Source organism: Eurosta solidaginis, chromosome 4 (genome assembly GCF_040869045.1).
Source record: "Eurosta solidaginis isolate ZX-2024a chromosome 4, ASM4086904v1, whole genome shotgun sequence".
Taxonomy (NCBI): domain Eukaryota; kingdom Metazoa; phylum Arthropoda; class Insecta; order Diptera; family Tephritidae; genus Eurosta; species Eurosta solidaginis.
In genome coordinates this window covers 84,516,526-85,093,241 of record NC_090322.1, presented here as the reverse complement: position 1 = coordinate 85,093,241, position 576,716 = coordinate 84,516,526, and the positions used below count along the sequence as shown (strand labels likewise).

The 576,716-nt window shown below is 39.3% G+C and overlaps 2 protein-coding genes, 4 long non-coding RNA genes and 10 pseudogenes across 6 annotated transcripts; 3 read left to right on the top strand and 13 right to left on the bottom strand.

Moving 5' to 3' along the window:
* Nucleotides 1–25,873, top strand: part of LOC137248593 (tyrosine-protein phosphatase 69D-like) — a 26,123-nt pseudogene extending 250 nt beyond the window's left edge.
* A 28,045-nt stretch (nt 25,874–53,918) lies between these two features.
* On the top strand, nt 53,919–55,899 carry LOC137248591 (uncharacterized; annotated as a pseudogene).
* Nucleotides 55,900–98,972: 43,073 nt separating this feature from the next.
* LOC137248042 (uncharacterized) lies at nt 98,973–124,830 on the bottom strand. The gene is made up of 4 exons (XR_010952021.1): nt 123,441–124,830; nt 123,291–123,389; nt 122,810–123,234; nt 98,973–99,144 (listed from the first exon to the last, which is right to left on the bottom strand). It is a non-coding gene; the product is annotated as an uncharacterized lncRNA (long non-coding RNA).
* LOC137247636 (ATP-binding cassette sub-family F member 2 pseudogene) lies at nt 115,604–122,576 on the bottom strand (annotated as a pseudogene).
* Nucleotides 124,831–142,291: 17,461 nt separating the features above from the next.
* Nucleotides 142,292–143,255, bottom strand: LOC137248590 (ATP-dependent RNA helicase Ddx1-like; annotated as a pseudogene).
* Nucleotides 143,256–150,120: 6,865 nt separating this feature from the next.
* On the bottom strand, nt 150,121–150,664 carry LOC137248589 (ATP-binding cassette sub-family F member 2 pseudogene; annotated as a pseudogene).
* Nucleotides 150,665–154,976: 4,312 nt separating this feature from the next.
* On the bottom strand, nt 154,977–158,826 carry LOC137248587 (ATP-binding cassette sub-family F member 2 pseudogene; annotated as a pseudogene).
* Nucleotides 158,827–169,521: 10,695 nt separating this feature from the next.
* On the bottom strand, nt 169,522–170,042 carry LOC137248586 (ATP-binding cassette sub-family F member 2 pseudogene; annotated as a pseudogene).
* Nucleotides 170,043–172,339: 2,297 nt separating this feature from the next.
* Nucleotides 172,340–491,664, bottom strand: LOC137248040 (uncharacterized). Its single transcript, XR_010952019.1, has 3 exons — nt 491,533–491,664; nt 490,372–491,470; nt 172,340–172,358 (listed from the first exon to the last, which is right to left on the bottom strand). It is a non-coding gene; the product is annotated as an uncharacterized lncRNA (long non-coding RNA).
* LOC137247635 (ATP-dependent RNA helicase Ddx1-like) lies at nt 193,882–194,783 on the bottom strand (annotated as a pseudogene).
* On the top strand, nt 218,555–225,118 carry LOC137250026 (uncharacterized). The gene is made up of 2 exons (XM_067782221.1): nt 218,555–219,302; nt 222,305–225,118. The coding sequence occupies exon 2, from the start codon at nt 223,496–223,498 to the stop codon at nt 224,984–224,986; it is 1,491 nt and encodes a 496-aa protein (XP_067638322.1). The 5' UTR covers nt 218,555–219,302; nt 222,305–223,495; the 3' UTR covers nt 224,987–225,118.
* LOC137248039 (uncharacterized) lies at nt 335,647–336,684 on the bottom strand. Its single transcript, XM_067778927.1, has 2 exons — nt 335,886–336,684; nt 335,647–335,784 (listed from the first exon to the last, which is right to left on the bottom strand). The coding sequence occupies exon 1, from the start codon at nt 336,660–336,662 to the stop codon at nt 336,105–336,107; it is 558 nt and encodes a 185-aa protein (XP_067635028.1). The 5' UTR covers nt 336,663–336,684; the 3' UTR covers nt 335,647–335,784; nt 335,886–336,104.
* Nucleotides 397,947–400,119, bottom strand: LOC137248038 (uncharacterized). Its single transcript, XR_010952018.1, has 2 exons — nt 399,889–400,119; nt 397,947–399,823 (listed from the first exon to the last, which is right to left on the bottom strand). It is a non-coding gene; the product is annotated as an uncharacterized lncRNA (long non-coding RNA).
* Nucleotides 405,920–408,007, bottom strand: LOC137248037 (uncharacterized). The gene is made up of 2 exons (XR_010952017.1): nt 407,862–408,007; nt 405,920–407,796 (listed from the first exon to the last, which is right to left on the bottom strand). It is a non-coding gene; the product is annotated as an uncharacterized lncRNA (long non-coding RNA).
* Nucleotides 491,665–505,468: 13,804 nt separating the features above from the next.
* On the bottom strand, nt 505,469–510,341 carry LOC137248585 (DNA-directed RNA polymerase II subunit RPB1-like; annotated as a pseudogene).
* A 28,480-nt stretch (nt 510,342–538,821) lies between these two features.
* LOC137248584 (DNA-directed RNA polymerase II subunit RPB1-like) lies at nt 538,822–552,870 on the bottom strand (annotated as a pseudogene).
* Between the last annotated feature and the right edge of the window lie 23,846 nt (nt 552,871–576,716).

The window sequence follows — 576,716 nt, the reverse complement described above, 5'->3', positions numbered from 1 at the left end:
ACAAGAATAGTAAGTCGGAGGTTGCGTTGAAAACTGGTTTGTCATGTGACAAAAGGAAAAGAGTGTGTTATTTTTGTAAAGAAGACGGACATTTTAAAAGCACGTGTAATAAATATAAGAAGTGGTTGGCAAAGAAGGGGCACAAAGAAAAGTCAAGTGGAAAATCAACTGAAAGTGCCAATGACGAGCAATTTTTATTCACCACATCAGCCGACAGCGGCTGGATTGTGGATTCAGGGTCAACTGGCCATATCGTAGCGAATAAAGCTCATTTTGTAAATTCCAGTGCAAATCATCCTGAATTTATTTTTGTTGCAAGCGGTCAACAAGTATTAGCCACAGATAAAGGAAAGGTATGTAGGGTTTATAATCTTACTGTATTTGTTTAAACTTGTTAAAATTTTAAAAAATAGATTTGAGTTGTTTTTGAATTGTTGCATCAAACAAAGAAAATTTTTTGATTATTCATATTAATATTTTTCGTATTGAAGTGAATGGATTCAATATTTTATAAAATGTAAGAATTCAAATTGGAGTCTATAAATAAGTACACCACAATTGGCAAACCTGCCAGGAGGATATAACTAAACATCAACCTTTAAACAAAAAAGAATGTGATATTTTAAATATTTATTGTACGCATAAAGATATACTACCACAAACAAACATAATTTATTAGTTCGCCTGAAATCAAGCAGAAGTTCGAAAAGACCAAAAATTAGTGTGACCATCAGTTTAAATTCAGTTCTATAATTTTTGTATTTACAATATATAATTTTTATCATTATATAATTATTGTTGAACGACATCGAGAAAATAAGAATTGGTAATAAGTATTTAAACTAGAACTACAAAAAAAAAGCAATATCAAAGCAGAAATTATAGAAGAAAGGAGTATTAAAAAAAAGCACCTACAACCAACTTGTGTAAATTGATTTGAGTGTTTCTAACAAACAAAATTAATTACCGCCCCGTTTTAAATCTTAATTTCATCAATCAATTTTAAAGCTATTGCACAATACATTGTCCAAATTCATCAATCAATTTTAAAGCCATTGCACAATACATTGTCAAATTTCAACAATCAATTTTAAAGCCATTGCACGATATTAAAAGGGATCAAATTGAATTTGGAAGAAAAAATAACAAAAATTTTGGAAGAAGAATTTTGAGATTGGTTCGTTCTAAGTTATATATATATATATTTTGCTTATTTAAACAGTTATTATAAAATATAAATATCTTTAATATTAATATTTAATTTTTTACTAAATTTGTAAACTCCTTCTTCAGTTTAGTTAAAATGTTTCATTCTCCACGACACAATACACACACTTCTACACTCACACAAAATTTAAATGATTCGCTTATTGATTTACAGAATAATTCTTCTCAAGAAGAATTAGTAAATCCATATGCAAGAATACCAAATACGAACACATTATAACAGCACTTCCACAAGACAATAATAACAATTTTAGATTTTATCCAAAACCCTCGCCTCACTAACAAGTTTAAATGACTCTGAAATGGGTGATCGCAAGCCCTCTGAGTTTTATCGGTCATTAATTTTGTTAGCCGATTCAAATTTTAGTGAAAATATTTTAAAGAGAATTTCGTTGAGAAAAGTTCCCAAAAATTTAAATGCCATTTTGGCTAGCCCAAGCTCTAACAATATTAATAAATTAGTAAAATTAGCAGATAACATTTATGAAGTTATGAATAAAAAAGAAGTTTTCTCTGTAAATACAATTTCAGATACAAAAATTCAAAATTCGGTTGTTGAAAATCTAGTTAAAACCACCTCTTTGATGTGTGAAAATTTTCAGAAAATTTCTTTGGAGTTTGCTGAAATTAAAACAGAAATGTATCGACATCAGTCTAGGTCGAGATCTAATTCTAGGAAAAATTTTAGAATTCTTTTAGGCGTCGTTCTAACTCGCGTAATAATCCAAATTGGTTGTGTAGATTCCACTACAAATTTGGAAATAACGCTCGAAATTGTGAACAACCTTGTTCTTACGGGAATTTAGAATTTTCAACTAGTCGCTTATTCATTTTTGACAAAGATAATAAACAAAATTTTTTGATTGATAGTGGGACAGAAATTTCGGTATTACCTGCTTCCAAATTTCCTCATACGAAACCTTCAGATATAATTCTCACATCAGCTAACGGTTCAACAATTTCTACTTTCGGGAAAAGGCTTTTAAATGTAAATTTAGGTTTAAGACGTGAATTTCCTTTTAAGTTTTTGATAGCTGATATAGCTAAGTCGATTTTCTTTGCAAATATGGTTTATTGCTCGATATTAAGCATAAATGTTTAGTAGATCCTTTAACAAATCTTTCGGTCAATGCCATATATTATTTTTGCGATATTCAATTACCAAAATTATTTGCAGTTAACAATAAATTTACAAAATTATTAAAAGAGTTTCCGTCACTTATTGCGGAACCAGACTATACAAAACATGTTAAACATACAACGGTACATCGACTTGTAACGGAAGGAAGCCTTCCATTTTCTAAGCCTAGGCGCTTAGGTCCGGTTAAATACAAAGTCACCGACCTTCAAATCCTTCAGCGGCCTCTCCACTTCATCTTGTACCTAAGAATGAAGAAAACGATTGGCGTCCTTGTGGTGACTTTAGAAGATTAAATAGTGTAACTGTACCCGATCGTTATCCTCTACCCCACATTCAGGATTTTAATATGAATCTTCGTAATAAAAATATATTTTCAAAATTAGACTTAGTAAGGGCATATCATCAAATTCCTATGGCTGAAGAAGATATTTATAAAACTGTTATACAACTCCTTTCAGGTATGTTTGAATTCATAAGAAAGCCTTTCGGACTTAGAAATTCTGCACAAACCTTTCAAAGATTCATAAATGAAGTAGTTGGTGACTTAGATTTTGTATATGCAAGTAAAGACGAAGAACAACATTTAAAAGATGTATATATCTTTTTCAATGCCTTACAAAGTATGGTTTAAACATTAAACCAAGTAAATGCTCTTTTGGTGTACCTAGTATCGATTTTTTAGGACATAACATTTCTGGAACAGGTATTCGACCTTCTGATGAAAAGGTATCAGCTATTCGCAATGTCGAACGTCCAAAATCAGTTAAACAGACACAAAAATTTATTGGGATGTTAACTACCACCAACGGTACATATCAAAATTAGCGGAGTTTAGGTCAAAATTATATGACTTAATAAATCAGACGAGTAAAAGACGTGACAAAACTTTAATTTGGGATGACATATCAAATAAGGCTTTCGAGAGCATTAAAGAAAAGTTTGCCTCTACGATATTGTGGAACCACTTCAACAAAGATGCAAAACTTTCTTTAAACGTAGATGGTTCTAACATAGCAATTGGTGGTATCATACATCAAACCTTTAATGTGATTTCAGAGCCTCTTGCTTTCTTTTCAAAAAAACTTTTCATCTGAAACTAAATACAGTGCATTTGACAGACAGCTATTAGCTATTTATTTAAACATTAAACATTTCAGATACCTTTTACAAGGGCGAAATTTTATAGTTTTCATTGATCACAAACCTTTAATATTTGATTATATATTTGCTTTAAGTGCAAAGACGGAACGAAGCCCCAGGCGAACTAGGCATATGGAGTTTATTGCACAGTTCACTACTGATATTCAGTATATAAAAGGTAAAGAGAATGTTGTAGCTGACACATTATCTCGAGCTTTTGAAGTCGAAGCTATTAAAAATACAGAATTAAATTTCAAAATTTTGCAATTTGAGCAAAGTCAAGACAAAGAATTAAATGAGTTAAAATCTTCAGATAAATCACATAATCTTAAATTTATTGTTGTTCCATTTAAAATTTTAGTATTTGGTGTAAAATGACAGGTGAAAATCCTAGGCCATTTGTACCGAATAATTTACGAAAGACAGTGTTTAATATGCTACATGGGATTCTGGGGTCAGAGCTACTTACTTACTTACTTAATTGGCGCTTAACCGTCTAAACAGTTATGGCCGTCCAACAAGGCTCGCCAGTCGCTCCTTCGCTCCGCCAACCGGCTCCAATTGGTCACACAAAGGGAGTTGAAATCGTTTTCCACCTGGTCCTTCCAAAGGAGTGGGGGCCGCCCTCTCCCTCTGCTTCCATAGACGGGTTCCGATAGAAACACTTTCTTGGCCGGAGCATCATCTTTCATTCGCATAACATGACCTAGCCAGCGCAGCCGCTGCGTTTTAATTCGCTGGACTATGTTGATGTCTGCGTATAGCTCGTACAGCTCATCATTAAATCTTCTTCGATACTCGCCATCGCCAACGCGTAGAGGTCCATAAATCTTTCGAAGAACTTTTCTCTCGCCGCTTCATCTGCTGTTGTCATGTCCATGCTTCTGCCCCATATAGCAGGACGGGTACGATAAGTGACTTGTGGAGCATGATTTTCGTTCGCCGAGAGAAGACTTTACTTTTCAATTGCCTACCTAGTCCAAAGTAGCATTTATTGGCAAGATTGATTCTTCGCTGGATTTCAGTGCTGATTTTGTTGCTAGTGTTGATGGTGGTTCCCAAATAAACGAAGTCTTTTACTATTTCGAAATTATGGCGTTTTGTCCTCATTCACCATCAAACCCATCTTTACCGCTTCTTTTTCCAGTTTGGAGTAAGCAGAACTAACAGCGCGGGTGTTTAGGCCGATGATATCAATGTCATCAGCATATGCCAGTAATTGCACGCTTTTATAGTATACTGTTCCAGTGCGGTTAAGTTCTGCAGATAGTATAATTTTCTCCAGTATCAAATTAAAGAAATCGCATGATAGGGGGTCTGTCTGAAACCTCGTGTAGTTTCGAACGGCTCGGAGAGGTCCTTCCCAATTCTGACTGAGCTGATGGTGTTGCTCAACGTCATTTTGCACAGCCGTATAAATTTTGCGGCGGCCACCGTGGTGTGATGGTAGCGTGCTCCGCCTATCACACCGTATGCCCTGGGTTCAACTCCCGGGCAAAGCAACATCAAAATTTTAGAAATAAGGTTTTTCAATTAGAAGAAAATTTTTCTAAGCGGGGTCGCCCCTCGGCAGTGTTTGGCAAGCGCTCCGGGTGTATTTCTGCCATGAAAAGCTCTCAGTGAAAACTCATCTGCCTTGCAGATGCCGTTCGGAGTCGGCATAAAACATGTAGGTCCCCTCCGGCCAATTTGTAGGGAAAATCAAGAGGAGCACGACGCAAATTGGAAGAGAAGCTCGGCCTTAGATCTCTTCGGAGGTTATCGCGCCTTACATTTATTTTTTTTTTATAAGTTTTGCGGGGAAACCAAATACAGACATAGCGGCATATAGGCAGCTCTTTTCGTGCTGTCGAAGGAGGCTTTAAAGTCGATGAAGGGGTGATGTGTGTCGATCCTCTTTTCACGGGTTTTTCCAAGATTTGGCGCATTGTGAAAATCTGGTCGATGGTAGATTTACCAGGTCTGAAGCCGCACTGATCCTCCTGAAGGTCCAATCAGCCGGTTCACGGTGGGCTTCAATCTTTCGCACAATACACTTGAAAGGACCTTATATGCGATATTAAGAAGGTTCATTCCATGATAGTTGGTATATTTTGCAGTATCCCCCTTCTTGTGGACTGGGTGAAGAACACTTAGATTCCAACCGTGGGGCATGCACTCATCCGCACATACTTTGCTAAGAAGCTACTGCATGCGCCTTACCAACTCCTCGCCGTCGTACTTGAATAGCTCCGCAGGCAATCCCTCAGCGCCCCGGCCTTGTTGTTTTTCAATTTAGTTTTTGCTATTCTAACTTCTTCATAATCGGGCGGGGGACATATCATAATCGATTGCGGGATCGGGTTCTTCATCTCTGCGCGGTGAATTGCTGCCTCCATTTAGGAGAGCAGAGAAGTATTCCCTGCATAATCTAAGCACTCTGTGGACATCAGTTACAAGGTCGCCGTTTTCATTTCTACAGGAGTTTGCCCCGGTCTTAAAACCTCCCTTCTGTCACCGTATTTTTTGGTAAAATTTTCGGGCGTTATTCCTGGTGGCTAGCAGCTTAAGCTCCTCGCACTCACGCCTTTCTGCTTCTAATTTTTTCTTCCTGAAAAGGCGTCTCGCTTCCCGTTTCAACTCACGATAGCTGTAGTGATAAAATCCCCCAATTTAGTACATAGTGACACATCTGGCAACGCCATTATTGACAATGCAAGATGTGTCATTGTGAATGGTGTACTCTGTAAGAAAGAGTAAGAAACACGTTCAATCATATTCTAATAAGTAGTCAGCTATTGCAATACAATGTGTAAGACAGTAGGCAAAGTATGTTGTGCAAAATGAAATATAACAAGTAAGGAAGGTTAAGTTCGGGTGTAACCGAACATTACATACTCAGTTGAGAGCTATGGTGACAACATAAGGGAAAATAACCATGTAGGAAAATGAACCGAGGGAAAACCTGGAATATGTTTGTATGACATGTGTATCAAATGAAAGGCATTAAAGAGTATTTTATGAGGGAGTGAGCCATAGTTCTATAGGTGGACGCCATTTAGGGATATAGCCATAAAGGTGGATCAGGGTTGACTCTAGAATGCGTTTGTACGATATGGGTATCAAATGAAAGGTGTTAATGAGTATTTTAAAAGGGAGTAATCCTTAGTTCCATAGGGGGACGCTTTTTCCAGATATCGCCACAAAGGTGAACCAGGGGTGACTTTAGAATGTGTTTGTACGATATGGGTATCAAATTATAGGTATTAATGAGGGTTTTAAAAGGGAGTGGTGGTTGTTGTATAGGTGGTCGCCTTTTCGAGATATCGCCATAAAGGTGGACCAGGGGTGACTCTAGAATGCGTTTGTACGATATGGGTATCAAATGAAAGGTGTTAATGAGTATTTTAAAAGGGAGTAATCCTTAGTTCCATAGGTGGACGCCGTTTCGAGATATCGCCATAAAGGTGGACCAGGGGCGACCCTAGAATTTGTTTGTACAATATGGGTATCAAAAGAAAGGTGTTAATGAGTATTTTAAAAGGGAGTGGGCCTTAGTTCTATAGGTGTACGCCTTTTCGAGGTATCGCAATAAAGGTGGACCAGGGGTGACTCTAGAATGCGTTTGTACGATATGGGTATCAAATGAAAGGTGTTAATGAGTATTTTAAAAGGGAGTAATCCTTAGTTCCATAGGTGGACGCCGTTTCGAGATATCGCCATAAAGGTGGACCAGGGGTGACCCTAGAATTTGTTTGTTCAATATGGGCATCAAACGAATGGTGTTAATGAGTATTTTAAAAGGGAGTGGGCCTTAGTTCTATAGGTGGATGCCGTTTCGAAATATCGTCATAAAGGTGGACCAGGGGTGACTCTAGAATGTGCTTGTACGATATGGGTATCAAATTAAAGGTATTAATGAGGGTTTTAAAAGGGAGTGGTGGTTGTTGTATAGGTGGTCGCCTTTTCGAGATATCGCCATAAAGGTGGACCAGGGGTGACTCTAGAATGCGTTTGTACGATATGGGTATCAAATGAAAGGTGTTAATGAGTATTTTAAAAGGGAGTAATCCTTAGTTCAATAGGTGGACGCCGTTTCGAGATATCGCCATAGAGGTGGACCAGGGGTGACCCTAGAATTTGTTTGTACAATATGGGTATCAAAAGAAAGGTGTTAATGAGTATTTTAAAAGGGAGTGGGCCTTAGTTCTATAGGTGTACGCCTTTTCGAGGTATCGCAATAAAGGTGGACCAGGGGTGACTCTAGACTTTGTTTGTACGATATGGGTATCAAATGAAAGGTGTTAATGAGTATTTTTAAAAGGGAGTGGGCCTTCGTTCTATAGGTGTTCGCCTTTTCGAGATATCGCCATAAAGGTGGACCAGGGGTGACTTTAGAATATGTTTGTACGATATGGGTATCAAATGAAAGGTTTTAATGAGTATTTTAAAAGTGCGTGGGACTTAGTTCTATAGGTGGACGCCTTTTCGAGATATCGCCATAAAGGTGGACCAGGGGTGACTCTAGAATGCGTTTGTACGATATGGGTATCAAATGAAAGGTGTTAATGAGTATTTTAAAAGGGAGTAATCCTTAGTTCAATAGGTGGACGCCGTTTCGAGATATCGCCATAAAGGTGGACCAGGGGTGACCCTAGAATTTGTTTGTACAATATGGGTATCAAAAGAAAGGTGTTAATGAGTATTTTAAAAGGGAGTATGCCTTCGTTCTATAGGTGTTCGCCTTTTCGATATATCGCCATAAAGGTGGACCAGGGGTGACTTTAGAATATGTTTGTACGATATGGGTATCAAATGGAAGGTGTTAATGAATATTTTAAAAGGGCGTGGGGCTTAGTTCTATAGGTGGACGCCTTTTCGAGATATCGCCATAATGGTGGACCAGGGGTGACTCTAGAATGAGTTTGTACGATACTTTTGGCACTCATTTTATGCTGTCACTTTTTTGTATTTTTCATGCGTGCCAAAATTTGAAATGATTTTTTTTACTGCACTTTAAAGTGAGGGCTCGTTTGTGATGCTCGCATGAATGCGTCAATACGCTTTCCGTCCGGTCTAAATTTTTACTAAAAAATATGTCAACGTTTATTTGCATTTTTGAGACTATTGTTATACTTTTGATACTATTGTTGTAATTTTTATTAAATAACACCACTAAATACAAATATGTGCTGATAAATGTATATTTGAATTCTATACCATTTTTATACTCAGCTGAGCATAATTTGTTCGCATAACGGTACCCCGTATCGGCATAAACTAATCGAGATAGATATAGACTTCTATATATCATTATATAATTCATTTAGCCATGTCCGTCCGTCCGTCTGTCTGTCCGTTAACACGATAACTTGTGTAAATTTTGAGGTATCTTAATGAAATTTGGTATGTAAGTTCCTGGGCACTCATCTCAGATCGCTATTTAAAATGAACGAAATCGGGCTATAACTACGCCCACTTTTTCGATATCGAAAATTTCGAAAAACCGAAAAAGTGCGGTAATGCATTACCAAAGACGGATAAAGCGATGAAACTTGGTAGGTGGGTTGACCCTATGACGCAGAATAGAAAATTAGTAAAATTTTGAAGAATGGGCGGGCAACTTTTAAAAGAAGGTAATTTAAAAGTTTTGCAAGCTGTAATTTGGCAGTCTTTGAAGATATCGTGATGAAATTTGGCCGGAACGTTACTCCTATTACCATATGTGTGCTAAATAAAAATTTGCAAAATTTAAAAGTAAAATTTTAACAAAAATTGAATATCTTTGCAGTATATAAGTAAATTATGTCAACATTCAACTCCAGTAATGATATGGTGCAACAAAATACAAAAATAAAAGAAAATTTCAAAATGGGCGTGGCTACGACCTTTTTCATTTAATGTGTCTAGAATACTTTCAATGCCATAAGTCGAACAAAAATGTACCAATCCTTGTGAAACTTGGTTCTATGACGATAACTGTTTTCTGTGAAAATGGGCGAAATCGGTTGAAGACACGCCCAGTTTTTATACACAGTCGAGCGGCTGTCCTTCCGCTCGGCCGTTAAAGGTGGACCAGGGGTGACTCTAGACTTTGTTTGTACGATATGGGTATCAAATGAAAGGTGTTAATGAGTATTTTTAAAAGGGAGTGGGCCTTCGTTCTATAGGTGTTCGCCTTTTCGAGATATCGCCATAAAGGTGGACCAGGGGTGACTTTAGAATATGTTTGTACGATATGGGTATCAAATGAAAGGTTTTAATGAGTATTTTAAAAGTGCGTGGGACTTAGTTCTATAGGTGGACGCCTTTTCGAGATATCGCCATAAAGGTGGACCAGGGGTGACTCTAGAATGCGTTTGTACGATATGGGTATCAAATGAAAGGTGTTAATGAGTATTTTAAAAGGGAGTAATCCTTAGTTCAATAGGTGGACGCCGTTTCGAGATATCGCCATAAAGGTGGACCAGGGGTGACCCTAGAATTTGTTTGTACAATATGGGTATCAAAAGAAAGGTGTTAATGAGTATTTTAAAAGGGAGTATGCCTTCGTTCTATAGGTGTTCGCCTTTTCGATATATCGCCATAAAGGTGGACCAGGGGTGACTTTAGAATATGTTTGTACGATATGGGTATCAAATGAAAGGTGTTAATGAATATTTTAAAAGGGCGTGGGGCTTAGTTCTATAGGTGGACGCCTTTTCGAGATATCGCCATAAAGGTGGACCAGGGGTGACTCTAGAATGAGTTTGTACGATACTTTTGGCACTCATTTTATGCTGTCACTTTTTTGTATTTTTCATGCGTGCCAAAATTTGAAATGATTTTTTTTACTGCACTTTAAAGTGAGGGCTCGTTTGTGATGCACGCATGAATGCGTCAATACGCTTTCCGTCCGGTCTAAATTTTTACTAAAAAATATGTCAACGTTTATTTGCATTTTTGAGACTATTGTTATACTTTTGATACTATTGTTGTAATTTTTATTAAATAACACTTACCACTAAATACAAATATGTGCTGATAAATGTATATTTGAATTCTATACCATTTTTATACTCAGCTGAGCATAATTTGTTCGCATAACGGTACCCCGTATCGGCATAAACTAATCGAGATAGATATAGACTTCTATATATCATTATATAATTCATTTAGCCATGTCCGTCCGTCCGTCTGTCTGTCCGTTAACACGATAACTTGTGTAAATTTTGAGGTATCTTAATGAAATTTGGTATGTAAGTTCCTGGGCACTCATCTCAGATCGCTATTTAAAATGAACGAAATCGGGCTATAACTACGCCCACTTTTTCGATATCGAAAATTTCGAAAAACCGAAAAAGTGCGGTAATGCATTACCAAAGACGGATAAAGCGATGAAACTTGGTAGGTGGGTTGACCCTATGACGCAGAATAGAAAATTAGTAAAATTTTGAAGAATGGGCGGGCAACTTTTAAAAGAAGGTAATTTAAAAGTTTTGCAAGCTGTAATTTGGCAGTCTTTGAAGATATCGTGATGAAATTTGGCCGGAACGTTACTCCTATTACCATATGTGTGCTAAATAAAAATTTGCAAAATTTAAAAGTAAAATTTTAACAAAAATTGAATATCTTTGCAGTATATAAGTAAATTATGTCAACATTCAACTCCAGTAATGATATGGTGCAACAAAATACAAAAATAAAAGAAAATTTCAAAATGGGCGTGGCTACGACCTTTTTCATTTAATGTGTCTAGAATACTTTCAATGCCATAAGTCGAACAAAAATGTACCAATCCTTGTGAAACTTGGTTCTATGACGATAACTGTTTTCTGTGAAAATGGGCGAAATCGGTTGAAGACACGCCCAGTTTTTATACACAGTCGAGCGGCTGTCCTTCCGCTCGGCCGTTAAAGGTGGACCAGGGGTGACTCTAGACTTTGTTTGTACGATATGGGTATCAAATGAAAGGTGTTAATGAGTATTTTTAAAAGGGAGTGGGCCTTCGTTCTATAGGTGTTCGCCTTTTCGAGATATCGCCATAAAGGTGGACCAGGGGTGACTTTAGAATATGTTTGTACGATATGGGTATCAAATGAAAGGTTTTAATGAGTATTTTAAAAGTGCGTGGGACTTAGTTCTATAGGTGGACGCCTTTTCGAGATATCGCCATAAAGGTGGACCAGGGGTGACTCTAGAATACGTTTGTACGATATGGGTATCAAATGAAAGGTGTTAATGAGTATTTTAAAAGGGAGTAATCCTTAGTTCAATAGGTGGACGCCGTTTCGAGATATCGCCATAAAGGTGGACCAGGGGTGACCCTAGAATTTGTTTGTACAATATGGGTATCAAAAGAAAGGTGTTAATGAGTATTTTAAAAGGGAGTATGCCTTCGTTCTATAGGTGTTCGCCTTTTCGATATATCGCCATAAAGGTGGACCAGGGGTGACTTTAGAATATGTTTGTACGATATGGGTATCAAATGAAAGGTGTTAATGAATATTTTAAAAGGGCGTGGGGCTTAGTTCTATAGGTGGACGCCTTTTCGAGATATCGCCATAAAGGTGGACCAGGGGTGACTCTAGAATGAGTTTGTACGATATGGGTATCAAATTAAAGGTATTAGTGAGAGTTTTAAAAGGGAGTGGTGGTAGTTGTATATGTGAAGGCGTTTTCCAGATATCGACCAAAATGTGGATCAGGGTGACCCAGAACATCATCTGTTGGATACCGCTAATTTATTTATATATGTAGTAACTGCCAAGATTTTAAGGGTTTTTTATTTCACCCTGCAGAACTTTTTCAATTTTCTTCTACTTAATATGGTAGGTGTCACAACCATTTTATAAAATTTTTTCTAAAGTTATATTTCGCGTCAATAAAACAATCCAATTACCTTACCATGTTTCATCCCTTTTTTCGTATTTGGTATAGAATTATGGCATTTTTTTCATTTTTCGTAATTTTCGATATCGAAAAAGTGGGCGTGGTCATAGTCGGATTTCGTTCATTTTTCATACCAAGATAAAGTGAGTTCAAGTAAGCACGTGAACTAAGTTCATTAAAGATATACCGATTTTTGCTCAAGTTATCGTGTTAACGGCCATGCGGAAGGACAGACGGACGACTGTGTATAAAAACTGGGCGTGGCATCAACTGATTTCGCCCATTTTCACAGAAAACAGTTAACGTTATAAAATCTATGCTCCTACCAAATTTCAAAAGGATTGGTTAGTTTTTGTTCGAATTATGGCGTTAAAAGTATCATAGACAAATTAAATGAAAAAGGGCGGAGCCACGCCCATTTTGAAATTGTCTTTTATTTTTGTATTTTGTTGCACCATATCATTACTGGAGTTGAATGTTGGCATAATTTACTTATATACTGTAAAGATATTAAATTTTTTGTTAAAATTTTACTTTAAAAAAAATTTTTTTTTAAAAGTAGGCGTGGTCCTTCTCCGATTTTGCTAATTTTTATTGAGCGTACATATAGTAATAGTAGTAACGTTCCTGCCAAAGTTCATCATGATATCTTCAACGACTGCCAAATTACAGCTTGCAAAACTTCTAAATTACCTTCTTTTAAAAGTGGGCGGTGCCACGCCCATTGTCCAAAATTTTACTAATTTTCTATTCTGCGTCATAAGTTCAACTCATCTACCAAGTTTCGTCGCTTTATCTGTCTTTTGTAATGAATTATCGCACTTTTTCTGTTTTTCGAAATTTTCGATATAGAAAAAGTGGGCGTGGTTATAGTCCGATATCGTTCATTTTAAATAGCGATCTGAGATGAGTGCTCAGGAATCTACATACCAAATTTCATCAAGATACCTCAAAATTTACTCAAGTTATCGTGTTAACGGACGGACGGACGGACGGACGGACGGACGGACATGGCTCAATCAAATTTTTTTTCGATCCTGATTATTTTGATATATGGAAGTCTATATCTATCTCGATTCCTTTATATATGTACAACCAACCGTTATCCAATCAAACTTAATATACTCTGTGAGCTCTGCTCAACTGAGTATAAAAATGACGAATGGCAATAGTGCCATCGGCATTTTTATATTTCACGACCATTATTATAATTTGTGGGACGAAGCGAGTAGTTGTAGAACTAAAATATTGAGTTGGAAAAACTGAGTAAATTAACTAAGGAATTTATTGAATATTTTACAAATTTACATTTATAAAATAAAGAAACAAAATTGTATTAAATAAAGAACACAAATTAAAATTAAAAATACGTGTTTGTGTGGAGTGTGCAGTAGGGGTGCGGGTAAGGACAAGCTTTCCGGAGGTTCCAGAAATGGAACCTCACATGGCGACCGTGAGGCTGGAGCCTCGTCAGACAACCGCTTTTTGGACGGTGGTACAGCAGCGGCATGCAGGATTGATACAACGAAGGTGAGTTCGTGTGGTTTAAACAAATTTATAATAATTTTTGTAATATAAAGAAAAAAATTTGCAATAAAAACCTGTGCGTGTGGGTTAAAGAAAATTTTTATAATAAAAAGACTTTAAATTTTCAATAAAAACCAGTTTTAAAGCTAAATTTATTAAAATAATCAAGTGCGGAGATAATAATTACAATAATAAGGCAGTAAAATTTTTCTAACCAAATTCAATTTGCTTCAAAAATCTTATAATACTACGCAGTGATAATACAAATTTTTCTAACTAAGGCGTTTCTACAACAACTCCACAAATTCTAATTAAAAACAATTTTTAAAAAAGTAATAATACTATGCAGAGATAATACACGTTTTTCTAACAAAAGCGGTTTCCTACAAAATCTATTCAAATTCTAATTAAAAAAAATTTTCAAAAATCTAATAATACTATGCGGAGATAATAAATTTTTCTAACAATTTTCAAAAATTATAATACAATGCAGAGATAATAAAGTTTTTCTAATTAAATATAACTTTTAATAAAAAGCGGAGATAAAAGATTTTTCAAAGCTAGTAATACAACAATACATAACGGAAAAAATAAAACTGTACTAAAACTAAATACTACGGAAATAATAAAAAGAATTAAAATTCGAATATTTAAAAATGTATAAAATAATACAAATTACTACACTCATCGGCATTCATAACGGTATCCAAAAACCCACGCCACTCAGACAACGGGATCAGCAACTGTACCACCACCAGCAGCAACATCAGCAGTAGCGAAACCAGCAGCGACTTCGGCAGCAAAAACAACTCGACAGCAGTAGCATTCGCGACATCAGCGGCAGCCATCATTTTAGCAGCAGCGAGGCAGTACAATAAGTATAATATATATATATATATATATGTATTTAACATTTTTGTGCCTACTTGTATTTTTTATACTCAGTTGAGCAGAGCTCACAGAGTATATTAACTTTGATTGGATAACGGTTGGTTGTACAGGTATAAAGGAATCGAGATAGATATAGACTTCCATATATCAAAATCATCAGTATCGAAAAAAAATTTGATTGAGCCATGTCGGTCCGTCTGTCCGTTAACACGATAACTTGAGTAAATTTTGAGGTATCTTGATGAAATTTGGTACGTAGATTCCTGGGCACTCGTCTCAAATCGCTATTTAAAACGAACGATATCGGACTATAACCACGCCCATTTTTTCGATATCGAAAATTTCGAAAAACCGAAAAAATGCGATAATTCATTGCCAAAGACGGATAAAGCGACGAAACTTGGTAGATGGGTTGACGTTATGACGCAGAATAGAAAATTAGTAAGATTTTGGACAATGGGCGTGGCACCGCCCACTTTTACAAGAAGGTAATTTAAAAGTTTTGCAAGCTGTAATTTGGCAGGCTAAATAAAAATTAGCAAAATTGGATGAATAATACGCCCACTTTTTAAAAAAAAATTTTATTTAATTCAAATTTTAACAAAAAATTTAATATCTTTACTGTATATAAGTAAATTAAGTCAAAATTCAACTCCAGTAATGATATGATGCAACAAAATACAAAAATAAAAGAAAATTTCAAAATTTCATTTTTCATTTAGTTTGTCTAGAATACTTTTAATGCCATAAGTCGAACAAAAATTTACCAATCCTTCTTAAATTTGGTAGGGGCATAGATTCTATGACGGTAACTGTTTTCTGTGAAAATGGGCGAAATCGGTGGAAGCCACGACCAGTTTTTATACACAGTCCACCCTCTGGCCTTCCGCTCGGCCGTTAATACAATAACTTGAGCAAAAACCGATATATCTTTACTAAACTTGGTCCACGTACTTACCTGAACTCACTTTATCTTGGTATAAAAAATGGCCGATATCCGACCATAACCACGCCCACTTTATCGATATCGAAAATTACGAAAAATGAAAAAAATGCCATAATTCTATACCAAATACGAAAAAAGGGATGAAACATGGTAATTGGATTGGTTTATTGACGCAAAATATAACTTTGGAAAAAACTTTGTAAAATGGGTGTGACACTTACCATATTAAGTAGAAGAAAATGAAAAAGTTCTACAAGGCGAAATCAACAGCGTTTGGAATCTTGGCAGGAATACTGTTAGTGGTATTGCATATATAAATAAATTAGCAGTACCAGACAGATGATTTTCTGGATCACCTGGTCCACATTTTGGTCGATATCGCGAAAACGCCTTCACATATACATCTAAGGGCCACTCGCTTTTAAAACCCTCATTAATACCTTTAATTTGATATCCATATCGTACAAACACATTCTACAGTCACCCCTGGCCCACCCTAATGGCGATATCTCGAAAAGGGACACCTATAGACCTAATGCCCACTCCCTCTTAAAATGCTCAGTAACACCTTTCGTTATTTACCCATATCGTACAAACATTCTAGAGTCACCCCTGGCCCACCCTAATGGCGATATCTCAAAAAGGCGTCCACTTAAAGAACTAATGCCCACTCCCTCTTAAAATGCTCAGTAACACCTTTCGTTTGATACCCATATCGTACAAACATTCTAGAGTCACCCCTGGCCCACCCTAACGGCGATATCTCGAAAAGGCGTCCACCTATAGACCTAACACCCACTCCCTCCTAAAATGCTCAGTAACACCTTTCGTTTGATACCCATATCGTACAAACATTCTAGAGTCACCCCTGTCCCACCCTAATGGCGATATCTCGAAAAGGCGTCCACCTATAGAACTAAGGATTACTCCCTTTTAAAATACTCATTACCACCTTTCATTTGATACCCATATCGTACAAACACATTCTAGAGTCACCCTGGCCCACCCTAATGGCGATATCTCGAAAAGGCGTCCACCTATAGACCTAATGCCCACTCCCTCTTAAAATGCTCAGTAACACCTTTCGTTTGATGCCCATTTCGTACACACATTCTAGAGTCACCCTTGGTCCACCTTTATGGCGGTATCTCGAAAAGGCGTCCACCTATAGAACTAAGGAGTACTCCCTTTTAAAATACTCATTACCACCTTTCATTTGATACCCATATCGTACAAACACATTCTAGAGTCACCCCTGCCCACCCTAATGGCGATATCTCGAAAAGGCGTCCACCTATAGACCTAATGCCCACTCCCTCTTAAAATGCTCAGTAACACCTTTCGTTTGATACCCATATCGTACAAACATTCTAGAGTCACCCCTGGCCCACCCTAATGGCGATATCTCGAAAAGGCGTCCACCTATAGACATAATGCCCACTCCATCTTGAAATGCTCAGTAACACCTTTCGTTTGATACCCATATCGTACAAACACATTCTAGAGTCACCCTGGCCCACCCTAATGGCGATATCTCGAAAAGGCGTCCACCTATAGACCTGATGCCCACTCCCTCTTAAAATGCTTAGTAACACCTTTCGTTTGATACCCATATCGTACAAACATTCTAGAGTCACCCTTGGTCCACCTTTATGGCGATATCGCGAAAAGGCTTCCACCTATAGAACTAAGGATTACTCCCTTTTAAAATACTCTTTACCACCTTTCATTTGATACCCATATCGTACAAACACATTCTAGAGTCACCGCTGGCCCACCCTAATGGCGATATTTCGAAAAGGCGTCCACCTATAGACCTAATGCCCACTCCCTCTTAAAATGCTCAGTAACACCTTTCATTTGATTCCCATATCGTACAAACACATTCTAGAGTCACCCCTGGTCCACCTTTATGGCGATATCTCGAAACGGCGTCCACCTATGGAACTAAGGATCACTCCCTTTGAAAATACTCATTAACACCTCTCGTTTGATACCCATATCGTACAGACATATTCTAGAGTTACCCCTGGCCGACCTTAATGGCGATATCAGGAAAAGGCGTCCACCGATAGACCTAAGGCCTGCTCCCTCTTAAAATGCTCAGTAACACCTTTTATTTGATACCCATATCGTACAAACAAATTCTAGAGTCAGCCCTGGTCCACCTTTATGGCGATATCCCTAAATGGCGTATATCCTGGAGCATCCATCCAGAACTAAGGATTACTCCCTTTTAAAATACTCATTACCACCTTTCATTTGATACCCATATCGTACAAACACATTCTAGAGTCCCCCCCTGCCCACCCTAATGGCGATATTTCGAAAAGGCGTCCACCTATAGACCTAATGCCCACTCCCTCTTAAAATGCTTAGTAACACCTTTCGTTTGATACCCATATCGTACAAACATTCTAGAGTCACCCCTGGCCCACCCTAATGGCGATATCTCGAAAAGGCGTTCACCTATAGACCTAATGCCCACTCCCTCTTAAAATGCTCGGTAACACCTTTCGTTTGATACCCATATCGTACAAACACATTCTAGAGTCACCCCTGGCCCACCCTTATGGCGATTTCTCGAAAAGGCGTTCACCTATAGAACTAAAGCCCATTCCCTTTTAAAATACTCATTACCACCTTTCATTTGATGCCCTTAGCCTTCCTTACTTGTTTTCTTTAAAACCTATATATGTATGTATATTAAAAATTAAAATTTTTTATTAAATTCGGTGCTTTCGCATTTCAATTAAAATAATTTCGCTTTTCATATAAATTTTGGATTTTTGACATAACGATGGTTTGTGAAAAACCAATTGAATTTTTTGATATAAACGGTGGTTTGTTAAAAACCAATTAACTTTTTCGATATATGCGGTGGTTCCGTTAAAAACCAAGTAATTATTTTTTTTTTTGATATATGCGGTGGTTCCGTTAAAAACCAATTAACTTTTCTGATACAGGCGGTGGTTCCGTTAAAAACCAATTAAGATTTTGTTTAATACATGCAGTGGTTCCGTGAAAAACCAACTAAGATTTCCGATTCCGATAATTCAGCCTCAAGCTACGAAAGTTTAGCTTCATCCTCCACCGAAGAAGTCACAAACCAGGAAAATAGATTTTCTTTATCAACAGATTTTCCAGGTTTCGAAAATTCTTCCATTAAAAATTCAACTTCTAATTTAGACTCAAATCTTAACGATTCAAATAGTGCAAAACTAACTTCAACTTCTTTTACTTTAAAATCAGACTTTACGATCCAAATGGTACAAACGTGGCCTCACCTTCTGCTAATTCAGCTCCAGATCTTAACGATCAAATCATGGTAACACCTGAGGAAAAGAGAATTTTCATTAGCACATGTGCTAATTCTATTAGAGAAAACTACAGTGGTGACCCTCTTGCACTTGATTCTTTTTTAGACAAAATTGCATTACTTGAACAATTCGCTACTGCAGATTTAACTGATACTTTTATAGCGTTCTTAAAACCAAAACTAGAGGGTAAAGCCCGTGAAGCAATACCAACACAAGTAACTTCAGTCAATGAAATTAAAACAGCTCCACGTAATAGGATCAAACCGGACAACTCGAAAGTTGTAGCAGGGAGAATTGCAGCGTTTGCGCGTTAACAATAACAATTATACAGATTTTGCCAAAAAAATTGAAGATTTAGCTGACTTACTTGAGCGGTCTCTTATTATTGAAGCGATCACTTAAGCGAAAGCTCATGAAATGGCAGTCGAACAAACAGTTAACGTGTGTCGTTTAAATGCAAAATCCAATTTAGTCAAAACCATTTTAGCCTCAGCGGCATTTACTGATCTGAAAGACGTAGTAGCGAAATTAATTGTAGAACAAAACAACGAAGTAACTGAACGTCAGGTTCTAGCTTTTCGATAACGTGGAAACAACACATTCAGAAATTCACGTGGTAGTTATCGAGGCTTTTAGCCAAACCGCGGCTATACTGGTTATAGAAATAATAATAGTTCATTTTCATACAATAGTAACTATAACGGCAACAATAATCAAAGATATAGGAATTATAACGGAAATAGATACCAGAATAATAACAATAATAATACGCGTTCAAATACAAATCCTAATTCAAACAATAGTAACAATAGAGGTAACAATTCGAGAGGTAGAAACCCAAACGTTCGCGCTTTAAACGCGAGTGCCCCTCAGGAGCGAACACTGGAGGACGAACTAAGCCAGTAAGCGAATTTCCCTCACCAATAGGCATCTATTGTTTAAACTTAAATTATTCAGATTTCATAGAATTACAACTTAACGAGTCACAAAAATTTTGTTCTTTCCTAGTAGACACTCAAGCCGACATTTCTCTAATAAAAATATCATGTATAGACAGTAATATTTCCTTAAATACATACGACATTATTAACATTACCGGTGTTACTTCTAATTCAGTTTCTACTTTAGGTAAAATTACAGCAAATTTAAATTTTTCAAACTTTTCTATTAAACATACTTTACATGTAGTAAATGAAGACTTTAATATTCCATCCGATGGCATACTGGGTAAATATTATCTGAAAATTAACAAATGTATTATTAATTATGAAGGAAATAGTATTTCCGTTTGGGTAGGTAATGAAAAAGTCGCGAAACCAATCCTGCACGGAGCAGAAAGCGACAGTTGCATCATTCCTCCAAGATGCGAAATATTCAGACTTTTTGATTTATGGGATTCACCCGAGCCACTTTTCGTGGACTCGCAGGAAATTGAAAAAGGCGTTTTCACAGCTAGGTGCATTGTTAATTCCAGTAACCCAATAATTAAAGTCATTAACACCACGGATGATGTAAAGTATGTGAAAAGAAGAAGTATTAGGACAGAAAAACTACAATGTTTATACAATTAGCAAGACAGAAACAGAAGAGAAACGAACGAAAAAAATTATTTCAATTTTAAAAAATCAAATACCTCAACATGCTCATAGTAAATTAATTGACCTTTGCATAGATTATGCCGACATTTTCGCTCTTGATACGGACAAAATGACTTTAAACCACTTCTACGAGCAAAAATTAAGATTGACAGATAACGAGCCGGTATATGTTAAAAACTATCGATTGCCATACTCTCAACGCGAAGAAATAAATCGCCAAGTAAATAAATTGTTAGACAACGATTTGATTGAACCCAACTATTCGAATTACAATAGTCCTTTGATTGCAGTCCCAAAGAAGGATATTAATGGTCAAAAAGCTTATCGTATGTGCGTAGATTTTCGCGCAGTGAACAAAAAACTCATTGCTGATAAATTTCCACTAGCTAGAGTTGACGATATTTTAGATAATCTCGGTAGAGCAAAATATTTTTCCACATTAGATCTTTTTTCTGGATTTCATCAAATCCCCTTGCATCCTGACTCACGTGACATTACGTCTTTCCGCACTGACCGAGGTGCATTTAGATGGAAAGTGCTTCCATTCGGTTTAAATATAGCACCAAATTCATTCTCACGAATGATGACAACAGCTTTTTCGGGTATACCACCCAACGTCGCATTTTTATACGTCGACAATATTATCGTCATAGGTTGTAGTGAAGCACACCATATTAAAAATCTTTCAAAAGTTTTCAATACTTGTAGGTCTTTCAATCTCAAACTTAACCCAAATAAATGAAACTTCTTACAGAAGTTACATTTTTAGGTCACAAATATTCAGCCAAAGGTTTGTTGCCAGACGAGTCCAAAATAAACGCAGTTAAAAAGTATACAAACCGACTGATAAAGACGCGGTACGACGATTCGTCGCGTTTGCAAACTATTACAGACGGTTTATACCTAATTTTGCGTCTCTGGCAGCGCCTCTAAACCGATTAAGTAGAAGAAAAGTTGAATTTGTGTGGGATGTAGAACGGAGAGGCCGAGGTCTCCGTTCCGGATTCGCATTATTTTTGTTTGGTTGGACGAAGAGGCCGAAGTCTCCGTTCCAGACTCGCATATTTTTGTTTAGGTTTTTTCTGGGCTGGACGAAGAGGCCGAGGTCTCCGTTGTAGCGTCTAATGTATCGTGTCGCTCTCGGGGCGCCTGCCTTTTTTTTGTTGGCGGAGGTGTGGCATCTTTTGAGGTGCCAGGGCGAGTGACCGTGAGGTTGGTTGGGTGAAACGGGGGTGTTTTATTACAAACCGTATGTTAGAATAGATAAATGAAGTGCATATGCGAAGCATATTATCAAATACAGTTTTTACCAAGCAGAGATGCCTTATTTACGTTCACCTGACATAAATTTGCAGATTGGCGATGCGTTCTCTACGACGCGTTCTATCTGCACGTACCATTCTGAGATTGCATGCAACCCTGTCGTGTATTTCTTGGTTAGCTGACAGCTGGTATGGTGAATTTGTGGTGTGCGAGTATATATATACATTTATGTATTTGCTTGCCCTTGAAAAAAAACTAGGTCACTGGGGCAGTAGCACACTAGGCCGGTAGAAACAGTTGACTTTTTCCCATTTCGGGATTTTGTCGTGTCGGGATTCTTTTATTTCGGGACCCGGATTGTTTTTGTACCGAGCCCTTATAATGACTGTTTGTGATGTTTGTTGTTGAAAAACAACAAGTCCTGCCCCCCAGCCAGAAAACAGTGCCCAAAAAACGGAAAGGGTAAAACAAACAACAAAAAAAAAATTCTTTGTAAAAAAAAATGTTAATTTTTTTGTGCAAGGAGAGGTTTGTTTTTGTTTTGTTTTCCTTTTTTTGAATTCCTTTGTTGTGTATGCCTGGTTGGTACTACATGAGATGCCCACATGAGTGAAAAATAGAAAAAACACGTCAGTCCCGATTGTGATGTTTTGCGGTTTTCGGTACTGATTTTGTCTATTTAGTGTTCGGTATCTGCCTTTAGTCTGACAGCACTAATGAGGCTGGCGCTTTTATGTTGCGGGTTGCCATCCATTTGTTTTCCCATAACAGGATTTTTCCAGAATACATTAATGTAGAATTGTGGTGGATGAATTATCCTCACCACATTGTTATTTGGAAAAGGATTTTCAGGCTGGTAAAACGTAAGTATGACAAATTCCTAATGGATTTTAGTAATTTTTTTTTTTTTATTGGTTTTCTCTTTTCCTTTCAGTTTCTCGAGAATGCAGTCCATTATGATAAATTTGGAGCGTTTGGATGCGGGGGCCCTTCAATTGGTTGCCGAAATCCGTTATCTGGAGCGGCGGAGGGGATCCTACGAGTGCTATGTGGCGGACGAGATTCTGCAGCAGGAGGTGGTAGGGGCGTTGAGGGGCATCGCTCCTGACGTGCTACAAGTTCAGCGGAAGCCCATTATTGTGTGGGCGCGTGGAAGGGCCACCGCCTGATACGCCCAATTTTATCGGGGGTGTGCGGGTCAGTTGTGGGAGCAGCGGATAGCCCAGAGTTCAACTTCGCAAGGGTCCCATCACTGCCGGGTGTGTCAGAGGACGCTTGGATCGTTTATGTGCCTCGTCGCTCATCTGAATGGGCATATGAAGTTTTTTCCATATCGATGTTGGGAATGCCCAAAAAAATATACGTCATCCGCGGCACTTTCGGCGCATCGAAAGCGGATGCACCGATCATAAGTGCTGAAATATTAAAAAAAACATGAGTTATCTTTTCCTGACTTTTCCTGTAATCTCCATCAATAAACTTGAATTCGCCTACCAAAAAATTTATTTGATATATTTAGTTGGAAAAGGGTTGTGGGTTGGAAGGTGGTATCCTTGTGTTGTCTTTCTTGGGCAAAAAAAAAGTCCCTGAGCTCTTATAAAGACGCAGACAAGAAATGCACCATTGGGTGGCCGAGTTGGCTAACATGGCAACTCTGCCGTTTCTCGTTTTCTTGTATGTATCATACATACATACCTACGTTGGTTGAACATTCCAGTATAGAGAATGAAGCAAAAAAAAATTAATCGAAAGATTTATTTTACCGTTTTTGCTTCAATTCATGTGAACTTTACGCGTTGCTGGACAAAAGGGTAAGTAGTAAAACATTTTTGCAAGAATTTTATTTCAATAAATATTTTTTTTATGTTATTTCAGATTTTTAATGCATTTTCTTTTATTTTTCAGGTCACTGGTGATGGAGATCCAGGAGAGCTGATGGGTTTGATGTGTCGTTCACTTTTTCATTTTCTAGGTTACCGGCATCAAAAAAGGGGTGCTCCAACTGCGGCGTCGGCCGCGCCGTCAGTTGTCACATTTTGGCGATGCCCATTGATGCAATTTATTAATGCACGATTTTTTTTTCTTTGCAGGTTTATTAGCAAGACAAGCTGGTGGAAGATGTATTGTGGACTTCGTAAAGTAGGGTAGCATACAATACATTTGGCACAATTGTAATTAAGTGGAGTGTGTCCGTATTAGTCATGGATGTGCTACAAGTAAGCACATATTATGTACAAGCTGTAGGCGCTGATAAAATATATTTAATTTGGACTGCTAATGGTGGAAATGATCCGGTACAAAATTTTTTTTTTTTTTTTTTTTATACAGTATAAAGAAGAATATTCTACAACGTTAAAATATTATAATCGTATAATTTGTGGACGTAATACCTCATATGTGTAACAGCTAATAATAGTATTGGTAACGGCGCACCATTTCAATATCCATCTCCTATATGTACATTAGAAAAGGATCCCATATTTATACCCAAAGTTGGTACAACATCCGCTATAACAATTGGTTGGGATGCACCACCACTTGATATGTTGCCATACAGACTATATTATGAATTAGTCGTTACTGAAGCAGGTGAAAAGCCATGTATGGTTGAAGAGACTGTGTATCAACAAAATTCCCGAAATTTGCCATATTTGTTTGATAGTTTAAAAACCGCCACTGAATATGAATTTAACGTTCGCGTGTGTAGTGATCTCACGACACAATGTGGTCTTTGGTCGGAGGTAGTGAATGGCACCCCAATGGATGATGTCGCTAGTGAACCTATCGATCTTTATCTATCATGTGATCATAGAAATAATACACGTCATTCTATTGCGGGGCGTTGGCATATGCCTAAAAATACCAAATGGTAAAGTAGTTTCATATCATATAAAATTCGATGGTTATTCTACATATAAGCTCTATGGTAAGCTACGTAATGAAAACAGGGGGGCCCAAAATAAGACGATTAGACGATCCACATCATAGCACCATCTACAATGGAGATAATCGAAATACAAATTATACTGTCACAGTATCGGCAATTACACGGCACAGCAATGTCTATAGCTGTGCCAGGTGCGATTAGTCGTATAATGTGGACTAAAATAAAAAATACCTGATTATAGGTGTGTATTTAAGCTTTGTGTACTACGCATAAGCGGACGCAATGGCCCGATTTGCTGTTATTGCCTCTGCTTAGTGCGAATGGGTAATAATAAAAATGAATTAGTTTCACCGGAAAAGCTAAACATTTCAACCCATCAAGAGGTGCATGCACCAAATAATACAGAATGTGGTGCATATTTGGCTGAAATGTTTTTAGATGCATATTTTCGTTCGGAAATATTTTTTTTGGGCGATGGTAAACGATTTTTTTTGAACATCAAGGTATTAGAGCTGCTGAAGCGGATAAAGCTTGCCGTCATTGCTTACGTGGCCGTCCATTTTTGCGCACACAACCACATCAGGAATTAGTGATAATAACGAAAGCCGACGTGTTAGCACCAGCCGCAGAGAATGCTGTTGTTTCAACGCCTACTTTTGTCAAGAAACATCCCGAATTGTCGCAGTGTGAACAACTAAAGCAAAGCGATCTTACAGGGGCTGCCTCAAAAATTTTAGATAAAAAGGGCGTCGCCGTAGACGACGCAATCCGAAAGTTGTTGCTGGCGTTAGTAGCGATGCAACATTATCTCAGATCGGTGGTAGTACACCCGCCGCTGCATTAGGTAACCGATCTGCCATGAATACGAGCGTTAGACTCAAAACGTACAATAACACAACAATCCCAAGATCATGTTTAAAAGTTAACGAAGAGAAATGGCGGGAGGCTCAAAAGGTCTTCAATGAAGTGTGGCGTGAACAAAATGAAAAGTATTATTTGAAGTCACTCGATCATCAAGAAATCAATCTCAAGCCGAACGATATGAAGGCGTTACGTTCCAAAAAATCTGTTCAACGAAAGTGAACCGTTGCATGTAAGACGTCAGACTGGTATCCCACAGCAGGAAGTTGCTACTGCGATCAGTGAAACGACCCCAAAATACGTACTTAATACAGGTTGTATTTTGAATAGAGCACGCTTTTACGCAAACAGTTTTATTTTTAGCCACAACGAAAAATTGGACAATAAGCACAAAAAATGAAATAAGCATACGCCAATAAAGTACCGGGAAAAAACTAATTCATTTCCATCAAATGGAATTAAACGAAAGGTGACCAAGGGCCATTTCAACAGGGATGGATGCAGCTTTACCCTGTCTCAATGAGTGGGTGAGTTTGATTGAATTTATTTTAAGCAGCTTGACTTAGGTTTCGAATTGTTGTCGATTTGACACAAGCCGAGAATCACAGGGGAGGGGGGGGGGGGGGCTTTATTTCCGTCTCAATACAATTTGATTACTCTTACGAGAGAAATAATCAAATAGGAATACTTTTAATGATCAGAAGTGAATACATGTCCTTTTCTAATAGGATAAGAATCCTATTTGAATCAAATGTATTTACTGAAGGAGATCGAAAATCCTTGATCATTTTCCATTTGGCTCTATGAATCTTATCTGACTCTTTTTGTTGACTGAATAGTGAAGTTTATACTTATGAAAATTTTACTTTTCATTGAAGATCTCCTTTTTATTCACATACACACATTTTTCCATGAGATATGATGAATAAATGCATCACAGTCGTAAGCATTGACAAATGTTCACGACTATGATCAGAGACTGACTGAACAGCAGTCGAACACTACTCTAAACAAATAAAGCTTAATTTTACAAACCTATCAAATATGAATAAAGCGATGCGAAATATGAATCATAAACGATTATTCATTTACGGTACCTTCCTCTTCCGACGATTTAATAATGTTCGAATCGAAAGTACTTCAATTTGGACGTTTAGTTCATACGGGATGTGATATTTGTGCGGTGTGATTGCTAATCTAATTGCGGATTCTGTAGCAGATAGTGAATCTGCGTTAGGGTGTGGTGTCCTCGCTCGGGGAGCGAGTGAATGTGGGTTAGATTTTGGAAATTAAACGAAGGCTGAAAGCCTTTATGTTCTGTGGCAGATCGGTTCGCCCTTCTGCGGTAGGCTTTTCTGTTGTCCTCGTTATGGGATAACGAGTGAATGGGATGGTTTCTGGTGTCCTCGCTCTGGGCGAGTGAATGACCTTGGGGATTTTCTGGTGTCCTCGCTCTGGGTGAGGGAGTGAATTGTGGGGTTTTCTGTTCAGGGGGCCCTCGGTTAGTATTGTTAAAGCACATAGAAAAAAACATGGTTTTTGTATGCGAGCTTTTGGTAAGCTCTCCCGCATCTTCGTGCGTCTCGCTCCCTTTCCGCATTGCCCACCAATAGTCAGGTGTAGGATTCCCTCCGGTAGACTAGACACGAAACCGAGGGTAGAGAACAAAAAAAGGAATATGTAGGATCGCCCTCCGGTAGAATCGCACCATCACGAGACCGGGGGGTTGATTATATTTAGAGCATCGGGAGAGACTCAAGCTTAGGGATAGCGGGGCAACACGGCGCGTGGTTGAACGCGTCTTTATGTCCCGCGCTCCCTTTCCCCATTGCCATCGCGTAGTACGTTTTGAATTCCCCTCCGGTAGACTCGCACCATCACGATACCGGGGGGTTGATTATAATATATGGCTCGGGAGAAACGCAGGCTTAGGGATAGAGAGACACGAAGACGCGGGTTCCTTAATTTGCTTTCTATGCTCTCACCAACCGTGGGCCTCTGATTTTAGGTAGCTGGGGGAAATAGAGTTTTGGTTTTTGGGGTTTTGTAAGGCGGACTTTGGCCCCTTAAATTTAATCCTCCTTGTCGTGGGACGGAAGGAGTACCAATTTCGTAATTGATCTAGTGGTTTGTCCCTTGTTTGTATGAACGTCAACAACACGCACACGGTTATCAGAGCCTGGGTGTGTGTTGACGATTCTCCCCATTCTCCATTCGTTGGGTTGGAGGTTGTCTTCTTTGATAACAACTAGGTCTCCGGGTTTTAGATTAGGTTGTGGATGTTTCCACTTGTATCGTTTCTGGATCTCGGTGAGATATTCGGTTTTCCATCGCTTGCAGAAAGTGTGATGGAGGGCTTTGAGTTTCTGCCACCGATTGATCATCGAGGCAGGGCTCTCACTCGCATCCAGTTCTGGCGGAGCCAGTAGATGGCTGCCAGTAAGGAAATGTCCTGGGGTGAGCGGCTCTAGGTCCGTCGGGTCATTGGACGCCGGGCTGAGCGGCCGCGAGTTCAGGCATGCCTCGATGCGGCACAAGAGGGTATGGAATTCCTCGAAGGTGAATTTGTGTGGTGAGGCTATCATTTTGAAATGGCTTTTGAAGCTGAACAAATGCGTGGTGGCAACGGCGCGCACCCACGTATTTGTTAAATAATAGTTAAGGCGAAAAAAGGGGGAAGAAAATAAAAAACACCAAAAGGATTTCGTATTAATAAAAAGAATTCACAAAGTGCTTTTATTTATATAAATACAACAAGTGTTAAGAAAAGGTTTAACAAATGTTGTGGAAAATGATATATATGTGATTATAATTTTGAAAAGTTGAACTTACGTGAACGGGCGATTACGTGTCCCTTTGCTGGCTGCTGGATTAAAAGAGGACGAGACTCTTTTCCACATGAGCCGATGAACCCACGATACAGCCACTTCGTTGGGTTTCCCGGCAACAAAGTTGCTGTACCACGGGCTCACAGCGGTAAACGTCTAAGACACATACGTACTACCACTCACACATGCCTGTGTGTATATCACAAGAATATGCGGGTGGTAGTAACGAAGAAAATAAAACAAAGAAAGTTATGTTACGAGGGGGGGGGGGGGGGGGGGAGATATATTTAGGCCTGTGGCCTAAACATACCGGCCCTCTTGCCGTAAGCAACAAAGAAAAAAAAAAATGAAAAGGAAAAAAAGGAATGACACGCGATCGCACGTCCAGTAAGCCGTTATGTCGATGTGCAGATGCGGACTGCAAGCACTGCACGTCGCACGATGGACTTCGTGTCTCGTTGTCCTGAGAAGAAAAAGAAAAGATGTTATTAAATACACGTACGTGGTTTTAAATTCCGTGCTGTAATTACTTAGTTCTAATGAAACGCTCCTATTTTTGGCAGGCTCCTGAGACTACCAGCCCGAATACGGTCGGTTGGGTCAGGAGACCGCCAACTGTTGTTGCTGGCGTTCCGCTCATCATCAATTCGGCGTATAGATCAGCGCCGAGTGTAAGACGAACTGGCGATGAGCGGTAGAACTGCGGATCTGCAAGCCGCATAAATTCAAATGGAACGGCAACCTTTGCATCCGCATTGGATGGCGGACTCAACCGATAATGGCCGTTGACCACGGCGGCTTGGGTAGTGACACGAGTCGTTGACCCGAACTTGCCGCGCAGAATAAGGGTACATTGCCCTGGTCCTTGGCGCTCTAACTGCAAATCGCGTACCAGCTCTGCATCGACGATGGTGCTGGCGGCGCAGGGATCAATGATCGCACGTACCAAGTGTAGGTGCCCACGCGATTCGACGCGTACGATTGCCGTCGGCGCAATGGGCACGAAAGACCGCATGATGGGCGCTGGAGTGACTGGGAGCAGCCGGCCGGTTCGGAAGCCTTCCGGTGTACCACGCGATAGTGCTTGCATATTTTGGGCGTCAGAATGGTATGGCGTCGATTTATCTCGCCGCTGCTGTCTGCCGCGTTTGGATGACTTGGTCGGGCCTCCTTGGAGTCCAATGTCGCGGTGCCGCCAGTTGTTTCGTTCGTTTCGACGTTTGTTTGCTTTCGCCGCGCTTCTTTCATGCTGTAACAGCGGCCGGAAACTGCGCATCCCAAGGTTGACCGTTGACGGTCTTATTGTCACCGTTTTACTTATTTCTTCCTCCGCCTTTGCTCTCTCCTCCTCCATTTTTTCCTCCTCCACCTGCTGAGCTCAGGATTTAGCCGTTCCCGATAGGTTGATTGACAACGCGTCGTCGGACGTGTTGTCGTCGCCATTTGTGGCTGTCTCGTCGCATACCGGCCGACGCTCATCTAAATGAAGCGTGGTGTGGTGCTTCTCTTGGCACCTCTTGCAGCGATACTTGCTGCTACACTTGTTTACCCGGTGGAAGGGTGACAGACAGTTCGGACAGTACTTATATAAAAGCACTGCCCGCAACCTCTCTTCTGGAGATTTTTTCCGATATTCGGGACAGATTCGTAGACTATGGTCCCTGCCGCAGAGCTGGCAAGCGACGTCGAAACGCGTTGCGCCTCCCTCTGACTTGGCCAGTAAAGTTTGGTAGCGGGTCATGATCTGAAAGAATATTGATATCATTGATCATACCCAAATTGAGGTTGGCGGAATGTTGTTTGGGTGGCGTAAGCCAAAAAAAATATTATCTCTCATATATTTTCGCAAGAAAAAAAAACATTTTATTGAAATAAAAATTAAGAGCCATAAGTAAATACGAAGAAAAAACGGATTTAGCACGCATCCATACGATGTGGCTGGTGTTTTAGCGCCTCTAGTACATCCCTGCAAAAACGCTCTCGTCACTCCACGTCATTTGACTAGTCATTTTACCAGGTCATAGGTTATATTCCTAGTCAGACTTGCATGGGCGTCATTGGGTTTTGTGACCAAATTTTGTAGGGATTTTATAATTTATTTTATGTCGGTAGCTGTCGCCGAAGTAGTCCTAAAGATTTATTTTGATTTGTGGTGAACTTTGTTTTCACAACAAGTGGCCTGCCACCACACGGAACGGTTAGAAACCTGACTGAAAAGGTATTACAGCGTTGCACTTCCACCATTCAACATTATTTTCGACGTGTATGGTCGATAATGTTGAGATTCGTGGAATTAAATATTTTAAATCTCGACCAAATGAATGATTGATCGAGATATGTAATACGCGACATGTGTTGCGTGTAGCAACGCGTAAGGCATAATGTCGGTAACACAGTGCATTGACAGTCAGAAATGGAGTGTAGAGATTTTGACTAGCAGATGTCGCTCTTCCATTTCCTGAATGAAAAAATGTCATTCACTTAACACGCGGCGGTGAGTATACTCGTAACCTTGGTTATGTTTTTATTAATTAATTTCTCTTTCTTTTTTTTCTTTTTCAGGTGGGTGCATGCGAAGAACATTTTTAGATGATTGGTTGCCGGTGGCTATTATGGGTGCGGTATACTGGCATCATATCTTTAACACTATAGAAGTGCCACCGCCAGAACATGAACAATCGAACATTCTTTATAACGCTACGAGAAGCCGCATATTTGACTTGCCCGAACCCATAAAGAATGCTTAAAATTTGCCAATAATATAAAATGCCAAGCACTGCTACTGGTGGCGTAATGCCGGCACTTGAATTAATATTAAGGGCAATAGAACTAGAAGTTTGTTGTGTTGGCTCCACACTGCTTGTGAGCAATTATAGCATCAGTAATTGGCCCGAGCTATGAGGTAAAGCCACTGTTGCTTTTGACTGCTAGTAGTTGCACTTACATTTGAATTGATACCACCCATTGCATGTGAAAAATTCTTAACAGTATATGGGTGTCCCTAGTTTTGATGAACTGTGCGTAGAGCTACCTGCTATTCTTGAACCACCAACCGCTGTCGCACGATCCATGAAGAAAGGATTTACTTGAAGGCCCGGCGCTGATGGTGGTGCACTCAGTGAGCCTCAAGATTCTGGTATAGGTTTTGGTCAAGGATCGACGCAAATTAAATTGCTGGGAACTAGTTGATTCTTAAGCACGTCTCTCAATAGCTCAGGTGTTGCATAGTAAACCATTCGCAGAGCGCACGTAAACATTTGTAGCGCACATTTGGTCCAGCGGATGAACAGTAAACCTCGTAAAGTACATTCCATAGATTCTTTGTGAACTCTGCAGCTAATCCTTGTTCCACTTTAAGGCAAGCTATTCGCGCATCAACTGATGCTCGACGTCGTTGCTGAGCACTATTTGCTGCAGACGTATTTGGAGCAGTGTTCTGGGTGATAGAAATTGCCGAAGTATTCACAGCTGTGTTTGCTACTGTACTAGTTCAAGCTGTAATAGCTGTAGCCACTGCTGATGCTGATGATGCTGCAGTAGTAGGTGGTGGTGGCGGTACATAATTTTGATTTATTTTACGTTGAACCGGACAGGTGGTGCCAGTGTCTTCATTTATCTGTTGCATTGAATGAACGTCAACGGTGTAGGTGCGACCTAATGTGCTTAAGCTAACTTCGTCTTCAGAATTTGAGTGTGCCGCTTCAATCCTTTACAAATCAATGGGGAAATAATTATGTCAAGTTCCACGATCGTCCCGCCATTGCCATTGTACTTGGTCCGGTGTACACAGCGTGGGACGATCCAATAATGCGTCAGTAAATATGCCATCAATGGGAAGTCGTGGCACCAATTCGGCAATAATACAAGTTATTTCGTACAATTATGGCGAACGTGTTGTAAGTTCCACATGGGATGTATTTGGTATATTGGATTCTGCATTGCCGGTAAGTAAATACAAAAGGGTAGATGCGATATCGTTCTTTAGCAATGAAATGGCTAGGGCAGGGCAGTTACCACACATCAGACTTAGCATACGTACGACAGGTGTAAAGGTACCTGAATTTAATATGTTTGGCGTAACAACCAACAATCGTTAACAGTTTTTTAGTAGTACCTTGCTAGCAATCTCTTGTAAAAGCTTTGTAGCGGATCGTGATATCTTTGAGCATATTATATACGATTTTGACGATCCTGAAATGATGGAAATGGTAAGACCTTCATTTGACGAAGCTTTCGTAGTACAAGAACAAAATGTGGCGCTTGATTCAGTGGTTCACGTGGTGCACGGCCAGGTGTAACCAAGGACAAATGTATTGAATATGCAAAAGAGCTTTTACAAAAAGGAATTTTGCCACCTGTTGGTGTGTCCGATATTTGCGAGACCAAGAAGGTATACTTTTTGGGTTATATGGTACATCGTCTGCTTTTAGCTTCGTTGGGTCGGCGCGAGTTAGATGATCGGGATCACTACGGTAACAAACGTTTGGATCATGCCGGTCCTTTATTGGCTTTCCTCTTTCGAGGTATTTTTAAAGGTCTAATGAAAGAAGTACATATGTATACACAAAAATTCTTTGATCGTGGAAAGGATTTCCATTTGGAGTTGGCTATCAAAACAACATAATCCCTGACGGTTTGCGTTACTCACTTGCTACTGGCAATTGGGGTAATCAAAAAAACCCATCAGGCTCGTGCTGGTGTATTTCAAGTATTGAATCATTTGACTTTCGCTTCCACGCTATCACATTTGAGACGTGTCAATTCGCCTGTTGGTCGTGATGGCAAATTAGCTAAACCACGTCAGTTACACAATACTTTATAGGGTATTTTGGCACACCCTGCACCCAGTAAATGTGCCTCCGGCCACATAAATCAAGCGCACACCACTCACATTTACTACGTTTATTAGCCCCACAATCTTCATTCACAAACTTATGAAAAAACGCCCAGCAATAATTTTAAACTATTTTGTTGCACATTTTACTTGATAAAAACATTTTTTATCCGTACAAAGTACAATACTTTTTGTTATGCTGATAAACACCACAAGAAGTGGTCGTATTTATGGTTGGTGGCACTACATACGAAGAGGCACTGGCAGTACACCAACTTAATCATCTTGGCTATAAAGCAATATTAGGTGGTATGACTATACACATTGCGAAAAGTTTTATGGGTGAGGTATTGAAGGCAACCGAAGGTATTCAGTGCAAACATACCAAATCGATGTTGAAATATATTTCTAGTGATCATTACTAAACTAATGATAGATAGTAGCGGGGAGCAATTTAAACAGCTGTATTCGTTTACATTCTATATTCCTTATTATTATGACTGCTGTACCGTGGTTTTGCTACACTGTTATCAGTATTTGTACAAATGCCTCACGATTGAAGGCAGCCGGACGTGATAGTATTTGGAGTAGTGCTTGCTGAACATAAGGTGATTTTGGAATGCGTTGTTCGAGCCCATTGACGCAAATATTTATGCAATTTTCTTTTAGGATAGAACATGAGGAGGCTATTTATAATCTGGTGGCCGACGAAAACTTATGCGTACCACCATATTGACCATCATGATGTATATGAACTGAACCGAGCGACGATACTTTGTCAATCACCACCGAACATTTCAAGGGCATGCTTTATATCTAATCAATCGACTCCACACCCTTCGATCCAAGTAAGTTAGCTAGTTTTACCAAAGTACACGCTGTTATGTCCACTAGAGTGGTGTCATTTGATGGTAGCAATGTGCGAAAATTATTGCAATAGGGTACTTAATATACATTTCATTGTATTCAAAACATTGCCATTTATTAAACATTTTACTACCACGACCTCGCCTTTCTTATCATTGGTATCAGCCGAGTTACATGCAAAGACAAATCTTGTGCCGCTTTGCTTCGTGCGTTGCGGTTTTTTTGAAAGAATATTAGTATTACAAGTGGAAAGCGATCAGTTTATTAATACCCGATATGTATTGAACTGAATAATTCCTTAGCACACTTATTTAATTTTTTGATGAATGTATTACCATGCCACGATCTATTAGTGTGGCTGAACATAGGTTTTATGAAAAGCACGGACACCTAGGAATCGCGCACTTGTATAAACCTGTGAGCATACGAAACCTAAACCGATTCAAAATTCATAGTTCAACGTCGAAAACTCGACCAGTAAACCGATTCCCGTAAATATGTTATTAGTAAATAGTAGATACTCCCTAACGAAATATGAGTACATTTGCGCATGTTAACTTATTCATTTCTATTCCCGGAACATTCACCTCCGCTAAGAATTTGGGCAATGGGAACACTTCCATTAATACTTAACGTAAAGGAGCTTTCAGAAATTTCAGATTCAAAATTTGAATACTCCCTGTGTAGCAGGACGGCACAAAGGCTTAACCCTTCTGTCGCCCTATCTCAGAATGCCTTTCATTGACTCCATCTTATGTCAAAATGCATTGAACTTATGCTCACATAGGGGGGTTTTGAGACAAAATTTGATATATGTAGTGTATTTTTGGATAAAATTCCAAACCAACATAGCTTTTATCAATTCACGAAATATTTACTAGTAGCTATTGGTTCCATTTCTAAATTGCCAAGGAATGCTTGACATGTTTCTAAAACGATTTGCCAGGGATTCAATTTGATTAGTTCCCTATTTGGTATGAAACCAAATTTCGATATTTTCGATATTTTCGGTTGGGTATTGAGTTGTTATTAGAGGTGTTATGATAAATTCTGGGTGTGATGTATTTACGGTATAGAGATTCAATTGCAAAAGTAATAAGTTTTTGATTCGTCTCTGATGGTATGAGTGTGTCCGAGTTAACGACACGTTCGATGACAGTTCGCTCTGGCAGCTTTTGATTGTTTGTAATCATACACCATGGTTCGTTTTTGTTTTGATTACAATTTTCAAAGAATGCTGTCTGGGGTAAAATGTTGTGAAAAAAAAATGTAATACTTTTTGGGGCTGTTGACGAATGTTCGTTATTTAAGCTAATGTTTCTTTGACAAGAGGACAAGTTAATTTATTTGTAATCATTCCCGTGAGAAATTCGATTGTTTCGAGCTATTTATCTGGAATTTTATGCAAACCCTTTGAGTTTTCAGATTTTAACGAGGAATCTCATATATATTGAAATTTACCTTTCCAGTTCATTCTTAAAGTGGGATATGATAGGAAAACAGAAGGTGGATATTGTTAGGAGAATTCGCAGTGGAATTTCTAGGGTTTGAGGAAGTGGAATATTGGGCGGTTTATTCTCTCATTTTCTTAATTTTCTACTTTATTTATATTTGAATATTTTTTTTGAGTCGCTGATTATTCTGGTGACGATATGAATAAATTTCTTTGATGATTTAACTGCTAATTTAATTTCGGATTCTGTGGCAGATAGTTAATCTGCGTTAGGGTATGTTGGCCTCGTTCCGGGGAACGAGAGCGGGGTTATTTGGGATGGAGGAATGTGGACTATTAAAGTTCATTTTGATTGTCGTTGGGCGGAAGTAGTACCAGTTTCGCGATTGGTCTGCTAATTTGTCCCTTAATTGTATTGACTTCAACAACACGTACACGGTTATCGGAACCTGGATGTGTGTTGACGATTCTGCCCATTCTCCACTCGTTTGGTTGTAGGTTATCCTCTTTTATGACGACTAGGTCCCCGGGTTTTAAGTTGGATTGTGGATGTTTCCATTTATACCGTTTCTGGATCTCGGTGAGATATTCCGATTTCCATTTTTGCAAAAGGTTTGATGAAGGGCTTTCATCATTTGCCATCGGTTTACAATGGAGGCAGGGTTTTCACTACAGTCGGGTTCAGGTGGAGCTAAAAGATGCCCACCTACGAGAAAATGACCTGGAGTAAGCGGCTCCAGGTCGGAAGGGTCGTTGGATGAGGGACTTAGAGGTCTCAAGTTGAGGCAGGCCTCAATTCGACATAAGAGAGTTGTAAGCTCTTCGAAAGTATATTTATGATCGGACGCGATCTATTTAAAGTGGGTCTTAAAACTTTTTACCCCCGCTTCCCACAAACCTCCCATGTGAGGAGCGCTTGGCGGTATAAAATGCCATTCTATAATGTGATGGCTATATTTAGTCAACGTTCCGTCCCTTGCTTCACGCAGAAATGCTTTAAACTCGGATCGTAAAGATCGAGAAGCTCCGACAAAGTTAGTACCATTGTCGGAGTAAACGTTTTTCGGACAGCCTCGTCTGGATACGAATCTGGCGAAGGCAGCTAGGAAGGACCCGGTACTAAGATCGTTTGTCGCTTCTAGATGGATGGCTTTCGTCGAAAAGCAGACAAACAGGCAAACGTATCCTTTCGAAATTCGACATCCCCTCCCTCGGTAGGATTTTATATCGAATGGTCCTGCGAAATCTACCCCAGTGTTAGTGAAGGCCCTAGTAAAGGTGGTGCGCTCTTTCGGAAGGATCCCCATAAGTTGCGTTTACGTCCGCTTCCTGTAAATAGTGCAGACTTTACAGTTGTGGATAACCGACCTTATCATGACTTTAACGCGTGGGATCCAGTACTGAGTGCGGATATGACGTAGCATCAGCTGGTTCCCTCCATGCAGGGTGGTCTCATGAGAGGATTGGACTATAAGTCTGGATAACCTGCAAGTATAAGGAAGAATAATGGGATGACTTTCATTACGGGACATGTCTTTCGATGCCCCAGTCCGCCCCCCAGTTCGAATGATGCCTTCTTCATCTATATATGGGTTCAGGGGTAAAATCTCACTCTTCCCATTTATTAGATTTCCTGACTTCAAGTTTGCGTACTCTTCTTGATAATGTTGCCTCTGGCATATTGTTATCAATCTTCGCGTTGTTTTTTCTATTTCGTCAGGAGCGATCGAATGAGAATCCCTTTTGAAGGAGGATTTAGTTTTTGGGTGCGTATTCTGGAAAAACCGAAGAATATAGGATATAACCCGCAAAGCCCTTGGTAAATCGGAAAACTTATCTAGAATATCAAAGTTATTTTTCACCAAAGTTGCATGAACTTTCACCCTCTTTTCCTCCATATTCGTATTGTAATCTTCTTCTTGTGTTGGCCAATTTTCGTTGTCTTCTTGTAACCAAGAAGGTCCCTGCCACCACAAAGAATGTTCGATTAGATCCGAAGCGTAGAGGCCTCTGCTCGCCAAATCTGCAGGATTTGACGCGGAGTCTACGTGCCGCCATACCTTGCCTCCTACTTTATCGATGATTTTAGTTATTCGATGTGCCACGAACGTTGACCACGAACATGGTGGTTTTCGGATCCACGCCAGTACTATAGTCGAATATGTCCAAAGGGTTACTTTAATGTTTGAAAGTTGCATATTTTCTATGGCCGACTCTATAATTTCTGCAAGTAGGACTGCGCCGCAGAGTTCCAGTCGTGGCAATGATATGGTTTTGACCGGGGCTACTCTCGTTTTGGCCATCAACAGGTTGTTGAAGACTTGATCCTTTGTTTGTACCCTCAGGAAAACAGTGGCGGCATATGCTTTTTCCGAGGCATCGCTGAATCCATGTATTTCGACATTGTCCTTCAATGTGTAGTGAACCCAGCGCGGGTAATCAGGAGATTGTATTTACTGGCCGTCACTTTCGGCATCGATAGGACGTAGAGTAGAAGTGTCCCGTTTGTGAGGACCGATGGTTGGCCATATTCGATTGCCTCAATTACATTCTGGTATGGGAGGGTTTCTGTTTCGGATAGGATTTGGTTCACCTCGTCTATGTCTAACAAGTTGGTATTAACAATTCCTCGCTTTGCCAATTGACATGCTCGCACAAATTCATTGACCTCTTCGCGAACGAGGACGATGTTGCGAAGTGGGCTTTGCTGGAATTCGATTCCTTCTGTTTCCTTTGCTACGTAGTTTGTGCGGTTCACCACTTCTTCAATTCGTTTCAATACTTCTTCGGTGGTTGTGAATAGCTTTCTATTGACCTTATATTGATGGTTGTTGTTCGCTATTATCTGGTTTTGGCTGTGGAGGATGTTATTCCAATCTGTTGCGTCAGGCGATCCTGCCAGCCATTTTCATGCTGACCCAATCCAGTCAATGGATCGGGTGACTCTAGTCTTGCTTATGCTTCCCATCAACTCTCCGAGACGTTCGAGTGTTTGGTTGATGTAGTGCTGGGCTAAGAGTTGCTCGTCGGTTCGTTTGATTAGATGACTTGCTAATCTATCCATTTGAGTCACCATCGTGGTATATTTTTGTAGGTCGATGACGTGTATGAGTTTGAATGAGCCCCCTATTATCCACCCATCCCCGCTCTGGATGGTTATTATTGGGGCCTTGTAGTTAAATATGTGTAGTTCGGTGATGGCTGATGCCAGCAGTGGGAATCTGTAACGCAAGATGTTAATTCTAATTTAATGTAGTTAGTAGTTGTTATGTTCTAAGTAAGTTACGGTTATCTATTTAATAAAAAGAAAAAATGTTATTGATAGTAGGAAGCTATTATTAGTAAGCGGAATTCTTAAGATTAGATTGGTTATCATTAAACTAGCGTTACTGTTTTAGTTTAGGATTTTCGCCTTTCTAGCGATGTTAATTTGTTAATGTGTCAGTGGTTTACAAATTATGATTAGTGGGGAAGATTAAAATAAAATTTAAAAATTTTACTTTATACTGTTATTACAAAAGGTTTCAAAAATAAAAAAGGAACAAAAAATTAGGAAAATTAAAAAGGTGAAAAATGTTGGTTTTCTTTTTTTTTCCTTTTTCATTGTTAACAGTTTTTTCGTTTTTCTTCTTTTCTTTGGATTAATATTTTAATTTTATTTTTATTTGTTTTTGTTAAAAATTTTTGTTTTATTTTTGCTTAGCGTATTAGGCGTATAAGGTTAAGTTTTTTTTCTTTTTTTCCTCTTTCATCTACGGATTAGGCTCAGAGAATTAAATATGCATTTGCTTAGCGGATTAGGCGAATACGCTCAAATTTTTCTTTTTTTCTTTTTCATCTACGGATTAGGCGCAGAGAATTAAATAAATATTTGCTTAGCGGATTAGGCGCATAAGCTCAACTTTTTCTTTTCTCTTTTTCATCTACGGATTAGGCGCAGAGAATTAAATATGCTTTATTTGCTTATCCTTCACGTATATGACGTCATTTTCGTCATAGCGGTCCGGTAGCATCCTTTTTTTATTGTGTCTTTTTATCTGAGCCATTTGCTTTTCCCTCAATAGTGCTTTAATTTGGATATTTTTTTTATTATATAAGTAAGTTACGGTTATCTATTTAATAAAAAGAAAAAATGTTATTGATAGTAGGAAGCTATTATTAGTAAGCGGAATTCTTAAGATTAGATTGGTTATCATTAAACTAGCGTTACTGTTTTAGTTTAGGATTTTCGCCTTTCTAGCGATGTTAATTTGTTAATGTGTCAGTGGTTTACAAATTATGATTAGTGGGGAAGATTAAAATAAAATTTAAAAATTTTACTTTATACTGTTATTACAAAAGGTTTCAAAAATAAAAAAGGAACAAAAAATTAGGAAAATTAAAAAGGTGAAAAATGTTGGTTTTCTTTTTTTTTTCCTTTTTCATTGTTAACAGTTTTTTCGTTTTTCTTCTTTTCTTTGGATTAATATTTTAATTTTATTTTTATTTGTTTTTGTTAAAAATTTTTGTTTTATTTTTGCTTAGCGTATTAGGCGTATAAGGTTAAGTTTTTTTTCTTTTTTTCCTCTTTCATCTACGGATTAGGCTCAGAGAATTAAATATGCATTTGCTTAGCGGATTAGGCGAATACGCTCAAATTTTTCTTTTTTTCTTTTTCATCTACGGATTAGGCGCAGAGAATTAAATAAATATTTGCTTAGCGGATTAGGCGCATAAGCTCAACTTTTTCTTTTCTCTTTTTCATCTACGGATTAGGCGCAGAGAATTAAATATGCTTTATTTGCTTATCCTTCACGTATATGACGTCATTTTCGTCATAGCGGTCCGGTAGCATCCTTTTTTTATTGTGTCTTTTTATCTGAGCCATTTGCTTTTCCCTCAATAGTGCTTTAATTTGGATATTCATTTTTCTGCTCTGGTCAAGGAGTTCTTGGAAGTTGGAAGCTTGTGAGCGATTAAAAAAATGTCTGTTGGTCTTTTGTTCGTTACCGAGTGAACTGAATTATTATAGCGATCTACAGCTATGGTAACAAGTTCCTTGGTCCTGAGGGCTTCATTCTCCGCCTTTAGGCATTTAAAAATTTCAAGTAACGTAGAGTGAAATATCGCGATTTGACCGTTCACCTCACTCCTCTGAGTTGGGGTGCGGTAAAGCTGAATTACTAGAGATTCTAACAAGCTTTGTATAACAGGGCTAATCAATCCTCGTTCGTTATCAGTGACTAAAATTCTAGGGGTGGTGAAATAGTGCAGAAGTTTCACTATTTTTTGCCTAAGGTGCAGGGTTCCTTTATTTCTGATGTGGAAAAGCTTTGCGAATTTAGAAAATTTATCAATGCAAATCAAAATTTTTTCCCCCTGAATTTCGAATATATCTAAGTGAAGGATCTCGCATGGTCGCGGTGGGATTGGTGTGGCCTGTAATTCTGGCCTATGGTGATGCCTGTCGTACCTACTGAGTTTACACGTCTCACAAGACAGTGCATATTTCCTACTTTTACTGCTCATCTTGGGAAAATAGAAACGCTCAAGAAGTTGTTTCCTATTCTCCGTGGCATTACGGTGAGCCCTCTTGTGCTCCTTTGTTATTGCCTCACACACACTATCTGGATTTCTTAAGTCCTCCACAAGGGTTTGCGCTATTCGTACCTTATAGTTGGTAAAATGGTCTATATAAACTCTCTGTAATAGGCCTAACTGATCTTCCGGTATTTTCATACCACTGATGACATTTGGGCTCAGTTTTTCTTTCAAAATGCTAATTAGTTCGTTTTCACTAATGTTTTCTATCCCTACGTAGTGGCGTGAGTGTCCAGGGTGCGGTTCTTCGTAAATTTGAAGTCTGAACCCGAACACAATTTGGTTTCTGAAAACATTTAGTGGTACTTCCACGAAGGGGATCAGGTCTGTGTTATCCTGTTCTGCGCTATGGTCTGTATAGGAATCTGATCCCATGGTTGAGTTCTGACTACCGACCTCGGATGTTAGACAAGAAAGGGCATCAGCCACGACGTTAGATTTTCCGGGTTTGTAGATGAGTTCATAATTGTACTCTTCGATCCGGGCTTTCCATCGCTTCAGCTTAGCATTGTAGTTGCGATTTCTGAGGGAGAAAGTTAGTGGTTGGTGGTCGGTGAATATACGTATTTTCTTGGCACCATACAAATAATTTCGCAGATTGTCTAATGCCCAAACGATGGCGAGCATCTCTTTTTCGTTTGTAGCGTACCCTTCCTCTATGGTTGCTAAGTTTCTCGATATAAACGCAATTGGCTTGTCTTTACCATCATAGTCCTGCGACAATACCGCGCCAATAGCGTCTGTTGTTAAGTTAAAGGTTTTTTCGAAGTTGGGAAGTGTTAAGATTTCTGAGGTTGTCAACATTTCCTTAAGGTCTGCGAATGCCCTAAGGGCGTCCCTATTTAGTGATATTGGCACTTTTTTGGACTGCGTAGCCTTAATTTGTGCGTGTTCGCCCCTTGTGAGGTTAGTGAGCGGTTTCGCAATTTTGGCATAGTCCCGAATAAATTTCCTGTAGTAAGAAGTTAAACCTAAAAAACTTTTGAGCTCTTTTTGATTTGAGGGTGGCAACAGATTTCTTATCGAATTTATTTTCTTAGGATCTGGCAGGATTCCGTCGGAGGTTACAATATAACCCAGAAATTCAACGATTCTTTTTAAAAACTGTGTTTTTTTGAGGTTAACTTTGAGTCCCGAGTTTAGTAGTCTAAAAAGAATTGTTTCGATGTCCTCCAAATGGGTGGCCTCTTCCTTGCTGAAGATAATTATATCGTCGATGTATACAAAACAAATTCGACCTATAAATTCTTTGAGGACATCGTCTATCATTCTTTGGAAAATAGAGGGCGCATTCTTTAGCCCGAAAGGAAGTCGCAGGTTTTCATATTTTCCATTCATGGTGGAAAATGCCGTTTTAGGGATGTCGCACTTTTTCATTGGGATTTGATGGAATCCTGACGTTAAGTCCAGTGTGGTAAAATATTTGGCTTCGCCAAGGCTGGCAATAGTCCCGTAGATGTCCGGGATGGGATATGTATCGGGAATCGTTACGGCGTTTAACCTTTTAAAATCAATGACCATCCGGTATTTCTTTTCTTCATCCGAGCCGGATTTCTTTGGGATAATCCATAGGGGGGAGTTATAGGAACTCTTGGACGGAGGGATAATGCCTTGTGCAAGCAGTTCCTGAATTTTTGTTTCGACCTCTCCACGCATATTGACGGGGTAGGGAAAGCTTTTGGTGTGAATTGGGCTTTTAGGTTACTGTTTTTATCTCAGCCTGGGGGTTGGTTTGAATTTCCGTGGATTGGTCGACGGGACCGCATAAAGTTTCGTACTTTTCTAGTATCCCATATAACTTGCTTTTCGTACGTTCGGTGACATAGTTGTCAAGGGGGATGTCTATATTAATGGAGTTAACCTGTTGCGCAGTCTTTCGCTTAAGAGTCAGAAGGATGTCTGGCTTAAGGATGAGGGTATTGAGCTCCCTATCTAACACCGCTTTAATTTCTGAGAGAGTAACATCCCCCATTATCCCGTCAAATAATTCTAGACCGGGAAGGACAAAGAATGTATTCGGCAGATCCCTACCAACAAACTGAAAAAAGTTTCCACAAACTTTCTTGTCGATTTTGATTCTTCCCCCGCCGAGATTACGTGGAATGGTTTTTCCACTGAGGTAGTGTTTAAAGCTACGCGCTCGCTAATGTAGTTTTTGTTTGCGCCGGTGTCAACTAAGAACTCTAATATACCTTGACCCTGAGTGACGTAGTCTAAATATGGTACGCCGGACACGAGGCTCCCATTGTAAAATTTAGTTGGTCAACTGTTGAATCTTTTTGTTCACTGGAGGCATCTTCTCCCTCCTCTTCGTCTACGGCCACTAGATGAAACAATTTTTGTTTCTTGTTTGTTTCTTTGTTTGAAAATTTTGTTGGAAACTGACTTTTCCTTGGCCCGTCGTAACTAGAGAACCTGGAATTTCCTGTCTGGCGGGTTTGAGAGGATGCACCGGCATCCACTCTTAAAGCCGTGGGGGGTCACTGTTGTTGCGCCAGCTTTGGGCAGATGGTGGCTATTCCTGGTTTGCTCTGACCTAGTATGGGGAGTTGAATCCCCTCTGATTTTTATGTCGGTCTGCAAAGCTCCCATTGGAGTGGGTTGCATTATTGTACCTTGAATGGTTCGCGGCTGGATTCTGCAGTGTGCCGGAGTAGTCTGTGCTGCCGCGAGGAAAATATCGCTGTGATGGAGTTTGGTACGAATCGCCGAACATTCGGCCACTTCTGTTTAATGCTTGTGGGGGGCGGTAAATAGCGTTTCGCCGATCCACGTTCATGAACGTGAGGCATGGCGAATATACCTCAGGTAAGGATTTTGGCTTCTGCATAAGAAGCAAGGTCGGCAAGTCGCCGTTTAGCCCCCTGATGAAGACATCCAAGGCTCTTCGTCTGTGTGCCTCGGTCAATGCCTTCACCGTTTCTGTGTGCACATATTTATCAGTGCTTATCGTATTTATCATGAGTGACAATTGCTTGTTTACTTGGGCATAGAATTTGGACAACTTTTGTCGCCCCTGGGTCATGAGGGTAAGTTGCTGATCAAGGGTTTCGATATCCATAACGTCCGCATAATGCAGGGAGAGAATCTCCTTGATTTTCTTCCAATGCGAATCTAGAATATTGTGAGACACCAAGGCGGCATCTGCCACTCCCCTAATCTTGCATCTTATGTGCCTTAAAATTGCCCTATATATTGGCTTTTGCCGAACGAGCGTATAATCACTTAAGACTTGTTCTACACTATTGATCCAGGAGGTGTAGTGCTCCCGAGATCCATGAAACGCTTGAAGTTCTTTCACGCAATCTGGTAACCTCGCTATTTCTTTGAGATCCTCCTCCGTCTAAGGAGTCACAAGCGGCTTTTCTACTGGTGTTGCCTCGCTATCGACAGATTGCCAACGAACCTCTTCTACCCTACTTTCTAGTCTCTCTAGGGTTTGGCTAAGTCCTTGTATGGACTCGTCAGCGTTTTTCGATTCTACGCTTTTGAGGCGTTCCTCGAATTTCCTCAGCCGAGCGAGGATGGCGTTCACGGCGCCATTCATTTCAGTCAGCGACTTCTTCATTTCGTCGGCGTTCATGATTAGGTATGCTGAAAAGATAAGAACTGTAAGAAAATATACGTGTGACCTACACAATCCAATGTCTCATTTGAGGATTATTTTCGCGTTTAGATTGGAGAATTTTCAATTTTCTCTCTTTCTCTTTCACTTTTTCCTTTTAGATTGGGGAATTTTCGATTTTCTTTCTCTCTTTCTCTTGCACTTTCCACTAACACACGCGACGCGAACCCTGCACTCCGAAGCTCGGGCGCCAGTTATCTTCCGTCTCGGGGGAGATGTAAAAAAATTAAAGGTGCGGAGGAACTCACTGTCCTCCGATATTTGTGAATTGAAACAAGGAACGATTTCAGATTAAACGTCACAACTTCTTTATTCGTTCCACTAATTAACTACTGCACTAAACATACTTTGCAACTTACTGAAATAACTTCTTAGCCTAACTAAAATGTTTACATTGCAGTTCCCATGCTTTACCCAGAACTGCTCGCGCGTGTAGACAGGAATTGCTTAGCGTGCGATTTCCATAACTAACGTAGGGTGACCTGATCGATGGTTGCGCATGTGCCGCGTCAGCGACTTTATTCTATTGAACTAAATAAGTCACACGCTTAGCAACGTGAGCGTAGGGTGTGCCATTGTGTGGTATTATGGTACGTATGCGGGTGACTTACATACGGGGCTAAAGGTGAATTTTGCTACATACTTAATAAGTTTCCGCAAAGTATAAGTATTACTTATATATGTTGATGATTTAGTCGTGGCGAGCAAATTAGCAGAACTAAAAACAGCGGCCAAAAGCGTTTTGCGAACAAAATTTGAAATTCGAAATCTAGGGAATATACAAAGTTATCTCGGACACTCTAGTCAAATTTTAACTTCAGTTAAACTACTGAGCAGTTTTTCAGTCACAGTTTAAGCCCACCTTTGTGGTATGCTTTTTTGTGCGGCAACATTGGGTTTTTTATTATCTATATAATTTGTAGATACGGCAACAGCTGGATTTTGTTTACCCAACAGACATGGACAAAAATTCTCCAAAGAAATACGGAAGTGATATCACACATCATTATTTAAATATTCGTAAACCAGATAGTTCACGAGTTTATATCCAACTTTATTCACCAATCACTATCCAACCTTGAGGGGATGTGTGGAATAATGGTATAAGTCGAGTTACACCGTTTTTCCATAAATCAACTAAATAAAAAGAGCACGATCACATACATACACAATATTAATCTTAGAAAATAATAGTGATATTTAAACAAAGATATTAACTTCATTTATGGAAAAACGGTATAGCTCTCTAATAAAATTTTGCAGTAGATAGTGAAACATCGAAATGGTATGAAAATATATACAATGTCGAAAGAACTGAAAAATATAAGAATTGAAGTGGTTTCAAAAACGACTAAGCAGACAGAGAACTCCATTGTTAAATATAGAAAAAAGTTTAAAAATGATAAAAGTAGTAAAAAAAGATTGATAAAAATAACAAATAGTTATAAGCATTTCTAAATAATAGAATATAATGTATTTAACAATGGTTATTAATGTATCTACTATTTTGTTTAATAAAGTATCTCAATCAAAATATTTGATATTCGATCTATGTAATAACGGTATAACTAAAGAAAAGAAATCATCCATTTTGTAATAAAATTATGTATATATAAAATTGATTACTTTTTCTTATCAAAGACTCATACTATCTAAAATCTTACCAAGTAGGATTATTATAAATTTATTTTTACCTGTATTGTTAAGTTTTTTTCACTTTTCTTAAAAGGTTGATTTTTGAGTTATACCGTTATTCCACACATCCCCTCAATTATTATGATTAATAAATAAGTTTTTTCGTTGGCAATAAACGTTGTAATTTTAAAAGAACTCATAGTATATATTATTTCTTTCTTTGCCTCTTAGCTTCTAGACTACAAAGGCACGTCCGCAATCGCTTCATAGAAATAGCTGACGCTAATTGATTAGCCGGTAAATCAAGTTTTTAAAAACCTTTTTATCACTATTCAGTTTAGGCTTCCACGTTAGTTTACCAAGATCAGTTATCCAGCAAAGCGTTTGAACTCTAATTTGCTGTATTTTACATAATTTAAGATGATGTACCAGTTTATAAGCAGCTTGTTTTCGGGCTTTCTACTGTTACATTGAGCAAGATGGCGAATGCTCTCAATGTTTTTGAGTATGAAGAATAGGTCGAATAGGTTAATTCACGGTTTGTTTCAGCCTTTGCAATAAGCTCGGCTATCTGAAATAAGGCGAACGTTATGTAAAGAGTCATGATGAAAGGAATCTTCGAAATCTCGTAATTTTGACTACGTTAATGTTGGTATCCATAATTTCGAAAAAATAAAGGACTTTATATGGTAACTGGATTAAGTAGAGAATTGAAAAGTAAAGTCTCTTCTCCTTTGACGCACCTTGATCTATTAATGTTAGCGTTATCAGATTTCAGATCGAAAAATTCACCAAGCTACTTGGTTTTGCCCTGACCAAGAATCCAAAATCAATGATCAATAAATTACAAAATGATCGATGTCGTGCAGAACTCCGAAGACAGCATTTTACAAACTCTAGAAGGTACGAAGATCGACTGGGACCATCATATTGGGCCTCAAGAACTCAACAAAAATTTACTTATAAGCATGATTTGGAGGCTGATCGGAAGAAGGACTAAATACGTCGAATGAAGGAATGTCTCTAGAAAGATGTGCAAGGTATATTTAAGTTATGGAGGTAACACTCTTTCTCATTGCTAAGCAGCAGGGAGATGATGAGTCCGATTCCCCAACTCCTTGAGATGGAACGTATGTCAGACTATGAGAAAATAAAAATGGTAATTATAATAATAAAATACTGGCGCGGGAAATTATGCACTACATTCCAATGTGTTGAAACGTGCCTGTACTAGCACTTTTACAAAATATCGTCGCACGTCGCCCTTTGTCGGGAAAAAAGTCCCAAGTCGCTCTGGTACATAGAACGGGCTGCCGTAGGAATATACACTATGCCACACTTGTCGAAGAAGAATGCAGACTATCAAGAGAGGCACGAGTCACCCTTTCCCAACTTCGTTCTGGGTACTGTAACAGTTTTAACTCTTACTTGTTCAGAATCAACGCCGACATACGTAACCATTTTTTCAATTGCAATGTGGAAAATTTTCCTCTATCCGCAACTTCCCTATGGTCCCTCCCTGTTGAAACTGCTAGTTGTCTTAACCTCCCGTTAGAGGAATTTGATGACAATTTGTGGTCGCACGATCGCATGCCTCCCGTGCTCACACAAACAACAATCGAGTATGTTCAGATCTTGCAAAAGATTTATGCCCTTAAGTTGAACTCATCTGTCTGACGAAGCATCGCAAAGTATGCCTACGCTTTGATAACGCTATACGAACAACAATAGCTGTGTTTTTCTTTACATCTATAGACGTTTACGCTTGAACTTTATATGGACTGCTAAGCGTCAAACTTTAAATACACCTCTGAAATTGCTGCGCATAAAATTAGTAATACTAAATTTCAATACGCATTATACTCAGATTCAACTGAAATATGTGTCTACACTAATTCTATGTATCACCTTCACAATCATCGCAACTGATTCAGCTATATGTTATACACTATGGCCATCAGAGGGTTGTGCCTCCGCTGTTACATTTAAATTATTTAATATTAATTCATTTGAAGGGGGAGGATTGTAGGGTTTATAATTTTACTGTATTTACTTAAACTTGTTAAAATTAAAAGAAATATATTTAAGTTGTTTTTGAATTGTTGCATCAAACAAAGAACATTTTTTGATTATTCATATTAATATTTTTCGTATTGAAATAAATGGATTCAATATTTTATAAAATGTATGAATACAAATTGGAGTCTATAAATAAGTACACCACGAGGTAGACATACATTTTTAAAATAAATTCGGAAATAAAGTTTCAATTCGAATTACCGATGTACTCTATGTTCCTGGAATAAATAGTAATTTAATTTCTGTAAAACAACTAACAGAAAAAGGGTATACTGTAAATTTTTCTAGTAAAGGCTGTGAAATAACTAAAGATGGAAATCAAGCTGCTTTTGCGTATGTTGGTGGAAACCTTTACAAAATGCAACACTGAGTCAGCTCTGCGTTGTTGAAAATCTTGATTTAGCTTCTAATCAAGGGTGTATTCACGCATAAAAGGCTCGGGCATAGAGATATTGAAGTAGTTAGAAATTTGCCAACTAGGGATCTCGTTGAAGGAGTAAAATTTGAGAAATGTAGCAGTGCTTGCAAAAATATAGGAAATTGTGAAATATGCTTACAAGGAAAAATGAGTCCTCAAAAATCTTAAAAAAATACAAAAGAAGTACTTGATTTGGTCCATTCTGATGTTGATATGTGCTCACTTTTATAGACGATTTTTCAAAGTATACTACCGTTTATCTTATTAAGGAAAAATCAGAAACATTTGAAAAATTTAAGGAATTTGTAGAAATGTGTAAAACTTTGTTCAACAGGAAGCCGAAAATGATACGTACAGATAGAGTCGGTGAGTATATGAGTAAAGCATTTTTGAAATATTTAGAAACTCAAGGCATATCATTGTACGGCACCCTACAGTCCGCAACAAAACGGAGTAGCTGGACGTGAAAATCGCACTCTCATAGAAATGGCTCGTTGTATGATAGTAGAGGCTAAAGTCGAAAATAAGTTTTGGGGCGAGGTGGTAATGATGGCAAATTATATCCAAAATCGTCTTCCTGTCAGAGGCAGACAATTTACACCGTTTGAAAGTTGGTTTGGTACAAAACCGAATATTGATCACCTACACCGGTTTGGATCAAAATGCTATGTTTTCGTTCCGAATGAAAATAGACAAAAACTTGATCCAAATACTATCGAATCGATTTTAGTTGGCTATAACTACACATCTAAAGCATATAGATGCTTCGTTCCTAAAACTGGAACGGTAGTCATCAGTCGTGATGTGAAGTTTGTAAATATTTATAGAGAATTAAAAGTAAGCCAGGTTCAGGAGGAGAACATAGTAACAGTCGAACACAAGCAGAATGATCAGCATACTGTTGAAGTGGAAGCCTACGAGAATGAAAAGATCGACGGAACAGACTCATTACAAAACAGCAGCGATATAGAATCAGAAAATGATTTTGGTTCAAATGACGAAACAGAACTTCGTCGGTCGGCAAGACCAAATAAGGGTATAACTGCTAAAAGATGAGCCGATGAAATGATAAACTGTAAAGAAGCTAATTTAGTCAATACTATTGAAGCAGATACGAAAAGTTTAAAAGATGTCATGTCTAGCAAGCATAAAGGCAAATAGCTAGCAGCCATGAATGAGGAAATGCAATCACTTCAAAACAACGGCGCTTGGGAACTGTGTGAACTACCACCTAACAGAACTGTTATTGGTTGCAAATGGGTTTTTAAAACTAAAACTGGATGTAGTAGTTCAACTACAAATTCTAGGGCTCGCTTAGTAGCGCAGGGTTTTTCGCAAAAGTTCGGAACCGATTATGATCTAGTATTTGCGCCAGTAGTCAAACAGACAACATTTCGAATTTTGTTGGCTATTGTAGCGAAAGAAAACTTTAAAGTACAGCATTTAGATGCAAAAACAACATTTTTGAACGAAAATTAACTGAGACAATATACACGAGGCAACCTCCACGATTCGAAGTAGGAGATAAAAAACATTACGTCTGCCGATTGAGGAGGAGTATTTACGGTCTTAAGCAATCAGCAAGAATTTGGCACCAAGCGTTGCATCAAGCTTTTTAAATACAGGTTTTATTCAAAGCAAAAATGATCCATGTATGTATACATACGCGGCTAAAGGTGAATTTTGCTACATACATATATATGTTGATGATTTAATCGTGGCGAGCAAATCAGCAGAACTAATAACAGCGGCCAAAAGCGTTTTCCAAACAAAATTTGAAATCTAGGGAATATACAAATATCTCGGACTAAGGCCCGGTTTTTCAATATTTGGTTAAGCTAAACTAAGTTTGCTTAAACTCTAGTCAAATTTAAACTTCAGTTAAACTACTGAACAGTTTTTCAGTCACAGTTTAAAGCCGCCTTTGAGGTATGCTTTTTTGTGCGGCAACATTGGTTTTTTTTATTATCTAGATAATTTGTAGATACGGCAACAGCTGGATTTTGTTTACCCAACAAACATGGAAAAAAATTCTCCAAAGAAATACGGAAGTGATATCACACATCATTATTTAATTATTCGTAAACCAGATAGTTCTCGAATTTATGTCCAACTTTATTCGCCAATCACTATCCAACCTTTGAGAAATTTTGTAAAATGAAAAGTTTTCGAGTTGATCTCCAAAGTCATTAATATTTTCCAATTATTATCCTAATTTCGAGAGATTTTGAGAGATGTACACTTCTAAAATGAGTATTCAACACATATCTCCAGTTGATATCCAACATTGAGGTGGAGTTGAAAAAATCTGCAAGGTGGTACCACCAAAACCAACCCCTCTCCATCTCTCAATATCTCTCTACCTTCGTAGTTTCGCTGAAGTTTCATCTGACTGCCTGGTGTACAAACGGATGTTTTTTTTTCAAATATTTCAAGAGCAGGTTTCTATTTTTATAAAGATATGTAACACAAAGTACCTACTAATTCACGTAATACTTTTTCTGAAAAAGTAGTAGCTTTATAAATGACGGAAATATTCCGTTAAGTATTGAATTGACTCTACCAATTTATCGGTTGACTTAAGTAGGATATCTAATAAAGTCGATAGTGGCTACCGAAAAAATCAGATTTTTTATTGTGAAGTTTTTTCCCAAGTTATCGTGTAGACCATATTGGATTAGTGCAAGTGTATTGACTTATTTCTGACAGGCACTCGGTTAAGTTAGCATAACGGGAAAATCTGGGTTGCCATTGTTGTTTCGGTTAAAAACAGTCAATTAAGGTTCTGTGCAGGGACGTAAAACATTAAAACAGGGTTTATGTAGTCACAAAAGTGCTGCAGGGTTCCACAAGATTTGAATGTTATGTCGTGGTGAACATTTTTCATTTTAGAGCTACCGGTTTTCATTAAAAATTTAACTTTTTACATAACGTTACTTCACTATGTCTAAAAGCATGGAAAACGTAGAGCAATTCAAATTGTTGTGAAAATCGTTTAAAACCAGGGACATAATAGTTATAATCTTTATCGTATAAGCGTTGCTTCATTATAATTTTTTGATAAAAATTTAAAATTTTTTCTTCAATAATAATTGAGGGGATGTGTGGAATAACGGTATAACTCAAAAATCAACCTTTTAAGAAAAGTGAAAAAAACTTAACAATGCAGGTAAAAATAAATGTATAATATTCCATAAATCGAATATCAAATATTTTGATTGATATACTTTATTAAAGAAAATAGTAGATACATTAAAAACCATTGTTAAATACATAATATTCTATTATTTATAAATGCTTATAACTATTTGTTATATTTAGCAATCTTTTTTTTACTACTTTTATAATTTTTAACCTTTTTTCTATTTTTAACAATGGAGTTCTCTGTCTGCTTAGTCGTTTTTGAAACCACTTCAATTCTTTTATTGTTCTGGCGATTTGGGAATCTATGCTGTAGGGCGGGCTCACCCTTTGATGCCGTGCAATGACGACGGCCTGTGTATGAATGCGCTTTGCTGTGCCGTACTTCCCTCGCAGTATTATAGTCCACCGTTTGGGTCCCTGCTGCTCGAGACGTAGATCTCGGACCAGCTCACTGTCGGCGATGGTTGTGGTCGCGCAAGGGTCGATAATTGCTCTTACTAGGTGGAGCTGCCCGTGCGATTCTATACGCACAATGGCCGTGGGGGATATTGGCACGAACGGCCGCATGGTTGGCAGTGGAGCCGCATTTGGTTGTAGTCGGGCCCGTTCGGAAACCGGCGGTTGTGGCTCGCTCTATAGCTCGGTTACCGATTTTATGGCGCACGTCCTGAACGTATGGCGCTGCCCTTTTTTTTTGTCGGGTCTTCGCGCATCTCCGGTTAATTTCATCTCTTTGGCTATTCACTCAACCTCGATTAGGGGCGCTGAGGTATTGCTTGTCCTGACGCCAGTCGTTTACCTGTGGACTCTCCATCTTCCTTTCTCTTTGCTTCTCATGGCGCAATAACGGCCGAAACATGCTCTGCCCTGGGCTGCGATTAATCGAAGCTGATGCGGCTTTCGGTCGTTCCTCCTGTAATTCTTCCTCTTCCTCCACCTGCTGCGCCCATGATTTCGTTTGCTCTGTTAAATGAATCGACAGCGTGTTGTCCAAATTATCCTCCTCACCCTGGTGGTCGCCTTCCCTTAACTCATCTATGTGGAGCGTCGTGTGGTGTTTCTCTTGGCACCTTTTGCACCTGTACTTGCTGGTGCAATTTCCTACGCGATGGAAGGGAGACAAACAGTTCGGACAGTATTTATGAAGCAGGACCGCTCGTAACTTCTCCTCGGGAGTCATAGCGCGGAACTCCGGATAAACCCTAATGGAGTGCTGCCTTTTACACAATTGGCAGTCAACGTAGTACGCAAGTTTATGGGCTTTCGAAACGTGGCTCTTAATCTGTAAAGAGGGTGAACCTGGGATCATGACCGTTACTCTACCATACACTAATTATTGTTGTTTTGCATGCAATGCGGGAAACCCCCAAAAAAAAAATGGAATAATGACTCATATGCATAGTAGGAATAAATGGTTCTCGAAATTTGAGTAGGTCATGGCTTGCTGGAAACGGTATTGTAAATAAAATCAGAGGGCGCTAAACGCATTGATTTCCCTTTGTTGAATTCCCAGGCTTTGAGACGCGTGAATACGTGGTGCTTGTGCGATGGCCTTTAGCAGCACCTCATAACGCGTGAAACGCACCACATGTGGTTAGCCGTTAGTACTCATTGAACACACCCATTGAAGTGATTATTATTCTAAGTGCTGGCAATGCCGTCGTTTGACATTCGACAATAATGCATTTCCTGAATGAAAATTCCTCCATTCATTTCAAGCGTATGGCGTACGCAGCATTACATTTCATAGCAACGTTTGCCATCTTCTTTGGCTGTGGGCAGAAGAATATTTAGCAAAACTTAATTCACCAACCAAAACCAACGTATAGTGCTGCCCTTTGTTTGTTTTCATATTATCGCAAATGTTGTTACGACATATTTGATAAATAAAAGTGACGAAGAAAACGTTGAAGAAACAATATATGTAAAATTTGAAATGCACTAAATTTTAATGAAGACTAACCGATTGTGTTTTGCTAAGTTCGTTTGTCTTGTCTTCATTATTTTTTTTTTTTATTTTTTGCTTAATTTGAAGAATTAGCAATTTGACCACAAAATAAAAAAAAAATGTCCCAACGCATGATATTTGAGGTGCAAAATGACTTGGCGCGCAGCTGTGGACATGGTAAAGAGATCGTTTGGGACTCCTTATCTACCGATCAAGCAGCAATACTAAAGCAGAAAATCAAAAATATTTGCCAGATGATAATCAGCGTCAAAAAGATGTGGAAAAAGATCGAAAAAATCTCTTTCCAAATGTTTGGGTCCAGCGCAAGCATACAAATGGAGCCCTTTTTCGGCTATTGTTTATGTTATGGTGACGGAAGAGAAGAATCTTGATTTGGCCAAGTATCAGACAAAATTCACTTTCCACCCCTTAATACGTACACGCCTTACAATGCTTATCGTCGAACAATAACTCTGGTTGTTGTAGGATTTTTATTGATGAAACCTCTCGTATCTATCCGAATTGGCAAAAATATTTGAAAAATAATGTACTTCCAGGTGGCATCATGGTAGCACCAACAAATGGAGTCTACACTTTAAACGAGAATAACGAGACCAATCTTCAAATATGTGCCACACAAAACACGAAGTCATTGAAAAAAATTTAAACTGCAATTGGTGTGGGTGGACTAATTTCTGGTACTACACCACTTGCCCTCTCCATGGTTATGCCCATTGCGGCACCCGTTATGTTAACGGCAACATTGGTATCATTGGCAACAAGCGCGTCTGCAACAGTACGATCTGCTACACATTTAAAAGATCGCTATAAACACGAGCAAACGACATCACTAGCAGATCGTGAAGCTAGAAGAAAATGGTTAGGTGTGGCAGGTGGAGTCGCGGGTATGGGTGCAGCAGGTGCTACGAAGGCGTTAACATATGCGAGCTCGGCTGTTAAAGGAGTGCCTTTAGCAGCAAAAGTTGCAGTAGGCGGAACAAATGTATGCTCTCTAGTACTGTCTGGTACTGATATAGTGAATACTATTTATGAGTTATATTTGACTTACAACGAGGGTCCAAATAGTTTAGATATTCTACAATTGGCATCTTCACTGTTGGTTTTCGCACATTCAATTAACAATTTGGCATTGGTTTCAAAAATTCCTACTAGTGGTGGTAGCGTTTCACTTCGTCGGACTATATCCGAACAAACCAGAAACGTGTATGAAAAAAAATGTCGAGCGGCAATACCCGTTTAAGCCGAAGTCTAAGAAATATGGATCTCATACGTATTGTTAATAATATACCATCAAAAGAGGCATTTATACAACAAATTGGTGCATTATTGACTGGTGCCTCTACTGCCACAATTATATGTAATGCAATCAGTGAAATACCATTGTTAATTACTTATACAGCGGATGGTGAACTGAATCCTATACAATTGCTAGCTCTAGCTGGTTTAAATTTTGTACGTAACATATTAAATACGAATAGCTTTATCGATTTACTGCAAACAATGGCAACTTTTATGTGCGAGAAAAGTTTTTATCTCTTATTGAATTTAACACGTACATTTTTAAATGAATATGATGATAAACAAGTAAGTAAATATTTTTATACCCACTGAAAAGGTTTTATATGAAATGTTTATATTATGTGTCACAAAATATACGAATCTCACATATGAATTTCTCGAAAGTAAGCAAGTCGAAATACTTGATGCAGTAGACAAATATTTTCGTTCATTAAATCCAATTGATTTTAACGCTCAACGGTTAAATTGCAAATATTATAAAGGTTATTATTATGAGAAAAATTGCATTAGCCCTTAGCTATATTACTCGAAATGTTAGAATAAATAATTAAAAAATGAAGACTGCGACAAAGTTATAAGATAACCTTAATTTATCATTCTGCGAAAAGTTAAAGCTAAGCAAAGAGATTATTTAAAGCGATACGTAAAGAGATCTAAAGCATTAAACAGCTTTGGACAATAGGAGCACGATTCAAGCGTAAATCCTGAACCACCATGCCCACTAGGCGGAAAGGCAAAGCTACGGATCAAGAGGTGCTGATAGAAAACGAGGAGTTTCCACAATCGGGAAATGATATTGACAACGGCTTTGGAGATTCCGTACATAAAAACAGGTTAAATGCGAATACTGATTCCAGCGATGAAGATGACATAAAATATATGCCAGCGATACTGCCAACAATGAACAACGAAATGAATGGAGCAGATTTACGTACTAATAAATAAAAAATAAATGTAAGGCGCGATAACCTCCGAAGAGATCTAAGGCCGAGCTTCTCTTCCAATTTGCGTCGTGCTCCTCTTGATTTTCCCTACAAATTGGCCGGACGGGACCTACATGTTTTATGCCGACTCCGAACGGCATCTGCAAAGCAGATGAGTTTTCACTGAGAGCTTTTTCATGGCAGAAATACACCCGGAGTGCATGCCAAACACTGCCGAGGGGCGACCCCGCTTAGAAAAATTTTCTTCTAATTGAAAAATCTTATTTCTAAAATTTTGATGTTGCTCTGCCCGGGAGTTGAACCCAGGGCATACGGTGTGATAGGCGGAGCACGCTACCATCACACCACGGTGGCCGCCGAGATCCGAGAACCTCTACCTTGAACAGGGTTTTACCCAATTTAGTTTGCCAGCATTTTATTACTAATATTTGGTCTTATTAACATTAAAATATTCAATGCATACATTCTTAATCAGGTATGTAGAACGAATTATAAAATGAAGTCTAAGTTAAGCGCTCAGAATACGAAACTAGAATATTTTGAAATAGGTGCCTTGATCTATTTTTGGAGGGAACGGCTACATTGACACTCACCAAAGCAGTCATATGATGTGATGGTAGTTTTGTGTTATGGAGTTTTGTGTTTAGGAGGATTCTGACGGGTGGAAGCTGCGGGTTAATAGTTTTGTGTTATGGAGATTTTATTACTTGTATGGTTCGGCACTTCGGAGTGGATAATAGGAAGTGAGTTTTCTCAGTGGAATGTGGGTCCCTGAAAGGTTAAGCGGGAGTAGTGTCTCTTTCGCCGCTGGGCGCTGGTAATAGCACCAACTTGGCGATGGGGCGTGTTGTTTGCCCTTTGGTGGTATCCAGGTCGACTACACGCATGCGGTCATCGGGACCAGGGTGCAATTTGACGACCCTTCCTATTCTCCACTCGTTCGGTTGTAGGTTGTCTTCCCGAATGACTACTAAGTCCCCTAGGTTGAGGTTGGGTTGCGATCGTTGCCACTTAACCCGCTTTTGCATCTCAGTGAGATATTCGGCCTTCCACCTTTTGCAGAAGGTTTGGTGTAGGGCTTTGAGTTTCTGCCATCGATTTACGATGGAGGCCAGGGTCTCTGTCGTGTCTAGTTCGGGAGGAGCTAACAGATGCCGCCCCACGAGGAAATGGCCGGGGGTAAGCGGTTCCAGGTCAGAAGAGTCGTTAGACGCAGGACTGAGGGGCCTTGAATTGAGGCACGCCTCTACTCGGCACAATAAGGTGCCAAACTCCTCAAAGGTGTATTTGTGATCCCGAGCGATCTTTTTGAAATGGGTTTTAAAACTTTTGACCCCAGCTTCCCACAGGCCCCTCATGTGAGGAGCGCCAGGGGGTATGAAATGCCATGCCAGGTTTTGGTGGGATGGTACGATCTTTTATTTCTTGCAGAAATGCTTCGAATTCTGATCCTAACGATCGCGAAGCCCCTACTTTTAGTAATTAGTACCGTTATCAGAATATATGTTTTTCGGACAGCCTCGTCTGGCTTCAAACCTGGAGAAAGCGGCTAGGAAGGATCCGGTGGAAAGATCGCTCGTCAGTTCAAGGTGGATGGCCTTGGTGGAGAAGCAGACGAATAGGCAGGCATAACCCTTTGAAGTCCGACATCCTCTACCGCTGTATGACTTGATGTCGAACGGTCCGCAGAAGTCCATCCCGGTATTGGTAAACGCCCTCGAAAACGTGGTAAGTTCCTTAGGAAGTATTCCCATGAGTTGCGTTTGCGAACGCTTTTTGTAGATTGTGCAGACCTTGCAATTGTGGATGACAGACCTAATCATATTTTTGACGCGGGGAATGCAGTACTGAGTGCGGATGAGGCGTAACATCAGCTGATTTTCCCCGTGCAATGAGATAGAATGGATAAATTGAACCAATAGACGAGAGAACCTGCAGGAGTAAGGGAGAATAATAGGATGGCGTTCGTTGTAGGGGAGGTCACTGGAGGCGCCGAGTCGCCCCCTGTTCGGATGTTGCCATTATCATCTATGAAGGGGTTGAGTAAGTAATATTGATTCTGAGAGATAATTATTAAACGCTGAGTGGTTTCATTTATTTCGAGTGAAGAGAGTGATTTTGACTACGGTTTTCCGGAAGATTTAGTCTTCGGCTGGGTTGCTTCAAAAAATCGGAAAATATAGGAAATTACTCGTAAAGCTCGAGACAGATCGGAGAACCTATCAAGAATGTTAGAATTAGTTTGTTGGGTCGTGAATTCGTACCCTTTTTTCCTCGATGTTCGTATTATAATCGCCTTCTTGCGCTGGCCAGTTTTCGTGGTCTTCTTGCAGCCAGGAAGGGCCCTGCCACCACAGAGAGTTATTTATTAAATCCGACGCTGGCAGTCCTCTGCTTGCTAAGTCTGCCGGGTTTGACGCTGAGTCGACGTGCCGTCAAACCTTGGTTCCTACCTTTTCTATGATTTTGGTTATTCTATGGGCGACGAAGGTAGACCACGAGCATGGTGGCTTCCGGATCCATGCGAGAACTATCTTTGTGTCTGTCCAGTCTCGATTTGCAAGGTTTAGGTTTTCAATAACCGATTCTGTTATTTCGGCAAGCAGGACAGCACCGCAGAGCTCTAGTCGTGGCAACGAAATAGGTTTAACTGGGGCTACCCTGGTTTTCGCCATAAGCAGGTTGGTGTGGGTTCGGCCTTTTTCATGAACTCTAAGAAAAACAGTAGCTGCGTATGCTTTTTCCGAGGCATCGCTAAATCCATGTATTTCGACCTTGTCTCTCTCCGTAAAATGAACCCACCTCAGGATACGCAGATCGTTGATCCGCATGTATTCCTGCGTGAATGCTTGCCAGCGATCAAGTGTGGTTGGTGACACGGCTTCATCCCATCCTGTACCCTCTAACCAGATCTTTTGCATAACGATTTTGGCGACCTTTATCACTGGGGCTAACCAGCCGAGAGGGTCGAACAGCTTAGCAATCTCTGAGAGTATGCTTCGCTTTGTAGTGGTGCTGTAATCTTCTATTGGTTTCGCCGTAAAATAGAAATAATCAGCGTGCGCATTCCACCTTATGCCCAGTGCTTTTACCATGCTGGAATCTTCAAATTCTAAAAAGTTCTCCGTTATCAAATATGGTTTCGGTATGCCTTGTAGAATTTTCTTGTAGTTCGACGTCCATTTTCTTAATGGAAATCCTGCTGATTGTAATGCCTCGGTTATTTTACCTCTTGCCTTTATTGCGGTATCAATACTGTGGCCGCCGGCGAGTACGTCGTCTACGTACATATAATTCCTCATAATGTCTGCTGCCATTGGGTGTGTGTGCTCCACGTCATCGGCGAGTTGATACAATGTCCGTATTGCCAAGTATGGAGCACAGTTCACCCCAAAAGTTACTGTTTTAAGTTCGTACAGAGTTATTGTATCCTTTGGATCTTTTCGGAATACGATCCCCTGATATCTTGTTTGATCATGATTTACCCATATTTGACGATACATCTTCTCAATATCGCTGTTGAAGACGTATTTAAACAATCTCCACCGGAGTATCAATACAGTAAGATCGGCTTGGAGAATGGGACCTGGATAGAGGGCATCGTTCAAACTTTTGCCATTTGTCGTGGGGCAAGATGCGTTGAATACAACTCGTACTTTGGTTGTGGTACTGTCCTCCTTAATTACGGCATGATGCGGAAGGAAGTAGCACTCTGTCGATGATGGCGCTATGTTTCTTGCTTTTTTCATATGCCCCAATGTTTCATACTCGGATACGACTCTATTATATTCTGTTTGTAAGGCAGGGTTTTTTCCAAGACATGTTTCGTTTCGATAGAATTGAGCACATGCACTTTTTAGTGATGGCCCTAAACATACCTCTTTTCTAAAGGGTAGATAAACTACGTATTTCCCGTCGGTGTTTCTTACGGTGGTGGATTTGAAGAGTTCTTCACAGTATTTATCATCCTCGTGCTCACTCCTCTTTTTTGGGATTTCCTCTAGTTCCAGAACGCAGACAATTGTTTGGCTAATGTAACCTCATTGAAATATGATACTATGTTCTGGGTGGTGTTGATCGAGTCTGATCGACCTGTCAGGATCCACCCGAATACGGTTTCCTGCGCTATCAAATTACTTAGCACATCCTTTTTCAATCCGCCTAACATGATTTGAGAATATATGTCTCCTCCCAATACCAACTCGACTGGTTCGTTCAAGAAGAATCTTTTGTCGGCAAGAACAAGATCAGGGAACGGTTGTCTTGTCATTGGATCTACATGGCAGCTAGGGAGATTTCCTGTTAGTTGGGGTAAGACTAACACGATTGTGTTTATTGTAACTATAGGGTTTATTGCTGAACCTAATTGTATGTGACACGCTTCCTTTACCTGTGTAGAAATCGTGTTGTTGATGCCCGATACTTGGGCACTCACTCTTTTGGAAGGCAACTTAATTCGCCGTTTGAGTCGCTCGGTTATGAATGAGCCCGAATCTATTAAAGCTCTTGCTGAGAAGCTAACTCCATTATGTTGTATATAGACTCTCGCTGTGCCTAGTAGTATTCCCTTGCTTGAATTTGCGAAACATGAGTTTACGTTATTAACCCGAGTGTTTTCTGTTTCAGTTTCGCGCCTAGCTTGGGCCTGTCTGGATGTAGATGGACCGTTGTCAGATAAATCACGTGGCTCGTTTGCTTGGGGTTGAATTGGAAGTTGGAGTAGTGAGTGGTGTCTTGACTGACACGTCCTACAACGATATGTGCTGGAACATTTAGAAACAGTATGTCAACTCAGGCAATCAATAGGCAACTCAGGCACCCTCGTATGCTCTTCACATGTTCAATGCGACTGCTTGGGGTCAGGCGTAAGAATTTCTCACACTTTGCGATTCTGTGTGCCGCACTTTTGCACATCTTGCATGTTGGTTTGGCTACACTAGTCTGAAAGGTCAGCTTTTTCGATGGTGTTTCCGCGCTTGATCGAGAGGATAGATTTTTGGGTGGCTTTCCTTTCAGCTCTGTGACGGTTTCCAATGTTTGGAATCTATTCGTCAGGAATTTGTCCATATCAACCCACTTCGAGATTTCAGTTTTGTTTTCTATTGTTTGTTCCCACAACGCCAATGTAGTTTCAGGCAGTTTAGTGGAGCATAAATATGTTAAGATTGCATCCCAGTTGGATATGTCAATTTGATGACACTGAAGTGCTGAGATGCAATTGTTTATATCTCGTTGCAGTTTTTTGATCGAGCTACCGCATTCGCTGTCAATTGCATTTAAATTAAACAAAATTTTCAATTGTGCATTTACCAAGATACGCTTGTTTTCATAGCGATCGCATAGATTCTTCCAAGCTGTTTGGAACCCATCTTTAGTTAGTGGACATCGTCGCACTATTTCTTTCGCTTCCCCTTGTGTCTTTTGGTTGAGGTGATACAAATTTTCGACTGGGGTAAGGCGTTTGTTAAGTATGTATATGGCGCTGAACATGTCCCTGAAGGACGGCCATGAAATATAATCTCCTTTAAAGATATATGTGTCACAAGGAGGCAGGCGTACGCTGTATTCGCGACCCACGGAATCTGTTTCTTTCTCTAACTTTTCTATTTTTTCAGCTAGCTCATTTATTGCCGCTTGGCATTTTAAGAAACTGAAATAAGTGGCTTTATGTTTCTTTTTAACTGCTGATATGTCCTTTGTTTCGAGGTCTGATGAACTCAGAAGATCCTCGTATGCCCGTTTTGTCTTTTCCCACAAGGCTTTTAGTTCCTCCGTTTGAAGTTTTATGGAGTGTTTACTGTGCTCAGTTGTGGGCATGGCATTATAATCTACCTCAAATTCTGCCACTGTATCTGCCTGGCGGATATAGCCCTCCATTTTCCTATTAAATGGAAAACGAAATTATTAAACACAAAGTATTGAATGAATTTTGCCTTTGCAGAGAGTCGTGTATGAGGTGACTGATCAATATCCTAGGGATTGAGAGTTGCTACACTCGCTGTGTCGCGGAAGTGTTATTACAATCGTGCCTCTATACGTAACTAATATAGGTAAATGGGTGTGTGCACGAACCCAAGTGATATTTGTGTAATGTGTTAAAAGTGATTAAAGTGCAACACCCTCCTATGGACTGTGGCACAACTGCTACTTAGTTTGAAAGAACCGACCAGTTAATTATGACGGAAAATTTACAGAGTATTTTTCCACTTGTACGCAAAGTTTAATAAAAAGCCGTGTGAAAGTAAAAAAAATGGGCAGAACTGGCCAACCAGTGGACAATGTGTGAAGAAAGTGTGGTTGACAAAATGCCGAATGTGAGTCCTGCAAAGGTTTCGGCAACTGGAGTGTCGTTGCACGTTACGTTTCACTTCGTGTATTTGTGGTTGTTGTACGTCAGCGCTAGTAATTTTTAAGGTGTTGCTTGAGTTGCAAGTACACTCGCCACTACGTACGAATTTGTGGACTGTGCCGGAATTACGACGTATATTCCGGCAATATAATAGCGAGTTTGTATTAAAAAAATATTCCGAACTTTCCCGCCCAAAACAGCAATAAGTGTATAGTGTATATATGTGTATATATGTGGATATCTAGACGAACTTTCAACTATTACACTTTATTATTTCAAATGTTTTAATTTAATTTTCTAATCAAAAAAGGGAATCACACACGTGCCCGAATTTAAGAAACCACGTACCTTATAAGTTCGTTGTAAACTATTACGCTGTAAGGTGACTTTTGTTTGTTTCGCTGTGTGCCCGTGTGATGTCAAATAAAGATTCAGTTGTGAATTAATGCCAATAAGATGGCTTTCAACTAAAATTTATTTCTGCAAATGTGGTGCAGCAGCGGTGAAGTGATATTTGATTTTTGGGGTTATGTTAACCCGTCCTAATACTGTGACCGGAGGATCTTATCACTTGTGAGGATTTTAAGAGAATTGTTTTTAGTATGTGTGTGTGCACGTAATGCACAATATGTGATCACCGCTGTTATTTGGCGTCAAGGGAAGTGTACAAAAGTCACTGTACGCGTTAAATAATAACTTGCCACTTTATTATTTCAAATGTTTTAATTTAATTTTCTAATCAAAAAAGGGAATCACACACGTGCCCGAATTTAAGAAACCACGTACCTTATAAGTTCGTTGTAAAATTTGTTTGAAAAAGTCCGGTTTGCTTTGTTGTTATTTCTCACAATTCCCGTGTGGTTGTGTTCTACAGTGCTAATTGCCTTGGGGGTTTTTTTTCTCCTCACCAAGATGACTGCAGATGCTTCTACCTATATATTTTTCCTTCGATCGCTCTTTGTGCTTTCCAAATTGGGCTTTTGTTTAATCGCTGTTGCTTGTTGTGGACTGTAATTCGATTGGTTGTTAAATTCTCGGCTTCGGAAGGACCAAATGGTTACGTGAAAGATTCGAATCTCCCACGTAATCGCCAATGGAAAATTGAACCCAGTGAAAAGAAAAGTTAAAAAATATAAAAGATTTTAATAAATATATTCGAGTAAGGCTTTTATTGAATTCAAGAACAATGAGGTAACAATTAAATTGTGTTTCGAATTAATATATTCAAATAATGGTTTTAATGGTTTAAATAATAAGCATTTAACAATAAATTGTGTTTCGAATAAATATTCTCTTACCTTGACGCTGGATGGCTAGTATTGCTCCCGTAGACGGTCGTGAACCAAGAAAAAAGGAAATCAATTGCAAAAAGGCGCTGAACCCTCACTACAAGAGCCTTCGTTAAGTTTCCCCTTAACAAGGCTCCGGTGCTAAAAGCTCATAGCGGCAAACACAAATGCGTGGTTGTGTTAGTGCATATATATTAAAGCGAAACTATTGGTCTACAGACAGAAACAGGTATGCGGATTGATTTACGAGGGTGGGCCGAAATATTTAGGTCTCGGACCTAAACAAAAATCTTACCAAGTAGGATTATTATAAATTTATTTTTACCTATATTGTTAAGTATTTTTAACTTTTCTTAAAAGGTTGATTTTTGAGTTATACCGTTATTCCACACATCCCCCCAATTATTATGATTAATAAATAAGTTTTTTCGTTGGCAATAAACGTTGTAATTTTAAAAGAACTCATAGTATATATTATTTCTTTCTTTGCCTCTTAGCTTCTAGTCTACAATGCTGGTAGATACGACTTTTTCCGTCCCCAACAACGCACGTCCGCAATCGCTTCATAGAAATAGCTGACGCTAATTGATTAGCCGGTAAATCAAGTTTTTAAAAACCTTTTTATCACTATTCAGTTTAGGCTTCCACGGGAGTTTACCAAGATCAGTTATCGAGCAAAGCCTTTGAACTCTAATTTGCTGTGTTTTACATAATTTAAGATGATGTACCAGTTTATAAGCAGCTTGTTTTCGGGCTTTCTACTGTTACATTGAGCAAGATGGCGAATGCTCTCAATGTTTTTGAGTATGAAGAATAGGTCGAATAGGTTAATTCACGGTTTGTTTCAGCCTTTGCAATACACTCGGCTATCTGAAATAAGGCGAACGTTATGTAAAGAGTCATGATGGAAGGAATCGTCGAAATCTCGTAATGTTGACTACGTTAATGTTGGTATCCATAATTTCGAAAAAATAAAGGACTTTATCTGGTAACTGGATTAAGTAGACAATTGAAAAGTAAAGTCTCTTCTCGTTTGACGCACCTTGATCTATTAATGTCAGCGTTATCAGGTTCCAGATCGGAAAATTCACCAAGCTACTTGGTTTTGCCCTGACCAAGAATCCAAAATCTATGACTCAATGATCAATAAATTACAAAATGATCGATGTCGTGCAGAACTCCGAAGACAGCAGTTTACAAACTCTAGAAGGTACGAAGATCGACTGGGCACATCATATTGTGCCTCAAGAACTCAACAAAAATTTACTTATAAGCATGATTTGGAGGCTGATCGGAAGAAGGAACGAAAATGCACTAAATACGTCGAATGAAGGAATGTCTCAAGAAAGATGTGCAAGGTATATTTAAGTTATGGAGGTAACACTCTTTCTCATTGCTAAGCAGCAGGGAGATGATGAGTCCGATTCCCCAACTCCATGAGATGGAACGTATGTCAGACTATGAGAAAATAAAAATGGTAATTATAATAATAAAATACTGGCGCGGGAAATTATGCACTACATGCCAATGTGTTGAAACGTGCCTGTACTAGCACTTTTACAAAAAGTCCCAAGTCGCTCTGGTACATAGAACGGGCTGCCGTAGGAATATACACTATGCCACACTTGTCGAGGAAGAATGCAGACTATCAAGAGAGGCACGAGTCACCCTTTTCCAACTTCGTTCTGGGTACTGTAACAGTTTTAACTCTTACTTGTTCAGAATCAACGCCGACATACGTAACCCTTTTTTCAATTGCAATGTGGAAAATTTCCCTCTATCCGCAACTCCCTATGGTCCCTCCCTGTTGAAACTGCTAGTTGTCTTAACCTCCCGTTAGAAGAATTTGATGACAATTTGTGGTCGCAGGATCGCATGCCTCCCGTGCTCACACAAACAACAATTTAGTATGTTCAGATCTTGCAAAAGATTGATGCCCTTAAGTTGAACTCTCTGTCTGACGAAGCATCGCAAAGTATGCCTACGCTTTGATAACGCTATACGAACAACAATAGCTGTGCTTTTCTTTACATCTATAGACGTTTACGCTTAACCCTTTCGACCCTACTGGGACAATACGTCCCAGCAAACTTCAAATATGTTTATAACTTTTAATTTTTATACAATTACGCATTGAAATGTGCCCAATAAAACCTTGAATCCTTCTTTGATGATCGGTAACCGCATTCCGTTATTATTGACATCAAATTTCCCATTACGCAATATTTTGCACAGACATGTCGCGAAATTTCATCAGTAACGCGTTGTATTTCAGTGTGAAACGTCTATCTGGTACCGTTTTTATTCGTAATATACCGCTTGCTGTAAAGTTTAGGTGTGAATAAATATTACTCCTTCGAAATTGGAAAGAAACTATAATGAAAAAAGTAAGTTTTTTATATTTATAACTGCATTGGGACATATAATCCCAATAATGCATTTGTGTGGGATAATAATATCCCAATATTTGTTTATACCTAAAGATGTGTACAAATTTTTGGCCCTTTTGGTTTTATTGGGACTTATTCGTCCCACCTATAAATGTTAATAAATGTTATTGGGATTATATATCCCAGGATAACGGTAAGGCTTCAGGTATGCCAAGCATCTTATATTTTAGTCATATTACAGGATTAGCAGTCGTAATGATGAAAACACTGCCTGATTTCGAAAAAAAACTCAGGGGTGAAAGGGTTAAACTTTATATGGACTGCTAAGCGTCAAACTTTAAATACACCTCTGAAATTGCTGCGCATAAAATTAGTAATACTAAATTTCAATACGCATTATACTCAGATTCAACTGAGATATGTGTCTATGTTTCACCTCTACACTAATTCTACGCAACTGATTCAGCTATATGTTATACACTATGGCCATCAGAGGGTTGTGCCTCCGCTGTTACATTTAAATTGTTAAAATTAAAAGAAATATATTTAAGTTGTTTTTGAATTGTTGCATCAAACAAATAACATTTTTTGATTATTCATATTAATATTTTTCGTATTGAAATAAATGGATTCAATATTTTATAAAATGTAAGAATACAAATTGGAGTCTATAAATAAGTACACCACGAGGTAGACATAAATTTTTAAAATAAATTCGGATATAAAGTTTCAATCCGAATTACCGATGTACTCTATGTTCCTGGAATAACTAGTAATTTAATTTCTGTAAAACAACTAACAGAAAAAGGGTATACTGTAAATTTTTCTAGTAAAGGCTGTGAAATAACTAAAGATGGAAATCAAGCTGCTTTTGCGTATGTTGGTGGAAACCTTTACAAAATGCAACACTGAGTCAGCTCTGCGTTGTTGAAAATCTTGATTTAGCTTCTAATCAAGGGTGTATTCACGCATAAAAGGCTCGGGCATAGAGATATTGAAGTAGTTAGAAATTTGCCAACTAGGGATCTCGTTGAAGGAGTAAAATTTGAGAAATGTAGCAGTGCTTGCAAAAATATAGGAAATTGTGAAATATGCTTACAAGGAAAAATGAGTCCTCAAAAATCTTAAAAAAATACAAAAGAAGTACTTGATTTGGTCCATTCTGATGTTGATATGTGCTCACTTTTATAGACGATTTTTCAAAGTATACTACCGTTTATCTTATTAAGGAAAAATCAGAAACATTTGAAAAATTTAAGGAATTTGTAGAAATGTGTAAAACTTTGTTCAACAGGAAGCCGAAAATGATACGTACAGATAGAGTCGGTGAGTATATGAGTAAAGCATTTTTGAAATATTTAGAAACTCAAGGCATATCATTGTACGGCACCCTACAGTCCGCAACAAAACGGAGTAGCTGGACGTGAAAATCGCACTCTCATAGAAATGGCTCGTTGTATGATAGTAGAGGCTAAAGTCGAAAATAAGTTTTGGGGCGAGGTGGTAATGATGGCAAATTATATCCAAAATCGTCTTCCTGTCAGAGGCAGACAATTTACACCGTTTGAAAGTTGGTTTGGTACAAAACCGAATATTGATCACCTACACCGGTTTGGATCAAAATGCTATGTTTTCGTTCCGAATGAAAATAGACAAAAACTTGATCCAAATACTATCGAATCGATTTTAGTTGGCTATAACTACACATCTAAAGCATATAGATGCTTCGTTCCTAAAACTGGAACGGTAGTCATCAGTCGTGATGTGAAGTTTGTAAATATTTATAGAGAATTAAAAGTAAGCCAGGTTCAGGAGGAGAACATAGTAACAGTCGAACACAAGCAGAATGATCAGCATACTGTTGAAGTGGAAGCCTACGAGAATGAAAAGATCGACGGAACAGACTCATTACAAAACAGCAGCGATATAGAATCAGAAAATGATTTTGGTTCAAATGACGAAACAGAACTTCGTCGGTCGGCAAGACCAAATAAGGGTATAACTGCTAAAAGATGAGCCGATGAAATGATAAACTGTAAAGAAGCTAATTTAGTCAATACTATTGAAGCAGATACGAAAAGTTTAAAAGATGTCATGTCTAGCAAGCATAAAGGCAAATAGCTAGCAGCCATGAATGAGGAAATGCAATCACTTCAAAACAACGGCGCTTGGGAACTGTGTGAACTACCACCTAACAGAACTGTTATTGGTTGCAAATGGGTTTTTAAAACTAAAACTGGATGTAGTAGTTCAACTACAAATTCTAGGGCTCGCTTAGTAGCGCAGGGTTTTTCGCAAAAGTTCGGAACCGATTATGATCTAGTATTTGCGCCAGTAGTCAAACAGACAACATTTCGAATTTTGTTGGCTATTGTAGCGAAAGAAAACTTTAAAGTACAGCATTTAGATGCAAAAACAACATTTTTGAACGAAAATTAACTGAGACAATATACACGAGGCAACCTCCACGATTCGAAGTAGGAGATAAAAAACATTACGTCTGCCGATTGAGGAGGAGTATTTACGGTCTTAAGCAATCAGCAAGAATTTGGCACCAAGCGTTGCATCAAGCTTTTTAAATACAGGTTTTATTCAAAGCAAAAATGATCCATGTATGTATACATACGCGGCTAAAGGTGAATTTTGCTACATACATATATATGTTGATGATTTAATCGTGGCGAGCAAATCAGCAGAACTAATAACAGCGGCCAAAAGCGTTTTCCAAACAAAATTTGAAATCTAGGGAATATACAAATATCTCGGACTAAGGCCCGGTTTTTCAATATTTGGTTAAGCTAAACTAAGTTTGCTTAAACTCTAGTCAAATTTAAACTTCAGTTAAACTACTGAACAGTTTTTCAGTCACAGTTTAAGGCCGCCTTTGGGGTATGCTTTTTTGTGCGGCAACATTGGTTTTTTTATTATCGAGATAATTTGTAGGTACGGCAACAGCTGGATTTTGTTTACCCAACAAACATGGAAAAAAATTCTCCAACGAAATACCTAAGTGATATCACACATCATTATTTAATTATTCGTAAACCAGATAGTTCTCGAGTTTATATCCAACTTTATTCGCCAATCACTACCCAACTTTTGAGAAATTTTGTAAAATGAACAGTTTTCGAGTTGATCTCCAAAGTCATTAATATTTTCCAATTATTATCCTAATTTCGAGAGATTTTGAGAGATGTACACTTCTAAAATGAGTATTCAACACATATCTCCAGTTGATATCCAACATTGAGGTGGAATTGAAAAAATCTGCAAGGTGGTACCACCAAAACCAACCCCTCTCCATCTCTCCCTATCTCTCTACCTTCGTAGTTTCGCTGAAGTTTCATCTGACTGCCTGGTGTACAAACGGATGCTTTTTTTCAAATATTTCAAAAGCAGGTTTCTATTTTTATAAAGATATGTAACACAAAGTACCTACTAATTCACTTAATACTTTTTCTGAAAAAGTAGTAGCTTTATAAATTACGGAAATATTCCGTTAAGTATTGAATTGACTCTACCGATTTATCGGTTGGCTTAAGTAGGATATCTAATAAAGTCGATAGTGGCTACCGAAAAAATCAGATTTTTTATTGTGAAGTTTTTTCCCAAGTTGTCGTGTAGACCATTGTGGATTAGTACAAGTGTATTGACTTATTTCTGACAGGCACTCGGTTAAGTTAACATAACGGGAAAATCTGGGTTGCCATTGTTGTTTCGGTTAAAAACGGTCAATTAAGGTTCTGTGCAGGGACGTAAAACATTAAAACAGGGTTTATGTAGTCACAAAAGTGCTGAATTTTATGTCGTGGTGAACATTTTTCAGTTTAGAGATACCGGTTTTCATTAAAAATTTAACTTTTTACTTAACGTTACTTCACTATGTCTAAAAGCATAGAAAACGTAGAGCATTTCAAATTGTTGTGAAAATCGCATAAACGTTGCTTCATTATAATTTTTTAATAAAAATTTTAAATTTTTTGTTGAATAATAATTAAGGGGATGTGTGGAATAACGGTATAACTCAAAAACCAACCTTTTAAGAAAAGTGCAAAAAACTTAACAATACAATTTATAATATTCCATAAATCGAATATCAAATATTTTGATTGATATACTTTATTAAACAAAATAGTAGATACATTAATAACCACTGTTAAATACATTATATCTATTATTTAGAAATGCTTATAACTATTTGTTATTTTTAGCAATCTTTTTTTTACTACTTTTATCATTTTTAACCTTTTTTATATTTTTAACAATGGAGTTCTCTGTCTGCTTAGTCGTTTTTGAAACCACTTCAATTCTTGTATTTTTCAGTTCTTTCTGGTCTACGACATTGAATATATTTTCATGCCATTTCGATGCTTCACTACTGCAAAATTTTATTAGAGAGTTATACCGTTTTTCCATAAATGAAGCTAATATCTTTGTTTAAATATCACTACTATTTTCTAGGATTAATATGGTATATGTATGTGATCGTGCTCTTTTTTTTAGTTGATTTATGGAAAAACGGTGTAACTCGACTTATACCATTATTCCAGACATCCCCTCAATTATAAATATCGACGTCTAGTTTTTATTATTCCTTCAATAATTATTTGTCAACGTTTATTTTTTACGTTGGTTGATAATTGAGGGGATGTGTGGAATAATGGTATAAGTCGAGTTACACCGTTTTTCCATAAATCAAATAAATAAAAAGAGCACAATCACATACATATACAATATTAATCTTAGAAAATAATAGTAATATTTAAACAAATATATTAGCTTCATTTATGGAAAAACGGTATAACTCTCTAATAAAATTTTGCAGTAGATAGTGAAACATCGAAATGGTATGAAAATATATTCTATGTCGTTGTTTAGGCCAACAGCCCAAACTCCAAACATCAAAGGTCGCCCTCGCATATTTTCTTATATTGATTGACAGTGCCAGTCAAACTGTTTAAGTTAACCATACAAATGAACATCGCTGGAATAAATAAACAGTTTGACTGGCAAGCGATATTGACCTGTTATATATTTTTTACTTCACTTGTTTCACACATCAAGGAGAAAGGACATATCCCGCCGAAGTTCCAGATTCACCAACCAAATTGTACAGGTAACCTAAAAAAATATATATTAATTTTTTTGCACAATCTTTATTGCAAATAGAGATATTTATATTTAAATTAAAAATTCTAATACCACTTTTTTCCTTTTCTGCACTATATCTTGACCGGCACCATCCCTGAGCTGTGGCCCGGCCAAGACATTGGTCCTTAAACCGTTTTTTTATCCAGCGACCATTTTGTGAACCACATCAATTCCACTGTTTATATATTATTAAAGAAGCGGATTTTGCGAACCAACAACTCACAGTGTTTAAATATTATATTGCGTGCCAATAGCAGCGGATTTTCAATTTTGAGAGGACTAATACGTCGTGAATTCCATCAACAATTATAGTACATGGTATTTGATTTGCGGAGATTATTTGTGCCACAAGCAACAACAACTTCATATTGATTTCATCAGTTTGGAAATTCTACAAATTATAAAAAGGTACGTGGTTATTCAGTGTGCACAATTTAATTATAAATTAGTGAACGTGGAAAGTGCGCGAGTGATTTTGTGAAAAATAAAATACAAAGTTTTCTTGTACAACTAGCCCATTTGACCATCATGTATTGCTTGCCGGCGACTGTAAATAACATTTGACACGGCTTATGGGTCTTCAGTGTAGCATTATCGCACACAAATATTTGTACAAACAGTGTTTGGGAATATTTTAATAGGAAAGTGCAAGTAATTTTTCAAAATTTAATTAATTCGATTTACATTTATATGACCTCCACTTCTCTGTTATTAACAGCCCACAACAACAACACTGCACTGTGTAATTAACCTCACTTTTGGGTTTGGTTCATCACAGTTGAATTTAAGAAAAATAAATTTCGGAAAAATCACTCAGCTTTTACATCCAATTCATTTTTTAAAACAAACAATGTAATTTGAGCATTTATTATATTATATATTATATATTATAGTGGACGGAACATTTTTCCTCCAACTTTGCTCAGTTTTTTCACTTGCGTTTGATTTAAATAAATACTGTGCTATACATATATACATACACACAAGCACATAGTTGGTTGGCGAGCAATTACTTTTGGTTTTAACACATATATTTATACGTATATATATATATTTCATACAGTCCACTGGTTTTTTACTCTGAAAATTATTAAATTTGAGTTTATTTGTTTCAAAATAAATATTTTGCATACGAAATTTTACTGTAAATTTATTAGAATTTTATTAGATTTGTTGGGTTCTTTTTGTTGGTGGAAAGCGTTTTCTAATTTTTATATTAGCATATTGGGTAATTCCACAGATTCTGTCTCTATGTACGTAATTTTTTTTGAAAAATCAATTGTTTGGATTTTTTTAATTTTCAGTATGGAAGCATATAACCGCTTAGTTGACACAATTAGCCACTAGCGAACACTCCAAAAATTCCCTGAAAATTCAGCAGCAGGAGTTGAAATCGATGTGGGAAAAAGCTAAAGAAGGTTTTGATGCGTTACTACAATCAGAAAATATATCTGAGAAGAATGTTACGGCAATTAGAAAAAAATAAGTCGTGCTATACTGTTTTTGAGCGGTGTATGACAAAAATAAATGACCTGGCAGAAAAACTTGAGAAGGCAGAGAAGGAAAACGATGCTGCCTTCACGCCACGCAACTTGCATTTAGCACCTTGTGATACTGATATATTCAAAGGTGATTATTTGTCATGGCCAACTTTTCGTGACATGTTCACGGCCCTTTATATTCTAAATAAAAGCCTGTCGCCAGTACAAAAATTATATTATCTCATACAAAAAACCCAAGGTGAAGCCAGAGAAATCGTTAAGAAATGCGAATTGACGAATAATGGTTTTGATATAGCTTGGAAAAGTTTGTGCGACAGGTATAAAAACAAGAGAATATTAGTCAACACCCAATTAAAGATTCTTTTCAACCTTCAATCAGTCGAAAATGAATGCGGTAATTCAATCAAAAGATTACAAAGGGACATAAATAATTGCATATCCTCGTTAGTAAGTCATCATATTAACATATCTAATTGGAATCCAATTATTACATGTTTATGTTCAACTAAGCTTCCTGATGTGACCCTTTCGCTATCGGAACAGTCCGTAGAAAACAAGACAGAAACTTCCAAGTGGGCGGATATGGACCGATTTCTGACAAATCATTTTCAAACGTTAGAATCAGTCTCAGGTTTAAGAGGTACAAAGAGTACAAAACCTCAAAAGGTACAAAACTCAAAACTGGTCTCTGAACATCCCCCAAAGAAACTTGGCGCTTTCCAAACAAGTGTAGCTAAAGGCACTTGTAAAATGTGTCAAAGCAATGATCACAAAATTTATGCGTGCTCAAAGTTCAAACATTTGAACACCAATGAAAGACTTGCTTTCATAAAAAGAAATCACTTCTGCCTAAACTGTCTGTCATCGGGTCATTCAGTGTCAAAATGTACAAGTGCATACAATTGCAGCAACTGTCATTTTAGACATAATACCCTTTTGCATTTACAGACAAATAAGGCAAAACCTGCACAGGTAAATAATTCTGCAGATTTATCTGATGAGCAACCGTGCACTTCAAAGCAAGCTCAATCTTAAAATGAATCTGCAAAACAAAAAAAGCAAAAATATAAAACTACAGTAAAATCTAATTTTATTCATACCAGTAAAGGTGTTTTACTAGGCACAGCTCGCGTCACCATTCGTTATAATGGTACAGATTTTTCGGCCAGAGCTCTCATAGATTCGGGATCTGAATGCTCTTTTATCACTGAAAGACTCAGACGAAAAATCAACCTGCCAACTCGAAAGATGCATGCTCAAGTTTCGGGCATCAATAATTCAGTTTCTGCGCAGGTAAAAGTGGCATGCGCCATTCAGTTGCGGTCCCCAGTTGACCCACTAATTTCTATTGACGCTTTAGTTCTAGTTCTACCACATTTGACAGGTTATTTGCCAACATGCGATGTTAGTGCATTAACACAACAAGCATTCCCTGATCTCGTGCTTACGGATAAACGTTTCTTCGTGAATGAGCCACTTGATCTTGTAATGGGCGGGGATATTTATCCGCAAATCATATTAGACGGTATCAAAAAAAATATTCTTAGCATTCTTTTAGCTCAAGAAACTGTCTTTGGTTGGATACTGACTGGTCGTGCTGATGCAGCCAGTCCAACCAATCATAATCGGGTGTCCTTTTACAATGAAATGGCTTTAGACAAGCAGCTAAGGTAATTTTGGGAGCTCGAAGATACGCCGAAAGCTAAAGCCTCCACATCAGAAGATACATTTTGTGAGGAATTGTATCAACGTACAACGCAGCGGAGTTCTGACGGAAGATACATTGTATCGCTTCCGTTCAGGTCAGAATTCCCAGGAGAGATAAATCTAGGTCCATCATTAAGAATAACGTGCTCTCAATTCTATAAAAAAAAATCTCGATTTACAGAAAGAGTACAATAGAGTCATATTAGAATACGAGACTATGGGGCACATGTCAAAATTAGATTCAATTCAATCGGCCAATTCAGTCGATAATTACTATTTACCACATCATGCAGTAATAAAAGAAGAAAGCATCTCTACCAAAGTTAGAGTTGTTTTCAATGCTTCTTCACGCTCTTCGAATGGTGTCAGCCTGAACGATGTTCTTCTTCCTGGTCCTGTGCTTCAGGCTGATCTACCAACATTAGTTCTTCGCTGGCGCCTTTTCAGATACGTCTTCAATAGCGATATTGAGAAGATGTATAGGCAAATCCTAGTAGATGATAATCATACAAGATACCAAAGAATAGTTTTCCGCTCAAGTCCAGATGATCAAATCAGTGTGTATGAGATCAAAACGGTGACATTTGGTATTAATTGTGCTCCTTATCTAGCAATAAGGACATTACTTAAACTGGCTCAAATCGGCTCAAATATTCTACGAAAAAATATTTATGTCGATGACGTTCTTTCGGGAGGGCATACTATTGCATTTGCGATCAGAGCAAGAGATGAAATTTCAGAGGTTTTAAGTTCAGCTGGTTTTCCATTACGCAAATGGACTTCAAATTCCAGTGAAATATTACAGGGTATTCCCAAAGCTCATCTACTGAGCGAGGATTTCTTGGAATTCGAAGATTCAAGTAGCGTAAAGGCGCTCGGTATTAGGTGGAATGCTCTTTCCGATCAGTTTTACTTCATAGCAAAATCTATAGAAGAGAATACCGAGCCCACAAAAAGAGCGATACCATCTACTATCGCAAAACTCTTTGACCCATTAGGGTGGCTAGCTCCAACAATTATCGTGGCAAAAATGATCATGCAAAATATCTGGTTAGAGGGTACTGGCTGGGATGAAACCGTTTCGTCTTCAACATTAGACAGGTGGAAAATTTTCACCAATACTTACAAGGAGATCGACAAAATACGAATACCGCGATGGGTATCCTTTTCTCCAACAGAAAAGGTCAAAATCCACGGATTCTGCGACGCCTCTGAGAAAGCGTATGGTGCAGCCGTGTATTTGAGAGTGGAAAGCAACGACGGCATACTTGTGAACCTGCTTTTGGCAAAAACAAGAGTAGCTCCAGTCAAAACCATTTCACTTCCTCGACTGGAACTTTGTAACGAATTCGTACCCAGCAAGGATTACGTACAAAAGATGAACGACTAACACAATGATGTCCGTCATCCCGAACTTGGCAGAACGGATGATCTTAGGAATGGACTTTTTACGGGAAAGGGGAATCACCCTCACGCTAGATGGCCAGCCGTTAGAAGTCACTTTGACCAGAAGATCAGCCTAGTTAGACACACTATGTTCAATGACCAGCTGGGAACACGTGAACAATGGTCAAAAACCGAAGCACCACCAGAAGCGATTGAGTAAAACCGGTAGCCCAATTACCGTAGCCGAACATTCGACCATCCGTAAACATAACCGACCGCTGACGCAACGCTTCTACCCCCCCCCCCCCCTCCCCGTTACCCGGCTATATAAACATACAATGTCAATGAAGATTACCGAAAAAGAGCGCCGAACGCGATATGCAATGCGCTCCCCGCCGCCCGTTACAAAACACCGAACCAGACATATTTTACACAATAAAAGGCGACAGAGAAGAGCCCGGTGAGATTATTGGCAACCATACAATATCTGCAGCCATGGGAAATAGTAACCGCCAACTTCGTGCCACTACTACCACGTTCCAAGCAAAGAAGCACTTACCTCCTCGCCATGATCTACAAATTCTACAAGTGGGTGGAGTTTATTCCGGCGCGCCAAGCAACAATGGCAAGCGTGCTCAAAGCGCTACAAGAAAAGGTCTTATACCGACTTGATTGTCCGAAAACCTTCCCCACCGACAATGGGAAGCAGTTCGGTGGAAAAGCGTTATCACCGTTCCTGAGCAACCACCGCACATGGGAGTAGGAGACTCCACAAATGGCATTTGCAGTAAATGTAGTCAGCAAAGAGGGTACAAAAACATCTTCAGCAGACATAAACTTCGGCGATATAAAGCGACGTTAGAGCGGGTGCACACGGAGGGAGCAGTACCAGTGGCCAGTCAACCGAGTCAAAATACAAGGGGTACCACATTTTTTCCGACCCATATATTACCGAATACCGAACGGCCATAATGCAATCACAACACGAGGTAGATAAGAACAACGCCAATATGTCAAGGATGGAAGAAAAAGAAAAGGGATGGCAATTTATTTATAATATTCATGAATTTCGCATTATTTTAAAATTAAATATTCTGTTAGTTTTAAGAACAATGAAATTGTAAACATTTTTTTTTTCGAATCAACTTTGCTAAGTATAAGTGGAATGACTCTGTATATTTTATGGAAAAAAAATTTAATAAAACGATGCACGCATACACACCGGCAAAGCCGGCATAACGGCACACATACAACCGCTAGGCCAGGCCTGGCGTGATATTCCTGTTCCTCACAGCAGATTTCCTTCAACCGAGGTGGGAGGAAGACTGTAACGTAGCGTTACAATAGTATGACCCCCACTGTAACCCTTTTTCTCCTACGCCTGAGAACCCCACTCTAACCCTTTTTCACCTACGCCTGAGAGTATACATACATAGCACATTAACAGGTAGCCAACATCAGCAGCTACATACCAATGCATGCGAATAGCATTTGTCGATAACAATAATATGCACACGGTACGCCAACTCACAGTAAATGGCAAACTGAAGTACCCAATTAGCGGTTCATTTCTCATTCGCATCATAGCAGAAGCAGTATAAAAGAGAATGAATTGGCTGCTGTCACTTCATTCCTCGCAGGTTAGTCAGAGGAAGTGGTTGCTTTATTAAGCAACCCAATCACTCCTCCTGACTAGCTGAGTTGAAGGGGTGCTGCCTTGGCACTCCTTGCTTGCGGGGACAACGGGTCGTCGCCTTTATGGTTTTCTCGCCCGTGTCCCAGCTAAGTAAGGGGGGCCCGCCGCCTTAGGGCTACCCCGCCCCTCTCAGCTAAGGCTCCAGCCGACCCGGTTCCGCAGCTGCGTAGCGTGGTGCCTTCGGGCACCAGTTTCTCCTCGCAGCCTACGAACCGGCAAGGACAGACCTGGTGCACCGCCCCCGGCACCTTACCTTAGTGTGCAACCACGGGGTGAGCGATGTCCAGCGAACGAGCCAATCCCACCTCCAGAGGGAAAGGGGGTGCCGCCACGGCACTGGTCACCCCTTGCTTGCGGGACAACGGGTCGTCGCCTTTATGGTTTTCTCGCCCATGCCCCAGCGAAGTAAGGGGGGGCTCGCCGCCGTTCGGCCGATAGATCCCTTCCCCTCAGTCCTGGCTCAGGCAGTAGAGCGACCCGTCGGCTAAAGGGGCTACCGCTGTGCCGTCAAGGCGCACTTCCCCTCAGCCCACGGATCGACCTACAAAGACCCGGCTGGTACAACTCCGCGTCCAGCCCTGCCATCGTGCAAGCATGGAGGCGGTGGTATCCAGATACCGAGCCAGCACTGGAGGCGAGTGAGCCAACCACACCACGGAGTGGAAAGAGGCGCTGTCAGGGAACGGGTCACCCTCACTTGTGGGGACAACGGGTCGTCGCCTTTATGGTTTTCTCGCCCGCGTCCCAGCTAGGTGGGGAGGGGGCCCGCCGCCTTATGACCATCCGGCCCTTTTCCCCTCCGCCCCGGCCCGGCCGTCGACCGGACCAGCTGCTAAAGGAGCTACCGCTGTGCCGCAAGATGCACTTCCCCTCAGCCCATGGATCGGCCTTCGGAATTCCTGCTGGTACAACTCCGCGTCCAGCCCTGCATTCGTGCGGGCATGGAGGCGCTGGTGTCCAGCTGGCGGACTGGCATTAACCAGAACTCTGATTCATTCCTCGCAGGTCCCTCCGCCGCCGCAACTGTGACAGCGTCCTCGCAGGAAGCCGCCACCCGCAACCGCCGTTACTGGTAACCCCCCGAAAAAGTAATCAAGTAGAACGTTCGCACCGACACCCCGTCTTGGCCACGCCACTGGTACGCGCTCGGTTGCCCTGTTGCTGCCGTCGCTATCCTACCGCCGTTGCGCCGCTGCTACGACGACCGTTAGCCGCTGCTACCTCACCACCGTCCAACCAGCTCGCTGTTACCGTCACTGCGTCCATACCACTACAACCATCCGTCCGCTAATACTGTCCGCCGTGATAATCCCGCCACTACATACCGCTGTACCAATCTGTCCGCTAATACTGTCCGCCGTCCAGCCGCCGTGCTAATCCGGCCACTGCATACCGCCGTACCAATCTGTCCGCTAATACTGTCCGCCGACCCACCTCATAAATGGCGCCCGACCAGGGACCCTCCGCAGACGAACGTGGAAAACCAAATACAACAACCACCAACACTGCCGGGCGGGTTCGACGAGCACACCATTAGAAACAACAAACACACCAACCCCCGAAGGTACAACGCTGACCACCGACTCGCTCAATTGGATCTACTTGCTGAAAAGGGAGAGGCTGATAGAGGAGTGTAAGGAACACCGAATCCTCGTGGAAGGCAGTATTATTAGCGGAGATAACTGAATCTATCTGCGCTAACCTTGATTTAGGTCAACAAAACATTCATCTTTGAACATATTCGACAATCGTGCTAGCTTGGATACGTAAACCTCCGTGCTCATGGTCAACTTTCGTTGCGCATCGAATTACAAAAATCATCGACAAAGGTGGAAGCTCATCATGGTATCACGTGGATTCAGGTACAAACCCCGCAGATTTAGCCAGTAGAGGAATACTAGCCGAGGATTTAGTCAACAATTCTCTGTGGTGGCAGGGTCCTTCTTGGCTCCAAGAAGAGACGGAAAAGTGGCCAGCCCAAGATTTGGATTTTAACACGAATATTGAAGAAAAACGCGTGCAAGTACATGCAACTGCAATTTCAAGCAATATTAATGATATTCTCGATAGGTTTAAAAATTTTACTAGGGCTTTAAGAGTTATATCATATATACTCAAGTTTTTTCATAGAACGCATCCTAAAAACAAGCATTGTAGTCAACATGAATCTTATTTAATTTCCTCAGATGAAATTAAAGCTACATCAACCCGTTTAATAAAACTTGCTCAGAAGCAATATTACGGATCAGAAATTTCGAGCTTGCAATCCAAAACACCAATTGGGTCTAAAAGCGAAATACCGTCTCTCACCCCATATCTTGATGAAGACGGAGTAGTGAAAACGGGTGGACGACTTGGTGCATCCAAATATACTACCGAATCTGAACGCCATCCCATAATACTTCCGTACAATTGTAGGTTTACACGTCTGTATGTTCAGTTTGTCCATGAAATGTCTCTCCATGGTGAAAACCAATTAATGCTGCGCATCATTAGAACTCAATACTGGATACCAAAAGTTAAAACCATGATACGATCCGTAATTCATAATTGTAAGATCTGCACGATCTTCAAGAAACGATATCAAAATCAGCTCATGGGAATTCTATTTAGATTTCGCAGGGCCTTTCGATATTAAGAGTTACAGTTACAGCATTTCATACCAGCAGGAGCTCCACACATGCGGGGATTATGGGAAGCGGGAGTGAAAAGCTTTAAAAGCCACTTCAAAAAAGTGGCCTTAAACAACAAATTCACTTTTGAGGAATTTAACACATTGTTATGTAGAATTGAGTCGTGTCTCAATTCTCGCCCTCTTAGCCCCGCTTCAAATGAACCATCGGACCTTGAGCCCCTAACACCAGGACATTTTCTGATTGGAGGACACCTATTGGCACCAGCGGAAATCAGCGCTGATGAAAATACTGCCTCAATAGTCAAACGTTGGCAGAAACTCAAGGCATTACATCAAAACTTCTGCAGAAGATGGAAATCAGAATATCTTTCGGAACTACAGAAACGGATAAAATGGAAGCATCCTAAATCAAATATGCAAGTCGGAGATATGGTGGTTATACGGGAAGACAATCTTCCTCCCAACGAATGGAGATTGGGGCGTGTGATTATGTTACACCCTGGTTCAAACAACCGGGTGCGCGTTGTGGATATAAGGACTGAAAGGGGCAAGTAACAAGACCACTTGTCAAACTAATATTACTACCACCATATACCGTGGAAACGGAAAACACGACAGACCCTAATCTTCAGCAGTAACGCCACAATTGGAGTCACAAAACCTTCACACAAAATTAAAAACTGCTCCTAACCAAAACGAAGCAACTTCAACAAACTTATAGTGGAAACAAAAATTTCTTTTTTTTGATCCAGCCTAATGTTACATATGTACATGTACATGCTTGCATGCTTGGGTGGTGTGATTTTCATTTACAAAAGCAACAATATTTTGCTACAATTGATGAACACTTTTTATTATTAAATCTTCAATTTTTTAATACGATTTTTACACACTCACTACCAATTGAGGTTATCAGGTAGTCGCCACCGAAAACATGTGCACAGGCATACATAGTGACTATGTGCATTGGACTGCATGGAATCATGAAAGAATATTTTTCGGGTCTGCTTAGGCAATGAAAAAAAGTTCGTGGTTTCGCAAACCACATATTATACATATATTTGTTCTCTTTGCCTAATGCATTATATCTAAGGGTGCTCACATAAACATAATTTTTTATTTTTGTTGCGAAGAAACGAAAAAAATGATAGTACAATGGCAAAGGCAACGTTACTTAAATTAAGCAAAATCGGTTCCTTTTCCATTGCATACACCCGTTTTTTTCGAAATAAAAATACAAAACGAAAATAAAATAAGTAAAAAAAAATCACGGCAATAAAATTTTTTCGATTAAGGACACCCTAATATAATGCACGGCACATAGCACAATTACTTTTTACTTTTCGAAGTAAGTTTAAATAGTAAACAAAAACAAAGAACAAACAATTTTCTAACAAAAAAAAACAGAGGAGAAATTTCGGATTGCTCGGTTCACCCTAATGCAACATTTGCAATTAAGTTTTTGCTTTTCGAAGCAAAAGCCAACACAAAAAAAAAACACTTAAAAGAAAAAAAAATTTTTTTTCTTTCACAATAAAAAACAAACCACTGCACACTGGTGTTGACACATGTTGTCACTCCACGATCGCATGATTTTATTGCGGATCGTCGCAAAAAACAAAAAAAAAAAAAACACAACCTCACACTTTTCACTATGCTGGTGACTCTGCTTTGGTGGAGGATTTTTGTGGGACCTTTCATAGATCTTCATTATCACACTTTTTCTTCCTCTCTTTTCATTTTCAATATGTATGTATATACATATGTATATTTTATTGTTTCACTAAAACACTTCACAAACACGAAATAAATACTAAAGATTCGCGATTTATATTTTTCGCCCGCACGCATACTATTTTTATTGCAATCACAAAACAAAAAATAACTCGCGAACACGTTTGTTTCATCTCGTTTTTTTCATTAATTACTTACGGAAGTTAGTGAAACATGTAATATATCGATATTGCAAACAATCGATACACAATACGGTAGCATAAAGGCGTTGACACATCTTCAATTATCCGTTAGGATACATGCTTCAAATATGGAAAAGCATGACGTAGACATTTACATTTTTGAGAAACGAGTTAGTAATCAAAAATAAATGCTATAAATACTTGGAAATATATAAACTAGATGTTTAGGCCACAGGCCTAAATATATCTCCCCCCCCCCTCGTAACATAACTTTCTTTGTTTTATTTTCTTCGTTACTACCACCCGCATATTCTTGTGATATACACACAGGCATGTGTGAGTGGTAGTACGTATGTGTCTTAGACGTTTACCGCTGTGAGCCCGTGGTACAGCAACTTTGTTGCCGGGAAACCCAACGAAGTGGCTGTATCGTGGGTTCATCGGCTCATGTGGAAAAGAGTCTCGTCCTCTTTTAATCCAGCAGCCAGCAAAGGAACACGTAATCGCCCGTTCACGTAAGTTCAACTTTTCAAAATTATTATCACATATATATCATTTTCCACAACATTTGTTAAACCTTTTCTTAACACTTGTTGTATTTATATAAATAAAAGCACTTTGTGAATTCTTTTTATTAATACGAAATCTTTTTGGTGTTTTTATTTTCTTCCCCCTTTTTTCGCCTTAACTATTATTTAACAAATACGTGGGTGCGCGCCGTTGCCACCACGCATTTGTTCATGGTCCTTACCACGCCGGTAAGAAGAGCCAATCACCAATAACTACAATCCACTCCACTCCCTAGGCAATTAAATCGAGGAAGAAGAGATTTACGATAGTGATAATATATTCATCAGCAATTGGCATACACAAACAGATTTGAGCGACATCCAACCTCCAAACAACATCAACAACACCGACAATCCACAAAAAGTCAATCTACTAATCCGGATCAGCAATTTATTGAAAGGTACGTGGTTTGAAAATATTCCGTGCTAGGTAGGGTTTTCCTTTTCACTTTTAATAAAATTTCAAAATAAAATTACAAATTACAAAGTGACCTTTTTATATGTAATAGTGCAAGTGATTTTGTTTTTTTTTTTCGTGAAGTGAGAAGTTTTTACTTTGTGCAAAAATAGAAAAAGGCGCTTAACGCAGTTATTTAAAGTTTGTGCAACACGCCTTGTGACTATCCGCAACAATCCCCCACCAGCGGTAAGATTTTCCGGACACAGCTCAAGGTAGCACAACACTGCTCTAAAGGGTTAACATAACCTCAAACACCGATTTGCGTCACTTTTCTATTTTCACCTTTGCAGGATTTATCAAAAAAATTCATTTAATCCACTGCACAAAATTCGATTTGGTATGGTTACCTTTTCAGAAACCTGTAAATTTATTTTAGGCGCACATTTAATTAAATACAATTTTCTTCCACATAAAAATCGCTTGCACTTATTTACACGGGCAATACGTTTGCAATTTAGTTTGGTGCTATAGTACAAAGTGCACTTAGTTACATACACATATATTGTTGTTGTTGTTTGGGTGGCCAAAAGGCTTATTTCCTGTTCAATTTTTTAAAAATTGAATTATTTTTATTTTTCACTTGCGGCAATACACAAATCGGTTTTTGACTGATCTAATTTTTTGTGATACAAAAGATCACAGCCCTTGGTTAAATTACCAAAAAGTCCATAACGAACGTTCATACGTTTGTTTATCTTTTCACTAACACCACTTTCTTCACTAGCCATTACTTATTGGCTTACACAATTCGTCAACACAGCTGCATTAGCACTTTCTTTTAACGATTACGTGGGTGCGCGCCGTTGCCACCACGCTTTTGTACATTCCCTCAAACTACTAGCTTTCTTGCAAGCTTCAAGGCCACTTCACCGAGAAATCTATCTCGAATACATTCCTTCATTCCAGTTCATTTTCAATCAGTACTATCTGCAAAGGCAATTAATTAATTAATATTTCAATAATATAATGGATACCTATATACGCCAAGCAGAGGCAGTGACTGAGTTTGAAAATGACTATAATGATATGTCCCCTTCAGACCATACAAAACACACCCTCTTAGTCCAAAAGGAGGAGTTGAAATCGCTATGGGAGAAGGTGAAGCAGACATATGAAGAACTCTTGAGCTCCTCAGAACTGGAGGCAAAAGAGCTGTCGGCCATCAAAAAGAAGCACACAATTACATACTTCAGCTTTCTCAAGTTCCAGGCAGCGATGGCTGAACTTTCGGAAAAACTTGAGAAAGCTGAAAAGAAAGAAGAAAACTCAGGAGACAGGGAATATCGCGTGCGCCTGCCACCGTGTGATACGGACGTTTTCAAAGGAGATTACCTTTCTTGGCCTTCATTTAGAGACATGTTCACTGCTATATATATACGTAACAAAAACCTAGAAGCAGTAGAAAAATTATATTATTTAAACCAAAAGACTCAAGGTGAGGCCAAAGAGATAGTTGGGCGATGTCCTTTAACGAAAGACGGTTTCGAAACAGCATGGAAAAATCTTTGTGACAGATACGAAAATAAACGTATCTTAGTAAACGCCCAATTGAAAATCCTTTTTAGTTTGAAAGCAGTTGAGAGTGAATGCGGTAGCTCTATAAAGAAACTGCAACGTGAAATAAATAATTGCATCTCGGCGCTCCAGTGTCATCACATAGACATATCAAACTGGGATGCAATTATAACATATCTATGTTCCACAAAACTGCCAGAAACCACACTGGCACTCTGGGAACAAACAATTGAAAACAAAACGGAAATTTCAAAATGGGCAGATATGGATAGATTCTTATCCAATCGTTTCCAAACCTTAGAAACCGTGAGGGTCCTATCAGGCAAGTGCAAGTGTAGCCAAACCTACGTGTAAGATGTGCAAAAGTCCTGCACATCGAATTTCAAAGTGTGAAAAGTTCTTACGTTTAACACCCAATAAACGGTTTGAACAAATTAAGGGCAGCCGTGGGTGTATAAACTGCCTTTCTGCTGGCCATTCGGTAACAAAGTGCACCAGTCAAATGAACTGTGCCACATGTAATTTAAGACATCATACGCTGCTTCATATTTCGAACCAGCCAAAACCAACCAATACTTCAGACACTATCGGAGCATCTGCATCTACCTCACGGGAAGCTCAAATACGACGCAATGCTGAAAGGGAAAATGCTCCGATTAATAATGTGAACTCATGTTTCGCAAATACAAATAAAGGGGTATTACTAGGGACAGCTCAGGTCAATATTCATTTTAATGGTGTTGACTATTCGGCGAGAGCCCTAATAGACTCGGGATCGGAATGTTCATTCATTACCGAGAAACTAAAGCGCAGAATTAATCTGCCATCCAAACACTTGCATGCCCAAGTTTCGGGCATCAATAATACAATGTCTGCACAAGTAAAAGAAGCGTGGAACATACAACTGCGGTCACCAACCGACCCATTAATCAATATCAATACGATCATGCTGGTTTTACCACAATTGACAGGGAATCTTCCAACTTGCCAAATAAACGCAATGACTAGGCAAGCATTCCCAGACTTAGTACTGGCTGACAAACGATTCTTTGTCAATGAGCCAGTCGATCTAATTCTGGGCGGAGACATATACCCCCAAATTATGTTAGGTAGCATTAAGAAAGATGTGCTAAACACATTAACAGCACAGGAAACGGTGTTCGGCTGGATTTTGACAGGCCGGACAGATGCGGTTGATACAAATAAGACCCTAGTTTCATATTTTAACGAGGTCACTTTAGACAAACAACTGGCGGCTTTCTGGGAGATAGAGGAAATTCCAAAGAAGAGGAGCATCAATAAAGATGATACTTACTGCGAGGAGCTATACAAATCCACAACAGTTCGGAACAACGATGGCAAATACGTAGTCTCCTTACCCTTTAGGAAAGAATTTAGCCTAGGCCCCTCATTAAGAAGTGCGTGTTCTCAATTCTATCGCAACGAGACACGACTTGCGAAAAACCCAGTCCTTCAAACGGAATACAATAGAGTTGTATCCGAATATGAAACCTTAGGGCACATGAAACAAATAGGCAATATTTCGCCAGACTCAAATGACTGTTACTTCCTACCTCACCATGCTGTTATAAAGGAGGGAAGTACAACGACAAAAGTCAGAGTCGTATTTAATGCATCTTGTCCTACCACTAATGGCAAAAGTCTTAACGATGCCTTATATCCAGGTCCGCTTCTTCAATCCGACCTGACAATCCTTATACTACGTTGGCGGCTGTTCAAATACGTATTTAACAGCGACATAGAGAAAATGTACCGCCAAATATGGGTCAATGAAGACCAAACAAAATATCAGCGAATCATATTTCGCAAATGCCCCAAAAACCCAATTAACATTTACGAATTGAAAACGGTAACCTTTGGTGTTAATTGTGCTCCGTATCTTGCGATTCGGACGCTGCACCAACTAGCAGATGACGTCGAGACATCGCATCCAATGGCAGCAGATATTCTGCGAAATTCCATGTACGTTGATGACGTACTCGCCGGTGGACACAGCATCGAAATTGCAATCAAGGCAAGGGACGAAATATCATCGGCATTGCAATCGGCAGGTTTCCCATTGCGAAAATGGACGTCCAACTGCAAGAAAATTCTGCAGGGTATACCGAAGCAGCATTTATTAACAGAGGACTTCCTAGAGTTTGAAGATACTAGTACGGTTAAAGCGCTAGGCATTAAGTGGAACGCGCATTCCGACCTATTCTATTTTACTGCTAAACCTTTTGAAAACAGCAATGCCATCACAAAAAGGGCTATACTTTCTGCGATTGCAAAGCTTTTCGACCCTCTTGGCTGGCTGGGACCAGTAGTAATTGTAGCCAAAATAATAATGCAAAATATTTGGTTGGAAGGGACAGGCTGGGATGAAGAAGTATCACAAACTACTCTAGATCGTTGGACCGCATTTATGCAAGAATACGGAAAAATCAACGATATCCGCATACCGCGATGGGTTCACTTTACCCCAAGGGACAGCGTCGAAATACATGGATTCAGCGATGCCTCGGAAAAAGCATATGCCGCCACTGTTTTCCTGAGGGTACAAACAAAGGATCAAGTCTTCACCAACCTGTTGATGGCCAAAACGAGAGTAGCCCCGGTCAAAACCATATCATTGCCACGACTGGAACTCTGCGGCGCAGTCCTACTTGCAGAAATTATAGAGTCGGCCATAGAAAATATGCAACTTTCAAACATTAAAGTAACCCTTTGGACAGATTCGACTATAGTACTGGCGTGGATCCGAAAACCACCATGTTCGTGGTCAACGTTCGTGGCACATCGAATAACTAAAATCATCGATAAAGTAGGAGGCAAGGTATGGCGGCACGTAGACTCCGCGTCAAATCCTGCAGATTTGGCGAGCACTTCGCTTCGGATCTAATCGACAATTCTTTGTGGTGGCAGGGACCTTCTTGGTTACAAGAAGACAACGAAAATTGGCCAACACAAGAAGAAGATTACAATACGAATATGGAGGAAAAGAGGGTGAAAGTTCATACAACTTCGGTCAAAAATAACTTTGATATTCTAGATAGGTTTTCCGATTTACCAAGGGCTTTGCGGGTTATATCCTATATTCTTCGGTTTTTCCAGAATACGCACCCAAAAACTAAAGCCTCCTTCAAAAGGGATTCTCATTCGATCGCTCCTGACGAAATAGAAAAAACAACACGAAGATTGATAACAATATGCCAGAGGCAACATTATCAAGAAGAGTACGCAAATTTGAAGTCAGGAAAACTAATAAATGGGAAGAGTGAGATTTTACCCCTGAACCCATATATAGATGAAGAAGGCATCATTCGAACTGGGGGGCGGACTGGGGCATCGAAAGACATGTCCCATAATGAAAGTCATCCCATTATTCTTCCTTATACTTGCAGGTTATCCAGACTTATAGTCCAATCCTCTCACGAGACCACCCTGCATGGAGGGAACCAGCTGATGCTACGTCATATCCGCACTCAGTACTGGATCCCACGTGTTAAAATAATGATACGGTCTGTTATCCACAACTGTAAGGTCTGTACTATTTACAGGAAGCGGACACAAACGCAACTTATGGGGATCCTTCCGAAGGAGCGCACCACCTTTTCTAGGGCCTTCACCAACACTGGGGTAGATTTCGCGGGACCATTCGATATAGAATCCTACCGAGGCAGGGGATGTCGAATTTCAAAAGGATATGTTTGCCTGTTCGTCTGCTTTTCGACGAAAGCCATCCATCTGGAAGCGACAAACGACCTTAGTACCGGGTCCTTCCTAGCTGCCCTCGCCAGATTTGTATCCAGACGAGGCTGTCCGAAAAACGTTTACTCCGACAATGGTTCTAACTTTGTCGGAGCTTCGCGATCGTTACGATCTGAGTTTAAGGCATTTCTGCGTGAAGCAAGGGACGGAACATTGAACAAATATAGCCATCACACTTTAGAATGGCATTTTATACCGCCAAGCGCTCCTCACATGGGAGGTTTGTGGGAAGCGGGGGTAAAAAGTTTTAAGACACACTTTAAAAAGATCGCGTCCGACCATAAATATACTTTAGAAGAGTTTACAACCCTCTTATGTCGAATTGAGGCCTGCCTCAACTCGAGACCTCTAAGTCCCTCATCTATCGACCCAGGCCATTTTCTCGTAGGCGGGCATCTTTTAGCTCCACCTGAACTCGATTGTAGTGAAAACCCTGCCTCAATTGTAAACCGATGGCAAAAGATGAAAACCCTTCATCAAACCTTTTGCAAAAGATGGAAATCGGAATATCTCACCGAAATCCAGAAACGGTATAAATGGAAACATCCACAATCCAACCTAAAACCCGGGGACCTAGTCGTCATAAAAGAGGATAACCTGCAACCAAACGAGTGGAGAATGGGGAGAATCGTCAACACACATCCAGGTTCCGATAACCGTGTACGTGTTGTTGACGTCAATACAATTAAGGGACAAATTAGCAGACCAATCGCGAAACTGGTACTACTTCCGCCCAACGACAACGAAAATGAACTTTAATAGTCCACACTCCTTTATCCCAAATAACCCAGCTCTCGTTCACCCCGAACGAGGCCAACACACCGATATCCCGCTCTCGTTCCCCGGAACGAGGCCAACATACCCTAACGCAGATTCACTACCTGCCACAGAATCCGAAATTAAATTAGCAGTTAAATCATCAAAGAAATTTATTCATATCGTCACCAGAATAATCAGCGACTCAAAAAAATATTCAAATATAAATAAAGTGGAAAATTAAGAAAATGAGAGAATAAACCGCCCAATATTCCACTTCCTCAAACCCTAGAAATTCCACTGCGAATTCTCCTAACAATATCCACCTTCTGTTTTCCTATCATATCCCACTTTTAAGAATGAACTGGAAAGGTAAATTTCAATATATATGAGATTCCTCGTTAAAATCTGAAAACTCAAAGGGTTCGCATAAAATTCCAGATAAATAGCTCGAAACAATCGAATTTCTCACGGGAATGATTACAAATAAATTAACTTGTCCTCTTGTCAAGGAAACATTAGCTTAAATAACGAACATTCGTCAACAGCCCCAAAAAGTATTACATTTTTTTTTTTTCACAACATTTTACCCCAGACAGCATTCTTTGAAAATTGTAATCAAAACAAAAACGAACCATGGTGTATGATTACAAACAATCAAAAGCTGCCAGAGCAAACTGTCATCGAACGTGTCGTTAACTCGGACACACTCATACCATCAGAGACGAATCAAAAACTTATTACTTTTGCAATTGAATCTCTATCCCGTAAAGACATCACACCCAGAATTTATCATACCACCTCTAATAACAACTCAATACCCAACACGAAAATATCGAAATTTGGCTTCATACCAAATAGGAAACTAATCAAATTGAATCCCTGGCAAATCGTTTTAGAAACATGTCAAGCATTCCTTGGCAATTTAGAAATGGAACCAATAGCTACTAGTAAATATTTCGTGAATTGATAAAAGCTATGTTGGTTTGGAATTTTATCCAAAAATACACTATATAAAATTTTGTTTCAAAACCCCCCTATGTGAGCATAAGTTCAATGCATTTTGACATAAGATGGAGTCAATGAAAGGCATTCTGAGATAGGGCGACAGAAGGGTTAAGCTTTTGTTCCGCCCTGCTACACAGGGAGTATTCAAATTTTGAATCTGGAACTTCTGAAAGCTCCTTTACGTTAAGTATTAATGGAAGTGTTCCCATTGCCCAAATTCTTAGCGGAGGTGAATGTTCCGGAGATAAGAAATGAATAAGTTAACATGCGCAAATGTACTCATATTTCGTTAGGGAGTATCTACTATTTACTAATAACATATTTACGTGAATCGGTTTACTGGTCGAGTTTTCGACGTTGAACTATGAATTTTGAATCGGTTTAGGTTTCGTATGCTCATAGGTTTATGCAAGTGCGCGATTCTTAGGGGTCCGTGCTTTTCATAAAACCTATGTTCAGCCACACTAATAGACGGTGGCATGGTAATACATTCATCAAAAAATTAAAAAAGTGTGCTAAGGAATTATTCAGTTCAATACATATCGGGTATTAGTAAACTGATCGCTTTCCACTTGTAATACTAATATTCTTTCAAAAAAAACCGCAACGCACGAAGCAAAGCGGCACAAGATTTGTCTTTGCATGTAACTCGGCTGATACCAATGATAAGAAAGGCGAGGTCGTGGTAGTAAAATGTTTAATAAATGGCAATGTTTTGAATACAATGAAACGTATATTAAGTACCCTATTGCAATAATTTTCGCACATTGCTACCCTCAAATGACACCACTCTAGTGGACATAACAGCGTGTACCTTGGTAAAACTAGGTAACTTACTTGGATCGAAGGGTGTGGAGTCGATTGATTAGATATAAAGCATGCCCTTGAAATGTTCAGTGGTGATTGACAAAGTATCGTCGCTCGGTTCAGTTCATGTGCATCATGATGGTCAACATGGTGGTACGCATAAGTTTTCGTCGGCCACCATATTAGAAACAGCCTCCTCATGTTCTATCCTAAAAGAAAATTGCATAAATATTTGCGTCAATGGGCTCGAACAATGCATTCCAAAATCACCTTATGTTCAGCAAGCACTACTCCAAATACTATCACGTATTTGTACAAATACTGATAACAGTGTAGCAAAACCACGGTACAGCAGTCATAATAATAAGGAATATAGAATGTAAACGAATACAGCTGTTTAAATTGCTCCCCGCTACTATCTATCATTAGTTTAGTAATGATCACCAGAAATATATTTCAACATTGATTTGGTATGTTTGCACTGAATACCTTCGGTTGCCTTCAATACCTCACCTATAAAACTTTTCGCAATGTGTATAGTCGTACCACCTAATATTGCTTTATAGCCAAGATGATTAAGTTGGTGTACTGCCAGTGCCTCTTCGTATGTAGTGCCACCAACCATAAATACGACCACTTCTTGTGGTGTTTATCAGCAAAATAACAAAAAGTATTGTACTTTGTATGGATAAAAAATGTTTTTATCAAGTAAAATGTGCAACAAAATAGTTTAAAATTATTGCTGGACGTTTTTTCATGCGTTTGTTAATGAAGATTGTGGGGCTAATAAACGTAGTAAATGTGAGTGGTGTGCCCTTTGATTTATGTGGCCGGAGGCACATTTACTGGGTGCAGCGTGTGCCAAAATACCCTATAAAGTATTGTGTAACTGACGTGGTTTAGCTAATTTGCCATCACGACCAACAGGCGAATTGACACGTCTCAAATGTGATCGCATGGAAGCGAAAGTCAAACGGTTCAATACTTGAAATACACCAGCACGAGCCTGATGGGTTTTTTTTTTTGATCACCCCAATTGCCAGTAGCAAGTGAGTAACGCAAACCGTCAGGGATTATGTTGTTTTGATAGCCAACTCCAAATTGAAATCCTTTCCACGATCAAAGACTTTTTGTGTATACATATGTACTTCTTTCATTAGACCTTTAAAAATACCACGAAAAAGGAAAGCCAATAAAGGACCGGCATGACCGGCACCACCCGTCCGGTTCAACGTAAAATAAATCAAAATTATGTACCGCCACCACCACCTACTACTGCAACATCATCAGCATCAGCAGTGGCTACAGCTATTACAGCTTGAACTAGTACAGTAGCAAACACAGCTGTGAATGCGTCAGCAATTTCTATCACCCAGAACACTGCTCCAAATACGTCTGCAGCAAATAGTGCTCAGCAACGACGTCGAGCATCAGTTGATGCGCGAATAGCTTGCCTTAAAGTGGAACAAGGATTAGCTGCAGAGTTCACAAAGAATCTATGGAATATACTTTACGAGGTTTACTGTTCATCCGCTGGACCAAATGTGCGCTACAAATGTTTACGTGCGCTCTTGCGAATGGTTTACTATGCAACACCTGAGCTATTGAGAGACGTGCTTAAGAATCAACTAGTTCCCAGCAATTTAATTTGCGTCGATCCTTGACCAAAACCAGGCATGCTTAACCAACGAAACGATATCATTTCGTTACGATAATCAACGTTAATAAACGAAACGAAGTCATTTCGTTTCGTTTATTAACGTTAAGATCGTCAAATTAACGAAATGATTTCGTTTCGTTTTCTGCCATATCAAAACGAAATCAAATCGTTTATGTTGATTATTAATTTCAAACTATGCTGGCAAAGCTGATTGATGGCGGAGTCATTAAAGGTGAAAGCATTAGCCAAGCTGATTGCAACTTTTCTCATGAATTTTGACAGTACGAACATTTCTCAAAGTATTTTTGACATTACCACCAACGAATTACACAAACAAATTACATAGAGTTTGTGTGTGTATGTGCGCTCGTTGTTGCCACCTTACGGCTTCACCACTGCTATAGCATTGCCAGCACAATTCAAACATAAAGTATCGCGTTTTTGTTAACGTTTTTAACGTTAACGAAAGCTTTTCGTTTCAGTTAAAAACGAGATACAATTTATTTTGATAATTTCTTTATCGATAATATTTCGAAGTGTTTCAACGGAAACGGTGGAAATTTTTTGATAAACGATTAGCTTAACGTTAAGGTGCATCCCTGACCAAAACCTATACCAGAATCTTGAGGCTCACTGAGTGCACCACCATCAGCGCCGGGCCTTCAAGTAAATCCTTTCTTCATGGATCGTGCAACAGCGGTTGGTGGTTCAACAATAGCAGGTAGCTCTACGCACAGTTCATCAAAACCAGGAACACTCATATACTGTTAAGAATTTTTCACATGCAATGGGTGGTATCAATTCAAATGTAAGTGCAACTACTAGCAGTCAAAAGCAACAGTGGCTTTACCTCATAGCTCGGGCCAATTACTGATGCCACAATTGCTCGCAGGCAGTGTGGAGCCAAGACAACAAACTTCTAGTTCTATTGCCCTTAATATTAATTCAAGTGCCGGCATTACGCCACCAGTAGCAGTGCTTGGCATTTTATATTATTGGCAAATTTCAAGCATTCTTTATGGGTTCGGGCAAGTCAAATATGCGGCTTCTCGTAGCGTTATAAAGAATGTTCGATTGTTCACGTTCTGGCGGTGGCACTTCTATAGTGTTAAAGATATGATGCCAGTATACCCCACCCATAATAGCCACCGGCAACCAATCATCTAAAAATTTTCTTCGCATGCACCCACCTGAAAAAGAAAAAAAAAAAAAGAGAAATTAATTAATAAAAACATAACCAAGTTTACGAGTATACTCACCGCCGCGTGTTAAGTGAATGACATTTTTTCATTCAGGAAATGGAAGAGCGACATCTGCTAGTCAAAATCTCTACACTCCATTTCTGACTGTCAATGCACTGTGTTACCGACATTATGCCTTACGCGTTGCTACACGAACACATGTCGCGTATTACATATCTCGATCAATCATTCATTTGGTCGAGATTTAAAATACTTAATTCCACGAATCTCAACATTATCGACCATACACGTCGAAAATAATATTGAATGGTGGAAGTGCAACGCTGTAATACCTTTTCAGTCAGGTTTCTAACCGTTCCGTGTGGTGGCAGGCCACTTGTTGTGAAAACAAAGTTCACCACAAACCAAAAAATAAATCTTTAGGACTACTTCGGCGACATCTACCGACATAAAATAAATTATAAAATCCCTACAAAATTTGGTCACAAAACCCAATCACGCCCATGCAAGTGTGACTAGGAATATAACCTATGACCTGGTAAAATGACTAGTCAAATGACGTGGAGTGACGAGAGCGTTTTTGCAGGGATGTACTAGAGGCGCTAAAGCACCAGCCACATCGTATGGATGCGTGCTAAATCCGTTTTTTTTTCGTATTTACTTATGGCCCTTAATTTTTATTTCAATAAAATGTTTTTTTTTCTCTTGCGAAAATATATGAGAGATAATATTTTTTTGGCTTACGCCACCCAAACAACATTCCGCCAACCTCAAGTTGGGCATGATCAATGATACCAATATTCTTTCAGATCATGACCCGTTACCAAACCTTATTGGCCAAGGCAGAGGGAGGCGCAAAGCGTTTCGACGTCGCGTGCCAGCTCTGCGGCAGGGACCATAGTCTCCGACTCTGTGCCGAATACAGGAAAAAATCCCCGGAGGAGAGGTTGCGGGCCGTGCTGCTGCACAAATACTGTCCGAATTGTCTGTCGCCCTTTCATCGCGTGGACAAGTGCAATAGAAAATATCGCTGCAAACGGTGCCAGCAGAAGCACCACACCACGCTCCATCTAGATGAGCGTCTTTCTGAACGCGATGATGCAACAACCATTGGCGACGACAGCCCGTCCGATGACACGTTGTCAATCCACCTAATGGGGCCGACAAAGTCCTGGGCTCAGCAGGTGGAAGAAGAAGAAATGGAGGAGGAGAGAGCAAAGGCGGAGGAAGAAAAAGGCAAAACAGAGACAACAAGACCGTCAACGGTCAACCATGGCATGCGCAGTTTCCGGCCGCTGTTACAGCATGAGAGAACCGCGGCGAAAGCAAATAAACGTCGAAATGACCGAGACAACTGGCGGCACCGCGACATCGGACTCCAAGGAGGCCCGACCGAGTCATCCAAACGCGGAAGACAGCAGCGGCGAAAGAAATCAACGCCATACACTTCTGACGCCCTAGATAAAAAGGCACTATCGCGTGGTACACCGGAAGGCTTCCGAACCGGCCGGCTACTGCCAGCCACTCCAGCGCCCATCATGCGGTCTTTCGTGCCCATTGCGCCGACGGCCATCGTACGCGTCGAATCGCGTGGGCACCTACATCTGGTTCGTGACATCATTGATCCCTGCGCCGCCAGCACCATCGTCGATGCAGAGCTGGTACGCGATTTGCAGTTAGAGCGCCAAGGACCAGGGCAATGCACACTTATTCTGCGCGGAAAGTTCGGATCAACGACTCATGTCACTACCCAAGCCGCCGTGGTCAACGGCCACTATCGGTTGAGTCCGCCATCCAATGTGGATCCAAAGGTTGCCGTTCCGTTCGAATTTATGCGGCTTGCAGATCCTCAGTTCTACCGCTCATCGCCAGTTCGTCTTACACTCGGCGCTGACCTATACGCCGAACTGATGGTGAGCGGAACGCCAGCAACAACAGTTGGCGGTCTCCTGACCCAACCAACCGTATTCGGGCTGGTAGTCTCAGGAGCCTGCCAAAAATAGGAGTTGTATCGTAAAAATAAGTAATTACAGCACGGAATTTAAAACCACGTACGTGTATTTAATAACATCTTCTCTTTTTCTTCTCAGTACAACGAGACACGAAGTCCATCGTGCGACGTGCAGTGCTTGCAGTCCGCATCTGCACATCGACATAACGGCTTACTGGACGTGCGATCGCGTGCCATTCCTTTTTTTTCCTTTTCATTTTTTTTTTCTTTGTTGCTTACGGCAAGGGGGCCGGTATGTTTAGGCCACAGGCCTAAATATATCTCCCCCCCCCCCCCTCGTAACATAACTTTCTTTGTTTTATTTTTTTCGTTACTACCACCCGCATATTCTTGTGATATACACACAGGCATGTGTGAGTGGTAGTACGTATGTGTCTTAGACGTTTACCGCTGTGAGCCCGTGGTACAGCAACTTTGTTGCCGGGAAACCCAACGAAGTGGCTGTATCGTGGGTTCATCGGCTCATGTGGAAAAGAGTCTCGTCCTCTTTTAATCCAGCAGCCAGCAAAGGAACACGTAATCGCCCGTTCACGTAAGTTCAACTTTTCAAAATTATTATCACATATATATCATTTTCCACAACATTTGCTAAACCTTTTCTTAACACTTGTTGTATTTATATAAATAAAAGCACTTTGTGAATTCTTTTTATTAATACGAAATCTTTTTGGCGTTTTTATTTTCTTCCCCCTTTTTTCGCCTTAACTATTATTTACCAAATACGTGGGTGCGCGCCGTTGCCACCACGCATTTGTTCACTAGACATTGTTTGAGAAAATCTTTCCTGTTAATGTTTGGGGTGGCGTTTTTTCTGTCTTGGGGGTCCGAGGGTATCATTTGCAAAACAAATGAATATCAGTTATACTACATTACAATACAGACATCGCGTATTTATATATCGCATACTGTACCCTGCTTCCACCAACAACCCCTTATAAGGTGAAGTTCACATTTACCTTATCAGAATTGCTCGCCAACCAAAATACGCTCGCTACGTCGATAAAACCAGAACCACCGATGAGGAAAGCGACACCTTCTCCATTAACGCATTGGAGGTCGAAGCAGAGTCCTCTGCAGCGGAAACGTCTGCTTTCCGTCCGGAGGCCTCAGGTGGAGTGGAGTCTTCTGCATTCCACCCATCTTCTACGAGCGGATTGGAAATAAAACTTTTCAACTGCGCCGTTTTCGTCCTCTACTTCGACATGAGGTGATCGCAAGCGGATTGGAAATGCAAACTTTCCAACCGCTCAAAAATAGCTACAATGGAAAAGACAAGAAGAATCGACGCAAGCAGCAAGCGCATCAAAGTCGCGCCGCAAGGAGAGTGGAAACACCTGCATTCCACCTCCATCCAACGAGTGCCTTGATGAATTGTAAATACCTTTCTTATACAACAAATTTTTTTTACAAAAAAAATTAATTTTGAATACTGCTTATGCATATACATAAGCAATGACATATTTTATACATACATACATTAAATAAAAATGAATGTGCCACTGAGATTGAAACATGTACATCTATAATTTGTTATTCTACAGTTCAACTTTAGGTAATTCAAACGGAACCTGAGCTGAAAATAGTTTTAAGTAAGCTTAATTTAAACAAATTCTGCGAACCAGCGGCGGAATATGTCCAAATAGATCTTGCGTGTCGCAAGGGGGCCGGCATGTTTAGGCCAACAGCCCAAACTCCAAACATAAAAGGTCGCCCTTATATTCTTATATTGGTTGACAGTGCCAGTCAAACTGTTTATGTTAACTATAAAAATTAACATCGCTGGAATAAATAAACAGTTTGACTGGCAAGCGGTATTGACCTGTTATATATTTTTTACTTCACTTGTTTTCACACATCAAGGAGAAAGAACATATCCCGCCGAAGTTCCAAATTCACCAACCAAATTGTACAGGTAACCTAAAAAAATATATATATTAAATTTTGTTGCACAATCTTTATTGCAAATAAAGATATTTATATTTAAATTAAAAATTCTAATACCACTTTTTTCCTTTTCTGCACTATATCTTGACCGGCACCATCCCTGAGCTGTGGCCCGGCCAATACAGTCGTAGATCAGAAAGAACTGAAAAATAAAAGAATTGAAGTGGTTTCAAAAACGACTAAGCAGACAGAGAACTCCATTGTTAAAAATAGAAAAAAAGTTAAAAATGATAAAAGTAGTAAAAAAAGGATTGCTAAAAATAACAAAAAGAAATAACAAATAGTTATAAGCATTTCTAAATAATAGAATATAATGTATTTAACAATGGTTATTAATGTATCTACTATTTTGTTTAATAAATTATCTCAATCAAAATATTTGATATTCGATCTATGTAATAACGGTATAACTAAAAAAAAGAAATCATCCATTTTCTAATAAAATTATGTATATATAAAATTTATTACTTTTTCTTATCAAAGAATCATACTATCTAAAATCTTACCAAGTAGGATTATTATAAATTTATTTTTACCTGTATTGTTAAGTTTTTTTCACTTTTCTTAAAAGGTTGATTTTTAAGTTATACCGTTATTCCACACATCCCCTCAATTATTATGATTAATAAATAAGTTTTTTCGTTGGCAATAAACGTTGTAATTTTAAAAGAACTCATAGTATATATTATTTCTTTCTATGCCTCTTTGCTTCTAGTCTACAATGCTGGTATAGACGACTTTTTCTGTCCCCAACAAAGCACGTCCGCAATCGCTTCATAGAAATAGCTGACGCTAATTGATTAGCCGGTAAATCAAGTTTTTAAAAACCTTTTTATCACTATTCAGTTTAGGCTTCCACGGGAGTTTACCAAGATCAGTTATCCAGCAAAGCCTTTGAACTCTAATTTGCTGTGTTTTACATAAGTTTACATAATTTAAGATGATGTACTAGTTTATAAGCAGCTTGTTTTCGGGCTTTCTACTGTTACATTGAGCAAGATGGCGAATGCTCTCAATGTTTTTGAGTATGAAGAATAGGTCGAATAGGTTAATTCACGGTTTGTTTCAGCCTTTGCAATACACTCGGCTATCTGAAATAAGGCGAACGTTATGTAAAGAGTCATCATGAAAGGAATCGTCGAAATCTCGTAATGTTGACTACGTTAATGTTGGTATCCATCATTTCGAAAAAGTAAAGGACTATATCTGGCAACTGGATTAAGTAGACAATTGAAAAGTAAAGTCTCTTCACTTTTAACGCACCTTGATCTATTAATGTCAGCGTTATCAGGTTCCAGATCGGAAAATCCACCAAGCTACTTGGTTTTGCCCTGACCAAGAATCCAAAATCTATGACTCAATGATCAATAAATGACAAAATGATCGATGTCGTGCAGAACTCCAAAGACAGCATTTTACGAACTCTAGAAGGTACGAAGATCGACTGGGACGATCATATTGGGCCTCAAGGACTCAACAAAAATTTACTTATAAGCATGATTTGGAGGCTGATCGGAAGAAGGAACAAAAATGCACTAAACACGTCGAATGAAGGAATGTCTCAAGAAAGATATGCAAGGTATATTTAAATTATGGTGGTAACACTCTTTCTCATTGCTAAGCAGCAGGGAGATGATGAGTCCGACTCCATGAGATAGAACGTACGTCAGACTATGAGATAATAAAAATGGTAATTATAATAATAAAATACTGGCGCGGGAAATTATGCACTACATGCCAATGTGTTGAAACGTGCCTGTACTAGCACTTTTACAAAATATCGTCGCACGTCGCCCTTGGTCGGGAAAAAAGCCCCTAGTCGCTCTGGTACATAGAACTGGCTGCAGTAGGAATATACACTATGCCACGCTTGTCGAAGAAGAATTCAGACTATCAAGAGAGGCACGAGTCACCCTTTCCCAACTTCGTTCTGGGTACTGTAACAGTTTTAACTCTTACTTGTTCAGAATCAACGCCGACATACGTAACCATTTTTTCAATTGCAATGTGGAAAATTTTCCTCTATCCGCAACTTCCCTATGGTCCCTCCCTGTTGAAACTGCTAGTTTCCTTAACCTCCCGTTAGAGGACTTTGATGACAATTTATGGTCGCACGATCGCATGCCTCCCGTGCTCACACAAACAACAATTGAGTATGTTCAGATCTTGCAAAAGATTGATGCCCTTAAATTGAACTCATCTATCTGACGAAGCATCGCAAAGTATGCCTACGCTTTGACAACGCTATACGAACAACAATAGCTGTATTTTTCTTTACATCTATAGACGTTTACGCTTAAACTTTATATGGAATGCTAAGCGTCAAACTTTAAATACACCTCTGAAATTGCTGCGTATAAAATTAGTAATACTAAATTTCAATACGCATTATACTCAGATTCAATTCTACACTAATTCTATGTATCACCTTCACAATCATTGCAACTGATTCAGCTATATGTTATACACTATGGCCATCAGAGGGTTGTGCCTCCGCTTTTCGTACACCTTGTGCTGTAGCTAGTTATTTAACCACTGCCGCTAGAGGGGTCTCCTAAGCATTATTTAAGCGAGGATAAGTGTTTTTTACGCGCAAACATAAACGTATACGCGTGTAAAAAAACACGGCTAATAAAAACAACCTTGCCGTTATAAAAGATTTCTGAAAGAATAATATGTTGCATGAACGAAAAACTCACAAAACTCTATTAGCTCACATTCACCACAGCAGAAGTTGTTAAACTACCAATGTCTGTATTTATTATTTAACAATTATTTTTTACATTTTTTATTCAGTTAATCTGTTCAGAATGTTAATTTTTACTCTCTAAAACTCCAATCAGTGTATTTTGTGTTCTTAAATTATGTTAAAAGTTGTGTTAAAGTTTGTGGTGTGGTGGAAGTGACCTACTAGAATTTTGTGAAACTCCGCTGCTTTCCACTGAAGTTCGCGCATGCAACGTCTTATTATTTCAAGAAATCGTTTATGTAAATTAACCTTATGCATTTGATTGAACGTAGAAAAATCGTTCAGAAAATCGACTTATGCCAACACCCTTACAAGTGAGATGTCTCATTAGGAAAACATGTTACACGTGGTGCCCTCTTTATTTCATTAAGTTTCTCCTGACATTTTTTGACTCTAATTTAAATCAGTTTGGCTTTCGGTGTGTTTTCGCATTGCTGGAAGCCACAACTATTCTATTACTTATATATCCGCGGAGATATATTCAACTATATCATTTGAAAATACTACTAAGTTTATTAAGCTCGCAAACGCAACTCAGCTTAAAGTATTCGTAAGTACCAATAATGCAACCCTAGACCTAAGAATACAAAATACTCGAGTATTTTTTGTAAAAGTATCGATACTACTCACTTAGTACTCATATGGTTCTATCACTAATCACCCCACGATACGAACATGTTGGTAATATCTATATGACACTACTTTACTTGTATTTTTCTTAAATTTTTTGTCGCCCTCTGTCCTAATACGGCTTCAGTATTGGTGTAGATGTTAAACTACTATATTCTAAATAAACTAATGAAATATACCTAGTTCATTAAAAACTAACGAGCCAGTTTGTACTCCGTTAGGTTCTTTCGACATACGGCTGTGTTTTTTGTTTGTTTCTTGTGACAAATCAAAATTTTGTTTTTAGTTTGAAAATTGTGTGTATAGATTCAGAACTAAAATGTACGTTTTTGTGAAATAAGTGAACTCTGATAGCGCAAAATAATGTTTCCGTGTTATTTGCATTGTTTCTCTTCTGATACAAATTTGATGAAAAATTAAATTTTAAAAGTAATAAATAGCATGTCAAAATCATTTATATTGGGGAGATATTAGTATTGGTTACACTTGTACGGAATTGTTCTTGTAATTTTATGTCCCCCTTTTTTAGCACGGGTAGGTATGTGTATGTGTTTAAAGTTGTGTCGTCCCCCTCCAGCCTACTGGGGCTTGATTCAGCGAATGTGAGCTTTGAAATTGTATATTGTATAAAAAATTTGTATTTCAAAATTCACACTCACAGGTCTCATGCAAGCTCGATTGAAATTAAGTATGTAACTCAACCAGAATTAAAAAGAATATATTGGAAAAAGTACTTGTAATTAAATCTCCAATTGGCCTTGTTTTTAGTGATGCGCATCTTGCAAGGTCGAAAAAACTTTTCACTACTCAATTATAATTTAAAAATCGTTTGCATTTCGATACTATGGTCGTAAACTCGTTTTAATGTTAATTAAACTACTTTGCCACCAAGTGCATACACCGGTAGCATGTATACGCGCAAACAAAAGTCGAAACACATGTCAAATGTATGTGGTGACATTAACGTTTTTTTTTTTTTGTTTACATATTCTAATCGAAACCATGGCTACATTGTTTGCGGTTTGTCAAAATTTGTGAAAGTTTAATTTGACAGTTGTGTAAAAATAATGCATGTTCCTTCATAAAATTAAATTAATAAATGATCAAATATGGCAGCGAACGAAATTGATAAAAAAAAGTCTGCAAATTAAAAAATGCCCATTAAGTGCTTACATTTATGTTGCCTATACTTTTGCTTTCATTAGTATGGAAATACTTATTTATATCAAATACAAGTAAAGAAATTTTATCAATTTATTCTTTGCTGTTGTAATGGCCACTACCGATATGGCAACGCAATTTTAAGAGTTGTTAAAATAAGATTGCGGGTTCGATTTGTTAAAATAAATATAAGTGTCTTTTTCAATTGTAGTGAGTTGTAAACTCAATAAAATCACAATTTCATACTGTTTTGCTTGGACTTCTCATAATATAAACGTGAATATTATCCTACACCGGAGGGATTCAGCAGCAGATACAAATGGAGAGAAGTTTTATATGGCGACCGTGGGCCGTGCAGTAAAATGGCGGCCACCCGCATTAAAAGTGCAAAGTGGAAGAAAAACTTAAATAAAATTTGAAATAAGGGTAACTTAACCCAAATAATAAATTCAATAAATAAATTACTTTTCTAATTTTATTTTTATACGTGCCGCTACGGCAAACAAATGCCGTTTCAATAAAAGCCAAAAATTTAAAATTCTTTCAAAAAAATCTAAAAATTTCAAATCGTTTAATAAATGTAAAAATTTAATTTAATAATTTGGGGAAAATTTAAACAACGTGACATCAGGACGGACAAGGCGACAGCTGTTTCGATTATACCTTTTTTAAACCTCTTCAAAGCCTTTTCTCCCGGGAGCGGGATTCGAACCCTGCACTCCTACGGTGGTTGCAGTGTTAGAAACGCATTCAGCCAATTTATGACTTAGTTGTTATAAACCTTATCCCAATTGCCTTCTTTGTATATTTTCTTTATTCATAGTCCATACTTCGTATGTCATCATATGGTAAAGTTATGCGTTGGTAAGGCGGTTTCAGAGAAACTTGGTGTTGTTGCTTTGTTCTATTTATAGAACTACAACTAATTAACACCAATGTTGTCTATTTGTATGAGTTTTTAAGCGGGGATTACCCTTATTGCTTTAAATGTATGAAAAATTTGAAGCAATTTTTAATTTATAATTTATTTAAAATTTAAACAACGTGACATCATGCATTTCGTTTTAATATTATAGTGAAGTGTGAAAAAAATATTTGAAAAGTCCTTTTCCTTTAAAATTAAGAATAAATATTTCATTTGGCAGCTGGTTCAAAACCATTCAGGTTCCGCATCCGATTCGACTATTGATAATGATTTTTTGCCTGGGCCTTCGAACAGTGAGGAGACAATAAAAACATCCAACAAAAATGTTTGTTTACATGAATCCGAAATAGTATAGTTTTTGTGGTGACACCGATTAAAGTTCATCTTCAAAAAGTCTTCCAACAACACTACCAAATGCATCAAAGTCCAGATTATTTAAACGACTTCGATAGCGGTACCGTGAATAATGAGTTTTTGTGATCTGAAGAAGTCAACGAAATAATTCGTCGAAGTCATTAAAAGTGTCCTGTTATTTTCCCACGTGATTGTCATGACGAGGCATTTCCTACCTCGTTGTTAAATAAAATCTTGCCAAATGGAGAGAAAGTGGAGCGTGAGTGGTTAGTGTGGAGCGCCAGTAGCAATGATTTTTATTGCCTACCATGTCGTCTGTTAAACACCAATACTTTAAATCGACTTAAAATTTGTGTCCCGGCGGATATTCGAAATTCCGGGTATGAAAGAACCTATACGATAAACTGTCATCACACGAAAATACTCAAGATCACATTAAATGTTATATTCAATGGCGATATTTACAAAATCTAAAATCAAAAGGAGGCTACAATTGATACACTTATCAATGACCAGCTAATCACTGAAACTCAAAAGTGGAAAGAAATTTTATACAAAATTTCGGACACAATTTATTTTTGAGTGAAAGAGGCCTAGCTTTCAGAGGCGAAAGTATATATCTTGGTGAAGGAAACAATGGAAATGTTTTGGGCAACTTAGAACTCATAAGCCATTATGATCCGAGATAATTTGGAGAAAGTTAGGATTTCACAACAGCAGCACAAACGTTTACAAGTTCACTATCTTTCCCCAGACATTCAGAACGAATTTATAGAAATTTGTGCAAAATACGTGAGGGAACTATATTAGATCATCGCAAGAAAGCCAGGTATTTTGCTATTATCGTTGATACTACGCCTGATACTAGTCACATTAAACAGCCTACGTTTATTTTGCGCTACCTCCATTACAATTCAAGAACGGTTTTTGGCTTTCGTGGATCGTAACCAAAAAACTGGTCAGGAAATCTCTGATTTAATTTGCCATACTCTAGTTAAACATGAAATCCCATTAGAAGATTGTCGTGCACAAGGGTACGATAACGGCGCCAATATGAAAGGAGCTTACAACGGAGCACAACGTCACATTCTCGACAAAAACTCGAATGCTAATTACACGCCTTGTGCAACCCACAGTCTGAATTTATGTGGTGTTGATGCTGCAGAATGTTGTACGGCTGCAATTACTTTCTTCGGAGTTGTACAAAAATGTTTTACTATTTTCAGCAGCAGTCCACAACGATGGGACATCCTCAAAAAAATGTACCGAGCAACCTTATCACGTGCATTCTCAAACACGGTTGCCACACCATGTTGTCATTTGGGACCAAAATTTATCGAAAAAAGGACCAGACCTAAAAAAAAGGACCAAATTTTAGTTTTATTTTATTGGTATACAAACAATTCGGCAAGTTACTAGAGTATCGTATTTCGCATGAAATTTTTAAAATAAAATTCAAAAATAAATGATAAAAACTTTAATATAAATTAAAAGATTATTTTTATAACAACAAAAACGCCTTATATATTCTACATATATATCAATTTGTAAGAATTATCTCACTTTAAAATTTAAGCTAAATAATCTAAAGTTTTTTTTTTAAACTGAGTCGAGAACTGTGCGTGTGAATGTGTGAATGTCATCGATCAGCTGTTAGTTGCGCTACTTGGTAAAATTTACTATGCACTAGGTGTTCGGCTAGAATTGAGCAATTAGATCATTCGCAAACCATGTTCCAGGATTAATACAAGCACTAAACGCATTACTTAAGCTAAATTTGACTGCAAAAGCATACGGAGATGTTACCGGCATTCTAAAGTACATCAACAAGTTCGAATGTATCTTGCTGTCCTCAATTTTGTTCAAAATACTGACTACCAATAATGAAAGAAACGTCGTACTCCAAGCTAGAGACGCCAGCATAGATGTTGAGGTCCAACATCTGGTTCCCCCCATAAATTCAGAAAACAAAAATTCGGAAACATATTTTTTCAGAAAACATTAGTCAGCACCCTTTTTTCAGAAAGCCAAAATTCAGAACTCAAAAATCCGGATACAAATATTCAAAAATCAATATTCAGAAGTCAAATTTCAGAAGTCAAAATTAAGAAAGTAATCAGACAACAAAAACATTAAATTTTGCGCAAAATTTTATGTTTTTTGTTGTCTGATTACTTTCTTAATTTTGACTTCTGAAATTTTTTTCAGCCTGGAACACAGCAACGGTGAAAGAAGGCGTCATATCCAATCGAATTATGGAAATTGGGTGAAGTCCGTACAAATAATTCTATCTAAAGGTGGCACAACGTCGTTCGAAGTGCGTTTGGGACACACCCTAACATATTTAATTTCATAAATAAAATAAAAAACGAACATGCAATAACAGAAAAAAAACTGCAGAAATTTTCAGCTGGACGCGAGCCATATCGGAAAGCAAGATAAAATATAAAGACTTCGTGTTTTTAATATTGTAAGTTCATTTGAAAAAGATCAACGCGAAAAGATTCAATTAATTACATGCTTGCTATTGCACACAATATAAAATTTTAGATTTTACTACATTTTCTTTATACATAATTCCTTCCAAATAAATAAGCGTTTCTGAATTTTGAGAAAAATTTAATGTTTTTTCTATCGTCTAGATACCTTATTAGCTGATTTGATCAGGAACCAATGGGAAACAATTTTAAACGAATGCAAAACAGTTTCTATTCAATTGAACATCTCGCCAAAGTTTCCGGACATTCTAAAGAGAAAACCAAAAATATGTTTTGAAGATAATGGAAATGAGATGTTTGCGGTCTGATTTTAAAAACAAATGCATTCTTGGCGTCGATTGTTGTTGACTTTCAAACGGTACGGTTGTGTTTATTTCTGCTCCTCGAATTTTACATTTTAAAATGGTAAAACTATATTCAAATACTTTTTAAGAATAAATAATGTGTGAGACAGAGACTCAAAAAGCGGAATCAGAAGTTGGTTTCAAGAATATTATACCAAATAAAGTTTGATTTTTAAATTTAATATATTTGCGAGAAAGTGACTCTAAATAAAGAAAGCAAAACGCACACACTTACAAAGTTTGATACATATATATACATATATTCATTCTATATAAAAAATGGAGAGTAAATGCGACAAGTGCAAAAGTACAATACGTGGAGAAGTGTCAAAAATTCGTTGCGAAGGGGTGTTTGGGAAATATTATCATTTATCACCAAAATGCTCTGGCATAGACCAATACAGTGTTAATAAATTAGAAGAATGTGAAATGCTTAGATTTATGTGTATTGATTGTGTGCAGTATGTTCATAACGTAGATGACATTCTAAAAGATATGCAGATGGTAGTGAGCAAAAATGGCAAACAACTATCTGAGTACAGGAATGAATTTGATAATGCTCTCAATAAACATGAAAGAGAAATAAAGCAAGTTTTAAAAGCAGTGGAAGTTGCATTTAGCGACAGAATTAAGGCAATGCAAAAAGCGCAAGAATCATGCGAAAAGAGTGTTGTAGAAGTGAACAAAATATGGGAAATTGCTGAAGGCTTTAAGCGAAGCAGCGAGCAGGTCTGTGATGAACTGAAAACAAACAAGGATGACAATAAGAAAATGATTGAAGAAATAGGTAAAGAGAATAAAAAAATGTGCAATGAAATAAAGAAAAATGTTAATAGTGTTGAAGCCAAAGTGTCATACGCAGCGATAACAAAAAATGATGGACAAAAAAAAGAAGTGTTGCCAGACATTAGAAAGAATCATCCCTTAATTGTCAAGCCGAATAAAAGGCAAAATATAGAAATAACCAAAACTGACCTAAACTCGAAAGTTGATCCTAAAGGGCTGCAAATAACTTATAGTAGCAAGGCAAAGCGGAGTTGTTATTGTTGAAAGCGAAAATGACCATGAGCGTGACAAAATAAAAAATGCCATTGAGAATAATCTGGGAAATAACTATGAGGTTAAGATTCCCAAAAAAGTGAAACCAGCAGTCATGGTGACTGGTATAAATTTTAAATATAGCGACGAGGAACTGGTACAAAGAATTAAACGACAAAACATTTGTTTAAGTGAAACGGACATCAAAATTGTTAAGCAATATGAAGTGAAAAAGAACGCGAAAAACTATTATAATGCCGTGATAGAAATGAATGTTGAAGCGTTCGCAAATGTACTAGCTGGAGAAAGGCTTAATGTAGGTTGGGAACGTTGCCGAGTATATGATGCAGTGCAGGTTTTGTGTTGTTTAAAGTGCAAAGGTTTTAATCATAAAGCTAAAGACTGTAAAGAAACGGAAGTGTGCACTAAATGTCATGGCGCCCATTCTTCCAAAGAATGCAATGAGACAGCAATTAATAAATATATCAACTGCATTAGAGCAAACAAAGATCTAAATATGGGATTAGATATAAACCACGATACTATGGATAGATTTTGCCCTGTATATCAGCAGAAGCTGAATGTTAGGAAAAAACATATGGCATACTAGCAACAAACCAAATATACTGTGACTATATCACGGAAAACTAAAGCGTATACTACACGTACTAAGGAAGGCTGTATACTGCAGTGCATATACATATCTTAATATTAATAGTATTGCTTCAAATAAAGTAGAACTAGAACGTCTTATTAACGTCTTAAGTTAAACAACCAGCCTTAGTAGTGTGCTCCGAAACATGTACAACAGATAATATAATGGACTCCGAATTAAATATTTCTACATATAAATTAATCCGTTGTGATTCACACAGTAGACACACGGGCGGGGCGTTATTTTATATACATGAACAAGTACAATTCAACGTTGTATGCAATAAGTCTTTCGACATGAACATATGGTGTTATTATAAAAATTAAAAAATGCGCTCTAAAGTGGAAACTTGGAGTAATCTACCACTCACCTAGTAGCAGCGATGCAGATTTTGTTAAATATTTAAATGAGATCGTCACAGAGCACCTTAAAGATTCGGATAATAATCTAATTATTGGGGACTTTAATATAAACATGAATATACCATCCACGTACTCTAACCAGCTTAGAAGTGTGTTTGCACAAATGGCCATGGTACAAAAAATTGATTTTAATACGAGAGTAACGGAGCACTCAGCTACAAAAATTGACCTACTATTTGCCAATAATGACCAGATCAAAATTGAATGTGCCAGCGAATATAAAATATCTGATCATGAGACAATCTGCTTTCAGATACCTACTTCAAAATATTGCAGAATGAGAAAATATGCTAATGCTGTCTGTTGGGAGAACTACAGCGCGGAGAACCTGATAAATCTGCTGCGGATATGTGATATAAGTTATATATCTAATATAGTGTTAGAAAATAGGGTTCAGGCTTTGAATGATATCTTGTCTGAAGCCATGCAAACGTTGACGTACGAGAAGAGGATCAATATAAAATTGCGAAATAAGTGGTACGACCGTGAACTAACAGTACTACATAAAAGAAAATTTGAATTATATAAAATTGCGATTAGCACAGGTCACTGGGATGATTATAATGCCGTTAAAAAAATATATAAAAAAACAATAATACTTAAAAAGAAGAAATACATGGAAGATCAAGTGATTATTAATAAAGGAAATATGAAATCCATGTGGAAATGTTTGAAAGATGCTGTGGAACTTGCAGATAATAAAGAGCATATTAAAAAAATAGTATTTAACGGTGAATGTCTAGAAAATAGCAACGATATAGCTAATGTCTTGAATTGTTACTTTGTTCAGAGCTAATGCCTTGAATTGTTACTTTGTTCAGAGCATAATTCAAATCAATGATAGTATTGAAACAATTGAACTTGTTGATGAAAGTGAAACAACCAACTCGGTAGCAACATTTGAGCTCACCAGTATCGAGTTAGAAGATATAATGAACATAACAAAATCATTTAAAAAAAAATATGGCGGTAAAAACCTATTGTCAGAGGGTGTTATCAAGGACTCTATGGTGTACATTGCACACTTATATAAGGACATTATAAACGAATCGTTTGATAGTGGCATTGTTCCCAGCTGCTGGAAGATATCCACAATAATACCAGTGGCAAAAGTAAAAAATACAATGAAACCTGACGAGCTGCGTCCGATTAATAGCCTACCTATTGATGAAAAAATTATGGAAACAGTGGTGAAAAAGCAACTAGTAGCATACCTAGACGATCATAATATAATCATACCAGAGCAATCAGGCTTCAGGAAAGGCCACTCCTGCGAAACAGCATTGAATATGGTAATTGCAGAGTGGAAAGAGGCTGTTGCTGATAAAAAGGTAGTAGTATCTTGCTTCTTAGACTTAAAGAGGGCGTTTGAAACAATCGATCGAAATGAATTGCTGAAGTTAATGGATAAAATTGGGATCAAGGGAAAAGCTTTGGAATGGTTTCGTAGTTACCTCAGTAACAGAAAGCAGAGGACGGTAATTGGAGACGCAGTTTCATCGGTTGTTGATGTTAACATTGGGCTGCCACAAGGCTCAGTACTTGCTCCGATATTGTTTATAATTTACATCAATGATATAAAAACTTGCTTGAGAAATTGTAAAATAAGTCTTTTTGCGGATGATGCATTAGTTAGCATTAGTGACAAAAATGTAGATTGCGCTGTCATGAAAATACAAGAAGACTTAAATAATTTATTTAAGTGGCTATGCAGTAGAAAGCTAAAACTTAATATTGATAAAACTAAGTATATGATATTTAACAAGAACCATAATAACTTAATCCAGTCTAGTCTGAAAATAAAAACCAATGCAATTGAAAGAGTAGGTCAAATGAAGTACCTAGGTGTAATAATTGATAAGAAACTAAGTTTCACAGAACACATGAATCATTTAGAGAAGAAAATTGCACAGAAAATAGGATTTATGTATCGAACATGTAAGCATATTAGCCAACATCATAAAATATTAGTATATAGATCAATTGTAGAACCACATTTTATTTACTGCCCATCAATACTACTAGTAACAAATGATACGTTAATTAATAAGCTCCAAATACAGTAAAACAAAGCAATGCGTTTGATACTAAAATGCTCTGATAGAACATCAAAAAGTATTATGCTTCCTATGTTAAATTGGCTTAGTATTAAGCAATTAATCTGTTATTACTCTTTGAAGTTTATACATTACATAACACAGGGAATGTTACCAAATTATCTGAGTGATAGGATACAGTACAATTATGAGATCCATAACTATGGAACTAGGAGTAGCAGAAATTTAAGACTGCCCAAAGTAAGAACCGAGTTCGCAAAAAAGACCTTAGAATACGTAGGCTATAAAATGTATAATGAAATACCAGCAGAGATAAAAGACTGTGAAAACGTTGTTAAGTTTAAAGAAAAACTATTTCTATATTGTAAAAATTTAAATATTTAATACTAGTTAAACAATAAATTTACTCATTTCTTTTTAATGAAATAGTTTTAAGAAACAATTATGAATTTTGTAAATTGTACTATACAATGAATTAGGCTTTTTTGGCCGTAATAAATAAAATAATAATAATAATAATAATCGTTGATTCGGTAATCACTGGCATTACTAAACGATTTGCAGCTATGAGAAATTTGAACGAGACGTTTTCGTTTTTGTGGTTTTTCCTTTGAAGACATGGATGAAACTACGGTTCGGGCGAGCGCAGCAAAATTTGTCGAAAAATACAAATCAAAGCTTCGAATGCGAAATAATTCACTTGAAACACATTTACGAAGCTAATTTTGATAAAGGTCTGTCACCATTGGAATTGCTAAATGCCACTCTGTAGTTAGTGCAGAACGCTCCTTCAGCGTCCTTGCAAGAATCAAAAATTTTCATATATCGTGCTCATCTCAAGAGCGAGTTTCAGGACTTGCCACGCTTTGTGTTGAATCCGTTTTGGCAAGACAGTTAAATGTCGATATTATTATAAAAAATTTTCCAGCGAGAAAAGCAAGAAAAGCCACTATTTGATATCCGAACCCTCTATATTGAATAATTAAAATTTATAATCATCATTATATCTATCAGAAATGTTCTAAAATGTTACCAAATAACTAGAAAAGATTATTTGAAACAGTATGTGGCTGTGTTAATTTTATTTTCAGCTCTTAATCTAAAAATCACTTAGTTGATGTGGCAAAACTTTTTTTGATTTAATCCATCAATAATGATTCATGAATGAGACGTCATTAATTCAAAATAATGAAACGTATTAGAGGTTTTCTTATAGGGAGCCCGTAAATTTTTTAGTCCCGGGTCCGGATTTTCTCTCTACGGCCCTGCGTATGTACGTTTTTAAGCGTAACAATTTATTTTTCCAACATAAATATGAGATTTTTTTTATTAACACGGTGCCGTCCGTTATACAAAAATTTTAGAAATTAGATTTAAAAGCGGTGCGTACGTTATACAAAAACAATTTGATAGATTTGATTTAAAAGCGTTGCGTCCGTAATACAAAGACAATGTGATAAATTTGACTTAAAAGCGGTGCGTCAGTAATACAACAACTTGAGAATTTTGAATAAAAGCGGTGCGTCCGTGATAAAACAACAATTTTGGAAATTTTATTAAACGCGGTGCGTCCGCATTATATCTGAAATCGTAAATTTTCTTTACATTTTTTTTAAATATACATAATTTATATATATATATATATATATATATATATATATATATATATATATATATTTGGTAATTGTATATACAATACATTTGGTAAGCTTATAGTAACTTCGATATTTTTCAGATAGTACTTTTCTCAGCATATTACATAACTTTAATTTTCAAGCCAACTTCATTACAATTCCTTCAAGCTTAGATCCAATTTCATATTTTCGCTTTCAGCGACCCATATTTTGCTTCACGCATTAGCCTGTGCTGTTCAATTTAATTTTTGTTTCACATTTTCCTTACATGTCAGAGTCCGACAATTCGTCAACATCTTCAAATACCACAGTTGGTGCAAGAGACTCCTTACCCGGAGACTTTTTCGGTTTTGATAACTCAACGCAAACTTCACCTTCTAAATCAACTTCTACTTCCGATTTAAATCTTAAACATTCCATAATGACAACAATGGATCAAACGAAATCATTCATTACTACTTGTGCCTCAATAATGCGAGAAAACCACAGTGGTGATCCACTAGCACTTGCCCCGTTTATCGATAAAATTGAATTAATAGAAACACTAACTGATATAGCTCTGATGACTCCTACATTTATTGCATTTCTAAAGTCAAAAAAGCAGCGAGACGCAGAACAGAAAGCATATACTGAAGCAGCAAAATTTTTATAAGCGGAAAATCAGCATGAAGATAACGGAATATACAAATTTTTTTCTCGAGTGGAGCGGCTAATTTTTGTTTTATAAAATTAACTTTAGTTGTTTTAAAAGTTAGTTTATGTGTTAAAAAGTAAGGTCTAACTGGTGAGTCTTTTTATGCTTTTAATATACTTATATTTAAATTGGTGTAATGGAAGACACTTCGGTGTCTGATGAGTTAGACCGGCTTTTTCTGGGTCCAATCCTTCCGTAAAATGGTTTGGGGAGGGGAGGACTCAGAGAAGAGTGGGGTAAAAAGAGAAAATAGGCAAAAAAGTGACAAAAATTTGGACAGTGAGATCGACAGTGCCACAGATAGCGGTAGTGGAAAAAGACTTATTAAAAAAACTAGGAAAGAGCATATTAAATACCGTTTCAAGGTACATTGTACCGAGAGGTGTACCTAAAACACATCAAAATCAAACTATAGAGAATAAAAAAATGGACAAAAATATGGACAGGGGCATAGATAATAACAACAAAAATACTAAAGGTGATTTGAATAAAATTTTGGTGGAAGGCTACTGTACCGAATGTACAGCTAGCTGTAACTGTTGAAGATTCTAATATACAAAATATAGGGATGAACGATAATGAAATGAATACAGTTGTGCGGTCAGATACAGTTATGTATAATGAAAATCATAAAGGGGAGTTTTGGGTCCTGTTTGATACATCAAAAAGTTCTTTGTTCAATAATGAAACGGTAAAAAATTATTTTTATCAAAAGATTTTACATTTTAATATAATAGGAATTAAAGACATTATTGCGGTAGAGGCTTCTTTCAGCTCCTATCAGAAAGCTAATCAATGCTTAGTTTTTATGCCCAATGCCTAACTTTTACCTGATTGACGGCGCCCCTCCCTAATGTTTTAATAATATTTTCAGCCACCCACATTCACGCCTACATTTGTGTGCATGCATGTACATGCATGCGTTTCATACACATACACGTGTGTGTGTGCAGGTTGTCAGCACCCATGCACGTATATGTGGGGGTGGTTGTATGTGTGGCCTTTCCCCTCCTTAACACCAGAGGACTTTTTCGCGGCTTAGCGGTTGTCCTCAACGGGATAACCGGCCTCTTTCTCGATTGACCGCCAAGCAGTTCACATCGCCCAGGATCATCACCGTCATCATTTTGTACGTTAAGGTAAAATTATACCTATTGTATATTTTTCTTTTCACTTTGGAATTAAACATTTTTTATAACGAGGAAATCCTCTTTTGCGTTCTTCTTTATTTCGAGTGACCCATCCATTCAGAGATCGACCCGTGTGCGCCTACCCACTGCCAGTTTCAGACGCACCCAGGCCGAAGATTGGTCCTTACTCCCCGAAAAAGGAACTAAAAGCACCTACAAATTACAGTCCACATATCAACCTGCACAGCACATTTCCATACTACACAATTTGCCAGAGGATTGCCAAAAAAAATTTTATTTACCACAGCATATCACAGCAGCCAAAAATTGACAAGGAGAAAGTTGGAGGTTTATATTGAACATAGGTGACCAGAGCCACAGGATATTCGCCAACCACAACACAGCACAATCAACATTTCTTACGACAAACTAAGAAGTAAGGGTTATATTTCTTACCACTTTTTTTGAGTGTTGTTTTTTTTGCAAAATAAAGAAGAAACCCGTGTAGTGCGCGAAAAATTAAAATCAAAAAAAAAGTGAAAACAGTGAAGTTATTTAGTGAGCACCCATTTTGTTTTCTATTTTCAAAGGTTAAATCACTTGGTTTGTTAGCCTTTATTTCAGTCCTTGTGATTATTCAAAATTTTAGAAATAAGATTTTTCAATTAGAAGAAAATTTTTCTAAGCGGGGTCGCCCCTCGGCAGTGTCTGGCAAGCGCTCCGATTGTATTTCTGTCATGAAAAGCTCTCAGTGAAAACTCATCTGCCTTGCAGATGCCGTTCGGAGTCGGCATAAAACATGTAGGTCCCGTCCGGCCAATTTGTAGGGAAAAATCAAGAGGAGCACGACGCAAATTGGAAGAGAAGCTCGGCCTTAGATCTCTTCGGTGGTTATCGCGCCTTACATTTATTTTTTTTTATGTGATTATCTGGGCTATCGCCCCACCAGTGGTAAGGTTTTCCAGACACAGCACAAGGAAGAGGGTAACCTAACCTCAATTTCCGCACCATACTAAATAGGTTTTTGTTGTTGTTTTTTTTTGCACATCACAAACACGAAATTAAGTTCAATTTAATTAATTAATCCGGTGCTCACTTCACTTTTTAAACACTTTTTACACTTTTTTTGCGCTTGGTTTTGAATATCGCACGCACTTTTTCACTTTTCCAAAAATACACCCATTATTTGTGGAGGTGGCGAGTGGTCCCCATTTTTTGTTGTTGCCGCTGAGACAAAAGTTTGTACATTAAATCTTTTGCTATTGTCGGTGCTGTGACAAAAGGTCCTTAAAACAACCCCTTTTTTCGTTGTCGCTACTCTGACAAAGTCTGCAATAAACAAAATAAATAATAAACTTCGAATTTCAATAGTGTTTATTTACGGCTGGGCAGGTATTTTTACTCTAAAGCGTTCCATTTCTATAATCGGCAATTTTCTCGTTAATAAACGTAAATAAAACAATGGAAACCTACATCCGTTTAGCAGAATCAATCGCAGAGTTTGATAAAGATTACAGCCTTATTCCGGAGAGCGACCATAGCAAACACACCCTTGCAATACAGTAGGAAGGGTTGCGGCTCTTGTGGAAGAAGGTAAAGTCTGCGTTTGATTCGCTATTGGGATCTGATGAGGTGTCAGCGGATGACGTTATGGCGATCAAAAAGAAGCAAAAGGCAGCATACGCAATCTACGTGCGATGTTCAGCGTCTATATCTGCTGAGGCAGAAAAATACAAGAAGGATGAAAAGAACGTCAACCCTGAGCAAGAACCTCATGGGCATAAAATTCGCCTCCCTGCTTGCGACACGGAAGTTTTTAAAGGGGATTATCTGTCTTGGCCAACTTTTCGCGACCTTTTCATGGCAATTTATATAAACAATTCCAGCTTGAAAGGGGTGGAAAAGTTATTCCATCTCAACAACAAAACGCAGGGCGAAGCAAAAGATATCGTTAAAAAATGCCCTCTCACAAATGAAGGTTTCGAGATGGCCTGGAAAAACTTGTGTGAAATATACGAGAACAGACGTATCTTAGTTAACACACAACTACAAATTTTATTCAACTTAAAAAAGGTAGAAAGTGAGTGTGGCAGTTCAATAAAAAAGCTGCAAAATGATATAAATAATTGTATTTCGTCCCTCAAATGCCACAAAATTGACACTTCCAATTGGGATGCAATCCTTACCTATCTATGCTCAACCAAGTTACCAGAGAGCATGCTGTCTCTTTGGGAGCAAAGTATAGACCATAAAATGGACATATCCAAGTGGGAGGATATGGATAAATTCCTGTCTAATCGGTTTCAGACACTTGAAACAGTGCGTGGTTTTACAGGGCATGCCACTTCGAAAGTGCAAAAACCAAACGCGTCGCGACAATCGTCAGAAACCCCTACGAAAAGACTAGGTGCTTTTCAAACAAAAGTATCCAAGCAAACAATAAAATCAATTTGTAAGATGTGTAAATCCCCTGAACACAGATTGCGCAACTGTTCACGCTTCTGCGAGTTAACCCCAGTAGAAAGGATTAAATTTATAAAATCCACAAGTGGCTGCGTGAATTGCTTATCCCCAGGACACACCGTGACGAATTGCACCAGTTCCTACAATTGTTCCAAATGCCACTCTCGTCACCACACGCTCCTGCATGCGGATACATCTCAGCACACGGCTGTACGCAATCCTTTCAAAGAGGCGGATAATATCCCAACCACATCAGCACAGGCGCGACAATATGCAAACCAGAATGTAAAATCCTGTCATGCCAATTTCAGCACAGGCGTGCTATTAGGAACTGCTCGCGTACACATTCACCATAATGGTACAGACTTCTCCGCGCGGGCATTAATTGATTCAGGGTCTGAATGTCCTTTCATGACAGAAAGACTGAAACGCAGAATCAATTTGCCGGCGAGGAAAATGCATGCCCAAGTGTCGGGCATCACCAATGCAGTATCTGCTCAAGTTAGAGAGGTATCCACCATCGAATTACGTTCACCAGTGGATCCATGCTTCAGCTTGACTACTCCAGTTCTGATTCTAGCCAAACTTACTGGGAATCTGCCATCCTGCCATATCAATACGATGACTATGCAGGCATTCCCAGACTTGGTTCTGGCAGACAAGAGGTTCTACGTCAACGAAGATGTAGACCTCATACTTGGTGGAGACATATATCCCCAAATTATAATGAGCGATCTGAAAAAGAATGTACTTAATACACTTCTGGCCCAAGAGACAGTGTTCGGTTGGATACTAACCGGTCGAGTTGAAGCACCGAGTCCAGCGAAGAGCATCGTGTCATTTTACAACGAGGTTGCATTGGACAACCAATTAAAAGCATTCTGGGAGATAGAAAATATTCCCAAAAATAAAATGCTTAATGAAGAAGAAAGGTATTGTGAACAATTATATAAGGACACAACAAAACGTGATAAAGTGGAAGATATACAGTTTCGCTACCATTCAGGCAGGATTACCCTGAGAATATTAAATTAGGACCGTCCCTAAAGCGCGCATGTTCACAATTCTTCAGAAATGAGGGGCGATTACTGAAAAACTAAGATTTAGGGAAAGAGTATGTTCGGGTGTTGTCAGAATACGAAACACTCGGACATATGAGAAAAATCAAGAATAATATACCATCCGACGATTCGGATAATTATTTCCAGCCCCATCAGGCCGTTGTAAAGGCGGAAAGTACCACTAACAAGGTGTGCGTCGTCTTCAACGCGTCAAGTCCTACGGCAAATGGCATTAGTCTAAACGACATACTCCACCCAGGTCCAGTACTCCAAGCAGACTTGCCCATTTTAATTCTACGTTGGAGACTGTACCGCTTTGTCTTTAATAGCGACATAGAAAAGATGTATAGGCAGATTTGGGTGATCGATAATCACGCCAAATTTCAAAGAATTGTCCATCGAACATGCCCCAACGAACCCATCAGTCTTTACGAACTAAAGACTGTCACATTTGGTGTAAACTGCGCCCCCTAACTCGCGCTATGATCACTTCTACAATTGGCTGATGATGTGGAAAATACCCACCCAATAGCATCGGGTATCTTACGAGAAAGTATGTATGTCGACGATGTTTTATCTGGAGGACATACAATAGCGTCAACTATCAAAGCAAGAAACGAGATTCGCGAAGCATTACACTCAGCTGGCTTTCCATTGCGCAAGTGGACAACAAATTTTGAGGAAATCCTTCAGGGCATCCCCAAAATGGATCTGCTCAGCGAGGACTTCCTAGCGTTTAAAGAGGCTAGCTCGGCGAAGGCACTCGGAATACGATGGAACGCGCATTCAGACATGTTTTACTTCACCGCAGGAGCGTTAGAGAATGGCGAAAACATCACCAAACGCGCAATCCTATCCGCTATAGCCAAACTTTTCGATCCTTTAGGCTGGCTTGCATCAATGGTCATAGTGGCAAAAATACTAATGCAGAATATCTGGTTAGAGGGCACCGGGTGGGACGAACCTGTCTCCCCAGCTACCTTAGAACGGTGGGAGAATTTCACCCAACACTATAGCGAAATAGATAACATTAGGATACCGCGGTGGGTAAATTTTTCACCGGAAGACGACATAGAAATCCACGACTTCTGTGACGCTTCCGAGAAAGCATATGCGGCAGCGGTATACATGCGCGTGAAAAGAGCCGATCAGGTTTTCATACACTTACTTTTAGCAAAAACCAGAGTAGCTCCAGTGAAAACCATCTCGCTACCACGTTTAGAACTCTGCGGCGCCGCGCTGCTCGCAGAAATCATGGAATCAATATTCCGAAACATTCATTTGGGACCAGCAAAAGTTCACCTCTGGTTCAACCATCGTACTCGCATGGATAAGAAAGCTGCCCTGTTCCTGGTCAACATTCGTCGCACACCGAATCACTAAGATCATCGATATGGTCGGTAGCAAGGACTGGCTTCACGTGGACTCGGAATCTAATCCAGCGGATCTAGGAAGCAGAGGACTACTTGCATCAGAGTTGGTCAACAATTCGTTGTGGTGGCAGGGACCTTCTTGGCTGCAAGAAGACAATTCCCACTGGCCAGCACAAGACACCGATTACAACACGTCCGTTGAGGAAAAGAGGGCACAATCATATGCCACGACAGGGGTAGAGCACATAGATATTCTCGACCGATTTTCAAATTTTCCTAGGGCCTTGAAAGTCCTATCATATGTTAGGAGATTCTATAAAAGAACGCATCCTAAAACTAAAGCAGTGTTCCAAGAAAAGTCGTGCATAATCTCAGCCGATGAGATTAAGGCAACGACTCAAGCATTAATACGAGTCTGCCAGAAACAATTTTACGGTACAGAATATTTAAAATAGGGAACCCATTGATCGGAAGAGTGAAATCCTGTCACTGAACCCATACATCGACAAAGATGATATTATTAGAACAGGGGGGCCTCTAGGGGCTTCAAAAGACATGTCCTACAATGAGCGTCATCCGATCATCTTGCCTTACAATTGTAGGCTGTCTCGCCTTACAGTTATGATGGCTCATCATGACGCCCTTCATGGCGAGAACCAGCTCATGCTCCGTCTTATCCGAACCCAATACTGGATACGGAATGTCAAGACCATGATCAGAGCCGTCATCCACAATTGCAAAACCTGCATTATGCACCGAAAGCAGGCACAGTCCCAACTTATGGGTACCCTTCCCTGCGAACGGACTACTTTTACCCGCCCGTTCACCAATACCGGGGTAGACTTTGGGGGGCCTTTCGAAATCAAAAGCTACCGCGGTAGGGGATGTCGACTGTCAAAAGGCTACGTATGCCTTTTTGTCTGTTTCGCCACTAAGGCCATTAACGTAGAGGCCACTAGTGACCTCAGCACCCCATGCTTTCTCGCAGCCTTCTCGCGTTTTATCGCGAGAAGAGGATGTCCGAAAAACATCTACTCCGACAATGGTACAAACTTTGTCGGAGCATCAAGATCTTTACGATCCGAATTTGAAGCCTTTCTGGCCGAAATCCGAGACAAAACAGTCTCCAGGTATAGCCATCAAGCATTAACTTGCCATTTTATTCCCGCCGGCGCTCCACATATGGGCGGCCTGTGGGAAGCGGGAGTAAAGAGCTTCAAAAGCCACTTCAAAAAGGTCGCTTCTCTCCATAAACCCTTTTGTGCCGGATCGAGGCATGTCTAAATTCACGGCCTCTCAGCCCGGCGTCCAATGACCCAACGGACCTGGAGCCACTAACCCTAGGACATTTCCTCACGGCCAGCCATCTTCTGGAGCCGCCAGAACCGGATGCAAACGAAAGCCCTGCCTCCATGCTAAATAGATGGCAGAAGTTAAAGGCCCTCCATCAAGCCTTCTGACGGCGATGGAAAACCGAATATTTATCCGAACTTCAAAAGTGTGTTAAGTGGAAACACCCCAAACAAAATATACAAGTGGGAGATCTCGTTGTCCTCAAAGAGGACAACTTATCTCCCAACGAATGAAGGTTAGGTAGAGTCGTCAACGTACATCCCGGCGAAGATAACCGATTACGTGTGGTCGAGCTCTTTACCGAGAAGGGTCAAATCCGACGACCTTTGGTCAAACTGATCCTTCTTCCCACGGAGGAGATAGATTGCGAGAGGACCAAGAGCTCCTCCTAACATTCCCTCCGTTCCTCCCTAATTTCGAAATATCACAAACCATCCCACTCACTCGTTATTCCATAACGATTATACCAGAAAAGCCTTTACGCAGACCCTTGGTCTGCCACAGAAAACAAAGGCACTCGGCCCATAATCTTTCTAAATTTTCAAAATTTCAAAACCCAGCTCTCGTTCACCCGGAACGAGGCCAACCAGAATCCTAACGCAGATCCGCTATCTGCCACCCGAACATAAAGGCATTCAGCCCATTCCTTACTTTAAGTTTTCAACAAAATTCTAACTCAAAATTCACTCGCTCATCCCGAGCGAGGACGCCAGAAGGCTAAAGCAGATCCTCTATTTGCCACATAACATAAAGGTACTCGGCTCATTATAAATTGCAGTAGTTCATGACACTCCTTATGAGAAATACTGCCCTAATAAGCTTCACAAAGGGGCAATTTGAGAGAATAGCCCAAACGAAATAAATTTACGAAGAATTAATCTAAATTCGAACAAACAAATATCGTTAATATCTGTTATTTTGGCAATCAAGAGTTTAGCTCAGATAATTGCTAGTTTTCTCTAACAACGTACAAAACGCTGATATTTGTTCTACGCACTAATTCTGAAATTCATGCATACACTAACTGAAGAATGGCCGCAATTTTAATGGGTTGTTGGAGAACCCAAGAAATGGTTTAAATGCGGTCATTCTCTCTCTTAGAAAAAACGTTTGTGAACATAATTTGAAATTTTCCAAGTTATTTATTCAAAAGGAGTGATCCAATTGTATTCAACGCTAGGTAAATTCAACATTCAACCACCTAAGTGCTTAGTGGCCACTAGATCTTAAATGGTGAACCGGATTAATGAAATATGGTAAAGAGGGGTCACCCATAGTTAAGAAGGGATTGATGAATTCATATAATTATCGCTTCACCGAACAAGAACACGCAAATCCCCCCCGCCCCCCTTCCCTTGTTTATGTTCTGATCTTATCAAATCAATAACATTGACGAATGTAAGTCAAATAGGCTCATTAGCAAATTCATTTTGAAAATGCACCTTATAATCCAGAACCTTATTCTTCCATTTAGTGACCGTTTCATTTTTGCAAACCCAAATTTCCTCAGCAACCTCATCGATAACTCGGATATCGAGATTAACCAACACCATGCCATCTTCAAAATCATTAATAGCAGCAGCCAAGGCATCGATTGGTACCAGATCCAAGTGGTTGTTAGGATCATCAATCGTCGTGTCCAATAACTTTTCCCATTTCTGACTTCTCTTTAACTTCTGGGAAGTCAGGTATCATATACTCTAATGGACTTGGATCCAAGTCGAGTAATTCATGCAATGCTAATGACAGCGTGCAATAGGTAAATGTGAACCTTTGCGTATCACACCAGAAGTTGGTACCAAATCTTCATCCAGAGGTTGAATAGAAGCCAAGCTCGTATCTACATCTATACCAAACTATAAATTGTTATAGAGCCATATGGAGTGCTATCAGGGTAACGACAACTGACATCCTCCCCCATAATAACCGGTCTAGGAATTGATGCATTTTATGTCATATGTATAATCTTTATGAAACCCCATTGCAGAAATTTGAGAATGCGTAATGAGCATACGAATATGTCGGCCGACTCGTAATACAGAACAGAAGAAAAAAGTTCCGCAACAAGTCCTCAAACCCAAACCGAAAGGCGAAAGGAAACGCACTTCGCCGGACACTTTTTTTTTATAAATTTGTATAGATTTATCGGCGGAGATACAGCGGTAAAAATTTAAATAGGATGTTAAATTTATAAATACCTAGTCAACTCACTCACTTTATTTATTATGTCTTTCCTGAGCACGCCGCACTATCTCCCTATCCAACTGCCCACCACGCCCAGATAATTGGTTAGTCGCTATAACTGCGTGGTGTTCGGTGTGCAGTGATAACCATTTCCCGGCTTGGTGCATGCGTAGGTGACGATTGAAGTTACGTTTGGATAAATTGTACTTCCAACAAGGCTATTCTCATCTAACATAGATGATGTTCGGCATAGCCCACCATGGTTAATTGGAAACATTGTCTAGCCATTTCATGCAAAATTTAGAAGCACATGATTTGCAATTTAAAATTCATGTTTTACTACAATTACGCTTTCTCGATACACGTTTAACTTTTCGTAAGGTTGCACCCAAACGTAGACAACCGATTTTGGGGGAAAACCAATTGCGTGATACGTTGTGGATGCCGCAAATTTTCCTGACAAATGAAAGGGATTCAAGGTTGTTGGGTACCAATGAGAAGGACATACTCACATTAATTTCATCTGATGGTACTGTCATTATTTCCTCGCGTGTTAAGGCTACCCTTTATTGCTGGATGAATTGTTTAACACGGAATCGTAATTCTCCTTGCTGAAACAAAAGACATTTAGTTGACGAACTGAACTTATGTTTTTACCATACCTTCCCATTGTAAGACGTAAGGCAGGTTGAGAATCCTTTGTCAGCTCATCAACTTCCGTGAGTACCAGTACTTTAAATTCACACGGGCGTAAGTTATCGTGTCAGCTGAAGTCCAAGTTTCGTGATATAAAATTGTTGGTATACTTCCAATAGCAACGTTGGTTTGTGCATGACATTTTTTCGAAATCGGTTTTCAATCTTTTAGCGGTTGTCACATAATGCGCACCAGATGAATAGAATTGATCAAGTACTTCTGATGCTAAGAACCGTTCGAAGCAAGCGAGCAGTGGCATTTTGTTGTTGCTCGCGCACCATTCTTACGCTCCAAATATTATTTCACTTCATTCCCTGCATCACGCTATTGATATATCACGAGGTGCCCGAATTCCGCATACCCGTACAACCAGGACCAGCAAGCGGTTGGAACCCACTACCACCTTCTGTCAACCACGACCATTCGCCTATTCATTGATTTTTAGCAGCCGTATTAATGCCACGTGTGCTAGATGTTTTTTCTAAATGCGTATCAATAACCATATCATCTTCAGGATAGGAAAAAATATCAGCTTTGCCATCAGCTGAAATTCTGCCTAATTTTACAGTTAGGGGATAGCCCACCTCGCGATAATGCTAAAGGTATCCCTAACATCATTTCTGTTGTCTACCTCTTTATAGCCACCACCTACGCCAGGGGCCAATCGCGTTATTTTGCGCTCCGGCCTACCTTCACTAGCGCCAATGCCACTAACGGCACCATCCTGGGGTGTTTTTAATACGATGTATATGGAAACATACTGCAGTACCAGTCCTTTCAGCATAGCGTTTACCATCAGCTACGCCAAACCTCAGAAAGCTCCTTTAGCTAACGTATATTCGTGCGAGTTTCCGGTGTATCACACGAGTAAACACATTCCCCTTATAGATCTGTGTATTTTTGCTGGGAACTCGAATTTTTGTTAAATGCTTTTATAACAATTCCATCGCTTCGTACTTAGAATATTCGTGCACAACAATAAAATGTTATTGTACAATGTATGTATTTAATGGAAATGAAGCGCTATAAACCTTATTATTTTTGCAATTACACAGCAAATTTAAGACCTAGGCGTCAGTGAAAAAAAAAAAGTTTTTGTTTTCTTTCGAATTGTAAATTAAGAGATTTGTTAGCAGCTTGTGGTCCTGCAGGTTGCGTTTCGACTAATTTACATTTTACACGCGTTAGATAACCTGAAAATAGAGAAAAAGCCATTAGTGCATGCATCAATGGGCATCGCAAAAGTGTGACAACTGACGGCGCGGCCGACGCCGCAGTTGGAGCACCCCTTTGCAATGCCGGTAACCTAAAAAAGAAAAAAAAAACGAAGAAAAAAAAAAAAACAATAAATCCCGGCGCCCATGCCAACATGTAGGATCGTCACCACCATCCACGCCAGTAACCTGAAAAGAAACAAAATTAATTAATTAATAAAGGAAATATATTAAATTATCACATAATAAAATTTACTACCCAATTTGGCTCGTCCACAATCAGCGTACGCTACCCACGCGCCGTAAATTTCAAAAGAATGAAAACGAAGTAACGGAGAAGCGAATCAGTGAATCAGTCGATTTGCTTCCCGTTTGTTTCAATACCATTGAAATTTACATTCTATACATATGTATGTTTGAATGTTCACATTATTTCTATACATCTGTATGTTAATGTATGTTCACATTCTTCCTATACATCTGTATGTTTGAATGTTCACCTTTTTGGTCGTTGCTGTTGGGTAACAGTGCGCGGACCTTTAAAAGCAAAATGTTGGTAGACGAAAAAATGGAAATAGTAGTAGTTGGTAGATTTTGGTCCGGAAAACAAATGGTGGAATAAATCACATTTTATTTGCACTTGACCCTAATAGATCAGTAAAGCTGAAAAACTACATATAAATTAATAAAACTGATCGGAAATTACCAATAAATAGTTACTCCCGGAAAGCCTACCGGTAAAAACAAAGTTTATAGCAACCAACAACAAAAGCAACAAAGAAAGGAGAAAAATGAAACACTTCTACAAACACATGAAATTCAAATACGGTGATCATATCTGTATGACACTCAAACACTATAGTAAACAAAAAATCAAATACGCGAAGCTAACTGAGCAGCTAAAATTCTTATTAGAATGCAAGAGATACGAACTAACACCAAACCACTTGACGAACACTGTAAAATACATAAAAATACAAACAACGTCCGAAAGAGTAAAAACAAAAATTGAAAAGACCAAACAGAAATTTCTCTCGAAAATATTAAACATAGAACTTACACAAACCAACATCAGCATCAAAACAACAAAAGATCTAATTTTTCACGCACAACCACAATTAAAACATGCATCAGGCGAACAGGAATTTGACCAGTTCATCACCAAACAAAAAATTCTGAGTAAGAAGATAGCAAAAGAGAAAGAAGCAACACTAGAAGCGAAAATGAAAAAACTTAAATACGAAAAAATAAGAAAACTAGGAATCAACATAAACAGCAATTGGTTTGTGAACAAAACCAACATCGAATTTCCCGAAGATGTGATGTGGCTGCTATCCCTGGGACGAAAATTCACACTACCTACAAATACTAATTTTTCACCCATACATACAATTGCAGAAATAGAACAAGTAATTCAAACTATAGATAACGAAAAAGATAAAGAAGTCGCGAGAAGCCAAGTTAGCCACAGAATCTTACAGTTCAAAAGTAATATAAAACAAAACTCAGCCGACAAATTTATCATAGAGACATACAACAAAACTAGAACATTTTTACATTTACACAGAGACAACATAGTTATTACGGATGCGGATAAAGGAAATAGAACTGTTGCGCTATACAAGACAGACTATATGGAGAAAATGAACCAACTACTAGGCGACAAGAACACATACAAAGTCGTCAGAGTCGATCCCACAACAAAACTGCAAAAGAAAAACAATAGCATTGTGAACAAATTATACAAAGGAAAGCACATAAACTACAGAGAAAAACAACAGCTCGCAAGCTCGGCAGCAACCGCACCGAGACTTTATGGTTTACCCAAAATCCACAAACCCGAATGCCCCTTACGTCCAATTTCGTCTTCTATAAATGTTCCATGTTATGAATTGTCCATATATTTAGGAAAAATCTTGACGCCACTAATATCAGAAGACTACAACATTAAAAATTCATTTGACTTGAAAAGTAGATTAGCTGATGTAAATGTATGCAATGATGATGTGTTAGTATCGTTCGATGTCGTCTCGCTCTTCACCAACATACCGACGGCTTTAGCAATAAAGATAGTCATGAAAAAACCGGAAAAAGTCCAACAACACACAAACATACCGAAAAATAAATTTTTAACCATATTAGAGTTCTGCTTAAAAGAAAATAACTATTTCATGTACAATAACAATATTTACCAACAAACATTTGGAATGCCGATGGGTAACCCACTTTCCCCCACCATAGCGGACATTGTGATGGACGACCTTATACACAATATGTACTCTGAGCTGAACCAACAACAAAACACTGGTATCAAATTTCTTGTCAAATACGTAGAGGACGTATTTGCAATATTAAAACGGAGCGACACGGAAATTATCTTAAGTACACTGAACAAATACCAAAATAGAATTGCAGTCTACCATTGAAATGGAAAAAAACAACAACATCCCCTTCTTAGACACCCGCTTATATAGAGCTAGCAATAAAATTATACTTGACTGGTACACAAAACCTACATCGTCTGGTCGCATAATAAATTTCTTTTCATCACAACACTTTAAGTATAAATTAAATACCGCCAAAAATTTTATACATAAAGTACTGACCATCAGAAATTAATGTTTTCATAACGCTAATATAGAAAAAATCAAAATGACGCTAAGAAGTAACAATTATCCCAATAAATTAATATGTAATCTAATTGACAAGAATTAATAAATATTCCCACACAAACCACAACGAAAGAGTCGCCGAATGAGCCAAAACAATATTTTAGTACGACCTATATTCACAGGCTCTCAGAAAATCTAGCACAACACATAACAAAAAACCCAAAAGTAACACTGGCTTACAAATCTAACCACACTCTATCAACATTCTTTACAAAAACAAAAAGCCCGATCGACATACAACAACAAAGTAACGTGGTATACCAAATAGAGTGCAAAGGAAATGAAACTGAACATTGCAACAAAATATATATTGGCACTAAGAAGAGGGCGCTAAACACACGACTTGCAGAGCACCAAGCCGATATCAAAAAAGAAAAACACAGCACGGCGTTATCACAGCACGCGGTAAACAACAAACACACAGTAGATTTCACAACAACAAAAATAATAGACAAAGAGACGAGAGAAAGGACAAAGTACACACTCGAGAGCCTAAGAATAATGCAAAACAGAGAAAAGGCAATGAACAAGAAAGAAGATACACAAGACATAGCTGCGACTTACTTATTATGCCTATGACACAGATAATTAGTTTTAGTTTGACAAGTTTACCATATAGTGATGGTAGCATTTAATTTTTTTGTAAAGTAATAATAAAATCGTTTTTTAAATACCAATGTGAGTGAATATAAATAATTGTTTGTGAAGTAATATTTCATGTAAAATTCAAATTTATAATTGTGCAAAACTTTGTTTGAAACTATGTAATTTAGATCGTGTAATTTTATTTCTAATGTTGTTTTTGTCTTTTGTATTTTGTTATAAACAAATATAGACCGCCCCTGAAGAAGATAAGGATAATTATCGAAACGTTGGGCTAAATGGTGGAATAAATCACATTTTATTTGCACTTGACCCTAATAGATCAGTAAAGCTGAAAAACTACATATAAATTAATAAAACTGATCGGAAATTACCATTAAAAAATTACAGTTTATATTTGTACAAAAAAATTCATAATATGTTGTTAAAACGAAATAAAGCACATTTTATGGAAATCAAACTCTCAACAAAAAATTTGCAAACAAAATCCATGTAAATGTGTAGATACATAGCTTATGATGCTTGCCTTTTTCCTGTATTTCGAGCTATAAACACTCACGAGACTTTTGCCACAACGTCTAACTACCACAACAATTTTCCAATGTACTAAAAATACTCCCGCAAAATAACCGATGTCGGCATGTTATCGTTTACGTAAACTTTTATTATCGTTCAAATTATTCACAGAGGAAAAAGAAAACTGAAAAAATAGCGCAGTAAATATTCGCGTGCTCAAAAATTTATTTCCTGTTTAAGTTCTTCGCAAATTTTTCAAAATTGACTGATTTGGTCAGCATCGCCTCCTAATGTTAGTTGGGTGGGCTCGGCAATTCAAAACTTTAAAATGATCGCAGTATACGTTTTCAGTGGGAAAATACCGAAATATTGGTAGAATCTAAGTCTTGGTGGCACTACTAGTAGTAGAAAATGAAAATGGGTTAGAAAAGTTAGTAAATCTACCAATGCGGTAAGGTCCGTGCACTGACTGTCCATATACTTATACCAACGTATGTACATCTATATGCCGAGTTTAAATGTACATTATATTAGGGATGCTTAAAAGGATGCAAACGGGTACCCAAAAACCCGGTTCTGACAAATCGGTATCGGAGCCACATACACTTGGGAAACCGTGTCGTTTGCTAAATGCCGTCAATTAAACTGGAGAAAAGTTGAACAAATAGTAGGAGGGCAATAAAAAAAAAAAAAAATGATGATTAATCCTACAAATTTGTCTCCTCTTCCAAAACGAAAATTTCCTTTATTTTTTTCTTCTTTATATAGCATACGATTTTGCTGTCCAAACATTTTTTTTTCGGCGGGAAGGAAAGTTGTTGGTTTTTAGCACCAACAACACAAATAACAGCGACTCAAAAGAACCCACGCTATGCACTTTCTACCCGGTTCGGTACCAGCATGTGCGAACCGAAAAATCGTAAATGCTCATTTTTCTGCACACTAGTGCCCGTGGCTAACTAAAACGCTACCGGGTGACTCGAAATAAACAAAATAAGGCACTAAAGACCCAGGCACATAACTTATGGGAAAAGAGGCCATGCACATAATCGTCGGAATGCCGCGTGTGTCTTGAGCGACACCCGATCCGCTTCTGCCCAACCTTTCGGGCGAAACGGCCAGAAGAGCGCCTCTACGTAACCATTCGCGTAAGCTACTGCGGAAATTGTCTGGCGCCTGATCACCGCTCTAACGCGTGCCCAAGCCAAGGGCGATGCAAACGGTGCGGCGAGAAGCACCACACGATGCTGCACATCGCCTCGATCGACGAAGAGGAGCAGCTATTACGAGAAGCCCGCTCCAAGCCATGAAGCGTCCAAGTGGAAGAGGAGCTAGATTCACCCCGAGAGCGGATAGACGACTCAATCTCTTTATATGCGACGGACGCGGGAACGGAGACTGGACCTCTTCGTCCACCCCGAAACCGAGACGCCAGCCGAACCGGAGCGGAGACGCGGTCTTTTCGCCCGACCATGCCGCCTACAGCCAAATCATTTCGACCACTTCTGCAGCACGAGAGGAAACGGCTCCAACAAGGGACAGCGATAGCACAGCGCCATACATATAACGGCCGAGCGGAGACCCGGTCTCTTCGCCGGCAAACCAGGAATCCCCAACGGAGACGACATTCGCGCGACCGCAGAGCGGAGACAAGGCCTCTTCGCCTGCACCAACGACATCAGCCACAAGATCGCAGCCACGGATGCAACCCGCTGCAGCTCACCATAGTGTCCGCCTTCCGGTCAGGGCTCGTAGCCCAGCATTCAGCGGCCACCGCCACCATGATACCAACGGTAGCGATCACACCCACCGCGGTCGTGAAGATAGAAGCTGGGGGGGCGGCTACACCTCGTCCGTGCCTTAATCGACGGATGCTCCCCCATCACCGTGATCGCAGATGAGCTCGCCCGGGAGCTCCAACTCCCTACCAGCACCATTGGCGGGCAAGCAGGATGCCTACTACGCATACGAGGAAGACACGGTCAAAATAAACGAATTGCAACCCATGCGGCGGTCGTGTCCAATTTTCGGCGAATGGCCCCCATGACCAGCGTCGACAGCGCCATCGCATCCCCGTATGCACATCTCCGTCTGGCGGATCCACAATTTTATTCATCCGCCTCGTACTAGGGACAGACGTATATGCGGAAATAATGCTACCAGAGATTCTGCCCACTACGTTTGGCCCTTTGCTAGCTCAGAGTACCATCTTCGGTTGGGTACTCTCGGGCACAACGAAGGCCTAACATCAAAATGTTCGGCAACGACCGAAATACATGAATTTTTACACTCTTATACTTTGTTATTTTTATGGAATTTTTGGTGTACACAGTTGAAAAAGACTTGCATTGTGAATTCGTACCAGCGAAAAATCTTTCTATTCCTCCATTGCCATACCTACGTGTTAAATAATAGCTGACAGGGAGAACGGCTGTCGCGAATGGCCAGATAATAGAAGAAAGGTTTGTTTTTCTTTTGCTTGCCGTTATTAAATTGAAGTGCCATGAATTGCACATTTGTTTCAAATCAGCTTTCTTTAAATTTGTGTACAGAAAATCAGACTACATATTAATATTAATTTCTAAAATCAAGTGTATAGATTAAAGTTGAGCCACCAGCTATGCAGGCATTTTGAAATATGTAAATAAATCAAATCTACAAAAAGGTTTGAAAACCACTGGCGAGGTAATGATCTGAGTAATCGAACAGCGACTGAGCAGGTGATCGCGGCTGTTTACTATTGTGAACGCCTTTATCAAACATTCGCCACTTGTATGAATTCACAATGGAGGTATGCTTTTACACTCCTTTATCATTACAATAAGTTATTATTTATTGAATTTTTCTTCATTCAAAATCCTTTGATTGTTCCTTTCTAATGAATTTGTAATAAACGGCAAGAAATATCAACACGTATATCTTCTTACTTCTGTTCGCAATCCCTAGCTCTAGGCAAACATGGCTTAGGCCTTGAACCATAACGCGAATGTGCCGAATGACCGAGGCATCAGCAACCAAGCTCGCACACTGCGCAAACCATCTTGCGTGTCGCCAAGCCGGCGGACTGGCCGGCGTTATGTTAAGTTAGATATAATTAGTTATAAGTTTTTTATTTTTTTCCTCTTCTTCACGGTCGGTGATCCTTGGCGGACTGTGACGTTGCGTACCGCAAGGGGGCGGCATGTGTAGGCCCAATGCCTAACTTTTACTTGATTGGCGGCGCCCCTCCCAAATGTTTTAATAATATTTCCAGCCACCCACACTCACGCCTACATTTGTGTGCATGCATGCACATGCATGCGTTTCATACACATGCGCGTGTGTGTGTGCAGGTTGTCAGCACCCATGCATATGGGTGGGGGTGGTTGTATGTGTGGCCTTTCCCCTCCTTAACACCAGAGGACTTTTTCGCGGCTTAGCGGTTGTCCTCAACGGGATAACCGGCCTCTTTCTCGATTGACCGCCAAGCAGTTCACATCGCCCAGGATCATCACCGCCATCATTTTGTACGTTAAGGTAACATTATACCTATTGTTTAGGCCACCAGCCTAAATATTTTAGGACCACCCTAACACGCACATTAGTTATTTATTTATTATTATTACCGGTAACGGCTAACACCAGCCGAAAGCTAACTTTGAAGGGGAAAAACTCAACGAAAGTTAGCTATCGGCAGGTGCCGCGGACTTGTTCGCGGTCTTGATCCTTCTTTTCTATTTTGGAACGTTCACGAGCCAGCAGCTATCTCACAGGTGAGTTATCATATTACGTATCTTTTCATAGTTTGTGTATATAATTTACGCTATAATCGCACTTTACTATTGACATTCCCTTTAATAATTGCGATTATAACATTAGAATTTGCACTTGGCAATTGTCTGGCAATCAGCCACCAATATTTCTATTTTGAATTGTAATTTATCCAACAATTTGCGGTCGTCATAATATTAACATTTGCCGTGCACGAATGTGTAATTAACAACTTTAAGAACACTGAATTTTCGAATTGGTTTGTGAAGCAATTCCTTTTTTGATAATAAATAAAGCTGAGAATTTATATTGTTTATAACGTGAAATAAATTTGTTGTTGCTCGGTACTAATTCTTCCTTTTTTATTTCTTTTATTTGCGTGCGATCGCGCCCCACGACACGGGTGCCACATTCCCTCCGCAAACATTGGTCCTTACGCGCCGAGGAAATTAATATTCAGACGCATACTTCAAAATCCCAAGCAAAAACAGCACCTTTTTTAAAAAATTCTTATTGGAAATATTCGCATTTTGGAGAAAACATAACAGTTTGAAGGAGGTTATTACAATATTAAAATCATCGAAAACCACCGAGAAAACAAACTAATACAAATACCAACTCGTCATCTCACAAAACATTCACACACACATACAGTCCATTAAATCATCACAATACAGCATCACATACAATCCATTAATCATCACAGATCATAACATCACATACAGTCTATCAACATCACAACATCATACAGTCCATTACAGTCAACAGCATATCATACATTTTCAACATCGCAGTACACTCTTCAAGTTCACGTACAACATCCCATCAGACAAATCATCACATCAACACAGCGCCGATCAGCGACTCACTTAAAGAACTTAAGGTACGTGGTTTTGCTTGGTTGCACAAACTTTTTTTTTCTATTTACGTGATTTTACGTACGGAAGGTGCATTCCGTGATAGACAAAAAAGGCAAAGCAAGTGAAATTGTTAGAATTCGTGGTTATAAACACACCAATCGGTAATTCCCCCACCAGTGGTAAGGGTTACTCGACACCGCTCAAGGCAGACAGTCAGTGAATTTTTTTTGGTTTTTTTTTTCACATTCATCACTGCACTGTGTTGTACCCCTCGTCGTCACATACGTTAACAAAACTTCCTAGTCAGGAACCATATTTTCACTTGGTTGATAGCCTTAGCTTATCTAGCACAGAATTCGCTTTATTAATCAGTTGCGAGCTGAAATAATACCAAAAGCCAAAAAGTATCACTACGTTGGGTGGCTAGTGGCTTGATCACACAATTTATACTGATCGTTTTATATTATATGGCTGTATTTTTATCACTTTTTTTCTTAATAAATACTTTAAATTGTATGTTTTCCACGTGAAGTTGAATATACAAAATTTATTTCTTTTTTTGGGAAAGATACCCTGGTTGGCTACTCGGGGATACTCATCAGTGTTCACTTTCACCTTGTATACACATTAAATCCTCGTCAGGATTTCTATCTGTGTTTCACATCACTAGGTAACACATTAAATCCTCGTCGGGATTTCTATCTGTGGTTCAAATTTCTAGAATTACACACATTAAATCCACAGGATTTCGATTTGTGGTTCAAATCTCGAGGTTGACACACTATATCCGGACTTGTTGTTGTTCCCACATCTCGTACTACCCATTATAATAACTTTTTTACTATCGTATCTTGTAAAGCTTTCAATACGCTACCTGCGTCTATACGTGTCATTAGAAATATGCGCGAATTTTTAAAACATATAAAATCATTTTTATTAGAGCAGTCACACGACGACATCAAAACTTTGCTGAATTCTACCACTTAGTAATTTAATTTCAACATTTTTATTTTCTATTGTTATACATTTTATTTTACATTTTGTAACTTTAACTTCAACTTATTAACTATTTTCACCCCACACACATTTGTATATATTTATTAATTTTTTTGAGATGGCATTCAAAACTAAAGTTTTAGATAACTTTACAGAATGCCTTACTTTTCTTTCAATTTCAATGTATTAATTTAAGTGGCAATTTTATATATGTAAACATGTAAAAATTATTTTGATTAGAAATAAAATGAATAAATCTAATCTAATCTATCCACATCGGGATTACATCTGCGTTTTAAACTTTTTTTAGACACGCTAAGTTTTCAGAAAATATTTCTATCTGTGTCCAATACACCCTTTAGACACATTAAATATTTGCAGACGATTTCTCTTCTTTGCATTGCACATCACTGTAGACACATTAAATCCTCGTCAGGATTTCTATCTGTGTTTGATATCTCTTTGTACACACTAGAACCTTTCAGGATTTCTATCTGTGCTGCATATCACTACATACACATTAAATCCTCGTCAGGATTTCTATCTGTGTTTGATATCACTTTGTACACACTAGAACCTTTCAGGATTTTTATCTGTGCTGCATATCACTACATACGCACTAAATCCTCGTCAGGATTTCTATCTATATCACTGTATACACATTAAATCCTCGTCAGGATTTCTATCTGTGGCTTACATAATCCTCGTGAGGATCTCTATAAGTGGTTCATATCACTGGCCACATATTACATTCACGTCAAGATTTACATCTGATTCATTTTTTCGCTTATCACTAAATTCACATAAGATTGTTTTCTGTGTTAACACATACAATCAGTTCAGAGTTTCAATTCGTGTGTTTTTAAAGATTTTACTTATACAACACAATCAAAACAGGATTGATAGCTGGGCTATGTTCAAAAAACGAAACACTATTATAATTTTTGCTGCGGTTGAATACACACCAACGCCACTAAGTCTTTTGCCTTCAAGCTCGACACCTTCAAAGAAACAAAATATTCAAATTAATAAAATCAATGGAGACTTATATTAGATTGGCTGATTCCATAGTGGAGTTTGAGAAAGATTTCAACTCTGCCCCGGCCGAATCCCGGAACAAGCACACCCTTGCACTACTGCAAGAGGAGCTAAAGGCACTATGGAAGAAGACCAAGTCCACATATGAAAGTCTTCTCAGCAATCCTGAGCTGTCCAAAGACGAGCTCAGCTCACTAAGAAAGAAGAATAAAAGTTGCTTCGCATGCTACCTGCAATGCATGTCTGCTGTGGCGGCGGAAGCCGAAGCTATCACCCCACAGCCGGCAAAGGATGAAGACTCTTCGCGCCGTGGACATAAAATGCGGCTGCCCTTGTGACACCGATGTATTTAAAGGCGACTACCTTTCCTGGCCAGCCTTTAGAGATATGTTCACGGCGATATACATCCACAATACTGATCTGAAAGATGTCGAGAAATTATGTTATCTAAAACAAAAAACGCAAGGGGAGGCAAAAGAAATAGTGGGCAGGTGCTCATTAACAAACGAGGGTTTTGCAACCGCCTGGTAAAATCTAAGTGACAGGTACGAAAATAAACGTATCCTTGTCAACACACAACTAAAACTTTTTTTTAATCTGACGGCAGTCGAGCAGGAGTGTGGAACTTCAATCAAAAAATTGCAACGGGAGATAAACAATTGCATCTCTGCGCTACAATGTCATAATATTGACATCACAAATTGGGATGCAATCATAACCTACTTATGCTCCACAAAACTCCCTGAATCTACATTGGCTCTTTGGGAACAGAACGAAAGACAGATATCCCGAAATGGGAGGATATGGACAAATTCCTGTCCAATCGCTTCCAGACATTAGAGACGGTTTCTGATCTTAGGGGTAACAAAACTACAAAAGCACCCAAAAGTCAAAATTCGAATTCTAGGGAAAATTCTACAAAACTTGGGGTTTACCAAGCCAGCGTACCAAAATCGGCATGTAAGATGTGCAACAGCACGGAGCACAAATTACGAAATTGCCAAAAATTCCGTAGGTTGTCTACGTCAGGGAAAATCGAGTTTGTAAAAAGCAATAGTTATTGTCTGAATTGTCCGTCGGGTGGACACACCGTGACACGATGCACCAGCCCATTCAACTGCAGCACGTGCCACGCAAGGCACAACACCTTGCTCCATCTCCCGACAGCACAACAAAAGACAACGCTTCAAAGGTGGACTCAAAACGCCAATGACAACACATCTTCAACCTCACAACAGGCTACGGCAAGGATGGAGTCTGATAAAAGACAAGATAGTACTAACAACGTTACGTCGTGTCATGCTAAGACAACAAAAGGGGTGTTATTAGGGACAGCGCGGGTTAATATATTCCACAACGGAGTTAAATTTTCCGCCAGAGCGCTGATAGACTCTGGGTCCGAATGCTCTTTCATAACTGAAAGACTAAAGAAGCGAATAAACCTTCCGTCCAAACGTCTGCATGTGCAAGTGTCAGGAATAAACAATACACCATCTGCACAGGTAAAGGAATCATGTTCGATTAACTTAGGTTCGCTTACAGACCCCTTAGTAAGCATCAATACAGTGGCCCTAGTCCTGTCTCAATTAACAGGGGACCTTCCGACTTGCCAAGTGAGCGCAACGACAAGCGTTCTCTGATCTGATTCTCGCGGATAAGAGGTTCTTCATTAATGAACCAGTCGACCTCATACTTGGAGGCGACATTTATCCCCAGATAATACTGAACGGTATACGGAAGGACGTTCTAAATACGCTTCTCGCCCAAGAAACCGTCTTCGGTTGGATTTTAACCGGTCGTGCAGATGCACCTCACCCAACCAATACCCGGGTATCCTTTTTCAATGAAATTGGCCTAGACAAGCAGCTAGCCGCTTTCTGGGAACTTGAAAACGTACCTACAAAAAAGGCCCTGACCGAAGATAATGCCTATTGCGAGGCACTATATAAAAACACAACGGAAAGGAATTCAGATGGAAGATATACCGTCGCCCTTCCATTCAAAGACAGCTTCCAAAAAACCATCTGCTTGGGCCGATCTCTCAAGAGCGTCTGCTCTCAGTTCTATCGGAACGAGACACGCCTAGCCAAGACACCGGCCCTACAGACGGAATACGATAGGGTACTGACAGAATACGTCACGTTAGGGCACATGTCTAAGGTGCACACCGTAGTACCACCACAATCAACTGATTGCTATTTCTTACGGCATCATGCGGTGATCAAAGAAGAAAGCACAACGACTAAAGTAAGGGTCGTATTCAACGCGTCGTGCCCGACATCCAATGGCACAAGCCTGAACGATGTTCTACACACCGGCCCAGTACTTCAAGCCGACTTAACAACACTACTCCTTCGATGGGGATTCTACAAGTACGTCTTCAACAGCGACATTGAGAAGATGTACAGGCAAATCTGGATAAAAGAAAACCAAACCCAATACCAAAGAATAGTTTTTCGACTCAAAGCAGAGTACCCTGTCAGCGTGTATGAGCTCAACACGGTAACGTTCGGGGTCAACTGTGCCCCCTATCTAGCGATCAGAACCCTACATCAACTTGCAGATGACGTCGAGGCATCTCTGCCAGCCGCAGCGCACATCTTGCGAAACAGTATGTACGTCGATGACGTCCTTGCAGGGGGCGTAGCATCGAGGCAGCAATCACGGCTCGCGATGAAATCACAGCTGCATTAAAGTCAGCAGGATTCCCTCTGAGGAAATGGCCCTCTAATTGCAGTAGGATACTACAGGGCATACCCAAACCTCACAGGCTTACGGAAGACTTTCTGGAGTTCGAGGACGCGAGCATGGTAACAACCCTAGGCATCCGTTGGAGCGCGCATGCCCACTATTTTTATTTCACAGCGAAACCAATCGAAAACCAGGAAATCTTAAAAAGAAAAAGAGGGCGATCCTATCTGCCATCGCCAAGCTCTTCGACCCTTTAGGCTGGCTTGCTCCAGTTATCATCGTAGCGAAGATATTAATGCAGAACATTTGGCTGGAGGGGACGGATTGGGATGAACCGGTATCCTCAATCATTTTCGATCGGTGGAAAACCTTTATGCAGGAGTACCCCGCCATTAACCAGATTCGTATACCTCGGTGGGTGCACTTCACCCCAACCAACGATATAGAAATTCACGGCTTCTGTGATGCGTCCGAAAAGGCCTACGCGGCTACGGTTTACGTGCGAGCTAAGATCAACGATAGGATCTACGTTAGTCTGCTTATGGCAAAAACAAGGGTGGCACCAGTGAAAACAATTTCATTACCACGATTGGAGTTATGCGTTGCCGTCTTGCTGGCTGAGACTTTGGAAACTGTGATGGAGAACCTGAACTTAGGCACATTTAACATTCACCTATGGACAGATTCGACCATCGTCCTAGCATGGATTCGAAAACCCCCTTGTTCCTGGTCAACATTTGTAGCTCACAGGGTGACAAAAATCGTGGAGAAGGTAGGAACGAAAGCATAGCATCATGTCGAGTCCGCATCAAATCCAGCCGACTTATCCAGCAGAGGACTTCCAGCCACAGACCTAGTCGACAACTCTTTGTGGTGGCAGGGACCGTCTTGGCTGAAAGAAGGCAAAGCAGAATGGCCATCTCAAGGCGAACAGGAGTACCATATAAACATTGAAGAAAAACGAGTACAAGTGCATGCAGCAACGAACCTTAACAATAGCGAGGATATTCTTGATCGGTTTTCCGATCTATCAAGGGCGTTGCGAGTAATCTCCCACATTGTAAGATTCTCGAATAGAACGCGTCCAAAAACGAAAACGTCCTTTAAAGCAGAGTCGCACCAGATTTCGCCTGACGAAATTAAGGCTACGACTAGCCGCCTCATCAGGATATCCCAAACCAACCACTATGCCGAAGAAATAAGCTCTCTGAGAACTAGGAAACCCATCGCGACCAAAAGCGAGATTCTCTCTCTAGACCCCTTTATCGACGAAGATAATGTACTTCGGGTGGGGGGTCGTCTCAACGCATCCAGAGACGTTCCCGTCGACGAGCGTCACCCAATAATCCTCCCTTACGCCTGCCGACTCACCCGTCTCCTACTCCAGTTTGTCCACACCATTTCCGTACATTGCGGAAACCAACTGATGCTGCGGCTCCTACGCACGCAATACTGGATACCTCGGGTCAAAAACATGATCCGATCCATCATACACAACTGCAAGGCCTGTACGCTATTCCGCAAACGTTCCCCGACGCAACTCATGGGAACCCTCCCTGCGGAACGCACCACCTTTAGCAGGGCATTTACCAACACCGGGGTGGATTTCGCAGGACCGTTTGACATCAAGTCTTAGAGCGGACGAGGATACCGCATGTCTAAGGGTTACGTCTGCCTATTCGTCTGCTTTGCGACCAAGGCGATCCACTTAGAGGCGACTAGCGACCTCAGCACCGCCGCGTTTCTAGCAGCGTTTAGTCGGTTTGTCGCCAGACGAGGATGCCCGAAAAACCTCTACTCCGACAACGGGACGAACATTGTCGGTGCGTCGGGGGCTCTCCGCTCGGAGTTCAAGGCATTCCTCGTTGATGCGCGCGACCAAACTCTCTCGAAATACGCCCACCAAACCCTGACATGGCATTTCATACCAGCCGCTGCTCCTCATATAGGCGGGCTGTGGGAAGCGGGAGTCAAGAGTTTCAAAACACATTTCAAAAAGATCGCATCGGATCATAAATTTACTCTAGAGGAGTTTAGCAACCTTCTGTGTAGGATTGAATCCTGTCTCAACTCCCGACCCCTAAGCCCATCGTCAAATGACCCGTCCAACCTGGAGCCACTTACCCCCGGACACTTCCTAGTCGGGGGCCACCTACTAGCGCCACCCGAGATTGACGTCAGCGAGAATCGCGCTTCACTCGTCAATCGATGGGAAAAACTTAAGGCGCTGCATCAAACCTTCTGCAAACGGTGGAAAACGGAGTATCTCACCGAATTGCAGAAGCGCGTTAAGTGGAAGCATCCACAATCAAACCTTAAACAGGGAGACCTAGTCGTCATTAAGGAGGATAATCTGCCCCCCAACGAATGGAGACTAGGTCGGATAGCCACCCTTCATTATGGCCCTGATAACCGAGTTCGAGTCGTCGAACTGGATACGGCAAGGGGACAAACCACCAGACCAATCACGAAATTGGTTCTATTACCACCCTCCAGTGAGGGAGACTTGTAACTCCCAACCGTTCTAACAAACCCCGTAACCCAGCTCTCGTTCACCCCGAACGAGGCCAACAAACCCCATAACCCAGCTCTCGTTCACCACGAACGAGGCCAATAGAAGACTAAAGCAGATAAACTATTTGCCACCGCATACCCCCTTTTTTATTGTCTGGCACATTATGGCCACAACGCTGGTGCTTAACAACAATGAGAGCAACTACCTATCCACAATTCAAAGAATTCTCCCCCTCAGTGACACCTACTAAAGCCACAACAACGTATAAAAACCCGTCTCTTGTGCTTATTAAAATCTAAAGGGTCTTTTTTTCCAAAAAACAGCAGTCTGGGCAATTCAAAATAATGCATACAATCTCACCTGATATCATAATAGTAATTAAAAGTATTTCATTTGAGCAATTACGTTGACAGCCGGCAATTATCATTTTTGCAATTGTTGATCCAAATGGAAATTCCGATATAACAGCAACAAATCTGTCTAGCGATTTATAAGTTATTAAAAAAGAAAATCATCAATATACGTAGAGCAACGAGAGTACGGCACAGCCAGCATTACCTTTCTGTCTTCCAAATTCCAAAATGCCACATGACTATTGGTACCTGACCAACTCAACCCCAATCTTGTTTGAATTCATAAGCACCTCATCGAATTTAAAGTTAAGCACACCAATTGTGCCATCTTGATGCCCCACAGCAGCGGCATCCAGTGCTGGTGCAGGTTCAATACAAGTGACTTTGTTACCCCACCCAGCCAACGGGCATACCAAATATACTTTGTACTCCATTAGAATGCGACTCACTTCTGCGCCGAAGTCTTCACGTTTTGCATATAACTTATGCGATACCACAACTGCAGGTATTCCAGCTTTTTGCGCGCGTTCAATACCCATAGTAATGTGCGATATGGCTTTAATTTCGCATTCCCTTAAGAGCGCGAGTATTTCATTTACATAAATTCGTGATGGTTTACATAGTTCTTGACCTAATGTTTTACTGCCACTGCTAAATTCACATTCTCTGACAAATCAATGTCTGCCAGTTCTAGCTGTTTTCAACAAAGCATGAAAGCCTGCACAATGTAGGCTGGAACATAAGTGGTACCCACTACTTAATATCCCCTTTCTCCCGACTTTGCGCTTCGAATGCAAAATTACTATACAAGTTACTGTCAAAAAAAAAAAAAAACACCCTCTCCTGCTTGCGGGTGACTCAACGGCTTTGCAATGTTCTTAGCACGGCCTACCCAATTTCAATTGTTTAATTGCAACACGACAGTACCAACAAGTAAAGACCAAGTTGATATCATGTGTTTGTATGTACATAAATACTCAAAAGCATATAATTTACTTATATGTAGATAGTTGCATACGAAAATATATGCGCTAAAAAAAAATAATAAAAAAAAAAAAAATGTAAGGCGCGATAACCTCCGAAGAGATCTAAGGCCGAGCTTCTCTTCCAATTTGCGTCGTGCTCCTCTTGATTTTTCCCTACAAATTTTTCCCCTACAAAAAAAAATAATAATAATAATAAAATACATATATAAGTACATTGGGGTGGTCGGTCGCACGAACTAAAATTGCTTCAGTCCATCCACTAAAAAGCTCCCTTTTCTCAAGAAAATAAGCAATAAAAGATTCAATTTTAGCGAGTCTACAAAAATAAGAAAGCTTTACCCGATGGATTGAAAAGGTTGTATTTTCGCCGACTACTCTGGTGTACCCTAAGGCTTTGCCTGAATTGACAGTCACTGTTCAACATAAATCAATATCAATTTGCATACCAATCAATACCCCTTTGCACTTGCTTCATCATTGCCCTGCCAAGTGAGTAAGTCCTCTTCCCCATGTTCTCTCCTCCTCCTCTTTCCTTCTTAAACAACTCAATCTAATTTCTTTGTTAGTTTAAACGGGAAGTTGTGTGTTTCTTATCATCATTGCCACCAATATCATTGTCACTATTATACGTATTCATTGCCGATAATCGTTGGCTTAATAGATTCCCTGAAACACACTCGTAATTTTTCAATTTGATTATAAGTTTGTTCAGCTAATTCACGACTCGGCTCGATAATAATTGCCTGTGGGGCATTAGGTGCTGGCTTATTGGCTGCTGTATTTGTTGCAGGACTAGCAAGCGGATTTGCTTTAGAACGTTCAGCACCTGCTAGGCAAACCGCCACGAAACCATTCTTTGGTGGATACTTAAATTCGCTTTAACAAAATTAAATAACATTTCAGCATTTTTCAACACAACAGCTGGATAAAATGTTTCATTACGTTGATTTTCAGGTATTCCAAAAGCTACCCCAAGACCTTTGCCATCCTTGGCAACCACAATTTCATTGGCCTGCAAATCAAGAAAACAGCCAATCACGTCATTTTTACCAAATGTTTCCCATAATCATCAAATTGACGATTATTGGATTTTTTTCCTGTGCCACCAAAGCCATAACCATTACGACATGTACCAAGATCTAGATCGGCTTCCTCAGTAGACCAACCCACACGACAAGGCCTTCGTCAGTGACAGTAGCTTCATAATAGAATTTTCCTTTGCCACGGACGCCGGTTGTTGCACGGCAACCATGCCATTCTTTAAACTCACGCGATTGACAACGCATTCCATCCGCTGTTACGGTAAGTGCTGCCCCACGATCAAAGAACGACATTGTCCATGGTGCAATAGAGCCACCAGCAGCAACAGTTTTGCTAACCTTTCCCTCCCCTAAATCGCGTAATGTTTCCCACACTATTTGCAAAATAGGTAAACAGAAAGCTCCTGTTTTACCAGAACCAGTTTCGGCGGCCATAAGTACATCGCGGTATTGCTTCAGCCTGTACATCGGTCGGCAAGGTCCATTCCATTTCTTCGATTGCCTTGACAATTTCCGGTAAAATACAAAATTTTTCAAAGGCAGTCATTTTCGGATACAAAAATTTTGACTATGGTGCTAAAGCCGCTGGACAAAATGTCAAATATGTAGAGAGACGGAGAGGCTAACGAGCACGAATTCAAGCCAATAAAATTAAAGGGTATAGTACGAACACCCACGCAAATAGCGTGGCCGCACAAAATGGTTATACTACTCGCCACCATCAGCATTATTACGCCTGTTACGTCCCCGTTTGGCGTGCCATCAGTGGTAACTGTGCCTCTTCGTGTACCACGTTTACGTTTACTACGACTATCATAGGATTCGTCGAAGTCATTGTCCGATTCAAAATCCTCTTCGAATTCATCCACATGATGATAATGTGACATATCAATATCTTCATGGAACCAATCTTTTTCAGCGTTGGCGTGTGAGTCTTTGCTATCGTTAACGCCTGAAACACTCATCGAATTACCATCAGCAGCAACAATTGCTGCACTCTCCCGATGCATTGCCCGTTGCTCGATGATAAGGTGCGCACGATATTGATACGCTCTATAACTGTGATGATTTAGTAAGTACTGCCGCTTTGGCTTACGCCAACGTGCCGATGGATACGTTTATATTTGCCCACCACGAAATCCGGGCATTCGTTGCCGTTGTTTCATGAATAGAGCACAATGGGACTGTGCGCCACCGGCCTGTGGATGCGAAAATGGTATACGTCGGCGTTCGACGTTCCATACATAACCGTATATTAAAATTTTCGCTAGGTCTTAGAATTTCCCTATAAGCCGAATCGTTGAGGAAATTCTGTATTTTCCCGAATTTATTGGTATTTCCAATATCAGAGCGTGCTCTTGCGAAGGATTAGTAATCAGCTGAAACGACAAAAAAAAAGAGAATAAGAAATTAGAAAATGTTACAAAATTATAAAAAGGAAACGATACTTATACTCACCCATCACACGTCTTTTTCATAATGAAAATTCATTCAAAATGTCTGTACACTCATTTCCATGAATGAATGACAGTTTGAATGAACGAAACAAGGTTGCCACTCGATGACATTTGCTCTTTTCGGTTCTTACGCAGTAAGCATATTGCGCGCGATCCAAAGGGTATCACAGCTCGGATCCATAAGATCCAACACACCCGAGCGTTAGCACGTGAACAAAAATCAGAATACATATATAATCGCGAAAATATAGACCTAAATAAGGAGGCGCGCTCTGGTTTGTTTTTCATGGGCTTCCTTTTATCAAAAACAAAAAAAAAATAAAAATAAACACAATAGTTATTTTCCTTAAATCAGTTTCCATTACTATTTTTATTAGGAAAAACTAAGTTTTCTTCTAAACTCCAACTTAGTTTTAGACGGTTCCCTGAACTATAAAGAAATAACGTCCGAATTATATCCGACCGTGAAATTTCCAAGCCTTTTCCAGTTTTTATTAGCCTAAACTTAACTGTGGAAAAGCGAATTGGAGATTACGATACAATTTTCAAGATTAATAAAATAATTAAAGGCAAGTTCAGGAACCTTTATGAAATAGTAATTCCACCAAAAATGAACTTTATGAGAAAAACCACACAAAAAAATGAAACCTTTCAGAAGTCAGGTCGCGTCAGAACTCAGACGCGAACTGTCCCTAAATAATTGCATGACATGACCATTATGTCTCATTACACTGCCAAATTGGCAGCACCACACAGCTGCCTCGTTCCAATGAGTGGAAGAGTTATCAGCTGACAGCGCTACAAATTGCCACACTCGATAGTGTAGCCTATTCTCGCCAGGGTTGTGTTGAAATCAACAAATACACCACAATTTGTGATTCTCACACAACATGGCCCAAATCAACACCAAGAGTGTTCCCAGACAGCGGATAAAAGCCTCTTTCCATCTGTCGCAAATTTTATCTGCACGACGTCATTTGACTAGTCATTTTACAGTCATTCATAGATTATATTCATAGTCACATTTGCATGGGCGTGGGTAAGTTTTGTGACCAAATTTTGTAGGGCACAGGCGTGCTATTAGGAACTGCTCGCGTACACATTCACCATAATGGTACAGACTTCTCCGCGCGGGCATTAATTGATTCAGGGTCTGAATGTCCTTTCATGACAGAAAGACTGAAACGCAGAATCAATTTGCCGGCGAGGAAAATGCATGCCCAAGTGTCGGGCATCACCAATGCAGTATCTGCTCAAGTTAGAGAGGTATCCACTATCGAATTACGTTCAACAGTGGATCCATGCTTCAGCTTGACTACTCCAGTTCTGATTCTAGCCAAACTTACTGGGAATCTGCCATCCTGCCATATCAACACGATGACTATGCAGGCATTCCCAGACTTGGTTCTGGCAGACAAGAGGTTCTACGTCAACGAAGATGTAGACCTCATACTTGGTGGAGACATATATCCCCAAATTATAATGAGCGATCTGAAAAAGGATGTACTTAATACACTTCTGGCCCAAGAGACAGTGTTCGGTTGGATACTAACCGGTCGAGTTGAAGCACTGAGTCCAACGAAGAGCATAGTGTCATTTTACAACGAGGTTGCATTGGACAACCAATTAAAAGCATTCTGGGAGATAGAAAATGTTCCCAAAAATAAAATGCTTAATGAAGAAGAAAGGTATTGTGAACAATTATTTAAGGACACAACAAAACGTGATAAAGTGGAAGATATACAGTTTCGCTACTATTCAGGCAGGATTACCCTGAGAATATTAAATTAGGACCGTCCCTAAAGCGCGCATGTTCACAATTCTTCAGAAATGAGGGGCGATTACTGAAAAACCAAGATTTAGGGAAAGAGTATGTTCGGGTGTTGTTGTCAGAATACGAAACACTCGGACATATGAGAAAAATCAAGAATAATATACCATCCGACGATTCGGATAATTATTTCCAGCCCCATCAGGCCGTTGTAAAGGCGGAAAGTACCACTAACAAGGTGTGCGTCGTCTTCAACGCGTCAAGTCCTACGGCAAATGGCATTAGTCTAAACGACATACTCCACCCATGTCCAGTACTCCAAGCAGACTTGCCCATTTTAATTCTACGTTGGAGACTGTACCGCTTTGTCTTTAATAGCGACATAGAAAAGATGTATAGGCAGATTTGGGTGATCGATAATCACGCCAAATTTCAAAGAATTGTCCATCGAACATGCCCCAACGAACCCATCAGTCTTTACGAACTAAAGACTGTCACATTTGGTGTAAACTGCGCCCCCTAACTCGCGCTATGATCACTTCTACAATTGGCTGATGATGTGGAAAATACCCACCCAATAGCATCGGGTATCTTACGAGAAAGTATGTATGTCGACGATGTTTTATCTGGAGGACATACAATAGCGTCAACTATCAAAGCAAGAAACGAGATTCGCGAAGCATTACACTCAGCTGGCTTTCCATTGCGCAAGTGGACATCAAATTGTGAGGAAATCCTTCAGGTCATCCCCAAAATGGATCTGCTCAGCGAGGACTTCCTAGCGTTTGAAGAGGCTAGCTCGGCGAAGGCACTCGGAATACGATGGAACGCGCATTCAGACATGTTTTACTTCACCGCAGGAGCGTTAGAGAATGGCGAAAACATCACCAAACGCGCAATCCTATCCGCTATAGCCAAAATTTTCGATCCTTTAGGCTGGCTTGCATCAATGGTCATAGTGGCAAGAATACTAATGCAGAATATCTGGTTAGAGGGCACCGGGTGGGACGAACCTGTCTCCCCAGCTACCTTAGGACGGTGGGAGAATTTCACCCAACACTATAGCGAAATAGATAACATTAGGATACCGCGGTGGGTAAATTTTTCACCGGAAGACGACATAGAAATCCACGGCTTCTGTGACGCTTTCGAGAAAGCATATGCGGCAGCGGTATACATGCGCGTGAAAAGAGCCGATCAGGTTTTCATACACTTACTTTTAGCAAAAACCAGAGTAGCTCCAGTGAAAACCATCTCGCTACCACGTTTAGAACTCTGCGGCGCCGCGCTGCTCGCAGAAATCATGGAATCAATATTCCGAAACATTCATTTGGGACCAGCAAAAGTTCACCTCTGGACGGTTTCAACCATCGTACTCGCATGGATAAGAAAGCCGCCCTGTTCCTGGTCAACATTCGTCGCACACCGAATCACTAAGATCATCGATATGGTCGGTAGCAAGGTCTGGCTTCACGTGGACTCGGAATCTAATCCAGCGGATCTAGGAAGCAGAGGACTACTTGCATCAGAGTTGGTCAACAATTCGTTGTGGTGGCAGGGACCTTCTTGGCTGCAAGAAGACAATTCCCACTGGCCAGCACAAGACACCGATTACAACACGTCCGTTGAGGAAAAGAGGGCACAATCATATGCCACGACAGGGGTAGAGCACATAGATATTCTCGACCGATTTTCAAATTTGCCTAGGGCCTTGAAAGTCCTATCATATGTTACGAGATTCTATAAAAGAACGCATCCTAAAACTAAAGCAGTGTTCCAAGAAAAGTCGTGCATAATCTCAGCCGATGAGATTAAGGCAACGACTCAAGCATTAATACGAGTCTGCCAGAAACAATTTTACGGTACAGAATATTTAAAATAGGGAACCCATTGTTCGGAAGAGTGAAATCCTGTCACTGAACCCATACATCGACAAAGATGATATTATTAGAACAGGGGGGCCTCTAGGGGCTTCAAAAGACATGTCCTACAATGAGCGTCATCCGATCATCTTGCCTTACAATTGTAGGCTGTTTCGCCTTACAGTTATGATGGCTCATCATGACTCCCATCATGGCGAGAACCAGCTCATGCTCCGTCTTATCCGAACCCAATACTGGATACCGAATGTCAAGACCATGATCAGAGCCGTCATCCACAATTGCAAAACCTGCATTATGCACCGAAAGCAGGCACAGTCCCAACTTATGGGTACCCTTCCCTGCGAACGGACTACTTTTACCCGCCCGTTCACCAATACCGGGGTAGACTTTGGGGGGCCTTTCGAAATCAAAAGCTACCGCGGTAGGGGATGTCGACTGTCAAAAGGCTACGTATGCCTTTTTGTCTGTTTCGCCACTAAGGCCATTCACGTAGAGGCCACTAGTGACCTCAGCACCCCATGCTTTCTCGCAGCCTTCTCGCGTTTTATCGCGAGAAGAGGATGTCCGAAAAACATCTACTCCGACAATGGTACAAACTTTGTCAGAGCATCAAGATCTTTACGATCCGAATTTGAAGCCTTTCTGGCCGAAATCCGAGACAAAACAGTCTCCAGGTATAGCCATCAAGCATTAACTTGCCATTTTATTCCCGCCGGCGCTCCACATATGGGCGGCCTGTGGGAAGCGGGAGTAAAGAGCTTCAAAAGCCACTTCAAAAAGGTCGCTTCTCTCCATAAACCCTTTTGTGCCGGATCGAGGCATGTCTAAATTCACGGCCTCTCAGCCCGGCGTCCAATGACCCAACGGACCTGGAGCCACTAACCCCAGGACATTTCCTCACGGCCAGCCATCTTCTGGAGCCGCCAGAACCGGATGCAAACGAAAGCCCTGCCTCCATGCTAAATAGATGGCAGAAGCTAAAGGCCCTCCATCAAGCCTTCTGACGGCGATGGAAAACCGAATATTTATCCGAACTTCAAAAGCGTGTTAAGTGGAAACACCCCAAACAAAATATACAAGTCGGAGATCTCGTTGTCCTCAAAGAGGACAACTTATCTCCCAACGAATGAAGGTTAGGTAGAGTCGTCAACGTACATCCCGGCGAAGATAACCGATTACGTGTGGTCCAGCTCTTTACCGAGAAGGGTCAAGTCCGACGACCTTTGGTCAAACTGATCCTTCTTCCCACGGAGGAGATAGATTGCGAGAGGACCAAGAGCTCCTCCTAACATTCCCTCCGTTCCTCCCTAATTTCGAAATATCCCAAACCATCCCACTCACTCGTTATTCCATAACGATTATACCAGAAAAGCCTTTACGCAGACCCTTGGTCTGCCACAGAAAACAAAGGCACTCGGCCCATAATCTTTCTAAATTTTCAAAATTTCAAAACCCAGCTCTCGTTCACCCGGAACGAGGCCAACCAGAATCCTAACGCAGATCCGCTATCTGCCACCGGAACATAAAGGCATTCAGCCCATTCCATACTTTAAGTTTTCAACAAAATTCTAACCCAAAATTCACTCGCTCACCCCGAGCGAGGACGCCAGAAGGCTAAAGCAGATCCTCTACTTGCCACATAACAAAAAGGTACTCGGCTCATTATAAATTGCAGTAGTTCATGACACTCCTTATGAGAAATACTGCCCTAATAAGCTTCACAAAGGGGCAATTTGAGAGAATAGCCCAAACGAAATAAATTTACGAAGAATTAATCTAAATTCGAACAAACAAATATCGTTAATATCTGTTATTTTGGCAATCAAGAGTTTAGCTCAGATAATTGCTAGTTTTCTCTAACAACGTACAAAACGCTGATATTTGTTCTACGCACTAATTCTGAAATTCATGCATACACTAACTGAAGAATGGCCGCAATTTTAATGGGTTGTTGGAGAACCCAAGAAATGGTTTAAATGCGGTCATTCTCTCTCTTAGAAAAAAACGTTTGTGAACATAATTTGAAATTTTCCAAGTTATTTATTCAAAAGGAGTGATCCAATTGTATTCAACGCTAGGTAAATTCAACGTTCAACCACCTAAGTGCTTAGTGGCCACTAGATCTTAAATGGTGAACCGGATTAATGAAATATGGTAAAGAGGGGTCACCCATAGTTAAGAAGGGATTGATGAATTCATATAATTATCGCTTCACCGAACAAGAACACGCAAATCCCCCCCGCCCCCCTTCCCTTGTTTATGTTCTGATCTTATCAAATCAATAACATTGACGAATGTAAGTCAAATAGGCTCATTAGCAAATTCATTTTGAAAATGCACCTTATAATCCAGAACCTTATTCTTCCATTTAGTGACCGTTTCATTTTTGCAAATCCAAATTTCCTCAGCAACCTCATCGATAACTCGGATATCGAGATTAACTAACACCATGCCATCTTCAAAATCATTAATAGCAGCAGCCAAGGCATCGATTGGTACCAGATCCAAGTGGTTGTTAGGATCATCAATCGTCGTGTCCAATAACTTTTCCCATTTCTGACTTCTCTTTAACTTCTGGGAAGTCAGGTATCATATACTCTAATGGACTTGGATCCAAGTCGAGTAATTCATGCAATGCTAATGACAGCGTGCAATAGGTAATGTGAACCTTTGCGTATCACACCAGAAGTTGGTACCAAATCTTCATCCAGAAGTTGAATAGAAGCCAAGCTCGTATCTACATCTATACCAAACTATAAATTGTTATAGAGCCAATTGGAGTGCTATCAGGGTAACGACAACTGACATCCTCCCCCATAATAACCGGTCTAGGAATTGATGCATTTTATGTCATATGTATAATCTTTATGAAACCCTATTGCAGAAATTTGAGAATGCGTAATGAGCATACGAATATGTCGGCCGACTCGTAATACAGAACAGAAGAAAAAAGTTCCGCAACAAGTCCTCAAACCCAAACCGAAAGGCGAAAGGAAACGCACTTCGCCGGACACTTTTTTTTTTATAAATTTGTATAGATTTATCGGCGGAGATACAGCGGTAAAAATTTAAATAGGATGTTAAATTTATAAATACCTAGTCAACTCACTCACTTTATTTATTATGTCTTTCCTGAGCACGCCGCACTATCTCCCTATCCAACTGCCCACCACGCCCAGATAATTCGTTAGTCGCTATAACTGCGTGGTGTTCGGTGTGCAGTGATAACCATTTCCCGGCTTGGTGCATGCGTAGGTGACGATTGAAGTTACGTTTGGATAAATTGTACTTCCAACAAGGCTATTCTCATCTAACATAGATGATGTTCGGCATAGCCCACCATGGTTAATTGGAAACATTGTCTAGCCATTTCATGCAAAATTTAGAAGCACATGATTTGCAATTTAAAATTCATGTTTTACTACAATTACGCTTTCTCGATGCACGTTTAACTTTTCGTAAGGTTGCACCCAAACGTAGACAACCGATTTTGGGGGAAAACCAGTTGCGTGATACGTTGTGGATGCCGCAAATTTTCCTGACAAATGAAAGGGATTCAAGGTTGTTGGGTACCAATGAGAAGGACATACTCACATTAATTTCATCTGATGGTACTGTCATTATTTCAGCTATGAGAAATTTGAACGAGACGTTTTCGTTTTTGTGGTTTTTCCTTTGAAGACATGGATGAAACTACGAAGCTAATTTTGATAAAGGTCTGTCACCATTGGAATTGCTAAATGCCACTCTGTAGTTAGTGCAGAACGCTCCTTCAGCGTCCTTGCAAGAATCAAAAATTTTCATATATCGTGTTCATCTCAAGAGCGAGTTTCAGGACTTGCCACGCTTTGTGTTGAATCCGTTTTGGCAAGACAGTTAAATGTCGATATTATTATAAAAAATTTTCCAGCGAGAAAAGCAAGAAAAGCCACTATTTGATATCCGAACCCTCTATATTGAATAATTAAAATTTATAATCATCATTATATCTATCAGAAATGTTCTAAAATGTTACCAAATAACTAGAAAAGATTATTTGAAACAGTATGTGGCTGTGTTAATTTTATTTTCAGCTCTTAATCTAAAAATCACTTAGTTGATGTGGCAAAACTTTTTTTTGATTTAATCCATCAATAATGATTCATGAATGAGACGTCATTAATTCAAAATAATGAAACGTATTAGAGGTTTCCTTATAGGGGGCCCGTAAATTTTTTAGTCCCGGGCCCGGATTTTCTCTCTACGGCCCTGCGTATGTACGTTTTTAAGCGTAACAATTTATTTTTCCAACATAAATATGAGATTTTTTTATTAACACGGTGCCGTCCGTTATACAAAAATTTTAGAAATTAGATTTAAAAGTGGTGCGTACGTTATACAAAAACAATTTGATAGATTTGATTTAAAAGCGGTGCGTCCGTAATACAAAGAAAATGTGATAAATTTGACTTAAAAGCGGTGCGTCAGTAATACATCAACTTGAGAATTTTGAATAAAAGCGGTGCGTCCGTGATAAAACAACAATTTTGGAAATTTTATTAAACGCGGTGCGTCCGCATTATATCTGAAATCGTAAATTTTCTTTACATTTTTTTTAAATATACATAATTTATATATATATATATATATATATATATATATTTGGTAATTGTATATACAATACATTTGGTAAGCTTATAGTAACTTCGATATTTTTAAGATAGTACTTTTCTCAGCATATTACATAACTTTAATTTTCAAGCCAACTTCATTACAATTCCTTCAAGCTTAGATCCAATTTCATATTTTCGCTTTCAGCGACCCATATTTTGCTTCACGCATTAGCCTGTGCTGTTCAATTTAATTTTTTTTTTTTCACATTTTCCTTACATGTCAGAGTCCGACAATTCGTCAACATCTTCAAATACCACAGTTGGTGCAAGAGACTCCTTACCCGGAGACTTTTTCGGTTTTGATAACTCAACGCAAACTTCACCTTCTAAATCAACTTCTACTTCAGATTTAAATCTTAAACATTCCATAATGACAACAATGGATCAAACGAAATCATTCATTACTACTTGTGCCTCAATAATGCGAGAAAACCACAGTGGTGATCCACTAGCACTTGCCCCGTTTATCGATAAAATTGAATTAATAGAAACACTAACTGATACAGCTCTGATGACTCCTACATTTATTGCATTTCTAAAGTCAAAAAAGCAGCGAGACGCAGAACAGAAAGCATATACTGAAGCAGCAAAATTTTTATAAGCGGAAAATCAGCATGAAGATAACGGAATATACAAATTTTTTTCTCGAGTGGAGCGGCTAATTTTTGTTTTATAAAATTAACTTTAGTTGTTTTAAAAGTTAGTTTATGTGTTAAAAAGTAAGGTCTAACTGGTGAGTCTTTTTATGCTTTTAATATACTTATATTTAAATTGGTGTAATGGAAGACACTTCGGTGTCTGATGAGTTAGACGGGATTTTTCTGGGTCCAATCCTTCCGTAAAATGGTTTGGGGAGGGGAGGACTCAGAGAAGAGCGGGGTAAAAAGAGAAAATAGGCAAAAAAGTGACAAAAATTTGGACAGTGAGATCGACAGTGCCACAGATAGCGGTAGTGGAAAAAGACTTATTAAAAAAACTAGGAAAGAGCAAATTAAATACCGTTTCAAGGTACATTGTACCGAGAGGTGTACCTAAAACACATCAAAATCAAACTATAGAGAATAAAAAAATGGACAAAAATATGGACAGGGGCATAGATAATAACAACAAAAATACTAAAGTTGATTTGAATAAAATTTTGGTGGAAGGCTACTGTACCGAATGTACAGCTAGCTGTAACTGTTGAAGATTCTAATATACAAAATATAGGGATGAACGATAATGAAATGAATACAGTTGTGCGGTCAGATACAGTTATGTATAATGAAAATCATAAAGGGGAGTTTTGGGTCCTGTTTGATACATCAAAAAGTTCTTTGTTCAATAATGAAACGGTAAAAAATTATTTTTATCAAAAGATTTTACATTTTAATATAATAGGAATTAAAGACATTATTGCGGTAGGGGCTTCTTTCAGCTCCTATCAGAAAGCTAATCAATGCTTAGTTTTTATGCCCAATGCCTAACTTTTACCTGATTGACGGCGCCCCTCCCTAATGTTTTAATAATATTTTCAGCCACCCACATTCACGCCTACATTTGTGTGCATGCATGTACATGCATGCGTTTCATACACATACACGTGTGTGTGTGCAGGTTGTCAGCACCCATGCACGTATATGTGGGGGTGGTTGTATGTGTGGCCTTTCCCCTCCTTAACACCAGAGGACTTTTTCGCGGCTTAGCGGTTGTCCTCAACGGGATAACCGGCCTCTTTCTCGATTAACCGCCAAGCAGTTCACATCGCCCAGGATCATCACCGTCATCATTTTGTAACCTGCACAGCAGATTTCCATACTACACAATTTGCCAGAGGATTGCCAAAAAAAAATTTTATTTACCACAGCATATCACAGCAGCCAAAAATTGACAAGGAGAAAGTTGGAGGTTTATATTGAACATAGGTGACCAGAGCCACAGGATATTCGCCAACAAAAACACAGCACAATCAACATTTCTTACGACAAACTAAGAGGTAAGGGTTATATTTCTTACCACTTTTTTGAGTGTTGTTTTTTTGCAAAATAAAGAAGAAACCCGTGTAGTGCGCGAAAAATTAAAATCAAAAAAAAAGTTAAAACAGTGAAGTTATTTAGTGAGCACCAATTTAGTTTTCTATTTTCAAAGGTTAAATCACTTGGTTTGTTAGCCTTTATTTCAGTCCTTGTAATTATCTGGGCTATCCCCCCACCAGTGGTAAGGTTTTCCAGACACAACACAAGGAAGAGGGTAACCTAACCTCAATTTCCGCACCATACTAAATAGGTTTTTGTTGTTGTTTTTTTTTGCACATCACAAACACGAAATTAAGTTCAATTTAATTAATTAATCCGGTGCTCACTTCACTTTTTAAACACTTTTTACACTTTTTTTGCACTTGGTCCGATATTCAAGCACGCACTTTTTCACTTTTCCAAAAATACACCCATTATTTGTGGAGGTGGCGAGTGGTCCCCATTTTTTGTTGTTGCCGCTGAGACAAAAGTTTGTACATTAAATCTTTTGCTATTGTCGGTGCTGTGACAAAAGGTTCTTAAAACAAACCCTTTTTTCGTTGTCGCTACTCTGACAAAGTCTGCAATAAACAAAATAAATAATAAACTTCGAATTTCAATAGTGTTTATTTACGGCTGGGCAGGTATTTTTACTCTAAAGCGTTCCATTTCTATAATCGGCAATTTTCTCGTTAATAAACGTAAATAAAGCAATGGAAACCTACATCCGTTTAGCAGAATCAATCGCAGAGTTTGATAAAGATTACAGCCTTATTCCGGAGAGCGACCATAGCAAACACACCCTTGCAATACAGCAGGAAGGGTTGCGGCTCTTGTGGAAGAAGGTAAAGTCTGCGTTTGGTTCGCTATTGAGATCTGATGAGGTGTCAGCGGATGACGTTATGGCGATCAGAAAGAAGCAAAAGGCAGCATACGCAATCTACGTGCGATGTTCAGCGTCTATATCTGCTGAGGCAGAAAAATACAAGAAGGATGACAAGAACGTCAACACTGAGTAAGAACCTCATGGGCATAAAATTCGCCTCCCTGCTTGCGACACGGAAGTTTTTAAAGGGGATTATCTGTCTTAGCCAACTTTTCGCGACCTTTTCATGGCAATTTATATAAACAATTCCAGCTTGAAAGGGGTGGAAAAGTTATTCCATCTCAACAACAAAACGCAGGGCGAAGCAAAAGATATCGTTAAAAAATGCCCTCTCACAAATGAAGGTTTCGAGATGGCCTGGAAAAACTTGTGTGAAAGATACGAGAACAGACGTATCTTAGTTAACACATAACTACAAATTTTATTCTACTTAAAAAAGGTAGAAAGTGAGTGTGGCAGTTCAATAAAAAAGCTGCAAAATGATATAAATAATTGTATTTCGTCCCTCAAATGCCACAAAATTCCAAAGTGTTCCAAGAAAAGTCGTGCATAATCTCAGCCGATGAGATTAAGGCAACGACTCAAGCATTAATACGAGTCTGCCAGAAACAATTTTACGGTACAGAATATTTAAAATAGGGAACCCATTGATCGGAAGAGTGAAATCCTGTCACTGAACCCATACATCGACAAAGATGATATTATTAGAACAGGGGGGCCTCTAGGGGCTTCAAAAGACATGTCCTACAATGAGCGTCATCCGATCATCTTGCCTTACAATTGTAGGCTGTTTCGCCTTACAGTTATGATGGCTCATCATGACTCCCATCATGGCGAGAACCAGCTCATGCTCCGTCTTATCCGAACCCAATACTGGATACCGAATGTCAAGACCATGATCAGAGCCGTCATCCACAATTGCAAAACCTGCATTATGCACCGAAAGCAGGCACAGGTCCCAACTTATGGGTACCCTTCCCTGCGAACGGACTACTTTTACCCGCCCGTTCACCAATACCGGGGTAGACTTTGGGGGGCCTTTCGAAATCAAAAGCTACCGCGGTAGGGGATGTCGACTGTCAAAAGGCTACGTATGCCTTTTTGTCTGTTTCGCCACTAAGGCCATTCACGTAGAGGCCACTAGTGACCTCAGCACCCCATGCTTTCTCGCAGCCTTCTCGCGTTTTATCGCGAGAAGAGGATGTCCGAAAAACATCTACTCCGACAATGGTACAAACTTTGTCGGAGCATCAAGATCTTTACGATCCGAATTTGAAGCCTTTCTGGCCGAAATCCGAGACAAAACAGTCTCCAGGTATAGCCATCAAGCATTAACTTGCCATTTTATTCCCGCCGGCGCTCCACATATGGGAAGCGGGAGTAAAGAGCTTCAAAAGCCACTTCAAAAAGGTCGCTTCTCTCCATAAACCCTTTTGTGCCGGATCGAGGCATGTCTAAATTCACGGCCTCTCAGCCCGGCGTCCAATGACCCAACGGACCTGGAGCCACTAACCCCAGGACATTTCCTCACGGCCAGCCATCTTCTGGAGCCGCCAGAACCGGATGCAAACGAAAGCCCTGCCTCCATGCTAAATAGATGGCAGAAGCTAAAGGCCCTCCATCAAGCCTTCTGACGGCGATGGAAAACCGAATATTTATCCGAACTTCAAAAGCGTGTTAAGTGGAAACACCCCAAACAAAATATACAAGTGGGAGATCTCGTTGTCCTCAAAGAGGACAACTTATCTCCCAACGAATGAAGGTTAGGTAGAGTCGTCAACGTACATCCCGGCGAAGATAACCGATTACGTGTGGTCGAGCTCTTTACCGAGAAGGGTCAAGTCGGACGACCTTTGGTCAAACTGATCCTTCTTCCCACGGAGGAGATAGATTGCGAGAGGACCAAGAGCTCCTCCTAACATTCCCTCCGTTCCTCCCTAATTTCGAAATATCCCAAACCATCCCACTCACTCGTTATTCCATAACGATTATACCAGAAAAGCCTTTACGCAGACCCTTGGTCTGCCACAGAAAACAAAGGCACTCGGCCCATAATCTTTCTAAATTTTCAAAATTTCAAAACCCAGCTCTCGTTCACCCGGAACGAGGCCAACCAGAATCCTAACGCAGATCCGCTATCTGCCACCGGAACATAAAGGCATTCAGCCCATTCCATACTTTAAGTTTTCAACAAAATTCTAACCCAAAATTCACTCGCTCACCCCGAGCGAGGACGCCAGAAGGCTAAAGCAGATCCTCTATTTGCCACATAACATAAAGGTACTCGGCTCATTATAAATTTCAGTAGTTCATGACACTCCTTATGAGAAATACTGCCCTAATAAGCTTCACAAAGGGGCAATTTGAGAGAATAGCCCAAACGAAATAAATTTACGAAGAATTAATCTAAATTCGAACAAACAAATATCGTTAATATCTGTTATTTTGGCAATCAAGAGTTTAGCTCAGATAATTGCTAGTTTTCTCTAACAACGTACAAAACGCTGATATTTGTTCTACGCACTAATTCTGAAATGCATGCATACACTAACTGAAGAATGGCCGCAATTTTAATGGGTTGTTGGAGAACCCAAGAAATGGTTTAAATGCGGTCATTCTCTCTCTTAGAAAAAAACGTTTGTGAACATAATTTGAAATTTTCCAAGTTATTTATTCAAAAGGAGTGATCCAATTGTATTCAACGCTAGGTAAATTCAACATTCAACCACCTAAGTGCTTAGTGGCTACTAGATCTTAAATGGTGAACCGGATTAATGAAATATGGTAAAGAGGGGTCACCCATAGTTAAGAAGGGATTGATGAATTCATATAATTATCGCTTCACCGAACAAGAACACGCAAATCCCCCCCGCCCCCCTTCCCTTGTTTATGTTCTGATCTTATCAAATCAATAACATTGACGAATGTAAGTCAAATAGGCTCATTAGCAAATTCATTTTGAAAATGCACCTTATAATCCAGAACCTTATTCTTCCATTTAGTGACCGTTTCATTTTTGCAAATCCATATTTCCTCAGCAACCTCATCGATAACTCGGATATCGAGATTAACTAACACCATGCCATCTTCAAAATCATTAATAGCAGCAGCCAAGGCATCGATTGGTACCAGATCCAAGTGGTTGTTAGGATCATCAATCGTCGTGTCCAATAACTTTTCCCATTTCTGACTTCTCTTTAACTTCTGGGAAGTCAGGTATCATATACTCTAATGGACTTGGATCCAAGTCGAGTAATTCATGCAATGCTAATGACAGCGTGCAATAGGTAATGTGAACCTTTGCGTATCACACCAGAAGTTGGTACCAAATCTTCATCCAGAAGTTGAATAGAAGCCAAGCTCGTATCTACATCTATACCAAACTATAAATTGTTATAGAGCCATATGGAGTGCTATCAGGGTAACGACAACTGACATCCTCCCCCATAATAACCGGTCTAGGAATTGATGCATTTTATGTCATATGTATAATCTTTATGAAACCCTATTGCAGAAATTTGAGAATGCGTAATGAGCATACGAATATGTCGGCCGACTCGTAATACAGAACAGAAGAAAAAAGTTCCGCAACAAGTCCTCAAACCCAAACCGAAAGGCGAAAGGAAACGCACTTCGCCGGACACTTTTTTTTTTATAAATTTGTATAGATTTATCGGCGGAGATACAGCGGTAAAAATTTAAATAGGATGTTAAATTTATAAATACCTAGTCAACTCACTCACTTTATTTATTATGTCTTTCCTGAGCACGCCGCACTATCTCCCTATCCAACTGCCCACCACGCCCAGATAATTCGTTAGTCGCTATAACTGCGTGGTGTTCGGTGTGCAGTGATAACCATTTCCCGGCTTGGTGCATGCGTAGGTGACGATTGAAGTTACGTTTGGATAAATTGTACTTCCAACAAGGCTATTCTCATCTAACATAGATGATGTTCGGCATAGCCCACCATGGTTAATTGGAAACATTGTCTAGCCATTTCATGCAAAATTTAGAAGCACATGATTTGCAATTTAAAATTCATGTTTTACTACAATTACGCTTTCTCGATACACGTTTAACTTTTCGTAAGGTTGCACCCAAACGTAGACAACCGATTTTGGGGGAAAACCAGTTGCGTGATACGTTGTGGATGCCGCAAATTTTCCTGACAAATGAAAGGGATTCAAGGTTGTTGGGTACCAATGAGAAGGACATACTCACATTAATTTCATCTGATGGTACTGTCATTATTTCAGCTATGAGAAATTTGAACGAGACGTTTTCGTTTTTGTGGTTTTTCCTTTGAAGACATGGATGAAACTACGAAGCTAATTTTGATAAAGTTCTGTCACCATTGGAATTGCTAAATGCCACTCTGTAGTTAGTGCAGAACGCTCCTTCAGCGTCCTTGCAAGAATCAAAAATTTTCATATATCGTGTTCATCTCAAGAGCGAGTTTCAGGACTTGCCACGCTTTGTGTTGAATCCGTTTTGGCAAGACAGTTAAATGTCGATATTATTATAAAAAATTTTCCAGCGAGAAAAGCAAGAAAAGCCACTATTTGATATCCGAACCCTCTATATTGAATAATTAAAATTTATAATCATCATTATATCTATCAGAAATGTTCTAAAATGTTACCAAATAACTAGAAAAGATTATTTGAAACAGTATGTGGCTGTGTTAATTTTATTTTCAGCTCTTAATCTAAAAATCACTTAGTTGATGTGGCAAAACTTTTTTTTGATTTAATCCATCAATAATGATTCATGAATGAGACGTCATTAATTCAAAATAATGAAACGTATTAGAGGTTTCCTTATAGGGGGCCCGTAAATTTTTTAGTCCCGGGCCCGGATTTTCTCTCTACGGCCCTGCGTATGTACGTTTTTAAGTGTAACAATTTATTTTTCCAACATAAATATGAGATTTTTTTATTAACACGGTGCCGTCCGTTATACAAAAATTTTAGAAATTAAATTTAAAAGCGGTGCGTACGTTATACAAAAACAATTTGATAGATTTGATTTAAAAGCGGTGCGTCCGTAATACAAAGACAATGTGATAAATTTGACTTAAAAGCGGTGCGTCAGTAATACAACAACTTGAGAATTTTGAATAAAAGCGGTGCGTCCGTGATAAAACAACAATTTTGGAAATTTTATTAAACGCGGTGCGTCCGCATTATATCTGAAATCGTAAATTTTCTTTACATTTTTTTTAAATATACATAATTTATATATATATATATATATATATATATATATTTGGTAATTGTATATACAATACATTTGGTAAGCTTATAGTAACTTCGATATTTTTAAGATAGTACTTTTCTCAGCATATTACATAACTTTAATTTTCAAGCCAACTTCATTACAATTCCTTCAAGCTTAGATCCAATTTCATATTTTCGCTTTCAGCGACCCATATTTTGCTTCACGCATTAGCCTGTGCTGTTCAATTTAATTTTTTTTTCACATTTTCCTTACATGTCAGAGTCCGACAATTCGTCAACATCTTCAAATACCACAGTTGGTGCAAGAGACTCCTTACCCGGAGACTTTTTCGGTTTTGATAACTCAACGCAAACTTCACCTTCTAAATCAACTTCTACTTCAGATTTAAATCTTAAACATTCCATAATGACAACAATGGATCAAACGAAATCATTCATTACTACTTGTGCCTCAATAATGCGAGAAAACCACAGTGGTGATCCACTAGCACTTGCCCCGTTTATCGATAAAATTGAATTAATAGAAACACTAACTGATACAGCTCTGATGACTCCTACATTTATTGCATTTCTAAAGTCAAAAAAGCAGCGAGACGCAGAACAGAAAGCATATACTGAAGCAGCAAAATTTTTATAAGCGGAAAATCAGCATGAAGATAACGGAATATACAAATTTTTTTCTCGAGTGGAGCGGCTAATTTTTGTTTTATAAAATTAACTTTAGTTGTTTTAAAAGTTAGTTTATGTGTTAAAAAGTAAGGTCTAACTGGTGAGTCTTTTTATGCTTTTAATATACTTATATTTAAATTGGTGTAATGGAAGACACTTCGGTGTCTGATGAGTTAGACGGGATTTTTCTGGGTCCAATCCTTCCGTAAAATGGTTTGGGGAGGGGAGGACGCAGAGAAGAGTGGGGTAAAAAGAGAAAATAGGCAAAAAAGTGACAAAAATTTGGACAGTGAGATCGACAGTGCCACAGATAGCGGTAGTGGAAAAAGACTTATTAAAAAAACTAGGAAAGAGCAAATTAAATACCGTTTCAAGGTACATTGTACCGAGAGGTGTACCTAAAACACATCAAAATCAAACTATAGAGAATAAAAAAATGGACAAAAATATGGACAGGGGCATAGATAATAACAACAAAAATACTAAAGTTGATTTGAATAAAATTTTGGTGGAAGGCTACTGTACCGAATGTACAGCTAGCTGTAACTGTTGAAGATTCTAATATACAAAATATAGGGATGAACGATAATGAAATGAATACAGTTGTGCGGTCAGATACAGTTATGTATAATGAAAATCATAAAGGGGAGTTTTGGGTCCTGTTTGATACATCAAAAAGTTCTTTGTTCAATAATGAAACGGTAAAAAATTATTTTTATCAAAAGATTTTACATTTTAATATAATAGGAATTAAAGACATTATTGCGGTAGGGGCTTCTTTCAGCTCCTATCAGAAAGCTAATCAATGCTTAGTTTTTATGCCCAATGCCTAACTTTTACCTGATTGACGGCGCCCCTCCCTAATGTTTTAATAATATTTTCAGCCACCCACATTCACGCCTACATTTGTGTGCATGCATGTACATGCATGCGTTTCATACACATACACGTGTGTGTGTGCAGGTTGTCAGCACCCATGCACGTATATGTGGGGGTGGTTGTATGTGTGGCCTTTCCCCTCCTTAACACCAGAGGACTTTTTCGCGGCTTACCGGTTGTCCTCAACGGGATAACCGGCCTCTTTCTCGATTAACCGCCAAGCAGTTCACATCGCCCAGGATCATCACCGTCATCATTTTGTAACCTGCACAGCAGATTTCCATACTACACAATTTGCCAGAGGATTGGCAAAAAAAAATTTTATTTACCACAGCATATCACAGCAGCCAAAAATTGACAAGGAGAAAGTTGGAGGTTTATATTGAACATAGGTGACCAGAGCCACAGGATATTCGCCAACAAAAACACAGCACAATCAACATTTCTTACGACAAACTAAGAGGTAAGGGTTATATTTCTTACCACTTTTTTGAGTGTTGTTTTTTTGCAAAATAAAGAAGAAACCCTTGTAGTGCGCGAAAAATTAAAATCAAAAAAAAAAGTGAAAACAGTGAACTTATTTAGTGAGCACCAATTTAGTTTTCTATTTTCAAAGGTTAAATCACTTGGTTTGTTAGCCTTTATTTCAGTCCTTGTGATTATCTGGGCTATCCCCCCACCAGTGGTAAGGTTTTCCAGACACAACACAAGGAAGAGGGTAACCTAACCTCAATTTCCGCACCATACTAAATAGGTTTTTGTTGTTGTTTTTTTTTTGCACATCACAAACACGAAATTAAGTTCAATTTAATTAATTAATCCGGTGCTCACTTCACTTTTTAAACACTTTTTACACTTTTTTTGCACTTGGTCCGATATTCAAGCACGCACTTTTTCACTTTTCCAAAAATACACCCATTATTTGTGGAGGTGGCGAGTGGTCCCCATTTTTTGTTGTTGCCGCTGAGACAAAAGTTTGTACATTAAATCTTTTGCTATTGTCGGTGCTGTGACAAAAGGTTCTTAAAACAAACCCTTTTTTCGTTGTCGCTACTCTGACAAAGTCTGCAATAAACAAAATAAATAATAAACTTCGAATTTCAATAGTGTTTATTTACGGCTGGGCAGGTATTTTTACTCTAAAGCGTTCCATTTCTATAATCGGCAATTTTCTCGTTAATAAACGTAAATAAAGCAATGGAAACCTACATCCGTTTAGCAGAATCAATCGCAGAGTTTGATAAAGATTACAGCCTTATTCCGGAGAGCGACCATAGCAAACACACCCTTGCAATACAGCAGGAAGGGTTGCGGCTCTTGTGGAAGAAGGTAAAGTCTGCGTTTGGTTCGCTATTGAGATCTGATGAGGTGTCAGCGGATGACGTTATGGCGATCAGAAAGAAGCAAAAGGCAGCATACGCAATCTACGTGCGATGTTCAGCGTCTATATCTGCTGAGGCAGAAAAATACAAGAAGGATGACAAGAACGTCAACCCTGAGTAAGAACCTCATGGGCATAAAATTCGCCTCCCTGCTTGCGACACGGAAGTTTTTAAAGGGGATTATCTGTCTTAGCCAACTTTTCGCGACCTTTTCATGGCAATTTATATAAACAATTCCAGCTTGAAAGGGGTGGAAAAGTTATTCCATCTCAACAACAAAACGCAGGGCGAAGCAAAAGATATCGTTAAAAAATGCCCTCTCACAAATGAAGGTTTCGAGATGGCCTGGAAAAACTTGTGTGAAAGATACGAGAACAGACGTATCTTAGTTAACACATAACTACAAATTTTATTCAACTTAAAAAAGGTAGAAAGTGAGTGTGGCAGTTCAATAAAAAAGCTGCAAAATGATATAAATAATTGTATTTCGTCCCTCAAATGCCACAAAATTGACACTTCCAATTGGGATGCAATCCTTACCTATCTATGCTCAACCAAGTTACCAGAGAGCATGCTGTCTCTTTGGGAGCAAAGTATAGACCATAAAATGGACATATCCCAGTGGGAGGATATGGATAAATTCCTGTCTAATTGGTTTCAGACACTTAAACAGTGCGTGGTTTTACAGGGCATGCCACTTCGAAAGTGCAAAAACCAAACGCGTCGCGACAATCGTCAGAAACCCCTACGAAAAGAATTTGTGCTTTTCAAACAAAAGTATCCAAGCAAACAATAAAATCAATTTGTAAGATGTGTAAATCCCCTGAACACAGATTGCGAAACTGTTCACGCTTCTGCGAGTTAACCCCAGTAGAAAGGATTAAATTTATAAAATCCACAAGCGGCGGCGTGAATTGCTTATCCCCAGGACACACCGTGACGAAGTGCACCAGTTCCTACAATTGTTCCAAATGCCACTATCGTCACCACACGCTCCTGCATGCGGATACATCTCAGCACACGGCTGTACGCAATCCTTTCAAAGATGCGGATAATATCCCAACCACATCAGCACAGGCGCGACAATATGCAAACCAGAATGTAAAATCCTGTCATGCCAATTCCAGCACAGGCGTGCTATTAGGAACTGCTCGCGTACACATTCACCATAATGGTACATACTTCTCCGCGCGGGCATTAATTGATTCAGGGTCTGAATGTCCTTTCATGACAGAAAGACTGAAACGCAGAATCAATTTGCCGGCGAGGAAAATGCATGCCCAAGTGTCGGGCATCACCAATGCAGTATCTGCTCAAGTTAGAGAGGTATCCACCATCGAATTACGTTCACCAGTGGATCCATGCTTCAGCTTGACTACTCCAGTTCTGATTCTAGCCAAACTTACTGGGAATCTGCCATCCTGCCATATCAACACGATGACTATGCAGGCATTCCTAGACTTGGTTCTGGCAGACAAGAGGTTCTACGTCAACGAAGATGTAGACCTCATACTTGGTGGAGACATATATCCCCAAATTATAATGAGCGATCTGAAAAAGAATGTACTTAATACACTTCTGGCCCAAGAGACAGTGTTCGGTTGGATACTAACCGGTCGAGTTGAAGCACCGAGTCCAACGAAGAGCGTCGTGTCATTTTACAACGAGGTTGCATTGGACAACCAATTAAAAGCGTTTTGGGAGATAGAAAATGTTCCCAAAAATAAAATGCTTAATGAAGAAGAAAGGTATTGTGAACAATTATTTAAGGACACAACAAAACGTGATAAAGTGGAAGATATACAGTTTCGCTACCATTCAGGCAGGATTACCCTGAGAATATTAAATTAGGACCGTCCCTAAAGCACGCATGTTCACAATTCTTCAGAAATGAGGGGCGATTACTGAAAAACCAAGATTTAGGGAAAGAGTATGTTCGGGTGTTGTCAGAATACGAAACACTCGGACATATGAGAAAAATCAAGAATAATATACCATCCGACGATTCGGATAATTATTTCCAGCCCCATCAGGCCGTTGTAAAGGCGGAAAGTACCACTAACAAGGTGTGCGTCGTCTTCAACGCGTCAAGTCCTACGGCAAATGGCATTAGTCTAAACGACATACTCCACCCAGGTCCAGTACTCCAAGCAGACTTGCCCATTTTACTTCTACGTTGGAGACTGTACCGCTTTGTCTTTAATAGCGACATAGAAAAGATGTATAGGCAGATTTGGGTGATCGATAATCACGCCAAATTTCAAAGAATTGTCCATCGAACATGCCCCAACGAACCCATCAGTCTTTACGAACTAAAGACTGTCACATTTGGTGTAAACTGCGCCCCTAACTCGCGCTATGATCACTTCTACAATTGGCTGATGATGTGGAAAATACCCACCCAATAACATCGGGTATCTTACGAGAAAGTATGTATGTCGACGATGTTTTATCTGGAGGACATACAATAGCGTCAACTATAAAAGCAAGACCCGAGATTCGCGAAGCATTACACTCAGCTGGCTTTCCATTGCGCAAGTGGACATCAAATTGTGAGGAAATCCTTCAGGGCATCCCCAAAATGGATCTGCTCAGCGAGGACTTCCTAGCGTTTGAAGAGGCTAGCTCGGTGAAGGCACTCGGAATACGATGGAACGCGCATTCAGATATGTTTTACTTCACCGCAGGAGCGTTAGAGAATGGCGAAAACATCACCAAACGCGCAATCCTATCCGCTATAGCCAAACTTTTCGATCCTTTAGGCTGGCTTGCATCAATGGTCATAGTGGCAAAAATACTAATGCAGAATATCTGGTTAGAGGGCACCGGGTGGGACGAACCTGTCTCCCCAGCTACCTTAGAACGGTGGGAGAATTTCACCCAACACTATAGCGAAATAGATAACATTAGGATACCGCGGTGGGTAAATTTTTCACCGGAAGACGACATAGAAATCCACGGCTTCTGTGACGCTTCCGAGAAAGCATATGCGGCAGCGGTATACATGCGCGTGAAAAGAGCCAATCAGGTTTTCATACACTTACTTTTAGCAAAAACCAGAGTAGCTCCAGTGAAAACCATCTCGCTACCACGTTTAGAACTCTGCGGCGCCGCGCTGCTCGCAGAAATCATTTAATCAATATTCCGAAACATTCATTTGGGACCAGCAAAAGTTCACCTCTGGACGGTTTCAACCATCGTACTCGCATGTTCCTGGTCAACATTCGTCGCACACCGAATAACTAAGATCATCGATATGGTCGGTAGCAAGGACTGGCTTCACGAGGACTCGGAATCTAATCCAGCGGATCTAGGAAGCAGAGGACTACTTGCATCAGAGTTGGTCAACAATTCGTTGTGGTGGCAGGGACCTTCTTGCCTGCAAGAAGACAATTCCCACTGGCCAGCACAAGACACCGATTACAACACGTCCGTTGAGGAAAAGAGGGCACAATCATATGCCACGACAGGGGTAGAGCACATAGATATTCTCGACCGATTTTCAAATTTGCCTAGGGCCTTGAAAGTCCTATCATATGTTAGGAGATTCTATAAAAGAACGCATCCTAAAACTAAAGCAGTGTTCCAAGAAAAGTCGTGCATAATCTCAGCCGATGAGATTAAGGCAACGACTCAAGCATTAATACGAGTCTGCCAGAAACAATTTTACGGAACAGAATATTTTAAATAGGGAACCCATTGATCGGAAGAGTGAAATCCTGTCACTGAACCCATACATCGACAAAGATGATATTATTAGAACAGGGGGGCGTCTAGGGGCTTCAAAAGACATGTCCTACAATGAGCGTCATCCGATCATCTTGCCTTACAATTGTAGGCTGTCTCGCCTTACAGTTATGATGGCTCATCATGACTCGCTTCATGGCGAGAACCAGCTCATGCTCCGTCTTATCCGAACCCAATACTGGATACCGAATGTCAAGACCATGATCAGAGCCGTCATCCACAATTGCAAAACCTGCATTATGCACCGAAAGCAGGCACAGTCCCAACTTATGGGTACCCTTCCCTGCGAACGGACTACTTTTACCCGCCCGTTCACCAATACCGGGGTAGACTTTGCGGGGCCTTTCGAAATCAAAAGCTACCGCGGTAGGGGATTTCGACTGTCAAAAGGCTACGTATGCCTTTTTGTCTGTTTCGCCACTAAGGCCATTCACGTAGAGGCCACTAGTGACCTCAGCACCCCATGCTTTCTCGCAGCCTTCTCGCGTTTTATCGCGAGAAGAGGATGTCCGAAAAACATCTACTCCGACAATGGTACAAACTTTGTCGGAGCATCAAGATCTTTACGATCCGAATTTGAAGCCTTTCTGGCCGAAATCCGAGACAAACAGTCTCCAGGTATAGCCATCAAGCATTAACTTGCCATTTTATTCCCGCCGGCGCTCCACATATGGGCGGCCTGTGGGAAGCGGGAGTAAAGAGCTTCAAAAGCCACTTCAAAAAGGTCGCTTCTCTCCATAAACCCTTTTGTGCCGGATCGAGGCATGTCTAAATTCACGGCCTCTCAGCCCGGCGTCCGATGACCCAACGGACCTGGAGCCACTAACCCCAGGAAATTTCCTCACGGGCAGCCATCTTCTGGAGCCGCCAGAACCGGATGCAAACGAAAGCCCTGCCTCCATGCTAAATAGATGGCAGAAGCTAAAGGCCCTCCATCAAGCCTTCTGACGGCGATGGAAAACCGAAGATTTATCCGAACTTCAAAAGCGTGTGAAGTGGAAACACCCCAAACAAAATATACAAGTGGGAGATCTCGTTGTCCTCAAAGAGGACAACTTATCTCCCAACGAATGGAGGTTAGGTAGAGTCGTCAACGTACATCCCGGCGAAGATAACCAATTACTTGTGGTCGAGCTCTTTACCGAGAAGGGTCAAGTCCGACGACCTTTGGTCAAACTGATCCTTCTTCCCACGGAGGAGATAGATTGCGAGAGGACCAAGAGCTCCTCCTAACATTCCCTCCGTTCCTCCCTAATTTCGAAATATCCCAAACCATCCCACTCACTCGTTATTCCATAACGATTATACCAGAAAAGCCTTTACGCAGACCCTTGGTCTGCCACAGAAAACAAAGGCACTCGGCCCATAATCTTTTTAAATTTTCAAAATTTCAAAACCCAGCTCTCGTTCACCCGGAACGAGGCCAACCAGAATCCTAACGCAGATCCGCTATCTGCCACCGGAACATAAAAGCATTCAGCCCATTCCATACTTTAAGTTTTCAACAAAATTCTAACCCAAAATTCACTCGCTCACCCCGAGCGAGGACGCCAGAAGGCTAAAGCAGATCCTCTATTTGCCACATAACATAAAGGTACTCGGCTCATTATAAATTGCAGTAGTTCATGACACTCCTTATGAGAAATACTGCCCTAATAAGCTTCACAAAGGGGCAATTTGAGAGAATAGCCCAAACGAAATAAATTTACGAAGAATTAATCTAAATTTGAACAAACAAATATCGCTAATATCTGTTATTTTGGCAATCAAAAGTTTAGCTCAGATAATTGCTAGTTTTCTCTAACAACGTACAAAACGCTGATATTTGTTCTACGCACTAATTCTGAAATTCATGCATACACTAACTGAAGAATGGCCGCAATTTTAATGGGTTGTTGGAGAACCCAAGAAATGGTTTAAATGCGGTCATTCTCTCTCTTAGGAAAAAACGTTTGTGAACATAATTTGAAATTTTCCAAGTTATTTATTCAAAAGGAGTGTCCAATTGTATTCAAAGCTAGGTAAATTCAACATTCAACCACCTAAGTGCTTAGGGGCCACTAGATCTTAAATGGTGAACCGGATTAATGAAATATGGTAAAGAGGGGTCACTCATAGTTAAGAAGGGATTGATGAATTCATATAAATATCCCTTCACCGAACAAGAACACGCAAATCCCCCCCCCCCCCCCCCCCCTTCCCTTGTTTATGTTCTGATCTTATCAAATCAATAACATTGACGAATGTAAGTCAAATAGGCTCATTAGCAAATTCATTTTGAAAATGCACCTTATAATCCAGAACCTTATTCTTCCATTTAGTGACCGTTTCATTTTTGCAAACCCAAATTTCCTCAGCAACCTCATCGATAACTCGGATATCGAGATTAACTTACACAATGCCATCTTCAAAATCATTAATAGCAGCAACCAAGGCATCGATTGGTACCAGATCCAAGTGGTTGTTAGGATCATCAATCGTCGTGTCCAATAACTTTTCCCATTTCTGACTTCTCTTTAACTTCTGGGAAGTCAGGTATCATATACTCTAATGGACTTGGATCCAAGTCGAGTAATTCATGCAATGCTAATGACCTTTGCGTATCACACCAGAAGTTGGTACCAAATCTTCATCCAGAGGTTGAATAGAAGCCAAGCTCGTATCTACATCTATACCAAACTATAAATTGTTATAGAGCCATATGGAGTGCTATCAGGGTAACGACAACTGACATCCTCCCCCATAATAACCGGTCTAGGAATTGATGCATTTTATGTCATATGTATAATCTTTATGAAACCCCATTGCAGAAATTTGAGAATTCGTAATGAGCATACGAATATGTCGGCCGACTCGTAATACAGAACAGAAGAAAAAAGTTCCGCAACAAGTCCTCAAACCCAAACCGAAAGGCGAAAGGAAACGCACTTCGCCGGACACTTTTTTTTTTATAAATTTGTATAGATTTATCGGCAGAGATACAGCGGTAAAAATTTAAATAGGATGTTAAATTTATAAATACCTAGTCAACTCACTCACTTTATTTATTATGTCTTTCCTGAGCACGCCGCACTATCTCCCTATCCAACTGCCCACCACGCCCAGATAATTGGTTAGTCGCTATAACTGCGTGGTGTTCGGTGTGCAGTGATAACCATTTCCCGGCTTGGTGCATGCGTAGGTGACGATTGAAGTTACGTTTGGATAAATTGTACTTCCAACAAGGCTATTCTCATCTAACATAGATGATGTTCGGCATAGCCCACCATGGTTAATTGGAAACATTGTCTAGCCATTTCATGCAAAATTTAGAAGTACATGATTTGCAATTTAAAATTCATGTTTTACTACAATTACGCTTTCTTGATCCACGTTTAACTTTTCGTAAGGTTGCACCCAAACGTAGACAACCGATTTTGGGGGAAAACCAATTGTGTGATACGTTGTGGATGCCACAAATTTTCCTGACAAATGAAAGGGATTCAAGGTTGTTGGGTACCAATGAGAAGGACATACTCACATTAATTTCATCTGATGGTACTGTCATTATTTTGTCGCGTATTAAGGCTACCCTTTATTGCTGGATGAATTGTTTAACACGGAATCGTAATTCTCCTTGCTGAAACAAAAGACATTTAGTTGACGAACTGAACGTATGTTTTTACCATACCTTCCCATTGTAAGACGTAAGGCAGGTTGAGAATCCTTTGTCAGCTCATCAACTACCGTGAGTACCAGTACTTTAAATTCACACGGGCGTAAGTTATCGTATCAGCTGAAGTCCAAGCTTCGTGATATAAAATTGTTGGTATACTTCCAATAGCAACGTTGGTTTGTGCATGACATTTTTTCGAAATCGGTTTTCAATCTTTTAGCGGTTGTCACATAATGCGCACCAGATGAATAGAATTGATCAAGTACTTCTGATGCTAAGAACCGTTCGAAGCAAGCGAGCAGTGGCATTTTATTGTTGCTCGCGCACCATTCTTACGCTCCAAATATTATTTCACTTCATTCCCTGCATCACGCTATTGATATAGCACGAGGTGCCCGAATTCCGCATACCCGTATAACCAGGACCAGCAAGCGGTTGCAACCCACTATCACCTTCTGTCAACCACGACCATTCGCCTATTCATTGATTTTTAGCAGCCGTATTAATGCCACGTGTGCTAGATGTCTTTCTAAATACGTATCAATAACCATATCATCTTCAGGATAGGAAAAAATATCAGCTTTGCCATCAGCTGAAATTCTGCCTAATTTTACAGTTAGGGGATAGCCCACCTCGCGGTAATGCTAAAGGTATCCCTACCTCTTTATAGCCACCACCTACGCCAAGGGCCAATCGCGTTATTTTGCGCTCCGGCCCACCTTCACTAGCGCCAATGCCACTAACCGCACCATCCTGGGGTGTTTTTAATACGATGTATATGGAAACATACTGCAGTACCAGTCCTTTCAGCATAGCGTTTAACATCAGCTACGCCAAACCTCAGAAAGCTCCTTTAGCTAACGTATAGTCGTGCGAGTTTCCGTTGTATCACACGAGTAAACACATTCCCCTTATAGATCTGTGTATTTTTGCTGGGAACTCGAATTTTTGTTAAATGCTTTTATAACAATTCCATCGCTTCGTACTTAGAATATTCGTGCACAACAATAAAATGTTGTTGTACAATGTATGTATTTAATGGAAATGAAGCGCTATAAAACTTATTATTTTTGCAATTACACAGCAAATTTAAGACCTAGGCGTCAGTGAAAAAAAAAAAAGTTTTTGTTTTCTTTCGAATTGTAAATTAAGAGATTTGTTAGCAGCTTGTGGTCCTGCAGGTTGCGTTTCGACTAATTTACATTTTACACGCGTTAGATAACCTGAAAATAGAGAAAAAGCCATTAGTGCATGCATCAATGGCCATCGCAAAAGTGTGACAACTGACGGCGCGGCCGACGCCGCAGTTGGAGCACCCCTTTGCAATGCCGGTAACCTAAAAAAGAAAAAAAAAAACGAAGAAAAAAAAAACCAATAAATCCCGGCGCCCATGCCAACATGTAGGATCGTCACCACCATCCACGCCAGTAACCTGAAAAGAAACAAAATTAATTAATGAATAAAGAAAATATATTAAATTATCACATTATAAAATTTACTAACCAATTTTGTCTCGTCCACAATCAGCGTACGCTACCCACGTGCCGTAAATTTCAAAAGAATGAAAACGAAGTAACGGAGAAGCGAATCAGTGAATCAGTCGATTTGCTTCCGGTTTGTTTCAATACCATTGAAATTTACATTCTATACATATGTATGTTTGAATGTTCACATTATTTCTATACATCTGTATGTTAATGTATGTTCACATTCTTCCTATACATCTGTATGTTTGAATGTTCACCTTTTTGGTCGTTGCTGTTGGGTAACAGTGCGCGGACCTTTAAAAGCAAAATGTTGGTAGACGAAAAAATGGAAATAGTAGTAGTTGGTAGATTTTGGTCCGGAAAACAAATGGTGGAATAAATCACATTTTATTTGCACTTGACCCTAATAGATCAGTTAAGCTGAAAAACTACATATAAATTAATAAAACTGATCGGAAATTACCATTAAATAGTTACTCCCGGAAAGCCTACCGGTAAAAACAAAGTTTATAGCAACCAACAACAAAAGTAACAAAGAAAGGAGAAAAATGAAACACTTCTACAAACACATGAAATTCAAATACGGTGATCATATCTGTATGACACTCAAACACTATAGTAAACAAAAAATCAAATACGCGAAGCTAACTGAGCAGCTAAAATTCTTATTAGAATGCAAGAGATACGAACTAACACCAAACCACTTGTAGGACATTCACTTGTTAAAAAAACAACTTGTTTATTTTAATTTTATCAAAAAATTTTTTATATAACTTTTTGTAAAACATCAAAATGAAAAAAATATTTTCACTCTAAATAAATTTTAGTTGCTAAAGAATTATTGAAAAAATAAAGAACGCTTTATCGTATTTATCAAATACGATATATTGGTGACCCCGAACCAGTGAACATATTCATACGCATCATGCCGAATACACGCTCCGGAGACAATGCCGTTTCATCACAGCAATCAACCACAATAAACACGAATCCGCTGTCCACAATCAGCAACACGATTGTGCCATCTTCAAGCAATTCACAAGGAGGAATTCATCTACGAATTCCGAAATTCTGGAAGGAAAACCCATTGATATGGTTTGCACAAATCGAGGCACAGTTCGAACATCACGGAATTGTGTCAGAGAAAACAAAATATTTCACGATTCTTCCTGAATTAGAATCTGATATATTAAGTCAGGTAAGCGATATTATTCTGGCACAACCTCAGAATATATATACGCAGCTTAAACAACGTCTCATCGATCATTTTTCAATTTCCGAGGAGAAGAGAATCCAAAAGTTGTTGAACGATTTGGACATAGGGGACAAAAAACCTAGTTGTCTTCTGCGGGAAATGCGTGGTCTCTCGCATGGTGGAGTTACCGATGACTTCCTGCGAACATTGTGGCTACAACGTCTACCTTCACAAACGCAAGCTGTTTTGGCAACATCTTCTGAAACGTTGGATAAACTTGCAGTAATGGCAGAGAAAATTCAAGCAATTTCAGCACAACAACAATCAACTATCGCAGCAATACAATCGTTTCCTAATCTATCGGATCTTCAACAACAAATAACAACTTTGAGCACAGCTATTGGCAATCTTCAAAAACAACACTTTCGACACAGAAGTCGCTCAAATTCGCATAGGCGTTACACAACTAAGTCAGCTAATACAACCGAGTGGTGCTATTATCATCGTATATTTAGGTCTCAAGCCCGGAATTGTCGACAGCCGTGTTCATTCAAGCAACACCATCAGGGAAACTCGCCGGTCGGTCACTAGATGAAGCTAGTGGCCGATACTCTACAATTAATCGTTTACATATCTTTGATAAGTCCACCAACAAAAAGTTTTTGATAGACACTGGAGCGGATGTGTCGGTTCTCCCATCAGCAGGTATATCTAACAAAAAGCAAGACAAATACAAACTTTTTGCTGCTAATGGTACAGTTATCAACACATTTGGTACTCAACTTTTAACCCCAACTTTTGGTTTACGTCGTTCCTTTGCTTGGGAATTCATTATTGCTGATGTTAGCAGTCCTATAATTGGCGCAGATTTTTTGAAACATTTTGGATTGTTGGTGGATTTAAAAGAAGGCTGTTTGGTAGATTGTGAAACTGGTCTGAGCTCTTCCGGTAAGTTATGTGAATTAAGAGAGTTACCAGCGATAAAGACTCTTGTAAGTTCAACCATATATCATAAACTTTTATCTAAATATCCGGATTTAACGAATCCTTCGTTGCATCAGAAAAAAGTTCCTCATTGTATTGAACATGTCATCGAGACAAAAGGTCCTCCGATATTTTCAAGGCCTCGTCGTTTAGCACCGGACAAGCTCGAAATTGCAAAACGAGAGTTTCAATTTATGGTCGATCAAGGACTTTGTTGCCCATCTAAAAGTTCTTGGTCAAGTCCGTTACATATGGTATTAAAGAAAAATGGCCAGTGGCGTCCGTGCGGAGACTATCGTCGTCTTAACGCTCAAACTCTTCCTGATCGTTATCCCATTCCGCACATCCATGATTTCGCTTATGGGCTCTCAGGAAAGACAGTTTTTTCTACCATTGATTTAGTTCGAGCCTACAATCAAATTCCGGTTGCTCCTACCGATGTTTCAAAAACGGCTATAATTACCCCGTTCGGATTATTTGAGTTCCGATTTATGACTTTTGGCTTATTTAACGCCGCTCAAACGTTTCAGCGGTTCATACATGAGGTTCTTCGAGGGTTAGACTTTTGTTTCCCTTATCTCGACGATGTTTTAATTGCTTCTGAATCCTCTGAACAACACTTATTTCATCTTGAGCAATTGTTTAATCGCCTTCAGTCATATGGTCTAACAGTAAATGTTGCGAAATGCCATTTTGGACAAGATAAAGTAACATTTCTCGGCCATTTAGTGTCTGCTCAAGGCATTCAGCCAATTCCTGAGAAAGTTGATGCAATTATAAACTTTCCGCAACCGAAAACTGTCAAGGAAGTGCGACGTTTTACTGCGATGTTGAATTTTTACCGAAGATTTTTGCCACATGCGGCGGAGATGCAAATTCCACTCCTTATTTATCAGAAAAGTAATAAGAAGAATGACAAATCTCAAATCGAATGGACACCTGAAGCTCAATCCGCGTTTGAAAAATGTAAAAATGAATTGTCTCGAGGTACTCTATTGACTCATCCTATAGATTCTGCACCGATATCTGTTATGGTTGATGCATCTGACGAAGCAATTGGTGGTGTTCTACAACAGAAAGTTGATGAGGTTTGGAAACCTCTGGGATTCTATTCATTGAAGCTAAATGACACCCAGAAAAGTTACAGTACATATGATAGAGAACTTCTTGCGGCATACCTTACGGTAAAGCATTTTCGCTATATGCTATAGGGTCGTAATTTTATAATCTATACGGATCATAAACCCCTTACTTTTGCGTTTAAACAGAAACCTGAAAAAGCTTCGCCTCGGCAGTTTCGTCAACTGGATTTTCTCTCGCAACTTTCCACCGACATACGTCATATCAAAGGAAATGAAAATATTATAGCAGATACTCTCTCACGAATTTCGACTATTGATTCTCCGAATCTAATCAACTATGAAGAGTTAGCAAAAGCTCAAGAAGAAGATACAGAACTAAAAGAGTTAATTGAGAATCCAAGCTCTTCATCTTTAATTTTTAAATCTATAACAATTCCATCGTCGTCGAAGCCTATATTTTGTGATATATCCACATCCAATGCAAGACCATACATTCCACTTGGTTTTAGGAGAGACATTTTTAATACTATTCACAATATGTCTCATCCAGGAGCTAATGCGACAGCTAGAATAATTCTACAGCGTTTCATATGGCCGAATTTGAAAAAAGATATTAGGACATGGTCAAAAGCTTGTGCTAATTGTCAGCGATCAAAAATTCATCGTCATAATCATAGTGTGATAGGTAGTTATGAAAACCCAAGTTCACGTTTCTCGCATATTAACATTGACCTTGTTGGACCATTGCCTTCCTCACATGGATATTCGTATATTTCAACTTGCATTGATCGGTTCACTCGTTGGCCGGAAGCAATTCCCTTAGTTGACATAAGTGCCCGTTCTGTGGCGGAAGCTTTATTTCATGGGTGGATATCTCGGTTTGGAGTTCCTTCAAAAATTACAACGGATCAAGGTCGTCAATTTGAATCCAATCTTTTTAAGGAACTTGCACAACTTCTTGGTTCTCAACGAATACGCACTACGTCGTATCATCCTTGTGCCAACGGTATGATTGAGCGGTGGCATCGTTCGCTGAAGACTGCTTTCATGTGTCACAACACTAAAAACTGGATGGAAATTTTACCAATTGTGCTGTTAGGACTGCGATCAAGTTTACGTGAAGATGTAAATGCCAGTCCTGCTGAGCTGGTTTATGGAACTTCCTTAAAGCTTCCTTGTGATTTTTTCGACGCTAAGAATGATTTGTCTCCTTCCGATGAATTTGTCAAGCAACTGAAATTTTCAATGAACTCGCTGCGTCCAATTGAAGTTTCGTATAAATCAAATCGTTCTGTTTTCGTACACAAAGATCTTGCTACTTGCACTCATGTATATGTTCGTCGCGACGCTGTTAAAAAGTCTCTTCAGTCACCGTATGATGGTCCATATCTAGTGGTGAGCAGAAATGATAAAGTTTTTAACGTCAATATTAATAATAGTACCAAATCAATATCAATTGATCGACTCAAGCCAGCATTCGTATTTAATACTGATATTTGTGAAGATCCTCGAACGATTTGTGTTCCAATACACCCTCATGTAAGAAGTCGTATTCCACGTCATGTACGCTTTAGATCGAGACTTCATCGTTAAACAAAGTCTCTGGAGGGGGAAATATGTAGGACATTCACTTGTTAAAAAAACAACTTGTTTATTTTAATTTTATCAAACAATTTTTTATATAACTTTTTGTAAAACATCAAAATGAAAAAAATATTTTCACTCTAAATAAATTTTAGTTGCTAAAGAATTATTGAAAAAATAAAGAACGCTTTATCGTATTTATCAAATACGATATACACTTGACGAACACTGTAAAATACATAAAAATACAAACAACGTCCGAAAGAGTAAAAACAAAAATTGAAAAGACCAAACAGAAATTTCTCTCGAAAATATTAAACACAGAACTTACACAAACCAACATCAACATCAAAACAACAAAAGATCTAATTTTTCACGCACAACAACAATTAAAACATGCATTAGGCGAACAGGAATTTGACCAGTTCATCACCAAACAAAAAATTCTGAGTAAGAAGATAGCAAAAGAGAAAGAAGCAACACTAGAAGCGAAAATGAAAAAACTTAAATACGAAAAAATAAGAAAACTAGGAATCAACATAAACAGCAATTGATTTGTGAACAAAACCAACATCGAATTTCCCGAAGATGTGATGTGGCTGCTATCCCTGGGACGAAAATTCACACTACCTACAACAAATACTAATTTTTCACCCATACATACAATTGCAGAAATAGAACAAGTAATTCAAACTATATATAACGAAAAAGATAAAGAAGTCGCGAGAAGCCAAGTTAGCCACAGAATCTTACAGTTCAAAAGTAATATAAAACAAAACTCAGCCGAAAAATTTATCATAGAGACATACAACAAAACTAGAACATTTTTACATTTACACAGAGACAACATAGTTATTACGGATGCGGATAAAGGAAATAGAACTGTTGCGCTATACAAGACAGACTATATGGAGAAAATGAACCAACTACTAGGCGACAAGAACACATACAAAGTCGTCAGAGTCGATCCCACAACAAAACTGCAAAAGAAAAACAATAGCATTGTGAACAAATTATACAAAGGAAAGCACATAAACTACAGAGAAAAACAACAGCTCGCAAGCTCGGCAGCAACCGCACCGAGACTTTATGGTTTACCCAAAATCCACAAACCCGAATGCCCCTTACGTCCAATTTCGTCTTCTATAAATGTTCCATGTTATGAATTGTCCATATATTTAGGAAAGATCTTGACGCCACTAATATCAGAAGACTACAACATTAAAAATTCATTTGACTTGAAAAATAGATTAGCTGATGTAAATGTATGCAATGATGATGTGTTAGTATCGTTCGATGTCGTCTCGCTCTTCACCAACATACCGACGGCTTTAGCAATAAAGATAGTCATGAAAAAATGGGAAAAAGTCCAACAACACACAAACATACCGAAAAACAAATTTTTAACCATATTAGAGTTCTGCTTAAAAGAAAATAACTATTTCATGTACAATAACAATATTTACCAACAAACATTTGGAATGCCGATGGGTAACCCACTTTCCCCCACCATAGCGGACATTGTGATGGACGACCTTATACACAATATGTACTCTGAGCTGAACCAACAACAAAACACTGGTATCAAATTTCTTGTCAAATACGTAGACGACGTATTTGCAATATTAAAACGAAGCGACACGGAAATTATCTTAAGTACACTGAACAAATACCAAAATAGAATTGCAGTCTACCATTGAAATGGAAAAAAACAACAACATCCCCTTCTTAGACACCCGCGTATATAGAGCTAACAATAAAATTATACTTGACTGGTACACAAAACCTACATCGTCTGGTCGCCTAATAAATTTCTTTTCATCACAACCCTTTAAGTATAAATTAAATACCGTCAAAAATTTTATACATAAAGTACTGACCATCAGCAATCAATGTTTTCATAACGCTAATATAGAAAAAATCAAAATGACGCTAAGAAGTAACAATTATCCCAATAAATTAATATGTAATCTAATTGACCGTAAACAACAAGAATTAATAAATATTCCCACACAAACTACAACGAAAGAGTCGCCGAATGAGCCAAAACAATATTTTAGTACGACCTATATTCACAGGCTCTCAGAAAATCTAGCACAACACATAACAAAAAACCCAAAAGTAACACTGGCTTACAAATCTAACCACACTCTATCAACAACAAAGTAACGTGGTATACCAAATAGAGTGCAAAGGAAATGAAACTGAACAATGCAACAAAATATATATTGGCACTACGAAGAGGGCGCTAAACACACGACTTGCAGAGCACCAAGCCGATATCAAGAAAGAAAAACACAGCACGGCCTTATCACAGCACGCGGTAAACAACAAACACACAGTAGATTTCACAACAACAAAAATAATAGACAAAGAGACGAGAGAAAGAACAAGGTATACACTCGAGAGCCTAAGAATAATGCAAAACAGAGAAAAGGCAATGAACAAGAAAGAAGATACACAAGACATAGCCGCGACTTACTTATTATGCCTATGACACAGATAATAAGGTTTAGTTTGACAAGTTTACCATATAGTGATGGTAGCATTTAATTTTTTTGTAAAGTAATAATAAAATCGTTTTTTAAATACCAATGTGAGTGAATATAAATAATTGTTTGTGAAGTAATATTTCATGTAAAATTCAAATTTATAATTGTGCAAAACTTTGTTTGAAACTATGTAATTTAGATCGTGTAATTTTATTTCTAATGTTGTTTTTGTCTTTTGTATTTTGTTATAAACAAATATAGACCGCCCCTGAAGAAGATAAGGATAATTATCGAAACTTTGGGCTAAATGGTGGATTAATCACATTTTATTTGCACTCTACCCTAATAGATTAGTAAAGCTGAAAAACTACATATAAATTAATAAAACTGATCGGAAATTACCATTAAAAATTACAGTTTATATTTGTACAAAAAAATTCATAATATGTTGTTAAAACGAAATAAAGCACATTTTATGGAAATCAAACTCTCAACAAAAAATTTTCAAACAAAATCCATGTAAATGTGTAGATACATAGCTTATGATGCTTGCCTTTTTCCTGTATTTCGAGCTATAAACACTCACGAGACTTTTGCCACAACGTCTAACTACCACAACAATTTTCCAATGTACCAAAAATACTCCCGCAAAATAACCGATGTCGGCATGTTATCGTTTACGTAAACTTTTATTATCGTTCAAATTATTCACAGAGGAAAAAGAAAACTGAAAAAAATAGCGCAGTAAATATTCGCGTGCTCAAAAATTTATTTCCTGTTTAAGTTCTTCGCAAATTTTTCAAAATTGACTGATTTGGTCAGCATCGCCTCCTAATGTTAGTTGGGTGGGCTCGGCAATTCAATACTTTAAAATGATCGCAGTATACGTTTTCAGTGCTAAAATACCGAAATATTGGTAGAATCTAAGTCTTGGTGGCACTACTAGTAGTAGAAAATGAAAATGGGTTAGAAAAGTTAGTAAATCTACCAATGCGGTCCGTGCACTGACTGTCCATATACTTATACCAACGTATGTACATCTATATGCCGAGTTTAAATGTACATTATATTAGGGATGCTTAAAAGGATGCAAACGGGTACCCAAAAACCCGGTTCTGACAAATCGGTATCGGAGCCACATACACTTGGGAAACCGTGTCGTTTGCTAAATGCCGTCAATTAAACTGGAGAAAAGTTGAACAAATAGTAGGAGGGCAATACAAAAAAAAAAAAAAATTATGATTAATCCTACAAATTTGTCTCCTCTTCCAAAACGAAAATTTCCTTTATTTTTTTTCTTCTTTATATAGCATGCGATTTTGCTGTCCAAACATTTTTTTTTCGGCGGGAAGGAAAGTTGTTGGTTTTTAGCACCAACAACACAAATAACAGCGACTCAAAAGAACCCACGCTATGCACTTTCTACCCCGTTCGGTACCAGCATGTGCGAACCGAAAAATCGTAAATGCTCATTTTTCTGCACACTAGTGCCCGTGGCTAACTAAAACGCTACCGGGTGACTGGAAATAAACAAAATAAGGCACTAAAGACCCAGGCACATAACTTATGGGAAAAGAGGCCATGCACATAATCGTCGGAATGCCGCGTGTGTCTTGAGCGACACCCGATCCGCTTGTGCCCAACCTTTCGGGCGAAACGGCCAGAAGAGTGCCTCTACGTAACCATTCGCGAAAGCTACTGCGGAAATTGTCTGGCGCCTGATCACCGCTCTAACGCGTGCCCAAGCCAAGGGCGATGCAAACGGTGCGGCGAGAAGCACCACACGATGCTGCACATCGCCTCGATCGACGAAGAGGAGCAGCTATTACGAGAAGCCCGCTCCAAGCCATGGAGCGTCCAAGTGGAAGAGGAGCTAGATTCACCCCGAGAGCGGATAGACGACTCAATCTCTTTATATGCGACGGACGCGGGAACGGAGACTGGACCTCTTCGTCCACCCCGAAACCGAGACGCCAGCCGAACCGGAGCGGAGACGCGGTCTTTTCGCCCGACCATGCCGCCTACAGCCAAATCATTTCGACCACTTCTGCAGCACGAGAGGAAACGGCTCCAACAAGGGACAGCGATAGCACAGCGCCATACATATAACGGCCGAGCGGAGACCCGGTCTCTTCGCCGGCAAACCAGGAACCCCCAACGGACACGACATTCGCGCGACCGCAGAGCGGAGACAAGGCCTCTTCGCCTGCACCAACGACATGAGCCACAAGATCGCAGCCACGGATGCAACCCGCTGCAGCTCACCATAGTGTCCGCCTTCCGGTCAGGGCTCGTAGCCCAGCATTCAGCGGCCACCGCCACCATGATATCAACGGTAGCGATCACACCCACCGCTGTCGTGAAGATAGAAGCTGGGGGGGCGGCTACACCTCGTCCGTGCCTTAATCGACGGATGCTCCCCCATCACCGTGATCGCAGATGAGCTCGCCCGGGAGCTCCAACTCCCTACCAGCACCATTGGCGGGCAAGCAGGATGCCTACTACGCATACGAGGAAGACACGGTCAAAATAAACGAATTGCAACCCATGCGGCGGTCGTGTCCAATTTTCGGCGAATGGCCCCCATGACCAGCGTCGACAGCGCCATCGCATCCCCGTATGCACATCTCCGTCTGGCGGATCCACAATAACGGAAATAATGCTACCAGGGATTCTGCCCACTACGTTTGGCCCTTTGCTAGCTCAGAGTACCATCTTCGGTTGGGTACTCTCGGGCACAACGAAGGCCTAACATCAAAATGTTCGGCAACGACCGAAATACATGAATTTTTACACTCTTATACTTTGTTATTTTTATGGAATTTTTGGTGTACACAGTTGAAAAAGACTTGCATTGTGAATTCGTACCAGCGAAAAATCTTTCTATTCCTCCATTGCCATACCTACGTGTTAAATAATAGCTGACAGGGAGAACGGCTGTCACGAATGGCCAGATAATAGAAGAAAGGTTTGTTTTTCTTTTGCTTGCTGTTATTAAATTGAAGTGCCATGAATTGCACATTTGTTTCAAATCAGCTTTCTTTAAATTTGTGTACAGAAAATCAGACTACAGATTAATATTAATTTCTAAAATAAAGTGTATAGATTAATGTTGAGCCACCAGCTATGCAGGCATTTTGAAATATGTAAATAAATCAAATCTACAAAAAGGTTTGAAAACCACTGGCGAGGTAATGATCTGAGTAATCGAACAGCGACTGAGCAGGTGATCGCGGCTGTTTACTATTGTGAACGCCTTTATCAAACATTCGCCACTTGTATGAATTCACAATGGAGGTATGCTTTTACACTCCTTTATCATTACAATAAGTTATTATTTATTGAATTTTTCTTCATTCAAAATCCTTTGATTGTTCCTTTCCAATGAATTTGTAATAAACGGCAAGAAATATCAACACGTATATCTTCTTACTTCTGTTCGCAATCCCTAGCTCTAGGCAAACATGGCTCAGGCCTTGAACCATAACGCGAATGTGCCGAATGACCGAGGCATCAGCAACCAAGCTCGCACACTGCGCAAACCATCTTGCGTGTCGCCAAGCCGGCGGACTGGCCGGCGTTATGTTAAGTTAGATATAATTAGTTATAAGTTTTTTATTTTTTTCCTCTTCTTCACGGTCGGTGATCCTTGGCGGACTGTGACGTTGCGTACCGCAAGGGGGGCGGCATGTGTAGGCCCAATGCCTAACTTTTACCTGATTGGCGGCGCCCCTCCCAAATGTTTTAATAATATTTCCAGCCACCCACACTCACGCCTACATTTGTGTGCATGCATGCACATGCATGCGTTTCATACACATGCGCGTGTGTGTGTGCAGGTTGTCAGCACCCATGCATATGGTGGGGTATGTGTGGCCTTTCCCCTCCTTAACACCAGAGGACTTTTTCGCGGCTTAGCGGTTGTCCTCAACGGGATAACCGGCCTCTTTCTCGATTGACCGCCAAGCAGTTCACATCGCCCAGGATCATCACCGCCATCATTTTGTACGTTAAGGTAATATTATACCTATTGTTTAGGCCACCAGCCTAAATATTTTCGGACCACCCTAACACGCACATTAGTTATTTATTTATTATTATTACCGGTAACGGCTAACACCAGCCGAAAGCTAACTTTGAAGGGGAAAAACTCAACGAAAGTTAGCTATCGGCAGGTGGCGCGGACTTGTTCGCGGTCTTGATCCTTCTTTTCTATTTTGGAACGTTCACGAGCCAGCAGCTATCTCACAGGTGAGTTATCATATTACGTATCTTTTCATAGTTTGTGCATATAATTTACGCTATAATCGCACTTTACTATTGTCATTCCCTTTAATAATTGCGATTATAACATTAGAATTTTCACTTGGAAATTGTCTGGCAATCAGCCACCAATATTTCTATTTTGAATTGTAATTTATCCAACAATTTGCGGTCGTCATAGCATTAACATTTGCCGTGCACGAATGTGTAATTAACAACTTTAAGAACACTGAATTTTCGAATTGGTTTGTGAAGCAATTCATTTTTTGATAATAAATAAAGCTGAGAATTTATATTGTTTATAACGTGAAATAAATTTGTTGTTGCTCGTTACTAATTCTTCCTTTTTTATTTCTTTTATTTGCGTGCGATCGCGCCCCACGACACGGGTGCCACATTCCCTCCGCAAACATTGGTCCTTACGCGCCGAGGAAATTAATATTCAGACGCATACTTCAAAATCCCAAGCAAAAACAGCACCTTTTTTAAAAAATTCTTATTGGAAATATTCGCATTTTGGAGAAAACATAACAGTTTGAAGGAGGTTATTACAATATTAAAATCATCGAAAACCACCGAGAAAACAAACTAATACAAATACCAACTCGTCATCTCACAAAACATTCACACACACATACAGTCCATTAAATCATCACAATACAGCATCACATACAATCCATTAATCATCACAGATCATAACATCACATACAGTCTATCAACATCACAACATCATACAGTCCATTACAGTCAACAGCATATCATACATTTTCAACATCGCAGTACACTCTTCAAGTTCACGTACAACATCCCATCAGACAAATCATCACATCAACACAGCGCCGATCAGCGACTCACTTAAAGAACTTAAGGTACGTGGTTTTGCTTGGTTGCACAAACTTTTTTTTTCTATTTACGTGATTTTACGTACGGAAGGTGCATTCCGTGATAGACAAAAAAGGCAAAGCAAGTGAAATTGTTAGAATTCGTGGTTATAAACACACCAATCGGTAATTCCCCCACCAGTGGTAAGGGTTACTCGACACCGCTCAAGGCAGACAGTCAGTGAATTTTTTTTGGTTTTTTTTTTCACATTCATCACTGCACTGTGTTGTACCCCTCGTCGTCACATACGTTAACAAAACTTCCTAGTCAGGAACCATATTTTCACTTGGTTGATAGCCTTAGCTTATCTAGCACAGAATTCGCTTTATTAATCAGTTGCGAGCTGAAATAATACCAAAAGCCAAAAAGTATCACTACGTTGGGTGGCTAGTGGCTTGATCACACAATTTATACTGATCGCTTTATATTATATGGCTGTATTTTTATCACTTTTTTTCTTAATAAATACTTTAAATTGTATGTTTTCCACGTGAAGTTGAATATACAAAATTTATTTCTTTTTTTGGGAAAGATACCCTGGTTGGCTACTCGGGGATACTCATCAGTGTTCACTTTCACCTTGTATACACATTAAATCCTCGTCAGGATTTCTATCTGTGTTTCACATCACTAGGTAACACATTAAATCCTCGTCGCGATTTCTATCTGTGGTTCAAATTTCTAGAATTACACACATTAAATCCACAGGATTTCGATTTGTGGTTCAAATCTCGAGGTTGACACACTATATCCGGACTTGTTGTTGTTCCCACATCTCGTACTACCCATTATAATAACTTTTTTACTATCGTATCTTGTAAAGCTTTCAATACGCTACCTGCGTCTATACGTGTCATTAGAAATATGCGCGAATTTTCAAAACATATAAAATCATTTTTATTAGAGCAGTCACACGACGACATCAAAACTTTGCTGAATTCTACCACTTAGTAATTTAATTTCAACATTTTTATTTTCTATTGTTATACATTTTATTTTACATTTTGTAACTTTAACTTCAACTTATTAACTATTTTCACCCCACACACATTTGTATATATTTATTAATTTTTTTGAGATGGCATTCAAAACTAAAGTTTTAGATAACTTTACAGAATGCCTTACTTTTCTTTCAATTTCAATGTATTAATTTAAGTGGCAATTTTATATATGTAAACATGTAAAAATTATTTTGATTAGAAATAAAATGAATAAATCTAATCTAATCTATCCACATCGGGATTACATCTGCGTTTTAAACTTTTTTTAGACACGCTAAGTTTTCAGAAAATATTTCTATCTGTGTCCAATACACCCTTTAGACACATTAAATATTTGCAGACGATTTCTCTTCTTTGCATTGCACATCACTGTAGACACATTAAATCCTCGTCAGGATTTCTATCTGTGTTTGATATCTCTTTGTACACACTAGAACCTTTCAGGATTTCTATCTGTACTGCATATCACTACATACACATTAAATCCTCGTCAGGATTTCTATCTGTGTTTGATATCACTTTGTACACACTAGAACCTTTCAGGATTTTTATCTGTGCTGCATATCACTACATACGCACTAAATCCTCGTCAGGATTTCTATCTATATCACTGTATACACATTAAATCCTCGTCAGGATTTCTATCTGTGGCTTACATAATCCTCGTGAGGATCTCTATAAGTGGTTCATATCACTGGCCACATATTACATTCACGTCAAGATTTACATCTGATTCATTTTTTCGCTTATCACTAAATTCACATAAGATTGTTTTCTGTGTTAACACATACAATCAGTTCAGAGTTTCAATTCGTGTGTTTTTAAAGATTTTACTTATACAACACAATCAAAACAGGATTGATAGCTGGGCTATGTTCAAAAAACGAAACACTATTATAATTTTTGCTGCGGTTGAATACACACCAACGCCACTAAGTCTTTTGCCTTCAAGCTCGACACCTTCAAAGAAACAAAATATTCAGATTAATAAAATCAATGGAGACTTATATTAGATTGGCTGATTCCATAGTGGAGTTTGAGAAAGATTTCAACTCTGCCCCGGCCGAATCCCGGAACAAGCACACCCTTGCACTACTGCAAGAGGAGCTAAAGGCACTATGGAAGAAGACCAAGTCCACATATGAAAGTCTTCTCAGCAATCCTGAGCTGTCCAAAGACGAGCTCAGCTCACTAAGAAAGAAGAATAAAAGTTTCTTCGCATGCTACCTGCAATGCATGTCTGCTGTGGCGGCGGAAGCCGAAGCTATCACCCCACAGCCGGCAAAGGATGAAGCAAAGGATGAAGACTCTTCGCGCCGTGGACATAAAATGCGGCTGCCCTTGTGACACCGATGTATTTAAAGGCGACTACCTTTCCTGGCCAGCCTTTAGAGATATGTTCACGGCGATATACATCCACAATACTGATCTGAAAGATGTCGAGAAATTATGTTATCTAAAACAAAAAACGCAAGGGGAGGCAAAAGAAATAGTGGGCAGGTGCTCATTAACAAACGAGGGTTTTGCAACCGCCTGGTAAAATCTAAGTGACAGGTACGAAAATAAACGTATCCTTGTCAACACACAACTAAAACTTTTTTTTAATCTGACGGCAGTCGAGCAGGAGTGTGGAACTTCAATCAAAAAATTGCAACGGGAGATAAACAATTGCATCTCTGCGCTACAATGTCATAATATTGACATCACAAATTGGGATGCAATCATAACCTACTTATGCTCCACAAAACTCCCTGAATCTACATTGGCTCTTTGGGAACAGAACGAAAGACAGATATCCCGAAATGGGAGGATATGGACAAATTCCTGTCCAATCGCTTCCAGACATTAGAGACGGTTTCTGATCTTAGGGGTAACAAAACTACAAAAGCACCCAAAAGTCAAAATTCGAATTCTAGGGAAAATTCTACAAAACTTGGGGTTTACCAAGCCAGCGTACCAAAATCGGCATGTAAGATGTGCAACAGCACGGAGCACAAATTACGAAATTGCCAAAAATTCCGTAGGTTGTCTACGTCAGGGAAAATCGAGTTTGTAAAAAGCAATAGTTATTGTCTGAATTGTCCGTCGGGTGGACACACCGTGACACGATGCACCAGCCCATTCAACTGCAGCACGTGCCACGCAAGGCACAACACCTTGCTCCATCTCCCGACAGCACAACAAAAGACAACGCTTCAAAGGTGGACTCAAAACGCCAATGACAACACATCTTCAACCTCACAACAGGCTACGGCAAGGATGGAGTCTGATAAAAGACAAGATAGTACTAACAACGTTACGTCGTGTCATGCTAAGACAACAAAAGGGGTGTTATTAGGGACAGCGCGGGTTAATATATTCCACAACGGAGTTAAATTTTCCGCCAGAGCGCTGATAGACTCTGGGTCCGAATGCTCTTTCATAACTGAAAGACTAAAGAAGCGAATAAACCTTCCGTCCAAACGTCTGCATGTGCAAGTGTCAGGAATAAACAATACACCATCTGCACAGGTAAAGGAATCATGTTCGATTAACTTAGGTTCGCTTACAGACCCCTTAGTAAGCATCAATACAGTGGCCCTAGTCCTGTCTCAATTAACAGGGGACCTTACGACTTGCCAAGTGAGCGCAACGACAAGCGTTCTCTGATCTGATTCTCGCGGATAAGAGGTTCTTCATTAATGAACCAGTCGACCTCATACTTGGAGGCGACATTTATCCCCAGATAATACTGAACGGTATACGGAAGGACGTTCTAAATACGCTTCTCGCCCAAGAAACCGTCTTCGGTTGGATTTTAACCGGTCGTGCAGATGCACCTCACCCAACCAATACCCGGGTATCCTTTTTCAATGAAATTAGCCTAGACAAGCAGCTAGCCGCTTTCTGGGAACTTGAAAACGTACCTACAAAAAAGGCCCTGACCGAAGATAATGCCTATTGCGAGGCACTATATAAAAACACAACGGAAAGGAATTCAGATGGAAGATATACCGTCGCCCTTCCATTCAAACACAGCTTCCAAAAAACCATCTGCTTGGGCCCATCTCTCAAGAGCGTCTGCTCTCAGTTCTATCGGAACGAGACACGCCTAGCCAAGACACCGGCCCTACAGACGGAATACGATAGGGTACTGACAGAATACGTCACGTTAGGGCACATGTCTAAGGTGCACACCGTAGTACCACCACAATCAACTGATTGCTATTTCTTACCGCATCAACACTACTTAACAACACTACTCCTTCGATGGGGATTCTACAAGTACGTCTTCAACAGCGACATTGAGAAGATGTACAGGCAAATCTGGATAAAAGAAAACCAAACCCAATACCAAAGAATAGTTTTTCGACTCAAAGCAGAGTACCCTGTCAGCGTGTATGAGCTCAACACGGTAACGTTCGGGGTCAACTGTGCCCCCTATCTAGCGATCAGAACCCTACATCAACTTGCAGATGACGTCGAGGCATCTCTGCCAGCCGCAGCGCACATCTTGCGAAACAGTATGTACGTCGATGACGTCCTTGCAGGGGGCGTAGCATCGAGGCAGCAATCACGGCTCGCGATGAAATCACAGCTGCATTAAAGTCAGCAGGATTCCCTCTGAGGAAATGGCCCTCTAATTGCAGTAGGATACTACAGGGCATACCCAAACCTCACAGGCTTACGGAAGACTTTCTGGAGTTCGAGGACGCGAGCATGGTAACAACCCTAGGCATCCGTTGGAGCGCGCATGCCCACTATTTTTATTTCACAGCGAAACCAATCGAAAACCAGGAAATCTTAAAAAGAAAAAGAGGGCGATCCTATCTGCCATCGCCAAGCTCTTCGACCCTTTAGGCTGGCTTGCTCCAGTTATCATCGTAGCGAAGATATTAATGCAGAACATTTGGCTGGAGGGGACGGATTGGGATGAACCGGTATCCTCAATCACTTTGGATCGGTGGAAAACCTTTATGCAGGAGTACCCCGCCATTAACCAGATTCGTATACCTCGGTGGGTGCACTTCACCCCAACCAACGATATAGAAATTCACGGCTTCTGTGATGCGTCCGAAAAGGCCTACGCGGCTACGGTTTACGTGCGAGCTAAGATCAACGATAGGATCTACGTTAGTCTGCTTATGGCAAAAACAAGGGTGGCACCAGTGAAAACAATTTCATTACCACGATTGGAGTTATGCGGTGCCGTCTTGCTGGCTGAGACTTTGGAAACTGTGATGGAGAACCTGAACTTAGGCACATTTAACATTCACCTATGGACAGATTCGACCATCGTCCTAGCATGGATTCGAAAACCCCCTTGTTCCTGGTCAACATTTGTAGCTCACAGGGTGACAAAAATCGTGGAGAAGGTAGGAACGAAAGCATAGCATCATGTCGAGTCCGCATCAAATCCAGCCGACTTATCCAGCAGAGGACTTCCAGCCACGGACCTAGTCGACAACTCTTTGTGGTGGCAGGGACCGTCTTGGCTGAAAGAAGGCAAAGCGGAATGGCCATCTCAAGGCGAACAGGAGTACCATATAAACATTGAAGAAAAACGAGTACAAGTGCATGCAGCAACGAACCTTAACAATAGCGAGGATATTCTTGATCGGTTTTCCGATCTATCAAGGGCGTTGCGAGTAATCTCCCACATTGTAAGATTCTCGAATAGAACGCGTCCAAAAACGAAAACGTCCTTTAAAGCAGAGTCGCAGCAGATTTCGCCTGACGAAATTAAGGCTACGACTAGCCGCCTCATCAGGATATCCCAAACCAACCACTATGCCGAAGAAATAAGCTCTCTGAGAACTAGGAAACCCATCGCGACCAAAAGCGAGATTCTCTCTCTAGACCCCTTTATCGACGAAGATAATGTACTTCGGGTGGGGGGTCGTCTCAACGCATCCAGAGACGTTCCCGTCGACGAGCGTCACCCAATAATCCTCCCTTACGCCTGCCGACTCACCCGTCTCCTACTCCAGTTTGTCCACACCATTTCCGTACATGGCGGAAACCAACTGATGCTGCGGCTCCTACGCACGCAATACTGGATACCTCGGGTCAAAAACATGATCCGATCCATCATACACAACTGCAAGGCCTGTACGCTATTCCGCAAACGTTCCCCGACGCAACTCATGGGAACCCTCCCTGCGGAACGCACCACCTTTAGCAGGGCATTTACCAACACCGGGGTGGATTTCGCAGGACCGTTTGACATCAAGTCTTAGAGCGGACGAGGATACCGCATGTCTAAGGGTTACGTCTGCCTATTCGTCTGCTTTGCGACCAAGGCGATCCACTTAGAGGCGACTAGCGACCTCAGCACCGCCGCGTTTCTAGCAGCGTTTAGTCGGTTTGTCGCCAGACGAGGATGCCCGAAAAACCTCTACTCCGACAACGGGACGAACATTGTCGGTGCGTCGAGGGCTCTCCGCTCGGAGTTCAAGGCATTCCTCGTTGATGCGCGCGACCAAACTCTCTCGAAATACGCCCACCAAACCCTGACATGGCATTTCATACCAGCCGCTGTTCCTCATATGGGCGGGCTGTGGGAAGCGGGAGTCAAGAGTTTCAAAACACATTTCAAAAAGATCGCATCGGATCATAAATTTACTCTAGAGGAGTTTAGCAACCTTCTGTGTAGGATTTAATCCTGTCTCAACTCCCGACCCCTAAGCCCATCGTCAAATGACCCGTCCAACCTGGAGCCACTTACCCCCGGACACTTCCTAGTCGGGGGCCACCTACTAGCGCCACCCGAGATTGACGTCAGCGAGAATCGCGCTTCACTCGTCAATCGATGGGAAAAACTTAAGGCGCTGCATCAAACCTTCTGCAAACGGTGGAAAACGGAGTATCTCACCGAATTGCAGAAGCGCGTTAAGTGGAAGCATCCACAATCAAACCTTAAACAGGGAGACCTAGTCGTCATTAAGGAGGATAATCTGCCCCCCAACGAATGGAGACTAGGTCGGATAGCCACCCTTCATTATGGCCCTGATAACCGAGTTCGAGTCGTCGAACTGGATACGGCAAGGGGACAAACCACCAGACCAATCACGAAATTGGTTCTATTACCACCCTCCAGTGAGGGAGACTTGTAACTCCCAACCGTTCTAACAAACCCCGTAACCCAGCTCTCGTTCACCCCGAACGAGGCCAACAAACCCCATAACCCAGCTCTCGTTCACCACGAACGAGGCCAATAGAAGACTAAAGCAGATAAACTATTTGCCACCGCATACCCCCTTTTTTATTGTCTGGCACATTACGGCCACAACGCTGGTGCTTAACAACAATGAGAGCAACTACCTATCCACAATTCAAAGAATTCTCCCCCTCAGTGACACCTACTAAAGCCACAACAACGTATAAAAACGCGTCTCTTGTGCTTATTAAAATCTAAAGGGTCTTTTTTTCCAAAAAACAGCAGTCTGTGCAATTCATAATAATGCATACAATCTCACCTGACATCATAATAGTAATTAAAAGTATTTCATTTGAGCAATTACGTTGACAGCCGGCAATTATCATTTTTGCAATTGTTGATCCAAATGGAAATTCCGATATAACAGCAACAAATCTGTCTAGCGATCTATAAGTTATTAAAAAACAAAATCATCAATATACGTAGAGCAACGAGAGTACGGCACAGCCAGCATTACCTTTCTGTCTTCCAAATTCCAAAATGCCACATGACTATTGGTACCTGACCAACTCAACCCCAATCTTGTTTGAATTCATAAGCACCTCATCGAATTTAAAGTTAAGCACACCAATTGTGCCATCTTGATGCCCCACAGCAGCGACATCCAGTGCTGGTGCAGGTTCAATACAAGTGACTTTGTTACCCCACCCAGCCAACGGGCATACCAAATCTACTTTGTACCCCATTAGAATGCGACTCACTTCTGCACCGAAGTCTTCAGTTTTGCATATAACTTATGCGATACCACAACTGCAGGTATTCCAGCTTTTTGCGCGCGTTCAATACCCATAGTAATGTGCGATATGGCTTTAATTTCGCATTCCCTTAAGAGCGCGAGTATTTCATTAACATAAATTCGTGATGGTTTACATAGTTCTTGACCTAATGTTTTACTGCCACTGCTAAATTCACATTCTCTGACAAATCAATGTCTGCCAGTTCTAGCTGTTTTCAACAAAGCATGAAAGCCTGCGCAATGTAGGCTGGAACATAAGTGGTACCCACTACTTAATCTCCTCTTTCTCCCGACTTTGCGCTTCGAATGCAAAATTACTATACAAGTTACTGTCAAAAAAAAAAAAAAACCACCCTCTCCTGCTTGCGGTTGACTCAACGGCTTTGCAATGTTCTTAGCACGGCCTACCCAATTTCAATTGTTTAATTGAAACACGACAGTACCTACAAGTAATATCATGTGTTTGTATGTACATAAATACTCAAAAGCATATAATTTACTTATATGTAGATAGTTGCATACGAAAATATATGCGCTAAAAAAAATAATAATAATAATAAAATACATATATATGCGTCACTGTCCTAGGACATAGCAAACGCTAAGTACATTGGGGTGGTCGGTCGTTCGAACTAAAATTGCTTCAGTCCATCCACTAAAAAGCTCCCTTTCCTCAAGAAAATAAGCAATAAAAGATTCATTTTTAGCGATTCTACAAAAATAAGAAAGCTTTACCCGATGGATTGAAAAGGTTGTATTTTCGCCGACTACTCTAGTGTACCCTAAGGCTTTGCCTGAATTGACAGTCACTGTTCAACATAAATCAATATCAATTTGCATACCAATCAATACCCCTTTGCACTTGCTTCATCATTGCCCTGCCAAGTGAGTAAGTCCTCTCCCCCTTGTTCTCTCCTCCTCCTCTTTCCTTCTTAAACAACACAATCTAATTTCTTTGTTAGTTTAAACGGGAAGTTGTGTGTTTCTTATCATCATTGCCACCAATATCATTGTCACTATTATACGTATTCATTGCCGATAATCGTTGGCTTAATAGATTCCCTGAAACACTCGTAATTTTTCAATTTTATTATAAGTTTGTTCAGCTAATTCACGACTCGGCTCGATAATAATTGCCTGTGGGGCATTAGGTGCTGGCTTATTGGCTGCTGTATTTGTTGCAGGACTAGCAAGCGGATTTGCTTTAGAACGTTCAGCACCCGCTAGGCAAACCGCCACGAAACCATTCTTTGGTGGATACTTAAATTCGCTTTAACAAAATTAAATAACATTTCAGCATTTTTCAACACAACAGCTGGATAAAGTGTTTCATTACGTTGATTTTCAGGTATTCCAAAAGCTACCCCAAGACCTTTGCCATCCTCGGCAAACACAATTTCATTGGCCTGCAAATCAAGAAAACAGCCAATCACGTCATTTTTACCAAATGCTTCCCCATAATCATCAAATTGACGATTATTGGATTTTTTTCCTGTGCCACCAAAGCCATAACCATTACGACATGTACCAAGATCTAGATCGGCTTCCTCAGTAGACCAACCCACACGACAAGGTCTCCGTCAGTGACAGTAGCTTCATAATAGAATTTTCCTTTGCCACGGGCGCCGGTTGTTGCACGGCAACCATGCCATTCTTTAAACTCACGCGATTGACAACGCATTCCATCCGCTGTTACGGCAAGTGCTGCCCCACGATCAAAGAACGACATTGTCCATGGTGCAATAGAGCCACCAGCAGCAACAGTTTTGGTAACTCTTCCCTCCCCTAAATCGCGTAATGTTTCCCACACTATTTGCAAAATAGGTAAACAGAAAGCTCCTGTTTTACCAGAACCAGTTTTGGCGGCCATAAGTACATCGCGGTATTGCTTCAGCCTGTACATCGGTCGGCAAGGTCCATTCCATTTCTTCGATTGCCTTGACAATTTCCGGTAAAATACAAAATTTTTCAAAGGCAGTCATTTTCGGATACAAAAATTTTCACTATGGTGCTAAAGCCGCTGGACAAAATGTCAAATATGTAGAGAGACGGAGAGGCTAACGAGCACGAATTCAAGCCAATAAAATTAAAGGGTATAGTACGAACACCCACGCAAATAGCGTGGCCGCACAAAATGGTTATACTACTCGCCACCATCAGCATTATTACGCCGCCGACTACCTGTTTTACGTCCCCGTTTGGCGTGCCATCAGTGGTAACTGTGCCTCTGCGTGTACCACGTTTACGTTTACTACGACTACCATAGGATTCGTCGAAGTCATTGTCCGATTCAAAATCCTCTTCGAAGTCATCCACATGATGATAATGTGACATATCAATATCTTCATGGAACCAATCTTTTTCAGCGTTGGCGTGTGAGTCTTTGCTATCGTTAACGCCTGAAACACTCATCGAATTACCATCAGCAGCAACAATTGCTGCACTCTGCCGATGCATTGCCCGTTGCTTGATGATAAGGTGCGCACGATATTGATACGCTCTATAACTGTGATGATTTAGTAAGTACTGCCGCTTTGGCTTACGCCAACGTGCCGATGGATACGTTTATATTTGCCCACCACGAAATCCGGGCATTCGTTGCCGTTGTTTCATGAATAGAGCACAATGGGTCTGTGCGCCACCGGCCTGTGGATCCGAAAATGGTATACGTCGGCGTTCGACGTTCCATACATAACCGTATATTAAAATTTTCGCTAGGTTTTAGAATTTCCCTATAAGCCGAATCGTTGAGGAAATTCTGTATTTTCCCGAATTTATTGGAGCGTGCTCTTGCGAAGGATTAGTAATCAGCTGAAACGACAAAAAAAAAAGAGAATAAGAAATTAGAAAATGTTACAAAATTATAAAAAGGGAACGATACTTATACTCACCCATCACACGTCTTTTTCATAATGAAAATTCATTCAAAATGTCTGTACACTCATTTCCATGAATGAATGACATTTTGAATGAACGAAACAAGGTTGCCACTCGATGACATTTGCTCTTTTCGGTTCTTACGCAGTAAGCATATTGCGCGCGATCCAAAGGGTATCACAACTCGGATCCATGAGATCCAACACACCCGAGCGTTAGCACGTGAACAAAAATCAGAATACATATATAATCGCGAAAATATAGACCTAAATAAGGAGGCGCGCTCTGGTTTGTTTTTCATGGGCTTCCTTTTATCAAAAACAAAAAAAAAACAAGTAAGGAAGGTTAAGTTCGGGTGTAACCGAACATTACATACTCAGTTGAGAGCTATGGTGACAACATAAGGGAAAATAACCATGTAGGAAAATGAACCAAGGGAAACCCTGGAATGTGTTTGTATGACATGTGTATCAAATGAAAGGCATTAAAGAGTATTTTATGAGGGAGTGGGCCATAGTTCTATAGGTGGACGCCATTTAGGGATATAGCCATAAAGGTGGATCAGGTTGACTCTAGAATGCGTTTGTACGATATGGGTATGAAATGAAAGGTGTTAATGAGTATTTTAAAAGGGAGTAATCCTTAGTTCCATAGGTGGACGCCGTTTCGAGATACCGCCATAAAGGTGGACCAGGGGTGACCCTAGAATTGGTTTGTACAATATGGGTATCAAAAGAAAGGTGTTAACGAGTATTTTAAAAGGGAGTAATCCTTAGTTCCATAGGTGGACGCCCTTTTCGAGATATCGCCATAAAGGTGGACCAGGGGTGACCCTAGAATTTGTTTGTACGATATGGGTATCAAATTAAAGGTATTAAGGAGGGTTTTAAAAGGGAGTGGTGGTAGTTGTATAGGTGGTCGCCTTTTCGAGATATCGCCATAAAGGTGGACCAGGGGTGACTCTAGAATGCGTTTGTACGATATGGATATCAAATGAAAGGTGTTAATGAGTATTTTAAAAGGGAGTAATCCTTAGTTCCACAGGTAGACGCCGTTTCGAGATATCGCCACAAAGGTGGACCAGGTGTGACCCTAGAATTTGTTTGTACAATATTGGTATCAAAAGAAAGGTGTTAATGAGTATTTTAAAAGGGAGTGATGCTTAGTTCCACAGGTGGACGCCGTTTCGAGATATCGCCATAAAGGTGGACCAGGGTTGACCCTAGAATTTGTTTGTACGATATGGGTATCAAATTAAAGGTATTAATGAGGGTTTTAAAAGGGAGAGGTGGTAGTTGTATAGGTGGTCGCCTTTTCGAGATATCGCCATAAAGGTGGACCAGGGGTGACTCTAGAATGCGTTTGTACGATATGGTTATCAAATGAAAGGTGTTAATGAGTATTTTAAAAGGGAGTAATCCTTAGTTCCACAGGTAGACGCCGTTTCGAGATATCGCCACAAAGGTGGACCAGGTGTGACCCTAGAATTTGTTTGTACAATATGGGTATCAAAAGAAAGGTGTTAATGGGTATTTGAAAAGGGAGTGATGCTTAGTTCCAGAAGTGGACACCGTTTCGAGATATCGCCATAAAGGTGGACCAGGTGTGACCCTAGAATTTGTTTGTACGATATGGGTATCAAATTAAAGGTATTAATGAGGGTTTTAAAAGGGAGAGGTGGTAGTTGTATAGGTGGTCGCCTTTTCGAGATATCGCCATAAAGGTGGACCAGGGGTGACTCTAGAATGCGTTTGTACGATATGGTTATCAAATGAAAGGTGTTAATGAGTATTTTAAAAGGGAGTTATCCTTAGTTCCATAGGTGGACGCCGTTTCGAGATATCGCCACAAAAGTGGACCAGGGGTGACCCTAGAATTTGTTTGTACAATATGGGCATCAAACGAATGGTGTTAATGAGTATTTTAAAAGGGAGTGGGCCTTAGTTCTATAGGTGCACGCCGTTTCGAAATATCGCCATAAAGGTGGACCATGGGTGACTCTAGAATGTGTTTGTACGATATGGGTATCAAATTAAAGGTATTAATGAGGGTTTTAAAAGGGAGTGGTGGTTGTTGTATAGGTGGTCGCCTTTTCGAGATATCGCCATAAAGGTGGACCAGGGTGACTCTAGAATGCGTTTGTACGATATGGGTATCAAATGAAAGGTGTTAATGAGTATTTTAAAAGGGAGTAATCCTTAGTTCCATAGGTGGACGCCGTTTCGAGATACCGCCATAAAGGTGGACCAGGGGTGACCCTAGAATTTGTTTGTACAATATGGGTATCAAAAGAAAGGTGTTAATGAGTATTTTAAAAGGGAGTAATCCTTAGTTACATAGGTGGACGCCGTTTCGAGATATCGGCATAAAGGTGGACCAGGGGTGACCGTAGAATTTGTTTGTACAATATGGGTATCAAAAGAAAGGTGTTAATGAGTATTTTAAAAGGGAGTGGGCCTTAGTTCTATAGGTGGACGCCGTTTCGAAATATCGCCATAAAGGTGGTCCAGGGTGACTCTAGAATGTGTTTGTACGATATGGGTATCAAATTAAAGGTATTAATGAGAGTTTTAAAAGGGAGTGGTGGTAGTTGTATATGTGAAGGCGTTTTCCAGATCGCGACCAAAATGTGAACCAGGGTGACACAGAACATCATCTGTTGGATACCGCTAATTTATTTATATATGTAATACCTGCCAAGATTTTAAGGGTTTTTTATTTCGCCCTGCGGAACTTTTTCATTTTCTTCTACTTAATATGGTAGGTGTCACAACCATTTTATAAAGTTTTTTCTAAAGTTATATTTCGTGTCAATAAACCAATCCAATTACCTCACCATGTTTCATTCCTTTTTTCGTATTTGGTATAGAATTATGGCATTTTTTTCATTTTTCGTAATTTTCGATATCGAAAAAGTGGGCGTGGTCATTGTCGGATTTCGTTCATTTTTCATACCAAAATAAAGTGAGTTCAAGTAAGTACGTGAACTAAGTTCATTAAAGATCGTGTTAACGGCCATGCGGACGACTGTGTATAAAAACTGGGCGTGGCATAAACCGATTTCGCCCGTTTTCACAGAAAACAGTTAACATCATAAAATCTATGCCCCTACCAAATTTCAAAAGGATTGGTTAATTTTTGTTCGACTTATGGCGTTAAAAGTATCCTAGACAAATTAAATGAAAAAGGGCGGAGCCACGCCCATTTTGAAATTTTCATTTATTTTTGTATTTTGTTGCACCATGTCATTATTGGAGTTTAATGTTGACATAATTTACTTATATACTGTAAAGATATTAAATTTTTTGTTAAAATTTTACTTTAAAAAAATTTTTTTTTAAATTATCTTCTTTTAAAAGTGGGCGGTGCCACGCCCATTGTCCAAAATTTTACTAATTTTCTATTCTGCGTCATAAATTCAACTCATCTACCAAGTTTCGTCGCTTTATCTGTATTTGGTAATGAATTATCGCACTTTTTCGGTTTTACGAAATTTTCGATATCGAAAAAGTGGGCGTGGTTATAGTCCGATATTGTTCATTTTAAATAGTGATCTGAGATGAGTGCTCAGGAACCTACATACCAAATTTCATGAAGTTACCTCAAAATTTACTCAAGTTATCGTGTTAACGGCCATGCGGAAGGACAGACGGACGACTGTGTATAAAAACTGGGCGTGGCATCAACCGATTTCGCCCGTTTTCACAGAAAACAGTTAACATCATAAAATCTATGCCACTACCAAATTTCAAAAGGATTGGTTAATTTTTGTTCGACTTATGGCGTTAAAAGTATCCTAGACAAATTAAATGAAAAAGGGCGGAGCCACGCCCATTTTGAAATTTTCTTTTATTTTTGTATTTTGTTGCACCATGTCATTACTGGAGTTGAATGTTGACATAATTTACTTATATACTGTAAAGATATTAAATTTTTTGTTAAAATTTTACTTTAAAAAAAATTTTTTTTTAAAAGTGGGCGTGGCCCTTCTCCGATTTTGCTAATTTTTATTAGGCGTACATATAGTAATAGGAGTAACGTCCCTGCCAAATTTCATCATGATATCTTCAACGACTGACAAATTACAGCTTGCAAAAGTTATAAATTACCTTCTTTTAAAAGTGGGCGGTGCCACGCCCATTGTCCAAAATTTTACTAATTTTCTATTCTGCGTCATAAGTTCAACTCATCTACCAAGTTTCGTCGCTTTATCTGTCTTTGGTAATGAATTATCGCACTTTTTCGGTTTTACGAAATTTTCGATATCGAAAAAGTGGGCGTGGTTATAGTCCGATATCGTTCATTTTAAATAGCGATCTGAGATGAGTGCTCAGGAACCTACGTACCAAATTTCATCAAGTTACCTCAAAATTTACTCAAGTTATCGTGTTAACGGACGGACGGACGGACGGACGGACATGGCTCAATCAAATTTTTTTTCGATCCTGATTATTTTGATATATGGAAGTCTATATCTATCTCGATTCCTTTATATATGTACAACCAACCGTTATCCAATCAAACTTAATATACTCTGTGAGCTCTGCTCAACTGAGTATAATAAACACAATAGTTATTTTCCTTAAATCAGTTTCCATTACTATTTTTATTAGGAAAAACTAAGTTTTCTTTTAACTCCAACTTAGTTTTAGACGGTTCCCTGAACTATAAAGAAATAACGTCCGAATTATATCCGACCGTGAAATTTCCAAGCCTTTTCCAGTTTTTATTAGCCTAAACTTAACTGTGGAAAAGCGAATTGGAGATTACAATACAATTTTCAAGATTAATAAAATAAATAAAGGCAAGTTCAGGAACCTTTATGAAATAGTAATTCCACCAAAAATGAACTTTATGAGAAAAACCACACAAAAAAATGAAACCTTTCAGAAGTCAGGTCGCGTCAGAACTCAGACCTAAACTAAAACTAAACCTAACAATGGTTCAACCACTACACGTCACTACATCGGCAAAATAACTTAACCAGATTATTCATCCCAAATAAACCCTTAACCCGAGTACGCCAACCACAAGCTCGACCAGTTAAGCTTCTAGTCTCCAACCATACGCCACCCAACCCCCTGGAGTCAAAACAAGTAATAACAAATTCCCGTTCCAGAATGACGGGCTTCTCATTCAAACGCAACAAGACGGAGCAATGCGTTGACTCCTTCACCGTCTCCTGCCGTTTGTGCCAGAAGGATCACGGCATACGACTATGCCCGCTGTACAGGAGAATGTCGGCAGAAGAACGCCTCCGGGCCGTCCTTATACACCGGCACTGCCCCAATTGCCTATCGCCGTTCCATCGGTTAGAGATATGCCCTAGCAGCGACCGTTGCCATCGCTGCCGTGAACCACACCACACTACGCTGCACATAGAGGATGAGCAACCGCAGCCACGCCTTACCCACCACGACGAGCACGACGAGGAAGCAAGCGCCGACGAAGTGCTCTCTATTCATATCACGGAGGACACCCGAACATGGGCACAACAAGTAGCAGATGAGGAGGAAGAGATGGAGGAGATCGCCCGAAGTGCCGCAGCCTTAGCCATCGCCCCAACGACCAGTGGAGAAGCACGATCCTTCCGACCACTGCTTCAGCATGAGAAGCAGAAAAGCAATCAGAGACACATGGAACACGGGGATGGCGCGGAGACACGTCCTTTCCGCCCATCGCGCGCAATGCCAGTAGGCGCCGGGGCGGCGCGGAGCCGCGTCCGTTCCGCTCGACCCGTCGCTCCACTGGCAGAGCGGCCCCGTACCCACCATGCAAGGCGGGTACCACAACCACCCTCGCGCGCCAAACAACAACCCCATCCGGCTTCCGAAGTGGTCGACTCCGGGACAATTTAGCGGCACCGACTATAACTCGAGCATTGATCGCCATCGCGCTGACAGCCATAGTCCGAATTGAGGCAGGAGGCCGTTTACACCTGGTCCGCGCACTGTTAGATGCCTGCGCTCCCACCAGCATTATCGATGCCAATTTGTGCAAGGATCTACACCTGGAGCGTAACAATACCGCACGTCTTTCGAGGTGCACCGTTGTTCTTCGAGGGAAGTATGGGGTGGCGGAAAAGATCACGACTCAAGCCACCGTAATAGCAATATATGCCAGGTTAAACCCCACGGCAAATCTGGACCCGTCGGTAGCGGCCCCATTCCAGTTCATGAAGCTGGCCGATCCGACGTTTTACCGATCGTCGCCAGTGTTGCTCGCTTTGGGCGCCGACGTCTACGCCAGTATTATGGTCGGCGGCACACCCCCGTCGACTGTCGGCGGGCTCCTCACCCAAGCCACAATATTCGGCCTCGTCGTGTCCGGAGCCCACCCACTATAAAAACTTTAACTATACCACAAGGTGCATTTTAAACCAAGCAACCCCACGTACTTGAACACTAACACTTTTCTCTTTCATCCACAGCTCAGCGAGGCTGCAGTATTCAAAGCACGGATGTCCAACGGAGATCGCACTTACGATCCACCTATACATACATACCATATTTTTTAAATTTATTTAAAAATTTTGATTTTGGCGACCTTTTTGTTAACTAATCACTTTTTTTCTAGCTGGCTTGAGGTCTGAGTTGAAATAAAAACACAAGGGTTTTTTATATATTACCAATATATTTCGATTACACTTTAAACTCCACGTCAAGTGATGCACACGTGTAAAAAAATTGTTCACCCCGAAGACGATTACCGTGTGTAATCGAAATATATTGGTAATATATAAAAAACCCTTGTGTTTTTATTTCAACTCAGACCTCAAGCCAGCTAGAAAAAAGTGATTAAATTTATTTAGTTTATCCCGCCTTGGGAAGGTTGCTGGCGTACTCACCGAGTTTCAAGTTGCTCGCCGCAAGGGGGCCGGCATGTTTAGGCCACCAGCCTAAATATTTTCGGACCACCCTAACACGCACATTAGTTATTTATTTATTATTATTACCGGTAACGGCTAACTCCAGCCGAAAGCTAACTTTGAAGGGGAAAAACTCAACGAAAGTTAGCTATCGGCAGGTGCCGCAGACTTGTTCGCGGTCTTGATCCTTCTTTTCTATTTTGGAACGTTCACGAGCCAGCAGCTATCTCACAGGTGAGTTATCATATTACGTATCTTTTCATAGTTTGTGCATATAATTTACGCTATAATCGCACTTTACTATTGTGATTCCCTTTAATAATTGCGATTATAACATTAGAATTTGCACTTGGCAATTGTCTGGCAATCAGCCACCAATATTTCTATTTTTAATTGTAATTTATCCAACAATTTGCGGTCGTCATAGTATTAACATTTGCCGTGCACGAATGTGTAATTAACAACTTTAAGAACATTGAATTTTCGAATTGGTTTGTGAAGCAATTCCTTTTTTGATAATAAATAAAGCTGAGAATTTATATTGTTTATAACGTGAAATAAATTTGTTGTTGCTCGTTACTAATTCTTCCTTTTTTATTTCTTTTATTTGCGTGCGATCGCGCCCCACGACACGGGAGCCACATTCCCCCCGCAAAAACCTATTGTATATTTTTCTTTTCACTTTGGAATTAAACATTTTTTTATAACGAGGAAATCCTCTTTTGCGTTCTTCTTTATTTATTTCGAGTGACCCATCCATTCCGAGATCGACCCGTGTGCGCCTACCCACTGCCGGTTTCAGACGCACCCAGGCAGAAAACTTAGATAATAAAGGCCTGAAAGAGAAGGAAATTAGAGCTCTTATACCAAGAAATATGTTACAAACTGTAGGAGTAGTTACTCAAATTCCATTGGAATTTACGAATACTGATATCATGGAAAATATTGAATCACAACTTAAAATTATGGAGATTTCTGGAATTACAAGGAGAGATCCAAATAATTCAGAGCAATTTTTACCAACGTATGCTGTAAGTATTATTTTTGAAGGAAGTGAGTTGCAGGAATTCATTAATAAAATTGTTTATGTTAATAACCGTATTTTTGGATATCCAGTGAAAGCAACAAATGGATGTACCATATATGTTCATATAACATTAATAACAATAACTTCATGGGCATGTAGATCCAATTAACAGCATTTTTTCACAATATAAACAAATGGCACTGTTCTTATTTTCACTTGTTTGTAAAATTGTAGCTTTTTAATTTTTGACGTTAATTTAATAATCTACAAACATATTTTGTGAATAATTTTTCGATGTTTGCTTCATTCAATTCTGATATGCAAATAATCAACTTTTATATTCCAGTATCCGGACATACAGATATCCGGATTTTGCGTTTACGTATCCGGATAGCCGAACAGCGGAAAATCCGGATGTAGTTCACATCCCTAATCTCAGAATAGATGCATCATTTGTGAGTAGCTAGGAGGATGTGAAAACAAATGCAATAATGATACAAATAAATGCATCTTATGTGCTTTAGATAACAGAAATTGTCAAAAATAGCTTAATGAGAAGAAAATTACTAAAATAATGACTTGGAAACATTTTTTCAGGAGAGAAGCCAATGAAACATATGGACATGCAATAAAAAATATCAGTCAACTTTCAGTATTGGAGGATCTTAATTATTTGGATTCTAATATTCAAAATTTTGATGGAACTTTTAAAAAATCTTTAATAAATAAGAAATACATAGAATTATCTAATAAAATGCAACAAAATGTACAAAGACTAGAAACCTCAGATAGAAAGAAAATAGAGTCTTCTCAAATTGTTTTCAGAACAACCAATTGGACAGAGTTCGGGAAATTGAAGAACTTATAACTTTGCTAATTAAAAAATTAAAAATTAATGAAGATGAACCTTTGGTTAAACTAATTTCAAACATTTGTAAGCAGGGTGTTAATAGTAGACTTTGTTTTTCTTCGTTTTTTAATAATGGCACTAAAATCTAAAAAATCCTCCAGTATAATATTCAAAGTCTTAAAGCTAATAAAAGTTATGTTGATATTTTTAGTAACAAGTATGACATAGACATTGTTTGTCTACAAGAAATTTTCTCGCATAATGAACAAGTTATTAATCATAATCCTATAAACTTTAATTTAATTAAAGAACAATATCTGATGGATATGCAGGTGTGGCTATTGGTTTTAAAAAATTGCTTAAGAAACCAAGCGGTCCAAAGTGAAATCCTTTAATTCCAAAGGAAAAGGAGTTTATATTTGTAAATAACAACTAAGTTGAAAAATACTAAAGATTTATCCCTCAGCGTAAGTAAATCTTTGTCGCTTTATTTTATCTTTTGTAATTACAAGCCAAAATGGAGGCACTACAAATTACGACAAGCAACTTGACGGGCGCTGTCAACGCATTTTGGATACTTGCAATCCCGGCTTTCCCTCTTGGAAGGTGAAGCTAACTAGGTAACTGAAGAAGAACCGCGAGCTATTCCAACGTAGGCGGACCTGAAAGATATTCCAAGGTTGCCAGATGCTGTTAAAGACCTCCAAACATTTGGCAGCAACTCAGTTGCGATATGTTTCGTGGGTGGACTCAGTGGAGAGCATCTTGTCCGATTTTTAAATAGTAAAAAGTAAGCCTATATATGGCTGTTCTATAGCGCATACGCAATAAGGTACGAGGAGCATCCGATGAGGTTGTATCGTGCGTGCTTTCCGCAAGTTCATGGAATCCGCCTCGGCTCGCTGCTTCCTGCCGGTAGAATCCCCGAAATTCGGCCTCACTATCCGGTGGAGGCCGCAAATTTAGCGAGAGAACGTGACCTTATAAGACAGCTCGATCCCGGCGACCCCGAAATAGGGGATATAACGCATCAGATTGCTTGCGGATGAACACAAGCGGGCGAAATGGGAGAAGAACCTAAGCGGTTGTAACCTCTCTGCCGGTGTAGGTAAGCTTGTATATCAGCAGAAGCTGAATGTTAGGAAAAAACATATGGGATACTAGCAACAAACCAAATATAATGTGACTCTATCACGGAAAATGAAAGCGTATACTAGACGTACTAAGGAACGCTGTATCCTGCAGTGCATATATCTTAATATTAATAGTATTGTATCAAATAAAGTAGAACTAGAACGTCTTATCGATGTTAAACAACCAGCCTTAGTAGTGTGCTCCGAAACTTGTACAACAGATAATATAATGGACTCCGAGTTAAATATTTCTACATATAAATTAATCCGTTGTTATTTACATAGTAGGCACACGGGTGGTGTGTTATTTTATATACATGAACAAGTAGAATTCAACGTTGTATGCAATAAGTCTTTCGACATGAACATATGGTGTATTATTATAAAAAGGGCGTTACAAAGTGCCAATTTGGAGTAATCTATCACTAGTCTAGTAGCAGCGATGCAGATTTTGTTAAATATTTAAATGAGATTGCCACAGAGCACCTTAAAGATTCGGATAATAATCTAATTATTGGGGACTTTAATATAAACATGAATATACCATCCACGTACTCTAACCAGCTTACAAGTGTGTTTGCACAAATGGCCATGATACAAAGAATTGATTTTAACACGAGAATAACGGAGCACTCAGCTGCAAAAATTGACCTACTATTTGCCAATAATGACCAGATCAAAATTGAATGTGCCAGCGAATATAAAATATCAGATCATGAGACAATCTGCTTTCAAATACCTACTTCAAAATATTGCAGAATGAGAAAATATGCTAATGACGTCTGTTGGGAGAACTACAGCGCAGAGAACCTGATAAATCTGCTGCGGATATGTGATATAAGTTCTATATCTAATATAGTAATAGAAAGTAGGGTTCAGGCTTTGAATGATATCTTGTCTGAAGCCATGCAAACGTTGACATACGAGAAGAGGATTTCGAAATAAGTGGTACGACCGTGAACTAACAGTACTACATAAAAGAAAATTTGAATTATATAAAATTACGATTAGCACAGGTCATTGGGATGATTATAATGCCGTTAAAAAATATATAAAAACAATCTAATACTTAAAAAGAAAAAATACATGGAAGATCAAGTGATTATTAATGAAGGAAATATGAAATCCATGTGGAAATGTTTGAAAGATGCCTTGGAACTTGCAGACAATAAAGAGCATATTAAAAAAATAGTATTTAACGGTGAATGTCTAGAAAATAGCAACGATATAGCTAATGTCTTGAATTTTTATTTTGTTCAGAGCATAATCTAAATCAATGGTAGTATTGAAACAATTGAACTTGATGAAAGTGAAACAACCAACTCGGTAGCAACATTTGAGCTCACCAGTATCGAGTTAGAAGATATAATGAACATCACAAAATCTTTTAAAAACAAATATGGCGGTCAGAGGGTGCTATCAAGGACTCTATGGTGTACATTGTACACTTATATAAGGACATTATAAACAAATCGCTTGATAGTGGCATTGTTCCCAGCTGCTGGAAGATATCCACAATAATACCCTGCAGTCAAAACAACTAGTTGTATACAAGAAGAATACTAGTTTGCCAAAAATCTCAACTAGTATGAGTTCTGTCTTTTTTCCATATTACCAACTGGTATTTTTAACACGGCGATGTCCTACGAAATATCAATTGCCAGCCTCTGCATCAGCATCATACCAATTGACAAACTAGTCATTATATACACCAACATCATACCAGATGACATACTAGTCAGCATACCCATCAGACTCATACCAATTAACATACTAGTCAGCCTTTGCGCCAGCATTATACCAGATGTCATACTAGTTATTATATACACCATTTCCGTTTAATGCCCTTTTAAGCTATGAAGTCGTTTTCACATGATTAGGTCAGCTAACAAAATTGTACCCCCCTAATGTAACTTTAAAATTTATCACTTCAATACATTATACTTTGGAATAAATTTTAATAAAAATACGTACATATATATGAAAACTAAAAAGTAATGGAATAACACACGAATGTGACGCAATCTCAGGACGCAGGGCTAAGTTTATGAGTTCACCAGAACATTCCCACATTAAATCCCTCAAGCCAAGAGAACTGTTAGGGTTCATCATGGAAGTCGGATGGGATGAGGTGCTGACCAAAGGTCGCAGTGCAATCCTCAATAAATTATCTATCTATCTAACGGAGAAGGGACGAACCAGTAGTGTTTGACTGGTTAAAACAGGCCAAGCTGCACTATCGCCGTCCTGTTATGAGTGTTAATGGAGTTCAGAATGGTGGTAGTGATATGCACTTTACGGAAGTCATGCTTATGGTTGGATAACCGAACAATTTCATTTAATTGAGGAAATCATAACGGCTTTAAACGTTTTCGTTACTGACTAAAGGGATAATATCGGTAGATACTGGTTGGATTTCCGGTCTTTCTCTGTTATTCTGGAAAGGCATAGACTTTTAATGAAAAAATGTCCTAGGCTACTGATGCCCTCGTGGCACAGGTGTTTTGGCATCGGTATAGGTCTTTCGTCTGGGACTATTGATATGGATGGCTTGGCCTTTTCAATAACTTCTTTAACCTCTGTTGAGGTAACGGTGAGGGTTGACTCGTCATGCTTTTGTTTATGTGCCCGTTGATTTGGACGATATCTAGCATTGTCAACTGAAGTATGCATTGCAAATTGGATACAGAAAGCACTCGGGCATTTACTCGATCCGGCAGACGAAATTCTAGTCAAATGAATTATTTAAATACTAACTAGTATTAATAACGCCACAAAATTATAGCTAATGAACCATTCTAAAACTGACCAGTATGATGAACGCCACACAATTCTAGTCAATTAACTACTCGTACACTAACTAGTATGAATAACACCACAAAATTATAGTCAATGAACTATTCAAAAGCTGACTAGTATGAATAAACCCACAAAATTCTAGTCAATGAACTAGAATGTTTGCTGACTACTTTGGCTTTTGACTGCAGGGTACCAGTGGCAAAAGTAAAAAATACAATGAAACCTGACGAGCTGCGTCCGATTAATACCCTACCTATTTTATTTATTTTTTTTTTATTGATGAACAAATTATGGAAACAGTGGTGAAAAAGCAACCAGTAACAAACCTAGACGATCATAATGTAATCATACCAGAGCAATCAGGCTTCAGGAAAGGCCTTTTCCTACGAAACAGCATTGAACATGGTAATTGCAGAGTGGAAAGAGGCTGTTGCTGATAAAAGGGTAGTAGTATCTTGCTTCTTAGACTTAAAGAGGGCGTTTGAAAAAATTTACCGAAATGAATTGCTGAAGTTAATGAATAAAATTGGGATCAAGGGAAAAACTTTGGAATGGTTTCGTAGTTACCTGAGTAACTGAAAGCAGAGGACGGTAGTTAGAGACGCAGTTTCATCGGTTGTTGATGTTAACATTGGGCTGCCGCAAGGCTCAGAACTTGCTCCGATATTGTTTATAATTTACATCAATGATATAAAAACTTGTTTGAGATATTGTAAAATAAGTCTTTTTGCCGCTGATGCATTAGTTGGCATTAGTAACAAAAATGTAGATTGCGCTGTCATGAAAATACAAGAAGACAGTGGCTGTGCAGCAGAAAGCTAAAACTTAATATTGATACAACTAAGTATATGATATTTCACAAGAACCATAATAACTTAATCCAATCTAGTCTGAAAATAAAAACCAATGCAATTGCAAGAGTAGATCAAATGAAGTACCTAGGTGCAATAATTGATGAGAAACTAAGTTTCACAGAACATATGAATCATTTAGAGAAGAAAATTGCACAGAAAATAGGATTTATGCATCGAACATGTAAGCATTTTAGCCAACATCACAAAATATTAGTATATAGATCAATTGTAGAACTTCATTTTATTTACTGCCCAACAACACTACTAGTAACAAATGATACGTTAATTAATAAGCTCCAAATACAGCAAAACAAAGCAATGAGTTTGATACTAAAATGCTCTTATAGAACATCAAAAATTATTATGCTTCCTATGTTAAATTGGCTATTAAACAATTAATCTGTTATTACTCTTTGAAGTTTATACATTACATAACACAGGGAATGTTACCAAATAATCTGAGTGATAGGATACAGTACAATCATGAGATCCATAAATGGAACTAGGAGTAGCAGAAATTTAAGATTGCCCAAAGTAAGAACCGAGTTCGCAAAAAAGACCTTAGAATACGGGGGCTATAAAATGTATAATGAACTACCAGCAGAGATAAAAGACTGTAAAAACGTTGTTAAGTTTAAAGAAAAACTATTTCTATATTGTAAAAATTGAAATATGTAATAATAGTTAAACAATGAATTTACTCATTTTTTTAATGAAATAGTTTTAAGAAACAATTATGAATTTATAAATTGTACTATACAATGAATTAGACTTTTTTGGCCGTAATAAATAAAATAATAATAATAATAATAATAATAATGACTGCACAATAATGGCCACGGGCCCAGGCCCACAAATCGATGAGCTTTGCAACAGAATAAACGGCTACCTCCCTGATCTCTCCAGTTTTTTCGCCTTGCGAAACCTGGAATTATCACCGACTAAATCCTCCGCGACCTTATTTGCAACATGGACATCCCAAATGTCGACCATTTTGAACATCCACGTCGATGGCACTACGCTGCCGACTGTCCTACACCCCAAAATCTTGGGTGTGACGTTTGATCAGGATCTACATTTTGGTAAGCATGCAGCCGCAATTGTACCGAAGATCCAGAGCCGTAATAAAATCCTCAAATCTCTTGCTGGCAATACTTGGGGAAAAGACAAAGGAACGCTCATTACCACCTACAAAGCAATTGGCCAGCCGATTGCATGCTACGCGTCCCCTATATGGTCGCCAAGCCTAAAAACTACTCACTGGAAGAAGCTATAGGCCCGCCAAAGCACTGCTCTCAGAATCGCCACGGGTTGTCTTCTTATTTCCCATCAGGGAGAGAAATGAGATGCTAACCAAACAGTTCCTGCTGAATACCCAGAAGCCTGGGCATCCCAACAGACATCTGATTGATGAGCAACGCCCAGGGGCTTAAGTAGTCATCTCCGTATGCATTATGAGGAAATACTGCACCTGAGAACTTAGCCGTATTAAGCAAAAAAACACAAGCAAGTCCTCAGTGAATTCCACAAACAGGCGGCGGACCTTTATGCCAGGAATTGCCCGGTGAATCCATTACTCAAAGAACAGTACCCAGAGAAACGCACACTCCCCAGGGAAACGCGAATCACTCTAGCTCAACTTCGATCTGGATACTGTAACAGGGTAAACTCTTACCTATCCAGAATCAACCCCGACATACTAAATGTATGCCCTTTTTGCAATGTGGTCCCATATGACACCAACCATTCTTTAATTGTAATGTGGAACCAACGCCTCTAACATCTCTCACATTATGGTCCACCCCTGTTGAAACAGCGAGTTTCCTTGGGCTCCCGTTAGATGATATTGATGACAATTTGTGATCAGTCACACCTATTGGATGGGGCGAAGCTCTGCTACAACAACAACAATGGGGCTGGTATAAAGGAGTGCTTATCGCTCCACTATGGGGACACATGCGATGCCTGCACTTTGGAGTACACAAAAGCATTCACGACTGCAATTATCCCAAAAGTGTTCATGACTTGACGAATTCTATGCTGTAGTGAATCACCAATTTTATTTCATTATTAATAAAATGAAAACGGTTAACACCTATCGTAATCGCGCTTTGGACGTTTTCAATCGCAGTCTGAATGGGGAGCTGGCCAATATGCTCCTTATTTAACGCCCTAAAACTCTTTTTGTGTCATACTCAGCACTCCTCGAAATACAAAACACGAATTTTCGGAACTACACGATACATAGCTCGCCCAAAAAGAATCGCGTTATTGCCCCACTTAATGCTGTTCCTGATCGTATGCACGGCTTTCACGTCATCAAAGTACCTCCTCTGCGACCAAAGACAACGTGTTGTCCTCAAGAGAGACATCCTTTTGAAAATCGAAATCGGCAGTTTGCCCTAAAACCATCAACGTCGGAACCACCTGTAGAAAAAATGGACGTAGGTCAGTCCCTACAATAGCGTAGGGTGAGTTAAATGAACCGACCGAATCCATTCAAACCGGGCGCTATATCTGAAAACCTTCCCCGCAAACAGCAGAAGCTATGCAATATCGGGTTGGATGCTAACAATGCTAAAAATGCCATCAAATCTGGAGACTGCGCAGGAAGAAAATTTTTTATCCAACGGACATCTAGCTTGCCATACGTAGAGTACGCTCTTCCCGACGGCCGCACATTACACTTCCTTGTTAACACAGGTGCTAATAAAAATTTTATAAAACGGACGGTCGTCAAACGAGACAAACTGGTCGACAGTTCCTCTACTGCACGATCGGCAGGCGAAAAATTTCATAAAACAGGCGGTCGTCATACAAGGCAAACCGATCGACAAATCCTTTACTGTAAGATCGGCAGGCGGAAGGTTCCAATAAAAGAAAAAGCTAATTTAAATTTATTCAAAGACATCGGTGTCGGCTCCCAAATTACGTTTTTTGTTCTGCCAGGGTTAAGCTCCTATGATGGAACCATAGGCGACGATACATTGATGATATCGGAGCTATAGTTGATAGGAAACTCGTTGACAAATATTGTGGTCTGTTCTTGCCAATAAATAGAAAGGAATTAATAGATATGAACTTACGCGCGAAAATATGAACTTGAATATCTGATCCAATACATAGCAAGAATTTTCCGTATCCTTCTTGTATAAGGGAAGAGGTTGACGGACATATAAGTGGATTATTGGATGAAGGCGTAATCCGCCCATCAAAAAGTCCATATAATTCTCCTATCTGGGTGGTTCCGAAAAAACCAAAACCTAACGGAGAGAAGCAATATCGAACGGTAATTGATTACAGAAGGCTTAAAACGCCATGACAATCTCCGACGCTTACCCTATTCCTGATATCAACGCTACCCTCTATAGCCTCCGTAAGTTCTATTATTAAAGCACCACTGATTTTCATCAAATTCCCTAGAAGGAATCAGACATCCCAAAAACTGCGTTTTCTACCATGAACAGGAAATATGAGTTCGTGAGATTGTCTTTGTTCTGAAAAATGGCTCGGCTACCTTCCGGTGTATCATCGACGATGTACTTAAATATTTGGAAAAGACGTGTTCCCTTCAGACAAAAGTAGAATTTTTGGGTTATATCAAAACCCTCGAGGGTATTCGCCCTGACCCGAAAAAGGTCAAGGCGAGGAACTAAATTTTACCACCAGCTTATTTAAAAGATTTGAGAAGTTGTCTAGGTATGACAGCCTACTACCGCAAATTCATTAGGGACGACGCGAAAATTTCAAAGTCACTGACGAATCTAACTAGCGGATAAAACGCACAAATTAAAGCTACTGCGTCGAAAAAGGTACCTACAGAACTATACAGTGCATCACACTGCGCGATTGGTGCTGTACTGTCACAAGGGACATAGGTAAGGATAAACCAAGAGCGAAGAAAATCAAAATATACACGGATCATCAGTCATTAACGTTTTGCTTGAGTTGCCGCAACATGCGAAGTTAAAGCGACGGAAGACCAGAATCGAGGATACAACTATGAAATCCTCTACAAAACAGGTAAATCTGAGTCCATGTTTGCTCAGTCTCCATCCGTTTTAGGACAAGATACGTCGGCAGCCGCTGAAAATAATGTAGACCGCGAGATAGACTCTACAAGGAATTCTGCCGATCAAAATAGTTCGGACCTTATTCGGCATGTAGAAGCTTCATCTAACGTATTTGGGGACCAAATCGTTTTCAGAGGCAGAGATCGCCCTCGATGCCTTGAACACCCTTATCCCGCTACAATAGATACTATGTGTCATTTCCCGAATCCGACAACGCTCCTTTAATTCCCATTTTAAATGAATGCCTCAATCCTAACATAATAAAAAGAATAAAAATTCCAGAAAGATTCCTTGCCACTTTGCACGATGTTTATGTATTTATTTATTTGAGTCTTTGAATTTATAGATTCTTACAGACTATATTATGCAAATTTTTACATTAACTTAATCTTAAGAAAAATAAGATCTTAGATTGTTAATTAAGGCAGCGTAAGGAAAAGTATAGTCAGCACCTGAGGAGTTAAAAAACATATTCAGATCAGCACAAGCCCTAGAAATGGGAGCATTTATACCATAAATAGTTCTAGAAAACCCAATTTTTAAGGGTTCCAACTGTCGGAGGTTTCTGCATGGTACATTAAACTGAATTTTATCAAGAAGTGATGGACAATCAACGGTCCCTGAAATTATGCCAATGACAAATGAGCAAGATAGAATGGATCGTATATTTGCAAGCGTGTTTAGATCAATTAATAGGCATCGAGATTCATATGAAGAGAAGTTTAAAGATCGAAGAGCAAATCGTAAAAAAACTTTCTGAACACGCTCAAGCCGATTAGAGATGCCAATTTGGTAGGGTCTCCATATGACAGCCGCATACTCCAACTTCGACCTGACAAAGGCACAATATAGTGACTTCATAGTGTAGGGACTGGTGAATGCGGAACAATTACGTCGTATGAACGCAAATATTGCGTAAATCGAGTTATGACATAGTTTACATGCGAAGAGAAATTAAATTTAGTGTCAAAATACACCCCTGATTTCAACAGATTGCAATGTATAGCCAGCGATACTATAGCAAGTACGAAGGGTATTAACTGATTTTGAAAAAGTCACATGAAAGCATTTTTTAATGTTTAACGGTAAACGATTTAAACTACACCAGTTTTCGACATTATTAAAGTCTGATTGCAGACGTTTAGAGTCACCAGAACTATTTATAACAGCAAACACTTTTAGATCATCCGCATACAGCAGATATTCCGCAAACGAGAAGCATGAGCCAATGTCGTTTATATAAAGTATAAACAAGAGAGGTCCTAGAATGCTACCTTGTGGGATTCCTGAGGATGAAATGAAGGGACGGGATGTGGTATTATGAACGTCTACGACACAGCGCCTGTTGGATAAGTAAGACTTAATCCACATCAAAAAAGTAGAGTGAAAACCCAAAGCAGCCAGCTTCAATAAAAGTATTCTGTGAGAAACTTTGTCGAATGCCTTCGAGAAGTCAGTATAAATTGTATCAACTTGAGATCTATTCTAAACAGCAGAAATGCAGTATTCACTAAACACTGTTAGGTTGCTTACAGTTGAGCGATTTGGTACGGAACCGTGTTGGTTGATAGTGATTAAACTTTTAACCGCAAAGTACAATTTGTCATTGACAATAATTTCAAAAAGTTTGCACACCGAAGATAGCTTCGAAATCGGTCTATAATTGCGAACATCGTTTTTATCGCCGCTCTTAAATATAGGTGAAACCGTTGTTAATTTCCAGTCATCCACAAAAAGACCAGCGGCCAGAGAATTGTTGAAAATGATTGTGAGTGGCATTGCCAAACACAGGCAGCTTTTTAGCAAAATGACCGAGAGGCCATCAGAGTCAGTCTTAGTTGACGGTTTAAGTTTCTTTATGCCGTTTATAAAATCCGGAAACGGATACACGCAGAGACCCGAAGTTAATACAAAAATCCTTCGTGGAAGGAAAACTTGAATCAGAGAGCAAATCGGATTCAAAGTTGGAGCAAAAAAATCAGCAAATAAATTAGCAGAATCTACAGCACTATTAGCAAATGTGCTATCGTAGAATACATTATTTGGAACTGTCGTAGAAGCTTTTTTAGATTTTATGAAGCCCCAAAAAGCCTTCGAGTTAGAAACTATATTTTTCTAAAAACTTAAAATGTAGTTTCTATACAGAAACTTATTCAAACAGTTGAACTCCTTCAAATAGTATTGAAATTTAGAGTGGTGTACTGGATTCCCAGTTTTTTTGTACAGCTGCCCAAATTTGTTTTTTAGATTCCTCAAATGCATTAACGGCTTGGAATGCCAGGGTGTTTTGTATGGTTTTATTTTTAAAATAGGAACATGCTGCAAGCACAACTCATAATGATGTAACAACATCTTTGCCATAGAAAGCATCGCACCAATCAATGATTGACAAAATTTCATTTAAAGTAGATATTTCACAAGCGCTATAGTTAAATTTTATACCAGCCTCAGGAGCAACGTCGGAAAATTCATAAAATTCCAACTCCAGAGAAAGAGGAACGTGATGTTTATCGGCTTGCGAGATTGGTGTGATGCATTCCGACAAAGTGTAATGAACATTATTAGAAATGAATACTAAATCTAGAATTATATTTAAACAGTTATAGAAATGATTAATTTGAACTAATTCGGTACTTAAAATATTATCTATAAGGTGAATTTCGGCTGAACAGTTGACATTAGTGGCCATAAGTGCACCCGTGCTATCAATTCGGGACCAATTCAAATGGCATAAATTAAAATCCCCGAGGACACAAAGATGGTTGTCACCAACAATATTTGATGCTAATGAAACAACATTGTCAGCATGTGCAAAGTATAAAACATCTGCACTATTTGGTGGAATATACGAGGCGCATACATACAATATATCAGACGAACCATGCACACGTACGCAAAGCTGGTCAATGATTGTGTCAGAGTTGAGAAGTGTTACCAATGCGGCGCGGAATTTCCTCCGAACAGCAATAAGAATGCCACCACCTCGGAGGCAACCAGTTTTAACAGGATCACGGTCTTTACGAAAAACGTCATAAAGGTTAGGATCAAAAATTTCGCTATTAAAGGAGTTATCATTCATCCAAGATTCAACAAACATGAATATATCATAATCTAGGTCAGAGCTATACTTATATACAGCCGAACATTTGGTCCGAAGGCCAGACATATTTTAAAAATATATTTTTTAGCCGAATTTGATACAGCTACATTATTAGGAGGCGTCCTTGTTCGCACGAAAGGAACGAAAAGGTCGTACTGTGACTGTTCGGAGCAGCAGCCGACATTGAAAATCAATAGAATATATTCACATACTGAAGTCCAAAATTTTAGAACCACCCTAATCTAACTATTACAATTTAAACTTATGTACATACGTGCGATAACATTTTTGCATATTTTCCTATTCCCTCATTAGTAACACACAAACCTATTGTAGAAACATATGAACATATGAACGTTAAATGCAAAACAATTAGGCGCATAAATATTTATGTGCGTAATGTGTGTATATCCACACAAGCAATATATGGGATGGAATGCATTTACTTAGAGCTCCAAAAAAAACAATTGTTTAAGAATATATAAAAACAGTTTTGGGACACATTCTTTTGTAATTGGAATCATCGTAAATTAGGAAATATAAACGCAAAATAGTTCTTAAGTCATTCGTTGTATAACTTTTCTGAAATAAAGTACTGCAAATCGGAATCGCGTCTTTTACTTGATTTTGTATAGCTGCTAAAAAGGCTTAGTAGCTCAACATTTGGTGACCCCGACGTGATAACATCACGTAATTTATCAGTACTTTCTTCCCGTTTCTTTGAGCTGAACAAAGGGCCTAATCATGCCGGAAGAAAGCCTCGATCGTGTAGCTTTCTTAAAGAAGAAAACAAGAGCTCTATTCGAGAGACTCGGCCAAATAACCATCGAATTGAATTCCGAGAAGCTTCGCAGCATGGATGAGTAAAGCCTTTCTGCAACTATGGAGTCTATAACCGACGTAAAATCCAGTTTCGCAGTCGCCCATACAAGCTTGGAAGAATTGGACTCCGAATCTATCAGCAGTGACTTGCCAGCCAATTTCGACACCGCTTTAATCAACCTAAGAGCAACTATACAGAGGGAGATTGGCAAACGTAGTGTCCCGCAACATTGTTCCACGCTTAAAATGAACTCCAGCGAGGGGCAATCTATCATTGTTAATGCCAATAGTTCCCGCTTACCACTGTTAACACTACCAAAATTTAGCGGCGCTTATACTGAGTGGACAAATTTCAAATCTATGTTCACCTCAATCATCGACAAAGATAGTGACCTCTCCAACATCGACAAATTGCAGCATCTGCGGTCGTGTTTGAGCGGCGCTGCCCTCGACACCGTGCGCTCACTAGAGATAAGTGATTCCAATTACAAAATCGCTTTAGAGCTCTTACACAAGCGTTTCGATAACAAACGTCTTATCTTTCAGGCACACATCAGGGAGATATTCGGGCTGGACGAGGCAGATTCCAACGCAATCAAACTTCGAGAGTTGACAGACAAGGTAACTGCGCATTTACGAGCATTGCAGTCACTGGCAACCAACGGGCAAATATCAGATTGCATCATCATTCACTTGATACTTCAGAAGCTCGACAAAACAACACAAGCTAAATGGGAGGAGAACTCTTCTGTTAGCGAATTACCTTCATGGGAACAACTGGCTGCATTTTTGGAAAAGCGCTGTAGAACACTCGAGAATGTTGAGCATGCCACTCAGGTACAGACTGGTCAGGTCGTGAAACCGAACAAAGGTGTAAGTACAAACCAAAAGAAATCCTCCGTTGCGTCAAAGGGCTCAACAAGTTCTTGTGTGTTTTGTGAGTCGGTCGATCACGCAATTTACAGCTGCCAACGCTTCGGAAATTTATCTCCGAACTTACGACTTAAAGAAGTTAAAAAGCTCGCTCTTTGTATAAACTGTCTGAAGCGCGGTCATCAACTGCGGGACTGCAAATCCGGTACCTGCCGCAATTGCCAGTGCAAACACCATACTCTCTTGCACCTGAACCGCCCAACAGTGTCGTCAACTGATGGTCAAATCGAGTCTTCGCCGCCAGTTACACGCCAATCCAATGCCATGACTGCGTCGTTATCTGCCTTGCCCCATGCCTCGGTTTCTCCGTCTGATTCTGTGCTTCTTGCTACTGCCGTCGTTCTCATAAAAAATCGCGCTGGATCTTTCGTGCCCTGCCATGCGCTTTTGGATTCTGGCTCCCAACTACATTTTATCACATCTCGCTTCGTAAACCAGCTTCAACTGCTGAAGACAAAATCTTCGGTTACAGTCTCCGGCATCGGAGATGCCAACTTCTCAACGGAAGGCTATTCAGTGGAGCTCCTACTAAGGTCGCGAATATCAGAGTTCTCAACAAATATCACAGCAGTTGTGGTGCGCACCATCACCGACAATCAGCCTGGGTGCTTCGTAAGCACCAGTGAGTGGAACATTCCATCTAACATTCAACTAGCTGATCCGGGGTTCCACTTATCAGAACGCATTGATCTGCTCATCGGAGCAGGCCTATTCTTCGACTTACTCTGTGTGGGGCAGATACGCTTGGCATCCGGCTTACCTCTGCTCCAAAAGACTCTCTTCGGATGGGTGTTGTCTGGTGGAGGGCAACGCGCTCCAAAACTATCATCCTTTATTGGAAAGCAGAAATCTTCAAACAACACCATCCTTGACTCAAAACTTGATGATCTAGTGCGACGATTTTGGGAAGTTGAGACAAACTTCGAACCCATATCCAAAGCCACTCAGGAAGACATCGTTTGTGAAGCACACTTTCAACAGAATTATTCGCGTTTACCATCAGGCGAATACTCGGTTCGTCTGCCCCTCAAACAGAATCCGGAGGTACTTGGAAATTCTTATTTGAGATCGCGTCAACGCTTCGAAGGTCTTGAAAGGAAATTCGCTCGAAACCCTGACCTTAAGACAGAATATAGTAAGTTCATTAAGGAATATATTGACATTAATCACATGTCTTTAGTCTCTAACGATAGTTTTCACAAATGCAAATATTTCTTACCGCATCACTGCGTCATCAAAATAGCAGTAGCACCACAAAACTCAGAGTGGTCTTCGATGGCTCAGCGGCTACTACTTCTGGTTTCTCATTGAACGACTTGCTCATGGCAGGTCCAACCATTCAAGAAAAATTATTTAACATTTTAATCAGATTTCGCACATTTCCTATAGCACTTACTGGTGACATTTGCAAAATGTATCGGTGTGTCCGCGTCACCCCTCCGGATAACATGCTCCAGTGCATATTATGGCGGGAATCTCCGCTTGAAGAATTCCAGATTTATAAGCTGGATACCGTAACGTACGGAACCAAATCTGCTGCATTTCTGGCAATAAGAGCGATGCATAAACTCGCAACTGACGAATCCTCGACTTATCCTATTGGTGCAAAAACTTTGCTTCGAGATTTCTACGTAGATGACATGATATCTGGTGGTGATTCCGTGGAAGAAGTCCGCAATATCAAGTTACAGACAGCCAGTCTCCTTGCGCAAGGAAGTTTCAAGCTGCGTAAGTGGTGTTCGAATAATACCGACATTCTTTGTGAAATTCCAGATGAAGACAAAGAAAGTTTTCTCAAGTTCGATGATGGCAGCAACATCACCAAAATACTGGGTTTAATTTGGAACCCGATTAAGGACAGCCTACTATTCTCTTTCACACCACAACAAGATTTAGGAAAAAACTCCAAGCGCTCTGCTTTGTCTACTCTAGCTCGGTGCTACGACCCACTTGGACTAATGGGCCCAACCCTAACCAGGGCAAAGATTCTAGAAATGGGAGCATTTATACCATAAATAGTTCTAGAAAACCCAAAATTGTCGGAGGTTTCTGCATGGTACATTAAACTGAATTTTATCAAGAAGTGATGGACAATCAACGGTCCCTGAAATTATGCCAATGACAAATGAGCAAGATAGAATGGATCGTATATTTGCAAGCGTGTTTAGATCAATTAATAGGCATCGAGATTCATATGAAGAGAAGTTTAAAGATCGAAGAGCAAATCGTAAAAAAACTTTCTGAACACGCTCAAGCCGATTAGAGATGCCAATTTGGTAGGGTCTCCATATGACAGCCGCATACTCCAACTTCGACCTGACAAAGGCACAATATAGTGACTTCATAGTGTAGGGACTGGTGAATGCGGAACAATTACGTCGTATGAACGCAAATATTGCGTAAATCGAGTTATGACATAGTTTACATGCGAAGAGAAATTAAATTTAGTGTCAAAATACACCCCTGATTTCAACAGATTGCAATGTATAGCCAGCGATACTATAGCAAGTACGAAGGGTATTAACTGATTTTGAAAAAGTCACATGAAAGCATTTTTTAATGTTTAACGGTAAACGATTTAAACTACACCAGTTTTCGACATTATTAAAGTCTGATTGCAGACGTTTAGAGTCACCAGAACTATTTATAACAGCAAACACTTTTAGATCATCCGCATACAGCAGATATTCCGCAAACGAGAAGCATGAGCCAATGTCGTTTATATAAAGTATAAACAAGAGAGGTCCTAGAATGCTACCTTGTGGGATTCCTGAGGATGAAATGAAGGGACGGGATGTGGTATTATGAACGTCTACGACACAGCGCCTGTTGGATAAGTAAGACTTAATCCACATCAAAAAAGTAGAGTGAAAACCCAAAGCAGCCAGCTTCAATAAAAGTATTCTGTGAGAAACTTTGTCGAATGCCTTCGAGAAGTCAGTATAAATTGTATCAACTTGAGATCTATTCTAAACAGCAGAAATGCAGTATTCACTAAACACTGTTAGGTTGCTTACAGTTGAGCGATTTGGTACGGAACCGTGTTGGTTGATAGTGATTAAACTTTTAACCGCAAAGTACAATTTGTCATTGACAATAATTTCAAAAAGTTTGCACACCGAAGATAGCTTCGAAATCGGTCTATAATTGCGAACATCGTTTTTATTGCCGCTCTTAAATATAGGTGAAACCGTTGTTAATTTCCAGTCATCCACAAAAAGACCAGCGGCCAGAGAATTGTTGAAAATGATTGTGAGTGGCATTGCCAAACACAGGCAGCTTTTTAGCAAAATGACCGAGAGGCCATCAGAGTCAGTCTTAGTTGACGGTTTAAGTTTCTTTATGCCGTTTATAAAATCCGGAAACGGATACACGCAGAGACCCGAAGTTAATACAAAAATCCTTCGTGGAAGGAAAACTTGAATCAGAGAGCAAATCGGATTCAAAGTTGGAGCAAAAAAATCAGCAAATAAATTAGCGGAATCTACAGCACTATTAGCAAATGTGCTATCGTAGAATACATTATTTGGAACTGTCGAAGAAGCTTTTTTAGATTTTATGAAGCCCCAAAAAGCCTTCGAGTTAGAAACTATATTTTTCTAAAAACTTAAAATGTAGTTTCTATACAGAAACTTATTCAAACAGTTGAACTCCTTCAAATAGTATTGAAATTTAGAGTGGTGTACTGGATTCCCAGTTTTTTTGTACAGCTGCCCAAATTTGTTTTTTAGATTCCTCAAATGCATTAACGGCTTGGAATGCCAGGGTGTTTTGTATGGTTTTATTTTTAAAATAGGAACATGCTGCAAGCACAACTCATAATGATGTAGCAACATCTTTGCCATAGAAAGCATCGCACCAATCAATGATTGACAAAATTTCATTTAAAGTAGATATTTCACAAGCGCTATAGTTAAATTTTATACCAGCCTCAGGAGCAACGTCGGAAAATTCATAAAATTCCAACTCCAGAGAAAGAGGAACGTGATGTTTATCGGCTTGCGAGATTGGTGTGATGCATTCCGACAAAGTGTAATGAACATTATTAGAAATGAATACTAAATCTAGAATTATATTTAAACAGTTATAGAAATGATTAATTTGAACTAATTCGGTACTTAAAATATTATCTATAAGGTGAATTTCGGCTGAACAGTTGACATTAGTGGCCATAAGTGCACCCGTGCTATCAATTCGGGACCAATTCAAATGGCATAAATTAAAATCCCCGAGGACACAAAGATGGTTGTCACCAACAATATTTGATGCTAATGAAACAACATTGTCAGCATGTGCAAAGTATAAAACATCTGCACTATTTGGTGGAATATACGAGGCGCATACATACAATATATCAGACGAACCATGCACACGTACGCAAAGCTGGTCAATGATTGTGTCAGAGTTGAGAAGTGTTACCAATGCGGCGCGGAATTTCCTCCGAACAGCAATAAGAATGCCACCACCTCGGAGGCAACCAGTTTTAACAGGATCACGGTCTTTACGAAAAACGTCATAAAGGTTAGGATCAAAAATTTCGCTATTAAAGGAGTTATCATTCATCCAAGATTCAACAAACATGAATATATCATAATCTAGGTCAGAGCTATACTTATATACAGCCGAACATTTGGTCCGAAGGCCAGACATATTTTAAAAATATATTTTTTAGCCGAATTTGATACAGCTACATTATTAGGAGGCGTCCTTGTTCGCACGAAAGGAACGAAAAGGTCGTACTGTGACTGTTCGGAGCAGCAGCCGACATTGAAAATCAATAGAATATATTCACATACTGAAGTCCAAAATTTTAGAACCACCCTAATCTAACTATTACAATTTAAACTTATGTACATACGTGCGATAACATTTTTGCATATTTTCCTATTCCCTCATTAGTAACACACAAACCTATTGTAGAAACATATGAACATATGAACGTTAAATGCAAAACAATTAGGCGCATAAATATTTATGTGCGTAATGTGTGTATATCCACACAAGCAATATATGGGATGGAATGCATTTACTTAGAGCTCCAAAAAAAACAATTGTTTAAGAATATATAAAAACAGTTTTGGGACACATTCTTTTGTAATTGGAATCATCGTAAATTAGGAAATATAAACGCAAAATAGTTCTTAAGTCATTCGTTGTATAACTTTTCTGAAATAAAGTACTGCAAATCGGAATCGCGTCTTTTACTTGATTTTGTATAGCTGCTAAAAAGGCTTAGTAGCTCAACATTTGGTGACCCCGACGTGATAACATCACGTAATTTATCAGTACTTTCTTCCCGTTTCTTTGAGCTGAACAAAGGGCCTAATCATGCCGGAAGAAAGCCTCGATCGTGTAGCTTTCTTAAAGAAGAAAACAAGAGCTCTATTCGAGAGACTCGGCCAAATAACCATCGAATTGAATTCCGAGAAGCTTCGCAGCATGGATGAGTACAGCCTTTCTGCAACTATGGAGTCTATAACCGACGTAAAATCCAGTTTCGCAGTCGCCCATACAAGCTTGGAAGAATTGGACTCCGAATCTATCAGCAGTGACTTGCCAGCCAATTTCGACACCGCTTTAATCAACCTAAGAGCAACTATACAGAGGGAGATTGGCAAACGTAGTGTCCCGCAACATTGTTCCACGCTTAAAATGAACTCCAGCGAGGGGCAATCTATCATTGTTAATGCCAATAGTTCCCGCTTACCACTGTTAACACTACCAAAATTTAGCGGCGCTTATACTGAGTGGACAAATTTCAAATCTATGTTCACCTCAATCATCGACAAAGATAGTGACCTCTCCAACATCGACAAATTGCAGCATCTGCGGTCGTGTTTGAGCGGCGCTGCCCTCGACACCGTGCGCTCACTAGAGATAAGTGATTCCAATTACAAAATCGCTTTAGAGCTCTTACACAAGCGTTTCGATAACAAACGTCTTATCTTTCAGGCACACATCAGGGAGATATTCGGGCTGGACGAGGCAGATTCCAACGCAATCAAACTTCGAGAGTTGACAGACAAGGTAACTGCGCATTTACGAGCATTGCAGTCACTGGCAACCAACGGGCAAATATCAGATTGCATCATCATTCACTTGATACTTCAGAAGCTCGACAAAACAACACAAGCTAAATGGGAGGAGAACTCTTCTGTTAGCGAATTACCTTCATGGGAACAACTGGCTGCATTTTTGGAAAAGCGCTGTAGAACACTCGAGAATGTTGAGCATGCCACTCAGGTACAGACTGGTCAGGTCGTGAAACCGAACAAAGGTGTAAGTACAAACCAAAAGAAATCCTTCGTTGCGTCAAAGGGCTCAACAAGTTCTTGTGTGTTTTGTGAGTCGGTCGATCACGCAATTTACAGCTGCCAACGCTTCGGAAATTTATCTCCGAACTTACGACTTAAAGAAGTTAAAAAGCTCGCTCTTTGTATAAACTGTCTGAAGCGCGGTCATCAACTGCGGGACTGCAAATCCGGTACCTGCCGCAATTGCCAGTGCAAACACCATACTCTCTTGCACCTGAACCGCCCAACAGTGTCGTCAACTGATGGTCAAATCGAGTCTTCGCCGCCAGTTACACGCCAATGCAATGCCATGACTGCGTCGTTATCTGCCTTGCCCCATGCCTCGGTTTCTCCGTCTGATTCTGTGCTTCTTGCTACTGCCGTCGTTCTCATAAAAAATCGCGCTGGATCTTTCGTGCCCTGCCGTGCGCTTTTGGATTCTGGCTCCCAACTACATTTTATCACATCTCGCTTCGTAAACCAGCTTCAACTTACTTACTTACTTAATTGGCGCTTAACCGTCTAAACGGTTATGGCCGTCCAACAAGGCGCGCCAGTCGCTCCTTCGCTCCGCCAACCGGCGCCAATTGGTCACACCAAGGGAGTTTAAATCGTTTTCCACCTGGTCCTTCCAACGGAGTGGGGGCCGCCCTCTACCTCTGCTTCCATAGGCGGGTTCCGATAGAAACACTTTCTTGGCCGGAGCATCATCTTTCATTCGCATAACATGGCCTAGCCAGCGCAGCCGCTGCGTTTTAATTCGCTGGACTATGTTGATGTCTGCGTATAGCTCGTACAGCTCATCATTAAATCTTCTTCGGTACTCGCCATCGCCAACGCGTAGAGGTCCATAAATCTTTCGAAGAACTTTTCTCTCGAACACTCCCAAAGCCGCTTCATCTGCTGTTGTCATGGTCCATGCTTCTGCCCCATATAGCAGGACGGGTACGATAAGTGACTTGTAGAGTATGATTTTCGTTCGCCGAGAGAGGACTTTACTTTTCAATTGCCTACCTAGTCCAAAGTAGCATTTATTGGCAAGATTGATTCTTCGCTGGATTTCAGTGCTGATGTTGTTGCTAATGTTGATGCTGGTTCCCAAATAAACGAAGTCTTTTACTATTTCGAAATTATGGCTGCCAACAGTAGCGTGGTTGCCAAGGCGCATATGCGCTGACTCTTTGCTCGATGACAGCAGGTACTTCGTTTTGTCCTCATTCACCATCAAACCCTAGAATGCTACCTTGTGGGATTCCTGAGGATGCAATGAAGGGACGGGATGTGGTATTATGAACGTCTACGACACAGCGCCTGTTGGATAAGTAAGACTTAATCCACATCAAAAAAGTAGAGTGAAAACCCAAAGCAGCCAGCTTCAATAAAAGTATTCTGTGAGAAACTTTGTCGAATGCCTTCGAGAAGTCAGTATAAATTGTATCAACTTGAGATCTATTCTAAACAGCAGAAATGCAGTATTCACTAAACACTGTTAGGTTGCTTACAGTTGAGCGATTTGGTACGGAACCGTGTTGGTTGATAGTGATTAAACTTTTAACCGCAAAGTACAATTTGTCATTGACAATAATTTCAAAAAGTTTGCACACCGAAGATAGCTTCGAAATCGGTCTATAATTGCGAACATCGTTTTTATTGCCGCTCTTAAATATAGGTGAAACCGTTGTTAATTTCCAGTCATCCACAAAAAGACCAGCGGCCAGAGAATTGTTGAAAATGATTGTGAGTGGCATTGCCAAACACAGGCAGCTTTTTAGCAAAATGACCGAGAGGCCATCAGAGTCAGTCTTAGTTGACGGTTTAAGTTTCTTTATGCCGTTTATAACATCCGGAAACGGATACACGCAGAGACCCGAAGTTAATACAAAAATCCTTCGTGGAAGGAAAACTTGAATCAGAGAGCAAATCGGATTCAAAGTTGGAGCAAAAAAATCAGCAAATAAATTAGCGGAATCTACAGCACTATTAGCAAATGTGCTATCGTAGAATACATTATTTGGAACTGTCGAAGAAGCCTTTTTAGATTTTATGAAGCCCCAAAAAGCCTTCGAGTTAGAAACTATATTTTTCTAAAAACTTAAAATGTAGTTTCTATACAGAAACTTATTCAAACAGTTGAACTCCTTCAAATAGTATTGAAATTTAGAGTGGTGTACTGGATTCCCAGTTTTTTTGTACAGCTGCCCAAATTTGTTTTTTAGATTCCTCAAATGCATTAACGGCTTGGAATGCCAGGGTGTTTTGTATGGTTTTATTTTTAAAATAGGAACATGCTGCAAGCACAACTCATAATGATGTAACAACATCTTTGCCATAGAAAGCATCGCACCAATCAATGATTGACAAAATTTCATTTAAAGTAGATATTTCACAAGCGCTATAGTTAAATTTTATACCAGCCTCAGGAGCAACGTCGGAAAATTCATAAAATTCCAACTCCAGAGAAAGAGGAACGTGATGTTTATCGGCTTGCGAGATTGGTGTGATGCATTCCGACAAAGTGTAATGAACATTATTAGAAATGAATACTAAATCTAGAATTATATTTAAACAGTTATAGAAATGATTAATTTGAACTAATTCGGTACTTAAAATATTATCTATAAGGTGAATTTCGGCTGAACAGTTGACATTAGTGGCCATAAGTGCACCCGTGCTATCAATTCGGGACCAATTCAAATGGCATAAATTAAAATCCCCGAGGACACAAAGATGGTTGTCACCAACAATATTTGATGCTAATGAAACAACATTGTCAGCATGTGCAAAGTATAAAACATCTGCACTATTTGGTGGAATATACGAGGCGCATACATACAATATATCAGACGAACCATGCACACGTACGCAAAGCTGGTCAATGATTGTGTCAGAGTTGAGAAGTGTTACCAATGCGGCGCGGAATTTCCTCCGAACAGCAATAAGAACGCCACCACCTCGGAGGCAACCAGTTTTAACAGGATCACGGTCTTTACGAAAAACGTCATAAAGGTTAGGATCAAAAATTTCGCTATTAAAGGAGTTATCATTCATCCAAGATTCAACAAACATGAATATATCATAATCTAGGTCAGAGCTATACTTATATACAGCCGAACATTTGGTCCGAAGGCCAGACATATTTTAAAAATATATTTTTTAGCCGAATTTGATACAGCTACATTATTAGGAGGCGTCCTTGTTCGCACGAAAGGAACGAAAAGGTCGTACTGTGACTGTTCGGAGCAGCAGCCGATATTGAAAATCAATAGAATATATTCACATACTGAAGTCCAAAATTTTAGAACCACCCTAATCTAACTATTACAATTTAAACTTATGTACATACGTGCGATAACATTTTTGCATATTTTCCTATTCCCTCATTAGTAACACACAAACCTATTGTAGAAACATATGAACATATGAACGTTAAATGCAAAACAATTAGGCGCATAAATATTTATGTGCGTAATGTGTGTATATCCACACAAGCAATATATGGGATGGAATGCATTTACTTAGAGCTCCAAAAAAAACAATTGTTTAAGAATATATAAAAACAGTTTTGGGACACATTCTTTTGTAATAGGAATCATCGTAAATTAGGAAATATAAACGCAAAATAGTTCTTAAGTCATTCGTTGTATAACTTTTCTGAAATAAAGTAGTGCAAATCGGAATCGCGTCTTTTACTTGATTTTGTATAGCTGCTAAAAAGGCTTAGTAGCTCAACATTTGGTGACACCGACGTGATGACATCACGCAATTTATCAGTACTTTCTTCCCGTTTCTTTGAGCTGAACAAAGGGCCTAATCATGCCGGAAGAAAGCCTCGATCGTGTAGCTTTCTTAAAGAAGAAAACAAGAGCTCTATTCGAGAGACTCGGCCAAATAACCATCGAATTGAATTCCGAGAAGCTTCGCAGCATGGATGAGTACAGCCTTTCTGCAACTATGGAGTCTATAACCGACGTAAAATCCAGTTTCTCAGTCGCCCATACAAGATTGGAAGAATTGGACTCCGAATTTATCAGCAGTGACTTGCCAGCCAATTTCGACACCGCTTTAATCAACCTAAGAGCAACTATACAGAGGGAGATTGGCAAACGTAGTGTCCCGCAACATTGTTCCACGCTTAAAATGAACTCCAGCGAGGGGCAATCTATCATTGTTAATGCCAATAGTTCCCGCTTACCACTGTTAACACTACCAAAATTTAGCGGCGCTTATACTGAGTGGACAAATTTCAAATCTATGTTCACCTCAATCATCGACAAAGATAGTGACCTCTCCAACATCGACAAATTGCAGCATCTGCGGTCGTGTTTGAGCGGCGCTGCCCTCGACACCGTGCGCTCACTAGAGATAAGTGATTCCAATTACAAAATCGCTTTAGAGCTCTTACACAAGCGTTTCGATAACAAACGTCTTATCTTTCAGGCACACATCAGGGAGATATTCGGGCTGGACAAGGCAGATTCCAACGCAATCAAACTTCGAGAGTTGACAGACAAGGTAACTGCGCATTTACGAGCATTGCAGTCACTGGCAACCAACGGGCAAATATCAGATTGCATCATCATTCACTTGATACTTCAGAAGCTCGACAAAACAACACAAGCTAAATGGGAGGAGAACTCTTCTGTTAGCGAATTACCTTCATGGGAACAACTGGCTGCATTTTTGGAAAAGCGCTGTAGAACACTCGAGAATGTTGAGCATGCCACTCAGGTACAGACTGGTCAGGTCGTGAAACCGAACAAAGGTGTAAGTACAAACCAAAAGAAATCCTTCGTTGCGTCAAAGGGCTCAACAAGTTCTTGTGTGTTTTGTGAGTCGGTCGATCACGCAATTTACAGCTGCCAACGCTTCGGAAATTTATCTCCGAACTTACGACTTAAAGAAGTTAAAAAGCTCGCTCTTTGTATAAACTGTCTGAAGCGCGGTCATCAACTGCGGGACTGCAAATCCGGTACCTGCCGCAATTGCCAGTGCAAACACCATACTCTCTTGCACCTGAACCGCCCAACAGTGTCGTCAACTGATGGTCAAATCGAGTCTTCGCCGCCAGTTACACGCCAATCCAATGCCATGACTGCGTCGTTATCTGCCTTGCCCCATGCCTCGGTTTCTCCGTCTGATTCTGTGCTTCTTGCTACTGCCGTCGTTCTCATAAAAAATCGCGCTGGATCTTTCGTGCCCTGCCGTGCGCTTTTGGATTCTGGCTCCCAACTACATTTTATCACATCTCGCTTCGTAAACCAGCTTCAACTTACTTACTTACTTAATTGGCGCTTAACCGTCTAAACGGTTATGGCCGTCCAACAAGGCGCGCCAGTCGCTCCTTCGCTCCGCCAACCGGCGCCAATTGGTCACACCAAGGGAGTTTAAATCGTTTTCCACCTGGTCCTTCCAACGGAGTGGGGGCCGCCCTCTACCTCTGCTTCCATAGGCGGGTTCCGATAGAAACACTTTCTTGGCCGGAGCATCATCTTTCATTCGCATAACATGGCCTAGCCAGCGCAGCCGCTGCGTTTTAATTCGCTGGACTATGTTGATGTCTGCGTATAGCTCGTACAGCTCATCATTAAATCTTCTTCGGTACTCGCCATCGCCAACGCGTAGAGGTCCATAAATCTTTCGAAGAACTTTTCTCTCGAACACTCCCAAAGCCGCTTCATCTGCTGTTGTCATGGTCCATGCTTCTGCCCCATATAGCAGGACGGGTACGATAAGTGACTTGTAGAGTATGATTTTCGTTCGCCGAGAGAGGACTTTACTTTTCAATTGCCTACCTAGTCCAAAGTAGCATTTATTGGCAAGATTGATTCTTCGCTGGATTTCAGTGCTGATGTTGTTGCTAATGTTGATGCTGGTTCCCAAATAAACGAAGTCTTTTACTATTTCGAAATTATGGCTGCCAACAGTAGCGTGTTTGCCAAGGCGCATATGCGCTGACTCTTTGCTCGATGACAGCAGGTACTTCGTTTTGTCCTCATTCACCATCAAACCCATCTTTACCGCTTCTTTTCCCAGCTTGGAGTAAGCAGAACTAACAGCGCGGGTGTTTAGGCCGATGATATCAATGTCATCAGCATATGCCAGTAATTGCACGCTTTTATAGTATATTGTTCCAGTGCGGTTAAGTTCTGCAGCTAGTATAATTTTCTCCAGCATCAAATTAAAGAAATCGCACGATAGGGGGTCACCCTGTCTGAAACCTCGTTTAGTTTCGAACGGCTCGGAGAGGTCCTTCCCAATTCTGACTGAGCTGATGGTGTTGCTCAACGTCATTTTGCACATCCGTATAAGTTTTGCGGGGAAACCAAATTCAGACATAGCGGCATATAGGCAGCTCCTTTTCGTGCTGTCGAAGGCGGCTTTAAAGTCGACGAAGAGGTGATGTGTGTCGATTCTCTTTTCACGGGTTTTTTCCAAGATTTGGCGCATTGTGAAAATCTGGTCGATGGTAGATTTACCAGGTCTGAAGCCGCACTGATAAGGTCCAATCAGCCGGTTCACGGTGGGCTTCAATCTTTCGCACAATACACTTGAAAGGACCTTATATGCGATATTAAGAAGGCTGATTCCACGATAGTTGGTGCATTTTGCAGTATCCCCCTTCTTGTGGACTGGGCAAAGAACACTTAGATTCCAACCGTCGGGCATGCTTTCGTCCCCCCATATTTTGCTAAGAAGCTGCTGCATGCGCCTTACCAACTCCTCGCCGCCGAACTTGAATAGCTCCGCAGGCAATCCATCAGCGCCCACGGCCTTGTTGTTTTTCAATCTGGTTATTGCTATTCTAACTTCGTCATAATCGGGCGGGGGGACATATATTCCATCATCATCGATTGCGGGATCGGGTTCTTCATCTCTGCGCGGTGAATTGCTGCCTCCATTTAGGAGAGCAGAGAAGTGTTCCCTCCATAATCTAAGCACTCTCTGGAGATCAGTTACAAGGTCGCCGTTTTCATTCCTACAGGAGTTTGCCCCGGTTTTAAAACCTTCCGTCTGTCGCCGTATTTTTTGGTAGAATTTTCGGGCGTTATTCCTGGTGGCTAGCAGCTCAAGCTCCTCGCACTCACGCCTTTCTGCTTCTGCTTTTTTCTTCCTGAAAAGGCGTCTCGCTTCCCTTTTCAACTCACGATAGCGTTCACACACTCCTCTTGTCGCGCTCGCTTTTAACGTAGCCCTGTAGGCAGCGTCTTTTCTTTCGGTTGCAACGCGGCATTCTTCATCATACCAGTTGTTTTTTCGTGGCCGCCGGTAACCAATTTTTTCCTCGGCGGCAGTATGAAGTGCTTTGGAGATATGCTCCCACTGCTCCTGTATTCCTTCAGGATGAGTTGTGCCCTCAGAGAGCAGGTGTGAGAGTCGAGTTGCGAAATCATTGGCAGTCTGTTGTGATTGAAGCTTTTCGACGTCTAGCTTTCCTTGTGTTTTTTGTTCCTTCTTTTTAGCCGCGTTGAGGCGGGTGCGTATTTTGGCTGCAACGAGATAATGGTCCGAATCGATGTTAGGTCCTCGGATCGTTCGCACATCTAAAACACTGGAGGCATGCCGTCCGTCTATCACAACGTGATCGATCTGATTGCGAGTATTTCGATCAGGAGACAGCCATGTAGCTTGATGTATCTTTTTATGCATGAACCTCGTGCTTGATATGACCATGTTTCGAGCACCGGCAAAGTCAATCAGCCTCAGTCCGTTAGGAGAAGTTTCATTGTGTAGGCTGAACTTTCCGACTGTAGGGCCAAAAACACCTTCTTTGCCCACCCTGGCGTTAAAGTCGCCAAGCACGACTTTTATATCATGACGGGGGCAGCGCTCGTATGTGCGTTCTAATCGTTCATAAAAAGTGTCTTTCACCTCATCGTCTTTCTCCTCTGTCGGCGCATGGGCGAAGATGAATGATATATTAAAAAATTTTGCTTTTATTCGAATAGCGGCGAGACGCTCGTCCACAGGCGTGAACGCCAGCACTTGGCGACAAAGTCTCTCTCCCACCACGAATCCGACGCCGGAACTGCGCTTATTCGCATGGCCACTCCAATATATGTCACAATTTTTGATCTTCTTTCTTCCTTGCTTCGTCCAACGCATTTCTTGGATGGCGGTGATGTCAGATTTTGCTTTGACGAGGACATCAACCAGCCGGGCATCTGCACCAATCCCATTCAGGGAGCGGACGTTCCAGGTGCATGCCCTCAATTCATTGTCCTTCAAACGTTTGCCATGGCCGTCATCAATAGAGAGTGTATTTATCCGAGGCTTGTTGTTATATTTCATTGGAGTATGGTTTTACGTGACTGGCCCCAAGCCCAGCGCACAACCCGCTCAGCGGGGATGAAAATATTAATTGGCACGTTTATATAGCGAGCCGCTTGCTCCAAGACAGACGCCCGCTTGCAGCCGCACCTAGAGGTGTACAGACGCTGCCGATGAAATCTCCCCCGGCTAGCCCTTAAACCGATTATGTCAGAGTGGCCTAGCCAGGTTGTCGCCTTCTCACATTAGCTCACCGCTAAACGGGTGTTTAGCGGCTACCCAGAGGATACTTGGCCGCAAGCGACCGGCAGTAGTGAGCTGCTTGAACCGCATGCAAAAGAATCGCTCTGGCCATTCCCAGGTGAATGGCGGTCAGAAGCTTTCCCCACTTTCGTGGACTTCTACACACGGCCCCACCCTCCAGATTCAACTGCTGAAGACAAAATCTTCGGTTACAGTCTCCGGCATCGGAGATGCCAACTTCTCAACGGAAGGCTATTCAGTGGAGCTCCTACTAAGGTCGCGAATATCAGAGTTCTCAACAAATATCACAGCAGTTGTGGTGCGCACCATCACCGACAATCAGCCTGTGTGCTTCGTAAGCACCAGTGAGTGGAACATTCCATCTAACATTCAACTAGCTGATCCGGGGTTCCACTTATCAGAACGCATTGATCTGCTCATCGGAGCAGGCCTATTCTTCGACTTACTCTGTGTGGGGCAGATACGCTTGGCATCCGGCTTACCTCTGCTCCAAAAGACTCTCTTCGGATGGGTGTTGTCTGGTGGAGGGCAACGCGCTCCAAAACTATCATCCTTTATTGGAAAGCAGAAATCTTCAAACAACACCATCCTTGACTCAAAACTTGATGATCTAGTGCGACGATTTTGGGAAGTTGAGACAAACTTCGAACCCATATCCAAAGCCACTCAGGAAGACATCGTTTGTGAAGCACACTTTCAACAGAATTATTCGCGTTTACCATCAGGCGAATACTCGGTTCGTCTGCCCCTCAAACAGAATCCGGAGGTACTTGGAAATTCTTATTTGAGATCGCGTCAACGCTTCGAAGATCTTGAAAGGAAATTCGCTCGAAACCCTGACCTTAAGACAGAATATAGTAAGTTCATTAAGGAATATATTGACCTTAATCACATGTCTTTAGTCTCTAACGATAGTTTTCACAAATGCAAATATTTCTTACCGCATCACTGCGTCATCAAAGATAGCAGTAGCACCACAAAACTCAGAGTGGCCTTCGATGGCTCAGCGGCTACTACTTCTGGTTTCTCATTGAACGACTTGCTCATGGCAGGTCCAACCATTCAAGAAAAATTATTTAACATTTTAATCAGATTTCGCACATTTCCTATAGCACTTACTGGTGACATTTGCAAAATATATCGGTGTGTCCGCGTCACCCCTCCGGATAACATGCTCCAGTGCATATTATGGCGGGAATCTCCGCTTGAAGAATTCCAGATTTATAAGCTGGATACCGTAACGTACGGAACCAAATCTGCTGCATTTCTGGCAATAAGAGCGATGCATCAACTCGCAACTGACGAATCCTCGACTTATCCTATTGGTGCAAAAACTTTGCTTCGAGATTTCTACGTAGATGACGTGATATCTGGTGGTGATTCCGTGGAAGAAGTCCGCAATATCAAGTTACAGACAGCCAGTCTCCTTGCGCAAGGAAGTTTCAAACTGCGTAAGTGGTGTTCGAATAATACCGACATTCTTTGTGAAATTCCAGATGAAGACAAAGAAAGTTTTCTCAAGTTCGATGATGGCAGCAACATCACCAAAACACTGGGTTTAATTTGGAACCCGATTAAGGACAGCCTACTATTCTCTTTCACACCACAACAAGATTTAGGAAAAAACTCCAAGCGCTCTGCTTTGTCTACTCTAGCTCGGTGCTACGACCCACTTGGACTAATGGGCCCAACCCTAACCAGGGCAAAGATTCTTCTTCAACGTATGTGGAGAGACAAGCTTGAATGGGGCGAGAGTTTACCACAATCGTTAGATACTGCCTGGTCCGATTTCTGCAACGGGTTTGCAGAAATGCAACATTTATCATTTCCTCGTTATATTTTGCAGCCTGAGGCCATCACCGAAATTCATGCATTTTGCGATGCAAGCCTTGAAGCCTACGGTGCCTGTACTTACATTCGATCAATCAAGGATGACAGTTTCCAAGTGCACCTTTTGTGTTCAAAGGCCGGGGTCTCACCCCTGAAAACCATTACCGTACCCAAGTTGGAACTCTGCGCTGCTACATTGCTCTCACAGCTTGTGGGTGAGTTTACACAAATGAAGATTTTTAACTGTTCTTTTCATTGTTGGTCAGATTCTTCAACCGTGCTATCGTGGCTGCAAGAAGAACCATCGAAGTTCAATGTCTTTGTGGCGAACCGAATTTCCACCATACAGCAATTGACAGAAGGCATGCAGTGGCACTATGTTCCTTCAGCAATGAACCCCGCTGATATTTTATCCAAAGGAGCTACGCCGAAGGAACTTCTCATTTCAAAACTTTGGATGCACGGCCCACCATTTTTACAAGAAACAGAGAAGAGCTGGCCACGCATGTGCGCTTCCCAACCAAAACTTCCTGAGGTTCGGAAAAAGGTATTGCTTGTCGAAAATAATCGCATTGACATTACGCTGTCCTTCAAATACATCAATTCGTTCACGACAATGCAGCGGATTTTCGGATATGTCAGCAAATTCCTAAATATTAAACAAGCGCCAAAGTCATCCCAGCTCACGGCTGCGGATATTCGAAAGGGTACACAATTGCTCGTTCGCATAGTGCAAAGAGCGCAACTTTGGCCCGAGTACACCGCATTGCAAGCCAATAAATGCGTCCCGACTTCCAGCAATATTATTTCGCTATCACCATTTCTTGATGACTTCGGAGTGATTCGCGTAGGCGGTAGATTGAAAAATTCGTTGCTCAGTTTTGAATCGCGCCACCCTTGTATTCTACCAAAAGACCATCCACTTACAAATGCAATAATCACATACTTTCATCGAAAACATCATCACGCAGGCCCGCAAGCCTTGCTTGCCTTCATTCGTATGCAGTTCTGGCCAATAGGTGGACGCAAAACCGTCTCACGAGTTCTTCAGAAATGCATCATTTGCTGCAGGTCTAGGCCACGACTCGTCCAGCACATAATGGGTGACCTACCTAAAGAGCGCATTCAGGCTTCACGTCCTTTCATAGTTACTGGTGTAGACTACTGCGGCCCGTTTTATTACAAGTCTGAAGTACGCAACAAGCCACCTCAAAAATGTTATGTTAGCGTATTTATATGTTTCGCCACAAAGGCTGTCTGGATGGAGTTGGTAAGAGACCTGTCAACTGGTGCATTCATTGATGCACTAAAACGATTTATCGCTACCCGGGGCATCCCAAGCTGTATCTGGTCGGATAACGCCACAAACTTCGTAGGTGCCAAGAATGAGCTCCGCGAGCTGCGAAACTTAGTCCTCAGCGATAATTTCAGCAGAGAAGTCCACAATTTTTGTCTTGAGCATGGTTTCGATTGGCGCTTCATTCCACCTCGCTCTCCACACTTCGGCGGTTTGTGGGAAGCGGCCGTAAAAACAGCAAAACAGCATTTTTACCGTTCCATTGGCTCATTCATGCTTGACTTCGATGAATTGCGTACATTGGTATGTCAAATATCCGCTATAATTAATTCGCGTCCTCTAGTACCTCTTTCAGAAAATCCAGAAGATCTAGATGTGTTAACACCAGGCCATTTTTTAATCAGCGGTCCGATGACAGCTCTTCCTGAACCAGACATTACAAGTTTAAACTATAATCGACTTGGCCGATGGCAGCGCGCAACATACATACAACAAGTTTTTTGGAAGCGCTGGTCTCGTGAGTATCTAACTCTTCTTCAACAACGCTCCAAATGGCGTACACCTCAGGCCAACATTAAAGTCGGTGACATCGTTTGTCTAAAGGAGGAAAACACGCCACCCTTAAGGTGGCCCTTAGCACGCGTAATCGAAGTAATATCTGGAGAAGATGGGGTAGTGCGAGTGGCAGTCCTGCGTACATCTACTGGTACAACTCATCGAGCAGTGCATAAGCTGTGCGTCCTTCCAGTAAATGATTCTGTTGAAAGCCCTAACCTTTCAACGGGGAGGAGGATGTTCGGAGCAGCAGCCGACATTGAAAATCAATAGAATATATTCACATACTGAAGTCCAAAATTTTAGAACCACCCTAATCTAACTATTACAATTTAAACTTATGTACATACGTGCGATAACATTTTTGCATATTTTCCTATTCCCTCATTAGTAACACACAAACCTATTGTAGAAACATATGAACATATGAACGTTAAATGCAAAACAATTAGGCGCATAAATATTTATGTGCGTAATGTGTGTATATCCACACAAGCAATATATGGGATGGAATGCATTTACTTAGAGCTCCAAAAAAAACAATTGTTTAAGAATATATAAAAACAGTTTTGGGACACATTCTTTTGTAATTGGAATCATCGTAAATTAGGAAATATAAACGCAAAATAGTTCTTAAGTCATTCGTTGTATAACTTTTCTGAAATAAAGTAGTGCAAATCGGAATCGCGTCTTTTACTTGATTTTGTATAGCTGCTAAAAAGGCATAGTAGCTCAACAGTGACATTAGCTGGCCAGAGTTCTGATTTTAAAACAGTGTCAGAAACTGCAACAGGAACGCGAAGCTTGAAATTAACCCATTTAAGGGTTTTTGGCTCAACGCCTTTTTGACCAATTTGTAGCAAGTTAATTGACTTTTATCAAGAGCAGCATGTAGGGCAACGTAATCTATGATGTTTTCTTCGGTTACAGTGTGCAAAAATGATGATAAATGAAACCATTCAATTCGCCTCACGGCGTCACGTCGCACAACATTCAAATCTGAATTTAAGCTTGTACCAACAACAATTTTTTGCATTTGTTTATTTTGCGTGATCGCCTTATTTGACTGCGTGTTCTTGTTCTTATTTTTGTTTCTGCGTTTGTCCACAGTGATCCACTCAGAATTGCCTTCTGACGTAGATGCTTCCACTGGGATGACGTCAGCAGTATCATTATTATCATAAGCGGATACAAAAACATTGCTATTATTATTGTCAACATCAGTTATAACAGGTTGAGACTGAACATTCATTATTGAGAGACTCTCGTTGCATCTGCTTTGGGTATTGTTCGTAGCATTAACTAAATTATTACTATATTGACTATTATTGTCAGTTTGAGCAGTTACGGAAGCACTCAAACACGAATTATTATTGGTCGGGCCAACAATAACCTCAATGGTAGAATTTGAACTAGCTACACGAGAATCTTTTATCAACGATTTCTCAGCATCAGCATTATCCAACTCATCACAAGAGCAAAAGCGCGAATCTAACAGCGGCAGATTTGATTTAATGAGGGCAAAGTCAGCTCTCAATTCTTTGATGCCATTAGCAACAACACTGCCACTGTCACAAACCAATTTTTTCACAGAGAGCAATTCTGCATGCTAGTCATTGACCTGAGCACGGAGACATTTGCATTCATCGAGTGCCAAATCAAGCAAAGATGAACACATAGCATTATCAGCTTTTAATTCAGCAAACTCACTCAAAAGTGATTTAAAATCTAACTCGATAGCACCACCACTGCATGTTTTGTCAAATGAGCCATTGTCAGCGATCGAACGAGTATAATTTCCGGACATTGTGTTTATCGAGAAATGGGGCGAGCGAAGGGAGTTACGACGCGCCCTCTCACAAGTTGCATAATAGAAAGCAAATCTTGATTTACTTAGGTAGTCAAGATCAGTAGGAAGAACATTAACACAGGAAAGATGAAAAAATTCACTGCAGCTAGCACACTGGATCTTAGGTTGATTGCGGTCAACCCTCTGCCCACAACTACAAGGCATTTTAATGGTAAAAGTAACCGAATGGAGATAAAAGTTTCTCTCTCGCACAGATGATTTAAAAAAAAAAACTTTAAAAACTTTAATGCGAGCACTTAGCAAACACGTCCGAACAGCGCGACGGTCAGATGACTATCAATCGTCAATCATTTTCAAAGGTGTAAAATAAGGACAACTCGAAGAATTGTACAATATGTAAATAATAACTGAAGAAACTTTTTTTAAAAAACGCAGAGACAATCTACAAATATAACATAATCTACTAAAGTTATAAAAACAGAGATAAACTACAAATTACTAAAAACGGAAAAATCTACAAAATTAATACAAACGGAAATAATTTACAAAACTAACAAAAATGGAGATTACCTATAAAATTCATAAAAACTGAAATAATTTACAAAACTAACAGAAACGGAGATAATCTGCAAAATCAATATACACGAACTGTTAATAACGGGCCTAAAAACTGTTACCATAAAAATATACATATTGATATGTACATCTAACGGCGTCTAAATCAGCATACCATAGTGGCGCAGTAGCGAATAACCGCATAACGTCAGCAGAGGAAATCATTAGCAGAGGAGGTTTTTATATTAGCAGAGGAGGATATTATATAACTGGCAGCGAATAGCGGCATCAGAAAAATTGTAGTTCGAGTATGGGTATGGCGCACAGTGTGCACAAAACATAAAAGTAGACAATTAAAAATCTTTTCAACTTGCTTTCTTTTTAAAAACATTGTAGTTTTGAATTCTCATAGTATCACCTTACTGTATCATAATTTAATATCACATTGTAACATTACCTATATGTAGCTATGTATTTACCATTACTATTGTTAAACAAAAATTATTATTAAAACATTACAAAACACACAAAACAAAAAAAAAAAAAAACAAAAAAATCAAAACAAAATACAATTATTACGTATATAACTTTACTTAAAAATAATATGGGTTACTGTTTGCGCGGCGGAGGCGGTCACACGTCTCAATCCCCATTTCTTATATACATGAATTTATAACTAAGCCATATATCATATTATATACCTAGCATTGTATTCATATTGAATTATATTATATTGAAATGTATCTTATTCTATTACCCAAAATCAATGAAGTGCTCCTATCGTTAAATTTCTCATTGGGACTACCCGTCGACGTGTGGCAGCCTCCACCGCGAAAATCCACCAAGTTCAATTCGCCGCAAGTACAGGATGGCGATATGGCATGATCGCCAACCTGTCAAAAAACCACCACCGTTCGGCAAAATATCTTTTTTCGTGCGAATGACAAAAATTGGAAAATCTGCGCCATCATGCAGTTTATTATTACTCTTGCGATTATATTTTTGCAAGTTCAGCATAAGTTTTCTTAAAACCTACAAAAAATAATATTATAAAATTTTGTGCTGCCCCCAGCTTATCGAAGTTATTTTATAGTTCAAGTGGTTAAATGTGTAATTTATGAAAATAAAATCAGAAATTCTGCGAAACCTTTCATCTAAAGCTATATTAAATTTGGAAAAAGTAGTACCAACGTTAAATAAGTTTGTGTTCTTTTGGGCATTCAAATTTTATTGCCGATTTGTGTAGAAGCTAACCAATTACGCTGGAATTAGAAGAGGCTTGAGTTTCGTGAAAGAGAAAAATTGTCAAGCAGCATAGCTGAAACGACATATTTCTTGCCTGCGACAAGCCGTATACCAGAAATTGGTGGTGATCGTACCGTGTTGCAGTGTAACATAGCATCGGATTCTCGTGGATTACTCCAACAGCTTGGTCCATTGTGACACCACATCAGCGCCAGCACCACCGTCAAGCTTCAGTACTGCCAAAGGCGACGAAGGACCATTAGATAACTGAGAGGGTGTTACTCACCGATTTGCTGGGATAGGGCTGGTTAGGGGAACGGCTCCTTTCTGATCGTGGATGGATGTGGCTGCGTATGGCAGTACTGACGCTTGACGGTGGTGCTGGCGCTGATGTGGTGTCACAATGGACCAAGTTGCTGGAGTAATCCACGAGAATCCGATGCTTTGTTACACTGCAACACGGTACGATCACCACCACCCCCCCCCCCCCCCCCCCCCCCCCCCATAAAGTTCAGGGATGCATCTCAAAGTACCCGCCTGTGACACCGAAGTCTTTTACGGGAGTTATGATCAATTGCCGTCCTTCCGTGACATGTTCACGGCGGTCTATATCAATCACCCAAAACTCTCGAGCGCCCAAAAACTGTACCACCTCAGGTGCACAACCCAAGGAAAAGCCGGCCAGATAGTAAAGCAATTCCCACTTAGTGATGACAACTTTACTTTCGCGCCCTGAAATCCCGTTATGAAAACAAAAGAGTCCTGGTCGACAATCAAATCCAAATTCTCATGAATCTAAAAGCGATTCAATCGGAAAACAGTGATGAAATCCAAAGACTGCAATCTTCCGTTAATAACTGTCTCCAGATATTAGCAACCCAACAAGTCTGGCGGCCACCGTGGTGTGATGGTAGCGTGCTCCGCCTATCACACCGTATGCCCTGGGTTCAACTCCCGGGCAAAGCAACATCAAAATTTTAGAAATAAGATTTTTCAATTAGAAGAAAATTTTTCTAAGCGGGGTGGCCCCTCGGCAATGTCTGGCAAGCGCTCCGATTGTATTTCTGCCATGAAAAGCTCTCAGTGAAAACTCATCTGCCTTGCAGATGCCGTTCGGAGTCGGCATAAAACATGTAGGTCCCGTCCGGCCAATTTGTAGGGAAAAATCAAGAGGAGCACGACGCAAATTGGAAGAGAAGCTCGGCCTTAGATCTCTTCGGAGGTTATCGCGCCTTACATTTATTTTTTTTTTTAACCTCAAAGCTCCCGGAAAATACAGTTGCGCTTTGGGAGCAATCTTTAAGCTCCAGACGAGACCTACCGAACTGGTCCCAAATGGTTCAGTTTCTGCCTACTCGCTACGAGATAGTGGAAAGGGTGGATCAATGGCGGCCAGCTAAACCCCGATATAATCACCCTCCACCAACTTCTCAAGGCCTCCCCCAAGTCAGAACAATCCCCAGTTCAGGCAGGCTCAGACCAAAACCAAAGCCGCAACGGCAACTACTCCCAAAATCGCACAAATGCTCATGTGGCGGAGCATCAAAAAATATACGCCTGCAGAATGTGCAAGCAGTCCTCCCACACGCTACAAAGCTGCTTGCATTACAAAAAGCTGGCAATCCCTGAACGAAAAAAATTCGTGAGAGAAAACAATCTGTGCGAAATCTGCCTGTCCCAAACCCACCTCTTAAAAGATTGCAGAGCACAAGAACGTGTCTCTACTGCCAAGGTCGCCACAACTCCACCCTCCACGATACCTGAGTATCTCATCAAACCAATGGCCCTCGAAGAACAACATCCCAAGTAGCAACTAGTCAGGACGTTACCAACCCAGTTCCCAACGAAGAACTTCCCACCATCTCAAACGCTGCCCGCATCCAATCGCTTCATGCAGAAAATGATAGCAAAATCATTCTCCCCACAGCGATGGTGTCCATAGAACACCGAGGTGACTGCTTCAGGCTCAGAGCCTTAGTGGATCAAGGGTCAGAACGTAGCTTCATCTCGTCAAATGCTCAAATCAAGCTAGGCCTCCCATATACCCACTCCCTATTTGAAATATCGGGCATGGGAGGCGGAGTAGTACAAACCTCCAACAAGTTGTGCTCTCTGACCCTAGTCTCAAATGACCACAAGGTGAAAATAAAGGCCCAGGCAATCGTGCTACCTCGGCTCACTAGGCAACTCCCAACACTCACGCTAAATAACGACCAAATGCGTAAATGGTCACACCTCCAGCTAGCAGACCAGAATTCTCAGAACCCCTCCCAAATCGATCTGGTGTTAGGCAGCGATCTCATCCCTCAAATCATGCTATATGGCATAGAAAAGATCTCGCCCACACTGCTAGCCCAAAACACAATATTTGGCTGGATAATAAGTGGCCAAACCCCCGAAAAGGTCGGATCACACTCCTCTCAAGCGTGGGAAGTTACGAATGTCCAGCTGAATGAACAGCTACGGCAATTCTGGGAAATCGAAGAAATACCCAGAGTGCGAGTGGAAAATCCCAGAAGATAAAATTTGCGAAGACTTTTATCAAAGCACAACCACTCGCATGGATGACGGTCGATATATGGTTCGGCTCCCCTTTAAACCGACATTCCCGAACGATATCGACCTAGGCCAATCCCGTACTGCAGCCCTACGACAGTTCCACGGTATGGAACGTACCCTCTCAAAAAAGGGCGATATCAAGCAGCAATACGACCAGGTACTCGAACAATATCTGTCCCTAGGCCACATGGAAGAATGCAGTCCCAATGAAGTAGAATCCCTGTGTAAATACTGCTCGTTCTATCTCCCTCACCATGCGGTCATAAGGCCAAACAAGAAGACAACAAAAGTCAGAGTTGTGATCAACGCCTCTAAAAAGTCGGGTTCCGGTCAGTCCCTCAACGATGTTTTATGTACCGGACCAACCCTCCAACCCGATCTCTGACTTATGTTGCTGAAATGGCGAACATATAAATATGTGTTTAATGGCGACTTCGAGAAAATGCACCGCCAAATTCTCTTGCACCCCGATGACCGAGACTACCAACGGATAATATTCCGAACCCCCGAACACAGTCCAATAAAGGACTGCAAGTTGAAAACGGTCACTTTCGGAGTTAACTGCGCGCCTTTCCTGGCTATTCGCACTCTACACGAGCTGTCGAAAGACATAGCCGATTCCCACCCACGCGCAGCCCCAATACTAAAATCCGAGACGTATGTTGATGATATTTTATCTGGCAGTCATGATCTCCAATCAGCCGAGCAATCCCTAACAGAGACTATATACGCTTTCAATTCAGCCGGCTTTCCCCTAAAAAAGATCACGGCAAACCATCCCGACAACCTCCAAAAAATATGGAAAACTGATCTGCTGGAAACAAACTTTCTCGAGTTCGAAAAGACTAGCACCGACAAAACCCTGGGCATCCAGTGGAACGGATATATTCTCGTATACCGTCGACTCAAATCCGGCATCCACTGCAGCCACGAAGCGGCAAATCCTCTCCTCCATTGCGAAACTTTTCGATCCCGCAGGGTGGCTGACGCCCATAATGATCCAAGCGAAGATGCTCATGCAAGAATTGTGGTTAGAAGGGACCGAATGGGACGAGAAGGTTAAACCCACCCGTCTAACCAAATGGGCGCAGTTCTCTCAAAATCTTCCCTCTATCTCAGCCATCCATATACCCCGATGGATGAATTTTACGCCCGATCAATATGTTGAGCTCCACGGATTCTGCGACGCCTCAGAAAAGGCTTATTGCGCAACCCAGTACCTAAGATGTACCGTCGGTAGTCAGGTCCACTCTCACCTTATAGTGTCCAAAGGCAAAGTGGCTCCTCTCAAAACTATTAGTTTGCCACGCCTGGAGCTATGCGGAGCGCTCTTATTAGCAAAATTAGTCGCAGTAGTCCAACCCCATCTCGGCCTAAGTCAAAAAAAAATTAATCATGTAGTCCGACTCGGAAATCGTGCTAGCCTGGCTGGAAAAGCCACCCCAATCGTAGAAAACATACGTCTCCAACCGAACAGCGCAGATTATAGACCTCGTTGGAAATGTCCTTTGGCGACATGTGCGAAACAAAGACAACCCCGCGGATATTGGAACCAGAGGATGCAGCCCCGACGATCTCGCTAACTCATCGCTATGGTGGAATGGTCCAGAGTGGCTTTCCCGACCCCCCGAGGACTGGCCAATACCAATGGCCAGAAATATTGTACCCCCCGAACTTCGCCGAGTCGAAGCACTGCATGCAGCGGAAGAGTCAGAAGATGTCTCAGCACGGTTCTCCTCCTATCCCAGCGCCTTACGCGTAACAGCGTACGTGTTGAAATTTATAACTCGGCTTAGAAATGCTGTAGGATGCAATCGTACCCCTAACGATACCAGCCTCTCTTACGCCGTCTGCTGAGTCTGACTCAGTCGAGATACTTCGCTTCCGAAAGAGCCTCCCTCGAAAATTCAAAACCAATCGGAAAGCGGAGTCCCCTACTGGCACTTGACCCCTTCCTGGATACAAACGGGATTCTACGTGCCAACGGAAGATTAGTAAATGCCGACATGACATACAATGACAATCAGCGTCATCCCATCATTCTCCCCGCAAAGGCTCAATGTACTGCCCTCTATATAAAGTTTCTACACGAGACCTTCCTCCATGCGGACGTCCGCCTCATGCAATAAGCTACGAGGCAGGAATTCTAAACCCCCCGACTCAAACCTCAGCTGAAAAAATGTATTTTCCAATGTAAAGTCTGCACCATCCATAAGCGACAAACGCAATCGCAAATAATGGCAGCTTTACCCCCCGAACGATGTACTTTCGCGCCCCCCTTCACTACTACTGGCGTAGACTTCGCCGGCCCGTTTCAAACCAAAGCCTCGATGCTCCGATTTCCAACCCTCGTGAAAGGTTATGTGGCCGTTTTCGTTTGCTTCACCACCAAGGCGATCCACCTGGAATTGTGTTCGGATCTCACTAGTAAGGATTTTCTCGCTGCCTTCGCCCGGTTTGTAGGGCGTCGAGGGTACCCGAAACAAATGATGAGCGACAACGGCACAACATTCATTGGTGCTAAGCGGGCTACTGAAGTAGAGTTCTTCACCTTCCTAAACGAAGCCTCGACAGATATTGTCCAAAAGTACGCGCCACAAGGCATATAATGGAAATGTATACCCCCCCGGCGCACCCCACATGGGCGGATTATGGGAATCTGCCGTCAAAAGCTTTAAAACCCATTTCAAAAAGGTCGCCGGAACACACAGCTTCACCTTTGAAGAATTCTCAACGTTGTTAATTCGTATCGAGGCCGTTCTCAATTCTCGTCCTATCTCCCCGCTTTCTCAGGACCCAGCGGACCTCACCGCCCTCACACCTGGCCACTTTCTCCGAGCGCACCCCTTCTCGCCATCCCCGAACTGAACTATGAACACCTCTCTATGATCAACCGTTGGGAACGGTTGAAAGTTTTACATCACCAATTCAGCAAGCGCTGGAAGAATGACTATCTCATGGAGTTGCACAAGCGTTATCGATGGAAAACCGCTCAACCTCCCCCTAAAATCGGCGATCTAGTCGTCATTAAGGAAGACAACTTACCCCCCCACCGAATGGCATCTAGGTCGGGTGAAGGGCACTCATCCTGGCAGAGACGGACACGTACGAGTGGTCGACGTACGCACTCAAATCGGTGTTCTCACCAGGCCGCTAACAAAATTGTGCTTCCTGCCACCAACGGAGCCTGAATCAGATCCCCATGGTTCCCTATCATCTCCCGAACCAACTACAGTCCACTAAGCTTACCTATCGACACTATCTCAGGACCCAACCGAATCATCCCGTGTCGCTCACAGGCAGTCCCTAACTCGACGCGTCTTCTCAGGCGTACAACTCACATACATCTATATGCTCTCTTTCGACAGATGGATCGTCATCGCCCTCCGGTTCCAACACCACGACGCTCGCTTTCATCGCAAGTGGTTGTGCCCGCGGCCCGCTCGCAACGTAACGAGGTAGTGCCGGATTATCGAAAGTGCCGATTGTGCATGCGACATCACGCACTCCTGAGATGCCCTGTCTTCACAACTATGCAGCCGCAACAACGTACGTTAATCGCTAAGGCACACCAGTACTTTCTTAATTGTTTGGCGCTGTCCCATCGCACCAACGAGTGCACCTCCACCGAACGGGTCTCTCGGGTCTGCGGGCATCCTCACCATACATTGCTACACCGGGAAACCGGAGGTCGCCAGCCGCCGTAGGTCGTACCATCACAACAGGCAACTCGTTCGCAACCACGTCATCCGGAGCAGCGCCGTCACGATCCCGCCGTTCAACATCGCACTGCTCGTCGTCGTCAACAGTCAAATTGGCGCACACCACCCACGCATCCAACCCCGCGACCTAGCGTCGGAGACCGTATCATCCGGTGCACCGCCACCGGCTTGCGCACATCCATGTACAAAAAAAGGGTTGGAAAGATCTTGATCCATGAAGCAGTACGCGCCTTGCAAGAGCTTAGTGCGCCTAGGTGGCCCAGGATGTTTGCGCGGCGGAGGCGGTCACACGTCATGATCCCCATTTCTTATATATATGAATTTATAACTAAGCCATATATCATATTATATACCTAGCATTGTATTATTGAATTATATTATATTGAAATGTATCTTGTTCTATTACCCAAAATCAATGAAGTTCTCCTATCGTTAAATTTCTCATTGGGACTACCCGTCGACGTGTGGCAGCCTCCACCGCGAAAATCCACCAAGTTCAATTTATTATTACTCTTGCGATTATATTTTTGCAAGTTCAGCATAAGTTTTCTTAAAACCTACAAAAAATAATATTAAAAAATTTTGTGCTGCCCCCAGCTTATCGAAGTTATTTTATAGTGCAAGTGGTTAAATGTGAAATTTATGAAAATAAAAATCAGAAATTCTGCGAATCCTTTCATCTAAAGCTATATTAAATTTTGGAAAAAGTAGTACCAACGTTAAATAAGTTTGTGTTTTTTGGGCATTCAAATTTTATTGCCGATTTGTGTAGAAGCTAACCAATTACGCTGGAATTAGAAGAGGCTTGAGTTTCGTGAAAGAGCAAAATTGTCAAGCAGCATAGCTGAAAGGACATATTTCTTGCCTGCGACAAACCATATACCAGAAATTGGTGGGGATCGTACCGTGTTGCAGTGTAACATAGCATCGGATTCTCGTGGATTACTCCAGCAACTTGGTCCATTGTGACACCACATCAGCGCCAGCACCGCCGTCAAGCGTCAGTACTGCCGTACGCAGCCACATCCATCCACGATCAGAAAGGAGCTGTTCCCCTAACCAGCCCTATCCCAGCAAATCGGTGAGTAACACCCTCTCAGTTATCTAGCTACAGTTGGACAAAACCAAACTTAAAATTTTCCATTTAATGCATTTGGTCAATTAAATTCCTTTTTCTACTTTTTCCCATTCAGTAGATTTCACCTGTTTTAATCACAGCTTCACAAATATCTTAAAATTTCACTTCGTTGATTCTAAATACAACTTATGGAAAATTATAATCATTATAGACCTTCACAAAAACATAACTTTGTAAAATATTCGTTGCTTGAGAAAATTTTTTTTGCTTTTTGTCCAACTCCCCCATATACGTATGTGCGTTTTCAAGGGTAACAATTTATTTTGCCAACATAAATATGAGATTTTTTTAATTAACACGGTGCGTCCGATATACAAAAATTTTAGAAATTTGATTTAAAAGCGGTGCGTCCGTAATGTGATAAATTTTACTTAAAGCGGTGCGTCCGGAATACTACAACAACTTGAGGATTTTGAATAAAAGCGATGCGTCCGTGATAAAACAACAATTTTGGAAATTTGATTAAACGTGGTGCGTCCGCATTATATCTGAAATCGTAAATTTGATCATTAAATTTTATTTAAATGTACATAAATTTGGCAAGCTTATAGTAAATTCGATATTTTTCAGATAGTACTTTTCTCAGTATATTGCATAACTTTAATTTTCAAGCCAACTTCATTATAATTCCTTCAATCTTAGATCCAATTTCATATTTTCGCTTTCAGCAACCCATATTTTGTTTCACGCATTAGCCTGTGCTGTTCAATTTTATTTTTTTTTTGCATTTTCCTTACATGTTAGAGTCCGACAATTCACCAACATCTTCAAATACCACAGTTGGTGCAAGAGACTGCTTACCCGGAGACTTTTTCGGTTTTGATAACTCAACGCAAACTTCACCTCCTAAGTCAACTTCTACTTCCGATTTAATTCTTACACATTCTATAATGGCAACAACGGATCAAAAGAAATCATTCATTACTACTTGTGCCTCAATAATAACTACAGTGGTGATCCACTAGCACTTGCCTCATTTATCGATAAAGTCGAATTAATAGAAACACTAACTGATACAGCTCTGACTCCTACATTTATTGCATTTCTAAAGTCAAAACTCGAAGTTAAAGCGCGCGAAGGCCTACCAACACAGATAGACTCAGTCATCCAAGTTAAAAAAGCGTTACGTAATAAGATTAGGCCAGCCAAGCAAACAATTATCGTTTGTAGGTTGAATAGTCGCTCAGACATGGTGAAGTCTATACTTGCGTCAACTACTTTCAAAGATTCTAGCCAAATGTTAGCATTCCGGTCACGCCCAATAAGATCTAGTTTCCGTGGAAACTTTAGAGGTCACAGCAACTTCAGATATAATAACAATAATTTTAGATTCAACGGAAATACAAACAGGCAAAACAATAATACCAATTTTCGCAATACCAGTTATAATAGAGGCAACAGTAGTTCTAACAACCGCAACAATAACAGTAATGGTAATAGCAATCGGTCAAGAAATAGCAGAAATTCAAATAACCAGAACTCAAATAATAGAAACTCTGCCTATGTTCGTTCTTTAAACGCCGAAGCCCCTCAGACGCGAACACTGAGGGAGCAGGAGCAATTCGATTAAATACTTCTCAATCAATATATTGTCAAAATTTAAATTGTTCCGATTTCGACGAAGTCGCCTGTAGCGATTCTCATAAAATATGTTCTTTTCTAGTAGGCTCACAGGCAGATATTTCATAAATATAAATTACTAGTTTGGCAAGCGATGCAATAGTAGATAACAGTAACGTAATAAATATAACAGGCGTAACAGCAGACACGGTAACGACACTAGGCACAGTTAGTACAAGTATGTATAATAGCATCAGATACATTTTTTCCTCTCGACTCTTCACGTTGTCAATGACAACTTCAATATTCCTTCGGACGGTATAATAGGGAAAGACTTTCTAAAAACAAGCAAATGCATAATCAATTAGGCCAATGACACAATTACATTCGGACAAGTGACAGAAAAGGTAAATATTTCAATTTTACATAGCACTTCAACAAATACTCTCGTAATTCGACCAAGATGCGAAGTTTTTCGTGTTTTTAGTTTGAAAAATTCTACAAGTCCAGTTTTTGTAGATCCCCATGAACTATGCAACGGTGTTTTCACAGCCAAATGTATCATTGATACAAAAAATCCAATTACAAAAGTTATAAACACCACCGATGAGGTCAAGTACGTAAAAGATTTCAATATTCAAACTGAAGACATAAGAAACTTCAATGTTTATTTATTCAATATGAAGGATCCTTCATCTAAATTATCAAGAATACGCCTAGAATTCTCTAAGTATAATTTCGAATACATAAAACGTAAACGCATTCCGCATAACGACTACTGCAGAAGCTACAAAGATCAAAATGCCAGGGAGACAGTAGAAAACTTTATGTGTAAATGCCTGGTTCTAGCTAGAGCCCGGCAAATAGCCTTTCAATAAACCCTTTTTTCCACTTAGGGCTTTTTGGTGGTAAGTATAGAACTTCTTTTTGCCCTTTTAATTAGATATAGTAACGCACTTGTGGGTAAGTACCTCTTAATAAAATAAATTTTTTGTATCTTTTCAGGTTTTTCATACTGGAACTACTATTATTTTGCGGGCTACTGTAAGTATACAAGCGCTGGTTACACAGGTAAATTCTTGGCTATTTGCTTTATTTTGAAATACTTCTAAACTGAATATTATTTTTAAATATTTTTTGTGTGTATGTATTATTAATTTTTTAACACTGTTTTAAGTTTTTGTTGTATTTTAATCTTTAGGTTGATATAAATATTTTTAATAAAGGTAAGTATTTTTAACCAATATTTTACATTTAATTATCAAAGTAAGTATTTAATGGTTTTAAAAAACTCTATTAAACTTTTTAAAATTTTAAGCTTTTTTTGTTTATTTTCAGCCACTGCACTGCACTATCAATTTATGTATGTATTTTGTTTTTGCACACGCCATCGCGACAGGCAATTAATTGTTCAAATAAATTATTTCGATATTTGTTGTTTTTTGATATAGTTATCATAAAAATTTTGATTTATTTAATTGTTTTGTTTAAGTATTTGTTTTTAGTTGTATGCAAGTTTTTAATTTAACGCTTTTGCACTTTGTTTAAAAACTAGGCCATTAGCCCGCAAAACGAAATTATTATTGGTTTTTTAATTAAGCACTCACTTGCACTTGTCACAATTTTAATAGTATATTTAATTTTTAATTTGCACTATGGACTGCTTGGGCGCCATGAAAATTTACTAAGATTTTTAGTAAGAAACTTTACTTTCGCCAAGTAAGTATTTTATCTTCACTAGGTAAATACAAATGTATATTAATTTTAGGGGGCACAAATTAAACTTTATAATATTGCCTGTCGCATCAAATTCGCACCAAGGAAAAACACCGCCGTTGTCGATTACTAATTGACTGTAACTTTAATTAATCATTTTCCTCTTTTTATAATATTTTCTTAAATCTAATTTATAGTTTGTCAACTTCCAATTCCAATAAGCGGTAAGTTCTTCGCCTGTACCTATGAGCCTACGTATGTCCGTATTTGTACAAGAGAGCGTGGACAAGCCGCGCTTGATAGTAGGTATACACCGCATGCACATAGGTACAGTCGAATACAGACTGTAATCATGCATTTACTTAGGTTAGGGTGGTGCTAAAAAGTTAAGGTAAGTAAATTGGTAAGTAATTAAAATCATTTAAAGAGAAAATAAGGTAAGTGTAAATTAATTATAAGGTAAGTATAAGGTAGGTAATAGAAAAATATAAGGTAGGTATAAGGTAACTCTATTTTAAGTATTTAGGTAAGTACATAATTATTCCTATTTAACTTCATTATTTAATTACATTTAATTTTATTTACATTTCATTTTAAAGTATTAATTTATACTCTAGTCTGCTTCAACATAACTCTTTAGCTCTTGTTGCGTGTGGGTTTCTAACATTCCATATTGTTTGTTCCCCAGACATACCAATAAGTTTCGAATGACTTTTCAACCAAATTAGAGTTTTTTCCTCTTCTACAATTTTAATTTCATTTTTAAGGTCCTCAAGTGGGCCTTTTACATAAGTTTTAATTTTCCTTGGTCTTTCCATAATTTAAAATCAATAGTTTTACAAATTTTTATTTTATATTTTTTTTTCGACACCCTAATGTTTATATTACTGGTCTTGGATTTTATATCCTCTTTTACTATTATTTGAGGCTTCTTTTTGTTTACATTCCTTAACCTCTTTATTTCCTTCTGTAAGTTAATTTTTTTTCCCCTACTTGTACTCAAGTTTATTTTTTCGTATAGCTTTGCTAGGGATCTTCTACCGTTGGCCTGTTTTCCTTCTCTTTTTCCTTTCAGTTTGACCGGCTTTGGGACTTTAGGTTCCTCAATTTTTTGAATCCTGTTTCTCTTTCTATACTCCTCGCTTGTTAGTGGCTTAGGGCCTTGCTTGATTTTCTCGGGTGTTTTCTTTTCACCTCCTTGCAAATTTAAATTTAATTTAACTAATTTATCAAAAATTTGGCCAAATTGACTTTGATTTTGCATGTCCTCTTCTGGGAACATAATTCAATAAGTAGGAGAAAAAAAATTTTTACAGCAAAAATATAATATTTGCTTGTCAATAGGCAGCCGTTAGGTTGCCGGAATATTGTTATTGTTAGAAATAAATATTAATGTTAATTATTATAATACATATCGGAAAAATGGTTGGTATCCGTTAGTTTCTTCTCATTCCTCTAGCATATGTTATATTCCACTTCGCATGCCGCATCAGGTGCACTCGGAAAAATGTTTGGTAATTTGGAACACTGCCTTTTTTTTCAGGGTATCCGTTAATTTCTTCTCAGTCCTCTATCAAATTTTATATTCTACTTCGCTTGCCGCATCAGGTGTACTTGGAAAAATGGTTGGCAATTTGGAGCACCGCCTTTTTCTTCAGGGTATCCGTAAATTTCTTCTCAATCCTCTAGCAAATGTTATATTCCACTTCGCTTGCCTCATCAGGTGCACTCGGAAAAAGGTTTGGTAATGTGGAGCACCGCTTAGTACTGTCGGTTTTTTGTATGATTTGTGTAGTATTTGTGTAATATGTGTATATATATGTAGCGCTTAGGCTGAATAATCAGCCAGTATTATCCTTGCCAGAAATGAACTTAGACTGAAAAATCAGCCACCGGAATCATAGGCAGGATCGCCATATAGAATGTGTAAAAATTAATAGAGTGAGGTGACAATGAGTGAATACATGAATGCTGCTTTATTCAAATATTGTCAGCTTATTCATACTAAATTATTCTACACATATTCTTACATACATATTTACTTTAAGCATACATACTTACATACATATATACCTTAAGCATACATACTTACATACCTACATACAACTCGACACAAAATGTGTACCTACACATCTGTGTTGAGCTGTGACTTCTGTGGGAAATGCAACATCCGCATTTTTGCCTGAATGCAAATTTGGTTTGGTCGTGCGTTGTAGACACACCTGTATTAAATCGTGTGAATGGCTATGTCATCAACAATTAGCAGATGCCTTTTTTTGTGTTGATGAAAATTTTGATTATTTTTGTTACAGGGTAGCATATTAACTGATTTACTTATTTGGCATTGAAATTGTTTGCTGTTTACACTACAATACAATGTGGTTCTCTCCCCTACTCAAACCCAACAGGCCGATTTAGCAAATGTCAGGAATTTCTTAGGTTCCAACTTAGCCAGATCACAAAGATCGTCAAAGAAGGGAGATCCCAGAGATTCCTTCCTCTTGCGCCAAAGCGCAGGACAATCGTACAGAAAATGCTTGACTGTTTCTATATCCTCTTCGTCTTTGCAGCTCCTGCAGTAGTCATTATAAGGAGCACACAGCCGTTGTGCATGCTTCCTGATTGCTATGTGGCCGGTTGTAAGTCCAACCGCCAGAGATATGTCCCCCCTTCTACGAAGAAGGATACTTGTTGTACGTCTCGCGTCCCATTCAGGCCACACGAGCTTAGTGTGGTAGCAGGATACGAGATTGATTCATCTCACACCCGCTTCCCTAAGGAAAATTTCTTTCAAAGTGGGCTTACAGGTAGCGAGCGGCATGCTCAATCCCTTCCAGGACGACGAAAGTGGAACGGATGTGCCCCCTTTTGTAAGTTCGCCAGCCATCTTATTGCCCGGTATTTCAGAGTGTCCCGGCACCCATACCCGACTGAGGGAAGTTTGCTCAGCGATCTCGTTAAGAGATTTGCGGCACTTCTCCACTGACCTGGACTTACAAGTGACCGATCCAAGCGCTTTTAGTGCAGCCTGGCTGTCAGAGTAAATACAAATTTTATTATAGCCGTGAACACCATTCCGAGGTGATCAACGGCCTCATTTATAGAAGCCACCTTCGCATGGAAGACGCTGCATTGATCGGGTAGGCTAAAGGATATGTTCCACCCTAGTTGAGGTGCAAAGACCCCGCTGTCCACCTTTTTATCCAGTTTTGAGCCGTCAGTATAAATCTGCAGCCTATCGCTCAGGCCGGCGGCTCCTTCGACCAATAATCCCTATCGGGGATAACAACTTCGTACTTCATATCGAAAAATGCAGTCGGAGCAATAGTCCGACGAAGGCGAATCCAAATTCTTAAGGATGGCTGCATGGCCAACCACATTATCTCTCCAGCCGTATAACTCCCGCAGCCGTAGAGCAGAAAAGGCCGGACATTGCTTGGCCATTAAATCTATTAGCAATACAATAAAAAGAGTATCCAGCGCCTCCGCAAGGGTGGTGCATAGAGCGCCCGCCACGCAGACTAGAGCACTTTTTTGTACCTTCTGGATTACTCGTGGGTTCGATTTTGGATCTAAGCTCGTCCACCAGGCCAAAGCCCCGTATAGTAGGATTGGTCTAACCACAGCAGTGTAGAGCCACAGGGTAATATCCGGCGAGGAGGTTTTCAGGTAGATTGTATCGATACAGATTTTTCTAAAGCTTTTGGCAGAGTTTCTCATAGTGTCTTAATTAAAAAGTTGAGTTGTTTTGGATTCCATTCCTCTTTTCTCCTATGGATTAGTTCTTATCTATCCAGTCGACCGTGTGTGGTCACTTTTGATAGTGTATCCTCTAGTTCCTTTGTGGCAACCTCTGGTGTTCCTCAGGGAAGTATATTAGGACAACTATTTTTCATTTTATTTATTAATGACATTAATAGTTGTTTTTCATTTTCTAAGTGTTTGTTGTATGCAGATGACTTAAAGATATTCTCAATAATCAAGACACCTGATGATGTTCTAAAGTTGCAAAGTGATATTAATAAATTATATCAGTGGTGTCTGAACTCACGTCTGTCTCTTAATCCGTCTAAATGTTTCCATATGACCTACTCTAAGTCAACTTCCGTCTTGCGCACAAGGTATACTATTTCTGATTGCGAACTTCAGTGCGCAAGGGAGATTAAAGACCTTGGTATCCTCTTTGATAGTAAGGTTTCTTTTAATAGTCATATTAATTATTTAACTTCTTAATCTTTCTCCAAGCTTGGTTTTGTTAGGCGTAATAACTCCCAATTTTCTGATCCTTATACAATCAAACTTTTATATACTTTTTATGCTGTATATTTTAATTACAATTAAGCTGTATGTAATTCTTTCTTAGATTCATAATGTAGTCTATAAAGATTTTGTCCAATGACTTAATAATAATAATAATAATAATAATAATAATAATAATAATAATAATAATAATAATAATAATAATAATAATAATAATAATAATAATAATAACATATATATAGGTGGAAGCTGAGCTCAGGGCTCCACCGGGGTCACACGGTGGCGGATCGTGAACTGCCTGTAGTAGGTTAGCTGCGAATAACCAATAAGCAGTCACCGACCAAGAGCGACCATAGAGGAGGGCGTGGCGCAAAAGCCACACCTACCCAATGAATCTTGGTGGCAGAGCGAGTGGGTGCCGCCCTAAAACTTCAATAAGCATCCTCAGGATCGAGCCCAGTAAGATCCTGACGGCGACAACTGGAAAATTTTAAGGAAAAGATTGCTATGGGCTGGCGTGGACGGTATTCTACCATCTTAGTAGCCGAGGGTGACACCTCGTCGAAACGGCTGGTGGGCTATTATCGCCTTCGTCTCCGTCTCGTTGAAACCTTGGCAGGTCTGCAAGTACGTTCGAAGCCACGTCACCATTAAGTTGGCGGTGCAGGCTCAGTTGAGAAGACTCCTGACTTACGCCTGATTCTGGCTCTGAACACACACTCTCATAAGGACCTCTGTCAACCCTCGCGTGGCCTCCCTGCACATGCAAAGATAACCACGGGAATCTAAAACGGCGACTACACATCGGGCGGAGATAGCGGCTTGGAGCGGAGACCCAACTGAAAAGAAATGAGCCAAACAATTGAAATGCGTAAAAGTAACGATGTCAATGACAGCGGCGTGACCGCTTTTCAAAGGAGCAGCAATGTGCTCCGATCGCCTGTGTTAAAAGCCGCTACCAATGTGACAATAGCACTAGCAGAGAAACATGGTGGCGGGTCAGCAATGGCCAGGAATACCCCACGACGAACGCAAGGAAGGACAAAAGCTAGGGAAAACAGTAGGAAAGTAGATGCCGGCAATGACGGGCGGGAAAGCTCCGTATGCGGTGCAACACCGGGAAGGACAAGTCAAGTTGATCTCCTCGAGTATGCAAGAGTTGTGCTGCGCAGCATGCAGGCTGCTGTGGCCAAACAGAAGAATGTGTCGATGGACATAAAGAACGGCATGGCACAACTTGAAGAGACACTGAGTCGCATGCGGTCTTTATTAGAGGGTAAAAGCACAGAATACACCGAACCGAAAGCGACTCGAACGAACTCTGGCTCGCAACCGGGGGCCTCGGAGGCGAAGAAAAAGTGAAATGAGGGTTCTGCGAAGACAATCTCGGGCGAGGCTTGGACGACCGTAAGGAACCGGAAAGCCAAACCACGCCCTGAGAAAGAACAAAGGACACCACCTGGGCAAGCCAAGAAGGCAAAGAGAAAACAGAAACAGACGGGCCACAACTTTCGTAGTTAGACCAGCCCAGGGAAAGAACTACGCCGAAGTCCTAGGAGCCATCCGGGGCGAGCTTCGGCCTGAAGATACAGGGACCGTCATCCGTCCATCCGAAAAACGGGAGTGTACTTATCGAAACTGCACGTTGCGGCGATAAGTATCGTTCATCCAAGCGATTGGAAGCGCTGTTGGAGAAGCGGGCGAAACCAAGCAGCTTACACGGCGAATGCGGATAGAGGTGCTGGGCATGGACTGTCTGGCAACCGCCGAAGAAGTTGCCGAGGCTGTTAGGAAAGCTGCTGGCGGGGAAATTACGGGACAGGTCCGTGTGTATATTTTCTCGGCAAACCAGCGTGAACAGAAGATGGCAGCCATTGAAGTGGACGAAGCTGTTGGCGTCCTTTTACTAGCCAAGGGCAGGATCTGTATCGGCTGGCTGCAATGCAGGCTTAGGCAGAGAGTAGACATGCAACGATGCTTCAGGTGTCTAGGCTATGGACACCAAAAAGCAGACTGCAAAAGCCCTGATAGAAGCAGTGCTTGCTGGAAGTGCGGACAGAGTGGCCACCAGGCCTCGGCCTGCACGGAAACTCCAAAGTGCTTTTTATGCCAGTCAGAGAAGGTCCACCACCTTCCCGGGTGTGGAGCATGCAGTACCTTCAGGGAGGCACTCGCTGCCGCAAAGGCCAAACAGGCGCGCAAGTGACCAGGTTCATCCAAGGCAACCTGAACCGAAGCAGGTTGGCCGATAGTCTGCTGGACCAACTGGTTCTTGAACACAGAGCCAGCTATGCCATTATCAGCGAACCTTATAGAGTCAGGAGTGACTGGCACGTAGACTTAACAGGTGATGCTGCGATCTGGATCCTAGACGCTGGCACCCACGTACGAAGCCGTGTTGTCGGAAACGGCTACGTACGCGTAACAGTGGCGCACACCACACTAGTGAGCTGCTACCTGTCCCCAAACGATCCAATTCAAGAGTTTAAAGATAAACTAGAACTACTCGAAGACGATTTGCGTGATGAAACCAGTAACGTGGTCATCGCTGGAGATTTCAATGCTAGGGCTGTTGAGTGGGTAATGCCTCAGACTAACTCCAGAGGAAAGTTAGTGCTAAAAAAGGCTGCCTGACTTGGATTGGTCATTCTGAATACCGGCACGACCCCGACATATCGGCGACCAGGCTTTGGACACTCTATCCCTGATATTACATTAGTATCGGAAAACCTGCTGTCAAAGGCGCTGGATGGAGGATGTTGGAGGATCTCACGGGTAGTGACCATAACTACATCACCTTCCATCTTAATGACTCAGGGCAAAGTCGGACAGGGAGACCGCCCCGTATGAAAACAAAATGGGACGCCTCTAAGGTTGATGCTGCAAAGTTCTCCGCTGTTGTACAAGCGAGCGCACGACAGATAGTCGACAGTGCCGAAGCGGCGAACGCTACGGTAGAAGCCACCATGAGTTGCCTGAACAACGCATGCAAGACCTCAATGCCACGAAAAGGGCCTAGGAGAGGTAAAAAACAAGTGTACTGGTGGAGTAGCGAAATCGCCGAACTACGCAGGGTATGCCACAGAAAGCGAAGGCTGGCAACCCGCGCACGCAGCAAGCCTGACGCGCTAGAGCATGCGGAGGCATACAAAAGAGCAAAAAAGGTTCTCTGTGCCGCCATAAAGCAAAGCAAACTTGATAGCTGGAAAAAGCTGTGCAAAGAAGTTGATCGTCATCATTGGGGACAAGGGTATAAAATAGTAATGGGGAAATTCCACACACCGAACCAAACGATGGATGAGGGAAAGATGCGGAATATGGTAGATGCTCTGTTCCTCACTCGTACAAGCAGAGAGGGTGACCACGTCACCCACGAAGGCCACGACGTGCAGCCGTTCAGTGAAGGTGAGCTAAAAGCGGCCCTACACAGAATAAAGCCCGGCAAAGCGCCAGGACCGGATGTTGCACATGTATAACAAATGCCAGGAAGCCAGGATCTTTCCTACAAGGTGGAAGACAGCGCAACTCGTGCTAATCCCGAAAGGCAAGGGAGACCCGAACTCCTCGTCATCTTTTCGACCATTATGCATGCTCGACATGGCCGGGAAAATGATGGAAATCCTCCTTAAGCAACGGCTGATAGCAGCCATGGAAGATGGAGGTGGTCTGTCCCATCGGCAGCATGGGTTCCGGAAAGGTAACTCCACAATAGATGCCATAGCTGAGCTCATAAATGCGGTAAAGAAAGCCGAAACCGCGTGCCACCAAGCTAGGCCGGTTGTCTTACTGGTCACGCTGGACGTGAAAAATGCCTTCAATTCCGTCAGGTGGGACGATATGCTCGATGCGCTGAAACATTCTTTCAAGGTACCTCCTTATCTACTAGCCATATTAAGGGACTACCTAAAATATCGCTGGCTCACGTACGAAACAAAACAAGGTCAGAGAAAGGTGAGGATAATAGGCGGAGCAGCCCAGGGATAGGTTAGGTCCCGACCTCTGGAATGCTTCGTATGACAGCCTCCTTCGTTTGCGCATGCCAGAAAGTGCTTTTCTTGTCGCTTTCGCAGACGACGTGGCTGCCGTAATTACAGCACGGAACTGCGAGCTGGCGCAGCTTAAATTAAACTAAGTAAAGCGCAGTGTAAATAGATGAATGAGTGACCATGGACTTCAGCTCGCGACAGCGAAAACTGAGATCGTAATCCTCATGAAGAGACGAATTCTCACCATTATGAATATGATGGTTGGAGAACAACAAGTACAAACACGCAGCTCCACGAAATACCTTGGGGTGAGGCTAGATAGCAAATTAACCTTCTCGGAACACTTTCTAGGAGCCTGTGAGAAAACTGCACAGACCATAGGATGCTTAAGTCGATTAATGGCAAACACAGGCGGGCCAAGGCCATGTATAAGAAAGCTGCTTGCTTCCGCTTCGGATTCTATACCCTTGTACGGTACAGAAATTTGGGCGGATGCAATGAAATTCCGAAAGTATCGAGCAGCTTTACTTCTGTCCAACGAAGAGGGGCGCTACGAATTGCCTCAGCTTACCGCACGGTATCTGCAGACGCAGTTCTTTTTATTGCGGGGACCATACCGATACATCTTCTCGCTGAAGAGAGGAAATCAATTTACCACCTCCGAGGAGAAGTACGTAGAGATATTGCTGCCGCGCAGGCGCGAAAAGATTCTATCCAACGCTGGCAACAGCAATGGAGCTGCAATACTGCAGGCAAGTGGACCAGGGAACTGATTCCCGAGCTGGAGCCATGGTTAGAACGGCCACATGGAGAGGTCGACTTCTACCTGACACAGTTTTTAAGTGGCTACGGCTACTTCCGGGAATACCTGCACAGGACGGGCAAGGCTGAAAATCCGAATTGCTTATACTGTGGGCTCATAGACGACGTACGCCACACCTTTTTCGAATGCGATCACTTCGCACAGCAGCGAAGAAGAGTGGAAGTAACACTAGGCGACCTATCGCCCGGCAGTGTCATCCATAAAATGATCTGCGGAAATGAGAGATGGGACATGGTCAGCAGATATGCAAGGAATGTTTTCCTCGCTAAACGACAAGATGGTTGCTTAGCTCAATAACGTGAGAGTAGCCAAAGAGCGTAGCGCGCTTCCGTACCCGAAGTTATGCTAAACGCGGTCCCAGGTGCGGAAAATGCGCGGGCCGTGGGATGTTAGGTTTTAGTGGATAACCCATTAAGAAAAAGAAAGGGAGTCCTACACTCGCAGAGGCTGGCTGCTACAGAGAGTAGCACCGAGGCTTAACAACCCGGTTAGTGCATAAAGCATTTCCTCCTTCCACGTAACAAAAAAAAATTATAATAATAATACCCTCGTGGGGTGTTGTATCCCCAGAGGGCGCGTCCCCAAGGTGGCGGATAGGGGCATGCCCGGTAGATATATCGGGTAGGTGGGAAATAAAATACCACCCGCGGACCAAAAAAAACAACAAAAACCCTATATCCTAAGCTGGGAACCAGACAGCATATAGGTGGGCGTCTGTTCTTCATATGAGAAGCGGCCCTGAAAACAAACCTGACAGGAGGTATAAAGGGGAACACAGAACCCATACAAATAGCCCGGGGACTTCGGATAACCCCATCGCGTCGGGATCGCACCAAAACTCCCGCGCACTCGGTTTGGTACCTGGGCCGAATGTGATAAGTGAGCCACAGAACAGAAGCAATAGGAACATCAATCACACTACAAGTGAACAGCATGCACACACCGATGTAGCTCTCACAGCAGCTGGAAGACCACGACAGCGCAGAAAATGGACAAATGAAATTAATGAAAACCTTCTTCGCGCATACTATACTGTCACTAACCAGGAATCAAATCTGACAGGATATCGATCACAACAACGTACAATCTTTATAGCACAACATTCTGAATTCGATGTATCAGAGCAACGCTTGGCAGACCAAATTCGTTCAATCCACAGAAATAATTTAATTCCAGAAATCAGAAAAATTTAACTAAAGAGTCAGTTGTAATCCGATCCAAAGAATTGAAAGGAATATTAAAAATTTAAGAGGGACCTAGAAAGGATAAACAATTACATTGCTGGTAATACAAGTAGAAGGCTGAAAAACAAAATATATAAAATATGCCAGAAACACAACAATCACACAAGATACGAGGTCAACAATTCAAATGCAGTACTAACAAGAGACACTATAAAACAAAAATTGAATGTGCAAACGGCAAGGCTGAGAAAGTACAAACTATCCAACAAAAGGCGTGAAAATAACAAAAAAAATTGGATTAATCAGGAGAGAAGGAGATACCAGCGGCTTGAAAGTATGGCAAGAAACCACCTTACATGTGAAGAAGTTAAAGAAATCATCGCGAAGACGCACAATTGGAAATCTCCTGGGCCAGACAAACTACACAATTTCTGGTTTAAAAGACTTCCATCAATCCATCTAAAACTGACAGAGCTTATTAATGATTGCATCCAGAATCCATGGAAATGCCCGTAAGATTTTACACAGGGTGTCACATACCTGCTCCCAAAAGACAAGGGATTTAATGGGAATTCCGCGAACGGGCGGCCTATTACTTGCCTGCCCACTATATACAAAATTATGACAGCTTGGCTTAACTACCTTATTAACAGCCACCTAACGCAAAATGATATTATTTGTGAAGAACAAAAAGGATGCAGTAAATATGCTAAAGGATGTAAGGAACAGCTAACCATTGACCAAATTGTACTGGAACAGACTATCAGCCAATCTAGAAATTTAAATGCATGTTATATAGACTACCAGAAAGCGTTTGACAGTGTACCACATAGCTGGTTAATAGAAGTTCTGAACATCTACAAAGTGAACTCCAAAATAATTGAATTTTTATATTACAATATGCAACACTAGCGGACAAATATTCAAATGCCTACAAATACAGGAATGGTTCAAACCTCAGCTATCAACATAAAATGTGGAGTCTTCCAGGGCGACTGCTTATCTGCTCCTTGGTTCTGCATTGCTCTCAACCCACTTAGTAACCTTCTTAAAAACAGTAAATATGGATTCAAAATTAAAGGCGGTTCCAACCAAGAAGTACTGAGTCACCTTTTATATATGGATGGCCTGAAGATATACGCATCCACGCGACAGAGCTTGGACCATTTAATAAAACCCGTAGCCATGTTCAGCAATGACATCAACATGAAATTTGGACTGGAAATGTGTAAAAAAATACATATTACCAAAGGCAAGATATCGAGATATGATGACCAGAATGAAAACATCGAAAATATTAAACAAATGGAAGAAGGAGAAATATATAAATATCTAGGAATGGCGCAGAATAAACGTATTGCTAAGGTAAAAGTCAAAGATAATCTGACTAGGGAGTTTACGTCTCGAATGCATAAAATAGCTAAAGCGAATCTAAATGGCAAAATCCAAATCAATGCAATAAATGCATTTGCAATACCTGTCCTTTTGTACAGTTTTGGTATTATGAAAAGGACAGCAACTGACATTCAATCCATACAAAGAAGAATCAGAACTACACTTACATCCTATAAATCCCATCATCCCAAATCATGCTGTGAAAGAATGGTAATGTCAAGGAGAGATGGAGGACGAGGGATTGTTGATCTCCAAACACTGCATGATAATCAAAAAGAATCTCTTCGATGGTACTTCCAGCTAAAATCTGAAAGATCTCACCTGATAAAAATAATAACTGAAGCAGATACAAACATAACACCCTTATTTTGAAGGGAAGCTTTACCCGACAAGCAGAAGAGAAAAATTCAAGGGAACAAAAGTGGTCAATAAAACCTATTCATGGTCGGTTCTACAGGTCCATTAACGCTGAAAATGTTGACAAATTGATGTCAAACAAATGGTTATTGAATGGAAACTTGTTTGCTGAGACCGAGGCTTTTATGATTGCTATACAAGATCAAGTAATACTAACAAGAAACTACATAAAGAATGTAATAAAGGATCCAAATGTCACTAGTGATACTTGTAGAAGGTGTATGAGTCAAACCGAAACCATTGACCATATAATTTCTGGCTGCACAAACCTAGCTCAAACTGAGTACACACGAAGGCACAACAACGTTGCAAAAATTCTCCACAAGAACCTGCATCCATGTAGGTGAAGTTCCGTACTACAGATACAACCCAGAACCAGTTATGGAAAATGAAGACGTGAAGATATACTATGACAGAACAATATACTCAGACCACACGAGACTCCATAACCGCCCCGATATCTCGATCCTCGATAAAAGAGAAAGTAGAGGCTTCTTCATTGATGTTGCAGTTCCGGCTACAAGAAACGTGACTCGTACATACGCCGAAAAAATTGGTAGGCATGCCGAGCTAGCCGTTGAAATAAAGAGGAACTGGAACCTTACAGAAATAAAAATTATCCCAGTGGTGATAAGCGCTGAAGGCGTAATTGACAAGCATCTCAGAACAAATATGGACACGCTTGGGCTTTCTTGCCTGATTAACAACATCCAGAAGTTTGTTTTGTTTGTTTGTTTGTTTTCTTTATTTTCTTATAAACATTTATAATTATACAGTATTACAATCTAAGTTAATAATTAAATAAGAAAATAGATAATGACATTAAATACTCATATTATGAGCAGTGGAAATGTCATTTCCTCCATTCGGTATTCGCTTTTTTAAAATGCTTGTGGGGCGCATTACAATAAAAACGTACAATATATAAGATAAGCATGAGTAGAGAGATTCAATGATACAACTATTATAAATACAAACAATAATTATAGATATAAAGTTATATTTTTTTTACTATAAAAGTACATCAGATTTTAATAAACATCAAAGAATTATGAGATAGGACGCAGCAGAATTTCTATCTTCTCATGATTGAAATCAAGAAGCCATTTCTTCACTTCCCTCAGAAACGCTGGTAGCCTTCCAATAAGCTGTATCCGAGCAGGTAGTTTATTGTATAGTTTACACGAGACAACTGTGTAGAAGTTACGAAAAAGTGTGGTGCGAAATCTAGGAACTCTTACTAGAGGCAGCAATGCCCTTCTTAGATTGTGAATGTTGTAGATCGGATTTTGTGCATACCCGCTCCTTAAAAAAAAATGTTTAGAACTTTATAATAGTATAAATGTCTCATGGGAAGAATATTCAGTGTTTTTAAAAGATCTATAGAATGCGTTAGACGACCAAGTTTGCACATTCTTCTGATAAGACATTTTTGTAGTCAGTCATCATCGATATCTGCCACATTACCAGAAACTTCCTGGCTTAAAAAAACACATATACATATACATATACATATGAATATACACATACAAATAAAAAAAAAAACACATACATATATACAAAAATAGAAACTGCTAATTTAGCACATTTCGTTTTAGGTTAAGGCCTCCAAAATGTATGATTTATACCCAATAAGGGGATACTCAAAGAATAAATTCAATAATAATAATAATAATAATAATGGTGGAGGCTGAGCTCAGGGATCCACCGGGGTCACAAGGTGGCGGATCGTGAACGGCCCTAGTATGTTAGCTGCGAATAACCAATAAGCAGTCCCCGACCAAGAGCGACTATATAGGAGGGCGTGGCGCAAAAGGCCACACATACCCAATAAATCTTGGTGGCAGGGCGAGTGGGTGCCGCCCTAAAACTTCAATAAGCATCCTCAGGATCGAGCCCAGTAAGATCCTGACGCCGACAACTGGAAAATGTTAAGGAAAGATTGCTATGGGCTGGTGTGGACGGTATTCTACCATCTTAGTAGCCGAGGGTGACACCTCGTCGAAACGGCTGGTGGGCTATTATCGCCTTCGTCTCCGTCTCGTTGAAACCTTGGCAGGTCTGCAAGTACGTTCGAAGCCACGTCACCATTAAGTTGGCGGTGCAGGCTCAGTTGAGAAGACTCCTGACTTACGCCGGATTCTGGCCCTGAACACAGACTCTCATAAGGGCCTGTGTCAACCCTCGCGTGGCCTCCCTGCACATGCAAATATAACCACGGGAATCTAAAACGGTGACTGCACATCGGGCGGAGATAGCGGCTTGGAGCGGAGACCCAACTGAAAAGAAATGAGCCAAACAATTGAAATGCGTAAAAGTAACGATGTTAATGATAGCGGCGTAAACGCTTTTCAAAGGAGCAGCAAGGTGCTCCGATCGCCGGTGTTAAAAGCCGCTACCAATGCGACAATAGCACCAGCAGAGAAACAAGGTGAGGGGTCAGCAATGGCAGGGACACCCCACGACGAACGCAAGGAGGAAAAAAGATAGGGAAAACAGTAGGAAGGTAGATGTCACCCCATCTACCCCTGGACAGCAAGGTGACGGCAATGACGGGCGGGAAACCTCCGTATGCGGTCCAACACCGGGGAGGACAAGTCAAGTTGACCTCCTCGAGTATGCAAGAGTTGTTCTGCGCAGCATGCAGGCTACTGCGGCCAAACAGAAAAATGTGTCGGTGGACATAAAAACGGCATGGCACAACTTGAAGAGACACTGAGTCGCATTCGCTCTTTATTAGAGGGTAAAAGCGCATAGTGAAATATTTAAATTTATAAAACGAAATGTTTGTGGTTTGAATGTCTGCACATCAATCCCATTTATTAAACAAATTCTTTCTCTTTTATAGATACATTCTAACCTACACATTCATAATTACCTTAATACTAAAAATATGTACATTTGTATTAACACTAATCATACATGTAAATTTGTATACACGGTATGCATACATATAGATTTGTAAGCATGGTATGCTTACCTGTAGATTTGTATGCATAGTCTGCATGCATGTAGATTTGTATGCACGCTATGCATATATGTAGATTTGTATGCATAGTCTGCATGCATGTAGATTTGTATGCATGCTATGCATATATGTAAATATGTATGCATTCGTCAGCAAATCGATATTCTGTCTGGTTAATTCTCATGATTGGTTGTATGTAAATATTTTGGTGAGAAACTAAAATTAATACTAAGCAGAATTTATTATATGTGGACAGAGTTTCATATTCGGCATTCCATTTATGTTAGGTAACCGCTGTGTTAGGTCAATAATTTGTATAATATTGTAATATGATTGAGCTATTAAAAATGTATTGCATAGGAGTTCATGAAGCGTAATGCCGCAAAATGTATTGCATAGGTGGGCATAGACGCTTAATGCTACACCATCCGCCTGAGAAAAAGAGGATTATATAATTGTTTTGTGAACAATTGTATAAGACTCTTTGTTTGCATTTAGATGATTTTTATATTTTGCTGTAACTTAATATTGTATTGAAAGAGTTTTTGGATTTAGTTTCTGATTTGCTGACCTTCATACTTTTATTATTTGCATCGTACATATATTTTTTTTTGTTTTTGTACAAGTCCTTTTTTTCAAAATTTTAAATTTTTAGATATAGAAATTTTACTTATTTTATATATTTTATTTGTTTTATTGCCGGATTCTAAATGTGTCGACCTAACTAAAATCCGCTTGGTTTTAGAAGCTTTTATTAATTAATCGGGTAAATTGGAATGATTATTTGTTTTAAATTAACAAAAGGTATTTTAAATGGGCTTAAGTCTATTCTTGTGGACTATTATTTCTTTTGTTTTGTTTGTAATATCTCTATTTTCTAAATTATACCGCACTACTTTCTTATAGAAATTTTTCTATGTATATGATTCACCGTAAAAAATTTTTTTGTTTATCTATCTACCGAGGGTTAGAGTAAAGTATTTTCCTAATATGTAAAAATATGATCTTATGAGACCTGGGCAATAAATGATTTTATTTATTTTATTTCATTAAAATAATTTCGCATATTATTCAAGTCTTTTTTCTTTTGACATTTTTGTTTCTCATTCATAATAAGATGAATTTGTAATAGATTGTATAGACAATAGATGGGTTGCTGATGGAAGAGCGGGGTAGCTATGTATTGATAGTAGTGGAAGGTACAGTGGGTGCAAAACAAAATTTGCGTATTTTTAAATGTTCTTTTTATATTCTCAATAATTTCATATTTTCCAGCAATTTTTTTTTTTTTGATCTTATTTGTCTTGCGATTTCTGCGGCGGCCACCAGGACAGAATGGTCATGACTTTTATGAAGAATTATTTTAATTTTTATTCCGGGATTTGTCACATGCACAACCTCTTTGGTTAATGCATATATTTGATCTTAGAGGACTATGAGTTATTATTTTACTTTTGCCTACTCGAGTAAATAATCAATCATTTTACACCAATTTGTCCCTCAGGACAACTGTGTTTTTCTTATAAATATCAAGTCCTGTATTGGCGGCATTCGCACAACGTGTGTACAGCCTGATAAGTAATTGTCCTAAGTCAATTTTATCATCTACTATCAGGTTTCTTGTATTTCCTACGCTACCATTTTTCTATCCTAAGATGAAAACGAGCGCGACATGTCTTATTGCTGCAAATTTATATAGCGCTTCACTCATATTTTTATAGGTTCTCTTTGTGAGTTTTCTTAATTTTTTCTTTTGTTTTTATGGGCTGGTGGAAAAATATGTATATTTTTTTGTTAGGTTCTGCTTTCTTCCACTGCCCTAGAATTTCCAATTGCTTCCTGACCATCTTTGTCAGGAACATTCAACGGAATTATGCGAATTTTGATTTGCTGTTCGCTTTAGGCAGGGCTGCCTTTATGGTCGATTGTGACATTTTTAAGACTTACTATTTGGGATTTTACTTTAATTGTTTATTGCTCTTCCTCAGCTTTGAGTTTAGAAACTTTGGTATGAGGAAAAAGGGATATTAGACGCGCTGTTGCACGTTATTCATTTGCCTATATTTAAATTTCATATAGGTTTTAAGTATAGCTGCTATCGCTATGATTAATAGCACGATAACGCAGATAAAACTGTTAGCCAAACATCTGGGATATTTGGGACAGCTTTTGTTTCTGATTCAGCTGGTGGTTCATATTTTGCTAACCTGTTCTCAGATGTTTCAGAGTTTCCTTTTCCTACCTCGCTATCATAATGCCTTGGGCTATTTTTGTCCACCAAGACATTTTGAAAGTTAATTAGATATTTTGTTCTATAACTTTTTATTTTGTCAAAATTGTTGATTAAGAATATTTTTATTTAAAAAAAAAATATTTTGATATTCCAAAAAAAAATTTTAATTTTTTTTTTATTTTTATACTAACTTAGTGTAGTTTATAATATATTTGAAAATATTTTTATATATTCGTATTAAAAAATTTTTTATTATATACTTTTTTTCGGATGCTACTCAACATTTGGCATTTTCGGGGAACACTCTCCTTATCATACGCATTATTTCTTCCACCCTGGTAGTGGGGTTTATAATGTCCTCTATTGTGGGTTGTCTTTCCATACCTTATATCTTCCACCATTTCTTTAAGACTTCTAATTCTTTTTGTAGGTCCCTAGTGTGTCGGGTATTTTCGTCCCACCAATAGAGAGGAATCTCTTTGAATTTTAATTTGTTATTAACAGAGTAATTTTATTTTTAAACCTTATAAAAATGTCCTATGGGCTTTCTCCAAGGGAAAGGTGAAACTGGCTGAAGTTAACTGACTATTTTAAAGAAGTGTCCTAAACATTCCAATTTACTTGAATAGTTTTCCTTATTAACATTATTGTATAAAATTCGTTTCTAAAAAATTTCTTTGTTTTCCATAAAAAAAATTATTTCTAAAGTTAATATATTTAACATTCTTATTTTTCTTAAAATTGCAAATAAATTTGTTCAAAGTTTAACATATATATACTTCCTACACACTTTTCTTTAAATTTTGACAAAGTAGCTTTATATTTTTTCAATTAATTACGAGTCCTATTTAAAAAAAAATTCCTAAGCAAAAACTTTCGTTTTGCTCATAGTTTAGCGTCCATAAAGGCCGCCCAATTTGTTTCTAAATATACTTATGATATGCCGCTTTTCGCCAATGATGATGCCAGTTTAAATCGTAGTGCAAAGTTGTATACCATCAGTCGAGTTGAAATATTATTCCACTTCTTCTATGCGCATCCAATTGTATCCAAATTTGTGTGTCGCCAGTTTGGTTGAAATGTTATCCCACTTCTTCTATGAGCAATCAGCTGCGTCCAAATTTGTGGGTCGCCAGTTTGATTGAAATGTTATTCCACTTCTTCTATGCGCAATCAGCTGCGTCCAAATTTGTGTGTCGCCAGTTTGATTGAAATGTTTTTTAAAAAACGTAACATCCGTTCATGCTCCTTGTCCAAGTAAAATATTCGCCAGTGTTCTTCATCTAGTATTCGCCAGTGCTCTTGATTAGTGTAAAAATTATATTGGTAGGACTTTTTGTTAATCCTCTTTGGCACTAATGTGTGCCCATTAAATTTTGACTAATATATTTAATATTTTAATATTTGACTAAAAACTTGGCAGGATATCTGTTCAGCAAGATCTAGCGAATTTTGCTTAATGAGCAAATTTTCAGCTAATTGAAGATCAGGCTGGCAGAATCGCCATGAAATATTTAGATTTATAAAACGAAATGTTTGTGGTTTGAATGTCTGAACATCAATCCCATTTATTAAACAAACTCTTTCTCTTTTATAGATACATTCTTAACCTACACATTCATAATTACCTTAATACTAAAAATATGTACATTTGTATTAACACTAATCATACATGTAAATTTGTATACACGGTATGCATACATGTAGATTTGAAAGCATGTTATGTTTACCTGTAGATTTGTATGCATAGTATGCATGCATGTAGATTTGTATGCATAGTCTGCACGCATGTAGATTTGTATGCATGCTATGCATATATGTAAATATGTATGCATTCGTCAGCAAATCGATATTCTGTCTGGTTAATTCTCATGATTGGTTGTATGTAAATATTTTGGTGAGAAACTAAAATTGATAATAAGCAGAATTTATTATTTGTGAACAGACAATAGTTTCATATTCGGCATTCCATTGATGTTAGGTAACCGCTGTGTTAGGTTTGAGCTGTTGATGATTGAGCTGTTAAAAATGTATTGCATAGGAGTTCATGATGCGTAATGCCGCAAAATGTATTGCATAGGTGGGCATAGACGCTTAATGCTACAATAGTACAACGAACCGAAAGCGGCTCGTGGGAACAAAAGAGCACGAACGAACTCTGGCTCGCAACCGGGGGCCTCAGAGGCCAAGAAAAAGTGCGATGAGGGTTCTGCGAATACAATCTCGGGCGAGCCCTGGACGACCGTACGGAACCGGAAAGCCTAACCACGCCCTGAGCAAGAACAAAGGACAGCACCTGGGCAAGCCAAGAAGGCAAAAAAACAAGGCAAGCCCAGAAATAGAAAGGCCACAACTTTCGTAGTTAGACCATCCCAGGGAAAGACTACGCCGACGTCGTAGGAGCCATCCGGGGCGAGCTTCGGCCTGAAGATACAGGGACCGTCATACGCTCCATCCGAAAAACCAAATCCGGGAGTGTACTTATCGAAACTGCACGTTGTGGCGATAAATTAGCGTTCATCCAAGCGATAGGAAGCGCTGTTGTAGAAGCGGGCTAAACCAAGCAGCTTACACGGCGAATGCGGATAGAGGTGCTGGGCATGGACTGTCTGGCAACCGCCGAAGAAGTTGCCGAGGCTGTTAGGAAATCTCCTGGCGGGGAAACGACGGGACAGGTCCGTGTGTCTATTTTCTCGGCAAACCAGCGTGAACAGAAGATGGCAGCCATTGAAGTGGACGATGCTGTTGGCGTCCTATCGGCTGGCTGCAATGCAGGCTTAGATAGAGGGTAGACGTGCAGCGATGTTTCAGGTGTCTAGGCTACGGACACCAAAAAGCAGACTGCAAAAGACCTGATAGAAGCAGTGCTTCCTGGAAGTGCGGACAGAGTGGCCACCAGGCCTCGGCCTGCACGGAAACTCCAAAGTGCTTTTTATCCCAGTCAGAGAAGGTCGACCACCTTCCCCGGGTCTGGAGCATGCAGCACCTTCAGGGAGGCACTCGCTGCCGCAAAGGCCAAACAGGCGCGCAAGTGACCAGGTTCATCCAAGGCAACCTGAACCGAAGCAGGTCAGCCGATAGTCTGCTGGAACAACTGGTTCTTGAAAACAGAGCCAGCTATACCATCATCAGCGAACCTTATAGAGTCAGGAGTGACTGGCACGTAGACTTAACAGGTGCTGCTGCGATCTAAATCCTAGACGCTGGCACCCACGTACGAAGCCGTGTTGTCGGAAACGGCTACGTACGCTTAACAGTGGCGCACACCACACTAGTGAGCTGCTACCTGTCCCCAAACGATCCAATTCAAGGGTTTAAAGATAAGCTAGAAATACTCGAAGACGATTTGCGTGATGAAACCGATAACGTGGTCGTAGCTGAAGATTTCAATGCTGAGTTGGGAATGCCCCAGACTAACTCCAGAGGAAGGCTAGTGCTAGAAATGGCTGCCCGGCTTGGATTGGTCATTCTGAATACTGGCACGACCCCGACATATCGGCGACCAGGCTTTGGACACTCTATCCCCGATATTACATTAGTATCGGAAAACCTGCTGTCAAAGGCGGCTGGATGGAGGGTGATGGAGGATCTCACGGGTCGTGACCATAACTACATCACCTTCCATCTTAATGACTCAGGGCAAAGTCGGACAGGGAGACCGCCCCTTATGAAAACAAAATGGGACGCCTCTAAGGTTGACGCTGCAAAATTCTCCGCTGTTGTACAAGCGAGCGCACGACAGATAGTCGACAGTGCCGAAGCGGCGAACGCTACGGTAGAAGCCACCATGCGTTGCCTGAACAACGCATGCAAGACCTCAATGCCACGAAAATGGCCTAGGAGAGGTAAAAAACAAGTGCACTGGTGGAGTAGCGAAATCGCCGAACTACGCAGGGTAAGCCACAGAAAGCGAAGGCTGGCAACCCGCGCACGCAGCATGTCTGACGCGATAGAGCATGCGGAGGCATACAAAAGAGCAAAAAAGGTTCTCTGTGCCGCCATAAAGCAAAGGATCTGATGGGACATGGATGAGGGAAAGATGCACGAAAAAAAAAAAAAATAATAATAATAATAGTCCCCATCTTCGTGCAACAGCTCTCCTACAGCTGTAAACTGCCACCGTTGCTTTCCTCACACGCTCCTGAGAGCTTTACCTCCAGGATAGTTTCCTATCCAAAATTACTCCTAGATATTTGGCAGAGTCCATAAGCGTCAGCGTCGTACCCGCTAGCACTGACAGCTGCAACACAGGAATCTTATATTTCCTAGTGAACAAAACCAGTTCAGTTTTGGCTGAATTGACCGATAGAACTTCACTCCTGGTCCAGTCCTCCACCAGTCTCAGCTTAGTTTGCATTAGATCGCATAGTGTCTGCGGAAACGTCCCACTAACTAACAGCGCGAGGTCATCTGCATATGCGATTACCTTGCTGCATCCGTCCTTCTCAAGAAGAACCAATAGCTCATTAAGTGTGGCAACCCATAGAAGTGGAGAAAGGACCGTTTCAAGAGCGTTTCTTTATCTTTTCCCCAGGTACTGCCAGCAAGGGATTTGAGGATTTTATTACGGCTCTGAATTCTTGGAACAATTGCGGTTGCGTGCGCACCAAAATGTAGATCCTGATCAAACGTCACACCCAAGATTTTGGGGTGTAGGACAGTCGGTAGCGTAGTGCCATCGACGTGGATGTTCAATATGGTCGACATGTGGGGCGTCCATGTTGTAAATAAGGTCGCGGAAGATTTAGTCGGTGACAATGCCAGGTTTCGCGAGGCGAAAAAACTGGAGAGATCAGGGAGATAGCCGTTTATTTTATTGCATAGATCATCGATCTTTGGGCCTGGGCCTGTGGCCATTATTGTGCAGTCATCGGCGTAGGAAACGATTGTGACTCCTTCCGGTGGTGAAGGTAGCTTAGATATGTAGAAATTAAACAAAAGCGGGGATAGGACACCACCCTGTGGCACCCGTGTTTAATTCTCCTTTGTTTTGATGTTTCGTTTCTGAATTGCACCGATGCCTGCCGACCACCCAGATAATTTGCGGTCCACCTTTTAAGACATGAGGGAAGGGTAGACCCTTCCAGGTCTTGCAGTAACGAGCCATGGTTGACCGTATCAAAAGCTTTTGATAGGTCTAACGCTACGAGTACTGTTCTATGGTGGGGATATTGATTCAAACCGCAATTTATCTGGGTGCTAATGACATTTAGCGCGGAGGTAGTGCTATTAAATTTTTTTGAAGCCATGCTGATGAGGGGCTAGCTGCAAATGTGCTTGGAAATAAGGGAGCAAAATGGCTTCAAGCGTCTTTGCTACTGGCGATAGGAGAGATATCGGACGATATGACTCACCTACGTTAGCTGGTTTCCCAGGCTTTAGTAGCGGGACCACCTTGGCCATTTTCCATTTCTCGGGTATGACAAAGGTGGAAAGAGACAGGTTGAAGACATGCGCTAACTTTACCCATAGTAATGAACTTCCCTCAAACGGTTCGCCAGTATAAGTTTCCCTCCAGTTCATTTCTTCATCACTAGCGCCCGGAAAGTGCGTACTCAGGAGCAGGCGTAGGGTGCTCTCTGCCCAATCCGTCCATGTCCCATCAGATTCTTGCAGGCATCCAGGGACACTTTTTGAGCACCAGAGAGCACCTGGATCCCTCAGACACCGTCTCCATTTCTCTACAAAACTTCCGCCAGGAGGTCCTCTTCGACGACCTTAGCATTTTCTTATAATTTTCGAGCATCATTTTGTGTGCATCCCATTTTTCAGCCTCTTTGGAAGCTGTAGCAGGATTGAATGCTTTCCGAAAAGCCTTGCGTAAATTGCCTAGGTCCGCGTTCCACCATGGTGGCTTGGTTTTACCCCTAGATTTCTTCCTATGGCAGGCCTTATTAAGAGCCTTCCCCCAAGTCTTCGTATACAAGTGAACCATATTATCCAGCTCTGCAGAGTTCTGGGAATATGAACACTAGATCCCGAGAGCCTCTTTTGAAGCTCCTCACCATAGATACGCCAATTGGCGTTTTTTAGGTTTCTGTGCCAGCCAGTTCTGAGCGGCACCCCGCCAAGTTCGAATCGAACAAATCTATGATCGGAAAAGGAGTGGTCTTCAAGCACCATTCAGTTTTTTATCAAGGATTCCCCGCTGCCCGAGATCAGGGTGACGTCCATAACCTCCTGTCTGCTCCTAGTAACAGACGTGGGTACCGAACCTCTCCCGAGCTACCCTGCAGATTAGCTACGTCGGAGCCGATACCTCATGGGGGAAGTAGAAAGGCTTCAGAGTAACATCCGTACCACCGACCCTCAACGCCAAAGTTGTAGCGTCCTCGTCGCTAAACTGTGAAAGAAAAAGGAAATTTATATTAGATCTTACCAAGATGCAAGCTCTCGGTTTCCCACGTGTGGCACCACTTACCAACGTCAATCCTGCTGCATTCAACCCGCATATTTTGTGCCCTACTACCCAAGGCTCCTGGATAAGGGCTATGTCAGCAGCCCCACAGGAAAACTGGAGCAGCGGCGCAGCAGATGCTGATTTACAGTGGTGTAGGTTTACAAACAGTTTCATTTAAGTAAGCTACTGGTTGTGAAGTATCAGTGTTTGTGAAGTACTTTAATAAAGGCCATTTTGCATTATTAAATATTGGAGTTATTTATTCAACAGTTCAGCGATACGAACCATAGTAGAAGATTGCGAATAAGAGTATTCAGTAAATTCGTTACAATATTTTGTGGGAAATCATAGGGTCTTAAAATTAGTCTGTCTTAATTTTTTCGATAATCTAAGATGCAATTATATTTTTTGATAAAATCTAAACCGAGAATTCCATCGCAAGGAATTGTAAAATTGACATCTGCTATGTGAAATTTTTGTGCTATGAGAATATCATCTCCTGTTAAGTCTTCTTTAACTGTACCTGGTGTGTTTGTTACTCCCTGTCCAATGCCCATTAGATCTGTTATTTGTAAATTATTAACTGTGACATTATTGTCAATTTGACCTTCTTTATAATAGATATGTCTGCTCCTGTATCTACTAGGAGAGTTGAAAATGAATTACTTAAACTAGTTTTGTTTGGTTATTGAAATTTGTATTCCTATTATGGGAATTGTTTTCATTGTTTTGTCTGTAGTTGTTATTGCAACTTCTTGTTCCGTTATATCTGTTATTTTGATTAAAATAAAAAATAAATAAATAAATGTAAGACGGGATAACCTCCGAAGAGATCTAAGACCGAGCTTCTCTTCCAATTTGCGTCTTCCTTCTCTTGATTTTCCCTACAAATTGGCCGGACGGGACCTACATGTTTTATGCTAACTCCGAACGGCATCTGCAAGGCAGATGAGTTTTCACTGAGAGCTTTTCATGGCAGAAATACACTCGGAGCGCTTGCCAAACACTGCCGAGGGGCGACCCCGGTTTGAGAAATTTTCTTCTAATTGAAAAACATTATTTCTAAAATTTTGATGGTGTGAGCCCAGGGCATACGGTGTGGTAGACTGAGCACGCTACCATCACACCACGGTGGCCGCCACTTTACTTTGGTAACCTCTATGGTGGTTACCACGATAGTTGCTTTTTCGGCGCATATGTAACACCGAATTGGGGTTTCCCGTAACTTCAGTATAACTGTTTGTTATTTTGATATCGCCTCGTTCATAGATGTGAACGTTCCTGCTTGCATTATCATTTTCACGTTATAGTTAGAGCAGTTTTTACACATAACTTTTACAGCTGATTGTGTTCCATATCTGGTTGCTAATTCTGGGTGCAATCCATCTGATATGTAGATATGCACCTTCTAACGATTTTGTTAGTATTTCTATTTCATTCGTATACTGGTTAGCAGTTTTGCTACGTTGTTGGATATTTAGAAGTTTGCAGTCAAAACTTCTGCAGATTCACCTTTAATAGCTGATTTTAGGTTTTGGTTTGTCGCTATTATTGAATCTTCAGTGCTTAGTAGGTTTCTAGCTGTACCTTTTAACTTTGTTTTTATCATAAACACTGCTATAGCTTCATGAGTATCCTTAATTTATTCTAGGATATCAAGAGCATCCAAGAAACTATTTAGGTTTTCTGCCTTGTCGTCAAACTCTGGCAGAACTGGCGAGGCTGGGTTAATAAATTCAACAGTTGTTTGTGCCATTTTGACTTTTTTGTTTGGCACTTTGGTGTCTGAATTAAAATTGCTTTTTGTTGTTTTTCTTTTTGTTCCTCTTCTAAATCGGAGGCTGATTCCAGCAGGAATGTGCTAAAGTATATTTCAATTTCTTGTTCAAATATCGTTGGTGCTATGAATTCAATATCATATCTTGCCAGCGAGGAAAATTTGATATGCTTGTGTTTTGCGACTGCTATTTAGTTGACCATTTAATTTTTGTTTATCGTTTTTCCTACCTTATTTAATGCTTCAACTATTATTGTGAAATGTTTTACTACCGTTTCTGCCTTTATTGTTGTAGTTTGTTAATACACTTGTAGGATATTTCTCCAATCGTTTTTTCTTCTATGAGTAGTTTAACGATATCTTCCCATTTACCCATTGGGGATGGTAGATAAGAAAAATTTGTTAAACCTTATCTAAACCGTCGGCGTGACCTGCATATCGCTTTTTCAGGAATTTATTATGGGTTGAATAAAGCTTCAGAAACAAATTTATGCAACTAACTATACTGATGATTAGAAGCATGACCTTAATGGTATCCAGTGCCTCAGTGTGGTCTACTATTTGGACTGAGTTTACAACGTTTGCCGTTGCTTTTTCTATTTTGGATTCTTGTCCACCCTTTATGGTAAAAAAAAAATCATATTTATGTTAATCATTTTAAAATAAACAAGTTTTCGTTTTATTAATTTATTTTATTTATTAATGTGTCTTTGGGACATTATGTCTCTTTGGGACATTAGATTGGTTTCCAACATTAGATTGGTTTCTGTTTCTAAGGTAGTTGGGTTTAAAACATCATTAATGGTTGGGATTCAATCCATTCCCCTAAAATTATCCAACATTTTTTAAGGAATTCTATGTCTTGTTCTACATTTCTAGTTTCTATTTCTGGGGTTTATCATTGATCAGGAATGGTACACGAACACACCATAACGAACATAGTTGGCAACCCCACATTTGAGCGAGTACTCACTGTCAAATGTTTCGACTACATATCAGAGCATACCTACATCCACTCATGCAAATGTTCATTTTCATTATATTCTTTACATATACAGTTCTTTTGCTTTATACCAAATTGTTGCATATCATTGTACTCTGTAAATTCGTTATTAGCTTACTCGCTTTCTTCTTCATTCGAACCAGCAAACAAGCAACACCTGATCATCGGCAAATAAATTGGTATCTAACCTACAGACATATAAAATAGCATTTTTTCTAACTTAATTGATACGGTAAGCATCAAAGTAGTCCTTTTTGAGCCGGATTCAGTAGGCAGGGATGGCAGACAGCTGGAAGGACTTGGTACAAATTCGCAAGCGCACCAATAACAAGGGTTCTCGGCTTTGCGCAAAATCCCCCATCGGACTATGGGCAAAATGACGTAGTTATTCGTATAGAACGCTTAAGGGAATCGTGGGAGGAATTTGTGTATGCGACGAACGCCATGTACAAGTTTAGTGAACTCCCTGCGATCCTGACGATGACTATGCTGTTTACGATGAAAAGGTTTTAACTGCGTGTAGTTTACTTCGCACACTAAGTGATACTCCATCGAATACCCCACAAAATGCAAGTTTAGATGACACCATATGTCGACTAGCTGAGCAACAATCCGCATTTTTTAATCAGTTTTCAAATAGCTCGGTTCCATTACCACAGATTAGGGGTGACGACCTACCGAAAATTATCATTACACCTTTTACTGCAGTTTACTAAGATTGACCTCCATTTAAGGATTTATTCACCAGTGCGAGTGGGTCAAAACCTAACCTTTGCAACACACAAAAGTTTCACCATCTTAAATCATTGTTAAGGGATGATGCGGCGCAAATCATAAAGCACATCCCCGTAACTGAAGCATCATATGATACAGCGTGGAACCGATTAAAAGATCGATTCGATAGGCCACGTCAAATATACACTTCCTTTATTGAAAATTTTATTGCACTCCCTGTCGCATCAGGTGAAAATCCAACAGTTCCTCGCAAGATATCAGACGGGGCCAATGAGGTAATTAGGGGTCTAAATGCCATATCACACGACGAACGGGAGTGTTGGCTTATCCATTTGCTCTTAGCCAAGCTCGACTCAGAATCTCGACGCAGATGGGTTGAAATCAGCAAAGATAAACAGGCACCCACCATTACCGAGTTTTGCGATTTTCTTGACTCTCATTGCGAAGAACTTGAATTAGCACACCATAAGACTTCTACTTCGCGACCTCGCCATTTCGCGACACGCGCCTTAGTTTCAGTCAATGGGTCTACTTCGAGGGCAGCCTGTCCTAAATGTAATGGTATAGACCACTCCCTTATGAAGTGTTCGCAATTTTTATCATTGAATATTGAAGATCGTCGCGCCGTGGTCAAGGGTAAATCACTGTGATTTAACTACTTAAAGTCGGGGCACTCATCTTCAACATGCAGCTCAAAATTTAACTGCAAGGTATGCAATCGCCGTCACCACACTCTTCTCCACGTTTCAACTCCAGCCGCTGGCACGGGCTCCCAAATAGGTCATGGAAACGCATCTGGTTCCGCTCCATCAGACAATAGTACTCCATGGGCTGTCTCGAATATTGCACTGTCATTGACGTCAGCCCCAAATAACACTCAGTCAAGGAAACTGCCTGCAGTCAACACTGGAGCCACAGCCTTGTTGCCTACAGCAATAGTTAATGTTCAAACCGCCCAGGGTGGTTTTATAAAATGCCGTGTACTCCTAGACACTGCCTCAGAGCTATCATATATAACTGAAGGCTGTGTTCAGAGACTTGGCATTCCGCGCTCATCTGGTTGCATCGCTGTATCAGGCATATCGTCTTCACAAGGCGAAACCACGAAGGGCAGTTGCACATTGTTGCTCAAGTCCCTCGTGTCGAACAATGCATTGAATATTTCTGCGTATATACTTAAAAAACATCACTTCGGCTCTTCCTACAAAAGTCATGAATGCACTGGACATGGATAACCTGAAAAACGTTATGCTTGCAGACCCTACCTTTCATACACCGGCAACTATAGATATTCTGTTAGGGGCTGCACATGTGTGGAAAGCGTTCACCTGTAACAAGATGTTGGATTCACAGGGCAATCCACTAGCAGTTTCTTAAATTTTTGGTTGGGTAGTTACTTCAGCTACTGAGAAGGACAGTGGAATGGATATAACACCATCCCTGCATACGATTGCTGACATAGATAACTTTTAACGAAATTTTTGGGAAATCGAGGAAACCTGCCAGCCTCCTCACCTAGACCCCAAAGACGAAATTTTAGAAAATCATTTTCGACTCACACATGCGCGGCATTCCGATGGAAAATACATTGTAGAGTAGCCCTTTAAAAAAGATTTGCCACGGTTCGCTGATACCCTATCGGGTGCTCTCTCACGGTTTCACGACGTAGAGCGAGCTTGCAGAAGAACGAAACACTTCGTCAACAGTGCGTGAGTTTTATGAGAGAATATGGGTGTCTGGGCCACATGCGATGGCTAACGCCAGACGAAATCGACGTATCTAATGGACACGTATTCTACCTGCCACACCATCCAGTAGTTGGGCAAAAGATACGGGTGGTGTTCGATTGATCCTTCACAGATATAAATGGGGTGGCCATTAATAATGTATTACATATTGACCCTAGCATTCAACGTAACTTGTTTTCAGTTTTATTACGATTCAGATTGCGTCGACATGTATTCTCTGCTGACATCGTTAAAATTTTTCGTCAGATATGGGTCGCTGATCATCACCGAAACTACCAACGCATTGTTTGGAGAGAAAACCCCACTGACCCTGTATGTCATTATCAGCTATGCACAGTTACATATGGAACTGCATGTACGCCTTTTTTATCGGCGCGAGTTCTAACACAGTTAGCTCAGTACTGTAAGCACAAGCTTCCACGGGCCAGCGCCATCGTACTTAAGGATTTTTATGTGGATGATGTCCTCACAGGTGCTTGCTCCGAACACGAACTAATTGAAATACACGACGAGCTTGTACAAATGTTAGCAGGCGCTGGACTAGAGCTCAGGAAGTGGGTGTCTAACTGTCAACGTATATACTGGGATGCTAACGCGCAGCACACGCTGGGTCAAGATACTACAAAGGTTCTTGGGTTACTATGGACAGCGCATGACGATATACTAACATATCAGATATGCCTCAATAGGGCAAGCACTACTACCAAAAGGCAGATACCGTCTGATGCCTCTCGCATTTTCGACCCTCTAGGGCTACTTACGCCAGTAACAGTGCAATTCAAAATTCTTTTTCAGGAGTTGTGGCTACTCAAATTAGGCTGGGACGACTCATTGCCAACGCAATTGTCAGAGCGGTGGGTGAAGTATCAAGCCGGTTTTCACCACATTTCATGCATCGAATTGCCTCGTTTTACCATGAACTCTACGACTCATATTGAACTACACGGATTCTCGGATGCGTCCATAAAGGCGTACGCTGCTGTGGTGTATATCCGCGCCAAAACTTCAGATAATAGATTTACTACTTCCTTAATAGCTGCCAAGACTAGAGTTGCACCACTAAAGCAAACATCGCTTCCGAGTTTAGAGTTGTGCGGCGCCTTATTGCTTACCAGACTATTGAAAACGATCATAGCTGAACTTCCTCATAAATCTGTAGCAACATACGCCTGGTGCGATTCCACAGTAGTTTTGGCATGGTTGTCGCAGCCCCCGGCCAGACTTAAGACTTTCATTGCAAATCGTACGTCTGAAATACTAGAAACTCTACCACGCAGGGTTTGGAGTCACGTGGTATCGAAGGAAAACCCGGCCGATTGTGCTTCTAGGTGAATGTCTGCCGATATTTTTTCGAGTTTCGACCTCTGGTGGAAGGGTCCAGAATGGCTCTGCGATGCAGAGCACACTCGTAGGATGTTAACGGACGTCAGTTATCCAGAGGATTATCCTATCCTAGAGGCCAATATTGAAATAAAAAATAGCATGATGAATCTTCTTGCTACGGAAAATCAATCAAACAATGTATTCGACGAACTTTTAAAGCGGGTATCGTCATGGCAGAGGCTTCTACGAATCACTGCCTACATTTTACGCTTTACCCATAATATTCGAAGGGAGAAGGGCACTAATGTTGGATTATCGCTCACATTCGATGAAATAAAGGAGGCACGCATCCTCTTGTTACGACATGCTCAGTTTTGCTTTCGAGGAGATATTCGGCAGCTAAAAGGGAAAAAGGGGCCGACTCAACACTCCAACCTTATACAGTTGAACCCCTTCGTGGACGAGTGCGGCCTACTCCGAGTGGGCGGACGAATTCGAAACTCAGGATTACCGAGTGCTACTCAGCACCCCATCATCCTTCCAGCATCGCGTCACCGAGCTTTTACTAAGAGATGAACACGTTCGTAACGTTGTTTGTGATTGTGCGTCAAAGGTATTGGATTTTAGGTGCGAGAAATTTGATCCGAAAGGTAACTCACAACTGTATCAAATGTTTTCGGCATAAACGCAACGTCACACAGCAATTCATGGCAGATTTACCAGCAGTACGAGTTTGTCAAGCATACCCTTTTCAACATGTCGGAGTAGACTACGCGGGGCCGCTAACATTGAGGCTATATCGAGGACGCAATTCAAGAATGACCAAAGGATATATATGTCTATTTGTATGCCTCGTCACATCTGCCATTCACTTGGAGCTCGTATAAGATTTGAGCACAGATGGGTTCCTGTCTGCATTTAGACGACTAACTTCTCGCAGAGGGAAATGCAGCAATATTTTCAGCGACAATGGGCGAAACTTCATCGGAGCTGCCCGCACAATGAATGAAATGTATCAACTTTTGTATTCGCAGCAGCATAACTCTACAATCGCTCAGATACTCGCCAAGGAAAAGATTCAATGGAATTTCATACCACCACATGCTCCTCATTGGGGTGGGATGTGGGAATCTGCAATACGATCGGTCAAACTCCATTTGCGTAGGGTGATTGGTAACACCATTCTTACATGTGTACAAATGCATACCCTTCTGGCGCAGATCGAGGCAGTCGTTAATTCACGGCCACTTGGGGTTGCACCAGACACTAATACTAATTAAAAAAGTAAAAAAAAACGCCTATCGTCGCTTAGATAATGGTTAGGAGACCCATCTAGCGGCTGTGGTTAAACAACTAGCTACAGCAACAGGGTGTACCGAAAAGCGGAGACGCAACGCTCTGATGGCCATAGGGTATAATATATAGCTGAATCAGGTGTGATGAATTGTGGACACACATAGAATACATAGAATTAGTGTAGAGGGTGAAACAAAGACACATATTTCAGTTACATCTGAGTATAGTGCGTATTGAAATTTAGTAGGACAAAATTTATGCGCAGCAATTTCAGAGGTGTATTTATAGTTTGTCGCGTAGCAGTCAAAATAAAGTTTAAGCGTAAACGGATATTCGCGTGTTAAAAAACACGGCTAATGTACTCTGTAAATTCGTTATTAGCTTACTCGCTTTCTTTTTCATTCGAACCAGCAAACAATCAACACCTGATCATCGGCAAATAAATTGGTATCTAACCTACAGACATATAAAATAGCATTTTTTCTAACTTAATTGATACGGTAATCATCAATCATCCCAGACGATGGGGTTTTTATGAGGCATACTTATTAAGATTTTCTGACTAATTTAATTTTTTGTTTTATTTTCTTTTTTTCTTCCTGGCTTGTGGCCAAATGAAATTCTATGTAAAGCTGGGCGATTTTCTTTTTTTTTTTTGTATTTTGCTCCACCCCCTTTTCTTTTAATTTTTTCTGGAGCCGGTATGACCGGGTCTTTCTGCTTTTGTATTTTTGTCCTGTCGGCGTCTATACTCTTCTAGTGTGATTGGGATGGGGCCTTTTTCTGTTGCCGGTGTTTTTCTGGCTATTTTCCAAAAAAAATTTTTTGCCATTTATAAAAAATGGCATCCAACTCTTCTTGTGTCACTTCTTGCATCACAAGAGAAAGGAAATGGTCAAACATAAAAAAAATATTAGCAAAAATTTAAAGAAGTTCAATTATTTGCCAATGGGGGTATCAGCAGCCGTTAGGTTGCCTTATTTTGTATTTGTTGATTGTTGTCTATTGTTTGCCCATGTTGATTGTTATTGTTGTTCAAGTTGTTTTAAAGTTTGCTGTTAGTGCTGCTGATGTAATTGACGCTGTTGGTATTTTCTGTCTGTTATATTGTATTTATTACGATAATGGATGCTCAATAAGAAACCTTGCATTATGTCCATTCAATGCTAGTAAATGTGTTGTGTACTCTGACCGCTGTTGCTGTTCAATATATAGGCTCTATTTTTATCCCATTGGGATTTGATTCCGTCACTGTCAGGAACTGGGAAAGTCTATATAAATTAGCACCTTACTTTTCGAAACCGCCACTCTCAAGAACTGGGAATGTTGATGTCCTTTATTGGCGGCGATTATCACGTGGCAGGATCGCCATATGGTGTGGCCTAATTAGTCAAATAAAAATAACGATGAGTTGACTAATTAATTGCTAACGGTTAGTGCTGGGTGAGCACAGGTATCAGCAATTCTGACAACTCCGACACATAAGCAGTTTTTCACAAAAATGGGTTTAACACATGCTTATGCATTATGAGTAGATTGCATGTATTTTTATGGAGAATGGTAGAAAGAGCGACACTGATATTGAAAAGTAGCCAACTGCCCAATTTTGTTCCAAGCAAATCATAAGAAGAAGAATTTGACAATTAAAAACTGCAATATAACAATCGAATACGACAAAAAATATGTTAGCAAGTATTTTTGTTGTATATGGAGAATGTTTACAACAGTGCTTCGCGAAATTTTGTATGTGAATGGGCAAGGCGTAATAAACTGCAATTGCAAAGTCTGAAGTTCCTTCATATTTACAAACGCAACATAATGGTTGATTGTGGCGATGTTATTGGAATGCATAAGCTTGTGTTAAACGCATCTATATTAAAAATGTCATTGTGTCACCGCCTTGACTATATTTGGATTTTTGTTGATCTTATACACTAAATTAATCTAAACATATTCCTACTTACACATCTACCTAAATTTTACATACCTACATATCTACGTACAAATCGACACAAATATGCACCTTCATATTGTGTTGATTTGTGAAATTCATGGGAAATGAAATATCATCAAATTTGCCGAAATAAGGTGAAGCGCAAATTTGGATTTGTCACACGGTAATACACAAGTACATACATAGTATTTATTAAGACGAAGGGAATTGCACTATCAGCGATTGAAGTTAGACGCATTCTTTAATTTGTCACACGGTAGTACATATATACACAATTACGTATTAAGTGGCTTACACGTTTTGATTGGAATTTTTGGCGTATGCCTTGTTTATACTACATCTCCCTTTTTTTAGAATGCTTTCAATTAAGATTTATGAATTTTCCAGGTTCGAATCGAGCTCAAGGCCAGAACAATAATTTTTTTCTAATGATAATTATTGTTATTTTTTAATTTTTCTAAATTTGAAAAATTGAATTTTGTTTTTGGAATAGTAAGTAGAAAATTTTTCAGAAAAAACCTGCCATAGCTGCGTAGATAGATCCATTTCGAAGGGTGCTAAGCCTTCATCATCAGTACGCTTTAGGCATGCTGCGCTAACCATTTAGCTATACAGCGGTGGTTTGTTTGACTGGCAAATTTGCTACTTCTATTCCTTTTTACCAACTATATTTATTCAGTGTTGCGCCATCTGGTGCAAAGCACTGATAATGCTGGATTTTTGTTTATTGTCAATTACTTTGTTTGACATTCCCAAGTGCTCATGGTTTATTAACAATTGTTTTTGTTTTTATCGGCCTATTGATAAATCATTCAAGGTACGAATCGAGCTCAAGGCCAGAACAATAATTTTTTTCTAATGATAATTATTGTTATTTTTTAATTTTTCTAAATTTGAAAAATTGAATTTTGTTTTTGGAATAGTAAGTAGAAAATTTTTCAGAAAAAACCTGCCATAGCTGCGTAGATAGATCCATTTCGAAGGGTGCTAAGCCTTCATCATCAGTACGCTTTAGGCATGCTGCGCTAACCATTTAGCTATACAGCGGTGGTTTGTTTGACTGGCAAATGGAAATGGATCTATCTACGCAGCTATGGCAGGTTTTTTCTGAAAAATTTTCTACTTACTATTCCAAAAACAAAATTCAATTTTTCAAATTTAGAAAAATTAAAAAATAACAATAATTATCATTAGAAAAAAATTATTGTTCTGGCCTTGAGCTCGATTCGAACCTTGAATGATTTATCAATAGGCCGATAAAAACAAAAACAATTGTTAATAAACCATGAGCACTTGGGAATGTCAAACAAAGTAATTGACAATAAACAAAAATCCAGCATTATCAGTGCTTTGCACCAGATGGCGCAACACTGAATAAATATAGTTGGTAAAAAGGAATAGAAGTAGCAAATTTGCCAGTCAAACAAACCACCGCTGTATAGCTAAATGGTTAGCGCAGCATGCCTAAAGCGTACTGATGATGAAGGCTTAGCACCCTTCGAAATGGATCTATCTACGCAGCTATGGCAGGTTTTTTCTGAAAAATTTTCTACTTACTATTCCAAAAACAAAATTCAATTTTTCAAATTTAGAAAAATTAAAAAATAACAATAATTATCATTAGAAAAAAATTATTGTTCTGGCCTTGAGCTCGATTCGAACCTTGAATGATTTATCAATAGGCCGATAAAAACAAAAACAATTGATTTATGAATTTAATTTTAGTGATTTGTTTGGACATGTTTACATTAGCTCTAAATTTGTTTTTGTTTTTTTTTTTTTTTTAATTATTGTTGTATAGTTTTTTGTATATTTGATGTTACATTAAGGAATGTGTTCAAGTTAATGTGTATTAACTTTTGTGGTTTTTATTTAATTAGTTATATGTGAGTGTAAGTCAATTAATTCTATGCTTACATTTTGAACATTTTCTTGTTCTAATAATTTAACTCTATTTTTGTGTACCATTATTTTCTTAGTTTCGTTATTGGGCTAACTGTATTTTCTTGTAAAAATTTGTAAGTCTGGGCTGTTTTTCCAAAAATGAGTTCAAATAGACAATATCCGTGAATTGCAGGAGTTATATTGTAACAATATGAAAAATACTTAAGGTATTCATCCCAATCGTCTTTTTCAATGGATATGTTGGAGCGTACATATTCATTGAATGTTCTATGACTGCGTTCAACCGTACCTAATGTTTTATGATGGTATGGTGTGAGGTTTTATGTTCAATTTTTAAAAGTTCACATAATTCCCCAAATAAACTTTTCGTATATTCGTTTCCCATATCCGTCATAAGTGTTTTAATACAACCATAAATCAGTATGAAGTGTTCGAATATCGCTTTAGCAACTGTTAATGCGTGTTTGCTTTGTACAGGTATATCGACCAGATATTTAGTTAAATCACATACAATGGTTACTGCATATACATTTTCACTTACTCTCTTTGGCAGTAGTCCAATTGTATCAATTTGTACCGTTTCAAAAGCTTTCTAAGGCGTCTCCGTTATGGTCATTGGTTCTTTCAGGGGTTTGTTAATTTTGTTTTTATTACATTGCATGCGTTTTTTAATGCATTTTATAATATCGTTTTTCACATTTCTCCAGTAATATTTTTGTTTAATTTTATTTGTCATACGATTTATTCCAGGGTGGCCACCAAAAACAGGATCGTCGTGATATTTATTAAGAATTTCTTTAACTTTTTCTTTATCTGTCACATGTATAACCTCTGGAGTTAATGCAATTATTAAATTTTTGAGAACATTGGTACCTATTTCTTTAAATTTATCTACTCGAGTATACTTGTCTTTAAACAATTAGTCTCCTAAGGACAACTGTATATGATGTATATTGGACCGATTTTCCGTCATCCCTTGTCAAATTTGGTTTGAGACAAACCGCTTTCGGCGTTGTGCCATCATCAGTGTCGATTTTCGTTGTGATCTGTTGTTGTCGTTTGTTCTATATTTAAGGTTCATAGGTACATGAGCAGGTATTGTCAAAATTGATGCTTGTGTATATTTAGTTATGTGTATGTGCTGTGTGTTCATTCAGAAACGAGGGTTTTAAATCGGCACCAAGTTATAACGTGTCCAGAGATGTAAAAACGATATTGAAAGATACTCTGGAGCTAAGGAACGAATATGCAATAGCTAACACAACAGAACTAATAGAGAGACTTGAGACCGTAGAGCTAACAAAGAACAGCAAATTGGTATCTTTAGACATAAAAGATTTATACCCATAAATACCACTATCGGAGACTTTGGAGATAGTTAGCTGACCAATAGTTCATAATACAAAAAACAAAGTGAAAATATGCAAATCACAAATACGCCAAGAACCACTTTACGTCAAAACTATTTTCAATTCAACAATAAAATATATAGACAAACAAACGGTCTTGGAATGGGAAGCCCCACATCAGAATTCTTATGGAAGTGTTCATGCAAAATCTTGGAGGAAAGTACATACAGGAGCTGAAGTCCAAATTAGGCGTGTCATTTTATGCTAGATACGTGGATGACATAATATGCCTTTGAACTACTAATAACGAACAGCTTGTACTGGAGTACCTCAACAAGCAGCACGCAAACATAAAAATTTACAATGGAAACCGAAAAAGACGGAGAATCAACTGTCTAGACCTCACGATAAATATTGGTAAAGAAGCCAAAAGATTTTACTATGACATATAGAAAGCCAAGGGCCATCGACACAATAATACATAATACCTCAAATCACCCCCAACAGCATAAAAATGCAGCATTAAGGCACTTGGTACATAGACTTGAAAAAACACACTTCTTACACAAGAGGCATATAAGAGAGAGCTTGAGGTTATATATAATATCGCTGCAAACAACGGATATAAAAAAGCACTAGTATATAAGCTTAGAAGGACAAATTGAGAACCAAAAAGAAATAATGAAAATGAAAATAATAGCTGGACGACTATGATATATACTGGAAAAGCAATATAAATTGGCAAACTTCTTTAAAAATACAAAATTAAAACAGCATTCAAAACATCTAGGGGGAAAACTAAGAACTAACACTAACTCAGAGGATCCGTTTAGCAGCCACGGCGTATACAAGCTTACCTTCGGATGCCAGCATATTTACATAGGACAAAGAGGACGGCAAATAAGAGCGAGGTTCAGATAACATATTGGAGATTGCAACAAAAAAAATACGGAATCCAACCATTATTCCCTAGTCTAACTTCGCGAATCACATGGTCGAGAATGAATGTTCCCCAGCTAACATCAAAACAATTACGGTTCTTCACATACAATCAAAAGGCCGCGTCTCAAAGTACTCGAAAACATGGAAATCTACAAACAGAAAAGATTCGACGGTAGAATAATAAACGAACAGATAATCACAATCTCTGACACAATATTCGAGCCTTTAAAACGTGTATACAAGAAACAAAATAGTCACACAGGTACAACAGACAACCACACAACAACAAATAAACAGAAAACAATTAACACTCCAAATCAACAAACCCACAAAGAAGGTCAAACGACTAAAATTACGGAAAATCAACAAAACAAGAAAGACAACTGTATATATTTCCGGCTTCCTTTATAAGCCTGGTAAAGAATTGTCCTAAGTCAATTTTCGCCTCAACAATTAGGTTGCTTGTTTCAATTTCGCTGCAAATTTTCTTTCCTTTTTTTGAAATACAATTTCGGAGGATTGAAAACGAGCTCGACATGCCTTTTTATTTCATATTTATTAAGCGCTTCATATATTATAGGGTTCTCATTGTGACTATTATTATCTTCTTTTCTTATATCATTACTGGTTGCTTTCTTAGTTTCCGATTTTGTCGTAACTCTTAAAATTTTTCATGCTTCTATGGTTATTTCCTTAAAAGTTTTAATATCAATACGTGATGGTGCGTCTGCTACGCAATTTTCCTTCCCAGCTATGTACTCCACCTCAAAGTCATATTCTTCCAGATATAATCTTGCTCTAGTTAATTTTGATGAAGGAGTTTTCATTGAAAACTGGTATGTTAAAGGTCGATGGTCAGGTTTAATTAAAAATTTTCTTCCATATACGTATGGTCTGAAATAAGTGATAGCCCAGTGAATGTCTGCTAATTCGTTTTCAATTGTTACATTATTTATTTCACCTTTTGTAAAAGATCTTGATGCGTATGCAACTGGCAAATATTTTCCTTCATATTCTTGGCTAAGGACTGCGCCACAGGCATAGCCACTTGCGTCTGTTTTTATGCAAAATTCTTTATTGAAATTGGGATATTGTAAGATATTTGGGCTAATTAATGCTTTCTTCAAATAGATAAAATATTTTTGACATTCTTCTGTCCAATCGAAGGGAACATTCTTTTTACAGAGTCGTGTTAAAACTCTAGAATATTCCGCAAAATTTGGTACGAATCTTCTGCAGTAGTTACAAAAAGCAACGAATCGTTTGACTTCATCAGGTGTTTCGGGAGTTGGGCAGTTCTGAACAATTTCAAATTTACTTGGGTCAGGCAAAATTCATTTGCCAGTAGATTTATGTCCTCAAAATGTAACTGCTTGACTAAAGAATAAGCATTTATCAGGGCGTAACTTTAAATTATATTTTCTGCAAGTTGAAAATACATCCCGCAAATTTTTCATCATTTGCTTTTCGGAGCATCCTAATACTACCAAATCATCGATGTATAAAAATGCTTGTTAGGGTTTCAGACCTGCGAATGCTAAAGTCATCATTCTTTGGAATGAGTTTGGTGCTACTTTCAAGCCATAGGTTAGTCGTTTAAATCGATAAGTACCAATATCTGCTGTAAATGAAGTAAAATCTCTAGAATTCTGGTCTAGCTCTATTTGATGATTCATCTAAACATGAAAAATATTTGGCTCTTAATTGATCCAAAAGTCATCAATTGTCGGCATTGGGAATTTGTCTGCAGTTAGTATTTTATTTACTTGTCTGTATTCAATAACTAGTCTCCACCTTTTGTTTTTGTTACCGGGTAAAGATTTTTTTGGTACTAATAGAACTGGGCTATTGTATTCTGACGTTGATATTGTCATCTTCAATTAATTTATTTACTTGTTTATTTATTTCATTCTTATGTGCTTGCGGTAATCTGTAATTTTTAATATAGACTGGGTTGTCATCTTTTATATGTAATTTTTGCTTATAAAAATTGTTGGCAGTTATGGGTTCTGTTTCTAATGCGAATATATCGTTGTATTCTGAGCATAGTGAATTTAGTTGTTCACTAGGGAATTGAGGGAAGCTTTTATTAGGTTAGGTTCGGTTAGGTGGTAGCTGCCCTGATAAGGATAGCTCACTTGGACAAAACGGAGGTCTGTTTTGACACCACATACACCAAAAATAATGGTGACTTAGATCTAGCTACTTGGAGAATCGTTGGGTAGCAACGATAAAGCTACGAATGATACCGATCTCAACTTTGGATAAATCCTCGGGAGATCCAAGTGAGTCGCGACCGAAGTACTTTCGCCTAGTTTTGGCAAAAGCTGGGCAATCAAGCATAAAGTGATTTGGTGATTCCACCTCATCATCCTCCATACAGCTGCAGAAGGATGGAGTTTCCAGTATGGATACCCATGGGACAGTGCCCTGTGCAAACCCCAATGACCATTGATAGGAGAGCCTTAGTGAACCCAATTATTTCAGAAGACCTCCTCTCATCCACTTTCGGCCAGAAAGATCTTGCTGAGCTGACTCGAGGCCCAGATATGGATGAGCAATCCACAGGTGGCCAGCGGTATCCCGAAATCCCTACAGCCATCTTCATCCGGTCCAGTTATACCGATGTGGGCTAAGAGATCCGCTTGACAGTTACCCGGGATATCGCTATGGCCCGGGACTCAGATAATCTTAATTGTAAAATAAGTCTATGAAATTGCAAGCGAGGTCAGGCACTCCCAGACCACCCTCGATCGCACTGTAGTTGAGCTCAAGGCCTTGATAGCCGCTTGGCTATCAGAGTAGATGTTAAATTCGCTAACCGTAGTAGCAATGGATAGCATTCCATCCACTGCATCCTTAATCGCAGGAAATTTTGCTTGGAATACACTGCAGTGATCAGCCAACTTAAACTTTCGGCTTACATTTAGCTCTTGACAAAACCCCCCCCGCCCCTGCCCCTGCACACCTTCCTCTTAATTATGGCCCCTCCCCACTCCTCCGCGACCATTCTGCCGCATAGAAGTTTGCCCCCGGTAAGACATTGTTAAAAGCCCCCTCCATGCCTAGAAAGGCATTCAGAGCACACTCTTTGTTTATTTGCTATACAATCGAATGGAGAGCCGTTTCCGTCGATCTGCCCTTGCAGTACGCATGCTGTGAAGTCGACAGTAACCCCCGAGGTATCCTTTCCCGTAGGTACAGGTCAATAAACCGCTCAAACGTCTTAAGAAGAAACGACGAGAGACTGATTGGCCTGAAATCCTTTGGTGATACATGAGAGCTTCTGCCTGAAAATAATCCTAACCGTGTGCCAAAACTTCGGGATATAATTAAGCCTGAGGCAGTTAGTGTAGATGACGGCCAACCAGTGGCAGGAAATCCCCAAAGACTTTTAAAGTTGCGCAGGAATGACTCCATCCGGACCGGGGACTTATATGGCTTGAACGACCCTATAGCCCAGGTTATTTGACTTTCCCGTATTGGAATGGCAGGCACCTCTTCATGGCCAACGATCTCCGACCATTTAGGCGAAGATCCCTGCGCAACTGGGACAATGGGAAAATGATTGTCCAGTAAAAGCTTTAGGGACTCCTCGCTACTCATTGACCAGTCCCCACTATCATCTCTCAGATATCCCAGAGGAGCGGGATTCCTAGACAGTATTTTTCTAAGCCTCGCGGTTTCATTGCAGCCTTTTACGTTTTCGCAGAAGCTTCGCCATGCATCTAGCTTGGCTATCCTTATTTCATATTTATAAATCCCCAGACTCACCTTATAGAGCTCCCAGTCCGAGGTTATTTTACTCCTCCTGGCGCTGTGAAGAGCCGCCGACTGGACGCTCTTAGGTCGCCAAGAGAATCCGACCACCAAGGCGGCTTGCCCTCCTCCCTGTAAGTTTTCAATGGGCAGCTGAAAGGCGCTATTGCTTGTCAAGATGAAGTTTTCCACCAGTTCGTCTATCTCGGACTCGGACAGGTCCGAACTAACGGTAGGCATCGCAGTCAATAGCTCTCCCAGCTTCCTAGAATACAAGTCCCAGTTAGTACTTTTAGGGTTCCTAAAAGATATTTTGCCGGGACGTTCTTCGTTCACCGAGAACTGAATATATCGGTGATCAGAGAAGGAATGCTCGTTGAGAACCCTCCCGCCAGATATCCGACCTTCCAGTTCTTTACTAACCAGGGTGAGGTCCAGGACCTCCTCCCTTACCGCAGTAATAAAATTCGGGTCATTCCCCCTATTACATATACAAAGCCCCTCATCTACAATAAAAGTAAATAAAGTGTTGGTATCCGAGCTTCCCCAGATGCTATGATGGGCATTAGCATCAGTACCGATGGTCACGCCAACACCTCTCCGCCTTGCTTCAGTGGTGACTTCGCCCAGTATCGCAGATGGTGGTCCCGCTACGTCCCCGTGGGGCATGTACGCTGAGACCACCCACATTTCATTTCTTCCTCGCTCGAGGCAGACCGTGGTTACGTCAGCATTTCTGAAGTTAGAGAGAATAAAATCTTTAATCTCTTTTTTAACAAGCACACAGGATCTAGGCCTACCTGCCTCCCCATACACCAAGGTGTTGAATTTTCCAGTCCTTAATCCAGAAATCTTACTGCCGTTACTACTCAGCCACGGCTCCTGGACAAGGACTATATCCACTCCGCCTTTTTCAAGGCAGAGCAACAAATTTGCGGAAGCCGCCTTAGAGTGCAGATTCGTGTTAGTCGTGTCCATTCTAAAAGGTCCCTCCTCAAGGCCGCTATCAGGAGCCGATTGTGTAGTCGCCCTTCAACGGTCTCGTGGTTATCTATGCTACGCAGGGAGGCCACGCGAAGGTTGACGCATTACCTTATGAGTAATGCGTTCAGAGCTAGACCGGACGCCAAGCGGGAAAATTTCAGCCGCACCTACACCACCAACTTAACGGCGACGGAGCCGGAACGTACCTTGAGGCCCGCCACGATTTTAACGGGACGTGGGCAGGTGCAGCATTTGCCTACCAGCCATTTCGGTAGGGTTCCACCCCGAACTACTAAGGTGGCAGAATACCGCACCTACCAGCCCAAAGTCATCAAGTCAAAATTCAATGTCAATAATCAAAAGCCCTAAACAATACATTTCGTCACCGTTGTGTACCGATCTTGACTCTTAAAGAGTCCTCCCTCCCCTGAGCTCGGCACAATGACTCAGGGGTGCGGTTTTTATCGAGTTGTCCTCCCTAGATCCGCCATTATCAGTAGAAGCAGGGACACCTCGTGCAGGACGTTATAACTAATCATGCGTAACATTCGTCAATATGGCCGATCTAAGACTGATAACAGTCCCTGATCCAGGGCCTGGAACCACTTATGATATCCAAGCCAAATATCTTAGCCTCCGAAGTTTTTATTAAGTCTTTTTAATTTTTCTTTGTTATTATTTTTATTTTCTTTACTGTTTTTAATTAGTATGTAGTCACCAAGATTTTCTGTTTTTGCATCGTAGTTCTGAATAACCGCGATTTTGTCAGTGGTGTTTATGATTCTAACGACATTTGTTTGTTATTGTATTGGCAATAAGGATTCCTTCTCTTAATTGTTGATGGGCGATAAAAAGTTCAGAGTTGTTTGATTTTATAATAATTTGTCGAATTACTTCTGATCTAGGGGGTATTGAGATTGTATTGTTAGTTGGTGTATTTGTCATTTGAATTATTATATTTTGTGGGAAATCATAGGGTCTTAAAATTAATCTGTCTTCATTTTTTCGATAATCTAAGATGTAATTATATTTCTTGATAAAATCTAAACCGAGAATTCCATCGCATGGAATTGGAAAATTTTCATCTGGTATGTGCAATTTTTGTGCTATGAGAATATCATCCCCTTTTAAGTTTGTTTTAACTGTACCTAGTGTGTTTGTTATTCCCTTTCCAATGCCCTTTAGATCTGTTATTTGTAAATTATTAACTGTGACATTATTGTCCCCTTTTTTATAATGGATATGTCTGATCCTGTATCTACTAGGAGAGTTGAAAATGAATTATTTAGACTAGTTTTGGAAGATATTTAGCTATCTAAATGCAGACTAAGTGTACGCACTTTTTTGTGATCTACTGTTGAGATGGAGTTTGTTGATTTTCCTGTTGGGTGCAATTACGTACATTGCGAGTGTTTTTATTTCTTGTTTGGTTATTGAAATTTCTATTCCTATTATGGGAATTGTTATTATTGTTTTGTCTGTAGTTGTTATTGTAACTTATTGGTCCGTTATATCTGTTACTTTGATAACCTCTATGGTAGTTACCACGATAGTTGCTTTTTCGGCGTATATGTAACACCGAATTGGGGTTTCCCGTAACTTCAGTACAACTGTTTGTTATTTTGATACTGCCTCTTTCATAGATGTGAACGTTCCTGCTTCCATTGTCATTTTCACCTGATAGTAGCAGCTTTTACACATAGCTTTTACAGCTGATTATGTTGCATATCTGGTTGCTAATTCTGGGTGATTTTGTTAGTTTTTCTATTTCATTCGTATACTGGTTAGCAGTTTTGCTACGTTGTTGGATATTTAATAGCTGATTTTAATTTTTGCTTTTTCGCTATTATTGAATCTTCAGCGCTTAGTAGGTTTCTAGCTGTACCTTTTAACTTTGTTTTGACCATAGACACTGATATCGCTTCATGAATATCCTTAATTTATTCTAGGATATCAAGAGCATCTAAGAAACTATTTAGGTTTTCTGCCTTACCGTGAAACTCTGGCAGAACTGACAAGCTATCTTAATAAATTGAACAGTTGTTTGTGCCATTTTGACTTTTTTGTTTGGCACTTTGGCGTCTGAATTATAATTGCTTTTTGTTGTTCTTCTTTTTGTTCCTCTTTTTGTTCCTCTTATAAATCGGAGGCTGATTCCAGCAGGAATGTGCTAAAGTCTATTTCAATTTCTTGTTCAAATGTCATTGGTGCTATGAATTCTATATCATATCTTGCCAGCGAGGACACCAATTTGTCTCTAACGCTTGCACAAATTTTTTATGCTTGTATTTTGCGACCATGTGTTTAGTTGACCATTTAATTTTTGTTAATCCATTTTCCTATCTTATCTAATGCTTCAACTATTATTGTGAAATGTTTTACTACCGTTTCTGCCTTTATTGCTGTAGTTTTATCAATACACTTGTAGGATTTTTCTCCTATCGTTTTTTCTTCTATGAGTAGTTTAACGATATCTTCCCATTTGCCTATTGGGGGTGGTAGATAAGAAAAATTTGATAAACCTTATCTAAACCGTCGGCGCGACTTGCATATCGCTTTTTCCGGAATTTATTATGGGTTGAATAAAGCTTCAGAAACAAATTTATGCAACTAACTATACTGGTGATTAGAAGCATGACCTTAATGTTATCCAGTTCCTCAGTGTTCCTCAGTGGACTGAGTTTACAACGTGTAACGTAGCAAATGCTACGCCACAATATCTATTTCCCATTTAGCGCCCACCCCTAACATTATATTTTCAATTTACTGCATACATACATATACGCACATACTGGCCCAACAACCATCGCGCAAGCACTAGGCAAGCCAGCGATGGTGAACGCACAATGCTTGGGAATTTTCGTTCGTGGCGCGCTGTGCGCGACAATGCGAGTATAATTCTCAATGTGTTCATAGTTACATATGAATATAATGATTGGCCGGAATACACCAGGCACACTTCGCCGTAGGTAAGTGAAGTGCGTGTCGGCCGCCATCGGCGGTCGACAAGGGGTGCCCTTTGGGTTAGGAGGGTGCGTTCCAAGGCGGTTCTACCGATGGTACGCCCCCTCTGCTTAGCGGGCGCCCTGCCGGTTTACCCACATTACCGGTGAGTAAGACGGGATTTACACCCCCTATTAATCCCTGGAAAGGTAATGCACGAGCAGCCTTCTCGGGTAAGAAGGAAACCCGTCCCAACGCCAGTGGCGGGGCGGATTTCCCCACCACCCTGGCAGACTGCCCAAGCCAATATAAATACATTCCAGGGACTCCCTTTGGGTCGACGGGGGTAAAGTTACAAGGTCGGTTCTGCCGATGGTACTCCCCCCCCCCCCCCCCCCCCCCTATTACTCAGAGGAAGGGTAATGCACGAATATACGGCTCAGGTAAGAGGGGAACACGTCCCAATGCCCGCGGCGGGACAAACTCCCCTACTACCCTAGCCGAATACCCGAGCCAATATAGTGTAGTTAGTTAAACTAGCCTCGTACTAATACACACTTAGCCGTAGGTACAACATCATCGCAATCCTGATCCTTGGACATCCCATTCCGAAGTCTAGCCACCATCGTCGTTATAGCTATTTGGTGAGAACTACCGTCACTCAGTACTCTCTCTTCGGGCGTGATCATAACTACCGCCGTCATTACTACCGCCGTTAGCACCCCTTAGCGAAAGCCACCGTCGTCTTCACCATCTCAGTCACCGCTTAACTAGCACTCTATCTCCCTCTCTCTGTGGAGAGCCGTCGTCCTTGGGTTACACTATATTGTCAGCGACACTACCTAGTGAACATCTCTCTCTCTCTCTCCTGAATTCAAGGTTGTGGATATTTTAGCCTGAGAGCCGCGTGTGTGTGTGTGTTCGAAATAAAGCCAATAGTTTACTGTGTATTTATTTAGGTGGGGGAAGTGGGACCTCCATCCGACTCTGGATTGACTTGAGCATACCTCAGCCTTTGACCAAACCCACCTCATAAACGTTTGCCGTTGGTTTTTCTCTTTAGGATTCTTGTCCACCCATTATGGTAAAAAAGTCCTCTTTATGTTAATCGTTTTAAAATAAACAAGTTTTCGTTTTGTTAATTTATTTTATTTATTAATGTCTCTTTGGGAAGACTCTTTCCAACATTAGATTGGTTTCTGTTTCTAAGTTTGTTGGGCTTAAAACATCATTAATGGTTGGGATTCTATCCATTCCCCTAAAATTATGCCACATTTTTTAAGGAATTCTAATTCTTTCTTGTTCTACATTACTAGTTTCTATTTCTGGGGGTTTATCATCCCAGACGATGGGATTTTTATGGCATACTTATTAAGATTTTCTGACTAATTAAAATTTTTGTTTTATTTTCTTTTCTATGTAAAGCTGGGCGATTTTCTTTTTTTTTTTTTTTTGTATTTTGTTCCACCCCTATTTCTTTTAATTTTTTCTGGAGCCGATATGACCGGGTCTTTCTGTTTTTTGTATTTTTGCCCTGTCTGCGTCTATACTCTTCTAGTGTGATTGGGATGGGGCCTTTTGCGGTTGACGGTGTTTTTCTGGCTATTTTCCAAAAAAAAATTGTTTGCCATTTATAAAAAATGGCATCCAACACTCCTTGTGCCATTTTTCGCATCACAAGAGAAAGGAAATGGTCAATCATAAAAAAAATAGTAGCAAAAATTTAAAGAAGTTCAATTATTTGCCAATGGGGGTATCAGCAGCCGTTAGGTTGCGTTATTTTGTATTTGTTGATTGTTGTCTATTGTTGGCTCATGCTGAATGTTATTGTTGTCCAAGTTGTTTTAAAGTATACTGTTAGTGCTGCTGATGTAATTGACGTTGTTGCTATTTTCTGTCTGTTATATTATATTTATTGCGATAATGGATGCTCAATAAGAAACCTTTCATTATGGCCATTCAATGCGAGTAAATGTGTTGTGTATTGTGACCGCTGTTGCTGTTCAATATATTGGCTCTATTTTTATCCCATTGGGATTTGATTCCGTCACTGTCAGGAACTGCGAAAGTCTATATAAATTAGCACCTTACTTTTCGGAACAGTTACTCTCAGGAACTGGGAATGTTGATGTCCTTTATTGGCGGCGATTGTCAAGTGGCAGGATCGGTTCTCAGGAACTTTGAACGTCTATATAAATTACCACCTTATTTTCCATATTTATTTGTCTCTTTTTTCACACTGATGTCCTTTATTGGCGGCAATTGTCACGTGGCAGGATCGCCATATGGCGGCCAAATAAAAAGAAAGGTGAGTTGATTAATTAATTGCTAACGTTCAGTGCTGGGTGAGCATAGGTATCAGCAATTCTGACAGCTCCGACACATAAGCAGTCATATTTCATATAGATGAGTTTAACACATGCTTATGCATTATGAGTAGATTGCATGTATATTTATGGAGAATGGTAGAATGAGCGACACTAGCGCCATCTGATATTGAAAAGTAGCCAACTCCCCAATTTTGTTCCAAGCAAATCATAAGAAGAAGAATTTGACATTTGCTTTAGCTAAGGGTGTTGGCACACTTTGAAAGTGAAATTATTTTTCCCACTGGTTGATAAATTTTCTAACATTTTTCACAATTAAAAACTGCAATATAACAATCGAATACGAAACAATATATGTTAGCAATTATATTTGTTGTATAAGGAGAATGTTTACAACAGTGCTTCGCGAAGTTTTGTATGTGAATGGGCAAGGCGTAATAAACTGCAATTGCAAAGTCTGAAGTTCCTTCATATTTACAAACGCAACATCATGGTTGATTGTGGCGATGTTATTGGAATGCATAAGCTTGTGTTAAACGCATCGATATGAAAAATGTCATTGTGTCACCGCCTTGACTATATTTGGATTTTTGTTGATCTTATATCCTAAATTAATCTAAACATATTCCTACTTACATATCTACTTAAATTTTACATACCTACATATCTACGTACAAATCGACACAAATATGCATCTTCATATTGTGTTGATTTGTGAAATTCATGGGAAATGCAATATCATCAAATTTGCCGAAATAAGGTGAAGCGCAAATTTGGATTTGTCACACGGTAATACACAAGTACATACATAGTATTTATTAAGACGAAGGGAATTGCACTATCAGCGATTGAAGTTAGACGCATTCTTTAATTTGTCACACGGTAGTACATATATACACAATTACGTATTAAGTGGCTTACACGTTTTGATTGGAATTTTTGGCTTATGCCTTGTTTATACTACATCTCCCTTTTTTAGAATGCTTTTCAAATATTTATGAATTTATATTTATTAATTATGTTTTTATTACATTGCATGCATTTTTTAATGTGTTTTATGATATCGTTTTTCATATTTTTCCAGTAATATTTTTGTTTAATTTTATTTGTCATACGATTTATTCCTGGGTGGCCACCAAAAACAGGATCGTCGTGATATTTATTAAGAATTTCTTTAACTTCTTCTTTATCTGTCACATGTATGAGCTCTGGAGTTCATGCAATTATTAAATTTTTGAGAACTTTGGTACCCATTTATTTAAATTTATCTGCTCGATTATACTTGTCTTTAAACAATTTGTCTCCTAAGTACAACTGTATATATTGCCGGCTTCCTTCATAAGCCTCGTAAAGACAAGCTCTGCACGTCTTTTTACTTCATATTTATGAAGCGCTTCATATATTATAGGGTTCTCATTGTGACTATTATTTTCTTCTTTTCTTACATCATTACTGGTTGTTTTCTTAGTTTCCTATCTTGTCGTAACTCTTAAAATTTTGATTGCTTCTATTGTCATTTCCTTAAAAGTTTTAATATCAATAAGTGATAGTGCGTCTGCTACGCAGTTTTCCTTCACAGCTATGTACTCCACCTCAAAGTCATATTCTTCCAGATATAATCTTACTCTAGTTAATTTTGAAAACAGGTATGTTAAAGTTCGATGGTCAGTTTTAATAAAAAATTTTCTTCCATATACATATAGTCTGAAATAAGTGATAGCCCAGTAAATGGCTGCTAATTCTTTTTCAATTGTTGCTTTATTTATTTCACCTTTTGTAAAAGATATTGATGCATATGCAATTGGCAAATATTTTCCTTCATATTCTGGGCTAAGGACTACGCCGCAGATATAGCAACTGGCGTCTGTTGTTATGCAAAATTATTTATTGAAATCGGGATATTGTAAGATATTTGGGCTAATTAATGCTTTCTTCAAATAGACAAAAGATTTTTGACATTCTTTAAATTATATTTTCTGCAAGTTGAAAATACATCCCGTCAATTTTTCATCATATTCTTTTCGAGCATCCTAATATTACCAAATCATCTATATATAAAAATGCTTGTGAGGGTTTCAGATCTACGAATGCTAAAGTCATCATTCTTTGGAATGAGTTTGGTGCTACTTTCAAGCAATAGTGTAGTCGTATAAATCGATAAATACCATTATCTACTGTAAATGAAGTAAAATCTCTAGAATTCTGGTCTAGCTCTATTTGACGAAACCTGACATTACATCTAAACATGAAAAATATTTGGCTCTTCCTAATTGATCCAAAAAGTCATCAATTCTTGGAAGTGGGAATTTGTCTGCAGTTAGTTTTTTATTTACTTGTCTGTATTCAATAACTTGTCGCCGCCTTTTATCTTTGTTACCGGGTAAAGATTTTTTTGGTACTAATATGACTGGGCTATTATATTCTGACATTGAGGGTTCTATATTGTCATCTTCAATTAATTTATTTACTTGTTTATTTATTTCATTCTTATGTGCTTGCAGTAATCTGTAATTTTTAATATAGACTGGGTTGTCATCTTTCATATGTAATTTTTGCTTATAAAAATTGTTGGCAGTTATGGGTTCTGTTTCTAATGCGAATATATTTATTTATTTATTATTTAAAGTCGACGACAAACTATGGTCGACTGCATAATATAAAAGATATATAAATATACAACTCAAAAGATAAAGTTTAAGATATATCGAGATTTTAACAATGTTATATTACAAACAAAGATATATTAATGAACATTACTCTTTTATTTCAGAATATAATAATAATAAGAAATATGAGCAGAAGTAAGATCTTATACCGAAATCTTATACTGGCGGAATGCATCAGATTCCGCTCAGCATGATTTCGGAATGCAGTGGATTCCAATCTTCCTGTTGGAATGCAACAAGTTTCCAATCAGCATGTCATGGGAATCCGGCAGTGCTAAGAGTAGTGTAATGAGGATACGCCATTACAAGGCATAAAAAAGTAACATGATCTGTGTTGTTGGAATGCACCGGATTCAAATCAGCTCGATGCCTGACCGATAAGATTATACTGCGGGAATTCATACGATTCCGGTCAGTGACTCATGAAAAGCATGTTTTTTACGTTGTTGGAATGCACCAGATTCCAATCAACACAGTACTGCCTTGTTCCTTCTTAATGATACATGTTGATAAATGTTCCTCCATCCTTAAACGAGATAGTTCCTGTTTTTTATGGAAGAAATAAAATGCCGGCAAATTAAATTAGCTTGTATCTTTTAAATTAGATAGGCAAGTATTGCATTACGTATAGTGGCAAAAGTACATTCAAGACTGATACAGCTATACAAGTCATTGTAGTGCGCGCACCAGATAAGAAGAGGATTATTTTTAGCAAAGTTTCGTCGACAAAGGGGTAAATAGAAAGGAACGTAGTGTCTGGATACTCTAGGGGGAACCGCAAAAAACAAGCGGCTGAGAAGGCCCGCAGAATCAATTTCTCCAATAATGAGCTTATGGATGAACATTACCCCCAGTAATATTCTCCGATTTTCAAGAGTGGGTAAGTTAATAAGAAGAAGTCTTCTTCTGTATGGAGGAAGGTGGAGACTTGAGTCCCAATTAAGGCCGCGCAATGCAAATATCAAAAATTGCTTTTGAACTGACTCAAGACGCTTTATATGCTTTTGAGAAACAGGGAACCAAACGCATGAGCAATACTCGAGTATTGGACGAACCAGCGATGTGTAAAGAACCTTATTGAGGTACGGATCATCGAACTCTTTAGCCCATATTTTAACAAATCCAAGTAAACCCAAGGCTTTGTTGGAAATAGATGAAATATGCATGTTAAATTCAATTTCGGATCAAAAAGAACACCTAGATAATTTGCAATAGATATACGCTCCAAAGGCGTACCATCTATTACATAAGGTTTCACTCGGTGAAATGTCATATGCTTACATTTAGAGCAATTTAAAGCTAGTAAATTTGTTGTGCACCAACATTGGAACGAGTCCAAGTCGGCTTGAAGAAGATCCAAGGAACTCAAATCGGTAGGACAGTAAGTGTAGCAAAGTTTTACATCATCCGCATACATTATAGTATGGGAATATAATATTATATGTGGCAAGTCATTAATGAAAAGGGCAAAGAGCAAAGGGCCTAGATGACTTCCCTGGGGTACGCCGGAGGAAACTATGAACGATTCCGACAGATTTCACTTGAACAGGACTTTTTGGGACCGGTTAGAAAGATAGCTTTTCAGCCACATTAATAGGTGAAACGGAAAGCCCAGCAAATCAAGCTTATGAATAAGTAACTCATGGTTGACGGTATCAAATGCTTTGCTGAAGTCCGTGTAGATGACATCCGTTTGCTTGTTCGCTAAAAATCCTTCTATAACTATAGAGGTGAATACAAGCAAATTTGTAGTGGTTGACCTTTGACGAATGAAACCGTGTTGGCATGGAGATAAAAGACTAGAACAGTGATATTGGAGTTGACTGGTAACAATCTGTTCAAAGACTTTAGGAATGACTGAAAGTTTAGCAATACCCCTGTAGTTTTCAACTTTTGACCTACTACCTTTTTTATGCAGGGGTATAATAAAAGACTGTTTCCAAAGTGCCGGGAATGACGCAGATCCCAGAGATAGCTCAAATAATTTTAAAATAGGCTCATACATGTTTTCGGCGCAGTACCTAAGCACGCAACTAGGAACACCGTCCGGTCCCGGAGAAAAGGTAGGCTTCAAAGATTGAAGACTCTGAAGAACAATATTACCATCAATATGAATGAAAACCACTGGATGAATACGTGGACTTAAAGAACTCAGAAAATAGTTGAGCAAAATCGTCATCAGTGCAAGCTTTTTTACCTCCAAAGGTTAATGAGGAAGGATACCCAGAATTTTTCCGCTTTGAATTTACGAAACTGTAAAACTTTTCTGGATTTCTAAAAAATTGGGCTTTACAACAACTCAAGTAATTTTTATAACAAAGCTGATTAAGACGGTGAAATTTAGAACGAGCTATTAGATATCTAGAGAGGTCTTCAGATGCTCCAGATTTCTTGAATCTCTTATAAAGCCTAGATTTAATGTTATTAAGTCTGATAAGTTGCCTTGAAAACCAAGGGGGCTTATTCGAACATAGGGTATAGCGAGTAGGAAAGAAGCCATCAAGCGTACTGTAAAATATAGAGATAGCCGATTCCACATCAGTGCAAGCATAGAGATCCGACCAATCATGGGAAGCCAACAGATCATTGAGCATAATGAAATTCGCTTTGTAGAAGCATCTAGATCGGGGACGAGACTGTACTTGAATCCTACGGGGTAGGCTGATATCAAGTGATATCTCTAGCGTAGGGTGAATAGGGTCTTCTGGAAGGGATAAAGGTGGGATTTGCGTAAGAGCAGTACCCACCGAGCCATCCACAAATACTAAGTCCAGCATTTTATTTCGACTATTTCGAACATTGTTAATCTTTAAAAGAGATGAGTCTAACAAGCAATTGAGAAACTCATGTTGAGCAGTGGGAGTTAAAATGTTTGAATCACTTATATTAACCCAACTAATTGTTGGCAAGTTAAAGTCACCAACAACAACAAGTCGATCGTTATCTCCCAACTGCGAATGCAAATTGCAGATGGCCGAGCTATGACTAGCATAAACATCCATATCCGAACGAGGTGGTATATACGAACAGCAAACAATTACGCTATAGCTACCGAATGAAAGCCTAACTGCTATGAATTCGATATGAGAGATATTATCCAGCGAAATCAACTCAGATGATAGGTTAGATTCAACAGCAATAAGGACACCTCCCGCTCTAGAGATGCGATCACGCCGATGAACAGCATATTTATTTGAAAAAACCTCAGAATTGTAATTATTAGGCTTTAGCCAGGTCTCGGTAAAAGCTACAACTTGTGCAGAAAAGAATTGAACAAGTTTTGTTCGTAAACCACGAACATTTTGGTAATTAATGAGAAGACGGGACAGATCAGCAATTACCTTTGTGTTGTTATTACTGTATTCGTCATACCGTTTTTTGGCTGTAATAAAACAGGTTCGGCCATCGCCTTTCTTGTGAACAAGTGAACCACAGTATGCTTAGGCCAAAAAGAGGAATCAAGTACCTTATCGAAATATTCATCTGAAAGGGATATTTTAAATGAGGAGATGTCTCTCTCATATTTGAAGTTAAATTTATACACATTGATGTTACTAGTGGGTGCAACACCAAGTTTAGAGCAAACGTAATGAGCAATATCATTTTCGGTAAGCGAGGCGTGTAATCGGGACACAAATACAGCCCTACGAGGTGGCACGGCAGTCACCTGCAAGTTGACAGAAAACGCATTGCTTGAGCTAGCGTTGGTTATCGAGCCCGTCAAAGAAGTATTATTTTTTTCAGGTACACTTGTATCGCTAGCAACAACCCCAGTATCGGTAACTGTTATTGTTGGAGCTATCTGTGCATTCTGAGCATAGTGAACTTAGTTGTTCACTAGCGAATTTAGGGAAGTTTTTATTAAGTCTTTTCAATTTTTCTTTGTTATTATTTTTATTTTCTTTACTGTTTTTAATTAGTATGTAGTCATCAAGATTTTCTGCTCTTGCATCGTAGTTCTGAATAACCGCGATTTTGTCAGTGGTGTTTATGATTCAAACGAAAGTTTGACATTTGTTTGTTATTGTATTGGCAATAAGGATTCCTTCTCTTAATTGTTGACGGGGGATAAAAAGTTCAGAGTTGTTTGGTTTTATACTAATTTGTCGAATTACTTCTGATCTAGGGGGTATTGAGATTGTACTGATTGTTGGTGTATTTGTCATTTGAATTATTATATTTTGTGGGAAATCATAGGGTCTTAAAATTAATCTGTCTTCATTTTTTCGATAACCTAAGGTGCAGTTATTTTTTTTTGATAAAATCTAAACCGAGAATTCCATTGGATGGAATTGGAAAATTGTCATCTACTAAGTGAAATTTGTGTGCTATGAGAATATCATCTCCTATTAAGTCTGTTTTAACTGTACCTAGTGTGTTTGTTACTCCCTGTCCAATGCTCTTTAGATCTGTTATTTGTAAATTATTAACTGTGACATTATTGCCAATTCGAACTTTTTTATAATGGATATGTCTGCTCTGTATCTACTAGAAGAGTAGAAAATTAATTATTTAGACTAGTTTTGGAAGATATTTAGCTGTTTAAATGCAGATTAAGTGTACGCACTTTTTTGTGATCTACTGTTGAGGTGGAGTTTGTTGGTTTTCCTGTTGGTTGCAATTACGTACATTGCGAGTGTTTTTATTTCTTGTTTGGTTATTGAAATTGCCATTCCTATTATGGGAACTGTTATTATTGTTTCGTCTGTAGTTGTCATTGTAACTTCTTGGTCCGTTATATCTGTTACTTTGATAACCTCTACGTTAGTTACCACGATAGTTGCTTTTTCGGCGTATATGTAACACCGAATTGGGGTTTCCCGTAACTTCAGTACAACTGTTTGTTATTTTGATATTGCCTCGTTCATAGATATGAACGTTCCTACTTGCATTATCATTTTCACCTTATCGTTAGAGCAGTTTTTTACACATAGCTTTTACAGCTGATTGTGTTGCATATCTGGTTGCTAATTCTGGGTTCAATCCATCAGATATGTATGCACCTTCTAACGATTTTGTTAGTATTTCTACTTCATTCGTATACTGGTCAGCAGTTTCGCTCCGTTGTTGGATATTTAGAAGGTTTCCAGTCAAAACCTCTACAGCTTCACCTTTAATAGCATGTTTTTAAATTTTGCTTTGTCGCTATTATTGAATCTTCAGAGTTTAGCAGGTTTCTAGCTGTACATTTTAACTTTGTTTTTATCATAGACACTGCTATAGCTTCATGAGTATCCTTAATAGGATTATCCTGTATGAGTATCCTTAATAGTTCTAGGATATCAAGAGCATCTAAGAAACTATTTAGGTGTTCTAGCTTACTGTCAAACTCTGGCAGAATTGACGAGGCTGTCTTAATAAATTCAACAGTTTTTGTGCCATTTTGACTTTTTTTGTTTGGCACTTTGGTGTCTGAATTAAAATTGCTTTTTGTTGTTTCTCTTTTTGTTCTTCTTCTAAAGCGGAGGCTGATTCCATCAGGAATGTGCTAAAGACTATTACAATTTCTTGTTCAAATGTCGTGCTATGAATTATATATCATTTCTTACCAGCGAGAACACCAATTTGTCTCTAACGCTTCCAAAAATTTGATATGTTTGTGTTTTGCGACTGCTATTTAGTTGCCCATTTAATTTTTGTATCGTTTTTTCTATCTTATTTAATGCTTCAATTATCATTGTGAAATGTTTTACTACCGTTTCTGCCTTTAATTTTGTAGTTTTATTACTACACTTGTAGGATTTTTCTCCTATCGTTTTTTCTTCTATGAGTAGTTTAACGATATCTTCCCATTTGCCCATTGGGGATGGTAGATAAGAAAAATTTGTTAAACCTTCGGCGCGACTTGCATATCGATTTTTCAGGAATTTATTATGTGTTGAATAAAACTTCAGAAACAAATTTATGCAGCTAACTATACTGATGATCAGAAACATGACGTTATTTGTATCCAGTGCCTCAGTGTGGTCTACTACTTGGATTGAGTTTACAAAATTTGCTGTTGGTTTTTCTATTTTAAATTCTTATTCGCCCATTATGGTAAAAAAAAATCCGATTTATGCTAATCATTTTAAAATAAACAAGTTTTCGTTTTATTAATTTATTTTATTTATTAATGTCTATTTGGGAAGGCTCTTTCCAACATTAAATTGGTTTCTATTTCTAAGGTAGTTTAATGCCTAAAATTATCCAAATTTTTTTAAGGAATTCTAATCCTTGTTCTACATTTGTATCATCTCAGACGACTTGGTTTTTATGAGGCATACTTATTAAGATTTTCTGACTAATTTAATTTTTTGTTTTATTTTCTTTTTTTCTTCCTGGCTTCTGGCCAAATTAAATTCTAGGTAAAGCTGGCAATTTCCCTTTTTTTGTATTTTGCTCCACCCCTTTTCTTTTAATTTTTTCTGTAGCCGGTATGACCGGGTCTTTCTGTTTGTTTGTATTTTTGCCCTGTCGGCGTCAATACTTTTCTAGTGTGATTGGGGTGGGCCTTTTTTCTGTTGCCGGTGGTTTTCTGGCTATTTTCCAAAAAAAAATTTTTTGCCAAAAAATGGCATCAAACTCTTCTCGTGTGACTTCTTGCATCACAAGAGAAGGGAAATGGTCAACCATAAAATAAATATTAGCAAAAATTTAAAGAAGTTCAATTACACTACTCGACAAAAAAAATCTCCAAAAATAAAATAGGCCTTTCCCAAAGTAAAATTTTCTCCTGATTCCGAATATGACTTCCATTTTCCTGTCGCAGATCTAGTTTCCGATATATCGGCGAAAATATGAAAATTCCCATTTTTGCAGAACACTACTTCATATAGGTAGGGCAAAAATTTGTAATTTTCATTTTGTCATGTTAAACTGTTGAATTATACATTATGTCAATTCCCATAAACATTTCTTGCCTTCACCTCCTTTCAGTATCTTCTGTAGTTTTTGCCAAAAAACGTTGAAAAAACTTAAAAAAAAAAACGAAATTTTTTACAAAATTTCAGATTTAACCACTTTAAAATCGGAAAAACTCTATGGACGAAAAAAAGTTAGCCCTTCTATGTTGTAGGTAATTTAAGCATACCAGTACAACAATCGGACGTGCCGTTAAGACTATAGCCCCGTTAACTTGGAAGCGTCTTAAAATTTCAGTATTACTTTGATAAAATTGGCGAGACATTTCAGTTGGTCACTCTACCTTAAGATCTAATAAATTTAAAAAGACATCAAGTATTTAATTGCCACTACTGTTTGTTGTTGTTGTTGTTGTAGCGATAAGGTTGCTCCCCGAAGGCTTTGGGGAGTGTTATCGATGTGATGGTCCTTTGCCGGATACAAATCCGGTACGCTCCGGTACCATAGCACCATTAAGGTGCTAGCCCGACCATCTCGGGAACGATTTATGTGGCCACATTAAACCTTCAGGCCATTCCCTCCCTCCCTACCCCCAAGTTCCATGAGGAGCTTGGGGTCGCCAGAGCCTCGTCTGTTAGTGAAACAGGATTCACCGCGGATAGGTGAGGTTGACAATTGGGTTTGGAGAAGCTATATATTGCGCTGGCAACCTGAAAGGTTGCGCTACACATCCCCTTGAATCTGGTATTTTAGTCGCCTCTTACGACAGGCATACCTACCGCGGGTATATTCTGATCCCCTAACCCGCTGGGGTACTATACTGTTTGTTGTAAATTTTGTTTGTGATAGATCTTAAAGGTAAAACGAGAAAAAAGAAATTAATAAGTTATCCAAATGTGGCATCATCTAAAAAACCAAAACTACATGACCATCTATACCTTACCCATACCTAGGCCGCCTATAAGTTTTGAAGCCTCAAGCGAAAGTGACTCCGAAGCAGATAATTCAGACAGTGAACGAGAAGGAGAGGTCCCACATCGAGTCTCACAAGCCGAACTTAATGACTTGGCTAGAGTTTGAAATTATCGAAATTTGATAGCGAAGTTCTAGGATCTCGTTTGCAGCAATGGTGCAGCCTGGGCCTTTCGACAAGAACTTCCAAATTTCGAAATAGACACAAGACTCTCTCTTCTTTTTTTGCTAAAAGTGAAAATATTTGCTACTGCAATGATGTTCAAGGTTTATTTGAAGCACTAAAATTAGAAAATAAAGTGGATTGGCGCTTGTTTATAGATAGTTCGAAGCATAGTTTAAAAGCAGCATTACTCCATAAAGAAAATTCGTTACCGTCAATACCAGTGGCACATCCTGAGAATACTAAAGAAACATATTAAAGCATATCCAATTTACTTGAGCTCATTCAATATAAACAATTTAATTGAAAGATTTGTGCGGGCTTAAAGGTAAGCAGTTTCGGTGGTACAATTTAAAATAAATAGTATATGAAATATATCCCAGGTTGTAGGTATAATTCTCGGACTTCAAGGAGGTTTCACTAAATATTGCTGTTTTCTCTGTCTTTGGGACAGCCGTGCTAGAGAAATCCATTATATTCAGGAAAACTGGCCACCAAAAGCTGAGTACGAACCAGGTGCCTTCAATATCGCAAACCAGCCTTTAGTAAATCCCGAGCGAGTTTTTTTGCCAGCATTTCACATCAAATACGGATTAATGAAAAATTTTGTAAAGGCTTTAAATAAGGGCGCCATCCTTCCAGTACCTAACGAAATTTTTCCCTAAAATAACTCAAGCCAAAATAAAAGAAGGTATATTTGTTGGTTAGAAAGTTGCTGAAAGACGAAAATTTTGCGAATCATTTATCGTCAGCACAAGCAGCCGCTTGGGACAGCTTTAAGCAAGTCGTTAGTGGATTTCTTGGCAACAACAAAGATCCCAATTATAGAGAGATGGTCAAAGCCTTGTTGAAAAAGTACAGTGCTATGAAATGCAACATGTCCCTCAAAATGCATTTTGTGCATTCACATTTGGATAATATTCCCGCAAACCTAGGGGAAGAAAGTGATGAACGGGGTGAAAGGTTTCACCAAGACCTCATGATTTTTGAAAAGCGTTACCAAGGTTTTTGGAATGAAGAAATGATGGGAAATTATTGCTGGACAATAATACCGGGGACAAACCCAGAAAATTATAAACGGGTAGTTAAAAGCACCCACGTCCCTCACTATTGACTTTTTTAGATGTAGATATGTAGGTATTTAATGTTGTTATCGTTGTTGTTTTTTTACTGAATTGCTGATTTATACTCATATTACTCAATTGAATACACACGACAATATAAAATTGATACACCTTAAAGTCGTTTAAACAATATATTTATTGTTTTTGTCTTTATTAATTTAATAATCAATTTGACCTTTTTTATAATGGATATGTCTTATATATTATTTATTAATTTAATAAAGACAAAAACAATAAATATATTTTTTAAACGACTTTAAGGTGTATCAATTTTATATTGCCGTGTGTTTGAGTCGTTTACCGCTCTAAACTAACTATTTAGTCAATTGAATACAGTTTAACGTGCATCTCTATAAAAAATTGTAGAATAGACGCTTGCAAGTTAAAGTGGTTAAATCTGAAATTTTGTAAAAAATTTGGTTTTTTTTCCAACATTTTTTGAACGTTTTTTGGCATAGTGAAGATACTTAAGGCAGGTGAAGACAAGACATTTTTATGGGAATTAGTATAATGCATAATTCAACAGGTTAAAACGAAAAAATTACAAATACAAATTTTTGCCGTACCTACATGAAGTAGTGTTCTGCAAAAATGGGAATTTTCATATTTTCGCCGATATCTCGGAAACTGGATCTGCCACAGGAAAATGGAAGTCATATTCGGAATCAGGAGAAAATTTCACTTTAGGAAAGGCCTATTTTATTCTTGTAGACTAAAGTTGATCAAAATTTGCTGAGTAGCGTTTTTGCCAATGGGGGTATCAGCAGCCGTTAGGTTGCCTTATTTTGTATTTGTTGATTGTTGTCTATTGTTGACCCATGTTGATTGTTACTGTTGTTCAAGTTGTTTAAAAGTATGCTGTTAGTGCTGCTGTTGTAATTGATGCTGTTGCTATTTTCTGTCTGTTATATTGTATTTATTACGTTAATGGATGCTTAATAAGAAATCTTGCATTATGTCCATGTTCAATATATAGGCTCTATTTTTATCCCATTGGGTTTTGATTCCGTCACCCTCAGGAGCTGGGAACGTCTATATAAATTACCACCTTACTTTTCGAAACCGCCACTCTCAGGAACTGGGAATGTTAACGTCCTTTATTGGCGGCGATTGTCAAGTGGCAAGATCGCTTCTCAGGAACTTGGAAATCTATATAAATTAGGACCTTCCCGATTTTGAAGCATTTGATTACCCTGTCACTCCGCTTTTGCGATCCTTTCAGTGCCTCCAATATCGTGTTCACCGAGTCGGGACTTTCTACTTCCACACGGCGTGCTTTGAAAACTGGCTTACTCAAAAGTGAGGCTGCTTCCTGAGTCAGTGTATGTGATACCGTTTCAGGAAATGTTGGTTTAGGATTCGCATATGTAGCTCGTTTCGTTTCGACATCCCGTATTCCATTTATAAAGCTCTGAATTTTACCCCTCTCGGTGTATTCCACGGGTGCGTCTGCATTTGGGAGTTGAGCCGATCTTTCAACATCCGATGCAAAGTCTTGCAAAGTCGCATTCGCCTTTTGGTAACGGTTTTGCAACTCAGTTTGGTATATCTGTTTCCTATGCTCGCTTCCGTATCGTCTCTCGACAGCGGCCATCAATGCTTCATAACTGTTCCGCTCTTACTCTGGAATAGTCTGTATATTTCAGCTGCAGGCCCTTTTAATGTCACAACAGTGCAGAAACTTTATCTTCCGCATTCCGGTTGTTCACTGCTGACGTATTCTCAAGTTGAAGCTTGAGTACTTGGAAAGGAATAGATCCGTTAAAAGATGGAGTCTTTACCTTTGGGTTGCTCGCTGGAACAGCTGGGTGATTTAGTTGTAACTGCTCCATACGACCTTTTAACGCTTCCATCTCAGGCATCAATTTTGTCCCCGATTTGTAAAGGTTTTGCATCCTGCTCCTCCAGTTTCACAAAGAGCTGCGACGATACCTGTTTCGAAATTTGTGCCGACATTTCAGATCTACGTAACTCTTGCGCTTCCAATTGAGATGCCATATATGTCTTCTGTTCTTCCAATTATGCTTCAATCTTCGATGTCATGCGTGTCTCCTGCAATTCCAGTTGAGATGACGTACATATTTGTGGATATTTGTGATGACATTTTATGCCTGTTTCCTGGGTTTCCTTTTTTGTCGATATCTGTGAGAACAAAACTAATATCGCATTAGTCTCGCCGCTGGCGACTGGACTCGGACCTCCCTTCTTCTCTTCCAATTTTGTTAATGTCTCGTCCACATCAGGATGAAAGACGTACTCGTCAACACTAATTCCTTCCGACTCCATAACCTCTCGTAGCCGTGTTCGAAGTTCGGTCTTATTGCTTGTTGTATTCAATCCACGGTTCTCCAACCCCTTTTTCAGTCGCCGGATCTTCAATCCACTTAACTTTGCCATGTCAAAGTTGTATTGGAAAACTTCGGAATTTATTCAACAATTCCTCTTCTGACACCAAGTGTAACGAATTTTGGGATATCCTTGTTATTATAGACCTTCTACAAACGTTTGAATCGCTAAATTGTCGAATAAACAACTCCAATATTCGGTAATGCGAAATGGTCTTTATTAGCCTATTTTTGAGAGTGCTTCAAAATAACACTTTTACTTCACAACTAATTGCGTGTTTAAATCAAACCGATTGGTCATTCCTCAGCTTGCGCTTCTTTTATACTCTCTGTTGCCTCGTCAGCATATTTCTCCAAATGTCTAGACATTTCAGCTTCTAGAATCTCCTGCTTGGTTATCCGCGATATACATGTATATGTATAGTTTGTTTATTTCGCGTTGCTCATTCACATACAAAATTTCGCGAAGCACTGGTATAAACATTCTTCCTATACAACAAAAACACTTAAAAATATAATTAATGTAAGGCGCGATAACCTCCGAAGAGATTTTAGGCTGAGCTTCTCTTCAAATTTGCGTCGTGGTCGTCTTGATTTTCCCTACAAATTGGCCGGTTTGCAGTTTTTAATTGCGAAAAATGTTGAAAAAGTTACCAACGAGCGGGAAAAATAGTTTCACTTGCAAAGTGTGCCAGCAGACTTAGCCAAAGCAAATGTTAAATTCTTCTTCTTATGCTTTGCTTGCAACAAAATTTGCATATTGGCTACTTCTTCATGTCAGATGGCGCCACCGTCGCCCAATCTACCGTTCTTCATAAAAATACGTGCAATCTACTCATAATGCAAAAGATTCAGTTAAACGCATCTATATGAAAAACTGCCTATGTGCCTATTTGGTTTTAACAGTTAGTTTTAAAGTCTACACAAGAAATTGTGCAAGCTTTGAAATTCTGATTCTGTAAAGCAAAACTGTGAAGAAGAAGACTCTCTGATAAGAACTTCGTGAGTTTTCTTGACAGCCAGTGTAAAATATGAGGCCATTGTTTACAATATATACCCGCCTATGGAAGCAGAGGTAGAAGGCGGCCACCACTCCTCTGGAAGGACCAGGTGGAAAATGATTTAAACTCTCTGGGTGTGACCGATTGGCGCCGGTTTTCAGAGAAATGAAGCGCCTGGCGTGTTTGTTGGACGGTCGTAACCGTTTAAACGGTTCAGCGCCAATTAAGTAAGTAAGTAACTTATGGTTATGTTGCGAATAGAGTGGATGGCAGTCGAATGGAGTGGAATAAGAAACAACAGGAAGAACACAGTTGCATTACATCAATTTACCTTCAATCTTTGTATCAATATTAGAGATAAATGTGGGAAAACTAACTAAATACTTGAATTGAACATTTTCTCTTAATTACTGCAAAAAAGGTTTCCTAAATGCTATATAATCCAAAATTATCACATTATATCTGTTTAAAAATTTAACTTGATTTTCTTAAAAATGTTCGTAATATGGACGTTGGTACTGTTCGTGTGTGTGTGTTACTTTTGAGCGATCAGCTGTTAGTTGCGCTACTTGTTAAAATTTACAATGATTGTGACATTCAAAACTCATACGCACTGTTGCAGAATAACCTTTTTGTTTTCATGGAGTTTGGTAAACATTTTCTCAGTGACATATGACTTCTACATTCAGCTCATTCAGCAAAACAATGTGCAGAATACTGTATAGAATCATATGAAAACTTAAAGTGTAAATTTTGTGTGCAAATAAGTACCTTTTCAGTTTTTCACAGTTAAGGAATCCAAATACTGCAATTCTAAACGACAGCACGACACTCTGAATACACATCCAAAAATATCAAAAGAAGCGTTTTGGATCCAGTGTCGCGAATCCGAAAACGGGGTTAAAAATGTTGGGTCTCTCAAGAGATATTTGCAAAAGAGATTGAGTATTTTCATGTGGCCGTTGTAAAAATTGTGAACAAAAGTGTTTTGCGCTGATATAGTTTTGGTCTCCAAGCCGGTCTTGGACCCACCCCGGGCAATTTCTTTATAAGTGCGGCCGGAGGCCGCCAATTCAGAAAGGTTCTGCGAAAAAATACTACGGATCCCAACCCCGGAACACATGTTTTATGCCGACTCCGAACGGCATCTGCAAGGCAGATGAGTTTTCATTGAGAGTTTTTCATGGCAGAAATACACCCGGAGCGCTTGCCAAACAATGCCGAGGGGCGACCCCGCTTAGAAAACTTTTCTTCTAATTGAAAAACCTTATTTCTAAAATTTTTGATGTTGCTTTGCCCGGGATGCGAACCCAGGGCATACGGTGTGATAGGCGGAGCACGCTACCATCACACCACGGTGGCCGCAGGTTTGTCAGACAGATGAGTTCAATTTAACGCCGCACCGATATCTTTTCAAATTGTATATGTTTGTCGAATGTTAGGGGAATCAAAAAGTTGATCGCTTCAGAGCGAAGAAAATAGCCAGGAGTCTCATTGTTATATTATGGGCCTGACAAAGCGTCAGACATAGATTAATGGATTTGCAAATCTTTGTTTCGAGAGAGCGCTGTCAAAATGCATATTTTTTATAACATTTGTCAATGATGCCACTCCAAACACAAATGAATAGATCTGAATATAGGGATTTTTGACATAGCTTTCGGCGATTATAGTTTGAGTCATTTGATAAAAATATAGTTGTAAAATATTCATTTCTTTAAACTTATTTTATAATAATACGACTAGTGTAACGAAGCCTTTTTCCTACCCCGGTGCTTTTTCAATAATTGCTTGGGGTATACTCGCCGTGTCCAAGGTTCACTTACAATAAATTTGTAATTCAGGACACCTTGCAAAACGTGTTCATATAAAATTCACTTTATTTCTTTAACTCTATATATTTTATAACTGTAATGAAAATAATGTAATAAAATAGCGCTGTTGCGGCCAGCGTCGTAGGTTAGCGTGACTCTGCTGTGGCCCACGTGGTATATTTTCGTAGTGCCGTGGTAGCCTGCGTAGTGTGTTTGCGTAGCATTGTTGCGGCCAGCGTCGTATGTTAGCGTAGTGCGGTTGCGTAGCGCTGTTGCGGCCAGCGCCGTAGGTTATCGCGTCTCTGCTGTGGCCAACGTAGTACGTTTGCGTAGTGCGGATTTGGCCAACGTTGTGGTTAGCGTAGCGCTATTGCGGTCCGCGTCGTAAGTTGGCTTAGTGCTGGGGCCAACGTAGTGTGTCAGCGTAGCGCTGTTGCGGCCAGCGTTGTATGTTGGCGCGACTCTGCTGTGGCCAACGTCGTATACTTGCGTATGTCTACTGTGGCGCGGTCACCGTCGGCGCAGGCGGACGGACGTCACCTGTTCGCGGGTGCGCGTTACTGTGGCAGAGCCGTTGCTTTCGCGGGTGTGAACGAAGTCTCAAGCGGTGTTTGGTGATATAACCGACACATTCACAACTTCAGGCCACGACTCACTCCTATGAAACGATCTCTCCAAATGGTACAACCGATACCTTCGAGATGCGCCCCACTGGTAGCTCCGGCCTGCTGTGGCGCGGGCACCGTCGGCAAAGGCGGGCGGACTTCGCCTCTTCGCAGGTGCGCGTTTCTGTGGTAGGGCCGTTGCTTACGAAGTCTCAAGCGGTGTTTGGTGGTATAGCCGACAAATTCATCACTTGAGGCCACGACTCACTCCTATGAAACGACCTCTCCGGATGGTACAACCGATACCTTCGAGGGACGCTCCACTGGTATCTCCAGTCACGACCACAGCTCCGTCCCAACTAACTCCTGTACTGCTGTGTCGCTCCTTTTATAGCTGTTGTGTTTGGTGTTGCTAGCTCAAATGGTTGCGTTGCCATGGTTATCGTGTTGCTATTAAATGTTGCGAACGCTCGTTGTGTTGCTGATACTTGTTAGTTTGTTGTGTTGCTATTAAGTGTTGTGATTGCTAGTCGTGTTGCTGAGACTTGTTGGTTTGTCGTGTTGCTAGGGCCTTTTGTGACTGGCTGTTGTGTTAAAGCTGTGTTGAATATATGTTGTGGTGTCGTTTTGTGTGGGCCAAATTAATGGTGTTTTATTTGGTACCTCACACTCGCCCCCTCCAACTTCGGAGAGTCGGCCCTCGGTATCCAGTAATCGTATGCGCGCCTTGCTTTTCATTATAGTGACCTGGTACTTCTCTGTAACGAATCGTATTCGAGAGTGGTGTTGGCGGTGGTGCCCATAATTTGTGGTGGTTTAATGATGCGTGCGCCGTCAGTGTACGTGTTTGCGCGTGTATTTGCGCGCATGTTGTTGACGTCGCCGTCTGTAGTGTTTAATGGTTTAATGATGCGTGCGACGTCAGCGTACGTGTTTGCGCGTATAGTTGCACGCATGTTGTTGACGTCGCCGCCTGTAGTGTTTAATGGTGTAATGATGCGTGCGACGTCAGCGTATGTGTTTGCGCGTATAGTTGCATGCATGTTGCTAACGTCGGCGCCAGTAGCTCCTTCCAAAGTACGGCCCTAGGGCGTTTTGCTTCCTCCTCCTCGTAGCGCTGGCGCATACGTTTGACGATGTTGGTCAGTTTAGCGTTATATCTATTGTTGTCACCTCGGTGGTTTGCAATAGAACGACCGGTGCTTGCTTATCCTTGATATTAATTAATAATTTAAAAATTGTTCTCCCTGAATTTATTTTAATTTCCCGCGATGATCTCTGCTGCATGATATGCCTTTAACTCTGCAATGTTGACCGTTTTCTCCTTTCCTCCGTTGGGTTTTCGTATCTTAAGTATCACTGGGGCACATATCCTAGGATTTGGTAGGGTCCGTCATATTTGGGGGCCAACTTTGCCGCGAAATTTTCCCCGGCCTTGGAGAGATGGTGTTCCTTTGCGAGCACTAGTTCGCCGACCACGGGGGTCCATTTTCTCCGTCGTAGATGGTAATGCCGTGGTTGATCTGCCGCCGCCCGTTCCATGTTCTGCCTCACTATTCTGAATGCCTCTTGGATTCTGTCGGATTTCTCTTCTGCCGTGGTGGGGGCTGTGCCCGTCCCCAGGTTGACTTTGTCAAACAATGCCCCTGGTAGTCGCAGCTCCCGTCTTGTACGAGGAAAGCTGGACTGTATCCGGTGGACGCGGTCACACTGGTGTTGATGGCCGGCTCGATCTCTGGGAGAAAGTCGTCCAATCTGTTGTGCTGTGATTTGGTGAGTTGCGCTATGATCCTCTTGACTCTTCTGTTTGCCCGTTCCGTTGGGTTTTCTTGCGGTGTGTGTGTCCCGTGAATTGTTGTCGTATCCCCATTTGCCTGAGGTAACGCTGCCACATTGTGCTGGTGAACTGAACGCCGTTATCCGATATCAATATCTTGGGAGTAACAAACCTTGCGAGGATGCGTTCTCTGAACGCGAGGCGAAGGCCCTCTGCTGTAGCACGCCTCATGGGGACCAATTCCACCCATTTGCTGAAGCGGTCGAAAAATACTAATAGCATCGTGTCCCGTGTGTGGATAGTGGGAGTGGTCCGACGAAATCGACGCATACCGTGGCGAGTGGTTCTTGGGCCACCTGTGTGAGCATCTTTCCAGCTGGATTTTGCTGTGCTTCCTTGTATTTCTGGCAAGATTCGCACTGTTGTACATATCGACTGATGTCCCGAAACATGCCGGGCCAGTAATACCGGTTGGCAATCCGCGCTACCGTCCGGCGGATGCCCATGTGTCCAGCGCATGGGATGTCGTGGTTTTCTTCTAATACTCGTTGTCGCAGTGGTGTGGGTACACAAAATTTCCAAGGAACGGCTTCTTCATCGCGTGACCGGCAGGGAATATAGCGGCACAGTTGTCGATCTTGTATTATGTAGTCGGCGTATTTTTCCGGGTTGGTGCATACTTCGCCGACGCGCTTGTACCACCACTTGCATTGTGGCTCTGTCGTCGTTGTAAGTCGTATGCGATACGCCTCACCTTGTATGTCGTCGTTAATTCGATTAAAGTTGTCGTGCTTGTAGTTACTACTGCTCGATGGTGTTACATTCTGGATGGTTCCTGACGTGGCTCCAGGGGTGTCGTACCTGGCGTTACTCGTTCTCGGTGGTGTTATACTCTGAATAGTCCCAGGGGTGTCGTGACTGGCGATACTCGTACTCGTTCTCGCTGGTATTATACTCTGAGTAGTCCCAGGGGTGTCATACATGGCGTTAATCGTTCTCGGTGGTGTTATACTCTGAATAGTTCCTGACGTGGCTCCAGTCGTGTCGTACCTGGCGTTACTCGTTCTCGCTGGTGTTATACTCTGAATAGTCCCAGGGGTGTCGTACTTGGCGTTACTCGTTCTGTCTGGTGTTATACTCTGAATAGTCCCACGGGTGTCGTACCTGGCGTTACTCGTACTCGTTCTCGCTGGTATTATACTCCGAATGGTTCCGGGATGCGGTGTGTGCTGACCAAGTGGTCTGGTTAGCACGAGGTGGCCTTCTCCACATGATATGGCGGCTCCCATGCTCCCTAGTCTATATAGGCCCAGTATGATGTCGTCGATTGCTCCCGGCATGACGTGTAAAACTGTCTGGTGTGACGCTTCTCCGAGGCGTACCTCAGTCCTTATGCCGTCGAAGATTGTGCTGCTAGTCCCAATTGCCATCGTTATTTTGATGGCCACTCTCACCATTTATCCGCTTCCAGAGTTAACCACACGTTCTGCCAGGCTGCTCGAAACGAAACTTCTCGATGCCCCTGTGTAGATGACCGCCTCGGCTGATTCCGCGCCGAGCCTGGCTACGGCGCAAAGGCGCCCATGCTCTTGGTATATTACTACTGCCGATTCGGCGCTGGGTTCTTTGGGCTCACTGCGCCTTGTTCTTCGTGAAGCCCTCTGTCGTTTCCCTGACGTCGACGGCAGCATTCGATTGTGCGTTATCGCTGCGGCCGCACTTCCAGCAAACAATTTTCCGTGGGTTTCGGCATCTACTAGCGTAGTGTCCTTGTGCGCCACACCTCCTGCATACGTTGGTGGGGTCGAATCTCTGATTGCCGGGAGGCGTGTTGTGCGGTATGTTCGGGGGTGGTGGTGCAGGTTTTGGTGGTGATACCATGGTTGTGTCACGTAACTTCGCGATGATGTCCGCCTGATGGTCTTCGATAGTCCTAATGAATGCTCTCGTATTCCTCGGCAAGGGTTAGGAGTTCTGCGAGATTGGTGAAGTCCCTCCGACGGATGTAAAGTTGGTAATCGGGGTGGCTGTTACGGAAGATTCGTTCAAGCCGCTGTTCGCTGGTGTATCCCGCGCGTCTCATCAAACTCTGTATCTCTAGCACGTAGTCCTTGTACTACTCCTTGTTATGCTGCCTCCGTTGGCGCATGTCGTCCTCGAGACGCTCGAAATACCTGACTGGTAGGAAGAAACGTAAAAAATCCCTTTTGAAGCTTGTCCACCATTCCCAGTGTGCATTGTTATTGCGATACCACTGCAGCGCGGGGCCCCCTAGTTGCTCGGGCATGGTTTTAGGTAGGAGATCCAAGTTTAGCGCGTACACTTCGGCTAACTCCTCCAGCCGTTCAATGAACGCTAACGGGTCCCGTCCACCTTCGTATTTTACCGACCACTTTCTTACCTAGTGAATAAACTTTGGTCTTTCTTCGCTACACTCTTCACTTCGCTAAATAAAAAGCTGTTGGGTTTTTCTTAAAGCGTTATAAATTTTAAATTTTATATTATTTAATAATTCACTTCTAATTATTACAGCTATACAAGTATATTTTATAAATGTAGATATATTTATATATGCTTATGGCACGTTAAAATAGGAGCACGTCCGCGGTTGCCGATTGTTAGTACAAGAATAACTCGTTGAAAAAAGGATCGTTGCTGACGATGGCAATGCTTGTGAATTTGCGCCTTTCCACTCGCCGCGCACGGCTGCGCATAAGAATTTCGCCGCCGTCTGCATCTTATTGGAGGCGGCTTAAACATCCTGCCCGCCCTGCAGGGAGGTGCTTGTAAGGACCTTCTGCAGTTCCTGCAAGGCGCGGATGGTGATATTTGAGGCGCGACTGGCTATATTACGTCGTTGGCAGGCCTCGTGTGGTGCGCGTGATCGTGCGCTTGGCCATATGTTCCGGTTTGGGGGTTGCCGCTGGTTTCTTCGATCGGTCCGCTGCGCGTGGTAGTGGAGGCAGAGCCGACACTGAAGGCAGTTGTCGGTCTCTACCATGAGAGCCAGATGGATGTCGTCCTGGAAGTATAAGAGCAGACGGAGAAACGAGAAGTAGTTGGATACAGCGGATGATAAACGGAAATTTAATTATACAGGGGAAACGTATATAAGTTAGAGCGCTGTGCTCGAAGAGTGCTCCATTGGAAGGAAGCACAGTTTAACTAAGGGGCGTATAACAAGCCCATTTTGGGTGCGAACCTCTACAACCCGAACATGGTTGTCAGGTCCGAGGCGAACGTTCTCGATTCGTCCCAGACGCTACTCGGTGGGTGGGAGCAAATCTTCTTTAACTACGACGAGGTCGCCTGGTTGAGGATTTCGCTGTGTCGTTTGCCATTTATAGCACTTCTGAAGGTCCTTCAGATAATCCTATTTCCAGCGTCGGCTGAATTGATGATGAAGCGATTTGAGTTTTTCCCATCGATTTATCCAGGAGAGGTCTTCCGCGTTTGGCTCAGGAATGGCTAATAGCGGTGCACCTCAAAGGAAGTGACCCGGAGTGAGCGCTGTGAAGTCAGCTGGGTCATGGGATAGTGAGGTTAGAGGCCTCGAACTGAGAACTGCTTCAATACGCACCAACAGCGTCGTGAATTCTTTGAATGTAAACTTGTGGGATGCAGCGGTTTTTTTGAAGTGGGTTTTAAAACTGTTTACTGCGGATTCCCACAAGCCGCCCATATGAGGGGCGCTGGGTGGAATACACTGCCAGTTTATTCCCTGGGGGGCATATTTCTGGACAATGTCCGCGGAGCATTCGTTAAGAAATTTAACGAAGTCGCGTTCAAGTGCGCGTTGAGCGCCAATGAATGTTGTACCATTGTCGCTCATCATTTTTGAGGGATAACCTCGTCTGCCAACGAATCGGGCGAATGCTGCTCGAAAGGCTTCGGTGGCAAGGTCCGAGCATAGCTCGAGGTGTACTGCCTTTGTGGAAAAACAGACGAATACAGCCACGTACCCTTTTATGATAGTGGTCGACCTCAGAACCGATGCTTTTATTTGAAATGAACCTGCAAAGTCTACTCCTGTTGTGGAAAAGGGGAGTGAGATATTGCAGTGCTCAGGTGGTAGAGCTGCCATTATTTGCGTGCGCGTTTTCTGTTTGAAAAGCGTGCACTATTTGCATTGAAAAATGCATTTCTTTATAAGAGGCTTTAGTTTTGGTACGTAGTACTCTTGCCTCACCATTTGGAGCATTAACCGCATTTCTGCATGAAGAAGCAGGCGGTGTAAAAACTCCAGATAAAACTGGCAGAGCCTTGAATCCGGAGGAAGGATTACTGGATGCTTCTCGTTGTATTGCATTGTAGAATGTTCCAATCGGCAACCGATACGTAGGAGTCCGTATCCATCCAGAAATGGATCAAGAGCCAGAAGGGAACTATTTTTGCTTATTGGCATTTTGTTTTGTAAGGCGCTCTTTTCCTCCCCGAAATGGCGAGATTGTGCCATTGCCACAAGCCGCGTTTTCACATGTTGCAACTCTTTGTAGGTCAGATGGGGATTATGTGTTGTTGCTACCGATTTGGATTTGTTGCAGGCATTGTTCGGAAAGCGGAACACGTATGCAATCACACGGAGAGCTCGAGAGTATGAGGAGAAGCGTTGAAGGATATCGTCCTCTTCCTCGAGTGCATGATATGCTTCGACCTTGCTCTTCTCGGGTGGAGAAGCGCTACCTGCTTTCGGCTTTGGCCATGCCGAAATGTAGCAAGAAAGCCATTGTGGTCCGTGCCACCAAAGTGAAGGGACTATCAAATCATGCGGCTTGCAACCACGTGTGCCAAGATCAGCAGGGTTGTCTTGGCTAGATACATGGCGCCAGGTGCCGCTGGGAAGATATTCTCGAATTTGAGAGGTACGGTTGGCCACATAAGTCTTCCAAGTCGATGGAGATTTTTCTAGCCAGGCTAGTACAATCTCAGAATCTGACCATAAGAATGTGTTGCATGCTTGTAAGTCGAGCTGTTTTCGAACAGTTGAAGCCAGTTTGCGAGTAGGACTGCACCACATAGCTCTAAGCGGGGTAAGCTTATAGTTTTTATGGGGGCAACTTTGCCTTTCGCAACCAAAAGAGAAGATTTTATTTGGTTACCCATATGTGTGCGGATGTAAATCGCTGCGCAATATGCTTTTTCCGAAGCATCACAGAACCCGTGGAGTTGAGTGCCTTGCCCTAGAACGACATTAACCCATCGAGGGATTTCGATGTGGCAAATGGATGGCAGATTTTCTGCGAAATGTTGCCATTTTGATAATGTTGCGGGCTTGGCGCTTTCATCCCAATCGCTGCTATCCAGCCAGATTTCTTGGAGAAGCATCTTGGCCTGGATCATAACTGGCGACAGCCATCCTGCCGGAGTGATTCAGTGGCGTTATCGATCGTATGACTTCCGGATAGGATGTCGTCGACATACGTTTGCGTCTTGAGAATTGTTGCAGCCAACGGGAATGTCGCTTTCGTGTCAGCGGATAGTTGATGCAACGTACGAATAGCGAGATATGGTGCACAATTGACGCCGAATGTAACCGTTTTTAGATTGAAATCGCTAACAATGGAGTTGGCCGATTTGCGAAATAGAATTCGATGAAAATCTTTATCGTACTCGTGCATGAGGATCTGACGGTACATTTTTTCAATGTCTCCATTGAACACATACTTATGAATGCGCCACTGTAGAATTAGTAGCATGAGATCTGGTTGGAGAGTTGGACCAGTGTATAGCACGTCATTCAGGGATTTTCCTGACCCAGATTTTTTAGAGGCGTTGAAAACCACACGAACTTTGGTGGTGACCTTATCTGGTTTGACTACCGCATGATGTGGCAAGTAAAATGAGAAGACCTTGCCATTCGAATTTATTTCGCATGGGTCGGTAGATTCCATGTGATCAAGGTCGAGATATTCTTGCCACATATTGTTGTACATTGTACCTAACTCCCCCTTTTTCTGAAGCGATCGCTCCATGCTGAAAAACTGCTGCAGAGCAGCCGGGCGGGATTTGCCGAGGGAGAGTTTTTCAGGAAACTCTTCCTTGAATGGAAGTCGCACAATGTATCGACCGTTTGGTGCACGTGTCGTGGTTGTTGCGTATATCTGATCACACGCTTGATCCTCGGGGGATATCTGTGGAGGTTGTGGAATTTCCTCCTCTTCCCAAAATTTTCTCAGTTGAGAACTGAGTGGGCTTAAACACCCAGACAATGATGGGTGCGAATATAACGGTCGGTACCTGAGATGTACCGTTGGATGGTACCGCTTTTCTTGACGATAAGTACTGCTGGGGTTTCTGTACTCCTGGGAGGGAACGCGAACTGGTCTTGCTCTGCTGGTCTATTGGCAATGTTCATGGTGTCCCCTCCATTCGATGGGATCGGTGTCTTAGCCTCATTTAAATCACTCGTGTGTGTAGTTTCCTTATAAGCGGCTTCTAGGGATAAACATTTTTCGCATACTTCCGAGTCCACGTTTGCTCTCTAAGCCAGTACTGCTATGCGCTTTCGGATTTCTCGTGTGGTACCAGTCTGCTCAATACCCAATTCCTGTGTGATGGATATCAGCTGCTCCTTTGAAATGTTGTCTAACCACGTGGTATCAATCTGGTCGGCCATTTTGTGGTTAGGTTTCTAGTCAGGAATGTTCCTTCTGACTTTGGGTTATTTGCGGGGTCCCTTCTCGGGCGCCAATTGCTTCTTCAATAAGTGCTTTGGGTATACTCGCCGTGTCCAAGGTTCACTTACAATAAATTTGTAATTCGGGACACCTTACAAATCGTTTTCATATAAAATTTACTTTATTTCTTTAACTTTATATATTTTATAACTATAATGAAAAGAAAGTAATAAAAGAAAGATGTATTTGCATTCTTGACTTCACTTTTTGTTTGCTCTATGGTTAATGGTGGGCTAACGGTCCTCGTGTCCCATTAGGATCGTCCCGTTAGGACGCCTTGGTGGTCGTTGCCTGGGTGTGTGTAAATGTATTTATGTGACGCCTTGCGTCGGCGTGTCTCTCGTATGGCTAGCGACTGCGCTGTCTCTGCTGCGGCTTATGTCGGTGCTTCTGCGTGCGTGTGTTTAACTCTAGTATGGTTGACGTCGTGTATTTGCGTAACTCTGCTGCGGTCAACGTAGTATGCCTGCGTAGAGCTGTTGTGGCTAGCGTCGTAGGTTAGCGTGACCCTGCTGTGGCCCACGTGGTATGTTTTCTTAGTGCCGTGGCAGCCAGCGTAGTGTGTTTGCGTACCGTTGTTGCGGTCAGCGTCGTATGTTAGCGTAGTGCGGTTGTGTCGTAAGTTATCGTGACTTTGCTGTGGCCAACGTAGTACGTTTGCGTAGTGCCGTTGCGGCCAACGTTGTGGTTAGCGTAGCGCTGTTGCGGCCCGCGTCGTAGGTTGGCGTAGTACTAGGGCCAACGTAGTGTGTTAGCGTAGCGCTGTTGGGGCCAGCGTTGTATGTTGGCGTAACTCTGCTGTGGCCAACGTCGTATGCTTGCGTATGGCTTCTGTGCCGCGGCAGGGGCGTACGGACGTCACCTGTTCGCGCGTGCGCGTTACTGTGGCAGAGCCGTTGCTTACACGGGTGTAAACGAAGTCTCAAGCGGTGTTTGGTGATATAACCGACACATTCACAACTTCAGGCCACGACTCAATCCTATGAAACGATCTCTCCAAATGGTACAACCGATACCTTCGAGATGAGCTCCACTGGTAGCTCCGGCCTGCTGTGGTGCGGGCACCGTCAGCACAGGCGGGCGGACTTCGCCTTTTCGCCGGTGCGCGTTTCTGTGGTACGGCCGTTGCTTACGAAATCTCCAGCGGTGTTTGGTGGTATAACCGACACATTCACCATTTGAGGCCACGAAGCACTCCTATGGAACGACCTCGCCGGATGGTACAATCGATACCTTCGAGGGATGCTCCACTGGTAGCTCCGGTCACGAACACAGCTCCGTCCCAACTCTTGTACTGCTGTGTCGCTCTTTTTATAGCTATTGTGTTTGGTGTTGCTAGCTCAAATGGTTGCGTTGATATGGTTATCGTGTTGCTATTAAATGTTGCGAACGCTCGTTGTGTTGCTGAGACTTGTTAGTTTGTTGTGTTGCTATTAAGTGTTGTGATTGTTAGTCGTGTTGCTGAGACTTGTTGGTTTGTCGTGTTGCTAGGGCCTTTTGTGATTGGCTGTTGTGTTAAAGCTCTGTTGAATATGTTGTGGGGTCGTTTTGTGTGGGCCAAATTAATTGTGTTTTATTTGGTCCTCACACTAGTTAGAGTCAAATATAAAAAAATCTACGTAAACTTTACATTTTGATTAAATTAATTAGTCAAATATTGTAACGCATTTAACTCACAGTGAAAACCATATATTCTTTTTAAATTTCTGTAAATCGGACCTATAATATAATAGTTAACATCATTTAATGGATAGAGCTTATCCTACATGTCTGACGTTCCAGGTTCTGTGATCAAAATGGACTGTTTGCATCGGGACTTCATATTTACAAAACCTGTTTTTAGTGATAACTTTTGAATGGGAAATAATATTTACCCTCCGCCTTCGAACTAGTAATATTTATAATAAAGCAAGTATTTTTATCCTTTTTCCCATAATTTTTGAACGCATGTCTACCGTTGTAGGTCAAACTAGTGTATACCAAAATTTTTGGCCCGTTCTTCATTTTAGCTGGCACATTTTTTGTTCTGGCACCCGCTTCAGCTTCTGTGATTGTTGCCAGCTCAAATTTGAGATAAATCCCTCGTGAGAGCGCAAAAAATGAGAGAGTTTCGTATCAAGTCATCTTTGGCGTCAGATAGGAGCAACACCACCAAAGTGTCTATGGAAATCCGTTTTGACTCATGGCGCTTCTCCCAAATAAAACGATGCTGTGAGTGGAAATAAACCAAAAGAGCAGGCAAAATTATGAGTGCAAAAAAATTGGTATTAGGAAATAAGTTTTTTCTGCAATAACTTTGTTGTTTTTTCATTTAAAAATATTGTTACCACTTTTTTGTATTACACAAATGTAATGGACTTGGGTATAGAAAATATAGAAATCCTGGGAAATATTTTAAAGATATACTTTGTTGTTGCGTTTAAAAAGCTTTTCACAACAATTTAAAAAACTGCGTTGTCTATGCTTTTCAGACTCAGAGAAGTAACCTGATGCAATAAATTGAATTTTTAATGAAAATTACTATTTCTAGACTGAACAATTTTCGCCACGCCCTTTGTAAAATATGGGGTAAAAGTCTAGTTGAGGGGTCGACTGTTAATACGCTACCAAAAATATCGAGAGAGTTGTCAAAAACGCGTATTAATCTTGACAACTATAATCCGAAGGCGGAAAATAAACATAGGGTTAAAGTCTAGTTGAGGGGTCGCCTACTAATACGCTATCAAAAATATCGAGAGAGTTGTTAAGAGACGCGTATTAATCTCGACAGCAATAATCCGAAGGCGAAAAATACCAATATTTTCTATGTTCGGAGATATTTGCAGTTGATGTTGACGATTTTCACGTAGTTGTGGTAATGTTGTTCTACTCACGAAAAAAATTGTGAACATAAATGTTTTGCGCGGATATAGTTTTGGTCTCCAAACCGGTGTTGGACCCAGCCAGGGTAATTTTCTGTAAGCGCGGCCGAAGGCCGCCAACGCATAAAGTTGTTCTGCGCAAAAAAATATGGATACCACCCCCGGGTTAGGAGCGCTCCGTGTCCATTTTTCGGTTTTTTGTAAATATATTTTGAACGAGGTAAAATTTTTATTTTCCGCCGTCGGATACTGATGTCAAGACGCGTCGTTTGACATCTCTCTCGATATTTTTGGTAGCGTATTAGCAGTCGACCCCTAATCCAGTCTTTTACCAAACATAGCAACACTTTTATGGCTAAATATTTCCTATTTCAATCTTTTCGTGCATGCATAGAACCCTAATTGACCGTTTTCAACCCAAAGAACAATGACAACTCAGACTTTCCCCGTTATGGTTACTTAACCGAGTGCCTGTCAGAAATATGTCAATACACTTATATTGATCCACAATTGCCTGCTCATTCATCCTTCAACTTTCACTTTTGGTGTTATATCGGCCCACTGATTTGTAAGATGGCGGGTTCGAATCGAGCTCAAAACTTAACAATAATTACCACTATGTTAAGCGGGGATTACCCTTATTGCTTTAAATGTATGAAAACATTTATTTGAAGAAATTTATAATTTATCTAATAATTTGGGAAAAATTTAAACAACGTGACATCAGGACGGACAAGGTGACAGCTGTTTCGATTATACCACTGCCGGGAGAAAAGGCTTTGAAGAGATTTACAAAAGGTATAATCGAAACAACTGTCGTCTTGTCCGTCCTGATGTCACGTTGTTTAAATGTTTCCCAAATTATTAAATAAATTATCATTATTATTGCTATGATAAGTTTTTTCTTAAATGAAAAAATTTGTAAGTTAGAATGCAGAAAGAAAACATTTTGACAACTGCCAAAGCTCGTTGTATAGATCCATTTCGGAAACTGCTAAATTCCTTCATCGGCAACGTTTAGGCGCCCCTGCTCTAACCATTCAGCTATCACAGCGGTTGTTCGTTTTTCTTCATTATTTTCACTTCTATCCTGTTTCTTGCCAATTTTTTAGGCCATCAAGCTAAACCCAAGAATGAGCACGGCCAATAGTGACCCAGCCTAATGTAAACTATCTGTGTTTGCTTCTATTTACTTTCGCGCACTAACACCATCGGCTATATATATCCGTGCAGGCGTATGTGTATGTGTTGGTGCGCGACTTTCCAATTTAACTTACTTTCGTTCAATCACCCCTCAAAACCGCTTTTCGACAGAATTGAGGGGTGAACGCGTTTTATAAGAAAGAAACTCTTTCACTTCTTTTTTGGAAACATCCGTGACAACTGCAGCCATCAGCCCTGTTATAGGTAAGATTTTATTTTCGTTTGCATAACTTAATTTGTATATGATTAATTAAATTGTGAATTAGCTTTCGAATTACATATTGTGAGTTAGCTTTGAAGTGAAAATTATTAAATTGTTAAATTCTTGAATTTAATCTGCTGTGTGTTCTTTTCCGTTTTTTTTTTCTCTTTTTTTCAACGAGCTCAACTTACTGGGAACTTACCACAGAGCTATCGAAACCCCAAGAGGTTTTTTCATGGTCCTACTACGCCGGAATAATTATAGAAACGATTGAATTACCAGCGACCAACTGGATAACCACAGCAAATCAATATAACCACACAAAAGCGTTTCAAAAGCTAGCTGTTAGCAGCAAAAGCAACCATTAATATAACCACACAAAAGCGTTTCAAAAGCTAGCCGTTAGCAGCAAAAGCCACCATTAATATAAACATTCAAAAGCGTTTCAAAGGCCAGCTGGTAGCAGCACCACACAAAGCGTTTCAAAAGTCAGCTGTTAGCAGCACCACACAAAAGCGTTTCAAAAGCTAGCCGTTAGAAGCACCTGAGCGTTTCAAAAGTGACAAGCACTACACCAGCAAACAAACACGAGCGGTCAAACAACGGCACAAACGTACGTGGTTTGAGTTAAATTTTTTTGTTTTTTGCACAATTAGGGAAATTACAATTACTTTAACTTCCCGGCGTACCAATATCGCGATTTTATTAATAAAACCCAAACAATTATACATATGTGTGGCAATTAAGTTACACAGATTTACATAAATAAATAAATAAATGTAAGGCGCGATACCCTCCGAAGAGATCTAAGGCCGAGCTTCTCTTCCAATTTGCGTCGTGCTCCTCTTGATTTTCCCTACAAATTGGCCGATGGGACCTACATGATTTTATGCCGACTCCGAACGGCATCTGCAAGGCAGATGAGTTTTCACTGAGAGCTTTTCATGGCAGAAATACACCCGGAGCGCTTGCCAAACACTGCCGAGGGGCGACCCCGCTTAGAAAAATTTTCTTCTAATTGAAAAACCTTATTTCTAAAATTTTTGATGTTGTTTTTCCCGGGGTTTGAACCCAGGGCATCCGGTGTGGTAGGCGGAGCACGCTACCATCACACCACGGTGGCCGCCGATTGGCAGATTTACATAAAGTCTTTTGATTTAGTAGTTTGTTTGCTGTAATTCATATTTTCGAGGAAAATCGCAGCCAGCTGCACAAATGCAACATAACCCCACTTTTCACTGTAGTGTTGCAATTTCTTTGCAACAGCACTTTAACGCACTTTATCGCAAGTCACTGCCAATATTTTAGAAACATTGAACCAATTCTTTAGGTTCTGACATAAATCAGCGTTACTACCATTAAACCAAAGTCACTTAACCTTATTTTCTTATATACACAACACTAACACTGCGGTGAGTTGGGTGACAAGAGTGTTCGCATAAAAGCACAATTAGCTGAAAAAATTAAAGGCAATATACACAAAGAAAAATTTGCGTTTTTACCCCTTGGCGGCAATCCATTATATTGGGCATATACCCCCTAGCTACATCGTCTTATCTTAAGCTGAACGTGCCCTCGTGAGCTACCCTATTAACAAGTTTGATCCATTTTGCCCTTAATCTCAGTACTGATACCATGTCGAAAGCGATGGAAAATTACATCAGGGGGGCTGATGAAATCATAGAGTTTGAAGCTGACTTCAACAACACACCCGGCTCCGAGCATACCAAGTATACTCTGGCTATCCAGCAAGATGAGTTAAAGGCAAAGTGGAAAAAAGCAAAAACGGCTAATGATGAAATATTAGCAGGGGACACTCTAGAAGGAAAAAATATATCAGCTGTTAAAATAAAGCACAAAAGTGCTTACGCAGTCTACCTGCGTTGCATGTCAAACATATCAACTCGACAGGCCACATTCAACAAACCCGACCCTAAGCCCGAAGAACAGCACGAAAGGGTACAAATATCCGCCTACCCCCGTGTGACACTGATGTGTTCAAGGGAGATTACTGATCCTGACCTACTTTCAGAGACCTCTTTACAGCCATATATATTTTAAATAAGCGACTCACCCCGGTAGAAAGATTGTACCACTTGATACAAAAGACCCAGGGTGAGGCTAAAGAGGTAGTGCAAAAGTGCCCGCTCACAAATGAAGGGTTCGGTATAGCGTGGCAAAATCTGGTAGACAGATACGAAAACAAACGCATACTAGTGAACACTCAGTTGAAAACGTTATTCAGCTTAGAGGCGGTTGAAAAGGAATGCGGCACTTCAATTAAAAAGTTGGAGCGAGACATCAACAACTGTATCGCATCCTTAAAGACACGTCAAATCGATGTGTCAAATTGGGATGCGATTATAACTTATTTGTGTTCAACGAAATTACCAAAAAGCACACTAGCCTTATGGGAGCAAACGGTGCAAAATAAAACCGAAATATCCAAGTGGGAAGACATGGATAAATTCCTACAGAACCGTTTCCAGACACTTGAGACAGTCTCTGGCATAACTGAGGATAGCTTGGAACCCAAGAACCCAAGAACCCGAAAACCCATAATGGTAGACAATCTACTGAAAACTCACACAGAAAGTTAGGTGCTTTTCAGACGAGTGTAACTAAAGGTGCGTGCAAGATGTGTAAATTCTACAATAATTACAACATTGCAAACGGTTCCGCACATTGGCGGTTTCTGATAGAATCACCTTCATTAAAAACAAAAAAGGGTGTATTAACTGGCTATCTTCAGGACATACTGTGTCTAGGTGTTCAAGCTCCTACAATTGCGCCACCTGCCAGCAAAGACACAATACGCTCCTCTATATATTAATGCAACGAACACCAACCAAAACGCAAACAACAATAATAACCACCTTGGCCCATCAGCCCAAGCGCAACAGAGACGCACTTATTCCAATAACCAAAGCACTGGAAATAACCAAAGCAGTGGAACTAACCACTTCAAGGCCTGCTTTACAAACACAAGTAAAGGGGTTTTACTAGGTACGGCCCGCATCAATATATTCTACAACAACACCAACTTCTCCGCGCGGGCACTTATAGATTCGGGGTCAGAATGTACTTTCATAATTGAGAGACTTAAACGTCGCATAAACTTTCCATCTCAGCGGATGTCTGCGCACGTGTCAGGCATCACCAATCAAGTGCCAGCACATGTAAAAGAGGCGTGTCATATACAACTACGGTCTCCAATTGATCCGACAATAAATATCGCCACCACCGCACTTGTGCTGCCGCAACTAACTGGCAATCTACCAACATGCAAGGTGGATGCCATGGCCATACAGGCCTTCCCGAACTTAATATTAGCTGATAAACGTTTTTTTGTCAATGAGCAAGTCGACCTGATATTAGCAGACGACATTTATGCACAGGTGAAGTTAGGGGGAATAAAGAAAGACGTGTTAGGAACACTGCTAACCCAAGAGAGGGTGTTCGGCTGGATATTGACCGGCCAAACCGAAACAATCTCACCCAGCGGGAAATATGTGTCCTTTGTCAGTGAAGTGCAATTAGACAGAGAGCTACGATCATTTTGGAAAACAGAGGAAGTCCCCAAGGACAAGGCGTACAATCATGATGACAGGTTTTGTGAAGAATTGTATAAGAACACAACGATTCGAAATGATGAGGGTAAATATATTTGTATCCTTGCCTTTTAAGCAGGAATTTCCAAAATATAAACAATAAGTTCCCTCATTAAAAATTGCGTGTTCACAATTTTTCCGAATGGAAACGCGTTTGGCTAAAGACCCACCATTACAGTCAGAATACAATAGGGTCTTAGCAGAGTATGAAACCTTGGGGCACATGTCCCGGGTACCAACACACATCCCTGCTGAAGACTGTGATACCTATTTTTTACCACATCATGCCGTCAAAAAGGAAGAAAGCACAACAACCAAAGTAAGAGTGGTGTTCAATGCGTCGTCATCAACTGCAAACGGAGTCAGCCACAACGACATCCTCCATCCGAGTCTCGCTGATCGGTGGCAAAGTTTCATTGAAAGTTACCAGCACATAGAAAAAATTAAGATCCCACGCTGGGTACACTTTTCACCAACAGCCACAGTGGAGATCCACGGATTCTGTGACGCGTCAGAAAAAGCATATGCAGCCACCGTTTACCTGCGCGTCAATATTAATGAACAAATATTTGTAAGCCTGCTATTAGCCAAATCAAGAGTCGCGCCCGTAAAAACTATCTCCTTACCAAGACTAGAACTTTGTGGAGCAGTTCTCCCTGCAAAAACCCTAGAATCTATCAACAAGAACCTTAATTTAGGCAAACATAAAACCTTATTATGGACTGACTCAACTATTGTCTTAGCTTGGTTACGGAAACCTCCGTGTTCTTGGTCAACCTTCGTGGCCCACCGTGTTGCAAAGAACACGGGTTGGCGTCACGTGGACTCAGCGTTAAACCCTGCAGACTTAGCCAGTAGAGGGCTATTAGCGCAAGAGCTAGTAAACAATTCCTTGTGGTGGGAAGGCCCATCTTGGCTGCAGCAAGATGGCAAAGAATGGCCAAACCAGGAAAGCCACACCACAACCATGGAAGAAAAAAGGTTACAAGTCCACACAACCTCGGTTAACCGTAAAGACGAAGATATTGTAGACAGGTTTTCCGACATTTCTTGGGCTTTGAGAGTTGTGTCCTACGTTCTACGGTTCTACAAAAGGACTAATTTCAAAACCTCATTCAATGAAACATCACTGACGATTTCACCCATTGAGATCAAAGCAACGATGTGTAGACTGATCGTCAATGCTCAACGAAACCATTATGCGGTGGAGTACAGAACACAAAGAAAAAGGGTCAATTTACAATCCTTGCACCCATTTCTCGATGAGGACGAGACAATCAGAGTCGGGGGCGGCTCGCGGCGGCCAAGGACCTCTCGTATAACGAACGCCACCCCATAATTCTGCCCTATCATAATGGACTGTCTCGTCTCATCACACGATTTGTCCATAAAATCTCGTTACATGGGGGAATCAGCTTATGCTGCGCCTGATCCGAACACAGTACTGGATACCTCGCGTGAAAAATATGATAAGATCAGAAATTTACAAGTGCAAGGTATGGGCAGTGCAGGAAACAGGCGCAGACACAATTGATGGGCATTCTACCGACCGAGCGAACCACCTATACCCGGCCATTCACTAACACCGGGGTAGATTTTGCCGGCCCCTTTGAGATAAAGAATTATCAAGGGCGAGGCTGTCGCGTGTCCAAGGGGTATGTCTGCCTCTTTGTGTGTTTCTCCACTAAGGCCATCCACTTGGAAGCGACTACCGATCTGAGCACCCGGTTATTCTTGGTGGCTTTTACCAGATTCGTCGCGCGACGAGGCTGCCCGAAGAATGTGTATTCCGACAACGGAACCAATTTTGTCGGGGCATCAAGAGCCCTCAGGGCGGAGTTCAAAACCTTCATGGCTGAATCACGCGCCGAGGTAGTAACAACCTATACATACCAAAATCTGAACTGGCATTTTATTCCTGCGTCTGCTCCTCACATGGGGGGATTGTGGGAAGCGGGAGTGAAAAGTTTTAAATTTCACTTCAAAAGGGTAGAATCCAACCTTAAGTACACCTTTGAGGAATTCTCTACCCTGCTTTGCAGGATAGAATCCTGCCTAAACTCCCGCCCCCTAACGCCCTCTTCAAATCAACCGTCCGACCTAGAACCATTAACCCTGGGCACTTTTTAATAGGGGGACACCTATTAGCACCCCCGGAGCCAGACGCGGACGAAAACCCCGCATAGATTATCAATCGATGGTAGCGACTAAAGGCCCTACACCACACCTTTTGTCGACGATGGAAGACGGAATACCTCGTCGAACTTCAAAAAAGGAATAAATGGCACCAACCTAAAGCAAACATGAAGCTTGACGGTCTAGTTGTCATAAAAGAAGACAACCTGCAACCCAATGAGTGGAGGCTCGGGAGGGTTATCAACCTCCATCCGGGATCGGATGGACAGGTACGAGTAGTGGATCTCAGGACCGCAAAGGGAAAGGTCACAAGACCCCTCACTAAACTCGTGCTACTCCCATCCAGCGAAGAGGATCAGGGATCTAGAGAGCCGTAACCGAACCCACGACCCAAGCCCGAAACATACAACCTACGACCGCCCCCCCAACAACGCACCCCTTTTTTTCAAAGATATATCTATCTGTTTTTCGGCATACAATTCAGTAAAAAATTGTAAATATTCGAGACGAAACTTTAATTGTTCACCACATTTCGCGTTATGTGTTAATTTTTAACGAACATTTTATTACTAACCTCCTATATATGACACTACCTTGAGAAGACATGACGAAAAATCGTTCCAATCAACATATGTTTTCTGTGTCTTTCTGAATACTCCCACATGGTTATCAAAAAAATAATTTGGAAACCCACTCATCAAAGTGAAACAACATTTCTGTACATTTATGTACCGCCAAACTTTTTTTGGAGAAACAAAAATTTTTTTTTTGGGACATGGTATAGCGCAAATATCTTTTGTTAGGAACAATGAGGGGCAAATTGCAGCTATAGTGCATCGCCGTTACTAGTCTTACCCAATGCATCCAAAAGATATAGTCAAAGGATCGAACAAGGGTATATAAATTGAGGTCGCAATGTTAAATATACATTTATTTTCACACTCCTATATAAGTCACTTATACTACCATTGTTGTAGTTACTTAATTGGCTTTGGTAAACTTGTCGTGGTGATTTCTCTTGGTCCTCCTCCGATTGACAGTAATCCTGCAATTGTCGTTGTTGTTGAGGCTGTGATGCGTTTCACGCTTAAGACCTGAAAAATATGTAAAATTTAAGGTAACTGTTGTTATATTTTTAATTATTAACATAACTTCAGAATACACATCAAATTGTAGATCGAAATTTCTCACTCACTTTGCTTCGATGGAGCGTGCAGCAAGGCATTGTGCCTTAGCGGTAGCAGCTGAGGTAGTGGCAACGCTCGTAGTGGTTACAGTAACAGCTGGAATATTGTTTGCTGTGTCCCCAAAAATTTCAAATAGGGCTGCCAATTTTATTTTCTTTGTTGCCAATTTCTTGGTAAAGGCGATTCGAGTTTTCTGTTAATTGACGTACAGCTGAGCTTAGCTCCGGTCACTGACGCTGCATATCGCCGACAAGTGTTTGCACTCGTTTCAATTCAGATTCTAGCATGGAAGTGGTGTTGCTGGCAAAAGTGTCGCTTACACCGCCATTAATTAGCTCCCCTTGTGAGCCGCGTGCACCACGTGAGGCCTGCAATTTCTGACGCAACACAATCAACTCCTGTTCGAGACGCGCATTACCCGCTACAGTTTGTTCCAGTTTCTTTGAGTTCTCCACCAGCAGTTGATGTATGCTTTCAGCGCGTGTTAGACCTTCAGCGGTGAGTAGACGATTCTGCACTTCATGAATATCACTGCAACATTGCTCGATAGCGCGCGCTCTATTGCTGTTCTGTCGTCTTAGCTGTATCAGCAGCAGCACCAGCTCCTCATGTGTGCGACTCAATAAATCACCAGCGGATACATCCAAATTCCTCGTCTGACTGCTGGCTTCACGTTCCAACATATCGATTTCTGCACGACTCTCCACGCGTCGCAAGGGATATGGCGCTGGATAAAGTTGTTGCTGTTGCGCGTGCCAAAAGCTAGCCGGTGTTACACCACCCATTCCGCTCAATACACCTCCACTATAATAGTCGCCATCGATTATGCTAGGATGTAATGGCGCTGAGGAGGCTAATTTATTATTGCCACCCGAAATATGTCCATTGCTGGCATAAATGCCACCACGATCTGTAAGTGTTGTTGTTTTTGCGTATTTGGTATCGTGCGCTGTGCCATAGTACGAATTCGTGAGTTTATCCAATGTCTGATCATAATTGCCTTGTGCTAAGTGTTGTTGTTTTTGTTGTGCTGCTATCGTCTGCTGTTGCTACTGCAACTGTAAAGGATTTTGGTGTGCATCCGATGGATCTGGTTTAACGGTGAGATTGCTTTTAGGTAAATTGCGTACATTCCGCACCGAAATTGACGCTTCATCATCCGATCATTATATTTAGAAGCATGCAATTGGGATTTTAAATGCGTTGAAGCGCAATGTAAATCACCCATCCAAATGCTGCACAGTTTACAAAACCAAGCTGATGCTGGTATGAAGAAGGTGAGACCACGTTGTATATTTTCTTTAGCGTCCTCAAAATCCATTATGAAAGTTAGTTTTTGGTAGCAAAATTATACGCAGCAGTTCTATCAGTGAGAAGAAAATGAAAATTAATAATGGGTATAAAAAATACAGCTGATGCGTATCTCGTTTTTCTTTCATCAATGACAGGAAATTCATTGAAGGGTAACACAATCCACTTTTACAATAACACAATGTACAATACAAAAATCCATATGGTGTTGCCAGATGCTAAGGCGGCGCAAAATCGGGAAAAACGCAATGACATTCTTATTTTTACTTTTTCTCTTTTCTTCTTCTTTTTTTGGGCCGTGTTTTACGGTTTTGAACACAGGTTATTAAAATGTTCCCAAAAGATGACTTAACCCTTTTTATGGCAAAAAAGGGGAATTTATAACCTGAAAGAAATGATCTCCGAAATATCCTATTACCACCCAGATCAAATACACCTGATTTCTTATAGTGGGGTTAATGTACAATTTATTTATCACACTTTACAATATTTTTTTGTTGGTTACACTATACAAATGTAAACTTAGGGGCGGAAATGAATAGTTAGATGTAGCGGCGTATATGGGCGGAACGCCTCAATCGCGGACTTTCCGCCCATCAACTACACACCGACGTCATCAAAGAGCGGGGAAGCGGGGCTCAGATCGTCACAAGGGAATAGCGGAATCCCGGTCTTTCCGCCCCCGTCAAGGATACGAATTGGAGAAAATAGGTTCACAGGGCCAGCTTGAACGACACTCTCGACGACTGCCAGATGCCTTCCGAACGGGGCAAATCACGCGGGAGATCGTAGCACTCTGGCCCTTTCCATCAATATCGCCAACTGCCGTGATCAAAATCGAGGCGCGAGGGCGATTGCACCTGATACGCGCACTCATCGACGCATGCGCCACAACTTCGATAATTTCACGCGACCTGGCTCGACAGTTACACCTCGACGAGGAAAACTACGGATCACAACGAGGGTGCCTCTTGCGAATAAGGGGTAAACATGGGCAGAACCGTAGGCTCACGATTCATGCTACGATCGTTCCCAACTACGCCCGTGTGAGTCCAAGCGCGAATGTCGACCCCGCGGTCGCGACACCGTATACCCATATGCAGCTCGCCGATCCAACATTTTTTGTGTCAAGTTCGGTTCGACTCGTGTTGGGAGCCGATATATATCCGGAGCTGATACTGCTGGGCATATTGCCATCTACGTTTGGCCCTTTTTTAGCGCAGAGCAGTATATTTGGCTGGCTCTTGTCTGGGGCATGCCGCTCCTAAATTTTCCTCAACCCTCGAACTAGCTTCACGTGCCATTCGCGTGAGAAGAGGTTTAAAAAATTGAACTCAACCACGTACTATTTCCTAACGTTTATTTTTTCTTCACTACAGCTCCACGATTTACGGATGGAACCGAAATACTAATTACTGTGTCAAGCAAAAGACCGCCATGCTGCTGCCCTTATTGGGACATTCATGAATTTTATTCATTTATATATTAGTTAGTATTAAGTTGATCAGGGAAGATGGCCGCAGGAATCTACCGATGTTGCTTCTAGCAAGGGGGCCGGCATGTTTAGGCCATCAAGTTAAACCCAAGAATGAGCACGGCCAATAGTGACCCAGCCTAATGTAAACTATCTGTGTTTGCTTCTATCTACATTCGCGCACTAACTCCAACGGCTATATATATCCGTGCAGGCGTAGTTGTATGTGTTGGTGCTCGACTTTCCAATTTAACTTACTTTCGTTCAATCACCCCTCAAACCCGCTTTTCGACGGAATGAGGGGTGAACGCGTTTTATAAGAAAGAAACTCTTTCACTTCTTTTTTGGAAACATCCGTGACAACTGCAGCCATCAGCCCTGTTATAGGTAAGATTTTCTTTTCGTTTGCACAACTTAATTTGTATATGATTAATTAAATTATGAATTAGCTTTTGAATTACGTATTGTGAGTTAGCTTTGAAGTGAAAATTATTAAATTGTTAAATTCTTGAATTAATCTGCTGTGTGTTCTTTTCCGTTTTTCTCTCTCTTTTTTTCAACGAGCTCAAAAAACCCCTGGGAACTTACCACAGAGCTATCGAAGCCTCAAGAGGTTTTTTCACCAATTACGATATTTGTTGCAGAATCGATGTGAAAATTTGACTTGTTTCATAGCAATGATGCCATAGTGTCATATTTATTGACACTTTTTCCCTGTGCTCTGGGATGTTTTAACATTTTTTGTAGTTATATCGGCCTACTGATTTGTAAGATCGCGGGTTCGAATCGATCTCAAGGCCTAACAATAATTATTTTATCATTATTAGTGTTGTGAAAAAAATCTTTAAATAGAAGAAGTATAAATAAACCTTTACGGTAATTCTATACGACAGCATGACACTGTTAATACGCATCCAAAAATATCGAGAGAGGTGTCAAAAGACGCATATTGACCTCGTCAACAATAATACGAAGGCAGAGGTCAAATATTTTGAGTCAGTCAAGAGATATTTGCAAAATAAATCGGAAATTTTCATGTGGTTGTTGTAATTTTGATGGACTTGTTGTATAAGTAATAAGTGCTTTGCGCGGATATAGTATTGGTCTCCAAACCGGTGTTGCAGCCACCCAGGGTAATGTTTTATAAGCGCGGCTGAAGGCCGCCAATGCAGAAAGGTGCTCTGCGCTAAAATACTATGGATCCCACCCCCGGTTTCGGAGCACTTTTGGGTTTTTCGTTAATATCTTTTAAACGAGCTAAAATTTTTCAGATTATAGTTGTCGAGGTCACGCGTCTTTTAACACCTCTCTCGATATTTTTGGACACGTATTAGCAGTGTCATGCTGTCGTATTGAATTACCATTCTGTGAGTTGCAAGTGCAAAAGTGTAACGTTTTGTTTTATATTATTTTTTGGTCGACCATCGTATTGGCTCCATCAATTTCAAGCTTTATAAAATTACTCAATTCAAATCCAATGTTCTTTTTTTTCGCTCAACTGGTGAAAAAAATCTATGACGAAAATTGTTTGTAAATCGACCAAAATATCTAGCCACCGAAACAAGAATTTTCGTTCTAAAAAGTCCGTTGGTTCATCACCTATTAAAGAAAATTCGTGTTTTGTAAAATCTGAAGTTTTTTATATATTTTTTTTGCCTAAATTATCTTCTGCTGGAGTTGCCTTTGTTCTACCACAATCTAATGATTGAACGATTTTTGAGTTTGTGCAACACATATGTAGCTGGAAATTGTGGAAAGACATCCATTAAGGTATATGGAGGAGTATACGTGGACTGATGGAAATCGATTGCAATTTAGGAGCTGCTTAATCAGACGAGTTTTGAAACACATTCTGCATTTCTACCACAGTGAAAAAAGAAAAAATATCAAAATCTTGGCTAAAAAGGACCAAAATTGGCAAAAAGGGACTAGCGGACAAAACGGGGTTGGAAAGGACCGTTTTTGGACCAAAGTGGCAACCGTTGTGACAACCAAAACGAGATACTCAGAGCAAAGATATTACGAAGCGACAGCTCTACCCTAACTTATGCCAGTAGTGCTGTCGCAGTCAGCAGCATCAACGCCAGCACCGCCGCCAGGTGCAAACACATCAGATCTATTGTAATTAAACAATTACTTATTTAATAATTTGGGAAAAAATTTAAACAACGTGACATCAGGACGGACAAGGAGACAGCTGTTTCGATTATACCTTGCAAATCTCTTCAAAGCCTTTTCTCCCGGGAGTGGTATTTGAACCCGCACTCCTACGATGGTTGAAGTGTTACAAACGCATTCAGCAACGTCGTGCCTTAGTTGTTGTAAACCTTATCCCAAATGCCATCTCTTACATGACGTGGCTGAATGCGTTTGTAACACTTCAACCATCGTAGGAGTGCGAGTTCAAATCCCACTCTCGGTAGAAAAGGCTTCGAAAAGATTTACAAGGAATAGTCGAAACAGCTGTCACCTTGTCCGTCCTGATGTCACGCTATTTAAAATTTTTCCCCAATTATTAAATAGATTATAAATTAAAAAAATTGCTTCAAATAAATGTTTTCATACATTTAAAGCAATAAGGGCAATCCCTGCTTAAACTCATACAAATAGACAGCATTGGTTAATTCGTTGTAGTACTATAAACACAACAAAAGCAACAACGTCAAGTTTCATTGAAAGCGCCTTACCAACGCACAACACCATATGATGACATGCGAAATATGTACACTGCATAAGGAAAATGCAAAAGAAGGCATTTGGGATAAGCAGGCCCGACGAGTGGGACGGGGAAATGGGGGGATTCCCCCGGGCCCGGGGTTTCTCAGCGGGCCCGCGATTTAGAGGTATTAAGACATTTTTTTTAATTCAGGAGAGTCTTTAGTTGTTCCATGTGCAATTTTAAGCACAAGGCATTTCCTACCTCGTTGTTAATCAGAATCTTGCCAAATGGAGAGAAAGTGAAGCATGACTGGTTAGTGTGGAGTGCTAGTAGCAATGCTTTTTATTGCGTGCCATGTCGTCTGTTAAGCACCGATACTTTAAATCGACCTAAAATTTTTTATCCTGGCGGATATTCGAAATTCCAGGTATGGAAGAAGCTATACGATAAACTGCCATCACACGAAAATACTCAAGATCAGATTAAATGTTATATTCAATGGCGATATTTATAAAAGAAAGACATTTTATATAGAATTTTGGACACTATTTTATTTTTGGGTGAAAGAGGCCTAGCTTTCAAAGGCGAAAGTATATATCTTGGTGAACGAAACAATGGACATTTTTTGGGCGTCTAAGATCCCATAAGCCATTATGTGCCGATACTTAGAGATCATTTTGAGAAAGTTAGGATTTCACAACAACAGCACAAACGTTTACAAGTACACTATCTTTCCCCAGACATTCAGAACGAGTTTATAGAAATTTGTGCAAAGCACGTGAGGAAAACTATATTAGATCAAGGCAAGAAAACCAAGTATTTAGCTATTATCGCTGATGCTATATCTGATGCTAGTCACGTTGACTACGTTCATTTTGCGCTAACTCCATTTCAATTCGAAAGCAACAAATTTTACAACTCAAGAACGGTTTTTGGCTTTCGTGAATTGTAACCAAAAAACTGGTCAGAAAATCGCTGATCTACTTCGCCATACTTGATTAAAGGTTGTCGTGCACAAGGGTACGATAACGGCGCCAATATGAAAGGAGCTTACAACGGAGCACTACGTCACATTCTCGACAAAAACTCGAATGCTTATTATGCGCCTTGTGCAACCCACATTCTCAATTTATGTGGTGTTAATGCTGCAGGATGTTGTACGGCTGCAATTACTTTCTTCGGAGTTGTACACAAATGTTTTACTATTTTCAGCAGCACTCCACAACGATGGTACACCCTAAAAAAAATGTACCGAGCTCTCTTCATAGTCTTTCAGCCAAAAGCCAAATTTGACTGCGCAAGCATACGGAGATGTTACCGACATTCTCAAGTATATCAACAAGCTCGAATGTATCTTGCTATCCTCAATTTAAAATCCAAAATACTGACTACCATTAATGAAAGCTAGAGACGCAACCATAGATGTTGAGGTCCAACATCTAGTTGCCTTATTACCTGATTTGAAGTGGGAAACAATTTTAAACGGATGCAAAAGAGTTGCTATTCAATTGAACATCTCGCCAAAGTTTCCGGACATTTGAAAGAGAAACCCCAAAAGACGTCCTAAAGATAATTTAAATAATATGATTACGGATGATTCAGAGTCTGGTTTTAAAAACAATACATTCCTGGTGATCGTTGATTCGGAAACCACTGGCATTATTGAAAGATTTGCAGCTATGAGAAATTTGAGCGAGACGTTTTCCTTTTTGTGGCAATTTGAAGGCATGGATGAAACTACGGTTCGGGCGAGCGCAACAAAATTTGTCGAAAAATACAAGTCGGACATTTCTCAAAGCTTAGAATGCGAAAGAATTCACTTGAAACACATTTACGAAGCAAATTTTGATAAAGGTCTGTCACCATTGGAATTGCTAAATGCCATCTATGTTCAAAATCTGTATACAATTTTCCCCAACATTTGTGTCGCTTTACGTACTTATTTTTGCACTATACCTGTCACTGTAGCTAATGCAGAACGTTCCTTCAGTGTCCTGTCGAGAATCAAAAACTTTCATAGATCGTGTTCATCTCAAGAGCGAGTTTCAGGACTTGCCACGCTTTGTGTTGAATCCGTTTTGGCATGGCAGTTAAATTTTAATATTATTATAAAAAAATTTTCAGCGAAAAAAGAAAGAAAAGCCACTCTTAGATATCCGAACTTTCTATATTGAATAATTAAAATTTATAATCATCATTAAATCAAAAATCATTTAGTTGTTGTGGTAAACATTTTTTTTATGTAATCCATCAATAATGATTCGTGAATGAGACGTCATTAATTCAAATTAATCAAATGTATTAGTAGATTTTTTATAGGGGCCCATAAATTGTTTAGTCCCGGGCCCGGATTTTCTCTCTACGGCCCTGGGGATAAGGTTTACAACAACTAAGACGACGTGGATGAATGCGTTTGTAACACTTCAACCATCGTAGGAGTGCGGGTTCAAATCCCACTCCCGGGAGAAAAGGCTTTGAAGAGATTTACAAGGTATAATCGAAACCGCTGTCGCCTTGTCCGTTCTGATGTCACGTTGTTTAATTTTTTCTCAAATTATTAAATAAATTATAAATTGAAAAAAATTGCTTCAAATAAAAATTTTCATACATTTAAAGCAATAAGGGCAATCTCCGCTAAAACTCCTACAAATAGACAACATTGGTTAATTCGTTGTAGTTCTATAAATAGAACAAAAGCAACAACACCAAGTTTCTTTGAAATCGCCTTACCCACGCATTACTTTACCATATGATGTCATGGGAATTGCGAACTGTGCATTAAGAAAAAATACAAAATAAGGCAATTTTATGTGTTTGCAACAATTCAACCATCGTGGGAGTGCGGGTTCAAATCCCATTCCCGGGAGAAATGGCTTTGAAGAGATTTACAAAGCATAATTGAGACAGCTGTTGCCTTGTCCGTTGCTTGAATTTTTTCCCAAATTAAAAAATAAATTATAAATTAAAAAAAAATTACGCCAAATAAATGTTTTCATACATTTAAAGCAATAAGGGCAATCCCTGCTTAAACACATTGGTTAATTCGTTGTAGTACTATAAATAGAACAAAAGCAACAATACCAAGTTTCTTTGAAACCGCCTTACCAACGCATAACTTTAGCACATGATGAAAGCGAAGTATGTACTGTGCATAAAGAAAATGCAAAAGAAGGCAATTGGGATAAAGTTTACAACAACTAAGGCATGTAGTGGCTGAATGCGTTTGTAAAACTTCAACCATCGTAGGAGTGCGGATTCAAATCCAGCTCCCGGGAGAAACGGCTTTGAAGAGATTTACAAAGTATAATCGAAACAGCTGTCGCCTTGTCCGTCCTGATGTCACGTTTTTTAAATTTTTTCCCAATTTACTAAATAAATTATAAATAAAAAAAAATCGCTTCAAATAAATGTTTTCATACATTTAAAGCAATAAGGGCAATTCCGGCTTAAACTCATACAAATAGACAACATTGGTTAATTCGTTGTAGTTCTATAAATAGAACAAAAGCAACAACACCAAGTTTCTTTGAAACCGCCTTACCAACGCATAACTTTACCACATAATGACATGCGAAGTATGTACTGTGCATAAAGAAAATATGCAAAAGAAAGCAATTGTGATAAGGTTTACAACAACTAAGGCATGACATGGTTGAATGCGTTTGTAACACTTCAACCATCGTAGGAGTGCAGGTCCAAATCCCACTCCCGGGATAAAAAGTTTTGAAAAGATTTACAAGGTATAATCGAAACAGCTGTCGCCTTGTTCGTATTGATGCCACGTTGTTTAATTTTTTTCCCAAATTATTAAATAAATTATAAATTAAAAAAATTGCTTTTAATAATAAACCCAACGGATTAATACCCTCCAAAGCCCGCCAAACCGACACAACGGGCGCCTCCGCATAACGCACGGATTTTGTTTTTGCCGAGTTGTTGATAGACGGAAGTTTGTTAAGCGTTGAGATCTAAAACTGCTCAGCTGCAGAACAAAAATCATCAGCTGAGTATTATATACATAACAGTTGAAAATGATATATATAGTAAATTGTTAAATAAGTTAACGCTTTTAGCATATAAAAATTAAATTTTTATATTTTTTTTATTTTGTTACGAGTTAAGATAGGATAGGACAGTTTTCCTCATAGTCAAAAGTGAATCCGTTATAAAAAAAATTCGAATAAGAGTTAAAATCATGACACAAACACCGAAAAGGTTCATTTAATTCCAAATTAGTTCTGCGCTGCCTTCAAAAAAAAAGTTTGTAATGTCTTGACGCTCGTGATGGGACATTGAAGTTTACTCCGTTCAAAAGAAAGGGGCCAGAAATCAGTCCATTCAGTAGTTTAGCGATGAATAATACGCCTAGCATTTCTCTACGACTAGCAAGAGTTGGAAGATTGATAAGCCTTAACCGAGTAGTATAAGTTGGAAGATTATACCCAGAGTCCCAATGAAAATTCCTTAGAGAAAAAAGTAAAAATTGCTTCTGTATTGACTCAAGCCTATCTGCATGAACTGGATATCGCGGATTCCAGACTATTAATCCGTATTCTAATATCGGTCTAACTAATGTGGTAAAAAGGGCTTTGGTTACATAAAGGTCATTAAATTCTTTAGACCATCTCTTCACGAATGATAGAACACCTCTAGCCTTATTGGCAGTAGTCATAATATGAAGCTTGAAACTAAGTTTAGCATCCATCGTGACTCCCAAGTCAACAAAATAATTTACTGATACAAGACGAAAATTATCAATTACGTAAGAGGCTGCTGGCAAAGATCTCCGAGAGAGGCACACGAGTTTAAATTTATTGATGTTCAGCGGCATCGAATTCGCGTTGCACCAAGCAACTAAGCATCCGCTTGAAGCAAGGGACGTTCTTCAATAGACGCCAAGGACCTATAAAGTTTTACATCATCAGCATACATTAAAATTTTAGAATATTTTAATTTGGTACAGATATCACTAATAAATAGCAAGAACAGAATTGGACCGGGTTGACTGACCTGTGGAACGCCAGAGGAAACATTAATGACATCATAAAGAGTATTTTCAAAAATTACTTGTTGCATTCTACCGCAGAGATACGAAGATATCCACTGTGTGAGACCAGGTTGGAAGCCAAGCCGATCCAGCTTGTGGATAAGCAAGGAGTGGGAAACTGTGTCAAATGCTTTATTAAAATCAGTGAAAATAACATCGGCGTGAAGATTTTCTCTAAATCCATTAGAAACATGAGTTGTGAATTCAAGTGGGTTGGTAATGGTAGATTTGCCTTTACAGAATCCATATTGAGAGTCTGCAATCAATGTAGAAATGGAAAAGGTTAGCTGATTGGTAACAATGGCTTCAAATACGTTTGGGATGGCAGACAATTTTGCAATTCCTCGATAATTTTCTACACATGACCTACTGCCGTTTTTGTGGAGCGGTATTAGAAAAGATTCCTTCCAAGCAGCAGGAAAAACACCGTGTTTTAGGGTCATGTTGAATAAATCAGTTAGGGGCTGATAAATGTGTTGAGCGCATTTTTTTAGAAAACATGTGGGAATTAGGTCCGAACCGTATTTATAAGATTCCTTCAAAGACGGTAAATATGTAAAAACCTCTTCTGGAGATATTGCTGGAATATTAATTGCGTTAAGTGAGTTAAGTTGATATGGGTATTAACTAGACAAAGAAATTAATTCAGCGGAATAGTTAGATTTGAAAAATTGTGCAAAGAAGTTAACAATATCTTGATCGCCGCTAGAGAAATCATCACGGTATTTCTTACCAGGAGGAAACGCTTTAACCCTACGTTTAGAGTTCACGAAATCATAGAAAGCTTTCGGATTGCAAGTTTTTTTTTTTTTCATCGCACAGAGATAGGTATTGTAACACTTTTTATTTAAATCAAAATATTTATGACGCAATATAGAGTACCTCAAGTAGTCGGACTGTGAACCCGTCTTCTTCTACAGCTTTAAGGGACGCGATTTTTTATTTTTCAAGGATTTCAGTTCTTTGGTGTACCATATTTGGACTAGTTCATTGGAAACACGTTTACGCTTAGGTACATGTCTTTCCAGAATAGCGTGAATGAGGCATTGAAGTCAGAAACGTTTTTGTCAATATCTGCACGGTATTTGGGCCAAACTACTGTAAATAAAATTTGGTTGAGGTTATTAAAATTAGCCTCCGCGAATTCGAATCTAAAACTGCAGTTGTTTTCTGTGATAGTGCAACTCCGAGAACTCTCTTCCAAATCGTAAACTTTTTCCAGCAAAGGATGGTAAGGATCCTCACGTACAGTAAGAGATTGACCCCTCCTAAAAATGGATTTTGATGTGTCATCAACAAATACCAAATCAAATACCCTCCCGAACATGTTTGGAACTATATTTACCTGTCTTAGGCAAAGTTCAGTTATTTCGGCTAAAAATTCGATGCTGGACAATTTTGAAGAAACCGGTACAATACCATGGTCGGATGTGGTCCATGATACGTGCGGAAGATTAAAGTCACCCAAGACAATTATCGAGTGAATAGGCTTCAACATTGAATCGATATCTTTCAGTAACGAAATGTGATTCATATACACCGAGGGATCTGAAGATGGTGGGATATAAGTAAAACCTGGATTCTAATGCACTTAAATTCCGTAGCTTCTATAGCAGGTAAATTAATCTCAGCGGAAGGTATAGAAGAATGTACCGCGAGCAAAACTCCACCTCCAACTATGTTCAAGCGGTCATTTCTATATATTTGGTAATCATTGCAAAGAATCTCCGAATTAAAAATATGAGGTTTTAACCAAGTTTCAGTAAAGGCGATGATATTGTAATTACAGTTAAATGATTTCAAGTACAGTTCAGTTAGTTTCGTGTTTAGGCCTCTTACAATTTGATAAAATGTATTAAGTACAGATTTAATATTTAGTTTTTGCAGCATTATTGTTATGAGGGACGGTAGCAAGATTACGAATATTAACGTTGCCTCTATGCTCGAATTCACGCACAAAGGCTCCGGGTGGCCAAAATGAATTATTCAATATTGTTTCAAAATGTTGCACGGATACGTCAATCCTAAATGGCGAAATGTCTCTAGGATAATTAAAGTTAAATTTACGAATAGTCACGTTACTTATGATGTACGACTTCAGTTCCTCTTCTGGAGTGTCTCTCTCGAATCTGGACACGAAAATCGACTTTTTAATCGGAACAGTAATCAATCTACTAACCGGCGGTTCAGATTCCGTAGAGGGGGTTTGGGGAACCTGGTTCCCTTTTGTGGAGGGTACGGTAGATACAGCTGAATGAGCCTTCGATGTCGATGGTTTAGCGGCTAAGGAACTCGGTGAGTACAGATTTATCAATTCAATAGTTGCGGGTGGAAGAACTGGAGGTGGAGGACCTTTGGGATCAGCATCCATAGTCGGAGCTGGAAGGGAAACATCGATAGGCCTACGATTATTGTCCGGAATGTTTACCGAGGGATCTGAAGAAGGTGTGATATAGCAAATGGCAATATAGGTAAAACCTGTTCCCAGCTGGATTCTAATGCACTTAAATTCCGTAGCTCCTATAACAGGGAAATTAACCTCAGCGGAAGGTATAGAAGAATGTACCGCGAGCAAAACTCCACCTCCAACTATGTTCAAGCGGTCATTTTTATATATTTGGTAATCATTGCAAAGACTCTCCGAATTAAAAATATGAGGCTTTAACCAAGTTTCAGTACGAAGTATGTACACTGCATAAAGAAAATGCAAAAGAAGGCAATTGGGATAAGTTTTACAATAATTAAGGGATGATGCGGCTGAATGCGTTTATAACACTTCAACCATAGTAGGAATGCGGGTTCAAATCCCACTTCTGGGAGAAAAGGCTTTGAAGAGATTTACAAGGTATAATGGAAACATCTGTCGCCTTGTCCGTCCTGATGTCACGTTGTTTCAATTTTTTCCCAAATTAAAAAATTAATTATAAATTAAAAAACAATTGCTTCAAATAAATGTTTTCATACATTTAAAGCTATAAGGGCAATCCCCGCTTATACTAGGTTCAAACACACACCAAATTGGCAATTTAAAGTGTTTGGGCAATTTATTACGCAATTTGTCATATAATAAATTGTAATAATAAATTGCCAATTTAAAAAAAAATGCGTAATAAATTGTTTCAAACTGCAAATGCAACATTGTAAAGTGTGTTTATTGAGTATATTTACACGTCAGTTACGCATGGCTGAAATATATGGTTGACACATCTCATCAGCTTATTTTATGTCTTTCATTTCACTTGAGTAGTGATTGTGAAAGGAAGATGGCAAAATAAAAATGAAACCAAAACATTGAACACATTTTCTTACAACACACAAAAATTTCAAAGTTTTATGTTTTCATTCCATTCCATTCACCTAATACCAACCCGCACATTTTGACAGTCTCAACAAAGATATGTTGTTACTGTAGAGATGAGCCAACCAGCTATCAAATTACTATTGTGTAAGCTAAATAGAGTTGTATGAACACCACTCAATTTAAATCGAAATAGCCTCAATTTATTTTTCTGTTTGAACATAGTATTAAACACATACAAATAGACAACATTGGTTAATTCGTTGTGGTTCTATAAATAGAATAAAAGCAACAATACCAAGTTTCTTTGAAATCGCCTTATGCGGCAGTTACTCACGAACGTACGTACCAAAAACGTGTCAGCTGACACGACCTATCTTATGAGTGTGCAATGTAAACGAAAACTCACCGACGTGCAACGCCCGTACGTACGTAGCCCGGAATGTAGAAATCAAAACAATTTTGATTTTTTCCGTAAGAACGTGTCAGCTGATCGCTCTCTCACTAGACAGAGCTGCCTAGTAAACTTTTGTGCGCTAATTTTTGACCGTTTGCAGTTTTATGCAAAAACACCTAATTAAAGTTTGAAAAATTGTGAAAATAATTCGAAATAATTATGTAAAAGTGCAGATTTATATTTATTTAATATTTATATTTATTTAATATTAATTCCAGCCTTTTACAACATCAAAAATTAAATTGGAAAAAGTTGATGTCTCCATAAGCATGCATGCAAAATGGTCAATGGCAACAGTGCTTGTCTGTAAACAATACACACACAAATATGTTATGTACATGTACACAGACGCACACATTGATTCCTACGGGCTTGAGAGTTCGGTCAAACGTGCTTCGTACGACAAACGTCCGTACGTACGGCACACGTCGGTGGGTAACTGCCGCATTACCCACGTATAACTTTCCACACGATGACATGCGAAGTATGTACTGTGCATAAAGAAAATAGGGGGACTCATGTAACCGTATAAATGCCTTATAAAGTGTGTAAACGTATAAATTTATCTAGTGCGTAAACGAGCTGTCAAATATTGTATGAAAAATTATTTACACAATTTGTATAAATTTACGCGCACATTTCATTGTGTAAACGCGGTAAACTCAAAGGAATGCAACCTTGCAGACATTACAGCAGGCATTTTCATCAGAAATCTCCAACATCAGCAAGTAAAGGCGTTTTAGTTTTGATTTTCCACTTAATCTTGGCATATAATAATTGTAATAATTGTATAACAATCAAAAAAATTTTGTTTGGCAATAATACAGCTGATAAACAATCAAGTTTATCAAGAGTATTACTAGGTGCGTTCATATAACAGCGTGTGTAAATAGATATAATTTTACACTTTATAAGTTTATATGCTTTCATGAGTCCCCCTAATATGCAAAAGAAGGCAATTGGGATAAGGTTTACAACAACTACGGCATGACGTGGCTGAATGCGTTTGTAACACTTGAACCATCGTAGGAGTGCGGGTTCAAATCCCCCTCCCCGGATAAAAGGCTTTGAAGAGATTTACAAAGTATAATCGAAACAGCTGTCGCCCTGTTCGTATTGATGCCACGTTGTTTAGTTTTTTTCCCAAATTACTAAACAAATTATAAATTTAAAAAAATTGCTTTTAATAATAAACCCAACAGATTAATACCCTCCAAAGTGCGCCCAACCGACACGAGGGGCGCATCCGCATGACACAGGGATTTTGTTTTTGCTGAGTTGTTGATAGGCGGAGGTTTGTTAAGTGTTGAGATCTAAAACTGCTCGGCTACAGAATAAAAATCATCAGCTGAGTATTATATACATAACAGTTGAAAATTAACTATATAGTACATTGTTAAATAAGTTAACGCTTTTAGCATATAAAGATTTTATTTTTATATTATTTTTGTTTATTTTGTTACGAGTTAAGATAGGATAGGACAGTTTTCCTTATAGTAAAAAGATCCGTTATATCAAATGAATTCGAATGAGAGTTAAAATCGTGACACAAACACCGAAAAGGTTCATTTAAGTAATTCGAAATTAGTTCCGCACTGCCTTAAAAGAGAGGTTTGTAATGTCTTGACGCTCGTGATGGGACATTGAAGTTTACTTCGTTCAAAAGAAAGGGGATATAAAGCAGTCTATTCAGTAGTTTAGCCGTGAATAATACGCCTACCATTTCTCTATGACTAGCGAGAGTTGGAAGATTGATAAGCTTTAACGACTAGTATAAGGTGGAAGATTATACGCAGAGTCCTAATGAAAATTCCTTAGAGAGAAAAAGAAAAAGTGCTTCTGTATTGACTCAAGCCTATTTGCATGAATTTGATATCGCGGATTCCAGACTATTGATCCGTATTCTAGTATCGGTCTAACGAATTCGCGTTGCACCAAGCAACTAAGCATCCGCTTGAAGCAAGGGACGTTACCTAAAAAGTTTTACATCATCAGAATACATTAAAATTTTGGAATATTTTAATGTGGTACAGGTACCACTAATAAATAGCAAGAACAGAATTGGACCGGGATGAAACATTAATGACATCAGAAATAGTATTTTTAAAAATTACTTGTTGCGTTCTACCGCAGAGATACGAAGATATCCACTGGCTGAGACCAGGTTGGAAGCCAAGTCGATCCAGCTTGTGGATAAGCAAGGAAGGGGAAACTTTGTCAAATGCTTTACTAAAATCAGTGTAAATAACATCGGTGTGAAGATTTTCTCTAAATCCATAAGAAACATGAGTTGCGAATTCAAGTGGGTTGGTAATGGTAGATTTGCCTTTACAGAATCCATATTGAGAGTCTGCAATCAATGTAGAAATGAAAATGTTAGCTGATTGGTAACAATGGCTTCAAATACCTTTGGGATGGCAGACAATTTTGCAATTCCTCGATAATTTTCTACACATGACCTACTGCCGTTTTTGTGGAGCGGTGTTAGAAAAGATTAAGCAGCAGGAAAAAACCATGTTTTAAGGACATGTTGGATACATCAGTTAGGGGCTGATAAATGTGTTCACCGCATTTAGAAAACATGTGGGAATTAGGTCAGCACCGTATTTATAAGATTCCTTCAAAGACGTTAAGTATGTAAAAACCTCTTCTGGAGATACTGCTGGAATATTAATTGCGTTAAGTGAATTAAGTTGATACGGGTATTCACTAGACAAAGAAATTAATTCAGCGGAATAGTTAGATTTGAAAAATTGTGCAAAGAAATTAGCAATATCTTGATCGTCGTTAGAGAAATCATCACGGTATTTCATACCAGGAGGAAACCCTTTAACCCTACGTTTAGAGTTCACGAAATATAGAAAGCTTTCGGATTGCAAGTTATTTTCTTTCTCATCGCACAGAGATAGGTATTGTAACACCTTTTATTTAATTAATAATAAATAATAGTTTAAAAAAACACGCTTTTATAGCAAGCGGAACTAAAAAATAGAAAATAATTTTCAATTAAAGAGTTTATTGAACAGTAGTAGAAGGTCAAACAATTGTTTATAGTTAATCACTTCAAAATAAAATTATAATAAAATTTAAGTTATTATTATTATTATTTATTAAAATTAAATTTTTATATTTTTTTTATTTTGTTACGAGTTAAGATAGGATAGGACAGTTTTCCTCATAGTCAAAAGTGAATCCGTTATAAAAAAAATTCGAATAAGAGTTAAAATCATGACACAAACACCGAAAAGGTTCATTTAATTCCAAATTAGTTCTGCGCTGCCTTCAAAAAAAAAGTTTGTAATGTCTTGACGCTCGTGATGGGACATTGAAGTTTACTCCGTTCAAAAGAAAGGGGCCAGAAATCAGTCCATTCAGTAGTTTAGCGATGAATAATACGCCTAGCATTTCTCTACGACTAGCAAGAGTTGGAAGATTGATAAGCCTTAACCGAGTAGTATAAGTTGGAAGATTATACCCAGAGTCCCAATGAAAATTCCTTAGAGAAAAAAGTAAAAATTGCTTCTGTATTGACTCAAGCCTATCTGCATGAACTGGATATCGCGGATTCCAGACTATTAATCCGTATTCTAATATCGGTCTAACTAATGTGGTAAAAAGGGCTTTGGTTACATAAAGGTCATTAAATTCTTTAGACCATCTCTTCACGAATGATAGAACACCTCTAGCCTTATTGGCAGTAGTCATAATATGAAGCTTGAAACTAAGTTTAGCATCCATCGTGACTCCCAAGTCAACAAAATAATTTACTGATACAAGACGAAAATTATCAATTACGTAAGAGGCTGCTGGCAAAGATCTCCGAGAGAGGCACACGAGTTTAAATTTATTGATGTTCAGCGGCATCGAATTCGCGTTGCACCAAGCAACTAAGCATCCGCTTGAAGCAAGGGACGTTCTTCAATAGACGCCAAGGACCTATAAAGTTTTACATCATCAGCATACATTAAAATTTTAGAATATTTTAATTTGGTACAGATATCACTAATAAATAGCAAGAACAGAATTGGACCGGGTTGACTGACCTGTGGAACGCCAGAGGAAACATTAATGACATCATAAAGAGTATTTTCAAAAATTACTTGTTGCATTCTACCGCAGAGATACGAAGATATCCACTGTGTGAGACCAGGTTGGAAGCCAAGCCGATCCAGCTTGTGGATAAGCAAGGAGTGGGAAACTGTGTCAAATGCTTTATTAAAATCAGTGAAAATAACATCGGCGTGAAGATTTTCTCTAAATCCATTAGAAACATGAGTTGTGAATTCAAGTGGGTTGGTAATGGTAGATTTGCCTTTACAGAATCCATATTGAGAGTCTGCAATCAATGTAGAAATGGAAAAGGTTAGCTGATTGGTAACAATGGCTTCAAATACGTTTGGGATGGCAGACAATTTTGCAATTCCTCGATAATTTTCTACACATGACCTACTGCCGTTTTTGTGGAGCGGTATTAGAAAAGATTCCTTCCAAGCAGCAGGAAAAACACCGTGTTTTAGGGTCATGTTGAATAAATCAGTTAGGGGCTGATAAATGTGTTGAGCGCATTTTTTTAGAAAACATGTGGGAATTAGGTCCGAACCGTATTTATAAGATTCCTTCAAAGACGGTAAATATGTAAAAACCTCTTCTGGAGATATTGCTGGAATATTAATTGCGTTAAGTGAGTTAAGTTGATATGGGTATTAACTAGACAAAGAAATTAATTCAGCGGAATAGTTAGATTTGAAAAATTGTGCAAAGAAGTTAACAATATCTTGATCGCCGCTAGAGAAATCATCACGGTATTTCTTACCAGGAGGAAACGCTTTAACCCTACGTTTAGAGTTCACGAAATCATAGAAAGCTTTCGGATTGCAAGTTTTTTTTTTTTCATCGCACAGAGATAGGTATTGTAACACTTTTTATTTAAATCAAAATATTTATGACGCAATATAGAGTACCTCAAGTAGTCGGACTGTGAACCCGTCTTCTTGTACAGCTTTAAGGGACGCGATTTTTTATTTTTCAAGGATTTCAGTTCTTTGGTGTACCATATTTGGACTAGTTCATTGGAAACACGTTTACGCTTAGGTACATGTCTTTCCAGAATAGCGTGAATGAGGCATTGAAGTCAGAAACGTTTTTGTCAATATCTGCACGGTATTTGGGCCAAACTACTGTAAATAAAATTTGGTTGAGGTTATTAAAATTAGCCTCCGCGAATTCGAATCTAAAACTGCAGTTGTTTTCTGTGATAGTGCAACTCCGAGAACTCTCTTCCAAATCGTAAACTTTTTCCAGCAAAGGATGGTAAGGATCCTCACGTACAGTAAGAGATTGACCCCTCCTAAAAATGGATTTTGATGTGTCATCAACAAATACCAAATCAAATACCCTCCCGAACATGTTTGGAACTATATTTACCTGTCTTAGGCAAAGTTCAGTTATTTCGGCTAAAAATTCGATGCTGGACAATTTTGAAGAAACCGGTACAATACCATGGTCGGATGTGGTCCATGATACGTGCGGAAGATTAAAGTCACCCAAGACAATTATCGAGTGAATAGGCTTCAACATTGAATCGATATCTTTCAGTAACGAAATGTGATTCATATACACCGAGGGATCTGAAGATGGTGGGATATAAGTAAAACCTGGATTCTAATGCACTTAAATTCCGTAGCTTCTATAGCAGGTAAATTAATCTCAGCGGAAGGTATAGAAGAATGTACCGCGAGCAAAACTCCACCTCCAACTATGTTCAAGCGGTCATTTCTATATATTTGGTAATCATTGCAAAGAATCTCCGAATTAAAAATATGAGGTTTTAACCAAGTTTCAGTAAAGGCGATGATATTGTAATTACAGTTAAATGATTTCAAGTACAGTTCAGTTAGTTTCGTGTTTAGGCCTCTTACAATTTGATAAAATGTATTAAGTACAGATTTAATATTTAGTTTTTGCAGCATTATTGTTATGAGGGACGGTAGCAAGATTACGAATATTAACGTTGCCTCTATGCTCGAATTCACGCACAAAGGCTCCGGGTGGCCAAAATGAATTATTCAATATTGTTTCAAAATGTTGCACGGATACGTCAATCCTAAATGGCGAAATGTCTCTAGGATAATTAAAGTTAAATTTACGAATAGTCACGTTACTTATGATGTACGACTTCAGTTCCTCTTCTGGAGTGTCTCTCTCGAATCTGGACACGAAAATCGACTTTTTAATCGGAACAGTAATCAATCTACTAACCGGCGGTTCAGATTCCGTAGAGGGGGTTTGGGGAACCTGGTTCCCTTTTGTGGAGGGTACGGTAGATACAGCTGAATGAGCCTTCGATGTCGATGGTTTAACGGCTAAGGAACTCGGTGAGTACAGATTTATCAATTCAATAGTTGCGGGTGGAAGAACTGGAGGTGGAGGACCTTTGGGATCAGCATCCATAGTCGGAGCTGGAAGGGAAACATCGATAGGCCTACGATTATTGTCCGGAATGTTTACCGAGGGATCTGAAGAAGGTGTGATATAGCAAATGGCAATATAGGTAAAACCTGTTCCCAGCTGGATTCTAATGCACTTAAATTCCGTAGCTCCTATAACAGGGAAATTAACCTCAGCGGAAGGTATAGAAGAATGTACCGCGAGCAAAACTCCACCTCCAACTATGTTCAAGCGGTCATTTTTATATATTTGGTAATCATTGCAAAGACTCTCCGAATTAAAAATATGAGGCTTTAACCAAGTTTCAGTACGAAGTATGTACACTGCATAAAGAAAATGCAAAAGAAGGCAATTGGGATAAGTTTTACAATAATTAAGGGATGATGCGGCTGAATGCGTTTATAACACTTCAACCATAGTAGGAATGCGGGTTCAAATCCCACTTCTGGGAGAAAAGGCTTTGAAGAGATTTACAAGGTATAATGGAAACATCTGTCGCCTTGTCCGTCCTGATGTCACGTTGTTTCAATTTTTTCCCAAATTAAAAAATTAATTATAAATTAAAAAACAATTGCTTCAAATAAATGTTTTCATACATTTAAAGCTATAAGGGCAATCCCCGCTTATACTAGGTTCAAACACACACCAAATTGGCAATTTATAGTGTTTGGGCAATTTATTACGCAATTTGTCATATAATAAATTGTAATAATAAATTGCCAATTTAAAAAAAAATGCGTAATAAATTGTTTCAAACTGCAAATGCAACATTGTAAAGTGTGTTTATTGAGTATATTTACACGTCAGTTACGCATGGCTGAAATATATGGTTGACACATCTCATCAGCTTATTTTATGTCTTTCATTTCACTTGAGTAGTGATTGTGAAAGGAAGATGGCAAAATAAAAATGAAACCAAAACATTGAACACATTTTCTTACAACACACAAAAATTTCAAAGTTTTATGTTTTCATTCCATTCCATTCACCTAATACCAACCCGCACATTTTGACAGTCTCAACAAAGATATGTTGTTACTGTAGAGATGAGCCAACCAGCTATCAAATTACTATTGTGTAAGCTAAATAGAGTTGTATGAACACCACTCAATTTAAATCGAAATAGCCTCAATTTATTTTTCTGTTTGAACATAGTATTAAACACATACAAATAGACAACATTGGTTAATTCGTTGTGGTTCTATAAATAGAATAAAAGCAACAATACCAAGTTTCTTTGAAATCGCCTTATGCGGCAGTTACTCACGAACGTACGTACCAAAAACGTGCCAGCTGACACGACCTATCTTATGAGTGTGCAATGTAAACGAAAACTCACCGACGTGCAACGCCCGTACGTACGTAGCCCGGAATGTAGAAATCAAAACAATTTTGATTTTTTCCGTAAGAACGTGTCAGCTGATCGCTCTCTCACTAGACAGAGCTGCCTAGTAAACTTTTGTGCGCTAATTTTTGACCGTTTGCAGTTTTATGCAAAAACACCTAATTAAAGTTTGAAAAATTGTGAAAATAATTCGAAATAATTATGTAAAAGTGCAGATTTATATTTATTTAATATTTATATTTATTTAATATTAATTCCAGCCTTTTACAACATCAAAAATTAAATTGGAAAAAGTTGATGTCTCCATAAGCATGCATGCAAAATGGTCAATGGCAACAGTGCTTGTCTGTAAACAATACACACACAAATATGTTATGTACATGTACACAGACGCACACATTGATTCCTACGGGCTTGAGAGTTCGGTCAAACGTGCTTCGTACGACAAACGTCCGTACGTACGGCACACGTCGGTGGGTAACTGCCGCATTACCCACGTATAACTTTCCACACGATGACATGCAAAGTATGTACTGTGCATAAAGAAAATAGGGGGACTCATGTAACCGTATAAATGCCTTATAAAGTGTGTAAACGTATAAATTTATCTAGTGCGTAAACGAGCTGTCAAATATTGTATGAAAAATTATTTACACAATTTGTATAAATTTACGCGCACATTTCATTGTGTAAACGCGGTAAACTCAAAGGAATGCAACCTTGCAGACATTACAGCAGGCATTTTCATCAGAAATCTCCAACATCAGCAAGTAAAGGCGTTTTAGTTTTGATTTTCCACTTAATCTTGGCATATAATAATTGTAATAATTGTATAACAATCAAAAAAATTTTGGTTGGCAATAATACAGCTGATAAACAATCAAGTTTATCAAGAGTATTACTAGGTGCGTTCATATAACAGCGTGTGTAAATAGATATAATTTTACACTTTATAAGTTTATATGCTTTCATGAGTCCCCCTAATATGCAAAAGAAGGCAATTGGGATAAGGTTTACAACAACTACGGCATGACGTGGCTGAATGCGTTTGTAACACTTGAACCATCGTAGGAGTGCGGGTTCAAATCCCCCTCCCCGGATAAAAGGCTTTGAAGAGATTTACAAAGTATAATCGAAACAGCTGTCGCCCTGTTCGTATTGATGCCACGTTGTTTAGTTTTTTTCCCAAATTACTAAACAAATTATAAATTTAAAAAAATTGCTTTTAATAATAAACCCAACAGATTAATACCCTCCAAAGTGCGCCCAACCGACACGAGGGGCGCATCCGCATGACACAGGGATTTTGTTTTTGCTGAGTTGTTGATAGGCGGAGGTTTGTTAAGTGTTGAGATCTAAAACTGCTCGGCTACAGAATAAAAATCATCAGCTGAGTATTATATACATAACAGTTGAAAATTAACTATATAGTACATTGTTAAATAAGTTAACGCTTTTAGCATATAAAGATTTTATTTTTATATTATTTTTGTTTATTTTGTTACGAGTTAAGATAGGATAGGACAGTTTTCCTTATAGTAAAAAGATCCGTTATATCAAATGAATTCGAATGAGAGTTAAAATCGTGACACAAACACCGAAAAGGTTCATTTAAGTAATTCGAAATTAGTTCCGCACTGCCTTAAAAGAGAGGTTTGTAATGTCTTGACGCTCGTGATGGGACATTGAAGTTTACTTCGTTCAAAAGAAAGGGGATATAAAGCAGTCTATTCAGTAGTTTAGCCGTGAATAATACGCCTACCATTTCTCTATGACTAGCGAGAGTTGGAAGATTGATAAGCTTTAACGACTAGTATAAGGTGGAAGATTATACGCAGAGTCCTAATGAAAATTCCTTAGAGAGAAAAAGAAAAAGTGCTTCTGTATTGACTCAAGCCTATTTGCATGAATTTGATATCGCGGATTCCAGACTATTGATCCGTATTCTAGTATCGGTCTAACGAATTCGCGTTGCACCAAGCAACTAAGCATCCGCTTGAAGCAAGGGACGTTACCTAAAAAGTTTTACATCATCAGAATACATTAAAATTTTGGAATATTTTAATGTGGTACAGGTACCACTAATAAATAGCAAGAACAGAATTGGACCGGGATGAAACATTAATGACATCAGAAATAGTATTTTTAAAAATTACTTGTTGCGTTCTACCGCAGAGATACGAAGATATCCACTGGCTGAGACCAGGTTGGAAGCCAAGTCGATCCAGCTTGTGGATAAGCAAGGAAGGGGAAACTTTGTCAAATGCTTTACTAAAATCAGTGTAAATAACATCGGTGTGAAGATTTTCTCTAAATCCATAAGAAACATGAGTTGCGAATTCAAGTGGGTTGGTAATGGTAGATTTGCCTTTACAGAATCCATATTGAGAGTCTGCAATCAATGTAGAAATGAAAATGTTAGCTGATTGGTAACAATGGCTTCAAATACCTTTGGGATGGCAGACAATTTTGCAATTCCTCGATAATTTTCTACACATGACCTACTGCCGTTTTTGTGGAGCGGTGTTAGAAAAGATTAAGCAGCAGGAAAAAACCATGTTTTAAGGACATGTTGGATACATCAGTTAGGGGCTGATAAATGTGTTCACCGCATTTAGAAAACATGTGGGAATTAGGTCAGCACCGTATTTATAAGATTCCTTCAAAGACGTTAAGTATGTAAAAACCTCTTCTGGAGATACTGCTGGAATATTAATTGCGTTAAGTGAATTAAGTTGATACGGGTATTCACTAGACAAAGAAATTAATTCAGCGGAATAGTTAGATTTGAAAAATTGTGCAAAGAAATTAGCAATATCTTGATCGTCGTTAGAGAAATCATCACGGTATTTCATACCAGGAGGAAACCCTTTAACCCTACGTTTAGAGTTCACGAAATATAGAAAGCTTTCGGATTGCAAGTTATTTTCTTTCTCATCGCACAGAGATAGGTATTGTAACACCTTTTATTTAATTAATAATAAATAATAGTTTAAAAAAACACGCTTTTATAGCAAGCGGAACTAAAAAATAGAAAATAATTTTCAATTAAAGAGTTTATTGAACAGTAGTAGAAGGTCAAACAATTGTTTATAGTTAATCACTTCAAAATAAAATTATAATAAAATTTAAGTTATTAACAGAATAATTTAATTCAGAGTACAAAGCGTGGGGTGCATTTGACTACATTTCATATCTTTCTTTTCATTTAGTTGCCAATAGAATGATTGTAACATTCAATATCAAGCACCCCAGAATTTTACTGTGAATTAAATTATTCTGTTAATACTAATAGTACTGTGAATTAAATATTTTGGGGTGATTAACTATAAACGATTGTTTGACCTTCTACTACTGTTATATAACCTCTTTTTAATTGAAAATTATTTTCAATTTTTTAGTTCGGTTTGCTAGAAAAGCGTGTTTTTTTAGTTTTTTTAAACTATTATTTATTTTTATACTCAGTTGAGCAGAGCTCACAGAGTATATTAAGTTTGATTGGATAACGGTTGGTTGTACATATATAAAGGAATCGAGATAGATATAGACTTCTATATATCAAAATAATCAGGATCGAAAAAAAATTTGATTGAGCCATGTCCGTCCGTCCGTCCGTCCGTCCTTCCGTCCGTCCGTTAACACGATAACTTGAGTAAATTTTGAGGTATCTTGATGAAATTTGGTATGCAGGTTCCTGAGTACACATCTCAGATCGCTATTTAAAATGAACGATATCGGACTATAACCACGCCCACTTTTTCGATATCGAAAATTTCGAAAAACCGAAAAAGTGCGATAATTCATTACAAAAGACAGCTAAAGCGACGAAACTTGGTAGATGAGTTGAACTTATGACGCAGAATAGAAAATTAGTAAAATTTTGGACAATGGGAGTGGCACCGCCCACTTTTAAAAGAAGGTAATTTAAAAGTTTTGCAAGCTGTAATTTGGCAGTCGTTGAAGATATCTTGATGAAATTTGGCAGGAACGTTACTTCTATTACTATATGTACGCCTAATAAAAATTAGCAAAATCGGAGAAGGACCACGCCCACTTTTTAAAAAAAAATTTTTTTAAAGTAAAATTTTAACAAAAAATTTAATATCTTTACAGTATATAAGTAAATTATGTCAACATTCAACTCCAGTAATGATATGGTGCAACAAAATACAAAAATAAAAGAAAATTTCAAAATGGGCGTGGCTCCGCCCTTTTTCATTTAATTTGTCTAGGATACTTTTAACGCCATAAGTCGAACAAAAATTAACCAATCCTTTTGAAATTTGGTAGGGGCATAGATTTTATGACAATAACTGTTTTCTGTGAAAATGGGCGAAATCGGTTGATGCCACGCCCAGTTTTTATACACAGGCGTCCGTCTGTCCTTCCGCATGGCCTTTAACACGATAATTTGGGCAAAAATCGACATATCTTTAATGAACTTAGTTCACGTGCTTATTTGAGCTCACTTTATCTTGGTATGAAAAATGAACGAAATCCGACTATGACCACGCCCACTTTTTCGATATCGAAAATTACAAAAAATGAAAAAATGCCATAATTCTATACCAAATACGAAAAAAGGCATGAAACATGGTAAGGTAATTGGATTGTTTTATTGACGCGAAATATAACTTTAGAAAAAACTTTATAAAATGGTTGTGACACCTACCATATTAAGTAGAAGAAAATGAAAAAGTTCTACAGGGCGAAATAAAAAACCCTTAAAATCTTGGCAGGTATTACATATATAAATAAATTAGCTGTATCCAACAGATGATGTTCTGGGTCACCCTGGTCCACATTTTGGTCGATATCTGGAAAACGCCTTCACACCACTCCCTTTTAAAACTCTCATTAATACCTTTAATTTGATACCCATATCATACAAACTCATTCTAGGGTCACCAATGGTCCACCTTATAGCGATATCTCGAAACGGCGTCCACCTATGGAACTAAGGATTACTCCCTTTTAAAATACTCATTAACACCTTTTTTTTGATACCCATATTGTACAAACAAATTCTAGGGTCACCCCTGGTCCACCTTTGTGGCGATATCTCGAAATGGCGTCCACCTATGGAACTAAGGATTACTCCCTTTTAAAATACTCATTAACACCTTTCATTTGAAACCCATATCGTACAAACGCATTCTAGAGTCAACCCTGATCCACCTTTATGGCTATATCCCTAAATGGCATCCACCTATAGATCTATGGCCCACTCCCTCATAAAATACTCTTTAACGCCTTTCATTTGATACACATTCCAGGGTTTCCCTCGGTTCATTTTCCTACATGGTTATTTTCCCTTATGTTGTCACCATAGCTCTCAACTGAGTATGTAATGTTCGGTTACACCCGAACTTAACCTTCCTTACTTGTTAATTTTTTAGTTCAAGTAATTTTAGAAGTTTTAGTCGAGAGTGATGAAACCTCGAAACTCCAGCGATCCATGGATGAATCCAACACCACGGCACCGAATAGGGCCAAGAAGCAGGGAGGCTGGACGCGGTCTTTCGCCGAAATTGCCAAGGGTCGGCAGATCATTGGCATTATAGACGAGAGCAGCGAAGATGGCAGGATCCCGAAACTACAGTGGAAGTGGATCGAGGCCGCGCTAGCTACGGTGGCCGTTAAGGTTAAAAAGAAAACCCTGGTCCACCGCCATCTTACACCGATGCAGGGTGGTTCCAGGGCAATGTCAAGCTAATTGCCTGTGACGACGCCAGGTCGGTCAACCTATATAGGGCCGCCGTCACGCTGATAGGGGTGGTATATCCGGGCGCGCGCCTCAAGGTAGTGGAGGCGCGTGATATCCCCTCACGCCCAAGGGCTAGAGCCTGGGTTCGTGGAGCTTTTCCAGGAGTACAACCCGCCACAGGTTTGGAAGTCAACCCGGATAAAACCGAGCTTGTTATCTTCACGAGGAGGTACAAAGTACCAAATCTTACATCGCTAACAATTGGCGGTACGTTCTTAGGGTTTGGCGATCAAGTCAAGTATTTGGGAGCCATTCTGGATAAGAAGCTATTATGGAGTGACCATATAGTGGAGCAATCCAACGAGGCAGCAGCAGAGCTGTTCACCGTGCAAGAGGGCAATTGGCTCCTCCTGGAGATTCTCCCTTAAAGTAACCTACTGTATTTACAAAGCAACTGTGCGCCCGATTCTTCTTTATGGTGCTTTGGTCTGGTGACCTGCACTAGCTAAAAGTACCTATCTTAAAATGCTTCAAAAGGTGCAACGGAGTTCTGAGCTCTGCATTACCGGGGCTCTCGGCTCCACTCCACATTCCGTTACATACATACATGGATACACTGATACATAGTTAGATACAGGCCAAGCTAATAAAAGCGTGTTAAACAGGGCTTCAGTATGCTATTTCGTAGATGTGCCATGCATCCAATTCTATCATTAATAAAGGAATGCGTTTTTCGCATTATGGACAAGGTTTCAAATTTATGGCCTTTTGGGGTGGTCACAAGTTCAATTGACCTTATGTCCGTTAACTTTATGTGACCCCACCATCACATTATTGCATTGTCATCGAGCCTTGATACGTGTGCAAAGTTTCAATGAAACTTATGGCCATTCAAAGTGGTAATAAGGCCAATTGACCTTATGGCCGTTGACCTTATGTCACCACATCATCGCATTAATGCATTGTCATCGACCATTGCCACGTGTGCAAAGTTTCAATCAAACTAATGGCCATTCAAAGTGGTAATAAGGCCAATTGACCTTATGGCCGTTGACCTTATGTCACCACACCGTCACATTAATGCATTGTCATCGAGCCTTGATATATGTGCAAAGTTTCAATCAAAGTTATGGCCATTCAAAGTGGTAATAACGCCAATTGACCTTATGGCCGTTGACCTTATGTCACCACACCGTCATATTAATGCATGTCATCGAGCCTTGATATGTGTGCAAAGTTTCAATTAAACTTATGGCCATTCAAAGTGGTAATAAGGCCAATTGACCTTATGGCCGTTGACCTAATGTCATCACATCATCGCATTAATGCATTGTCATCGGTCCTTGATACGTATGCAAAGTTTCAAATTAATCAGACTTCTAGAAACCGGTGAAAATTAAGCTCAAAGATTCCGTTATATACAGGCCAAGCTAATAAAAGCGTGTTAATATATAGAGTATCTCAAGTAGTCGCAGTGTGAACCCGTCTTCTTGTACAGCTTTAAGGAACGCGAGTTTTTGGTTTTTAAAGATTTCAGTTCCTTGGTGTACCATATTTGGACTAGTTTAGTGGAAACACGTTTACGCGTAGATACATGTCTTTCCAGAATAGCGTGAATGATGGCATGAAGTCAGAAACGTTTTTGTCAATATCTGCACCGTATTTGGGCCAAATTACTGTAGATAAAATTTGGTTGAGGTAATTAAAATTAGCCTTCGCGAATTCGAATCTAAAACTTGTTTTCTGTGATAGTGCAACTCCGAGAACTCTCTTCCAATTCGTAAACTTTTTCCAGCGAAGGATGGTAAGGGTCCTCACGTACAGTAAGACGTTCACCCCTCCTACGAATGGATTTTGATGTATCATCAACAAATACCAAATCAGGTACCCTCCCGAACATGTTTGGAACTATATATATCTGTCTTAGGCAAAGTTCAGTTATTTCGGCTAAAAATTCGATGCTGGGCAAATTTGAAGAAACCGGTACAATACCATGGTCGGATGTGGTCCATTATACGTGCGGAAGATTAAAGTCACCCAAGACAATTATCGAGTCAATAGACTTCAACATTGAATTGATATCTTTCAGTAACGAAATATGATTCATGTACACCGAGGGATCTGAAGATGGTGGGATATAGCAAATGGCAATATAGGTAAAACCTATTCCCAGCTGGATTCTAATGCACTTAAATTCCGTAGCTTCTACAACAGGTAAATTAACCTCAGCGGAAGGTATAGAAGAATGTACCGCGAGCAAAACTCCACCTCCAACTCTGTTCAAGCGGTCATTCTCCGAATTAAAAATATGCGGCTTTAACCAACTTTCAGTAAAGGCGATGATATTGTAATTACAGTTAAATGATTTCAGTTCAGTACAGTTCAGTTAGCTAGGTGTTTAGGCCTCTTACATTTTGATAAAATATATTAAGATTTTAAAAATATTTTTATTTGCCTTCAAATATTATAATTTATTAAATTTTAATGAGCTCGAGGCAGAATATAATATACGTAATTACTAATAATACCAGCAACAACAAAATACCGAAAAAATTTTCCAAAGTGGTGGCCACATTTATAAATAATGTGAAAAGCAAACTCATCAACCTTTTAATCAACATCAAGCATGAAATTTTAAGACACAACAAAAAAGAGGTAAATATATTGAGAGCACTGATAACTCAATGTCTTGAAGCAACACATTCCACTCAATTTTTTCAAAGTGAGGAGTTGTTAGCGACCAAACAAACGGCGCAGATTAAAACCAATCAAATTAAGAAATACGAAAATCTCAAAAGTAGACAAAGAGAAAATTTAAATATTAGGGTGGTCCCAGAATGGTTTCATAATATTTCATCTATAGATTTTCCCACAGACATTCGTTGGCTCTTATCTCTGGGTCCGAAATATGCCCTTCCAATTCAAGATAAAGAGGTTCCTTTATTCCAACTTATAGCAGACGGGGAGAATGTTATACGCACTATTGAAGACAAAGAAAAACAAGAAATAGGAAGAAGTAATTTTACTAAACTTATACACGAGCATCTTAATAGGAATAAAATTTCTGCTAGGGATAAATTTATAAACAAAACGGTACTCGCCACAAAAACATTTCTGAAAAAGAATAAAGATATACTGATTCTAAATGCAGATAAGGGTAATGTAACGGTAGCGTTGGAAAAAGCCGAATATGATAGAAAGATGCAAACGATTGTTAATAACATTTCAACATATAGAGTGTTAAAACGAGACCCTACTAGTAAATTACAAGAGAAGAACAATGCGTTAGCTCAAAAAATGCTTGATAACGGTGTTATCAATGAAATAGAAAAACAGCGACTTTTAAGCAAAACTGCCAACCCACCTAGAATTTACGGTTTGCCTAAAATTCACAAAGAAGGGGCGCCACTTCGACCTATTTGTTCCTCTATTTGCTCACCGTCGTATGAATTATGCAAATATGTTGTTAACATATTGGAAGATATAACTAAATCGTCTAAATTTAATGTTAAAGATGCGATTGAATTCAAACGAAAAATAAATAATACCTATATCTATGATGATGAGATTCTAGTGTCTTTTGATGTAGTGTCCTTATTCCCGAGCATTCCAGTAGACTTGGCATTAAAGATAATATCCTCAAAATGGAATGAATTAAAAGACCATACAAAGTTAACGCAAGAGCTGTTTTTAAACATAGTTAAATTTTGCATAATGGAAAATCGTTACTTTAAATATAATGAAAAAATATATCAGCAACGGTCAGGAATGCCTATGGGATCACCAGCATCACCTGTCGTAGCAGATATTGTCATGGAGGAACTACTATCCAAATTCATGATGGAAACTGCCAACAAACCGCGCTTATTAACTAAGTACGTTGACGACTTGTTCGCGATTGTTAGGACACAAGATGTCGACAAGATGCTCAACGATCTTAACAACTTCAATAAATCAATTCAATTTACAATAGAAACGGAAAAAGATGGAGAGCTACCCTACTTAGACACTCTTATTATCAGAAAGAATAACAAATTGTTGATTGACTGGTATAAAAAGCCCACGGCATCTGGAAGACTTATTAATTTTAATTCAAAACATGACAAAAAAACAATTATAAACACCGCAAGCAATTTCATTAGAAGAGTTCTCTCGATGAGCGACACGATTTTTCACGGAAAGAATATTGACGAAATAAAAGTAACCTTGACAAAGAATGACTTCCCTATGACAACCATAAAGCAATTACTTCGAACATACTTTACCGAAAATAAGGAGAGAACCAACATAGCCAAAGAGAGGGAAAAATATACAAATCAGTAGTTCATGTTCCAGGAATAACGGAAAGAATAAAATTTTCAAAGCTCTATGACAGAGATAAATATCAGTTCGCGTCAACTTATAAACACACGCTAAGAAAACTCTACAGCAATACAAAGGATAGAATTCCCAAACAAGAGAAGTCTGATGTAGTTTACAGGATTCCGTGTAATGGTGACGGGTCCCACTTATGCAAAAAGGTATATGTGGGGACAACAAAAATGAAACTCAAGACAAGGATTTCCGCTCACAGGTCAAATGTGAAATTAAGAAGCAGTTTTTCGGACAATAAGACGGCATTGTCATCACATTGCAAAGATACCGGGCATTATCCCGATTTCGATAATGTATCCATTTTACACGAGAAAAATTACGGCAAAAGATATACTTTAGAAATGCTGCACATAACGAACACCCCTAATGACACGAAAATGAATTATAAAATAGACACTGATCAGCTGGCGCGCGTTTACCGCGACTTAGTTTTAAGACAACAACACTGTTCTAGTTAGAATTGCAGCTCAACACAACAAATGCAGTGGGATGACAAATATATATGTACATATGTACATTTGTATGTTAATGCAAATGATTATGTCTTTTTGTTCGTCATCCTATGTATTGTTGTTTTTGTAGATTTTTGTTTATACTTACGGTGTTTTAAATTGTTTATATTTTCATATTTATTTGACTTCTACGCTTTCTTTTTTCGTACATCTTGTTAGTCGGTAAAACATATTCAATTGTGTAAGTGGTATTATGTGTAGGGTTTGAAAATTGTTTACATGTTAACTAATTGTTGTTTTTGTCCACAGTTCCTGAGGATGATTTCAGAATGAGATCGAAATATCGACCAAATAAAATTGAAATATAAAAATTTAAACTGTGTTTCAATTTTTTAAACTGCCTCGAGCTCATTAAAATTTAATAAAATATATTAAGTACATATGTATTTTAATTAGCGAGCTTTGCTCATATTGCTTTATACAATGGTTTTTGTAATTGATATTAGAGAAAAATTGTAAGTTTACAAACGGCGATGGTTACTAGGACATGTTTCTGAATTTCACTTCTTCATCAGCTAGCTTTTCGGGAGCTGAGTGTTGAACTCGAATCTCCAACATTCATATCAGTGCAAGCCTTTAGCTGCTAAGCCATATGAATGTCCCGTTGTTCCCTGTACAATTGGTCTCTAAGAGTTGCCTTTTTGTTTATATTCCTTTTGATCACCACGTAGGCACATACACTCTGTATGTGGTTTATTCCTAATGGTGTGGATATGATTTTTAGGCGCGCTTTTGAAAGCTTAGTAACATTTGTTCGGATTTTTACAGTATTAGTTTTTAATACTTCCGCTGTTACTATTATATCAATATGATCATATGTATTTTAATTAGCGAGCTTTGCTCATATTGCTTTATACAATGGTTTTTGTAATTGATATTAGAGAAAAATTGTAAGTTTACAAACGGCGATGGTTACTAGGACATGTTTCTGAATTTCACTTCTTCATCATCTAGCTTTTCGGGAGCTGAGTGTTGAAATCGAATCTCCAACATTCATATCAGTGCAAGCCTTTAGCTGCTAAGCCATATGAATGTCCCGTTGTATTAAAAACTAAACGTGCTCCCTTATCGGTATCGTTAAGTACGTCAACCACTCGTGCTGACAAACCGGAGCACTCCATATGGGCAAGCCCATCGCAAAGCCAGCATGCAACGAAGGGATGCGATTCACTTTTTGCTAAGCAGTTTGGATATAAGCACGACAATCTTAATAAATTTAAAGAGGTGAGGAATAAATATATATATAAATGCTACAGAAAACCGATAATTAATAAAATAGGAAAAAATATGAATATTAATTGAACGATAGCACAACGGGTTATACAGAAAAAATACAACAGTTTGAAAGTAGCTGTTAGAAAGAGATACGCTGTATGAGCAGTTTGAGATGCACTGTACTAACACTGAATAAACCGCGCAAACAGCTGCGACACTGAGAAAAGAATGTTCATGCAAAAAATCAAAAATAAAAACAAAATACACTATTAAAAACTGAAGCCTATCAACAGCAACAACCCAATGCAAAACCACTCGGCAATCCAACTGCAAGTAAATTTGTACATATGTGTGTATGCAAAATTGATGAAAATTTAAATTTTTAATACTAAAAATTTAAGCAAAATCAATTAACTTTAAATTTAATTTCTTTATTCAGCATACACAGTTATTGCACTTCACCAGCTATGTGAACAATAAAACTGTATTTAGTAATATTAAACACTATATTTATTGAAAACACAAGAGCACAGATAAAAAATCAGCTACATAGTTTGACGTTTGCAAATATTTCCTGCAGTCTTTCCAAAAATATCTTTATTAACACATTATCTGTCTTGGCGCGAACCAAAAACTCGGAAAGTTTGACCGGTCAAGATTCAATTGAACGAAAATAATAAAAAGGTTGGTATTAATTTTAAGTATAAAATTGCTTTTTAATAATTATAAATTTTTTGTTTAATATGTATATATAACTATATATGTAATTACAGGTTACCTTGTAAAATCTGTAACAGGACGGTTGCGTGCGATCGGTAAGCAATCAAAATCCAATTGGAAGAAAAGCTTATAAAATGTTAGCACCGGTTGTTTTCGAACGGTTTATTTATATGTGCGATATTTTAACATAGATAGCTTAAGCCGTTCGACCCCCTCTGTTAATATTATTGAATAAAAAGAAAAATGAGGGCTACCTCAAAAGTATGAGGTTTTGGACCGATTACCTAAACATGCCGGCCCCCTTGCGTTAAGCAACCCTGAACTAGACCCGAGCACTTGGACCGCCGTGTTCCATCAAATACTTAAGGCCATTTCTTAAGTTAGAGAGAGAAAAAGAAAAAATAAGAACAAACGTGGTTTCAAATTTCAATGGCACATTTATTCATAAAAAATCGGATACGTATGCATATTCAAAATTTACTGTGAATTCATTTTTAGGTTCATATAAATATAAATGCGAAAAGAAAAAAAGATAAAATAAATAAAAAGAAGTATATAGTTAGCACGCGCAGGACCCATCCACATATATGTAGTATTTTTGGCCAGTGTGGACCCAGTATTCCCGCTGGAATTGCCCCTAGAAAGATTTTAGGGAAAATTTCTGCCCCCAGCACAAGACGGACTGGAGCAGCGACGTGGAAACGCGAGTCCGCCAATCTTAGATTAAAATATTTCCCTGCTATAGTGTAATCTAGTGTGATTAGTGGCGTGCGTCGATTGAATTTCCGGAGGCATACTGCGTGCGTGGTGATGGTCATGGGTTGACCACACTTCCCGCGCAACTTGACGAAACAACCCATCTGGCGATTTATGTAGGTCACACCTAACTGCAGCTCTCGCGCGAGCTCTTCGCTGATGATTGTGGTGGTGGCACAGGGATCGATCTATGCCCTCACGAGATGCAGACGCCCTCGTGCTTCAATTTTCACCACCGCGGTTGGTGCCAATGATGTGAGGGAATGAACAGGTTGTGGTGGCGCTTTTACTGGGGCCACTCTTCCAGACCTAAAATTCTTCGAAGGCGTGGGGTGGAATGCTGAGGATTCCACTCTCTCGTGTTGTCGGTGTTTGCGGGATCTCTGTCGGGCTTTTGCGCTCTTTTTAGTAGGCGGTTAGAAAGTTTTCATTTCCAGTCCGCTTGTTCTTTCAATTTCGTGCTGAAGTTGCGGTCGGAAACGCTGAGGTTCCGATCCGCCAGCTACAGGTGGGTGGAATGCATGTGATTCTACTCCAGCCAGGTTTTATGGGCGGAAAGCGAACGTTTCCGCTCCAGAACGAGCCCAGTTTCCCACTTCAGAGGCGTATAATGAGATTGCATCGCTGTTGTTGTTGTTGTAGCAATGCTTCGCCCCACCTTACAGCCGCGACCGATCACAAATTGTCATCAATATCCTTAAACGGGAGTCCTAGGAAACTTGCCGTTTCAACAGGGGTGGACCATAAGGAAAATGGTGTTAGGGGCGTTGGTTCCACATTACAATTAAAGAGATGGTTGGTGTTATGTGGGGACACATTGCAAGCGGGGCATGCATTTTGTATGTCGGGGTTGATTCTGGATAGGTTAGAGTTTAACCTGTTACAGTATCCAGAACGAAGTTGAGCAAGAGTGACACGCGTTTCCCTGGGGAGTATGCGTTCCTCTTCCGGGAGTTTTGGATACTTTTCTTTAAGTATTGGATTCGCCGTCAATTCCCGGCATAAAGGTCCGACGCCTGTTTATGGAGATCACCTAGGACCTGCTCGGGTTTTTTCGCTTCATACGGCTGGGTTCGCAGGTGCCGTATTTCCTCAAAATGCTTACGGAGATGACTCCTTAAGCCCCTAGGCGGTGCTGGTTCATCAATCAGATGTCTGTTGGATGCCCAGGTTTCTGGGTATTCAACAGGAACTGTTTGGTCAGCATCTCATTTCTCTCCCTGATGGGGAGTATTCCCGCCTCATTATGCAGATGGTGTCCTGGGGACATAAGAAGACAGCCCGTGGCGATTTTGAGAGCAGTATTTTGGCAGGCCTGTAGTTTCTTCCAGTGGGTAATTTTTAGGCTTGGCGACCATATGGGTGACGCGTAGCACGTAATCGGCTGGCTAATTGCTTTGTATGTAGTCATGAGCGTTTCTTTATCTTTTCCCCAGGTACTGCCAGCGAGAGATTTGAGGATTTTGTTACGGCTCTGAATTCTCGGAACAATTGCGGCTGCGTGCTCACCAAAATGTAGATCCTAATCAAACGTCACACCCAAGATTTTGGGGTGTAGGACAGTCGGTAGCGTAGTGCCATCGACGTGGATGTTCAAAATGGTCGACATTTGGGACGTCCATGTTGTAAATAAGGTCGCGGAAGATTTAGTCGGTGATAATGCCAGGTTTGGCGAGACGAAAAAACTGGAGAGATCAGGGAGGTAGCCGTTTATTTTATTGCATAGCGCATCGATCTTTGGGACTGGGCCTGTGGCCATTATTGTGCAGTCATCGGCGTAGGAAACGATTGTGACTCCTTCCGGTGGTGAAGGTAGCTTAGATATGTAGAAATTAAACAAAAGTGGGGATAGGACACCACCCTGTTGCACCCCTTGTTTAATTCTCCTTTGTTTTGATGTTTCGTTTCTAAATTGCACCGATGCCTGCAGACCACCCAGAAAATTTGCGGTCCGCCTTTTAAGGCATGGAGGAAAGGTATACCCTTTCAGGTCTTGCAGTAACGAGCCATGGTTGATCGTATCAAAAGCTTTTGATAGGTCTAGCGCTACGAGTACTCTTCTATGGTGGGGGTATTGATTTAAACCGCAATTTATCTGGGTGCTAATGGCATTTAGCGCTAATTTGGTGATAATTGCATCGCTGTCATCGGCGTCGTTTTCCCTGGGTCGTGGTGGCCGTCGCACAGTGGCGCCTCTGCCGTTAAAGCATGGCAAAAATCAAAAAAATCATGAAAGCGTTCGCTAAATCTTATACATGTTTCTAATAGAGAATTTTCCTGGGATCAAGATTATACGACTTTTTTTTCACAGAAAATTATGGTTTACCAGGTAGAGCCGCTCAAAGTTGACCAATTTTCAACATTGGGAAAAATTTGAAATTTTTCTTCTTTTTCGTTGTATTTAAAATGGTTTTGTGAGTAAAGAAGGCGGCAGGTTGTCGTTTTATTGTATAGCTATTAAAGATAATTTAATTTAGGATTGAAACAAAAAAAATTGTTTTTTTTTTGTAAAAGTTGGCGGATATACCTGTTTTTCGAAATGCCTTTTTTTAGGCCATTTTTAAAACTTTGATGGAAAAAAATAAAAAAAATTGTAAAATATGTGCTCCGTCAAATTAACAGTAGTTATTTGTGAAATATTCAGTTAACTAAATTCATAAAGTCTACCTGCGTCCAGCTGCAACTTCACTTTTTACATCTAATAAAGCTAAACAACCTTGGGCATAAATACGCGCCTGAGCAGGTATATATGGGGTATTCCATCCCATTTCGACCAATTTTGAACCCGACCCCTTTAGAATTGGCTGAAAGTTTTTCTTCTTTTTCTAGCTTACGAAAGACGTGTTTCAGAATTTTTCAAATTTTTTCATCCAATTCAAAAAAAGTTATGAATTTTTAAAAAAAACACCGTTTTTGTTTTCAAAATGCTATAACTTTCTCAAAAATTTACCGTTTGGGATCTTTTTTAAAAAATTTGTTTTTAAATGTACTTTTCGGAAAAAATACAAAAAAAATTTTAATTTTTTTTTGTAATTTTTCAGCTTTTTCGAGATTTTTAGAATTTCGCCATTTTTTTTTATTTTTTTTTCTCATAAAAAACTTCAATCAATTCTGCAATCATTCCCACTAATCCCGGAGTGGGCCGATTTTTTTTTTTTTATTTAATTGAAAAAAAAAACTTTAAACATTTTTTTGTATTTTTTCCGAAAAGTATATTTAAAAATAAATTTAAAAAAAAATATCCCAAACGGTCAATTTTTGAAAAAGTTATAGCATTATAAAAAAAACCGTTTTTTTTTTTAAATTCATAGCTTATTTTGAGTTGGACACCGTTTTTGTTTTCAAAATGCTATAAATTTTTCAAAAATTGACCGTTTGGGATCTTTTTTTTTTTTAATTTGATTTAAATGTACTTTTCGGAAAAAATACAAAAAAATGTTTAAAGTTTTTTTTTTCAATTAAATAAAAAAAAAATCGGCCCACTTTGGGATTAGTGGGGATGATTGCAGAATAGATTGAAGTTTTTTATGAGAAAAAAATGGCGAAATTCGAAAAATCTCGAAAAACTGAAAAATTACAAAAAAAAACTTTAAACATTTTTTTGTATTTTTTCCGAAAAGTACATTTAAAAACAAATTTAAAAAAAAAAAAAAGATCCCAAACGGTCAATTTTTGAAAAAGTTATAGCATTTTGAAAAAAAAACCGGTGTTTTTTAAAAATTCATAACTTTTTTTGAGTTGGATAAAAAAATTTGAAAAAATTCTGAAAAACGTCTTTCGGAAGCTAGAAAAAGAAGAAAAACTGACAGCCAATTCTAAAGGGGTCGGGTTCAAAATTGGTCGAAATAGGATGGAATACCCCATATAATTCAGTACGGCCGTAAGGTCGTTTTTGTTATTGGAACGTGTTAACAACATACGTTTTTTTAGTTACGAATTGTATACCCGAAATAAATTTTAATAATTTGAGTAGGTATATAAAGCTATCCATCATACAATGCACATTATCATTCGTCTTTTGGAGATTAAGGAACTAAGTATTCTGTTTACTTAAATAAAGTGAATAGTATTTTTAAATATAGTTCACAGTTTAATATTTAGTCAGATACACTCGAAGCCAATTCTAATATGTATCTAGAAAACTTGAAACTATTTGCGGTGTTTAAATCTACAAAGTCAAGACGGGACTTCGTTGAGGCTATTGTGAGAGAATTAGCGAGTGAAACAAACATTAAAGAAAAGGAAGGCCTGGAAGAAAAAATTGGTTTGCAATACATTATGATAGAAAGAAAATGGAAGGACGTCTATCGTAACAATTCAAAATTTCTAAGTAAGCATGAAAAGTGGCTAGCTGACAAAACTTTTTTGGACGAAGAAACGCCTAGCACGTCAACCAATCCAACTAGAGGGAAACCAACAAAATCCATAGAAGAATATTCTACCTACGCAAGGAAAAGGAAGCTGTCTGATACCACAAAAGCTACGGCCACGACTCATCTTTCAGAAGCACTGGCTATTAAATATAAAAAAGACGAAGAAAACATGAAGTCTCATATAACAGAAGCAGTTGCGGTAGCAAGTCCAGTGCAATTGATGAGGATCAAAAACAGCATTCCCACACCACCAAATGCGCTACCTAGGAAATACACTCCCGAAGAAGCTTTGGCGCTGTTTATAGATCTCTGTTTAACGAATAAAAAATATATTATATTGCGTAAGTCATTACTGCAACGTAATGCGATATTTTACCTGGATACAAAAAAATTACTCAAGCCAAGAAAGAAGCAGTTCCTCTAAGTCCCAAAATAACTGAAGTATCAGCTGAAATTGAGCTACAAAACCTAATGGATCATACGTCTACATGACTCCTTCAAAGTTTTACTGAAGAAAAGTTGAAATCACTGCCAAAGGAGCTAGCCTTGATATCTAAGTGGGGCTGTGATGGATCATCAGGACAAAGCGCGAATAAACAAAGAATAAATGTAGAAGATGACCCAATTACAGATAGTAATATGTTTATGGCTTCTATTGTTCCATTACGACAAAAAGATGAAGCTTCAGAATATTGGAAAAATCCACGTCCGTCATCAACTACATTGTGCCGCCCGATATTATTTAAATACGAGAAGGAGTCTTCGGAACTCATAAAAGCTACAGTGAGTGATATAAAAAATCAAATTGTCAAATTAGAACCAACAATAATTGAAATTGAAGAGGGGAATGTTATTACAATAATGTTATTACATTAAATCTTGATGATTCAATAACTGACGAACTAAATTATGAGTATGGAATATATCCTTTGCATGCTAGGATAAGACGTATGGAATTTGTTTTGAAGCTGGCTTATACACTACCACAACAAGGAGAAGTTTTCGACGACAATACAACATGTAAGGAGAAACAAAACAGGAGAAAAAAATAATTCAGGATGCATTCTATAAAGAAATTGGCCTTAGAGTTGACTGTCCAAAGTATGGATACGGAAATACAAATGATAGTAACTCCTCAAGAAGATTTTTTGAAAACGATGCAGTGACTGCCCGCATAACAGGAGTTGATAGAGATATTGTGAAAAGATTGGGAGTAATTTTAAATATTTTAAACTGCCATGAACCAGTTAAAGGACCCAAATTTGGAGAATATGCATCTAAAACTTCAGAGATGCTGCATCAAAAGTATCCTGAGAAGAAACTTACACCAACGATACATAAAATTTTAGCACATGGAAAAGATTTAAAACAGTACCAGTGCATACCATTAGGAGAATTATCTGAAGAAGCTCCAGAATCTAAGAATAAGGACTACAAAAGATATAGATGTATGAACACCTGCAAAGTATCACGAGTTAGACAAACAAAGAGCTTTTCAACATGTTACCTATCTCTTCTGATCCAGTCATATCATCTATGAGGTATGTAAGAACACAAAAAGATCTCACTTTCCGGAGCGGATAGCTCTGAAATGGTTGCTTTGTTAGATATGTGTTCCAGTGACGATGACTATGTTAAGATAAAATAAGTTTCTCATTTCTTATCACAACAATGAAAAGTAGATTTACTAATCAATTTTGTTACTTTATTGAAAAATAAGATATCTATGTACAAGTTAATTTTTTATTTCAAATAAAAGAATTAGTTAATTTAGTAATTTATAAATATATACTTTTCGTTATTCCATTTCTCTAAAGTTTATCAAATTTATTTTAAAGCTTAGGCATTTCGCCTTCAAACGAGTATTACATTTTTATGGAAATCAATACGTCTATTGAGTTTGGTGCAAATTGGTAAAGCGGTTACTAAGATCAAACTTTTTAGCATAAATGGGCAGTGCCGCTCCCCTTTTCCAAAATTCGTTGGCTGCTTAGTCTTGAACTCAAATAAAATTTCATTGAACCACTTTCAATAACTTTTAGTTATTAATAAAATACGTATTTGGCTTGCAAATTAAAAAAAAAAAAAAACATGTAAAATTTTACGATGAATTTTGAGGTACCTTGTTATTGTGGCACCAAAAACGGACATTTGAGTTTTATAAGAGTATTGCCATTTAAAAGAAACAATACGTCTATCGATTTTGGTAGTTATTGATTACGTGACTACTTAGATACAACTTTTTATCATAAGTGGGAAGTGCCACGCTATCTTATCAAAATCATTAGTTTATCTTATTTAATGCCTAAATACGTCATTATAAGACAAATCTCATTTTATTATTTTTTATTTTTTACTAAAACCATTTTGTTTTTGCAGTTTTCTAAAAATTTTCGAGTTTGACGAATTTTTTTGAAGCACCCTGTATATGTGGCATTCTGAGCTTTCACACAATAAAACTTCAAATAATTAGCTTTCATTTGCATTTTAAATTTTTAAAATATCTTCATTGGTTCAAAAGTTATGATTTTTGCAAAGAAATAACTCAAAAGGCGCCACTGTGCGTCGTTGGTCTTTTGGTGCTTCCCCAATGTGGTCTATGTGGAGCATTGTGTGATGGTGCTCGTTGCATCGACGGCATACGGATGTGCATTGGGATGCGAGGGGAGCCTCTGATAAGCAGTTAGTGCAATAATTAAGTATGTTGGTATCACGTAAGCGTGCGGCTGTTTCTTTCGCCGGAAAAACTGGACATACTCTAAGCGGGTGCCGGCTACCGCTACGACACACCAATGCGTAATGGTTTGCTTCAGACCTTTTGCGAATGGTGGTGAAACGCGTCATTTCTGTAAATAATAATTTTCCCATTGCAGCGATTTGCTTTTTTTTTGTTTGTTTTTTGATGGCGAGCAATATTTGCATGTTTGACTCTCTTATTGGTGGTTGGTGGAAGCAGGGTTAACTAATTTGCTAGTAAAATCGCTATTGAGCTATTGTCGAACAAGTTCATTTGGCTAACAAATGATATCCTGGCGCCGACTACACAAAACCAACGAAGAAAGAGAATAGAAAGGAAAAATGCCCTAGAAAGTCACCCACACATGCCATTCATTCAGCTATACACATTTATTTTGATGTGCACCAAATTGTTGGTCAAACTTAATCGTAATGGTCAGTGACCATAAAGTTTGACCACAAAAGTTAATCGTATCCAGTGCCTATACGATCATGCAAATGTATCGAATTTAGTACATATTCGATAGCATATGCATATCCCTATAATTATGAAGCCGGAAGTTTTTGATTGAAATAAAACGAGGCGGTTCAGTATTTTTACGTGCGAGAGTGGTTTTCGCGTTTGTGAATTCGGTTTTCGACGGGAACAGAGCTGTAAAACTGTGCAATCATTTGAAATTTTAAATGAATGATTTAAGATTGCTTGCTCTTCATTCATTCATTCCTTGTTAAGGAATATGGCATAAAAGTTAACCCATTCTTCATTCAGTAGTGGAACTCCTGAACTCATTCGAAGAAAGAATGAAGTAATTGAATGAAACACAAACATTTTTCAACACAGAATAAGCATTCAAATGAATGCAGCCTTTGCTGAGTGTGCACACACTTTTCTAGTACCAATCAATTATGAAAAATATCGTCCGTGCACAAAACCCGCTCAAATATCACATGGTTGCATTTAGTTAAAGCCGCTTCAAACTATCTACACAAAAATTTAATTATTGTCCGTAATGATCCACAAAGGACATCAACAATGACTTTAAATGTATCTATTTAAACATAAATAGCCTAGTAGCTAACAAATCAGAGTTGGAAATGTTGGCGGAAGTTCATAGACCAGGAATCATACTGTGCTCTGAAACATGTACAAACAAAGATATTCTAGACAATGAATTAAAAATAGCAACCTATAAAATGATAAGATGTGATTCCCATAGCAGGCACACAGGAGGTATGTTAGTTTATGTACATAGTACAACTGATGTTAAAGTAATCTATAATAATCTATAATAATGATAACATAAATGAAAACGTATGGTGCATTGTAATAAAACTGAAAAAGGTTGATAAAAAGTGGCAGATTGGAGTTCTATACCACTCGCCAAGCACTAGTGATGCAGCTTTTGTAGAATACCTAAATGAAATTCTAATTGATAAATATGAAAAAAGTAACCATAATATTAACATGAACTGCATTTCAACATATAGTAATAAATTAAATGAGATATTTGCTGTGATGGGTATGAGCCTAAAAATAGAATTTAACACGCGAATCACAGATACAAGTGAATCGAAAATTGATCTATTATTTTCAAACTCGGATGAAATTCTCTGTAACAATTTGCAGGAATACAAAATATCTGATCATGAAACTATAAAATTTAATATTAAAACGTCCAAAGTATACAAGATGAGACTGATCAAGAAAATCATAGCATGGGACAAATATAATAGTGATATTTTAATAAGCATCCTTAGATCATTTAACTTCAACTTTACTATAAACTTATCAATTGATGTAAAAGTCGAATTAATTAATAATATAATGATTCAGGCTATGGAAAGTTTAACCTACGAGAAAGAAATGCATATCAAGTTAATGAATAAATGGTATGACAGAAAATTGGCACAAATGAATAAATATAAATACAATATGTACACGCGTGCGTTATAAACTGGAGAGTGGGATGAATATAAAAATATAAATAGGTCTTACAAAAAATTAGTCAAATTAAAAAAATAAAGTATATGGAGAATAAAATCATTTTGAATGAATATAATGCTAAAGAAATGTGGAAATATCTCAAACAAACGGTCAACCAAACTAAAGATAACGAAGGGATAAAAAAGGTGATACTGGATGGCATACTGGTTGAAAATGAAACCGATCTGGCGAATGGTCTAAATAGATTTTTTGTAAACAGTGTGATTGAAATTAATAATAACATCGAAACCTGTCAAGTAGCACTAGAGGATACACAAGTCCATTCAAAATTAAAGTTTGCTGAAATTACCACCGATGATGTTATTAATATCCTAACAGACTTTAAATATAAAATAGGTGGAAGAAACTGCTATCCGAAGGTGTACTAAAATATTGTATATCGTATACCGGATATTTCTATGCTCAAATAATTAATAACAGCTTAGAAGATGGTGTAGTACCTGAAATGTGGAAAACGTCAACAATAATACCTGTGGAAAAAGTTAAAAAGACAATGCAACCTGAAGAACTTAGACCCACAAATACCCTGCCAAGTGATGCTAAAATTCTCGAAGTCGTTGTTAAGAATCAGTTGGTGAATCATCTTGAAGTAGATAATATACTAGTCTACCAACAGTAAGGATTTACGAAAAAACACTCCTGTGAGACAGCGCTGAACTTGGTGATATCTGATTGGAAAGAAGAGCTAAACAACAAAAAAGTAGTGGTTTCAGTTTTCCTTGACCTCAAAAGAGCTTTTGAAACGGTGGATAGAGAGATATTAATAAAAAAAAATGCAGCGGATTGGCATAACTGATATTGAACTTAAATGGTTCCGCAACTATTTGAAGCAGAGAAAGCAGAAAACAGTTATAATGCTGTGACGTCGGATGAATCAGAGGTACCCATAGGGTTAACTCAAGGCTTAATATTGGCACACATATTATTTCTTATATACATAAATGACATAGTCAATGCTATCGAAGGTTGTGAAATTAGACTTTTTACGGATGATGCATTAATTATGATTAGTGAAAATAATATTAATACTGCACTCGCCAAAATGCAACATGAAATAAATAACTTGTATAAATGGTTGTGTGGTAATAGACTGAAACTTAACATAAATAAAACTAAATATATGATAATAACAAGGAGGAATATCAATGAGGAGGATATAGCCGAGCTAAAAATAAATGATGAAATCATACAAAGAGTTAACAGTATAAAATACTTAGGAATAATAATTGATAATAAACTCAAATTTGTAGATCATATAAATTATACAATTAAAAAAGTTGCTAATAAAATAGGAGTGATGCAGAGAACAACTAAATTCATTCAGAAAAAGTACAAAATAATCTTATATAAATCAGTTATAGAACCGCACTTCGTGTACTGCCCGTCCATTCTATTCATAATATCGGATAAAGAAGTAGACAAGCTCCAAAAGCTTCAAAATAGATGCATGAGATTTATTCTTCAGAAACCTAGAGATACACGAACGGCTGACTTATTGAAGACTTTAGACTGGTTAAGTGTGAAACAAACGATTTTTTTCCACTCCATGAAATTCATATTTAATATCAAACATGCAAATGTACCTGAGTATTTAAATAAAAATATAGCATTAGTTGAGCAAACTCACAACATAAATACGAGGAGCAAACATAATTTCAAATTTCCGTTTTTTAGAACTGAAATTGATCAACAGAACATTTTCTACAAGGGTCTGAAAAGCTACAATGATCTGCCAATGGATATAAAAAGTTGCAACCAAATAACAGTATTTAAAACAAAATTATATGAATATTGTAAAACCTTAGCTATAAGATAAAAAACTGTAATATTTTCAAATTTACGAATTAGGCTTGTGGCCGTAATAAATAAATAATCTAATCATCTAATCTAAGATTCAGTTTGAGAAGACCGCAGCAGTGAACAACTGGAGTGCTGAAGATAAAGTTGCTGCACTATTCGTGGCATTGAAAGGATCTGCTGCTGAAATCCTACAGACTATTCTCGAGGGAGAGCGGAACAACTACGAAACATTGATGAGCGCGAACACAGGAAGCAGATACACCAAATAGAGTTGCAAAACTGCTACCAAAAAGCTAATGAGACTTTGCAGGAGTTTGCGTCAGATGTCGAAAGGCTTGCACATTTGGCGAATGCCGACACACCCGTGGAATACACCGAAAGAGTAAAAATTCAGAGCATCATAAATGGCATACGGGACGTGGAAACGAAGCGAGCTACATACGCAAACCCAAAGCTGACATTTGCTGAAACGGTATCACATACATTGACTCGGGAAACGGCCTCACCATTGAGTAAACCAGCATACAAAGCTCATCGTGCGGAAGTAGAAAGGCCAGAGTGGGTAGAGGCAATTTTGGAAGCACTGAAGGGATCTCAACAGAAGAATGCCGGAGTTATTAAATGTTTCAAGTGCGGCAACCCAGGTCACATTGCACGACATTGCGATCTTGGTCCTAATAGTTCCAACAATGTGGGTGGCCGTAAACGCAAAGCTGGCGGAAATTATCAAGAGCGTGTCGGATGTAAAGAACGAAAACTGGCCCCGGCTATTGAATGTCCTGTGATATCTGTGTCGCAGATTGGAAGGAAATCAAGCAGTCTTACCATCAGAGGGAATGTGGATGGTAAAGAGCGTGTACTGACTGTAGATATGGGGGCATCTCATTCCTTGATTCGATCTGATTTGGTCTACAGGAGAGTAAAGTCATTACCTGGAGCAAGGTTGCGTACGGTCACAGGCGAGTATAATCAAGTCCAAGGCGAAGTGGTATGTGAGGTATTAATTGGAAAAGTCATGGTTCTTCACAAATTCGTTGTGGCGGAGATCGTTGATGAAGTCCTATTGGGAGTGGGCTTCTTGGTTCACCATGACATCAGGATCGATATGCGGAGAAAAATTATGCGCTATAAGAACCAGGACATACCACTTAACTTAAGTTTGGAAAAAGGGTTCAGCAGTAATCGGGTACTGGTGGGAAAGACTCGACAAAGACCACGAAAGTCAAAGGCAAAGGTTGATAGATCGAATGGGCGAAATAAATCAAAATCAAAAGCACCTGCGAGAGAAACACTGGCATTGACAAAACCTAAAAATGCAGGAAAACGAAGCAACGAATTTCCGAGAAAGAATGCGAGGGTAGTTTCAAGCCAGAGCGCACTACTGTGGGGAAACGTGGGAACGATACTGATTATGCAAAGCAAATCCGTCCAGCGCAAGCTCTTCGAAGTAGTTCATCGGCCAAACAACAGAGTGTGAAGGAACGAACCAGGGTATTGAGTGGTACGATGAAACACAGGTACCATGAGAACAATAATTCGAAAGCTTTCTTGGCGGGAGATTTGGTACTGTTATACAACCCTCACCGGCGGAAAGGTGTTCCATCCAAATTTCTGTGCAGTTGGGAAGGCCCGTACAAGATTATGAAGAAGATCAGTGATACCATCTACCGCATACAAAGCATTGAGAAACCGCGGAGTAGAAGAGTGGTACATTTGGCGATGCTAGCAGCGTTTAAATCGAGAGATTTGTCTGATCGGGACAATCAGACTTAGGTGGAGGGCAGTGTCACGAATATTAGCAACATTAAGGAGTGCTGCCGTCTCTAAGCCGATGCTAAGTAGTGACGTGAATGCAAATCAATAATTCAATCATTATGTATCTACATAACCGAAACAATAACTGCGTCTACATATATGTACCATTTACGTATACGAGCAGCGGAGAGTCAATGCACTAACACATGCATATATCTGAGATACCCCTATAAGTATGCAATGAGAAAAACTATAAAATTGTGCAATTCTAGTTATAGCTGAGAAGTTTGAGAGCTCATGGACAATGCTAGTGGATTCTAGAAAATGTGAATGTTAAAATCAAAGAGTATAAAAGGCGGCAGATGTAGAGGCGCTGTAATTCAGTTTGATTTGAGTTGTCAAGCAGTTTCGATTAAGACGATATCTAGCGAGCAATAGCAGTATTATTTTGAATAGTAGAGTTGCATTGAGCTTTCAATCAGTATGGTTATTAAGCAAGCTATTCGTTGCACAGTTTGAGTGTTATTGTGAAGTATTTTAATAAAGACCATTTTTCCATTATTCAATATTGGAGTTATTTATTCAACAGTTTAGTGATTCGAACTTAGCAAAAGTGCAAATAAGAGGATTGCAAGTAAATTCGTTACTATATTGAAACTCTAAACAAGGGTTGTTCATTTCATTTGTTAATTTACTTCACAAGGGACAGAAAATGTAAATATTTAAATTTTGCATACCACTTCAACAAATACTCTTGTAATTCCCCCAAGATGCGAAGTTTTTCGTGTTTTTAATTTGAAAAATTCTACAATTCCAGTTTTCGCAGATTCGCATGAACGGTTTTTTCACATCAAAATGTATCATTGATACAAAAAATTCAATTATAAAAGTTATCAACACCACCGGCGAGGTCAAGTACGTAAAAGATTTCAATATTAAAACTGAAGACATAAAAAACTTCAATGCCTATCGCACTAATGATACACCGATCGATTCAAAACGCATAGAAGAGCTCAAATAAATTTTAGCAAAACAAATGCCTTCTTATGGTAAAAAGAAATTACTTGATTTATGTTTGAAATATTCTGATATTTTATGCACTAAAACCGACTTAATGACGCTTAATAATTTCTACGAACAAAAACTTAGATTAAATGACAAAACTCTTGTCTATATTAGAAATTACCGTTTGCCATACACGCAACGTAAAGAAATAAATAAACCAGTTGGAAACCTATTACAGAATGATTTAATCGAACCTAGCTTTTCAAATTATAAGCGTCCTTAATTTTGGTACCGAAAAACATGCACAAAACCCGCTCAAATATCACATTTTTGCATTTAATTAAAGCCACTTCAAAATATCTACACAAAAATTTAATTATTGTCCGTAATGACCAGTTTTTTCTATATTTAAATGGTAATAAAGCACAAAGAAGTTAACTGGAAAAGTATTCTTATTGAAATTTTCCTAAAAATTTAATAATAAAAGAAGCAAATGACAAAGATTTCAACATCCGTGTTCCGAAAATTGTCATCGTTCTAAATATGGCATATAAAACGCTTGCATGAAAAAGTACTAATCTACATTTGAACGTCCTCATTTGTTGATTAAACAATTGAAAGTTATGTATTATTATAAAAGCTCTTAAGTTCCTTCATATATTCTTCCTAGCGGTTTATGGTCAAATACTGTGTCTTTACTGGTTTGTAAGTTTGCAAATTGCAATAGCAATATACTATTTTTCTCTATTTTCTAAGAAAAATTTCTTCTAAACACAATAGTTTGTAATTACAGTCATTTAAAGTAGGCTCTATACGTAGTTGTAGCTTTTTTGATAGCAAAGAAAATTAACTTTGAATACAAATCGGCTCAAGTAAGATAGAATTCAACCTACAAATGCCATTCATATAGGCAGAGAGACGAATGGTCCTTCTCAATCACTCGGGTCCTATATTTATATTCCGTCAAACGCTGTCAAAACATCAGCTGTAAAAAACTGTAGTCCAATGGAGCCAGCCAATATCTTTGTGGGGAGGGAAACTAATAACCTCTGAAGAGCTTCTCCCAATGAAACATTTTGTTTGTGGCACATATGAAGGAAAACTGGGAAGGTGACTCAGGTGAATAGCCTTAATCACTGTAGGGCAATGCCATGGAATTATACATATATTTATCGAAATTCTCGGAATTAGGAAGCTCCAACGAAATCGCCGATATACCTACGTACTTTGATGTATTTAAATTTAAATGACTTAAACTCAAGTATCTATTTTTGTTGTATTATCGACAAAAAATATCCACAATTTACTCTTTTTGGTCAATGCACAATATCTTCATTTACAAAATCCATTTTACTACAATAGCAAAACAAGTAGGACATATAGAAACATTTTGACATATAGCAAGAAAGCAATAGATTGTCTTTGCGAAGTTTTAAAGAAACTGAAAAGAAAGAAACATTTACTTGCATATTGCGATGATTTAAGGCAACTGCACTTTGACCGTGTGATTCGCGGTTCGAATCTCGGTGAAACCTTTGATAACATTCGAAATTGACTGATGTTGATTATGTGGCGGTTTTCGAAATGTTAAAATCGCAGTATGCCAGTAAGTGTTTCTTTTCAAAAATAATAATTGAATATTCAATTATTACAAGTCTGTGTTAAGCTCATGAATTCTTAAATATTAAACTACTTGAATAATTAGAAGGGGCTATTATTTCTATTGATAAATTTTACACTTTTTTGCACCCCACTCCTAAGTTGATTTAACGTATCTGGTGGCAATGAAAGTATACCAAAAAATAACCTTGGGGAAAAAGTATTTAGTACCGAATGAAAAAAAAAGTGTGCATTCAAGTTTACATTCATTAAAGATTGGGAATGGTTCCTACATTCCCACTCTATATTGAATTATATTTTACCATTCAATAACACACACACTTTAGCTTTGAGTTAAAGTATTTTGAGCCATTCAGGAAAGGAGATTTATAATATGCAACCAAAAAATCACAATTTTTTAAAAGAATGCTGAGAGAATGCACACTCAATTGATTCAATCTTTTTAGAGTTCTGCACGGGGACTACCAAAAAAATAAGTTTCGTGAGTGCTAGTGATAGTAAAATATAAAAAAATGAAATGATATGAGGAAAGTGTAAAAAATGTTCGTCATTAATTAATTCCTCAAGCAAGCAAGAAACTGTTTTTGTTAAAAATACAATAGGGGGACTCATGTATCCTTATAAATGCCTTATAAATCTATCTAGTGCGTAAACGAGCTGTCAAATTTTTTATGAAAAATCATTTACACAATTTTTATAAATTTACGCGCACATTTCATTGTGTAAACGCGGTAAACTAAAGGGAATTCAACCTTGCAGACCTTAGTAAAGAGGTTTTGGTTTTGATTTTTCACTTAATCTTGGAATTTTTTAATTTGTATAACAATCAAAAAAATTTTTTTTGGCAATAATACAGCTGATAAACAATTAAGTTTATCAAGAATAGTACTAGGTGCGTTCATATAACAGCGTGTGTAAATGGATATAATTTTACACCTTATAAGTTTATATGCTTTCATGAGTGCCCCTAATAAGTGGCGGTGGTGTGATTTACTTTTGTTGTTGTGCATAGTGAAAATGAAATGGCATGTTCCTTCGGCACTTGTGTGTTAGGGTATTTCCAAAAAAGGGTTTTTTTGCTTGTGAATTCCCCCTTTTTTTTTTGTCTTAATAAAGGGTATGACTGGAACGACCAGTAAAACTAAAATAGGTAAGTCTAGAGTTTAGCTTGCTACTGCGTTAGAGTGTCCCAAATGTTGTGAAAAAAATATTTTTTTTTTTTTGTTGTGTGCGGTTTATAAATGACGAAAAATGGTGAATTCAATGGAATTGGTAGCGAAAAAATATTTCTTGAGTGACGCTGCCTTTAGCATTGTGATATCCTTTTCCAATCCTCCAATACATTTCGCGAAAGAAAAGCGACAGAAAAATTTGAATTTTTGAGGGCACCCTTACAGTGCAGTTTTAGGCAAATGAAACGGCTTAAGCTATGTGAATACGTTTGTATGTACGGTGGAGTGTGTGGCCCCAAAGAAAAATAATATTTTTGCACTTGCAAAAAAACAAATTGCGTTTTCTAAAAAAAGTAGATTTTCGTGGTCATTCCAATGTGTATGTACGCGGTGTGTATGTTTGTACATATGTTAATGGTGTGTGACTACCCAGCAGGTAGTCCGTTCGGCCATGAGCCAAAAAAAAAGCCCCGAAAGAAGTGAAGTTGAAGGGTGAAAAAATATTATTAGTTGAAGTTGCTAAAAAATGTTCGGCACCTTTTTCCACTTTTAAAGGGACAAGACAAACCCTTGACGTGCATGCATTAGCCTGAACCATACAATTATTATAATTTTTTTTTTTTTTTGATTATTAAATATTATGCGGTATTCTGTTTGTAACTTCTTTGCTCTGTGCTTATTGTGTCTGCAAATTTGGGGTTGTCGTATCTTCGGTTTCCGCACTATTTGATGGTAGCAATACCAATTTGACGAGCGGTCTTGTCACTTCTCCTCTCCCAGTTAGGACATCTACCACGCGTACCCGGTTGTCGGAACCAGGGCGTAATTTGACCACTCGCCCTAATCTCCATTCATTGGGTGGCAGGTTGTCCTCCCGTATGACCACCATGTCTCCCACTTTCATGTTTGACTTATGATGTTTCCACTTGGTCCGCTTCTGAAGTTAGCTCTGAAAGATATTCTGTTTTCCACCTTCTGCAAAAGTTCTAATGCAAAGCCTTGAGTTTTTGCCACCTGTTCACAATTCAGGCCGGGTTTTCATCGACGTTGATTTTCGCTGGAGCTAGAAGATGTCCTCCGATTGCGTTAGAGGCTCAAGGTCAGATGGCTCATTTGAAGCCGGACTGAGGGGTCGTAAGTTAAGACACGCCTCAATTCTGCATAATAGTGTATTAAATTCTTCGAAGGTGAACTTTTGGCTGAAAGCTACCTTTTTGAAATGGGTTTTGAAACTTCTCAGCCTAATGGGAATGTTTGGAAAGCGTTTGGGTGCGGGCGTCAGCCATAAAGGCTTTAAATTCCGCCTTAAATGCGCGTGACGCTCCGACGAAATTGGTCCCGTTGTATGAGTAGACATTTCTGGGGCATCCACGTCTAGCTATGAATCGAGCAAAAGCTGCTGCAAAGGATGAGGTGCTCAAGTCGCTAGTGCCCTCTAAGTGGATGGACTTAGTCGAAAAGCACACGAACAGACCAGCGTAACCTTTGGAAATGTGAAACCCGCACCCACTATAACTTTTAATATCGAAAGGGCCTGTGAACTCCACCCCGGTATTAGTAAATGCGCGCGAGAAAGTCGTTCGCTCCTGGGGAAGAATGCCCATAAGCTGACTTTGGGCGCGTCTCTTATGGATTGTACATATTTTGCAATTGTGAATGATTGACCTAATCAGGGTTTTCACTTTTATAATCCAGTTCTGCGTTCGAATAATAGGCAGCATGAGTTGGTTTTCACCGTGGAGAGTATCCTCGTGAACAAATTGGACAAACCTACAATTGTATGGTAGCATTATTGGATGGCGCTCAGGATAAGGCATATCTTTGGATGCGCCGAGTCGCCCGCCAACCCTCAATACTTCGTTTTTATCAAGGAAAGGGTTATGTGAGAGGATTTCGCTTTTGGACTCAAGTGATACTTTGGCTTTCAATTTCGTGATCTCTGAGCGAAATGTTGCTTCTGAGCGAGTTTTATCGGACGGGTCGTCGTTGTTTTAATTTCATCGGATGAAATTAGGCAAGAGTCCGGCTGGCTAGAAGCTCTTGTTTCTGGATGGGTTCTTTGAAGAAATCTCTAAATATACGATATTACCCTCAAAGCTCGCGAAAGACTGGAAAACCTGTCAAGAATATCACTAATGTTGTCTTTAATTATTGCTGCATGAGCCTGCACTCGTTTTTCCTCAAAGTTTGTTGTGAAGTCCGTTTCCTGGGTTGGCCACTTTTCCTTACCTTCTTGTAGCCAAGAAGGTCCCTGCCACCGCAGAGTGTTGTTGATCAATTCCTGAGCTAAACCGCCTCGCTCAGTCTGCTGGATTTGTAGCTGAATCCATGTGATACCAAGTCGAATTTCCTGCTTTGTCTATGATTTTTGTGACTCGATGAGATACAAACGTAGACCATGAACATGGGGGTTTGCGTATCCAAGCCAGTACGATCGTCGAATCAGTCCAAAGATTTATCGTTAGGTGGCCGAAGTCCAGATTGTTGGATATCGATTCGATGATTTCGGCTAGTAGTCTTGGGAGCGAAATGGTTTTGACTGGAGCCACCCTCGTTTTTGCTAAAAGCAGATTGACAAGTATGCCCTCATCTCCTTCCACGCGCAAGTAGACTGCTGCGGCATATGCCTTTTCAGATGCATCACAGAAACCGTGAACCTCGACCTTTTCAGTAGGAGAATAAAATACCCATTGAGGAATTCGTATCTGCTCGATTTCCTTGTATGTTCTGGTAAAATTGTACCATTTGTCTAATGTGGAAGGAGATAACGTTTCATCAAAACCAGTACCCTCTAGCCATATATTTTGCATAATAATTTCTGCGACAATAATTGTAGGAGCTAGCTACCCTAATGGATCGAAGAGTTTCGCTATAGTTGATAAGACTGTCCTTTTGGTGAAAGTGGAATCTTCTTCTATTGACTTCGCTATAAAGGAGAATTGGTCAGAATGTGCATTCCACCTAATAAAAAGGGCTTTCACGCTACTGCAACCCTCGAATTCTAGAAAATCTTCGCTCAGTAGATGAGCTTTTGGAATGCTTTTCAATACTTCGTTACTATTCGAGGTTAATTTACGTAAAGGAAAACCGGCTGATTTCAATACCCCTGAAACTTCATTTCTTGCCTTTACCGCGGAGGCAATAGTATGACCACCGGAAAGCACGTCATCTACGTACATATTTTTCTCAAAATGTTAGAGGCAATTGGATGAGAACTTTCTGAGTCATCAGCCAGTTGGAGTAAAGTCCTTATTGCTAAATAATGAGCACAATTTATATCAAAAGTAACCGTTTTAAGCTCCTAGAGACTGATTGGTTCATCTGGGCTTGAGCGGATGACTATTCGTTGGTACTTTGTATGGTTAGTCTCTACTAGCATTTGCCTATACATTTTTATACTCAGTTGAGCAGAGCTCACAGAGTATATTAAGTTTGATTGGATAACGGTTGGTTGTACATATATAAAGGAATCGAGATAGATATAGACTTCCATATATCAAAATAATCAGGATCGAAAAAAAATTTGATTGAGCCATGTCCGTCCGTCGTCCGTCCGTTAACACGATAACTTGAGTAAATTTTGAGGTATCTTAATGAAATTTGGTATGTAGGTTCCTCAGCACTCATCTCAGATTGCTATTTAAAATGAACGATATCGGACTATAACCACGCCCACTTTTTCGATATCGAAAATTTCGAAAAACCGAAAAAGTGCGATAATTCATTACAAAAGATCGATAAAGCGACGAAACTTGGTAGATGAGTTGAACTTATGACGCAAATTAGAAAATTAGTCAAATTTTGGACAATGGGCGTGGCACCGCCCACTTTTAAAAGAAGGTAACTTAAAATTTTGCAAGCTGTAATTTGGCAGTCGTTGAAGATATCATGATGAAATTTGGCAGGAACGTTACTCTTATTACTATATGTACGCTTAATAAAAATTAGCAAAATCGGAGAAGGACCACGCCCACTTTTAAAAAAAATTTTTTTTAAAGTAAAATTTTAACAAAAAATTTTATATCTTTACAGTATATAAGTAAATTATGTCAAGATTCAACTCCAGTAATGATATGGTGCAACAAAATACAAAAATAAAAGAAAATTTAAAAATGGGCGTGGCTCCGCCCTTTTTCATTTAATTTCTCTAGGATACTTTTAACGCCATAAGTCGAACAAAAATTAACCAATCCTTTTGAAATTTGGTAGGGGCATAGATTTTATGGCGTTAACTGTTTTCTGTGAAAATGGGCGAAATCGGTTGATGTCACGCCCAGTTTTTATACACAGTCGTCCGTCTGTCCTTCCGCATGGCCGTTAACACGATAACTTGAGCAAAAATCGATATATCTTTACTAAACTCAGTTCACGCACTTATCTGAACTCACTTTATCTTGGTATGAAAAATGAACGAAATCCGACTATGACCACGCCCACTTTTTCGATATCGAAAATTACGAAAAATGAAAAAAATGCCATAATTCTATACCAAATACGAAAAAAGGGATGAAATATGTTAAGGTAATTGGATTGTTTTATTGACGCGAAATATAACTTTAGAAAAAACTTTATAAAATGGTTGTGACACCTACCACATTAAGTAGAAGAAAATGAAAAAGTTCTGCAGGGCGAAATAAAAAACCCTTAAAATCTTGGCAGGTATTACATATATAAATAAATTAGCGGCATCCAACAGATGATGTTCTGGGTCACCCTGGTCCACATTTTGGTCGATATCTGGAAAACGCCTTCACATATACAACTACCACCACTCCCTTTTAAAACTCTTATTAATACCTTTAATTTGATACCCATATCGTACAAACAAAGTCTAGAGTCACCCCTGGTGCAGAAAGGCCCACTCCCTCTTAAAATACTCATTAACTCCTTTCGTTTGATACCCATATTGTACAAACGAATTCTAGAGTCACCCCTAGCCCAACTTTATGGCGATATCTTGAAATGGCGTCCACCTATGGAACTAAGGATTACTCCCTTTTAAAATACTCATTAACACCTTTCATTTGATACCCATATCGTACAAACGCATTCTAGAGTCACACCTGGTCCATCTTTATGGCGATATCTCGAAAAGGCGTCCACCTATAGAACTAAGGCCCACTCCCTCTTAAAATACTCATTAACTCCTTTCGTTTGATACCCATATTGCACAAACGAATTCTAGAGTCACCCCTGGTCCACCTTTATGGCGATATCTCGAAAAGGGGTCCACCTATAAAACTAAGCCCCACGCCCTTTTAAAATAATCATTAACACCTTTCATTTGATACCCATATCATACAAACAAATTCTAAAGTCACCCCTGGTCCACCTTTATGGCGATATCTCGAAAAGGCGAACACCTATAAAACGAAGGCCCACTCCCTTTTAAAAATACTCATTAACACCTTTCATTTGATACCCATAACGTACAAACAAAGTCTAGAGTCACCCCTGGTCCACCTTTATTGCGATACCTCGAAAATGCGTCCACCTATAGAACTAAGGCCCACTCCCTCTTAAAATACTCATTAACTCCTTTCGTGTGATACCCATATTGCACAAACGAATTCTAGAGTCACCCCTGGCCCACCTTTATGGCGATATCTCGAAACGGCGTCCACCTATATAACTAAGGCTCACTACCTTTTAAAATACTAATAAACACCTTTCGTTTGATGCCCATATTGTGCAAACAAATTCTAGGGTCACCCCTGGTCCACCTTTATGGCGATATCTCGAAAAGGGGTCCACCTATAAAACTAAGCCCCACGCCCTTTTAAAATAATCATTAACACCTTTCATTTGATACCCATATCATACAAACAAATTCTAAAGTCACCCCTGGTCCACCTTTATGGCGATATCTCGAAAAGGCGAACACCTATAAAACGAAGGCCCACTCCCTTTTAAAAATACTCATTAACACCTTTTATTTGATACCCATATCGTACAAACAAAGTCTAGAGTCACCCCTGGTGCAGAAAGGCCCACTCCCTCTTAAAATACTCATTAACTCCTTTCGTTTGATACCCATATCGTACAAACAAAGTCTAGAGTCACCCCTGGTGCAGAAAGGCCCACTCCCTCTTAAAATACTCATTAACTCCTTTCGTTTGATACCCATATCGTACAAACAAAGTTTAGAGTCACCCCTGGTGCAGAAAGGCCCACTCCCTCTTAAAATACTCATTAACTCCTTTCGTTTGATACCCATATCGTACAAACAAAGTCTAGAGTCACCCCTGGTGCAGAAAGGCCCACTCCCTCTTAAAATACTCATTAACTCCTTTCGTTTGATACCCATATCGTACAAACAAAGTCTAGAGTCACCCCTGGTGCAGAAAGGCCCACTCCCTCTTAAAATACTCATTAACACCTTTCGTTTGATACCCATATTGCACAAACGAATTCTAGAGTCACCCCTAGCCCAACTTTATGGCGATATCTTGAAACGGCGTCCACCTATGGAACTAAGGATTACTCCCTTTTAAAATACACATTAACACCTTTCATTTGATACCCATATCGTACAAACGCATTCTAGAGTCACACCTGGTCCATCTTTATGGCGATATCTCGAAACGGCGTCCACCTATGGAACTAAGGATTACTCCCTTTTAAAATGCTCATCAACACCTTTCATTTGATACCCATATCATACAAACAAATTCTAAAGTCAGCCCTGGTCCACCTTTATGGCGATATCTCGAAAAGGCGAACACCTATAAAACGAAGGCCCACTCCCTTTTAGAAATACTCATTAACACCTTTCATTTGATACCCATATCGTACAAACAAAGTCTAGAGTCACCCCTGGTGCAGAAAGGCCCACTCCCTCTTAAAATACTCATTAACTCCTTTCGTTTGATACCCATATTGCACAAACGAATTCTAGAGTCACCCCTAGCCCAACTTTATGGCGATATCTTGAAACGGCGTCCACCTATGGAACTAAGGATTACTCCCTTTTAAAATACTCATTAACACCTTTCATTTGATACCCATATCGTACAAACGCATTCTAGAGTCACACCTGGTCCATCTTTATGGCGATATCTCGAAACGGCGTCCACCTATGGAACTAAGGATTACTCCCTTTTAAAATGCTCATCAACACCTTTCATTTGATACCCATATCGTACAAACGCATTCTAGAGTCACCCCTGGTCCATCTTTACGGCGATATCTCGAAAAAGCGTCCATCTATAGAACTTAGGTCCACGCCCTTTTAAAATACTCATTAATACCTTTCATTTGATACTCATATCGTACAAACGCATTCTAGAGTCAACCCTGATCCACGTTTATGGCTATATCCCTAAATGGCGTCCACCTATAGAACTATGGCCCACTCCCTCATAAAATACTCTTTAATGCCTTTCATTTGATACACATGTCATACAAACACATTCCAGGGTTTCCCTCGGTTCATTTTCCTACATGGTTATTTTCCCTTATGTTGTCACCATAGCTCTCAACTGAGTATGTAATGTTCGATTACACCCGAACTTAACCTTCCTTACTTGTTTCAATATCGCTTTTGAAAACATATTTGAAAGGTCTCCAACGAAGAATTAAGGTCGGTAAATCCGACTGAAGCACTGGGCCTGGGAGAAGAATATCGTTCAGATTGACACCATTCGAAGTTGAAGACTCTCTTCTTTAATAACAGCATGATGAGGCAAATAATAATTGTCCGCAGCGTCAGCTGATTGTATTGACGTTATTTTCGACATATGACCCATTTTCTCGTACTCCATAAGTACTTTATTATATTCCTTTAGCAACTCTGGGTTTTTTCTAAGTCGCGTCTCAATTTTGTAAAATTGAGAGCACGCGATTTTCAATGAGGACCCCAGGAAAATATCTGCAGGGAATTCCGCTCTGAAAGGAAGGGACACGATGTATCTTCCTTCTGAATTTCGCTGCGTTGTGCACTCGTAGAGTTCTTCGCACATTTTTTCTTCCACTGTGGTTGATTTTGCCTTGGATATGTCCTCAATTTCCCAGAATGACCTAAGCTGACTGTCTAAAGCCACTTTATTAAAAAAAGAAACCCGATTATGATTAGTTGGGCTGGATGCATCAGCGCGATCAGTCAGTATCCAACCGAACACTGTTTCTTGGGCTAAAAGTGTCCTTAGAATGTTTTTCTTAATCCCGTCTAAGATTAGTCGCAAGTAGAATGTCTCCGCCCAGAACAAGATCGACTGGCTCATTAACAAATAATCGTTTGTCCGGCAGTACAAGGTCAGGGAATGCCTGTTGTGTTAGTGAACAGACACCATGTGTGGGTAAATTACCTGTCAATTGTGGTAAAACTAACACAATAACATCAATTGATATAAGTGGGTCAACTAGTGATCGCAGTTCTATGGCACATGCCTCTTTTACCTGCGCAGAGATTGAATTATTGATGCCCGAAACTTGAGCATGCATTTTCCTAGCTCGCAGGTTGATTCTGCGTCTGAGTCTTTCTGTAATTAAAGGGCATTCAGAGCTAGAATCCATGAGGGCTTTTGCCGAAAAATCTGTACCATTATAGCGAATGGTTACACGAGCCGTTCCAAGTAATACGCCTCTTCTAGTATTCGCGAAATTCTATTTCATATGAATTGTTTCTCCTGAACCTTTTGTTTTTTCCGAACTGTGGCGTAATCGGGCTTGTTTCGACGTAGACGCCGAAACATCCAATGATTCTACAGCCGCTTTCGCCGGAGCAGGCTTCTTTTGAGCTATCTGCAAATGCAGAAGGGAATGGTGTACATTTTGACACGGAATGCCCCGTTCAAATAGCAGTTGTTACGTTTGATAAACGAAACCCTTTCAGATGGTGTCAAATTTCTAAATTTTTGGAATGTGTGGTCGCTATTTTTGCACATTTTATATGCGTATTTGGCGACGGTGGTTTGGAATGACCCTAACTTTTTAGGCGGTGGTTCAGAGGAATGCTTGTTGCTTTGACCTTTTGGCGGCTTTGAAGGCTTGATTCCTCTTAAACCTGAAACCGATTCTAAGGTTTGGAAGCTATTTGAAAGGAATCGATCCATATCCGCCCACTTGGACGTTTCTGTATTATTGTCTACTGATTCTTCCCATAAGGACATCAGGTAGCTTTGTTGAACAGAGGTATGTGATTATCGGACCCCAATTAGAAATGTCAATACTATGACTCTCTAATGAGGATATACAATTATCAATATCCCTCTGTAAGCGTTTAATGGACGCGCCGCATTCAGTTTAAACTGCATGGAAAAGAATTTTTAGTTGGGTGTTGACTGAGATTGGTTTGTTCTCGTACCTGTCACACAAATTTTTCCAGGCTACATTAGAACCATCATTTGTCAATTCGCACTTCTTGACAATTTCGCGGGCTTCACCTTGTGTCTTTTGTATAAGGTAATAGAGCTTTTGAGCTGGCGGCCACCGTGGTGTGATGGTAGCGTGCTCCGCCTACCACAGCGCACGCCCTGGGTTCAAACCCCGGGCAAAGCAACATCAAAATTTTAGAAATAAGGTTTTTTAATTAGAAGAAAATTTTTCTAAGCGGTGTCGCCCCTCGGCAGTGTTTGGCAAGCGCTCCGGGTGTATTTCTGCCACGAAAAGCTCTCAGTGAAAACTCATCTGCCTTGCAGATGCCGTTCGGAGTCGGCATAAAACATGTAGGTCCCGTCCGGCCAATTTGTAGGGAAAAGCAAGAGGAGCACGACGCAAATTGGAAGAGAAGCTCGGCCTTGGATCTCTTCGGAGGTTATCGTGACTTACATTTTTTTTTTTTTTAATAGAGCTTTTGAATTGGCGACAGGTGCTTATTTATAATATAAATGGCCGTGAACATGTCACGAAAAGTTGGCCATGACACTGTTACCCCCGGTTGCCGCAATCAAGTTCCCCCGAAAGGAAAATAGGGCACGATGATCAGCTGGGTACGCTTGCATTATCGACTTAGCTCGCCGGATGGGGTGGGTCTTGCAATCATCATAGGTATTAAAAACCGCTTAGGTAAACCGCAGAAACAATAAAAAAAATCGTACCCCTTTGCTGCCACTAACATAACCCCCTTACTCACCTGACCTCAACCGTGATGCCTCGTCGCCGTAGTCCTGCAGTTCGCCTCCATACAATCGAGGCAGGCCCATCTGCCTTCACAACTCCCCCCTACCATTGCCCGCCATGGCCACCACTGGCTGGCCCCATAGTAAATACCTGTCCTCACGTCCGTCTGTCCATTACCAACAGATCACCCCGACATCCCCCATTCACCACACACTACATCTTCATCCTTAGCAATTCATTATTTATTTAGTAATAGCTTATATCTACGACAAGGTTAAATTTCATATTTACAGGTGTCATCGCACCTCATAGCTTATATTCCTAATGCACATTGAGCGGCATGCATCAGCCGTGCTTTTATACAACTAAATCGACCTATACTAAGTTCTCCGATTCTTCAGTTATTACTACACCCGATCACTCTCATCAGTGCATTAACTCAAACTTACTTCATCTCGCGTTTGAGAACGAATATGTACAAATTCAAATGTATGTATATACGTGTAGTGTAATATAGTGGTTTAGAAAAGGGATACTTGATCTAAACGAATTTGCTTAAACAAAAGCCTGAAGCGAAGGCATTTGAGCAGGGAATCGTTTACCGGTATTCAGCATTCCAACCGAGATAACAAACAACTATCAACACGAATATGGGTGCGCGCCTCTATGATTAGCCACTACGATGAGATACTCTTACCATTCCGTCCTCGAATGCCTTGCAGTTAGCTCTTCACTTTGAATTAACGAAATATGTGACCGTCCCCTTTTTGGACCTTTAACTGAACTTGATAACCTTGCGTTGATTCACGCGCTCTTAAACAGGCATACATAACACAACGGCCGCATATTTCGTTCATTCATTCGTTTTAAGAGTCACCCGGAATGTGAAAATGTGAAATGTGCGAGTGTGAATTATATGTGAGCGCACACAAATAGTAGTGTCAGTATGAATAGAGGGAATCAGATAGGGATTGAGTGGGGCGACAGCCGCGAGACATAATCTCTTGGCACAGACACCCAAGCAAAACAAACAAAACCTCACCAGCTGATTACCCTAAGGCGCCTTTGGTAACTAGCAACGGGGCACACAGCGCTCATTGCGCTTTACTATTATGTTTCTATATCAAGCGCACCACTCACCCTCTGTCCCACGCTCAAGACAGTGGTCACCCACAAACAACTCTTAGATAACAACCACAATAATTAATCAACAATATTTTCACCGTTGTGCACGCTCTTAAACTACCTCCTAGCTCCCATGCGCTGGCTACAAGCAATTCGACCAACCACCGTTTAGTTGCTTTTGATGAAGAGATTCACGGTTGCCGCTATAACAATAGTTACCCTCGCCGATGCCCGCAACAATAGTCGCTCTTAAATAAACCCGCTTACAACAACAACAGCATCATTAAAATTATATATGGCGCTCGTTATTTTCTGCCGTTCATCCACTGCTTCGGCTATCCAGCTTCCTTGTGCTGGATACAGACACGTCTGTTGCTCTTGACGAATAGATTCGCGTTTGTCTTTTTCCTTCTCACAAAAATCACCCCCTTTGATCAGCGCGCCGCCACCAACTCCCTATGCACATATATGTGTTATTATGCTGCTCGGGCGAGTGGCCACTGTTTGCGAGCACTCCGTGCTGCGCGCTCAACCAAGCGTTTCTGCCTGCACTAGCGTTTTTTGCTTGAAGCAAGTGTGTATTCGAACTAATTAGCAACGCATGGCCCCAGCCGAACTTTTGGTTTAAAACTAACTACCTGGTTGTATATACTGCTCCCGTGTGCTGAGTTCTTGTCGTTGAATCGCTGTGATGATCGAACTGTTGTGCCGGCGTCTACAGTCTGTCCACGCTGCTCTGCTCTCTTACTTGGTGTTTCGTCGATTCTTTTCTCGCGCTGGCTTGCGCACGTTCGTATTCAACACCAAATTGCCGTGGAAATATTCCAAGCTTCTTAGTGCTTCGATGCCCTGTCAGTGTGAGGCTGCAATTTTGTGACTCCTCTGCCGGCTTTGCTGCTGAGACACTGTGTGTTGTTGATCTTTTACAGTATTTTCTTGTGAATTGCCATTTACGTAGGGCGATGGAATCAAATCTGTCGAATGAGATGCCATTCATGAGAATCTGCTCCCCTTTTCTAATTTCGATTGCAAATCTTACCTAGTTTATTCTTCGCCGTGTGTTCTGCTTGGTGGTTGGAGTTGAAAAGGCCGGAAGTGGCAGAGTTAAGTTGGTCGCAGCAACCATTTGCACTGAATTGGACAATCACGCGCAAGGTTGCATCGTACTTCAAAACTTTTCTTTGACTGACAACTAAGGTCGAAACACATCTTTCGCAACAGGGCGAGTTAATCGAAGATGCTACGGGGATTCGATGAGCTCGAAAAGCAGGAAGATGTTTTGCTATACGTCCACGCGTATGGGCTCGAACCCACGTCCCTATGTCAGATCTTAAGATCTTTGGCATGGAAGACCCCTATGGACCTCCCCTGTAAGTCAGATAACTGGTACAAGCATTGGCCAACGCGTTTTGTTACCAACGCTCTAATGAACTTCGACGCCAGTTTCGCGTTATAACCCTGTGTTGCCTCACTTTGGCGGAAGTTCCTTCGGTAGACCAATTGACCCACCTGGAACGATCTCGGCTTGGCTCGTGTGTTGTAGGCTCTTTGGCCCTTCTCGTATGCCAGCCTCAGGTTCTTGGTTACCTTTTCTCTTAGCAGCTTGAGCCTCACATCCTTCGGAGCTATCACAGTCTCCGAGTCAGCGGCCTCGCCCAAAGCTCGCAGTATCGGATAAGTTTCCGCATGTTGGACCATTGTCTGCCCGAAAACAACCCTGTATGGCTCCGCTCCAATCGCCTCATGCACCGCGCTGCGCAGTGCAAAAGCTGCCCTTGACACCTTACTGTCCCAAGACCTCTGGTCGTCCTCTTCAATGTATGACCGGATTATCGCCAATAACGATCTGTTCACCCTCTCTGAGGCATTCGCTTGTGGGGAATACACCCCCGTCCGAACATGTCTCACGCCATAGCCATTCAGGAAGCTCGCAAACAGTTCCGATACGAACTGACGCCCGTTGTCGGAATGGATAACCTCGGGCACTCCGAATACATGGAATACATCCGCCTCAAGGTAACGAACCACCTCCTTCGCCGTGGCACTCCTCATGGGCTTCAGGAACAGAAACTTGGAGAAGTGATCCAGCACCACAAACACGTAACTGTTTCCGTCTCGAGATCGCGGATAAGGTCCGCAAAAATCCACGTATAGACATTGGAACGCTCTGTCCGTCACTGTCCGTCCGCCCATGAGAGGTCGGCTTGTGGTGTTCGAGGCCTTACAGCGTTTGCAAACGTCGCAGTTTCCTACGAAGCTTTTGACCGAGGTCACCACTCCTGGCCAATAGTATCTGGCCCTCAAGCGCCTGAGCGTTTTGGCTATGCCTCCATGACCGGCTGCCGGTCCATCATGCATCTTCCTCAGCAGCGTCTCGCGAAGACCCTCCGGTACCCATATCTTCCAAAGGCCCTCCTCATCATCCTCTTCTCTCCTGAACCCGTCTCTCTTATAAATTATACCGCGTATGACCTTCACGTCAGGCAGTCTCTCTGCATTGGAACTCGTGACTCTTACCAAGTCCCGATAGGTGTCTGACTTGAACTCGGCGTCCTCTAGTGAGATGTCCGTCGAAAGGCTTCTGACATCGATTTCGCCCATGTGCATTCTACTGAGCGCGTCCGGCACCACATTCTGGGTGCCCTTGCGATGCACGATGTCAAAATCGTACGCTTGCAACCTGAGACTCCAGCGCGCCAGACGACCTGCCAGATCCTTTTGACCCATGAGCCATTTCAGGCTCATGTGGTCTGTGATGATAGTGAATGGAGTTCCGTCGATATAGGGGCGAAATTTCTTCACACTGTTGACCGCAGCCAGACATTCCAACTCCGTAATTGTATAATTCCGCTGGGCCACGTTCAACTTCTGCGAGATGTACGAAATAGGGCGCTCATTGCCTTCCTCGTCCAACTGAAATAGCACTGCTCCTACGCCCGTGGTGGATGCGTCACACTGGACATAAAAACGTTTCCCAAAGTCTGGATTCATGAGCACCTTTGGCGAAGTCAGCTCCAGCTTGAGTTGTTCGAAAGCCTCTACGGCCTCGGCCGTCATCTCAAACTCCTTCTTCTTCTTGAGGCAGTCCGTAAGTGGTGCGGTCTTTGTCGCAAAGTTCGGGATGAATCTTCTGTACCACCCTGTCAAGCCCAAAAATCGTCGCAGCTGCTTGGTGGTACTCGGAACCGGAAAATCTAACATAGCCTGCACTTTGATTGGATCCGTCTTCACCTTTCCTTGCCCTACTATGAAACCTAAGTACTTTATCTCCTTTTGGCAGAAATGTGACTTTAGCAGATTGGTGGTGAGCCCTGCCTTCGATAGACACTCCGCGACCTCCGCGAGATGTTGCAGATGCGTCTCGAAGTCCGGCGAGCATATCAGCAAATCATCAATATATACAAATACATTTTCTCGTAGCCTTGAGGGAATGACGCGATCCATCAATCGGCAAAGTCGCTGACTGGCATTACACAGCCCGAATGGCATTACTTTGAAGTGATACAGTGGACGCCCGGGGACTGTGAAGGCCGTCTTTTCGCGTGCCGCCTTCGCTAACGGGATCTGCCAAAAGGCATCCTTCAGATCGATCCCCGTTATGAAGTAGGTATCCTGTAGCCGACTAAGGATGCCCTCGACATGCTGGGTCGGGTAAGCGTCCTTCTTCGTGCATTCGTTCAACTTGCGCATATCTACACAAAGTCGGTTCTTTCCGGGTTTTTGGACAAGCACTATAGGCGAGCTCCAAGCACTATCACTCTCTTCTATTACTCCGAGCTCCAGCATTCTGTCTATTTCCTGATAGGCCAGTTTCTGCTTTACCGGAGACATCGGGTAATAGCGTTGCTTGATAGGTGTGGTCTCGTCATGTACCTCGATAATGTGCTCCATTAAGTGTGTTTTGCCCAATCCCAACTCTGCCGATGACGGAAATAATGACTTTACCCGCTGCAATTCCATCTTTTGTTTTGGGGTCAGTTCCACCATACCTGAACTATCAATGTCAATTTCCGCTATTTCCGACGTCCATAATCCAAATGCCTCCCAAAAATCTATCCCTAGGTATAATTCCTGCTTTAAGCTGGGCACCAGGTACACATCTAAACACTTTGTCTTGCCACGCCAGCTTATCTTCAGCCTCACTTTTCCCACAACTGCCTGTCCCTTTCCGTCCGCTGTTCTTAGCTGCTCATCCATAGCAACGACGCCCTCCAGGTCCAATCTTCCGATGGCGGGTCCTCCCAGACAGCTGACTGAAGCCCCGCTGTCTAACAGTCCGCGCATCCGAATGTCTCCCACTATGACCTCCGCATACGGTCTTCGGTCCACCTCGTCTTTTATTATGGTCGACGTCATCGCTTTTCTCAGCCGCTTTCGTTCCTCGTCCTTCTTACGCAATGCCTTGATCTTTTTCGTATTCCTCCCTGTGGCTCCGGTACTCCACGTCTTCTCGCTATATCCCACAGTCCCAAATATCTTCTTTCTTGCTTCTCGGTACTGTTTCTCCCTTTCCTCCAATGTCTTGAATGGTGTCACCGCCGGTTTGCATTCCACCTTAGGTGTTGAGGCAACTGCTTTTAAAATGGATTTGACTGCTGCTGGGCCTCCGGGATCTTCTTTTCCTGGCGAGACGACCCGGTGCTTCCGCCAGGAAGACGGTTTTCCTCCCCGCCCTTCTCGCACGGTACTAGCCTAGCACCTGTCTTATCGCATTTGTAACACCGCAGTTCGTGGAAGTGTGAGTCACATCCCTGTTCATCATATTTCCTTCTGGCCGCGTCTGATGGCCTTGCTGAGCTTTCCCTTGCATTCATCGCGCGTCCTCGTTTTTCCAGTGCCTCTACTACTCGCCGATCCTCATCCTTGCCGACCTCTTCCCGGACTAGGTCAACTTCATCGACGCCCCTTCTCGTCTCAAACTTTCTCTCCTGGTCCGCGAAATGTTTCTCTGCACGTCTGCACTCCGCTTTCAACTCCACGAGCGTTGTTATGTGACAACCAAACACGATATTCTTCACCTTCGCCTTCAAGTTCTTGCGTATGAGACTCACCAAACTCCGTTCTGGCATCTGGGTTTTCATGGTCAACGCCATGCCCCTCACGCACGCGTAAAATTCGTCAAATGATTCGCGATGATCCTGCTTCCTTTCGTTCATCGCTTGACGAATTTCCTCGTCACAGTCCGCCTTGCGGAACTGCTCAACGAGCGCCTCACGCAGGTGAGCAAAAGCATCTCCTTCCAGACCAGCGTGTTCCTCCATATACAGCCAAAACCACTCTTGGGCAGCTCCGCTCAACAGCAGGTGAAAATTGGCATGTAGATCCTCAGACGAGACTGCGTGTTGTCTTTTTAGAGTCTCCACTCTAAACAGAAACCGTTCTATAGGGATTGATTTGGCACCACCGTCGTACTTCAACCCCCAGTCCCTGATGGTTTTGAACTTGTTCTTGTTACTAACCGAGTAAGAATGTCTTTTCTGCGGAGATGGAGTAAAGAGCCGACGGCCGGTGAGCTCCACCTGGTCCACTGTCTCTCTCTCTCCTTCTCCCCTTGTCTCTTCGCATCCCGCCGATGCGGAAAGAACGTCAGTTTCCGGGAGACCACAATTCGCGTCTGCCCGAGGGCCCTCGCAAGGCTTCTCGACTTTCGAGACTCGTTCCCCCAGTGACTTGAGCTCCTTTCGCATCCCGTTTATGGCCTCGCCTATAGCTTCAGCCGTTGTGCGATTAACTTCCGTCTGATATTGGAAGAATAAGGATTCGAACTTTTGTAAAAGCTCGCCCCCCACTTTATCTAGTATAGTAGCTTCCGGAGTAGCAACATCCCCAACGGCGATCATTCTTTGTGTCGAATTTCCAGAGCCCGATGCCCCTGGACTAACCTTGTTCGAGGATAACTGCTCCCCCTCTTCCGACTCAATCTCCTCCACCGACTTCGAAGCATCAACTTGGCTTCTCGTGACGGCCCTTTTCTTTCTACCCTTTTTAGGCATAATTAAATTTTGTTAAATGCCAGTTAAATGTTTGTTTGTGTTTATGTACGCTTTAGCGCAGTAGTGTTATATAGAAAATTTTTGAATTGTGTTAATTCCCTGATATGTATATCCTCTGAATAGCACGTATTTACGCTCAATAGTGTGTGTGTGTGATGAACTTAGCTTAGGGTGACCTATCTTGACTACTCAGTCCTGTCCCGTCGCCTTACCCCCCAATTTTATAAATATCGTCTCCCCAGAACCAGTGTCCACAACCAAAAGGACTTGACCCTCATCCTAATGGGCTGGACACGAGGTCCCCTCAGTGCGTGTCCATGGGAAGTTACCTCATACGAACGCTCTCTTACTAAGCCCATAGGTAGTAGCCACCTCTCCATCTAAACACCCACTCTGCCAGAGGATCTACCTCATAAAAATCGAACAATGACCCGATAGTTAGTAGCCGACCCTCCCTCAAGAAAATAACAAGAAAAATTATGTAACAGCGTTGACACATTTACAAGGCACCAACCACAGCCTAGTAAGCTGTCAACGTTGCTCCCCCTGTCTACTTACGTCCCTGTCTAGACGAGCGATATATCACGGTATTGGTCCTCATCTAATTCCGAAATGTGTGGAAGCCACTTCACGTGGCCCCACGTTGGGCGCCATTTTCTATTGTTACCCCCGGTTGCCGCAATCAAGTTCCCCCGAAAGGAAAATAGGGCACGATGATCAGCTGGGTACGCTTGCATTATCGACTTAGCTCGCCGGATGGGGTGGGTCTTGCAATCATCATAGGTATTAAAAACCGCTTAGGTAAACCGCAGAAACAATAAAAAAAATCGTACCCCTTTGCTGCCACTAACATAACCCCCTTACTCACCTGACCTCAACCGTGATGCCTCGTCGCCGTAGTCCTGCAGTTCGCCTCCATACAATCGAGGCAGGCCCATCTGCCTTCACAACTCCCCCCTACCATTGCCCGCCATGGCCACCACTGGCTGGCCCCATAGTAAATACCTGTCCTCACGTCCGTCTGTCCATTACCAACAGATCACCCCGACATCCCCCATTCACCACACACTACATCTTCATCCTTAGCAATTCATTATTTATTTAGTAATAGCTTATATCTACGACAAGGTTAAATTTCATATTTACAGGTGTCATCGCACCTCATAGCTTATATTCCTAATGCACATTGAGCGGCATGCATCAGCCGTGCTTTTATACAACTAAATCGACCTATACTAAGTTCTCCGATTCTTCAGTTATTACTACACCCGATCACTCTCATCAGTGCATTAACTCAAACTTACTTCATCTCGCGTTTGAGAACGAATATGTACAAATTCAAATGTATGTATATACGTGTAGTGTAATATAGTGGTTTAGAAAAGGGATACTTGATCTAAACGAATTTGCTTAAACAAAAGCCTGAAGCGAAGGCATTTGAGCAGGGAATCGTTTACCGGTATTCAGCATTCCAACCGAGATAACAAACAACTATCAACACGAATATGGGTGCGCGCCTCTATGATTAGCCACTACGATGAGATACTCTTACCATTCCGTCCTCGAATGCCTTGCAGTTAGCTCTTCACTTTGAATTAACGAAATATGTGACCGTCCCCTTTTTGGACCTTTAACTGAACTTGATAACCTTGCGTTGATTCACGCGCTCTTAAACAGGCATACATAACACAACGGCCGCATATTTCGTTCATTCATTCGTTTTAAGAGTCACCCGGAATGTGAAAATGTGAAATGTGCGAGTGTGAATTATATGTGAGCGCACACAAATAGTAGTGTCAGTATGAATAGAGGGAATCAGATAGGGATTGAGTGGGGCGACAGCCGCGAGACATAATCTCTTGGCACAGACACCCAAGCAAAACAAACAAAACCTCACCAGCTGATTACCCTAAGGCGCCTTTGGTAACTAGCAACGGGGCACACAGCGCTCATTGCGCTTTACTATTATGTTTCTATATCAAGCGCACCACTCACCCTCTGTCCCACGCTCAAGACAGTGGTCACCCACAAACAACTCTTAGATAACAACCACAATAATTAATCAACAATATTTTCACCGTTGTGCACGCTCTTAAACTACCTCCTAGCTCCCATGCGCTGGCTACAAGCAATTCGACCAACCACCGTTTAGTTGCTTTTGATGAAGAGATTCACGGTTGCCGCTATAACAATAGTTACCCTCGCCGATGCCCGCAACAATAGTCGCTCTTAAATAAACCCGCTTACAACAACAACAGCATCATTAAAATTATATATGGCGCTCGTTATTTTCTGCCGTTCATCCACTGCTTCGGCTATCCAGCTTCCTTGTGCTGGATACAGACACGTCTGTTGCTCTTGACGAATAGATTCGCGTTTGTCTTTTTCCTTCTCACAAAAATCACCCCCTTTGATCAGCGCGCCGCCACCAACTCCCTATGCACATATATGTGTTATTATGCTGCTCGGGCGAGTGGCCACTGTTTGCGAGCACTCCGTGCTGCGCGCTCAACCAAGCGTTTCTGCCTGCACTAGCGTTTTTTGCTTGAAGCAAGTGTGTATTCGAACTAATTAGCAACGCATGGCCCCAGCCGAACTTTTGGTTTAAAACTAACTACCTGGTTGTATATACTGCTCCCGTGTGCTGAGTTCTTGTCGTTGAATCGCTGTGATGATCGAACTGTTGTGCCGGCGTCTACAGTCTGTCCACGCTGCTCTGCTCTCTTACTTGGTGTTTCGTCGATTCTTTTCTCGCGCTGGCTTGCGCACGTTCGTATTCAACACCAAATTGCCGTGGAAATATTCCAAGCTTCTTAGTGCTTCGATGCCCTGTCAGTGTGAGGCTGCAATTTTGTGACTCCTCTGCCGGCTTTGCTGCTGAGACACTGTGTGTTGTTGATCTTTTACAGTATTTTCTTGTGAATTGCCATTTACGTAGGGCGATGGAATCAAATCTGTCGAATGAGATGCCATTCATGAGAATCTGCTCCCCTTTTCTAATTTCGATTGCAAATCTTACCTAGTTTATTCTTCGCCGTGTGTTCTGCTTGGTGGTTGGAGTTGAAAAGGCCGGAAGTGGCAGAGTTAAGTTGGTCGCAGCAACCATTTGCACTGAATTGGACAATCACGCGCAAGGTTGCATCGTACTTCAAAACTTTTCTTTGACTGACAACTAAGGTCGAAACACATCTTTCGCAACAACACATAGTCACATTTGAATACATCGGTATAGGATAGGATAGGATAGGTTAGGTGGTAGCTGCCCTGATAAGGATAGCTCACTTGGACAACACGAAGGTCCGTTGTGATACCACATACACCAAAAATAACGGTGACTTAGATCTAGCTACTTAGAGAATCGTTGGGTAGCAACGATAAAGCTCCGAATGATACCGATCTCAACTTTGGATATATCCTCGGGAGCTCCAAGTGAGTCGCGACCGAAGTACTTTCGCCTAGTTCTAGCAAAAGCTGGACAATCAAGCATAAAGTTTGGTGATTCCACCTCATCATCCTCCATACAGCTGCAGCAGGATGGAGTTTCCAGTATATTGAGACGTACCGCATGGATACCCATGGGACAGTGCCCCGTCAAAACCCCAATGACCATTGATAGGTGAGCCTTAGTGAACCCAATTATTTCAGCAGACCTCCTGCCATCCACTTTTGGCCAGAAAGATCTTGCTACCCTGCAAGACGTGGTATCCGCCCAACGTTTGCTGAGCTGATTCGAAGCCCAGCTATGGAGGAGCAATCCACAGGTGGTTAGCGGGATCCCGAAATCCCCACAGCCATCTTCATCCGGTTCAGTTGTACCGATGCGGGCTAAGAGATCCGCTTGACAGTTACCCGGGATATCACTATGGCCCGGGACCCAGATAATCTTAATTGTAAAATAATTCGATGCAATCGCAAGCGAGGTCAGGCACTCCCAGACCACCCTCGACCGCACTGTAGCTGAGCTCAAGGCCTTGATAGCCGCTTGGCTATCAGAGTAGATGTTAAATTCCCTAACCGTGGTAGCACTGGATAGGATTCCATCCACCGCATCCTTAATCGCAGCAATTTCCGCTTGGAATACACTGCAGTGATCAGCCAACTTAAACTTGCGGCTTAAATTTAGCTCTTGACAAAAGACCCCCCCCCCCCCCCCCCCCACCAACCTTTCCATCCAGCTTTGACCCATCCGTGAACAAGTTAACCGGTCCCATGCCCCAGATAATTCCACTTCCCCAATCCTCTCTCTCTGGAATAACTGGGGTGAAGGTTGTATAGGGAGCAGTTATCGGCATACAGTAGTCCGTTCTGTCCGGGATGAAGTCGAAACTGGTAAGAAGGCTAGAGTGTCCGCGGTCAGAAAGTCTATATCCAATAATAGCCTGACCAACGACCTTGCCGCGGCCGCCTTTGAGAGCGCTCTGAGAGCGCCACTGATACCGATCAGCGCCGTCCGTTGCACTGACACTAACATTTTGGAGGTGCTCGCCGTGTCCAGTGCTTTCCACCAGACCAGCACCCCATATAGCAGAATCGGTTTGACCACCATCTCATAAAGCCAGTGTACTATTCTTGGCGAGAGTCCCCATCTCTTTCCGATAGCTCCTCTGCAGCAGTACAAGGCAATGGCGGTCTTCCTGGCCCGATCTTCCACATTGGGTCTCCAGGACAATTTCTTGTCCAAAACAACCCCAAAATATTTAACCCTATCAGAAAATAAATCGGTATCACACGGTGGTAAATGTAAGTTGCGTGGAGCGAAGGAGGTTTCACTTTCCTTCTCTACCTTCCTACCTTTTCCGCCAGGTCATTTATTTTCATCATGCACCGCACAAAAACGGAATAGCATGGTTTATTTTTCTTTTTAATTGTGGTAATGTCTTTAGCGCTAGTGTCCTCGGCCACTAGTGGAGCTTCGAAAGCAGCTTTGGCTTTCTCCCACATGGACTACAACTCCTGCTGCTGAATTTTCAGCGAATTTTTGGAGTGATCGCTTGTGGGTTTGCTTAAGAATTCCATGTCGATTTCAATTACCGTGTCTGCTAGGTGGTTGAATGCTTACATTTTTACTTTAAATGCTTGGAAAAAATTGAAATAATTTGAAATGCGCCAAGCTTTTTGTTGTTGTAAATCTTGCTTATTTTGACAGAGACAGAATCTGTATCGAGGTAACCCGCTCTATAATATGTCTATTAAACAGCAATAACCACCAATAAGTCGAGAAATCGTAAATTTGTTAAAATAATTAAATTTTATAAATTTATTGGAAGAAAAGTCCACGAAAATAAACGGTATTAGGGATGTGAAAAATGGACTGTAATGTTAAATTTTACATGTGTGTATATGTATGTGTTATTATGTTAAAAAAAATTATTGCTCGCCAAACAAACTTGAATTATGTACGTGTATATTACTGCAAGCACTAATGTTATGGGAATAATCTTTCAAAGTTATTTTCCCAAAATTAATTTTGTTTCTTTGAAAAGTATTTAATTTAATAACGTGAAGTGATTTTGTGAACAAGCTTTTTGTAATTTCAAATGCTAAGATTCAAATGGAAAATAAGTGAGGTTATGCCCACAGTGTAGTGTTGTTTTTTGTGGGAAGTTAAAGCGTAAGTGCAAGTAACGAGAAGAAAAAAAGTGCAAGTAACGAGAAAATGGGATTTAGGTGATCTCCGCAAGAAACTGCTTTCAACTGGTATTGTGCTTATTCCAACTACAATAAATGTACAAGGTGTGAGTGTGTGTAACTCTGAAAACCCTTAAGATGTGTCAGGTACCCTTGCCTCTGGTGGGGGGTAATACCTGATAGTCAAAAGGGGCTAAAGACTGCAATTTACGTGTGGTGAAATAAATTTTTGCTATGATCACTAAATCGCTTGCGTGTATATTATTTTGCAAAATACTCAAAAGTTTTGTAAAACTGAATTACCGAAAAGAATGAAAATGGAAACGGTGAAGTGATTTTGAGTTAAAAAATATTCTGCCTTGCAAATTGTAATTAAAGTGGGGTTATGACCACTGCGCAGTGTTGTTGTTGTGGGAATTGAACAGAATATGAAGAGCAAGTCTCGTTTAAACTCAAAAGTAAATTGGATTACTTAATCCTCAAAAGAAAATTACATGCACTTCTCTATCACCCCCAAATACTGACTTGTACAAGTACGTGTGTGCGTGTGACACTGAAGACCCTTATGCCGTGTCAAGTATTCCTTTCCACTGGTGGGGGAAATACCTGATGATGAAAAGGGTTACTTGTAGAAATTTTTTCTTTAAAATCACGAAACACTCGCGATTCACCTTTTAATTTTCAGAGAAAAAAAATCACGTTATTTATTATTTATATGAACCTATTTATGTGCGCACTGATAATTTAAAACCACTTACTTTTAATTTAATTGTAGTTGTTGTGGATTGTGTACATCGGTGAAACTGCTGCTGTTACGCCTCGTTTTAAAGAAATCAGTCGCTGGTAATTCGTTTAATCAGAACTGGATGGTAAATTCTCGGTTGGCCCGCAAGGATTTCCATGGTGCTTGAAGTGCAATTTATAAGGCGTTGTAAGGACCAAATGTCTTGACGCGAACCAAAAACTCGGAAAGTTTGACCGGTCAAGTTTCAATGGAACGAAAATAATAAAGAGGTTGGTATTAATTTTAAGTATAAATTTGCTCTTTAATAATTATGAATTTTTTGTTTAATATATATATATAACTATATGTAATTACAGGTTACCTTGTAAAATCTGGAATAGGACGGCTGCGTGCAATCGGTAAGCAATCAAAATCCAAGTGGAAGAAAAACTTATAAAATGTTAGCACCGATTGTTGTCGAGTTATTTATTTATCTGTGCGATGTTTTGACATAGATAGCTTAAGCCGCTCGACCCACTCTGTTAACATTATTGCACAAAAAGAAATACGAGAGCTACTTCAAAAGTATGAGGTTTTGGACTGATGGCCTAACATTATCACTGACCTTAGACCCAGCTAAAGCTTTAATGCGGTGCATGAAATGTGGACGCTTTTGATCACCTAACTTTAAATTTTGCAACAGCTGCTTCAGTTGAGTCTCTTCGGATTCAGTAAAATGCTGAATAATTCGGGTATTCATAGCTTCATAACGTCCTTGCGCTGGGGCGTTCTTGTCTTTCACCACATAAAGAGTTGAGTTTTGACTTACGCCGGCAATGTTGAAACTTGATTCAATTTGCAGAAACCAGATTTCAGGTTCTTCACGCCTGAAAGCCGAAAAAAATATCACCAGCCGAAACGGTATCCGTAACTGAAGTTGCAGAAAATGAAGGTGTATCACGCCGGATGTAGTTGTTGATGCTGACTGATTGTTCCCAGAATTATCTTCTCTTGTAATAAACGGCATGATCAAAAATTGGGGTGACCAAATTCTTATTCACACACAACAAACAATGGTTATATTTGCAGTGCATGTTATCTTACACACTAACATTTTAAATAAAAGCTTATAATATTGGAAGCTATTCATAATAAGGATTATTGTATTGTATTGTGTTTATTTAATCACATTAGTACATTAAGATAATGAAATCTTTTAAGAGTACAACAACTAGGTATTGCAATTCAATTATAAAATTTGTATATGTGTAAAAATATGCCTCATTTAAGTTACATAAATGAACAGATCAAAAAATATAAAAAAACGAGTATAAGAAAGTAGTACAGAAGAAGTATAGAGAAGTAGTTTGAAATTATTTTAGATAGCCAAGTTAAGTTTCAAGATAAGAAAAGTAGCTGTAAAGAATATGTCTATAGTTGTTACCTGGTTAATAAGTTATAATTTTAAACAACACATACAAATACTCAAGAACAAAATAATCATTAACCAGTTAAGTATATAACTAAGCTGAAGTTTAGAACCAGAGAATATTTGAAGAAAAACAATATACTGAGTACTTAAAATAGATGAAAAACATACACAATGAAGAAATAGCGAGAGAGGTATACAAATCATTTGGAAAAGTGTTGCATAACTTCGTGTTTGAACCGGGTTGTGTTTTCAAACCCCTAATCGCTATTGGTACATTATTCCAAAGGCGAACTCTGAAAACAAAAAACTTTCGTTCGGTGAACCTAAAACGCTCCTTCAAATAATGTTGCTCATGTGTAACTATGACTTTATGTAATAATGTTAAGCATCTGCTTTTTAAGAGATTTTCAAATGAGATGCAGCTATTTTTAGAGCAAAAGTTGAAAGGTGTAACGCTGTAAATATACCTAGCCCCGTTGTTGTATAGGATATTAAGTTTCCTCCTATCCATGCTATCACAACCGGCACATAGTTCACAGCCATATAGCAATGTCGGTATAAGATACGCTTTAGCTAGAAGCAGGCGAAGTTTAGGTGGTGTGAATTGCTGGACACGCCATAGGGATCTCAGCATTCCATACACGTGGCCTGCATTAGTGATTATTTGGTTGTTCCATGTTAGCGTTCTATTGAAAATCGCGCCCAGATTTTTTACAGTATATATTAGGTTTGGTCGAGTTGTATGGACGAAAGTTAACCGATATCGCGCCTTCGATTTTTCGATAGGGTTTGGGCTCAGGAAAAAAGTTTCACTACGCATACCCAAAAAAATTATTTTCGAGCGTGCGAAATTTAATTTTTTTTACTTTTTCGGCTTTGGTTTTTAATGTTTTATTAATGACTGTTTAGGCAGGATGCCTAACTTTTCCGCATCTGATTGTGACCCCCTAATACAACTCGATACTCGATTCTGTTTATAGCCACCCACACCATCACCGCCACATGCACGTGCATGCATGTACATGTACGTGTATGTATGTTTTTTGTCAGCACTCATGCACATGCATGTCGGCTTTTATGTGTGGGTGACTTTCCCCTCCAAACGGAGGATTCTTTCGGGTCAACGGTTGCCGCCGGCGAGACAACCGGCCTCTTGGATTTCTTCAGCCATCCTGTACAAATATACCGCCAGCGATCTCTGCCCTGTATTCACAGATTCATAAGGTAATATATTTTACTGTATATATTAAATTTACCAAATAAAGCATAAACATATCATAAAGACCCGGTGCGCCCACCTCTTGCAAGGCTCAGACGCACCGCGGCCGAATATGTAGTCCTATTTCCCCGAAAAAGAAACTAAAAGCACCGAAAAACTACAGTCCAAAAAATCAAAGGAAGGGTGATGTAGCATTAGCAAAAATATAATAAGGTATCCTATGTGGTTGGGACTTTAGTGTTACTTGACAGGCGCGCGCAGTGGCAACACACATGTCAAATACAACTGCAGCCAACGTCACAAAAAAGAAAAATAAAAAATATACGAGCGGCCACTACAATTTTGACCGGCATCGCGCATCGTGCAAGTTTGCTAAAATAAATTAAAAACTAAGTAATAACCAGTTGAAGCTTTTTTTATTTTACTGGAAAATAAACACATTTGATGTTCTTGCGAAGAAGGCCCCCTCGAATAATATAATTATTGGCACCTTGAAAATGGCAACAATTTGGAGGTGGCGTCCTCCCAAATGAAGGAGGGTTTAAAAAAGGTAACGCCGCATGGCGACACCCGACGGAGGCTTCCATTTTAGAACGCCACTTGGCCACCGTGAGGCTGGAGCTTCGGTCATTTTTAAATTTGGCAGCGACGGTGAGTAGAGTGAAAGAAAGTGGTGGTACAGTGAATAAGAAAAATTTAAACATTAAATAAGATTGCTAACAAAATAATTTCAACTTAATAACAAATACAGAAGTAATAAAATTTTCTAATAAAATATCTTAAAATTTATATAACAAAAAAGGAAGTAATAAAAAGATTTCTAACAAAATTTGTTCAAATTATAACAAAAACAGAAGTACCAATTTTTCTAATAAAACATTTTCAAAATTTATAACAAAAGCGGAGGTAATGCAATTTTTCTAATAAAATAATTTCGAATATATAATAAAAACGGATTAATACAATTTTTCTAACAAATATTTTCAACTGTATAACAAAAAACGAAATACAACATTTTCAAATTTATAACAAAATGGAAATAATAAAAATTTCTAGCAATATATCTTCGAGCTTATAACAAATAATAAAATTGGCTAACGAGATACTTACAAATATGTACAGAGAAATAATAAGAAAATGTTCGTACTAAATCTACGACTACAAATACACATTAAAAGAAGCAGAGATAATACAAATTAAAGAAACAGAAATAATAAGAAATCTACAATTCGAAAAACTTAATTCGCCTACTTAATGCAACTGTACCACCAAGCATCAAAATTAACAACGGCATTCCTCTACTCACATAATGGCACAAAACTACGCCATATACATATATACAGCAGCAGCAACAATATCAGCAGCGAATTATTACTGGCAGTGCAGTAGCACCAACATCGCAGCACCGACTAAGGCAGAACCTCGGAAGCAGCATTTAAGTATATTACTTACTTATGTATATGTATTTTTTTTGCAAATTTTTTTCTACATACACACATTTACGTATATACATACATTTTTTTTTGGATTTTGATTAAAACGGTGGTACTGTTGAACAACCAAATATATTTTTTCGATATTCGATATTTCGATATCGATGAATAAAACATTTAGGATTTTTTTTGGAATAAAGCATCGCGTCCGTCTAAACTTAACTACTAATACTTTTTCAGTTTTCAACAATTCTAAAATTTTTGAATCATTTTATAAATTTCAACATTTGCAGACTTACATTTAAATTTTTTCTCTGAAGTTTCAACTCATTTTACAAATTTACATTTCTTTCACATTTTGCATATTTTCAAATTTCTAATTTAAAAACTTCTCAACTCATTTTACAAATTCCCAAACCTTCAAACTTCCATTTTAATTTCAAATTTTCAAATCATTTCCCAAATCTTTCATTTAAAGTTTCACATGTGTGTATTTCCATTTCCCAAATTTTTATTTTACTTCAGTTTTTTTAATACTTACATTCGCCATAAAATTTTCACCATATAATACTGAGTGAACTAGATAAACAGTTTACGTGTAATCTGTAAATTTTGGAATTTTGATATAAACGGTGGTTGGTGGAAAACCAATTCAGAATTTTTTTGATATAAACGGTGGTTCCGTTAAAAACCAATTGAATTTGTTTGATATAAGCGGTAGTTCCGTGAAAAACCAATTGAATTTTTTTTGATATAAGCGATGGTTCCGCGAAAAACCAAGTTAGATTTTTTGATATAAAACGGTGGTGTCGTGAAAAACTAATTGAAATTTTTTTCAACAAAGCGGTGCGTCCGTGATTACCACATTACTGAGATTTTTGCCAATTCTTACTGTAACAAATTTGCTGCAAATCCTCTTATTTGCAATCCTCCGCTAAGTTCGAATCACTAAACTGTTGAATAAATAACTCCAATATTGAACAATGGAAAAACTGCCTTTATTAAAGTACTTCACAATAACACTTATACTTTGCTACTCGCTGGCTTAATAACCAAACTGATTGATAACTCAAATGAAACTCTACTATTGGCCGCCAGATCGCGTGCTTAATCAAACTGATTGATAGCTCAACTCAAACTGAATTGCAGCGCCTCTTCATCTGTTGCCTTTTATACCCTTTGGTTTCCTCGTTCGCATTTTTCCAGAATGTACTAGTATTGTCCATAAGCTCTCAAACTTCTCAGCTATAACTAAAATTGCACAATTTTATACATCTTTTAGGCGCTTCCAGAATCTACTAGTCCAGTAGCTCTCAAACTTCTCAGATATATGCATGTGTTTGCGCATTGACTCTCCGCTGCTCGTATTCATACATGGTACATATGTGTAGACGTAATTATTTATTCGTTTATGTAGATACATAAAGATTGAATTATTGATGTGAATGTTTGTAGTTTACAGTCTCTCGCGCGCACATAGGCGTATAAGTAAATGCAACTGTGTGTGACATCTCTCTGGGCTGCCTTATATATGTGTATACTTGATTTGATTATTAACGTAAATACTGCTTGGCATGGCCTTAGCATCGCCTTAGTGATGGGATAACTTAGTGATGCTAATATCGGTGACACTGCCCTCCACTTAAGTCTGATCGTCCCGATCAGACAAATCTCCCGATCTAACTGCCGCTAGCATCTCCAAATGTACCGCTCTTCTAATCCGTGGTTTCCCAGTGGTTTGTATGCGGTAGATGGTATCACTGATCTTCTTCACAAATTTGTACGGGCCTTCCCAACTGCACCGAAATTTGGCTGGAACACCTTTCCGCCGGTGAGGGTTGTTTAACAGTACCAAATCTCCCGCCAAGAAACCTTCCGAATTAAAGTTCTTGTCATGCCAGTGTTTCATCTTACTACTCATTACCCTGGGCCGTTCCTTCACACTCTGTTGTTTGGTCAATGAACCACTTCGTAGAGCTTGCGCTGGACAGATTTGCTTTGCATAATCGGTATCGTTCCCACATTTCACAACAGTAGTGCGTTCCGGCTTGAAACTACACTCGCATTCTTTCTCGGAAACTCGTTGCTTCGTTTTCCTGCGTCTTTTAGGTTTTGTCAATGCCAGTGTTTCTCTCGCAGGTACTTTTGATTTTGATTTATTTGGCCCATTCGATCTATCAACCTTTGCCTTTGACTTTCGTGGTCTTTGTCGAGTCTTTTCCACCAGTACCCGATTACTGCTGAACCCTTTTTCCAAACTAAAGTTAAGTGGTATGTCCTGATTCTTATAGTGCATAATTTTTCTCCGCATATCGATCCTGACATCATGGTCAACCAAGAAGTCCACTCCCAATATGACTTCATCAACGATCTCCGCCACAACGAATTTGTGTAGAACCATGACTTTTCCAATTAATACCTCACATACCACTTCGCCTTGGACTTGATTATATTCGCCTGTGACCGTACGCGACCTTGCTCCAGGTAATGACTTTACTCTCCTGTAGACCAAATCAGATCGAATCAAGGAATGAGATGCCCCCGTATCTACAGTCAGTACACGCTCTTTACCATCCACATTCCCTCTGACGGTAAGACTGCTTGATTTCCTTTCAATTTGCGACACAGATATCACAGGACATTCAACAGCCGGGAAAAGTTTTCGTTCTTTACATTCGACACGCTCTTGCTCATTTCCGCCAGCTTTGCGTTTACGGCCACCCACATTCTTGGAACTATTAGGACCAAGATCGCAATGACGTGCAATGTGACCTGGGTTGCCGCACTTGAAACATTTAATAGCTCCGGCATTCTTCTGATGAGATCCCTTCAGAGCTTCCAAAATTGTATCTACCCACTCCGGCCTTTCTACTTCCACACGATGAGCTTTGTATTCTGGTTTACTCAATAATGACGCCGTTTCCTGAGTCAACGCATGGGATACCGTTTCAGAAAATGTTTGCTTTGGGTTCGCGTATGTGGCTCGCTTCGTTTCGACGTCCCTTATGCCATTTATAAAGCTCTGAATCTTCACTCTTTCCGTGTATTCCACGGGTGCATCCGCATTTCCAAGATGAGCCAATCTTTCAATGTCCGAAGCAAACTCCTGCAAAGTCTCGTTAGCTTTTTGGTAGCGATTTTGCAATTCCATTTGAAATATCTGTTTCCTGTGTTCGCTTCCGAAACGCCGTTTTACAGCAGCCATCAATGCGCCATAACTGTTCCGTTCGTACTCTGGAATAGTCTGTAAGATTTCCGCTGCAGGCCCTTTCAATGCCACGAACAGTGCAGCAACTTTATCTTCCGCATTCCAGTTGTTCACTGCTGCGGTCTTCTCAAACTATAGCTTAAAGACCTGGAAAGGAACAGAACCGTCAAAAGATGGTGTTTTTACCTTTGGATTACTCGCTGAAACTGCTGGACGATTTAATTGTAACTGCTCCATACGACCCTTCAAATCATCGACTTCTGCCTGAAATTGAGCGATTTTTGCATCCTGCGCTTCCAGCTTTGATGTTACCCTTGCTTCCTGTGCTTCTAACTGTGAAGACATTTGTGCCACCTGCAATGATAAGCGCTCCTCTTGTTCTTCCATCTTTGATGTTATACGGGTTTCCTGCGATTCCAGTTGTGAAGAAATTTGTGTCGACATTTCTGAAATACGTGTTTCTTGTGCTTCAATCTTCGATGTTATTCGTGTCTCTTGGGATTCCAGTTGGGATGCCAGTTGAGATGGTATATCTGTCTTTTGCGATTCCAGTTGAGAAGCCACTGTCGATGTTTGAGCAGATATTGCAGCCAAAATCATGTTCAAGTCTGTGCTCGTAACTGTTTGCGTAACTGTCTCTTCCATTTTTGTTGTTTCCTCGCCTTCAAGATGAAAGTCATACTCTTCCACGTCAATTCCTTCTAATTCCATTGCCTCTCGTAGCCGTGCCTGAAGTTCGAGCTTAACGCCGCTTGTATTCAATCCACGGGCTTCCAAATCCTTCTTTAGTTGCTGGATCTTCAATTCACGGAACTTTGCCATGTCCTTGTTGTCCTCTGGAATTTATTCAACAATTCCTCTTCTGACACCAATTGTAACGAATTTGCTGCAAATCCTCTTATTTGCAATCCTCCGCTAAGTTCGAATCACTAAACTGTTGAATAAATAACTCCAATATTGAACAATGGAAAAACGGCCTTTATTAAAGTACTTCACAATAACACTTATTTATACTTTGCTACTCGCTGGCTTAATAACCAAACTGATTGATAACTCAAATGAAACTCTGCTATTGGCCGCCAGATCGCGTGCTTAATCAAACTGATTGATAGCTCAACTCAAACTGAATTACATCGCCTCTTCATTTGTTGCCTTTTATACCCTTTGGTTTCCTCGTTCGCATTTTTCCAGAATGTACTAGCATTGTTCATGAGCTCTCAAACTTCTCAGCTATAACTAAAATTGCACAATTTTATACATCTTTTAGGCGCTTCCAGAATCTACTAGTCCAGTAGCTCTCAAACTTCTCAGATATATGCATGTGTTTGCGCATTGACTCTCCGCTGCTCGTATTCATACATGGTACATATGTGTAGACGTAATTATTTATTCGTTTATGTAGATACATAAAGATTGAATTATTGATGGGAATGTTTGTAGTTTACAGTCTCTCGCGCGCACATAGGCGTATACATCTGTGTGTGACATCTCTCTGGGCTGCCTTATATATGTGTATACTTGATTTGATTATTAACGTAAATACTGCTTGGCATGGCCTTAGCATCGCCTTAGTGATGGGATAACTTAGTGACGCTAATATCCGTGACAATACTTATACATTTTTGAGCTCATTTTAAATTCAATTACTTCTTTCAGCTTTCTCATATCAATATTTTTGTTTCAATTAGATTTTGCAGTAAATTACAAATACTTTGTGAGCGACAATTCACTTTAAACCAGTTCCCTTTCCAATTTTTTTTTCTCTCAACATTTCAGCTTCAATTATACATCAAATAAGTGCTTCATTAAGTTCATAGTAGTTTAAACTAAATTCTTTTGCTATTCCAATAACTACATATGTACAACCTTAGAGATAGGAAGAGAGTTCACAAAACTTCAAATTCAGAACCAGAGTCCGATAAATTAACGTCAATCTCCGAAAGTTTAACTTTATCTTTGACCGTAAAAGTCACAAAACAGGAAAATAAATTATCTTTGTCAGCAGATTTCCCAGGCTTCGAAGATTCTTCTAGCAAAAATTTAACTTCTAATTTAGATTCAAATCGTAACGATTCAAATAGTGCAAAATTAACTTCAACTTCTTCTAACTTAAACCCAGATCTTAACGATCCAATTGGTACAAACGTTGCCTCCCTCTTTCGTTGGTTCGTCAACTTCCCCACACAGATGACCATGCATTGAAGTCTCCACACACTAAAAGCGGATGTTTACCTCGTGCTTCAATGGTGATCCCGTATATCATGTCTTCGAACTCGGCGATGGTCATGCTTGGAGGGCCATAGCAACTGAAGACGTATCTACCGTTGATTTTTGCCCACGTGAATCCTGCTACCGTTGGCGTCATAATTTCCTGTGGGATAAATTTCCCTGGTGCCCAAATTGAGGCTTTCCCTGCTGAATCTGAGAGCCAACCCTGGCGATTTTTGTATTGTTCAGAGAGTACCACTATGTCATATCCTCCTTCATAGACTGTTTGGGATAATAGCTCTTGGGCTGCCTCGCAATGGTTTAAATTGAGCTGCAATACCCTCATGAAACAGTCATTTTGCTGCCCTCTCGTTGTGGCCATTTAAAACAGCCTGCTGAATGTTGTCCCCCACATAGCGCGCATTTCGGTGCATTTTCGCAACTTGCAGCCTTATGACCTTCCTGGCCGCATTTCCTGCATAGGCTAGATCTATCTACAGTCTCCTTACATTTCTGAGCTATATGCCCGTAGCCCCAGCACCTATAACATCGTTTTTCTTGCTTGAGCTCTCTAATTCGGCAGGAAACCCATCCTACCCGGATTCTTTGCGTATTAAGAACCACCTTGGCATCATTCGCTGTAAGGCTTATAAATGCCGACTTCGTGCCACTGTACCCTGTGCGTATGCTTTTTATGGCACCCACTCTGGAAGTTTGATGTTGCATTGCTGGTGGAGGGCGTTGCAAATCTCCTCGGGCGTAGTAACCTCATCGAGATCTGTGCACTGTAGCGTGACCATTTGGGACTTTGTTATAACTTTAGCCGAGTCCTTTAGTACCGCTTCAATTTTGCTTGGTACGCGCTTGTTTTCCCATCTTGCGATTTTTTCAGCTCTAGTAACAGCTCTCCTTTCGCCGTTCTTCTAATCGTTTTGACGTCGTCACCCAGGGATTTTAATTCGTCGCATCTTCTCACTTTACGCAATATGTCGGCGTACGTCGCATCCCCCGCCTTGGAAATGATGATTGCATCCGGCCTAGCCCGTGTTTTGGGCTGCAGTTTCCTCTTTCCACTCCGTCTTCTCTTGCGTTTCTTGCCGTCGTTTGTGACCACCCACGTGCCCTGGTAAGACATCTTTTAGTGTAGTAGTGGGCTTTACCACGTTGTTCTCCTTGGTCGAGTACGAATTATTCCTCGGTCGCTTTCCTGGGGGGAAACTTTAACTTTAACTTTAACTTTTACTTTAACTTTAACTTTAGCCTTAACTTTAATTTTAACTTTAATTTTAACTTTAACTTTAACTTTAACTTTAGCTATAACTTTAACTTTAATTTTAACTTTAACTTAACTTTCACTTTAACTTTAACTTTAATTTTAACTTTAACTTTAACTTTAGCTTTAATTTTAACTTTAACTTTAGCTTTAACTTTAACTTTAACTTTAACTTTAACTTTAACTTTAACTTTAACTTTAATTTTAACTTTAACTTTAACTTTAACTTTAACTTTAATTTTAACTTTAACATAACTTTAACTTTAACTTTAACTTTAACTTCCACTTTAACCTTAACTTTAACTTTAACCTTAACTTTAACTTTAACTTTAACTTTAACTTTAACCTTAACTTTAACTTTAACTTTAACTTTAACTTTAACTTTGCCTTTAACTTTAACTTTCATTTTAACTTTAACTTTCATTTTAACTTTAACTTTATTTTTAACTTTAACTTTAGCTTTAACTTTAACTTTAACTTTGCCTTTGCCTTTAACTTTAACTTTAACTTTAACTTTAACTTAAATTTTAACTTTAACTTTAATTTTAACTTTAATTTTAACTTTAACTTTAACTTTAATTTTAACTTTAACTTTAACTTTAACTTTAACTTTAATTTTAACTTTAACTTTAACTTTATTTTTAACTTTAACTTTAACTTTATTTTTAACTTTAACTTTAACTTTCGCTTTAACTTTAACATTCACTTTAACTTTAACTTAACTTTAACTTTAACTTTAATTTTAACTTTAACTTTAACTTTAACTTTAACTTTAACTTTAACTTTAATTTTAACTTTAACTTTAACTTTAACTTTAACTTTAACTTTAACTTAACTTTAACTTTAACTTTAATTTTAACTTTAACTTTAACTTTAACTTTAAACTTTAACTTTAACTTTAAATTTAACTTTAACTTTAACTTTATTTTTACTTTAACTTTAACTTTCGCTTTAACTTTAACATTCACTTTAACTATAACTTTAAAATTTAACTTTAACTTTAATTTTAACTTTAACTTTAACTTAACTATAACTATAACTTTAACTTTAATTTTAACGTTAACTTTAATTTTAACTTTAACTTTAACTTTGATTTTAACTTTAACTTTAACTTTAACTCTTTAACTTTAACTTTAAATTTAACTTAAACTTTAACCTTAACTTTAACTTTAACTTCAACTTTCACTTTAACTTTAACTTTATTTTTAACTTTAACTTTCGCTTTAACTTTAACATTCACTTTAACTTTAACTTTATTTTTAACTTTATCTTTCGCTTTAACTTTAACATTCACTTTAACTTTAACTTTAACTTTATGATGCGGGGTGGGCGTGAGCTTAGCACCTGCTAACAAGCCAACCTAATATAAACGCACGCAAGTCATTTTCTGTCAAAAATGTCTCATGCACATACAACTTGTATAACTTAACATGGTTATTGCAGAATGGAAAGAAAATATATCAGATAAAAAAGTTGTGGTGTCTGTCTTCTTAGACTTGAAACGGGCCTTTGAAACAGTGATAGACGGGAATTGTTGAATGTTTTGTTCAAAACTGGTGTCAGAGGAAATACTTTGGAATGGTTTCGAAGTTATCTCAGTGACAGAAAGCAAATGACGGTAATTGGAAACGCAGTCTCATCGGTTGTGGATGTAGATATCGGATTGCCACAAGGTTCAGTACTTGCACCGATACTATTTACATTGTACATAAATGATATAAAAAAATGCTTAAAATATTGCAATATACGTCTATTTTCGGATGATGCACTGCTCATCATCAGTGAGAAATATGCCGACTGTGCAATGCAGAAAGCACAAGAAGATCTTGACTCTCTGTACAACTGGTTGTGCCTTAAAAAATTTAAGTTAAATATAGATAAGACTAAGTTCATGGTATTTTGCAAAAACCAGAACATCATACGTAATAAAGATTTAAACAATATAAACCTGAAGATAAAAAACAATTTAATTCAAAGAGTAAATGAAATGAAGTACTTAGCAGTTTTAATTGATGAAAACCTGAATTTTGGAGAACATGTAAATTTTTTTTATTTATTTATTTATTAACACGAGTAATAACTAATTAATAATTACTACACCTAAATAATATTAAGCACTAGCTACCAGGACTTTCGGCTTACTTCTCAAATAAAAGACTTAACTATATCTATACGTACATATGTATTAAAAAGGAAATAAAATAATTATTAACGCTAAGCCAAAGAAAATCTCAAGAAAATCCATCACCAAAAGACAGCCACCATAGAACTCCAAGATTATCACTTAGAATACAAGTGTCTGCCTCCGAAATCCACGAACCCATCCTCAGGATACAAGAATAGTTTCATGTATGCCGAGGATGGGCTCATAGATTCCAAAACAGACACCCTCATTCCGAGAGAAACTCCCTAAACTCCACGAAGACTGTCCCCGTAGATACCGTCATGAAACCCCTTTGGCTCAGCATGGTAGAGTATTGGAGTATGATTAATGTAATTAAATTGAGTATCATATGGAAATCTTACATAGTTTTATGAACTTATCTATTATGTTTATACTCACTGTGTCGTGATTTTTGAGATAGGATGATAGTTTGATGTTATTGAAAACGGAGGTTCTAATTTGATGTAGTCCGGAGCAAACGTCCAGAATATGAGTGACAGTATTGTCGGCCGATCCGCAGTGGACACATGCTTGTGGTTCTGAGCCATTTAAAATATATGAGTGTGTGCTCACTGTGTGTCCGATTCTAAGTCGGACAAATGTTTTGAGTTTAGCGCATGGTGCATTAGGTGAATATATTGGTGGATCGCCTGTGGGATTTGATTCTTTGTACCAGTGGTGATAGTCAGACCAATTTTGTGTAAAGTCTTTATGGAGGGATTTTTTGACAAGTTGTTTGATATCTTTGTCGATGAAATAATCGCACATATACAACGGTTGATTGCTAGCTTCTTTAGCTAGTCTATCCGCTTTTTCGTTCCCCTTAATACCAACATGGCCCGGGATCCACATGACTTTGATTAAGTCTTTATAATCGAAGAGGATTTTGCTGATTTTATTAATATTTATTAATCACTGCATTTTTATTATAATATATTGAAGCGCTTCCAGGGTGGATTTGCTATCACTGCATATGTCGTATTTATCACCACTGAAGGAGTCGTATTGTACCGCTTCAAGTAACGCAACAGCTTCAGCTGTGAATATCGAGCAGTACGTTGGTAAAGCACCGACGGCGATTGTTGCACCAAGCTCGTTTGCCACCACAAACGTAAAGCTGGTGTCGGATTTTCAACCGTCAGTATATAAAAACTTCAAAGATCCCTCCAGAGGTTTCAATGGCTTTGTTGTAGAGTTGCCTGTATTTGTTGGCGCTCGTTGACGCCTTTGGATATTTTAAGAGATTGCTCATAAACACAGCCCTTGTTGATAGCCATAGAGGGGGAGTCACTAATTGTGCCATTGTTGGTTTTGAAATAATTTGGAGCTCTCTTGCAAAGTTTAATGCACGTGAAAATCGCTGATGTTGATTTGCTTTTGTTTCTTTGGAGCCATTCTGCTTGGATGTATGAAAAAATTAATTTGCTTTTGCAATGATTTCGTGGATAGCTGGTAGTCCAGCTTCGGCTAAGACAGCTTTTGTTGGCGATGTCGCAAATGCGCGAATGCTCCTCCTAGCGGCGGCTTGGTACGGTGCTTGCAGACGTTTGATATGCGTTTTTGCGCAGTTTCCATATATTGGGAGTCCAAAATCGATTTTAGAGAGTAGCATGGATTTTGTGATACTTACAAGTTGTTCTTATATGTACTAAGCAATATTTAGAAGACAAGTATTTTATGATATTTAGTCTAGAGATTAGGCTTATTCTAACGTACTCACAATGCTCTTTAAAAGTAAATCTCTTATCAAATATTATGCCCAGTATCTTTAGGCTGTTAGTATGAGGGATCGGGGAGTTATAAAGGGAGAGATTGGGAAAGACGCATTTGTGTTTTCTACAAATATGGAAAGATGTGCTTTTTGCTAGCCGATAAGTTGGCTCCAGATATTTTTTTTTTTTCATTCAAATCTATTAGAATATTAGAGAAAGTAGACTTCACTGCGTTCAAGTCTTTGGTATTTGAAAATATTACTACATCATCGGCATATATAAAGTGCTCGATTTGGTCATGTGCGCTGATAATTCTGCTGAGTGCGTTGAAGGCGATAGTAAAGAGAATGACGGATAACGGTGATCCTTGAGGGATTACCATTATGAAGCGGGTAAGTTTTAGATTTCTGGTTGTTTGTACGAACGAAAAACTTACGATTTAATAAAAAAAGATTTTACGATGTTATACAACTTTTCTCCAACTTTCCATCGTTTAAGTTCTTCGAGGACGCAATGAGCACCAATATTGTCGTAGGCTTTTCAAAGTCTAAACTCAGTATTGACACGTGAGATTTTGTAGCAAGAGTGTGGGACGTAAAATGTTTAAACATCAAAAGGGGGTCAATTACGCCTAAGCCTTTTCTGAATGCGAATTGGTGTGATTCACTAAACCATTTTGTTCTGCATACCATATTAATCTAAGTGAAATAATTTTTTCTAGAATTTTAGACATACACGGTAACAGTGAAATTGGCCTGTAGTTCAGAATATCAGTACTTGGTTTATTAAGTTTTAGGATAGGTATAATAGCCGTAGTTTTCCATTCTTGTGGGTACACACCTTCATCGAAGATCAAGTTGTATAGCCGTATAAGTCTTAACTTAAAGGGAAAAGGTATATTACGTAAAATGGGATAAGATACCTTATCTGCACCCGGGGTTTTGCCGGTCATTGCCGAGATCGTACTCTCAAATTCAACTAATGTTATTGAAGAATCAGTTTTAGTTGCGGAAGAGGAGGGGAAGTGATTTATATAGATTTCTTTTTTAATCTTTTCATTAAGGGTGTTGAAATCTGAACTGAAGTTTGACGAATGTGAGTACTTTGACCAAGTTTCAGCAAATTTATCCGCGATGATTTGTGAGTCGTAGATTGTGCCTTCTGCTGAATGAATAAAAGCGAAGTGATTTCGTTGTGGTGAAGAAGTAAAATTTTTTATATCCGCCCACACTTTTTTGGGGCTAGATGAGGGTGTGATTTCTGAAGTAAGTTTTTCAAGGGATTGCCGTTTTGACGATTAAAGCTCGGGCCTGAAGAGGGCATTTGCTTTTTTGTATTTAATAAGATTTTCATCAGTTCTATTACTTTTATATTGGGACCATGCCTTTTGTTTTGAGTTTCTAAGGATCGACAAGAGATTCGACCAGTAAAGTAATTTAGAAGAGAATTGTTTCGTGCTAGTTTGGGGTATTTCGAGGTGAGCGGCTGAGCGAATAATCGATTTTATTGGTGCTGCTTCTGCGTTTATATTCTTTAGGCATGGTTTTTCATTGGAAAGGGATTTTGATATTTCACAGAATTTAGGCCAATCGGCTTTTTCAGGAATGAATTTAGCAGTGGGTTTGATTTGAGAGGGAGTGGGGATTGAAAGGGAAGTTATGATTGGGAAGTGGTCACTATTGTGCAGGTCATTTGATGTTTTAGATGAAAGCTTCGGAGCTATAGATGCTGAGGAGAGGATAATATCGGGATGGGAAAAGGTTTTGTGGGTTGAGAAATGTGTAGGAGAACCGTCATTGAGTACAACTAGGTTTTTTGAGAGGATTAAATCTTCAATGATTTTACCTCTCCTGTTAGGCGCAGTTGAACCCCAGAGGGGACTCTGTTACGTAACTGCCGGGTGCGGGAGAGGAGGAGTGGCGGAGTGGCATGGTAGTAGCCCGGCTGAGGCTCGTCGGCTTTGAGGCGCGGTTCTTGCCACTTCTTCCCCAACAGGTACATAGAAAAATTGAGTTCATGCCTGAGGGAAAATATCTAAACAAACTAAAGATAGAAATAAATATAGGAAAGCAGGAGAAAACCTGTCCGAGTCAGGTGAAGCCTTCCCACCCCTCCTGTTTACGAGATGTGAACAGCCTTTGGACTCTACTATGGCTCCGTTTCCCGAGTAGAGTCCCCTTAAACCTGACAAATGTTCGTTTCTAAGAGTTTACGTCCCTTCCATTACCCACTCAAATACCCCAACTTACCATCAGTTAGCACAAGGGCAACACCTGCACCAACAACTTGCAGCTTTCAGCCAGACATGGTTTACTTCTGTCTCTCCTAAAAAGATCACAATTTCAGCCCATGTATGCAAACAAAAATTAATTAGGCAACACTTTCGTTTCCAAGTGACAATTTATTGATATAAACTATTTCAAAAAATTTGGTTTTGAAAACCTAAATAACTATCTCGAAAACTTATTCTTTCTATGCTCTTACTACTATATGCATTAACTTCAATTATTACTTCTACCTATTAATACTTAATCCAACTTTTCCTTAACTTTTCCTTTTTTTTCACGTACTTTATATTTTAATTCTTAGACACGGCCTAATACATATCTAACCATTTGTGTACACGCATACGCATAAACAGGTGTATGTCTGTACGCTTGTGTGTGCGCTCACTCCCAAATAAATTTTGAACTAACTATACGTGTGGGTATGTGCTACTTTACTCTGGGATTGTAATTACAAATGTACGTGGGTTAAGGTGTGTGTGCATACCAATTTTTTTTTTCTTTCTTTTATGAAAAACTCACCTCGCTCAGAACTCCGAGTTGGTACCAAATCGTTGTGCGGAGCTGAAAGTAAAAAAGAGAAAAAAAAAAAACAAACAACATATACAGAACAATGTAATTTATGTTCTGTTACAGGTCTTTGGCCGATTGACCGTGGTCACGGCTAATCCTATGCCCAAATGTCTTTTGTCTTTAGTTTCGCGTTTCGGTTCAAAGCATGTGCATACTTTTATACACTGCTATAGAACTCCAAATAATAAAAAAAAATCGGCGGAAAACTAAATTACGTCAGGATATAGTTACTTTTTCTTGAGTAAAAAAGTGAAAAAAAAAAAATAAAATAAAAAAATGTTTATAAAAAAAAACCGCAAAGACCAAACAGTAGGCGTACCGACTGGGTATTAATAAAAATAAATCAATTCAATAAAAGTTGAAAGTGTAAGTAAAATAAATGTGATAATTAGGAATCCAAAAAAATTTTTGGATAGAAAAAAAATTTCTTCTTTTCGTTTATACAACAAGATAGTATAACAATTCAAAAGGCAAAATAGTGTTTGTGAGTAAATTTCTTGCGAGTGGCTCATGCACCTCCAAATAGGCCTGTGTAGGGCTGGGTACGAATGCCCAGAAATTAGTGTGAGTGTCGACAAAAATAATATATTGCTGACAGTAGGGCAGGAAAAATCAAGGATGCAAGAAAAGCTTATACGAATTAAATTATAGAACTAATAATAAAAAAAAATTGATTAAATAAAAAATTCATAAAAATTCAAAATTCAAATAAAAAAAGGTAATAGTTGTACGGCCTAATATACTCAATATAAATTAAAACTGTGGTGAGTAAATAAAAAATATTCAAGTTGGCGAGCGCGCTCCAGGTGAGTCGCGCTTAACTGCTCTCGCTCTCAGATTTTCCAATGATGGATTAGTGGTGTGTTGGGTTTCAGTGTTGTGAATAAAGGTGGATGAATGTGGCCGATGATGCCGTGTACTATGTTGTTAGCAACGTGGGTGGTTGTGCCACTAAGTGTTTGGCAACAAGTTGGCGGCGATGGATGTTGCGTGGCCAAAAAAATGTAGATATGGTGCTAATGAGCCGATGCAACCCGTTGCCAGAATTTGTTGTGTTGGGGATATACAAGTGTGTTATGTTACCTCTTGTTGGTTTTGTGAAAAATGTATGGTGTTGCGTGTTTGATTATATGTTTGAGCTCGTATGTAGCTATGTTGGGAGTTTGTTGACTGTGTTATGTGCGTGTGCTTGTGTGTGTTGGTGTTCGTCGATTCTGGCGCCAATCCGTTTTGACGCTTTTGGCCAATATAGCCTCGTTGGCTGCCCTTTTGGCCAGAAACCAATCCCCTAGTTGGACTATTGACCCCTTTTGTATGTGTGGTTGGTGTCTGTTGTTGATTTGCGTGTTTTCTTCGACCAAATAACTGTTGTTGTTGTTGTTGTTGTAGCAATGCTCGCCCCACCTAATAGCCGCGACCGATCAAAAATTGTCATCAATATCCTCTAACGGGAGTCCAAGGAAACTTGCCGTTTCAACAGGGGTGGACCATAAGGAAAGGGGTGTTAGAGGCGTTGGTTCCACATTACAATTAAAGAGATGGTTGGTGTCATGTGGGGACACATTGCAAGCAGGGCATACATTTTGTATGTCGGGGTTGATTCTGGATAGGTAAGAGTTTAACCTGTTACAGTATCCAGAACGAAGTTGAGCAAGAGTGACACGCGTTTCCCTGGGGAGTATGCGTTCCTCTTCTGCGAGTTCTGGATATTTTTCTTCAAGTACTGGATTCACCGGGCAATTCCCGACATAAAGGTCCGACGCCTGTCTATGGAGTTCACCAAGGACCTGCTCGTGTTTTTCCGCTTCATACGGCTGGGTTCTCAGGTGCCGAATTTCCTCAATGCTTACGGAGATGACTCCTTAGGCCCCTAGGCGGTGCTGGTTCGTCAATCAGATGTCTGTTGGAATGCCCAGGTTTCTGGGTATTCAACAGAAACTGTTTGGTCAGCATCTCATTTCTCTCCCTGATGGGGAGTATTCTCGCCTCATTATGCAGATGGTGTTCTGAGGACATAAGAAGACAGCCCGTGGCGATTCTGAGAGCAGTATTTTGGCAGGCCTGTAGTTTCTTCCAGTGGGTGGTTTTTAGGCTTGGCGACCATATGGGTGACGCGTAGCACGTAATCGGCTGGCTAATTGCTTTGTATGTGGTCAAGAGCGTTTCTTTATCTTTTCCCCAGGTACTGCCAGCAAGGGATTTGAGGATTTTATTACGGCTCTGAATTCTTGGAACAATTGCGGTTGCGTGCGCACCAAAATGTAGATCCTGATCAAACGTCACACCCAAGATTTTGGGGTGTAGGACAGTCGGTAGCGTAGTGCCATCGACGTGGATGTTCAATATGGTCGACATTTGGGGTGTCCATGTTGTAAATAAGGTCGCGGAAGATTTAGTCGGTGACAATGACAGGTTTCGCGAGGCGAAAAAACTGGAGAGATCAGGGAGATAGCCGTTTATTTTATTGCATAGCTCATCGATCTTTGGGCCTGGGCCTGTGGCCATTATTGTGCAGTCATCGGCGTAGGAAACGATTGTGACTCCTTCCGGTGGTGAAGGTAGCTTAGATATGTAGAAATTAAACAAAAGCGGGGATAGGACACCACCCTGTGGCACCCCTTGTTTAATTCTCCTTTGTTTTGATGTTTCGTTTCTGAATTGCACCGATGCCTGCCGACCACCCAGATAATTTGCGGTCCACCTTTTAAGACATGGGGGAAGGGTAGACCCTTCCAGGTCTTCCAGTAACGAGCCATGGTTGACCGTATCAAAAGCTTTTGATAGGTCTAACGCTACGAGTACTGTTCTATGGTGGGGATACTGATTCAAACCGCAATTTATCTGGGTGCTAATGTCATTTAGCGCGGAGGTAGTGCTATGGATTTTTCTGAAGCCATGCTGATGAGGGGCTAGCTGCAAATGTGCTTGGAAATGAGGGAGCAAAATGGCTTCAAGCGTCTTTGCCACTGGCGATAGGAGAGATATCGGACGGTATGACCCACCTACGTTAGCTGGTTTCCCAGGCTTTAGTAGCGGGACCACCTTGGCCATTTTCCATTTCTCGGGTATGACAAAGGTGGAAAGAGACAGGTTGAAGACATGCGCTAAATATTTGAAACCCTCTTTCCCTAGGTTTTTAAGCATCGGCATGGCTATGCCGTCTGGGCCCACTGCTTTGGATGGTTTAGCGCGACCAATGGCGTCCTCAACCTCTCTAGCGGTGATGGTAATTGGTGACGCGCTGAGTTTGTGTTTATGTGAACGTCTATTGGCTCTCCGTCTATCTTTGTCGACCGTAGGATGCATTATATATTGTCGGCAGAAAGCGCTCGCGCATTTTTTCGCATCCGACAGCACCTTATCGCCAAAGGCGATGGAAACTTTGTCTTTGTGCTTAGTCGGATTCGATAGGGACTTTACGGTGGACCAAAGTTTACCTACACCGGTAGAGAGGTTACAACCTCTTAGGTGCTCTTCCCATTTCGCCCGCTTGTGTTCGTCCACAAGCAATCTGATGCGTTGGTTTATATCCCTTATTTGCGGGTCGCCTGGATCAAGCTGTCTTATAAGGTCGCGTTCCCTCGCTAAGCTCGCGGCCTCCGCCGGGAAGTGGGGCCGGATTTCGGGAATTCTCCCGGCGGGAATGAAATGTGCCGAGGCGGATTCAATGACCTTACGGAAGGCACGCTCCCCTTGGCGGGCATCAGTCGGGATAGGGAGGGCAGCAAAGCTGCTGTCTGTTGCAGATTTATATTCTTCCCACTTTCCTTTTTTGAAGTTTATGAAAGTGCGTTTTTCGGTGACGATGAAGTCGGCGGTACGCTCGAACGAAATAAGTATGGGCAGGTGGTCGGATGCCAATGTTACCATCGGCTGCCAGTTGACGCAGTTTACGAGTTCTGCGCTCACGATTGAGATATCTGGCGAGCTATGACAGCTTCCTACCATACGTGTGGGGGCGTCTCCGTTAATTGTGCAGAACGTCGTTTCGTCTATTTGATCCGCCAACATCTCACCCCTACTGTCCGCCCGCAAGTTTGAATGCCATAGGTCGTGATGGGCATTGAAATCGCCTAAGATAATGCGATTGTTGCCAGTGAGTAAGGCCTCGATATTAGGGCGGTATCCACTGGGGCAACAGGTGACAGGAGGGATGTAGATGTTGATGATTTCTAGATTTGCATCGCCTGACCGGACAGATAGGCCTTGACGTTCTAAGACATTGTCACTGCGGTCGATGCCAGGATCAAATATATGATATTGCACAGAGTGGTGTATAATAAACGCGAGGCCGCCTCCATTTCCGCTCTCGCGGCCTTTCCTGTGGAAATTATAACCAGAGCAGGTCTGCAATGCAGATCTTGCTGTGAGTTTAGTCTCTTGAATCGCAGCAATGCGGATGTTGTGCCGCTTCATGAAATCGACTATCTCCGTAATCTTCCCAGTTAGTCCATTACAGTTGAACTGCAGAATTCTGAAGTGCATGAGGGGTGACGCCGCCACTCTAGGGGTAAGTGAGTGGTGACTACGCCTAGGTTGTGGAAGGCCAGGACGCAATTGCTGTTGTGGCCTTGGGACTGGGCGCCCTTGGGCAAGCATTGGGGTACCCGGATGATTTGGGTTTGCGACCTGGCAACATGGCGCGATGAAACCCGTCGAGGGGTTGCCGTCGCGGAGACCAGAAGATCTAGGAAAGTGGCACAAACCTATATATTCTGTGCTGGCAGACGGTGCAAACGGAGGCAGGGACTAAGAGTCTGTTTCCCTGACCTGCACGATTGCTGCCAGAAAAGAGGGGAGGAGAAGAAGACGGGGGCAGGGGCTGATGCTCAGCATTGCTACCAGCTCTACTACGAAGGTAGTAGTTATGAGTGGTATCAGCTGTTTGAGTTGTTGGCGCCGTGGGGCGCGAGCAGCAGCGGGTACTTTTTGTGGCTTGCTGAGCAGCGAAGCTGCTGGAGGGTAGTGGGGATACGCTTAGGCGTAGACTACGGGACGCCCTTGGGCGTGAGCAGCAAGGAGCCACAAAAGATTTATAAAAGTTACGTGGACGTCGGGTTTTGGGATCAAGCCCAGAACAACCTGTCCGATGCAACCATCCCTTGCACGAGACACACTGAACAGAGTATGACCGTCCTAAAAAGATTCTTTTCTGGCAAATGCAGCAAAACCATTTCTCAGGACCGGGGTGAGGAGACGGACCCGGATTGGGTTCGATACCTTCCCGGAGTAAGAGAATATGTAGCAGTCCTGCTGCAAGGAGCTGCTGGGAGGATGACAATTTGTGGGAGGGACGAAACAAATTAAATGGGGTCACACTGAAATGACAGTCCTTGGTCGGGAAAAATCCCGAGTCGCTCCGGTACATAGAACCGACTGCCTTGGGAAGCGCGTATCCTTTTGTATGTTTTTGCGTGTGATTTTGTGTAAATTTATGTGAAATGAATGTCGCGGCCTTCGGTTGGCTTCGTGCGCTGCAAAACGAGAACGCATATATATTTTTAAATATTTTTATTTTTTATGTTGTTTTTATTTTTATTTTCATTTTTATTTTTAAGATTTTTAGTTTAAAAATGGTTTCTGGATTTGAAAAAAAAATTAGTTATTTCGTTTCTATTCTTTTAAATTTAAAATGGCTTAACAAAAAAAATATTTCAATTATCTCCTCTCTTCTTCTTTTAATCTACCTTTTGTTTGCATATGTGCTCGTGTACATATATATGTATATACATATGTACATGTAAGTGCACCTATGCATATTTTAATATTTATGAATTTTACATTCACCGCAAATACGATCGAATAAAGATCCAATAAAATAAAAATTCACAACAAATATTTCGACGGGAATACAATGAAAAATATTGTTCACAACGAAAACGTTCAAAATTTTAAAGGGAATGTTGGGTCAAAAATGTTTAGTTTGATAATGGCGGAATGCTTTTTTTTGTGTAAAAGCGCCAAAGAAAGATTTATGAAAAACTCTACTTTCGCGAAGTGGACTTTAGGTTGAGCCGATCTAACGATTCGAAATTATTTTTTTCTCAATTGATTCTTTTTATAAAAAAAATCTAGAAATAAAATGGTTTACTAATAACTATCCTGTTTCACAAAATTTACCAAAAAAAATGTTAATTCCAAACAAAAATTATTTAAACCAAGGTTCAAAAAAAAAAAAAATTTAAAAAAAATCGCGGGTAAAAAAAAAACACAAAGGTTTCTCAAAAAAAAGGAGTTTCAAATCTCACACTTTGGACTTACCTGTGACTTTTCTGCTTTCTCGAGGAGATTTTTCCACGCCCAGTGGTGGCGGTACTCCTTGTTCGGCGGTGCACCCAGGGAGGATTCCTTGGTATCCAGGTTCACTTTTATTTTATTCGCTAGCGTTGACTTTTGGCGTGAAACCGCACTTTAGAAAAAAACTTTGTCACTCGCGCACCCACACTTTAAGGTGAAAAAAACGCACTTTGAATACACAACTTTGTTAACACTTTTGGCACTCCACTAAAGACCGCGACTTTTCGATTTTGAATGCTGTTGATCAGCGGGACCCCCTTTTATACCCACTAATCCTTGCGGCATTTAGGACACCGTAAGTCACGAATCGCCTTCCTGCTTTGGTTGAACCAATCCGCGTTCGCCCCTTAGGCGGCACGTATATACACATATGTGCAAGCAACAGTTCAACCCACTCACACAATCAAACATCCGCTTTGTTAATATCGTAAAGTGGAGAAGGAGATTTGGTTAGCGGTTGCTTACACATCTGTTCATATACCCGCTTGCGTGTCGTCAGAAAAATCCTCAAAGGCTGTCGTTACAGACTCGCATCCGCCGATGGTGCTTGCATCATGGAGCGTGTGCGTAAAGGAATTCATAACGCAGCCTTGGGTTGGTTTATAAGTGTAGGGCTAACGTGTGGCCTCGACCCATGACCTAATTCCGGGCTTCTAGTTCGCTTCTTACCTAACTTTTCTCTAAAACATATAATACAACAACATATATTTACTACACTACAAACAAAAATTAAATAAATTATCAAAAATCTAAACCTAACATCACTGGGTTCTCAAGCAAAAACTAACCTAGAGTAATACAGATGGGCATCTTAATCCTATATCACAGTTTGAACTAAAGCTATATCACAGATTGAAGAAAATTAGTCAAGTTGCAAATGTATAAATGGATTAATATGTCAAGTTGGGAATGTATAATTAAATAAAAGTTATGCCAAAACCTGAAATAATTGGATAAATAATTACAAAAAAATAACGATGGATGTCAATTTTCTAAAGGTCAAGTTTTTCAGGCACAAAGGTGAGTAATAAATAACATGTAACATTGAACATTTACTAACATCATTCCACAAATATGTCTTTAGCATGGTATACCCCGCTTCTGTTTCCACTAACATCACCGAGTTCATACATCGAGTTACCTATTACTTTAAGTACTATGCATTTTACTTGTTTTGGGGCAAGTTTGGGATTATAGTTGTCGATTTGTGAACTCTGTTTAAAATTTCGGCGGTATACCACTTGTCCAATCTTGAAAGTCACATCCCTACTTCGAGTGTTATATACCTTCTTGCTACGCTCGTGAGCTAACCTCAGCTCTTTCATAATATTATTTCTAATCGCCTGAAGCTTATCTGATGTTAACTCTAGCTCGCAGTCCACATCCTTGACTGCGCCTAATTTTCGATACAATTCGTACGATGAACCATGTTGCACCATGGGCATACCAAACAACGCATAATACGGTGATGTGTTAATCGCCGAATGGATGACGCTTCGTAATGCAAAGGCCGCATCACTAATGTGTTTGTCCCAATTTTTCTGGTTTTCGCCTACATATGACCTCACTATTTGCAATATTGATCGGTTTACCCTTTCTGCCGCGTTGCCTTGTGGCGAGTAGAACGCCGTTCTTACATGCGTCGTACCGTATCTTGCTAAAAATGACGTAAACATTTCTGAAACGAACTGTTTGCCATTGTCGGAGTGTACATACTCCGGCACACCAAACACATGAAAAACATCCTGTTCTAAAAATTTTACAACTTCAGCTGAGGTTGCCCTACGCATGGGTTTCAAAAACACAAATTTCGAAAAGTGATCTAGACACACAAACACATAAACATTACCATTACATGTACGTGGGTATGGACCCATAAAATCTATAAATAAACGTTGAAAAGGGCGTTCAGTAACATGTTGTTTTCCCATCAATTGTTTGTGGAAAGCATTTTGGGTTTTGTTGCCTTTACAGGTATCGCAACCTTTAATATAATTTTGTACATCTGCCACCAGTCCTGGCCAGTAGTATCTTTCACGGATGCGCGCAAGGGTCTTGTGTATACCTCCATGACCTGCAGAAGGCGAGCAGTGTGATGCCTCCACCAACCCCGAACGAAGTTCAGTCGGTACCCAAAGTTTCCAGGCCTGGTCTCCTTGCAGCCCTTCCCCCTTGTCAAATTGCGTGCGTCTATAAACGTACCCATCAGATACGCACAGTTCCGGTAATTTATCCCTGTTCGCTGTCACCGTGTCTATGAGTTCGTGATACTCAGTCGTTTTAAAGTAAGGTGAATTTACGTCAATGTCCAGTATTCTGTCGTTTACTAAAATTTCACTCATGTCGACCCGGGATAAAGCATCCGGCACTACATTCTGGGTGCCCTTACGGTGCTGGATGTCGAAATTGAAGCCTTGTACTTTTAAACTCCACCTTGCCAGACGGCCAGACAAGTCCTTCTGACCCATCAACCACTTCAAGCTGGCATGGTCAGTTATTACCATAAAGGGCAATCCCTCGATATAGAGCCGGAACCTCTTTATACTTAGGACCGCTGTATAACACTCTAGTTCCGTGATACTGTAATTTCTGTGTGCCTTATTTAGTTTCGCAGATACGTAGGCAATCGGTCGTTCGTTTCCGTCCTCGTCTAGTTGGAAGAGTACCCCTCCGACTCCGTCCGTGGATGCGTCACATTGCACGTAAAAGTGCTTTTCAAAATCCGGATGTATTAACACCGGCGCAGATATTAATTTTTGCTTTAAGCAATCAAATGCTTGCATCGCTTCGTCTGTCATTTTAAAAGATTTTATTTTGTCTTTAGTGAGGCAGTCGTGCAGCGGTGCTGCAATTGTCGCGTAATCTTGTATGAATCTGCGGTACCAGCCTGTCATCCCTAGGAACCGTCTGAGTTGCTTCGGTGTTCGGGGTTCGGGGAAGTCTCGCATCGCTGCCACCTTATTGAGATCCGTACGGATACATCCGTCGCCTACGACATAACCCAGATATCTTACTTCTTTAAAACAAAACTTACTATTTTCAACGTTTATCGTCAATTTCGCATCACGAAGACATTTTGCAACACGGGACAACATATCTAAATGGGACGAAAAATTCTCGGAACAAACCAGTAAATCATCTAGGTAAACAAACACAGATTCACGAAGATAAGCGGGAATGACCTTGTCGATTAAACGACACATTCGCTGTGCCGCGTTGCACAGTTCAAAATGCATTACTGTGAAATGGTACAACGGTCTACCAGGTACAGTGAAAGCAGTTTTCTCCCTGGACTTTCGCTCTAAAGGTATCTGCCAAAACGCGTCTTTTAAATCAATGGCAGATATGTACCTGGTATTCTGAAGCCGACTTAGAATACCGTCTATATGTGGGAGTGGGTAGGCGTCTTTGATGGTGCGATCATTTAATTTGCGGGCATCCAAACATAGGCGATTTTTAGTTCCTTTGATGACGAGTGAGACGGGGGAATTCCAGCAACTGTTGCTCTCTTCAATAACGCCCATCTCCAACATTCTGTCCAGTTCTGCGAATATTATTTTTGAATTGCCGGAGAAATAGGGTAGTGGCGCTGCTTCACAGGAAGGTGCTCATCCGTCACCTCGATGGCGTGCTCCTCTACGTCGGTCTTACCCAACCCAAATATTGCGAAGGAAGGAAACTGTGCTTTTACACGATCCAAAGCTACAGTTTCTTCGGGACTCAAATCATGTTGCACCGCATCGAATGATAAGTCAACATCAGCAGGAGTAAGCTCTGATACGACCGAAACCTTGGATTGGATTTGGGGTCCCCTACTGACTACATTAAGCTGGAAGGCTTTCCAGAAATCGATCCCTAGTTAGACCTCTTGTTGCAGTCCAGGCACTATAAGAAATTCCAGCTCCTGAGTGGTACCGTCCCAGAGTACTGGAAGAGTCACTACACCAACAACCGCGGTTTCACCCCCATTCGCTGTCTTCACATTTTGACCCTGAATCGGCAGAATCAGGCTTTCCTTCCCTTCGAGTAATTTATGAGCGTTTTTTCCCAAGCAGCTAGCCCCGGCCCCGGAATCTAAGAGCGCGAGCACCTCGCGTCCACCGACCTCCGTTTTGGCGAACAACCTATTATAACCCAGCACAGTAACTATGGTCGAAATAATTTTTTTTCTAATCCTCTTGAAAATCTTGTGTTTTTCCCGCATCTTCCGTATTTTCTCGCAATTTTTCTTCTTCTTTTTAGCCTTGATCTCTTCGCAGAATATTCTTCTCCTTGCTTCCTCATACCTCAACTTCCTAACATGTAAACTATCTCTAAATGGCTCAACTTTCTTCTTTCCCTCTACCTTTTCCTTTACGTCATTCTCCCTATCTCTTTTTAAAATTTCTATCTGCCTATCTCCAATTAATTCCCCGGGCGATCCTGGTTTGAGACAGAGCTCCCGGACATCTCTGCTAACGCCCGGTTTCCCACCTCTGGTTTATAGACACAAAAGGACGAATCACCTCCACACGCAAAACATTTCATAAAGTGGAAATTCGACTTGCACTTTGTGTCTTTTGCTGCTTCTGCTGGGTTCTTCAAATAGAAATCCACCGGCATTCCACAAGCATAACACAACATAAGGTGAAACGGGGAGGGACAAAACAATTGGTTTTGGACAGGACTAACATTTTGACTATGGACATTGGACGACGAACTTGCGACAGGACTGGGAAAATTGGTTGGGATTGTGGGTTTAGGATGGTTTTGTGTGACAGGGGCACGAGACATATTCTTACTAACTCCTAAATTCCTATTGTCTTTGTTAAACGCCTCTATGCTAAACTCACTCTCATGACCTTCTGACCAATCTACGTTGTTTGTCCCTAACTCCCTGACTGGCTTCACCCTAGACCTGTTTTCCTTAATTAACTTTTCCGCCCTCTTGCATTCGGCCTTCAACTCCGCCAATGTCGCTGTCTTTGTCGCGAATGTCAGGTTGGCCAGATATGACTTTAGGTTGCCCTTAATAATTTTGACCAGCTCGTTCTCCGGGATTCTTTGCCTCAGTCGGAACGTTAGGTCGTGGACGTCAGCATAGTACTCGTCGAAGCTCTCTTGGGCCTGCTGCTTCCGCTCCATAATCTCGCGTATTACCTCGTAGTCTTACTCTGCCGACTTAAATTGAGATAAAATTTCCCTCTTCAACCCAAAATAGTCAAACGTCTCGTCATCGGCGTGATCCTCCAGCACCTGCCAATACCGTTTGAGAGCGGGCCCTGAAAATAGACAGTGGAAATCGGAAAACAACTGCTGATAGGACAACTGGTATTGTACGCGCATTCGTTCCAACCTGAAAACAAAACTTTCCACCGTCATCCCCTTTGCTGACCCGTCGAACTTAAGGTGCCATTTGTCTAAATCTACTTTCTTTCGCCCAGAATAGTTGGAGTGGCCGTTGCCTGCATCTGTGTGGTTCGCGGTTCTGTGCAGGTTCCTGGTGGCATCCTGATTTTGTCCGGGCGTGGACGTGTTCGGTGGAGGAACTGATGCAGGAGCGCGAATAGATGTCTCCACATGAGCGACACGATTGCTAAGAGTGGATATATCCTCCCTTACCTTTCGCACTTCGCCAATGTGATGATTCATCTCAGCGTTCTGCTGCATCATCACCTCCATCATACGTCCTAGCTGGTCGATGCGCTCTTCTACCGACGCCTGCGTGCGCCTGTATCCGCCAGTCCCCGCTGCACCTGCCCTGGGGTCTTGTATCCCTTCATCCTCTGTGTCCGACATTTCCAACAATCTTTCCAATTTTTGTGAAAAATTCAGCGAGCGATCTGACCTGTTTATGACAACCCTATCAGTAACCAAAACCTCTGCTTGCCCAAATACCCTAGCAGTGCAAATATTCCAGAGGTCTATTGGGACGAAATCGGCTGGTAATTCGATGCCTGTGTCGATTTGATTGAATAAGGACCCTACCACCTCGTTATCCAAACCCCTTGCTACGCTACGCGTAATTCGCCTGTTGCTTCCTAATAGTCCTAAAACCCTCCTTGGAATCGCCCCCTGGTCCTTGGACTTGTCCATAAACTAAGGGACTGGTATCAAAAGGGAGCCCGCAACCCGACTACCGAAACGTAATAAAAAAAACTACAAACTCCAAAGTTGGGCAAAGGAAACAAAAAAAATAAAACCGAAACGCTTTTATACAGCAAAAAAAAAATAAAATTTTAAATTCAACGATTATATCACCTATGGATTTATTTCTTAAATCGGAGTTAAACAAAAATTTAAATAAACAATTGCAATTCAAATGATAAAGATGGTATGAAAGAAATATATGTATGTGTGGATATATGTATATAAAAAGTGTATAAAAAGATACTTATGTGTATAAAGGATAAAAAAAAATATATATATATGTGCAAAATTCAAAAATGGACAATTATTAAAGTATATGTATGTATATGTATTTAAATGGGTAAAATTCAAATATAAAGGATATGAGCGTAGTATATGTACGTGTATATATATATATATATATATATATATATATATATATATATTTCCAAATAGGTATAAAAGATAATTATGATAAATGTGTAATTAAAAAAATTTGGAACTTTCTTAAGCGTATATATGTATGTGTATGTGTATTTGTGTATAGGTATATGTATGTGTACAAAAATTCAATAAAGGCAAAATTCGAAAGCTGAAAATTACATGTATATAAGCACCAATGTATGGGTGTGTGTCTTAAATTGTGTCTATTTCAACAAGGCCACAAATTCAAAACTAATTAGCCTCGAAAATTTCTTTATTTGTATTTATATGTAGCTCTGTTTAAGTATGTCGAACTGTATGTAACAAAAATGTGTCTAACACAAGTATTTACTACGCGAGTAAGAACTTTAAGTCTTAGCTATGAAAAGGGGGTACAACTCCAAAATTCAAACAGAGATTTGTTTTTTTTTTTTTTTTTTTTTTTTTTTACTAGAGTAGTATATGGATACGTGTATGTAATATTCAAAAACGTGTGGTATTCAAAAATTTTCTTTGTTTGTGTATGTATATGCGTATAAAAAATTGTTTTCAACAAAATTCATGAATAGATTACTCTCTCAATGTAGGTGACGAGAAAGTGTATAAAGATAAAAATAAAATTCACTTTTGATCGTTGAAAATATAAAAATTCAAAAAAATAAATTAATATAAATATACAGAGTAAATAAACAGTATAGTTTTAAATTGTTTGTTTAAGTTTTAGTATAGATAAAAAAACTTAATAAGAAAAAGATCCAAAAAAAAACTTCCAAGAGTTGAAATCAAAATGAAAGAAAAATCATAAAAAAATCAAAAAAAAATCGTGATCAACAATCTCCTCGATTTATACTCAACCCATTAACTGGAAAGTTATAGAAAAAAATTGATTGCAAAATATATATGGAAATTCTGAAAGTATAAATGATAGAAACAACTAAATGAAAAAAATGTAAAAATCTCAGTATGACTAAGTATTTTGAATTAAATTTCCGAATGAAATTTTAAACTTTCTGAAATATATTGTGGTACTGTTGGTGCATTTGGTGTTGTCCTCGCTTGATGGGCTCTGTGGGTAGTTGAGTAAAGTAATGAAGTATTCTGTCCAAGGTCAAAGTCAGCTAATCCCCTCTTAATTGTGAAATGTGGCACTACAGCGTCTTAAGAACTAGAACAAGACGTGGTTGCCACAATTCCCCCTTTACCCTGTCAAATTATCTACCCCTGCAAACGTACAAAAACCTCACATTCGTACGGTGCTGGACCATACGCATGGCAGCTGATGTAGCTTGCAACAAAATAGAAGCAAAAAAAATGATCGTCTTAAAGTACTGCCGATGACTTCTGATACCACTTTTCAAAAACGTTTGAGTTCTTAAAAGGAACTCAGAAATCACCGCCAGCACTCCCCCCACTGGTTTGTTACTTGGGCACATATCTCTCGTTGCTGACAACAAGCGATGTTGCCCTCGTGACCCTAAATCTGTCCGAGAGAAGGAAAATTAAGAAACTAGATAAGGTAGTGAAAAGCTGAAACTAGTATACTGAAAAGCAACTTGAGGTGAACGAAAAGACAAATTGGAAAGTAAAAGAAACGAAATATGTGAAAAATTGGAAATTACTAGTGGGCTATAACGTTGGGCGCCATTGTTACGTAACTGCCTGGTGCGGGAGAGGAGGAGTGGCGGAGTGGCATGGTAGTAGCCCGGCTGAGGCTCGTCGGCTTTGAGGCGCGGTTCCTGCCACTTCTCCTTCCCCAACAGTTACATAGCAAAATTGAGTTCATGCCTGAGGGAAAATATCTAAACAAACTAAAGATAGAAATAAATATAGGAAAGCGGGAGAAAACCTCTCCGAGTCAGGTGGAGCCTTCCCACCCCTCCTGTTCACGAGATGTGAACAGCCTTTGGACTCTACTATGGCTCCGTTTCCCGAGTAGAGTCCCCTTAAACCTGACAAATGTTCGTTTCTAAGAGTTTACGTCCCTTCCATTACCCACTCAAATACCCCAACTTACCATCAGTTAGCACAAGGGCAACACCTGCACCAACAACTTGCAGCTTTTAGCCAGACATGGTTTACTTCTGTCTCTCCTAAAAAGATCACAATTTGAGCCCATGTATGCAAACAAAAATTAATTAGGCAACACTTTCGTTTCCAAGTGACAATTTATTGATATAAACTATTTCAAAAAATTTGGTTTTGAAAACCTAAATAACTATCTCGAAAACTTATTCTTTCTATGCTCTTACTACTATATGCATTAACTTCAATTATTACTTCTACCTATTAATACTTAATCCAACTTTTCCTTAACTTTTCCTTTTTTTTCACGTACTTTATATTTTAATTCTTAGACACGGCCTAATACATATCTAACCATTTGTGTACACGCATACGCATAAACATGTGTATGTCTGTACGCTTGTGTGTGCGCTCACTCCCAAACAAATTTTGAACTAACTATACGTGTGGGTATGTGCTACTTTACTCTGGGATTGTAATTACAAATGTACGTGGGTTAAGGTGTGTGTGCATACCAATTTTTGTTTTCTTTCTTTTATGAAAAACTCACCTCGCTCAGAACTCCGAGTTGGTACCAAATCGTTGTGCGGAGCTGAAAGTAAAAAAAGAGAAAAAAAAAAAACAACATATACAGAACAATGTAATTTATGATCTGTTACAGGTCTTTGGCCGATTTACCGTGGTCACGGCTAATCCTATGCCCAAATGTCTTTTGTCTTTAGTTTCGCGTTTCGGTTCAAAGCATGTGCATACTTTTATACACTGCTATAGAACTCCAAATAATAAAAAAAAATCGCCGGAAAACTAAATTACGTCAGAATATAGTTACTTTTTCTTGAGTAAAAAAGTGAAAAAAAAATAAAATAAAAAAATGTTTATAAAAAAAAACCCCGAAGACCAAACAGTAGGCGTACCGACTGGGTATTAATAAAAATAAATCAATTCAATAAAAGTTGAAAGTGTAAGTAAAATAAACGTGATAATTAGGAATCCACAAAAATTTTTGGATAGAAAAAAAATTTCTTCTTTTCGTTTATACAACAAGATAGTACGACAATTCAAAAGGCAAAATAGTGTTTGTGAGCAAATTTCTTGCGAGTGGCTCATGCACCTCCAAATAGGCCTGTGTAGGGCTGGGTACGAATGCCCAGAAATTAGTGTGAGTGTCGACAAAAATAATATATTGCTGACAGTGAAACTAGGGCAGGAAAAATCAAGGATGCAAGAAAAGCGTATACGAATTAAATTATAGAACTAATAATAAAAAAAAATTGATTAAATAAAAAATTCATAAAAATTCAAAATTCAAATAAAAAAAGGTAATAGTTGTACGGCCTAATATACTCAATATAAATTAAAACTGTGGTGAGTAAATAAAAATATTCAAGTTGGCGAGCGCGCTCCGGGTGAGTCGCGCTTAACTGCTCTCGCTCTCAGATTTTCCAATGATGGATTAGTGGTGTGTTGGGTTTCAGTGTTGTGAATAAAGGTGGATGAATGTGGCCGATGATGCCGTGTACTATGTTGTTAGCAACGTAGGTGGTTGTGCCACTAAGTGTTTGGCAACAAGTTGGCGGCGATGGATGTTGCGTGGCCAAAAAAATGTAGATGTGTTGCTAATGAGCCGATGCGACCCGTTGCCAGAATTTGTTGTGTTGGGGATATACAAGTGTGTTATGTTACCTCTTGTTGGTTTTGTGAAAAATGTATGGTGTTGCGTGTTTGATTATATGTTTGAGCTCGTATGTAGCTGTGTTGGGAGTTTGTTGACTGTGTTATGTGCGTGTGCTTGTGTGTGTTGGTGTTCGTCGATTCTGGCGCCAATCCGTTTTGACGCTTTTGGCCAATATAGCCTCGTTGGCTGCCCTTTTGGCCAGAAACCAATCCCCTAGTTGGACTATTGACCCCTTTTGTATGTGTGGTTGGTGTCTGTTGTTGATTTGCGTGTTTTCTTCGACCAAATAACTCGTTTCCTTTTGTATGTTTTTGCGTGTGATTTTGTGTAAATTTATGTGAAATGAATGTCGCGGCCTTCGGTTGGCTTCGTGCGCTGCAAAACGAGAACGCATATATATTTTTAAATATTTTTATTTTTGATGTTGTTTTTATTTTTATTTTCATTTTTATTTTAAGATTTTTAGTTTAAAAATGGTTTCTGGATTTGAAAAAAAAATTAGTTATTTCGTTTCTCTTCTTTTAAATTTAAAATGGCTTAACAAAAAAAATATTTCAATTATCTCCTCTCTTCTTCTTCTTTTAATCTACCTTTTGTTTGCATATGTGCTCGTGTACATATATATGTATATACATATGTACATGTAAGTGCACCTATGCATATTTTAATATTTATGAATTTTACATTCACCGCAAATACGATCGAATAAAGATCCAATAAAATAAAAATTCACAACAAATATTTCGACGGGAATACAATGAAAAATATTGTTCACAACGAAAACGTTCAAAATTTTAAAGGGAATGTTGGGTCAAAAATGTTTAGTTTGATAATGGCGGAATGCTTTTTTTTGTGTAAAAGCGCCAAAGAAAGATTTATGAAAAACTCTACTTTCGCGAAGTGGACTTTAGGTTGAGCCGATCTAACGATTCGAAATTATTTTTTTCTCAATTGATTCCTTTTATAAAAAAAATCTAGAAATAAAATGGTTTACTAATAACTATCCTGTTTCACAAAATTTACCAAAAAAAATGTTAATTCCAAACAAAAATTATTTAAACCAAGGTTCAAAAAAAAATGTAAAAAAAATCGCGGGTAAAAAAAAAACACAAAGGTTTCTCAAAAAAAGGAGTTTCAAATCTCACACTTTGGACTTACCTGTGACTTTGCTGCTTTCTCGAGGGGATTTTTCCACGCCCAGTGGTGGCGGTACTCCTTGTTCGGCGGTGCACCCAGGGAGGATTCCTTGGTATCCAGGTTCACTTTTATTTTATTCGCTCGTGTTGACTTTTGGCGTGAAACCGCACTTTAGAAAAAAACTTTGTCACTCGCGCACCCACACTTTAAGGTGAAAAAAACGCACTTTGAATACACAACTTTGTTAACACTTTTGGCACTCCACTAAAGACCGCGACTTTTCGATTTTGAATGCTGTTGATCAGCGGGACCCCCTTTTATACCCACTAATCCTTGCGGCATTTAGGACACCGTAAGTCACGAATCGCCTTCCTGCTTTGGTTGAACCAATCCGCGTTCGCCCCTTAGGCGGCACGTATATACACATATGTGCAAGCAACAATTCAACCCACTCACACAATCAAACATCCGCTTTGTTAATATCGTAAAGCGGAGAAGGAGATTTGGTTAGCGGTTGCTTACACATCTGTTCATATACCCGCTTGCGTGTCGTCAGAAAAATCCTCAAAGGCTGTCGTTACAACTCCATGCATTGAAGTCGCCCATTGTGATTTTAAAGCCAATATCCACTTCTATTGCTAAACATTGAATACTTGAGGTAACAGGAACCTCCTTGTAGTGCAAAGATTTCTTTAGAAAGATGGCCACGCCCTGTTTACAGGATGTATTTTGGGGGGTTGTTAGTGAAAAAACTAACATATTTGTTGGGGGGATATGCTGTTTTGCATATGTTATGTGTTTCTTGTAAAGGTATAATCTCGGGGTTAAATTCTTTAATAAGTATATTTAGGTCTGGGTAGTTATTGAAAAGACTATTAACGTTCCATTGGAGGATATTCATAATTCGCTATCGCTCATAAGAATTGAATTTGTATTATCTGGATCGATGGTTTGGGAACCGCTGGGATTCAGATAGGAGGTAAGTTGCGGTAAAAATTCTGATGAAAGAGAGTTTATTTGAGAAATGAATTCATAAGAAAGAGAATTGGTATTTATTGGAGACTCGTGAGTCTCAATTGTGTGTTCATTCTGTATTTTTGGGTTTTCTTTATTTTCTGCTATTTGTTCACTTTCTGTTTTTTCTTTGCTTGCACTGTTAGGTTCAATGCTTGCACTATTTGTTGTTGGTTGTTTTGTTTGTGGGGTTTCTTCGTTTAAGTTTTCTTATTATTTTTATTTATTGGATATTTTACTATTTCTGAGAAGGGAGTTGAGTTTTCATTGATTTTTTGCGGGGTTTGTTTTCGCTGAATTTGTATAGCTTCACGGATTGAACATTTATTGTCGGTTTTTATCGCAATAACTTCTTTCATTTGGATAAACTTCGGGCATGACTTACTTGAAGCTTTATGATCGCCGGACCAATTAGCACTAAGGTGCGAGAACAAGGAGTGGGGTCATGCAGGTGATTTTGTGCATCTTTTCTTCGTATAGCCAAGTAGCTGGCAGTTTTTACACCTCATTGGGTTAGGGTAGTAAGACCTGGCTTTTGCGGTGTACCACGATACTTCAATTTTTGTTGGCAAGTGGTAAAGATCGAAGGTTAGGAGTAAAACTCCGCTGGGAGAGGATTTGCCATCTAGTTATTTTGGGAATTTGTACACCTCTGTGACACCCTGTTCTTTCAAATTTTCCACAATCTCGTTTTCTAGGACGTCATTTAAGCATGGTGCGTAAATTGTGCCCTTTGTGGAGTTGAGGTTATAGTGTAGGTCAAATTTCACATGGCATATACCAAACAGATAATTAGTGGAGAGGAATTTATTTGCCACTTCAGCATTTTTAACAAATAAGAGAAGATTTCCGTCTCTTAGCTCGGATATGTTTAAAATATCAGTGCTTATGTTTTTTAAAGCTTTGTGAACCGCAAAACACGAGTATTTGTTTAGAGGTTTGTATGGTTTTGTGTTGTTGTCGTTATTGTTTTTATTGTTGTATACAGCACTTGCCACTATATATTTAGGATTTTCTTTTTTCAAAACTGGTAATGGTGGAAAAAATTCTTTTGTTATTTTGATATTCTGTTTTTTACGTTTGGGTTCTGGGCTTTCCGATAGAATGGAAAACCTATTATCCCCTAAAGGGGGCCCCTTCGGACCCATTTTGTAATTTTTTTTTAATGCAATGGTACAGATTAAGTGCACACGCGCTTGCGAAAAAAATAAAGAAAAACCCGTAAAGGAGAGGAATGAGAAATAAAGTAAGAACTGAGCGTACGATATCAAGCTAGTTGATAAACACAACTGAATGCAACGAAGGTTAGTCGATGACTGAACATGTAAATTATCTTGAAAGAAAAATTGCGCAGAAAATAGGATTCATGTACAGAACATGCAAACATATTACTCAATGTCATAAAATAATTGTGTATCGTTCAATTATTGAGCCGCACTTTATATACTGTCCTTAAATTCTGCTGATAGCGAGTGATATGCAAAGTAAAAGACTACAAATACAACAAAACAAGGCAATGCGATTTATATTAAAATGTCCCCCAAGAACATCAAAAACTATAACGCTGAATCGGTTAAACTGGCTTAGTATAAAACAGTCAATAATTTACTTCACTTTTAAATTTATACATCATGTAAGATTAGGAATGCTACCGAGTTACCTGAGCAATAAAATATTATATAATCACGAGATCCATAGTTATGGAACTAGATACTGCAATAATATAAGACTGCCTAGAGTAAGAACAGAATTTGCAAAGAAGACTTTAGAATACACAGGGTACAAAATGTACAATGAACTACCTACTGAGATAAAAGATTGTGAAACGATTAATAAGTTTGTGATGTGGGTTTTGTCGAAGGCTGAGGTAAGCTCAGCCGCTCCAGGGTCAGGCGAAGGTCTCACTAACCTCTACCAATTAATAACACAATTAGTTGTTGTTTTGTTCTGAACACGCACACACACACGATGCGGCTTTGACTTTCGATGCCGACAGCCTTTTATGCCAGAGGGAGAGAGAGAGGTAGAGAGATGCACATATACGCGATGCGGCTTTGACTTTCGATGCCGACAGCTTTTATGCCAGAGAGAAAGAGAGGGAGAGAGATGTCACGGATGATAGCGCTGGAGCGACGGATGCGGGTCTCGGAAATGACAGTACGGGTCGCGGTTCTCAGTGACCGGTGGTGATAATCCTCAAATATCTTATCCCCAGAGAAAGCTTACGGATTGGTTCAGGCGGGTTGCGGTGGTACTCCTATGGCTAACGATTGGCGGCAGTGGGCAGGAAAGGCGCAGTTTGACCTAAGTGAAGTATCTCTATTAGTAATACCCAACGTATAGCTGTATGTGTATACATGGGTGCTGGGTAGATTCAGTACTCCTCTCAGGGAGCCTCGGACAAGAGTTCTAGCGACCATGAGCGGTGTAGTGAAGTCCACCGTTGCATTCGGCTCGGCACCCCAATCAGGAGGCGGGGGAGGCAGATGCTCCTCGGCCACCCTGAGTGAACTGTCCGCGCCTCATGCCATCCCCATTTGTTGCTGGGTAGACCCAGTACTCCTCTGAAAGAGCCTCGGACAAGAGTCCTAGCGACCATGAGTGGTGTAGTAAGGTCCACCGTTGCATATGGCTCGGCACTTCACCCAGGGAGCGGGGGAGCGAGGTGATCCTCGGCAACCCTGGGTGAACTGTCCGCGACAAATGCCACCCGTATTGATATGTATTGGGCCTGGCATGTCCCTCAAGGGGAGCCCAGGACTGGTCCTGGACGCGACTTGGGGGAACTACCCGTGCCCATCCGTCTTTCAAGGTAGAAGGGGAGCGTATCCCCTCCTACCACGTGGGACGTTGTGCAAAGGTTGCTTTCCCATAGGTGGGGGGGGGGGGGGGGGGAATCCATCAGCCCGATGGGTTCGCTGAGAGTCTTCACCGTTCACCTTGGGACCCCTTTGATACCTACCATTGTAAATTGGCCTCAGCTTTACTTACCTAGGTGAAGTATGCAGTGAGTGATGGCGTTTGCCATTTCATACTTGGTAGCGTATAAAATTGTTAAGAATTCAGCTCATCAATAACTCCTCGTTGAGTATGTTTGGTTGTTCACTGTTGGTACTTGGCATACTATGTGCAGATGGTTGTTCGCTGTGCAAGGCGAACGTAGGGTATGTATATATATTTAGTGTTAGGGTATGTATATATTTAATGTTAGGGCTGTGAGTAGGTTATTGTGACGTAGCATTTTGCTACGTTACAGTCCCCTCCCACTTCAGGGAAAAAAAGCTTTTTTTTTATCTGTATGACTTTATACAAATAAAAAAGAAATTGAACTCCTTTGTTTTCTAAGGTTGCATGGATTTTTGTTTTTTGTTGTTTTTTTTTTTTGTTTTTACAATTTTTACCATGCAATAAAATAAATAAAAAATATTAATTAAAAAAAAAATAAAAAATATTAATTAAAAAAAAATTTAAAATATTGAATGCATCGGAGCCTAAGATTACGGTGGTGCCCAGGTTAATCCTTATATTTCATTATTCTCTTGTGTTCCGCAATCTTCACTAAAGCGTGGTCCGCGTACATCTGCGTGCAGTACACATGCTGCTTGCCATATCGAAAATGCCATTGGGGCGTATTCTTCTTTGGTCGCTTCACGCAGTCTAATTTTTTGAATGTTTTCTCTTTTTGATTTTCGCTTATCTTTTCCGGTGCCTCTGTTTCTTTGGGTCGAGCTGTTTCGTCTTCTACCTCTTTACGGTCGGTTGTGTTGTCTGCGCACACGCTTATGCTTAGCAGCGGGTGTACTGTTTGCATCAAGTTGGGATAAAGCCGTGAAATATTTGTACCCGCTGTATTATCGTCTTGTTGGGTGGCCATGACCATTACTTTACCTTTTTGTGGCGAATCCGGTGGGACTGGCTGACGCATCGTAATCTGTAATGATAAGAGCAGATTTATGGACGTGTTGTGTTAGTTGGTGATATTACTGGTTCGGCAGTGAGTGGGCGTTCGTCGGCGTAGGGTTTTAAGTCCTGTAGATGCGTATGCGCGGTCCGTTTGTGATGTTCTTCGGTGTGTCTCAGCTGGACGGTATTGGATGATATGTATTTTTCTACCACATAAGGTCCGGAGAAGTTTGGTGCTAATTTTTGTTTAAATTGATTGACCGCGGAGGAGAGCGGATGCTCTCGTTTCATCACCTTTTCCCCAACCTGTGGTTTCCAGGGTCTACGGCGCAGATCGTAGTATTTTTCCTGTGTCTTGGCTGCTTTAGGCAGATTCTGCGTTAGCCAGATTCTGCTTGATCTCTTCCCAAAGGTCGGTTATTGTTGGGGATACGGTCGGTGATTCTTCGGGGACGGCGCCTTCGGTGCGTATTTGCTGGGCTGTCGCGATGTTTCTGCCAAAGTTGATTTCAGAAGCCGATGCTTGGGTTGCTTCGTGATGTGCTGTGTTCATAGCGAAAGCGATTTGCGGGGTTTCCCGGTCCCAGGTGCGGTGATCGGCTTTTGAGCGCTGCGCTATCATGGTCTTGATTACTCTGTTAGCTCTTTCGGTCGGGTTTTCGTGGGGGACGTATGCGGCTGCGTATTTGTGGGTTATTCAATGTTCGTCGACTTCAGCATTTATTACCTGTTGCATCGCTGAGTTCCGTGGGTAATATCGCTGCTTTAGCGGGCGATCATGTTTCAGCGAGATTACATGTTCTGGTGCCCCACTGGGACCAGTTATTCCCCCGAATATCCGTTGGTGTTGGTTTTAAAAACTGCCCGTTTGGCATTTTGAGTTGCTCTTAAATGCTTTCCTTCTGTCACGGTACTTAGTTTTGCAATTATGGTGTTCTGGGTTGACGTGGCTGGCGGTAATAAGTTTCCATCTAAGGTGAGGGTGAGCCCTCTTTCCCTGAGAAAATCCATGCCTAGAATCATGTATTCGGCCAAATTAGGCAGGGTGGACACTCGCATGTAGGTCGGTTTATTGTTACAGAGTATGGTTACTTGGTAGGTGTAGGAACTAACAACGCACGTCCTATCGGCGAGCTGTACGTTGCGGACGCTGGGTGCGCATGCTATTTTCTTGCGTTCCAGATGCTCACGTATAGTATCACCTACGTAGGTGAGCGTTGCGTCGGTGTCCACCAAGGCTCGGACGTTTAGCCCTTCGATGGTGAGTTTGACGTAGTGACGGCCATCCATTTTTTCATTCGGCGGTTGTTCGTCGATGGCTGCTAATTGTGGTATTTTCCCGTGCCGTAGCCTGACGGGAGTCAAGTTGCTCGCCTTATCGCACCTGTAATCTCTGGACAGGACGTTGTCCCGGCCACATCTGGAGCAAAATAGTCTTCGGGCTCTTCGGCATTGGTAGCGCATATGTCCTCGTTCCTTGCATCTCCAACAGGATTCCTCTCGGCTATATTCTTCGGTCAACGGTGATAAATAATGCGCTGTTTGTCTGCATTGTCTGGAGGCTTCCAATTGTAGCAGCTCGAATTCGTCGGTGAGCTCCATCAGCTCTGCAATAGTTCGGAACTCGCTACGCTTTGCGAATAACCGGTATTCGACACGCAGCCCGTCGTAAATGCGTTCTAGGTGGTTCTCTCCTGACATAATTGGATGTTGTCGGATCATGGTTTGCACGGCGAGAATATAATCCTTAGCCTTTTCTCGCCCCTGCTGTCTCCTCTGGCGTATGGCGTCCTCAAATTGGTGTAGATGCCGTCTGGGTAGGAAGAATTGCTCGGCCACTGTGCGGAACTGTGCCCACGAGAATATCTCGGCTTTGCGTACACGGAACCATTGCAATGCCTTGCCCGCAACGTCTCTGTCCAATGGAATGCTATAGCACTCGGCCAGCTCCTCAATTCTCTCCAAAAATTCATAAAGCGTTTCTCCACCAGTGAAATGGACATCCCATCGGCGGACCGTGTTCATTACTTCGGCGTCGGTTAACTCGGTACGGGGTGGTGACGGTCGTTGATTGGCCTTTGTAACTGCAGACGGTGTAGTCACATGGATGGAGGGAGTGTGGTCGAGGGGGTTTTAATTTGGCTATTCTCTTCGCCTTGATTTCGTCTTCAACCTCTCTCAGTAGATTTTCAGTTGACTTGCGATTTCGTTTTGCCATAACGTAGGCACTGAGCGCTATACATAGCTCAGCGACAGTGTTGCCGGTAACGAATATCCGGTATCTCTTGCATACCTCGATGAGTCTCTCTTTCTTCAGCGAATATATCCAGTTCAAGCTGTCGGTATTCAATAGGTTGGTGTTGTCCTCTGATTGTGGTTGCGTGTTCGGTTGCCCATCTCCCGGCGCACAGTGTTTCGTGTAGAACAAGCTAGCTGGACAAAAACAAAGTTCTTATTCCAAGAAAAGTGTAATGAGAAATGAAAGTATTTTTTCTCTATATTTTTAAATTTAAAGACAAAAAAGTTACATACATCCGCGGACATTCGGGCTAAATTTTACATATGTTATAGCCGCAAGTATTCTCTAATAGTCGAAAGAAAAAACCATTGCGAATTCTTTGCACATCTATTTTTAATTTTTTTTTTTTTTGTAGATTTAGTTATCTCTACATATAAAATAGGATGTATGTACGTTCCAGCTCCGACGAGATATTTGAACCTTTAAAGCTGATCTACAAACGGCAAAAACAATTCCCAGGTACAGGGAACAAACACGTAGCCTTAAAACACACAAAAATAAACGCGCAAGGTCAACAAGAGCACACCAAAAGCAAAAAGGCGAAGATAACTGACTTCAACCTGCCACAACCTACCGCACCAGTCACCAAGGCATAAAAACAGGTACAGACAAATCAATCCTAATGCAGGTATAACCACACTGGAACGCTACACAAAACAACCCCATTAGTTAGGCATCTACGCCAATACCTGAATGTAGTATAAATACTGCACAACTGATAAAAAATCAGAACGATCAACGACACTTAAGATGGCAGCACAACAATCATCAACTATTCACCCTGTGGGAAAATCAACAACACAAAGCAGTTTAGTTATAACCCTACCAAGAACGGAGTTTTTTGACATTTGGGTTCAACATTCGAAGGAAACCAGATATAAAGAATTATTGAGTTTTGTTGTACTTAAGTACGATTTAAGCGAAGCAGCCGAGTATTCGATAAAAAGTTTAAGCTTACAAATATCGGCATATTCGTCGAAGCTGGATCAAAAGTGCAACCCTTCTGGAAGACATGAGGAGCGATTTTTGAATAAGAACTCGGAGTGACTTTCGGGTCCAGACTTCACATTTACAATAACGGTGGATTCAAAGTTGCTATCAGACCAGCCAAGTACTTCTTCAGGTAACCTCGGCCCCGGAAGACGAAAGAAGGACTTTGTTAGCTGCAGTGAAAAAACCAAACGGCGTCGAGTGGATGACCTCTTACAATCTAGAAGTCCTGAATTACTTTATGCGGCAGAAGTATCAACGCGTATGTCCGGCAACAGAAATGTTGCTAACATTATAAAAAATATCACAGGAAACCACTCAAATATCCGGAAAAAAGATGACATATGAGCCAGATGCAATATGCTTGAGCAATGTAGAAGCTTTAGCATACTACGTAGATAGCAAGTCGACAACTCATAGGTACAAAACGACTCGGAAGTGGAGCATCAAGGCAGGCCATAAAGTTTATCTATCATTTTATAGTCTAAGAAAAGCTAAGGCAGAATGCTATCCAAATGATAATGATGTGGGTGAAACACGTGCGGAAATTAAAGTCCAGTCCGTAATAGATAAAACTGTTGAGCGTTTAGTTTTAGCAAATCAAGAAGTTTTTGTTAGTTTATTACCTACAAACTTGACGTATACTTTAATCAGCAAGATAACCTACCCTAAAACCTTTTGTTGGATCAGGATTTATTTAATTTAAATCTATTTTCTTTTCTACTTTGAATGATACTTTACTTTTAAGTTTTTGTAATAAGTAATTTTCACATAATTAATTTAAATATTTACATTGTTATTATTATTTTTGTAATTCACTTTTACATTCCTGACTGGTACTATAAAATAATTTTGTAAAAATTGTAGTGCCAGGATAAATACTCAAATAAATACAAAACGTGTATGGACATATGTACAGTCACTCACATAAATAAGTAGACACCCCTTTTTGGAAAATTGTTATAATTTTCGCTTTCGCAAATTTATTTTAAGTAATTTCCCATAAGAAAATTTGTCACGATCTATAACAAAAACTAAATTGTATTTAAAAAATATTTGAAAAATTCGACGAATTCTCATATTTTAACTTATTTTTGATAAGAAAATTTGTCACGATCTATAACAAAAACTAATTTTTTCCCGAATTTTTAGAACTTTTTAGAGTATTGAGATTTGTAGTCCATTCAATTTAAGTACAATAAAGTAATATTCTTGACTCCTTTAAATTTTTTTCGATCTATGTCACTTATTCACATAATTTACTGTATATGAAATAAACAAATGTATGCATATGAAGTAAAATTTTGGAAAAAAATAAAAAAAGAACATATGGCTGAAAAAAATGACGTAGTTGTAATAAATGACTGCATATGAAACGGAAAATCTCATAAAATAATTTTGTCCAGCTAGCTTGTCCTACACCTAACACTGTGCGGCGGGCTGGTGCTTGTTGTTGCTTTTACACTTTCCTCTCCGGAGATGGGTCCCTGCTCGGGCGCCATTTGTGATGTGGGTTTTGTCGAAGGCTGAGGTAAGCTCATCCGCTCCAGGGTCAGGCGAAGGTCCCACTAACCTCTACCAATTAATAACGCAATTAGTTGTTGTTTTGTTCCGAACACGCACACACACACGATGCGGCTTTGACTTTCGATGCCGACAGCCTTTTATGACAGAGGGAGAGAGAGAGGTAGAGAGATGCACATATACGCGATGCGGCTTTGACTGCCGACAGCTTTTCTCCCAGAGAGAAAGAGAGGGAGAGAGATGTCACGGATGATAGCGCAGGAGCGGCGGAAGCGGGTCTCGGAAATGACAGTACGGGTCGCGGTTCTCAGGGACCGGTGGTGATAATCCTCAAATATCTTATCCCCAGAGAAAGCTTACGGATTGGTTCAGGCGGGTTGCGGTGTTACTCCTATGGCTAACGATTGGCGGCGGTGGGCAGGAAAGGCGCAGATTGACCTGGGTGAAGTATCTCTATTAGTAATACCCAACGTATAGCTGTATGTGTATACATGGGTGCTGGGTAGATTCAGTACTCCTCTCAGGGAGCCTCGAACAAGAGTCCTAGCGACCATGAGCGGTGTAGTGAAGTCCACCGTTGCATTCGGCTCGGCACCCCAATCAGGAGGCGGGGGATGGAGATGCTTCTCGGCCATCCTGAGTGAACTGTCCGCGCCTCATGCCATCCCCATTTGTTGCTGGGTAGACCCAGTACTCTCCTCAGAGAGCCTCGGACAAAAGTCCTAGCGACCATGAGTGGTGTAGTAAGGCCCACCGTTGCATATGGCTCGGCACTTCACCCAGGGAGCGGGAGAGCGAGATGATCCTCGGCAACCCTGGGTGAACTGTCCGCGAAAAATGCCACCCGTATTGATATGTATTGGGCCTGGAATGTCCCTCAAGTGGAGCCCAGGACTGGTCCTGGACGCGCCTTGGGTGAACTACCCGTGCCCATCCGTCCTTCAAGGTAGAAGGGGAGCGTATCCCCTCCTACCTCGTGGGACGTTGTGCAAAGGTTGGTTTCCCATAGGTGAGGGGGGAGATCCATGAGCCCGAAGGGTTCGCTGAGAGTCTTCCCCGTTCACCTTGGGACCCCTTTGATACCTACCATTGTAAGTTGGCCTCAGCCTTACTTACCTAGGTGAGGTATGGAGTGAGTGATGGCGTTTGCCATTTCATACTTGGTAGCGTATAAAATTGCTAAGAATTCAGCTCATCAATAACTCCTCGTTATGATAGCGAATGAAAAATGCACGCCAGATAGTCAGTAACACACGTGCTGAGTATGTTTGGTTGTTCACTGTTGGTACTTGGCATACTATGTGCGGGTGGTTGTTCGCTGTGCAAGGCGATCGTAGGGTATGTATATTTTAATGGCAAATTATGTGCGGACGGTTGTTCGCTGTTGGTACTAGGCTACCATGTGCGGATGGTTGTTCGCAGTGCAAGGCGAACTTAGGGTATGTATATATATTTAGTGTTAGGGTATGTATATATTTCATTTTAGGGCTGTGAGTAGGTTATTGTGACGTAGCATTTTTCTACGTTACAAGTTTAAAGTAAAATTATTTTTATATTGTAAAACACTTAATAGTTTATGAAACAAATGTTTACTTAACATCAACTAGGCCTTAAAGACCGTAATAAATAAATATAATATAATAATATTAATAAAATTTTCAAGTCTAATAGAAAAAGTTGAAATTAACGGTAAAGATATTATTAACATAACAGGTGTAACTGCATCAAATTTTTTCATTCCGCACAAACTACACATAGTAAGTGACGACTTTAACTTACCTTCAGACGGCATACTCGGCAAAGATTTTCTAAAAACATATAAGTGCATAATCGACTATGCAAATAATAGCATAACAATAAGCATTGACACAGAAACTCATAGTATAAACATTTTACATGGTATGACCACAGACTCTTTAGTGATTCCTCCAAGATGTGAAGTTTATCGGTTGTATAATTTGAAAAAATCTAGAAAATCCTGTTTTTGTGGACGCGCAAGAAATTTGTGGTGGTGCTTTTACCGCAAAATGCATTGTTGACACAAATAACCCAATTTTAAAAGTTTTAAATATAACCGATGAGGTAAAATATGTCAACAAATACAATATAGTAACCGAAGAAATTACCAACTTCAACGTCTAAAAAATCAGCGAAACTTCAGAAAATCCAAAACGTCTGGAAGAATTAAAAAGTGTTCTACAAAAACAAATGCCAAAATATGGCCAATGCCAATTGCTTGATTTATGCCTAAAACATGCCGATGTATTTGCTTTGAAAACGGACCGTATGACTATTAACAACTTTTACGAACAGAAACTTTGATCGACTGACAAAAATCCGGTTTACATTAAAAACTATCGTTTGCCTTATTCACAACGGGAAGAAATAAATAGACAGGTTGATAATTTACTGCAGAACGATTTAATATAGCCAAGTTTTTCAAACTACAATAGCCCACTAATTTTAGTTCCAAAAAAAGATCCCACAGGTCAAAAGGCATATCGTATGTGCGTAGATTTTAGAGCGGTTAATAAAAAGCTTATCGCTAACAAATTTCCGTTAGCACGCGTGGACGATATACTTGACAGCTTTGGTAGAGCAAAATATTTTTCAACTTTAGATCTTTTTTCTGGTTTCCATCGAATTCCATTGCATCCTAACTCCAGGGACGTAACATCTTTTAGTACTGATAGAGGGGCTTTTCGTTGGAAAGTTTCACCTTTTGGTTTAAATATAGCACCCAACTTATTTTCGCGTATGATATCACATCATCAGGCATCGCGCCTAATCAAGCATTCATGTATATTGACGAAATTATCGTCATAAGTTGTAGCGAGACACATCATTGTAAAAATTAAGAGAAAGTTTTTGAAACTTGTAGAAAATTGAACTTAAAGCTGAATCCCAACAAATGTAATTTCCTTCGTTCCGAGGTAACTTTCCTAAGACACAAATGCTCCTCGAAAGGATTGCTGCCAGACGATTCTAAAATAAATGCGATTAAAAAATATACAAAGCCTAATGACAAAGATGCCGTTGGGCGCTTTGTCGCCTTTGCAAACTATTATAGACGATTTATTCCGAATTTCGCATTGCTGGCAGCACCTCTCAATCGTTTAAGTAAGAAAAAAGTGGACTTTGTTTGGGACGAAGCTTGTGAAGTTGCTTTTTCGAAATTAAAATTAGATCTAATGTCTCCTCAAATTTTACAATATCCTGATAATAATCCTTTAGTAAAGAGTTCATAATTATAGTTGATGCTTCAAAAGTTGGATGCGGTGCTATATTAAGCCAAAAGCATGAAGATGTTGACTTACCAATCTGTTTTGCCTCAAAATCTTTTAACAAAGCAGAACAGAAAAAATCTATCATTGAGTTAGAGCTTTTAGCAATATATTTCGCAATTAAACAATTTCGTCCGTACGTTTACGGTACACATTTTATAGTAAAGTCCGACCATCGACCATTAGTTTATCTTTTTAATATGAAATCCAAACTTACAAGAATAAGATTAGAACTTGCAGAATATAATTTTACAATAGAATACGTTAACGGCAAAGCGAACGTTGTAGCTGACGCGCTTTCACAAATAACGATAGACGAAATAAAAGACTCGACGAAACATGTTTTAGCAGTTATAACAAGGTCAAAGGCAAGACAGACAAAACCACAATATGACGACAAACCCAAGACAGACGAAACTAGTGAAATACAGGGAGTAAAGGTTTACGACAAATTTTCGTACGACTTCTCTAAGAAAATACCGCGAGTTAAAACACAAATAAGTTACGATAAAAGCGACCAAATTTCGAATTTTACCTATATGCACATTTAAAACACAAACAACTCGAGTTATTTAATTTTGCGAATACCAGCGAAATAACGAATTTAGATGAGTTACTTTTGAGGCTTGAAAAAGTAGCCGACATTCACAAAATTAAGCAGTTAGAATGGCCAAAAAATTATATATTTTTCAAATATTTCACAATTACAAATTTAAAAGATAGAGGAAATAAAATTTTAAAAAGTTTACAAATTATACTAACAGACCCAGTAGAAACGGTAACAGAGAACGACAAAAAGCAGAAATTAATGACAATTTTTCACGATGACCCACTTCTATGTGGACACTGTGGTACGAAAAAACTATTTGCAAAATTGAGAACTAAATATTATTGGAAATATATGAGTCGTGATATAGCTAAATTCGTTAAAAATTGCAATAAATGTCTTTTAAATAAAGCAAAAACTAAAACAAAAGAACAACTAGTTATTACACCTACACCTTGCAAACCGTTTGATATGCCAATAGGACCTTTACCAGAATCCAAATATGGTAACAGGTTCGCAGTTACCATGATTTGTGATTTAACTAAATATCTGGTAACAGTTGGAATACCAGATAAATCAGCGAAAAGAGTAGCATCAGCAATTTTTGAAGAATTTCCTTTTAAATTACGGAATAATGAAATCCATTAGATCTGATTTAGGAAAAGAGTTTAAAAATGAAGTTTTTTTCGAATTAACCAAACTCTTAAATATAAAACATGATTTCTCAACGGCCTATCACCATGAAACGGTAGGTACAATCGAAAGATATCAGATATTTAATGAATATTTAAGGGCATTCCTAGATGAAACATTTTCCGATTTGGACACATATCTGAAATACTTCACCTCTTTCCATAACACAACAACGCATACAGCTTTCAATAACCAATTTACTCCTTTTGTGTTAGTATTTGGGAAAAAGGCTACATTGCCACACGAATTGAAAAAAGAACAAATAGATCCCATTTATAACGTGGAAAACTATAATAAAGAAGTAAAATTTAGAATGCCAAAATCACATGAATTGGCAAAACATTTAATAAATAAGCATAAAATTAAAGTTAAAACACATTTTGATAAAACGGCACGTCCATCATCTATACAATTAGGCAACAAGGTTCTTTTACAAAAAAAAGCCTCATCAAAAACACGAAAAAATATACCAAGGCCCATTTACGGTAACTAAAATAGACGGGCCTAATGCAACAATTTTTGATGAAACAAATAAAAAGGAAAAAGAAGTACACAAAAATCGACTTATAAAAATAAAGTTACATTTTATATATAAAAAAAAATATATATATATAAAAATATTCCAAAATATTCTAATAATTTTATTGTTAGGTAAATAAGCACTGTTAAATAGCTAAGAAGGCACAAAAAATCTTGAAAAAAAAAACTATTTTAAAATGTATATACTCATATTTTTTTAATGTAAAATCAAGAAAATGAAAATTCAAAGTTAAACTGTAATATCAAAAATAACAGAACCAAAAGAATAATCACTAATGTAATGGTAACTATTTAAATAGTATAAAAGAAATTTATTTACCTATGAAAATGTAATTGTTGGATTTATCATTTATTTAATAGTTTATTTTTAATAAGCAAGTTGAATTTATTGTAAGTCCGAGTTACATGAACGAGTTTCTTAAACTGGTACTTGTGCTCTTCTTCTTATGTCTTATAAGTAAACTTAACTATGTGAGTATGCAAGTAGCGTGAATTAACATGTGTAAAATAATTGAGTTCAGGGTTGTCATATGTATTTATATTTCTAACACACCTCTTTAAATTTACAATCCTGAACAAGTTGTTTCAATAAATAAAGGATTCATACATTGTATTGCAATGCTCAAATTACTCTCAAAGCTTCCCTATTTCTCAAAAAGTTTCCTTTCTCTAAACTCTTTGTTAACATATCAGCTAAATTTAATTGTGAATTTATTTTAACAATATCGATTACTCCTTTCTCATAATTTTCATTAATATAATGGTATTGCACTTCAATGTGCTTGAATTCTTTGTAAAATTTCCGAATTTCGCAATTACAATTGCACCAGAATTGTCTTCATACATCTTTACCGCTTTATCAAATTTTACATTAACGGGCCGATTCTGAGCGTTACCGGTAAAATAATCCCCAGAACATTATGTAACCGAAAATCGTTTCCAGTTCTTTTATTCGCGATTCTGGCCAAAGTGGTAACGCTGTCATCATCGAAAAACTCACCAATGTCTGTGGTGAAATTTAAAAGTTGGTTTTCTTCGCTTTATCCATGGCGGAACGATACAAAGTGGCAGCATGCGACAGCTGAATATAAACTTTTTTATTTGATTTGATACATCAACTTCCGGCGCAGTTCGATTTTGACATTCGTCCATCGAATTTACAAAAACAAAGTACATGGAATTTTTATTTATGTTTGTAGGTATGTCACCATGCAGCCACCTTGTATGGTTCCGCCATGGCTTTACCGAAAATGTGTCACTCGTAGATACGAGGTTAACAAATAAATGAAACGATGTGTATATATGTACATACATGCATAAGATTTTACGTAGTTATATTGTAATTTATTCTGTGAAAATACATAATGTAAACAAATATATAATATATAGCAAGAGGCAACACTATTTTACTATTATCTTTACTTATTTCCGCTTACAATTCTTCATTTTTCAGTTTTGCCTGTTTCTAAACAACAGCTGTTGTTTGGTTATTTCGATGTAACCACCTACTTTTGTGGGTAAAAAATTATCCGGCTACTTTCGCGGATAGAATACCAAAAGGGTGTAAAAGTTTCCACATGATTTCGTTACCATGGTAAAGAATGTTGTTACCACACTAGAATCGGGGCGTAAATGATTCAATTAATAAATTTCTTATAAATAATATTTCTATTACTGCTTCGGACATAGCAGTGTACTCTGCAAAGGTTGAACATTTTGTTACAATATTTTGTTTGTGTGTTTTCAAATATATCAAATTTCCATATAATCTTATTATTATTGTGGATTTCCTATCTACATTGTCTCCTGCAAAGTCAGAATCTACCATACAATCCAGTCTCTCACTTTCTAAATTGTCATAAAATGTTAACTTTTAGTTTTTAGTTGAGTATAAATACTTTAATACTCTCATAGCATATTTAAAGTGTGTAGCGTTGTAGCAACTTTGGTAGCGACTCAAATAATTTGTAGAGTAAGCTATATCTGGTCGTGTGCCAGTACTTATATATAGTAATTCGCCTATGAGATTTCTATATTTCAGGGATGCACCTTAACGTTAAGCTAATCGTTTATCAAAAAATTTCCACCGTTTCCGTCGAAACACTTCGAAATATTATCGATAAAGAAATTATCAAGATAAATTGTCTCTCGTTTTTAACCGAAACGAAAAGCTTTCGTTAGCGTTAAAAACGTTAACAGAAACGTGATACTTTATGTTTGAATTGTGCTGGCAATGCTATAGCCATGGTGAAGCCGTAAGGTGGCAACAACGAGCGCACATACACACACAAACTCTATGTAATTTGTTTGTGTAATTCGTTGGTGGTAATGTCAAAAATACTCTGAGAAATGTTCGTACTGTCAAAATTCATGAGAAAAGTTGCAATCAGCTTGGATAATGCTTTCACCTTTAATGACTCCGCCATCAATCAGCTTTGCCAGCATAGTTTGAAATTAATAATCAACATAAACGATTTGATTTCGTTTTGATATGGCAGAAAACGAAACGAAATCATTTCGTTAATTTGACGATCTTAACGTTAATAAACGAAACGAAATGACTTCGTTTCGTTTATTAACGTTGATTATCGTAACGAAATGATATCGTTTCGTTGGTTAAGCATGCCTGCTATATTTAATACTTTCATCTATTTCGCTAGCTTGGGCAAAGAGGATAAATACAATAAGAGCCGTCACTCGTTATTTTTTTGGCATTTACTCGATGTATACTGAGAGGTAGTCGCTACTTTTTTTTTGGGCGAGATGTTTATAAATGTCTTCTATACAATTTCGTGGGGTATTTGTGTTTATTTTTCGACTGTATTTAATTAATTTATTTAATTCTCTTTCCAAAAATCACAGTTGCACAAGGGGCCTGTATGGCATGGATAAATGCGAGACAATTAAAAATGTCCCTCTCAGAAAACATTCGGCATCAATTTTTTCAATTTCCAGCGAGATACTCTCCACAAAATAACGAGTGACGGCTCTTATTGTATTTATCCTCTTTGGCTTGGGTAAGTTTAAGACTTGTTTCCATAGGAGTATCGTATAGTTTTTCGTTCTCTAAATTGTACTTTACAGCTAAGAACTCAATGTACTTTGTTTGGCTTAGAGTCATAATTTTCTTATCTTCACTATAGCTTATTTCAATGCCAATATAGCTCTGAATCTTACCTAGGCCTTTCATAGAAAATCTTGCCATTAAATTTGACTTTACTTCTTTTATTTCTTTTTCATCTTTGCAGCAAATTAAAAGATCGTCTACAAAAACTAACATATATATAATATTTTCTCTTGAATTATTTACATACAGGCAGTAATCATAATTGCTCTTACAAAGTTCAATTTCTCAATAAATTTTTGAAAGCATTCGTACCATGCTTTGGAACTCTCCCTTAATCCATATAGAGCCTTTTTTAATTTGTATACTTTGTTTTCCCCCGTTTCGTAACCCTTTGGTTCGTTAACATAAACTTCTGATTTTACAGAGCTATTCCGGAACGCCGTTTCTACGTCCATTTGCTCCACATATAAATTGTTCTTACAGCAGAACGACAACAAAGTCTTCAGAGTTTGCGTTTTAGCTACGGGTGAATACACATTTACAATATGTTCTTTTTGTTGGTATCCCCTCACTACTAATCTCGCTTTAAAAATATTATTGCTCTTCTTTTTATATATCCACTTAACATCTATGATTCTTTTGTCTTTTGGTTTTTCTGTTAATTCCCATGTATTGTTTTTCTTTAAACTTTCCATTTCTGAGTTCATTGCATTTCGCCCTTCCCTATATTCGCTACAATTACTCGCTTCTTAGAATGTGCTTGGTATATTTGCATTTATATAATTTTCTCTACCGGTGTTTTCTTTCTATTCGATTTTCTTTCAAATGCATTTTTTCCTGATTTCTGTCACTAGATTCGTTCGTATTTTCATTTGATTCTATCTTAACTTCATTTTCATTCCCAACATTGTCGTCATTTTCTATACTCTTTGTCTGGTCATATTTCTCGTCATCATTTTCATTTTCCCTTCTTGTACTTTCTGGTTCACTTTCGTAGCTGTCATCTCTTTCTGAATCGGAACTTTCTAAACAAATAAGCCGATCATATTCTTCGACAATTTTTACATGCCTAGCATTAATTACTTTATTGTTTACTAAAACTCTGTACCCATTATTTGTGTATCCTACTAACACACCCATTTCCGCCTTTTTGTCCCATTTCGATTTTCTTTTCACCTCAGGAACTCTGACAAAAACCCTGATTCCATAAATTTTTAAGTTTTCAACATTCGGTTTTTATTAAAAAATATTTCATAGGGACCTTTGCTCTCGACTGTGTTTGCTATAGTTCTGTTTTTTAAATATGCTACCGTGTTCATAACTTCAGGCCAATACTTTCTATTTATTCTGGCTTCTTTCATCTGATTCATCAGACACCTACCTATATCCATAGCAGATCTATTATACCTTTCAGCTACACCATTTAGCTCATGCAGATGGCAGTAATTGTATGCCTTTATACTTGATAAAGTCGAATATTTCTTTGTTCATAAACCTAAATATGCAAGTATGCGTGAATTAACATGTGTAAAATAATTGAGTTCAGGGTTGTCATATTTATTTATATTTCCAACATTAATATACAAAAAAAAGCCTTAATATAAACCAATTCGTTATACTAAATTGAATATGTACAAAAAATTCCAATTTGTAAAACTTTTTCTAATATATACATATATGGGGTATTCCATCCCATTTCGACCAATTTTGAACCCGACCCCTTTAGAATTGGCTGAAAGTTTTTCTTCTTTTTCTAGCTTACGAAAGACGTTTTCAGACGTTTTTCAAATTTTTTCATCCAACTCAAAAAAAGTTATGAATTTAAAAAAAACACCGTTTTTGTTTTCAAAATGCTATAACTTTTTAAAAATTGGCCGTTTGAGATCTTTTTTTTTTTTAATTTGTTTTTAAATTCACTTTTCGGAAAAAATTAAAAAAAATTTTAAAGTTTTTTTTTTTGTAATTTTTCAGTTTTTCGAGATTTTTCGAATTTCGCCCTTTTTTTCTCATAAAAAACTTCAATCAATTTTGCAATCATCCCCACTAATCCCGGAGTGGGCCGAGAATTTTTTTTTTTTATTTAATTGAAAAAAAAGCTTTCACGTTTTTTTGAATTTTTTCCGAAAAGTACATTTAAAAACATATTAAAAAAAATGATTCCAAACGGTAAATTTTTGAAAAAGTTATTGCATTTTGAAAAAAAAAACACCATTGCGGCCCAGCGCAAGCAGTGAGCTCAGCTGTGCCTGCAATACTCACCGCGCTCTCAATAAGAAAAGTTAGTTTATCTAAAACTGCCCACCAACACGTATCGTTCGTGCCCGATAGCACGCATCGCCGAACCGCAATCCCTCTTTTTCTTTTTATCGCATGCCCGCCGTCGCGCAAATATCTAATATTTTTATTTAATATCTTTCTAAAATTTTTAATTTCCGTTTACTATACTGTTTTCAAAGTGAAAATAATAAATACATTACCTTACATTTTAAATCCCTTTTTCTTTTGATAAAGTGCACAGTGCTGTGTTAGTGCTAAACTTATACATGGTCCTTTCGCGGACAAAGTTCACCAGCGACCAAAAATTAAAAGTTAAAAGAAAAAATTTAATTAATATTCAAAACAAACAAACACAAATTTTTATATAAAAACGAAAAAAACGCGATCGGCAATAAAAACACAAAGTGAGAACAAATGTTAAAAACAAAAATCATTTAAAATAAATTAGACAAAATATACGTACATATATGTGCATGCAAAAAAACATTAAGGTGTGAAAAAAAAATAAAATAAATTGAGAAATCAAAAAATTTAATAAGACAAAAAAACAAAGTGCTTAAAATTAAACATAAAACTATGTACTTAAATATACATATACAAAAAAGTGAAAACAAAATCTGAAACACGAAAGAAATTTGTGAAAAAAAAATACTTAATTTGAACAAACAACAAAAGTGTTAAAACGAAAATTATTTATATATTTATATTATTTAAACAAAAAACAAATACACACATACATTATTCAATCACAAGAGAAGAAAGACACATTAGGGTGAAAAGAAACAAAAAAGAAATATATATATGGTGGAAAGAGAAAAAAACTTTTTTAAGAAAAAGAAAAATACGTTTGGAAAAATTTAAATTATTTGAGAAAAAAAATTTAAGTATTTGAACAAAAGGGGTTTTTTTTGAAGAAAAAAAAGAAAAATTCACGTTTTATAAAAAAAAAATAAAAAATAAAAGGAAAAATACAAATTTTTTAAATAAAATAAAAGTTGAAAAACACATACATACATCAAAAGAACATCAACATTACACCAAAGACGCACAACATCAAGGAGGAACAATACAGCATATCACAAGTCACAAATAAAACCAACAAAAAATGACAGAGTGAGTACACCGTTTACCCAATATATTCCCCATATATATATATATATATATATATATATTCCCTGCGTCTAAAGTACGGACCCCAAATTTAAAATTCCCAAATGTATATACCCCTCCGATCTAAAGATCCGGACCCTGGGTATATAACCCACATCAAAAAGCCTAAACGGTAAAATATTTCACTTGCTTACTCACTGTTACCAACAGGTACAGTCCCTTCAAAAACCCATATAAAATTTTCATCAGATAAATTTCCATTCCCGTACCAACGGAAAATCCACTGCCCGGTTCTATATACCCAAAACGTTCGTTGCGCTAAATATCTACATAATTATAAAAATATATACGTATATATGTAATATATGTATATACCCACTTGTTTCGGTAATATCACCCGAGCTACATATTTTCCAGCGTGAAAACACCGCTGCCCAGTTTACCCTTATATACATATATTACATAAAATATATTTTATAAAAAACCCATAGCAACGAACTTGCCACTTTCCTAAAGTTTATTTTACCGGTGCACCCAAGATTAATTTTGCATACAACCCTACAAGTATATGCACCCATAACACCCACACGCACTTGTATATCTTTTTGCATAAGCAAGAAACCCACCCTCAACAAAGTAATTGCATGAGCATATGTAACCACATAATAGAAGGAATCAACAAAGAAGATCATCGGTTACATATTTTGCATACATTTACTTTGTCAATACAAATCGAGTACATTGGCATTTTGCAACCAAAAAGGTATTGTTGGTACACCACAGTTTACCGGCAAATATATTTTACCCATATATATATATATATATTACTTGTACTCAGAAGCACTGAGACAAGTACATATAACAAAAAACTGTTATGATCTTCATTGACTGGGTGTGCAACAGGCACCTTCAAGGACGAAAGAGCTGCAGTGCTTGCGGCAAGGTGCAACGACCACGGCATGTGCACTGGCGTTTAGGCCCGGAGCTTCAGCTTCGTGGATTCGATAACGCGGTCACTGCACAGCACTGCTCTCACCAGTCAATAGTCAAACACGATAATTATTTTTGCACACTGGGGATATTCACACCGAAGAAAAAAAAAAACAAACCTACGGATTTGCATGCCACACTTCACCAATACGACACCCTCAACTTACCCTTACGCCTGGCAGCTCGTTGTTGCAACATTTGGTGGCTGCCTCTGTACCCACCCTACCTTTGGCCTCATTGATGTTGTTGAGGCCCCAATACATTTCCATCAACTCCGGTGTCTCAAACCAAATCAAACAAATTAGTTACCCATTATAAATTATTATCATTTAAAACAAATTCAATCCATTATACATTTCGTTTTTGTTTTAGTTTAGTTAACCTAAACTTAATTAATGGAATTTACTTTGATTTTTAAACGAAGAAAATCACTAAAACAAAACAGCTCAATGAGAAGTTATATAGTGGAACTTTAGTTAGTCTCCCTAGAACATTAATTGCATATGGCAATTCAAAAATCAAATAGTTATACACATGTGTGTAAATATGTATTTACGTTAATATATACACATGTATAAAAGTTACAAATTATCAATCAAAGAAAAATTTAAGTAATAAGGAAAACTACACTTTATATATACATATTAGCTCATGTACGTATGTACATACATGTGTATGTACATTAATATTTCTGAATAAAAAAAAATTTTTGGTAAACGTTTGCTTAGTTTAGTTGGCCTACACTTAATTTGTGAGATTTATTTTGATTCATAATCCAAGAAAATCATTATAAAAAAGGTATAAAAAAATCCTAATTTCATATCTTAGAACTCAACAAAAATTATTTTGATATACGTATGTATGTAAATTTGTATGTGTGCCTTTATGTACGCATATATAAAAAAGCAATATCAAGAATAAAAATTAAGTTGAAAAGACGACTAAGTCCAATATATGTACATATATGTATGGCAACTCACATATGTGCATACATATGTATGTAAATGCACATCATTGTATAAATGTGCAATAAAGAAAAAAAAATTTGTTAACAAAATAACATGTTGCAAATAGGTGAATATATTTAGGTACATATATACGTGAGTAACTAAATTCATTTTACAAGTATATAGCATTTCTACCTAGCTTCGAAGGCCTTCTTGCTTAGGGAAAGGGGTTATCATTCCTTAAACAAGAATCAACTAACACAATTAATGGTTTTTAATTTGCAAAAGGAAACCACTTAAAACATTACCAAACCGCAAATGTTGGCAATCATGTTTAAAAATGTAAAAAATATTTTAAATCACTCTCAATAAAGAAGAATAAATGTTCGCGTCGAAAATCATACAAATTTCCATAAATGCATAATTCCATCGAACAATATTTCTTTAGCTGGCATCATAAAGCACTCTCAAACGCATCACACAGCTCTCTAGAACATGTCCACTTCACTCACATGTATGTGATCGCGCACAGGTTGAAGAGAATGCTGTGCAACAATAACAACAAAAATATGATATTTTGCGGCTTGGCTAGTTGAATTTTTGGTAAGGTGCTACATATTACCAACTATTCAAATTTGGCTAATTCAAACTACAGTGAGTATTCAAAATAAGGGGCCTAAAGGGGTTTTCTTTTAACCTAATTGCTTATATTGAACACAGTTAGGGATGTCATTAATTTTTTTTATGAGAAGAATTCAATTAGAATTTACTATTTCTTAGCAACATTTTAGGCATACGCTTCAATGCTTCTAAACATAACTTGATTCTTATTCATACTTATTTCGAGTTCGAGTTCGCTTTCTATATTTCTACATACATTTTATGTATCTATATGTATTACTAATCTATTATGTATATTACTAAAACGAATTTAAATTTTAAATTAAATTATTCAAATTTCGTGACATGTTTTGGGATTATGTTAGAAACCTCCAACGATGATGAAAACTGGCCATTTTGGGTGTTCTGGCTTGTTAAAATATGCCTTACTGGATTATGAGCAACTGGAAATTTTGAGATTTATGCCGTGATCGTAAAAGCGAGGATAGGTAAAATCACAATCACAAGCAACCCACGTGCATATGATACAAAATTGATGGCAAATGAATTTGCAGAAAATTTGGTTTTTACGGAAAATCTGCGGATGAAAAAGATACCGCTCTTTTAGATTTATGTTTATATTATTTGCACCACATATAGGTATATCACAATAAGAGGGGTACCTTGATGTGAAATCACAAATTATAAGCTTTATATAGCTTCAAAAAGATGTGCCATAGTGGTTATAAAAAAAATTATAACTTTTTAACACTCGGCGTGAAAAGGCGTATTTGATATTGACAAATCTGTCACAAGTACGAACAACTAGACTGCAAATTTTTTTGACGGCTTAAGATCACGACTGTTCAGTGTTGAAGTCCAAAAGGAAAGGAAGGAGAATTCTTTTCGGAAAAAGCTTTAGAGCCGCATGTTGCTCAGATAATTAGATAAATCGGTTCGAGAAACATATGTTTTTGACATGGCGGTGTTAGTTAGTGTTTTGAAGTAAGGACAGTGGTGGCAAAATAAAACTATATATGTGAACAAAAAAAATCTAAAGTCGGCTGCAAACAAAAAAATAGAAATTAGGAAAAATGTTTTGAGGCATTGTGAGTTGGTACGGTATGACCTAAGTGCTATGTTGGATGTCTTTTCTGTGATAAACTTCTTTTCTCCCTGTGTCGACGTCTTCCAATTCGTACATGCAGTTGCCTTTTATGGAAACCACCCTACATTTAATGAACTTTGGAGCTCGTTTTGCGGAAAATTTCTTTGAGGCATCGCTTAAGACAAAATTACGACGAAAAACAAAATCACCAATTTCAAAGCGTTTGTCAGTGCTACGAAGATTGTAACGCTTTGACGAGTTTTCAAAAGTTTTGGTGATGTTTTCGGTAATATTTCGTCTTATTAGTTTCAGGGTGTCTCTTCTGTCGAGTACGGTATCATCCAATGTTTTGAGCTTCCTTAGGAGTTCATAGTCACAAGCATGAGAAATCATTTTCTGTCCAAACAATGCAAAGCATGGAGATGCTCCGATCGTTTGATGATACGAGAACTTCAGCGATTTTGGAGATATTTCTGTCCCAGTGTGACTGATCCTTCTTCAGGTAAGCTCTGATACCAGCGATTATTGAACGGTTGACACGTTCACTTGCATTGGCTTGCGGACTGTACAAACACGTCTAATTCCACGGGCCGACAACAACGTGTTAAATTCCGAGGATTTGAACTGTTGTCCATTGTCACTCATTACAATTTCGGGAGTTCCGAAAATATTAAAAACATTGTCACGCAAATAGTCACAAATAGACGAAGTGTTGAAGTTTTTAACAGTTTTTAAGAGGGGGAACTTTGTCAAATGGTCTAGTACGATAAATATTCCTGTGTTTTCTTGCTTGGATCTTAGATATGGTGCAAGGAAGTCAACGTATAACTTCTGAAACGGTCGTTGTACCGTATACTGTGCGGCCATTGGTGGTCTTAGCGTAATATTTGGCGATTTGCTTTGCTTACATGTTTCGCATCGACTGACGTAGTTTTTAACATCAACCGTCATATTTGGCCAATACAAATTATTGCGCAATCGCTTCAATGTTTTGGCAATACCACCATGAAATTTATTTGGTGGACAGTGCGCGTTTTCGATGACACCTGGAACTAGAGATGTGGGAATCCAAAGCTTCCAATTAAATGATTCCCTTTCAGGATTGCCATAGGGGTGCTCGGTTCTTTTATAAACCAGATTGTCGATTACCTGAAGATCAGGCAAGCGGCTCTCATTTTGACGGACCTGACTTATCAACTTTTGATAATCTTCGGACAAAAACTCGGACGACTGCAAATCAACTAACGGACGGACCTCAAACTCACGGACTTCAGCTACTTCGTCAAAATTTTGTCGTGACAGACAATCAGGCACTACATTAAGCGAACCTTTCCTGTGTTCGATGTTAAACTTAAATCCTTGCAATTTCAGAGACCAACGTGCTAGTCGGCTGGATAAATCGGTTTGTCGCATAAGCCACTGCAAGATAGCGTGGTCAGTAACTATAGTGAGCTCCTGCCCCTCGACATAAGCTCTAAATTTCTTTAAACTTAGCAGAGCTGCTAAACACTCAAGCGCAGTCACGCTATAGTTACTTTGCGCTTTGTTCAATTTTGCGAAAAGTATGCTATAGGAACCTCAACATCGTCGGCATTCTTTTGAACCAACACCGCACCAACTCCTAACTTGCTCGCATCACATTGTATGATGAAAGGTTTTTTGTAGTCTGGACTAGCCAGTACTGGTCCTGTACAGAGTTTTTCTTTCAGTGTTTCGAAAGCTAGTTGGGTGTCGTCGTTCCATTCAAAACTTTTGAACTTCTTTAGTAAATTACTAAGAGGGGTTGTCACTGCAGCAAAGTTATCCACAAATCGGCGATACCAACCCGCCATTCCCAAAAACTGTCTAACTTGCTTGACGTTTGTTGGAACCGGATATTGCGTAACAGCCGAAATCTTTTCGGGGTCGGTACGTATGGTCCCGTTTCCCACGATATACCCCAGATACTTCATTTCCTTTATGCAAAATTTACTTTTGTTGACGTTTATGGTCAACTCGCTTTCCTTAAATGTAGAGCAACTTCAGCTAGGACGGACATATGTGTGTCAAAATCTTCTGACACAATTAATAAATCGTCTAAATAAACGAAAATTTTATCTCTTAAATTGGGTGGAATTACGCGATCCATCAAGCGACAAAGTGCTTGTGGGGCGTTACAAAGACCGAAAGGCATGACACGGTATCGGTAAAGCGGACTATTAGGGACGGTGAAACAGGTGTAATCTCGGGATTGTTCGGCTAGGGGAATTTGCCAAAAGGCACGCCTTAAGTCTAGTGAACTTATGAATTTTGCCTTGGGTATTCTGCTAAGAATCCCATAAATATGAGGACGGGATACGCGTCCTTGACGGTAACGCTGTTGACTTTCCTAGAATCAAGGCACAGACGGACTTTACCTGGCTTTTTCACTAATACAACCGGACTGGACCATGGACTATTTGGAGCTTTCTCGATTACACCTAACTTTATCATTTCATCAATTTCGGCATGTACGAGTTTCTAGACAGCTGGTGAAATTGGGAAATAACGCTGCTTTATCGGACGGACGTTGGGTTCGAGCTGGATCTCGTACTCTAATAAAGAAGTTTTTCCTAAGCCTTCTTTTTCGAAGCTTGGAAATCTATTTTTAACTAAACTTAACTGATGCTGTTGCTCAACATTCAACGAAAGCGAGTTTTCGTCATTATAATTTTCAACAAGTGAAATTTCCGAAATAATATTCGGAGAAATTCGGAACTTATGCCAAAAGTCAATTCCCAATATCAAATCTTGGAACATACTTGGCAGAACAAAAAAAGTTACAATTTCTATTTTGTCTCTATATTGGACACTAATGTCTATTGTACCGAAAACAACTTGAATTTTGCCATCAGCTGTGCAAATGGGAATTTTATGCTTTCGCAATAGCTGTTTGGAAACCTCCTTTGCAAGCAAACCTCCTAAGCAAGACACTTGCGCTCCGCTGTCTAATAAGCCTAGGTGGTCGCTTTCCAAAAGCCTAACCTTCGCGTATGGCCTTAAATCATTGTCTTTCTGCTGCAACGAACAGATGACTTTCTTTAAATTTCTTTTGTTTGCTCTTACTTTTGTCCAAAGTCTTTCATACGAATAGTAGATCGCTTTGGACTTTCGGAAGTAACATCATCGGTACTAAATATTCTATTTCTAGCTTCCGTATATCTTTTCAACCGTTCTTCTTATGGAATAATTTCTTTTCTTAGCGGAGTTGTAAAAATCTTAGAGTCACCACTGCGTGTACTTGACGCGAGGCTGGTTTGATGTTGTGTATGTATGTTTGTTTTATTGCTGTCTAGCGTTTGCTGTCGTTGCGAGGGATCTGTCGAGATTCCTCGCTCGCTTTGCAGTTTCCCGGACTACACTTTAGGCATTTTGGACGATACGTGTTTGGTGCGCCACAGCCGTAGCAAAACACCGCCCCTCTTTATTGCAGTTCCAGCAACCAGGTTTTAATTTGGTTGCTAGCTGAGAAACAGCTTCTACTTGAGCAAATTCGCTTTGCGCTATTGCTTCCTCATCTAGGTCTAGGTCAAGGTAGGCTTCATTCACTTGCCTTCTTGGTAATGGTCGAGAGCTGTTTGTTGGATAAAAGGGTGTGGCCTTAGCAATTTCGTTAACAAGACTCTCACCTTTCAAACAGAGTCGGCGCAACTCTGCTACAGAATTACTTGGTACAAAAAGAAGTTGTTGCCGAAGACGTGGTCGCAAATTATGTTTTAAAATTTCAAGTAACTCTACCTCTGAAAGTGGAGTTTCAAGAGGTTCCGCGATTTTCAATATGGCGTTACGGAATTCATCAAAACATTCATTTTGACCCTGCTTTCGAGCACGAATCGATTCTTTAATTTCGAAGTCACTCTTATGTTGTTGAAAATTTGTTCTTAACGCTTGGCAAAGAACTGGCCAGGTGACACGTTCGACAGACCTACGGTATCGCCAGTACCAGTATTTGGCTTCATTAATAAAAAGGCTTTGTATTTGTTCACACAAAAGGTTAAAATTGCCGTTAAGCGTATTGATAACTAACAATTCTATTCTCGATAAGAAACTATCTACAGATAAACGAGACGTATCGTCAAACTTTACGTCCCAACTTGAAATTAATTGAGCTATTCTACCCATGTACGGCACGGTCGACATATCACTTAGCCGTATTTGGTCAATCTGGTTATGAAAATTGGTATTGGTATTATTTGGCAATGGAGATACATCTCTAGGCCACACTGGAGTAGACCTATTTGGTGGGTGTTGAGTTGTGGACAAATTAGTTGGTTGGCTTATGTCATTGCCTACAGGAACTGCTTGTGTAGGGCTAATATTTAACCGTTCTAAAAAACTGGATAAAGTGTTTTCTGTCCGCTGTTCTACCATTTGCGATACGCGATTCTCTAAATCTTCAAAAACGGCTGCTGACCTCGCTGATACAATAGCCGAGACCATATTCCTAATACGAGCTTCGTCATCATTTACTGGTGGTACGTCACCTCCATGCGCTCCTTCAGCTGACAAGCTACTACCATTTGCTGCTCCTTGTTGCAGCTCTTGTTGTTCTTCCCTATTGGATTTTTGTAAGTTCCCACTTCCACTGGTATTACCTGCGTTGCCCTGGGACATCGTCCTCAATAATCTAGTGTTATATATATTCTGATTAAACTCTCTACTGTGGCAAGGAGCTCTACAAAGTGGACAAGAAGAATTGTTCTTAAGCCACGGCAATAGGCAATTTCGGTGAAAGCGGTGGACACACGCGGTAATTAGTATGTTATCCCTATTCGTAAAAGCCTTCCTACATAGAAAACATCCAGCCTGCAATGGAGCGTGTTCATCGCTGTGACGCAATGGCATGTTCCCAAAAAAGTAAAAAAAAAAAGGTATATGTATATTTGCACTAGCAAAAAAAAGATATGACCCGTTAACGCAGTGTTAAAAAAGAAGTTTAACGCAAACAAAATTGTTTTTAAGAAAACCAAATAAAAATCACCAAAAATATTAAAATCTTTTTCGCTCGGTAATCAACCCAAAAGAAGGTTCTTTATCAAAAAAACAAAAAAATCATCAAAAATAAACTTGGTTTGATACCAGGGGAGTCTCTGTAGTGGTAATGTGGCATAAAGGTTAAATTCAGTATATAGTCATATTGTTCTGTGACATGCAACATTTTGAGAAAGAAAGATCGGTTGTGACTTATTTGATTTACAATTACAATTTCCGAAATATTCACTCTTTCCCAAATACTAAACGAAAATAAAAAAAAGGTATTAAATTGAGGTGGCATCTCGACAAAGGGTTTGAGATATACTTACTATTTGAAAACTTGTATAATTTTTTTATTGGATTGTAGCAAACGTGGACACCCGGTAAGTCAATTGGCATTTAGCCTTAATGACAAAAATTTCCAAAAAGCGTATAACGTATTTTTGCAACAAAACCCAAAAGAAGTGCTATGCTCAAATAATTTCCTAAACACGAAGTTTTAACGCGGTGCGCATCTCAAGACATCTAGCCTATAGGATGGTCAGTTCCAACGAAAATTCTTCGCATCCATACAGACATGTTTGAACACAACAACAGTCGAAAAAAAAAATTCAAAAATTTATAAAATGTTAATCTAATAAAAAAAAACTTCCAAAAGCAGACAGACTATTTGATTCAAGGAGTGAATCATGCATGTGGAGCCAATATTTAACAAAAGCACACAAAAGTTGCTTTCCTCTATCGGGCTGCACGTTGGGCGCCATTTTTATCTGTTATGATCTTCATTGACTGAGTGTGGAACAGGCACCTTCAAGGACGAAAGAGCTGCAGTGCTTGTGGCAAGGTGCAACGACCACGGCGTGTGCACTGGCGTCTAGGCCCAGAGCTTCAGCTTCGTGGATTCGATAACGCGGTCACTGCACAGCACTGCTCTCCCCAGTAAATGGTCAAACACGAAAATTATTTTTGCACACTGGGGATATTCACACCGAAGAAAAAAAAGAAAACAAACCTACGCATTTACATGCCACACTTCACTAATACGACACCCTCAACTTATCCTTACGCCTGGCAGGTCGTTGTTGCAACATTTGGTGGCTGCCTCTGTACCCACCCTACCTTTGGCCTCACTGATGTGGTTGAGGCCCCAATACATTACCATCAACTCCGGTGTCTCAAACTAAATCAAACAAATTAGTTACCCATTATAAATTATTATTATTTAAAACAAATTCAATCCATTATACATTTCGTTTTTCTTTTAGTTTAGTTAACCTAAACTTAATTAATGGAATTTACTACTTTTAAACGAAGAAAATCACTAAAACAAAACAGCTCAATGAGAAGTTATATCGTAGAACTTTAGTTAGTCTCCCTAGAACATTAATTGCATATGGCAATTCAAAAATCAAATAGTTATACACATGTGTGTAAATATGTATTTACGTTAATATATACACATGTATAAAAGTTACAAATTATCAATCAAAAAAAAATTTTGGTAATAAGGAAAACTACACTTTATATATATATCAGCTCATGTACGTATGTACATACATGTGTATGCACATTAATATTACTGAATAAAAAAAAATATTTTTGGTAAACGTAGTTGGCCTACACTTAATTTGTGAGATTTATTTTGATTCATAACCCAAGAGAATCATTATAAAAAAGGTATAAAAAAAAATCCTAATTTCATATCTTAGAACTCAACAAAAATTATTTTATGTAAATTTGTATATGTGCCTTTATGTACGCATATATAAAAAAGCAATATCAACAATAAAAATTAAGTTGAAAAGACGACTAAGTCCAATATATGTACATATATGTATGGCAACTCACATATGTGCATACATATGTATGTGAATGCACATCATTGTATAAATGTGTAATAAAGAAAAAAAAATTGTTAACAAAATAACATGTTGCAAATAGGTGAATATATTTAGGTACATATATACGTGAGTAACTAAATTCATTTTACAAGTATATAGCATTTCTACCTAGCTTCGAAGGCCTTCTTGCTTAGGGAAAGGGGTTATCATTCCTTAAACAAGAATCAAAATATTTTCTAAACCAACTAACACAATTAATGGTTTTTAATTTGCAAAAGGAAACCACTTAAAACATTACCAAACCGCAAATGTTGGCAATCATGTTTAAAAATGTAAAAAATATTTTAAAGCACTCTCAATATAGAAGAATAAATGTTCGCGTCGAAAATCATACAAATTCCCATAAATGCATAATTCCATCGAACAATATTTCTTTAACTGGCATCATAAAGCTCTCTCAAACGCATCACACAGCTCTCTAGAACATGTCCACTTCACTCACATGTATGTGATCGCGCAAAGGTTCAAGAGAATGCTGTGCAACAATAACAACAAAAATATGATATTTTGCGGCTTGGCTAGTTGAATTTTTGGTAAGGTGCTACATATTACCAAGTATTCAAATTTGGCTAATTCAAACTACAGTGAATATTCAAAATAAGGGGCCTAAAGTGCATTAGGGGTTTTCTTTTAACCTAATTGCTTATATTGAACACAGTTAGTGATGTCATTAATTTTTTTTATGAGAAGAATTCAATTAGAATTTACTATTTCTTAGCAACATTTTAGGCATACGCTTCAATGTTTCTAAACATAACTTGATTCTTATTCATACTTATTTCGAGTTCGAGTTCGCTTTCTATATTTCTACATACATTTTATGTATCTATATGTATTACTAATCTATTATGTATATTGCTAAAACGAATTTAAATTTTAAATTAAATTATTCAAATTTCCTGACATGTTTGGGATTATGTTAGAAACCTCCGACGATGATGAAAACTGGCCATTTTGGGTGTTCTGGCTTGTTTAAAATATGCCTTACTGGATTATCAGCAACTGGAGATTTTGAAATTTATGCCGTGATCGTAAAAGCGAGGATACGTAAAAGGGGGGGTTGCTTGTGATTCACACAAGCAACCCACATGCATATGATACAAAATTGATGGCAAATGAATTTGCAGAAAATGTGGTTTTTACGGAAAATCTGCGGATGAAAAAGATACCGCTCTTTTAGATTTATGTTTATATTATTTGCACCACATATAGGTATATCACAATAAGAGGGGTAACGGGAGTTCTATCATTTAATCAAAATGTCACCACTTACCATGTATATATCCTTATAAGTTTTGACTCAAAATATGCTGGTTACCGGAGGCAGATTTATGAGATAATATAAAGTTTTAATTCGCACGGGTGTCGGATTAATCTGTGAACCTTGATGTGAAATCACAAATTTTAAGCTTTATATAGCTTCAAAAAGATGTGCCATAGTGGTTATAAAAAAAATTATAACTTTTTAACACTCGGCGTGAAAAGGCGTATTTGATATTGACAAATCTGTCACAAGTATATTAATCACTGAACTATGATTTTAAAACTTAAAAATTTTATACTTTGATAATTTACCCGAACAACTAGACTGCAAATTTTTTTGACGGCTTAAGATCACGACTGTTCAGTGTTGAAGTCCAAAAGGAAAGGAAGGAGAATTCTTTTCGGAAAAAGCTTTAGAGCCGCATGTTGCTCAGATAATTAGATAAATCGGTTCGAGAAACATATGTTTTTGACATGGCGGTGTTAGTTAGTGTTTTGAAGTAAGGACAGTGGTTGCAAAATAAAACTAGGTATGTGAACAAAAGAAAATCTAAAGTCGGCTGCAAACAAAAAAAATAGAAATTAGGAAAAATGTTTTGAGGCATTGTACTACGGTACAAAACACAGCATACATTAGGCGGGTCTCAAAAAAAAAACCCCAGTGAACACCCATTTACATATACATATACCCACATACTTGTACTCAGAAGCGCTGAGACAAGCCCATATTAAAAACCAAGCGTGCATTAGGCTGGTTTGAAAACAATTTTTTTTGCCCTTTTGACAAAATTTGTTTTCTATTTTCACAGCTTAATAAAAGCTCCCCTTTTAATAAACCAAACTAATTTATAATGCCAAAATCGTCGGACGAAACCCAAAAATTGACCACTGCAGATAAATGCCTCCGGAAATTCATATATGACGGTCACCAAGTAGAGGTTTACTGCTCAAGAATGTCACCCTCCCAAGCTACCGATTTATCAGAGTGTATGCTTAAGGTCAAATTAGAAGACCTAGATAAAATATGGGCAAAGGTGCTAGAGTCCCGTCGAGATGTAAGTTTCCCTGATAATTATACAGATGTCAGCGGCTCGGTTGAGCAAAAATTTTCTAAATGCATGGAAACGTACCAAACATGCAAATCAGAAATTTTAGAAGACTTACAGCTTTTTAATACTGCTAGCACCAACCAACAATAAATACCCACCCACGCAATGAACAATTCAAACGCAAGCGGTTTTTATTTAAAAGTACCACCATGCGACACCGAAGTATTTCATGATGGATACGAAGACTGGCCATCCTTTAGAGATATGTTCACGGCAGTCTATAAAAACTGTTTAGGCCACAGGCCTAAATATATCTCCCCTCCCTCGTAACATAATTTTCTTAGTTATTTTTCTCCGTTTACTACCACCCACATATGCTTGTACTAATACACACAGGCATGTGTGAGGGGTGGTACGGATGTATCTTAGATTTTTACCGCTGTGAGCCCGCGGTACAGCAACTTTGTTGCCGGGAAACCCAACGAAGGAGCTGTATCGTGGGTTCATCGGCTCATGTGGAAAAGAGTCTCGTCCTCTTTTGATCCAGCAGCCAGCAAAGGAACACGTAATCGCCCGTTCACGTAAGTTGTCAAATTCATAAATAATTTCCGAAAATATCTTTAACATTTTCATTTTCACAACATCTGTTAATAAATTTCCTTAACACTTGTTGTGTTTATACATATTGAATAAAAAACACTGTGAATTCCCTTGTATTAATACGAAACCTTTTTGGTGTTTTATTTTCTTCCTTTTTTTCGCCTTAAACTAATCTTTAACAAATACGTGGGTGCGCGCCGTTGCCACCACGCATTTGTTCATGGTCCTGCGTCGCCGAAAATAAGAGAACCAGATATTTACAATACAGTCCACTCCACTCCTTTAGAGAACATCGAAGAAGCAGTAAAATCGTGATATAATCAAAGCGAAACTTCAGCATTAGGTCAAGGAAGCATAGAAAACAGTGGTGATAAAGTCAAGAAGCCCGCAATTATTATTCACACAGGAATACATTGTTATCAGCAATTTGCACACAACAACTCTCTTGGTGATACCAGCAAGTTCATATTGGAAACGACAACATCAAAAAATTTGAATCAGTACTCCGGATAATCAATATAACGAAGGTACGTGGTTTTATAAACATTCCGTGCTAGGTAGGGTTTTCCTTTTCACTTGTTAATAAAAATTTCAAAAATTTAATTATAAATCTATGGAAAGTGTTTCCCATTACTAAAAACCGTGCAAGTGATTTTGTTGTGAAGTGAGATCTTATCTGTGCAAAATAGAAAAAAAGCGCTTAACGCAGTTATTTAAAGTTTGTGCATCACGCCTTGTGACTATCCGGAATAATCCCCCACCAGCGGTAAGGTTTTCCGGGCACAGCTCAAGGTAGCACAACACTGCTCTAAAAGGTTAACATAACCTCAACACCGCTTAGCGCCACCTTTCTAATTTCCCTTTTGCAAGATTTTCATTTTCAAAATATTCACCGAAATAAATTTTGATCTGTTAAGGTTATTTAAACAAAGAAATTAATCTAATTTGCGCGCACATTGAATTAAACAAATCTTTCCACATAAAAATCACTTGCGCCTATTTACACCGGCAGTACGTTTGCATTTAGTTTGTTGCTTTATCACAAAGTGCACTTAGTTTCATACACACATATTGACGTTGTTGTTTGGGTGGCCAATAGCCTTATTCCTTGCACAATTATTTGAAATATTGAAGAATTATTATTCTCATTTGCGGCAATACACAAATCAGTTTTTACTGATCTAATTTTGTGATACAAAAGTTCACAGTCCTTGGTTAAATTACCAAGAGTCCATAACAAGCGTTCATATATTTTTATCTTCACTGACACAATTTTTTCACTAGCCATTACTTATTGGCTTACACAATTTGTTAACACAGCTGCATTAGCACATTCCTTAACATTTACGTGGGTGCGCGCCGTTGCCACCACGAAATTGTACTTATCCCACTTGGCACATAAGCCTCTGTACAGTCCTTTTCACGTTAGCCATAACTTATCGGCTTACACAATCAATTGGTAAATTTGTGCATACATACGCATGCACCAAATCCTTTCACTTGTCACATTATCACTTCCAAGTTCTGTCCTTTGGCGACATTTTCACTCACTACTCTCTGCAAAGGCAATTTCTGTATAAAATTTTGGGTTTTTATTTTTATCCACAATGGAGACCTATACACGCCAAGCAGATGCAGTGACGGAGTATGAAAATGACTTCAACGACATGTCACCTTCACAACACAGTAAACACTCCCTAATATACCAAAGGGATGAGGTAAAAACTCTGTGGGAAGCTACGAAGGTGACATACGAAAAGCTCTTAGGTTCATCAGAGCTTGATTCAAAGGACTTATCGGCTATCAAGAAGAAGCATAAAATGTGCTATTTTAGCTTCCTAAAGTGTCAGGCGGCAATAGCTGAGCTTTTGGAAAATTTTGAAAAGAAAGATAAGAAAGTAGATGTCTCAGATAACATGGAATATCATGTGCGCCTGCCAGCATGTGATACGGATATTTTCAAAGGTGACTATATTTCATGGCCGTCTTTTAGGGACATGTTCACTGCCATATATATTAATAATAGTAAACTCCATGCAGTGCAAAAACTATACTATTTAAGGCAAAAAACTCAAGGGGAGGCCAAAGAGATAGTGGAACGGTGTTCCTTAACAACAGACGGTTTCGATACAGCGTGGAAAAATTTATGTGACCGATACGAAAACAAACGTATCTTGGTCAATGCCCAATTAAAAATTCTTTTTAGTTTAAAAGCAGTTGAGAGCGAATGCGGTAGCTGCATTAAAAAACTGCATCGTGAAATAAACAATTGTATCTCAGCGCTTCAATGTCACAAGATTGACATATCAAACTGGGATGCAATTCTAACGTATTTGTGCTCCACAAAACTGCCAGAAACCACACTGGCTCTATGGGAACAAACCATAGAAAATAAAACAGAAATTTCAAAATGGGCAGATATGGATAAATTCTTATCCAGCAGATTCCAAACGTTGGAAACTGTCGTAGATATAAGAGGGGATACGGTTTCAAAACCCTCTAAGCCACATGCTTCTCGTTCCTCGGCAGATACATCGTCGAAACGATTAGGGTCCTACCAGGCAAGTGCAACAGTAGCCAAACCTACGTGTAAGATGTGCAAAAGTCCTGCACATCGAATTTCAAAGTGTGAAAAGTTCTTATGTTTAACACCCAATAAACGGTTTGAACAAATTAAGAGCAGCCGTGGGTGTATAAACTGCCTTTCTGCTGGCCATTCGGTGACAAAGTGCACCAGTCAAATGAACTGTGCCACATGTCATTTAAGACATCATACGCTGCTTCATATTTCGAATCAGCCAAAACCAACAAATACTCCTGACACTATCGGAGCATCTACCTCACGGGAAGCTCAAATACGACGCAATGCTGAAAGAGAAAACGCTCCGATTAATAATGTGAACTCATGTTTCGCAAACACAAATAAAGGGGTATTACTAGGGACAGCTCAGGTCAATATTCGTTTTAATGGTGTTGACTATTCGGCGAGAGCCCTAATAGACTCGGGATCTGAATGTTCATTCATTACCGAGAAACTAAAGCGCAGAATTAATCTGCCATCCAAACACCTGCATGCCCAAATTTCGGGCATCAGTAATACAATGTCTGCACAAGTAAAAGAAGCGTGCAACATACAATTGCGGTCACCAACAGACCCATTAATCGAGATCAATACGATCATGCTGGTTTTACCACAATTAACAGGGAATCTTCCAACTTGCCAAATAAACGCAATGACTAGGCAAGCATTCCCTGACTTAGTACTGGCTGACAAAAGATTCTTTGTCAATGAGCCAGTCGACTTAATTCTGGGCGGAGACATATACCCCCAAATTATGCTAGGCGGTATCAGGAAGGACGTGCTAAACACATTAATAGCACAGGAAACGGTCTTCGGCTGGATTTTGACAGGTCGGACAGATGCGGTTGATACAAATAAGACCCTAGTTTCGTATTTCAATGAGGTCACTTTAGATAAACAATTTGCGGCTTTTTGGGAGATAGAGGAAATTCCAAAGAAAAGGAGCATCAATAACGATGACACTTACTGCGAGGAGCTATACAAATCCACAACAGTTCGGAACAACGATGGCAAATACGTAGTCTCCTTACCCTTTAGGAAAGAGTTTAACTTAGGCCCCTCATTAATCCGAATATGAAACTTTAGGGCACATGAAACAAATAGGCAATATTTCGCCAGACTCAAATGACTGTTACTTCCTACCTCACCATGCTGTTATAAAGGACGGAAGTACAACGACAAAAGTCAGAGTCGTATTTAATGCATCTTGTCCTACCACTAATGGCAAAAGTCTAAATGATGCCTTATATCCAGGTCCGATTCTTCAATCCGACCTGACAATTCTTATACTACGTTGGCGGCTGTTCAAATACGTATTTAACAGCGACATAGAGAAAATGTATCGCCAAATATGGGTCAATGAAGACCAAACAAAATATCAGCGAATCATATTTCGCAAATGCCCCAAAAACCCAATTAACATTTGTGAATTGAAAACGGTAACCTTTGGGGTTAATTGTGCTCCGTATCTTGCGATTCGAACGCTGCACCAACTAGCTGATGACGTGGAGACATCGCATCCAATGGCAGCAGATATACTGCGAAATTGCATGTACGTTGATGACGTACTCGCCGGTGGACACAGCATCGAAATTGCAATCAAGGCAAGGGACGAAATATCATTGGCATTGCAATCGGCAGGTTTCCCATTGCGAAAATGGACGTCCAACTGCAAGAAAATCCTACAGGGTATACCGAAGCAACACCTATTAAGCGAGGATTTTCTTGAGTTTGAAGACACCAGCATGGTAAAAGCACTCGGTATCAGGTGGAAAGCCCATTTCGACTACTTTTACTTCACAGCGAAACCCTTTGACAATAACCACGCCGTAACAAAAAGGTCAATACTTTCTGCGATCGCAAAACTTTTCGACCTTCTTGGCTGGCTGGCACCAGTCGTAATTGTAGCCAAAATAATAATGCAAAATATTTGGTTGGAAGGGACAGGCTGGGATGAAGATGTGTCTGAAACTACTCTACATCGGTGGCAATCATTCATGACGGACTACGAAAAGATCAACGATATACGCATACCGCGATGGGTTCACTACACATTGAAGGACAATGTCGAAATACATGGATTCAGCGATGCCTCGGAAAAAGCATATGCCGCCACTGTTTTCCTGAAGGTACAAACAAAGGATCAAGTCTTCACCAACCTGTGGATGGCCAAAACGAGAGTAGCCCCGGTCAAAACCATATCATTGCCACGACTGGAACTCTGCGGCGCAGTCCTACTTGCAGAAATTATAGAGTCGGTCATAGAAAATATGCAACGTTCAAACATTAAAGTAACCCTTTGGACAGATTCGACTATAGTACTGGCATGGATCCGAAAACCACCATGTTCGTGGTCAACGTTTGTGGCACATCGAATAACTAAAATCATCGATAAAGTAGGAGGCAAGGTATGGCGGCACGTAGACTCCGCGTCAAATCCTGCAGATTTGGCGAGCAGAGGCCTCTACGCTTCGGATCTAATCGACAATTCTTTGTGGTGGCAGGGACCTTCTTGGTTACAAGAAGACAACGAAAATTGGCCAACACAAGAAGAAGATTACAATACGAATATGGAGGAAAAGAGGGTGAAAGTTCATACAACTTCGGTCAAAAATAACTTTGATATTCTAGATAGGTTTTCCGATTTACTAAGGGCCTTGCGGGTTATATCCTATATTCTTCGGTTTTTCCAGAATACGCACCCAACAACTAAAGCCTCCTTTAAAAGGGATTCTCATTCGATAGCTCCTGACGAAATAGAAAAAACAACACGAAGATTGATAACCATATGCCAGAGGCAACATTATCAAGAAGAGTACGCAAATTTGAAGTCAGGAAAACTTATAAATGGGAAGAGTGAGATTTTACCCCTGAACCCATATATAGATGAAGAAGGCATCATTCGAACTGGGGGGCGGACAGGGGCATCGAAAGACATGTCCCATAATGAAAGTCATCCCATTATTCTTCCTTACACTTGCAGGTTATCCAGACTTATAGTCCAATCCTCTCATGAGACCACCCTGCATGGAGGGAACCAGCTGATGCTACGTCATATCCGCACTCAGTACTGGATCCCACGTGTTAAAATAATGATAAGGTCGGTTATACACAACTGCAAAGTCTGCACTATTTACAGGAAGCGGACACAAACGCAACTTATGGGGATCCTTCCGAAGGAGCGCACCACCTTTTCTAGGGCCTTCACCAACACCGGGGTAGATTTCGCGGGACCATTCGATATAAAATCCTACAGAGGGAGGGGATGTCGAATTTCAAAAGGATACGTTTGCCTGTTTGTCTGCTTTTCGACGAAAGCCATCCATCTAGAAGCGACAAACGACCTTAGTACAGGGTCCTTCCTAGCTGCCTTCGCCAGATTCGTATCCAGACGAGGCTGTCCAAAAAACGTTTACTCCGACAATGGTACTAACTTTGTCGGAGCTTCTCGATCTTTACGATCCGAGTTTAAAGCATTTCTGCGTGAAGCAAGGGACGCAACGTTGACTAAATATAGCCTTCACATTATAGAATGGCATTTTATACCGCCGAGCGCTCCCCACATGGGAGGTTTGTGGGAAGCGGGGGTAAAAAGTTTTAAGACCCATTTTAAAAAGATCGCGTCCGATCATAAATATACTTTCGAAGAGTTTACAACCCTCTTATGTCGAATTGAGGCCTGCCTCAACTCGAGACCTCTAAGTCCCTCATGCAACGACCCTTCCGACCTGGAGCCGCTTACTCCTGGCCATTTTCTCGTAGGTGGGCATCTTCTAGCTCCACCTGAACTCGACTGTAGTGAAAACCCTGCCTCAATTGTAAACCGATGGCAAAAGATGAAAGCCCTTCATCAAACCTTTTGCAAAAGATGGAAATCGGAATATCTCACCGAGATCCAGAAACGGTATAAATGGAAACACCCACAATCCAACTTAAAACCCGGGGACCTAGTCGTCATCAAGGAGGATAACCTACAACCAAACGAGTAGAGAATGGGGAGAATCGTCAACACACATCCAGGTTCCGATAACCGTGTACGTGTTGTTGACGTCAATACAATTAAGGGACAAATTAGCAGACCAATCGCGAAACTGGTGCTACTACCGCCCAACGACAACGAAAATGAACTTTAATAGCCCACACTCCTTCACCCAAATAACCCAGCTCTCGTTCACCCCGAACGAGGCCAACAAACCAATAACCCAGCTCTCGTTCCCCAGAACGAGGGCAACAAAACCCTAACGCAGATACACTGTCTGCCACATAATACCTTTCCCAACGATTGCGTGGGTGCGCTGGTGCCACCACGTAATTGTTCAAATTGTTCTGATACGATCACCATATGTTTATTCTTCACATCTCATACAAAATAAGATCTTCAATGGAAAGTTAAATCTTAACAAGTATCATATTCATAACTCACTCAACAAAGATTATCAGGACAGATTCAGAAGGCTGAATGTGCTCCAATGTACTACCCGCGCCGCCAGTTACAAAGAACTTGAGGAAACGAAAATTCGTCTTACGGTTTGCCTTAAAGAAGGAATCCGCGTATTTCCTTCTTAGCTCGCATGTTGCTTCATCCAATTACATAGTTATCACCCACGCCCTCAAAGAAGACCAAGTGGAAACGACATTTTACAAATTCATGGATGTCACATCCATGCGTACATGTGTAGTTAAGAGAGCATCTAAGAACCACACATAAACGAATATGTCCAGAGTGTTGCCAGTTGTTTGTTCCGTACAAGTGTTTAAAATTAAATTTTTTAGATGGAAAAAAAAAAAATCTGAAACACCCTTCAGGAAACAAGTTTTTTTCAAAAAATCATTACAAACTTCCATTTTTTTGTACTCCAAAAGTTTTAAATGAAAGTTTTGAAATTTTCATGAAGACTTGTAAAAACTATTTATTCCTTTTTTACTTTTGGATCAACCAAGAAAAATAAGATAACAGAAATTTGCAAACATTACTCGCAGTTATTGAACTATTGTAATGATCATGAGCGATATTCAAATAATTTTAATTTTACCCTCAATGAACAAGAACTTTGTATTGGTTTTTAATGTTAACAATTAAGAGTAATGTCAGAGCATATTTTAATGACAATACACAGTTAAAGTGGGAAGGATAGGAAACAGGAGATTGGGCACAGCCTTTAACTTCCAGTAATTACATATTTATTCCTATACTTTAACACAAACAGCACGTTGTTTCATAATTTACTAAAAGGTTTCCGCAAGTTGCACTATCTATACCAATTCTGAGAACCCCTATCGGCATTAAAAAACATAAATTAAATTACAATAAGATTACCAGCCTCCTTAAATTGGGTATTTGCCTGATTGCTGTTACACATACACATCGATTGCTTACTTGGGCAGCGTAATCAAAAGCCAACGATAAATAACAATAGCTTTGAGGATATCAATCCAAATAATCTGGTAGAAGTCAAAATGTAGTCGCGCTTTATTTAAGCGATGCTCTGCAACTGATCACAGTTGTAAAGTTTATACAAAAGGAGAGCTGAAACTTTATTGGTTCTGATTTGTGACGATGTCCAAGTAAGTAGACGTTATAAGTATACAGCTTATATTTCATTTACATGTATATCTCCTAATTTGCTGACATTTTCCCTACTTAATCCGTCTTTCCAATGTCGATCAAGCGTGCTGGTTCATTTTGCTCTGCTTCTGCAGCGGAGGGTTGTCGCATATTTACACTAAAGCAGATGCGATTAAAATGTTCACACATTTCATTCACAAAATTTGAACCATAATACCATGTCAGTAAGTACATTCCAGTTGAACCCCACATGCTCAAATCGTAACCCCATGGTAAATACAAACACCGGTATTATATTTTTCCCAATGTGAAACATAGAAATTAAAAAACACCACCCAGCACACATAATAAATGCGCATGGGTGCCACTGAGTATACAGGACTCCGACCAAATATGCTATACAAGCATGTTGGTATTAATACGGCTGTATATGAGTCCAAGCCATGATCGAAGAATTCGCCTAATGGCCCAGCTAGGCCTATACGGCGCGCTTGTTTGCCATCAATCCCATCCAATGTACAAGCTAAGAATATATTTATCGCGCAACAAAGCACAACCCACACATACGCAACGTAGCCACCAACCGACTATCCAAAACCAATGAAGCACACGGGATGGAGGAAGTTATTATTTTTCCCTCAGCAAAATCAAACCATTTCTTCACTTTGTCCTATTTGATTTCATGGCATCATACACAAGTTTCGGTTTTGTTGTATTTGCGTTCAGCTGAAGTAGATTTATTCACAACTTAATTCACATTATTAATTAGAAAAAAATGCGTACGTAACACACCCCACCACAAATTCTTCAACTATTCAGATTTCGTACATACACTAAATAAGCTTTAGCACAAATAGATTTGTTCTGTTGTACTTCGAATGACTTAAGCGTTTCGCGTCCGTTACGAGCTGCCCGCTGGCCGCACTAATTCAGGGAAAACACATCATGCTACGGAACGTCTCTTGAGCACAAAGTCTGGGGTATTGCGGACCATTGAAGCTACTAGCCACGGAGTTCTCTAACAAATCTAATGAAAGGGCAAACCTTGCGATCCGGTAACAGAAGAGGTACACATTTGCGGTGAAGCTGGTGCTTTCGAACTTTCGCATAATGTGCGAAACAACAAATGACACAGTACAAGCACATAATTACAAAAGACTTACCGAGCGAACCATCAGCATTACTCAGCCTGGTGATTGCATTGTATGCTTTAGTAGAAATGATATCTCTACTGGACCACTTGAACAAGCTGCTTTACATCCCACGGCGGATCAACTGCTTTGTTATCATATTATTGCGTATTTAATATTAAGTAGTTCAAACTGCTTATGGAACTGTCTCCAAATGTTTTTTTTTACTCCAGCTGCTCTTTATATTCAGTGCGAACTTCAACCCTCAGCAAATGGTATTTGTTTGTTGTACTTTATATGCGGAGCTACAAATAGTAGGTACATATATATTTAACTTTTAATGCTTCAAAAATTGTCCCTTCCACGTTTAGGTCGAATTCATATCACAAAAACCAATTATTTCCATTGCAATTTACTAAACAACTCCATCATTTTATTTGTTTTTTTGTTTTAAGCGACCAACTTATTTATAACACGAACGTCAGTATGACATAATTTCACACGCACGCGACCGAACGACCGATTGGCTGACCTACCCTGCCCAGTTCAAACGGATCCCCCCATACATAATTAGCACTGCGCGGAAGCGAATCTTTAGAAATGATGCTTAGACTTGTGTAAATACAAATTTTGTGTATTCAGCACTTTTTCCTATCGTTTGTCTCGAATCTTTTCTCGTTTCGTGAGATTAATGCGTCCACTACTCTACAACTGCCATTCCAAACTGAAGTAAATAAATAAGAAAAAATATAACAAAAGCAGAAGTCGTGCAAATATATACAGCAGCCCCCTTTTTTTTTTTAATGACCTTTCGAATATCGGGGTGGTTAATTTGACAATATAGATAAGTCAGCATGAGCAGCTGGAAGAACGCTTGATATTTTATAATGAATAAAACACAAATCGTGTTTCAACATGATAGCCAAAGTTGCGTGTAATGGAATCGAGAGTACCTGGTTCACTACGACTATATCGTCTTAATGCAATATTTAAGTGCATGGAGCATACGAACGGCATTTTATATTTGGTGGGCGCACAGCGAAATAACGTGCGCGCAATGGCAATTGAAAGTTGCGTTTTACTGCGGACTACCGGCTGCTGCTTGATGTCTCTTTATGCACGAGGAGAAAATCTGAAAAGAAAAGAAGAAATGAATTAGGGAAAATATTACAATTTACTAGCTGCCATACTCACCACCGCGTGTTTTATCTCAATGACTTTTTTTCATTCAGGAAATGGAAAAACGTAGCAGATGTCAAAATCTCTACATTTAATGTCCGACTGTCAATGATTATTGTAATACAAACGTTAGGCCTCATGCGCAAGCATCTTGCGCACTACACGTCATGCACTACACGTCATTCACTACACGTCATGCACTACACACCGCACTCCACGTCACGCACTACACGTCAGGCATTGCATGCCGCACGACATATCGAGCACAACACGCCACACATGTCGCGTATTACATATCTCGGCCAATCATTCATTTGGTCGAGATTTAAAATACTTCATTCCACGGATTTCAACATTATCGACAATACACGTCAAAAATAATGTTGAATGGTGGAAGTGCAACTCTGTAATATCTTTTCAGCCAGGTTTCGAACCGTTCCGTATGGTGGCAGGCCACTTGTTGTGAAAACAAAGTTCACCACAAATCAAAAATAAATCTTGAGGACTACTTCGGCGACATCTACCGACATAAAATAAATTATAAAATCCCTACAAAAATTTGGTCACAAAACCTAATCACGCCCATGCAAATGTGACTAGGAATATAACCTATGACCGTAAAATGACTAGTCAAATGACGGGGAATGACTAAAGCACCAGCCACATCGCATGGATGCGTGCTAAAGCCGTTTCTTCTTCGTTTCTTTGCGCGCATAAGTATTCACTTATGGCCTTTAATTTTTTATTTCAATTAAATTTTATTTCAATAAAATGTTTTTTTTTGGATAATATATTAGAGATAATTGTTTTTTTTTTTTTGGTTACGCCACCCAAACAACATTCCGCCAACCTCAATTTGGGCATGATCAATGATATCAACATTCTTTCAGATCATGACCCGCTACGAAACTCTATTGGACAAGTCAGAGGGGGGCGCCAAGCGCTTCGACGTCGCCTGCCAGCTCTGCGGTAGAAACCATAGTATGAGGCTCTGCGCTGAGTACAGAAGCAAGTCGCCCGAAGAAAGGTTACGGGCTGTCCTACTACATAAATACTGCCCCAATTGTTTGTCGCGTTGACAACTGCAAAAGTAAATATCGATGCAAAAGGTGTAACGAGAAGCACCATACTACGCTTCACCTCGAGGACCAACGTCCTGCACGCGCAGAAACCATTGTCGTCGGCGACGACAGCCAATCGGAGGACGAGTTGTCGATCCACTTATCGGGACCAACTAAGTCTTGGGCCCAACAAGTCGAGGAGGCAGAGTTGGAAGAAGAAATGGCTAGAACCGAACAAAACCCCTCAACCAGCAATCTTGGGATGCGTAGTTTTCGGCCGCTGCTACAGCATGAACGGAAGGCGGAAAAGTTCAAGAGAGAACGACAAGAACAAGACAATTGGCGGCAGCAGGACAACGAACTCCATACCACACCATCGAAGGGAAACGCTGCCCATGGTCGGCCCAGAGCGGCTAAACGCGTAACAAGGCAAAATCGAAACAAAACCGCGCCATATCAAAGTAACGCGAGCAAAGTCGACAGTAGACGAGCGCTATTACACGCCGTACCAGCCGGCTTCCGAACGGGACGCCTATCCCAGACAACGACCCCATCCGTCATGCGACCATTTGTGCCCATCGCACCGACTGCCGTCGTACGGATCGAATCGCGGGGCCACTTGCATTTGGTTCGAGCTATAGTTGATCCCTGCGCCACAAGTACAATTGTCGATGCAGAGCTGGTGCGCGACCTACAGTTAGAGCGTCAAGGATCAGGGCAATGCACAATAATCCCTCGCGGGAAATTCGGGTCATCCACACACTTGACCACTCAATCCAGCATTGTTGCAAGCCACTATCGGTTGAGTCCGCCATCAAATGTAGATCCAAAGATTGCCGCTCCATTCCAATTCATGCGGCTGGCCGACCCACAGTTCTACCGCTCATCGCCAATTCGGCTTACACTCGGCGCAGATATATACGCCGAAAAGATGGTGAGCGGAACGCCAGCAACAACAGTTGGCGGTCTCCTGACCCAACCGACCGTATTCGGGTTGGTAGTCTCAGGAGCCTGCCAAAAATAGGAGTTTTCTTCCTAATAATAAGTAATTATAGCACGGAATTTAAAACCACGTACGTATATCTAATAACTTCTTTTCTCTTTCCACAGGAGAGCGAAACGTGAGGTCAACCATCTGGCGTGCAGTGCTTGCAGTCCGCATCTGCACTGCCTTCTTTCGTTACAGCGCCTTACTGGACGTGCGATCACGTGCATCCCTTTTTTTTAATTTTTTCTTTGTTGCTTACGGCAAGGGGGCCGGTATGTTTAGGCCACAGGCCTAAATATATCTCCCCTCCCTCGTAACGTAATTTTCTTAGTTATTTTTCTCCGTTTACTACCACCCACATATGCTTGTACTAATACACACAGGCATGTGTGAGGGGTGGTACGGATGTATCTTAGATTTTTACCGCTGTGAGCCCGCGGTACAGCAACTTTGTTGCCGGGAAACCCAACGAAGGAGCTGTATCGTGGGTTCATCGGCTCATGTGGAAAAGAGTCTCGTCCTCTTTTGATCCAGCAGCCAGCAAAGGAACACGTAATCGCCCGTTCACGTAAGTTGTCAAATTCATAAATAATTTCCGAAAATATCTTTAACATTTTCATTTTCACAACATCTGTTAATAAATTTCCTTAACACTTGTTGTGTTTATACATATTGAATAAAAAACACTGTGAATTCCCTTGTATTAATACGAAACCCTTTTTGGTGTTTTTATTTTCTTCCTTTTTTTTCGCCTTAACCTAATCTTTAACAAATACGTGGGTGCGCGCCGTTGCCACCACGCATTTGTTCAAAAACCACCCTAAATTATCGCCCGCTCAAAAATTATACCACCTAGGCCTGAAAACTAAAGGGCAAGCAGGACTTATTGTAAAACAATACCCACTGAGCGATGATAATTACGAGCTTGCCTGGGAAGCACTTAGATCGAGGAACGAAAATAAAAGGATACTCGTCGACAATCAACTAAAGACGCTGTTCAACCTGCCCACAATATTCACAGAAAACGGAGAACAAATCCAGAAGGTGCAGACAACAATCAACAATTGCATGTCAACTTTAAACACCCAAGGAATCCCGACAACGGACTGGGACCCGATCCTCGTTTATCTGTGCTCATCAAAGCTGCCAAGTGAAAGCTTTTCACTATGGGAACAATCCCTCAGCTCCCGAAAGGAGCTGCCCCTTTGGGAGGACATGAATAAATTCCTCACCAGCAGATACGAGGTAGTAGAAAGACTAAATACCTACAGACCAGGCAAGGAGAAGCCCCAATTTTCGAGTTTTACACCACGAATGGTGAATCAAAACTCGAGCCAACCCAATAATAATAAAACCCATGCATATCACACCGAGTTCAATAAAACGGCTTCATATAGATTATGCAACCAATACCACGCAGTCAAATCTTGCGTTAGGTTTAGAAATTTATCGGTATCAGACCGAATCAAATTTGTGAGAGAAAATAGTTATTGCGAAAACTGTTTGTCTACGTCACACCCCAAGAACAAATGTAAAAGTAGTTTCATGTGCGTTTATTGCCAAAAGCGTCATCATTCGCTACTGCATTTGCAGCCCAAACCCCAGAGCTCAAAATGCCCAAGCCGGCACCCCTAGCAGAACGGGCGACGAGCGACCCTCAACATCGAAAGCCGCCGCAAGAGCCACCTCCCAACAGTCTCAGGACAAAACCCCGGTCTACACTCTTTTCGAGCAATCATGGAACCACCCTACTACCCACAGCAATAGTATCAGTATACTTTGCTGGCGAATTTCATAAAATTCGTGCCCTAATAGACCAAGGTTCACAAAAACCTTTTGTATCATCCCGTATACAAACGGTTCTTGGTCTACCCACAAAAGAGTCTCTCCACCAGATATCTGGAATCGGTGGAATGGTTGTGAAAAATGCCAATAAAGTCTGCCAGATAACATTCTGTTCAGCAGACTTAACCCAAATGATAGACGCACAAGCAATAATTTTGACGAAGCTAACTAAGTTCTTGCCCACAGTCAGAGTTTCAAGCATCGATCTCGAAGAACTGTCCAATTTACCGTTAGCCGATCCACAGTATTCGATACCATCGAAAATCGATGTGGTAATCGGCAGCGATATCACCCCGCAAATCCTCACCGAAGGGCTCCTACGAAATGTGAGTGGAACATTACTTGCCCAAAACACAATATTCGGATGGATATTAAGCGGCCCTGTAGTTGAAGACATGATCCAATTTTCGGACTAAGTCCGCCCCCCTCCGTCTAGCAACACCGGCCAGTGCGGCCAAGCGCAAGCAGTGCGGCTCAGCTGTGCCTGCAATACTCACCGAGCTCTCAATAAGAAAAATTAGTTTATCTAAAACTACCAAAACGCCCACACGCATTGATCGTGCCCGCTCGTACTCGCTATCCAAAGCAGTTTTTATTTTATCGCCCGCCCGCCGTCGCGCAGATCTTTCCTTTTATTTATTTATTTTTTTTTTTTAATATTTAATTAAATTTCATTTATAACTTTGTTTATATACTTTAAAGAGTGAATTATAAACACATATATAAATCTTTAAATAAAGTGCCTAGTGCTAAATCTTTATACAATTGCAGAATTGATTGAAATTTTTTATGAGAAAAAAAAGGCGGTATTCGGAAAGTCTCGAAAAACTGAAAAATTACAAAAAAAACTTTAAACATTTTTTTGAATTTTTTCCGAAAAGAACATTTAAAAACAAATTTAAAAGAAAAAAGATCCCAAACGGTCAATTTTTGAAAAAGTTATAGCATTTTGAAAACAAAAACGGAGTTGTTTTAAAAATTCATAACTTTTTTTGAGTTGGATGAAAAATTTGAAAAACTTCTGAAAAACGTCTTTCGTAAGCTAGAAAAAGAAGAAAAACTTTCAGCCAATTATAAAGGGGTCGGGTTCAAAATAGGTCGAAATGGGATGGAATACCCCATATATATGTTAATATAAATGTAAGAACAGGAAATTCATATAATATGATTTATTTATGTATATAAAAGAGAAAAAAAAAAACATAAAACGGAAATTCTAAAACCCTAATGTAAAGTTTAGATAACAATAAAAATGTAAAATTCCTTCGAATGAACGAATTCAAAAAGGAAGGTACAACCTAATATATTCGTTCATTCGAACCAATTAATTGTATAGAATGCAAAAAGAAGAATATGGCAAAAATTATCAATTTTCCAAATTCATCTTTTCAAAGGAAGGGTGATGTAGCGTTAGCAAAAATATAATAAGGTATCCTATATGGTTGGGCTTTAGTGGTACTTGACAGGCACGCGCAGTGGCAACACACATGTCAAGTACAACTGCAACCAACGTCACACAAAGAAATGAAAAGAAAAATAAAAAATAAACGAGTGGCCATTACAATTTTGACCGACATCGCGCATAGTACAAGTTCGCTAAAATAATTTATAAACTAAGTAATAACCAGTTGAAGCTTTTTTTTATTTTACTGGAAAATAAATACATTTGATGTTCTGGCGGAGAAGGTCCCCTCGAACAATATAATTATTGGCACCTTGAAAATGGCAACAGTTTGGAGGCGGTGTCCTCCCAAATGAAGGAGCGTTTAAAAAAGGTAACGCCGCATGGCGGCACCCGACGGAAGATTCCATTTTGGAACGCCACAAAATCACAAATCCACAACATAAGATATGAAAGCTGACCGCACCACAAAAAGTTATCTGACGAAGTTATTTACCCATCAACAGCTAGACCAACAAAAAAGCGGAAGGTTATATTATACTTTATATTAGCGTCCAAACCAACCGAGAAAGCGACAGCCAGCTGAAGCCACTGCAACACCACGAGCCAACTTGCCACATCAACGCCACGCCAAGCCAACAAATCGACACAAAGTAAGTGCAATATTTCTTGAAACATTTTTTTGGTTATAATAAAAATTAATAAAACCTTGTAAGAACAGAAAACTATATTCTCAGTGCCACACGCGTAGTAATTTGTGATTAAACCTGAAAAGTGTAAAAAATTAAGTGTCGAAAAGAAAATACTGCAAACGCGGAATTTAACGTTGTGTTTATATTCCTTCTGACTATCTGGTAAATAAGTAAGAGCAATAAATAAAGTTTTGCGTAAATATGTACATATGTGTATATGCAAAATTGATGAAAATTTTAATTTTTAATATTAAAAATTTAAGCAAAATCAATTAAATTTAGATTTAATTTCTTTATTCAGCATACAAAATTATTGCACTTCACCAGCTATGTGAACAATAAAACTATATTTAGTAATATTAAACACTATATTTATTGAAAACACAAGAGCACAGATAAAAAATCAACTACACAGCTTGACATTTGCAAATATTTCTTGCAGTCTTTCCAAAAATATCTTTATTAACACATTATCTGTCTTGACGCGAACCAAAAACTCGGAAAGTTTGACCGGTCAAGTTTCAATGGAATGAAAATAATAAAAAGGTTTTTATTAATTTTAAGTATAAAATTGCACTTTAATAATTATAAATTTTTTGTTTGATTTGTATATATAACTATATGTAATTACAGGTTACCTTGTAAAATCTGGAACAGGACGGCTGCGTGAGATCGGTAAGCAATCAAAATCCAAGTGGAGGAAAAATTTATAAAATGTTAGCACCGGTTGTTGTCGAACGGTTTATTTATCTGTGCGATGTTTTAACATAGATAGCTTAAGCCGTTCGACCCCCTCTGTTAAAATTATTCAACAAAAAGAAATACGAGGGCTACCTCAAAAGTATGAGGTTTTGGACCGATTACCTAAACATGCCGGCCCCTTGCGTTATGCAACCCTTAACTAGAACCGAGCACTTGGACCGCCGTCTTCCATCGAATACTTAAGGCCATAGGGTATAACATATAGCTAAATCAGTTGCGATGAATTGTGAACACACAAAGAATACATGGAATTAGTGTAGAGGGTGAAACAAAAACACATATTTCAGTTACATCTGAGTATAATGCGTATTGAAATTTAGTAGTACACATTTTATGCGCAGCAATTTCTGAGGTGTATTTAAAGTTTGACGCTAAGCAGTCCATATAAAGCTTAAGCGTATAGACGTTTACGTGTAAAAAAAACACGGCTATTATCGAAAAAGTTCATTTGGCTAACAAATGATATCCTGACGCCGACAACACAACATCAACGAAGAAAGAGAATAGAAAGGAAAAGTGTCCTAGAAAATGACCCATGACATGCCATTCATTAAGTTATATACATTTATTTTGATGTGCACCCAATTCTTGGTCAAACTTAATCGTAATGTTCAGTGACCATAACGTTTGACCACAATTTAGTACATCTTTGATAGCATATGCATATCCCTACACAAATCAACCTCAGAAGATTATGCATTCACGAGTTCAAAATTGCTTCTTTCTGTGCAACTACGTCACACCCCTTCAAAAAACACGAGTACTCTATAAATAGTGTAAGGAATAATCCTTTAGGAGTATAGGAGTGTTCCAAAACTAATCTGTATTCATACAAAAATGTGCTCCAATTAACATTGAGATGTCCTAGGAGAAGAGTAAGTGATCGCACTCTCGCTTTGTTTGTGAGTATACCATAGAGTACATACGTGAGAGTACTTTCACTGTAGTACTCCATGGAGCACCCACAGAGGATCATATGCCAAAGTACTAAAGAGGAATTGTGTCGGAAAGAATTATCGGAGTGAATTTAATTTAAAATTAAAAAAAATGAAGAGGGGCAATGTTATTTAGCATTTGCGTGAATAAAGAAACTAATATTTCTTTATACTATAGTATCTATACATAATACCAGTGCGCGGTTGCATTTTATCAGAGTACCCATAGTAAAATTTTATTACCAGTTATTTGTATGCAATATTTTACTCTGTTAGATCGTCATCGTGTCGTGAACACGGTCGTTAAAAAACGAGCAATGATCGGCTGATGGTGGGCCGCAAACGCATTGCAAAGGAGTATTGTTAGAGTACTCCAACATGAAGAAAATGGAACACGTAATCCAACAATTTTTGCAGGGACTTGACTGCTTCAGCGAATGAAAGAAAGAGAGAGAAAAACCTGAGCTGAAGGAAAATTGAGTAAAAATTGCCCATAAAAAAGAGCTGAACTAATGTTTACAAGCGCAATGCGCCAGCTTCTATATTTCCATCATGATATCCCTATAATGATGAAGCCGGAAGTTTTTGATTAAAAGTGAAACGTGTCGGTTCAGAGTGGTTTTCGCGTTTGTGAATTTGGTTTTCCACGGAAATTACCAAAAAAATATGTTTCGTGAGTGCTAGTGATAGTGAAAATATAAAGAAATGAAATAATATGAGGAAAGTGTTAAAAATGTGCGCCTTTAATTAAGGCAAAATTAATTCCTCAAGCAAGTAAAAGAGCCTGTTAGGCCCGCTTCCCAAGGCAGTCGGTTCTATGTACCGGAGCGACTCGGAATTTTTCTCGACCAAGGACTGTCATTTCAGTGTGACCCCATTTAATTTGTTTCGTCCCTCCCACATATTGTCATCCTCCCAGCAGCTCCTTGCAGCAGGACTGCTCCATACTCTCTTACCCCGGGAAGGTATCGAATCCAATCCGGGTCCGTCTCCTGACCCCGGTCCTGAGAAATACTTTTGCTGCATCTGCCGGAAAAGAATCTTTTTAGGACCGTCATACTCTGTTCAGTGTGCACCGAGCAAGGGATGGTTGCATCGGACAGGTTGTTCTGGTCTTGATCCCAAAACCCGACGTCCACGTAACTTTTATAAATCTTTTGTGGCTCCTTGCTGTTCACGCCCAAGGGCGTCCCGTAGTCTACGTCTAAGCGCCCCCCCCCCCCCCCCACTACCTTCCAGCAGCCCGGCTGCTCAGCAAGCCACAACAAGTACCCGCTGCTGCTCGCGCCCTACGGCGCCAACAACTCAAACAGCTGTACCACTCATAACTACTACCTTCGTAGTAGAGTTGGTAGCAATGCTGAGCATCAGCCCCTGCCTCCGTCTTCCTCCCCCCCCCCTCTTTTCCGGCAGCAATCGTGCAGGTCAGGGAAACAGACTCTTAGTCCCTACCTCCTTTGCACCGTCTGCCAGCACAGAATATATAGGTTTGCGACATCCGCCCAATGCAGCTCCTGCCTTGGGTGGTGCCACTTTCCTAGATGTTCTGGTCTCCGCCACGGCAACCCCCCGACGGGTTTCATCGCGCCATGTTGCCAGGTCGCAAACCCAAATCATCCGGGTACCCCAATGCTTGCCCAAAGACGCCCAGTCCCAGGGCCACAACAGCAATTGCGTCCTGGCCTTCCACAAACCAGGCGTAGTCACCCGTCACTTACCCCCAGAGTGGCGGCGTCTCCCCTTACGCACTTCAGAATTCTGCAGTTAAACTGTAATGGACTAACTGGGAAGATTACGGAGATAGTCGATTTCATGAAGCGGCACAACATCCGCATTGCTGCGATTCAAGAGACTAAACTCACAGCAAGATCTGCATTGCAGACCTGTTCTGGGTATAATGTCCACAGGAAAGACCGCGAGAGCGGAAATGGAGGCGGCCTCGCGTTTATCATACACCACTCTCTGTAATATTATATATTTGATCCTGACATCGACCGCAGGGACAATGTCTTAGAACGTCAAGGCCTATCTGTCCGGTCAAGCGATACAAACCTAGAAATCATCAACATCTACATCCCTCCTGACACCTGTTTCCCAGTGGATACCGCCCTAATATCAGGGCCTTACTCACTGGCAACAATCGCATTATCTTAGGCGATTTCAATGCCCATCATGATCTATGGCATTCAAACTTGCGGGCGGACAGTAGGGGTGAGATGTTGGCGGATCAAATAGAAGAAACGACGTTCTGCACAATAAACGGAGACGCCCCCACACGTATGGTAGGAAGCTGTCACAGCTTGCCAGATATCTCAATCGTGAGAGCAGAACTCGTAAACTGCGTCAACTGGCAGCCGATGTTAACATTGGCATCCGACCACCTGCCCATACTTATTTCACTCGAGCGTACCGCCGACTTCATTATCACTGAAAAACGCACTTTCATAAACTTCAAAAAAGGAAAGTGTGCAGAATATAAATCCTTTACAGACAACCGCTTTGCTGCCCTCCCTATCCTGACTGATGCCCGCCAAGGGGTTCGTGCCTTCCGTAAGGTCATTGAATCCGCCTCGGCACGTTTCATTCCCGCCGGGAGAATTCCCGAAATCCGGCCCACTTCCCGGCGGAGGCCGCAAGCTTAGCGAGAGAGCGTGACCTTATAAGACAGCTTGATCCAGGCGACCCCCAAATAAGGGATATAAACCAACGCATCAGATTGCTTGTGGATGAACACAAGCGGGCGAAATGGGAGGAGCACCTAAGAGGTTGTAACCTCTCTACCGGTGTGGGTAAACTTTGGCCTACCGTAAAGTCCCTATCGAATCCGACTAAGCACAATGACAAAGTTTCCATCGCCTTTGGCGACAAAGTGCTGTCGGATGCGAAAAAATGCGCGAGCGCTTTCTGCCAACAATATATAATGCATCCTACGGTCGACAAAGATAGACGGAGGCCAATAGACATGCACATAAACACAAATTCAGCGCGTCGCCAATCACCATCACCGCTAAAGAGGTTGAGGACGCCATTGGTCGTGCTAAACCATCCAAAGCAGTGGGCCCAGACGGCATAGCCATGCCGATGCTTAAAAGCCTAGGGAAAGAGGGTTTCAAATATTTAGCGCATGTCTTCAGCCTGTCTCTTTCCACCTTTGTCATACCCGAGAAATTGAAAATGGCCAAGGTGGTCCCGCTACTAAAGCCTGGGAAACCAGCTAACACAGGTGAGTCGTATCCTTCGATATCTCTCCTATCGCCAGTGGCAAAGACGCTTGAAGCCATTTTGCTCCCTTATTTCCAAGCAAATTTGCAGCTAGCCCCTCATCAGCATGGCTTCAGAAAACTCCATAGCACTACCACCGCGCTAAATGCCATTAGCACCCAGATAAATTGCGGTTTAAATCAATACCCCCACCATAGAACAGTACTCGTAGCGCTAGACCTATCAAAAGCTTTTGATACGGTCAACCATGGCTCGTTACTGCAAGACCTGGAAGGGTCTACCCTTACCCCATGTCTTAAAAGGTGGACCGCAAATTATCTGGGTGGTCGGCAGGCATCGGTGCAATTTAGAAACGAAACATCAAAACCAAGGAGAACTAAACAAGGGGTGCCACAGGGTGGTGTCCTATCCCCACTTTTGTTTAATTTCTACATATCTAAGCTACCTTCACCACCGGAAGGAGTCACAATCGTTTCCTACGCCGATGACTGCACAATAATGGCCACAGGCCCAGGCCCAAAGATCGATGCGCTATGCAATAAAATAAACGGCTAACTCCCAGATCTCTCCAGTTTTTTCGCCTCGCGAAACCTCGCATTATCACCGACTAAATCTTCCGCGACCTTATTTACAACATGGACGCCCCAAATGTCGACCATTTTAAACATCCACGTCGATGGCACTACGCTACCGACTGTCCTACACCCCAAAATCTTGGGTGTGACGTTTGATCAGGATCTACATTTTGGTGAGCACGCAGCCGCAATTGTTCCGAGAATTCAGAGCCGTAACAAAATCCTCAAATCCCTCGCTGGCAGTACCTGGGGAAAAGATAAAGAAACGCTCATGACTACACACAAAGCAATTAGCCAGCCGATTACGTGCTACGCGTCACCCATATGGTCGCCAAGCCTAAAAATTACCCACTGGAAGAAACTACAGGCCTGCCAAAATACTGCTCTCAGAATCGCCACGGGCTGTCTTCTTATGTCCCCAGAACACCATCTGCATAATGAGGCGAGAATACTCCCCATCAGGGAGAGAAATGAGACGCTGACCAAACAGTTCCTGTTGAATACCCAGAAACCTGGGCATCCCAACAGACATCTGATTGATGAACCAGCACCGCCTAGGGGCTTAAGGAGTCATCTCCGTAAGCATTTTGAGGAAATACGGAACCTGAGAACAGAGCCGTATGAAGTGAGAAAACACAAGCAGGTCCTTGGTGAACTCCATAAACAGGCGTCAGATCTTTATGCCGGGAATTGCCCGGTGAATCCAGTACTTAAAGAAAATTATCCAAAACTCGCGGAAGAGGAACGCATACTCCCCAGGGAAACGCGTGTCACTCTTGCTCAACTTCGTTCTGGATACTGTAACAGGTTAAACTCTTACCTATCCAGAATCAGCCCAGATATACAAAATGTATGCCCCGCTTGCAATGTGTCCCCACATGACACAAACCATCTCTTCAATTGTAATGTGGAACCAACGCCTCTAACACCCCTTTCATTATGGTCCACCCCTGTTGAAACGGCAAGTTTCCTTGGACTCCCGTTAGAGGATATTGATGACCATTTGTGATTGGTCGCGGCTATTAGGTGGGGCGAGCACTGCTACAACAACAACAAAGTCTGTTAGGCCATTGTTTTTGTTAAAAACACAATAGGGGGACTCATGTAACCTTATAAATGCCTTATAAAGTGTTTAAACGTATAAGTCTATCTAGTGCGGAAATGAGCTGTCAAATTTTGTATGAAAAATCATTTACACAATTTGTATAAATTTACGCGCACATTTCATTGTGTAAACGCGGTAAACTCAAAGGAATGTAACTTTGCAGACCTTAGTAAAGACGTTTATTTTTGATTTTCACTTAGGCCCGGTCTCACCAACTCGACTAAGGCTAAAACTTAGTTGCAACTTAAGTTAGCCCAGATTTGAGGCTAAGTTTTTTTTCGGGTTCACCAACTTAGTTACTAAACCCATTTGACATACAACAACCCTATCAGCGGTTTTCTACATAGTATTTTTGGCTACGTTTTAATTACACGCCACCCAGTGAATTTGAAATATTGTCAGTTACGGTGTCAGTTGATTATTGGTAATTTTTTAATTCTTTACAAATAAATTTGAAATATGTTTCGGAAATGCACTTTTAATGCATCTGAAGCCAACAAATTACTAGAAATTTGTGGCAAATATGCGGAAATAATCGAAGGAAAAAAACCGATTGCATCAGCGTAAAAGATAAAGAAGATGCTTGGGAGAAAATTGCGCAGGAGTTCAACGCAAGAAACGAAATTTATCGTGAAAGCAAAGAACTAAAAAAAAAATATAAAAATATTAAATTTGCTACAAAACACAATTCAGCTGAAGAGCGTGCGGCGGTTTTTGGCACTGACGGTGGTCCTGCTACACCGCAGACTTTGTCAGGTGTGGAGGAGGGGATGTTGTCCATGTTAAATGGCAAAGAGATGGAGGGTATTCCGAATACTGCCGATTCAGATGCCCTTAATGAAGATATTTATGGTAAATTGGCTAACATTTTTATGTAGTTGTTTCGGTACTGATTTAGACTTTTCCAGCGGATAAAAACGAGGAACATCCACAGCCGAATGTAGAACTGCCTGTACCCGGTCCTGCCACACTGCGGAAGAAGACGAGCACACCACTGTGGACACCTCAAAAACAGTGTGACAAAAATGCTAAAGTCACGCCCTGGGAGCATTTGGCTTCAATTAAAAGTAAATGGACAGAAGCCAAATTGCAGGCAAAGGTCTGATTGGCGAAGAAGGAAGAAGAGAGGGTAGACCTTCAAATGAAATTTATGCGTGAGAGGCATGAGTTGGATATTCTGCAATGCAGTGAGCGGCAAGCGGTTGAGATGGAAATATTAAATTTTAAATTACAAAAAGTTGAATTAGAACTTAAAAAATTAAATAACGCGTGAAAGTCGCGCCATCACGTTAAATATACTTTTTTTTTTTTTAAATTGGTGAATTGAGTTTAGTTAGGTTGCAGATGCTCAATGTAGAAAAAGCTCACTTGGAAATCGTTCGTTGTAAATAAATAATACGTATGCGAAGTACTAAATCATCTGCATAATCGTCATTGGAAATACAATTCAAATCAATCACAAAAACAGCACTAATCCTTTCAGCAATTTGTTCCTTGGTTAATTTATTATCTGTCATATGTACGTTTACGATCCAATTCAATACGTAATAGCCATGGTGAAATGCGTGTTGGGTCAAAATCAAGCATTTCATAGTAAACATTCAGGAATTATTGATCCTCTGAAATCGCAGTTCGTTGTGGATCGGGATCATAGTAAATGGCTGTGTTAGCTGTTACTTTACGCAATGTGGTGTGTTCTAAACGGCATAGCACATTCTTTGCTTTATCAGAATCTCGTGCAGCACCGCCTGTGAGGAAAACAGTTAGTGAGGAAGCCTTTGGTTTTTTTGAAATATTAATGATTTCCTTTAGATGACATACGCCCAATGTTACATTCTTCGATGATACATCAACAAAATGGAAAGTGTTGAGTGTCATCTACAATACAAATAAAAAATAAGTAAGACATATATTTATCAACACACCATAATTACGCACCTGTGTAGCAGGTTCACCCAAACTCTGTGCAGCTAAAGCTCCCGCTATTTCACCAGGATTCGCTTGTGCTTGCTGAAAACGTGTTTCAATCTCTGCAATCAACAATTCAAACGCTTCAGTCGATAAACGAAACTCTTCTGCTACTTATTTCGTGCAGAGGGTCGAACCTACGAAACATTGAAACAATGGCGAAGCATTCTCATTAGCCTGTTTTGACAAACGATCATTACCGACCACAATAACACAAAGTTGTAATAAATCACGTACGCCTTTAATAACGCGCACAGATCGGTTGGCATGCGTTTGTTAATATGAAAGATTTTCTGTACACTCCAAATCATGCGTTGCAAATTACACGGTAATACGACCTACTCAATTAAAATAAGTTATAACATAGGTTTTTGCTTAATTAAAAAGAAACAATGTGCTTTACCTTCGAATCACCATTGGCGACAATTTTACGCAGTGCTCCACGATCGCGACACAATTGATCCCATTCAATTTCCAATTCGGGCAGTGCATTACCGCTTTCGCTCAACTCTTTTATAACATCATCTGTAAAAACTTTACGCATATAACGTTCATTTGACCAATCAAATTTGAATCTTTTTTCTAATGCTTTATTCGACAGCTTAACGGTAGGCATATTTTGAAATTCTTCTGTTTCACCAGCCAAACCATCTTTGCCATAACGCAACCGAATCAGTTGACCTACAGAGTTACGTACAGTGCCATCATTGTTAACCGCAACATACTCCATAGCCTTAATTAAACGACGTTGAATATAACCAGTTTCAGCAGTTTTTACAGCAGTATCGATAGGACCTTCACGACCACCCATAGTGTGAAAATAGAATTCTGATGGCGTCAAACCGGCAGTGTATGAGTTTTCTACGAAACCACGTGACTCAGGACCGTAATCGTCTTTAACGAAATGTGGCCAAGTACGTTTGCGAAAACCATATGTGAGATATTAATATTGGAACCTTTAGAACTCGACACCACCATAGCCTTTAAATTATTATATTCAGTAAGCGATTTCTTAGCAGAACCACCAGTTTCATAACGAGCATCGTTTAGTAAACGATTTACTTGATTTTCGAAAGTTTGACGCAAAGTATTACCTGTAAGTGAGCAAATAATTTTAAGAGATAAAAAAAATGTATTCCAAGACATTTAACGCACCAGGTGTTGGTTCCAGTTCCATGTTGTGGGCATTTTTAATAACGTTTATGACATCATCTTTGGCTTTCTTAATTGTCATCTGAATTTCTTTATAAGTTTGAGGATCAGCAATTGTATCACCAATACCGATACTGTGACCTTCCAATAACAACTAATTGTTAAGTACAGTATGAATATTACCGCAGCAACGGCCAGCAATTTCATAACCCAGTTCCAAGAAAACAATATGCAGCAAGGAACCTACAGAAGTACCCAGCGTCTTTTTGCACAAAATGCCCATAATTAGTTCTCCATGTACTACCATTACTTTGGTATCACCAGGTGAAATCCATTTATATGGACCATTATCTTCATCATCTGGATGTGTCTAATGTGTACGTATCATATTTACATTGCCGGAAATAATCAATGAGAACAATTGTTTGCCTGTCCATATAGTGTCTTAGAACGTCAAGGCTTATCTGTCGGGTCAGGCGATGCAAATCTCGAAATCATCAACATCTATATCTCTCCTACCACCTGTTGCCCCAGCGGATACCGCCCTAATATCAGCGCATTACTCACTGGCAACAATCGCATTATCTTAGGCGATTTCAATGCCCATCACGATCTATGGCATTCAAACTGGCGGGCGGACAGTAGGGGTGAGATGTTGGCGGATCAAATAGAAGAAACAACGTTCTGCATAATAAAGGAAGACGCCCCCGCAAGTATGGTAGGAAGCTGTCACAGTTCGCCGGATATATCAATCGTGAGCTCAGAACTCGTAAACTGCGTCAACTGGCAGCCGATGGTAATATTGGCATCCTACCACCTGCTATACTTATTTCGCTTGAGCGTACCGCCGACTTCATCGTCAAAGAAAAATGCACTTTCATAAACTTTAAAAAAGAAAAGTGGGATTAATACAAATCCTTTACAGACAACCGCTTTGCTGCCCTCCCTATCCCGACTGATACCCGCCAAGGGGAGCGTGCTTTCCGTAAGGTCATTGAATCCGCCTCGGCTCGTTTCATTCCCGCCGGTAGAATTCCCGAAATACGGCCCCACTTCCCGGCGGAGGCCCAAATTTAGAGAACGTGCCCATATAAGACAGCTCGATCCCGGCAACCCCCAAATCAGGGATATAAACCAACGCATCAGATTGCTTGTGGATGAATAAAAGCAGGCGAAGCCTAGGGAAAGAGGGTTTCAAATATTTAGCGCATGTCTTCAACCTGTCTCTTTCCACCTTTGCCATTCCCGAATAGTGGAAAATGGCCAAGGTGGTCCCGCTACTAAAGCCTGGGAAATCAGCTAACATAGGAGAGTCATATCGCCAGTAGTCAAGACGCTTGAAGCCATTTTGCTCCCCTACTTCAAAGCAAATTTGCAGCTAGACTGTCATCAGCATGGCTTCAGAAAACTCCATAGCACCACCACCGCGCTAAATGCCATTAGCACCCAAATAAATTGCAGTTTAAATAAAAACCCCCACCAAAGAACAGTACTCGTTGCGCTAGACGTATCAAAATCTTTTGATACGGTCAACCATTGCACGTTGCTGCAAGACCTGGAAGGGTCTACCCTTACCCCATGTCTTAAAAGGTGGACCGCAAATTATCTGGGTGGTCGGCAGGCATCGGTGTAATTTAGAAATGAAACTTCAAAACAGAAGAGATAAACAAGGGGTGCCACAGGGTGGTGTCCTACCCCCACTTTTGTTTAATTTCTACATATCTAAGCTACCTTCGCCACCAGAAGGAGTTACTATCGTTTTCTACGCCGATGACTGCACAATAATGGCCACAGGCCCACAGATCGATAAGCTTCGCAACAGAATAAGCGGTTACCTCCCTGATTTCTCCAGTTTTTTCGCCTCGCGAAACCTGGCATTATCACCGACTAAATCCTCCGACACCTTATTTACAATATGGACGTCCCAAATGTCGAACATTTTGAACATCCACGTCGATGGCACTACGCTACCGACTGTCCAATACCCCAAAATCTGGGGTGTGACGTTTGATCAGGGTCTACATTTTGGTGAGCATGCAGCCGCAATTGTACTGAAAATCCAGAGCCGTAATAAAATCCTCAAATCCCTTACTGGCAATACTTGGGGAAAAGACAAAGAAACTCTCATTACCACATACAAAGCATTTGGCCAGCCGATTGCATTCTACGCGTCCCCTATATGGTAGCCAAGCCTAAAATTACAGGCCTGCCAAAATACTGCTCTCAGAACCGCCACGGGCTGTCTTCTTATGTCCCCAGAACACCATATACATAATGAGGCTAGAATACTCCACATCGGGGAGAGAAATGAGATGCTAACCAAACAGTTCCTGTTGAATACCCAGAAACTTGGGAATCCCAACAGACGTCTGATTGATGAGCCAACACCGCCTAGGGGCTTAAGGATTCACCTCCATAAGCATCATGAGGAAGTACGGCACCTGAAAACTCAGCCGTATGAAGCAAAAAAACACAAGCGGGTCCTCATTGAACTCCACAAACAGGCGTCGGACCTTTATGCCAGGAATTGTCCGGTGAATCCAGTACTCAAAAAACAGTACCCAAAACTTGCGGAAGAGGAACGCATACTCCCGAGGGAAACGCGAGTCACTCTAGCTCAACTTTCGTTCTGGATACTGTAACAGGCTAAACTCTTACCTATCCGGAATCAACCCCGACATACAAAATGTATGCCCTGCTTGCAATGTGCCCCCACATGACACCAACCATCTCTTTAATTGTAATGTGAAACCAACGCCTCTAACACTCCTTTCATTATGGTCCAACCCTGCTAAAACAGCAAGTTTCCTTGGACTCTCGTTAGAGGATATTGATGACAGCGTGATCGGTCGCAGCTATTAGGTGGGGCGAAGCACTGCTACAACAACAACAAACCACTACATCTAAGGCAGGGTTGATAATGACCACAACCACCATGTCCTTGCTTTTTAGTCGGATCGGATTGTTATCCATCTTTTGCCATATCCATATCTTCGCCACCACGCACACTGTTTTACCTTTACATAAATCGTATACATACTCCAGACGCTTTCGCGGTTGTCCTTTTGATTTCATTACAATTTCTTTGACTTTGGGATTTTGTGGTGATACTAACATTTTGGAGCAATAAAAGCATAAAAAGCGTAAAATCTTAATGGTTTTTTTGAAACTCGGGAAAGGTCTGCCACAATTTGCTGAAAAGATCCTGAAGCATAGAACCGGAGTGCGCTGAAAAACATTTGATGTGGCTGCATTGCGTTGTTGCTGTAAACGAAGCAGTAATTTAGGGCAACATTTATAAAATATGATGTAAACTTACCGTGCTCCATGATAAATCTTATCTTTTATTAAAAAAAAAAAACCAAGCAGCATCTTTGCACATACGAAATCTTTCGCGAAAGTGATCATCGTCATAATAATGAAAAAAGTCAGGACGCTCTTTAATTTTTCTTTTTCGTCGAACCACGATTACCTGCGGAGCTTCAAAATCGCAATCACTTTCACAAGAATCTCGAAGATCCATTAAACTGTTTACAAATTTTCCACCGAGAATACAAATAAGCCACTTCAGAGAAATTGCAGATGTCAACAATAGTGGGGTTGCTATATTTGCATAATGAAATAAGTATCCATAGATGAATGGATTTGCATCTCTTTGTTTCAATAGAGCGCTGTCAAAATTCACATTTTTTATAACATTTGTCAATGATGCCACTCCAAACAAAAATGAATAGATCTGAATATGGGGATTTTTGACATACATTTAGGCAATTATAGCTTCAATCATTTAATAAAATGATAGTCGTAAAATATTAATGTCTTTAAACTTATTTTACAATAATACGACTAGTTAGAGTCAAATATAAACAAATCTATGTAAAATTTACATTTTGATTAATTTAATTAGTCAAATATTGTAACGCATTTAACTCACAGTGAAAACCATATATTCTTTTTAAATTTCAGTAAATCGGACCTATGATATAATAATTAACAACATTTAATGGATAGGGCTTATCCTATATGTCTGACGTTGCAGGTTCTGTGATCAAAATGGACTGTTTGCATCGGGACTTCATATTTACAAAACCTGTTTTTAGTGATAACTTTTGAATGGGAAATAATATTATAATCATATTTTTTTTGCTTGTGAATTCCCCTTTTTTTTGTTTGTTTTAATAAAAGTTATGACTGGAACGACCAGTGAAACTAAAATAGGTAATTCTAAAGTTTAGCTTGCTACTGCGTTAGAGTGTCCCAAATGTTGTGAAAAAATGTTTAAATTTTTTTTTTGTGTGCGGTTTATAAATGACGAAAAAGGGTGAATTCAATGGAATTGGTAGCGGTTAAATATATGTTGAGTGACGCTGCCTTTACCATTGAGATATCCTTTTCCAATTCTCCAATACACTTCGCGAAAGAAAAGCGACAGAAAAACTCGAATTTTTGAGGGCACCCTTATAGTGCAGTTTTCGGTAAATAAAACGGCTTAAGCTAGGCGAATACGTTTGTATGTACGGTAGAGTGTGTGGCCCCAAAGAAAAATTAATATTTTTGCACTTGGAAAAAAATAAATTGTGTTTTCTAAAAAAAGTAGATTTTCGTGGTCAGTCCAATCTGTACGCGGTATGTATGTTTGTATATATGTTAATGGTGTGTGACTACCCAGCAGGCAGTCCGTTCGGCCATGAGCCGAAAAAAAGCCCCGAAAGAAGTAAAGTTGAAGGATGAAAAAATATTATTAGTTGAAGTTGCTAAAAAATGTTCGGCACCTTTTTTCACTTTCAACGGGACAAGACAAACCCTTGACGTGCATGCATTAGCCTGAACCATACAATTTTTATTATTATTTTTTTTGGATTATTAAATATTATGCGGTATTCTGTTTGTAACTTCTTTGCTTTGTGCTTATTGTGTCTGAAAATTTGGGGTTGTCGTATCTTCGGTTCCCGCACTATTTGATGGTAGCAATACCAATTTGACGAGCGGTCTTGTCACTTCTCCTCTCTCAGTTAGGACATCTACCACGCCTACCCGGTTGTCGGAACCAAGGTGTAATTTGACCACTCGCCCTAATCTCCATTCATTGGGTGGCAGGTTCTCCTTCCGTATGACCACCATGTCTCCCGCTTTCATGTTGGACTTAGGATGTTTCCACTTGGTCCGCTTCTGAAGTTCTGAAAGATATTCTGTTTTCCACCATCTGCAAAAGTTGTGATGCGAAGCTTTGAGTTTTTGCCACATGTTCACAACTGAGGCCGGGTTTTCATCGACGTTGATTTCCGCTGGAGATAGTAGGTGTCCCCCGATTAGAAAATGCCCTGGCGTTAGAGGCTCAAGGTCAGATGGCTCATTTGAAGCCGGACTGAGGGGTCGTAAGTTAAGACACGCCTCAATTCTGCATAATAGTGTATTAAATTCTTCGAAGGTGAACTTTTGGCTGACAGCTACCTTTTTGAAATGGGTTTTGAATCTTCTCAGCCTAATGGGAATGTTTGGAAAGCGTTGGCGTGCTGGCGTCAGCCAGAAGGGCTATAAATTCCGCCTTAAATGCGCGTGACGCTCCGACGAAATTGTTCCCGTTGTCTGAGTAGACATTTCTGAGGCATCCACGTCCAGCTACGAATCGAGCAAAGCTGCAGCAAAGGATGAGGTGCTCAAGCCGCTAGTGCCCTCTCAGTGGATGGCCTTAATCGAAAAGCACACGAACAGACAAGCGTAACCTTTGGAAATGCGACACCCGCGCACTATAACTTTTAATATCGAAAGGGCCTGTGAAGTCCACCCCGGTATTAGTAAATGTGCACGAGAAAGTCGTTCGCTCCTGGGGAAGAATACCCATAAGCTGACTTTGGGCGCGTCTCTTATGGATTGTACATATTTTGCAATTGTGAATGATTGACCCAATCAGGGTTTTCACTTTTATAATCCAGTACTGCGTTCGAATAATACGCAGCATGAGTTGGTTTTCACCGTGGAGAGTATCCTCATGAACAAGCTAGACAAATAGACGTGTGAACCTACAATTGTATGGTAGTATTATTGGATGGCGCCCAGGATAAGGCATATCTTTGGATGCGCCGAGTCGCCCGCCAACCCTCAATACTTCGTTTTTATCAAGGAAAGGGTTAAGTGAGAGGATTTCCCTTTTGGACTCAAGTGATACTTTGGCTTTCAATTTCGTGATCTCTGAGCCGTAATGTTGCTTCTAAGCGAGTTTTATCAGACGGATCGTCGTTGTTTTAATTTCATCGGATGAAATTAGGCAAGAGTCCGGCTGGCTAGAAGCTCTTGTTTCGGGATGGGTTCTTTGAAGGAATCTCAAAATATACGATATTACCCTCAAAGCTCGCGAAAGACTGGAAAACCTGTCAAGAATATCACTAATGTTGTCTTCAATTGTTGCTGCATGAGCCTGAACTCGTTTTTCCTCAAAGTTTGTTGTGAAGTCCGTTTCCTGGGTTGGCCACTTTTCCTTATCTTCTTGTAGCCAAGAAGGTCCCTGCCACCACAGAGTGTTGTTGATCAATTCCTGAGCTAAACCGCCTCGCTCAGTCTGCTGGATTTGTAGCTGAATCCACGTGATACGAAGTCGAATTTCCTACTTTGTCTATGATTTTTGTGACTCGTTGAGATACAAAGGTAGACCATGAATATGGGGGGTTTGCGTATCCAAGCCAGTACGATCGTGGAATCATTCCAAATATTTTTCGTAAGGTGGCCGAAGTCCAGATTGTTGGATATCGATTCGATAATTTCGGCTAGTAGTACCACCCCGCAAAGTTCCAGTCTAGGTAGCGAAATGGTTTTTGACTCTCGTTTTTGTTAAAAGCAGATTTACAAGTATGCCGCCATCTCTTTCCACGCGCAAGTAGACTGCTGCGGCATATGCCTTTTCAGATGCATCAAAGAAGAAATCGTGAATCTCGACCTTTTCAGTTGGAGAATAAAATATCCATTGAGAGATCGGTATCTGGTCGATTTCCTTGTATATTCTGGTAAAATTTTGTGGTAGGAGATAACGTTTCATCCCAACCAGTACCCTCTAGCCATATATTTTGCATAATAATTTTTGCGACAATAATTGTAGGAGCTAGCCACCCTAATGTATCGAAGAGTTTCGCTATAGTTGATAAGACTGTCCTTTTGGTGAAAGTGGAATCTTCTTCTATTGACTTCGCTATAAGGTAGAATTGGTCAGAATGTGCATTCCACTTAATACCAAGAGCTTTCACGCTACTGGAATCCTGAAATTCTAGAAAATCTTCGCTATTCGTTGGTACTTTTTATGGTTAGTCTCTACTAGGATTTGCATATACAATTTTTCAATATCGCTTTTGAAAACATATTTGAAAAGTGTCCAGCGAAGAATTAAGGTCGGTAAATCCGACTGAAGCACTGGGCCTGGGAGAAGAATATCGTTCAGACTGACGCCATTCGAAGTTGAAGACGAGGCATTAAAAACCACCCTACGTTTTGTTGAAATACTCTTTTCTTTAATATCAGCATGATGAGGCAGATAATAATTATCCACAGCATCAGCTGATTGTATTGACGTTATTTTCGACATATGACCCATTTTTTCGTACTCCATATGTACTCTATTATATTCCTTTTGCAACTCTGGGTTTTTTCTAAGTCGCTTCACAATTTTGTAAAATTGAGACACGCGATTTTCCATGAGGGCCCCAGGCAAATATCTGCAGGAAATTCCGCTCTGAAAGGAAGGACACGATGTATCTTCCTTCTGAATTTCGCTGCATTATGCGCTCGTAGAGTTCTTCGCACATTTCTTCTTCTACTGTGGTGGAGTTTGCCTTGGATATGTCCTCAATTTCCCAGAATGACCTAAGCTGACTGTCTAAAGCCACTTCATTGAAAAAAGAAACCCGATTATGATTAGTTGGGCTGGCTGCATCAGCACGACCAGTCAGTATCCAACCGAAAACTGTTTCTTGGGCTAAAAGTGTACTTAGAATGTTTTTCTTAATCCCGTCTAAGATTTTTTGCGGGTAGATGTCTCCGCCCAGAACAAGATCGACTTGTTCATTAACAAAGAATCATTTGTCCGCCAGTACAAGGTCAGGGAATGCCTTTTGTGTTAGTGAACTGACGTCACGTGTGGGTAAATTACCTATCAATTGTGATAAAACTAACACAATAAAATCAATTGATATAAGTGGGTCAACTGGTGACGGCAGTTCTATGGCACATGCCTCTGTTACCTGCGCAGAGATTGAATTATTGACGCCCGAAATTTGAGCATGCATTTTCCAGTTGGCAGGTTGATTCTGCGTCTGAGTCTTTCTGTAATGAAAGGGCATTCAGAGCCAGAATCTATGAGGGCTCTTCCCGAAAAATCTGTACCATTATAGCGAATGGTTACACGAGCCGTTCCAAGTAAAACACCCCTACTAGTATTCGCGAAATTTGATTTCATATTAATTGTTTCTCCTGAACCTTTTGTTTTTTCCGAGCTGTGGCGTAATCGGGCTTGTTTCGACGTAGACGCCGAAACATCCAATGATTCTACAGCCACTTTCGCCGGAGCAGGCTTCGTTGGAGCTGTCTACAAATGCAGAAAGGAATGGTGTCGTGTATGGCACGTGCTGCAATTGTGTGAGCTTGTACATTTTGACACGAATTGCCCCGAAGAGACAGTTCAAACAGCAGTTGTTACGTTTGATAAAGGAAACCCTTTCAGATGGTGCCAAATTTCTGAATTTTTGGCATATGTGGATTTTGTGGTCGCTGTTTTTGCATATTTTACATGCGTATTTGGCGACGGTGACATGGAATGACCCTAACTTTTTAGGCGGTGGTTTAGAGGAATGCTTGTTGCTTTGACCTTTTGGCGGCTTTGAAGGCTTGATTCCTCTTAAACCTGAAACCGATTCTAAGATTTGGAACCTATTTGAAAGGATCGATCAATGGAACGAAAATAATAAAAAGTTTGGTATTAATTTTAAGTATAAAATTGCTCTTTAATAATTATAAATTTTTTGTTTATTATATATATATAACTATATATGTAATTACAGGTTACCTTGTAAAATTTGTCAACCTATTAAGTGATTTGCTGTGTGAGTCCTATAAAAAAAATTAAAAAACCGTGGAAGCAAGAACAATTAATTAAACAATAGCGCTAAAATATAATTTGGAAGTCATTCTGCGTACGGTGAATATAAAATAAACTCCTAATAATAAAAAATCAAATTTTAAAATGTCACCAAATGCAAGAAGAAATAAAAAAGCCAACCAAAAAGAAAAAGCAATAACAACAATAACAAGTGAAAGTGAAGAAGACGGAGGTGATTGCACTAGCTTAACATCACTAATAGAAAATATGCAAAAACAATTTAAAGTGCAAGAGAAAGCTTTGAACAAGATAAGAAGTTCACAACAACATATCAGTGACAGCTTTGATGTGCTTAAGAGCGAGATAGCTAGACTTTCCGAAGAAAATAAACAAATTAAAAAAGAATTGGTAGAACTTAAAGCTCAAAGCTCGGGCATGAAAGCTAAAGTGAGAACAGTTGAGAAAGATTTAATAGCAATAAAGCAAAGTAAACATAAAAATTATTTAATTATAACAAATTTGCCAAAAATTGAAAAATCAAAGGTGAAGGACGTCGTAGTTGACATTGGAAAACAGGTTAACTAAAAAGTTGACACCAGTGAAATTCTAGACTTCTATCAAAACGAAAATAAAAAGTTCAAAACTTATCCACTGATTGTGAAAATGAAAACTCAGGAATTCAAAAATAAATGTATGGAACTTAGGAAGAATAAAAAGCGAATAGATATGACAGAGATACTACCGGATACGAATATGAGAGGAAAGAACATCAACTTCCACCATCTAATGGAAAAAGAAGTAAGTGACTTATTCAAGAAGACAAAACAAGAAGCTATTTGAATGAAAGATACGAACATCTTGGTGAGAAAGGAGGAAAGTAGTGTCGTAATTAGAATAGAATGCATTGAAGATATACAGAAAATTAAGTAGCCTTATATTTTAATTTACATACAATAATGAAATAGTTTAAGGTTATAGAGAAATTATAGGAGCTCTTGATGGATGACTTTAACATAATGAATAATGCTCATATAGCAACAAATGTGAAATATAAATGTAATGAAGAATTTATCCATAACTCCGTTAATGCTAATCATAATCTTAATATTTTATACATGAATATACAAAGTATACGAAACAAAATGAATGATCTCAATTGCATAGTTGATGAAAAAAGGAAAAAAGGCAAGGTAATACACATAATAGCACTTAGCGAAATTTGGATATATGAAAATGAAAATAAGTATTTTAATATCCCCCATTACAACGTCTATTTTGCAAACCGGGAAACAAATCGAGCAGGGGGTTGTTTGATATTTGTACATGAAACATAAAAGCCCTATTGTAGTTGGCGATTTTAATTTAAACCTTCTTAATAAAAATAACGAAATTATTAATTATTTTACTACAGTCTACAGCAACGGTTTCGTTTGCCTGAACAGTTTAAGTCAAGAAATGTTTACCAGGAAGAAAATTACTATTGAAAGCATAATAGATCACGTTCTAACTGATAAATTAAACTATAATTATTTTCTATCCTTAGAAGATAATCCGATCTCAGGTGACAGAATAATTAATTTAGACATAGCTATGAACCAAAATTTTTTAAAGAAAGTAATACTACTTGGTTTGAAGTTTTCGATTATAGCGCCTTTGAAGGCAGTGCTGTAATCGACGAAATTATACAAAACTCCTCTTTTAATGATTTCTATAGCTCCTTACCCAATAAAATAAATCAGTTTACAAAAAAAGTTAAAAAACCTAGGCATGATTATAGGAACCCTTGGATGAACTCCGAACTTTCAAAAATTATTAGGGAAAAAAATAAATACTTCAAAATGAAAACCAAATATAGAAATAATGTGTTCTTCGAAACTGAGTACCATGCCTTGAAAATAAAAGCTCAGAAAATGACTAACTATTTGAAAAAGCGATACTATGGTAATCGCATAACAGAAAATATACATTCAGGAAGCAAAACATGGTCTATTATGCAAGAAATATTCTATGGAAAAAAGAATGAAAATGTGACTGATATCAGTCAGATAATATATAAGGGAAAAACGATTACAAATTGCGCTGATATCGCTAACAGTTTTAGTGAATACTTCACTACAATTGTTGAAACGCCAAATGAAATTAATTACACGGATAATACAGCAAATAATATTATAACTCCATTCACCGTAAGTGAATGTAATATCTTGGAAGTGAATAGTGCGATAGATAATTTAAATTCAAAATCTCCAAATGGCCCGGATGGTATCTCCACAAGGTTTGTCAAAAAATACAAAAATCATCTAGCTATGCCGATCTGCAATTTTATTAATGATTGTTTTAGATCAGGTCAGTATCCTGATGAGTTAAAGGTAGGGTCGGTGGTACCTGTACATAAAGCCGGAAGTAAAGAGTTATGTTCAAACTACCGGCCAATAACGAAACTCAACACCATTGATAAAATATTTGAAAGCATACTTTTTGATCGACTTACAACATTTCTAGCTCAAAATAATATAATTGACAAAAACCAGTTTGGCTTTTTAGAATGCTCCAACACCATGGCAGGGTGCATATTGTGCACAGAGTATATCTACGAAAATATTGATAAAAAGAATTATGTGGCTCTCTTGGCAATTGATTTATCAAAAGCTTTTGACTCAGTAAATATAAAGATAATGGTTCGTAAGTTAGCTGAACTAGGCTTGGAAGGCAAGGAACTGAAGATATTTGAAACCTTTTTAACCAACAGAAAACAGTTTGTAAAAATAAATAACACAACGAGTTCCACCTTGGAAATTAAAACAGGCGTACCGCAAGGATCAAAACTAGCGGCAACTCTGTTTATAATATATATTAATAATGGACTAAGACTAAATCTAAAGGGTGTTCCCCAGTTTTATGCTGATGATGGAACCTTCATGTACTCTGCAAGTACGTTAGAAAAATTAATCACCAACATTAGGACAGATTTGGATGAGATAAAAAATGGTTTGATTGTAATTTATTAAAAATTAATTTAGAAAAAACACATTTCATTATTTTTAACAACTTCAAACCCATACCGAGCATTACAGATTTTCCTGGTTTCGCATTTGATAACAAAATTATCACGAGGGTAGACAAGTTGAAATACCTGGGAATATGGTTCGACACGAATTTAAATTGGCACGAACATATAACTAGATTGAAACTTAAGTTAATACCGCTAAATTTCGCAATATATAGAAGTAGAAATAATATACCCAGAAAACAATTGTGGCTATTATACGATGCGTACTTTATGTCACGTTTAATGTATTTAAACCCAATCTGGAGCTGATGTGCAGAAAATAAAATAAATGAGTTACAAATACTTCAAAACAAAATAATAAAAAGTATCCTGTTACTACCCAGAATAACTCCCACTATCAGGCTTTATGAAAATAGGTTAGACGTTAGAAAGTACAGTATTCTACAGACACTGCTCATTGTTTTCAAAATCAAAAACAATCTGATTAAACATAGTCTTGACTTATATTTCGCAGGAAATCTAAGCTATAACTTTAGAAATACTCTATATATAAAAACTTGTTTTTTCCGTACTCAAAGAAGCACAAATTCAATACGTAGCTATGGTGCTAGAATGTTTAATAAATTGCCCGACAATGCTAAAACATGTTCCAATGATTTGCATTTCAATAGGCAAGTTAAAAGCCTCTTGTTACTAGATTAAAACTTTAGCCTGTAAAATACAAATATATGTAATTTTTTCTTATATGTTTTTTATAAAAAGCAAAAAAAAAAAAAAAACACAGTAAAAATAATGTTAAATAATTCGGCGCCAGTATATTTAAGCTGGCACAACACACTTGTTAGTATGTACTAAAATAATTTAAATGTAAAGTAGTGTACTTAACGCAGTTGACAGCGTAGAAAGCAAATATGCATACATGTTAAGCTATCTTCTCATACAAAATGTATTTTTCTCAAGAAAACATTGTATTATTTTTAAAATACGCCATCAATAAAGAAAAAAAAAAAGAATCTGGAACAGGACGGCTGCGTGCGATCGGTAAGCAATCAAAATCCAAGTGGAAGAAAAACTTATAAAATGTTAGCACCGGTTGTTGTCGAACGGTTTATTTATCTTTGCGATGTTTTAACATAGATAGCTTAAGCCGTTCGACCCACTCTGTTAACATTATTGAACCAAAAGGAATACGAGGACTACCTCAAAAGTATGAGGTTTTGGACCGATGGCCTAAACATTATCACTGATCTTAGACCCAGCTAAAGCTTTGATCACCTAACTCTAAATTGTTCAGCAGCTGCTTCAGTTGAGTCTCTTCCGATTCAGTAAAATGCTGAATAATTCGGGTATTCATAGCTTCATAACGTCCTTGCGCTGGAGGATTCTTGTCTTTCACCACATAAAGAGTTGAGTTTTGACTTACGCCGGCAATGTTGAAACTTGTTTCAATTTGCAGAAACCAGATTTCAGGTTCTTCACGCCAGAAAACCGAAAAAAATCACACCAGCCGAAACGGTACCCGTAAATGAAGTTGCAGAAAATGAAGGTGTATCACGCCGGATGTTGTTGTTAATGCTGACTGATTGTTCCCAGAATTATCTTCTCTTGTCCAACGGCATAATCGAAAAATTGGGGTCACCAAATTCTTTACTCTTATTCACACACAACAACCAATGGTTATATTTGCAGTGCATGATATCTTACACACTAACATTTTAAATAAAAGCTTATAATATTGGAAGCTATTAAGTAATGTAGGTCTTCATATCGGATTATTGTTTTGTATTGTATTGTATTTATTTAAACACATTAGTACATTAAGATAATGAAATCTTTTAAGAGTACAACAACTATGTGTTGCAATTCAATTATATAATTTGTATATGTAACAAAATATGCCTAATTTAAATTACATAAATGAACAGATCAAAAAATATAAAAAAAGGAGTATAATAAAGTAGTATAGAGAAGTAGTTTGAAATTATTTTAGATAGCCAATTTAAGTTTCAAGATAAGAAAAGTAGCTGTAAAGAATGCGTCTATAGTTGTTACCTGGTTAATAAGTTATAATTTTACACAACACATACAAATACTCAAGAAAAAAATAATCATTAACCAGTTAAGTATATAACTAAGCTGAAGTTTATAACCAGAGAATATATGAAAAAAAACAATATACGGAGTACTTAAAATAGATGAAAACCATATACAATGACATAACTTCGGGGGTTTGAACCGGGTTGTGTTTTTCAAACATCGAATCGTTATTGGTACATTATTCCAAAGGCGAACTGTGAAAACAAAAAATTGTCGTTCGGTAACCGAGCAAGTATATTTCATGCTACAGATAGCGAGCGATCGAGAGGATCTCATGAAACTAAAGCGCTCCTTCAAATAATCTGGCTCATGTGTAACTATGAATTTATGTAATAATGTTAAGCATCTGATTTTTAAGAGATTTTCAAATGAGATGCAAAATATTTTTAGAGCAAAAGTTGAAAGGTTTAACGCTGTAAATATACCAAGCCACGTTGTTGTATAGGATATTAAGTTTTCTCCTACCCATGCTATCACAACCGGCACATAGTTCACAGCCATATAGCAATGTCGGTATAAGATACGCTTTAGCTAGAAGTAGGCGAATTTTTGGGTGGTGTGAATTGCTGGACACTCCATAGGAATCTCAGCATTCCATACACGTGGCCTACATTAGTGATTATTTGGTTGTTCCATGTTAGCGTTCTATTGAAAATCGCGCCCAGATTTTTTACAGTGTCTACATTAGGGTTGGTCGAATTGTATGGATGAAAGTTAACCGATATCGCGCCATCGATTTTTCGATAGGATTTGGGCTCAGGAAAAAAAGTTTCACTACACATACCCAAAAAAATTATTTTCGAGCCTGCGAAATTTAATTTTTTTTTACTTTTTTCGACGTTGATTTTTAAGGTTTTATTCATGACTGTTTGGGCAGGACGCCTAACTTTTCCGCATCTGATTGTGACCCCCTAATACAACTCGATACTCGATTCTATTTCTAGCCACCCACACCACCACCGCCACATGCACGGGCATGCATATTTTTTTGATATAAGCGGTGGTTCTGCGAAAAACCAAATTAGATTTTTTGATATAAAACGGTGGTGTCGTGAAAAACCAATTGAGATTTGTTTTCAACAAAGCGGTGCGTTTGTGATTACCACATTACTGAGATTTTTGCCAATTCATACTTATACATTTTTTAGCCCATTTTAAATTCAATTACTTCTTTCAGCTTTCTCATATCAATATTTTTGTTTCAATTGGTTTTTGCAGTAAATTACAAATACTTCGTTAGCGACAATTCACTGTAAACCAGTTCCCTTTCCAATTTTTTTTTATCTCAACATTTCAGCTTCAATTATACATTCAAAAAGTGCTTCATTAATTTCATAGTAGTTTAAATTAAATTCTTTTGCTATTCCGATAACTACATATGTCCAACCTTAGAGATAGGAAGAGAGTTCACAAAACTTCAAATTCAGAATCATCTTCGACCGAAAAAGTCACAAAACAGGAAAATAAATTATCTTTGTCAGCAGATTTCCCAGGCTTCGAAGATTCTTCTGCAAAAATTTAACTTCTAATTTAGATTCACATCTCAACGATTCAAAATTAACTTCAACTTAATCTAACATAAACCCAGATCTTAACGATCCAATTAGTACAAACGTTGCCTCAACTTCTTCTAATTCAGCTCGAGACCTTAATACTGTTTTCACACAGACGGCTTATTGAATAATAAAGGCAGTTTTCTACATTAAGACGCTTATTCAGCTCCATCTTCCCTACAAAATTCGAATCTATAATTACTTCATTAGTAGCTAATCGAATGCCTAATGAAGTCAAAAGCACAATGCAACTCTTTTGGGAGCGTTCAGTTTCTTAGTTTTTGGTGTGTTCAGTGCTTAAAAATGTCATTTGTCAATGTAAATGTCATTGTCTGCATGGCGGGACGATACAAGGTGGCCGCATCGAACAGCTGATTATAACCTTTTTTTATTTGGTTTGATACATCAACTTCCGGCGCAGTACTGTTTTGACATTTGTCTATCGAATTTACAAAAACAAAGTACATGGAATTTTTATTTATGTATGTAGGTATGTCACCCTGCTGCCACCTTGTATCGTTCCGCCATGATTGTCTGTCATATAGCATTGTCATTTTATTCGCTTGACATTTCATCCTTCATATTAATCGAGCAGTTACTTATGTGTGAAAGAAAAAAATTTACGATTTCATTAGAAGGTGAAATGAGATCATTAAGTTTCTGTATGAAAACAGTATAACGATCAAATCATAGCAACACTTAAGGAAAAGAAATCTTTCATTAGCATGTGTGCTAATCCTATTACAGAAAATTACAGCGGTCATCCTTTAGCACTTGAGACCTTTGTAGACAAAATTGAATTACTCGAAGAGTTCGCTGATGGAAATTTAACTGGTACTTTTATAGCATTTTTAAAATCAAAACGCAAGTAACCACAGTTAATTAAATTAAAGTAGCTCTACGTAGTAGGTTCAAACCAGAGAATTCGAAAGTTGTAGCAGGGAAAATAGCCGCGTTGCACGTTAACAATAAAAATTATACAGATTTTTCCAAAAAACTCGAAGATTTAGCTGATTCACTTGAGCGGTCTCTTATCATTGAAGGGATCACTCAAGCGAAAGCTCATGAAAAGGCAGTCCAACAAACGGTTAACATGTCTCATTTAAACGCAAAATCCAATTTAGTTAAAACTATTTTAGCCTCAACGGCATCTACTGATCCGAAAGACGTAGTAGCAAAACTAATTGTAGAACAAAATAATGAGGTTAAAGAGCGTCAAGTGCTAGCGTTTCAGTCGCGTGTTAATAGGCCAAATAGTTTTCGAGGCGGATTTAGGGGACACAATTACAGTAATAGGTACAATAACAACAACAGTCGTTTCGATAGCAATAACAACAGATACAATATAATGGAAAAAGTTATAGGTATAATAACAATCGTAGAAGAGGCCACAGTAATAATTCCAATAACAATAATTCGGGCAATCGGTCTAGTTCTCGTGGAAACAATAGTAACAAACGTGGAAATGTGAGTAGTAATGCTAATGTGCGTGCTTTAAACGCGGATGCCCCTCAGGAGGGAACACTGGGGAAGCAAGAGCTAGAATACTAGATGAAAACTTTCCTAAAAACGCTGTTTACTATTGAATCTCAACTATTCCGATTTCATTGAATTAAAATGTAGTGATTCTTATAAGCCCTGCACTTTCCTCGTAGATTCTCAAGCTGATATTTCCTTAATAAAATTTTCAGGTCTAATAGAAAAAGTTGAAATTAACGGTAAAGATATTATTAAAATAACAGATGTAACTACAGATTCGGTTTCAACGTTAGGTACAGTAAATACAAATTTAATTGCATCAAATTTTTTCATTCCGCATAAACTACACAGAGTAAGTGACGAGTGACGATTTTAACATACCTTCAGACGGCATACTCGGCAAAGATTTTCTAAAAACATATAAGTGCATAATCGACTATGCAAACAATAGTATAACAATTAGCATTGGCACAGAAACTCATAGTATAAACATTTTACGTGGTATGACCACAGACACTTTAGTGATTTCTCCAAGATGTGAAGTTTATCGGTTGTATAATTTGAAAAAATCTAAAAATCCTGTTTTTGTAGACGCGCAAGAAATTTGTGGTGGTGTTTTTACCACAAAGTGCATTGTTGACACAAATAACCCAATTTTAGAAGTTTTAAATATAACCGATGAGGTAAAATATGTCAACAAATGCAATATAGTAACCGAAGAAATTACCAACTCCAACGTCTAAAAATGAGCGAAACTTCAGAAAATCCAAAACGTCTGGAAGAATTAAAAAGTGTTCTACAAAAACAAATGCCAAAACAGGACCAATGCCAATTGCTTGATTTATGCCTAAAATATGCCGATGTATTTGCTTTAAAAACGGACCACACGACTCTTAACAACTTTTACGAACAGAAACTTAGATTGACTGACAAAAATCCGGTTTACATTAAAAACTATCGTTTGCCTTATTCACAACGGGAAGAAATAAATAGACAGGTTGATAATTTACTGCAGAACGATTTAATAGAGCCAAGTTTTTCAAACTACAATAGCCCACTAATTTTAGTTCCAAAAAAAGATCCCACAGGTCAAAAGGCATATCGTATGTGCGTAGATTTTAGAGCGGTTAATAAAAAGCTTATCGCTGACAAATTTCCGTTAGCACGCGTGGACAATATACTTGACAACCTTGGTAGAGCAAAATATTTTTCAACTTTAGATCTTTTTTCTGGTTTCCATTAAATTCCATTCCATCCTAACTCCAATGACGTAACATCTTTTAGTACTGATAGAGGGGCTTTTCGTTGGAAAGTCTTACCTTTTGGTTTAAATGTAGCACCCAACTCATTTTCGCGTATCATGTCACTAGCATTTTCAGGCATCGAGCCTAATCAAGCATTCATGTATATTGACGATATTATCCTCATAGGTTGTAGCGAGACACATCATTGTAAAAATTTAGAGAAAGTTTTTGAAACTTGTAGAAAATTGAACTTAAAGCTGAATCCCAACAAATGTAATTTCCTTCGTTCCGAGGTAACTTTCCTAGAACACAAATGCTCCAAGAAAGGATTCTAAAATAAATGCGATTAAAAAATATACAAAGCCTAATGACAAATATGCCTTTGGGCGCTTTGTCGCCTTTGCAAACTATTATAGATGATTTATTCCGAATTTCGCATTATTGGCAGCACCTCTCAATCGTTTAAGTAAGAAAAAAGTGGACTTTGTTTGGGACGAAGCTTGTGAAGTTGCTTTTTCGAAATTAAAATTACCTCTAATGTCTCCTCAAATTTTACAATATCCTGACTTTAGTAAAGAGTTCATAATTACAGTTGATGCTTCAAAAGTTGGATGCGGTGCTATATTAAGCCAAAAGCATGAAGATGTTGACTTACCAATCTGTTTTGCCTCAAAATCTTTAAACAAAGTAGAACAGAAAAAATCTATCATTGAGTTAGAATAAGCAATATATTTCGCAATTAAACAATTTCGTCCGTACGTTTACGGTACACATTTTATAGTAAAGTCCGACCATCGACCATTAGTTTATCTTTTTAATATGAAATCAAACTTACAAGAATAAGATTATAACTCGCAGAATATAATTTTACAATAGAAAACGTTAAGGGCAAATCGAGCGTTGTAGCTGACGCGCTTTCACGAATAACGATAGATGAAATAAAAGACTCAACGAAACATGTTTTAGCAGTTATAACAAGGTCAAAGGCAAGACAGACAAAACCACAAAATGACGACAAACCCAAGACAGACGAAACTAGTGAAATACAGGCTGTACAGGTTTACGACAAATTTTCGTACGACTTCTCGAAGAAAATACCGCGAGTTAAAACACAAATAACTTACGATAAAAGCGACCAAATTTCGAACTTTCAACTATGTGTACATTTAAAACACAAAAAACCCGAGTTATTTAATTTTGCGAATGCCAGCGAAATAACGAATTTAGATGAGTTACTTTTGAGGCTTGAAAAAGTAGCCGACATTCACAAGATTAAGCAGTTAGAATGGCCAAAAAATGATATATTTTTCAAATATTTCACAATTACAAATTTAAAAGATAGAGGAAATCAAATTTTAAAAAGTTTACAAATTATACTAACAGACCCAGTAGAAACGGTAACAGAGAACGACAAAAAGCAGAAACTAATGACAATTTTTCACGACGACCTACTTCTAAGTGCGGTACGAAAAAACTATATGCAAAATTGAGAACTAAATATTATTGAAAATATATGAATCGTAATATAGCTAAATTCGTTAAAAATTGCAATAAATGTCTTTTAAATAAAGCAAAAACTAAAACAAAAGAACAACTGGTTATTACACCTACACCTTGCAAACCGTTTTATATTTTAATAATAGATACAATAGGACTTTTACCAGAATACAAATATGGTAACAGGCTCGCAGTTGTTGTTGTTGTTGTTGTTGTTGTAGCGATAAGGTTGCTCTCCGAAGGCTTTGGGGAGTGTTATCGATGTGATGGTCCTTTGCCGGATACAAATCCGGTACGCTCTGGTACCATAGCACCATTAAGGTGCTAGCCCGACCATCTCGGGAACGATTTATGTGGCCACATTAAACCTTCAGGCCAATCCCTCCCTCCCTACCCCCAAGTTCCATGAGGAGCTTGGGGTCGTCAGAGCCTCGTCTGTTAGTGAAACAGGATTCGCCGCGGATAGGTGAGGTTGACAATTGGGTTTGGAGAAGCTATATATTGCGCTGGCAACCTGAAAGTTTGCGCTACACAGCCCCTTGAATCTGGAATTTTAGTCGCCTCTTACGACAGGCATACCTACCGCGGGTATATTCTAATCCCCTAACCCCTAACCCGCTGGGGTGACACAGGCTCGCAGTTACCATGATTTGTGATTTAACTAAATATCTGGTAACAGTTGCAATACCAGATAAATCAGCTAAAACAGTAGCATCAGCAATTTTTGAGAGTTTCCTTTTGAATTACAGAATAATGAAATCCATAAGATCTGATTTGGGAAAAGAGTTTAAAAATGAATTATTTTTCGAATTAGCCAAACTTTTAAATATAAAAATGATTTCTCAACGGCCTATCATCATGAAACGGTAGGTACAGTCGAAAGAAATCATAGAGTTTTTAATGAATATTTAAGGGCATTCCTAGATGAAACATTTTCCGATTGGGACACATATCTGAAATACTTCACCTTTTTCCATAACACAACAACACATACATCTTTCAATAACCAATTTACTCCTTTTGAGTTAGTATTTGAGAAAAAGGCTACATTGCCACACGAATTGAAAAAAGAACAAATAGATCCCATTTATAACGTGGAAAACTATAATAAAGAAGTAAAATTTAGAATGCAAAAATTACATGAATTGGCAAAACATTTTATAAATAAGCATAAAATTCAAGCTAAAACACATTTTGATAAAACGGCACGTCCATCATCTATACAATTAAGCAACAAGGTTCTTTTACAAAAAAGCCTCATCAAAAACACGAAAAAATATACCAAGGTCCATTTACGGTAACTAAAATAGACGGGCCCAATGCAAAAATTTTTGATGAAACAAATAAAAAGGAAAAAGAAATACACAAAAATCGACTTATAAAAATAAAGTAACATTTTATAGATAAAAAAATAAATAAAAAAATTCCAAAATATTCTAATAGTTTTATTGTTAGGTAAATAAGCACTGTTAAATAGCCAGTAAGGCCAAAAAAACTTGAAAAAAAAAACTATTTTAAAATGTATATACTCATATTTTTCTAATGTAAAATCAAGAAAATTAAAATTCAAAGTTAAACTGTAACTATTTAAATAGCATAAAAGAAACTTATTTACCTATGAAAATGTAATAAACAAAAAAAAAAAAACAAAAACAAAAAAAATGTATATAAACCAATTCGTTATACTAAATTGAATATGTACAAAAAATTCCAATTTGTTAAAATTTTTCTAATATATATATATATATATATATTTATGTTAATATAAATGTAAGAAGAGGAAATTCATATTATCTGATTTATATATGTATATAAAAGAGAAAAAAAAAACATAAAACGAAAATTCAAAAGCCCTAATGTAAAGTTTAGATAACAATAAAAATGTAAAATTGCATCGAATGAACGAATTCAAAAAGGAAGTTACACCCTAATATATTCGTTCATTCGAACCAATTAATTATATAGAATGCAAAAAGAAGAATATGCCAAAAATGTTCAATTTGCCAAATTCTTCTTTTCAAAGGAAGGGTGGTGTAGCATTAGCAAAAATATAATAAGGTATCCTATGTGGTTGGGGCTTTAGTGGTACTTGGCAGGCACGAGCAGTGGCAACACACATGTCAAGTACAAATGCAGCCAACGTCACACAAAAGAAATGAAAAGAAAAATAAAAAATATACGAGTGGCCATTACAATTTTGACCGACTTCACGCATCGTGCAAGTTCGCTAAAATAAATTAAAAACTAAGTAATAACCAGTTGAAGCTTTTTTTTATTTTACTGGAAAATAAATACACTTGATGTTCTGGCGGAGAAGGCCCCCTCGAACAATATAATTATTGGCACCTTGAAAAGGGCAACAATTTGGTGGCTGTGTCCTCCCAAATGAAGGAGCGTTTAAAAAAGGTAACGCCGCATGGCGGCACCCGACGGAGGTTTCCATTTTGGAACGCTACAAAATCACAAATCCACAACATAAGATATGAAAGCTGACCGCACAACAAGAAGTTATCCGACGAAGTTATTTACCCATCAACAGCTGGACCAACAAAAAAGCGGAAGGTTATATTATACTTTATATCAGCCAAAACCACCGAGAAATCGACAGTCAGCTGAAGCCACTGCAACACGACAAGCCAACTTGCCACATCAACGCCACGCCAAACCAGCAAATCGACACAAAGTAAGTGCAATATTTCTTCCCAAATTTTTTTGGTTATAACAAAAATTAATAAAACCGTGTAAGAACAGAAAACTATATTCTCAGTGCCACACGCGTAGTGATTTGTGATTAACCGCGAAAGTGTAAAAAATTAAGTGTCGGAAAGAAAACACTGCAAGCGCGGAATTTAACTTTGTGTTTATATTCCTTCTGACTATCTGGTAAATAAGTAAAAGTAATAAATAAAGTTTTACGTAATTTAATAGTTAGTAAATATGTACATATGTGTATATGCAAAATTGATGAAAATTTTCAATTTTAATATTAAAAATTTAAGCAAAATCAATTAAATTTAAATTTAATTTCTTTATTCAGCATACAAAATTATTGCACTTCACCAGCTATGTGAACAATAAAACTATATTTAGTAATATTAAACACTATATTTATTGAAAACACAAGAGCACAGATAAAAAATCAACAGCTTGACGTTTGCAAATATTTCCTGCAGTTTTTCCAAAAATATCTTTATTAACACATTATCTGTCTTGACGCGAACCAAAACCTCGGAAAGTTTGACCGGCCAAGTTACAATGGAAAGAAAATAATAAAAAGGTTGGTATTAATTTTAAGTATACAATTCCTCTTTAATAATTATAAATTTTTTGTTTAATATATATATATATAACTATATATGTAATTATAGGTTACCTTGTAAAATCTGGAAGAGGACGGCTGCGTGCGAAGTATGAGGTTTTGGACCGATGACATAAACATGCCGGTCCCCTTGCGTTACGCAATCCTTAAATAGAACCGAGCACTTGGACCGCCGTGTTCCATCGAATACTTAAGGCCATTTCTTAATATCTAGTCCTGGAACCTCGTACCTAGGCTAGCGAGAGAAAAAGAGAAAATAGGCACAAACGTGGTTTCAAATTTCAATGGCACATTTATTTATAAAAAATCGGATACGTATGCATATGCACGCGCCCGATAGTAGTGGACCCAGTATTCCCGCTGGAATGGCCCTAGAAAGATTTTAGGGAAAATTTCTGCCCCCAGCGCATGACGTACTGGAGCAGCGACGTGGAAACGCGGGTCCGCCAATCTTTGGTTTGAATATTTCCCCGCTATGGTGTCATCTAGTGTGATTAGTGGCGTGCGTCGATTGAATTTCCGGAGGCATACTGCGTGCGTGGTGATGGTTGGGGATTGACCATGCTTCCCACGCAACTTGACGATGCAGACCATCTGGCGATTTTTGTAGGTCACACCTAACTGCAGCTCTCGCGCGAGATCTTCGCTGCTGATTGTGGTGGTGGCACAGGGATCAATCAATGTCCTCACGAGATGCAGATACACTCGTGCTTCAATTTTCAACTGGTTGTGGTGTCGCTCTTACTGGGGCCACTTTTCCGGACCTGAAATTCTTCGAAGGCGTGAGGTGGAATGCTGACGATTCCACTCTCTCGCGTTGTCGGTGTCTACGGGATTTCTATAGGGCATTTGCGCTCTTTCTATTAGGCGGTTGGAAAGTTTTCATTTTCATTCCGCTGGTTCTTTCAATTTCGTGCTGAAGTTGCGATCGGAAACGCTGAAGTTCCGATCTGCCTGCTATATCTGGGTGGAATGCATGTGATTCCACTCCAGACAGCTTTTCTGGGCGGAAAGCGAACGTTTCCGCTCCAGAATGAGTCTCGTTTCCCACTTCAGAGGCGTACAACGAGATTGCATCGCTGTCATCGGCGTCGTTTTCCTGGGTCGTGGTGGCCGTCGTTGGCATTTTGGTGCTTCCCCAATGTGGTATATGTGGAGCATTGTGTGATGGTGCTCGTTGCATCGACGGGATGCGAGCCTCTGATAAGCAGTTAGTGCAATAATTATGTATGTGGGTATCGCGTAAGTGTGCGGCTGGTTCTTTTGCCCGAAAAACTGGGCATACTCTAAGCGAGTGCCGGTTACCGCATACACGACATACCAATGCGTAATGGTGTGCTTCAGCCCTTTTGCGAATGGTGGTGAAACGCGTCATTTCTGTAAATAATAATTTTCTCTTTGCAGCGATTTGTTTTTTTTTTTTTTTTTTTGTTTCTTGATGGCGAGCAATATTTGCATGTTTGACTCTCTTATTGGTGGTTGGTGGAAGCAGGGTTAATTAATTTGCTAGTAAAATCGCTATTAAGCTATTAGCCGTATTTTTTTATACACTCGTATACGTTTACGTTTGCGGGTGAAAAGAAAAAACGCCTATCCTCGCTTAGATAATGTTTAGGAGACCCATCTAGGGGCAGTGGTTAAATAACCAGCTACAGCCACAGGGTGTACCAAAAAGCGGAGACACAACCCTCTGATGGCCATACGCTAAATCAGTGCGATGAATTGTGAACACACAAATAATACATCGAATTAGTGTAGAGGGTGAAATAAAAACACATTTTTCAGTTACATCTGAGTATAATGCGTATTGAAATTTAGTAGTACACATTTTATGCGCAGCAATTTCAGAGGTGTATTTAAAGTTTGACGCTTAGCAGTCCATATAAAGTTTAAGCGTATAGACGTTTAGGTTTAAAAAAAACACGGCTGTTCTCGAAAAAGTTCATTTGGCTAACAAATTATATCCTGACGCCGACAACACAAAACCAACGAAGAAAGAGAATAGAAAGGAAAAATGCCCTAGAAAATTACCCCCACAGTGACCATAACGTTTGATCACAAAATTGATCGTATCCAGTGCCTATACGAACATGCAAATGTATCGAATTTAGTACATCTTCGATAGCATATGTATATCCCTACACAAATCAACCTCAGAAGATTTTGCATTCACGAGCATAGTGTACAAGTACAAGTGTGTTGACTTATCTGTCAAGCATTCTGACAGGCACTCGCTGGATTCGGAATGACAGCGAATTCAAAATGGATACCATTACCGAATGCTCCGAATGATTGAAAAATTGAAAAAGTCCATACGATTGGTAGTCAAAAATGTTGTCGTTGAGACTAAAAATGCGACTCTAGACCTGAGATTTCCATCAGGTGAGCGAGGCTGTTTGTAGTTTTGACGTTTATCGCTTAGTGAACACACTTGGTATAGGTACACTATGTTCACGAGTTCAAAATTGCTTCTTTCTGCGCAACTACGTCACCCCTTCAAAAAACGCGAGTACTCTATAAATAGTGTAAGGAATACTCCTTTAGGAGTATAGGAGTGTTCCAAAACTAATCTGTATTCATACAAAAAATGTGCTCCAATTAACATTGCGATGTCCTAGGAGAGGAGTAGGTGGTCGCACTCTCGCTTTGTTTGTGAGTATGCCATAGAGCACATACGTGAGAGTACTTTCACTGTAGTACTCCAAGGAGCACCCACAGAGGATCATATGCCATAATACTAAAGAGGAATTGTGTCGGAAAGAATTATCAGAGTGAATTTAATTTAAAATGAAAGTATATGAAGAGTGCCAATACAACTTTTATATTTTATACTACGAATATTCTTATGTTATTTAGCATTTGCGTGAATAAAGAAACTATTTCTCTATACTATAGTATGTATACATAAAACCAGTGCGCGGTTGCATTTTATCAGAGTACCCATAGTAAAATTTTATTTCACTTTTGGCAACTCTGTTCGATTGTCATCGTGTCGTGATCACGGTCGTTAAAAACGAGCAATGATCGGCTAATGGTGGTCCGCAAACGCATTGCAAAGGAGCATTGTTAGAGAACTCCAACATGAAGAAAATGGAACAAGTAATCCAACAATTTTTGCAGGGACTTGACTGCTTCAGCGAAAATCCAGAGCTGAAGGAAAATTAGGTAAAAATTGCCCATAAAAAACAGCTGAACTAATGTTTACATGCGCAATGCGCCACCTTCTATATTTCCATCATGATATCCCTATTGATTAAAAGTTAAACGTGTCGGTTCAGAGTGGTTTTCGCGTTTGTGAATTTGGTTTTCCACGGAAATTACCAAAAACATAAGTTTCGTGAGTGCTGGTGATAGAGAAAATATAAAGAAATGAAATAATATGAGGAAAGTGTAAAAAATGTGCGCCTTTAATTAAGGCAAAATTAATTCCTCAAGCAAGTAAAAGAGCCTGTTAGGCCATGGTTTTTGTTAAAAATACAATAGGGGGACTCGTGTAACCTTATAAATGCCTTATAAAGTGTGTAAACGTATAAATATATCTAGTGCGTAAACGAGCTGTCAAATTTTGTATGAAAAATCATTTGCACAATTTGTATAAATTTACGGTCACATTTCATTGTGTAAACGCGATAAACTCAAAGGAATGTAACTTTGCAGACCTTAGTTAAGACGTTTATTTTTGATTTTTCACTTAGGCCCGGTCTCACCAACTCGACTAAGGCTAAAATTTAGTTGCAACTTAAGTTAGCCCAGATTTGAAGCTCCGTTTTTTTTAAGCAACAAGGTTCTTTTACAAAAAAAGCCTCATCAAAAACACGAAAAAATATACCAAGGCCCATTTACGGTAACTAAAATAGACGGGCCTAATGCAACAATTTTTGATGAAACAAATAAAAAGGAAAAAGAAGTACACAAAAATCGACTTATAAAAATGAAGTAACATTTTATAGATAAAAAAATAAATAAAAAATAAATAAAAAAATTCCAAAATATTCTAATAGTTTTATTGTTAGGTAAATAAGCACTGTTAAATAGCCAATAAGGCACAAAAAATCCTGAAAAAAAAACTATTTTAAAATGTATATACTCATATTTTTCTAATGTAAAATCAATAAAATGAAAATTCAAAGTTAAACTGTAATATCAAAAATCACAAAACCAAAAGAATAATCACTAATGTAATGGTAACTATTTAAAAAGCATAAAAGAAACTTATTTACCTATGAAAATGTATATACAAAAAAAAAAAAAAAAACAAAAACAAAAAAAAATATGTTAATATAAATGTAAGAAGAGGAAACTCATATAATCTGATTTATATATGTATATAAAAGAGAAAAAAAAACATAAAACGAAAATTCAAAAGCCCTAATGTAAAGTTTAGATAACAATAAAAATGTAAAATTGCATCGAATGAACGAATTCAAAAAGGAAGTTACACCCTAATATATTCGTTCATTCGAACCAATTAATTATATAGAATGCAAAAAGAAGAATATGCCAAAAATGATCAATTTGCCAAATTCTTCCTTTCAAAGCAAGGGTGATGTAGCATTAGCAAAAATATAATAAGGTATCCTATGTGGTTGGGGCTTTAGTGGTACTTGGCATGCACGCGCAATGGCAACACACATGTCAAGTACAAATGCAGCCAACGTCACACAAATGAAATGAAAAGAAAAATAAAAAATATACGAGTGGCCATTACAATTTTGACCGACATCACGCATCGTGCAATTTCGCTAAAATAAATTAAAAACTAAGTAATAACCAGTTGAAGCTTTTTTTATTTTACTGGAAAATAAATACATTTGATGTTCTGGCGGAGAATGCCCCCTCGAACAATATAATCATTGGCACCTTGAAAAGGGCAACAATTTGATGGCTGTGTCCTCCCAAATGAAAGAGCGTATCAAAAAGGTAACGCCGCATGGCGGCACCTGACGGAGGTTTCCATTTTGGAACGCCACAAAATTACAAATCCACAACATAAGTTATGAAAGCTGACCGCACCACAAAAAGTTACCCGACGAAGTTATTTACCCATCAACAGCTGGACCAACAAAAAAGCGGAAGGTTATATTATACTTTATATCAGCCAAAACCACCGAGAAATCGACAGTCAGCTGAAGCCACTGCAACACGACAAGCCAACTTGCCACATCAACGCCACGCCAAACGAGCAAATCGACACAAAGTAAGTGCAATATTTCTTGCCAAATTTTTTTGGTTATAACAAAAATTAATAAAACCGTGTAAGAACAGAAAACTATATTCACAGTGCCACACGCGTAGTGATTTGTGATTAACCGCGAAAGTGTAAAAAATTAAGTGTCGGAAAGAAAACACTACAAGCGCGGAATTTAACGTTGTGTTTATATTCCTTCTGACTATCTGGTAAATAAGTAAAAGTAATAAATAAAGTGTTACGTAATTTAATAGTTAGTAAATATGTACATATGTGTATATGCAAAATTGATGAAAATTTTCATTTTTAATATTAAAAATTTAAGCAAAATCAATTAAATTTAAATTTAATTTCTTTATTCAGCATACAAAATTATTGCACTTCACCAGCTATGTGAACAATAAAACTATATTTAGTAATATTAAACACTCTATTTATTGAAAACACAAGAGCACAGATAAAAAATCATCTACACAGCTTGACGTTTGCAAATATTTCCTGCAGTCTTTCCAAAAATATCTTTATTAACACATTATCTGTCTTGACGCGAACCAAAACCTCGGAAAGTTTGACCGGCCAAGTTACAATGGAAAGAAAATAATAAAAAGGTTGGTATTAATTTTAAGTATAAAATTCCTCTTTAATAATTATAAATTTTTTGTTTAATATATATATAACTATATATGTAATTATAGGTTACCTTGTAAAATCTGGAAGAGGACGGCTGCGTGCGATCGGTAAGCAATCAAAATCCAAGTGGAAGAAAAACTTATGAAATTTTAGCACCGGTTGTTGTCCAACGGTTTATTTATCTGTGCGATGTTTTAACATAGATAGGTTAAGCCGTTCGACCCCTCTGTTAACATAATTGAACAAAAAGAATTACGAGGGCTACCTTAAAAGTATGAGGATTTGGACCGATGGCCTAAACATGCCGGTCCCCTTGCGTTACGAAATCCTTAAATAGAACCGAGCACTTGGACCGCCGTGTTCCATCGAATACTTAAGACCATTTCTTAATATCTAGTCCTGGAACCTTGTACCTAGGCCAGAGAGAGAAAAAGAGAAAATAGGAACAAACGTGGTTTCAAATTACAATGGCACATTTATTTATAAAAAAAAATCGGATACGTATGCATATGCACGCGCCCGACAGTAGTGGACCCAGTATTCCCGCTGGAATGGCCCTAGAAAGATTTTAGGGAAAATTTCTGCCCCCAGCGCAAGACGTACTGGAGCAGCGACGTGGAAACGCGGGTCCGCTAATCTTTGGTTTGAATATTTCCCCGCTATGGTGTCATCTAGTGTGATTAGTGGCGTGCGTCGATTGAATTTCCGGAGGCATACTGCGTGCGTGGTGATGGTCGTGGATTGACAATGCTTCCCACGCAACTTGACGATGCAGCCCATCTGGCGATTTATGTAGGTCACACCTAACTGCAGCTCTCGCGCGTGATCTTCGCTGCTGATTGTGGTGGTGGCACAGGGATCGATCAATGCCCTCACGAGATGCAGATACCCTCGTGCTTCAATTTTCAACTGGTTGTGGTGTCGCTCTTACTGGGGCCACTTTTCCGGACCTGAAATTCTTCGAAGGCGTGAGGTGGAATGCTGACGATTCCACTCTCTCGTGTTGTCGGTGTCTACGGGATTTCTGTCGGGCATTTGCGCTCTTTCTATTAGGCGGTTGAAAAGTTTTCATTTCCATTCCGCTGGTTCTTTCAATTTCGTGCTGAAGTTGCGATCGGAAGCGCTGAAGTTCCGATCTGCCTACTATATCTGGGTGGAGTGCATGTGATTCCACTCCAGACAGCTTTTCTGGGCGGAAAGCGAACGTTTCCGCTCCAGAATGAGTTTCCCACTTCAGAGGCGTACAACGAGATTGCATCGCTGTCATCGGCGTCGTTTTTCCTGGGTCGTGGTGGCCGTCGTTGGCATTTTGGTGCTTCCCCAATGTGGTATATGTGGAGCATTGTATGATGGTGCTCGTTGCATCGACGGGATGCGAGCCTCTGATAAGCAGTTAGTGCAATAATTATGTATGTGGGTATCGCGTAAGTGTGCGGCTGGATCTTTTGCCCGAAAAACTGGGCATAATCTAAGCGAGTGCCGGTTACCGCATACACGACATACCAATGCGTAATGGTGTGCTTCAGCCCTTTTGCGAATGGTGGTGAAACGCGTCATTCTGTAAATAATAATTTTCCCTTTGCAGCGATTTGCTTTTTTCTTGATGGCGAGCAATATTTGCATGTTTGACTCGCTTATTGGAGGTTGGTGGAAGTAGGGTTAATTTATTTGCTAGTAAAATCGCTATTGAGCTATTAGCCGTGTTTTTTTTTATACACGCGTATACGTTTACGTTGCGAGTGAAAAAAAAACGCCTATCCTCGCTTAGATAATGCTAAGGAGACCCATCTAGCGGCAGTGGTTAAATAACCAGCTACAGCCACAGGGTGTACCGAAAAGCGGAGACACAACCCTCTGATGGCCATAGGCTAAATCAGTTGCGATGAATTGTGAACACACAAAGAATACATCGAATTAGTGTAGAGGGTGAAACAAAAACACATATTTCAGTTACATCTGAGTATAATGCGTACTGAAATTTAGTAGTACACATTTTATGCGCAGCAATTTCAGAGGTGTATTTAAAGTTTGACGCTTAGCAGTCCATATAAAGTTTAAGCGTATAGACGTTTAGGTGTAAAAAAACACGGTTGTTGTCGAAAAAGTTCATTTGGCAAACAACTGATATCCTGACGCCGACAACACAAAACAAACGAAGAAAGAGAATAGAAAGGAAAAATGCCCTAGAAAATCACCCACACAGTGACCATAACGTTTGATCACAAAATTGATCGTATCCAGTGCCTATACGAACATGCATATGTATCGAATTTAGTACATCTTCGATAGCATATGCATATCCCTACACAAATCAACCTCAGAAGATTTTGCATTCACGAGTTCAAAATTGCTTCTTTCTGCGCAACTACGTCACCCCTTCAAGGACTTGCAGGGACCCTGCAGGGACTTGACTGCTTCAGCGAATGAAAGAAAGAGAGAAAAAACCAGAGCTAAAGGAAAATTAGGTAAAAATTGCCCATAAAAAACAGTTGAACTAATGTTTACATGCGCAATGCGCCACCTTCTATATTTCCATCATGATATCCCTATAATGATGAAGCAGGAAGTATTTGATTAAAAGTGAAACGTGTCGGTTCAGAGTGGTTTTCGCGTTTGTAAATTTGGTTTTCCACGGAAATTACCAAAAACATAAGTTTCGTGAGTGCTAGTGATAGTGAAAATATAAAGAAATGAAATAATATGAGGAAAGTGTAAAAAATGTGCGCCTTTAATTAAGGCAAAATTAATTCCTCAAGCAAGTAAAAGAGCCTGTTAGGCCATGGTTTTTGTTAAAAATACAATAGGGGGACTCGTGTAACCTTATAAATGCCTTATAAAGTGTGTAAACGTATAAATCTATCTAGTGCGTAAACGAGCTGTCAAATTTTGTATGAAAAATCATTTGCACAATTTGTATAAATTTACGTGCACATTTCATTGTGTAAACGCGGTAAACTCAAAGGAATGTAACTTTGCAGACCTTAGTTAAGACGTTTATATTTGATTTTTCACTTAGTCCCGGTCTCACCAACTCGACTAAGGCTAAAACTTAGTTGCAACTTAAGTTAGCCCAGATTTGAGGCTAAGTTTTTTTTCGGGTTCACCAACTTAGTTACTAAACCCATTTGACATATAACAACCCTATCAGCTGTTTTATGCATAGCATTTTTGGCTACGTTTTTATTACACGCCACGCAGTAAATTTGAAATATTGTCAGTTACGGTGTCAGTTGATTATTGGTATTTTTTTAATTCTTTAAAATTTAAATTGAAATATGTCGCGGAAATGCACTTTTAATGCATCTGAAACCAACCAATTACTAGAAGTTTGTGGCAGATATGCGGGAATAATCGAAGGAAAAAAACCGATTGCATCAGCGTGAAAGATAAAGACGATGCTTGGGAGAAAATTGCGCAGGAGTTCAACGCAAGAAACGAAATTTATCGTGAAAGTAAAGAACTATAAAAAAAATATAAAAATATTAAATTTGCTACAAAACACAATTCAGCTGAAGAGCGTACGGCAGTTGGTGGCACTGGCGGCGGTCCTGCTACAACGCAGACTTTGTCAGGTGTATTTGTAGCAATATATTTGTATGTTTTATGTTGTAATATGAATTTGAATTTAATTAAAATAATTTAGGAATTTTAAAAAAGGTAAAAAAAGCTTAAATTAACTGGGAAATGGAGGGTTGTAAATTGCCTTGCAGCGTTGCAAATACGTATACGCGGTCTAAATAGCAGATAAGACAACAGAAAAAATATAGTACGTTTGGCGCACCTGTTTGGCACTCGTTTGAGGCTACAAGTGCTTCAGGTTCGAGCCTCAATAAAGTAAAGCTTTTCTTTTGTTTTTTTTTTTGTTTTTTTTGATGGAAAATCCCATTAAAATATTGAATTATGAATTTTATATAAGCAAAAGCCGAAAAGTCGATGTCATTTTGCTTATTATATTTGTTAATTATATTTATTAAGTGTGGATTTTTTTCTGTAATTTGAAATAATGTTTCAAGTATACAGTTTTATAGCCCTTTTAATTCTACCCTAACAAAGTGCAAATGTCAAGTTCATAGAAAATTCCGCCGATTTTTGGCAATTTTTTCCCTTTTTGACTATTTTGCGTGGCAAATCTTTGATTACCTTATTCTGACCTTATCAACTGACCATGTATAATTACAAATACATTGCTAGAGGTGCGCTTTTTCGGTCAGTTAAGAGATTCGGTTCGTTGGTTCTTTTTGTTCATCAGTTCCTTTTTTTCAAGCAAATTTGTTCACTGCCCCTCAGACCCAGCAATGCCTCGTGTAGGTATATTTAAATGTGTTATGAATAAATAAGTTAATATATATACATATGTATAATTAACTTCAAAAAAAATTACAAATTTCGGAAGATCCAGGAAGTTGAAAGAGTACAGAGACATATTGTAAATATGAACTTTTCAAGTTTAATGAATGTAATAATTATTTTCTTACAAAAGATGTTTTTCATAAATATATACACACATATCGCATATGTGGCATCATCGGCATTCGGGCTCACTGTGAATTTCTACGTATATATATATGACTTTACAATGTTCGTGAACGAGAAGAGAGAAAGAATAACATTAGATAAAACGAATTAAAAGAACAAATAAAACTGAAATCGAAGATCTAGTTCACTTGTTTTGCTGAGAGACCCGGTCAATTGAACAAGTTCAGAACGAAACGACCCAACTCTATACATTGCGCTTGCAAGTGCTAGAGCAAGTGCTAACGACCTCAAAAATATTTCGCTTTTGCTATTTGGTTTGTTGGTCAGGTGAAGGCGGCGAGGAAAAAGAAGATTTTTTTCTCCTCATTCGAAACTTCGAAATATCAGAACAGAAATGGAAATATGAAGTTTTTTATGGTATAGCCTCATGCGTAAAAGGAATGGCATATGTGCGTATGAAAGCCAAAAAACTATTTTCATACATTTCACACACGCGCCAATTTTTATGAGTGCCTGGTAATATAAAAATGTTTCTTGGATTTTTACAATGTCTTTGAAAAAATTAATTCTATAAGTTTGCTTTTGGCCAAGGTGTAGTAGTCGGGAAAGGAAGTTTTTCTCTTAGGTTTTAGTAGTTTTGGCCTATATGTACGAGGCCAGACAGAGACTTTCAATGTTTTAGTAAGCGGAATCAAGTAGAAATAAAAATTTTGTCTGACTTCGATTTTTTGTTCTTCCTCTTATGTTTGTGATTTTGTGGATGAGACGTAGGGGCGAATGTAAGATTTCCTCACCAAAATCTAAGGTTGTGTTAATTTTGGCCTATATGTACGAGGCCGGACGAAATGTTTGAATGTGTTGGTAATAAGAATCGACACCAAATCAAAATTTAAGATTTTGTCTCTGGGTTGACTTTTGTGCTTGTGGATGAGGCGAAGACGGGTATGGAAGTTAAGAAAAATGCTTGCATATTTTAGCGACATTTGCTATTTTATATGGTCGCCTATTACCATGCCAGCTTTCGACGGTCTTGAAATGCCCTTTTTAGCTTTGAGAACAATTTCTAACAATTGAAAGTAATTCAACAATTGTTTGAATTTGGTTAGCTTTTGATTTTGTCAAATGGTTTTAGCACATTATCATATTCTTGCAACAAATTTTGCTTTGATATTGCATTGTAAGAAAACGTGCTTATCGGCAAAATTTTGCTAATTTGACGCATTATCAGCATTTTCCTAATTTCAGCTAAAAAAAAATAAATCTAACTTGAGCGTGATTCGAACCCACGAGAACCTACAACAATTCAGTAGCCTATACAGCTGTGCCACAAAAGCTTACAGCGTTACATAGCCTAACAGGCATTATAAGCATGAGTTTCAATCTAGTGAGTGGTGAGTGAATGCGTGGGACATATATATAACTAACGGTAATTTCTGACTTGGAAACATATTTATATGTTGTACAAAGGAGATAGCTCTATTATCCTCTTTAGTTTGTATAGTACTTTTTACTTAGCAGCATTCATTTAGTAATTAGAGATGCCAAATGCAATTTATATTACTCCAGTATCCCTACAAATTTTTATGATGGCCTGGTGAATCGGGCCCTTTTTCAAATTTTCTGCCTTCCTCTGTGGCTTATAAAAGAAACTTTTTATTGATAAAAATAAATAAATCATGGAGTCGACGCGGTAGTCGAACTCAGAATTTATAAAAGTTGTGCGCGCAGCATAAGGCACTTAACCATATACCATATGGTTTCAATAATAAGAGGCTTTGGGCGTTAGGGAGGAAGAGGGAGAAATAAAATTGTATGCAGATGAGGAAGATGACAAGACACTATGGAAATGAGGAAATTCGATATGAATAAAATTGTACCAGATTGTATGCAAATGAGTGAGACGGTAACATGAATGGAGGTGAAGTGAGGAAGATGACAATATGGAAATTCGATATTCGAAAGTTATTTGAAGATGGGGAATTTGTGGTAATATTATTCGAGCAAATATGTTGTTCCCTTTTTCTGATGGCCTGGTAAAATCGGCTATTTTGGGAAAAATGGGCACATTTCCTGATTCATGTAAAATGGATGATGGGACCCAATATATAATTAATAAAACAACGAGCGGCATTTGAACCACAAGTTGGAAAAAGAAAAGATAAATTGATACAAGTGCTTTACACCTGCACCAAATATGCTATTGAATAATTGCCTCCTAAGGCCTTACTTAATGGGGCAAGTCAATTTACAATGAAACAATACCAATCATCATAATTTATTAATAAAGAATCAGAGAATTAAAATATGCAATATATTTACTCTGATCAGAGAATTTTTTGGTAACAGACGAACAGAGAAAATCGTTAAGAGAATTTTCTGTTACGTCTTGCACCCTGTTAAGTTAACATGAATTTGGGGAATAGTGGTGAAGTGCAAGACGTGTCACATGCAAATGGATCGTAACCAGTGGATGCCAAAAAAACTCCTCATTGTGTATAAATTCTCTGACTTTACGCATATAACGTTCATTTGACCAATCAAATTTGAATCTTTTTTCTAATGCTTTATTCGATAGCTTAACGGTAGGCATATTTTGAAATTCTACTGTTTCACCAGCCAAACCATCTTCGCCATAACGCAACTGAATCAGTTGACCTACAGAGTTATGTACAGTGCCATCATAGTTAACCACAACAGACTCCATAGCCTTAATTAAGCGACGATGGATATAACCAGTTTCAGCAGTTTTTACAGCAGTATCGATAAGACCTTCACGACAACCCATAGTGTGAAAATAGAATTCTGATGGCGTCAAATCGGCAAGGTATGAATTTTCTACGAAACCACGTGACTCAGGACCGTAATCGTCTTTAACGAAATGTGGCAAAGTACGTTTGCGAAAACCATATGTGAGATATTAACATTGGAACCTTTAGAACTCGACACTACCATAGTCTTTAAATTATTATATTCAGTAAGCGATTTCTTAACAGAACCACCAGTTATGTCATGAGCATCGTTTAGTATACGATTTACTTGATTTTCGAAAGTTTGACGCAAAGTATTACCTGTAAGTGAGCAAATAAGTTTAAGAGATAAAGAAAATATATTGCAAGACATTTAACGCACCAGATGTTGGTTCCAATTCCATGTTGTGGGCTTTTTTAATAACGTTTATGACATCATCTTTGGCTTTCTTAATTGTCATCTGAATTTCTTTATCAGTTTGAGGATCAGCAATTGTATCACCAATACCGATACCTTGACTTTCCAATAACAACCAATTGTTAATTACAGTCTGAATATTACCGCAGGAACGGCCAGCAATTTCATAACCCAGTTCCAAGAAAACAATATGCAGCAAGGAACCTGCAGAAGTACCCAGCGTCTTTTTGCACAAAATGACCATAATTAGTTCTCCATGCTCTACCATTTTTTTGGTATCACCAGGTGAAATCTATTTATATGGACCATCATCTTCATCATCTGGATGTGTCGAATGTGAACGTATCATATTTACATTGCCGGAAATAATCAATGAGAACAATTTTTTGCCTGTCCATATAGTGTCTTAGAACGTCAAGGCTTATCTGTCGGGTCAGGTGATGCAAATCTCGAAATCATCAACATCTATATCTCTCCTGCCACCTGTTGCCCCAGCGGATACCGCCCTAATATCAGCGCATTACTCACTGGCAACAATCGCATTATCTTAGGCGATTTCAATGCCCATCACGATCTATGGCATTCAAACTGGCGGGCGGACAGTAGTGGTGAGATGTTGGCGGATCAAATAGAAGAAACAACGTTCTGCATAATAAAGGAAGACGCCCCCGCAAGTATGGTAGGAAGCTGTCACAGTTCGCCGGATATATCAATCGTGAGCTCAGAACTCGTAAACTGCGTCAACTGACAGCCGATGGTAATATTGGCATCCTACCACCTGCTATACTTATTTCGCTTGAGCGTACCGCCGACTTCATCGTCAAAGAAAAATGCACTTTCATAAACTTAAAAAAAGAAAAGTGGGATTAATACAAATCCTTTACAGACAACCGCTTTGCTGCCCTCCCTATCCCGTTTCATTCCCGCTGGTATAATTCCCGAAATTCGGCCCAATTCCCGGCGGAGCCCGCAAATAAGGGATATAAACCAACCCATCAGATTGCTTGTGGATGAACACAAGCAGGCGAAATGGGGGGAGGACCTAAGCGGTTGTAACCTCTCTGCCGGTGTAGGTAAATTTTGGTCCACCGTAAAGTCCCTATCGAATCCGTTTAGGCACAATGACAAAGTTTCCATCGCCTTTGGCGATAAAGTGCTGTCGGATGCGAAAAAATGCGCGAGCACTTTCTGCCGACAATATATAATGCATTCCACGATCGACAGAGATAGACGTAGGGCCAATAGACATGTACATAAACATAAATTCAGCGCGTCGCCAATTACCATCACCGCCAAAGAGGTTGATGATGCCATCGGTCAAGCCAAACCATTCAAAGCAGTGGGCCCAGACGGCATAGCCATGCTGATGCTTAAAATCCTAGGGAAAGAGGGTTTCAAGTTTTAGCGCATGTCTTCAACCTGTCTCTTTCCACCATTGCCTTTCCCGAAAAATGGAAAATGGCCAATGTGGTCCGGCTATTAAAGCTTGGGAAACCAGCTAACATAGGACAGTCATATCGCCCGATATCTCCTCTATCGCCAGTAGTCAAGATGCTTGAAGCCATTTTGCTCCCCTACTTCAAAGCAATTTTGCAGCTAGCCTGTCATCAGCATGGCTTCAGAAAACTCCATAGCACCACCACCGCGCTAAATGCCATTTGCACCCAGATAAATTGCAGTTTAAATCAAAACCCCCACCAAAGAACAGTACTCGTTGCGCTAGACGTATCAAAAGCTTTTGATACGGTCAACCATTGCACGTTACTGCAAGACCTGGAAGGGTCTACCCTTACCCCATGTCTGAAAAGGTGGACCGCAAATTATCTGGGTGGTCGGCAGGCATCGGTGCAATTTAGAAATGAAACATCAAAACCAAGAAGAGATAAATAAAGGGGGCCACAGGGTGGTGTCCTATCCCCACTTTTGTTTAATGTCTACATATCTAAGCTACCTTCGCCACCAGAAGGAGTTTCTATCGTTTTATACGCCGATGACTGGACAATACTGGCCACAGGCCCATGCCCACAGATAGATGAGCTTTGCAACAGAATAAGCGGTTACCTCCATGATTTCTCCAGTTTTTTCGCCCCGCCAAACCTGGCATTATCACCGACTCAATCCTCCGCGACCTTACTTACAACATGGACGTCCCAAATGTCGACCATTTTGAACATCCACGTCGATGGCACTACGCTACCGACTGTCCAAAACCCCAAAATCTGGGGTGTGACATTTGATCAGGATCTACATTTTGGTGAGCATGCAGCCGCAATTGTACCGAGAATCCAGAGCCGTAATAAAATCCTCAAATCCCTTACTGGCAGTACTTGAGGAAAAGAAAAAGAAACGCTCATTACGACATACAAAGCAATTGGCCAGCCGATTGCATGCTACGTGTCCTCTATATGGTCGCCAAGCCTAAAAACAACCCACTGGAAGAAACTACAGGCCTGCCAAAATACTGCTCTCAGAACCGCCAGGGGCTGTCTCCTTATGTCCCCAGAACACCATCTACATAATGAGGCTAGAATACTCCCCATCGGGGAGAGAAGTGGGATGCTAACCAAACAGTTCCTGTTGAATACCCAGAAACCTGGGCATCCCACAGACGTCTGATTTTTGAGCCAACACCGCCTAGGGGCTTAAGAAGTCACCTCCGTAAGCATCATGAGGAAATACGGCACCTGAGAACTCAGCCGTATGAAGCAAAAAAAAAAAAAACACAAGCAGGTCCTCAGTGAACTCCACAAACAGGCGTCGGACCTTTATGCCAGGAATTGTCCGGTGAATCCAGTACCCAAAACTTGCGGAAGAGGAACGCAAACTCCCGAGGGAAACGGAAGTCACTCTAGCTCAACTTTCGTTCTGGATACTGTAACAGGCTAAACTCTTACCTATCCAGAATCAACCCCGCCATACAAAATATATGCCCTGTTTGCAATGTGTCCCCACATTACACCAACCATCTCTTTCTTTAATTGTAATGTGAAACCAACGCCTCTAACACTCCTTTCATTATGGTCCACACCGGCTGAAACAGCAAGTTTCCTTGGACTCTCGTTAAAGGATATTGATGACAATTTGTGATCGGTCGCAGCTATTAGGTGGGGCGAAGTATTGCTACAACAACAACAAACTACTACGTCTAAGGGAGGGTTGATAATGACCACAACCACCATGTCCTTGCTTTTTAGTCGGATCGGGTTGTTGTCCATATATTGCCATATCCATACCTTCGCCACCACGCACACTGTTTTACCTTTACATAAATCGTATACATACTCCAGACGCTTTCGCGGTTGTCCTTTTGATTTCATTACAATTTCTTTGACTTTGGGATATTGTGGTGATACTAACATTTCGGAGCAATAAACGTAACATCTTAACAACAACGTAAAATCTTAATGGTTTTTTTGAAACTCCGGAAAGGATTGCCACAATTTGCTGAAAGATCCTGAAGCATAGAACCAGAGTGCTATGAAAAACATTTGATTTGGCTGCATTGCGTTGTTGTGTAAACGAAGAAGTAATTTAGGGCAACATTTATAAAATATGATGTAAACTTACCTTGCTCCATGATAAATCTTGTCTTTTATTAAAAAAAAAAACAAACTAAGCAGCATCTTTGCACATACGTAATCGTTCGCGAAAGTCAACATAGTCATAATAATGAAAAAAGTCAGGGCGCTCTTTAATTTTTCTTTTTCGTCGGAGCACGATTACCTGCAGAGCTTCAAAATCGCAATCACTTTCACCAGAATCTCGAAGATCCATTAAACTGTTTACAAATTTTCCACCGAGAATACAAATAAGCCACTTCAGAGAAATTGCAGATGTCAACAATAGCGGGGTTGCTATATTTGCATAATGAAATAAGTATCCATAGATGAGTGGATTTGTAACTCTTTGTTTCGAGAGAGGGCTGTCAAAATGCACATTTTTTATAACATTTGTCAATGATGCCACTCCAAATAAAAATTAATAGATCTGAATATGGGGATTTTTGACATACATTTAGGCAATTATAGCTTCAATCATTTAATTAAATGATAGTCGTAAAATATTCATTTCTTTAAACTTATTTTACAATAATACGACTAGTTAGAGTCAAATATAAACAAATCTAAGTAAAATTTACATTTTGATTTAATTAATTAGTCAAATATTGTAACGCATTTAACTCACAGTGAAAACCATATATTCTTTTGAAATTTCAGTTAATCGGACCTATGATATAATAGTTAACATCATTTAATGGATAGGGCTTATCCTACATGTCTGAGGTTCCAGGTTCTGTGATCAAAATGGACTGGTTGCATCGGGACTTCATATTTACAAAACCTGTTTTTAGTGATGACTTTTGAATGGGAAATAATATTATAATAATATTTTTTTTGCTTGTGAATTCCCCTTTTTTTTTTTTGTTTTAATAAAAGTTATGACTGGAACGACCAGTGAAACTGAAAAAAGGTAATTCTAGAGTTTAGCTTGCTACTGCGTTAGAGTGTCCCAAATGTTGTGAAAAAAAAATTTAAAAAATTTTTTGTTGTGTGCGGTTTATAAATGACGAAAAGGGGTGATTTCAATGGAATTGGTAGCGGTTAAATATTTGTTGAGTGACGCTGCCTTTACCATTGAGATATCCTTTTCCAATCCTCCAATACACTTTGCGAAAGAAAAGCGCAGAAAAATTCGAATTTTTGAGGGCACCCTTATAGTGTAGTTTTAGGCAAATAAAACGGCTTAAGCTAGGCGAATACGTTTGCATGTACGGTAGAGTGTGTGGCCCCAAAGAAAATAAATATTTTTGCACTTGCAAAAAATAAATTGTGTTTTCTAAAAAAAGTAAATTTTCGTAGTCAGTCCAATGTGTACGCGGTATGTATGTTTGTACATATGTTAATGGTGTGTGACTACCCAGCAGGCAGTCCGTTCGGCCATGAGCCGGAAAAAAGCCCCGAAAGAAGGAAGTTGAAGGTGAAAAAATATTATTAGTTGAAGTTGCTAAAAAATGTTCGGCACCTTTTGTCACTTTCAAAGGTACAAGAAAAACCTTGACGTGCAGGCATTAGCCTGAACCATAAAATTGTTATTATAATTTTTTTTTTTTTTTGGATTAATAAATATTATGCGGTATTCTGTTTGTAACTTCTTTGCTTTGTGCTTATTGTGTCTGCAAATTTGAGGTTGTCGTATCTTCGGTTTCCGTACTATTTGATGGTAGCAATAACAATTTGATGAGCGGTCTTGTCACTTCTCCTCTCTCAGTTAGGACATCTACCACGCGTACCCGGTTGTCGGAACTATGGTGTAATTTGACCACTCGCCCTAATCTCCATTCATTGGGTGGCAGGTTGTCCTTCCGAACGACTATGTTCCCATGTCTCCCACTTTCATGTTGGACTTAGGATGCTTCCACTTGGTCCGCTTCTGAAGTTCTGAAAGATATTCTGTTTTCCACCTTCTGCAAAAGTTCTGATGCGAAGGCTTGAGTTTTTGCCACCTGTTCACGATTGGGGCCGGGTTTTCATCGACGTTGATTTCCGCTGGAGATAGTAGGTGTCCTCCGATTAGAAAATGCCCTGGCGTTAGAGGCTCAAGGTCAGATGGCTCATTTGAAGCTGGACTGAGGGGTCGTAAGTTAAGACACGCCTCAATTCTGCATAATAGTGTATTAAATTCTTCGAAGGTGAACTTTTGGCTGAAAGCTACCTTTTTGAAATGGGTTTTGAAGCTTTTCAGCCCAGCTTCCCACAGCCCCCCCCCCCCCCCCCCATGTGCGGAGCAATGGTGTTATAAAATGCCAAGTCAATGCCTGATGGGAATGGTTTTGAAAGCGTTTGGGTGCGGGCGTTAGCCAGAAGGGCTTTAACTTCCGCCTCAAATGCACGTGACGCTCCGACGAAATTGGTCCCGTTGTCTGAGTACACATTTCTGAGGCATCCACGTCTAGCTACGAATCGGGCAAAGCTGCAGCAAAGGATGAGGTGCTCAAGTCGCTGGTGCCCTCTCAGTGGATGGCCTTAGTCGAAAAGCACACGAACAGACAAGCGTATCCTTTGGAAATGCGACACCCACGCCCACTATAACTTTTAATATCGCAAGGGCCTGTTAAGTCCACCCCGGTATTAGTAAATGCGCGCGAGAAAGTCGTTCGCTCCTGGGGAAGAATGCCCATAAGCTGACTTTGGGCGCGTCTCTTATGGATTGTACAATCTTATGGATTGTATTTTGCAATTGTGAATGATTGACCTAATCAGGGTTTTCACTTTTATAATCCAGTACTGCGTTCGAATAATACGCAGCATGAGTTGGTTTTCACCGTAGAACCCTCATGAACAAACTGGACAAATAGACGTGTGAACCTACAATTGTATGGTAGTATTATTGGATGGCACTCAGGATAAGGCATATCTTTGGATGCGCCGAGTTGCCCGCCAACCCTCAATACTTCTTTCTTATCAAGGAAAGGGTTAAGTGAGAGGATTTCGCTTTTGGACTCAAGTGATACTTTGGCTTTCAATTTCGTGACCTCTGAGCCGTAATGTTGCTTCTGAGCGAGTTTTATCAGACGGGTCGTCGTTGTTTTAATTTCATCGAATGAAATTAGGCAAGAGTCCGGCTGGCTAGAAGCTCTTGTTTCCGGATGGGTTCTTTGAAGGAATCTCAAAATATACGATATTACCCTCAAAGCTCGCGAAGGACTGGAAAACCTGTCAAGAATATCACTAATGTGGTCTTTAATTGTTGCTGCATGAGCCTGCACTCGTTTTTCCTCAAAGTTTGTTGTGAAGTCCGTTTCCTGGCTTGGCCACTTTTCCTTACCTTCTTGTAGCCAAGAAGGTCCCTGCCACCACAGAGGGTTGTTGATCAATTCCTGAGCTAAACCGCCTCGCTCAGTCTTCTGGATTTGTAGCTGAATCCACGTGATACGAAGTCGAACTTCCTACTTTGTCTATGATTTTTGTGACTCGATGAGATACAAAGGTAGACCATGAACATGGGGGGTTTGCGTATCCAAGCCAGTACGATCGTGGATTCATTCCAAAGATTTATCTTAAGGTGGCCGAAGTCCAGATTGTTGGATATCGATTCGATGATTTCGGCTAGTAGTACCACCCCGCAAAGTTCCACTCTTGGGAGCGAAATGGTTTTGACTGGAGCCACTCTCGTTTTTGCTAAAAGCAGGTTGACAAGTATGCCGTCATCTCTTTCCACGCGCAAGTAGACTGCTGCGGCATATGCCTTTTCAGATGCATCACAGAAACCGTGAATCTTGACCTTTTCAGTTGGAGAATAAAATATCCATCGAGGAATCCGTATCTGGTCGATTTCCTTGTATGTTCTGGTAAAATTGTGCCATTTTTATGTGGAAGGAGATAACGTTTCATCCCAACCAGTACCCTCTAGCCATATATTTTGCACCCTAATGGATCGGAAAACTTCGCTATAGTTGATAAGACTGTCCTTTTGGTGAAAGTGGAATCTTCTTCTATTGACTTCGCTATAAGGTAGAATTGGTCAGAATGTGCATTCCACTTAATACCAAGAGCTTTCACGCTACTGGAATCCTCGAATTCTAGAAAATCTTCGCCCAGTAGAATGCCTTTCAATACTTTGTTACTATTCGAGGTTCATTTACGTAAAGGAAAACATGCTGATTTCAATACCCCTGAAACTTCATTTCTTGCCTGTACCGCGGAGGCAATAGTATGACCACCGGAAAGCACGTCATCTGCGTACATATTTTTTCTCAAAATGTTAGAGGCAATTGGATGAGAACTGTCTGAGTCATCAGCCAGTTGGAGTAAAGTCCTTATTGCTAAATAAGGAGCACAATTTATACCAAAGGTAACCGTTTTAAGCTCGAAGAAACTGATTGGTTCATCTGGGCTAGAGCGGAAGACTATTCGTTGGTACTTTGTATGGTTAGTCTCTACTAGGATTTGCCTATAAATTTTTTCAATATCGCTTTTGAAAACATATTTGAAAAGTATCCAGCGAAGAATTAAGGTCGGTAAATCCGACTGAAGCACTGGGCCTGGGAGAAGAATATCGTTCAGACTGACGCCATTCGAAGTTTGAAGACGAGGCATTAAAAACCACCCTAGGTTTTGTTGAAATACTATCTTTTTTAATAACAGCATGCTGAGGCAGATAACAATTGTCCACATCGTCAGCTGATTGTATTGACGTTATTTTCGACATATTACCTATTTTCTCGGACTCCATAAGTACTCTATTATATTCCTTTTGCAACTCTGGGTTTTTTCTAAGTCGCGTCTCAATTTTGTAAAATTGAGATCACGCAATTTTCCAAGAGGGCCCTAGGCAAATATCTGCAGGAAATTCCGCTCTGAAAGTAAGGGACACTATGTATCTTCCTTCTGAATTTGGCTGCATTGTGCGCTCGTAGAGTTTTTCGCACATTTTTTCTTCTACTGTGGTGGATTTTGCCTTGGATATGTCCTCAATTTCCAGAATGATCTAAGCTGACTGTCTAAAGCCACTTCATTGAAAAAAGAAACCCGATTATGATTAGTTGGGCTGGCTGCATCAGCACGAGCAGTCAGTATCTAACCGAAAACTGTTTCTTGGGCTAAAAGTGTACTTAGAATGTTTTTCTTTATCCCGTCTAAGATTATTTGCGGGTAGATGTCTCCGCCCAGAACATGATCGACTTGTTCATTAACAAAGAATCGTTTGTATGCCAGTACAAGGTCAGGGAATGCCTTTCGTGTTAGTGAACTGACGTCATGTGTGGGTAAATTACCTGTCAATTGTGGTAAAACTAACACAATACAATCAATTGATATAAGTAGGTCAACTGGTGGCGGCAGTTCTATGGCACATGCCTCTTTTACCTGCGCAGGGATTGAATTATTGATGCCCGAAATTTGAGCATGCATTTTCCTAGTTGGCAGGTTGATTCTGCGTCTGTGTCTTTCTGTAATGAAAGGGCATTCAGAGCCAGAATCTATGAGAGCTCTTGCCGAAAAATTTGTACCATTATAGCGAATGGTTACACGAGCCGTTCCAAGTAATACACCTCTACTAGTATTCGCGAAATTCGATTTCATATTAATTGTTTCTCCTGAACCTTTTGTTTTTTCCGAACTGCGGCGTAATCGGGCTTGTTTCGACGCCGAAACATCCAATGATTCTACAGCCGCTTTCTCCGGAACAGGCTTCGCTTGAGGTGTCTGCAAATGCAGAAGGGAATGGTGTCGTGTATGGCACGTACTGCAATTGCGTGAGCTTGTACATTTTGACACGGAATGCCCCGAAGAGAGACAGTTCAAACAGCAGTTGTTACGTTTGATAAAGGAAACCGTTTCAGATGGAGTCAAATTTTTGAATTTTTGGCATGTGTGTATTTTGTGGTCGCTGTTTTTGCATATTTTACATGCGTATTTGGCGACGGTGATGTGGAATGACCCTAACTTTTTAGGCGGTGGTTCAGAGGAATGCTTGTTGCTTTGACCTTTTGGCGGCTTTGAAGGCTTGATTCCTCTTAAACCTGAAACCGATTCTAAGGTTTGGAACCTATTTGAAAGGAATCGATTCATATCCGTCCACTTGGACGTTTCTGTTTTATTTTCTATCCATTGCTCCCATAAGGACAGGGTAACATCAGGTAGCTTTGTTGAACAGAGGTATGTGATTATCGGATCCCAATTAGAAATGTCAATACGATGACTCTCTAATGAGGATATACAATTATTAATATCCCTCTGTAAGCGTTTAAAGAACGCGCCGCATTCAGTTTCAACTGCATGGAGATTGAAAAGAATTTTTAGTTGGATGTTGACTAAGATTCTTTTGTTCTCGTACCTGTCACACACATTTTTCTAGGCTACATTAAAACCATCATTTGTCAATTCGCACTTCTTGAAAATTTTGCGAGCTTCACCTTGTGTCTTTTGTATAAGGTAATAGAGCTTTTGAATTGGCGACAGGTGCTTATTTAGAACATATATGGCCGTGAACATGTCACGAAAAGTTGGCCATGAAACATAATCACCTTTGAATACATCGGTATCACACGGTGGTAAATGTAAGTTGCGTGGAGCGAAGGAGGTTTCACTTTACTTCTCTACCTTCTCCAACTTTTCCGCCCGGTCATTTATTTTCATCATTCACCGCACAAAAACGGAACAGCATGATTTATTTTTCTTTTTAATTGCGGTAATGTCTTTAGCGCTAGTGTCCTCGGCCACTAGAGGAGCTTCGAAAGCAGCTTTTGCTTTCTCCCACATGGACTATAACTCCTGCCGCTGAATTTTCAGAGAATTTTTGGAGTGATCGCTTGTGGGTTTTCTTAAGAATTCGATGTCGAATTCAATTACCGTGGCTGCTAGGCGGTTGAATGCTTCCATTTTTACTTTAAATGCTTGGAAAAAATTGAAATAATTTAAAATGCGCCAAGCTTTTTGTTGTTGTAAATCTTGCTTATTTTGACAGAGACAGAATCTGTATCGAGGTAACCCGCTTTATAATATGTCTATTAAATACCAATAACCACCAATAAGTCGAGAAATCGTAAATTTGTTAAAATAATTAAATTTTATAAATTTATTGGAAGAAAAATCCACGAAAATAAACGTTTTTAGGGATGTGAAAAATGGACTGTAATGTTAAATTTTACATGTGTGTATATGTATGTGTTATTATGTTGGAAAAAATTATTGCTCGCCAACCAAACTTGAATTATGTACGTGTATATTACTGCAAGCACTAAGGTTATGGGAATAATCTTTCAAAGCTAATCTCCCAAAATTAATTTTGTTTCGCAACAGGCATGACGTAGCTGAATGCGTTTACAACCATTTCAACTATCGTAGGGGTGCGAGTTCGACTCCCACTCCCGGGAGAAAAGGCTTTGAAGAGATTTACAAGGTATAATCGAAACAGCTGTCGCCTTGTCCGTCCTGATGTCACGTTGTTTAAATTTTTCCCAAATTATTAAATAAATTATAAAATTAAAAAATTGCTTCAAATAAATGTTTTCATACATTTAAAAAAAAAAAAAAAAAAAAATGGGCAATCCCCGATTATTAAAAATCATACAAACAGACAAAATTGGTTAATTCGTTGTAGTTCTATAAATAGAACGAAAACAGCAACAAAACCAAAGTTTCTTTGAAAACCGCCGTAACAAGCATAGCTTTAACACATAATTGCATACGAAGTATACAATGTGTAAAAGATTAAAATATGCAAAAAGAAGGCAATTGGGAAAGACTTCACAACAGGCATGACGTAGCTGAATGCGTTTACAACCATTTCAACTATCGTAGGGGTGCGAGTTCGACTCCCACTCCCGGGAGAAAAGGCTTTGAAGAGATTTACAAGGTATAATCGAAACAGCTGTCGCCTTGTCCGTCCTGATGTCACGTTGTTTAAATTAATTTTGTTTCTTTGAAAAGTATTTAATTTAATAACGTGAAGTGATTTTGTGAACAAGCTTTTTGTAATTTCAAATGGAAAATAAGTGAGGTTATGCCTACAGTGTAGTGTTGTTTTTTGTGGAATGTTAAAGCGTAAGTGCAAATAACGAGAAGAAAAAAGTGCAATTAACGACAAAATGGGATTTAGGTGATCTCCGAAAGAAACTGCTTGCAACTTGTATTGTGCTTATTCCAACAACAATAATTGTACAAGGTGTGTGTGTGCGTAACTCTGAAAACCCTTAAGATGTCTCAGGTACCCTTGCCTCTGGTGGGGGGTAATACCTGATAGTCAAAAGGGCTATTTGTATAAAAACACTGCAATTTACTTGTGGTAAAAAAAAATTTTGCTATGTTCATTAAATCACTTGTATGTATATTATTTTGCAAAATACTCAAAAGTTTTGTAAAACTGAATTACCGAAAAAATGAAAATGGAAACGGCGAAGACATTTTGTGTTAAAAAATATTCTGCCTTGCAAATTGTAATTAAAGTGGGGTTATGACCACCGCGCAGTGTTGTTGTTGTGGGAAGTGAACAGAATGTGAAGAGCAAGTCTCGTTTAAACTCAAAAGTAACTTGGATTACTTAATCCTCAAAAGAAAATTACCTGCACTTCTCTATCACTCCCAAACACTGATTTGTAGAAGTACGTGTGTGCGTGTTACACTGAAGACCCTTAAGCCGGTCAAGTATTCCTTACCACTGGCGGGGGGAAATACCTGATGATCAAAAGGGTTACTTGTAGAAATGTTTTCTTTAAAATTACGAAACACTCGCGTTTCACCTTTTAATTTTCAGAGAAAAAAAAGTTGACGTTACTATTTAATTATTTATATAAACCTATTTATGTGCGCACTGATTTAAAACCACTTACTTTTAATTTTATTGTAGTTGTTGTGAATTGTGTACATCGATGAAAATGCTGCTGTTACGCCTCGTTTTAAAGAAATCAGCCGCTGGTAATTGGTGTAATCAGAACTGGGTGGTAAATTCTCGTTTGGCTCGCAAGGATTTCCATGGTGCTGGAAGTGCAATTTATAAGGCGTTGTAAGGGCCAAATGTCTTGACGCGAACCAAAATCTCGGAAAGTTTGATCGGTCAAATTTCAATGGAACGAAAATAATACAAAGTTTGGTATTAATTTTAAGTATACAATTGCTCTTTAATAATTATAAATTTTTTGTTCAATATATATATATAACCATATGTAACTACAGGTTACTTTGTAAAATCTTGAACAGGACGGCTGCGTGCGATCGGTAAGCAATCAAAATCCAAGTGGAAGAAAAACTTATAAAATGTTAGCACCGGTTGTTGTCGAACGGTTTATTTATCTGTGCGAGGTTTTAACATAGATAGCTTAAGCCGTTCGACCCACTCTGTTAACATTATTGAACAAAAAGGAATACGAGGGCTACCTCAAAAGTATGAGGTTTTGGACCGATGGCCTAAACATTATCACTGCCCTGAGACCCAGCTAAAGCTTTCATGCGGTGCATGAGATGTATAGGCTTTTGATCACCTAACTCTAAATTGTTCAGCAGCTGCTTCAGTTGAGTCTCTTCGGATTCAGTAAAATGCTGAATAATTCGGGTATTCATAGCTTCATAACGTCATTGCGCTGGAGGATTCTTGTCTTTCACCACATAAAGAGTTGAGTTTTGACCTACGCCGGCAATGTTGAAACTTGTTTCAATTTGCAGAAACCAGATTTCAGGTTCTTCACGCCAGAAAGACGAAAAAAATCTCACCAGCCGAAACGGTACCCGTAACTGAAATTGCAGAAAATGAAGGTGTATCATGCCGGATGTTGTTGTTGATGCTGACTGATTGTTCCCCGAATTATCTTCTCTTGTAACCAACGGCATAATCGAAAAATTGGGGTCACCAAATTCTTTATTCTTTATTCTTATTCACACACAACAACCAATGGTTATATTTGCAGTTCATGATATCTTACACTAACATTTTAAATAAAAGCTTATAATATTGGAAGCTATTAATGTAGGTCTTCATATCGGATTATTGTTTTGTATTGTATTGTATTTATTTAATCACATTAGTACATTAAGATAATGAAATCCTTTAAGAGTACAACAACTAGGTATTGCAATTCAATTATATAATTTGTATATGTAACAAATCAAAAAATATTAAAAAAAACGAGTATAAGAAAGTAGTATAGAAAAAGTATAGAGAAGTAGTTTGAAATTATTTTAGATAGCCAATTTAAGTTTCAAGATAAGAAAAGTAGCTGTAAAGAATGCGTCTATAGTTGTTACCTGGTTAGTAAGTTATAATTTTACACAACACATACAAATACTCAAGTAAAAGATAATCATTAACCATAGAATATTTGAAGAAAAACAATATACGGAGTACTTAAAATAGATGAAAAACATATACAATGAAGAAATAGAGGGAGAGGTATACAAATCATTTGGCAAAGTGTTGCATAACTTCGTGTTTGAACGGGGTTGTGTTTTTCAAACCTTTAATCGCTATTGGTACATTATTCCAAAGGCGAACTGTGAAAACAAAAAACTGTCGTTCAGTAACCGAGCAAGTATATTTCATGCTACATATAGCGAGTGATCGAGTGGATCTCATGAAACTAAAACGCTCCTTCAAATAACTTGGCTCATGTGTAACTATGAATTTATGTAATAATGTTAAGCATCTGATTTTTAAGAGATTTTCAAATGAGATGTAAAATATTTTTAGAGCAAAAGTTGAAAGGTGTAACGCTGTAAATATACCTAGCCATGTTGTTGTATAGGATATTAAGTTTCCTCCTACCCATGCTATCACAACCGGCACATAGCTCACAGCCATATAGCAATGCCGGTATAAGATACGCTTTAGCTAGAAGTAGGCGAATTTTAGGTGGTGTGAATTGCTGGACACTCCATAGGGATCTCAGCATTCCATACACGTGGCCTACATTAGTGATTATTTGGTTGTTCCATGTTAGCGTTCTATTGAAAATCGCGCCCAGATTGTTTACAGTGTCTACATTAGGGTTGGTCGAATTGTATGGACGAAAGTTAACCGATATCCCGCCATCGATTTTTCGATAGGATTTGGGCTCAGGAAAAAAAGTTTCGCTACGCATACCCAAAAAATTATTTTTGAGCCTGCGAAATTTAATTTTTTTTTTACTTTTTCGACGTTGATTTTTAAGGTTTTATTCATGACTGTTTAGGCAGGATGCTTAACTTTCCCGCATCTGATTGTGACCCCCTAATACAACTCGATACTCGATTCTATTTCTAGCCACCCACACCATCACCGCCACATGAACGTGCATGAATGTACACGTACGTTTATTTGTGTTTTTTCTCAGCACTCATGCACATGCATGTCGGCGTTTATGTGTGGACTTTCCCCTACAAACGGAGGATTATTTCGGGTCAACGGTAGTCGCCGGCTAGACAACCGGCCTCTTGGATTTCTATAGCGATCCTGTACACATCTACCGCCAGCGATCTCTGCCCTGTATTCACAGATTCATAAGGTAATATATTTCGCTGTATATTTTACATTTACCAAATAACCATATCATTATAAAGTGAAATTCTCGTCTTCATCTTATTTACTTTTTCCACATACAACCCGAAAATAAATACATTTGATATTCTGGCGGAGAAGCCCCCTCGAATAATATAATTATTGGCACCTTGAAAATGGCAACAATTTGGAGGCGGTGTCCTCACAAATGAAGGAGCGTTTAAAAAAGGTAACGCCGCATGGCGGCACCCGACGGAGGCTTCCATTTTGGAACGCCACATGGCGACCGTGAGGCTGAAGCCTCGGTCATTTTTAAATTTGGCAGCGACGGTGAGTAGAGTGAAAGAAAGTGGTGGTACAGTGAATAAGAAAAATTTAAACATTAAATAAAATTGGTAAAAAAATAATTCCAACTTAATAACAAATACGGAAGTAATAAAATTTTCTAATAAAATATCTTAAAATTTATATAACAAAAATGGAAGTAATAAAAAGATTTCTAACAAAATATTTTCAAATTATAACAAAAACAGATGTAACAATTTTTCTAATAAAACATTTTCAAAATTTATAACAAAGACGGAGGTAATAAAATTTGTCTAATAAAATAATTTCGAATCTATAATAAAAACGGATTAGTACAATTTTTCTAACAAATATTTTCAACTATATAACAAAAAACGAAATACAACATTTTCAAATTTATAACAAAACGGAAATAATAAAAATTTCTATCAAATTATCTTCGAACTTATAACAAAATAAGAGGTAATAAAATTGGCTAATGAAATACTTACAAATATATACAGAGAAATAATAAGAAAATTTTCGAACTAAATCTTCGACTACAAATACACATTAAAAGAAACAGAGATAATACAAATTAAAGAAACGGAAATAATAAGAAATCTATAATTCGAAAAACTTAGTTCGCCTACTTAAGGGCAACTGTACCACCAAGCATCAAAATTAACAACGGCAAAAACACGCCATATACATATATGCAGTAGCAGCAACAACGCCAGCAGCGACTTATTACTGGCAGCGCAGTAGCAGCAGAAGCACCCAAATCTAAGCAGCAGCGCAGCAGAAGAAGCAGCAGCGACTAAGGCAGAACCTCGGAAGCAGCATTTAAGTACATTACTTACATATGTATATGTAGTTTTTTTGCAAATTTTTTTCTACATACACACATTTACGTATATACATACATTTTTTTGGATTTTGATTAAAACGGTGGTACTGTTGAACAACCAAATATATTTTTTCGATTACAACGGTGCGTCCGTTTGATAAAACATTTAGGATTTTTTTGAAATAAAGCGGCGCGTCCGTCTAAACTTAAATACTAATACTTTTTCAGTTTTCAACAATTCTAAAATTTTTGAACCATTTTATAAATTTAAATTTTTTCTCTCAAGTTTCAACTCATTTTACAAATTTACATTTTCTTCACATTTTGCATATTTTCAAATTTCTAATTTAAAAACTTCTCAACTCATTTTACAAATTCCCACACTTTCAAGCTTCCATTTTAATTTCAAATTTTTCAAATCATTTCACAAATCTTTCATTTAAAGTTTCACATGTGTGTATTTCCATTTCTCAAATTTTCATTATACTTCAGTTTTTTTAATACGTACATTCTCCATAAAATTTTCATCATATAAAACTGAGTGAACTAGATAAGCAGTTTACGTGTAATCTGTATATTTTGGAATTGTGATATAAACGGTGGTTGGTGGAAAACCAATTCAGATTTTTTTTGATATAAGCGGTGGTTCCGTTAAAAACCAATTGAATTTGTTTGATGTAAGCGGTAGTTCCGTGAAAAACCAATTGAATTTTTTTGATATAAGCGGTGGTTCCATGAAAAGCCAATTAGATTTTTTGATATAAAACGGTGGTTCCGTGAAGAACCAATTGAGATTTTTTCCAACAAAGCGGTGCTCCTTGATTACCACATTACTGAGATTTTTGCCAATTCATACTTATACATTTTTGAGCCCATTTTAAATACAATTACTTCTTTCAGCTTTCTCATATCAATATTTTGGTTTCAATTAGATTTTTCAGTAAATTACAAATACTTCGTTAGCGATAATTCACTGAAAACCAATTCCCTTTCCAATTTTTTTTTCTCTCAACATTTCAGCTTCAATTATACATTCAAATAAGTGCTTCATTAATTTCATAGTAGTTTAAACTAAATTCTTTTGCTATTCCGATAACTACATATGTACAACCTTAGAGATAGGAAGAGAGTTCACAAAACTTCAAATTCTGAACCAGAGTCCGATAAATTAACGTCAAGCTCCGAAAGTTTAACTTCATCTTCGACCGAAAAAGTCACAAAACAGGAAAATAAATTATTTTTGTCAGCAGATTTCCCAGGCTTCCAAGATTCTTCTAGCAAAAATTTAACTTCTAATTTAGATTCAAATCGTAACGATTCAAATAGTGCAAAATTAACTTCAACTTCTTCTAACTTAAACCCAGATCTTATCGATCCAATCAGTACAACGTAACTTTTCAGGCGGTGATTCAGAGGAGTGCTTGTTATTTTAACCTTTTGGCGGCTTTGAAGGCTTGATTCCTCTTAAACCTGAAACCGATTCTAAGGTTTGGAACCTATTTGAAAGGAATCGATCCATATCCGCCCACTTGGACGTTTCTGTTTTATTTTCTACCCATTGCTCCCATAACGACAGGGTAACATCAGGTAGCTTTGTTGAACAGAGGTATGTGATTATCGGATCCCAATTAGAAATGGCAATACGATGACTGTCTATTGAGGATAAACAATTATTATTATCCCTCTGTAAGCGTTTAATGAACGCGCCGCATTCAGTTTCAACTGCATGGAGATTGAAAAGAATTTTTAGTTGGACGTTGACTAAGACTCTTTTGTTCTCGTACCTGTCACACACATTTTTCTAGGCTACATTAAAACCATCATTTGTCAATTCGCACTGTGTTTTGTATAAGGTAATAGAGCTTTTGAATTGGCGACAGGTGCTTATTTAGAATATATATGGCCGTGAACATGTCACGAAAAGTTGGCCATGAAACATAATCACCTTTGAATACATCGGTATCACACGGTGGTAAATGTAAGTTGCGTGGAGCGAAGGAGGTTTCACTTTACTTCTCTACCTTCTCCAACTTTTCCGCCATGTCATTTATTTTCACCATTCACCGCACAAAAACGGAATAGCATGATTTATTTTTCTTTTTAATTGCGGTAATGTCCTTAGCGCTAGTGTCCTCGGCCACTAGAGGAGCTTTGGCTTTCTCCCCATGGACTACAACTACTGCCGCTAAATTTTCAGCGAATTTTTGGAGTGATCGCTTGTGGGTTTGCTTAAGAATTCGATGTCGAATTCAATTACCGTGGCTGCTAGGCGGTTGAATGCTTCAATTTTTACTTTAAATGCTTGGAAAAAATTGAAATAATTTGAAATGCGCCAAGCTTTTTGTTGTTGTAAATCTTGCTTATTTTGACAGAGATAGAATCTGTATCGAGGTAACCCGCTTTATAATATGTCTATTAAACACCAATAACCACCAATAAGTCGAGAAATCGTAAATTTGTTAAAACAATTAAATTTTATAAATTTATTGGAAGAAAAGTCCACGAAAATAAACGTTTTTAGGGATGTGAAAAATGGACTGTAATGTTAAATTTTACATGTGTGTATATGTATGTGTTATTATGTTGGAAAAAATTATTGCTCGCCACCCAAACTTGAATTATGTACGTGTATATTACTGCAAGCGCTAAGGTTATGGGAATAATCTTTCAAAGCTATTCTCCCAAAATTAATTTTGTTTCTTTGAAAAGTATTTAATTTAATAACGTGAAGTGATTTTGTGAACAAGCTTTTTGTAATTTCAAATGCTAAGATTCAAATGGAAAATAAATGAGGTTATGCCTACAGTGTAGTGTTGTTTTTTGTGGAATGTTAAAGCGTAAGTGCAAGTAACGAGAAGAAAAAAGTGCAAGTAACGAGAAAATGGGATTTAGGTGATCTCCGCAAGAAACTGCTTGTAACTTGTATTGTGCTTATTCCAACAACAATAATTGTACAAGATGTGAGTGTGTGTAACTCTGAAAACCCTTAAGATGTGTCAGGTACCCTTGCCTCTGGTGGGGGGTAATACCTGATAGTCAAAAGGTGCTATTTGTATAAAAACACTGCAATTTACTTGTGGTGAAAAAAAATTTTGCTATGTTCACTAAATCACTTGTATGTATATTATTTTGCAAAATACTCAAAAGTTTTGTAAAACTGAATTACCGAACAAATGAAAATGGAAACGGTGAAGTGATTTTGTGTTAAAAAATATTCTGCCTTGCAAATTGTAATTAAAGTGGGGTGATGACCACCGCGCAGTGTTGTTGTTGTGGGAAGTGAACAGAATATGAAGAGCAAGTCTCGTTTAAACTCAAAAGTAACTTGGATTACTTAATCCTCAAAAGAAAATTACGTGCACTTCTCTATCACTCCCAAACACTGATTTGTACAAGTACGTGTGTGCGTGTGACACTGAAGACCCTTAAGCCGGTCAAGTATTCCTTAACACTGGTGGGGGAATTACCTGATGATCAAAAGGGTAACTTGTAGAATTTTTTTCTTTAAAATCACGAAACACTCGCGTTTCACCTTTTAATTTTCAGAGAAAAAAGTTCACGTTACTATTTAATTATTTATATAAACCTATTTATGTGCGCACTGATAATTTAAAACCACTTACTTTTAATTTTATTGTAGTTGTTGTGAACTGTGTACATCGTTGAAAATGCTGATGTTACACCTCGTTTTAAAGAAATCAGCCGCCGGTAATTCGTTTAATCAGAACTGGATGGTAAATTCTCGGTTGGCTCGCAAGGATTTCCATGGTGCTGGAAGTGCAATTTATAAGGCGTTGTAAGGACCAAATGTCTTGACGCGAACCAGAAACTCGGAAAGTTTGATCGGTCAAGTTTCAATGGAACGAAATGGAGGCGGCGTCCTCCCAAAGGAAGGAGCGTTTAAAAAGGTAACACCGCATGACGGCACCCGGCGGAGGCTTCCATTTTGGAACGCCACATGGCGACCGTGAAGCTGAAGCCTCACACAAATATATACAGAGAAATAATAAGAAAATTTTCGAACTAAATCTACGACTACAAATACACATTAAAAGAAGCAGAGATAAAACAAATTAAAGAAGCGGAAATAATAAGAAATCTATAATTCGAAAAACTTAATTCGCCTACTTAAGGGCAATTGTACCACCAAGCATCAAAATTAACAACGGCATTCCTCTACTCACATAACGGCACAAAAACACGCCATATACATATATGCAGCAGCAGCAACAACACCAGCAGCGACTTATTACTGGCAGCGCAGTAGCAGCAGAAGCACCAAAATCGCAGCAGCAGCGCAGCAGAAGAAGCAGCAGCGACTAAGGCAGAACCTCGGAAGCAGCATTTAAGTATATTACTTACATATGTATATGTAGTTTTTTTGCAAATTTTTAGCTACATACACACATTTACTTATATACATACATTTTTTTTTTGGATTATTATTAAAACGGTGGTACTGTTGAACAACCAAATATATTTTTTCGATTACAACGGTGCGTCCGTTTAATAAAACATTTAGGATTTTTTTTTGAAATAAAGCGGCGCGTCCGTCTAAACTTAACTACTAATACTTTTTCAGTTTTCAACAATTCTAAAATTTTTGAATCATTTTATAAATTTCAACATTTGCAGACTTACATTTAAATTTTTTCTCTGAAGTTTCAACTCATTTTACAAATTTACATTTTCTTCACATTTTGCATATTTTCAAATTTTTAATTTAAAAATTTCTCAACTCATTTTACAAATTCCCACACTTTCGAGCTTCCATTTTAATTTAAAATTTTTCAAATCATTTCTCAAATCTTTCATTTAAAGTTTCGCATGTGTGTATTTCAATTTCTCAAATTTTCATTATAATTCAGTTTTTTTTAATACGTACAATCTCCAAAAAATTTTCATCATATAAAATTGAGTGAATCTGTAAATTTTGGAATTGTGATATAAACGGTGGTTGGTGGAAAACCAATTCAGAATTTTTTTTATATAAGGGTGGTTCCGTTAAAAACCAATTGAATTTGTTTTATATAAGCGGTAGTTCCGTGAAAAACCAATTGAATTTTTTTGATATAAGCGGTGGTTCCATGAAAAACCCAATTAGATTTTTTGATATAAAACGGTGGTTCCGTGAAAAACCAATTGAGATTTTTTTCAACAAAGCGGTGCTTCTGTGATTATCACATTACTGAGATTTTTGTCAATTCATACCTATACATTTTTGAGCCCATTTCAAATACAATTACTTCTTTCAGCTTTCTCATATCAATATTTTTGTTTCAATTAGATTTTGCATACTTCGTTAGCGACAATTCACCGTAAACCAATTCCCTTTCCAATTTTTTTTTTCTCTCAACATTTCAGCTTCAATTATACATTCAAATAAGTGCTTCATTAATTTCATAGTAGTTTAAACTAAATTCTTTTGCTATTCCGATAACTACCTATGTACAACCTTAGAGATAGGAAGAGAGTTCACAAAACTTCAAATTCACAACCAGAGTCCGATAAATTATCGTCAAGCTCCGAAAGTTTAACTTCATCTTCGACCGAAAAAGTCACAAAACAGGAAAATAAATTATCTTTGTCAGCAGATTTCCCAGGCTTCCAAGATTCTTCTAGCAAAAATTTTACTTCTAATTTAGATTCAAATCGTAACGATTCAAATAGTGCAAAATTAACTTCAACTTCTTCTAACTTAAACCCAGATCTTAACGATCCAATTAGTACAAACGTTGCCTCAACTTCTTCTAATTCAGCTTGAGATCTTAACAATCAAATAATGGCAACACTTGAGGAAAAGAAATCTTTCATTAGCATGTGTGCTAATTCTATTAGAGAAAACTACAGCGGTGATCCTTTAGCACTTGAGACCTTTGTAGACAAAATTGAATTACTCGAAGAGTTCGCTGATGGAAATTTAACTAGTACTTTTATAGCATTTTTAAAATCAAAACTTGAGGGTAAAGCCCGTGAAGCAATACTAACGCAAGTAACTACAGTTAATGAAATTAAAGTAGCTCTACGTAGTAGGTTCAAACCAGACAACTCGAAACTTGTAGCAGGCAAAATAGCAGCGTTGCACTTTAACAATAACAATTATACAAATTTTGCCAAAAAAGTCGAAAATTTAGCTGATTCACTTGAGCGGTCTCTTATCATTGAAGGGATCACTCAAGCGAAAGCTCATGAAATGGCAGTCGAACAAACGGTTAACGTGTGTCATTTAAACGCAAAATCCAATTTAGTCAAAACTATTTTAGCCTCAACGGCATTTACTGATCCGAAAGACGTAGTAGCAAAACTAACTGTAGAACAAAATAATGAGGTTAAAGAGTGTCAAGTGCTGGCGTTTCAGTCCCGTGTTAATAAGCCAAATACTTTTCGAGGCGGATTTAGGGGACACAATTACAGTAATAGGTGCAACACCAACAACAGTCGTTTCGATAGCAATAACAACAGATACAATAATAATGGAAACAATTATAGGTATTATAATACTTTTACTATTATTATTATACCTATAATTGGTCACAGTAATAATTCCAATAACAATAATTCGGGCAATCGGTCTAGTTCCGTGGAAACAATAGTAACAGACGTGGAAATGTGAGTAATAATGCTTTAAGTGTGCGTGCTTTAAACGCGGATGCCCCTCAGGAGCGAACACTGGGGGAGCAAGAGCTAGAATACTAGATGAAAACTTTCCTAAAAACGCTGTTTACTGTTTGAATCTCAACTATTTCGATTTCATTGAATTAAAATGTAGGGATTCTTATAAGCCCTGCACTTTCCTCGTAGATTCTCAAGTTTACATTAAAAACTATCTTTTGCCTTATTCACAACTGGAAGAAATAAGACAGGTTGATAATTTACTGCAGAACGATTTAATAGAGCCAAATTTTTCAAACTACAATAGGCCACTAATTTTAGTTCCAAAAAAAGATCCCACAGGTCAAAAGGCATATCGTATGTGCGTAGATTTTAGAGCGGTTAATAAAAAGCTTATCGCTGACAAATTTCCATTAGCACGCGTGGACGATATACTTGACAACCTTGGTAGAGCAAAATATTTTTCAACTTCAGATCTTTTTTCTGGTTTCCATCAAATTCCATTACATCCTAACTCCAGGGACGTAATATCTTTTAGTACTGATAGAGGAGCTTTTCGTTGGAAAGTCTTACCTTTTGGTTTAAATGTAGCACCCAACCCATTTTCGCGTATGATGTCACTATCATTTTCAGAAATCGCGCCTAATCAAGCATTCATGTATATTGACCATATTAACATTTTAGGTTGTAGCAAGACACATCATTGTAAAAATTTAGAGAAAGTTTTTGAAACTTCTAGAAAATTGAACTTAAAGCTGAATACCTACAAATGTAATTTCCTTCGTTCCGAGGTAACTTTCCTAGGACACCAATGTCCCTGGAAAGGATTGCTGCCAGACTATTCTAGAATAAATGCGATTAAAAAATATACAAAGCCTAATGAAAAAGATGCCGTTCGGCGCTTTGTCGCCTTTGCAAACTATTATAGACGATTTATTCCAATTTCGCATTGCTGGCAGCACCTCTCAATCGTTTAAGTAAGAAAAAAGTGGACTCTGTTTGGGACGAAGATTGTGAAGTTGCTTTTTCGAAATTAAAATTAGCTCTAATGTCTCCTCAAATCTTACAATATCCTGACTTTAGTAAAGAGTTCATAATTACAGTTGAAGCCTCAAAAGTTGGATACGGTGCTATATTAAGCCAAAAGAATGAAGATGTTGACTTACCAATCTGTTTTGCTTCAAAATCTTTTAACAAAGCAGAACAGAAAAAATCTATCATTGAGTTAGAACTTTTAGCAATATATTTCGCAATTAAACAATTTCGTCCGCACGTTTACGGTACATATTTTATAGTAAAGTCCGACCATCGATCATTAGTTTATCTTTTTAATATGAAATCCAAACTTACAAGAATAAGATTAGAACATGCAAAATATAATTTTACAATAGAATACGTTAAGGACAAATCGAACGTTATAGCTGACCGCTTTCACGAATAACGATAGAAGAAATAAAAGGCTCGACGAAACATGTTTTAGCAGTTATAACAAGGTCAAAGGCAATACAGACAAAACCACAAAATGACGACAAACCCAAGACAGACGAAACTACTGAAATACAGGCAGTACAGGTTTATGACAATTTTTCGTACGACTTCTCCAGATTAAGCAGTTAGAATGGCCAAAAATTATATATTTTTCAAATATTTCACAATTACAAATTTAAAAGATAGAGGAAATCAAATTTTAAAAAGTTTACAAATTATACTAACAGACCCAGTAGAAACGGTAACAGAGAACAACAAAAAGCAGAAACTAATGACAATTTTTCACGACGACCCACTTCTAGGTGGACACTGCGGTACGAAAAAACTATATGCAAAATTGAGAACTAAATATTATTGGAAATATATGAGTCGTGATATAGCTAAATTCGTTAAAAATTGCAATAAATGTCTTTTAAATAAAGCGAAAACTAACACAAAAGAACAACTAGTTATTACATCTACACCTTGCAAACCGTTTAATATTTTAATAATACAGACCTTTACCAGAATCCAAATATGGTAACAGGTCAGGTTGGCAGTTACCATGATTTGTGATTTAACTAAATATCTGGTAACAGTTGCAATACCAGATAAATCAGCTAAAACAGTGGCATCAGCAATTTTTGAGAGTGTCCTTTTAAATTGCGGAATAATGAAATCCATTAGATCTGATTTAGGAACAGAGTTTAAAAATGAAGTATTTTTCGAACTAACCAAACTTTTAAATATAAAACATGAAACGGTAGGTACAGTCGGAAGAAACCATAGAGTTTTTAATGAATATTTAAGGGCATACCTAGATGAAACATATTCCGATTGGCCCACATATCTGAAATATTTCACCTTTTTCCATAACACAACAACACATACAGCTTTCAATAACCAATTTACTCCTTCTGAGTTAGTATTTGGGAAAAAGGCTACATTGCCACACGAATTGAAAAAAGAACAAATAGATCCCATTTATAACGTGGAAAACTATAATAAAGAAGTAAAATTTAGAATGCAACAATCACATGAATTGGCAAAAATTTAATAAATAAGCATAAAATTCAAGCTAAAACACATTTTGATAAAACGGCACGTCCATCATCTATACAATTAAGCCACAAGGTTCTTTTACAAAAAGAGCCTCATCAGAAACACGAAAAAATATACCAAGGCCCATTTACGGTAAATAAAAAACGGGCCCAATGCAACAATTTTTGATGAAACAAATAAAAAGGAAAAAGAAGTACACAAAAATCGACTTATAAAAATAAAGTAACATTTTATAACTCAGAGATGGTTTTTGCCAGCTCCAGGTCAAATATTGATTTTATAATAAAAATAACAAAGTTTTAATTTTGTGTTCCGATATATTTCGATTACAACCTTCGGTAATCATCTTCAAGGGAACTATAAAAAACATAACAAATATAACATTATTAATAATATCAACTTAAACTATTGACAATAAAATAATAACATACATTTTGTTTTACACGTCCGTTCTGTTTGACGAGGAGCTTTCTACTGTCGATTTGTTAGTTAATAAATGCCTAAGTATGTGGGCGGAGCCGTCAACATCTGTTTTGTAATTTAGTCGCATGTTAGGTGGTGTGTTAATTACATGCAGCATTTCCAATGTGAGGCGCTTGATATAGTCGTATGTTAGGTGGTGTGTTAATTATATGCAGCATTTCCAATGTGAGGCGCTTGATATAGTTTGACTCTTGCTGGAGATTAGTTGCATTGTTTAAATTGGGAGAGTGGCCGCTACTCGCACAGTGGGCTATTAAAGCTGTTTTATAAGTATTTGACTGTGGATTTTGTTTAAAGTCTGACTTGTGCTGTGCTAGTCTTGTTTTTAATTTTGACTTTGTCGTCCCTACGTTGACGCGATCACATAATTCACCTTTCTTGCCATTACATGGTATTTTATACACCACATTGCTCTTTTCCGTGTGAGGTATTTTAGCTTTCGTATTGTTAAAAATAAGTTTTAATGTATTTTTCGGTTTATGAGCTATTTTATATGTATTTTTATTGTAGCAGTCAGACTTTGCTAAACGCTCTGAAAGATTGGGAACGTAGGTTACAGACTTGAAATTTGTAGGTTTTTTTGTTTCGTTTTGTTGATTGCTGTTATTTATATTTCTTATTAATGTCTTTATAAGGTTTTCGGAAAAATCATTTTTCTTCAATAAAGTGAAAATTTCTTTTTTGATTCACCTTTCTTGCCATTACATGGTATTTAATACACCACATTGCTCTTTTCCGTGTGAGGTATTTTAGCTTTCGTATTGTTAAAAATATGTTTTAATGTATTTTTCGGTTTATGAGCTATTTTATATGTATTTTTATTGTAGCAGTCAGACTTTGCTAAACGCTCTGAAAGATTGGGAACGTAGGTTACAGACTTGAAATTTGTAGGTTATTTTATTTCGTTTTGTTGATTGCTGTTATTTACATTTCTTATTTTCGGGAAAATCATTTTTCTTCAATAAAGTGAAAATTTCTATTTTGGTTTCCTTTCCTTTCTTTTGACGTGGTGTCACTATTTCCAAGCATACCGATACAGTTAGCACTTGAGGTTGTAAGAGAAAAATGGACAAAAATACAGGAATTCACAAAAATACCCAAAAATTTGTTTATGGAAATCTTAAGATTTTGTGTTGAAGAAAACAGATATTTTAGATTTAATGATAAAATTTACATACAGCTTAAAGGTATGCCGATGGGATCCCCTACATCACCAGTAATCGCGGATATAGTTATGGAGGAGTTACTTAATCGAACAAAGGAAAAACTTCCACGTGTACCAAGGCTACTAACAAAGTATGTTGATGATTTGTTTGCAATTATTCGGGAAGATGAGGTAGAAAGAACACTTAATGCATTAGATTTGTTTGACAATAATATTAAATTTACAATAGAACTTGAAAACGATGAAAGATTACCGTATTTAGACGCCATCGTGATAAAACGCGGAAATCAATTAAAAACAAAGTGGTATCAAAAACCAACATCATCAGGACGAATCATTAACTTCAATTCAAAACACCCGAAGTCTTTGATAATTAATACAGCGAAAGGCTCTATACGAAGAATGTTGGATATATCAGATAAAAGTTACCACAAGGAAACCAAAAAAGAAATTTTCACTTGAATGAAGAAAAATGATTTTCCCGGAAACCTTATAAAGACATTAATAAGAAATATAAATAACAGCAATCAACAAAACGAAACAAAAAACCTACAAATTTCAAGTCTGCAACTTACGTTCCCAATCTTTCAGAGCGTTTAGCAAAGTCTGACTGCTACAATAAAAGTACATATAAAATAGCTCATAAACCGAAAAATACATTAAAACATATTTTTAACAATACGAAATCTAAAATACCTCACACGGAAAAGAGCAATGTGGTGTATAAAATACCATGTAATGGCAACGAAGGTGAATCATGTGATCGCGTCTACGTAGGGACGACGAAGTCAAAATTAAAAACAAGACTAGCACAGCACAAGTCAGACTTTAAACAAAATCCACAGTCAAATACTTATAAAACAGCTTTAATGACCCACTGTGCGAGTAGCGGCCACTCTCCCAGTTTAAACAATGCAACTATTCTCCAGCAAGAGTCAAACTATATCAAGCGCCTCACATTGGAAATGCTGCATATAATTAACACACCACCTAACATACGACTAAATTACAAAACAGATGTTGACGGCTCCGCCCACATATTTAGACATTTATTAACTAACAAATCGACAATAGAAAGCTCCGCGTCAAACAGAACGGACTTCTAAAACAAAATGTATGTTATTATTTTATTGTCAATAGTTTAAGTTGATATTATAAATAATGTTATATTTGTTATGTTTGTTATAGTTTCCTTGAAGATGATTACCGAAGGTTGTAATCGAAATATATCGGAACACAAAATTAAAACTTTGTTGTTTTTATTATAAAATCAATATTTGACCTCGAGCCGGCAAAAACCATCTCTGAGTTATTAAATAAAGGTCGCCAAAATAATTATTATATTACGAAAACGGAAGGCACACCGTAACGATACAACAACAACAATGGGGTATGCGAAAATCAAAGAAAACTCTGAAAACTCTAAGAAAACAATCAACAAGTATCAATATACATCTAAGAAAATTGTTAAACTGAAGTCCAGCATAAAGTTCCTTATAAAGTGTAGAAAAACCAAACTTATTCCTAGCTTTATTAAAAATTCTAGCAAATGTGAAAAATTATTTGTATTTGACAGTGACGTGTTTCCAGACATAGATAGATGTTTACACAGACACACACACTATTATCACACAAAAATATTAAACTTACTTATAAAACAAAAACATAACATATTGAAAAGGTTAAAAGAAATAATAGAAGAAATAACAATAAACCTAAAGAAAGAGCTGAGCGCTGAAGATTTACATAAATTTATGGAAATGGAAAAGAATATAGAAAACAAACTAACAACAACATTAAAAGCGCGGCAATTATCTAAACACGAGAAACTACGAAATAAGCGAAACAATATATTTACCAACAAAACTAATGTTGATTTCCCTCAAGATATAAGAGCGCTCTTGATAAAGGGTCCAAAGTTTGGATTACCAATAAAAAGCAATGATTTTCCAATGTTCCAAAACATTGCGGATGGAGAGAGTCTCGTACAGACTCTTAAAGAGAAAGAAGAACAGGAAGAGGCGCGAACCAAAATCTCTGTACTGATTAAAGATCACACAACAAGAAACAGGCTAAGTGCAATGGATAGTACAATAACAGACACAGTGGAACAAACGCGGCCACTCTCCCAATTTAAACAATGCAACTATTCTCCAGCAAGAGTCAAACTATAGCAAGCGCCTCACATTGGGAATGCGGCATATAATGAACACACCACCTAATCTACGACTAAATTACAAAAGAGATGTTGACGGCTCCGCCCACATATTTAGACATTTATTAATTAACAAATCGACAGTAGAAAGCTCCGCGTCAAACAGAACGGACGTATAAAACAAAATGAATGTTATTATTTTATTGCCAATAGTTTAAGTTGATATTATAAAAAATGTTATATTTGTTATGTTTGTTATAGTTCCCTTGAAGATGATTACCGAAGGTTGCAATCGAAATATATCGGAACACAAAATCAAAACTTTGTTGTTTTTATTATAAAATCAATATTTGACCTCTAGCCGGCAAACACCACCTCTGAGTTATTAAATAAAGGTCGCCAAAATAATTATTATGTACCATGTTATATATAAAAAATAATAAAAAAATAAATAAAAAAATTCCAAAATATTCTAATAATTTTATTGTTAGGTAAATAAGCACTTAAATAGCCAGGAAGGCACAAAAAATTAAAAAAAAATACTATTTTAAAATGCATATACTCATATTTTTCTAATGTAAAATCAAGAAAATTAAAATTCAAAGTTAAATTGTAATATCAAAAATAACAGAACCACAAGAATATTCACTAATGTAATGATAACTACCGTGGTGTGATGGTAGCGTGCTCCGCCTACCACACCGGACGCCCTGGGTTCAAACCGCGGGCAAACCAACATCAAAAATTTTAGAAATAAGGTTTTTCAATTAGAAGAAAATTTTTCTAAGCGGGGTCGCCCCTCGACAGTGCTTGGCAAGCACTCCGTGTGTATTTCTGCCACGAAAAGCTCTCAGTGAAAACTCATCTGCCTTGCAGATGCCGTTCGGAGTCGGCATAAAATCATGCAGGTCCCATCCGGCCAATTTGTAGGGAAAATCAAGAGGAGCACGACGCAAATTGGTGGAGAAGCTCGGCCTTAGATCTCTTTGGAGATTATCGCGCTTTACATTTATTTTTTTATTTTTTTAATGGTAACTACTTAAATAGTATAAAAGAAATTTATTTACCCATGAAAATGTAATATACAAAAAAAAAAAAACAAAAAAAATTAAATATAAACCAAATCGAATATGTACAAAAAATTCCAATTTGTAAAACTTTTTCTAATATAAATATAATGTTAATATAAATGTAAGAAGAGGAAATTCATATAATCTGATTTATATATGTATATAAAAGAGAAAAAAAACATAAAACGAAAATTCAAAAACCCTAATGTAAAGTTCAGATAATAACAAAAATGTAAAATTGCTTCGAATGAACGAATTCAAAAAGGAAGGTACACAATAATATATTCGCTCATTCGAACCAATTAATTATATAGAATGCAAAAAGAAGAATATGGCAAAAATGATCAATTTGCCAAGTGCTTCTTTTCAAAGAAAGGGTGATGCAGCATTAGCAAAAATATAATAAGGTATCCTATGTGGTTGGGGCTTTAGTGGCACTTGACAGGCACGCGCAGTGGCAACACACATGTCAAGTACAAATGCAGCCAACGTCACACAAAAGAAATGAAAAGAAAAATAAAAAATATACGAGTGGCCATTATAATTTTGACCGACATCGCGCATTGTGCAAGTTCGCTAAAATAAATTAAAAACTAAGTAATAACCAGTTGAAGCTTTTTTTATTTTACTGGAAAATAAATACATTTGATGTTCTGGCGGAGAAGGCCCCTCGAACAATATAATTATTGGCAAATTGAAAATGGCAACAATTTGGAGGCGGTGTCCTCCCAAATGAAGGAGCGTTTAAAAACGGTAACGCCGCATGGCGGCACCCGACGGAGGCTTCCATTTTGGAATGCCACAAAATCACAAATCCACAACATAAGATATGAAAGCTGACCGCACCATAAAAGGTTATCAGACGATGTTATTTACCCATCAACAATTGGATCAACAAAAAAGCGGAAGATTATATTATACTTTATATCAGCGTGCAAAACCACCGAGAAAGGGACAGCCAGCTGAAGCCACTGCAACACAACAAGCCAACTTGCCACATCAACGCCACGCCAAACCAGCAAATCGTAACAAAGTAAGTGCAATATTTCTTGCAAGATTTTTTTGGTTATAACAAAAATTAATAAAACCGTGTAAGAACAGAAAACTATATTCTCAGTGCCACCCGCGTAGTGATTTGTGATTAACCGCGAAAAGTGTAAAAAATTAAGTGTCGGAAAAAACACTGCAAACGCTGAATTTAACGTTGTGTTTATATTCCTTCTGACTATCTGGTAAATAAGTAGAAGTAATAAATAAAGTTTTACGTAATTTAATAGTTAGTAAATATGTAGATATGTGTATATACAAAATTGATAAAAATTAAATTAAATTAAATTAAATCATACAAACAGACAAAATTTGTTAATTCGTTGTAGTTCTATAAATAGAACAAAAACAGCAACAAAATCAAAGTTTCTTTGAAAACCGCCGTACCAAACATAGCTTTAACACATAATTTCATACGAAGTATGCAATGTGTAAAAGATTAAAATATGCAAAAAGAAGGCAATTGGGAAAAGCTTTACAACAACTAAGGCATGACGTAGCTGAATGCGTATATAATCATCGACTCCCACTCCCGGGAGAAAAGGCTTTGAAAAGATTTACAAGGTATAATCGAAACAGCTGTCGCCTTGTCCGTCCTGATATCACGTTGTTTAAATTTTAATATTAAAAATTTAAGCAAAATCAATTAAATTTAAATTTAATTTCTTTATTCAGCATATACAATTATTGCACTTCACCAGCTATGTGAACAATAAAACTATATTTAGTAGTATTAAACACTATATTTATTGAAAACACAAGAGCACAGATAAAAAAACTCAACTACACAGCTTGACGTAATATTTCCTGCAGTCTTTCCAAAAATATCTTTATTAACACATTATCTGTCTTGACGCGAACCAAAACCTCGGAAAGTTTGACCGGTCAAGTTTCAATGGAAAGAAAATAATAAAAAGGTTGGTATTAATTTTAAGTATAAAATTGCTCTTTAATAATTATAAATTTTTTGTTTAATATATATATATAACTATATATGTAATTACAGGTTACCTTGTAAAATCTGGAACAGGACGGCTGCGTGCGATCGGTAAGCAATCAAAATCCAAATGGAAGAAAAATTTATAAAATGTTAGCACCGGTTTTTTTCCAACGGTTTATTTATCTGTGTGATGTTTTAACATAGATAGCTTCAGCCGTTCGACCCCCTCTGTTAACATTATTGAACAAAAAGAAATACGAGGGCTACCTCAAAAGTATGAGGTTTTGGACCGATGGCCTAAACATGCTGCCCCCCTTGCGTTACGCAATCCTTAAATAGAAACGAGCACTTTGACCGCCATCTTCCATCGAATACTTAAGGCCATTTCTTAATATCTAAGCATTTCTATCGTATAGTCCTGGAACCTTGTACCTAGGCTAGAGAGGGAAGAAGAAAAAATAGGAACAAACGTGGTTTCAAATTTCAATAGCACATTTATTTATAAAAAAATCGGATACGTATGCATATGCACGCGCCCGACAGGACCCATCCAAATATAGTATTTTGGGACAGTAGTGGACCCAGTATTTCCTTTGGAATGGCACTAGAAAGATTTTAGGGAAAATTTCTGGCCCCAGCGCGAGACGTACTGGAG

Excerpts from the sequence above, each read along its gene's own strand:
- LOC137248039 (XM_067778927.1), bottom strand. The coding sequence starts at position 336,662 with ATGGGTGGTGTAACACCGGCTAGCTTTTGGCACGCGCAACAGCAACAA.
- LOC137250026 (XM_067782221.1), top strand. The coding sequence starts at position 223,496 with ATGCCGGAAGAAAGCCTCGATCGTGTAGCTTTCTTAAAGAAGAAAACA.